The sequence below is a fragment of the Schistocerca gregaria genome, chromosome 2, assembly GCF_023897955.1.
Source record: "Schistocerca gregaria isolate iqSchGreg1 chromosome 2, iqSchGreg1.2, whole genome shotgun sequence".
NCBI classification, from domain to species: Eukaryota; Metazoa; Arthropoda; class Insecta; order Orthoptera; family Acrididae; genus Schistocerca; species Schistocerca gregaria.
Window position 1 is genome coordinate 688,008,333 of NC_064921.1, and position 517,894 is coordinate 688,526,226.

Below are 517,894 nucleotides of genomic sequence, written 5' to 3' on the forward strand. Positions count from 1 at the left end.
CTTTTCCCCTGATCTGGACATACTTCCTTGGTCTGGTCAACTTTTGCCGTATTTTTCTTATTTAGTGGTCTTCCTTTGGTATTGAACATTACCAACACAATTTCTTTCTTTCTCCTCCTTCCTTCCGAGTTTTATTCCTTCTTATGATTACTATTTCAATTTATTTAATTTCCCTACCCACCAGTTACCCACTATGTACCCAAATCCTATACCACATTATTTACATTCATTCCGGAAACATGCATTTGCCGTAGCCAAACTGCAATCCCACATACTTTTCCTCTGTTCCTGCTTAACCTTTGGAATTACCCCTAAAGGACTTACACTAAAAGTTCCCATCTCTGGGTGCAATTCCTCCTTCCACCAATCTCTCCTGGACTTCCAGAACCTTCAATCCTTAGCCCTTACCCAACTTGTCCTGAATCTCTACACTACTGCATGTAACCACCACTCCCAACAGCTCCTATCTCTCTTCAAAGTCCTCCACCTCTCAAACCCTTGCTTGGAGAACACACTCAGGAACATCATCCTAGAAGCCAGCTGCAAACTTGAGTCCCATGCCACACACCACCTGAAAAAACTATCCACAGTGCTAGTGCAACACCTAAGAAGTGGGGTCCCTCTCCCTATCCCTCACAAACACGAACCACAACAGAACCGTCAACAAACCCCCCTCATAGCCAACAAACCTAGCCTAGCCACCCTACTCAATCTCCCCATCCCAGCACATACCCCACACAGACCAAATCTCAACTATAATCACAGTCAAATGCCACATATCACCAACCCCAATTCAGTTCTAAACCGCTCATCTAGATCCCTCTCTCCTCCAGAGACATCTCTTCTATCAAAAGGCTTAACCTTTAGCCCCACACCTAAATTCAACCACGTTGCCCTAGTTAAAGATCTCCTCTCATTCACCCGGAACCTCAACTGGAAATATCACTTCACTACCCAAACACGGCCCCCAAATACTAGACCAAATGTTGAACCTTGTCTAGAACAGTTCCGACCACCTTCTCAAAGGGATCCTCCTCCCCTCCCCCAAAACCATTCCTTGCAGATATTTCAGGAATTCCTCACATCCAGTGTTGCCTCCCAGTCCTTATTGAAGAACATCCCGACAACCCCCAACATCACCCCAGCTGAATCCCGTGCCATTAAGGAGCTGAAAACAGACCGCTCTATTGTGATCCTCCCGGAGGATAAAGGCTCCACAACTGTGGTACTTGACCGTGTGGAATATGTGGCAGAAGGACTGCGTCAACTCTCCGACACCTCAACCTACAAAGCTGGGATAGCCAAATGGTAAGGTGACAACATGTGATAAACGGGGTGTCGAGGTTCAAGTCCTGGTCCAGCACAAATTTTCATTTCCATCATTCCATTATACATCTGATGGTTGTCCATATTTGGAACTGCGAATACATATCCTGTATTGCATGACGGCCGTAGTCCTTGCAGTGCCCGTTCCATCGGACATGCTTGCATGTTCGAAGGAATTACATCGTGATTTGGAATAACACAGGCAGCGCAATGTTCTAGATGAGCATGGTTAGCATCTTACTTAGATAATAAGGAAGTCATTCATTTCCACTATGATAGACGAAGAGGAATTATGAGCAAAGTTTAGACTGATTGTAAATCGCGCTCATGAGAAATTTACGCCATGTAGTAAGTGGCCTAAAGAAGAAGACTCACTATAGTTTAATAATAAAATTCGGAAAGTGCTGAGGAAGCAGAGTTTGTTGCTGACCCGGTTCAAAAAGGTACGTGGAAATGTCGACAGGCCAAACAGTAAAAATTCGTGCATCTATAGAACATCGAAGCATACAGCTTCCACCATCATACCTTAGGGAATAATTTTGCCAGAACCTGAGAAAAATATGATCCTTCGAGAACTCCTTAAGCGGATCGAAGACTTCTTTCCAGTAACTCTTCAACCAGTGTGGCGTGTCAACAGCAGACAGGAAAAGAAAACCTGAAGTTTTAAATTGCACATTCAAAAAATTATTCATGTGGAAGGATTGCACAGATATACCTTCTTTGACCATCCCACAGACTGGCACTTGGAGGACGCAGTAATTGGCAATTGTCCCTCTTGGGGAGTCCATAGAGTCATGGTATCACTGGCACTCTGGAGTGCAGCCGCTTCTTCATTGGCTCAGGTAAGTCAGATTTCTTCAGCAGAGCTATCATCTTTCTACTCATCATCGGGGTTGGATTCTTCTTCAGCCTCTTGAAGGCCTCATCTTGTACCAGCAGGTTTATTTTCTGCTGGTACTCGGCAGTGCTTAACAGTTGCTTACCAATGCTGTATGTTGCACTGGCCAATGGGAGGGGTCAGCGACTGACCTCACAACCATCACACATTCTATATCTAGGATAAATCACATTACTTATGTATTTCCATAATTTTGGCAGATTAGAAGATTAAAATGTTGATTATTATTACTGGGAAAGGGTTTCTGGGACATTTTTAGTAAAAAAAGAGTAGGTTTTTTTTTACATTTATTTGTATTAATTTCACAATTACAAGGATTACTCAGATTCACATTCAGAACACTTTACAATACGAACTACTACTTCTTTCTTTGTGTGTGCAGGGCAGATATACTTCCTGCAAGATGTGCAGGTCTTCATTTACTTACAGTCTTTGCTTCTGGTGCATAAGTAACAGCGTCCTTTCTTTGGCAGATTATGCACAGCTGCAATTGTTACTTTCCGGCATGGCTCCATAACATTGTTTCCTCTGCTCACAGCACCTTGATTTTGATTACACTCATACCCAAAAGTTGATAACGCTGTAGTGTATTTTGAGTGTAGGCCTACTGCATTTTGGGTGCATCTTTTCATGTTGAGGTCACAAAGTTCACGAGCTAGATCTTTCAGGTACTTCTTTCTTCCAGAACTCTTTGCCGGGTAATTCTTTGTCCATTCCTTGTGTGTATCTTGAAATACAACATATGAACTGTATGCTTCAGTGTCAATCAAGTTGAAAAACACCGCCAATGGCCATCAACGCGTTGCTCGATGGCAGCTGTACATTCTTACACACTTATCGAATGTATCCACACCTGGCTTTGTACAATTGTAGAATAGAATGATGTCTGGCTTCTCTTCCATCACATTCGTATCACGATATTGGGTTGACAATTCTGTAACAACCTTTCCTTTCTTAGGCATGTAACTGACTAAAGTGGCATCATCACTAAAGGCAAATCGGATTATTCCCGGTGTAGCTTTTTTTAGAGAAACAGTATGGAGTTCTGTAGGAACATCGCGTTTGTCACTTCAAATAGTACCAACTGTAATTCTTTTCTCTTTCAAAAGATCAGATGCGAGTGGAATGGTAGTGAACTTTCTGTCCATGCTAACATTTCTTCCAGATTGTTCCATGTTAGACATTTCAATCAATTTTCTAACTATTTCAGGGCCACTGTTATGGTTCTTATCATTAGCGTGCTTTCCAGCGCAGGGATCCACTGCGAAGCAGTATTTCGTATCTGAATCACATAACGGGTTCACCTCTATTCCATGTATTCCTGGTTTTGTTGGAATATATAGCCTGAATGGGCATCGCCCATGGGAGGTCACAAGATCTTTATCCACTGTGACTGACTCACCAGGATTATAAAACTCAGGAAATTTACTATCATGTCCCGTGTATCCCTGATTGGAGCAAATTTGTGACTCTGTTTTCTAGCTGCTCGAGTTAGAGCATCAAAACGCAAGCTCTTCGGTAAGAGACTCAGTCTACGCTCTGAAAATGAAGCTAAGTACATCAGAAAGTTTAATTTACTAAATATATCACGTAAACTGTCCTTGTTCTGTATAAGGACTCTACAGTTCAATAGAATTCTAATTGCTGACACTATTTCTCCCCTTTCAAATGCTTTCGAATTTTTTATGAAAATATCTTCAGATGATTCCCTAAGATTTCCAAGCTTTTGATTGGTACACATCAAATGGTTATCCAGGATGTTATCATCGAAGTACATGAGATAAGCTTTACATGGTGTATCAAGTTTTATCACTGGCTTAGTTCCTTTCGGGGTTCTCATTACGTTAGCAACAGACCTCCTCCTTTGATTTCTGTAAGGGCTTCTCTCCATATCTTACTTGACGGGGCCACCATATCTTTTTCAAGTTGATCAATTTGTGCTTTCGGCCTGGGTCATCTTCTTGTTGGTTGAATATCTATAAAAATATGAAAACAGAACAGAACGCTAGCAAACTAAGCACTCTACCGAGACACGCATCCTAATATACTCCAAAATATCTGCAAAAGGTAATAAAAATCAATACTTACCTTGTTCACTTTCATCCAACTCACTGCTGTCAGAAACTACTTGATCTGGAATTTCCATGACTACATCTTCAGTTTCACTGCTTGAGCTTTTGCATAGTCCACCACTAAATTCATTGTCTGAACTCTCAAGCAAATTTCTAATTTCGTCATCTGTCAATTTCACCATCTTGTACAGTCTGTCAAATGCCACCTTCCACTCAGCACACTGTTTACTGGTTGACTGCGAGTGGTGATTGTTGACCTGCTACACCTTCAGTTATAACAATCGCTATAACTCAATAATGAGTAAACCAAAAGCTGTTCTTATTGTCGATTGTAGCAATTATAATTACGATAAATGTCATGTATTTATTAAATAAACTACTGCACACGCCGGATACAAATATTATCTTTTGTGGATGCATGCAGGCCTTTGTATGGTAAGTTGCTACTTCATTTGGGCTCAACTATTCCTTTCTTTTCCTTGTGGTATCATAAAGACATCTTTTCTCATCACCTGTAATGATAAAGGATAGGAAAGGTCGGTGTTGTTCATGAGCCAATTGATGACGAGCAAGTAGAGATGCACATATGGCCACTTACTGATTTTTGTGATTTTGGCACGAATGACAGCTTACAAATTTCACGCGCTAACGGACCAATTATGTGTCATATTGAGCCAAAATTACCTCATGGTAGAAAACTCTGACCGAGTTCAGATTTGGAGAAGATGAAAATGTGATGTATTTTTAATCCTAATGTATTCATCTAACTTCAATAACAAAAATGTTTCCTGCATGTCAAAAATTATGTAACAGCATCAGAAAATGCATTTTCGTAAACACTCTATGTATCAACTTAATAATTTGTTCCTACCCATAAGATTGAAATAGAAAAATAGTGAAACTCGTCTAGAACACATTGATGCCAGTTCCATATTTGTGCATTGAATAGTTTGCTTGTCTGAGCGAGTTTGATGAAATATAACATCACGTGTGTGTTCTGTGCTGGACACAGCAAACGACACAAGTAATAGGACAAAGTTCGTGTCACCCCACTCTGCATTGTTGCCAAATTTATGCAAGACGTCGGATCCAAGATGGCAGTGATAGATGCGGCAAAAACACAATGACATTATCATGGGAAGTTCAGATTTTGGCGAGAAAATGGGTCAATTGGCCTACCTCCACTTACCTAACCACCTCCCCTCCCCCTCCCTCTCCCCCAGAAATTGGCGGAAAAATTTGGTGGGAAAAGATGGCTGGCAAAAAGGTCGTTTGGCTTACCTCTACTAACCTAACTCATCTAACCAGCGCCTCTTCCTCGAAATTGGCGGGAAAATGACTCAGTCTGTGTTGGGCTGCTGGATAGGTTGGACATAAGACTTTATTTTGCATACATTCTTTATGTAAACTACTTCAGTTGTTTTAGGCAGTAGCTCCATCCAGTGTGTTCACCATGAAGTCCCGAGTCCAACTGACCTAGTACACAGTACTACCACCAGAGGACGCTGTTGTCCCTCCCATGACGTAATAAATGATGGCTGTCCGCAAAAAGAAGGGCAAGAAAAGGAGTCAGTCTGAGTCCAGCTGCTGGAGAGGGATTGTACTTTATTTATTTCCAGTGGGAAGTTGGAACAATATATTTAATGGATGGATTTCACATAGTTTATTTATTATGCTGCTACAGAACACTCGCCCTGACATGCTTGGGGTCACAACACATAGCCTACAAAAATTACCAAAACAATGCAGTACACTGATGTTCAACTCGTAAATTGTCAAAATAATGCAAGTATAACGAACTGCAAACACCCTCACCAATTATAAACTGTCGAAATAATGCATTGCACAGCCTACAGACATGTTCACAAGATAATGCAGTACACTGATGCACAGACTCATTCACTATGCATAACATTGTCGAAAAACAATGCATGTATAACACTCTGCAAACACGCTCACAATGCTTAAACATCCGAAAATAATGCAGAGCACAAACACTCGTTGCTTATAAAAAGACTTTCGAACTATCATTAAGAAATTCGACTACGACATGTCAGCAAACTGTTTCCCTACAGAAGTCCAAAGTGCGCACGCCGGTCCGGCTTGTCCTGCATGCGGGCTGCTTGCACGTGTTTCCCAGATTAGATTAGATTAGATTAGATTAGATTAGATTAGATTAGATTAGATTAGATTAGATTAGATTAGATTAGATTAGATTAATACTTGTTCCATAGATCATGAATACGACACTTCGTAATGATGTGGAACGTGTCAGGTTAATAAAAGATGTCTGTACAAGAAATTACATTACACAAAATATTGCATGACACTAATGATTAAGTTTTTTTTTTTTTACTTAGTTTATATCTAAAAATTCAGCCAATGAGTAGAAGGAGTTGTCATCTAGAAATTCTTTTAATTTATTTTTAAATGTTAGTTGGCTATCTGTCAGGCTTTTGATGCTGTTTGGTAGGTGCCCAAAGACTTTTGTGGCAGCATAATTTACCCCTTTCTGTGCCAAAGTCAGATTTAACCCTGCATAGTGAAGATCATCCTTTCTCCTGGTGTTATAGGTATGCACACTGCTATTACTTTTGAATTGGGTTGGATTATTATCAACAAATTTCATAAGGGAATATATATACTGTGAGGTTACTGTGAGGATCCCTAGATCCTTAAATAGATGTCTGCAGGATGACCGTGGGTGGGCTCCAGCAATTATTCTGATTACACGTTTTTGTGCAATGAATACTTTTCTACTCAATGATGAATTACCCCAGAATATGATGCCATACGAAAGCAGTGAATGAAAGTAGGCATAGTAAGCTAATTTACTGAGATTCTTATCACCAAAATTTGCAATAACCCTAATAGCATACGTAGCTGAACTCAGACGTTTCAGCAGACCATCAATGTGTTGCTTCCAGTTTAACCTCTCATCAATGGACACACCTAAAAATTTTGAAAATTCTACCTTAGCTACAGACTTCTGTTCAAATTCTATATTTATTACTGGAGTTGTGCCATTTACTGTACGGAACTGTATATACTGTGTTTTATCAAAATTTAAAGAGAGTCCGTTTGCTGAGAACCACTTAATAATTTTGTGAAAAACATCATTTACAATTACATCACTTAGTTCTTGGTTTTTGGATGTTATTACTATACTTGTATCATCAGCAAAAAGAACTAACTTTGCATCTTCATCAATGTGGAATGGTAAGTCATTAATGTATATCAAGAACAGTAAAGGACCTAAGACCGAACCCTGTGGGACCCCGTGCTTGATAGCACCCCAGTTTGAGGAATCAGCTGTTGTTTTAACATTACACGAACCACTTATTTCAACTTTCTGCATTCTTCCAGTTAAGTATGAATTAAACCATTTGTGCACTGCCCCACTCAAACCATAATGATTTAGCTTATCTAAGAGAATTCCATGATTTACACAATCAAAGGCCTTTGAGAGATCACAAAAAATACCAATGGGTGATGTCCGGTTATTCAGAGCATTTAATATTTGATCAGTGAAAGCATATATAGCATTTTCTGTTGAAAAGCCTTTCTGAAAACCAAACTGACATTTTGTTAGTACTTTATTTTTACAAAAATGGGAGGCTGCTCTTGAATACATTACTTTCTCAAAAATTTTTGATAGATGAACAGCCTTCATACCTGCAGTAGCAACACAGGAATAATCGCCGAGCAAGATGTTTGCTTAGCGACACCCCATCAGGTACAGCTGAAAGGTTGTCAGTGTTATACTGGCATTTAAGGTCTATGTAAATAACAGACAAGTCTCCCTCTGGATGCGCTATAGATAACTTTTTCAGTGCTTTCACAAACTGTTTACAAAAATATCCCAGAATAACACAGGATAACATTTATGCTGGAGAACCTAATGGAACAGCCCGTCTGTCACATGTTACCCTTCCCATAAATCGCAACATCATCATATGGCTCAGAAATGGTAAAAGTTCAGTCTTGTTCTCACCGCTAAAAGCCTTTAGCATGTCTGTGCATGCTTGCAAAAGCGCCGTTAACCTTAAAAGCGTTCTTGTTGTTTGGAAAGAGAGCATTGTATAAGCACAGACAGGAAAATCAGAACAATTACGCAAACAGAATTCAAAGCACTGTCCTACTGAAGAGAAAAATGGCTGGAATTTTCGGTGCCCTACAGCTGCTGTTCCGGAGACATCCTAATGCCACAATGGCGGATGAGGGACAGCATCCCGCCAGAGATGGATGGTCTGCTTCAACTTGTCTTTGAACACATGAACAAAGAGGACATCATGTTACTGTCAGAACTTCCCATAGATACCTTTCTCCCACACTGCTCGAACCAGACTGTAGAGGCTCCTATGTTCCAGCACAAAGTTGTCATGTGAATGTATGAAGCATTCTGATTGGTTCTTACTAAATTTACCCGCCAAACTGCTGCTGCTGACAGTGGCAGCACTGTGCGCTATCTTTTTCTGCAGAGGAGACTTTCAGTGGCAAAACTATTTTGTACAGATCGCCATATTGCACTGACAGTTAAATCGTGTGAAAGTGGCCTACAAATCGTCAATTACGGAAAGACACTTCCTCAGTTACACTGCACTGCTACTGTCGAGGAAAACTTGAATACTTTAGCATGTAGCCAATCTCCAATCTGCCTATATCACCACATAACATATCGATGTATTAAACGCATAATTCTAGTCCTCCGCCATACAGAATCACCATTTCTGTATTCTGCATATAGCTATCGACACTGATACACATACCACAAAGACAGACAGCATAAGCACATGCACCGTATATACTCCTCGCAGCACGATATTTCCTGTGAGATCAGGTGGGCATCCACTGAAGCCGACGGTCACAAGCCATCTGCCTCTGCACATACAGTGATCCACTGCATGACCAGAGCACCCTCAGTGGGCCAAGGTCACTTTCCAAACTGTTTCACAAAAGATGGGTCGGTTTTCCTCGGCACAAAGGCGTTGCTGGTTCTGACCCCAACCTGCTTGCTTGCTTCCTTTCTTTCTTCACCCATCTCCACGTTCTGGGATTATAAGAATGTATGTGTTTTCACTTGGTTTACCAGGATATCATACAATTTACACCATACTTCTCGATATCAAGCACATAGCAATACTGCTTGCATAGGAGTAACGCTTGCACAGTATAATTCTGAGTATAAAGACCGGAAATTGTTTCTCTGGAAACTCGAAACTTTAGTGAGGTGCTTCGAAGTGGACCGTGCTGTAAACAACTGAATAAGTAGAAAATTATCTCGTCTGTGAAGATCGTTACACGAAAACTCGAAAAATAGAGGAAACTGATATTTCCGCTCGTGAATACAGATTTAGTGATATAACAGACTCGAAACCATAATTTACAAAGTCAACCCAGGCGCTTCTCATGTCTAGAGAACCAGCAAACGTGTCTTCCACCCGTCTTTCACCTTGTGGCGAAACAAGCGCTGTACCATTTCAGAGACACATAGGCGAGCGAGTGTGCCGGGACTTACCTTACCCCAGTTCACTGCTAGTAGCGCCATGTCACCACAGTGCGTGTGTGCGAAGCACACAAGAATAGCACCATCATTTAAGAATGAAATTAAAAGTTGAAATTGCTTTTCCTAACTTTGTCAGCGTGTGCCTAAGTATATTAATTTCTAAACTGTCTAATCTCAGATTGATCAGATGAATATTTTTCCCTAGATACATCGTCTGAGAAAAAGGGGGCGCTAAATAATAAAGTTAGGAACTCAAAAATTGGCCATAATGTGCAGATGTGTGTCCAAATTAACTGGTACAAGTCTCAATGTGATTAAAGCAATATTTTGGTCAGAATCCACGTTTTTAAGAAAACTTGAATGCGCTAAATATTAGACTTAGAAATACAAAAATTTGTATTTAGCTTCAGTTTAGTAAAGAAACATTAATTATGAAACCTCATTGAGCTACCTCTAATACTTTTCGAGTAACTTACAGAAAACTAAATTTAGATTAAAAATGGCCTCATTTGTAGTAGATTAAGTATCTGTCACATTAATGCTAGAGAGTTTTGGTTAGAGTACACGATGAAACTTATTAAATAATAGAGCTATAACAAGTTTCAAGGACTGGATGTAAATGATAACAAAGACAAGGTCTCTTAAAGTTATAGTTCAGAGGTCATGTTGTACTGGCAGTTCCGTTCTAAAAATTCTAGATGGCAAAGTTTACATGCACGTGAGTTAAATTTTTTCTGTGGTTTTAACCAACTTAACTACATTCATACAAAAATTATAAAGTTTCTAAATTAATACACAACCGTTTTATAATATATTATGTGTCTGAGAAAGCGGCCGTTTAGAGGCCACTACCATGGGCACAGAGCAGATGACAGCAGGTTTTCCCTTGGCTGTCCGCTGCGCCCATATATACGAGGGTCAGTCAAAAAGTAATGCCTCCTTTTTTTTTCTACTTTTAATTGTCAGGAAATTTAAATGCAATTACATAGGTTGAAAACCACAACATTGAGGATCATTTTGTCATTTTTCAACGTAATCTCCGCCCATCTCTACAGTTTTGGTCCATCTTTGAACAAGGGCATGTATCCCAGCACGGTAAAAATCACAGCTCTGCTTCCTAAGCCATTGACGCACGGATGTTTTGACGGCCTCCTCATCTTCAAAATGTATCCCACGATGAGCTTCTTTTAGTGGCCCGAACAGATGGAAGTCTGATGGTGCCAGGTCAGGGCTGTATGGGGGATGAGGCAAAACTTCCCATCCAATTTTGACAATCTCGTCAGAGGTGTGACGACTGGTGTGTGGTCTTGCATTGTCATGCAAAAGAAGAACATCTGCCATTGATTTTGTTGGGCGAACTCGCTGAAGACGTGCTTTAAGTTTTTTGAGGGTTGTGACGTATTGAACAGAATTTATTGTACATCCCTGCTCCAAAAAATCAACCAGAATCACACCCTCTGTATCCCAGAAAACTGTTGCCATAACTTTCCCTGCCGATCGCACAGTTTTGAATTTTTTCTTCCTCGGCGAGCTTGTGTGACGCCACTCCATTGACTGCCTCTTTGATTCGGGTTAAAAAAAATGCACCCATGTTTCGTCCCCGGTCACAATTTTTTTCAGAAACTCATCTCCCTCCAAACGGAAGCGCTGCAAGTGTTGGGAGGCTATTGTTTTCCTTGCCTCTTTATTCTGATCGGTTAACATTCTTGGAACCCACCGTGCACAAACTTTTGAGTACCCCAATTGTTTAATAATCGTGATCACACTGCCTTTACTAAGAGAAATAATGCGACACACTTCATCTGCAGTCACCCGACAGTCACCATGAATGATGTCATCAACTTGCTGAATATTGTGTGGAGTCACTGCACTCACCGGCCTGCCGCTCCGCTTTTCGTCAGTCAACGGTGTTTGCCCTTCAGCTTCCTTACAACGACGAACCCATCGTCTAACAGTGTCACTGTGTCAGTGTAACAGTCCACTGTCACAACACCATACACCTTCTTCAGTCTTTCATGAATGCGTATGGGCGTTTCACCTTCTGCATTCAAGAATTCAATCACACAACGCTGTCTCAAACGAACATCGATGTCGGCCATCTTACAAACTTCTGCTGTGCTGCCACCTGTTGACACAGAAAGTTACTACTGCAGTGGATTGCAGAAGAAGGTTTGAGGAATGGCGCCAAATTCAAATTTTTCACTTAACTTAATTTTTTTAAGTAGAAAAAAAATGGGAGGCATTACTTTTTGACCGACCCTCGTAAATACAGCCCAAGAGGCAAGACTAGTCCTGCTGCTATTCCGAGCCGTGATGCCGTACCGAGCGGACCGCAGTGAAGAAGCGAAGGGTGTGGCGGATCGCCGTCCGGCAGAGCCTGTTCTGTCGGCGGCCCCATCCGACCCCCCAACGGCAACAACACAGCAGACGCCCCTGGACGACGAGATGGTATGCAGCACGGACCAGCGCGGTTGTTATGCGACCTCAGCCTCGGCTGAGGTAGCGAGTGGCGCGGCGGACAGCCGCACGGCGGGGCTTGCCCCGACGGCGGTCACAAACCGCCGCCCACCTACGACCGACCGGCCCAAACGGACGGGCGTTACCGAGAGAGGCAGGCCCGCACTTTCGGCGGATGGGAGCATGCCCCGCGTGCTCGATGTTGGTGGCCCGCCGACCGTACCCTCGGCCTCAAGCGCGCCACAGCCGACTATTCAACAGACGCGAGCCGCAACAGAGACGGCTCTGACACCTGAGGATACCACTTCCACAGAGACAGCGCCTACTGGGGACCCAGCCCACACGCCGGAAGAGGAAAGGCAGCTCGCCTTCCTGATGGGCCTCACCCAGGCGCCAAACCATCTCCGGAAACCATGGAAGAGGCGCAGCAGTCGCGTAAGCGGCCAGCTGACGCGAGCGCGGAAACCGACACCAAAAGGTCCGCTACTAGCTCGTCTAGTAGCGCGCCCACACTCCGCACCCAGCGGAAGGCGTCGCGGAAGGGATCCAGGACCTTCCCCCGACCGTGGACGACGAGGGTTTCATGCAGCCCTCCCGCAAGCACACAGCCAGGGCTGTGGTGCTTGCGCAGCAGTCGGCGGTGCACACCGGCAACGGGTTCTCTGGCCTCTCCAATGATGCCAGTGAGCCGATGGACAGCCAGCAGCAGCAGAAGAAGAAGTCGCCCCCACCACCTCCCGTGGTCATCAAGTGGACTGACGACTTCCGTGAATTCAGAGAAAAAGTAAAATCTGTAGACAAAGGAAACGTGACGTTCCGAGTCGCAGGGCGCGACTTGAACCGCGTCATTACGAAGACTGCCGAAGATTACCTTGGAGTCATGGGCCTCGAAGAGAGGGAGGGGTTGCACAGCTTCACCTACTCCTCGGAGCCGGTGAAGACGCTCAAAGTCGTGTTCCGCAAGTTCCCATTCAGTATGGACCCTGGATACTTGTGGGAGCTACTCGAGGACTTGGGCTTCCCGATACGCGCCACAGCGCGTATGAAATCACCCAGGGACTTCTCCGACATGCCGCTATTTATGGCGGTTCTCGATGACATCGTCGAGAATCGCAAAATATTTCAGCTGACCCACGTGGCCGATGTCGGCGTCACCGTGGAGAAGCTGCGCAGAAGACGCGGCCCACCGCAGTGATTCAGTTGCCAAGGCCTGGGCCACGTAGCGAAGTACTGCAAGATGCCTCCCCGCTGCGTCAAATGCGTGGGGGAGCATCCCAGTCGGGAGTGCAAAATCCCGCGGACGGACGCGCCCACATGCATGTGGCGTGTTACCGCGGCTGCACTGCCTTCCGGCCCGCCGCATCAAGAAGACAGCCGGCGCATTCCGCGCGGCTGCAAACTGGAAGGAGCAATGCATCCGCTGCCACCGACAAGGCACCCGCCAAATCGGTTGAGCAGCGCCCTGTCGCCCCCGCTGACGTCCAGGGGCGTGGCAGTCAGCCGAAGCCTGCGCCCGCACTGACTTTACATCCGCAGCGAGCGTCGCGGATGAAGTCAGGGCCTTGAGGGAGGACTTCAAGCTGCTCCTGCAACAACTCCCGCAGATGATCGCGTCTGCAGTGCAGTCAGCCGCCCAGGGCACCACCACACCAGCTGTTCCCACACCCAAACGTGGATAGGCACATCCACGGCCTAACCGTTTGCGTGTGGAACGCGAACAGCATACGTTCCCAAGCTGGAGAATTTTCCCAAGCTGGAGAATTCCGCCAGTTTCTGCGAGACGAACACGTGGTCGTCTGTCTCGTCACAGAAACTTGGCTGAAGCCGCGCGTGGACGTGCGGGCGGCAAACTTCCGCTGATACCGCACCGACCGGGCCACCCACGGCGGCGGAACGGCGTTGTACGTGAAGACGTCGCTGCGCCACCACCAGGTGCAACTCCCAGAGACGCCAACCCTGGAGACGACCGGCGTCGTGGTTAACACCTCCGTGGGCCACGTAACATTCGTGGCGGCCTACCGACAGCCGTCAGGACACCTCCACTCCAGGGACATCGAGACGCTGCTGTCGATGCGCGGGAACCTGTTCATCGGCGGCGATCTCAATGCAAAACACCCGGAGTGGAACTCCAGGGTCACCACCATCAGCGGCAGACGGCTGCTCCGGGTCGTTAACGACCACGACGCCGTGGTGCTGGGTCCCTCCTACCCGACGCGCGGCCGTCCCGACGTGCTCGACATCGCGATTGTGAAAGGGGCAGTTCACAATGCGATCGCGACCACTCGCTGTGCCCTATCTTCCGATCACCTGCCAGTGATCTTCGACCTGGACACAGACGGTATGACGCCACCTGAGCACCGCAGCGCCCGCCTCATCAACGACTGGGCGCACTTCCAGCAGCACCTGGCGGAGGCGGTCACAGCCTCACCTGACCCTGACGAGGAGGGGGTGGATGCAGCACTAGCAGCACTCACCCACTACACACTTGCGGCGGCAGATGCAGCAGCGCCGCGAGGACCGCGGAAGCCGAAGGACAACTCCAAGCAGCTTCCGCCGGACATCTTGGCGTTGATCCGAGAGAAAAACCGGGTTTTTCGTGAGTGCCAGATAACGAGAAACCCTGCCACCAAGCGGCTGCTAAACCGCTTGCCCCGGGAGATTTCGGCGGCCGTCGGCCACCACCGTAATCGGCACTGGGCTGGCAAAATAACCACACTCAGGATCGATGACGGAAGCGCCTGGGCCATGACCAGGATCTTTCTGCGCAAGGGGCAGCGCATCCCGCCGCTACAAGTTGGCCGTGACGTCGCCGCAGAGCCGGACACGAAGGCCACCGTGCTCGCGGACACCTTCGCGGAGAACTTCTCCACTGTGGACGACGTGGTCGATGAAGACACAATCCAGGAGGTGCAAAGAGCGTCTTCCGCTGTACCTGACCCATCAGGAGGCGGGCGACGTCATTGAACCAACCACTGCAGAGGAAGTTCAACACCACCTCGACTTCCTACAGGCCAGGAAGGCAGGGGGATGCGACAAGATCGCCAATGCACTGCTGAAGAAGCTGCCACCGGAAGCAGTGCATGTTGTCACAGCTATCTTCAACGCCATCCTTCGCACGGGCCCCTACCCCGATGCGTGGAAACATGCAGAGGTGGTCGCCATTCCGAAGGGATTCAAGGACCCCAGGCTGGCGCAGAACTATCGCCCGATAAGCCTACTGCCCTCCCTCTCGAAGGTCTTCGAGAGGATATTCGCCTAACGGCTACAGCGCCACGTCAGAGACGAAGGCCTGCTTCCTGACGAGCAGATTGGCTTCCACAGTGGGCATTCGACGCAGCACCAACTACTGCGACTGGTGGAACAAGCGATGCGGGCCCTGGAGCGTCGCGAGTACCTTGGGGCGGTACTCCTCGACGTCTCCAAGGCCTTTGATAGCGTCTGGCACGACGGCCTCCTGTATAGGCTGCTGGTACAGGGGGTACCTGTGTCGCACGTCCGCATTCTCCAGTCCTACCTGCGAGGGCGCACGTTCCATGTGCGTGCCGACGGTGGCGTGTCAACGGCGCGCCACATACGTGCTGGAGTGCCGCAGGGGTCCGTCCTTGGCCCCCTGCTGTACTCCCTCTTCACTGCCGACGTCCCAAAGACGACGCCGTGGGTTCATCTGGCGCTCTACGCCGATGACACCGCGCTGTACACGCGCAGCATGAGCGCGCAGCTGATGCGCCGCCGCCTGCAACTCGCCTGCAACGAGATTGTAGCCTGGGCCACCAAATGGCGACTCAAGTTCAACGCCGGGAAGAGCCAGGCGGTGGTGTTCACGCGCCGCCGCATACCCGACGCGCTGCCGCAAGTACGGATCATGGGAGACCCCATCCCGTGGTCGCGTAGTGGAACGTACCTCGGCGTCACCATGGATCGACGCCTGACCTGGGGTCCAGATATCAGGGAGCTGAGGGGCCGGGCGTTTGGACGGATACGCTCGCTCTACCCCCTCTTGAACCCCACGACGAAAGTGCCCCCCCCCCCCCCTCTCCCACACTGCGGCCTCACGCTCTATCTAGCACTAATCAGGCCAGTGCTGGAGTACAGACACACACATCCAGACGCTGCAACAAGTGCAGAATAAAGCCCTTCGGCTGGTGCTCCACCTACCAAGGGACTACGACGCTCGTATGCTCCATGACATCGCGGGAGTTCCGATGCTGAAGCGCCGCTTCCGCGCGCTCGCAACGAACTTTCACGAGTCGGCGACGACGTCCAGAAACCCGCTGGTCAGTGGACTGGGAAACCAAATCCACTGGCGTCCAGCGACCAGATGGCCGGACCGGTTGGTGGAACAATTTCCGTGCAGCCAGAGAGGATGACCAGCATTAGTGACAACGAGAAGACAAAGAGAGGACCATATTATAACAAGTGAATCCACGACGCAGGAACAGCAGTTGATCTGCTTAACCTGCTCCAAACCGTGCAGTGAACTGCACATGAGTCACGCAGCAAGCAAGCAGACTAGTCTTCACTTCGCACCCAGCCAATGTATAATCCGAGTCAGTCAAACGCCAGAGTATGCGATACCTCGGATGACATCACAGCCAGATCGCAACTAAACTCATGTTTTCGGTACAAATAGGAAATGAAATCGCGAGGACTGTACACCATCCTGGAGCGCTTAGATTTCGCAGAAGTACCTGTTAGTGTTCCGTCCATAATGTTAACAAATCCGTGTGGCAAGTGGTAACAATTATTTTCCTCTTTTGAGGTGAGCAATTATTTTGGCTATCAAAAGTCAGGGCGAAAGACAATTTATTAGGAACTTACCATGGAGGTCGCCTCTGAACTGCTCTTAGTGCTGTTTAGGATAGAGAACTTTATTAATATTAACATCATGAACATTACGATACTGTGCGTCTGGAAATTTACCAAATATATCTATCAATTAGATCTCAAAATATTCATTTATTATCATAGTCCCGATCTCACTGAAAGTTAAGCCAACGGCCTTGTGGCAGTGGTAACACTGGTTCCTCTGAGATTACTGAAGTTAAGCGCTGTTGGGCTGGGTAGCACTTGGATCGATGCCCATATCGGTCTGCCGAGTGCTGTTGGCAAGTGGGGCGCACTCAGCCCTTCTGAGGCAAGCTGAGGAGCAACTTAACTGAGAAGTAGCGGCTCCGGTCTCGGAAACTGACATACGGCCGGCAGAGCGGTATGCTGACCACATGCCCCTCCATATCCGCATCCAGGATGCCTGTGGTCTGAGGATGACACGGCGGCCGGTCGGTACTGTTGGGCCTTCCAAGGCCTTTTCGGAAATAATTTAGATTTATGGGAAAGTTAAGATGTAGCCAGTCTCTGACAATGAATCCCCAGAATCAGAAACTGAGTTTAATGAGGATGGTTCCGTTGAACCAATAAATCTAAAATCAGAGTGTGATTTGTAAAAAGTAGAATCTGATTTGAATTTCAATGATATTGCAAAGTTAGAACCGTTTTTTGATGATGAAGTAATTGAAGTAGACGTCAAAAAGGAGAAGACAGAATTAATAACATTATCAGATCATGAAACTGCGCTCAGTGTGTCTCAGATTCAGCCAAGTTAGGGAATGCTAGAAACTCCTTTAAAATCAATGGAAACGCCAAGTGGTAATGTAGAAGCACCAAATTGGATGAAATTAGTGATTTCTAAACTTGAATCGCATCATAAGGAACTGAGGGGTAGTAATAAAGAACTGAAGGATTGTAATAAAGAACTGAAAAGTAGGATTGAGTGTAGTAATAAAGAACTTAACAGTAATATTGAATCTAGTAATGAAGAAATAAAGGATAGTAATAAAGAACTGAAAGATAATAATAGAGCATTAAAGGATGAAATGACCTCAAAACTGAATAGTTTAAATTATAAATTTGATGCTACTCACCATGATCTGCAAATCAAAGTATGGAAACAGTTAATTAAACTGCATAGTACTTTCAAAAGTGGAATTGACAAAGTTTGCAAAGATTTTAAGGATGCAGATGAACCTCTGGAAGGGAAGTTGTCAGAAAGAAAATGCAACAAATTCAAACTTTGCCCTAATCGATTTGAAGAAGAAACTAGTGGAGTAAATGCCTGTCATAAAGATATTAAGAAAGTTAAAGCAGATTGTGTGCAAGTATGTGAGGATGTGGACAAACGATGTTATGACGGAGTGGAAGCAGTAGAAATACAACTAGAACAACTAGGTAATAGTACTACTAACATAGAAAATAGAGTAACCTGTGCTAATTCTGGTAATACTATTGTACAGCAAGTGGCTTCAGTTGACGCTACTTTCATCGGACGTCGTCAGATTTTACATTTTGATTCTGACAAACAAATTCACCCATTACAGTTCTAGAATGATTTTGAGGATGTTTTGCCTAATGTATCATCAGAGCGAGAGAAAATTTCTTTTATAGGAAGTCATTTGTCAGAAGATGCTTTGCGGTGGTCAGCTGACGGAATGATAAGATGCAAAATTCTTTCTGAATTTAAATCTGCATGTCTTAATGGGTATTGGTCACACAATAAACAAAACGATGTTTTAAGAGAGTTTTGGAGTAGTAAAAAATTTGCTCCAGGACGTGAATCAGTAAAAGAGTACTCTAAGAAGTGGGTTTCACGGCTGTCATACAGAAAAGATGAAAACGGAGATGATTATCATGGAACTAGAAGGTAAGCTAAAGCTGCCTAGGTAATGGCAGAAGAGAATCATTTCCACACCTAGGGATAAGGTGGATAGGTTCGTTGAATATTTAGAGCTGGTAGAAAGAGTAGCTGCTGCTGAGGAGCAGAGGCAAAATAATAACAGGTCTTCTAACAATCACGTAAACAACAGACATAATGACAGAGGGAACGTGAATGTTAGAATTGTGTAGGTTCAGAATACAAGGTATAATTATCGTAATCAAGGCCGTGTAGAGGAAGAGGGGGTAGACAGTCACCACACATTCACAACAGTTATTACTATGACAGCGGAAATGTGAATAATAGGCCATTGAGGCAAGACTGAGAGCAAAATACTACCCTACCTGATTCTGTATCAAATGAACATAACAGGCCGCATATGGGAAACTAAATCTCGTCTTAGAGAAAACTGGCGTTCACAATGCTGGAACAGTAACACAGCCAGTAACAAAAACACAGACTACAATCAGTCAACACACGCAAACAGAAAACAGGGATGATGTGTAACACCACACCCGTTGCGTGTGTTCGCCCCTGACAAACAACTTACAGAGAAATTGGGAGTGGAACTGAATGCAAAAATGGATAAAGCTAGATTTAAATATGGCCCTGTAACCCCTAATTAATCTGCAGTGGTAGCGTTGACGATAAATCACACCTATTTTTACTTCCGAACATGAACCCTTAGGGTGTTCAATGACATCAAATACAAACACAAAAATAAAATAAAGCAAAAGAGTGAATTCAGGCTCCACTACTGAAAGTAAATGCTCTACTGAATCACAATAATTTTATTATAACCTTCAGATCAATGCTGAATAAAACACAATGGACAATTTACAAATTACCCTCCTGACTGGCATTGGCAGTGAACTGTGTTAAAATCCGTCCAAAACATGATCTCTTATATCTTGGCTGACTGACTGACATCGACACAAAATGTAAAATACAAAGCACCACTACACCCCAAAGTTTGATGAAACCTCTATAGAAACAGCAATTGCATGTGATCCAACAATTTAATGTTACTAGTAACACAGGCCGAAGTGGGAGCGATCTCACCATAATATTCCTGTTGCAGCAGCGGTCTCCGACAGTGCGGCTGCGCGGTCCGCGTGTGGTGTCTCGGAAGTACACTCCTACAATACTCCGATAACAGACCGCTGTCCATAAACTTCTCTAATTGCAACAATCTTCCCGGCAGCAAAGAGCTGTTGCCGCTAATATCCTCTCAGAGCGAAAGACCAAGATGAGAGATGGCTTGGCTAATGTCCTCTCAGTATGAGAGCCCAGAACGGAAGACCTCTATAGAGAGTCGAGCAAGATCACTCTTCACCTCTGTTTTCCCACCTCAACTTTTACCAAGCGAATCACATCAGTAGAAGCTCTCAAAATACCCAGTTTGCCAGTGTCGACCAATGTATGGCCTGGGAATAGAACTCTTTTCCACAATTCTTCCCTTTCTACAAAATTTCACAAGTAAACTCCGCCCACGCCGGCTGGGAAGACTCACAGCTGTGGGCAATAACACGTTTACTGGAATTTTTCTCCTAAGGGACCACTCGAGATTTTCCCGGCAAGATTCCCTGTTGTAGCGAAGACAGAATCCTGCATTGAAAGTTTTGTTATTCGGAACTCCTGGCCTGCCCCGCTTGAGTTACTCGGAGACGTAAAATTAGTGGGGACATGAGCGAGAGCACACACAGGAAAGCCCGTCCAGCCATCCACTTGAACACCTGCAGCCGCGCGTCCCCCAGAGGCTGGCAGCCACTGTGGCCTCTCTAAATGGCTTACAGAACTTTCCAGTTCACCATTCATGTCGCCAGGCTATGGCCTTCGGTGACTAGCTGGAAAGGTAGCCGAGCTCTGTCTCGCATACTGCATCTCCGCAAAATCTTATAACTACAAAATCGCGTAATTGTCGCTGTTTTACATAGCCAGCGTGCCGATGTGTTTCCAAATAGATTTCCTACACCGTAATTTAGAGTATTACTCCAACAAACAACAACGACTTATCTCCAATGCGATTGCGCCGCTGTCAGTCGTTTTTATTGACCCAAAGTGCTCGCAAAGGGATCACAGTCACGTTAAATGGACTCAAGTAAGGTGCAAGACCGTTGCCACCTTACATAGCCCCCTTTATTTTGGAGTACAGGTGATGACTCATTTTGTGTCACCTCCTCTGTTACAAAATTAGTATGATGATCATTTTCACGATTGAAAACCTTTTCGAGAGTTTTATTCACTGACAACTGACTGCCAGCTGCCCTTTTTCAGTCATTCTTTCACTCATCTTTGGGATACTGCCTTCGTTGATGGAATTCACATTTACTGACGTGGTCATGAATTTTTCTTAGCTTTTACTGTAATTTCTTTGCCAATTATGAACAATTCATGGCCAGAGTAAAAAAGGAAATGTAAAATACAAGGACTCACGTTGCAAAATCAATATACATAGGTACGCACTTTCGTGCTTTTCATCCGAATGGCAAACCCATGATTTTGACTGAAGACCCATTGAAAACTCAGACATCAGTCCCTATACAATTTGAAGTAAGTAAACATTTTTATAATCTAAATGGAAATCAGAGTGTCAGTAATGTCGTGGCCGTTCCTTTACAATTAAGGCGAGGAAAATAGTCGTTAGTACAGTCTGTAAACACACTTTGTGTCACTGTTACTGGACATGTATTTGTTTGTGCTCTAAGTGTCTTAGTTATACAATCCTAGCAATGTCTGCCCAAGTCCAGTGCTTGGCTGGCGTGCGATTGTGTAAATCCACATAGAAGCAAAAATTGACCAGTTCTCTCGATATTTATATAATATGGAACGACCACCTAAGTACTTTGTGTATTAACCTAACGTAGACATTCAAAACAAGACAATGTGGATAAAATGTAGAAGTGAAATAAAATGACAATTAAAATCACACATAAGACATAATTCCTAGATTGTCTCAGATTATCAAAGTTGTAAACAAAATATAATTCATTTCAGGTTTGTCTGAATGTTGGGGGTTTATTTTTTTTATTTAGTTTTGTATCATATTTATGAGGGACAACTTCACCGCATTGGTGTCCGATTGTTTGTAGCTACACACATACACTTATTGGTAATGTTTATGTCGCAGGAACGGGAGGAACAATGAAACTGGTGAGCGCGATCAGGAGCATATGAGAGCCCAGTGAGGCCAACAATGGTAGCAAAATGTCCCCTTGGCGACCCATATTTTCTTGACGCAGAGGCAACTGTGCTGACTGTGGGCCACAGTGCTGCTGCGTGTAGTGAGGTACTTTTTGGCGCAACAGCTGGAAGGACCGCTCCCTCATTAAAGCTTGGCATAGATGTCCCTCACACGAGAGACCAATGATCCTCTGATTTGTCCTCATCTGCAGAGACCTGATGCGGACAGGTTCCAAGATGTAACTCCTTCTTCTTTGGCTAGTGGTGGGTAGGGAGGATATACCATAAGACGTTAGCCGTTGCCTGGCTCAGGTGTTAAGTGAAGGTGCCATGAGGCACAAAGAGGTTCTGCAGTACTGTTGCACCGCCAGACACGGCGAGTGACAATAAGAAGGTACCGATGATGCTTCTTCGAACTGGCCTCCCATCCACTGTGTACACATTGGGACCACTTGTATCCCAGCTGCACGTCATAGACCTCTACATATCAGCTTTTAGTGAGTGACAGATGTACCACAGGCTCTGTCAACCCAGGAGTTGGTCTGCATTCATCCTCCAGCTGTTCTCTCATCTCCCAATTGCCACCATCCTCGTTGCCATGCCATCCAAAGTGTGTTGTGCCAATTTCCATGTCGCCTCACTTCACCCCATCTGAATTCTGTGCTGAACACATTAACATAATGACTTTATATAAGGAACTTATTTTTCTACAATAAGGGATGACCACAATTTCCATATTGGTCATGTACAAAATTTTACATATATTAATTATTTTTAACTGTACATAAATACATTCCATCAAACATATACACCAAAAACATAACATTAGAACAAAATTAAGTTTCCTTATAAAAATGAATCGTGTCTTAGTATCAATTTTTTTAATCAGACTTGAGTGGAAATGGGATCTCTGGATTCAGGGGACTGGGATTCCTTCACCTTTATAACTACCACAGAGATGCCCATCTAAACAAACTAAGTAAATTTTAAAAAATGTTTTATATACCACCCGGTATTAGTCGACGCATTCCGGGGTACTACACCAGGTCTGATGTCCCTGCAGCAGCCCATGTGAGTCAAGCAGATACAACAAACTTTTTATTTTTTATTTTTTTATCTGCCGGCCGGTGTGGCCGTGCAGTTCTAGATACTTCAGTTTGGAACTGCGTGACCGCTACGGTCGCAGGTTCGAATCCTGCCTCGGGCATGGATGTGTGTGATGTCCTTAGGTTAGTTAGGTTTAAATAGCTCTAAGTTCTAGGGGACTGATGACCTCAGACGCTAAGTCCCATAGTGCTCAGAGCCATTCTTTTGTTTTTTATCTTACCTAATTATCCAGGCTTGCCCAGTATAGTTACGCCTTTTGAATCCTCTTGCTCTTCTCCTGTTAACCCTTGCCCATATTATGGTCTCTTTATACCTGTTGACAGGAATTTTATTAGTGTAATGCAAACACATAGAGAAAACAAACGCAACCCACTGCTCACACACGCAGTTGTCCAGAAAACTTAAATTTCTCAAGAAGTATTCTTAAACACCGTTATTAATGTCCACTCCTTCTGCGACTTCATCACTCTATTCTCACAGAAATCTGTGTACCAAGGTGCGCTACGTACGCTAATGCGCTTAGCTTGCCACCTCAAAACCACTGTACACTTTGGCTTAAGTAAATGCAACATTGCGTCCTCACAACGGCATGCGGGACAGGCCACCTCAAGTTTTTTGTCCCCTTTGACAGAGATATGAATTCTGTGATCTCTTTTATCGCCTTTCAACAGAGAGCCACCTACTGGTGCAGCCTCCCCAGAAAGTATATCTACCTCTCAACTAAACAGTGTTTGCCAGGAATTCTTGTCGATTACTTACTTCTATAACATGACACATCAGACTTAATTTACTTAATCTAAATATCTTCTTCTAATTCTACGTTTACTGTTTGCAGTTATTTACATGTTGTAATTCTTCACGCTTTCCCGGTGATCTAATGACATCTTGGGTTGTCGGGTGTTCTACCGGATATCAGCGTCGTACTTGCACGATATTTCGGTATCGTAACTCGTTACCTTCATCAGGTGCGACCTGATGAGTTCCAGGCGCACCAGACCGAAGATGGAACGCCCAGGGTCGGGACTGACGGGCGCGGACCACAAAGGGAACATCTAGAACCACAGTGGACTGAAAATAGAACGGCTACGCTCCAGCAGATCACAGGGAGTGGGATTCCAAGAGCAAGAGACCAAAGATGAAACACCCAGGAGCGTATCTGGCGGGCGCGGACCGCAAAGAGAACACCCAGGACTGCAGCGGACGGGAAAGGGGAATGGCAATGCTCCAAAAGATCGCAGCGAGCGGGCGCGGAGCGCAGAGGGAGCACCTGGTGAAGGGGGAAGGCCACGGGCATAAATACTGGACCAGGTCCACTCGAGGAGTAGTCTTAGGTCGCACCTGATGAAGGTAACGAGTTACGCTACTGAAATATCGTGCATGTACGACGCTGATATCCGGCAGAACACTCGACAACCCAAGATGTTATTTACATGTTATCCAAGAATGGTTTGATGTGGGAAATCGGATGCACCCCAAGTGACTTTCCCGTTTTTACAGACTTGACCTCCAGCGCGTTCGAGTGTGCTATTCTCTGAACGCGTACGGGCCCACTTTACACTGTGAAGAACTTGTGGCACTGTTTTTTCTGCTTGTTGGACAAATGGCGCATCTTAACCTGTACCTTCTCTCCAACCACAAATTGGCATACACGAGCCTCTTTACCTGTGCGTGTTTTTAACCCTTCCCCTGCCAGACGAATGTTGTGCAGAGCTTCCTCAACGATGACTTGATGTTGCCGACGTGTCTTTGGAGTTGTCAAAGCGTATCTGTTGGGTCTCTATTTTTTTAGTACCATGATAGGAGCCGATAATGTTGTACTGCGGGGTAGCTCGTTCGTGACATCCTGGAAGTCTTTTAGGAAGACGTCACAGGTGGCATGCTTCTTGCTGCAGTGCAGTCCTTCAGACGGGTTAGAGTCGAGGTGGAAGCAGAATATGAACACTGGCTTAATCTTGTGCCTCTCCAGTGTCCTCTTCCACATCACTGACTTGTATTGTGGCCCGTTATCCGACAGAATACAATCCACAGTTCTTACCTGCATGAGGAAATCTCTGCAAAGTGCTCGGCTCACTGTTCTCCCATTCGCTCGCTTTAATGGAGTCAGAGTCACAAATTTGGAGGTTAACTGGAGGACCACCATAATATATCTATACCCCCTTTGTGTGGTCGGTAAAGCCCCATCAAGCCCGTTGCCGCAGTGTGTCGTGATTTCTATGGTTCTATAGGGTACAGTGGTGCTTGCATTGCCATTGCACTTGTCTTCGCCTTCTGGCACTTCTTACACACTGACAGAACCCTGCGGATTCTTCTCTCCATGTTGTTGAAGTGGCAAACGTTCCTCAATTTGAGTAAGCATTTCAGGGCTCCGAAACGAGCAAAGCTGAGGTGTGTATACCAAATGAGTTTGTTGATTACCTCATCCAGTACACACATTACCCACAACGATTCATCAGGGTTTCTCCTCTAAAAGAGTATCCCTTTGCGTAAAAGGTAGTGCTGCCTGATTTTGGTTTGGGTCCTGTCTTTCCACTTTTCTTTTATCTCTAGTAGTACGGGATCTTTATCCTGTTTGTTCTTAATGGCATGCATTGTGACAGGGATATAATTTTCAAACGCCACTTTCCGCAGGTAGAACAGAGAAAAATGCTCCCGTTCGAGTTCTTCTGCCACAGATTCTGTTATCCCCAGAGGAGAATGGGATAGAGCGTCCGCAATGACATTCATTGGACCTGGGACGTAGATCATTGTAAAGTCATACTCCTGGAAAACAGCGACCCACCTTGCAAGTCTTCCATGAGTTGGTTTTGCCGTTAGGAGGAACTCCAGATCTCTGTGATCTGTCTAGACCCGCGTTTTTCGTCCAAACAGAAAATATTTAAACTTCTGGAATCCCCAGACCACAGATAGGGCCTCAAGTTCTATTGCTGAGTAATTCCTCTTGCTCTATGTTAACATCCTACTGCTGAACGCAATTGTCTTATGTATCCTCTTCCCGTTTTCTTCTTTTTCCTGAAATACCATGATTCCCAGCCCAGTTTTTGCGCCTCTTTGGCCACACAGAAATCCTGTGACAAATCAGGATGTGACATTATCGGCACTTTCGCGAGAGCTGACTTGAGGACATTGAATTCTCTGAATCTGCCTCTTCGTCCCATACCCACGGCATATTTTTTTACATCAAATGACAAAGTCGCGGGGTCGCCAATGCCGATACGTATATAAATTTTTTTGTAAAAATTTATGACGCCAAGAAATCCTCTTAATTGTTTTCTGGTCATGGTGTTGTAAAATCTGCAATTGCGGTTATCTGCTCTGGTTCGGGTGTGATTCCCTCCCCTGAGATGATATGTCCCACAAAATGTACCTTTCTTCCTCCGAAACACGACTTATTTATGCTCATGGCCATCCAACGTTTTCTCAGCTTGGATAAAACTTCTCCTAGGCGAGCGTTGTGTGATTCCCAGGTATTCTCCGGTATGAGAATGTCATCTACATAACATGTAATTTTATCCCTCAGTTTGTCATCAAGAATTGTTCCGAGACCCCTAATAAAAGCCACTGACGAAATGTTTAAACCAAAGGGGAGTCTTTTGAATTGGTAGTACCTACCAAACGCAATAAATGCTGTGTATTTTCAGCAATCAGAGTCTAATACAATTTGCCAAAAGCTCGATCGCATATCGAGGGAAGAGAACACCGAAATTCCATGGAACTTCTAAAGCAGGTAGTCGAGCCTCTTCGGTCTGTCAGTTTCAGGTACAATAATCATGTTAATTTGTCTAGAATTTAACATGAGCCGAATCTCTCCATTCTTCTTGTCCACAATCCACAAGGGGCTATTATACTGAGGTTTCGAGTGTTCAATTACATCCTTCTTTAATATTCTCTACAGTTCGGTCAAAACGCGATCTCAGTATTACCATGGAATGGTGTGTGCTGGTACCCGGAAAGGTTTGTGTTTTTTCACCTGTATTGGTAACCCTGGATCGAACCCATCTTTGGAAGAAAGACTTCGACATTGTCCCTCAACATGTTATCCAATCCTTCCTTGTCAGCATTCCTTATGTCTTTTATTTCTTCTAATTTTGTGTTAATTTCCCTGTGGACTTCCGTCAACTGCACTTAAATGGACTCGCACTCTCTTCTACTCTTTCCATTGTGCGATTCCTTTCTGAGATCCGCCTGATTTGAGGCAGCCTGAGCCTAAGGCAGCTCTTATGAATTTGTCCCAGGGTTGCTTGCTTATCGAACCGAATTTCAATTTTGTCGTCTTCTCCTAGCATCAATTCCCCTCGTCAGAAATCGAGTATCGCATTATGCATAGATAGAAAGTCCATTCCAATGTTGAAATCAGTATTAGGAAAATGATGGTACGAGTCCATTCTGCGTTGTTGCCAGATCTCTCCTGGATGGTGTCGTGTAGACTTGGCAACAGTGCATGACATCATCCAAAGTGGCGGCCAAGACATCATTCAAGATGGCGGGAAGCTTGAATTTTGGCAGGAAAGTGCCCCGTCCCCCTACCACAGAAAAATGGCGTGTAGTTCAAATTCCAACAGGATAATGCACCACACCCCTGTTATCTCTACGAGACAAGAAAAAAATGGAAGATATCTCACTTGGGCTACCTCCACTAACCAAAGTCAACTGACTGCCAAAATCTCCTATGAACTGGCGCCAAGTTTGAATTTTTGTGGGAAGATAGGTGACTTGGGGTTCCACAGCTGGAGCGAGAGAAAGGACACTAGCACTAACCTCAGTCGACTCTTCTACCTAAGGATTCATTAGAAAAAATAGCTTGTCTTTATTATTTAACCAATTTCAAGCAGGTGTGTTCGGCACTGGGTCTGGACTCCAACTGGATTAGTTCAGTTCGTCGCCCCCAGAGGGTGCTCTCATGTCATCAGGTGATGATGCAAGTACTGTTATTCAAGATGGCTGCATACATTTTCTTCAACATGTGCTCTAGCACACACACAGCCACTGAAAGGTCCCAAGATCATCTGATCTCTCTCTCTTGCATTCATAACGGCATACGCATCTTGTCAGCGACCCGCAAGCATGCGACCCCTGACACCACAGCTTACAGTCTGCACCTTCATACTCTCGCTGGAGTCTTCTGTAAATATCCTAACTAAAGTAACATCCACATTGCTCATCTAATGTATCAGTTACCAAATTACTTAATTCCATTCTAATTTTAATGGACCAATTTGATATTTAATGAACAAATGAGAAATTTCAGTTTCCCACTAGGGGCGCAGTGTTCCAAAAGGTGTAGCACACCCTACCGCTAGAATGCTGCTCACCTATTGGCTACTCCATTAGTCAGGTGACTCTACATCATAGAACCTATATAAACCAAACCACAACCCAATTCACCCTCAATCTGCACCTATATTTGGTTCAGTGCAGTCTACTTTCGTTCAATATGAAGCATACAGGCAGCACCAAGAGCAGTGACAGTGCCAGTTGCAGCAGCAGCAAACAGTGTCGTGTAGAGGAAGTTCAATTACCTGGTAAGTACATTTCCAGTGTTCCCATATCAACACTCTTTAACTCAGTGTATGCGTGTTATATCTGTTTTGTACCTCATTCTATACAGAATGCTTTGTCCATTAACACATTTTGTGTATGTGTGTGTGTGTGAGTGTGTGTGTGTGTGTGTGTGTGTGTGTGTGTGTGTGTGTGTGTGTGTGTGTGTGTCTGTGTGTTCTGTGTCTCAATGTTATATCTGTTTTTGACCACTCTCTATACAGTTTGCCAAGTCTTTTAACGGATTGTATGTGTGTCTACATGTTCTGTGTCTCTGTTATATCCGTTTTGGACTGCTCTCTATGCAAATTGCTATGTATTTTAACGGACTGTATGTATTTGTAAGTCTATGTGTTCTGTGTCTCTATGTTATATCTGTTTTGGACCTCTGACTGCAGCACCCTTAAGTGATTACGCTTATTCTACAGAGATTTTCTTCCATACTCAATATTATACTCAGTCTTCTCCATCTTTCTAGATTACATCCCACAAATGCTGGAAGAGCTTGATCAGCAGCTGGAGTTCGAGAGGGCTCAAGCTCAGCTCGAATGTAAGTACATTTTGTAGTAAAAACTTACTTCTTAAATCAAATAATTTCCTATAATATATATACTGGTTTTCCAAGTGTCTAGATTGAGCCTTGTTAGAGATATTCTTTTCTATTCCTTCTAGATCATGATAATTCCACCCATAGGGATGGATGCACTGAGGACAGCATGCAAGGCAGGAGGTGAAATGGCGGCCACTGCAGCAAGACGTCAAATTATGGATCTTTTAGAGGAGGAGTTCGATCTGCCTGGGCGGGTGGGAGACCTGTCTGAATGTGGCAATGAGTTGTTCAAACCATGGAGCTGGAGCACAGAAGGTGAATGCTTCTGAACATTATCATTACAGCAAATAATTACCATTATTGAGACTTATTATTAATTGCTCTTTTAAGTCTACATCATTAAACTTGTAGTTTTCTTATTTATGTTACAGGTATATCACACGGCGTGTGCTGTATACCTAGAGTAGTGGTTGCAGGGGTGGGAGTCGGTGTCACACAGCCAGAGAGACGTGCTATGCCATGTGTAGCCCCAGCAGGAGTAGAAGCCGAACACTTCCCCCGGCACACCCCATAGTAATTTTAGATTCTCATATGCAGATACAATTGCACTTTTTTGATAAATGCTCTTGAGTCGATGGATAGATAGACAGCTGTAGAATTCCAGCTCTTGAATAGAAGCAAATTTAAATATTCATCACATCCAGGAAATTCTGTCCTTTCCTTTCACATAGACTATGGTGTCCATGTGACTGAATAATTTAAGCGCAGTCACCATGTCTTTATAGGGTATCCCAGGATCATCAAAGTGAATTCCGTGGTAGAAATGAGTTCCAGACTTAATTATCTCATTCTGTTTAGAGTAGTATATTACAATGATCAATGAAAGCTCTTTGAATTTATGTGGACCAAGTAGACACCCCCACCCCTCTCCTTCAGCAATTTCATAGTAAGAAGGGCGAAACCTTGCATACATGTCATATGCTAGGCAAAATATATTTTTATTCCACTGCAGATGTAGATTGTCATATGGGTAGAATTCTGAATTGAGGTAGACTTTGGCATTAGTTAACTTGCAGTTATCGAACACGGTGGAATCATGTGCTGTATTACCTCTTCTATCAATCTGAAACGCAAGTACGATGAATCTTGGGGTCCCTAGATTGCTGGATGTTTTAATAGCCCATGTTTGTTTGCTCACTGTCAGTAACACTGAGTACTCGAAAATCTCCCATGAGCGAAATGTCAGTGACAGAAATGTACCTGGATTCAGGACTTTTAAAAGCTACAGACGCTCCTCATTGGATACACTGATGTGAGGCATTTTCCATATTATTTTGTTGATTGTGATCATATTCTCCTCTTGAGCTCCTTGAATGTAACAGATGTTCCCGTCGCACTCCGCACCAGAATGAGTTCTTGTTTAGCATTCATTATAATCTACCTCATGTCCTCAAAGTATCCCATTAGTATTTTTAGGGGTATGCATGCAGTAAATTGCTTGTACTGTTCAACTGCTCTAGCCTCTGGCTCGTCTATCAACCAGCCTGCATTTTCTAAACTATGTAAATCTGCTGGTGACGCCGAGACATATGTTTTAAGGGTTGATGTTACGCCTACACTGCGTGTACAGTCAATCTCAGACCCACTTAGTTCATAGCGTATCTCTTGGAAGAAGAATGCTAATGCGTTACGTGTCAGCTTGGATGTGGTTGAAGCTGTCAGTCTTATGAGAGAAGTATTCCTGATGTAAAATTCTCTCATAATTTTCTACTGGATTGGTTATATTGTGTGATAATGTTATTGCGTGGCTTCAGACCAACCGATTTAAGAAGATTGCAGTTCGCATGTATTGTCACTTTGTTGTTTGGTACCAAAGTGGCACACTGTGGATTGCGTGCGCTTGTTTTACACCGTATGCCCATCCTGTCTTAGATGTAATCGTACAGTGATTTCCTCACCACGAAAGTCAACAAGTTGATTATTCTGGTCAATAATATGCAACTCCAAATAGTCCAATGTCTGAGCTGTCACTGGAAGATACATTCCATTGGCAGGGGTCTCAACAATCTTATACCCCATTGCAACTGAGGGGAACAATCCATAAATAGTGTGAATTAGACTATCGTTGAGATGGGAGTTTGTTGCAATGTTAACTTGACATGTATTTTGCTGAGTGGGAGTATGTCCACTGTCTGATTCGACTAGTAAAATTTACTTGGATCGTTCTTCAGAATCTGTCCTTTTATGAATCCCAGCAGGCACACTATTCAACCTTTCTGGTTAAAGTCAATCATTGCATTTGCAGTCCTTATTTCAGATTTAAGTGTATTGCTGTTTGCACGTAGTTCAACACCTTTTCCAGACTCTTTTAAGGCTTCGTTTAAATTGTCGGTATCGTGTGCACCCGGTTCTATTTCCAGAATATCTTTTCCACCATTAATCTCGAGATGTAGTTTATTGTTAGTCTCAGTGATATTTGGGATGCAGTTGTATGTCTTCAGTCGAATCAATGCAATACTCCATTGACCAGCGCTCAAATCAGTTGGTGGGAAGTAATTTGCACGCAGTACAGATGATCGTCCTTTTAATGTCAAAGTGTATGACATTGCATCTGAACCTCAACTGATGAATGAATGTTTAAATCTCCTCCTTATACAGCATGCTTCTTCTTTGTGAACGTCAAAAGAAGCATGATGCATAGATGTCTGTTGTTGTTGTTGTGGTCTTCAGTCCTGAGACTGGTTTGATGCAGCTCTCCATGCTACTCTATCCTGTGCAAGCTTCTTCATCTCCCAGTACCTACTGCAACCTACATCCTTCTGAATCTGCTAAGTGTATTCATCTCTTGGTCTCCCTCTACGATTTTTACCCTCCACGCTGCCCTCCAATATTAAATTGGTGCTCCCTTGATGTGTATTAAAGTATTGATAGCGTCAATAATTGTAAAGTACTTCTCTTCTGTGAGTGAAGTATTGTTTTAATTCTTCTGGTGGCTGCAGGTCACCAAATGAGTCAAAATAGTAAATGGTATCCGCGTCTTTCATAACATATGCCACCCAGTGGGTGCCGGGGCTTCCAGCAACATCTAAATTCACAATACTGCATTCACCAGTTTTCCACATAGTTGTCAGTAATGTATCTACAGAAACACTCCACGGAATCTTGGAACCTTGAATTTATCTCTAAATAACTTAAGAAGGCCTGTATTTGTGATTGGTCGATCTGGTAGGACTGCTAATGGGCTTTTCTAAATTTATGAATAGACCAAGCCCTTTCCTGTATGGTTTCAAGTATAGTCCTTTTCCGATTGCTGCAGCTTCCATCATGCGGTTATGTCTTCTCGCCTCTTCTAACTGCACTTGGGAGTTTTGCCCATTCTTGACTGTTTGAGCAATAGCTGCAGCACCATCAGTGAGGGAACCTACCACCGCGAGCATGGAGAGGGCCTGTATGAGAAAAGGAAAGCCGCCGGATGTCTTGGGTATTGGTAGAACGCGAGGTGCTTTAACTGATCATCTTCTTCTTTGGGCATCTTTCCGTTTCACTGCATTTTTAGCTGCAAACATTGCTGTCAGGATACAGTTTTTCAAACAGGCCTTCTTCTTCTTCTTGATGTTTGGTGCGCAACATGCAGCGCTCATAATTCGCTTGAAATTCATCATTCCTAAACCCAACTTGATTTTTCAATGCATGGTTTTATCAACTGCAAATGCTGCAATGCATTGACCTATACCAATGTTCTTTCTTCTCCGCATTGCCTTAGCATTATCAGCTAAAATCCTTTCTGAAATGTAACAACTTGATAGATCTTTATTTGCTGCGTGTGCAGTGTCGTGTTCCATACACGCTTCGTCAAGCAGATTGACTCCCTTATCGCCTCGGGCCAGGCGTTTCTGAAGCTTTGTTCCAGGCCCACAGTAGTTATATCCAGGGATGTGTAATTCCACAGGTAGTTTGTCTAGAACACCTCCTCTAATATGTCTTCTAGCACACATGTTACACTACTGTGGTGGTCGTCATGTCCATTGTATAGCAAATCGGCTGCATCAATCCAACTGTTTTGTTTAGCAGGAAAACCAAGCCATTTGACTAATGCCTTATTTCCCCGACGTCTTATGACTCTCCACGAGAAAAATACTTGGTTCTGAGCTTTTCTGCATCTCCTCAGTGTAGAAGGAGCGCGCAATTTCTTCACCTTTACTGTTCTTCAATACATAAGTTCTATGATTCATTTGTTGCACCTTCTAAACTGTAAATATCTCAGTTGACCAGTTCGGTAGGTATGTCTCAAATGTCGTCTTGTGTTTTAAGATACACACCAAATCACCTAGATTAAATTTCTGTTTGCATGGATCCAATGTGAAAATACACGGTATCCATGAGTCCATTATCATGAACATCGATTGGTCTCATTTTTATTGTGCTATGTTTGGTTCTATTATATTGAGCAATTATTTCTGGGAGGATATCTGTCCATTTGTATGAGCCGGAAAGATTAAAATGCATCCACATTCGACCTTTTATTGTTTTGTTCAGGTGCTCCACGATGCTCGCTTTCAGGTGAGTGAATGTCGAGTAGTGATGTATTCCATACCGCTGCATCACTGTCTTGAAATACCTGTTGTAGAACTCCCCACCATGATCGGTTTGGAGATTGTCTGGGCATCGTTTTGTTCCTGTCTGTAGCAAACGCTCAAAATCATCAGCGACATTATGAACAGTTTCTGTTTTGATGGGTAATGCCCAAGCAAATTTTGAGTGTGTATCAGTAACCATTAAAATGTATTTCAAACCATTATTCTCTTGAGAATATTGCACATACCTAGAAGATCAGCTTGCCACAAGTCAACCAACCCTTTAATCATAACATGCATGCGAGGGTATGTTTTGTGTGCTGGCTTGTGCAGTTCTCGAACTACCGTCTCCACACTTATTCGATGATACCTCTCTGTCAAAGCTCCGAGATTATCGGAACAACCTCATTCGAATGAGCTGTATTACCTGCAGCAGCTGATGCCATGAGCAGCCGTAGTCGATCTATTAGATGAAACTTGAGACTTACTGCTCTCTGGTGGTGACAAATTGAACTGAGCCAGCTGGAGTCCAGAACCAGTGGCGAACACACCTGCTTGAGAATGATTAAATAATAAAGACAAGCTCTTTTTTCCGACGAATCCTTAGGCAGAGGAGTTGACTGTAGTTAGTACAAGTGTCCTTTATTTTGCGCCAGCAGCGAAACCCCAAGTAAACTATCTTCCCACCAAAATTCAATCTTGGCATCAGTTTGTAGAAGAAATTAGCGGTCGGTTGACTTAGGTTAGTGAAGGTAGCCCAAGTGAGATATATTCCAGCGATTTTCTTTGTTTAGTGGAGATAACAGGGGTATGGTGTGTTCCCCTGTTGGAATTTAAACTTGGCACCAGTTCATAGGAGGAAGTGGTGGTCAGGTGTCTTAGGTTAGTGGAGGTAGCACAACTGACATATCTTTCCATCATTTTCTTTGCTTAGTAGAGATAATACAGGTGTGGTGCATTATCCTGTTGGAATTTGAACTTCGTGCCATTTTTACGGGGGAGGGGGGTGTTATACACTGTTTCCAAATCTACGTGACACCATCTTGGATGACGTCATCGCCGCCATCTTGGAAACATCTGGCAGCAATGCAGAGTGGACTCGTACTGGCGTTGTCCCAATACTGACATCAATTGAAAGCTTTGGGCTTACAAACAAATTCGCCGTTTATTTATGCCTCTGACACTCAAACTCCAACTGCGTCTGTTTTGAAATATCCATGCTTTTTCCTAGAAGCGCACCCCTGACTTTGGTCTTTTGTATTCCTACAGTCAGCGGATTCAGCGTATTTTTGCATTTTCTGAACAATCTGCAATTTATGTTCGTCACTTTCACTTGCAGTACCCTCACGAATGTCACCCATTTTATCACTATTACAGATGAGATTCTGCTCTGCTGTGGCCCTGGCTTTTGCTCTCGTCAACATTTGCAATTTAATGTTAATCATACACTCAACAACAACATATATTTTAGTCCCACCAATAAAAAAAGAACAAAATACCAATCACAAAACAAAATGCTAAACTGGTTGTGAGCAGTGAACAGAAATGCCACCAACTTATACTTGCTAATAGGATTGCCCCATAAATTGTTGTGCACCTACTGTTCAGCATTTGATGAGTACAAGTAACATTAGCAAACACAACAAAAATATCAAAAGAACAACGTGTTTGCAGCATGGTAAAAAAATAAACAAAGAATCTTATACTACTTATTTTTATATGTGATTCTACTATCAAAATGATCAGACAAGTTTGATCACAATGGAAAACAAAACTGAAGTTTCTCCTAATTGCATCTCAGGAAGATCCCAAAATTACTAATCCCTGCAGGGTCACCATATGTAACGACCCATCCATTCTTGTACGATTTTGCGTGTGTTTGCCCCTGACAGACACCTTACAGAGAAATTGGGAGTGGAACTGAAAGCAAAAATGGATAACGATGGATTTAAATATGGCCCTGTCACCCCTAATTAATCTGCAGTGGTAACATTGATGATAAATTACACCTATTTTTAATTCCAGACATGAATGATCATAAACACTTACGGTGTTCAATGACATCAAACACAAACATAAAATAAAGCAAAAGGTGAATTCAGGCTCCACTACTGAAAGTAAAGGCTCTACTGAATCACAATAATTGTATTATAACCTTCAGATCAATGCTGAATAAAACACAATGAACAATTTACAAATTACCCTCCTGACTGGCATTGGCAGTGAACTGTGTTAAAATACGTCCAAAACATGATCTCTTATATCTTGGCTGACTGACTGACATCGACACAAAATGTAAAATACAAAGCACCACTACACCCCAAAGTTTGATGAAACCTCTATAGAAACAGCAATTGCATGTGATCCAACAATTTAATGTTACTAGTAACACAGGCCGAAGTGGGAGCGATCTCACCATAATATTCCTGTTGCAGCAGCGGTCTCCGACAGTGCGGCTGCGCGGTCGGCGTGTGGTGTCTCGGAAGTACACTCCTACAATACTCCGATAACAGACCGCTGTCCATAAACTTCTCTAATTGCAACAATCTTCCCGGCAGCAAAGAACTGTTGCCGCTAATATCCTCTCAGAGCGAAAGACCAAGATGAGAGATGGCTTGGCTAATGTCCTCTCAGTATGAGAGCCCAGAATATTTTCTGTATCCAGAAAGGCCCATACAGGACCTGCAACATGCGGTCGTGCATTATCCTGCTGAAATGTAGGGTTTCGCAGGGATTGAATGAAAGGTAGAGCCACGGGTCATAACACATCTGAAATGTAACGTCCACTGTTCAAAGTGCCGTCAATGCGAACAAGAGGTGACTGTGACGTGTAACCCATGGCACCCCAAACTATCACGCCGGGTGATACGCCAGTATGGCGATGACGAATACACACTTCCAATGTGCGTTCACCGTGATGTCACCAAACACGGATTCGACTATCATGATGCTGTAAATAGAACCTGGATTCATCCGAAAAAATGACGTTTTGCCATTTGTGCACCCAGGTTCGTTGTTGAGTTCACCATCAGAGGTGCTCCTGTCTGTGATGCAGCGTCAAGTATATTTGCAGCCATGGTCTCTGAGCTGATAGTCCATGCTGCTGCAAACGACATCAAACTGTTCGTGCAGATTGTTGTTGTCTTTGTAATGTACCCTCTTTTGTCCGGGGTGAAAATCAAATATCAAGTGACAAACTTTCAATTCATTTAAATGCTATTTCAAACCCTGAGATTGTGATGATCAATTGACAACACCCCGCCAGCTTGGGTGGTCTGTATCTACAACAGACGATGTTAAGCTTAATATTTAGGCAAAAGAGTGATACATCACAGAATACTAAAACTAATTAATATACCTCACCTTTAGATGCTGAATTTGGTCTCGTTGTCTTGATTCTAACCATGGTGCGTTCCATCCATCTAACATTGTTAATATTAATCAAAATATCCACGGGTGTACTGCCGGTCTATAGAGTCCAACGGGCACAATATTTCGGTGATCAAACATGTCGCCATCATCAGGTGAACTGACGGACTGAGCTCCTGTGAACGTGCCGGCACGGAGATCCGTACACTATGTCTGCTCAGGGGGAACTGGGTTTGGTCGTCGTCGTCGTCGTTGCATATATGATTTTCTCCCCTACTTGAGAATGTCTGCATTGAAGGGTATTGTCTTCTGACATTTCCTTCTAGCTGGCTGTGCAGTGATTTATGGCATGCAGGGCATGCCCCTAACTTTTGGTTCTGGCCTAACTTTTTATGCTTTGGTGATCAGATGTTTTGTGTTTAGTCCAGGATTGCTTTTGGTCTCCTGTATTTTGTTGAGTTGTTGGGGTAGTTCCCTAGTGTATTAATGAGGGGGTTTTCTGAGTTGCGCGCGGTTCGGTAGAACGCAGTCGCGAGTTCTCGGAATCTCTGTGTTAGCAGTTTCATCCCCGCGGCTTCGTGTGTGTCTGCCGTGGGGAATCGAGAGGGGACGTGTAATGCCCGTCGCAGTGCCCTATTTTGTGTTCTCTGCAGCCGCGCTATGTGCGACTTAGCTGCATATCCCCACACCGGGCAGGCGTACTCGAGTATCGGTCTTACTAAACAGCAGTAGAGCCTGACTCCAGTTGTCGCTGCGAGGCTGCTGCCGCTGTTTAGCAGTGGATATAGCTCGTTTAACCTGGCGCTTGCCTTATTCCGGAGATCGCTTATATGCGTTCTCCAGGTAAGGCGCTGGTCTAAAGTGACCCCCAGGTACTTCGCCGTTTTATTCCACGGGATTTCTCGCCTGTGGAGCCTGAGTGTTGTGTTCTGTGTGCGACGGTGTGTAATGGATCGTTTGCCTTTTCTTTGTGTGAGCATGATCGCTTGTGTTTTGTCGCTGTTGACTGTTATTCTCCATTTTTTTGCCCATGTTTCTGTGTTGTTGAGGAGGTTTTGTAGTCTTCGTGTTACAAGTGTCCTGTTGGTGCTTGTGGCAAAAAAGGCCGTGTCATCTGCATACTGGGCTGTGTGGGTCTGTGGGGCAGTCGGTGTGTCGGCTGTGTACAAGTTGTACAACACGGGGCCTAGCACCGAGCCCTGTGGGACACCAGCCCGTATGCCTCGTGTTCTCGACTTGGCAGTGTCTACTTTGACACATAATTTACGATCAGCTAGGTAGCTGCGCAGTAGCTTAACGACTTGGCCAGGGAACCCTAATGTATAGAGTTTGTAGAGTAGTCCAGTGTGCCACACACTGTCAAATGCCTTGGCTACATCGAGTAGCACTAGGCCACAGTAACCTTTCCGGTTGAAGGCGTCTGTGGCGGCTTCGACTACTCTCATTAGTTGTTGGGGTGCTGAGTGTTTGTTGCGAAATCCGAACTGGAATTGGGGGAGCATTTCTTCTCTACGTATGTATTGATCAATGTGTACCAATAAGAGGCGCTCGTACAGTTTACTCAGAGTGGGGAGTAAACTTATGGGACGGTGGTGCTGGGGAAAGAGTGGGTCTTTTCCAGGCTTAGCGATCGCGACCACTTCCGCGTGTTTCCACTGCTTCGGGAATTTTTGTGTTCGCGTGATCACGTTGAATATCTCTGTCAGTTTTTCTATCGCTAGCTGGGGCAGGTGTTTTAGCAGTTCATTGGTGAGGAGGTCATGACCTGGGGCTTTCTTTGTGGGTAGAGATCTGATGGCTTTTGCTACCTCCTCGGTTGAGAAGGTAGGTATATCGTCAGCGACGTCATCTTCTGCTGCGAGAAATGCAGTTAGCTGTTCTCTGACTGTTCTCTCATGTTCTTGGTCTTGCGCCTCTGCTGGGGTGAATTGTTTTTCGAAGACGTCGGCGAGTGCGTTGGCTTTGTCTTGGGCGCTGAACACTAGTCCTCTCTCGCCATGCAGAGGCGGCATCCTAGCGCGTCTTTTAGTGAACTGCTTGGTGGCTTGCCAGAGGCTGTTGTCCTTCACTTTGAGAGCCGTGAGGCGGTTCGACCATTGCTGGTTTCTGTGCTCAGTGAGCGACACCTTGAGCTCTCTTTGTAGACGGTTGAGCAGCCTCCTGGTTATCGGATTTCGCGTCAGTTTCCATTCCTTCGCGGTCCTGTTCTTGTGCCTAATCTGGGCAAGCAGCTGGGGTGGCAATCGCTGGGTGGGAGGTGGACTGGGAGGGGGGTTGGGTGTGGCGCCCTTTGCTGCTTGCAGGATCGCGTCGGTGAACTTTCTCAGCGTTTGTTCGATGTTGTCTAATGGGAGCGGGGTGTTTGTGAAGTCTGCTGTTACTCTTTCTTTGAATTGTTCCCAATTGGTACTTTTGTGTGTGAGTAGTCGCTGGGTGGGCGGCAGCCACCCGCCCACGTCGATTTCAAAGATTACAGGGTTGTGGTCTGATGACATTTTGTTCAGTGAACTCGCAGCCACAAAACCTGCGAGACCTTTCGTAACAGCTATGTCGAGGACGTCCGCCCTGTTGCCGTTCAGGGGGAAATGTGTGGGCTCCTCAGGGCCCCACACATGAAGTTGGTGGATGCGCGCGATGCTTTTCAGTTGTCGGCCCGCTCTGTTTGCACACCTGGAGTGCCAGTCTGTGTGTTTTGCGTTAAGGTCGCCCCCAACTACGAGCTTGCCCCTGATTTGCCCTAGTTTTACGATGTCGTCTTCCTCTAAGGTGCGGGTGGGAGGTCGGTATGCCGCAACCACAGTTACCGGATCTGTGGTTGTCGCTACCTCGATTGCTACTGTTTCCAACTGCTTCATGTCAGGTAGGTATACTTGGTGGTGCGGAATCCCCCTTTTAATGTAGATTGCTACCCCGCCCCCTGCAGTTGGTCGGTCTCTTCTGTAGCTGAGGTAGTTTGGTGCCTTTACTCGAACTCCTTGCTTGAGATGAGTTTCAGACACGAGGCATACGTCAATGTTTTTGTCCGTCAGGAACTGCTTGAATTCCAGTGCCTGTTGGACGAGGCCGTTAGCGTTAAACGTACAAAATTTGAGTCCCTGCACAGCTGGCCTAGCCATCGTGAGGTTTTGTGATTCCTGACTTCGCAGCTTGCTGCGAGGGCCTAACTGCCGAACTGATGTCGGCGGACAGTTTTTCAAAGTTCTGTGTCATCGTCTGCATTAGCCTGTCTATCAATTTGATGACTTCTGTGAGGGCTGTGGTGAAGTGTGTCATGGGTGAGTTTTCGTCTACGTTTGCGTGTATCTTGGGAGCCTGTTGTTTTGGTTCTGTTGTTGTTTTTGTGGGGCTGGGTTCTGGTGTTACAGCTTGTGCGTATGACTTGTGTCTGTCTGTTTGGGCTTTGTTTGTGAGTGTTTGTGTTTTGGCGTGTGATCTGGTGTCTGGAGTGTTTTGTTTTTCTAGTGTTTGTTCGATGTTGCGGTGTCTGGTGTCAGTTGTTTTTGTTGTGTTGCGTGTTTTTGTCCTGTTTTGGTTCCCTGTGGTGTCGTTGGTGATTCTGCCTTGTCTTCTGTCCCATGCCCTTTTCTGGACGGGGCAGCCGTGTTAGCTGGCTGTGTGGTCGCCTCCGCAGTTTGCACACATCAGGGGGTCCCCCGGTTTCCGGGTACAGTCCCTGGATGCGTGGTCCCCCGCACAGCGGACGCATTTTGGCGGCATTTCGCAGTCAGCTTTAACGTGCCCTATGACCTGGCAGTTAAAGCACTGCACTGCCCTTGCTCTCTGTTTTAATGTTTCGGGCGTGACTGTGAGGGACATTAGGCGTGTTTCTTGGAATAGTTTCCGATGTTGGGGCGTGTCTATGAGTGTTGCGAGGTATAACGGGTTACGGACGCTTGACCCGTGCTTCCGCACTGACCGCACGTCGTAGCCTTTTGTTGTTATGGCCTCTTTGATATCAGCGGGGTCTGTGCGGGCGGGAAAGCCTCTGAACACAACTTTGAGTGTCTTTATTGCTCCTGTTGGGAATGTGTAGTGTGGGGTTTTGTTGGTTTTGAGTGTCTCTTTGATTTTGGTGTAGTGGTCTAGTGTTTTTGTGGTGATTTTTATTTTATCGCCCCCTGCTGATTTGGCCTCGAAGTGGTTTTCTCCCACAGCGGCTGTGATGAGGTCGTATAGTTGTTTGTATGTCTCTGTGAAAGTCGCTACAATGGGGGGTAGTTTCGTGTGTTTGTCTTGTTGTCTGTGTGTGATTTGTGGTTGTGGGTGATCCGGGGTTTCTTCTCCATCCCCCAGTAGGGAGAATCTGTTGTCTGCCGCGCTTAGCCCGGCCGGGGGCGGGGCCGCCGTGACGCGCGCGGTTTTCCGCGCGAGCTGGAATTCCCCGCCCTCGGTCAGCGCTTCTGTGGCCTGCATGGTGTGTTCGCTCTCTGTACCGTGTTCTGACTTGTCTTGTGGTTCTTCTTCGCTGGGCGAGTCTACGTGTTCTGTAGTGGTGTGTGTGTGGCTGGTGTGTGTGTCTGTGTTTGCAGTGAGGCTGCTTGGGCCAGGATTTGGCTTTGCTGTACCTTCACTGTGGTGTACCACTTTGCTGAGGCCTGCTACTGCGTGTTCTGTGGGACTTGTCGGCGAGTCTTGCGGCGTAAACAGGGGGAACAGAGGGGGCATTTCGGTCCCTCTGCTTCCCCTGGTCGCGCGCTTCTGTGACTTTGCCCGCCGTTTGATATTTGTGGATTTGTCGGCGGGTGGTTTCGGGAGGATTTTGCGTTCACCCTTTCTTTTTGTAGACTGTTCTTGTCTGGCCTTTTCCAGCGTTTTTCAGTGCGTATTACCCTAGCCATAATCTTCCTCTCCTCTGAAGGGGCGAAGTGAGGGAGGACGTTGTGGATTAGAGGGTTGCTCAGAATTGAGCCAAGCCCTTGCATGTCCGTACACCTGATGGTGAAGCCAGTCTCTGTCGTCCTATTCACTTCCAGCCTGACGCTATCTTCCATACCCGGACCGGAAAAGGATGCAAAGTCAAAAGCTGCCAGAGAGTGTCGGTCGTCACCTTCGTTGGCACCGTTATACGTATCCGGTGCCGAACCGACCCTAACGCCTACCACGCGCGGGTATCTGGCCAGTGACCAGGCCCTGGCGTGTGAATGCCCTACACCTCGGGGGAGCAGGTAGAGTACCTGCGGCAGCGATGGAGTACTCGAGCCAGCCGGAAAAACGGCCCGCGACAGCAAGGAGACGCGCGCCAAACCACAACTCGCGGAACACAACAATTTTTGCCCACAGGCTGCTGATAGATCAGCCACCTGTCCTGCTCCAATCTTCCTGTAACTCCGCTCCTGATTTTAGAAAATCAGGAGCTCGGAAACCTCAGTGCGAGTAAGTGTCCGGCAGATCTGCGCGGACAAACAAGCGACTGATCCCGCAAGCGGGTTCCTGTGGCTTGGTGCAGTACCGTACGCGCTCCTGCAGCCCAGCACGCGATCACCGCACAGTACGGCTGTCACCAAGCGAGTGGGGTTTGGTCACGGCGGCGGCCGATTTAAATACCCTCCGCCCGCGGCGCGCGCCTCTCGCCGTTCGCGCGCCGGGCCACGGTAGCACGGTGGAACAGATTGCGACGGCGTCTGAGATGACGTCGGTGTGATGGCTCTGTCCGCGGGCGGAGGGTATTTAAATCGGCCGCCGCCGCGACCGAACCCAGTTCCCCCTGAGCAGCCATAGCGTACGGATCTCCGTGCCGGCGCGTTCACAGGAGCTCAGTCCGTCAGTTCACCTGATGATGGCGACATGTTTGATCACCGAAATATTGTGCCCGTCGGACTCTATAGACCGGCAGTACACCCGTGGATATTTTGATTATCAAATACGCCGGGAGAAACTCAAGAATCACATTGTTAATAGTAGGTCTGGGTCTTTGTGTGCTAATGAAAACTGGTACTCGCTTTTTGTTTTACTATTGATGCTTCATTTTTATTAATTTAACTTTTTCACAATAATTTCCATCTTCATATCACATACTATTTTTGATACTCTCTATATAAGACGACGGACTTCCTTCCGTACTCCCATCGAAAGTCCACCTCACAAAACCACGCTCTCCCCACAACAGTCCAACTAACTCACTCCAACATTCACCTTAACAATGTCCGACTCTACCTTTCACACACGAATGTCTTTAGCTCACACTGGTGCCAACATATTCTCCAGAAATAAACAAATAAAGTTCACATTATAGAATAATATAATAAAAAAGATTTGGGCAAAACTAAATACTACATACAAAAAAATAGACATGAAATTGGAGCACTGACGATCCAAGGGCAGACTCGACTATAAGGGTGGTATTGCACTCTTCAGTAGTCCGTTACATTACACACACCCCTCGAGATTTCATGCAAAAGTATTTTGCAAGAGATCTCGACAGATACGCAAAGCAACGAACCACTGGTTTTTTTTAATGTAATTAATGTAATCTTCAATAGTTGTCTTCTCGTCTCTTTCCGCTGGTCTTCTCCTCTTGAATTTGTCCCCTTAATCGCCTCATCTGTCAAATTATATCATGGTAATTTTCCTGAAATCATACAACACTTAATTAGTCACATATAAATACATTGGTATCTCACCCAGGATGCCTCTTCCCTACCATACTGGGTTTGATTACCAGAGTTCACTTACATATTTATATAATGATTGTACAAATATATTAGACACTAAAAGTAAGACATAAAAGAGATAAATGTGGTCTTATATCAACTTGGTTTTAACATCAGCTAAAAAGGTTATTTTCAATTTAGTTCAGACATCTACTGAGAAATATGTGGCTAATATTTTTTTTTATGTAAAGAGCATCATTTGAACAATCTCAGTTAAATAAGCATCTCAGCGTCCTCATATCAATAAGTTTTCCATAATGTAATGTAAAATATCTAAAAAGTGAGAGTTTAGAAATGGCAGTGCAATGGGATTATGTTAACCCAGCCATCATCAGTGGTATCGTGCTTCACTTGTACATAAGTATAAAATAATTCAAATGTACAAATTCAGAGGTGGCATTGCAATGGGAATCTGTAAACCCCGTCAAATGTAGTGGGAAAATACTTTTCTCACAAATATAAATTAAATAGTAATAAAGTGAATACATGTAAATACTACACAAAGTTTTGTGTTTGTCAGTTCCTGCATGTACTTTATCCTCTAATCCTAATCCACTCCATGCTGACACTCATCCAACCTACCCTTATCTCATATTCTGTATCTATACAAGATCAATTTCTTTCAGAGTTAGTCAGTAAAACATAAATCTGTGGAGATACAGAGCTCCATCCACATAAAAGTGTTGTTGTTTTCTCAACTGATCAGAACAGAAACTAGCAATTGCTTGGTCAGGTCAGTTTTTCAATATAAGATAATAAAATAGCAAACACACTTCTAATCCTAAAATTCAAAGAAAATATACATACATATATATTAAAATTCCCTCTACTCATGGCATAGGCAATGTGTAATCATGTAAAGTGTACATCTATGTACAGTGTGTAGTCCTCTCTCCATATCCAGTTCCTTTGTCACATAAAACATGTACATTAGTTAATTATATTGCAGAATCATCCACCTTCTGCCACCAATACTCAGCCTTCAATCAATATTGGCCATATGCACAGGACGCAAGACTAAACAGTATGCAGAATTCCAACCAGTACCAAGGCGCACGGTGTCTATGTGTCTCCATGAGAACCACATAGTATACACAACTGTGGCAAAACAGGATCACCATCATTATTAGAGTATGAACGCTGGTTCACTCAAGATTAATTGCAGTTTTTCATCCTCATACTTCAACTCACATAGTTTGTAGTAAAGACAGGTTACTCTGGTCATAACTTCTCGCAGTCACATATCCATATTGTAGCATATAAGTCAATTCACCAGTGTAAATTTGTGGTTAGTGTAGTTGCCTATGTCATAAGACATGACGTCTACTCCCCATACAATTAACCCATACTGAGCTGACCACGCAACAAAACCAAAGTTTCATAGCTTTGTGCATAAGTAAGTGAAATAGTCAGCATTTTGATATCTGCAGTTTCAATGAATATCTTCAGTAAGTGATTAATTCCAGATTTCTAATGTCATTTAGAGTGTACCGTTTTATCATATATAGCCTGCTTTCACAGTTATTTCATAGATCTCAGAATCAAATCTTGACAGAATTACCTAAGTGTTTGTGTATTACAGACACAACATTGTCAGTGGCAAGGTAAGTTTCGAATGAGATGTCTCAGTGGTACAGAACAAACGTCACACCTCCGGAATTTTGACTAAGTAATAACGCAAGGCATAAAGAAATTTAAATATTACATAAAAAGGATTCATGAATAAAAGTTTACCACTGAAAAATCTCATCTACTGTTATTTCTCTCCAGTCCTATCATTGTGTTTTTATGTTAGGTATCAGTAAATCAAAATGTACCTTTCTAAAGTGTATGGTATCCTATTAAACCCATATATACTTGAGGCAATAGTAGATAAGCCTCACAACAGGCAAGGGTACAAATTATTATACTTAAGTACTCATATTTTGTGAGTTATGCTTCAACAAGAAAAACAATGTATAGCATATATAAGTGTTCTAAAACTATAGTTCAGGTAAGTTTCTCACAGAAATGATAATTGTTTCACTGGTTCAAGAGTAAATGCCTGTCCAGGTACCTACTTATGTGCACAGTGCACATGTTTTCAAACAAGATAAGACTAGTGATCTGTCTTGAAGCAACATGGCCCAATACTGCGTTAAAAGTCCATAGTTATTGGACAAGACAAAGTTATGCAATAAAAATGATAATACAAAAGTTAAAACTCCATAAGCATAAACAAGAATAGAAACATGAAAACTTCTCTCCCCAACACAAATACTTAGCATAAGAGTGTGTTGGTCAGTTACTCATAAAGTCTGGTTCATAAAGGATCTTCAGTAACAAAATGTTACAAACAGTTTACACTGTGTATAATAAATATCAATAACAAAGATATTAAGCATCATGTCTAAATCAATAAGCTCTTTTGAGCACAACATAGCCATATTCAAACAGATGATGTATGGCCTCATCAACTTACACTAACACAATGATACTAAGATTAAAAATTTATATTTTCAAATTACATGAGTATAAAGAAACATTTAAGTTTTGCATTCATCGTGCAAGGCAAGAGCATAAGATATTCATTGTAATAACCACAAATATATACAAAGCAAAATGCAAGATTAAACAGCAAAGATACAGATCAAGACAGAGTCCCAAGTTTTCAAAATTGTGACACTGTAAACTTAGCTTGGACTTTTATAATGCTTCAACTCCGTTATGTTACGTGGACCAAAAAGTTTTCTAGATTCAGGATAGATCAACCTATAGGCATTTGGATGTGGGTTCTCAGATATCGCAAATGGCTCTATATCAAAGAATTTCTTAAGTTCCCCACACAATGATTTTGACTTTTCTACTGTTTTCACTAGGACTAAATCTCCCATCATCTAAATAATCCACCCCCCTGATCTGATTATGACTATTACTATTCTTCTCAATGAATCACTCTGTATACAACTTATTTTTATCTGTTGGTTCCCTAAATTTGACAGTTTTGTTTTTCCAATTAAATCCCATATCCATTTTTACTATCCAATCCATACCTACAATTATGTCCTCACTCAGGTCCGGAATGACAAGACAACTCTGATCAAAGACTACATCTCCAACTTTGAAAGACAAAAGAATTTGACATTTTACTGTTTTACTGAATCTTCCTGTCGCTCCCCTAATTTTAACCCCAACTACTGGTAATTCTGCAAATTCGTGGTTTTTATTTATCCTATCCCTCAATTTTTCACTGATTCCTGATATCGGGCTTCCAGTATCAATCAAACAATAACCTGTCCAATCATTAATACAAATTTGCATGTATGGGTTTCCTACAATTTCACTCTCCTGCTCACCAACATCTTCATGCATCAAGTCATCAACTACGCTTTTAAATTTCAGATCTTCATTTTGTTTGACATAAGCTAAACTATTTTCAGTCTGCACATTGTGCAGAAGCCAACTAGGATTCTCAACACAAACATAATTAGACACATTATTATTATCAGTAATCATAGGCAATTCTTTACATTTTATACCTGTTTTTGCTTTTTCCCACCAAATAGGATATACCTTCTCACAGATGGATAACAATTGTATCCAAAACATATTATGTTTATTAGCCTCATTAAGGCTGTCCCACAATCTACAAATGAACCCTTGTCCCTGGTTTCTTAAGTTAATAATTACCTTCTCTTCATTCACAACATTAATGTCATCCCTGTCTATCCCCTCGATTACTGGTGATGTATTAACCCACGTGACTGCAACCTGATCCTCTTGTACTGAATGATTATTTTCTCTAACACTATTACCCTCCTCCTTCATAACTACATCTGCATCATTCTTAATCACAACAAATACTCTTATCTCACTTCTATATTTCATATCATCACTATCATCAACTGCCTCTTCCTCAGCATCATTTAACATCTCACCATTTGACTCAACTTCCCTAACCTTAGCTACTTCAGCACGACTTCTCACATCAACATCACACTCTACTTCTTCTAATTCTACAACCTTATTATTCAGTACTTGATTGACATTCTCACCCACAGAAGTTTTTACATCACTCAGATCTCGATTTACTGCAATTTCATCAGAATACATTAATGCAATTTATTTCGAAGGTATCATAACTATTATTATCATAGGAACAACCACCTACATCCCCTCTCACATCACTTTCTTCCTCCCTAAACAAATTATTCATTATCTCCCCACTAATCTCTGAATCTTCATTACTAATGTGTCTAGAATTATCTGTGCTCACAGCCTTCTCACTGACTTGCTGCCAAAACTGTTAATCAAATGGCCTCTTATCAATATCCGGTGCTCTTGTCATGTGATTACTATGTCTTTTTCTGTAATCATTTTGCCCATACCTATTCTGATTCCACTTAGCCTGATTTGTAGCATTATATCTGTTCGTCCCAAACTGACAGGCCCTCATTGGGACGGCTCTTAGTTTAACCGGCCTTGACCATTCCCATCTTGTCTTCTATCTGGATTTTCCCATTGTCTATTTCTGTTCCCACCATAATAATTACCTTCCTTATTCTCATGTTGACGCCAGTTGATATTCTCTCCTCTATTGAAATCTCCCTGAAAATTACCTTGACGATCCTGCTGATTATTCCCATTATGATTATTTCGCCTACCATTATTCCCATTATTAGAATTTTGGTTCCACCCTGCATGATTTTGTTCATAATGATGCCCATTAAATCTTTTGCTTCTTTCTAATGCACGATCCAATTTCTCCACGTAATTCAAAAATTGTTCAACTGAATCATCTGGCCCATATACCAAGTCCCACTGAACTCTATTTGGTAACCTCGTTTTTAGAGCGTCTATTTGCGTTAGTTCATCAAAAGGTCTGTCTAAATGCGCCAACTTTCTTAGCTGTTTCTCGCAAAATTCCCTCATTGTACCATCACATTCTTTATAATTAGCCCCATTAAGAAAATCGCTTTTGATTTTGGCCTGAACAGACGCTGAGAAAAATTTGTTCAAAAAACTTTTTTCGAATCAGAACTGGCGGTTAGATTAGCCAACGACAATGCTTCTCCATCTAAATTTTTTTTTAACAAATTTTATCTTTACAGTGTCACTCATTTCGAACGAAAAATTGTCACGACAGTTCATAATGAAATCAACTGGGTGTAATTTTCCGTCTCTCGGAAAATTACGCACGTTTGTACCTGGCCAAAATCCGTTAAATGAAGTCGCTACCGATTTCATAGCTGAATTATCCCGAATTCCATTTAATTGTTTCTGTAGTCGAACTACCTCATGCTCATTGTCTTTAATTACATTGTTACAAGAATCTACATTATGTTCAATAATTTTCACTTTTTCTGTTACCCTGTTTTCGAACAATGACAATTTGTCATCGACATTTTTCGTATGTAAGTCAATTCTGATAATCATTTCCCTATCTTTAATTTTTCTCTCACTCGAAAATGATTCAAAATACTTCGCGGTTTCTTCCACTTCCCGTTTGATTGTTAATTCGACTTTATTGAGTTTATCTTCCACATTGTCTACCCTATCTTCAATTTCGTCTGTCCGCTCCTCCAAACTGGTTTTCGTCTCTTTCATTTCCGATCTGATAGTTGAACATTCATTAAAGAATTCCTTAGCCAATTGGATATTTTCTTTTAAAAGCTTCTCTTCTAAATCAGACACTTCCTTTTCCATACTTTTCGCGTTTTCTCTAATTACATTATTCAAGAAACTAAATTGTTGAGAACATTGCTTATTCAAACAACTAAACCGTTTGTTCAAAGTATCGAATTGTTCAGCATTCTGTGTTAACAGTAATTGCAACATAGCGGACATAACCAATTCTTCAACCTTTCCTTCCGATTTTTTACCTGCCATTTCTGTACTAGCACTTGCTTGAACAGTTTCGATAGACTTTTTATCCCCCTGCTTATTTTGTTCCAACTCGTCTGTCACGGTCATTTTTAATCGAATTAAGAAACTCTTGCTCCGACAAAACGCCCAAAATGTCGACAATACAAATAACTTAATAGGTGTACTTATCTCGTTTTTCCGCGTGGTCCCACGTCCGTTATTATTTACTTTTCTTCTTCTTGTTGGGTTGTTACTTCCATTAGTCAGTAGATTATATTTCCTTTCATTTAGATCGTTCTCCTCTTCTTTCTAATACATTATTAGTCCATACCTGTTAACATAAAACGAGTATCAGTCCAATAATGCAATGGATCCCGGACAAGAGGCCCCAATTGTAATGTACACTCTTTCGTCCGGGGTGAAAATCAAATATCAAGCGACAAACTTTCAATTCATTTAAATGCTATTTCAAACCCTGAGATTGTGATGATCAATTGACGGCACCCCGCCAGCTCGGGTGGTCTGTATCTAAAACAGACGATGTTAAGCATAATATTTAGACAAAAGAATGATACATCACAGAATACTAAAACTAATTAAAATACCTTACCTTTAGATGCTGAATTTGGGCTCGTTGTCTTGATTCTCGCCATGGTGCGTTCCATCCATCTAACATTGTTAATATTAGGTCCGGGTCTTTGTGTGCTAATTAAAACTGGTACTCGTTTTTTTGTTTTACTATTGATGCTTCATTTTTATTAATTTAACTTTTTCACAATAATTTCCATCTTCATATCACATACTATTTTTGATACTCTCTATATAAGACGACGGACTTCCTTCCGTACTCCCATCAACAGTCCACCTCACAAAACCACGCTCTCCCCACAACAGTCCAACTAACTCACTCCAACAGTCATCTTAACAATGTCCGACTCTCTACCTTTCACACACGAATGTCTTTAGCTCACACTGGTGCCAACATATTCTCCAGAAATAAACAAATAAAGTTCACATTACAGAATAATATAATAAAAAAGATTTGGGCAAAACTAAATACTACATACAAAAAAATAGACATGAAATTGGAGCACTGACCCTCCAAGGGCAGATGCGACTATAAGGGTGGTATCGCACTCTTCAGTAGTCCGTTACATTACATCTTGCAAACGACCCCATCTGTTGAATCAGGGATCGAGACGTGGCTGCACGATCTGTTACAACCATGTGGATAAGATGCCTGCCATGTCGACTGCTAGTGATATGAGGCCGTTGGGATCCAGCACGGGGTTCCATATAACACTCCTGAACCCTCCGATTCCATATTCTGCTAACAGTCATTGGATCTTGATCAACATGAGCAGCAATGCCTTGATACGATAAACCGCAATCGCGATAGGCTACAATCTAACCTTTATCAAAGTCGGAAACGTGACGGCATGCATTTCTCCTCCTTACACAAAGCATCACAACAATGTTTCACCAGGCAATGCCGGTCAACTTCTGTTTGTGTGTGGATGAGAAATCGGTTGAAAACTTTCCTCATGTCAGCATGTTGTAGGTGTCGTCACCGGTGCCAACCTTGTGTGAATGCTCTGAAAAGCTAATCATTTGCGTAGCACAGTATCTTCTTCCTGTTCATTAAATTTTGCGTCTGTAGTACATCATCTTTGTGGTGTAGCAATTTTAATGACCAGTAGTGTACTTTAGCTGGAAACAAATTGAGAAGGATTTATTAGAAGATGGGAAAACTGTTCAGAGTAAAATACCTCACCCTGTTAGATTAGATTAGATTAGATTAGATTAATACTTGTTCCATAGATCATGAATACGACACTTCATAATGATGTGGAATGTGTCAGGTTAATAAAAGATGTCTGTACAAGAAATTACATTACACAAAATATTGCATGACACTAATGATTAAGTTTTTTTTTTTTTTTTTTTTTTTTTTTTACTTAGTTTATATCTAAAAATTCAGCCAATGAGTAGAAGGAGTTGTCATCTAGAAATTCTTTTAATTTATTTTTAAATGTTAGTTGGCTATCTGTCAGGCTTTTGATGCTGTTTGGTAGGTGCCCAAAGACTTTTGTGGCAGCATAATTTACCCCTTTCTGTGCCAAAGTCAGATTTAACCCTGCATAGTGAAGATCATCCTTTCTCCTGGTGTTATAGGTATGCACACTGCTATTACTTTTGAATTGGGTTGGATTATTATCAACAAATTTCATAAGGGAATATATATACTGTGAGGATCCCTAGATCCTTAAATAGATGTCTGCAGGATGACCGTGGGTGGGCTCCAGCAATTATTCTGATTACACGTTTTTGTGCAATGAATACTTTTCTACTCAATGATGAATTACCCCAGAATATGATGCCATACGAAAGCAGTGAATGAAAGTAGGCATAGTAAGCTAATTTACTGAGATTCTTATCACCAAAATTTGCAATAACCCTAATAGCATACGTAGCTGAACTCAGACGTTTCAGCAGACCATCAATGTGTTGCTTCCAGTTTAACCTCTCATCAATGGACACACCTAAAAATTTTGAAAATTCTACCTTAGCTACAGACTTCTGTTCAAATTCTATATTTATTACTGGAGTTGTGCCATTTACTGTATGGAACTGTATATACTGTGTTTTAACAAAATTTAAAGAGAGTCCGTTTGCTGAGAACCACTTAATAATTTTGTGAAAAACATCATTTACAATTACATCACTTAGTTCTTGGTTTTTGGATGTTATTACTATACTTGTATCATCAGCAAAAAGAACTAACTTTGCATGTTCATCAATGTGGAATGGTAAGTCATTAATGTATATCAAGAACAGTAAAGGACCTAAGACCGAACCCTGTGGGACCCCGTGCTTGATAGCACCCCAGTTTGAGGAATCAGCTGTTGTTTTAACATTACACGAACCACTTATTTCAACTTTCTGCATTCTTCCAGTTAAGTATGAATTAAACCATTTGTGCACTGCCCCACTCAAACCATAATGATTTAGCTTATCTAAAAGAATTCCATGATTTACACAATCAAAGGCCTTTGAGAGATCACAAAAAATACCAATGGGTGATGTCCGGTTATTCAGAGCATTTAATATTTGATCAGTGAAAGCATATATAGCATTTTCTGTTGAAAAGCCTTTCTGAAAACCAAACTGACATTTTGTTAGTACTTTATTTTTACAAAAATGGGAGGCTGCTCTTGAATACATTACTTTCTCAAAAATTTTTGATAGAGCTGTCAGAAGAGAGATTGGGCAGTAGTTGTTGACATCCGACGTATCCCCCTTTTTATGCAATCTAACTAACATCTCAGAGTAACAGTGCGTTGTCTTGTGAGGTTCCAGAGTTGAGAAGAGTTGTACCCGTTTAATCCTGGCGAATTTTGCATGAGAACCAGACATGCACTTGACCCCCTCCTTACATACCACCTAACTGATTATGTGCACAATGGTAATGAAAGGAATTGATGGTAGACCCTCCTAGTTGGTAAAATAAGGAGTGCACACTCACAATAATTTATAAAAAATCATAATCTACTCAGTAAAAGAAGGGGAATTTTATTATAACAAACGACAGGAAATGGATTCTTCATCTATCTACGAAATGATATGTGGATTAAATATTACAATGAGATTTATTATAAGTCAGAACATAAAGATACTTCATTGTCAATACAAACAGTAAGCTAAAGGATGGGTATATTGAACTATTATGAGAATAGGAGTTGGTATGAGAACAAGAGGCTCCTACTCTCTGTGATGCAATAGATTGACATTAATGACTGGAGGTCGGAATGAATCAAATATTACTCTCCGACTATAATGCAGTATCGTGATTAGTAGTTAGAGCTCAAATGGAAACACATGGAGAAACAAGCAAGGTGGACTTGTAGCAAAGGAAGTGCACATGCTGCTGAAGTATAAAAATGATAGGTCCTACAATTCTGGAGCCGCAAAATACTTTACCAGGTCTGAAACCTGCAGCACATCATCAGTAGGCAGTGTTTTGATAATGTAGGCGCCAACTCCTGCTGTACAGCAACTTTGCTTAAACACGTGGCCTCAAATGCTGTCCAAGAATTCCAAGTTCTCCTCGCGTGGCCATAGCTGAGGAACTCTCGGATGCACAAGGATGTATCTCCAGGAAGAGACGCAGCAATACCGCCTAAACTCGCCCTCTCGGTACAGGTGCAAAAACACATAGTAAGGATCCGGGTCTTAAGTCGCAGAATGAAACTGGAGTATGGCCAAAGTCATGCTCCACAACGATTCTGAAAAAGTGTGACTAAATCACAAGACCTTCCAATTCCGACCAAGGTCAGAACCCAAATGCCCTGTGCCCATGCAACACAAGCACAAAGCCAATGTTACTCAACTCCCCACTACCCTTGAAAAACCGTGAATCAGCATTCAGTGCTGATTCCAAAATTACCCCACACTATCACAGAACATCATTGGTGCCAATAGTGACAGTTACCTCCAATTTCAAGCAGGGCTTTATGATGTCAACTGGCCTCAATTTAAGGTGACCAATCATGCTTCTGCTGTTTAGCTGGGGGCACTGAACTTGCTGTTTGACTGGCTATGAAAACAGCAGGCCTAGAACATCAGCCATCCAGTGCTAGACAGTCCCACCTAGCAGGACACCATCTACAAGAATTCTCAGAATCATGAAGACAATACAGTCAGTAGACACCAGCAGTCTTCATTCCAGATGCACCGGAATGGTAAACACATAAACTGCAGTGACACTCAGACGGTTCTCAGGTTGTTTCGACCTGCATACAATAGGCAAAACTCGACCGAGGTCAGGCGCTCAAGCCTATTGATGTACAACCCTCCCTGTATTCATGGAAGTGTAGCCCCTCACAGAAATGCAGTGTGCCACATCCTCTGGTGCTCAACTTGCAACAGGCCACCCAGGGAAGTAACAGAGGAAACTAAAAGCAAGACCACATACAGTTCCCAACATCCATAGCAATCAAGTGAAAAGTAATTTGAGCTCAGTACAAATACTCTCATCAGAATAACCTTTTTGTCCCATTCCCACTGTGAAATGAGATAAAACATTAATAAAATAGATGAAAATGAGAGGGTACATGGAAGAAGAAGAAAAAAAAAAAAGGCATGGAACCTCTCTGTCTTCTTGACAGTGGCAGTGAAGCAAGTGCTTTGTCACAAGCATTTTTTGATTCTATTTCTAATAAGAGTGAATTAACTGTCATGGAAGTAAGTGGTTTGAAAATAATAGGTGCTATTGGAAAGGTTTCTAGATCAGTACAGCATGAAGCTTCGATACCCATTGGTATAGGTGACTTGATAATATATCATCCTTGTTTAATCATGCTCAGTTTAAGTCTTGAGATATTAATAGGCACAAATTTCTTAACAAAAATCAGGGGAGGATTGATTTTGTCCAGAACAACATAGTTTTAGCCTTACCTGGCCCTCAGGTAGTAAAAGAGCCTTTTATAGAAAGTTATATACGCAGTAATAATGAAACTTGGGAACTGCTGATTAGGGTGATGAGGAATAAAGGATACTTGCGGGAAGACACTGAATTCAGTAATAATGTGCAAGATGCTAATGCAGAAGGGAGCTATATCCTAGAAGAAATAGAGGAAAATTTACAATCAAAAAATCAAATTTTTGATAAACAAAGAGCCAAATTAAGACAAGTATTAACCACACATCACAATATGTCTGCTTGTGTCTGTGTATGTGCGGATGGATATGTGTGTGTGTGCGAGTGTACACCTGTCCTTTTTTCCCCCTAAAGTAAGTCTTTCTACTCCTGGGACTGGAATGACTCCTTATCCTCTCCCTTAAAACCCACATCCTTTCGTCTTTCCCTCTTTCCTGAAGAAGCAACCGCCGGTTGCGAAAGCTAGAAATTCTGTGTGTGTGTTTGTGTGTTTTATTTATTGTGCCTGTCTACCAGCACTTTTCCGCTTGGTAAGTCTTGGAATCTTTGTTTTTAATATACAATGTATACTCTAATACACCTGGTGAACTTGAAGGATATGAAGGCTGTTTCAATGTAAAGCTTGAACAGGTATTTTCCAAGAAACCTTTTCAGATTCATGTTTCAAGAAAACAAGTGGTTAAGAAAGAAATTCAACTTATATTGGCATGAGGTATCATTGAGCAAGCAGTTAGTGAATATAATAATCCTCTTGTTGTTGTGCATAAGTGTGATGGAAGTGTTACATTAGTAATGGATACGGCCGGCCGGTGTGGCTGAGCGGTTCCAGGTGCTTCAGTCTGGAACCACACGATTACTATGGTCGCATGTTTGAATCCTGCCTCAGGCATGGATGTGTGTGATGTCCTTAGCTTAGTTAGGTTTAAGTAGCTGTAAGTTCTAGGGGACTGATGACCTCAGATGTTAAGTCCCATAGTGCTCAGAGCCATTTGACCGAGTACTGGATGTACACTGGTTAAGTGAAATTGTAATAATAGAGATTGACCATCCCCAGAATATGGACGAGTTAATTCAAAAATTTGGAGGATTTAGGTACCATACATCTATGGATACTGGAATTTGCCCCTGGCACAGGAATCACTTAAATATACAGCCTTTTTGTATGAAATAGTGTGCTACCAGTATAAAGTAGTCCCATTCATATTAAATATTTCTGTGTGTGCCTTTCTAAGAGTAATGGCTCATGTATTGGGACAGGAATTATTAGATAAGGTAACTATTCATGTAGATGATATACTATTTGCAGCTACCACATAGGAAGAACATATCGATCTACTGGAGAGGGTGCTAGAAGCTATAGAGAAAGGAGGTATGAAATTGAAGTTAGTTGTAAGTGATTGTGCAAGGGACAAAATAAAATTCAGGGGCCATGAAATTAGCAGGGATGGTATATTACCTGATCCCTCCAAATTATCAGTCATTGAAAAATTTGAAGCATCCTGAAATAAAAAGCAGCTCAGGTCAATGTTCGGTTTGTTCGGATTCTATCAGTGTTTTGTTAAAGACCACTTTCTTAATGCACCTAGTTTACTCAACTTGAAGAAGAGTACCCCACGGGTATTCTGCCAGCCTATCTATCAGGCAGTCTGCTTTTGAAAAATTAAAATACTGATAAATAGTCCACTTTTACATCATCCAGATTTTTCAAAACATTTTGGCATGTCAGTTGACACAAGTGGTTATGGGATTGCAGTAGATGTGTTTCAGATGGAAACAGAAGGCGACCAAGAAGTACTAAAACTATTGCTTTTGCGAGTTGTTTACAGCTACCTGCTGAGCGAAATTATGGAATTTCAGAATTAGAGGCACTAGCCATCATGTTTGGTATGAAGAAGTTATTTGTTAGTGAAGAAGGTAATAATCGATAGTGATCACAAGGCACTTACATTTTTAAAACATGCAAACTGAGACATCAAAGACTAATCAGGTGGGCTATGTACCTTCAGAAGTTCGACCTTGAAATTAAATACATACAAGAAAAGAACAATCTGGTAGCAGATGGGCTATCAAGAAGTGCCGTGTTATGCAGGGAATCAGAAATTCCCTTTGCAGATAGGAATGAAGAAAACATGTTGGCCATACATGAGCTCAAGGAGGAGAATGCCTTGAAGAAAATATTTAAAAACTTAGCACAGGAGCAGAATGATGATGGTTAGTTGAGGTTAGTCAAAAGTCATTTTGGAGTACCTAATTGTCCAAAAGTAGCACAATACTATTGATTACATAAATTAATTTTATTCTGAAGAAGGAAGGTAGATTCAGCAGAATGGGAAATATGTTTCCCTTCACAACATGTGGATCTGCTGATAGATTACGTGCATCCCATTATGGGACCCAGAAATGCATTGCTAAATTAAGTGAGAAAGTCATTTTTGATAACATGCATCTTTGTCAGAAGGCAAGTGCAGTAAATAGTATAGTGCAAGGAGATACACGCCATGTAGGACCAAGTGAACCCCTGGAATTCTGTGCAGCCGATCTTCTTGCCCCCCACCCCCCCCCCTCCCCAATATGTACCCATGTTTTTGTGGTGATTGTCGGTTTTAGCAAATATGTCAAACTATATGTGATAAAGAGAGCTAAAGCCAAAGCGCTTGTAGACATGCTAGAAAAGGACTATTTTGTTAATGTTGGCAAGCCAAAGAATCTCCTATCAGATATCGGTCCTCAAATTGTATCTGAAAAATTTAAGGCATGTCTTGAAAAGGGCAGAATTTGCCATATAAGGATCTCGCTGTATTTTCCACAGGTGAATATGAGTGAGAGAGTTATGCATGAATTAAACAGACTATGTAGAACTTACTGTGCCAGGAAGCATGTGACTTGGGCCGATGATATACAAAATTTTTGAATAAATCATAATAACCTTAAACACAATGCCACAGGCTCTGCTCCATGTGAACTAATGTTTAATAAGGAACCCCATAACATCATTTCAAGCATGGTTGATTTTACACTCCTAACTCAGAGCGATTTAGATGAGAAGGGGGCACAAGCTAGGGCAAACATATGTAAAAGAGCCTTAGACAGAAAAAGAAGGCACGAGACAAAACCTTTCCCCACTAGTGTTAGCATTGGTGAACTAATATTGGTCAAAACTAAAAAAAAATCTAAGAAAATTTCAGGAGAAACAAAGAAGTTTATGCATATTTATCAAGGATCATTCAAGATAATAAGTAAGCCTCATGCGAACGCATACCGCTTGGAACAGCCGAAGAGTAAGAGAGAACTAGGTCTACAAAATATTGTAGATCTGAAGAAATTTAAAAATAACAGTAACAAGTTACTGTAGGAATTCTGCCACTCTTTGGCGGATACACGGTTTGGCGTGTGGTGCAGTCCCAGCTGGATGAAACTTTATTCCCCTTTCAAGTTTCACTCCTTTACTCTGGTCTATCATAGTAAGTCAGGAGTATATGTCTTCATGCTGTATATATGCTATTGGTTAGTAATGTCTTCCTAGGGAATAAGAATGATTCCCGAAAATGACTATACCTAAATGATGACTTACAAAAGAATGTGACTTGTCGTTTGCAGGAGTAAATTCTAAATGGGTAACTTTTGAGCACCAAAGGGTAGAAAACTCATGGCTAAAATAAATAAGTAATAAATATTATCTGTAAGACGGGTTAGTAACTACCAAAATAGAGAGATGCTTTGCATTAAGAGAAGTTATTGAAGCTAGAGATTCCTAAAATCTGAAACAGTAGACTCTGCACAAATTAATGATTTTCAGTTGGGAGTAAGTTTGTCTGAAGGCAAAACAAAGTTGTAATGTGGTGCCTCTAGTGGCAATCCAAAATGTTTTAATATTAATTAAAGGAGACGGGTGGAAGTGGTGTGAGGTTCACACCAAATGTGTAAGTAAATAATGAGGTCCGTAGGCTGACAGAGGTAAAATGGAGAAAGAAGCGTCAAAATATATGTAGAAATGAAATGGGGAGTAACAGGAGATATGAGGTCAGTAGAATGAAATGTGTGGTGAAAAGTTGATGAGTAATTCACATGTCTCATAAAAAGGTTTGAGAAACATGTAATCTTGCTTAAGGCAGTTAGCCAATTACCAGATAAATACAGACAACAAAATACAGGTAGCTAAATGTGTTAAGAAATGCAGATTGCAAAATATTGATGTGTTATAATAATGATGTAGCAAAGTAGCTGCTGTCAAACAACTGATTCCTTTAGCATATTAATCTGTACGATAATTGAGCCAAAGGTAGAAAAAACTTACAAAGGTTACATAATTTTCTAAGTAAAATACATCTAAAGTAATAAAATAAATAGCAAACTAGCCCAAAAAGTCTCTATTTAAGAACATTGACCTATAGTGCATAAAAGCTATCGTTCATGTATAAAAGAAAAGGGACCTGCAAAGTTTGTGATTCAGGCTTAATAATGATGTAGGATGTCACATTTTTCTGATGTAAATTATTGCCAATAAATCTTTCTCGTAACATTTCTGTTACTGTAAATATTTCAGGAAAATGGAATAGAAAACGTGTTTTGTCCTCCCTTAGATGTAAGTTGAGAACCGGAACTTAGGCCATGTTATCTGTTTCTCAGGGACATGGAGGCTTCAGAAACGCAGCCTACAAGCTGTAGTAGAGAAGGAAGTGAGGATGACATGATCTACAGTGAATCCTCCCCTTTCCTTCTTGTAATAAAATACATTGCAGAAGTGGACTCCCCGCCCCCTACTTCTTATTATTTAGTGAAAGTGTCATATGAACACTCACGTTGGTACCTACAATTGTGATTACATAAGTGAGTATTGAAAAGAGAAAAATGTTGTTTCTTTCTCTTTCACATAAAGACTGAAAAATTTATGTGAAGAAGTAATTTTGTAATTACTGAATTTTTTTTCATGTTTCTATGTAATTTATTTACGTAATTTGTTAAAGTCCATTATGTCATGTTTTCTGTGTACATGTATACAGTAATTTTGTAAGCATAGTGTTAAAGAATTTTGCTAAAAATCAAGAGGTCAGCTATAATAGTATCCTTTGTTTCTAATATTTCATTTCGTTTAAAAATTAAATTTTTCACAAAAATAAATATGGCGAAACAAGGAAACAAGTACTGTATCGTTTATAGATACAGAGGCGAGTGAGTGTGGTGAGACTTACTGCTAACAGCACCACGTCACCACAATTTAATAATGAAATTATCAGATGAATATTTTCCCCTAAATACATCATTTGAAAAAAGGGGGCGCTAAATAATAAAGCTAGGAACCCAAAAATTGGTCACAATGTGCAGATGTATGTCAAAATTAACTGGCAGAAGTCTCAATGTGATTAAAGCAGTAATTTGGTCAGAATCCACATATTTAAGAAAAATTGAAGGCACTAAATATTAGACTTGGAAATATGAAAGTTTGTATGAAGTTTCAGTTTAGTATAAAAACATTAATTATGTAGCCCCATTGAGCTACCTCTAATAGTTTTCAAGTAATTTACTGCAAAACTAAATTTGGAACAAAAAAGTCCTTATTTGTAGTATAAGGGCCGTTCAAAAAGAAACGAGCTGGAGGCATAATTACAGAAACTAGTACCTGTATGTTAGAAGTATTGCTCTTGGCTGTTGAGACACTTATCCCACTATGACACAAGGCAGTGAATGGCTGTCTCATAAAATTCCTGGGGCTGCAATGTTAACCAGTTCCGGATGTACAGCTGGACATCGTCATCCGATGTGAATCGTTATGCTGACGTTCTTCTTTGACCAAGATGGCCCCCTTCTGATTCACTTCCTGCAGCATGGGACAACAGTGAATGGCCAACATTAACTGCAAACCTTGACCACCATTTGCCAAGCGATGAAATCAAAATGAACAGGCAATCTCACCCATGGGGACATTCTGCTCCACGACAAGGCAAAGCCTCATATGGCCAACACAGTCGTGGAACTTCTGCAGAAATTCAAATGGGATGTTCTCAGCCACCCTTCATACAAGTCTGGACCTCTCTCCCTGTGAATACACCATTTTTGGTCCCCTTAAAAAGGCTTGGAGGGGCAAATGATTCACCTCGGACGACGACGTCGAGCTGTACATGCGGAAGTGGTTAACATTACAGTCCCGGGAATTTTATGACACGGCCATTCACTGCCTTATGTCACAATGGGAAAAGTGTCTCAACAGCCAGAGTCAATACTTCTAACATACAAGTACTTGTTTCTGTAATTATGCCTCTGGCTCATTTCTTTTTGAACGCCCCTTATAGATTAAGTATCTGTTACATTAATGCTAGAAAGTTTCGGTTAGAGCACATGATGAAACCTATTAAATAATAGAACTATAACAAATTTCAAGGCATGGATGTAAATAATAACAAATACAAGGTCTCTTAAAGTTGTAGTTCAGTGGTCATGTTCTACTATCAGTTCCATTCTAAAAATTCTAGATGGCAGACGAGCTAAAACTTTTTCTGTGATTTTAACCAACTAAACTACATTCAAACAAAAATTACAAAGATTCTAAATTAATACACAACCATGTTACAAAATATTATGTGTCTGAGAAAGCAGCCATTTAGAGGCTACTACCGTGGGCATAGAGCGGATGACAGCAGGTGTTCCCTTGGCCGTTCGCTGTGCCCATATATAAATACAGCCCAAGAGGCAAGACTAGTCTTCACTTCACACCCAGCCACCATATGATTCTTGTCAGTCAGACACTAGAGTATGCGATGCCTTGGATGACATCACAGCCAGACCACAACTAAACTCATATTTTTGGTACAAATAGAAAGTGAAATCGCGAGGACTGTACACCATCCTGAATCGCTTGTATTTCACAGAGTAACTGTTAGTGTGCCGTTCGCAATGTTAACAAATATGTGTGGCAAGTGGTGACAATTATTTTCCACTTTTGTGGTGAGCAATTATATTGACTGTCACAAGTCAAGGCAAAAGACAATTTAATAAGAACTTACCGTAGAGGTCACCTCTGAAATGCTCACAGTGCTGTTTAGGATAGAGTTTTTTGTGAACATCATGAATATTATAATACTGTGGGTGTGAAAATTTACCAAATATATCTATCAATTCGAACTCAAAATCTTTATTTATAATCATAATCCTGATCCCACTGAGCAAATAGAGAATAGAAACATTTCTATCAGTGGGGTGGACAAGAATGTGGACTTGCAGACTGGGAAATATGGTCAGTATGTTCTCCATCGCTTTCTGGCTGACCACAAAAATAGTTTCCAGGATTTTGTAAAAGACGGTGAACAGTATTCTAATATTTACTCCTATTACTTAAGACTGATTGTTATTATTATATTTATTAACCCGCCGCCTCACAACTTGCTAGATGCACACAACACACACCACAATTGATGTCCTCTCAACCAAATAAAGACAAGAAATGTGCAGAAACACTCAACCGGACAGTTTACATGGGGAAGAATAATGGTCAAGTGCAAAAACACATCCACATAGAATGTTCTCAAATTTCCACGGAGAACACATACGATCACGAAGGCTGACCAACACATACTGACTACTAGTTTGCTATTAAGCTGTCTAGATGGCGATGTGGTTAGATCGGCTACATTCCTCTACTCCAACTGTCCTTTCCATTTGAACTGCTCCTGCCATAAACAGGCACGTACTTATAGCACACCAGGCAGAACCATCTTAGGAAACTGGCCAAATTTATATTTGAACACTATACTTCTGATGAAATATTACAATTACAGTATCAATTGGATGACATTCAACAATGAGAAAAGTATCAGAAATACCCCCTGCTGATGGCTGAGGCTGTACCATTCTTATGAGTAGAGAAAATTTTCCTAGTAAAAAAAATTTTTCATCCCCTTTGTGGCTATTGCAGTATTCCATGTCAAATCCATACCTTCCCTTGTGACAGGGCATAGTCATTTTCTTTGCACATGTCAGAGCACACACAAATACTTTATAATCCTCATGCTAAAGGCAAACCTATCACGCATCCTCTACTAACAAGTATCTGTATCTGTATTTCATTTTTGCATTTTGGTCCTATTCTTTTGCTCAGAATTTGTTTTTTGTTTATTTTTTATTTCAGATCAGCAACCAGCTATCATAATTGTACTTCTGTTTTAACAACTAAATTATAACTATTAGTTTTGCGTGCTGTGATAGAAATTTTTTATTACGTCCATTTCCAGGGAGTTTGGGTGGTCTTCATTCTTTTGAAAATTCTTTCTTTGTAAGCTCTGTGATGTAGTCCTGCCAGTTAAATAATCTCAGCTAAATATTTGAGTTTTCCCACAAGGGAGATTTTTCCAAAACTAGTGGTTAAATGGGGATTGTTGAATACCAATCCAGTAACTTACATTCACTATTCCAGTGCCAGTTTCTACTCGATCTGAATCACCTTCATATGGGAACACTGTGGATGCAATTGTAATATTTAGATGTATCATAATAAGTGAATTAAACATAGTTAGAATCTTATAAAGATGATGAAAACTTATCATGTCTGAAACTTAAAAGGATGCTGTCCTGGAGCTGCACGCAGATCTGGCTGTGATACACCTAATGCACTATACCAGGGGTAGGCAACTGTGATATCATTGTGATCTACTATTCTACACCAGTTTATCAAAATTATTGTCGTCTTTTAGAAATACGGTAATTGCTGCATTTTTAATTTTTGGATACTGTAAACAAACCGTTTAACCATAAAAGTTTTACATGTTCACTATTAGTTCAAAACAAAAGAATTTTGTTTACAGTGTTTTACAAGTATATTCATAACACAAGAATTATCTTACATTTTATGTGAAACTTGGATAGATGTTCTGTTGACAATGCCCTTGGTATTTGGTGTATAACTTACTACATTTAGTCAAATACAGGAGTCCAGGCCAAATCAGTCTATCTTGTTCCTGGCTTATTTTTAATAAGACTCATATTTCAAAATAATGATTTACAAAGCTAAGTAGAGGTAACAGTTCATCATTTTTTGTTGTCACACTTGGTTATTAATGAGTTCACTCATTCAGGATTAGATTTTTTATTAATGCTTTTGCATGAAAAGTATGAGTGTCTCTGCTAATTAACTGCATAAAGCTTTAACCATAATTCAAGTCAATAATGGCAGTGCACCAAGTAGAGTAATTGACTATCAGAATTGACATCACATCATGCAGAGTGGTTAGCTCAAGTCAGTACACAGTTGTCTGTTGCTTGTCAGCTGTGCATAATTCCTAAGTGAGTGCTTGTGACATGTTTGAAAGAAGCTGAAACTCACATGGAGGCCAGTTTCCATTATTCTGCAGAATATCATAAGTAGTTAACGAGTCACTATGCCCATCTCAAGGTTAAGTGCAGAACCTAGAGCACAGCATATGCCAACATTTCAGTTTGTCATCCATAATAACATGCTCCCACACTGCACTATGCCAGCTGTTTTTGGAGGTTCACATTGTACATGTTCATTGCTACCCTATCTTTCATTGTATTCACTAACACTGCAACCTTTTGAATTTGTATTTACTCAACACAGTTTATCATTACATTACTTGTTTATCATTACAGTAGATTGGGATGAAGTAGGATGTTGCATTATCTTTTTTATTTGTTGGTGCTGCCATGTAGTGGCTCATTCTGAACGTGATCTCTGCTGTTTGTTAAGTTAATTTTGTTGGAAAGTAATACAAAGATAATTTTTTTGTTTCATACCAGAAAAGCTAAATTATAAAAATCCTCACAAACCTCCTCCATAACTTCGAAGAATGTTAATACAATTCTCAGCTTAACCTATAGTCTCAGATGTAGTATTAAGGTTATGTTGTATAAAATTTTTTGTGATGTTATTGTCATTACTGGTAATGTAATCATGAGACTAATTTGTTTAAATAATTGCTATTTTCAGGAGTGAAATGGGACATGGTCAGAAAATATAAAAAAAAAGCTCTAGAGTGTAGTAGACTCTTAAAATATGATGAATATGCAATGCAAACCGCTATGCAGAGTACAGGAAAGGTGGCAGAAGATTAAGGAATATGGTATTGAGGAATATAGTATTCCAGAATGAAAAATTTAAGAAGAAACATGGAGGTCAACAGGTTTTAAGTAAGGATTACAAAAAATTGAAATAATAGAAGGAATTTTCACCTGAACAGAGTGTGGGTTTCCTCTTCAAAATGATGGTGTTAGGGACACACTAAAACCTTTTCTTCATTGACATGGATATCATATGGAGTTATTGACCCCATCAAACAGGCAACCAATGTAACGTTTTCTGTATCTGGAAGTGGAGAAATGCTTCCCCTTTTATTATGTACAAGACTGTGGGCATAAGCTTCTGCCCGACTTCCACAGAAGGTGGTGTTGATGGTTCATGCTATGCAGTAAGCAAATCTGATTGGTTCAACATGCTGTTATTTGAAGAATGATTTGTCAAAATAGCTGTGCCATATTTGAGAATATTTGATGGAAGAAAAACTGTTATAGTGGACAATCTTCCAAGTCATCTCTTCCAGGAAGTGATAGGATTGTCTCATGATAATAATATTGCCTTCATAATACTGCCTCCAAATCCTACACACAGCCCCTGGATGTTGCAGCATTCAGATCTATTAAAGCAGCATGGAGGGCTGTTCTGATTAACTGTAAGGAACAGTACATGGGCTGTCTGCCTAAAGACCAGTTTCCAAAAAATATGCATAAGCACATCACCTCTGGTTTTAGAGAATGTTGTATAATATCACTAGATTCTGAGAAAGTGATGCAGAAAATTCCAAGGAGAGTTCAGCACTCAAAGTCTGAGAAAATTTGGACAGATGTTCTGACTGAAAACTTTGTCAGAGCCAGATCTAGTGATTCCACAGGAAGCAGGGGCATAAAACTGACTATTCAACAACAAATGAGCATTTCTACTGCAGGTTTTGACCTGTATGTTTCCACAACTTTTACCACCCAACCAGTATCTTCAAGCATCAGTCTTCTGCTTACCGGTAATGCAAGAGAGTAGAAGTAGTGATGGAGACATTCAAGTTCGTGAAGATAAGAACAGAAGTGATGAAATGAAACCTCAACTTGAACTATCAACAAGGGGCAATCCAGAGACTTCACTGTGCTGAAATTCATCACAGAAGAAGACCACCAAACAAAACTCTATGTGGTAGAAACAATTAGCAGACCAAAGGATAAGACAATTCAAATCAAATTTTTAATGAAAAAGAGAAGGGAAAAATGACAATGTTCCATTTCCCTCAAGTACCTGACATCCAAGATGTTCTACACTCTAATATTGTATGTAAAATTGATGTGTATTAAGACATCAAGGGAGGAAGATTTCTCTTCCTAACACTGCCCAAGAGCGATGACATTACAAAAGTTTGATAAGTGTAAATTAACAATGAATAGTACAGTAAAGCCACAAGTAGATTTGTAAGATTATTTATTTCATGATATAGTGTATTAAAATTGTCTTATTTTCAGAAAAAAGGTCCTGTAGGTAACATAAAAAGTATTCTCTACCAAACTTCTTTATACAGTAGCTTACAATAAACAATTTTCTACTTATCATACTCTGTTTTGTTATTTACCTTTATGAAAAAAGCAAAATCTCTGTCCCACTTCAGCTCCATAGTGAACCAGAGGGTTATAGCAACACCTCTGTGGGATGAATCAGAAGTTTCATAAAATATGGGAACAAAATTGATGGGTAAATTTACTAAAAACCTGAAAATCTGTCCCACTTCACTCCATTCACAGTAATTGGTCCACATAACAAATACGTACAAACATCATGCACAAATATCTCCTTGTATGTAGCTTGCTAGTGGCTACTATACAGATAAATGTAAATTCATTTATCAGCTTCCTATGTGCAGTTCTGCCCTAACTCATCCAATTTATTATAGGAAGGTAACATAATTATGGCATACCATACTGAATCTTTGGAGGGGCAGAGAGTTCTGAAACAGCAGCAACTACGACGTTTTCTGAAGTTCTAGTGAGAAGTACAGGTGTCAAAGTAACTGCAGCAGCACAAGTGCATTGACAAATGCAGGTACTAGTGCTGTCACCAGCAACATCCATTTGCGTAGCAGTATCAGCTGTCTGCACTGGCTGTTTAAGAAGTGAAGCAAAGGAAGCGGTAGACACTGGAGGCAGCACGGCTTTATAAATCTTTTTGGCCTCACCATACGGGATGCAATTTGCAGCCTTAAGCTCTTTTATCTTCCATTCTTCAAGATATATGATGCAGTCCCGATTGCAGACAGGGTTAGCCTCAGAGCAATTTACGCACTTCAAAGAAGATGAAAAAGTGACTCCTTTGTGGGTCAGCTAAAAGCATTTGCCACAAGTGGCTCCTCTGTGACACCCAAGAGTAGTATGCCCAAAGTGCTGGCATTTGAAACAGCTCACTGGGTTGGGGAAATAAGGCTGCATCCTTAGGCAAAGGAAATCTATCTCAATGTGTTCAGGAAATTTCATGCTTCTTAACATCAGGATAAAGGAATCTGATTTTAAAAGATCCCCATACACCCTCTTCATGGTGTTTTGCATGTCAACCTTACCTTCTGGAGACCACTCCTCTTTCAGTTCCTCCATCAGATCCCTGCACATCACAAAACCTTTGGTGTAATTCAAGGTGGTGTGCAGCTCAGTTTCAATGGCATATTCCCCAAGGCACTGTGCTTTCTGTAGGTTCTTAACTTACTGGGAACTAGATGTTTCTACCAATAGTGTCCCATTACACAATACCCTGGCTGATTTTAAAGTGCCTGAAAAGCCCTCTAAGTCTTTTTGAGTATAGAAAGGCAAACATCTCTCGAAGCTTCTCTCTTTCCTTTTTACTTTTAAAAAAACTTTCTGATTAGCAGCACACATTCTGTCACCAGAGGCAACACTTTTGAAAATAACTCATGAGTCAGAAGTACTTTCTACATGAGCCCTCTTGTTTGATTGGGTGTTGGTACCTGCCAGCAGCCTACCCTTTCCGCTGAGAGGAGGAAGAGAGAATCTCGAGGGTTCCATCTCAGCCCCATGAGCAGCTAGGGAAATGAAAGTTCGCCTAGACAGAACTCCACATGCCTAGGTAAACCTTATGCAACTGAGGTGTAGCAGGTTCCCCAGATGCCCACTACAACTGTTCCTCTCAACTACCATGTATCTCATTGGGGCACAGCATACCTTGAGATTGGGGGATTTGTTATAGAGGCTTTTACCATCCTCCCTATCTGTGCAGTCAAGCCAAGACCCCCATTCCCTTTAACTCACAATGATCCACTGCTACGTGGCATGGTGGTCACTGAAGAATGCCCAGAGCTTACTGTGGCAAAAGACTGGCAGTGCCTACCAGTCCCCAGCTCAGGAGCCGCAGGGCCACCAAGCCCGTACCCAGCAAATGAATGCTGAGCCCCTGAAGGCGACATTAACATGAGATGATGTAGTTATAATCACAGCACGCAACACTCTCTGTAAAGACTCTGACAAGGTTATTGGTATATTTGGTTAACTCCTGCTTCCCACTGAATATGTGGCACCCATAGGGTCCAAGGCTCTAGAAAAGGCACACGACATATGTGACAGATTTCACAAGGAAACTGTTGACAGTTGCTACATTTGAAATGGACACAGTGGTCCACAGAGCCTTCAAAGACCCAGAGATCAACATCTAAGATAATTTACTTGATTGAAAGAGACCAGCTAAGTTGATTTCAAAGGAGGTATTGAAGGTCTGTAGAAAATAACACAGGTTATCCTTTTCATGGAATCAGATCGTGAAGATGAAGCTAAGAAATCTGACCCAGATGTAGGTTTGAGGTGCTGTTAAGTGCATAGAACATTGCCACACATGAACTCGTATCAATATTATGAAGCTATGAAGAATGAGTGCAGATAGCTGGTGTGAGATGGTGGTCAACTAAGGTTGTCAATCTTTCAGTGAGGGTATTGTAACCATCAGCTAGTGAAATCATGAAGCATCATTCAACCACCTATTTTCATTTTTGTTTACTGCTTCCATCCTGGAATTACCATCAGAAAGATGTTAGAAACATATTCTTCTTTTATCTAAAAACGTCATGCCAACTACCAGAAGCATTCACCCTTTTTGCGGGTTCAAAGCTTCCCAGTAGTTGGATGTAAAACAACTGCAACTGACTTTGGATGGTAAAATTCTTCAGTAAAGTATCTTATATTTAGAAAACTGTTTTCTAAGTATTGTGTCTTTTTGGACTATTTACTGCCATGAAAATTCATATATTACTATTCTGTACTAACAATAAATCTGTAAAACAGTGATGTCTGACTGTCTTTGAACATGCTAATCTCCAAAACTACAATACGAATTTTCACAGGATTTTTGCACGTGATTTGAGCATGGTTTGGGGCTCGTGTAGGCTTTAGTTCATCAAAATAAGATTGCGGAAAAAAATATGGTGGTTTAATGTTTGATTTCAAAGGAGGTATTGAAGGTTTGTAGAAAATAAAACTTTCTTGTCTATCTGTCTGAACACAGTAATCTCCAAAACCACTAGACGGATTTTTATGGATGGTTCACCGGTAACTTCAGCATAGCTAGATGCACTGTATTGGCTACATATTATCAAAATCACGGGGAAAAGGAAATTCATACAGATTAAAACATGCATGTATGTATGTATGTTCCACATCTCTTCTGAAACCACTGGACTGCTTTCAACCAAACTTGGAACACATACAAGTATCATTTACTGTCTGGAAAGAACCACTGTGGGGGTAAGAACCACCTAGCTATCAAGAGCTTAGGAGTAGGAGTGAAAAAGAAGGCCATGACACAGGAATACACAAACTTCATTGATTTGCAAAAACTTTACTCATAATTTCAAACCTTTATCAAACTTTTCTCACTGACTCCCTCCTCAAAATGATGAAAGAAAAAAGTTTATTGTTTATTATATTTTCGCTGTTCATTTTTGCAACAGGCATGACAGTGTATTACTTGTTTACTGCTAACTGTATTTGTGACAGATTTTACATATGCTGTTCACATTTACCATGGAATGCACCTGTGAAATTATATCATTGTACAATACATAGTTTAGGAGATATGAAGGAAGGAGGAGATGACATTAAATGTGTATTGTCTGCAAAGGTGAACAATAATTGTATTCTTTGTACATAACAGGAAAAAGTCTTAACAAGCAGAGTTCCATCTTCAGAACACAAATAATGCATTGATTCATTGAAAATAAATTAAGATATCACATTAGAGCAACAGAAGAGAAAAGACGAGTCATTTCTCATGTACAATTAAAACACTATCTTCATGGCTTGAATCAGATTAGGTGCATAACCTAAAATAACTTAGAATTCTGCTGCAAAAATTTTACTGTACAAACATACAAATTTGCTGTTATTAACCCTTTAACTGCTCTGGACGTGTTAACGCACGCACCTTTGAACGCGCACCACCAGTCCTACCTGGTACCCTAAACGTGTCTAGCGTAGACACACTCAGAGTACCAAGTCGAAGGGCTGGTGCTGTGCGTAAACTTGTTCCAGAGCAGTTAAAGGGTTAAATTACATTTATAATGCAATGGAATATCTAAGAGTTTTTTATATTTAGCGGAACTATAAGTTATTATATTATAAATGTATATAATACAAAACTGCTTCAAATGTATCTACTCCATTGGAATGGTCCAGGCCAGAAGGCACACTACATTTCATTACAAAGTACATTGTTACTGCTGTTCTTTTCTATTGCTGCACTGTAAACTACAATAAAGGTAGGGAGGATGTTTATTTTAACATACTCATAAAAGAAATAGTTACAAAGTTGAGCACTAACCAAAAAAAAGCTGATTTAAAAATTGAATTAATCAACTTTCTGTTTTTGTCATGCAGTATCACAAAATTTATTGTTAAATAAACTATACAATCAGAATACAAAACGGGGATGGACACAACAGCATTCCACAGACAAAAAAATTAATAGTATTGCACTTTATAAAACTGCCATAGATTTGCATTTGTACTGATCTATCAAATAAAGTTTAATTTCTATGTTAGTTGCAAATCCTGCTCTAATATTGCTTCATCTTTCAAAAACAAAAGTTTTTGAGTTCCTTCTTACATAATTTTATCAGTATTCCAATGTTTGTTGTTATTAGCTACAATTAGACAAGATCCAGATCTGGATCCAGATACAGCAATAAGTCTGCAGAATGTATAGGTATAGAAATGCATCTAGTGGCCCAGATACCATATTTACTAGATATTCTGTTCATAAATTCAACTGCAGCAGAAACAGAAATTAATATTTACAAAACACGCCAGTCCTTTCACATCAGGACTTGATCAACTATTTCAGTTTTTTAAACTATTAGAACATAGCTCTCTTCACATATTTTTGCACAAGCAGATCCCTTCTTGTACTTACAAAAACTACATTTCAGTTTACATTATATGAATCATTAATTAATTAAATTAATTAAATCGTTGAGAAACACATATTCTGTATGTACAGCACTCCCTTTCAAATTAATGCATTGCAAGTACAATAAAAAGTAACACAATTGCAGATGGAGAGTTATTTTAACTGAAATACCACTTTAGTGGCTCTGAATCTTCCGTTTCACTGTCACTGCACCCTCTAACACACCCTGGTTATTTAAGATAAATCACTATTCCAACCATTGATGAGTAATTATATGTGGTGACTTTCTACCTCAGATCTGTGGCAATTGTATTATATATCTTAAATTTATCATCATGTAGGAGGTGGAGAAAGATGCCTCAGTGTTACATAAGGCTTGAATACATCTTCCATCACAGAACACAGAGTTCCATAAAATGTATGACTGTATAGACAACAGTTTACAAATACATTCAAAAATGAAGAACCAATCAAAAATATGAGAAGAAGAGAGACTGCCAATGTACAAATTCTTCTCAGGTTCTTACATGACACAGCTTTTCTCAAAAACTTCTTCATGTGTTGAAGTGATTCAGAATGAAATGTGCTGCAATATACAGAAAGCTAAGATTTTTATTTGAACAGAAACTATAAATAATCTTCTCAATAAATTATGAAGATAAAAAGGTCAAACAAATAACTATCAGTATGTAGATAAAAAGGTCAAACAAATAACTATCAGTATGTATAAACAGGGTGTTACAAAAAGGTACGGCCAAACTTTTAGGAAACATTCCTCACACAAAAAGAAAGAAAATATGTTATGTGGACATGTGTCCGGAAACTCTTACTTTCCATGTTAGAGCTCATTTTATTACTTCTCTTCAAATCACATTAATCATGGAATGGAAACACACAGTAACAGAACGTACCAGCGTGACTTCAAACACTTTGTTACAGGAAATGTTCAAAATGTCCTCCGTTAGCGAGGATACATGCATCCACCCTCCGTCGCATGAAATCCCTGATGCGCTGATGCAGCCCTGGAGAATGGCGTATTGTATCACAGCCATCCACAATACAAGCACGAAGAGTCTCTACATTTGGTACCGGGGTTGCATAGACAAGAGCTTTCAAATGCCCCCATAAATTAAAGTCAAGAGGGTTGAGGTCAGGAGAGCGAGGAGGCCGTGGAATTGGTCCACCTCCACCAATCCATCAGTCACCGAATCTGTTGTTGAGAAGCGTACGAACACTTCGACTGAAATGTGCAGGAGCTCCATCATGCATGAACCACATGTTGTGTCTTACTTGTAAAGGCACATGTTCTAGCAGCACAGGTAGAGTACCCTGTATGAAATCATGGTGGTGAATCGAGGAAGTACAGTACATACTGATGAAACTAAAATGAGCTCTAACATGGAAATTAAGCGTTTCCAAACACATGTCCACATAAAATCTTTTCTTTCTTGTGTGTGAGGAATATTTCCTGAAAGTTTGGCCGTACCTTTTGGTAACACCCTGAATATAGGGTGGCTTTCTAATACTGATGGCATTTAAATAAGGAAAATGAACATCACTTTCAACACAATTTTTTCTTGTAGTTCTGCAATGTCAATATGTATGTTATTCTATATGATGCCTGATTTTAAATATGCCATTAACTACCAACCTACACCCCTCCCACACACTCTTCTCACTACACAGTCTCCTACCAGTGAAAAAAATGGCATTTTCAAACAATCACACTTTGGAATTCAAAAGCCTTTGATACTGAAAAAGCAATTTATATAATCACTGAGCACATGACAAAAATTTAAAATGATAAAATATCATCCATAGGCATCTCATGTGACTCATCCAACACGTTTAATGGCATCAATAACAACATTTTGTTAAGTATGTTATATGAAAATTAACCCCCCATGAACCATGGACCTTGCCATTGGTGGGGAGGCTTGCGTGCCTCAGCGATACAGATAGCCGTACCGTAGGTGCAACCACAACGGAGGGGTATCTGTTGAGAGGCCAGACAAATGTGTGGTTCCTGAAGAGGGGCAGCAGCCTTTTCAGTAGTTGCAAGGGCAACACTCTGGATGATTGACTGATCTGGCCTTGTAACACTAACCAAAACGGCCTTGCTGTGCTGGTACTGCGAACGGCTGAAAGCAAGGGGAAACTACAGCTGTAATTTTTCCCGAGGGCATGCAGCTTTACTGTATGGTTAAATGATGATGGCGTCCTCTTGGGTAAAATATTCCGGAGGTAAAATAGTCCCCCATTCGGATCTCTGGGTGGGGACTACTCAAGAGGATGTCGTTATGAGGAGAAAGAAAACTGGCGTTCTACGGATCGGAGGGTGGAATGTCAGATCCCTTAATCAGGTAGGTAGGTTAGAAAATTTAAAAAGGGAAATGCCTAGGTTAAAGTTAGATATAGTGGGAAATAGTGAAGTTCAGTGGCAGGAGGAATAAGACTTCTGGTCAAGTGACTACAGGGTCATAAACACAAAATCAAATAGGGGTAATGCAGGAGTAGGTTTAATAATGAGTAGGAAAATAGGAATGCGCGTAAGCTACTATAAACAGCATAGTGAACACATTATTGTGGCAAAGATAGATATGAAGCCTATGCCTACTATAGTGGTACAAGGTTATATGCCTACTAGCTCTGCAGATGACGAAGAAATTGAAGAAATGTATGATGAAATAAAAGAAATTATTCATATAGTGAAGGGTGACGAAAATTTAATAGTTATGGGTGACTGGAATTCGGTAGTAGGAAAAGGGAGAGAAGGAAATGTAGTAGGTGAATATGGATTGGGGCTAAGAAATGAAAGAGGAAGCGCCTGGTAGAATTTTGCACAGAGCACAACTTAATCATATCTAACACTTGGTTCAAGAACCATAAAAGAAGGCTGTATACATGGAAGAAGCCAGGAGATACTGACAGGATTCAGATAGATTATATTATGGTAAGACAGAGATTTAGGAACCAGGTTTTAAATTGTAAGACATTTCCAGGGGCAGATGTGGACTCTGACCACAATCTATTGGTTATGATCTGTAGATTAAAACTGAAGAAACTCCAAAAAGGTGGGAATTTAAGGAGATGGGACCTGGATAAACTGACTAAACCAGATGTTGTACAGAGTTTCAGGGAGAGCATAAGGGAACAAATGACAGGAATAGGGGAAATAAATACAGTAGAAGAAGAATGGGTAGCTCTGAGGGATGAAGTAGTGAAGGCAGCAGAGGATCAAGTATAAATCCTTGAGTAACAGAAGAGATACTGAATTTAATTGATGAAAGGAGAAAATATAAAAATGCAATAAATGAAGCAGACAAAAATGAATACAAATGTCTCAAAAATGAGATCGACAGGAAGTGCAAAATGGCTTAGCAGGGATGGCTAGAGGACAAATGTAAGGATGTAGAGGCTTATTTCACTATGGGTAAGATAGATACTGCCTACAGGAAAATTAAAGAGACCTTTGGAGATAAGAGAACCACTTGCACGAACATCAAGAGCTCAGATGGAAATCCAGTTCTAAGAAAAGAAAGGAAAGCAGGAAAGTGGAAGGAGTATATAGAGGGTCTATACAAGGGCAATGTACTTGAGGGCAATATTATGGAAATGGAAGAGGATGTAGATGAAGATGAAATGGGAGATACAATACTGCGTGAAGAGTTTGACAGTGTACTGAAAGACCTGAGTCGAAACAAGGCCCCCGGAGTAGACAACATTCCATTAGAACTATTGATGGCCTTGGGAGAGCCAGTCCTGACAAAACTCTACCATCTGGTGAGAAAGAGGTATGAAACAGGCGAAATACCCTCAGACTTCAAGAAGAATATAATAATTCCAATCCCAAAGAAAGCTGGTGTTGACAGATGTGAAAATTACCGAACTATCAGTTAAGTAAGTCACAGCTGCAAAATACTAATGCGAATTCTTTACAGACGAATGGAAAAGCTAGTAGAAGCCAACCTCGGTGAAGATCAGTTTGGATTCCGTAGAAATATAGGAACACGTGAGGAAATACTGACCCTACAACTTATCTTAGAAGCTAGATTAAGGAAGGGCAAACCTATGTTTCTAGCATTTGTAGACTTAGAGAAAGCTTTTGACAATGTTAACTGGAATACTCTCTTTCAAATTCTGAAGGTGACAGGGGTAAAATACAGGGAGCGAAAGGCTATTTAAAATTTGTACAGAAACCAGATGGCAGTTGTAAGAGTAGAGGGATGCGAAAGGGAAGCAGTGGTTGGGAAGGAAGTGAGACAGGGTTGTAGTCTCTCCCCGATGTTATTCAATCTGTATATTGAGCAAGCAGTGAAGGAAACAAAAGAAAAATTCGGAGTAGGTATTGGGACTTGGGAGAGCAGTTGAACGAAATGGATAATGTCTTGAAAGGAGAATATAAGATGAACATCAACAAAAGCAAAACGAGGATAATGGAATGTAGTTGAATTAAGTCGGGTGATGCTGAGGGAATTACATTAGGAAATAAGACACTTAAAGTAGTAAAGGAGTTTTGCTATTTAGGGAGCAAAGTAACTGATGATGGTCGAAGTAGAGAGGATATAAAATGTAGACTGGCAATGGCAAGGAAAGCGTTTCTGAAGAAGAGAAATTTGTTAACATTGAGTATAGATTTAAGTGTCGGGAAGTCATTTTTGAAAGTATTTGTGTGGAGTGTACCCATGTATGGAAGTGAAACATGGACGATAACTAGTTTGGACAAGAAGAGAATAGAAGTTTTCGAAATGTGGTGCTACAGAAGAATGCTTAAGATTAGATGGTTAGATCACATAACTAATGAGGAAGTATTGAACAGGATTGGGGAGAAGAGAAGTTTGTGGCACAACTTGACTAGAAGGGATCGGTTGGTATGACATGTTCTGAGGCAACCATGGATCATCAATTTAGTATTGGAGGGCAACGTGGAGGGTAAAAATCGTAGAGGGAGACCAAGAGATGAATACACTAAGCAGATTCAGAAGGATGTAGGTTGCAGTAGGTACTGGGAGATGAAGAAGCTTGCACAGGATAGAGTAGCATGGAGAGCTGCATCAAACCAGTCTCAGGACTGAAGACCACAACAACAACAACGATCTTCTTTGACGTTATTAAAATACGTTTCCCTTGGCCTGCCTCATGGTTTTTTCCCTAAAACTTTTCCTTCAAATACTTTCTTTAGGAACTGGTTGTGTCTCATTATGTGCCCTATCATTTTTTATTTTCTTCTTGCTATGTAATTTAGCAGTGTTCTGTTCTCATTCACTTCTTTTAACAGCTGTTCATTACTTTTTCTATCTACCCAGCTTGTTTTCGTCATTCATCGCCATATCCACATTTCCATTGCTTCCAGTCTCTTTTCTCTGCCTTTCCCAGAGTCCACACTTCACATCCATATGTTAAGACAATCCAGACAAAAGTTTGGGCAAACTTTTTCAAACTTATTGGCTTATATGATTGTCTGTTAGTAAATTCCTTTTATTCTTGAAAGCTTGCTTTGCCAAGGCTATTCTTCTCTTTATATCAGTGATACATTTATTGCCGTCAGTGATTGTGCTCGCCAAATAACAGAAGTTCTCAACCTGCTCTAGAACATCATCTTTTAGTTTAATATTAACTTTACCATTTTCTTTTGTCTTCCCTACTACCATAGTTTCTGTTTTCTTCTTATTTATTTTTAGATTAAATTCTCTTAGCATTTTTGTCAAATTTTAGCAACATAAACTCCATTTCCTTTACTGAATCAGCATGTACTACTATATCATCTGCAAAACAGATGCAGTGTATTCGTTCCCCGTTAATTTTAATTCCTTTGGTTATTCTTTTCAATTTTTCAATGGTTTTTTCAATAAATAAGTTGAACAAGTATGGAGATAATGGGCATCCTTGCCTTACTCCCTTTCTTATTTTTGCTTTCTTCTTCACACTATTCATTTCTATCTCTGCTTCCTGCCTTCATGTGCACTTAAGACACACAATATATATCCACAGGATAGAGTAGCATGGAGAGCTGCAGCGAACCAGTCTCAGGATTGAAGACCACAACAACACAACACGAAAATTATATACCGAACAAATGTTTCAGAATCTTTCTGACTTCTTATTTAAGAAACAAGGTTCTGAAAACTACACCGCTAAAGAGAACAACACTCATTACTATTTTGGAGTTAAGGTAGGAGCCACCTATAGGATGGAAAAAAATACAGCTGACACGTCTTTTTATTCTATTTAAAGCTTCGGAACAGATCTCAAGATCAGTTTATGAAGTAATCGTACCAGAACCAGATGATTTCATATTTGGAAGATTATGTTGCAGGCATATTTTCAATCTAATCTAGCCTTATAGAAGATATATATGGAAGGAAACAAAACACAGGAATCGCTTTCATTTCTTTCAGTAGCAAATCAGGATACACATCTGAAGAAGCAGAACCAAAAAGTTCAACTCTCTGGACCATCTCTCTGTGTACTATGGCCAATATGATTTGAACCAAACTCGAGCAAAACCCTTGCCTTGATCTCAGAAACAGAAACAGAGAAGATGAAAGAAGACTTCAAGAGGGATGGTGTTAATAAAAGCTTCACGAGAACAATACTGTAAAATGTCTAGAGATCAGTTTTTCAGACCTCTAATCTTCAAACAACACTGTCTGAACACAAAGATGAAAACATGTGGTAAAATATCATCCACAAGCTTACAAGCACAACTCGGAGTGAATCAGGGGCTGCCAACAGTCTCTCCTCAACGGCCGTTCAGTGAGTGTTGCTGCATGCGAGTCTCCACAACAGGCACCTGGTTCATGAACCCATGCTAACTGCTGTTCATCAGCAACAAAGGCTGGAATTCGCATGCCAGTCGTGATAGGTAGCTTTCTCAGATGAATCACATTTTATGTTCCATTGGACAAGTGATTTTGGCATATATGGTATGAAACATCTGAAAGCAAATACTCTGCGACAACTGTTGGAAGGGTCCAGGTCAGAGGAAGGAGCACTGTGGTCTGGGGAATGTTTTCGTGGAGTTCCCTTTGTGATCTTGTCATTTTGGAAGGCAGAATGGACCAATACAAGTATTCATATGTCCTTGGGGACTGTGTCCACCCCTACACGCAGTTTGTTCTTCCTCGGCATGACAACTTCTACCAGTAGGACAACGCAACCTGTCACACAGCTTGCAATGTGTGTGTGTGTGTGTGTGTGTGTGTGTGTGTGTGTGTGTGTGTGTGTGTGTGTTGTGTGTGTGTGTGTGTGTGTGTGTGTGTGTGTTCAATGAGCACCATGATGAGTTTACTGTACTCCCCTGGCCACCAAATCCCTTGAATTTAAACTGTATCGAGAATCTGTGGTACACCTCGATCGCGCCATTTGTGCCATGGATCCTATAGCAAGAAACTTAGTGCGCCTGAGCTTTGTGCTGGAGCTGTCATGACTCCACACCCTCATCGGTGCCTTAGAGGACCTCACTGACTCTCTTCCTGCAAGTGTTGTAGCTGTCTGCATTCCAAAATATGGTCATTCATACTTTTGACAAGTGATCACATTAATGTAACTGAAGAGTGTATAACTGTAGTACCAGGTAACGCTACATTCTGACAGAGAAAAAGTCAACCAACTCTGAAACAGCCAACACTACCTGCAAAGCTCTCAACATATTGATGACAAAGGTCTGAATCTGCAAGGCTAACTTTTTTAGATGTGTTAACTTGATGAGGATGACAAAATACATGTCAGTTATTGCTATGCTTATAACGTTGTTTTAGGACCAACCTAGGACATATTACCAATATTACCATATTTTTTGGGTCAAATCCAGGACATACTTTTGAAATTACTTAGAAGTCTTAACAGTTTTCTGACATATTAAACTTTATTCGGTTCTATTTTTCATTAGATGAGACTTTATTTCAGAAATGTTTTATTTGTTTTAGTTGCATAAAAAAATCACAACAAGAAAGTTTTGAATCAATTTCAACATTTAGAAGATATTTAGAAGTATAAACTGAAAGTCTACACTTTTATACATACCAAATGTTCCCCATAACTGAAAAAAATCTCTCTGGAAACAGATGTCCCAGGTAAGAAATTGCAAACTCAACCATTTTAGAAATGTTATGAAAGGAAATATAATTGTTTTGAAACACCTTAAAAATTGCTTTGCATTTCTTTTCAATATTATGAGGTGCTTTTTCAGAATTTGAACCACAACCTATTCTTTTCTTTTTATATATCTTGTTCAATAATGTACATTCATGAAATAGGTTGCAGGAGCGGGAAGACAGACAAAATAAATAAACATATTAAAAACAAAGATTCCAAGACTTACCAAGCGGGAAAGTGCCGGTAGACAGGCCCAATAAATAAAACACACAAACACACACACAAAATTTCTAGCTTTCGCAACCGACCGTTGCTTCTTCAGGAAAGAGGGAAGGAGAGGGAAAGACGAAAGGATGTGGGTTTTAAGGGAGAGGACACACACACACACATATCCATCCGCACATACACAGACACAAGCATAGGGGGAAAAAAGGAACAAGATATATCAAAAGAAAAGAACAGGTTGTGATTCAAATTCTGAAAAAGCACCACATAATATTGAAAAGAAATGCAAAGCAATTTTTAAGGTGTTTCAAAACAATTATATTTCCTTTCATAACATTTCTAAAATGGTTGAGTTTGCAATTTCTTACCTGGGACATCTGTTTCAAGAGAGATTTTTTTCAGTTATGGGGAACATTTGGTATGTATAAAGGTGTAGACTTTCAGTTTATACTTCTAAATATCTTCTAAATGTTAAAATTGATTCAGAACTTTCTTGTTGTGATTTTTTTATGCAACTAAAACAAATAAAACATTTCTGAAATAAAGTCTCGTCTAATGAAAAATAGAACCGAATAAAGTTTAATATGTCAGAAAACTGTGCGGATGGATGTGTGTGTGTGTGTGTGTGTGTGTGTGTGTGTGTGTGTGTGTGTGTGTGTGTGTGTGCGCGCGCGAGTTTACACCTGTCCTTTTTTCCCCCTAAGGTAAGTCTTTCCGTTCCTGGGATTGGAATGACTCCTTACCCTCTCCCTTAAAACCCAGATCCTTTCGTCTTTCCCTCTCCTTCCCTCTTTCCTGAAGAAGCAACCTTCGGTTGCGAAAGCTAGAAATTTTGTGTGTGTGTTTGTGTGTTTTATTTATTGTGCCTGTCTACCGGCACTTTCTCGCTTGGTAAGTCTTGGAATCTTTGTTTTTAATATATTTTTCCCGTGTGGAAGTTTCTTTCTATTTTATTTACAAAATAAATAAACAGTTACACTTAGTGCAGCAGTCGGTGGCAAAGACGTTAATTATTTGAGTACTGTTTATTTTTAGCCTTTGTTCTATGGAGTTAGAAGTTCAGTTATTGGTTATTCGCTTTTATGTTTCATGAGAAACAAAAATAAAGTTTATGTTCTCGCACGTGTGTATAAGAAGTTATTAATTAATATGATGTTATGTAGTGACCATAAAGTGGCGACTCCTGGCTCAGAAGAACTCACACAGCAAGAAACAAATAAGCTACACGACACAAATTCGCCAATGCATACGACAGCGACAAATGACAGAAGTCTTACAACACATTTAGCAGAGCTACAGAGTATGTTGCACTGTCAGATACAAGACTTGAGGAATGAAATTGTGTGGCATGCAAACATTTCAATGGAATTAATTAATGATTTGTGCACGAAAGGCTCCGCAATCAATGAAACTATAAGAAATGGTGATTACTCTAGAGGGCATATGAAGATGCGCATGCCTCAGTTCCTTCCCGCTAAACTGAAACTCTAGTTTTCGATCTTAGAGTTGCTGTTCACTCATAATAAAGTAACAAATGACCAAGAAAAGTACATTATAGCAAGCAGCAGTCTGGATTCCAGAGCAGTGGCATTGTATAAAACGAAATTAAGCATCCCACAATACAGCATTATAAAACTCTAAAGAAGATTTTGATAAGTACGCTTAGTAAACCGTTAGATGAATGGATACACCTTGTACGCAGTAAGTGACGAGGTGAAAGATCCCCCTCAGAATTTTTGCAGCAGTTATGGAGGATGGTGACAGAGGCAGACTTTTCGGATGCTACGCTCCAGTACATTTGGACATCACAGCTTCCCATGGCACTAAAAGAGTGGTGCCTATGAAGGATGGGTGTGATGTGACCACTGTTCTCGAAGTCGGAAGAGGCACAATTTCAGACATTAAAGAAACAACTCAATGTGATACAGACACACATCGAGGGTTGGGAGACCACCAGTTCTGAGCGACCTGCAATGCACTTGAACATTGGACAGAAGAAACATGAACAACTATGCCGGTATCACAAACGGTTAAGTGAATGAGCTGTCGGGTATAATCTACCCTGCAGTTATACACACCCATATAAATAACACGTAGTCTGTAAGTACAGGCACTTCCTTTTTGCCTTTATCACAATGATTCTATGTATAAGATGTGGAGACTTCGTGTTATTATCTGCTTGACACCGAGTCCGATGTAAGCACCTGGCCAGTAGAGAGAAATATCTCAGTCAAGAACAGTTCGTTTGTTCACCTCATGGCAGCAAATAAACAGCCGATAACGAAGTATGGCACCTGCAGCAAGGAAGTGAATTTAGGTTTTTATAACACTATCCCTGGATGTCTGTAATAGTGGATGTGATGGAACCAATCTTAGGGGTGAATTTTCTGTATGTATACAGTAGGACCATTGACATTCAGTTGGCTCAACTCAAGAAAGGAGAAGAAATGGCAACTGGGCTTTTAGGAAAAGAGACGGTGGCTCGGGACAAGTGACAGAGAGAGACATGCACGAAAAAGGAGTGATACGAAGATCTGATAGTGCATGGTGAAAACACAACCAACAACAACAACAACACGGGTGTTGGAGACCTTGGGGTGATTACAAAGAATTGAATGCCCCTATGATACCCGATCAATACCCTGTGCCCAATATTCATGATTTTACAAATGTACTATAGTCCACTTCACATAGGATGGCACTTCCACGTGTAGAGATAAAACAATAAGCAAGCATTGAGGGGATTCTATCTGGGCATATGTAATGCCAGAGAGCGGGCTAATAAAGGCCGTGTTGCCTAACACTGTTGCTGCTTTCATACCCCTATGGTATATATTCAAATCTACGAAAAATATGTGTGTGTGTGTGTGTGTGTGTGTGTGTGTGTGTGTGTGTGTGTGTGTGTGTGTGTGTGAGAGAGAGAGAGAGAGAGAGAGAGAGAGAGAGAGAGAGAGAGAGAGAGAGAGAGAGACTGTAGTTAAATGTAAAATGTAAATTACTGTGAGTAAAAAACAATTACTGGTAACAAAGACTAGTGCAAAACACTTTCATGAAAATTGTCTGTATGTTGTCATATTTTTCTATTTAACATTATAGTGACAGACAGCATTTATGGTCCAGTGAACAGGCAAATAACTAACCATTTTCTACAAATTACTCTAGGGAACGCTGACTGATAAAGTCAAAAACCATCGATACTTCGACATTTAATTTGTGCTGTCATTTTAAGGTGTTTCCCAAGTCCCACTTTGAAAATCATAGAGGTTTTCTCAATGAATTCATCCAGCCACATTCTCACGAGTAGTTAAGGCGTACAACACGCTGGACGAAGCTTAACTTCTCCTTGGGCGATATGTGGAACAATACAGTCTATATTCTTCACAAGATACACATTCCTAATCAATAAAGGCTAGGAAGTTCCCATGTACCATGTATGCAATTAAAATGTGGACAGACAGATTTTTTAAACTTTGAGTCTGTAAAACCAAGAAATATCATTACTTTAATTTGGAACAAACTCAACACCATGATACAATCATTACTGCTAATCGAGTCTGTGTATGAACCATCTGATGATAGGTTCAAGGTTCATATCCATCTTCACCTCCCTATCAAAGTCTTCTTTCTGAAGCTTTTCAGCTTCCTGCAAACGGTGTGCCCATGCTGAAAGGGGATGTTATCTATTGCTTGACACAAAAGCGATACAGTGTTTGTTATGTTGAATGTTTTGTGGAAGCAAAGGGAACTTCACAGCAAACACAAACATAGCCAAAGTCTTGCAGCCAAACAAAAGTTACGCGAAGCGAAATGTAGTGTGAGGATGGCTATGTGAGAGGCGTTCAATGAATTCGAAAGTAAAGTTCTATGTACTGACTTGGCAGAAAATCCTAAGAAATTTTGGTCTTATGTCAAAGCGGTAGGTGGATCAAAACAAAATGTCCAGAAACTCTGTGACCAAAATGGTACTGAAACAGAGGATGACAGACTAAGGCCGAAATACTAAATGTCTTTTTCTAAAGCTGTTTCACAGAGGAAGACTGCACTGTTGTTCCTTCTCTAGATTGTTGCACAGATGACAAAATGGTAGATATCGAAACAGACGACAGAGGGATAGAGAAACAATTACAATCGCTCAAAAGAGGAAAGGCCACTGGACCTGATGGGATATCAGTTCGATTTTACACAGAGTACATGAAGGAACTTGCCCCCCTTCTTGCAGCGGTGTACCGTAGGTCTCTAGAAGAGCGTAGTGTTCCAAAGGATTGGAAAAGGGCACAGGTCATCCCGTTTTCAAGAAAGGACATCGAACAGATGTGCAGAACTATAGACCTATATCTCTAACGTCGATCAGTTGTAGAATTTTGGAACACGTATTATGTTCGAGTATAATGACTTTTCTGGAGACTAGAAATTTACTCTGTAAGAATCAGCATGGGTTTCGAAAAAGACGGTCGTGTGAAACCCAGCTTGCGCTATTCGTCCACAAAACTCAGTGGGCCACAGACACGGGTTCACAGGTAGGGGCCGTGTTTCTGGACTTCCGCAATGGAGAGAAGTCTTCCCAAGTAAGAGTGATTTCATGCGTGCCACAGGGGAGTGTCATAGGACCGTTGCTATTCACAATATACATAAATGACCTTGTGGATGACATCGGAAGTTTACTGAGGCTTTTTGCAGATGATTCTGTGGTGTATGGAGAGGTTGTAACAATGGAAAATTGTACTGAAATGCAGGAGGATCTGCAGCGAATTGACGCATGGTGCACGGAATGGCAATTGAATCTCAATGTAGACAAGTGTAATGTGCTGCGAATACATGGAAAGATAGATCCCTTATCATTTAGCTACAAAATAGCAGGTCAGCAACTGGAAGCAGTTAATTCCATAAATTATCTGGGAGTACACATTAGGAGTGATTTAAAATGGAATGATCATATAAAGTTGACCGTCGGTAAAGCAGATGTCAGACTGAGATTCAATGGAAGAATCCTAAGGAAATGCAGCCCGAAAACAAAGGAAGTAGGTTACAGTACACTTGTTCGCCCACTGCTTGAATACTGCTCAGCAGTGTTGGATCCGCACCAAATAGAGTTGATAGAAGAGACAGAGAAGATCCAACGGAGAGCAGTGCGCTTCGTTAAAGGATCATTCAGTAATCGCGAAAGCATTACGGAGATTATAGATAAACTCCAGTGGAAGACTCTGCAGGAGAGATGCTCAGTAGCTCGGTACGGGCTCTTGTTAAAATTTTGAGAACATAACTTCACCGAAAAGTCAAGCAGTATATTGCTCCCTCCTATGTAAATCTTGCGAAGAGACCATGAGGATAAAGTTAGAGAGATTAGAGCCCACACAGAAGCATACCGACAATCCTCCTTTCCATGAGCAATACGAGACTGGAATAGAAGGGAGAACCGATACAAGTACTCAAGGTACCCTCCGCTACACACCGTCAGGTGGCTTGCGGAGTATGGATGTAGATGTAGATAGGTTTCCTGCGATTTTGATGCTTTCTGGGCAACACAAAACCAATTTTTCCTGATGTTTCTTATCTCTGACAGTTCCGCTTACTATTATGTGTACAGTTCTCTTGCCGACACATGCCCGACACATGCCTCTATGGTTCACTCTTGTGTCTTCAAAATGACAAAAATAGGAGTCCCTCTTTCAGATCCACATTTGAAAAATTTGTAAATATGGTAAATAACCTATTCGCCTGTTTGTGAAGCACTTCATATTTATTGCCGTCATTTGACATATTTATTTGGCAGTCACACAAACAGTTACAGGGACACATTCACAGTCATACTTGTACAAGAATGTATCATTGACAACTGAATGAACAATTTGAACGCTCTGTGAATGAAACTGTACTGTCCAAGGAACAGCAACAGTGCACCATGCAGGAGAGTGATTCTCGAACTCTAGTTGTAAACTGTGACTAACAGTTTGGAGAGGGAATGAGTCTTACTTGGTGCTTGCAGTGAATGAAAGTGGATGTGCAGAATGACTGAAAATTGGGCCGCCTTCCTACATGAAGCAAACTATGGAGAAGCAAAATATTTCAGCATCATAGATTGTCAAAATTCATACCATCATGTCCAACGTAGCCTTGGACGAAATGTCAGGGATTAAAGAGTTCCATGGACCACTGCCATACAACCTGGAAAAAATTCTCAGCAGCTGAAACATCTGGTCGTGAAAGCTTGCATTGTATGATACCATCATATACCAGATGGAGAGACTGACATACTGAAGACAGCTGTCATTACATCTTTTGGCTTCTTTGAATTTTTTCATATGCCCTTTAGCCTTAAAAACGTGGGTCCAACATGGCAATGTTTCATCAATGAAGTGTTACGAGGGTTAGACTTCACCTTCGTCTACCTCAATGATATAATAGTGCTTTTAGTGATACAAAATCTCCATGAGGGTCACCTTAAAGCAGTTTTTGAGAGACTACATAGGCATGGGACAATAATTAATGAAAACAGGTGCAGCTTGCGAAAAAACCATGTGACATACCTGAGTCACATTGTTTCAGCAGACAGCATCTGCTCGTTGGAACAGGAAGTGGAACTCGTACAACAAATACCTCAGCCCTTGGATTTGCAACAATTACTTAAATTCTCAGGTGGTGTAAATTTTTACTGTTGACATCTGCCAGGAGCAACTGCTTTCCAAGCACTGCTTATACAGGTGTTGACAGGCCCTAATACCAATAAACATCAGAAGCTACAATGGACTGTAGCAAGCCTTTGAACAGATCAAGATAAGTCTGAAGCAAGTGGTTTCACTCGTGCATCCTGAGAGAGATGCAAAACTAGCTATACTAGTCTATGCAAGTAAGATAACCATCAGAGCAGTGTTACATCAAGGGTGTCCTGGGGACTGGCAGCCATTAGGGTTTTTCTCACAGAAGCGCAAAGGAACAGGAGTGTATACGACCAAGAACTGTTAGCGGTATATGATGCAATAAGGCACTTGCAACCTTATGTGGACAGTAGACCATTTACAGTCTTCTCAGAGCTTTGTATTCAGCAAGTGTATGGATGCTCTGCCACCTAGACAGTTCAGATAGCTAGAATACATAAGCAGTTCACTACTGACTAATGTCATGTGAAAGGAGTGGGGACTATCGCAGAAGGCTATTTCTCAAGGGTTGCAGCAATAACTAATTCTGTGAATTATGCGAGATAGGCAAGAGAGCAAAGAGCAGACGCACACTGAATTGAAAATGCAGGAAAAATGTCCAGAAGATTAGGCCATTAAAATATGGTGTGGTACCTCACAACGAAGACCTAGACCATAATGGCTTGTGCAATTACGGTGAAAGATATTTGAAAGTATACATAATTTGGATCATCCAGGTACATGAGTAAGTATCAAGTTGCTGACAGAATGTTTTGTCCTGGAGATAGGAATGATAGTCGAAGGTGGACACAGGCATGCCCTGCCTGTCAACGATGTAAGGTGGGCAACATGTGAAGAAGCCAGTCGGGCACTTTGATGAACTCTTTGGTCATCTTGAACATGTGCACCTTGACATTGCTGGTCCACTGCCAATGTCTGAAGGTTACCGTTATTTGCTAACAGCAATTGACAGGATTATGAGATGGGAAGAAGCTGTACTGATTCAAGACATATCAGTGGTGACAGTCCGTCAAAGTTCCTTGGCAGAATGAGTACCAAGATCAGATGCCCAGTGCAGGTCATGACTGACTAGGGCCGGCAGTTCAAACCTTCATTATTTTTTGAACTGGTGAACATTTGCGGATTCCGATGTCACCGTACAACATGTTATCATCCAGACAGTAATGGAATTACAGGGCACTGGACAGAACACTTAAAGCTGCAATGATGTCCCATGTTGACAGTTGGTCTACAGCATTGCCACTAGCATTACTGGGTCTGCACACTGTTTTAGCATTACTGGGTCTGCACACTGTTTTCAAACCAAACCTAGGGGCATCCATGGCAGAGCCTGTGTACAGAGAATCTCCAGCCACAACCGTCGAAATGGCATGGTAACATTCCGTCATTTGTGCACCAAGATTTGAGCAAGTGTCCACATATGATGTTACAAACTCATGCAGTAAGAGCCCCATTGCAGCCACCATATGCTGGACCTTACAAAGTACTGTCATTTAACACACACAGAATACAGCTCCAGATACACAATATACAGGTTACTGCGTGAAGCCTGCTTATTTAAGGCCTGGAGACTTAAGGTAGAAAGACATACAAGAATTGCAATGGCATATGGTGCCACAACAGGAGCAAGCATCTACCAGAATTTAAAATGAACTGAATCTCGTGGAAGATATGGCAGTGGAAGAACAAGACACACAACCAGTGATTTATATAAGGGTGGGTCGAAAGGTCTCATACAAATTTCCTCACATACCTAAGACTCTGCTATACTGGGAGGACTAAATGGGAGTGGAAAGATAGGCAAAATAAATGAACAGTTACGCATAGTGCATCACTTGAGAGCAAATACGTTAACTATATGAATACTGTTTATTCTTTGCCTTTGTTCTATGGAGTTAGGATATTCAATTGTTGATTATTCACTTTTATGTTTTACGAGAAAGAGAAATAAATTTGCCTGCTCTCTCATGTGTGAATAAGTGTGTGAATAAGTTATTATTTAATACCATGTTATGTATCGGCCATAAGGTCATCAATATTAATGAAATCTTTTAGAACCACTTATGCACTCTCTTTTAAATCAGACCACGCAATTTTAGTTCATAAATGTATCCACTGAAGTTTACTAACTTTATCACAACTGTCACTCACATTTAAAGCTTTAAAAATCTCTTATGTTTGGTGAATCACTTTCATTAATAAAACCCCTTTCTTCACCTGATTTCATCTTTAATATTACCCTCTGCAACAGAAAATTCTCCAGTACACAGTGTATAATAAATACATGGCTTGTTATTGTCATTACACAATTTAAAAAAAAATTGTATTCCTCTTCCATGTTAACGTTAAACACACTTTTGCCAGTTCCTAAACAATTAAACCAAACATGAACATAGATAAAATGATCAAAAAAGTGTCAACAAGTTACATCACACACGATAACAACATAAACGTTGGTCATCTGTGTTGCAAAAGACTAACAGTAGGTGACATGTTGTGTCGTAACCAGTAGCCATGGTTCCCCATCGATGTCTGTGCTTGCTCCAAAGTCAGCAGAGAGAAGGCATGGCCATAACAGAATGTTTAAAAATCCAATGCCAAGCATATAGTTCTAAAATTTTAAAGAAGTTCTCACCAGTCATGGAATTCTCAAACCCAGACTTATTTGCAACCCAGGCTTTGCCTGGACTCCACTAAAAAACCGTAAGTCTAGTTATTGTCAGCCAAAAACCAGTCCACAAGATAACAACTATTGTAGACCATTTACAGTTTAATATTTATTTATTTACATTTTATGGCCGTCATTGGACTACTCTAACCAAATTTATACAATGAATTTTTCAGTTTCCTGTCAGCTCAGTACTTCTTCATTCTCTCCGAACTCATCCTCCTTTCTTCATCGGAAATCACCCTCCGCATTGTCTGTCTGTTGATTCTCGTTTGCAATCTGGTTTGTTTGTCTGTGAGTTTCCTGATTTTGTCAGTTTAATATTTAATTGAAAAATGTGAAATAATTGAGGAAGAATCTATCAGTGTAAGAAATCATGCTTATCAGGTGAATATACTTACAGGAAATGGTGCTTTGAAAGTGGAAAGGTTGGTTTTCAAAAACAAATTGTTAGAATATTCACCCTATTAACCAGATCTGGCATCTTGCACCTTTCACATATTGTTTTCGTATGAGAGAGATTCTTCTCCCTCATTTAAAACAACACAGATAAAACATTTTTTTTTTTTTGCAATTTTACTTACAAAATTATACTGCTTAATGTACACTTAAGACTAGAAAATAATTTGTTTTCAACTGCCTTACAGTAGATTTATTTCACTGAACTAACCTTTTAGGAGCTTCATCTCCAGCAGGTTGCAGGCATGTTTGGAACAGCAAAGTCTAAAACAAAAATGCTAACAAAAGTAACTGTAAAATATGAAGAAAATGTATCAGTAATAATTAACTATGAAAAAATTATATTGTTGAAAAAGGGTTTAACTTACATCTTAATTCAACTGAAAACTTGCATTGAAACTAAATGAATGGAGATGGAAAAAATATCAATGAAATGCACTGCAATGAATGAAGTGAAATCTGTTCAGAAATGTTGAATCTGTACTTAATAAGTATATCGCGACAAATGAAAATTTGTACCACATGAGGATTTTAAAATGATCTGCTACTGATGACATATTCGTCTTGAGAGATTCTGTAACTGTGCTGAAATTGAAAATTTAATCTTTTTTTTATCTTCTCAGTTGTAACCCTTATCTTTAAGATACAACTAGTTGATCGAAACTAGTCTCACAATTTGTCCTAATTAATTTCTTTAACCATTTTTTTTATTATTTCAATATTTTCATGGATGTTCCTTTTCCTTCCACCACAACCATCCCCCCTCCCTCCCGCCATGGTGCTGTTCCCATGGGAGACAGTCACGGTGAACCTGGAAGAAATTTTCATTTGACATTCAAAAACCTTAACATTGCAGGTACACCATTTCGTAAGGGGCTCTGGAAAGTTTCAAAATCATAAACTGTTCAGTTTTTACTTTTCTGCATTTTAAAAATCTACAGACTTCCCCCTTTCAATTGATACATAATTTATTCTGTTCAGAAGATTAAAACTATTTTTAAAATATGTTCGGCATGAGCGTGGCCCACTGTCGCACTGTTAAACTGCTGTCAAATGTTGTACTCACGAATATAAATGCTCATCATGTACATTTTAGTGCTGTGAGAGAAAAATAAGTGTTACAAAATAAGTGTTGTGGCTAACCTGTGATAGTTCGAAACATATTGCTCATTCAATTGTCGTGTGTTTCATGTTTATTTACTCTTTTGTAATCGTGAAAATATTCATAGTGAATTCAGTTCAATAAAGTCTCAGTTTTATTGAAGAATAATCATGGGTAAGCGTAAAGTGACTAGAAATCCTCTGAATGCTTTTAAGGAAAGAAGAAATGTTGGAAAGCCAAAGGTATGTGTTACTGTTCGTAAGCAATAAAGATGATAAACAAGTGTGTGAACCTAACCTTGCTGGTACACCTGCCCATTGCAATGAAAGTGAGAAAGAAGGTACTTCGCAGAGAAAGTTTGGTTCAGTTAGTAAAAAGTATGAAAGTTTTATGGACGAACCGGTTGTGAATGAAATATCTGATACATCAGTTCTCAATGGAACTTTTGCAAACTGTATACCATGTATTCAGTGAAGTGAAGTCAGTCTGTACTACTTATAAAAAATCATGGAGGAGGGTTGGGGTTGTTTTGGGAAAGGAGACCAGACAGCGAAGTCATCGGTGTCATCGGATTAGGGAAGGATAGGGAACTGTCCCGGCATTTGCCTGGAGCGATTTAGGGAAATCATGGAAAACCTAAATCAGGATGGCCGGACGCGAGATTCAACCGTCGTCCTCCCGAGTGCGAGTCCAGTGTCTAACCACTGTGCCACCTCGCTCGGTAAATCACGGAGGACTTGTCAGTGAAATGGAACTGAAGTGTGGTAAGTATTCATACATGACCACCTTTTGGAAGAGTGTTGCAGTAACTCAAAATGAAGAAAATGGTAACCAAATCTATGAACACAACATTATATTTGCTTATGCCTTGCATAAGCCTTGCTTATGCCTTGCATAAGTGTGCTACTGCAGGTGCAGTTCTCTGTGGCATGATGAATCTTCCAAATCCCTCAACTATGTTTATGAACTATAATAGATGTATAGGGTCTAAAGTGGAAGATGGCTGTATAGAATCTGTGAAGAAATCTGTGGAAGAGACAGTAATAGAAAATGGTGGTAACAGAGACTTTACTGTAGCATTCAATGATACCTGGCATACACGGGGATAGACATCTCTTCATGGTGTAACATCTGCCACCAGTATGTATACATAGAAAGTTTTAGATGTAGCAGTAATACCTAAAAATTGTAGGCATCCACAAAAAAATAAAGGTACACATGAAAATACAGGGTGACACAGAATAAAGGTAATGTTAGAAACGAGAAGTGGCAGCCACTGGCAGGTGGCAGCACTGGGGGTCCGTGCCAGTTAGAGAGTAAACAGTCTGCCATTTCAGTAATCATGGAGCAGTGGAACGGACAACAGTGTGCGTTGGTCATAAAAATATTTTATAAAATCAATGATAGTTTGATAGCGGCACGGAGGGAGTTTTGACGTTTTTATAATTTTGGATGACGTGATGCCATTCCGTCGAAACGTGCAATAAAATATTGGATTAATAATTTTGAAGAAAATGGATCGCCTTCAAGAAGAAACCAACAGGACAAGCAAAAAGTGTGCATTCTCGAACATTGATGTTTTACATGAGTCTGTCTTACAGAGCCCATGGTGTTCAATTCGTAAGCAAGCAGCAGTGGTTGGAATGTCCCAGAAGTGTGCTCACAGAATTCTTCATTTTGATTAAAATTTTATCTGTACAAACTACAGATGGTGCAACTATTGAAGGACAACAATTACTGGTTATGATTAGGATTCTCTCAACAAATGATAACAAACATAAACAATGACAATAAATTTCTAAACAAGTTGTGGATGCCAGATGAGGCACATTTTCATCTCACAGATTTTGTGAATAAACGTTACTACCGTTACTGGCGAACTATCAGTTTAATAAGTCACAGCTGCAAAATACTAACGCGAATTCTTTACAGACGAATGGAAAAACTGGTAGATGCGGACCTCAGGGAGGATCAGTTTGGATTCCGTAGAAATGTTGGAACACGTGAGGCAATACTGACCTTACAACTTATCTTAGAAGAAAGATTAAGAAAAGGCAAACCTACGTTTCTAGCATTTGTAGACTTAGAGAAAGCTTTTGACAATGTTGACTGGAATACTCTCTTACAAATTCTGAAGGTGGCAGGGGTAAAATACAGGGAGCGAAAGGGTATTTACAATTTGTACAGAAACCAGATGGCAGTTATTAGAGTTGAGGGGCATGAAAGGGAAGCATTGGTTGGGAAAGGAGTGAGACAGGGTTGTAGCCTCTCCCCGAAGTTATTCAATCTGTATGTTGAGCAAGCAGTAAAGGAAACAAAATAAAACTTTGGAGTAGGTATTAAAATTCATGGAGAAGAAGTAAAAACTTTGAGGTTCGCCGATGACATTGTAATTCTGTCAGAGACGGCAAAGGACTTGGAAGAGCAGTTGAACAGAATGGACAGTGTCTTGAAAGGAGGATATAAGATGAACATCAACAAAAACAAAACGAGGATAATGGAATGTAGTCAAATTAAATCAGGTGATGCTGAGGGAATTAGATTAGGAAATGAGACACTTAAAGTAGTAAAGGAGTTTTGCTATTTAGGAAGTAAAATAACTGATGATGGTCGAAGTAGAGAGGATATAAAATGTAGACTGGCAATGGCAAGGAAAGCGTTTCTGAAGAAGAGAAATTTGTTAACATCGAATATAGATTTATGTATCAGGAAGTCGTTTCTGAAAGTATTTGTTTGGAGTGTAGCCATGTATGGAAGTGAAACATGGACGATAACTAGTTTGGACAAGAAGAGAATAGAAGCTTTCGAAATGTGGTGCTACAGAAGAATACTGAAGATAAGGTGGATAAATCACGTAACTAATGAGGAGGTATTGAATAGGATTGGGGAGAAGAGAAGTTTGTGGCACAACTTGACTAGAAGATGAGATCGGTTGGTAGGACATGTTTTGAGGCATCAAGGGATCACAAATTTAGCATTGGAGGGCAGTGTGGAGGGTAAAAATCGTAGAGGGAGACCGAGAGATGAGTACACTAAGGAGTTTCAGAAGGATGTAGGTTGCAGTAGGTACTGGGAGATGAAGAAGCTTGCACAGGATAGAGTAGCATGGAGAGCTGCATCAAACCAGTCTCAGGACTGAAGACAACAACAACAACAACTACTGTTACTGGGCAAACACAAATCCTAATGATGTTCATGAGCTGCTAGTTAAGTGACAATATGGTGTGGTGTTTCATCACATGGGATTATCAGACTGCATTTTTTCGCAAATGAACAGGGAAACACAATAATTGTCAATGCCGATTGTTATGAACTTACACCAGCATTGAACAACTTTCCAAACATTCAAGAAGCCTGGTTCCAACAGGATAGAGCGACATCACACACTGCATGTGCAAGAATTGTTTGGCAATTGTGTGATCTCACAATTTGGTAACATTCCCTGACCCCCCTAGATTGCCAGATTTATCCATTTGTGATTTTTTCTTGTTGGGCTGCCTCAAGAGCAAAGTCTACACGACTCGACCAAGAATCTTGCATGACTTGAAACAGAGAATTCGGGATGTAATTCACAGTATCCCAGCAGTATGCTGCAGTGGTCAATGAGGAATCTCAACAGCAGATTTCATGAATTTATTCACACAGGAAGACGACATCCAAAGGACGTAATTTGTAAAAAATGATAAAGGCCACCAATGTTTTGTAAATGGCTACGTTGTAAGGTTTCAATTACTATGAATGCAATTTCTTTCTTTCCTTCATCGCTTCTAGTTTTATTGGATTGTGGAAATGTTCCCATTTTTCTGTGTCACCCTGTAATTGCGCAGCTAACTATAATGACAGCAGTGGTGGAACGGAAGTGACTAGTATTGCTAGCATATTTCAGTGTTCTGTTGCATGTGATAAAGTGCAATATTTGAATTACCTTGGTGACGGTGATTCTAATGTTTCAAATGTATTCAAGAATTGTAGCTCTAGGGTGGTGGTGATTTAGTGCATAAATCTGAGTGTACTGGAATGTACAGAAATGAATGGGATCAAGACTCCAGTGAATGAAAGCTTCATTCAAAAAACAAAAACTCAGTGATTGTAAAGAGTTGGCTGGGAAGAAAAGGTTAGCTGACAGTCTAATTGACAAAATACAGAACTATTATGGAATCGCCATTAGACAAAACACACACATTTGGGCTTTTTTTCCCCATACTATTCCAAACAATGAAAGTACCCATTATTACTAATGTACCATTGCTAACTGATGAAATGTGCAGTCATAAACATAGTCTGCCTGAAACTTCCTGGCAGATTAAAACTGTGTGCCCGACCGAGACTCGAACTCGGGACCTTTGCCTTTTGCGGGCAAGTGCTCTACCCTCTAGAGCACTTGCCCGCGAAAGGCAAAGGTCCCGAGTTCGAGTCTCGGTCGGGCACACAGTTTTAATCTGCCAGGAAGTTTCATATCAGCGCACACTCCGCTGCAGAGTGAAAATCTCATTCTGGATAGTCTGCCTGACGCATTAATGGGGGTGATAAAACCTATTTTCAGAGAGTTAGCAGCAGTTGAACTGTTGAAAAAGTATGTTCATGGGAAAGCTCAAAACCCCAATGAAAGTGTAAATAGTGTTAAACATTAGCAAATCCAGGATGGAGTGTAATAGTATTATGAAAAGGACAGTTGTTACTCGTCATATAGTGGAGATGCTGAATCACAGATAGGCACAACAAAAAGACTATCACAAATAAAGCTTTCAGCTAGTAAGGGCTTCATCAAAAATAGATGACACACACACACACACACACACACACACACACACACACACACACACACACACACACACACGACTGCAGTCTCAGGCAAATGAAACCACACTGTGAACAGCAACACTGGTGCATGATGGGAGTGGCAACTGGGTGAGGTGAGGAGGAGGCTGGGGAAGGAAGAGGGAGGGATAGTAGGGCAGAGGTGGTTGACAGTGAAGTGCTGCTGGGGAGGGCACAGGGATGAGGTGGAGAGAGGGTTGGGCAGCATTGTGCAGTCAGGAGATTAGACGGAGGGTGGGGGAGACGTTTGGAGGGAGGAAGGAGGGAAGTTAGCGGAAGAGGAGAGAAGTAAAAAGACTGGGTGCAATGATGGGATGAGGGTTTTGTAGTAGTGGAATGGGAACAGGAAAAGTGCTGGATAGGTGAGGACAATAACTAATGAAGAATGAGGCCAGGAGGGGTACAGGAATGTAGGATATATTGCATGGAGAGTTCCCACCTGCGCAATTCAGTAAAGCTGGTGTGTGTGGTGTGTGTGTGTGTGTGGGGGGGGGGGGGGGGGGGGGGGGGGGAAGAGATCCATATGGAACAGGCTGTGAAGCAGTCATTGAAATGAAGATTGTCATGTCTGTCAGCGTGCTCGGTAACAGGGTGGTCCACTTGTTTCTTGCCCACAGTTTGTCGGTGGCCATTCGTGCGGACAGATGGCTTGTTGGTTGTCATGCCTACATAGAATGCAGCACAATGGTTGCAGCCTAGCTTGTAGATCACATGACTGATTTCACATGTAGCCCTGCCTCTGATATGGTAGGTGATGTTTGAGACTGGATTGTAGTAGGTGGTGGTGGGAGGATTATGGGATAGGTATGAACCATGAGGTAAGGGGTTGGGAGCAGCAGTTGTGCAGGGATGGACGAGCATATTGTGTAGGTTCGGTGGACGGCGGAATACCACTATGGGTGAGGTGGGAAGGATAGTGGACAGGACATTTCTCATTTCAGGGCATGACGGGCGGTAGTTGAAACCCTGGCGGAGAATGTAATTTGGTAGCTCATCCTGGGTGGTACTAAGTTACAAGGAGAATGTTCCTCTGTGGCCGGACGGTGGGGCTTCAGGAGGTTGTGGTAGACTGGAAGGACAAGGCACAAGAGATTTGTTTCTGTACAAGTTTGAGAGGATAATTAACGGTCTGTGAATGCCTGAGTGAGACCCTTGGTATATTTCGGGAGGAACTGCTTATCACTGCAGATGTGAGAATGACAGGTGGCTAGGCTGTATGGAAGGGACTTCTTGGTATGGAACAGGTGGCAGCTGTCAAAGTGTAGGTATTGCTTGTGGTTAGTATGTTTGATATGGATGGAAGTACTGATGTACCCATCTTTGACGGGAAGTCAACATCTAGGAAGGAGTAGGACCAGGTGAAGCAGATGGGGGAGAAGTAGTTGAGGTTCTGGAGGAATGTGGATAGGGTGTCTTCACCCTTGATCCAGATCGCAAAGACGTCATCAATGGATCTGAACCAGGTGAGGGGTTTAGGATTGTGTGTGTTTGGGAAGAATTCCTCTAGATGGCCCATGAGTAGGTGGTCATAGGATGGTGCCATGTGGGTGCCCATAGCCATACCCCAGATTTGTTGTAAGTAATGCCTTCAAAGGAGAAGTAATTGTGAGTGAGGATATAGTTAGTCATGGCAACTATAAAGGAGGTTGTTGGTTTGGAATGCCTACATGTTGGGTATTGGGAAAGGTAGTGTTCAATAGCGGTAAGGCCATGGGAGGTAGCATCAATAGTGATGAACAGGGCACCATGTGGTAAGGGGACAGGAACTGTGGAGAGTCGCTAGAGGAAATGATTGGCATCTTTTATATAGGAGGGTAGGTGTCAGATAACAGATTGGAGATGTTGGTCAATGAGGGCCTACCCTACCCTCCGTCTAACCTCCTAAGCTGCACATAGCTGCCCTACCCTCTCTCTGCCTTGTCCCTGCGCACTCTCCAGCAGCACTTCACTTCACTGTCCACATTCCCTACCCTACTAACCCTCCCCCTCCTCACCCCAACCTCTTCCTTCCCCCAGCCAGTAACCACTCCCATCACTGGTGCTGCAGCTTGCAGTGTGGTTTCAGTTGTCTGAGACTACAGTCATATATGTAGGTAGTGTTTGCATGAGTGTGTGTGTGTGACTGTTGTCTACATTTGGCTAAGGCCTTACTGGGCGGAAGCTTTATTTGTGACAGTCTTCTTGTTATGCCTATCTGCGACCCATCATCTCCGCTATACGGTGAGTGGTAACTTTCCTTTTCATAATGTTGTTGTAAATAGTGTTATACGGTCAAGAATCCCCAACACTGTGTTTGTTGGAACAGAAACACTTCACTTTGGTGTGTATGATGCTGTTTTTACTTTGAATGATGGCAATATTGTAAGGTGCAAAGTAATTCGAAATATGGGAATGAAGGTAGATTTCAACGTGATATGAACTAGACAAGAAACGTCTTTCGGTTGCTGACAGGAGGAGAACAGAAAGGAAGCTGGAGGAGGAGTTTGCAGAAGATGAAGATGATCCATCCTATGGATCTGGAATGCACTAAAAAGGTAATCTAAGCTCCATCACTTGATTCCCACAAGCTTTTTTTTCCATATGAATTACATGTTTTCTTAGGATCTACCACACCAATTTCCTTCTAATTTTCAGCAAATGTTACACATCCCTTCTGTGTAACTTAACAGACTTTTTCCGAACACCTGCATACTGTTCAGTTTATAAACAATAACAGCACAAAAAGAAGTGAATTTTCGTTGCAATAGAAAAAAATTAATATGGAACAACTGAATTCAAGTTTTTTTTAAAAAAAATCTCCATGTTAAGTTGTAGACAATACTCCAATAAATAACCTGTAAGATTTCAACTTCCCAGCTTTCTGTGAAAGCATGTAATTTATAAGCACTATTTTAACATTGGGAAGATAAGGCTTTTCGTGGCCCCTTAGCAGATTTTCACTTGTATCATATTTACTTCTTTAAGTATTTCGTTCTTATAGATACTATTCATTAAATGCCAGTTATTTTAATTTGTTTGATGTATGTCCATATGGTAGAGATAATTATCATCCACCATATTGTTCTCCTGTCGAAGCTATTCTCGAACAGAGAACCTCCAGTTGGCTGTTCAGAAAAACAAAAGAAAAAGTGCATATTTGGATCCAGCCTGGAAGCATGCCCAGATCAACTATTTGGTTAGGCTGCCTGCTCTGTACAAGCAGAGCCAAGTTTGAATTCCAGTCCATTACAATTGCTGACAAAACGGTGGGTACAAATTTCCACTTATGAACAATGAGAAACGGTGCTGAAATGGAAGCGAGTGCTTGTGAATGTGTTCAAAGTGTAATTATGATGGGTAATAACTCCATACAGTGTGTATATGTGGACAAGGAAAAAACTCCAGTTTTTCCCAGTTAAATATACACCTCTTCCCGAGTGAAAATACACTATACTCCTGGTGAAGGCATAGTTTTTCCATATTAAATGACAATATACTTTCCCTCAGAGCAACTTGTCAATTCTTTGAATGGTTAAGATTTTATACACAAGCATAGAATTTCCCAGCACTTTAGGAAATGAAACCCAGCAAAAACCAATGTGTTTTACAAACATCTTTGATATGCGGCAACATTTACAGCACATATTTTCATTCTACAAAAGTATAAACACAAATGCCGCTGAAGCACTGAAACCGAGATTGCGACACTTGTATTAGCCAATAATAGCTCATACCCTGTGATCTTGGCCAGTGACAGAGATATTCAGAGTACAGGACACGTAATGTAGTTAGCCAATAGCAACATCAATGTTACATAGAGCGAACACACAAATAGGAAAAGTTAATGGTTTAAATTAATACACATACACTGTAGCTACAAGAGAAGCTCAGGTTTCACATATATTATTGGTTGTCAAAAAATTCTTCTTTGTTTTTGAAGTGTGTTGTTAGGTAGGATCCTAAGTGCACAATTTAATTTGCAGCAGCTGAATACTTCTGACAAGCATGATTATAAATTTCACTGCTGCGCAACAAACATTTCGTGAGTTACCTTGCTGAACACATTATGTTGAGCACTTAGACTTTTCCATAGATAAGCCAATTATGTGTGAAACTCCTCAAGAACTCAACCTGCATTTTCTTTTGATAATTACACTTTTTGTCATTGTTATCGTATAATTTTGGAAGAACTAAAATACATGCAAAAAACTAACCTTGAAACTTGGGCCTTTTTTTAGCATGTGTTAAGTTTACATCAAAGATAAATGTGAGAGTAAAATTTTAAATAATATCATAAATGGCTGGGCTTCTGGGCCCAAAATTTTTGTACGTGGCTGGTACTCAGTGTTAAGTTTTGAATGACAGTCTAACACTCTGTGATTGAAGAAATTCATCAGACATTCTCACATGTAACATAATTCATCTTGCATAAAAGGAAATTTATGTTGAAAGTAATGCTTCTCAAACCACCATCTGCAATATTTCCCGCAAAATGTAAGTAGCTGTGGCATCATGCTCATCAAAATGGGGCCCATGAGAAAGATGCTTTGAAAGCAGTCTGTTGTTATGAAGTATTGCCCAGTCCTTGATGCATTTTGCTGTCGGCAGTCACTTGTGTGTCACCATGTTTTGCTGTTGTAAATAGCACAGTTTCTTTGCAACTAAAGTTTTATTTTGGTGTTATTCTCTCATTTATGTTAAACTGCTGTAGTATTATTCAGCAATAGTGGGGTAAAGTCATAACATGATAAGCAGTTCTGGAAGACACTAGTTACATGATGTTATCAGAACTGAGTTTCTGCAGGAAACTTGCAACATAAATGAACAGCATTCAATTGTACAACAGGATCCTTATACAGGGTGTTTCAAAAATGACCGGTATATTTGAAACGGCAATACAAACTGAACGAGCAGCGATAGAAATACACCATTTGTTGCAATATGCTTGGGACAACAGTACATTTTCAGGCAGACAAATTTCGAGATTACAGTAGTTACAATTGTCAACAACAGATGGCGCTGCGGTCTGGGAAACTCTATAGTACGATATTTTCCACATATCCACCATGCGTAGCAATAATATGGCGTAGTCTCTGAATGAAATTACCCGAAACCTTTGACAACGTGTCTGGCGGAATGGCTTGACATGCAGATGAGATGTACTGCTTCAGCTGTTCAATTGTTTCTGGATTCTGGCAGTACACCTGGTCTTTCAAGTGTCCCCACAGAAAGAAGTCACAGGGGTTCATGTCTGTCGAATAGGGAGGCCAATCCACGCCGCCTCCTGTATGTTTCGGATAGCCCAAGGCAATCACACGATCGTCAAAATATTCATTCAGGAAATTAAAGATGTCGGCCGTGCGATGTGACCGGGCACCATCTTGCATAAACCATGACGTGTTCGCAGTGTCGTCTAAGGGAGTTTGTACCGCAACAAATTCACGAAGAATGTCCAGATAGCGTGATGCAGTAAACGTTTCGGATCTGAAAAATGGGCCAATGATTCCTTTGGAAGAAATGGCGGCCCAGACCAGTACTTTTGAGGATGCAGGGACGATGGGACTGCAACATGGGGCTTTTCGGTTCCCCATATGTGCCAGTTCTGTTTATTGATGAAGCTGTCCAGGTAAAAATAAGCTTCGTCAGTAAACCAAATGCTGCCCACATGTATATCGCCGCCATCAATCCTGTGCACTATATCGTTAGCGAATGTCTCTCGTGCAGCAATGGTAGCGGCGCTGAGGGGTTGCCGTGTTTGAATTTTGTATGGATAGAGGTGTAAACTCTGGCGCATGAGACGATACGTGGACGTTGGCGTCATTTGGACCGCAGCTGCAACACGGCGAACGGAAACCCGCCGCCGCTGTTGGATCACCTGCTGCACTAGCTGCGTTTTGCCCTCTGTGGTTGCCGTACGCGGTCGCCCTACCTTTCCAGCACGTTCATCCGTCACGTTCCCAGTCCGTTGAAATTTTTCAGATCCTCTATTGTATCGCTTTTCGGTCCTTTGGTTACATTAAACCTCCGTTGAAAACTTCGTCTTTTTGCAACAACACTGTGTTCTAGGCGGTGGAATTCCAACACCAGAAAAATCCTCTGTTCTAAGGAATAAACCATGTTGTCCACAGCACACTTGCACGTTGTGAACAGCACACGCTTACAGCAGAAAGACGACGTACAGAATGGCACACCCACAGACTGCATTGTCTTCTATATCTTTCACATCATTTGCAGCGCCATCTGTTGTTGAAAATTGTAACTACTGTAATTTCGAAAGTTTGTCCGCCTGAAAATGTACTGTTGTCCCAAGCATATTGCAACAAACGGTGTATTTCTATCGCTGCTCGTTTAGTTTTTATTGCCGTTTCAAATATACCGGTCATTTTTGAAACACCCTGTATGAAGCATAGGCCTGTCAAGCTTTGACTGACACCTGTGAGACATCTTAATAGTCATAGCTGATTACAGAAAACAAACTACATTCGCAGCTCAACAAGAAGGTATGAAGTACATTACACATCAGTGTATAAATACTTTAAAACTAATATTATTTATGTTGCAACTGATGCAAATTTTTGCTAAGTGAAGAAGCACCATAGTGACAGCCATCTCACAGTTGGCTTGACTGGTAAGTTACATCAGATCTTTCAAGATCTTAACGATGTGAGTGTATTAACACTACTTACAACTGACAGTTAGAACATTTTACAGAGGTAACCTACAATGGCTGTTTACACATGTCAATACATAATTTGAATTATTTCACATTCTTGAAAGCTCTCCTCCATGTTAGGAATACAGAAAAAAAATGTGTGAATGAATGCTGGATGTAATGAATTAACACAAAAACCACACATTTTCTACTTTCATTTCAAATCAGGAATGTTACTGACATTACTCAAAGTTGCAGACATATTTACAAACTCATACAACTTACCTGTTCTAAGGACGACTTTGATTCTTGAGCACCACAACTGAAACAAAGAAAATTATTTCTATATGCGCTATAAAAATAATTTATCAGAATCTATATCTATACTCTGGAAACATTTGCAAAATGCACAGCAGAAGATACTGAGTGGTATAACACATACTGGTGTTTCTTCCCATTTGATTTGCTTATGTAGCACAGAAAGATGGGCTACTAAAATGCCTCTGGGTTCCCCCCCCCCCCCCCCCCCTTCAAATCCCTACAGGAGCAATATGTAGGGAGCTGTAGTGCGTTACTGGATTGCTTATATACTTCGAACTTCGCATGCAGGCATTCACTAGAAAAGAAGCCTCTTTAACAAGTTGAATGAGACCTCAAAGCATACACGATTAGTACACCAGGTGATCATTTCCATCCCTTGCTACTGTTCCCCTAAGGGATGTCATTATTTACTGTATATTCAGACTGCTAATGATTGGTAAACCTCAAATCTTTCTGTGCTTTCTTCCCTCTGGCATGTGACACAGCAGGCTTCTCAACAAGTCAAGTGTGCCTCAACAGTTCAGTTTCTGTTTCAGAAGGATACAGCATCTCAAACTTGTTAGTCTCTGGGTGGGCGTAATACCCTGAGTTCTTGTTCCTTGCCTTCCCTGGACACGAACCTTACACCTACCACTGACAAGAAATCATGGTCAAGTCAACAGGTGATAACATAGCCTGTATTTTCTGTAGAGTAGACAGTATGCACTGGTGAAGATGGTACTTGAGGTAACTTTGGTGTCTGGTAACCCTCCTAACACACCCATTCACAACAGTTTTCAATGATCTCACGAAAGTTAGAGTGATTACCAGCTGCTTACAAACAGCTACTAGTTCATCATGTATGCAAGAACAGACTTCACAGTCATGTTACATTGAGGGTGGTGCATTGTTTTACAAAACTAAGGTTGCTCATTCTCTTTTTAATTTCTGGATCCACTGTACTAAAAGTATTATAAGTTCCCTTTGCGAACTGAAGCAGTTAACACAAAAAAATATTGTTGTTGTAAGCACAGAAAACTTGTTCTATGGAACTACTTGGCATTTTAAGTCTCAGACTTCAGGTTTTTTCACTAAGCAAACACATAACAAACTCAAAATTACCAAAAATGTTAATTAATTTAGAGATATCAGCTTCAATTCAGTTTTTTAGTTGGTGTTCCTAGTGCACAGCTGCCTGGCATTGGATAGTTTCCACCTACATGTAATATTGCAGCTCTTACATTGACTAACCCAACCACTTGTTATGTGTTACCAAATACAATAACTTCATACACCTGAAGATGGGATTCTAAAATCCTGAAACCTGATATGATTTGAATAAAAAATTAGTATAACTGAAGCAGACTCTTCAAATTAATTATCATCCCTCTCACATGTTCATGTCGTACAAACCAAATTTTGAATACCAAAAATATAAGTTATGTATGCCGCTGTTGGAAGGGAAAACAAAATCAAATACAATGCGACAGTTACAGCAAGTACAGGAAACACTATTACATCATAGCAATTGATTTTGTAAGAGCTATATTTTCATCATAATCACACACTTTCAAATATTTCCTTAGATTTTTTTTTTTAAAAGAGAGAGTGAGATAGATAGATAGATAGATAGATAGATAGATAGAGAGAGAGAGAGAGAGAGAGAGAGAGAGAGAAGATGGAAACATTACACTTATGAGAAATGACTTTTCAGTTGAATTGTAGCATGCGTAACTGTTAACTCGCAATTGTCAATTTACTATGAAATGTGTTACCTACTACACACATAAATTTCATGCCATTCTCAATAATATACATTTATTCACACAGGTACACACTGAAATTAAGAGGAACAACTGCCTCCCCACTCCACCAAGAGTGTCTTTCAGCTGTCCACCTAACCTTCGTAACCTCTTGGTTCATCCCTATGAAATCCCCAAACCACCTTCCCTACCTGCTGGCTACTGCCCTTGTAACCGCCCCTGGTGTAAAACCTGTCCCATGCACCCTCCCACCACAACCTACTCCAGTCCTGTAACACGGAAGGTGTACACAATCAAAGGCAGAGCCACGTGTGAAAGCACCCGCGTGATTTACCAACTGACATGCCTACACTGTGAAGCCTTCTATGTGGGAATGACCAGCAACAAACTGTCCATTCACATGAACGGACACAGGCAGACAGTGTTTGTTAGTAATGAGGATCACCCTGTGGCTAAACATGCCTTGGTGCACGGCCAGCACATCTTGTCACAGTGTTACACCGTCCGGGTTATCTGGACACTTCCCACTGACACCAACCTATCAGAACTAAGGAGATGGGAACTTGCCCTTCAATATATTCTCTCTTCCTGTTACCCACCAGCCCTCACCCTCCGCTAATTTCAAGTTGTCGCCGCTCGTACCTCACCCGTCATTTAACAACATCTTTGCCTCTGTGCGTGTGTGTGTGTGTGTGTGTGTGTGTGTGTGTGTGTGTGTGTGTGTGTGTCCTTTTTTCCCCCTAAGGTAAGTCTTTCCGCTCCCGGGATTGGAATGACTCCTTATCCTCTCCCTTAAAACCCACATCCTTTTGTCTTTCCTTTTCCTTCCCTCTTTCCTAATGAAGCAACCTTGGGTTGCGAAAGCTTGAAATTTGTGTGTGTGTGTTTTTTTATTGTCTCTATCAACATACCAACATTTTCTCGTTTGGTAAGTTACAGCATCTTTGTTTTATATATTTTTTCCCACCTGGAATGTTTCCCTCTATTATATTCATATCAGTGACTATCTATATGCCTATATATGAGCCCTAAGCTCTCTAAATTTACCTTCAGGGTCCTTACATGAAATGTCCATTGGCGGCAGAAGAATTGTTCTGCACCCAGCCTCAAATTCCAGCCTCTAAATTTTCTCAATAGTGCTCTACAGAAAGAAGGATGCTTTCTCTCCAATGTTTTCCATTTAAATTCCCAGAGCATTTCTGTAATAATTGTGTGTTGTTAGAATTTAGTGATAACAAATCTAGCAGCCCGTTTCTGAATTGCTTTGATGTCTTCCTTTAATCTGACCTGGTGTGGATCCCAAGTACTCGAACATACTCAACAGTGGGTTGCACTAGTGTCCTACATGCGATCTTCTTTACAGGTGAATCACACTTTCCTAAAATCCCCCCCCTCCTCCCAATAAATGAAAGTAAGTCAACCATTTGCGTTTCTACTCATCTGCATCAACTTGTATATTTCTACATTTAGAGCTAGCTGCCAGTCATCACACCAACTAGATATCATCATACACAAAGGAAATGATAGTCAGTTTATACACATAAAAATAAATATGTAAAATGTACAGATTTTGAACTTAGCTGGTTTTGTGACGCCTTCTACATTAGTGTGCCATCCTTTGCTTTTAAAGAATTTGACAGAAAAATGGGTGCAGAGAAGAGGAACTCAAATTACAGTGCACTATGACATTTACTAGATGGATTAGGAAAAATGTTTCTTTGCTCACAACACAAAGAGTTCCATAATTAAAATGTTCTTCTCAAAGCTAGTTAAGAGAAAGGTGTTACCCAAATCTGTAACATTCATCAATTTAACTAAACTAACCTTTCTGGAGTTTTGCCTATGAGCATTTCATTTCCACTGTACTGCAGGCAAGTCTGGAAAAGCACAGTGTAAAACAAAAATGTTAAAAATGATTAATTTAACAAGCACATTTATCAATGACAAATAATTACTGACTCAGAGAGGACTACATGTACAATGAAGCTTGAAAGTAGTCCATATAATATAATGATACCTGCCAATCTGATGCCTATTAAATATAAAAGCTAAAGAAGGATCAAATGGTTAACACCAGTATTAAATATTAGTATATTTTCTGGGTTTTTGCTAGAGGCAAAGATATTGATAAGATTAGTAGTGGAGCATGTTATCCCACTAAAATCATCGATCTTAATGGTTTATGACTGGATCAACCATTTGGAGCTGCATATAGGACTGTTTCAAGCTCAACTGAAAAATTTAGTTTTGCTGTAAATCAAAGTGATGAACAACTCCATTTATTATACTCCCCACACAGACCAAATCTCAGCTATAACCACAATCAAATGCCACATATCACCAACCCCAATTCAGTTCTAAACCTCTCATCCAGATCCCTCTCTCCTCCAGAGACATCTGTTCTATCAAAAGGCTTAACCTTTAGCCCTACACCTAAATTCAACCACACTGCCCTGGTTAAAGATCTCCTCTCATTCACCCGGAACCTCAACTGGAAATATCACTTCACTACCCAAACACAGCCCCCAAATACTAGACCCGGTGTTGAACCTTGTCTATAACAGTTCCAACCGCCTTCTCAAAGGGATCCTCCTCCCCTCCCCCAAAACCATCCCTTGCAGACATTTCAGGAATTCCTCACATCCAGTGTTGCCTCCCAGTCCTTCTTGAAGAACATCCCGACAACCTCCAACATCACCCCAGCTAAATCCCGTGCCATTAAGGAGCTGTAAACAGACCGCTCTATTATCATCCTCCCGGCGGATAAAGGCTCCACAATTGTGGTACTTGACCGTGTGGAGTATGTGGCAGAAGGACTGCGTCAACTCTCCGACACCCTGGCCTGGTATGGGTTTATAGATGACATCTTTGTGGTCTGGACTCATGGCGAAGAAACACTCCTTAATTTCCTCCATAACCTCAACTCCTTTTCAAATCTGAATTTCACCTGGTCCTTCTCCAAAACCCAAGCCACCTTCCTGATTGTTGACCTTCATCTTGTTGAAGCTCACATCCACACCTCTGTCCATATCAAACCCACAAACAAACAACAGTACCTTCACTTTGATAGCTGCCATCCATTCCACATCAAATGCTCCCTTCACTACAGCCTAGGTATTTGTGGCAAACGTATCTGCTTCAGTGACGAATCCCTCAACAATTACACCAATAACCTGACCAGTGCTTTCCTCTCCGGCAACTATCCTGCAGACCTTGTCCACAAACAGATCTCCTGAGCAATACATTCCTCCCCGTCCAACAACAATGTTCCTACCCTCAGACCACACAGAAGCATCCCCCTTATCACCAAATATTATCCTGGCCTAGAATACATCATTAGATTACTCCGCAGGGATATGACTTTCTCAAGTCAACCCCTGAAATGAGATCATCCCTTGACAAAATTCTCCCCACACCACCCAGAGTTCCTTTCGTTGCCCCCCCCCCCCAACCTCCGTGACATCCTTGTTAAACCCTACAATATTCCCAGACTACCTTCTCTACCCAGCGGTTTCTACCCCTGTAACCGACCCCGCTGCAAAACCTGCCCCATGCATCCCCCCTACAACCACCTACTCCAGCCCCACTACTGGTAAAACATAACACAATTCAAGGCAGGGCCACGTGTGAAACTACACATGTCATTTATCAGCTGACATGCCTGCACTGTACAGCCTTTTACATTGGTATGACAACAACTAAACTGGCTGAGCGCATGAACGGACACAGACGAACTGTCCGCCTAGGAGATGTCCAGATGTCCAATACCCAGTAGCGGAGCATGCCCTCCAGCATAATTCTAGCGACCTAGGAACCTGCTACACCGTATGTGCCATTTGGCTTCTCCCACCCAACACCAGTCCCTCTGAACTGCGGAGATGGGAACTTGGACTCCAACACATCCTTTCATCCCGCCATCCCCCTGGACTGAACCAACGTTAAACAACCTCACTCCCATTTACTCTTCAGTCTTCTCCTCTTTCCCTTTCCTCTTTAGCCATTCATGCATCTTTTCATCCTACATCTTTATACTATATACCTCTTTACTTCTGTATGCATCCTCTTTGGTTTGAAGCTGGCACAGTACTTACAGTAGAATATCTTTGGCTTCCCTCTGACAACCATGCCTCCATCCTTGCTACCCTCCCTGTTTTCCTTTCCCTGTTGCTTCATAACCTGGGCTGTGAGTAACTAAATCCACTTTCCCTTCTCCCCTTTCTTTCCCCTCTCTCCTCCCTGATGAAGAAACATTTATTCCGAAAGCTAGGAACGTAAATTTTCGGTTGTTTTTTGTGTATCTATCGGCTGTACTGAGCTGAGGTAAGTACTGGCCAGCCCCTTTATCTCTTTGTTAGTATTTGTTTCACATATTTATATGAGATTTTCCATTAATTATTTAGAATATAAATTTAATCACTTTTAGTACACAATGTGACTTCAAAGCTATAATAAAATGTGAGGCACTTCCTGATGTATACATGAATCTAGCTCTAAAACTTCCATCCAAAGACTACTTTTGAAATTTGTATACCATTATATCAGCTAGTGAAGAACAGCACTGACAAACATCTCACTGTTGACTTCACTGAAAAGTTATGCTTTACATGAAATAGCTGGATGTAACCCAAATCAGCATTAAAACTATTTTTACATCACCTTCTACATTCATTTCAAGCCATGAACCTAACACTACCACAGTTACTGGCAGTGCCATAAACCTGCAATGCATTTTCAGATTTGGACACTATTCCTTACCTGTTCTGTGGATGGTTGTAGTTCTTGAGCACCACATCTAGAACAAAGAGAATCGATATATGTGTAATAAAACTAAATAAGTAACTAAATTAACAATGTACAAAATAAATGTCATTTTTCGATGAAATTTACACACAGTAATTTGGTGCACTGAACCATAATCGCAAATTACAGTGAACATTAAAGCCTTACTGTTAGGACTAGAATAGAGATATCTTTGTGTAAGTAGTTCCTGCCAGAAAGAAATAATTAATGATAAATGTTAGTAATGCAAAGCTTGCAATAGTGGTGCACTTACATGGAATTTATGTATTTGAGATATAGAAGTGGAACATACAAACCAATACTTGAAATAAGAATGGCTGGAGAATGGATGAAGAAACACACATAAAAAAGTAACAGTTAATCCAAAGCCTATAGATTTTTTAAGCAGTTGATTGGGCTAAAGAATGATACTGACAGGGAACATAAGGAAGAAAGGCAGTGATGTAAAGGTGTTGAGGGAAATGAAATCTAACTGCTGACCTTAACATCAAGAGGAATAGAAAGGACAGGAAAGGAGTATGATATATGAATCTTCAATGTTTTGTTACACCTCTGCCACTGCAGAGTAATAATAATGGTGAGATAACATTTGATTTATTTTAAAAATTATACACACCATTGATAATGTAGTTAGTGGTAAAGATTTATCACTGGATGTAAATGGTAAGATGATGATAAAGACTGCTTTATAAAAGATTTCTCTTTTAACCGTTACCTACATATAAGGAAATCTGCAGTCATGGAATGAGTCAAACACAAGCACAACATTGAAATTTCAACCACTTCTAGTAAACAGCTGAATTCTATTATATGAAGCTTGTGATCTATTAATTCTCCAGCTCTGTAAGAGTGAAGAAGAGACCTAAACACTGGATTCATCAAGGAAGAGGCTCAATATATTCAGACATGTTGCTATGTTTGGCTGGGTCAAGCAAGAGAATCAGATATATCACTTAATTACCTTAAATAAGAAAAAAAAATCTTCAAAAGAAGAAGTAATTTCCATTTTTGAAAGCCTGTTAATAAAGATATATTTGTTGTGAACAAAACAATACACAAGAAAAAAGGGAGCTAAATGATGAGGTCGTATTTCAAGATATTGTCCAAAAGGGATGAAAGCAGCATTGATGAAAGTCAACAGAATTTGAATAGCACCAGTGATGATGCAGCAGGAATTTTTCTTGATGTTGTGAATACAGTGTCAAGATCACAGATTTCTTCTGCTATTTACATGCTCCATGGACAACCTTGATCTGGCACTCATCTGTCGCCTGACGGCAGCTAGTGGATGGTAACCACATACGAAAATGCTCTGAAAGAAAAACCAAGGTGGTAAATGGCCTAAAGTGCTCCTAAAAACAGGTACAAGGTGATGTTCACAGGAGGCAATAAGACAGAACCAGATATATGTGCATCTCCTTTTCAAGCAGGAGATTGACGTGTGGACAGATACATAATGGAAAGCACAGGCTCTTAATTATACTGTATACAGTTTCAGTCTTAGATTCATGGCGAAAATCCTTAGGGAAATAGGATCATGGGAGGAGAGGGAAGGGTGGGAAGAAATCTGACATGGACACAGTATTTACCCAGAGAGAAACCGTCTGCCAGATGAAAGATAATATCTGAGGGGTATAATGAGGAGGAGGGTAAAAGGAGATCTTGACAAAAGATTTTTCAGGAAATCCCAGGAAGTTCTGCTCATATACAACAAAAATTGGATCAATACCCTCCATTGTCTCTTGCTGCCTAGTCAATTGTTGAAACTGAAGACAATAGATAGGAAGCAGGAATGTGAAAATACACATTTAAAAATTAATTCAGCCATAAGGCTCCTTTCAACACATAACTTTCGGACAGCCTTCCCAAGCTTGTACTTATAAAAATATCTTAGAAAGTAAACAGCCCCATGTAGCATGAGAATAGCACAGTTTATGAGGAACATAAATGAAATAAAGCACAGAACTGCTCAGCAATACCACTAACATTCATTTATGAAGAAGAACCAGTGCAGATTCAGGAAACAACACACATACAATCACGGATATTATTCAATCACAAATGATTTTGATGTGGGTGAACAGGTATATTTCTTCTTCACAGATTTCCATCAAGCTATCAATACTGTACCACACTACTCTGTGATAATCAAGATATTATCATATGGAATATTTTTAAATGACATAATTCTGGCATCATCTGACTAAGTTTTTCTTATTACTTCCACTCTTGTGACTTCGACTTTTCAGCCACTATCAAGTGCAGTTGTGAGGCATTTGTCTGTGACACATTGTCCTCTCACACTTTCATTTCTATCAAAAAATGAGTTGCATACATCTTGCTTATCACCCACACTCTCTCTTTCAGTTCAGACATTATTTGCTTTTCTTGATTAAATTGTTTTTGCACTTAACTAAATGAGAGATTAGGGACAGCAGTGCACTTTTATTTCAACTCTGTTCTGATCCTGGAGAAACATGTTGTTACTCAAGTTTACAAGAGCTTCTGTATCTTGTTGCTTTCAGCTCACGAGAACCTCCAACTTTGAGGAATAATCTTCCCTGCACACAAGGCAGGCACACTAACTGCAACTCAGAACCGAGTTCACCACAGAGGCAGGAGTAAACACAATTCAGCCCTGCCAGCCTAACCCAGCGTTCGAGCAGGACAAAAGCATTCTGCAGGACAGGTGGACTCAGCATTGAGTTCAGAAAATTTAGGACAGAAGGCTTAGGAATATGGAGAGATGGAAGCCTCTCGAGTTCCTAACTGGCCCCAGTGGGTTTGGGCTCAATTCCCATCCCCTGATTGTAGGAACAGTAAGGCCTTTTCATTGATTGATCAAAGTAAGTGCACTGAGAGGAGACACTGAGGTTTGAGAGGACTCCACAGAGGATTCACTCTGGGCCTTACTTTCAGGACCACCATGACATTGATAAGCAGAACTGGACTTTGGACTTATGTCAAGTAGCTGGAGTTTGATTTAATAGTTCACAGGATTTAGATAAATCTCTCGTGATCACATCTAAGAAGACGACTTTGCCCATGGCCACAATCACGACAGCATTAGCACTTGCAGCATCACATCATATGGTGACATCATACATATTCACTGCAAACATGATAAGCTTGCAACGCAAAGTAATCTACCGACAACAGGAATTTCGCCTATTTCAGGAGAGAGAGTTTCATTTCTATGGTTTAGCTTCTGCCAATTTCTTACTGTAACATGTGCTTCAAGATATCAGTACATGTCTTAACATGTCTGTATAACATGCAGTTATCTGTATAAAAACTAGATATATAGACATATTGTCATGAAAATATGACAGCAAAGTGTCTGAACAAGAACTGACAGTGTGTTTCACCTACGAAAATTCAGATGAGACATATGGTTTTTATAGGTAGATATGAATTGTAATATTTTGATGATGTTTCACACAGACACGTTTGATATTTACTAATAAATTCTCCAGTTGCATGTGACGATGGCTTAAAAGCTGAAATCACGATAGTGGAAATAATAAAAATATGTGTACAGCTATTTGGCAGTAGCATCATCACATAAAAGAACATCAGTATGGAATATTATGTCTGATAAGTGATTAACTCACATAATATTTTGCTGACAGAGGTCACAAACTGATACCAGTGAATTTCAACAGAAATGAAGTCATGTGATGTATGTATCGAGGAATTGTAATAGGATCACTGATGTTCTCAGTAAAGGACAAAAAATGCATAATATAGGGTCACATCAGCAATGTCAGATTTTTCACTGTAGTGATGTGCACTTAAAAAAGTGGGGGCATGGGTTGATGGGCAGTGGCAAGCAGCAGTGTAGCATCTGATGCTCAAACCAGTAACATCATTCTACCAAAGTTATTTGTGGAACATTCTTCATGGTGTGCATAGAATTTTTATCATTGATTTAATGTTAGTTTAGGTATGGTGAGGGTGCTTAGCCATTGTAGTGTTTACGTTTGGTGGTATAAAACAAACACAACAAGTAGTACATTAAGAAGTGACAGCAATGTAATTGATTTTAGTGAGAATCATTAGCAAAAACATTAGGCCAGGATGGTGTATACCTCAGCATTGTTCATTACCAGGACAGACAACAGAAGGATATTGTGGCAGAGGACAGACAGAAAGCACACTGGCAAAGTCCTCCTCTCCATAGAGCACATCATGCAACTGCTTTCTTAGTTTTGCATCATTATAATAAAGCTCTTGTCTAGAAGGAAGTATCATTGCTTGGTGGCTGGATGGAAATGCAAACCAATTTAGGCAGTACTTCTAGGTAGTGTACTGAATCAAAGCTCTATTAAAATATGGAGACACAAAAGATAATGCCCATAAGTAACTATTACAACACTAGTGGTAAACACCTGGCGTTGGGGTAATATTTGGGAACAAATTAAATGAAAATGTGAAATCAGTTGTAGGGAAGACAAATGGAAGAACCAGACTCATTGTGGGAAATCTGGAAAAGTGCAGTGCATCTGTGAAGGATGCTGCATAGATGTTAGAGCAATTTATTCTAGACTAATACTCCTGTATGTGGGGTCATGATCAAGAAGAACTGGCAGCAGAAATGGAATGAATACACAAACACTGTGATAGGACTGTATCAAGTTGGTATAAATGACAAAAAATATAGAAAAAGGTAATTCTGTCCTTATGAAATTCTGTTGGGTAAATTTAGAAAGCTGCTATCTGTGATAGGGTGTGCAACTATTTTACTGTTTGCTTATGTGAATGGAATATTTGTGGTAATAGTTATTATTATTGGGTTTTGGGACATGCCTATACAGCCATCTCAATAATGCAATGTCAGTTATGATTATATGAATGTAAGGCAACACAACAACCAACCACTGAGAGGAGAAAATCTCTGACCCAGCCAGGAATCGAACACAGACTCCTTTGGTTAGCAATCTACCATGCTGACTGTGCAACTACTGAGGCGGACATAGAGAATGGTTAATACTGGAACGAAGCATCCTTCACCCTGCATAGTACATTTGTTGGTGGAGTATATATGTAAGTGTATAACAGATTATAGGTCAATAAACAATATTCCTGCTATAAATCTAACAAATTAAGATCACATGGCACAAAAACATTGAAATTATATAACATTTCAGTGCTGAAAGTAGGAAGGAAGAATGCAATTGACTCCCTTATGCGATTCAGGGAAACCACATAAAACCTAAATGTGGATGGTCAGACGGGAGAATGAGCTGCCATCCTCACATATGTCAATCTCAGTCTTAATGACGGCAGGACCTCACCTGATAAGAGAATTTACACGGTTGCCTCATAACTAATGACAATTTCAATGAACAGTGATTTCTGTTCATATAACAGACCCTGAAAGGTGGGGAAGATGTTTCAGCAACTAAGATCTCATTCTCCTATAATCCTGAATAAAACTGATTGCTATGTATGCTTAATTTCCATTGTATTCAATATAATACAATGTCTTACCACTTTTTATAAGAAGGAAGTTATTAGACTGGTTCTGTTACGTTTCTCTCTAACATTGTTGTATGATACAACAATTAAACATTTCAGGTAATTATATGTGCCAAACCAATACATTAACTGTGATGTTTGACATTCATGAGTACCTACTGTGTGTGCTAGCTAAGCATTGCTCATTGACAGACAAAGCTCTGACTACCCAAGTTTTTTTTCTATTCCTTACAAACTCTGCAGATGTTCTACAATGGTGATATGCAGCCTCCGAGAGTGGCAGGGATGGCACAGTTGGCAGCATACTGTTCAAAAATGATATGGGTCTGGATTTTAATCCCAGCCCGATGCACCCAAAAACTGGTATGTGCACTCAGTGCAGAACAACAGAGTGCATTCTCATGCATATCAGACTTCATGTTGTATTTTTTGCTTACAAAACACAAATCTATATAAGAAGTGAAATATATGTTTTCATAATACTGACTGGTGTCCAGAAAACTCTGTTTAATAAATAGACATTCTGTTACACATTGCAACTGCAGCTACTGTAATTTGTATATTATGAACCACATGCCAATTAACACAAAGGCAGTTGTAATGTAACAATCATGTTACACAGAGTAACAATGTTAACCACTAACAATGCATAGCTCAGTTGACATCACTAAAATTTGCCTTGTGAACTGTAACAATTATACTGCAAGTTTAATTTTTATCCCAGCAGTTATTAAGCAGATGTTCACATTCACAGAGCTCTGATCATCAATAATCCTGTGAGAAAAATCGATTATAAACACTGATACAATGATAAGCATGCATTCTTTGATCCATCATCTAAACTTTTATTTTTTAATTAGGCACTTTTTCGCTAGTGACCACAAACAAGTGACCATGTTAAGGGTACATCTGAATGAGGTGGAATTCCAAGCAATGGAAATGGTGCCACAGGGGTCTGGAATGCCATTGTATGTCACTGGAAATAAATCTGTGAGTGATGGAGAAATTAGCACACATAATTCTCTGAGTTGGTATAGAAATGATTCTGTTATTATTACTGGATAAAAGTGTCACCAAATAACATACCCATAAAACATACTGACAGTGGTACTTCATTATTTCAAAGCACAGCTGTAGATTAAAGCTGTACATTAAAACTGAAGAAACTACAAACAGGTGCTAACTTAAGGAGATGGGACCTGATAAACTGAAAGAACCAGAGGTTGTACAGAGTTTCAGGGAGAGGATAAGGGAACAATTGACAGGAATGGGGGAAAGAAATACAGTAGAAGACGAATGGGTAGCTCTGAGGGATGAAGTAGTGAAGGCAGCAGAGGATCAAGTAGGTAAAAAGATGAGGGCTAATAGAAATCCTTGGGTAACAGAAGAAATATTGAATTTAATTGATGAAAGGAGAAAATGTAAAAATGCAGTAAATGAAGCAGGCAAAAAGGAAAACACAGACATATCAAAAATGAGATTGACAGGAAGTGCAAAATGGCTAAGCAGGGATGGCTAGAGGACAATTGTAAGGATGTAGAGGCTTATCTCACTAGGGGTAAGATAGATACTGCCTACGGGAAAATTAAAGAGACCTTTGGAGAAAGAGAACGACTTCTATGAATATCAAGACCTCAGATGGAAACCCAGTTCTAAGCAAAGAAGGGAAAACAGAAAGGTGGAAGGAGTATATAGAGGGTTTATACAAGGGCGATGTACTTGAGGACTATATTATGGAAATGGAAGAGAATGTAGATGAGGACGAAATGGGAGATAATAAACTGCGTGAAGAGTTTGACAGAGCACTGAAAGACCTGAGTAGAAACAAGGCCCCCCAGAGTAGATAACATTCCATTAGAACTACTAGCAGCCTTGGGAGAGACAGTTGTGACAAAACTCTACAATCTGGTGAGCAAGATGTATGAGACAGGAGAAATACCCACAGACTTCAAGAAGAATATAATTCAAATCCCAAAGAAAGCAGGTGTTAACAGATGTGAAAATTACCGAACTATCAGTTTAATAAGTCACAGCTGCAAAATACTAAAACGAATTCTTTACAGACGAATGGAAAAACTGGTAGAAGCCGACCTCGGGGAAGATCAGTTTGGATTTCGTAGAAATGTTGGAACACATGAGGCAATACTAACCATACGACTTATCTTAGAAGAAAGATTAAGAAAAGGCAAACCTACGTTTCTAGCATTTGTAGACTTAGAGAAAGCTTTTGACAATGTTGATTGGAATACTCTCTTTCAAATTCTAAAGGTGGCAGGGGTAAAACACAGGGAGCGAAAGGCTATTTACAATTTGTACAGAAAGCAGATGGCAGTTATACGAGTCGATGGGTATGAAAGGGAAGCAGTGGTTGGGAAGGGAGTAAGACAGGGTTGTAGCCTATCCCCGATGCTATTCAATCTGTATATTGAGCAAGCAATAAAGGAAACAAAAGAAAAGTTCAGAGTAGGTATTAAAATGCATGGAGAAGAAATAAAAACTTTGAGGTTCGCTGATGACATTGTAATTCTGTCAGAGACAGCAAAGTACTTGGAAGAGCAGTTGAATGGAATGGACAGTGTCTTGAAAGGAGGGTATAAGATGAACAACAACAAAAGGAAAACTAGGATAATGGAATGTAGTCGAATTAAGTCGGGTGGTGCTGAGGGAATTAGATTAGGAAATGACACACTTCAAATAGCAGATGAGTGTTGCTATTTGGGCAGTAAAATAACTGATGATGGTCGAAATAGAGAGGATATAAAATGTAGAAAGCGTTTCTGAGGAAGAAAAATTTGTTAACATCGAGTATAGATTTAAGTGTCAGGAAGCCGTTTCTGAAAGTATTTTTATGGAGTGTAGCCATGTATGGAAGTGAAACATGGACGATAAATAGTTTGGACAAGAAGAGAATAGAAGATTTAGAAATGTGGTGCTACAGAAGTATGCTGAAGATTAGATGGGTAGATCACATAACTAATGAGGAGGTATTGAATAGAATGATGGAAAAGTGGAGTTTGTGGCACAACTTGACTAGAAGAAGGGATCGGTTGGTAGGACATGTTTTGAGGCATCAAGGGATCACAAATTTAGCATTGGAGGGCAGCGTGGAGGGTAAAAATAGTAGAGGGAGACCAAGAGATGAATACACTACGCAGATTCAGAGGGCTGTAGGTGGCAGTAAGTACTGGGAGATGAAGAAGCTTGCACAGGATAGAGTAGCATGGAGAGCTGCATCAAACCAGTCTCAGGACTGAAGACCACAACAGCAACAACAGCGTGAAACACATGTTAGAACCAAATACCATCAAATGCATAATGTGTGGAATAAAGAACTGTGCAAAAATGTTAAATCCAGCTACTAGTGCTGTTGGCATATCAGTGGCCATTACTGAAGCATCACACTATTAACTTCTCCACATATCGCAGTATTCGTTTGCCCAATGAATAGTTTGAAATTCATTTTTCTGCACTGCTTCTACAGAGTACATATCAGTGCTTCCCAACAAATTAATACTGCTTATTTCTCCACAAATACAAAGCAATTAAATGCTACAGCATGAATAATACTAGAAAGTTCATGACAGCACCCATAGCCAAAAAAATTCAGTGCAACCTAAGTGCTTGCTTGTGCATAAAATAAGAAGATCAAATAGCTTGTTTACCAAATCTGTGTACTTACTATGAAAATTACCAGCCTCTAAATATCTTCAGCAACACCATTCCCTCAATATTTATTGCAACAAAGGCACTGGACCCTAGGAAAAAATTCAATATCTGTTTTTGCCTTTTCACAATTATAGGAAGGGGCACAGGGAACAATTGCTCTATGCAACAATGCCATTTTCCCACTTAACTAAACGAGCATATATTTGTCTCAAGAGGAAGTCTAACTTTGTTGCAAGCTATTAAATGATTTTCTATGTCAGCTAACACTCTTTTGAAAAAATCATCCACTAAAATCTCACTCACAATAAAGGTAAATAGTAATAGTGAAGACTTCAGTCAACTGATAGTCAGCAAATATATATTATGGCCCACAGCTGTACATAAGCTAGCTATGAGTCACTTTTCTTGGGAAACACTTGCCCGTATGCGAGAAAAGTACTTGTTCATCCACCACACCACATCTTCAGGATGGAATGTAACAATATTATGAAAAGGATAGTTGCTACTCACCATATGTCAAAAGCAGACAAAACGCGCACGCACGCACGCACACACGCGCACACACACACACACACACACACACACACACACACACACACACACACACACACACACACACACACACAACACCAGTCTCCAGCAGCTGAAGGAAGACATTTCATCTACACAGACATTCTGTAAGAGACCTTACAATGCATGGCAGAGTGTACCTTCTACTACAGCTAGTAATTCTCTTTCTGTACCACTCACAAATGGAATTAGGGGGAAAATGACTGACTGTATGCTTCTGAGTGAACCATGATTTCTCTGTTCTTGCCTTTTCAGTCCTTATGTGATATATATGTTGTTGGCAGCAGGATTGTTCCACAGTCTCTTACAAATGCCAGTTCTGTAAACTTTCTCAACAATATTACGAGAAATGAGAACCAGTTTTTGACATAATTCTATAGGCTTTAATTACGTCATCTTTTCATGCACTTTCAAATCAACAGCTACCTTACGAAAAATGTTATAACTTGTTCTCCTAGGTGCCATGCATCCCATAAATAACAGGACACATTTTATGAAAACATATCAGTTACAAAAGATCACAGAACTAAAATCCCAATTGCAGTTGATGCAAAAATAGAGTTATTTCATGCTACTGCCATCATTTTACTTAAATTACCTATTTTTAAATTATGTGGTTGCTTATTTCATTTGACAGGCTGACTTACTGCCTTGCTGGCTTACTATCCCACTCTCACCAGTGAAGTATTCATCATACTAATCTGTGATTTAATTTCTTGATAGGGTTTACTGTATTAAGCACACTTTACATTTTGCATAACAATTACAATCACGCAAAAAGATTCATATCCTCCTGCAAAGTATTAAAAATAGATGGCTTTGAAGATCTGATCTTACAGCAACTGTCTGCCTTCCATCTCGCAATATAATATTTTAGTCTCAAAAAATATAGGATGCTGCCAACAAATGCCAGAAAATTATGATTATAACTGAAGGAAGCCATTCATAGTATATGACACCTTCTCTAGTCCAAAAATTTATTTCATCCTATTTTGATGACTAGTATTAACTTTTGTAAGGATGCTGTTTTTATTAGCAATCAGCTGTTCTTTACTTTCTAATTTACCATTTTTATCATATGTGACAACTTTTGAGACAGACAGTCAAAATTTTTACCAATCCCAGTGTCAACAAGCCAGAAGAGACAGAGAAATTGTCATCATCTTACTTTTATAAGTCAACAGGCTTGCTGCAGTGGTCACTGGTTCCTGTCTGATCACTGAAGTTAAGCACTGTTGGGCTTGGCTAACTCTTGGATGGGTGACCGTCAGGGTCTGTCGAGTGCTGTTGACAAGCAAGATGCACTTGGCCCTTGTGAGGCCAATGGGGGTGCTACTTGACTGAGAAGTAGCGGCTCTGGTCACAAAAATTGACAACAGATGTGAGTGCAGTCTACTGACTACATGCCCTTCTATATCTGCATCCAGTGACGCCTAATGCCTGAAGATGATAAGTCGGTCAGTCGAAACCATTGGGTCATCCAAGGTCTGTTTGGATGGAGTTTAATTTTGTACCATTAATTTCAAGTATGTCAAACCCAAACTTTCCCGTATTTGCCTTAAATTATTTAGGAAAACCACAGAAAATCTAAATTTGAATGGACAGACAGGGACTTGAACTGCCATACTTCTAAATATTAGTCCAGTGTCTTATCACAGTGCCACCTTATTTAACGTATCTGGAAATTCTCAGAAGGGTTTATATGGACCATTGTGACTTAGAGTGCTAAGAAAATCATCAAAACTCACCTTGTATATGGTAAATAATTCCTCCCATACTTTACTCAAAAGTTTTTTTCCCCACAAAGGGAACAAGAGTTACAAAGGTTTTAAACAGCTCCATGTGTCTGTACTCTGCTTTTAAATTCACAATAATAGTACAGTGAAGTGTTAATTTTTTCCACTATATACTCCATCTTCCTTAATTTACATCACATGCTCTTCAAGCAACAAAAGCTAGTGCACACCTGCAAGAACAGCTCTCCAAATAACTAATGGCAGATTCCTAACAGTAACATGTTCTTAGCGAGCCACATGAAACAATGAGCAAACTTATCAAATAAATATATTGTGTGAGCTGAAGTCCCCTTACATATGTATATGGAATATCCATCAATACTTAGAGGTCCAAAGGAATTTCTCCGCTGAACACAAAATTTTGGACCTACATTCTGAAACATCTTTGGTCCTGATATACATTTGGGATGGAAATGCTATTCGAGCCTACACTGTTATTAGCAAACAGACAGGCCTTTTGTTGAAGGCTTTTCTGTAGTTTAAGCAGATATCTACATTTGTGTCAGTGTTGTATTTGTCTCTGATGACTAGCAGCATGCATTAACAAATTGTTTACCAAGTTTTCTGCCTCAAGGTAGCAAGTTACCAAACATTGAAAGAATCTGAGTATGATTCTTGTAATAATCATTACTGACAAAGAAGTTTTACACTTGTAAGTACAGATTAGAATGCTAAATTGGTAATATTTTACCATACTTTGTAGTACACTTGCAGTTCTTCACTAACTAAATAACTATTGACTTACCTAGTTTCTTCATCCGTTTGCAGTGTTTGTGTAAGCGGTTCAATCTTTGGTGATACATTGCCTGCCATCTGTAAAGGCTGCAGAAAAGAATTTAATTAACATCTGGCACATAAAAAAAGACAACATATACAAAAGCTCTGACTAACTTACATTAGTACTCACAGTTTCTATGTGTGATTCAATGGAAATGTCCCCCCTTGCACATCCGTCTTCTCCATAGTATGGAAATGTTGCCCCTAATAACAGAGGTGGGCAACTAAAGTATACAAAAGATGTGATGTGGAAAAAACATCATAGACACAGAAATTTCTCTGAACCTACATACCAGTTAGTGGAAATGTCAAACCCACATATGAAGAAGAAAAGAACATTTATTTTCACTAAACAACAGCACTGTAATTGCTTAAAATGATTAAATTTGTTGTATTCCTTACATCACGTAATACACATGGAGTGCTTTCAAATTCTTATATTTAATTAAGTATTAAATTTAAAATGTAAAAGCGATTAAATGAATTTCTATTTGCAGATCAAGTTAAAACTAATTGTGATTGTAATATATTACTCCTTCACTTAGAGACAAAAGAGTTGTTCTGTAGATACAAAGCACAGCTTATGTCATGTACACAACAGCAATGAATCATTTAAGGAAAAAACAGGCAAGGATGTTGTGTGTGTGAATAGGAAATTGGGAATTACTTAAAGCAAAAATAATACAATATCAGAAATTGCAGGAGGGAAACAATAAACAAAAGTGAGGAAAGGCAACCACTCAGCTGCAGCTGATGTATGCCACATAGAAAGATGTTCTGTGACAGCAGAGACATTACTAGCTTTTGAGCTAGGATTGTTTTCCGGTAGCTGGACTGTTGGTAGCAGTTTGGGGCTTACAAGTGATTCCTTCCAGTGATTTCATATAACTTCTTACACCCTCTCACTGCAATGCACGACAGTTCCTGTCCATCAGTACATGATGTTTGCCTGGTCTTGGTTTAGCTGTAGCTGTTCATTCACATGTCATGTCACCAACAGTCAACCCGGGCAGTTTCAGAAGGGTTGAATTGTCCCTGATGGATTTACTACTCAGGTGACATCCAAAAAATAGACCTTGTACGAAGTCGCTGAGCCATTTTCCTGTTACTGCTTCTCTACTGACAACAATTCCCCTGCCTTCTTTTGTACTGGTGGGCCTGGCTCTTATGACATCTAGTAGTCAATTCTGCATTACACAGGGGTGTCAGGATTCTTTTGATCAGATAGGGTGTGTGTGATTGGATGTCTTAGGGTGTGTACTTAAAAAAGAAAAACCACACTAACTTAAAAGTTGGTGAAGTCTGAGTTTTTACATGTTGGTGTCAATGAACAAGTGGGTGAAGTTCTCCGTCAAGCTGACATCATGCCAACAACAGATACAGCAACAAATCAGAGATGGGCTGGGCTCTGTGAAAGATGCTGTCAACAAGCTGCACACGTTTGGAGCATGTGAAGCCAGTTGCAAGAGCAAAATAGTATACAGGGATATCTCTGGCAGATGCAAATCCATGAAGCTAAGTTAATTCATTAATATTGAAATAAGAGTTAATTTAGTTAAAATTATATTTTAGACTAGTGCATTTATTACTTTTCTAGGCTATGTATTGAAGGTTTTGCTTTTCTGAGCATATTTAGATCAAAAAGAAAGTATTTCATAAAGGCCGGTAGTCATTACTTTTGTTTACATTTTAGGCATAAATTTTGTGTGAGTGTAGATAATTATTCCTGACTAGACTTAGCGGTTCAAAGTTAAATTAATTTGTGTCTGTCATACAGAGTTTAGGTAGTTAATTAAAACTTTCAAAACTAAGTTTAAAAGTTTGCTGAAATTAGCATTTAGTTACATATTAGTAAAGGTTACGAAACTTCAGTGATTTTGTGCCAAGTTATTCTCTGCTTCATCATCATCATCATCATCATCATCATCATAATTTAAGACTGATAATGCCTGCGTTCAGTCTGGAGCATAGTCCCCCTTATAAAATTTCTCCATGATCCTCTATTCAGTGCTAACATTGGTGCCTCTTCTGATGTTAAGCCTATTACTTTAAAGTCATTCTTAACCGAATCCAGGTACCTTCTCCTTGATCTACCCCAAGTCCTCCTACCCTCTACTGCTGAACCCATGAGTCTCTTGGGTAACAATGCTTCTCCCATGCGTGTAACATGATCCTACCATCTAATCCTGTTTGCCCTGACTGCTACATCTGTAGAGTACATTCCCAATTTTTCTTTGGTTTCCTCATTGTGGACACCCTCCTGCCATTGTTCCCATCTACTAGTACCTGCAATCATCCTAGCTACTTTCATATCCGTAACCTCAACCTTGTTGATAAGGTAACCTGAATCCACCCAGCTTTCGCTCCCATACAACAAAGTTGGTCGAAAGATTGAACAGTGCACAGATAACTTAGTCTTGGTACTGACTTCCTTCTTGAAGAAGAGAGTAGATCGTAGCTGAGCGCTCACTGCATTAGCTTTGCTACACCTCGCTTCCAGTTCTTTCACTATGTTGCCATCCTGTGAGAATATGCATCCTAAGTACTTGAAACCGTACAGCTGTTCTAACTTTGTTCCTCCTATTTGGCACTCAATCCGTTTATATTTCCTTCCCACTGACATTACTTTGGTTTTGGAGATGCTAATCTTCATACTATAGTCCTTACATTTCTGATCTAGCTCTGAGATATTACTTTGCAATCTTTCAATCAAATCTGCCATCACAACTAAGTCATCTGCATATGCGAGACTGCTTCTTTTGTGTACATGTATCTTAATCTCACCCAGCCAGTCTATTGTTTTTAACATATGATCCATAAATAGTATGAACAACAGTGGAGACAGGTTGCAGCCTTGTCTTACCCCTGAAACTACTCTGAACCATGAACTCAATTTACCGTCAAACTCTAACTGCTGCCTGACTATCCATGTAAAGACCTTTAACTGCTTGGAAAAGTTTGCCTCCTATTCCATAATCTCGTAGAACAGACAATAACTCCCTCCTAGGAACCCGGTCATATGCCTTTTCTAGATCTATAAAGCATAGATACAATTCCCTGTTCCACTCATAACACTTCTCCATTATTTGCCGTAAGCTAAAGATCTGGTCCTGACAACCTCTAAGAGGCCTAAACCCACACTGATTTTCATCCAATTGGTCCTCAACTAATACTCATACTTTCCTTTCAACAATACCCGAGACGATTTTACCCACAACGCTGATTAAAGAGATACCTCTGTAGTTGTTACAATCTTTTCTGTTTCCATGTTTAAAGATTGGTGTGATTACTGCTTTTGTCCAGGCTGATGGAACCTGTCCCGACTCCCAGGCCATTGAAATTATCCTGTGTAGCCATTTAAGACCTGACATTCCACTGTATTTGATGAGTTCCGACTTAATTTCATCCACCCCAGCTGCTTTATTGAACTGCAATCTATTGACCATTTTCTCCACTTCCTCAAATGTGATCCTATTTCCATCATCATTCCTATCCCATTCTACCTCGAAATCTGAAACGTTACTGATCGTATTTTCACCTACATTGAGCAATTCTTCAAAATATTCCCTCCATCTGCCCAAGGCATCCACAGGATTCACCAGCAGTTTTCCTGACCTGTCCAAAATACTTGTCATTTCCTTCTTACCTCCCTTTCAAAGATTGCTAATTACACTCCAGAATGGTTTTCCAGCAGCTTGACCCAAAGTCTTCAACTGTTTCCAAAGTCTTCCCAAGATTTCTTCTTGGATGCTGCAATTATCTGTTTGGCTTTGTTCCTTTCTTCAACATAACTTTCTCTGTCTACCTTAGTTCTAGTATGTAGTCATTTTTGATACACCTTCTTTTTCCTTTTACAGGCTGCCTTGACACAGTCATTCCACCAAGCTGTTTGCTTCATCCTACTTTTACACACTACTGTTCCAAGACATTCTTTAGCCACTTCTAGAACTGTGTCCTTGTAACTTGTCCATTCCTTTTCCAACGACTGTAATTGACTACATTCAGCTAACTGGTACCCTTCTGAGATCACTGTTATGTACTTGTGCCTGATTTCCTTATCCTGATGTTTCTCCACTCTTATCCACCTACATATGGACCTGACCTCCTGCACTTTCGACCTCACAATACCAATTTCACTGCAGATTAAATAGTGATCAGTGTCTTCAAAGAATCCCCTGAATACACGTGTGTCCCTCCCAGCCTTCCTGAATTCCTAATCTGTTATTATATAGTCAATGACAGATCAGGTTCCCCTGCCTTCCCAAGTATACCGGTGAACGTTCTTATGTTCAAAAAAGGAGTTTGTGATTACTAAGCCCATACTGGCACAGAAATCTAAGAGTTGTTTCTTGTTCCTGTTGAGCTCCATATCCTCTCCAAATTTACCTATAACCTTTTCATATCCTTTGTTTGATTTCCAATGCTGGCATTAAAATCACCCATGAGCAGAACACTGTCCTTGTCCTTTATTCTAACAACTACATCACTGAGTGTGTCATAAAAACTACCCATCTTATCTTGATCTGTCCCTTCACAATGCGAATATGCTGACACAATCCTAATTTTCTTGCTAGACACTGTCAATCTATCCACATCAGTCATTCGTTTACATACCTTATTGTAACTACACTGAGTTTCATTTCTTTCCTGATGTAAAGCCCTACACCTCATTGTGCTATTCCTGCTTTGACTCCTGACAGGTACACCTTATATTCTCCCACTTCCTCTTCTTTCTCACCCCTTACCCGAATGTCACTAACAGCTAAAACGTCCAACCCCATCTGCTTTTGTCTAAATTTTTCTATCAAACCATGTGTGACAAATGTGGTGGTTGCCGTGGAAATCTGAAGGAGGGGTTGTTCTGTGGTTTCACTAGGGAGACTGTAGTGGTGAGGAAACATAGGTGGATAACGAGTCTCTTTGATGGAAATGTAGGTTATGTACAAAGGAGAAGAAAATCGCTGAACAGGAGACAAAAATCTGTGCCCTTAAGGCTGAATTAGAAAATGCGAATTTGGAATTATGTAGGCTAAGGAAGGAAAAAGAGATGGGGTGCTGGGAACAGTTAGCAAGCAAAGAGTGAAAAAGGGAAACTGTTGAAGAAACTTCTGAAATTCTGCCAGTAAACTAGTTTGGCTTGCTATATGAAGTAGTGTAGGAAGGGACTCATCCACATGTAGTTGAATGTAGGTTGAAGCAGAATATTAGTTTAAAGAAAAAAGACAGGTCGGGATCAAATCAGAATAGGAACAGAAGAATTCTGCTTCTAGGTAGCAGTCATGGAAGGGGTGAAGGTCAGCAGCTTCAGGAGAAATTAGGTGCAGGGAACCAGGTCACAAGTTTTGTGAAACCAAGTGCTAGCCTTAGTTAGGTAACAGAAAACAGGTCAGCTATGCAGGGACTTTGAGAAGGAAGATCAGGTAATTATAGTTGGGGGAGCCGGAAAAGGCCTGGGTATGAATCCAATATATAGTATTAGTAACAATATTATGTAAAGGTTGATACACAACAAATGGCTGTCACAACACAATCTTTCGGTCAATAAGCCCTTTGTGTCGAAAACACACACACACACACACACACACACACACACACACACACACACACACACACAAAACTGCAGCCTCTGGCAGCTGAAGCCACACATATAGTATTAGGAGTGTTTTGGATAAAACGGAAGCAGGAACACAAATGTGGGGCTTGTGGAGGTCTTTAAGCACTATGATCAGCCCTGGGTAAACACTGCTATAAGGCATGTTAACACTGAGCTGAACAGGGTGCTCCAGACACTGGCAAAATCTCACATACACATGGCTTGCACTTAAATAGGAAGGGCAAAGATAAATTAGGTTCTCAATTAGCAGATACTGTATGGGGGGCCACAGTCACATAAGCGATGAACCCTGTGGTTAATGGGGCCCAGGCAGACAGGTTTTTTTTTAGGTTAATGGCAAAGTCCAGACAGACAAAAATCAAGAAAAATAGAACAAACGAAGCTTCATGTCCAGTAAATAGGGATAAAGCTAATGATCATATCAATTTACTTCATCAAAATATCAGGGGAATAAAAAAAAGTAGATGAGCTGTTAATGTGTTTAGATGATCTCAAAAATTTGAAGTTTGTGCATGTGAACTACAACTAGATAACATAGTGTTGATATTTGTTGATATTAGCAGCAGTGATATTAGCAGCAGTGTATCGATCCCCCTTGGGAGCCTGGGAGTTACTCATAAAAAAAGTTTGACTCCCTTTTAAGCTGTCTGTCAGACAAAAAGAAGAAGTTATTAATCTTTAGTGATTTCAGGGTAAACTTTCTACATAATTTTGATAGGAAAAGTGAACTAGAAGTGTTATTTAAAACATATAACTTGTAATCAGCGATCAACATGTGTGGCTAAAGGCACTCTAATAGATAATGTATTTGTAAAACTAACACATGCATTCCCTGTGATAAATGGATTATCAGACCAGGATGCACAGTTGATTAACATACAAAATCTAGCAAAGTGTACAGTTCAGAAATTATTAAGTAAAAATGTAAGGTCGCTCATTGCAATATCTATAGAGTACTTCACATAAAGTTCAAGAAATGTTATTTGGGGATAAATGGAACATATTTCTTGATAAATTTAGATCCCTTTTTGAACATTGTTGCCAAAAAAATTTAGTAAATGTAACATCAAACAGTTTTCAAGCAAACCTTGGATTAATAAAGAAATTAAAGCGTCTTCAAAAAGAAAAAGAAAACTGACCGAGACAGCAAGAATTAGTAAAGATTCAGAAGTAATTTTAAACTATAAAAATTATTGTATATACTGAGAAAAATTGTCAGGAAATCAAGGAATGTGTATGTTACATAAGAAATTAACAATTTGGGCAATAAAATAAAATGAATATGGAATGTTGTTAGAAGGGAGACAGGAAAAGTAACCACTGGTGTAGGTAGTATTACTGTTGAAAAGAATGAGACCATCTTAACCAACTGTGCACAACAGCTGATGTATTTCACAAAAATTTCTGAAGTGTAGATGAAAATATTGGTGAGAATAGTTCGAAACAAAAAGACAAGCAGTATATGTAATACTCAGTTTTGAGAAATCTTAGTCAGATTAATTTTCACCTAACAATCTCTTGTAAAATAAAAAATCATTAGATCTTTGAGAAATAAATGTTCTGTTGGAGCAGATGACAAGATATTATAATTACATGGAGCACTTACAGCTGATGTTCTAAGTCATATATGTAATGCATCACTAACTCAAGGTATTTTACCAAACAGGTGAAAATATGCCATTGTCAAGCATTTCTACAGAAAAGCAGCACCACAGATGTCAATAACCATCAGTCAGTTTCCTTGCTTACAGCATTTTCAAAAATCGTCTTGATTTCTCAAGAATGGGTAGCCACCTCAACAGTAATGGGATACTTAGCAAAGCACAGTTTGGATTTCAAAAATGCTGTCCCACTGACACAACAATAAACAGTTTCACTGCCCACATAATAGAGTCTTTTAATAGTAAAATGTCACCAATCAGAATTTTCTGTGACTTATCCAAAGCCGTGTGAACCATGACATTATGTTACAGAAAATACAGTTCTATGGTATAAATGGAACAGCATATGGGTGGTTTGAGTCATATCTACAGAACAGGAAGCAAAAAGTTTCTGTATATGTTCATCTGACAGGTGAAATTACATTAGGTGATTCAATTATGGGTCCCCTTCTGTTCTTGATATATGTGAATGACCTCCCTTCTTATCTCAAACAAGAAGCTAAACTGGCTCTGTTTGCTGATGATACAAGTATCATTATTAATCCTGTAAAAGAAACTCCAGTACAAAATGTTACAATTAATGTCTTTGGAAAAGTTATTAATTGGTTTTCTGCGAACGGGCTTTCTCTGAATTTCTAAAAAAACACAGTATATCCAATTTTCTGCTGCGAGGAGTACAGTTCCTTCAATAAATATAGCAAAGTAGAAGTCATTAGCCAGGGTAGAGCATACTAAGTTTTTGGGTGTACATATAGGTGAGAATCTTAATTGGAAAATTCATATTTTGGATCTCCTAAAGTGACTAGGTTCAGCAACTTTTGCCATCAGAATAATTGCCAATTTTGAGGATACAGAAATGAGTAAACTAACATACTTTCACTTTCTAATGTCACATGGAATAATATTTTGAGGTAACTAAGCACTTAGGCAAAAAGTATTCGCTGCTCGAAAGAAAGTGGTAAGAATAACGTGTGGGGCTCATGGTCACACATCTTGTAGGCATCTGTTTAAAAGGTTAGGAATTCTTACAACAGCCTCACAGTACATTTACTCAGTAATGAAATTTGTTCTCCACAACATAGAAACAATAGTGACATTCATGATTATAATACCAGAAGAAAGAAAGACTTACTCTATCCTCTACTTAACCTATCTTTGGTGCAGAAAGGGGTAAAATATGCTCCTGTAAAACTTTTTGATAAATTACCAGAGGAAATAAAATGTCTGACAAACAGCAGTAATAGTTTCAACAATAAATTGAAATCATATCTCCTTGACAACTCCTTCTATACCACAGATGAATTCTTGAATAGGAATAAATAAATCTATAGATATAACATATGCATTTTGTGCCATTTAAGGGAATGGGGTAGGTAATAAAAAATGCAATAACAACTTGAGTCATGTGTGCATTTCTTATGCACTCGACACATTCCATATCATAACGGTTACCATGAAATTGATTATGGAACATGTAAGTAACTAATTACACTGGAGGGACAGAGCAACCTATTAGCAGACACCTAACACAACAGAGGAGGTGCAGTGAGCTTGGACACTAAATTAAATCAGTGGTGGCAGAACATCATAACGAGTGTAGTAAATCTATATTGTTTTAGGGAGTTCTCCTACTAATTAGGTAGGCATTTACCTTGAACAAAAACAGACAAAGAGGCATGGAGGCTATGAAGCAGCACCTTGTTGACAATGGGTATATGGGTATGGGTACTTAAGTGCTACAGTAGCCTGCATTTGAGTCAGTAGTACTTGTATGACTGTACCATATGGCGTGGTAGTAATCACGTTGACTATAGGCAGAGAACAAACTTTGTTGCCTCCACCAGTACTGAGCTCTATGACTGCAGCACTTAATCATTGCACTGACTTGATATCTATTTAACTCCAGTAAGCTGGAATTAAAATAAAACACTACTCTCTGCAGCCAGACTACTCAAGTCATTCAAATGTCGAGTTTAAATGACATTCTTGACAAAGTGACACTGAGATCAGGACAAAATAACACTATGAGATATGGAATGTGGCTATTGGCCAGTAGTAAAGACACCACTTTAATAAAAGCCACTCTTAACAATAGTCAAAATATTGGTCTTTAGAACATGACAACACAGCCACATACCAAGAAATTTTTCACTGAATATGATTAAATGAGCTCTGCAATCCTAACAACAAATTTTCCAGTAATCAAGCCAGTCTGAACAGGCCCCTTCCTTTTTTAAAGAGATGGCTGCTTCTGGCTTTGGTGACTCATTCTAATGCAAATAATATAAGCACTACATGTTACAATCGATTTTTGCCAAGCATACTGAATGGTCTAAGTAGATGACAGCTAAGTATTAGACTAGTAAGAATTCTTTGTACAATATTGGTGAATATAGTGACCACAAATGTTAGCAGGTACTCCGTTAAAAATGTGCTGTGGACAGGAGCATGTATCATTTGAAGCTTTGTACTTTTATTATGTCTGGCTTCAGCAGCCAGAGACAGTGGCCATGTGTGTGAGAGTTGCGCTTGCATGAATGTGTGTGTGTACGTTTTCTAATTCAAAAGAAGGCATTTTGGCCAAAAGTTTACTTGTTTACCAGTCTTTCTGTACTTTTCTGCGACTCAACATTTCCACTATATGGTGAGTAGCAATTTATTATTTTCATAACATTGTCATCATTATGTCTTGTATACTGTATTATTCAGTGCCTTTTAACTGTACAACTTTCAACATTTTTGTAAGTATGCATTAGTTCTACACTATCACTTTTGATATTAACTTGAACATTTATCATTCCTAAATGGAAACACTTTTTTGTTTTTCTACAACTGAAGCAGCTACTTAAAGAGAGCAGCATGAGGCGTATACAGTATCTGGTGACTGATGGCCAATTATGTAATTCAGTGTTAAAGGGTCTTTCCAACCATTTATGTGCAATATGTTACATTTATTTAGTTTGTGACATCAACTGCAAGCCCTTGCATCCAGTGTCAATCCACTGCGTTTGTCACTACATATGACTTTCCTGTCCTCTAGAGCACCATTTTTGAACAGCCCCTTGAAGCTTCCAATGTTATCCATCATATCCTTTATTTAAACTATAAACAGTAATGACCCTATAACACTTCCTTGAGGGGTACTTGAAATTAATTTCGCATATGCTGAAGTACTCCATTATGAATAACATATTACCTTCTACCTGCTAGGAAATGCAGAATCCAACCACAAAGCTGGTCTCTTAATCTGCAAGCTCATATTTTAATCACTAGGAAATAATGTGAGATTATGTGGAATGTCCTGAAGTTACGGACCATAGCGCCAATCTAGACATCATCTATATTTAATGACCAGAGTGAGTTGAGTATCATAAGATAGCTGTTTGCGCTAACCAAATTTATTCCAACAGAAGCAATTTTGGTCTCCAAAGAAACTGTAATAGAGCATAGTGCATGTTCCACAGTTCTGATATCACACTGACCATGTCCATTACCACTACTTAAGTTATGTAGTTAAGTCAATAGACTAACAGAAGGGATGATAGTGAAAGATATCCTCCATGTGCACTCAGATATTTAATTTGAGATTATTTGGTGCAAACTGCAATCTTATCAGATCTTTGGATCGGCAGCTATTTAAATTTTGATTGAGCACTGGCATCAGAATTTGCCGAGGCACATACAGGCTGAGCATGACTGTTATAGCGTGGAAGACCAAAAACAGCCACGTAACATGCAAGTCACCCAGGCAGGCAGTAGAGCAAGACATTGGCTGGGTTTTGGGGCTTAGTCACAGTTTGTAGGGCAGACATCTCTTAGTAACAAGCAGTTGGACCTATCTCGAGGCCTGAAGCCAGGGAGAGGGAAAATAGTCCACCCAGAAAAACATGTTTTTACAAATTTAGCAAGATCATAAAATTATTTTAAGAAGGGTTATGAAAAGGTTGCCACCGGAGGAACCAATGTAGGTCAAGGTATTATCGTAATTGTAAATATTAGGAAGGTGACATGTCTGTTGCCACACCCAACAGAAATGTTATAAATAGAGGTTGCAGACAATTGTGCAGGGTAGAACACTTGTGGTATTAGTGGAGGCAGGACCTGTGTCTGGTAGCAGTTTCACCTGAGTGGCACTATAAGCTTTGTAAGGGTTCATTTTACATTGAGAAAGTCTGAATATGAACAGTCATGTAGGCAGTGACTTAAATTGGTATTGTGACGGCATAATTTTGATTGTGACGATACCTACAGACTTGGACGTTGGTAACGTAAATGAAGAACATTTATGTTGCTTCATTACATAATCTCTCACCTCTCTGCTGGAAGGTTGGATGATGATTATTATCAGGTTGTGAAATTTGTCAGTTTTAAAATTGTCACTGATTATCTTCTTTTCACACTGTATGGGTTAATTTTATCGGCATGGAGAATATAGTGTGTCTTTTCTCCAACCATCCTGGCATTTTATATTCTAAATCCCACATGTCACCAGCAGTATTATTTACATTACTAAACCACTATCCCAGAACCCTGTAACAGTTGCAGGCTGCCTACCCAATGGCTTTCAGGGGTAACAAAATTTTGATTTTAGTATTTCGTAATTATAAACTTAATTTAAAAAGTTAAAATTATGTCACAATCTCCTCATTAAGAGGAAAAACATTATGTTAAAAAGTTAACAATAAGACAATTATTACAGTTAGTAGCTGTTTGTCTTGAGGCAATGTAACTGAAGCCAAGCAAATACCTGGAGTTTATTCATCCAGTATTTAAGAATGGGAGCACTTTGTAACTTGCAACAAACTTTACATGTAATTTCAAACCTTTACATAACTTTTTCTCACTGACACACCCCAGAAAATGATGAAAAAAGTTTATCGCTTCCTACACTTTCACTGTCCATGCAATCAAACTTCAGCATCAAGCATTACATTTTAATTTATCATTTTTTTAACAGTGACTATCTGCATTACAGTTTGGAGCCAGTATTAATATATACCACTGAAGGTACATGCAAATTTTATAACTGGAAAACACATAGTTTAGGAGATATGATGTCATAAACATTCAGAGGCCTGAGAAACTAACTTCTACTTAAAATAGGGTGCAGTAAAAGTTCAACATCATACACAACATTTCAATTTATTACTTCTTTACTACCAATTCTATTTGCAACACACTTTGTATACAGAATCCATATATACCAACGAATGTACCTGAAAACTTTCATCACTGTATGACACACGGTGTTCAGGAGATGTGATAACATAACACAAAGATGCACAAAAAACTAGCTTTTGCTTAAGACAGAGTGCTAATTACACAAACTATCCTCATGCAATGTTTGTCAATAAGAGCACTTAGTGACTTCTAACAAACTTTAAACATGAACTAAAACCTTTTCTACACTTTTTCTTACTTGCTAACTGTGAAATATTTAATGCAAACTCATACATAAAGTAATCAGAAGTTTAAAGCTGTTTTATGCATGTGAGCTTGCTTCTTCAAAGAATAGGGGAGATCATCTGGTTGTAATCTCAAATGGGAAATTCTAGTGAGTTTAATTTAAACATGTTTACTTTATGTCGGAATTAACATCTACTGTAGAAACTGATGACTCTGGTGTGTGGTGGTAGTACCTTTGCATTTTTCTTGTTACAAATGTGCATCAAACTAATCAGAAGCACCAACAATGTAGAGAGTGTTTTCTAGGGTAGCGTGTACTAACTTATTCTTCAAGTGTGTTGTGTTATTGCAAAGATGGTGTGCAGTGTAAGAACTACTGCAGATTAGATAAGGGCAGGTAGGAGTTAACAGGTTGAGAATGTGCAACTGGACTACGAATACACAGAACCAGTAAGGTCGGTCCCCCCATCACTAGATCACTCATCCCTGTTGTTCCTCAGCTTACAGCTACAGGCAGTTAGTTCTAATGTATGGTCCAGGTGTGGCTTTTGTGCCTCTTCCTCCTATCCATTTAAACCACTGTACAGATTCTTAATGGCTAAATAGTATGAGATGTTTCTGAGGGGAGCAGTTCTTTTTCCATGAACGAATTATATTTAATAATTCAAGGAAGAGGGGAAATAATGTTACAAATTGGTGTACCATGTTGCTGTGAAATGATTTTGGATACTGCCGTGTAATCAGTAAGTGTAATTAATTCCTAGAGAATTTTCAAAGGTAAGGTTTTTTACAATCAACACTGAGAATGGACACATGGAATTTTGGCTCATACTTTTTAATGGCAGAAAAGGGAGAGTTAGGCCAATCTGTCCACACCAACCAGTGGCAGATGATATCTCTGGTAGTAAACTTGATATATGGGAGACCAGCTGCAGACTACGGCCCAAGAGAGTCATGCTGGCAGTGACGAATTGCAGTTCTGGAGATATGTGGCGGGAAGGCAGCACACCCCAAGAGGATATTTAGCAGTAGAAGTTTTCAGTACTGATATGTGCTCTATGCAAGCACAATACGGAGATGAAACTGTTGCAAAATATTCTAGTTTTGTTTCAGTAGCTCAAGTTAAAAAGGAATCACCTGCACTCAAGCTGACTGATTCTCTACCTATTGGTCTTGATGACACAGATGTAATGACAGAATCAGTAGAGGAACAACTGCCTCCAGATGTCAGACCTGACAGATAAAATGTTTTGCTATTTTCATTATCAAGATGTTACATAATATCACGTCAAAGTTGCAAAAGGGCAATGAAAAGACAAATGCCAATATTGCTAAAGTAAATTCCAGTACAAAAACAGAAATTGGGAAAGTGCAAACTCATTCGTCAAGAGAAATTTCAAAATTGAAATTGAGAGTAAAGCAAGACAGTGAAAAACAGTTTGCCTAATACAGGGTACAATTGGATGAGCAAGTAAATTCAAAGTTTATGTCCATAGTTTCAAAGGTAAACTCTGAAGTCAGCACTGTGTGCAAAAGTTGTGAAACATCCAAAAGAATCTGAACTACGAATTGCAATAAGGCCAGAAGCCAATGAAAGTGTCTACTGCATTTTCACTGAGCAGGCACAGCTAAAAAACTTGCATATATTGAGGCTGTGTGTAAGGAATCAACTAACATAACTCATACTACCATGCACTAATCAGTGTATTGGTTTTAGTAATCATGTTACAGAAACAAACTACATTCTGGATGCTGTGCAATTCATTTCAAAAGGAGCGACTAGCACATAATCATGGTGTAGATGAAAAATTGGTCAAAATTGTCAAAGAAATATTAAAGCTGTCTCCAAGTGTAGAACAGTAATCATCTCTTAAGTCAGTGGAAGTAGCTTTTATTAGATGTTGCAATTAAATTATTTCAATCATCAAAATAATGTGCACTCGAGAATGTTCATACAGGCATCTAGTGATATGCTCCTGGTATCTCGGTTGGCGCAAGAGCAAATCTCATGGGTAGTGGTACATTAAAACACGGTTGAAGTTTGCTGGGCGAATGGCGAATGACACTGCAAATGACTGCGACAATTTAAATTAGTTTCATGAGAAATTCCTGGAGAAACATTGTTCATCCAAAATTTAAAGGGAGTTGTTACTTGATTTCTGGAATGGAAATAGATACCAGTCAGATCATAGAACAACGGAAGAGTTCTCCAAGTACTGGCGGACACATTAAGAATAACTGACGTGGGAATGCCTATAGAATTGTTTGCTATGGATCTGAGTGGATGTCACCATTATACATTTGTAGGCAGTGGATTGCAGTGCCACAAGACAATTATGAAAATTATGTTAGATTCTTAGAAAGAGTGCAAAAATTTATTTGGTCAAGATGGCAGAAATAAGAACACACAGCCTTGGCAAGATGAGTAGTAGGCTAGTACGCCTTACGTGTGGTCACGGTGGAGGGCAAAAATCACGCAATCCACAACCTACTGGGAGCCATTTTGAAGGAGCGGTATATGGTAACCAGCACATTCCACATGACCTGCTAAACTAAACAAAGTCTCAGCACAGACTCAGCCAGAGGTACTGAGGTACGAGGTCCCAGCATTTGGAGGAAACCTGGCAATGAAAACCAATGGTTTGAGAAGAAAAGAAGTGCAGAATAGGGATGTCAAAGTTGACCTGGCACATTCCACATGACCTGCTAAACTAAAAAAAGTCTCAGCACAGACTCAGCCAGAGGTACTGAGGTACGAGGTCCCAGCATTTGGAGGAAACCTGGCAATGAAAACCAATGGTTTGAGAAGAAAAGAAGTGCAGAATAGGGATGTCAAAGTTGACCTGGATGGCATGCGACAGCTGCAACTGAGGACAAGCAGTCTGCTGGTTGTCTCAGTAAAGCAACTGTTAAAGCATCCTAGCAACACTTGTCATATGGAGAACACAGTTCACTTTGGTGAGTGAGCACGAGACACAAGCAGTGAAGAACTTGAGTGTTGTGTTATGTGATCAGGATGGCAGTAGTTCTATATACACTCTGATATTTTTTGTGAACTTTGACACTTACAGCATTGTCATATTACATAACAAACATGACCATAATACTGCAGGAACAGAAGGTGAGAGCAAATCATTTATTGGGCAAGTATGGGAAATCTGGGCTCCAAAACGGAATTTAGAAAAGAGTAAGATTAGGAATGCTTCTGAAGAACAGATCAGGAAACAGCAAGTATCTACAGTGGAAAGGGATATTTTCTATATAGCACATTTGTATTCAGTGGTGATTCTGAGTATGAACTGCACTTCAGGCCAGATAATAAGGATGCATCGCTTTTAGACACACAGGCTGAGTAACTGGTGTGAAGTGCTGCATATATGTGGCCTATTGCTTCACAACAATGTGCTTGAAGAGTTGCAATGTTTGCCTTTAGGGAGAGTTAAACCAGAAAATTCACTGCTTAAGTCATATTTTAACAGAAAAGTGGTAACTGAAGAATTATTACAGCAGATGAGGAGATGTCAACTAAGGATGATATTTACTTTGTTGCAGAGAAGGTTGTAGCAGGTAAAGTCCAAGTTACTCATAGACTGTAGTTCTGAGATTTCAGCTTCCTCTTCTTTTTTTTTGCAAGAATATTTTGAAACCTTGTCAAGCAAAATGATCATAGTAGTTACACCGATATTAATTGTCAAGATTTTTTGAGCAACAGAGACGTTGTCAAAAGCAATATGGCATTAAGTCCTGCTGCCTGTGCAATTTCAGGGTGTTGAGTTCGAACACAACATTTCAGTCATTTGCAAATCAGTGTCAATATGACTGTAGGTGTTGATTTTTTTAAATATTTATTGTTGTTAGATAGAGTACGACATGTGTCATCTGAAACTGCGGGTAGGAGAAAAGTGTCTAATGACGGCTTTTGTGAAACAAAAAGAAAATTGCTGCTGGTAAACCTTTCAGGATGTGAGGCCGTAGTCCAAGACAAAACAAGATGACAATTGATAGTTAAGTTTTGTCTCTGAGAAGGATTATCTCTGCTCATCATGTGTTATGTTGACCACACCCCCTTCCCTACAGTATTTATGTCTCTCTCGGACGTCCGACTGGTCAGTCAGCAAGACTCAGCAGAGGAGTATCTCTGAGGATGTCCAGTGCAGCCCTGTACAAAATGTCAGGAGCAGAGTTTCTTGGACCATGACCTTACATCCCGAAATGTTTGCCAGCAGCTGTGTCACCCAGATGTGAAAGCTTTCATCTTTGGGTATCTCTGGAAATTTGTAGCATTAAAGAATTGAATGCTGAGAACATAATAAGAAGGATTAATTTGTATGGGTTTATAAGTGAAAGAAAAGTTAACAGAGTAATTGTAAGTCATCCTCTAGAGGAAGAACAAGGAAATTTGGGTCGATGGTAGTACAAGATAGGCCAGTGAAGAAAGCGTTTTGATGGAAAAAGCTTAAGGAGCACCCTGATCTTTAGGAAGATTCACAGTTGAGTGACTGTGCTGTTTAGAACAATTTTTCTTTTACTTGGCCAATTCTCTTCATTCTTTTTCTTATTGTTATTTATTCAAAGTGAAGTGGTATTTGAAGTAATTTTTGACTGAGAATACATAGAAAGCCAAGTGCATTTGCAGAACAAATAGAGTGCTGGTAACAAGTTATGTGCCTATCAAAGGAAAAATTAACGAGATGCAAGAAATAAGACTGACTGACATAAAATGACAGCAGAAGGTCTTTTAGTGTGAATAAGATTAAAAACATACAGGTAATAAAGTGTATTAAAGCTTGTGTTTTGAACAAATACAGCAAAAAGTTGAAGTAACAGTTCAAATGGTATACGTACTGCAACAAATAAGCTGCTAAACTGAGAAAGAATCTGTAACAAACAACTGTATGAATGATGGATATTACTGTGTAAGACAAGGCAAAGAGACTAGGCAGCCATGAGCATTAAAAGAGATATATAATAATGTGCAATATTAGAGATATAAGCAAAAAGATTCAGCAGCTATGAGCATGAGAATATGTGTATATTAGTTTTCATTAGAAGTATGTGACCACTGTTCATGTTTTTGTGCAATTAAATGGCCTGAGCAAGTGCTAGAGTAATATTGGAAATGAAAATGTACATAAATTTAAAAGATCATGGAGGGAAAAGTTAGAAAGTGGGTTATTCATTAAGTTAAAATGTAGCATTCTAAAGAATTGGAAGTCGATGGTAAAATCAGTTTATGTTTATACCTGTAGTCATTTTTGAGTTAGTAGCTTCAAAGAGGAGGAAAAGATGTCAAAGTTTTTCATGATTTTGACAAACTGAACTGAAATGATATTGTGGCAACGCGGCCAGAGCAAGAAAAATGGGTCTAGGCTGCAGCAAACCATTCTCATTCAGATTGGCGACTGGTGGCATTAGGACATAATTGCACAGTCCAGTTCTGATGTTTATGAATGTAGCCCACAGCTCAGAAAGAGAGAAAGCTAATGCGTAGTTGCTGACATCATATTCAACAAGAGAAGAGACGATGTTACCCACCATTGAACTGAGCAAGATAACCCTCCCTTAAGGCATATCTTTTTGTGGGATCTCGCTGCCAAAAGAAGCATCACAAATGGAGAGCTGACTGTCTCTAAATGACACCAACATCGCCACAGATGTGAAAATTAGCATTGTGAAGGAGTGTAATACGTGTCAGGTGGTCAAAAGAGGGAGGTTCAGGATGGAAAGGACCAAAAAGAGTAAATAATCTAAAGAAGTTGTGATGAAGCAAAGCTGGGATCTTTTTACTTCCCCTCTTGTTTTGCCATCTGCCTCCTTAAATTCATTCTTGACTAATTATCATTAACATACGTGAGTGTAATTTACATTTTCATAAAACAGAAAGCTGGACCCTCAGTTTTAAAAGAATATAGCATCAGATCTAATTTTGTATTTAGTTTTATGTATGTAATTGATTTTATAATTTATTTTGACTATTCCTATCTTTTGTTATAGGGTGAAATTAGTAATTGCTTCGCAAACTTAAATTCCGTTGTTAACTGACAAACAAATATAAATTATTTACTCATTATAAACCTTTGGAGGAACAAACACTACTATTCTTTAAGTATCTATTTGGCTCTATTCGAATATATGTCAGCAAAGCCAGCCCATAATTAATTCCAAAGAAATTACCAGGTTTGTCAAAAGTAGTTAATATTTTTTCCTACGGGTGAAAACAGTAATTGTTTCGTAACTTAAATTCTATAGTTGAGTTACAAACAAATATAAATTCTTCACTAATTATACACCTTTGGAGGAACAACCATTACTATTCTTTAAGTATCTATTTGGTTCTATCTGAATATATGTCAGCAAAGCCAGCCATTAATTAATTCCAAAGAAATTACGAGGTTTCTCAAAAGTATTGTTTGTATAACTATATCTGTTAATTTCATCATTTAAACAAATAATTCAGCTTAACCCTTTCAGCAGAAAAAACTGTTAAAAAGAAGGAATTTTTCGAAATATTCAGTTAATTGAATGAGTTATGTTTTAATTGTAATTTCTGTAACTTAAACATCAAACAATGAATAGCTTCAGTACCTATTATTGTGATGATACATAAAGGCCTGATTTTTTGTCCCGAACAGTCAGTCTACAGCTGATTTTCAGACGAGGAACCTGTGTTGGTTGGCTCAACAACAAAGCATCAACTTAACTCTGAAATAAGTGTAACACAAATAGGGCGTGTGTTAAAACAATGACAGTGTCTGTCCAATACGCACCGTATTACCCTGCAAGAATTGTGTGGTTAGGTCTTTACTGCTTATACTGTGTAATATTGATATTGGGGGAGGGGGGGGGGGGGGTTGTGAACAGTGAAAGTAAAGAACTGTGAAATGCAACTGCGCACCTGTCGGTTACATCATTTACAGTAGGCAGTGTTAAATATCGACACCCATTTTTCAGCTGGTATAAAACACAGTAATCGACATCTAGGACTATAAATGAAGAAATAAAGCAGGGGAATGTCACAAAGTCTTCAGTACAAGGAGTTTTTGATTTGAAAATGTTTTTGTATTTGTGTCAAGCACCTATGAATGTTGCTGTTGGTTTTTGTGTGTATTTTTTGGTGTCATCAGTAAAGTAATTGGATATTGACAAAAAGGTCATGATCAATAAGTGTTGAAGACAAAATGTCAAGCTAGGAGATTTTGAGGATTTTTTTAAGAATAAGAGGATATAAAGAAGATAAAGCTGGCAGCTATGCCAGAAAATTTCATTCCAGATACTAATTTTCACAACTCCTAGATATTTAAAACAAGTGGAGACAGGATGAGACATGGCATTCTGCTATCTCACTGACCACGCTTATTCACCAACACTGAAGTTACAAAGTAAAGTCAGAGGAATATGAGAAGAAATGATGGTGGAACATATTATGAATGTGTGGACTATTTAGAGATTTTTGGGTGCAAAGGACAGTATAATCACATCTTTGGATCAGCAGAGATTTAAATTTTAATTGAGTGCTGACATCAGAATTTGCTGAGGCACATGCTGGCTGAGTAAGTATTGTAGCATGGAAAGCTGATGAGGATTCGGTGATATGCAGGTCACCCAGGCAGGCTTTAGAGTGAGGCATCAGAAGGGTTCTGGAATATTGGTGAAATAATAAGGTGGGAAAAAACTGAAGTTAAAACGCAGTTTGTGGGGGCAGACACTCCTCTGCAACAAGCAGCTTGACACGTCTCAAGCCCCGAATCCAGGGAGACAAAAAGTTGGCCACACAGAAGTACACATCAGTTCTGGAAGGGCTATGACAAAGGTGTCACTGGAGGAACCAACGTAGCGCAAGATATTGTCAAAAGTATAAATATCAGAAAATTGATGATTTGTCTGACTTCACAGCCAACAGAAATATTATAAACATGGGGCACAGAAGGACAGGACACATTGGATGTTGGCTGAGGCAGGACCTGTGCCTTGTGGCAGTTCCACTTCACTGATGCAGTAAGCTTTGTAATGGTTCATTTTATGTCGACAAAGATCAAATACGAACAGTCACTTAGTGAGTGACTTAAAATGGTGCTGTGAAGTTACAATTTTGACGGTGACAATACCAACAGACTTAGACATTGGTAGCATAAATGAACAAAGCTTTATGTCGTGCAGTTACGTCATCTCCCACCTTGCTATTTGTAAGTTGGACAATATTTATTATCTGTCTCATCTTGGGGAATATAATGTGTCTTTTCACCAAGCAGATTCCAATCTACCCATGAGTTTTGTTTTCCAAGTTCTGTGAGGCAGCAGCAATATTATTGTAATCTGAAATGAGAGATGCTAGTGAATATAGTTTGAAAGTGGTTCTTGTCTAGCAGAATTAGCATCTACCATACTGTTTCTGTTAATTCTGTGCTGTGACAATAGTATATTTGCATTTTTCTTGTTATCAATGTACACCAAAATAGTCCGAGAACATAGGACCTCAACAATATACTGAGTTTTTACCAGAGTAGTGTGGTATTTGTTTCCAAGTTGCGTAGTGTTAAGGCAAAAATTAATTAGGTTACCACAGTGTAAGAATGACTACATATCAGATAAGATGGGTAGGATTTAACAAGTTCGGGAAATGTGACTGGACTGCAAAAACACAGAACCAGTCAGGTCTCTGTTATCGCTTGACTGTGATCCTGTGTTATTTCTCCACTTACGGATACAGGCAGTTTGCAGGTGTGGTTTTGTGCATTTGCTTTCTATCCATTTAAACTAATGTATTAATAATTAATGACTAAATAAGCAGAAAGATTTCATACACAAATAGTATTTAATAACTCAATCAAGAGGGGACAAGAGGGGAAAGAATGTTATAAAGTGTTTCATCAAATCTAGTTTACCCTGCTCTGTTATGACATTTTATTATTTGATCACTTATCTCAATATCTATCCATTCAGCATTTCTACGAGGATCAAAAGGAGGAACCACCTAATGGTCTTCCACAGTCAAATAATTTTATAAAATGAAATTCTTCTTGCCATCCCCTGTTTGGGTTTCAGTACAATGACTGATAGTACACATGATTTCGATCCATTTAATGACTTCAGATAAGAACAAAACTTCAAATTTCACATCAGATTGGTGGACCAAGTTTTACTTGATAATTCACTCAACACTTTTCATATTGCTGGCCTTACATTAATTTTGGCTTCATTCTACTTTTTACTGCTAACAGGGCATTGGCTTCCATTTAAATCTGAAGGATGCTCTAATTATTTTTGTAGCAGTTTTCTAACCTGACTACTGAATCATAGTGGATCTGTTCCAGCCCTCAGATTTTGCCTGATGTGTGATTCTAAATCATATCACATTATATTAATAGATTTTATTCACTGATAGACCACATCATCCTTGCCTGAGATCAATTTTTGATGTTGTCTGCTTGTGCAATCTCAAATCAGTTTCTACCATACTAACTAGACAGAAGTATTTTCTCATTCTCATTCCAGAAGCAATGGTGAAGAAATTTCTATCCAGAACAATCACAGAATCATCTGAGCCTCTGTTTTATGCACTTCACTTAGCTCAAAACAGAGGACTGCAATGGTTCTGGATAAGATCTTACCTACTGGGAGCTATGTTTCCATCCTGTGCAGGAGGCTAGCTATTTTCATGCATTCAAAGGAAAAGAAGATGGCTTCTGACCCCAAGTAAGTAGGGCCATCTGTGCTGACATGAACATAGATTTGCACCTGGCTGCATCCAGCACATTCAATAGCCATCATAAGAGCCTCTTTCACGTCTCGGATGATCCCTTTGGTAAAAATAATAGCTGCACACTGACTTGCTTTCCCCCATCTGCCAGCTGTTTTACTGAGGAGTTCCATTACCTGCCTTACATTAGAGCTCCCAACAACCAACATACCCATACTGTTTGCTTTCCTGGACTTCATAAGACAATCTGGGATACACTCAAATGACAAAGCATCCTATGGCAATCCAAATGTACTCTTAAAAATAGATGACACCTTATATCTGATATTACTACATAAGGGCATAGCCACAAGGCCTATACCCAACCTACATCTGCCTTCTGTCCAGTTTTCATGAACCGAACATAGTCCAGTTCACCTCAAATGCTCAGATGAGGATGAATTCACCAGGCATGTGTTTCCTACATCAATGTGACTTGAGGGTTCCCAGGATATTATGGAGGTACTAGAGATGCCACAGCCTTCATCACACAAGCCTCAATGTTGTTGCAGGCCAAGACACCAGTCTGAAGTCTGTCAATCATTGTCAACACTGCTTCTAAATGTTTCCAGACAGCAGCAAATTCCCCTTGCTTCTGCACACAGTTATTACAGGCACTATTCAACTCTCCTACATATCATTTCAATAAAGGCTTCATACCAACAGACCCTCCCCCCATGAACCATGGACCTTGCCGTTGGTGGGGAGGCTTGCGTGCCTCAGCGATACAGATGGCCGTACCGTAGGTGCAACCACAACGGAGGGGTATCTGTTGAGAGGCCAGACAAACGTGTGGTTCCTGAAGAGGGGCAGCAGCCTTTTCAGTAGTTGCAGGGGCAACAGCCTGGATGATTGACTGATCTGGTCTTGTAATATTAACCAAAACGGCCTTGCTGTGCTGGTACTGCGAACGGCTGAAAGCAAGGGGAAACTACAGTCGTAATCTTTCCCGAGGGCATGCAGCTTTACTGTATGATTAAATGATGATGGCGTCCTCTTGGGTAAAATTTTCTGGAGGTAAAATAGTCCCCCATTCGGATCTCCGGGTGGGGACTACCCACGAGGACGTCGTTATCAGGAGAAAGAAAACTGGCATTCTACGGATTGGAGCGTAGAATGTCAGATCCCTTAATCGGGCAGGTAGGTTAGAAAATTTAAAAAGCGAAATGGATAGGTTAAAGTTAGATATAGTGGGAATTAGTGAAGTTCGGTGGCAGGAGGAACAAGACTTTTGGTCAGGTGAATACAGGGTTATAAATACAAAACCAAATAGGGGTAATGCAGGAGTAGGTTTAATAATGAATAAAAAAATATGAGTGCGGGAAAGCTACTACAAACAGCATAGTGAACGCATTATTGTGGCCAAGATAGACACAAAGCCCACGCCTACTACAGTCGTACAAGTTTATATGCCAACTAGCTCTGCAGATGATGATGAAATTGAGGAAATCTATGATGAGATAAAAGAAATTATTCAGCTAGTGAAGGGAGACGAAAATTTAATAGTCACGGGTGACTGGAATTCGTCAGTAGGAAAAGGGAGAGAAGGAAACATAGTAGGTGAATATGGATTGGGGGGAAGAAATGAAAGAGGAAGCCGTCTGGTAGAATTCTGCACAGAGCATAACTTAATCATAGCTAATACTTGGTTCAAGAATCATAAAAGAAGGTTGTATACATGGAAGAATCCTGGAGATACTAAAAGGTATCAGATAGATTATATAATGGTAAGACAGAGATTTACGAATCACGTTTTAAATTGTAAGACATTTCCAGGGGCAGATGTGGACTCTGACCACAATCTATTGGTTATGAACTGTAGATTAAAACTGAACAAACTACAAAAAGGTGCTAATTTAAGGAGATGGGACCTGGATAAACTGAAAGAACCAGAGGTTGTAGAGAGTTTCAGGGAGAGCACAAGGGAACAATTGACAGGAATGGAGGAAAGAAATACAGTAGAAGAAGAATGGGTAGCTCTGAGGGATGAAGTAGTGAAGGCAGCAGAAGATAAAGTAGGTAAAAAGACGAGGGCTAATAGAAATCCGTGGGTAACAGAAGAAATATTGAATTTAATTGACGAAAGGAGAAAATTTAAAAATGCAGTAAATGAAGCAGACAAAAATGAATACAAATGTCTCAAAAATGAGATCGACAGGAAGTGCAAAATGGCTAAGCAGGGATGGCTAGAGGACAAATGTAAGGATGTAGAGGCTTATCTCACTAGGGGTAAGATAGGAAAATTAAAGAGACCTTTGGAGGAAAAGAGAGCCACTTGTATGAATATCAAGAGCTCAGATGGAAACCCAGTTCTAAGCAAAGAAGGGAAGGCGGAAAGGTGGAAGGAGTATATAGAAGGTTTATACAAGGGCAATGTACTGGAAATGGAAGAGGATGCAGATGAAGATGAAATGGGAGATACAATACTGCGGGAAGAGTTTGACAGAGCACTGAAAGACCTGCGTCGAAACAAGGCCCAGGGAGTAGACAACATTCCATTAGAACTACTGACGGCCTTGGGAGAGCCAGTCATGACAAAACTCTACCATCTGGTGAGCAAGAGGTATGAAACAGGCGAAATACCCTCAGCCTTCAAGAAGATTATAATAATTCCAATCCCAAAGAAAGCAGGTGTTGACAGATGTGAAAATTACCAAACTATCAGTTTAATAAGTCACAACTGCAAAATACTAACACGAATTCTTTACAGACGAATGGAAAAACTGGTAGAAGCGGACCTTGCGGAAGATCAGTTTGGATTCCGCAGAAATGTTGGAACTCGTGAGGCAATACTAACCTTAGGACTTATCTTAGAAGAAAGATTAAGAAAAGGCAAACCTACGTTTCTAGCATTTGTAGACTTAGAGAAAGATTTTGACAATGTTGACTGGAATACTCTCTTTCAAATTCTAAAGGTGGCAGGGGTAAAATACAGGGAGCGTAAGGCTATTTACAATTTGTACAGAAACCAGATGGCAGTTATGAGAGTCGAGGGACATGAAAGGGAAGCAGTGGTTGGGAAGGGAGTGAGACAGGGTTGTAGCCTCTCCCCGATGTTATTCAATCTGTATATTGAGCAAGCAGTAAACGAAACAAAAGAAAAATTTGGAGTAGGTATTAAAATTCACGGAGAAGAAATAAAAATTTTGAGGTTCGCCGATGACATTGTAATTCTGTCAGAGACAGCACAGGACTTGGAAGAGCAGCTGAACGGAATGGACAGTGTCTTGAAAGGGGGATATAAGATGAACATCAATAAAAGCAAAATGAGGATAATGGAATGTAGTCAAATTAAATCGGGTGATGCTGAGGGAATTAGATTAGGAAATGAGACACTTAAAGTAGTAAAGGAGATTTGCTATTTAGGGAGTAAAATAACTGATGATGGTCGAAGTAGAGAGGATATAAAATGTAGACTGGCAATGGCAAGGAAAGCATTTCTGAAGAAGAGAAATTTGTTAACATCGAGTATAGATTTAATGGTCAGGAAGTCGTTTCTGAAAGTATTTGTATGGAGTGAAACATGGACAATAACTAGTTTGGACAAGAAGAGAATAGAAGCTTTCGAAATGTGGTGCTACAGAAGAATGCTGAAGATTAGATGGGTAGATCACATAACTAATGAGGAGGTATTGAATAGAATTGGGGAGAAGAGGAGTTTGTGGCACAACTTGACAGAAAGAAGGGACCCGTTGGTAGGACATGTTTTGAGGCATCAAGGGACCACAAATTTAGCATTGGAGGGCAGCGTGGAGGGTAAAAATTGTAGAGGGAGACCAAGAGATGAATACACTAAGCAGATTCAGATGGATGTAGGTTGCAGCAAGTACTGGGAGATGAAGAAGCTTGCACAGGATAGAGTAGCATGGAGAGCTGCATCAAACCAGTCTCAGGACTGAAGACCACAACAACAACACCAACAGACATCCTAATACAAGGCAAAGCTCTCAAAGGAATACCAATTCCTAATAGATGGAAACTGCAACTACTGCAGCACAACTGAAAAATTGTGTGGGAAAATTTAGCGATGAAAATAATACCAGAAGGCACCAGATCGACTTGGTAAAAAGTGATAAACCAGATGATAGCGACAAAGTCCAAGCTTTACTCTATCCAGTTAAAACCATTAGTAGCACTTGGAAACTGTAATTTGGAGGACACAATCAAACATTATTTGAATGCCTAAAATTTGTTGAGATATGACACACAGCAAGGGACATGGTTCGACTGATCAATAGCATGGACATATGCAATATACAGGTTTCTAATGCCACAATACTCGAATGGAAACCATTTCCCAAAGCAAAGTCATTTGCAACAACATGGCTCATGGCACACACAATTCATAATTTTTGGACTTGAATTAACAGATAGCTTACAGTATCTGACATACTCATACTCATGGGATTAATATGAGAAAGTAACTCTTCATCTTAAATACAGGCTTACATAAGCAAATTTTCTCATGATTAAAATATGTAAAGCTTATGATAATATTTTGACATGAAATTACATGAGGAAAAAAAGGAGGAAATGTAATACGAATTCTCCAAAAGTGTTATCAAAGAAATAAGACAATGGACAATTTTCTGCAGATTTCCATACAAAAGACTAAAATGTGAAAGAGCTGTAATTTATTAATTATTTTTCAGATTAGCTTGTTATCTATTATTAGATGAAGCTGTTAAATGCTGAATAAACACCATTAAAAAATATGTTGAACTATACAACATGAAAAAAGGTCGTAATCCAAACAATTGGAGACTTAAGATGCCAAGGAGGCTGCTACAGAGTTATACTACTAAAATTACAAATTATTAAGTGTGAGAATAAGGAAACAATGATAGACTTCATCCAATGAGCATATGACATAAATCAATCAATCACTGTACTTCTCTGCTCACACTCAAATTTTAGGTAAGTAATTAAGTTCTACCCATAAAAATTGTGAAAACTGTGCACTGAGAAATTTGTGTAAGGAATGGCGACAAAAATGATATGAACCTTGGCGTCATTTGTGCTTCCACTAAAAGTGTGAAAAATATCATTACGCACAGAAAATTGCATACAGAACAGCACATGTGCGCTTTACAGATGTGGTGAAAATTTCATTGATGTTATGAAGAAGTAAGATTATCTTTTGCTGAAAAGTTCCCACGTACAAAGCCACCATGCAGGCAAGCTATCCACAAATTAAATCAAAGTTTTGAGCTGACAGGTTCGTAACAGACTCGCCACGTAATAGCTGCCCAAAAATTAGTAACTACTGAAGAAAATCTGTATCTTGTTGCACAGATTTTTGGAATCTGCAGGAAGAGCTTGTAAGGAACTCTAATTTTCCGATAGGCGTTTAAGGAGAATGTTAAAAAAAATTACATCTGATGGCTTAGAAGCCTGGAAGTCAGAACTTTTATCTGACATACAAGAGGCATGGAGAGGCCATTACTGTGGCCTTTACCACTCTCCTAACAAAGAGAGAGTTGCTAATTAAATTTAATATACATAACCAATCAAAAATTCAGTTTGCTTGTGCAATTATAAATCGGTTACAGATTGATCAAGTTATGAATTCAAATTCAATAAAATTAATTTATAGGTAAATAAATTACATCAATTTCCCCTGGCAACCTGAGACTACCAATGGCTTGCCTGAATACATAACTATCAATTGGTGGAGTGGAGAAATTTCCCAGACTGCAGATTAATTATTGCTAATAATTTGCAAGGTGGTGAAATTCTGTAGAGGTACTGAGCCATTACTTTTAAATCTAGTTAATGCTACCTCATTGTGCAACAATACCCACTTTCATGGAACTGGTGCTACTTCAGTCTCTCCAGTTCTAGAGTTGAGAGGCTGGGCTGTCAAGGGCTGGAACAGATTGTAAACCACTACCCCAGTCAGGTTTGCTATGGGACACTCATTCTGACAGCAGAACACTGCGGTGAGGTGAAAAAGAAAGTGGCGTTCACAGCACATCATTCAGCTGCAGTTCTTTGCTGGAGACCAACTGTGGTAGGAGTTGTGCAGGTGTCTCGCCATCCTCAGTATCTGTGTGCTTAGCAGCCATCGACCAAAACGTTAGTCTTAGTACAACAGCTTCTCTATAGAATGCTCCTGGTAATTTTAGTCACAAGTTCCAAGTGATACATCTGTTCCCGTGACAATCAATGGGCACCTTTTCTTTATTCATGTTGACACAGTAACCTGAATGACAAGGCCCAAGTAATGGTACAAAAACATCCTCAAACCATCACTGAACCATATCTGACACGAACTACATCCCCCCCCCCCCCCCCCCACACATACACACACACTGCAGTCTGAACATATAAGTGGGCCATAGGTTTGCATCAATTAAAACATTGTGCAATCGCAACTTGTCAGACCACAAAGCATATGTCCCTTCAGATAACATCCAGATTCTGTGTTGTTTGGCCTGTTAAAGATTTGCAGCTTTATATACTACTGTGAGCAATGACCTTTCATGAGATATTCTACTCCAAGTAACTATTGTATGCAGTTTCGTTCTCAATGCTCAATCAGAAGTAGTTGCAATATATTCACTGATGGCAGCAATTCTTGTAGGATCTGACACAAATTGTCATTGAAAAGGTGTGATTGCCTTCTCCGGTCCTTGTCAAGGTCTTTTTACGGCTACTGTTCCTATGCTGTGTTACATGGCAGTGAATGGTACATCATTCCTTGTACATGCGTTGAAGAGCCTGCAGTGATACATCAAAAACAGAGCAACTAACAGTGTGGGCATGAGCACATCCAAATACAACTATTTTCTGCCACTATGTCACTTCTCCATGTTGGGCCATTTTGCTATAATGACTCCATAGCTGCCACTGGCACAAACATACCATTTCACTGTCATGGCTTTTGTCAGAAGTGGAACTCACACGGCTGTCTGGTACCAGTTCTACACCATCTACAGAATTCCAAAGAGACCAGTTCATTTTTTATTGGATAACTAGTATTTTACCTGGTGAGCTTAGAAGCATAGCTGAGATTAATATGCTACAGCAAAGTAAACAAAAGCTCTGGAAAATACATCACAAAATTGAATGATTATAAACAGTTTATCAACACACATTCATGAAACCAATGCTCAGACTAACTTCCATCAAATTCCAGTTTACTCAAACAAGAGATTAATGTAATAAAACTTATTGTTCTTTCCTGTAAGAGTAACTCGCTTCTTCACCAAGTATACCCAAAACAATGCATATGCAAGTTTGGAACCCATAAAATGACTGATAGCTCATTTGCACAACAACTTTTTATTTAGCACCTGGTGACACTTCCCTGAAAAACTACAATATAATGGTTATTATTACACCACAGCAAAAGAGAAATTCTTATTACCCGAGTGCACCAGTGCGATGATTTCACAACTGGAGGTTTGTGTAGTTTGATCCATTGTCATCACTTTTGTCATCTTAAGATTGGCCTTTGTGTGTGTGCAATTCTCACTGCAATTGATCTGCACAGTTTGATCCCCCATTGACAATTCTGTGACCACAGGATCAGTCTGTGTGTATTTTGCACTGGCAGAGATTTGTAAAGTCCGATCTATAGTCGACACCTTTGTGGAAACAGAGTCAGCATCTACTTGTGTGCTTCTTTCAGTGACAGCAATTCGTGCAGTTTGCTCCATAACTGACAACCTGGTGACTATAGGATCACTCTGGGTGAAACTGCAACAAGGTGATTAAGCAATCAAAGAAGAAATAAAAGAGTTTGCAAAACATAAATGGAATGACAAACCATCACACAGTGCAATAATAGTAATAGAAATATTTAAAAGCATAACGTCACTGCAAAAATCTAAAAAGAAATGTCAAAATATTTTATATAAGTATGTTAAGAGAACTATAAAACAGCTACACACAAAAAGATTTTGTTCCAGCAAAAATGTCTGTTAGTAATCTCTCTCTGTTTCAGAATGCCTCTAAAATTTTCCAATCTCTGTATAGGCATAGAATGCACTGTAATTTTCTCACAAGCTTCTCTCCTTTAAGGCAACTATCAAGTTGAACCTGCTGTTTGCAAGAAACACAAAGTGAACACTGAGACTCAATATTTCTTTTTCTGAAATTAACATTAAAATTGACAAACTACATCACCTATTCTATCTTCTTAATAAGAAAAAGCCTAACAATGAAATTTTACATTTGTATCAGGTATTTAAAATGTTGTCATGAAGTCATTATCCTTTATCGTTTCTGTTAAATTTGTCACCTAATAATTCTAAAACCATTAAAAAAATTCAAAATATATTTTAGCTCACAGTAATGTTACCAAGGAGCCTCATAACCAATTTTGTAGTACTTTTCCTATGTCTCAGTGTCTTTTACAATGGCTACAGTATTTTTTAACTACACTGACTAGGACACTGCAAATTCACCATGCAAATTAAGCAATTACAGGAAAATGTAATGCCTAACATGCTTCACACTTGTCGTTGTGGTCTTCAGTCCTGAGACTGGTTTGATGCAGCTCTCCATGCTACTCTATCCTATGCAAGCTTCTTCATCTCCCAGTACATACTGCAACCTACATCCTTCTGGATCTGCTTAGTTTATTCAACTCTTGGTCTCCCTCTACGATTTTTACCCTCCACGCTGCCCTCCAATACTAAATTGGTGATCCCTTGATGCCTCAGAACATGTTCTAACAACCGATCCCTTCTTCTGGTCAAGTTGTGCCACAAACTTCTCTTCTCCCCAGTCCTATTCAATACTTCCTCATTAGTTATGTGATCTACCCATCTAATCCTCAGCATTCTTCTGTAGCACCTCATTTCGAAAGCTTCTATTCTCTTCTTGTCCAAACTATTTATCATCCATGTTTCACTTCCATACATGGCTACACTCCATTTCCTGACACTTAAATCTATACTCGATGTTAACAGATTTTCTTCTTCAGAAACGCTTTCCTTGCCATTGCCAGTCTACATTTTATATCCTTTCTACTTCGAACATCATCAGTTATTTTACTGCTTTAATACTATAAGTGCCTCATTTCCTAATCTAATTCCCTCAGCACCACATGACTTAATTCGACTACATTCCATTATCCTAGTTTTGCTTTTGTTGATGTTCATTTTATACCCTCCTTTCAAGACACTGTCCGTTCCGTTCAACTGCTCTTCCAAGTCCTTTGCTGTCTCCGACAGAATTACAATGTCATCGGCGAACCTCAAAGTATTTATTTCTTCTCCATGCATTTTAATTCCTACTCTGAACTTTTCTTTTGTTTCCTTTATTGCTTGCTCAATATACAGATTGAATAACACTGGGGCTATGCTACAACCCTGCCTCACTCCCTTCCAGACCACTGCTTCCCTTTCATACCCCTCGACTCGTATGACTGCCATCTGCTTTCTGTACAAATTGTAAATAGCCTTTCGCTCCCTATATTTTACCCCTGCCACCTTTAGAATTTGAAAGAGAGTATTCCAGTCAACATTGTCAAAAGCTTACTCTAAGTCAACAAATGTTAGAAACATAGGTTTGCCTTTTCTGAATTTTTCTTCTAAGAAAAGTCGTAAGGTCAGTATTGCCTAATGTGTTCCTGTATTTCTACGGAATCCAAACTGATCTTCCCCGAGGTCAGCTTCTACTAGTTTTTTCCATTCATCTGTGAAGAATTCGTGTTCGTATTTTGCAGCTGTGGCTTATGAAACTGATAGTTCGGTAATTTTCACATCTGTGAACACCTGCTTTCTTTGGGATTGGAATTGTTATAATCTTCTTGAAGTCTGAGGGTATTTCGCCTGTCTCATACATCTTGCTCACCAGATGGTAGAGTTTTGTCAGGACTGGCTCTCCCCAGGCCGTCAGTAGTTCCAATGGAATGTTATCTACTCCGGGGGCCTTGTTTCGAATCAGGTCTTTCACTGCTCTGTCAAACTTTTCAAGCAGGATCATATCTCCCATTTCATCTTCATCTACATCCTCTTCCATTTCCATAATATTGTCCTTAAAAACATCGCCCGTGTATAGACCCTCTATATACGCCTTCTACCTTTCTGCTTTCCATTCTTTGCTCACCTTTCTGCTTTCGCTTCTTTGCTTAGAACTGGGTTTCCATCTGAGCTCTCGATATTCATACAAGTGGCTCTCTTTTCTCCAAAGGTATGTTTAATTTTTCCGTAGGCAGTATCTATCTTACCCCTAGTGAGATAAGCCTCTACATCCTTACATTTCTCCTCTAGCCATCCCTGCTTAGCCATTTTGCGCTTCCTGTCGATCTCATTTTTGAGACGTTTGTATTCCTTTTTGCCTGCTTCATTTACTGCATTTTTATATTTTCTCATTTCATCAATTAAATTCAATATTTCTTCTGTTACCCAAGGATTTTTACTAGCCCTCGTCTTTTTACCGACTTGATCCTCTGCTGCCTTCACTACTTCATCCCTCAAAGCTACCCATTCTTCTTCTACTGTATTTCTTTCCTCCATTCCTGTCAATTGTTCCCTTATGCTCTCCCTGAAACTCTGTACAACCTCTGGTGTAGTCAGTTTATCCAGGTCCCATCTCCCTAAATTCCCCCCCTTTTTCCAGTTTCTTCAGTTTTAATCTACAGTTCATAACCAATAGATTGTGGTCAGAGTCCACATCTTCCCCTGGAAATGTCTTACAATTTAAAACCTGGTTCCTAAATCTTTGTCTTACCATTATATAATCTATCTGATACCTTTTAGCATCTCCAGGGCTCTTCCATGTATACAACCTTCTTTCATTATTCTTAAACCAAGTGTTAGCTATGATTAAGTTGTGCTCTGTGCAAAATTCTACCAGGCGGCTTCCTCTTTCATTTCTTAGCCCCAATCCATATCCACCTACTATGTTTCCTTCTCTCCCTTTTCCTACTGACAAATTCCAGTCACCCATGACTATTAAATTTTCATCTCCCTTCATTATCTGAATATTTTCTTTTATTTCATCACACATTTCATCAATTTCTTCATCATCTGCAGAGCTAGTTGGCATATAAACTTGTACTACTGTAGTAGGCATGGGCTTTGTGTCTATCTTGGCCACAATAATGCGTTCACTATGCTGTTTGTAGTAGTTTACCCGCACTCCTATTTTATTCATTATTAAACCTACTCCTGCATTACCCCTCTTTGATTTTGTGTTTATAACCCTGTAGTCACCTGACCAGAAGTCTTGTTCCTCCTGCCACCGAACTTCACTTATTCCCACTATATCTAACTTTAACCTATCCATTTCCCTTTTTAAATTTTCTAACCTACCTGTCCGATTAAGGGATCTGACATTTCACGCTCCGATTCGTAGAACGCCAGTTTCCTTTCTCCTGATAATGTCATCCTCTTCACACTTACAATGTGCAATTATTTTTAAAAAGATTAGTAACAAGTCATGGTATTCAAAAGCTGTTTAGAAAGAACAACTTCAGCTTCTATTGACAGATAGGAATTTGGTCTATGCACAACTTATCACAGAAGGCAGACAAATGCTCATACACCTTGAAGAAACAGAATTTTGAGACATTATGGTGGTCAGTCACCAAAGACCACAAATTATTGGACTAACAACATAACAGGACTGATAGATAGGTAATGAGGAACAGTGTTACCGAACAGTTTGCATGGTAGTACTAAAGAGCATTTTGACAGTACAAAGTATGAAGAGTTATGCAATTATTGTTTATTTTGGTTAAAAAGTAGTGAGAGAAATTCTTAATTAAGAGTTGCTATTTTTGTTAAGGAAATATTTGTTGACAACACTTTTAGAGCAGGCATACTTGATGATAAAACTAAGGTACCGATCAACAAAGTACATATCAGCTCTCATGGATTTGCAATTAAGAGTTGGAAGCTGGGCAAAACTGTGCTAGGGACCACCATAGAATGAAGACTGTAGTCCAAAATGATTTTGACCTAATAGGTACGGACTGTTTCACTATACTTAAGGGAATAGCTGAAATTCGCATCAAAGTTTGTTATAAGGCCAGATTTTAATTTAGTTAAAATGGCTATGGACTCAAAAAGTGTAATTGGTTTCTTAATGTAGAAGAATGTTCAGTTATTACATCAGTGTAACTCAATAAAAAGTAAAGCAAATAGAACTTAAAAATCATTATCTCAAGGTGAAGCAGACCACATCATGAAAGAAGTCTCAGCATAAACAAGCCAATTATAGTTCGATAAAAACATGGGAGAATTGCCGTAAGTCAGTAACATCTTGCCACGATATTTCAGCACGAAGTCTTTTGACCATCTTCAGGTGAGTACAGCTGTAGGAGTACTGGCGAATACGCGCTGAGCTCTGCTATTTCAAGCCAAAGGGGGCTGCAATGCGCATGCACTGCACATGTACTGTTTGCGTGCGCATTCACAACTCCGCGCGCTGCGCCTGGCGCCCTCCGCGATGAAAACTTGGCATTTCGATATCAGATCGATCTTCATCTTTATACCGATAACTACGTTGACTACGAACTTTCTCTACAACAGGAATCCAAGTGGAATTTAACTATCTCGATTGATAAGAGCCTTGCTGTCTGATAATTTTATTTATATGGATTCATTTATAATTGAACACCAGAAATTTGATGTTTGAGCCACAATTTTTGTATCATTGTAATTCATAGAGTGGCCAGTAAAAATACAATGTTCAGCGATTGCGAACATTGTGGGTTGTAGAAGGCGAGTATGCCGACGGTGTTCCACAATACGTTCCTGCACCATTCTTGTTGTCTGCCCTATATATGACCTGCCGCAATCACACGGAATCTTGTAGACACTTTATTTACGTAGGCTCATGTCATCCTTAACTGATCCCACCAGTGATGATATTTCAGAGGAGGGCGAAAGATCACTAACTTGATGTTTCCTCAATATTCTACCTATCTGTGACGAGATGTTCCCAATAAAAGGTAGATAAGCCGTTGACCTGAAGACCTCTTCTTCTTCTTCCTTGTTGCGATGTTTGTAGGACTGCATAGCTCTGTTCACTTGCTTAGTTGAAAAGCCATTCATCAGGAATACTTTTCGCAGGCGTTTCAGTTCCGCTTGAAGACAGTCGATGTCAGAAATAGTATGGGCATGGTGGATTAAAGTTTTAAGGACACCCATTGTTTGTGCAGGATGGTGGCAACTGGTGGCTTGCCGATACAAATCTGTATGGGTCGGTTTCCTATACACTGAATGACCAAGTGTGCCATCATTCTTGTGCCGTACCAGAACATCTAAAAATGGCAAACAACCATCTTTTTCAGTTTCCATAGTGAGTCTAATATTTTCATGTATGGAATTCATATGATGTAAAAATTCCTGGAGACTGTCAACACCATGAGGCCATACTACAAAGGTGTCATCTACGTAACGCCAAAACACTGTTGATTTAAAAGTGGCAGAGTTGAGAGCTCTCTTTTCAAAATCTTCCATAAAAAGATTTGCCACCAGGGGCGGGACAAAGGACTCCCCATGGCGACACAATCATGGCGAACAATCTGCAATCTGAAGTGCCTAGAACCGCTCGACCACCGTGGCTGGCTTTTGAATCTGAAGACAAGGGTGAGTTGAAAGTACTGTGCTCTCATCCAGAATGATAGGGAATGATAAAAGGCAGTGGAAGGAATTTTGTCTAGAAAGTGGAAGTCATCTATCCAATAAACACCCGTGTTCCATGTCTGAAGGGGAAATACTTCCTATAGTTTTCATGAAAATATTTGAAGATGCTTTTACATCGACATGGAATTATGAAAAGAAAAGAAAATTTGGAAAAGGGTATCAAAGGGCAGTAGCTGGAGAATGGGGAGGTGCTGTTCATTAATATAAAACACTCTCAGCATGAGGTTGACTGCAGACACTTTTTTAGTTGCTTGCTAGCATGCATGGAACCACACAAATTTGATCTCCTTCCAGTGTTGCTGATTTAGGAGGTGCACAATCTGAGATATCTGTGGTATAAATTTAGTGTAATTTACTTTACCATGTAAGACTGTACTTCTCTTAGGTTCCTTAGTACTGTATATTGACACAAAACACTCTTACTTTTTCATTCTGTGGCTGAAACCCTTATCATTCAGGATGTGCTATAAATGCTTAACGTCCAGCTGGAAAAGATATACTTACTGCGGAAGGACCACAATTTATTATTTTGTAGGTGGCTGAACAATGCTGGGACGTTAGCCATATGTTCCAATCAGACTTCAGACTTCAGTAAGATAATATCATTCAGATAATTATCACTGTTGGGTCTGCTTTGAATCAGTTGCTTGAGAAACCTCTGAAATATAGGGGGCACACTAGCCACTCCAAATAGGAAGTAATTATACTATTCTAATCCAAAGACTGTATTAAGAAAGAGCAGTATCAGTTCAGTATCTGTAGAGAGTTGTGAATATTCATCCATAAGATCAAATTTGGGGCGAACAGTACTAGTCCCCAGCTTGATTTTGTCCGCATCTCCTCAACGTGCAATATTGAAAAGAGGTTGATATTCAGTTACATATTTAATTTGGTCTTAAAATCCCCACATATATGAATAGAACCATTTCGAGTTTTTAAATTGTATATGGTTCCCACTGATTATCTGATATGTGAGTGGCAAGTCCTGCAATCTATGTAGTTTATAAAACAATTGAATGATAGTTGGGGTATGATTTCTGCATCTTAACAGTATGATTTTGGCAGCTTAACAGTTTGATTTCTGCAACTTAACAATTCAGTGTCTAGCAACAGTGCTGGGGGACTGATGACCTTAGCTGTTTAGTCCCCCTTAAACATCCCAACAATCACCACCACCTCTAGCAACAGTGATTGGGAGGGGCGACTATGAGATATCACTTTGCATTGGTGCCTAATGGTAAACTACATGTTCCTTATCTGCCAACATAGCAGCAGACAATTTAATAACTCCAGAATGAGATTTTCACTCTGCAGCGGAGTGTGCGCTGATATGAAACTTCCTGGCAGATTAAAACTGTGTGCCCGACCAAGACTCAAACTCGGGACCTTTGCCTTTCGCGGGCAAGTGCTCTACCAACTGAGCTACCGAAGCACAACTCACTGCCGGTACTCACAGCTTTACTTCTGCCAGTCCCCGTCTGCTACCTTCCAAACTTTACATAAGCTCTTCTGCGAACCTTGCAGAACTAGCTCTCCTGAAAGAAGAGCTTCTGTAAAGTTTGGAAGGTAGGAGACGGATACTGGCAGAAGTAAAGCTGTGAGTACCGGATATGAGTCGTGCTTCGGTAGCTCAGTTGGTAGAGCACTTGCCCGCGAAAGGCAAAGGTCCCGAGTTCGAGTCTCGGTCGGGCACACAGTTTTAATCTGCCAGGAAGTTTCATATCAGCGCACACTCCGCTGCAGAGTGAAAATATCATTCTGGAAACATCCCCCAGGCTGTGGCTAAGCCATGTCTCCGCAATATCCTTTCTTTCAGGAGAGCTAGTTCTGCAAGGTTCGCAGAAGAGCTTCTGTAGAGTTTGGAAGGTAGGAGACGGATACTGGCAGAAGTAAAGCTGTGAGTACCGGACGTGAGTCGTGCTTCGGTAGCTCAGTTGGTAGAGCACTTGCCCACGAAAGGCAAAGGTCCCGAGTTTGAGTCTCGGTCGGGCACACAGTTTTAATCTGCCAGGAAGTTTCAATTTAATAACTAATTTACACCATATTGGTGGATTTAAGGATAGGGACTTTTTCCATATTACAAGAAATTGTGGAACCATATGGAAAAGGCTGCGTAGTAAGAACCCTCTTCTTCACCAGTTTATGAGCTCACTAGATGTGTGTTCACCATTTTATCTGCTGACTCCTCATGTGGATGGAATCAGAAGAAAGATGCAGGTTCAGATACCACTAGTGTTTCTGCTTCCAAGTACAAACCAAATTTGACATCATAGGATAATGAAGTTCAGTATTGCCCTTATCCATACACAAAATTGCAACAGTAAGTGGCAAGTGAAGATGAATAATGACAGTTAACCACGAACTCATAATTTACACTGTTGTTTGCTGACACACAAGTACAAAACCAATAAAGGAAATGAGACATGATATCAACACTTTGCTCTGTTAATGAGAATAAATAAGGGACTTAAGCTTGAACTGACAGGATAACTATCATCACCAATGTCCACGGTCATGGCAATGCAGTAGCAAAAACTATTTTCACCTCTAGATTCAATCATAGCCTTAGATAAAATCCATCCTAATCTTACAGTATGATCATTGAAATACGTACCACTATTAATGTAGATTTCAAAATTAAACCATTGAAAAATATGCATCTAAAAATTACAGCAACTGAATACTCACGCTTCCCTTGGATGTACAATGCACTGCTTAGAAATTTTACAAAACTGAAACAAATGAATAAATGTATGTATTAGCTTTATGTTAAATCAACTCATTACATGAATGTACATTATAAGAAGAGTGACATACCGAATGTTCCTTTTCGGAAATTGCTGTAACAAAGGATATCAAGTATGACAATGACTGCTTAGCCTTCACATCAGTAATGTTTTCAACCTGTAAAGCAAAATTCAATTTATATCAAAGACATATCAATCATTTATAAAACAGGACATTCTGATCTGAAATACTAGAAAATATGCAGCCCATGACTTCTATAGTGAACAATGAGTGACCAAAGCTGATATTGCATTACTCAAAAAGAGGAAACTGATGTTATATGTGGAAATCTACACCACTTGACAAAAACTTAAAGCATCCAAAAGGGAAGGAGGTGACAAAGTGAAACTTCATGTGTTGAGCGAGTATATAATGTTACTGTAGTGATTAGAAAATAGAGTCAAATTTACGAAGAACTTGGCAATAAGAACCCACTTATCAATACAATGATGCACTCCCTCTGTCTTGGATGCATGCAGTAATTCAGATGGGAAGAATGTCATAAAGTCATGGTAACCTCTCCTAAGGCAAGTTGGCCCACAATCGTTGTAACTGGTCCTTAATATTATGGATACTGGCACATGGATAGAATTTATGTCCCAAATGTTATTTCTGGAACATATCTGCAGATCTTGTTGACCATGGAAGCACCTCAACATCACATGAACAGCTCATAAAGAAACTTATCTCGGGTGGGCGAGCACTGTTCAGTTGGAAAATGGCACCATGATAATGTTGCATGAGTGGTAACACATGATCATGCAGGATGCCTGGAACCACTTCCCAGGTCACCACCGTACCACCACCATACTCACCAAAGATAGATTACTCATTGCTGAACACAATGAGGTGCCATTCATCAGCAGTTCATTTTTATGATCATGCCACCACTCCAAATACAGCTGTTTGTGCTGTAGTGTTAGCAGCATCCTACCCAATTCCCTAATCTGGCTGCTGCTAGTCTCTGACCAATGGTGTGGGGCAACACAATATGTTGCAGGGAGACCACTACTTGTTCTTGGATGGCAAGATTAACATTGGTGAGACAACTTGGACTGTATGCACACATCTTGCCGGGTGTGTCAATCCAAAGAGAATTGGGATTCATTAACGAATCGTCCAGCCATTATTTGATGTCAGAACATTGGTCTGCTCTGCTTTGACTTATCTATATGCAATGTTTAGGTTGGTAGAAACACAATGAGGTGCCATTCATCAGCAGTTCATTTTTATGATCATGCCACCACTCCAAATACAGCTGTTTGTGCTGTAGTGTTAGCAGCATCCTACCCAATTCCCTAATCTGGCTGCTGCTAGTCTCTGACCAATGGTGTGGGGCAACACAATATGTTGCAGGGAGACCACTACTTGTTCTTGGATGGCAAGATGTGAAGGGCTTATGGTGTGCTTGGTGCATAATGCAATGATACTCAGACGTGTTCGACCAGAGCTGTGATGGTTCAATTCCATCATGCCCGATTTGAGCGGTCGTACAACTGCACCACTTTAGCCACTGTGCGCTGACAGTGAAGTGTCTATGTCATCCGCACCTATCGCGAGAGTGTTCCGTGGCCACTTCAGCACTGCTGCCTTCTTGTGTGGTCTCAATTTGGTGTAGCATCCAGAAAATTAACATTGGTGAGACAACTTGGACTGTATGCGCACATCTTGCCGGGTGTGTCAATCCAAAGAGAATTGGGATTCATTAACGAATCGTCCAGCCATTATATGATGTCAGAACATTGGTCTGCTCTGTTTTGACTTATCTATATGCAATGTTTAGGTTGGTAGAAATATGTACAATGGCTACTGGCATCATTATTTGATCATACAAAGTGAATATCCACACTACGGACTGCACCTATTTCTCATTAGTTGACTTTAAGAGACTCATGTTGTTTTATGTGGCCAATTAGTTGGCCATGCTTGTATGTCAGTTCACTAACATTTACCAGTTTTTATCATTTACTGTTAAGGTGCATTTGGATTACTGCAAGTTTTCCTTGACCTTCTATCACACTCCTTGTTGGAGCAGTTCGAAATGCATTTGTTGCAACTGTCAACTTGATAAACTATAAGGAAGTGTTGTTCTTGTTTTAAGGGCATATGGACATCATGATATTTCTTTTGGTTTTGTTCTTGTCTTGACCTTGTTTAAGAAATTGTTGAAATGGCTGCTTTGTATTGTTTAAATGAGTGTATATTAGGGGGGTTGTTATAATAATGGTCATAATAAAATGGTAGTTTTTGGGGCTCACCTCTTGACTGGGTATTCACTTAAGTGCACATTTGTTCACTCTGATAAATAAAAATTTGTTACCTATGGAATGTGGTTACACGCACCTCGCTAACCCAGCACACCAACACCTTCTACTGTCCCAGGACCCTTGACAACAAGGATGATTGCTCTCATGTTCCCATGCAGACTAACTTTGGGCAGTCACATTCTAAAGCCAACAATAATGGATACTGAACAATGAGAATAGCTGGCCAAATGGAGACTCACAACAGGGTCTCTTTCAGTCATTTAATGACTATATAGGGTGAACAATCTCCACTGTTAATATTTTGTAGGTTATTCAGAGATATTTTCTCAGCATTTCAGTATAAGGGACCCACCGTCTCCAGTATGTCATTAAAAAAGTAATTGTGTAATTATGATTTATCTGGTTTGTTATGGCAATTACATTCATTTATGTGAAAGTATCTATACAAGTGAAAGAGCCTGTAATACACAATCGCCAAAATATACAACACAAAACACGGAGTATGGCAAAACCAACAGATGAAAAATTGTGTTGTGATGTGGTTTCTGCTATTGCGGGAACAGCTCAGCATAGTGACAATGTGTCAATATTCCCCTGCATTCAGTGAACCCATTGACAAGGTGTATAATGGCCAACTCTTCACCAGTAAACCTACCCATAAAACTAAGTATTACTGTTAACATACAACAAACATTACTAGAAAAACAAACCCGAGAGAGGACTGAGTAGTACAGAAGCTTGAGGGCAAAGAGTGAAGTTTGCATTACTGTTGTCAACATCAACTACTATGAGTGAATGAAACAAGTTTCTTTCCAAACAAAAGACTGTTTTGTAGTTATTTTAAGTGCAAAACAGGTACAAAAATAAATGGGAATAAGAAATCAAATGAAATCTTAATTAGTCTGTAATGAGAGACTGAAGACCACAGGCTCCTTGTACCAAAATATTCAGAAGATTCCCCTGAATAGCCCACAAAATTTTGGCTGCATTTGGGTTCATCATATATAGAAGGCCTTTGTCCGATCTCCATTCTGTGTCACTGCTAAATCAGTATTTGGAATGTGTTTCTCTTCTTTTCACCACCTGTATAAATAGCATGTTCAGATTATGCAGTTACAAAAAGAAACATCTCTTGTTAACTCTTACATAACATCTGTTTTCTTTTTTACTTTGAAATTTGAATTTAAAGTTTCACAAGACCACAACTTAACAGGGATATCCCTTAACACTTAAGATACATTCATTTTATGTATACTGATTCTATTTTCAGTAAACATTTCAAATAAAAGTTTTTCTAGTGTTGACCCATCTTCTGTTGTGAAATAACTGTCACAAGAAAGACAAAACTGATGTTTTGGCCACAACTGTAATTGCGTTTCGTTTGAGTTTATTAAGGGAGAACCTGCTGAAGTCTATCAGAGAGGGACCACTTATATTTTGTCATGGCCCCTTTACTGGACATGGCATCATGTCTAGACCACCATAGACATGATTGTTTCCTATGCCTGAGGGAGAAAGGATTTGCTGTTTCATAGTTGCATACTATGCCGTTCGATATAAGCCATAATCGACAGTCATTGAAAAATGGATGTGGATTACTGTGAGCACGTTTTTCCTCATGCAAGACATCATATATACAACAAAGACTTCTCACCCATAAGGCTCACATCTCAAGTTACATGCACAGCCTGTTGGGCTCCAATGGATGGCAGCCAGCATGCCACAAACCTACAGCCATCTTCTCTGTTCATGTTGTTTGAGTTCTTAAATATATTCATGGCTTCCATTGGGAGAGATTGGTAAACATGCATGTTGTGGTACTAATAGATTGCATACTTAACCTGTAGTAACAATGAACTCCTAACTAGATGAAATCATCATTGAATTTGATTTGACACCAGTGTCTCCTAAATCAGTGTTCTGACAAGTTGAAGTTACAATTGGGCTTTATTACAAGTTCACTATAATCAAACAAGAGATTAGTCAACAGAATGCCTCTATATGTTAAACTGACATCCAGTGAAACCAATTAAACAAAATGCTATAGTAAACATATTCAATACATTTATCGATGTTATTGTTATATACTATTTGAGAGTCATAAATATTCCTTGGAGTCATGTATGGTGTAGCAGTCTCTTTGCTACACTTGCAATGACATCAAGTGCAGTACTACTATTCTCATCACCGCACAAAGTCCATAAGGAATACTTCATTCAAATATATATAACAACCACGACAGATCGTGCTTCATAATAAACCTTCATGCATAGTAAAAAAGTTCTAGTTCTCAAAATGAGCCTTCTACTTTACCAAAGTTTACAACTATGTACACTTGTTCATTTCTGTGTCAACCTCCTATAGGATTTTCCTATCAGTCAAATGGTTTCCATTTTAGTAAACCTTGCCAATAAAATAGCAGAAAACCTCGTACCCTCTCACCCTGATCTTGCTTGGCAAGTATGCAAATTTCACTGAATTTTATCTTCTGTCATAGTCTTTCTGGTATTTGACCACCACCAGTATTTATACACAATGTCTGAATGCTGCACATGAATCAACTGAAATGTAATTTATCTGTGGCTTTGATCACTTTCTGAAAATAGTTTGGAGAAGCTGACTGGATGAAAAATTCTTACCTTCTTTTCTGAAATATGTAATCAATTCCCTCAATGCAAACACCATCTCTTTCCAGAATGAATTTTCACTCTGCAGCGAACTGCGAGCTGAAATGGAGTTCGTTAGATTGGAGATGAGATACTGGAAGTACTGAAGGTGTGATGACAGGTCATGATTTGTGCTTCGATAGCTCAGTTGGTAGAGCACTTTCCGATAACATGCAAAAGTCTCAATTTAAATACCAGTCTGAAATGCAGTTTGACAATCTATTTCATTCAAAAGACTAATTTCCTTACTAGATTTTATCTTGCATCTCTCTCTCAGTATTGAATTATGAGCGAACTTTCATTTCTTCATACTTAAGCTTTCCTTTTATTTTCCTTTCTGGTTGTTCTGGAAATATTCATGACTTCCAGATGATATTTGAATAAATACTTCAGTTATTAAAATAAATCAACAATTTTTGGTACACTTTTAAATGATATGAAAGTTTCATATATTCCATTCTCAGATGCCTTCTTAGTAAAACACAGCACTTGACAAAGAATCCAATCAATTGTTTCCTATAGTGTCACTGATAACATGAACTCTAGACACTTCCAAAATACCTAACAAAAATAAGCGACAGGAACAAATTAAAAATGAAATATAGTTTATTAGAACCTTACCTCAGCAATAACGTCAAACTGCGACTTATTTTCATACATATCACCACAATGTTCAGACCTGAAGAATAATTTGGTTCTCTTAGAAAAACACTTTACAACAGTAACCAACATAACAACATCTGACTTGATATTTAATACATTACACATAAGGAAATATGATACAATTTCCACAGTAAAAATTACTGTAATTAAGGCACTAAAATGTACTGCTTAAAACAGATCAAGCTGGAACTTCCAATCCGCACTTATTGTACCCCCGTCAATGATTTTTTTTGTTGTAATTTTTCACTTTTCATTTAAGTATCTGTGAAGTACTTGTGTAGTGTCTACCCAAATTTATCAAAACTTAAATCATGCTTTGCCTTGTTTAAATTCATTATCAAGTCTTTTCTTCTGCAATAAGCTGAACTCATTAGTGTAAAATGATAACTTTACTACAGCATGAAATAGGGAGCTATGCCTGAGCTTATCAGTCAAGTTGAGCTTGCTGATTCCACTCATTAAAAAGACGGGAATTCTGACCTTGGAGTACCATATTTCCACTTTAATGAAACTAATTAACTTAAGAAACAATTTTATATTTGATGCCATGTCACAGGAAACCATGATCACTAGTGTTATAATGAATAAACAAATTTTCTACTGCTACAAGCTCTTGTAATTGATTTCTTGTAAGCAGACCATTGTTGTAGTTTGTGCTCATTAGGAGTGTCACTGAACTCTGGTGGTACCATCTTTGATTACCAACCAAAAGGTCATGGATTCAATCCCAGTTACTTATTAGATATTTTTATAAAAAATTATTGGCAATGGTCTTTTTTTTTGTTTTGGTTTTAGGGCGCAAAACTGCTATGGTCATTAGTACCCGGTCTGTGACTTAGGAAACGGTAAAAAACGAAAAAGGAAACCAGCAGCAATGGGAACGAAACTCAAAAAATTGGAGAAACTAAAAGCAGAACGAAAGCTTAAAAATCCACTACAGAAAGGGGTTGGTTGTCCCCAAAAAGAGCTTCAAATGACTGATATCATCTTACTGGTATTAATAAAATTGAGAACGTGATCGGCCAAGCGCGTGTCATCTGCTAAAATGGACGATATATCAGGCGACAGCTGTAGACAGGCATGTAACAGAGTAAAATAGGGGCACTCAATTCAAAGGTGTCGTACCGTCCACAGCTGAGAGCAGTGGGGCAGAGTGGGGGAGGATTGCCACTTGAAAGATGTCGATGGCTAAAGAGACAGTGCCCTATCCGGAGTCTGGTTAAAATTACCTCCTCCCGACATCGCGTTCGGGAGGAAGAGGTCCAAGCACAAGGAAGAGCTTTCATGTCCCGCAATTTATTATGGGGAAGTGTCGACCAATGTGCATGCCAGAAAAGAACAACACGACGACATAAAACACTCCATAGATCGGCGAAGGGAATCGATCGAATAGCTGGCCGAAGAAGAGAGACTGCAGCCTTGGCCACTATATCGGCCGCCTCATTTCCACAGATACCAATGTGTCGTGGGATCCAGAGGAACGCCACCGAGACGCTCCCCAAGTGGAGCAAGTGCAGGCAGTCCTGAATCCAGTGGATCAGAGGGTGAACAGGGTACAGAGCTTGGAGATTGAGGAGAGAGATGAGAGAATCTAAACAGATAACATACTGTATCAGCTGATGGCTGCGGATGTATTGGACAGCCTGGAGAACAGCGTAAAGCTCCGCAGTATAAACCGAACACTGGTCAGGAAGCCGAAATCGACTTGGGGTGTCACGAACAATATAGGCGCTCCCTACACCTAACGATGTTTTCGAGCCATCAGTGTAAATAAATGTGGCTTCCTTCATTTGTGCACATACAGCAGCAAATGCCCGACGATAAACAAGTGAAGGGGCACCATCCTTAGGAAATTGACAAAGGTCACAGAGCAGGCAGATCCAGGGACGGAGCCAAGGCGGTGCTGTACCCCAAGTTGACAAGGTGGTTTTAGGAAAGTGGAAGGAAAGAGAATGGAGCAGTTGATGGAAGCGGACTCCCGGTGGTAGTAGGGAGGAAGGGCGGCCTGCATACCCTACATCCAAGGAGGCGTCGAAAAAAATGGCATGGGTCGGATTAGCAGGCATGGAAGACAGATGGCTAGCAAAATGACTAAGTAGGACTGCCCAACGATTGGACAGCGGAGGTTCAGCAGTCTCAGCATAAAGGTTTTCCACAGGGCTGGTGTAAAAATCTCAAGACACTAAACGTAATTCACAGTGGTGGATAGAGTCGAGATGCCGAAGAATAGACGGCCGAGCAGAGGAGTAAACTATGCGTGCATAGTCCAATTTCGAGCGCACTAAGGCGCGATAGAGGCAGAGAAGGACCACTCAGTCCGCTCCCCAGGAGGTACCATTCCGGACACGGAGGGTGTTGAGGGATCGCAGACAGCGAGCCAAAAGATAGGAAACATGGGAGGACCAGCACAGTTTTCTGTCAAACAGAAGACCCAAGAATTTAGCGACGTCCAAAAACGGAAGGTTGACAGGTCCTAGATGTAAGGAGGGTGGAAGAAACTCCATACGACGCCAAAAATTAACACAAACGTTCTCACTGGGAGAAAAGCGGAAGCCTCCAAGAGTGGAGGCGATTGAGACAGTCTTGAAGACGTCGTTCAAGAAGGCTGGTCCGTTGAGAGCTGTAGTAGATCGCAAAATCGAGGAGACAGTCCATAATTGGATTTATGGCAATGGCAAACAGTACAACATGCAGCACGGAGCCCTGGGGTACCCCGTTTCTTGGGAGAAAGTACGAGAGAGAGTGGTGCTCATCCGCACTCTAAATGTGCACTCTGCCATAAATTCGCAAAGAAAAAGGGGCAGCCGACCTCAAAAGCCCCAAGAGAACAGTGTGCAGAGGATGCCTGTCCTCCAACAGGTATCGTATGCTCTCTCCAGATCAAAAAATATTGCTACTGTTTGGCGTTTCCGGAGAATATTGTTCATGATATAAGTGGAGAGAGCTACAACATGGTCAACTGCAGAACGATGTTTTCAGAAACTGCATTGGGCAGGTGTTAAAAGACTGCGGGACTCCAGCCACCAAGCTAAACGGCAATTAACCATACGCTCCAAAACCTTACATGCACTACTGGCGAGAGAAATGGGGCAATAGCTAGATGGGAGATGTTTGTCCTTTCCAGGTTTCGGAACAGGGACGACAATAGCTTTCCGCCATCATCTGGAAAAGTACTGTCGGTCCAAAGTCGATTATAAAGGCGAAGGGGGTAACGCAGACTATGGGTTGATAAATGCAGCAATATTTGGATGTGGATACCACCCGGTCCTGGCGCAGAGTAGCGAGAAGGAGAGAGTGCATGTTGGAGTTCCCACATGGAGAAAACAGTATTATAGCTTTCACGAATTTGAGAGGAGAAAGCAAGAGGTTGCACTTCCGAAGCACGTTTCTTCGAGAGAAATGCTGGTGGGTAATTTGAAGAGCTCGAAATCTCAGCAAAGTGTTGACCCAATGAGTTAGAAATTGCGACGGGGTCCACTAACGTATCATGAGCGACAGAGAGCCCAGAGACCGGGGAGGAACTAGGCGCGCCAGATAACCATCGAATCCTATGCCAAACTTCCGAGGAGGGAGTGAAGGTGTTAAATGAGGTAGTAAAGAATTTCCAGCTTGCCTTCTTGCTATCGTGGATGACGCAATGGCATCGTGCTCGAGACTGCTTATAGCGGATACAGTTGGCCAAAGTAGGATGGTGTCTGAAAATGCGAAGAGCACATCGCCGCTCACGTATTGCGTCACGGCATGCCTCGTTCCACCAAGGAACTGGCGGGCGCCGGGGCAATTCGGAGGTGCGTGGTATTGAACGTTCCGCAGCTGTAAGAATAACGTCTTTAATATGAGTGACCTCATCGTCAACGCTAGGAAAGTGACGGTCATCGAATGTCACCAGAGACGAAAAAAGTGTCCAATTGGCTTGGGCAAACTTCCAGTGTCTCAGGCACATATATGGTAGTTGTGGTTGCAGTCGAAGGACACATGGAAAGTGGTCACTCGAGTGTATATCAGCAAGGGCGAACCATTCGAAGCGCCGAGCTAGCGGAACAGTACCGACCGAAAGGTCCAAATGAAAGAAAGTTCTCGTGGAGGCAGACAAAAATGTAGGGTCCCCAGTATTGAGGCAAACACGATCCATTTGGTGGCAGACGTCTAGCAATAGTGAGCCACATGGACATGGATGTGGAGATCCCCAAAGCAGATGGTGGGCATTGAAGTCCCCAACCAGCAAATAGGGGGTGGAAGCTGACCGAGAAGATGAAGGAGATCAGCTCGTGCCATTGATGTGGACGATGGAATGTATACAGTAGAAAGAGAGAAGGTGTATCCAGAAAGGGAAAGACAAACAGCGACTGCTTGGAAGGAAGTGTTTAAGGGGATTGGGTGATAATGGAGAGTATTATGGAGAAGAATCATGAGTCCTCCATGTGCTGGAGTGCCTTCAACAGGAAGAGATCAAATTGGACTGACTGAAAATGGGGGAAGACAAAGCGGTCGTGGGGATGCAGCTTTGTTTCCTGAAGACAGAAGATGACCGGCGAGTAGGATCGTAAGAGGATCGTCAATTCATCCTGAATGGCTTGAATGCCACGGATATTCCAATGGATAATGGACATAGGGTGGACAGAAAATGGAAGAATGTGGCCAAGGTTGCCATCAACTCGACAACTGCTCAGAGCTGGCGACTGACAGCGTGGAATGGCACTCAGCCGAAGGCAAAAGATCCTGATCCATAGGTTGTTCAGGAGCAGCTCCTGCCACCAGCAATCGGCAGGTTGATCGGCCGCCAGCCTTGGCGACACAGAAGACGGCCGAGGGCGGTTACTGCCATGTGGTGCTGTAGATGAGATACGCTGTGGCAGAGAAGAAGAGGAACTGGGTTTCTTATTAGCTTTCTTGGAACCATGATGTTTAGATGAAGGAGGAACCAATGGTTGTGAAGTTGGGGTACGTAAAAATTCTTCACGAGTTTGCTCTTTTTTGGAAGTCCGGGTGTCTGACTTTTGGGATCGAGATTTGTCAGAACCCGATGAAGGGGGAGCCATAGATGGAGCAGGCGAAAGTGGGGAGGTTGAACGGGCGATCTTTGCACTGGCCGATCTGACGACCGTGTCACTAAAGGTGAAATCACAAGTCTGTGTGGCCACCTCCTTTGTTCGGCGAGGAGAGGCAAGGACAGTGCTGTATTTTCCTGTATGAGGCACAGTGGGTTTTCGAATTGCAAATAATTTTCAAGCAGCAAAGGTTGACACCTTTTCCTTCACTCTGATTTCCTGAATGAGCTTTTCGTCTTTAAAAAATGGGGCAATCTCGAGAGGAAGCAGCGTGGTCACCCATACAGTTGATGCAACGAGGGGATGGAGGTGGACAAGCACCCTCATGGGCATCCTTGCCACACGTAACACATTTGGCCGGGATGGAACAGGACTTGTTGGTGTGATTGAACCGCTGGCACCGATAGCAAACGTGTAGGGTTTGGGACGTAGGGGCGAACGGAAATTATCGCATAGCCCGCTTTTATTTTCGATGGGAGTTGAACTCTGTCAAATGTCAAAAAGACATTACGGGTTGGAACGATGTTCATGTCAACCCTTTTCATAACTCTATGAACAGCTGTTACGCCCTGGTCAGACAGGTAGTGCTGAATTTCCTCGTCAGACAATCCGTCGAGGGAGCGTGTATAAACGACTCCACGTGAGGAATTTAAAGTGCGGTGTGCTCCAACCCAGACAGGGAAGGTGTGGAGAAGTGAAGTAAGCAGTTTCTAACAACAAGGTGCCATTCCGAAATCTGGAACAAGACTTTACAGGACCTGCAATTGTGTCAACACCTTTCTGAATAATGAAAGGGTTGACCATGTAGAAGTCGTGACCTTCGTCAGACCGAGAAACAACAAGGAACTGTGGCAATGATGGAAGAACTGTCTGTGGCTGAGACTCAGTGAACTTACACTTGTGAGCAGACAAAGTGGAAGAAGAGGAAACCATTGCAGAAGAATCCCCCATGATTACCGGTGTCTCCGATGGTGCACTCCTCCCTTGTGGGGGCCCTCTCTGAGTGCACCCCCGCCTTAGGTGATTGTTCACACCTCAGGTCACACCTCCCGAGAAACGGACGGAGGGACCAATCGGCACTTTCGGAAGGTATCAGCTTGGGTAATCACCCCTCCCTGGGCCTGGCCGTTAACACTGTGAACGTACGTGTCCTACCTGTCTACCCGGGGCGGGGAATTATGCGTTACCTCGTCACCGGCTACGCACGAAAAAGTGTGGATCGGCCTTCGGACACGCACAGGGAGGAAGAAAGAGAAAGGGAACAACAAAGAAAGGGAAAGGAAAGAAGAGAGGTCTCAAATGCCGCAGTGGAGAAAAGGGTAAAGAGAAGAGGTAAGGAAAAGAGAAGGACGAAGGAAGGATGAAGACATACAAGCAAGGAAGGCGAAGAATGCGTTACATTTACGAGCGTCCGTCTCCGGATGTAGGCACAAACCATACTCCCAGAGGGGGAGAAAGGGAAGGAAAGAGCCAGAGGTGAGGGGAGTGGGGGCGAAGATGGGGGACAGGGAGGGATACAGATAAGGAAGATATGCAGCCCAGAAAGGAAGGAGGGTCACATTAGCTCGGGGTCCCGTGGTCGCTACGCACGTATCCACAAAAAGATTTGTGGAACCCCTTGGGGGGTCGCAATGGTCTTGACAAAGAGGTCAGAGGAATGGGTAGAGCCTGATGTAATACTGCCCACAGAGGCAAAATAATTGGCAATGATCACGACATGAGGGTGCAGAAGGCAATGGAAACAACTGCACTTCATCATGATCATGGTCATGATCATCATCATCATAACAAACTAAAAGCTATGCCTTGTCGATTTAGCCAGGTCCATCTCTCTATTGTCATCCTCTTCAATTCTTCATACAATTTTATCCCCATATCTTCTTTGATTTTTCCCGAGGGCATGCAGCTTTACTGTATGGTTACATGACGAAGGCGTCCTCTTGGGTAAAACATTCCGGAGGTAAAATAGTCCCCCATTCGGATCTCCGGGCGGGGACTACTCAAGAGGATGTCGTCGTCAGGAGAAAGAAAACTGGCGTTCTACGGATTGGAGTGTGGAATGTCAGATCTCTTAACCGGGCAGGTAGGTTAGAAAATTTAAAAAGGGAAATGGATAGGTTAAAGTTAGATATAGTGGGAATAAGTGAAGTTCGGTGGCAGGAGGAACAAGACTTCTGGTCAGGTGACTACAGGGTTATAAACACAAAATCAAATAGGGGTAATGCAGGAGTCGGTTTAATAATGAATAGGAAAATAGGAATGCGGATAAGCTACTACAATCAGCATAGTGAACGCATTATTGTGGCCAAGATAGATACGAAGCCCACACCTACTACAGTAGTACAAGTTTACATGCCAACTAGCTCTGCAGATGACGAAGAAATTGAAGAAATGTATGATGAAATAAAAGAAATTATTCAGCTAGTGAAGGGAGATGAAAATTTAATAGTCACGGGTGACTGGAATACATCAGTAGGAAAAGGGAGAGAAGGAAACACAATAGGTGAATATGGATTGGGGATAAGAAACGCAAGAGGAAGCCGCCTGGTGGAATTTTGCACAGAGCACAACTTAATCATAGGTAACACTTGGTTCAAGAATCATAAAAGAAGATTGTATACATGGAAGAAGCCTGGAGATGCTAAAAGGTATCAGATAGATTATATAATGAAAAGACAGAGATTTAGGAACCAGGTTTTAAATTGTAAGGCATTTCCAGGGGCAGATGTGGACTCTGACCACAATCTATTGGTTATGAACTGTAGATTAAAAGTGAAGAAACTGCAAAAAGGTGGGAATTTAAGGAGATGGGACATGGATAAACTGACTACACCAGAGGTTGTACAGAGTTTCAGGGAGAGCATAAGGGAACAATTGACAGGAATGGGGGAAAGAAACACAGTAGAAGAAGAATGGGTAGCTCTGAGGGATGAAGTGGTGAAGGCAGCAAAGGATCAAGTAGGTAAAAAGATAAGGGCTAGTAGAAATCCTTGGGTAACAGAAGAGATACTGAATTTAATTGATGAAAGGAGAAAATACAAAAATGCAGCAAGTGAAGCAGGCAAAAAGGAATACAAACGTCTCAAAAATGAGATCGACAGGAAGTGCAAAAAGGCTAAGCAGGGATGGCTAGAGGACAAATGTAAGGATGTTGAGGCTTATCTCACTAGGGGTAAGATAGATACTGCCTACGGGAAAATTAAAGAGACCTTTGGAGAAAAGAGAACGACTTGTATGAATATCAAGAGCTCAGATGGAAACCCAGTTCTAAGCAAAGAAGAGAAAGCAGAAAGGTAGAAGGCGTATATAGAGGGTCTATACATGGGCGATGTTTTTAAGGACAATATTATGGAAATGGAAGAGGATGTAGATGAAGATGAAATGAGGGATACAATACTGCATGAAGAGTTTGACAGAGCACTGAAAGACCTGAGTCGAAACAAGGCTCCCGGAGTAGACAACATACCATTAGAACTACTGATGGCCTTGGGAGAGCCGGTCCTGACAAAACTCTACCATCTGGTGAGCAAGAAGTATGAAACAGGCGAAATACCCTCAGACTTCAAGAACAATATAATAATTCCAATCCCAAAGAAAGCAGGTGTTGACAGATGTGAAAATTACTGAACTCAGTTTAATAAGTCACAGCTGCAAAATACTAACGCGGATTCTATACAGACGAATGGGAAAACTGATATAAGCCAACCTCCCGGAAGATCAGTTTGGATTCCGTAAAAATATCGGAACACGTGAGGCAATACTGACCCTACAACTTATCTTAGAAGAAAGATACAGGAAAGGCAAACCTACGTTTCTAGCATTTGTAGACTTAGAGAAAGCTTTTGACAATGTTGATTGGAATACTCTCTTCCAAATTCTAAAGGTGGCAGGGGTAAAATACAGGGAGCGACAGGCTATTTACAATTTGTACAGAAAGCAGATGGCAGTCATACGAGTCGAGGAGTATGAAAGGGAAGCAGTGGTTGGGAAGGGAGTGAGACAGGGTTGTAGCCTATCCCCGATGCTATTCAATCTGTATATTGAGCAAGCAATAAAGGAAACAAAAGAAAAGTTCAGAGTAGGTATTAAAATGCATGGAGAAGAAATAAAAACTTTGAGGTTCGCTGATGACATTGTAATTCTGTCAGAGACAGCAAAGTACTTGGAAGAGCAGTTGAATGGAATGGACAGTGTCTTGAAAGGAGGGTATAAGATGAACATCAACAAAAGGAAAACGAGGATAATGGAATGTAGTCGAATTAAGTTGGGTGGTGCTGAGGGAATTAGATTAGGAAATGACACACTTCAAATAGCAGATGAGTGTTGCTATTTGGGCAGTAAAATAACTGATGATGGTCGAAGTAGAGAGGATATAAAATGTAGACTGGCAATGGCAAGGAAAGCGTTTCTGAAGAAGAAAAATTTGTTGACATCGAGTATAGATTTAAATGTCAGGAAGTCGTTTCTGAAAGTTTTTGTATGGAGTGTAGCCATGTATGGAAGTGAAATGTGGACGATAAATAGTTTAGACAAGAAGAGAATAGAAGCTTTCGAAACGTGGTGCTACAGAAGAATGCTGAAGATTAGATGGGTAGATCACATAACTAATGAGGAAGTATTGAATAGGATTGGGGAGAAGAGAAGTTTGTGGCACAACTTGACCAGAAGAAGGGATCGGTTGTTAGAACATGTTCTGAGGCATCAAGGGATCATCAATTTAGTATTGGAGGGCAGCGTGGAGGGTAAAAATCGTAGAGGGAGACCAAGAGTTGAATACACTAAGCAGATCCAGAAGGATGTAGGTTGCAGTAGGTACTGGGAGATGAAGAAGCTTGCACAGGATAGATTAGCAAGGAGAGCTGCATCAAACCAGTCTCAGGACTGAAGACCACAACAACAACAAGTGTGAAGCATGTTAGGCATTACATTTTCATGTAATTGCTTAATTTGCATGGTGAATTTGCAGTGTCCAAGTCAGTGTAGTTAAAAAATACTGTAGCCATTGTAAAAGACACTGAGACATAGGAAAAGTACTACAAAATTGCTTATGAGTATAGATTTAAGTGTCAGGAAATCTTTTTTGAAAGTATTTTTATGGAGTGTAGCCATGTATGGAAGTGAAACATGGACGATAAATAGTCTGGATAAGAAGAGAATAGAAGCTTTCGAAATGTGGTGCTACAGAAGAATGCTGAAGATTAGATGGGTAGATCACATAACTAATAAGGAAGTATTGAATAGGATTGGGGAGAAGAGAAGTTTGTGGCACAACTTGACCAGAAGAAGGGATCGGTCGGTAGTACATGTTCTGAGGCATCAAGGGATCACCAATTTTAATTCCTTTGGTTGGTCTTTTCAATTTTTCAATGGTTTTTTCAATAAATAAGTTGAACAAGTATGGAGATAATGGGCATCCTTGCCTTACTCCCTTTCTTATTTTTGCTTTCTTCTTCACACTATTCATTTCTATCTCTGCTTCCTGCCTTTATGTGCACTTAAGACACACAATATATACCCACAGGAATAGTGATGTATAATTGAAAAAGTGAGATGATCACACCATTGGCAGAAAACTGGATTAGTCCTCCATTCTGATCTCATGGAGGATACAGTCAAGGGGGAGATGAATACAGTTTTTCACTAAATGTCAGCTATAAATAGTAAGTTAACTGTACAAGGAATAAGAGTAGGAGGTATATGAGGTCCATTCAAAATATTCCAGAACATTCGTAATTTCGTGTCAGTAGTGTGTAGGAGCAAACAGTGGTTGCCATCCCTGCACATGCCTGTGTTTAATGTGTAATTGCTGGAAGTTTCATTGTTTTATGTCTGCTGGTTACTGTTCAGTGCTGTATTGAGCAGAATATTGTATTGCACAGTTTGCGAATTTTGGGATGGCAGAGTTAGAGGACCAACTAAATAAAACCTTTACAGAGACACACCAAATGATGCAGGAAACTTATGGTGATGAGTGATTAAGCTGTACTTGGTGTTATAAATGGTTCACATGGGTTTAAAAATTGTCGAACAGAAGTTAAAGAAGACCCTTGTTCAGGATGACCTTAGATGTCCACCGATGACACTCATGTCAGGATCATCATCAACGAATTCAATACCTCCTCATTAGTTATGTGATCTACCCATCTAGCCTTCAGCATTCTTCTGTAGCACACATTTTGAAAGCTTCTATTCTCTTCTTGTCTAAACTATTTATCGTCCACATTTCACTTCCATACATGGCTACACTCCATACAAAAACTTTCAGAAACGACTTCCTGACATTTAAATCTATACTCGATGTCAACAAATTTTTCTTCTTCAGAAACGCTTTCCTTGCCATTGCCAGTCTACATTTTATATCCTCTCTACTTCGACCATCATCAGTTATTTTACTGCCCAAATAGCAACACTCATCTGCTATTTGAAGTGTGTCATTTCCTAATCTAATTCCCTCAGCACCACCCAACTTAATTCGACTACATTCCATTATCCTCGTTTTCCTTTTGTTGATGTTCATCTTATACCCTCCTTTCAAGACACTGTCCATCCCATTCAACTGCTCTTCCAAGTACTTTGCTGTCTCTGACAGAATTACAATGTCACCAGCGAACCTCAAAGTTTTTATTTCTTCTCCATGCATTTTAATACCTACTCTGAACTTTTCTTTTGTTTCCTTTATTGCTTGCTCAATATACAGATTGAATAGCATCGGGGATAGGCTACAACCCTGTCTCACTCCCTTCCCAACCACTGCTTCCCTTTCATACCCCTCGACTCGTATGACTGCCATCTGCTTTCTGTACAAATTGTAAATAGCCTGTCGCTCCCTGTATTTTACCCCTGCCACCTTTAGAATTTGAAAGAGAGTATTCCAATCAACATTGTCAAAAGCTTTCTCTAAGTCTACAAATGCTAGAAACGTAGGTTTGCCTTTCCTGTATCTTTCTTCTAAGATAAGTTGTAGGGTCAGTATTGCCTCACGTGTTCCAACATTTCTACTGAATCCAAACTGATCTTCCCCGAGGTTGGCTTCTACCAGTTTTTACATTCGTCTGTAAAGAATTCGCGTTAGTATTTTGCAGCTATGGCTTATTAAACTGATAGTTCGTGAAGTCTGAGGGTATTTCGCCTGTCTCATACATCTTGCTCGCCAGATTGTAGAGTTTTGTCACAACTGGCTCTCCCAAGGCTGCTAGTAGTTCTAATGGAATGTTATCTACTCTGGGGGGCCTTGTTTCGACTCAGGTCTTTCAGCGCTCTGTCAAACTCTTCACACAGCATCATATCTCCCATTTCATCTTCATCTACATCCTCTTCCATTTCCATAATATCGTCCTCAAGTACGTCGCCCTTGTATAGACCCTCTATATACTCCTTCCGCCTTTCTGCTTTCCCTTCTTTGCTTAGAACTGGGTTTCCATCTGAGCTCATGATATTCATGCAAGTGGTTCTGTTTTCTCCAAAGGTCTCTTTAATTTTCCTGTAGGCAGTATCTATCTTATTTCACTTGTATCATGTCATTAATTCCTGACACAGCATCTTGGAATGCATCGTGTTGCCACCAAGTTTCTCCCAAGGCTAGTGAGTTAGACCACAAGGACGTTTGCCTTGCAACGCAACTTGTCGGGTCAGGTCAAATGTCAAACCCAAGCTGACAGTTTCTTTAAGGATTTTTTCATCATGAATCTGTGCCACAGGGACCAACTGTTAATTGATGCAATGCCTGCAACAAAATTTGTGGAGGAAACGACCTGAAATGTGGCAATACAATTCATGGCTCTTGCATCACGATAATGCACCCACACATTCATCCTTGTTAGTGCATGACTATTGCAACAATAGATGAGATACAACAAAATTTGCAGATGGTGCTTCATGCGGTCCAGCAACAGGTGTATCAAAACTGCTTCTGGAAATGGAAACAACACTAGGAGTGGTGTATGAATTGTGGAGGAGAATATTTCAGGAGAACATGCACAATAAGTAAAAGGTAAGCATATGAAAATTGTGTGGACGAAGTTCCGGAATTTTTTGAACAGACCAGCTACAGTACATCATGATGAGGCAGAGATTCTGAAAGCAGGTTGTGGATTGTAGCACATACTCAGGAGCAAATACAGTTTCACATCATAATTTAGTGATAATGGAAAGCATGCCAAAGTTTAAGAGAATCGACTGGAAGAATCAGTTCGTAAAGATGTTGGACACTGAAGTAATGAGGAAAGATTATGAATATTTTAAATTTCCCAATGTTGTAGATATATACATGCTTTGATAATGAATATTGCAATAGGCAGCTAAGCAGAAGAGGTATGGACACCAGTAAGAAGGGAAATCACGGAAGTTGGTCAGGCAAATGTAAGTGCAAAGAATCCTTGGGTAACAAAAGAAAGTAACACACCAATCGATTGAGGAAAAAATCAATTAAAATAATTGTTCAAGAAAAGAAAGATAATTCAGCAATGTGAGCCACTCCAAAAAAATAAGTAGGAAGTGAAAGGAAGCTAAAGCAAAATGACCTCATAAAAAACCATTAAGAAGTCAAAAATGAAATTGTCATTGGAAGAAAACAGTCAACATACAACACAGTCAAAGTAACTTTCAGTGAAACTGAATGCATCAGTGGGATGTTAAGAGTGCAAAGGCAATTCTGCTGTTAAATGTGTAAGAGACAGAGGGGCAGGAACTGTCCGCTGAAGTAGTAGGAAATTAAATAGGTGTTGATTTGGATGGCGTGGGGATCTAGTATCAGGATAGAAGTTTGACATGCTCTCGAAGGCTTGTGATCAAACAAGGCACAAAGACTAGGTAACATTCTTGTGGAATTGCCAAAATAACTGGGGGGGAAGCGGACACTAAACCATTATTCAATTTAATGTGTAGCATCCATGAGACTGGAGACCTACCACAAAATCTAGAATATAATAAGGGCACATAAATGCAAAACCTACTGCTCAATCAACCTCACAGCTCATTCAAACCAATTGATGAAAATAATAATATAAAGAAAATGGAAAAGAATATTCATGATCTGTTTGTCTTTAGGAAAGGTTAATGCACAAGTTAGTTTCATATTCTATGGCTCATGTGCACGATAAATTGTAATGATGCAGAATGAGTTATTTCACATTCAAATAAAAAACTTATCAGTTTTGATGTTGCATTTGATAAGGTAATGTTTAAGGAAAATCAACAAACACTCATGGGATTTGTCCAGCAACAAAAAGTGTTTTACCATGTCAAATAGTGCACAATGTTTGAAATTCTCAGAAAAATAGATGTAAGCTAAAGCTGAAAGGTGAATAACACATGATATGGAATAATAAGAATGGAAGACCAAGAGAGAAATGCTCAGATTAAAAAGGGTGTAAGACAGGGATGCAGTCTTTCTGCATTACTGCTCAATTTATACAATGAGAAATGATGATAGAAAAGAAAAGTTCAGGAGTGGGGATAAAATTTGTGGTGAAATGATATCAATAGTAAGATTCATTGATGACATTACTATCCTCAGTGAAAGTAACTAAAAATTCATTGGTGGCCCGTTGTCATGTGCTAGTGAGCTACAGCACAATGTAAATATCACACTAAAATTATGCCATTTTGTTTTGAATGCGAGCTGAAAATTATATTAAATTACATCCTTTCACTTTGAATTCAAGCCATGAATCCCTCTACAGTTATGCCATTTATCCTCGAATGTGTGCTGCTATAAATACAAATATAAAACAGATGAAAACATGTTTTGTAGTGCTCTCCCCTCAATAACTAGAAACCTTCCTCAATAACTAGAAACCTGGGTTAAGTACCAAAATGACAAACCGACACACTAAAATCAACTAAGAGAGGGGATGCAGCTGCCTGTTTTCTACTGCAAATGCTATGTTGTGATGTCTTCCCTTCCGGCGCTATGAGTGCCACATTGCTCACAGCCCCAGATCATTATTTTTCTTTGAAACTGTTAGTAGTATATTGTGGAAGTGTAGAGTATGATACAGCCCTGAAGAACAGTTGTCATGATGACGGCACGGTGGGAAAGTGGTGTAAAGCACAGACTGGTAATCTGTGTGCCTGGACTTGATTCCCACAGATTTCAACGTTCTCCCCCCCCCCCCCCCCCCCCCAAATGGCAAACTGTGTGTGTGTGTGTGTTTTCAGTTTTCATACATTAAATTAATATACTTCATTTAGTTATGATTACTACCCTTATAAGTCAAAGGCTGTAGCCTAGATGGTGGTACAACAAATGAGTATACAAAGAAATTTAGTAAGGAACTGTTTCCTATAGATGACCTGCTAAAGAGGTCCTTTTTCAGTACACCTTTAGAGGAGACTGTGAGGTTTAAAGAGTGATGGAGATGTACTTCTGTAAATCCAACAACAGAGGAGCGTATTACGAGGCTCACCAATTTGACTTCGGCAACACTGAAAATTTTGAAATACTCGAAAAATACTTTTATCAGCTTCTTAACTGTTCAGAACCAATCAATGAAAAATCTGGAAGTTCCTCCCCCCCCCCCCCCCCCATCCCATATCAATGAAGTTAAAGAAGTTATTAAAACTTTATATATCTAGTGGTGAAGACTATGACAACAGAACTTTTAAAATGGTCTTTACCAAAAATAAAACAACGAACTAAAGTTAATCTCTGAGAAAGCTTGCAAAACACAAAAATTCCCAGGGGCGTGGAAGGCAGCCTTGATACATCCATTACACAAGAAAGGCACTGAACAGGATGATAACAAACGAATTTCCTTGCGATCAGTTGCATATATTTTTTTCCAGGATCATACCAAACAGAGTAGACACAACGCTGGAAAGTAATTTAGGCAAACATTAAGGTGGTTTCAGGAAGGGCAGATCATGTACTGAACAAAAATTTGACCTGAAAGCAAGCATTTGTCACAGATTACTAAATTTAAAAGGTCAGTTTAAAATAAAATTGCATGCAGCCGATTTGTGTAAGCGTAGAGTATGAGGGATTTTTAAAGTGCCATTGATAGCACTCCAAGTGCGAGTGGTCTACAGCACAGACAGGTAATTTGCAGACCTGGATGCAATTCCTGCAAATGCTAACATTCCTCCCCCCCCTCCCCTCCCCCAAAAATAAATAATTAAGCTATTAATCATAAAATTTAAACATATTTGAACAGTTCAGTTTATATATATAAAATTAATGTGTTCAATTTAGTTATGATTACTGTCATCGCAAGTCAATGGGCTATAGGCCACCACACTGTAGAGGATTTGTATAATTTTGCGGGACGAGCCGCTAATGGAAAAATTACAGAATGTGTGAATAGTGTAATGAGCACTGAATATGCATTGAAAGTAAATTAAAGAAAGGTAAAAGCAATGATGAATAACAGAAATGAGATTGATGATAAAGTTGACATCAAAACTGGGGACATTGTAGTAGACGAAGTGACGGAATTCTGCAATCTTGGAAGCATAGAAATACATGACAGACAGAGCAAGGAGGACATAAGAAGCAGACCATATAGCTAAAGAGAATAGTACTTGCTAAAAGAAGTCTATTAGTGTAAAATATAGGCCTTAATTTGAGGAAAAAATTCTGAGATGGAACATATGAAGCACAGTGTAGTACCGAAGTGAATCATGGACAGAAACTTTCTGGTAGATTAAAACTGTGTGCTGGACCAATACTCAAACTTGGGACCTTTGCCTTTCACAGGCAAGACCTCTGCCAACTGAGTTACCAAAGCAAAACTCACAACCAATCCTCACAGCTTTACTTCTGCTCTCCAGAGTGAAAAATTCATTCTAGAATCATGGACTGTTGGAAAACTGCAAAAGAAGAGAATTGAAGCATTTGAGTTGTTTTGCTGTGGAAAGATGTTCAAAATAAAGTGAAGTGATAATATAAGAAATGAGGAGGCTCTACACAAAACCAGTGAGGCAATAAGCATGTGGGAAACACTGACAAGGAGGAGGACGGGATACTAGGATAAGTCAAACAGTGGTAAATCCAGGATGGAATGTAACAATATCATGAAAATGATAGTTGCTACTCATAATATAGCAGAGATGCAGGGTTGCAGATGTGCACAACAAAAAGACTGTCACAAAATAAGCTTTATGCCAACAAGGCCTTTGTCAAAAAAAAAAAAGACGAGAGAGAGAGAGAGAGAGACACACACACACAGTCTCTGGCAGCTGAAGACAGACTCAATACTACGACATGTGTTATGACACCAGGGTTAGCTGGAGGAGGAGGAGGAGGAGGAGGAGATAGCATAGGCTCTCGGGAACTGAGGAAGGACGATTTGGTTTTAACATCCCAATGATATCATCATCATTACTAAATATGGAGCACAAGCACAGAATGGTCACGGATGAGGTAGGAAATATGTCATGGTATTTCCTAATGACCCATCTAAGCATTTGCATCAAATGATTCAGGGAAAGCACAGAACCCTAAATCTTGATCAGCAGACAGGGATTTGAGCTTCATTCCTTATGAGTGTGAGGCCACCATCTTTACCACTATGCCACCTCAATCACTGGCACAGGTCTTGAAGCAATCACTTAAATTCAATCATACTGTCCTCTGGGACATAATCTGTAACTACATAAACACCTCACTCATGGCTACAGCTTTCTGGTTTTTAACTACAACTCAGCACTTTTTCACTATATTCATTCCATTGTTTGTATTCCACACATGATTTTCCAATATGATGCATGTGTATTGTGTTTTCTTTCTTTTATGAAGTTAATTTCATTTTCTGAAAAATATTTGCAGATATTTTATGCAAACAGATAGAGGCAAGTATAGTGCCCTGTAGTTTCTCATTCTGAAGTTCTACACCTGCATTTGTATCAAGGAAAATGAACGAACAAAGCCCCCCCCCCCCCCCCCCCACACACACTCTCTGTAAAACACACACACACTTAATGCAATATGTAACAAATGTAATTTATGACAATAACTTACAGTTCTAAATGCTCAACTGCCGACTTAACAATTTCTTTCGCAACCTTTTCATTGTCTTTGTATTCATCCAACTCTTGTTTATACTTTATAGCCTGAAAAGATAGAATTGATGTGGTTACTGAAAGATATCAAAACAAAAGAAATATGATTAGTCAAATTATTACATTTTAGGATGCAGAATTACTAGAGATTCAATAGCAAAATAGTCCATGTGAAGTCTTTCCAGTCTCTCGACGGCTAATTTTCTAATGAGTACACAGTTACTTGATACTCCACCCTAAGCAGAGTAAGTATAAACATTTTGTTTGTAGCTGGCAGAATTGTTCTGGAGTAAGGCAGTACTTTACCTTTACATTCTTGCATGGAGCAAAATAACAATAACTCCCTTCATTCTAATAAATCAATCATACGATGCTATATTTACAAGTAAGAAGTAGTTTGTTCACATTGAAATCCCTAAAACGACATACAACAAGAACAATATGTCAACTGTAGAGGTTAGCCATTATTCATTTGACTCTCAAGAAAATTTGTAACACCCTTCCCATAAATCTATGCCCTCTCTGTCATCACTATGAAAGAAAACTTCAAATATGTGCAAGAAAACATATACTGTACTACAGCTTCATAATTACATGGTGATTGAAACTGTGCATTTTTTGTGATGAACCAATTAGCACAAAACATTTGGCTCCATACTGTGAAACTGTAACATCCAGAGACATTTATGACCTGGATAATGGAAATGGTGTTTGAAAATTTATCAGAGACTCGTTCTCACACAATTTAATCAGTAAATATCCCAGAAGCACCTAGAATTAATTTTTGAGGGATTTCTCTCAGTTCAAACTTGATTATGTTTACATGTGACCAAAATCATCAGACAACTAAGCTCTGCACCAGAGTCTGATACATAGGGTCCATTGTTTATGTTATGGTGACGCCCTCTGATTTGAAGAGCTGATCTCTGACTGACACAGTTTTATTGTTATGGGGAATACCAGGAATGGAATTTAACCACTAATTTTAAGCAAATGGAGTGGAACATTTGGTTACTGGAGAAATGAGTCAAGTCCTGATGTTAGATTTTGGCAAAGCAAGGTCTGCGGAGTCTTATAAAAATGTTAGAGTTGTTATTAACAAGGATGGATTCAGCAAAAGCAAGATTAAGAACTGTAATGGACAAGATAGACAAGCAACTAAATATTTAAAAGGGGCTTCATGGAAAACACATATTACATCAGAAACGAAGATTAGGATATTTAAAACTATTGTAGAAAGTGTAGCAACATACAGAGCAGAAACATGGGAAATGACAGAAAGAATCAAGTGAAGCTTATTTTTTTGGGGAGATAGGATTTTGAAGTTGTTATGTAAGACGACTTGCTAGCATAAAATTAAAAATGAAGACATATGTAAGAGAATGAACCTGGGCAGCACAATAATGGATAACACTAAAGCAAAACAATTCTGATGTACGGACATGTATCATAGGAAGGAAAGTTACTCAACATGCAGTGGAGATGCTGAGTCGTACCTAGGCACAACAAAAAGACACTCTCAATTAAAGCTTTCGGCCATTGAGGCATTTGTCAACAACACACACACACACACACACACACACACACACACACACACACACACACACACACACACACACAAAAATGCAACTCATACACATGACCGCAGTCTCAGGCAGTGTGGTTTCAGTTGCCTGAGACTGCAGTTGCGCGCGCGCGCGCGCGCGCGTACGTGCGCGCGTACGTGCGTGCGTGCGTGCGTGTGTGCGTGTGTGCGTGTGTGTGTGTGTGTGTGTGTGTGTGTGTGTGTGTCTACTTAATTTCTGAGAGCTTTAATTGTGAGAGCCTTTTCGTTGTGCCTAGTTGTGAATCAACATCTCCGCTATATGATGAGTAGCAACTTTTCTTCTCATAATATCGTTATATTCCATTCTGGATTTTCCATTGTATGGACATGTATGCCATTTGGGTGAGCACAAATGGCTGAGAGAGAGAGAGAGAGAGAGAGAGAGAGAGAGAGAGAGAGAGAGAGAGAGAGAGAGACGGTGGGGATTGCAGACTATATTCCAATGAACAGGAGGAGGGAATTTAAAATAGTAATTCTGTCACAGTAAACTTAAGTTATGTGCCCAACAATGGTACATTATTAATTATCAATGGTAATTAAACATTTCTTATAATGGAGAGAAAACTTACAGCTTAGCATTGTAACATATTTCAAATTTTTAGCATCTACATACTGAATTCTGGAAATTATGACAACATTAACAGAAGTAGTAGTAGTAGGGCAGTAGCAGTAGTAGTAGTAGTAATTTCTTCATATTTTCGTTTACTTGTGTACAGAATCACGGAAACAAATTACTGAAAAAGTAACACCTATGAAAGTGAATACACACTCAAAAGCAAGGAAAAGTATTTCATTTCTACACTGGTCCAATTCTGTCTGCCAGTCAGCCTGTCTGTCTCCTGTGCAGCTCATACTGCAATGGTACCTTCCATAGCTAGTAGTCAATTTCTGACAATATTTAAAAAGCAATAAAAAAGCTTTTTCTTTTCAAAAATAATGAAGTTTATGAACAATGTTACTTCAACTCGCATGGATTCCTAATGACAATTTGTGGTTCAGAATTTACAGAAATATATCCTCAAATCCATAACACCTAAAAGCCTGATACAAAATTATGAAAATTCTGGAGTACAAGTTCAACAAAACACATACACTTTAACGAAGAAGAAGAAGAAGAAGAAGAAAAGGGTTTACAGTCTTGGTGACGAAGAGATCAATAGAGATGGAGCATAAGCTTGGATTAGGAAAGAATGGGAAAGGAACTTGACCATGTCTTTTCAAAGGAACCATCCTCACATTTGTCTTAACCCTTTGAGCACCAGTGGTTTCTGCCTCAAGACACCATTTTAATCATTTTGTTTTGAAGTACCAGTGCCTTCCACACAAAACAACTGATACTATTGAAACAGAGAGAAATCTAGTTGTACACTTAGGTACTTCTATGAATGAAGCACACTGTAGCAGTCATTTACAGCATTCAAAGCAACAGTCAGCACAAGATAGTGCTACATGACAGTATGAGTTTGTGACAGTTTTTTGTAGTGATCATATTGAGATAACTGAGTGTGAAAGTAAGTATATCTCAAGTTGTTGTAGTGTAAATTTGAGTTTATAACAATAACAGAAATTCTTGGGTGAACATAAAATTACTCAACAGAGAGACAGTGTAGCCATATCTGATGGGATACCTAAACGATTCCACATAGAGTATATTAAAGAAGTTATTCGTCTTCTGTCAGCAGTCTACTGTGGGATGCCATTGGGATGATGTGTTCCAAGTGATTGGAAAAATAGCCGGACACTCCAATTTTCAAAAAGAGCCATCAAAGAGATGCACAAAACTATAGGCCTACCTCACTGATGTGAATGTGTTGTAGGATTTGGAACACAATTTATGCTCTCATACTATGACATTTCTGGGACCATAAATTGATAGGAATCTCTGGAAATCATAAATATACAGGAATGAACACAAATTCTGCAAACAACAATCTTGTGAAATCCAGCTCGCTCTGTTCATTCAAAAGACACAAAAGTCAGATGATACTGGTGTCCAGTTGTTGTTGTTGTTGTTGTTGTTGGTGGTGGTGGTGGTAGTGGTGGTGATGGTGTGATCCTTGTTTTCCAAAGATATTTGAAACTGTTCAGCACTATCGCCTAATGAACAGATTATGAATGTATGTGATATTGGAACAGCTTTGTCATTGGACAGAATGCAGCTTATTGCTCTTAACAAAGAGGAACTTCACACATAAAAGCAGGTTCAATCGTGCTCCAAGGCAGTGTTATGCAACAAATAGGGTTCATGGATGACGGAATACCTTTGTGGGAGGGGTGGGGAAGGATAGTGGGCAGGATATTTCTCATTCCAGGGCACGACAAGAGGTAATCAAAACCATGGAAGAGAATATAATTCAGTTGTTCCAGTGCTGAGTGGTACTGAGTTATGAGGAGAATGCTCCTCTGTGGCCGGACGATGGGACTTGGGGAGGTGGTGGCAGACTGGAAATATAAGGCATGGAAGATATAATTTTGTACATGGTTGGGAGGATAATTATGGTCAGTGAAGGCTTCAGTGAGATCTTCAATATATTTCAAGAGGGTCTGTTTGCCACTGCAGATACGATGACTACGGGTGGCTACACTGTGTGGAAGGATTTCTTAATATGGAACAGGTGGCAATGTCGAAATGGAGGTATTGGCAGTAGGTCTGATATGGATGGAGGTATTGATGTAACCATCTTTGAGGTGGAGGTCAACATCTAGGAAGATGGCTTGATGGTTTGAGTAGGACTAGGTGAAGCAAATTGGGGAGAAGTTGTTGAGGTTCTGGAAGAATGTGGATTATGGCGTCCTTAGCTTCGATCCAGATAGCAAAGATGTCATCAATGAATCTGAACCAGGTGAGGAGTTTTAGGATTCTGGGTTTTTAGGAAGGATTCCTCTAGATGGCCTACGAATAGGTTGGCATAGGACGGTTCCATGCGAGTGCCCATAGTCGTACCCAGGATTTGTTCGTAGCGGCTCCACCGCTGGTGTTATGAACCACAAGGATTACCTGGCGGAAGCACTTCGCCAGCTGTCAGATGCTTCCACCTATAAACTTTGCCACAGTGACCCATTCCAGTAATCTATAAGGATCTCCAGTCACTACTCAAATCCTTAGGCCCATCCCAGAACTTCTCCTCAGAATCCGTCTCCCTGCTCATCCCTACCACTCCCCAAACTCCTACCTTCTCCATGCTTCCCGAAGTCCATATACCTTATCACCCTGGATGTTCCATTGTGGCCAGCTACTGTACCCCCACTGAGAGAATCTCCCCTCTCGTAGACCAACACCTTCAACATATTACCTGGAACCTACCCTCCTACATAAAAGATACTAATCATTTCCTCCGCCAACTCTACACAGCTCCTGTCCCTTTACCATACTGTGCCCTGCTAGTCAATATTGATGCCACTTCCTATACACTAACATCCCTAATGCCCATGGTCTTACCGCTATTGAACACTACCTTTTCCAATGCCAGATGAATACCAAACCAACAACTTCCTTCCTAGTCACCATGACCAACTATATCTTCACTCACAATTACTTCTCCTTTGAAGGCATTTCCTAGAAACTAGTCCAGGGTATGGCTATGGGCACCAGCATGGCACCATCCTATGCCAACCTATTCACAGACCATCTAGAGGAATCCTTTCTATAAACCCAGAATTCTAAACCCCTGACCTGGTTCAGTTTCACCGATGACATCTTTTCTATATGCATTGAAGGTGAGAACACACTATCCATTTACCTCCAGAACCTCAACAACTTCTCCACCATTTGCTTCACCTGGTCCTACTCAACCCAACAAGCCACATTCCTAGATGTTGACCTCCACCTCAAAGACGGCTACATCAGTACCTCCGTCCATATCAAACCTTCTAACCACCGGCAATACCTCCACTTCGACAGCTGCCACCCATTCCATACCAAGAAGTCCCTTCCGTACAGCCTAGCCACCCATGGTCGTCGCATCTGGAGCAATGAGCAGTTCCTCTCAAAATATACTGAGGGTCTCACTGAAGCATTCACTGACCGTAATTATCTACCCAACCTCGTACAGAAACAAATCTCTCACGCCTTATCTTCCAGTCTCCCCCCCGCTCCCAAATATCTGGATAGTTGGATCAATCATGAAACCAGGCCAACAATATAATGAAATGAAAAAATTGCTACTCATCATATAGCGAAGATGCTGAGTCGCAGAAACGCACAACAAAAAGACTGTTCGAAAGTTATCAAAAATAAACGCACACACACGCGCACACACACACGCGCACACACACACGCGCACACACACACGCGCGCGCGCGCGCGCGAACGCAACTCACACATATGACCACAGCCTCTGGCAGCTGACTCCACTTAAATCCAACTCATGAAAACCATGCCTTGCCTTGAAATTCCAGTCACCATTTGCTTTAAATGAAAACAATCTGTTGATTTTCTTGGCTAAAAGTTTTGCTTTTCCACAAACAACTGGCCTTCAAAGAGGGTTTTCCAGTGCTTGCTGCTGCAAAAGTCACTTGAATACAGCCTCTTCAACCTCTCTGTTTTCTGTTGTTTTCATCACTTTTCTCAACGAACTCCCATCTTCATTCCCAGAGACCGACACAAAATTGAGAACTGAGGACTTGTTTTTGCCCAAAATTTCTGATGTTCCCATGCATCATCTCAGCTATCTGCTTGCTACTCATGCCTCTGTCTAATTGCTTGAGGAATTTTATTTTGTCTGCCAACGATAAGACAATTTGTTTCCTTTTAGAAAACTTAAGCACAAAATAAAACAAAAGAGACAGAAAATGGAATATATAGAGACAAATCAATGTAAATGTTAAGGGCATGACACAGACTGATGCAGTCCACCCTGAATGACGAGCACCACAAACAGAACATTGCGTGTATTGTGTGTACAACAAAGCATGTACTGTATTCATTGGTCACTGGAAAGTTTTGTCTTTTAAGACATTCACTGCAGATTGATTTTATAATGATAAAGAAATGTGCAGTGCACTGTACACTGTAATAACTATTGAACAAAACCAACAATTTTAGTCATACAGTGTAAATTTATTTTTCCTTTGAGCAATCCATTTAGTTGGTGATCTGGATATTTGGAATCAGTTAGTGTCTTTGTTTTTAAATCTGTGCATCAGCAGTACTGAAATTTTACCACCTGAAGGTAACTGTGGGTAGCCATTCTGTCAATTTTATACAAAATATTGGCTGGTTGTTAGTGTAATTTACAGAATGGGCAAGGCATTGTGAAACACATTACAATCCAATTCAATTAACAAGAAGCTCTGATGTCACATAAAAGTTTAATCAGTGTCTTAAAGCAGCCTCATTATTGCAAAAAAATGATGGGATTCCCATAGACAGCCAAAGGCTTCACTACCGGCTTATAAAACACAGGCTGTTAAAATATAGGACACGTAATATACTCCAAAAGCTCTGTAATCTGATAAGTCTGTTTCTCAGTGGAGCTAGGTGTGTGTCAAAGGGCAATGTTGGATACAAAGGTGATTTGGGACTTCCTTGTCCTTAGTTTGAGACTGGAAGAAGGTGACATGAATGCTTGTCTTCACTGCCCACAACTTCTTGTTTGTTACTTCATGTTATATTTACTTCACGTTACTTTTCCTATCAGTTAGTCATTATGTTCTGCAATAGTCATAATATACATGAGGGGGTGTTACATGGGCAATAGCTTTTCTTCCTAGCATGCTGCTTCTACTTATTTCTCTGCTGCATCATTTTGCTTAGTCCTTATGTATGCTGTTACCAACCTCCATTTTCTGTTTCATAAGAAATAGACTTCTGTATCATCTACACTAATTTATCTGCTGCATACTAAGGTAATAAGAGTGTCGGAGCAGCTTCTCTCCACCTCATATTTCATCAGATACAGTTCCTTCTTGATTAACAATAGTTCACCATTAGCATAAAATATGGGGAACTAACTCAGTAGGCGAAATAAAATAACACAATGGTGAAAAACAAAAGATCTTATGCTAACTTTGTCTCAAAAGCAAACAGCAACATTTTCTATTTACAGTAAGAATATAAAATTCTATTAGGGACCATTTTAAAAACACTATGTCTGGGTCCGTCAGCATCTATGATAGTATTTGTTCTACCTCTGTATAAGACCAGAAATGCCTGCTGCATCAAGTTCCTTAACATGATCCTTTGGCTAAATGGCACATGATGGATTTGTTGGACATCACTGTTGAACATTTTCTGTGGGAATTATGCACTAGCACGACTGATTAGGCAAAAGCTGATCTGAATTAACAGGATTCAGAGATAGTCAAAATGGAAAAGGAAAAATCAGACATTGCTTCCTTGGTTACAGGTGCCACAGCAGGCTCATTTCTGAAGCTAGGTACGAGATTGATCTAGAAGACCCCTGTCAACATTCTTAAGTCTGATTTAAATTAGTTGGCATTTGACACCTATCACACTTCTGGCACCAATACATCAACTGCTCCCTTATTGTTATGTATGGTACAGCAGGCTTGCTGCAGAAGCTACTTAAGGAATTGTTAGCCCCTACTGTGTTGCCACAAAGCACTCTGCCTGCCAATTCTCAAGTAAATAGCTTCTCCAGATCCGAAAATTTCACTTACTTCAATAAAAATCTTAACGCTTACCCTACTTAAAATTAAAAAATGATTTTTGTATTCTTAGAGACACTACAGAAATCTATACCAAATCTGGGGTTGGGTTGTTTGGGGGACGAGACCAAACAGCAAGGTCATCGGTCTCATCGGATTAGGGAAGGACGGGGACGGAAGTCGGTCATGCCATTTCAAAGGAACCATCCCGACATTTTCCTGGAGCGATTTAGGGAAATCACAGAAAACATAAATCAGGATGGCCGGACGTGAGATTGAACCGTCGTCCTCCCAAGTGCGAGTCCAGTGTGCTAACCACAGCGCCACCTCGCTCGGTTACCAAATGTGAATTACAGACTTTTTATGTTATTTTTGTAAGATACAGAGAAATAAACTTCATACTTGTGCTAAATTAAATATCGACAAAATTGCAGAAAAAAAGTCGTTTTCCAAAGTTTAAATATAGTAAGTACAATGCAGTATCCATCACTGGAATATCCACTGGAAAATGAGGTGTTCCCGTAATTATAAAAAAAGTATTGCTGCAAGTTCAATGGTTTCTGTATAATGTGATAAATCTGAATGTGTTGCCTGGAAGAAAAATATCAACAATGTAAAAAAACAATAATAATAATAATAATAATAATAATAATAATAATAAATATAATAATAATAATAATACATAGCTCTGACCCTAATTAAAATTAAGTACAAATTTTGACATGCTAAGGGACAATATAGACCAATACCATTTTACATTACAGATTTTCTAAATTTTTTTTTAATGAGATAGATACTTGTTGTGGCAACACTGTGCATTTGGATCATAAACATCAGACACCATCTAATTTAAATCAGAATATAATGTCTTCAAAGTAGTTCACAATCTAAATCTTTACTAAATCTAGTTACACTCTACACTACGTAACTGTGCGCAAACTATGTAAAAAATGTATGTTTTGAAAAATATCAGCAGAATAGCTTGGTATACACCTCAATTCTTTCTGTTGAGCCACAGCAAGATGGTTATTGCTTTCGTAATGCGAACTTCAAATGACACACATGGAGCACACATGACCGTCTCTTGAAAAAGATGAAGCCTGGGATGCTCAATGAGATTTTAAAGTTTAGAATTGTTCCTCTCAAACAAAGTCCTGGCAAATTAAAAGCACAATGTGAAACATTAAAATATCCTCAATCACATATAGTACATAGAGAATATAAAACAAGTCTTATCAGACCAGTCCTCTAGCCAACTAGGTCTCAAATTCATATGTTAAGCAAACTTCAAAGCAAGCACTGAAGGAAGAAGAGAACACAAAAAAATGAAATAAATAAATAATGAATACTGAAATGAGTTTCAGTATTATGGAACCGTTGTTAAAGAATGTTACAAAAGGAGCATTATTCACAGTGTTTCCATGGGGTACACAATTTTGTTGGTCAAACAGACCAAAGTATGTGCCCCAACACAACACTGAAATTAATCAACAGACGAAGTATTGCCCTAATTTTATGAAACAGGTTTGGAGAGACTTCTTTTAATTCCGTGCTTAGTTCACTAAACATTACATTTGTATCCTATCTAATTAAATGGCTACACCATACACAGCAGTACTTCCCACATGGAAACTGGACAATGAAACACTTCTAAATAGTTTCATGAGAATTCTAGTTCTTCTTCTACATGAGTTGGTTGGGTTGGGTTGTTTGGGGGAGAGACCAGACAGCGAGGTCATCGTACTCATCGGATTAGGGAACGATGGGGAAGGATGTCAGCCGTGCCCTTTCGAAGGAACTATCCCGGCATTTGCCTGGTGTGGTTAGGGAAATTACGGAAAACCTAAATCAGGATGGCCAGATGCGGGATTGAACTGTCGTCCTCCCAAATGCGAGTCCAGTGTGCTAACCACTGCGCCACCTCGCTCGGTCTTCTACATGAATTTCTGATGGTGATAATCTAGGATCTACATTGTGAGAGGGAGACAAATAAAAAAAATTATTCCTTACTTTGAAAATAGCTTATTTCTGCTATCAGCTACACAACTGTATGTTTATTCTCAGGGGTTTCAATTATTATAATCATCTGCATCGTCTCTGGTGAAGATAAATGTAATAACAAACTGGTAGAGAGTAAACACACAGTTGTAAAGTTGATGGCACAAGTGTGCTTTTTTCAGTTATCTAACAGTTGCAGATAGTCACCTACAAAAAGCTGTATTATGATTGCTTATTGTCTAAGTTGCATTCTGAGGTATAATTTACAAGACACAATAGTACAATATGGCAGATGTTACACATGATTCTATTCCTTGGACTCCTCCTGACTGACTCCAATACCTTCAATGACTGCATGGAACAGCTGATGGATATTACCAAATCTTTCCATGCTCTAGTACTTTACCTGGTGCCAAAACTAGCTTCAGTCCCCAAAACCAAAATTTTATGCCATTATCTCCACTTGTGCTATTCCTGAATCTGTATTATGATTGCTTATTGTCTAAGTTGCATTCTGAGGTATAATTTACAAGACACAATAGTACAATATGGCATATGTTACACATGATTCTATTCCTTGGACTCCTACTGACTGACTCCAATACCTTCACTGACTATATGCAACAGCTGATGGATGTTACCAAATTTTTCCATGCTCCAGTACTTTACCTGGTACCAAAACTAGCTCCAGTCCCCACAATGCAAAATTTTATGCCATTATCTCCACCTATTCCTGAATCTATACAGTGCCACTCACCTCTACAGTTAAGTAGTGGCATTCATTATCCCATCAAGGGACAGCTTTCCTTCTCAGATGGCTACCTGAAAATCAGTACTGTGACTTCAGTGGCATGATGAGTGCTTCTTTTTGTGGCTCCTATGTACAGCTGATGACATATGCAAGGGGGTTTTGTTACTCCTGTTGTGGCTTGCACAGGGGATAGGTTTAAAGAGCTGCCTGCAAGAGATTTTAGAGCAAGCAATGTGTATTATCCTTAGTCCATGCTTCTGAGCCATAAACACTTTTACCCTCGATGATGAGTTACCCCAGAAAAATGATGCAGTGGGGGGAAAAAAAAGGAATAGTAAGTCAGCTTGACCATTTCCATCTCCAAAATTTGATATTAATTATGACACAAAAGTTGCACAACTTACGATATTTAAGAAGACCTGTTACATGTCACTTCCAGTTCAGGTTCTTAGCAAAATAAAGTTTTCGGAGTTTAGCATATTCTGCTAATGGTGTTTTCAGGCCTTGTGCAGTACTGAACTGCATGTACTGTATTTTATCTAAATTCAGTGACATCCATTTGCAGAAAACCATTCACAAATGTTGAGGAAAATATTATTTATATTTTTTAGTGTTGAAGCTACTCCATTAGGCTTGATTGTAATACTTGTCTCATCAGAAAAAGAGCACTACTTCTGGTTCTTGGATATACTATTGAAGGTCATTTGTAGACAACAAGAATAAAAACAGGCCCAATATCAAACTTCCTGGCAGGTTAAAACTGTGTGCCAGACCGAGATTCAAACTTTGTCTTTTGCAGGCAAGTGCTCCACCAACTGAGCTGCTCAAGCACAACTCTCAATCCATCCTCACAGATTTAATTCTGCCAGTACCTCATCTCCTACCTCGCAAATTTCACAGAAGTTCTCCTGCAAGACTTACAGAGGACTAGCAATCCTGGAAGAAAGGGTATTGCGGAGGGATGGCTTAGTCACAGCCTGGATGATATTCCTAGAATGAATTTCACAGAAGAAATTCTGTGAAGTTTGGAAGGTAGGACATAAGGCACTGGCAGAAATAGATATGTGAGGATGGGTCGTGAGTCATGCTTAGGTAGCTCAGTCAGCAGAGCACTTTCCCACAAAAGGCAAAAGTCCTGAGTTCAAGTTTCAGTCTGGCACACATTTTTAATTGGTATCTGTACAATCTGTACCGATTGTTCCCTATTCTGGTGATTCTGTTTCATTATGTAATTTCCCAGACACTCTGCATTCTGTTAGCCAGCTACAATGAAAACCAGATACCAAAAATATCTCTAATACCATAATATGTTAGCTTCTCTTGAATTCTGCAAACAGTACAATAAGAGAATCCACTTGAAACATTACTCTTCTTGCATTCCTTTATGACTATAATATTTTTATGCAGAGTAAGGGATATTTCAATTGTACTTTCACACTGATGCAGCCATAACAAACAAAATATGTAGTGAGAAATTTCTAGCTCACCTTCTCTTGCCATTCCCTCAGCTGCTCCTCCAATTGTTTGTGCGTCAGACAGAGGTCACCCTAAAATAACATCACACATCAGTATTAAAAATAATAAGCATCCTGTAAGCAAGTATATTATATTCTTCTAAAATTGCTGTGTCTGAAGATTCTCATCATAATTTATTTTTAAAAAATCTATGAAACATCATCAAAATGCAACATATGCCACAAGTGGTCATCTACATGATAAAATGTAGGAGAAAATGCACTCTTTTACTCATAAAATAAAATACAAAAAGGAAGGGAAATTCTGAGCTATTCTAATAAAATCTTTCATCTCTGAGAACGAAGGAGAAAGTCAGAAGAAAAAATAAACAACTGAAAGGATAACAAAATAGTTAGAAATAATTATTATCCAGGATTAAATGGAGATGCAAAACATGGAACAGATGTTGAGTACAAACAATTAAATACCACACAAGCCTTCATTGGGATCAGTAAACATAGCACATAACACAAATGAAAATTTGTGTTTGATCTTGAATCAGTCTGATACTTGGTTTTATTTGCTCATATTTTGTGATATCACATCTTACTCACTGTAAATTATTAAAACTGGAAAAAAGGACACAAAACTAACAAACGACGTTGGTTAACTGACATCACTGCAATTAAAATCATATTATCTTTATTCAATTATTACATCTAATACTAAAGAAATGCAGAAGATATCTACTACCAGAATTCTCCAGTTACCAATGAGTTTGACTTCATTCTCTTAGAAGTATTTCAAAATTCTAGAGTATCTGTAAGCTACATACTAATCTGTTTTATTTTCTATTTAGTAAACCATTATGCAACAAATACTGCATTTTTACAAATTAAAACATTTATCAGACTTACTGATGCTTGTAGTTCAGCATACAATGTCTTTCTGTAGTTTTCAACTGACTCAGTGCAACAAAACTGATGACAGAGTCCTCCTTGAGATTGTAAACAGATGGATGAGCCGCTGGAACTGTCACTCAAAAATGAACGCTGAAAATCAAACAGCAAAATAACTTTACTTCATCAACTTCTAGTTTTAGGGCAAGACTAATGTTAAGAGAATGCTTTTATGTTCACATGCTTAATTCACAGCTCACAGTATTCCCAAATGGTGTGAAGCTTAAAAATGAATTACATTAGAACTGGGTTTATAGTGAGATATTCTGTGTGTTCAAGCAGTTTCAGTCTACGTTGCACTACAATAGTAAGAGGCACAGCTCACATAAATTTGACTTTAATTATTTCTTTTAGTGGAAGAATGTATGGTATCTTTCCTGTAGAACTATAAGGGCAGTAGGATATAAGAACCAGACATTGCACAGAGTAAGGAAGTCAGGCACAGATGATGGACATAAGAAGAAATGTGGAGAGATCAGATGAAGGAACAAGTTTCAATTTTCCATTTTATGTATTAACCACAACAGATAAGGTTGTCAGACTCTTATGTGGATACAATTTTCAGTCAACACTCAAGTCTGCATGAAAATTAAACAATATTTGAGAAGGAAAATTAAGAAATTTTCCTATGTTCGTTGCTCTCCAGCTAAAATGTACTTGATAAAAGACATCCTATTGAACACTGCACTTCGAAAATATTTATTCGCCAGACTGGTATTCTGGCTGTTAGCCCATCATCATCATTGGTATATACTGTGCATGCCTACATCAAATGAATAGTCTGTCATGTATAGAATCAGTTTTATGGTGCAGATGATATTGCAATTGTGGAAGAGATATAACTGATACACATAGCTTACGGTCATCCAGATTAGATGAAAACCACAAACCTGTTGTGTTTTATTCCATGTTATTTAACTTTTGCATTGGAATATCACAGTCAATAAAATCAAAATCCTTAAGCAAATTACAAAATATGTCCAATGATAGTAATTTGGAATAACAACAATATTATAAAAGCTGGAACTCACCTTATAGAGGAGACATTGATTCACAGGCAGGCACACAAAAAAAGACTGCTGCACATATGAGTTTTTAGCCAAATGGCCTCATTCTAAAGTAGAAAATACACACATATTCACACAAGCACAAACACACACAAGACCACTGTCTCTGACCACCGAGGCTGAAATTGCTGCCACACTGGTGTCAGGTTGGGTGACTGTGCAGACACCTATTTCTCCACCGCCCCCAACACAGCTGACTGCTTCACAGCCAGCAACTCTGGCACTGCCACCGCCACCACTGGCACTTGTGCCTCCGGTCACTCTGGGTCTGACTCCTTTGGAACTGGCACTAAGCCTAATGTTCTGCTGGAAAAGCCCATTTATCGATGGCTTGGCCTCCAGTCAATGCCAGACCAGCTGCCATTCTGGTGTCATGTCAGGTGGTGCAGATACATCTACATCTACATCTACCTCTACATAGATACCTCTACATAGATAGTATGGTGCGTCACGAAGGGTACCCTGTACAACTATTAGTCATTCCCTTTCTTGTTCCACTTGCATATACGTTTAGAGGAAAAATATTGTCTACATACCTTCGTATGAGCCCTAATTTCTCAAATATTTGTGGTTGTTATGCGCGATGTATGTTGGCAACAGCAGAATCATTCAGCAGTCAGCTTCAAATGCCAGTTCTCTAAATTTTCTCAATACTGTTTCTCGAAAAGAACACCCTCGTCCCTCCAGAGATTCCTATTTGAGTTCCCAAACCATCTCTGTAACAATTATGTGTTGTTCGAACCTAGCAGCCTGCCTCTGAATTGCTTCAATGTCTTCCTCCAATCCGGCTTCGCACAGATCCCAAACACTTGAGCAGTACTCAAGAACAGGTAGCACCAGTGTCCTATATGCTATCTCCTTTACAGGTGAACCACTCCTTCCCAAAATTCTCCCAGTAACCGAAGTTGACCATTCATCTTGCCTACCACAGTTCTCACATGCTCATTTCATTTCATATTGCTTTGCAACATTATGCCAAGATTTCGAAACGACTTGACTCTTCAAGCAGGACACTAGTAATACTATAACCAAACATTAGATATGTGTTCTTCCCACTCATATCCACATTAACTTACATTTTTTCACTTTTAGAGCTAGCTGTCATCCATCACACCAACTAGAAATCATTTTTTCACTTTTAGAGCTAGCTGTCATCCATCACAGCAACTAGAAATTTTATCTAAGTCATCCTGTATCTTCTTACAGTCACTCAACTTCGACACCCTGCAGTACATCACAGCATCATCAGCAAACAACCACAGATTACTGCCCACCCTGTCTACTAAATCATTTCTGTATATAGAGAGGAACTGCAGCCCTATCACACTTCCCTGGGGAACAGCTTGCAGTGGGGAACCATGTCAAATGATTTCTGGAAATCTAGAAATATGGAATCTGCCTGTTGCCTTTCACTCACAGTTTGCAGTATAGAGGAATCCTTCCTAAACACCCAGAATTCCAAATCCCTCATCTGGGTTCAGATTCACTGAGGACATCTTCATGATCTGCATCGAGGGTGAGGACACCATACCCACATTCCTCCAGAATCTCAACATCACTTCACAGCCTGTGGCATCTGGTTTCTTCCCAGCAAGCCCAGCTTTTCTGAATTGTGCAGGTGTGAACCCTCCCTGCAATTTATCCTACATTACCATAACCCTCCTGGCTTCAACTTTCGTTAGTCTTTGTCCTTACCATCTGGTCTCTTCCCTGTTCCCATTCCACTACTACCTAGCCAGTCCTCTGTTCCACAAAGCACAGTCTTTTTACCTCTCTCCTTTTCCGCTACCCCCCCCCCCCCCCTCCTTCAAACCTCCCGACTGCATCTAGCTGCTCTACACTCTCTCCACCTCGTTCCTGTGTGCTCCCATAAGCAGCACTTTACCATCCCCCACCCCTACCGTGCTAACCGTCTCCCTCCCTGCACCAGCCTCCTCCTTACCTCCACCACCCGTTGCGTCTCCAATCACAAGCAGCTACTTGCAGTGGGCCTCAGCAGCCAGAGACTGTGGTTATGTATGTGAGTTGCATTTGCACGCACAGGAGTGTGTGTGTGTGTGTGTGTGTGTGTGTGTGTGTGTGTGTGGATTTTTTTTCCCCTCCTCCATATATCCTATGAAGGCTTTGTTGGCCAAAAGCTCATTTTCTGACAGTCTTTTCATTGTGTCTGCCTGTGACTCAGCACCTGCACTATATGGTGAGTAGCAACTATCCTTTTCATAATAGTGTTGCAGTATATCATGTGAGAAAAGGGCAAGTTGAGTTTCATACGAGTAAGTGTTTTAAACCATGCTGTTTCCTAAGGCTTAAGTAAGTTTATCATATTCAAACTCAGAATGTTTGCTGCAGAAGTATTCTGCAGCAAACCAAAGTTAGAGATATAAGTCTGTAATTTCGCAGGTCCGTTATTTTACTCTTCTTATATACTGGAGTCACCTGCGCTTTTTACAGGTGCTTGGGACTTCGTGCTGGGTGAGAGATTCATGATACGTGCAAACTAGGTAAGGGGCAAAGCTGTGGAGCACTCTTTGTAAAACTGAACTGGGATTCCATCCAGACCTGGTGTTTTTTTGCTTCCAAATCTTTCAGTTGTTTCTCTACACCAGGGATGCTGATTACTATGTCGTTCATATGGGAGTCTGTCCGTCGGTCAAATGACAGTACGTTTGTATGATTCTCGTATGTGGACAATTTCTTGAACATAAAATTTAAAACTTCCGCTTTCATTATGCTATCTTCAACTGCCACACCAGACGGGTCAAGAAGGGACTGAACAGAAGCCTTAGACCCCTTAGTGATTTTACACAGGACCAGAATTTTCTCAGCCACTCTGCCAGATCTTTTGCTAAACTGTGACGGTGGAACTGTCATATGCTTTGCACACAGATCTTTCCATGCAAGCTCGAATCTGTACTGTACTTTGCTTGTTGTTTGGTTTTGAACTAAGAGTGGAACAGCCTCTCCTTCCTCAGCATCTTCCAAATTTCATTATAAAACCACAGTGGGTTTTTTCCATCCTTATCCACTTACTAGGTGCATAACTCTCCTGACCACAATTTACAGCCTGCTTAAACTTTGCCCATAATTCCTCTAAGTCCCTCTTACTGGAACTAAGTAACGTCAGTTCACTGTCTAACTGAGATTCTAACAACTGTTTATCCACTCTTTCTAGCAGAAAAAACATACTTGTAGCCTACTTGACAGATTTATTAACTTCCATAACCACAGTTGCTGTAACGACATCATGATCATTAATCCCTATTCCTATACTAACATTGTCAATAAGGTCCCGCCTATTTTCAGCTACGAGGTCTAAGATATTTCCATTGCATAAGGGCTGCCAAGCTAGCTGCTCATGACAGTTTTTAGAAAATATGTTCAAATGTATTTTGCATGACTGTCTGTCTGTACTCCCTGCAATGAATTCATAGACATCACAGTCTATACTCGGTATGTTCAACTTGCCTCCAACTAGTATTGCATGATCTGGATATTTCCATGCTACTGACCATTGACTTTCTTTGAATGATTCTAAAACTATCACAGCAGAGTCAGGTGTCTGGTAAAAAATTCAACAAATAACTTTGTTTCACCTACACCTGTTACATGCGACCACCAGACAACTTCACTGTCACACTCAACTTCGACCTCAATAGAGACAAATTTTTATCAATTGCAATGAAAACACCACCTCCTGTGGTCTCTAATTGGTATTTCCAATATACATTCCACGATTTGCTAAATATGCCAGTGCTTTCCACTTTGGGTTTCAGTCAGTTCTCACTCCCAAGTGAGAGCCTTTCTGGAGTGCAGCAAATTCAAAACTTAATTACAAATAGTTCGATAGTCTACTGATAAAATGTTGACATTCGAAGTGTCTTTACTCTGAATGCTGTCTGACTTCCCTTGTAGTGTAATCAACTGGTGAGTATTGATCAGAGCATCTCGAACTAGCTTCTAGCCTAAAATATCCTCCTGTGCACTCCAAAGGTACTCTGCTACCCGAGTAGCTGCCTCTTTTATGTAGTGCACCACTGACCTACCAACAGGCGTCCTACAAATCCCCATATGATAATGCAGGTCTAGAAATCTGCAGCCAAGACCACCACAGAGTCGATGAACCCTTTGGTTGAGATCCTCCTTTCAGTTCCAAATCAAAGAATTCCAATCAACTCTGGGACAATGCTGCAAATTATGCGCTCAGCTAGCAGCCCACACATGAGGCCAGCAATCTTCACCACCTCCACCAACTACCTGTTTGACATGACAACGGCCTCAGAACCCATGCAACATGTGTCACTGGTGAGGAAGTGAGCCAAAACTTGGTGATGACTGCACCATGGAAGCTCAACAGCCGCAGGTAAGGCTCCTCTGCATCTCGGATGACGTCCCCTGGCAGACATACCGAATGCATGTTGGCTTTCTTTCCATCCCAGAATGCTACTTGCCCAAGAAGTTCCATAACAAGCCTAATGATGATGATGATGATGATGATGATTGGTTTGTGGAGCACTCTACAGCACGGTTATCAATGCACATACAAATTCCCAACCTTTGCTCAGTCGAATCTCGACACTTTCATGAATGATGATTGAGTCTTGCTGAAACCGGCTTATGTGTTGCTTTAAAACTTGGCTGTTATGCATTTGGTTTTCCGCAGTTATTGTGGTTATGCCATTGTTCTTCCTCTTTCTATGTGTGGCAGCAGTGGTGTGTATCAATATTTGCATTCTATACTATCTTTGGTCTGGTGCTTATAGTTCCGACTTGGCGGTGTGCAGCCGGTCAGTTGGTTGGAGCGGATCACCAAGCAAGTCTCTGCGCAGCACAGTCGGCTGGGCCTGCTGGCAGTCTCTATGCAGTGTCGGAGCATGTGGGGGCTGTTCCTAATGCTACGAGGTTCGTGGCTCACCGACCCAGGACATGAAAGTTGAGGAGTGGTGATTTAATTGCCGAAGCCGTGTCTGTCCACGTTGTCCCGTTGGTTGGTGGTTCACTGTTGGCGGTATTCCTGGGAGCAACAGCGAGTGTTCTACTTGGTGAAGATTTAGCTGCCGTGTGGTGGAATTTACTAATTTGTCAGTTTGAAATTCAAGCGCACCAGTGGAATGTTCTGCCTTGTGGCCATTAGTGTTCCAGCTACCTGCCCTGGTCGCTGACGTGAATTCAGGCAGTGTCGTTTCCTCATCTGTTGTCGCTGTCCAACATGGTGTGTAGTTTTTGACAGCTTAATGTATTTTTGGTTGTGGGTGGCTATGTCTGTAACGTTTTGGCTTTGTAATTCTCATATACTGGTCAGTGGTTAGCAAGTCGTCTTGTTAGTGGGTCCCTGGCTGTCTCTTGGTTGTCTTGCCAGCGGATCAAGTATACAAAAAATTGACCGATGAGTCAGGGAACCTGGTAAGCGCTTTACAGTTTAAGCTTACATGTTTGGAGTTGGATGAGAGACAGTGATGTGCGCTATCAGTTAGAGCATGAGAGCCAGCCCGGTGGTGGTACTGTTTCATTTTTTGTTAAGTCAGATGCTGTGTTTGCTAAGTTGTCTAATCCTCTGGCCTATTTCTTTCAGGATATTACTGAATTGGTTGTAGAGCGACTTGATCAGGTTGAGAAATGGTTGTGGTTGCTGGTTCGTCTAGAGCAACACACGGGCACCTTTCATGTTCCGCACCAAGTAATTTTGTCACGTGCAGTGGCGGAAGAAAGAGCTTTCCTTGCAGCAATTAAGGGAGTTCGCAATTAGCCAAAGGTTAACCACCAGGGTTTGGAAACAACTTGAGTGTCATTACATTTGGGAAGTGCAGCGGGCTGAGGAGCAGCTATATCAATATGTCGATAGAGTCCAAACAGCCTCTTTGGTCTTATTGATTGATTTACCTGAACAAGAATTATTTGTATCGTTCTTAAGAGAATGTATGTGGCGGATAAGTTGCATTTTGTTTTCCATAAGCAGACTGAAACCCATGGAGAGTTCCGTGATGCGGTTGTAGTAGCATCTGCATTACCCCTTGAGAGCCACGTACGTCAGGAGAGTAAGGCACCAATTCCGGATTATCTGTAACCGTTCAAAGGTATCAAAAGGGAACCCCGGCATTGTTTCAGATATGGCAGTACAGCTCACTTGGTACGCTCTTGTGTTCAGCCTTGTGCTCCTAGAACCAATAGATGATGCCGGGTTCACCCACGAACTCAGGTTCGAACCTTTAGGCCTTGGCATACCGAGGTGGTCGCTCCCTCATCACCCATTTTGCCTTATGTTTGTTAACCGGTGCGTGGCGAGCCTGTTTGTGTGCTCTTGGTTTCTGGTAGTTCCTTTTTGTTATTGAGTTTTGAGTGTTTTTTGGAATTTGAGCATCTTACCAAACTTCGTTCGGTCTCTTCGCTGGTGCAGAGATGTCGGATTGCCAATGGTCAGGGGTTACCTCTGCACCCTTAGCCTTGGTTAAAGAACTGCCTGTTAATCTAATATTGGGGTATGATTTCATCCATAAAACCAGGTTGATCTTTGATTATTACAGACAGACCTTTTCCTTTAAGTTTTCTCCTAGCAAGAAGTTTGGCCTTTGCGAGTGCAGTAAACCGAGTGTATGGCAGACTGCCGGGGCCTTCGCCGTGAAGGTTGCAGCTAATGAATTTGATTTGGCCCATCTTTTGCCCAATCAGGCCTCTCAGTTGCGCAAGCTGTTGCACGGTGTTCCCCAACTCCTAAGTGATAACCTTGGCGTCACTAGCATTCTTGAATATCATAGCCATCTCTCTGATGATATTCCAGTTAGGCAGTCTCCATATCGCCTCTCACCTCCGAAGATGAAGATACTCAGGGCTAAGATCTCTCAGATGCTCCAATAAGAAGTGATTAGGACCTCTACTTTGGCTTATGCTTCTCCAATATTTTTGGTACCTAAAGGGGCGTAATTACAGACCTGTGGCTGACTATGGCCGTTTGAACGCTAAGGTTGTACTCGAATCAGTACCCCTGCCAGATCTGCATAATTCTTTTACTTGATTTGCCGGTGCTATCTGGTTTACGGTCCTCAATTTGAATCAGGCTTATTATCAAATTCCTTTGGCTGAGGAATGTAAACATGTTACTGCCTTTTGTACTGATTGGAACTTGTTCGAGTTTAACAGTTCTTTTTGGACTAGCTACCGGAGCAACGGTGCTTACTTGTTCGTTGGATAATATCCTTGGTGACTTGAAGTTAGTCTGTGTCTATAATTATTTGGATGGCTTGGTTATCTACAGTCGTTCGTTTGAGGATCATTTGGAGCTTATTTGGCAAGTTCTCTTGAGGTTGCAGGGAGCCAGTCAACTGTTATGCCTAGTAAAATCGCGCCAGCTAAGCGCGAGGTGTCTTTCTTAGGCCATATAGTGTCAAGTCAGAGTATTAGCATTGACCAAGAGCGAACAAAAGCCCTGTGGACATTACCTCCTCCTACTGATAAGCAGGGACTTGCTAAATTTATAGGCATGACAAATTACTTCAGGCACTTTGTTCCCAATTTTGCTGATTTGGCGGCACCCTTAAATCAGTTACATGGAAAGGGTGTGTGTTTTGAATGGGTTCCTGCCCAGGAGGCTGCCTTTGAGCACATTAAGACAGTGATAGCTAACCCATTCTTGGGGTACCCGATTTTAATAGGTTTACTGTGCAGACTGACGCTTCTAATGCTGGGATTTCAGCTGTTCTTCTCCAGGAGTTTGAGGGGCAGAGACAGCCATTAGCTTATGCGTCTCATTGGTTAACTGACGTCAAGCTTAAGTACTCTGTCTATGAGTGCGAGGATTTGGCCATTTTATTTGCCTTAGAGAAGTACTGCTTCTACCTTGAACAATGGATTTTAAAATTGGGAACTGACAATCAAGCGTTGAGCTGGGTATTGGCTAGGCCCCGTAAAACTGGCCGTACTGCCAGGTGAACAGTGCATATTTCAGCATTTCAGTTTGACGTCAAACATGTGAAGAGCTCTGAAAATGTCCTTGCGGATGATCTCTGCCGGAAGTTTACAGAAGCTACGGTTAGTGAGAGAAAAAAAGCACGCGGAACGCAACAATCTTAATTGAATGGTGTTGGGTGAAATTCCCCTTTTGTTCGATGACATTGCTCAGCATCAGGTTCGGGACCCTGTTTGCGACAGTATTAAGCAATGTGTGTTGGCAGGAGAGCTGTTAGACGAGTATGAGGTCAAGAGGGGTATTCTTTGCAGGAAGGTCAGCAATGCTAAGCAGTCTAAGATCTGTTTGCCTGTAACCTTGGTACGTCCGGTCTTTCATTATTTTCATGAGTCGTTGGTGGATGGCCATTTAGGGACTTATAAGACTCTCCAGAAAATCAAGAATTTAACTTGGCCCTCCATGCACAAGATGTGGGACAAATGATATCCCAATGCTGCTTGTTTAATGTAGCCAAACCCCAGTAATGCTCTTCAACAAGGTTGGCTGAGTTCTGAACGTGAGTCCTCTCCCATGTACAATTTGGGGCCTTTACATTGTACTAAAAGAGGGCATCTATATGTACTAGTTGTAATAGATGCTTTCTCTAGATTTACTTGGCTCCTTCAGAGCCGCAAAGTTACTGCTACCACCACCTTTAATCATTAACTAATATCTCAGTGTTTTTGGGCCACCCAAGCAGTTAGTTAGTAATAATGCTCCTGCTTTCCTTTCGGGCCCATTCAAGGCCTTCGGTTTTAAGAGTGGTGTCAAGCACGTCCCCACCACCCCGTATTATCCCCAGGGGTCCTTTGTGGAGCAAGTTAATCAGAATCTTAAGTCCGCTCTGATTATTTATCATCAGAAAACCCCCGGTAAATGGGACTCCAGTCTTCCCTCACTTAGTTTTGCCTTTAATACCGCCAGTCATGATGCCTTGCGAGCTATGCCTCCATCCTCGTTCTTTTCCTACCCGATTAATTCCTCTCTTTAGAACCTGTGGCGAATTCAAGATCTTATTCCAGCCGACATTACACCAGATGGAACCAGGGCAGGCATAATATGCTTAGAGCTCATAATAAGCAAGTGGAGCATTATAATCGTAATCAAGAAACCTTTAAGGGCAGGCCGGGGGGCCAGGTTTATGTCCGCAATTTCCAAGGGAGGCAGGTGCGCGGTGGGAATCTTAAAAAATTTACTCCTCGTTTTTTGGGCCCGTGCACTATTATGCATATATTAGGCTCGGCAAATCTGTTGGTCAAGAAGAACAGCTCAGGTAAGCAATATCAGGTTCACTTTAGTCAGGTTAAGTTCAGGTAGCTCAGGGTTTGGATTACCCCCTCCCTGGGTTAATGGGTTAAGTTTGAAGGGGGGGGGGGGGGGGGGAGCTTGAGCCGTGCTGACCCCAGCTTATGCGTTGCTTTGCTTTAAAAATTGACTGTTACTCTTCGTTTGGTTCCCGTGGTTATGCTGTGGTTCTTCCTCTTTCTACGTGTGGCAGTAGCGGTGTGTATCGATATTTGCACCTTATACCATCTTTGGTCTGGTGCTTATAGTTCCGGCTTGGCGGTGTGCAGCCAGTCGGTTGGTTGGAGCGGATCAGCAAGCAAGTCTCCGCACAGTCAGCTGGGTCCGCTGGTGGTCTCTATGCAGTGTTGGAGCATGTGGGGGCTGTTCTGAGTGATGCAATGTTTGTGGCTCACCAACCCAGGACATGAAAGTTGAGTGTTGATAATTATCAAAGCCACGTCTGTTCACGTTGTCCCCTTGTTTGGTGGTTCACTGTCGGCAGTATTCCTGGGAGCAACAGCAAGTGTTCAAGTTGGTGAAGATTTAGCCATCATGTGGTGGAATTAACTACATTTGTTGGTTTGAAATTCAAGTGCACCAGCAGAATTTTCTGCCTTGTGGCCATTAGTGTTCTGGTTACCTGCCCTGGTCGCTGACATAGATTCAGGCAGTGTCTTTTCCTCACCTGTTGTCGCTGTCCAACATGGTGTGTAGTTTTTGACAGCTCAGCCACTTTTAAAAAACTTATTCTATCTGACTAGTCAAGTCTTAAATCAATAAAGAAACTTCCACATGGGAAAAATATATTAAAAACAAAGATTCCAAGACTTACCAAGCGGGAAATCGCCGGTATACAGGCACAATAAAACAACACACAAACACACCCATGTGGAAGTTTCTTTTTATTTTATTTACATCATTAATTTGAACACAACAATTACGTTTGTTATTCTCTCTGTTGCATTTCGAAATCTTTTCTATCATCTTACTTTCTCTTTTTGTTTGTACAAGTAGAAAGCTCGAAATTTTGTGTGTGTGTTTGTGTGTTATTTTATTGTGCCTGTCTACCACCACTTTCCCGCTTGGTAAGTCTTGGAATTTATATATATATTAAAAACAAAGATTCCAAGACTTACCAAGCGGGAAAGCGCTGGTAGATAGACACAATAAATAAAACACACACACACACACACACACACACACACACACACACACACACACACACACACACACACAGAATTTCTAGCTTAGTGTATTCATCTCTTGGTCCCCCTCTACGATTTTTTACCCTCCACGCTGCCCTCCAATACTAAATTGGTGATCCCTTGATGCCTCAGAACACGTCCTACCAACCGATCCCTTCTTCTGGTCAAGTTGTGCCACAAACTTCTCTTCTCCCCAATCCTGTTCAATACTTCCTCATTAGTTATGTGATCTACCCATCTAATCTTCAGCATTCTTCTGTAGCACCACATTTCGAAACTTTCTATTCTCTCTTGTCCAAACTATTTATCGTCCATGTTTCACTTCCATACATGGCTACACTCCATAAAAATACTTTCAGAAACGGCTTCCTGACACTTAAATCTATACTCGATGTTAACAAATTTCTCTTCTTCAGAAACGCTTTCCTTGCCATTGCCAGTCTACATTTTATATCCTCTCTACTTCGACCATCATCAGTTATTTTGCTCCTCAAATAGCAAAACTCCTTTACTACATTAAGTGTGTCATTAACTAATATAATTCCCTCAGCATCACCAGACTTAATTAGACTACATTCCATTATCCTAGTTTTGCTTTTGTTGATGTTCATCTTATACCCTCCTTTCAAGACACTGTGCATTCCATTCAACTGCTCTTCCAAGTCCTTTGCTGTCTCTGACAGAATTACAATGTCATCGGCGAACTTCAAAGTTTTTATTTCTTCTCCATGCATTTTAATTCCTACTCCGAACTTTTCTTTTTGTTTCCTTTACTGCTTGCTCAATATACAGATTGAATAACACCGGGGATAGGCTACAACCCTGTCCCACTCCCTTCCCAACCACTGCTTCCCTTTCATGTTCCTCGTCTCTTATAACTGCCATCTGGTTTCTGTACAAATTGTAAATAGCTTTTCGCTCCCTGTATTTTACTCCTGCCACCTTCAGAACTTGAAAGAGAGTATTCCAATCAACATTGTCAAAAGCTTTCTCTAAGTCTACAAATGCTAGAAACATAGGTTTGCCTTTCCTTAATCTTTCTTCTAAGATAAGTCGTAGGGTCAGTGTTGCCTCACGTGTTCCGATATTTCTACGGAATCCAAACTGATCTTCACTGAGGTTGGCTTCTATTAGTTTTTCCATTCGTCTGTAAAGAATTCGTGTTAGTATTTTGCAGCTGTGACTTATTAAACTGATAGTTCGGTAATTTTCACATCTGTCGACACCTGCTTTCTTTGGGGTTGGAATTATTATTTTTTTCTTGAAGTCTGAGGGTATATGGTGGAGTTTTGTCAGGACTGGCTCTCCCAAGGCTGTCAGTAGTTCTAATGGAATGCTGTCTACTCCGGGAGCCTTGTTTCGACTCAGGTCTTTCAGTGCTCTGTCAAACTCTTCACGCAGCATCATATCTCTCATTTCATCTTCATCTACATCCTCTTCCATTTCCATAACATTGTCCTCAAGTGCATCGCCCTTGTATAGACCCTCTATATACTCCTTCCAGTTTTCTGCTTTTCCTTCTTTGCTTAGAACTGGGTTTCATCTGAGCTCTTGATATTCATACAAGTCGTTCTCTTTTCTCCAAAGGTCTCTTTAATTTTCCTATATGCAGTATCTATCTTACCCCTAGTGAGATAAGCCTCTACATCCTTACATTTGTCCTCTAGCCATCCCTGCTTAGCCATTTTGCACTTCCTGTCGATCTCATTTTTGAGACGTTTGTATTCCTTTTTGCCTGCTTCATTTACTGCATTTTTATATTTTCTCATTTCATCAATTAAATTCAGTATTTCTTCTGTTACCCAAGGATTTCTACTAGCCCTCGTCTTTTTACCTATTTGATCCTCTGCTGCCTTCACTATTTTATCCCTCAAAGTTACCCGTTCTTCATCTACTGTATTTCTTTCCCCTATTCCTGTCAGTTGTTCCCTTATGCTCTCCCTGAAACTCTGTACAACCTCTGGTTTAGTCAGTTTATCAAGGTCCCATCTCCCTAAATTCCCACCTTTTTGCAGTTTCTTCACTTTTAATCTACAGTTCATAACCAATAGATTGTGGTCAGAATCCACATCTGCCCCTGGAAATGCCTTACAATTTAAAACCTGATTCCTAAATCTCTGTCTTACCATAAATAATCTATCTAATACCTTTTATTATCTCCAGGGTTCTTCCATGTATACAACCTTCTTTCATTATTATTAAACCAAGTGTTAGCTATGATTAAGTTATGCTCTGCCAAAATTCTACCAAACGGCTTCCTCTTTCATTTCTTTCCCCCAATCCATATTCACCTACTATGTTTCCTTCTCTCCCTTTTCCTACTACCGAATTCCAGTTACCCATGACAATTAAATTTTCGTCTCCCTTCACTACCTGAATATTTTCTTTTATTTCATCATACATTTCATCAATTTCTTCACCATCTGCAGAGCTAGTTGGCATATAAACTTGTACTACTGTAGTAAGCGTGGGCTTAGTATCTGTCTTGGCCACAATAATGCATTCACTATGCTGTTTGTAGTAGCTTACCCGCACTCCTATTTTTTTTATTCATTATTAAAGCTACTCCTGCATTACCCCTATTTGATTTTGTATTTATAACCTTGTATTCACCTGAGCAAAAGTCTTGTTCCTCCTGCCACTGAACTTTCCTAATTCCCACTATATCTAACTTTAACCTAACCATTTCCCTTTTTAATTTTTCTAACCTACCTGCCCCATTAAGGGATCTGACATTCCACACTCCGATCCGTAGAAAACCAGTTTTCTTTCTCCTGATAACAACGTTCTCCTGAGTAGTCCCCGCCCAGAGATCTGAATGGGGGACTATTTTACCTCCGTAATATTTTACCCAAGAGGACGCCATCATCATTTAATCATACAGTAAAGCTGCATACCCTCGGGAAAAATTACGGCTGTAGTTTCCCCTTGCTTTTAGCCGTTCACAGTACCAGAACAGCAAGGCTATTTTGGTTAGTGTTACGAGGCCAGATCAATCAATCGTCAAGACTGTTGTCCCTGCAACTACTGAAAAGGCTGCTGCCCCTCTTCAGAAACCACACGTTTGTCTGGCGTCTCAACAGATACCCCTCCATTGTTGTTGCACCTACGGTATGGCTATCTGTGTCGATGAGGCACGCAAGTCTCTTATTTATTGCACAAAAACCAAACATTGTACAAATATCATACATATGTCATTTTGAAGAGAAACCCTGAAAGTTTTTTCCATTTATACTGCCACAGCGTATTTTGGTAATTTGCTGATAGTCAGCGCTAGTCACAAACATGGCCAGTAAAGGTACGGAGCAAGCTTTCTGTGTGTGGGAGTTCAACAAATGTGCTACAGCTGTTCAATGGATGTTTAGAAGCGATTATGGTAAGAAGTCACCAACAAGGAAGGCCATTTACCACTGGTACAACAAATTCGTTGGACAGATTGCCTGTGCCCAGCAAAGAGAAGCGTACATCCCGGTGTGAGTGAAGTGAATGTGGAGTCCAAAGAAATCGGTCTGATATGCATTCTGTGCACTCGAAATGGCTCCAATGACAGTGTGGGAAGTCCTGTGACAGAAGCTGTCTATGAAACCATTCAAATTGGAGCTAGCGCAGAAGCTCAATGACGACGACAAATACAAGCGTTTTAAGTTTTGTTCACAGTTGCAACAATTGAATGAGTTTAGGGATGGCATTGTTGACTGCTTAATTTTTAGTGACGAAGCCACTTTTCACACTAATGGGAAAGTGAAAAGCCATAACTGCCAAATCCGGGATAAAAAGCATCCACACAAATGCATTGAATTTGAGTGTGATTCCCCAAAGGTAAATGTTTTTTGTGCCTTATCATGCCGAAAACTGTATAGGCCACTCTTCTTCACCCAGAACATTGTCACTGGATATTCTTACTTGGACATGTCGCAGCAATGGCTGATGCGTCACATGGAATCGGACTCTCCTTTCATCTTTCAGCAGGATGGTGCTCCACCCCATTTTCATCGAGAAGTTTGTGGGTAACTGAACATGGAGCTGCCGCATCGATGGATCAGCGGTGCTACAACAGCTCTTTCTTGAAATGGCCTCCCCGATCACCAGATCTTACTTCGTGTGACTTTTTTTCTGTGGGGACACGTTAAAGATCTGGTGTATGTACTGCCTCTAACATGTGATGTACCAGAGCTCCGGGAGAGAATACAGGAAGTGAATGCCACAGTTGACAATTCCATGCTGGGACGGGTATGGCAAGAATTCGATTACCATATTGACGTCTGCTGGGTCACTCATGGTTCGCATATCGAATGTTTGTAAAAAAAACCTTCAGAGTTTCTCTTCAAAATGCAATATGTATGACTTCTGTACAGTGTTTCGTTCTTGTGCAATAAATAATTGAAAGAGTTCCCGGACTTTATGTACACACTGTATTTGCTTGACAACTGCTTCAACTCAATGGAATTTTTAAAATGTATATAAGGTAAGTGTGTTGATGTGTTGGACTGTACTTAAGTGTAATCACAGTGCATAAAAAAGAATTAGTGGCAGAAAAGAGTAATGAAAAGACTGTCATAAAAATGGTCAGTAAGTTACCATATTTTTTGTTGTTAACAGGCATTATGAGGGTAAACTAACTCGTTCGACATTACAGTGAGAGACTACAGTTATAATCCACAAATAATTAACCATCAGGGAATGATGCTGATAACGTCGAAAACCACCTACATCTCAACCAGTAACAGTTCTTGACATTTTAGGATCTTACCCAGTTTGTGCCTTGAAAATGACAAGCGTTTGCTTGTGGAAATATTGGACTTTTGACAAATTTATCCAGCATTTTCATGTGTTATTAGAGGATAAAAAATGGCGAGAAAAGCTTAAGTTATCCTTGGGCAATATGTTGAACATTATAGTCTGCATAATTCAAAGGATACAAAGGCAAGGAAGTTCTCATTATTTGTATGCAACTGATAAGTTGACAAAAACTCTTTTTAAGCCACAAGTCTTTTACAACTAAGAAATATCATTACTTTGTTCCATAGTCTACATTGTAATACCATTGCCACTTCCATATGAGTCTATTTCCAAACAATCTGATTGTAAATTTATGATGATAGGTTCAAGACTTATATCCATTACCACTTACCAGTCAAATTATTCTTTCTGAAGCTTTTCAGCATGCCACATAGATTGTGCCCATGCTACAAGTGGGATGTTGTCTATTGCCTCATGCACAAGCGATTCAGCAAATGTTACCTTGAATGCCCCCCCCCCCCCCCCCAAAATCAGGCATTATATGGCCTTATCCTTTGCCCAAATTAATTCCATAGTGATACACTGGCAGTGACACATGGGTAAATGCAAAACTGTGTGACCCCATTCACATGTAAGGAAGTCAAGTTTGTACATTCTGTCACATGGCGTGTACAAATTAACGAGCTGCAGGAGATTGACACGAGTCTGGTATATACTGTGCTTAAAATTTTTATTTTTAAGCCAGAAACAAATATGTGCTTTTCTGGTGTTTATACTAGGTGCTTTCTCTGTAACAGTTGAATTATTACCAGCAATGACCAACTTTGAACCAAGGTATGACAAGAATAGCGAATCACATCACGAAACTGACAGCGTTCATTTCCGAATGGTAGTCACTGCTGTTTTTCTTATATGTAAATACAAGTTTACTCTCAGAAACAAAACCAGAAGAAGAGTCAGCATGCAGAATAATTATCCGAGAACCTATTCCTATGAAAATTCTGAAACTGCCAGAACCCTCACTCATTTTCCAGCAGATGTTCCTGGAATGATTCTAATTGGCTCATGTTTCATCAAGGTAATACACTGTTGCGTTACTTGCTTCGCTTCAGTCTTGAATCTTTATATGGGATGTAGTTCGTACTGCTCCTATGTCACTTCTTTGAACTAAAAACTCTCTTCTCAACATATCAGGAACCAACGTCTTTTAAAATTCCTTACATTGATGAAGCGCTTACCATTGAAGCTCATTTTCTCCTGCATAACTGAAACACATTTTTGTGATGCTGGGCATTCATCATTGACATGGAGCACTTTAAAACATTATTGTTAAAACCATCCATTTGTGTTCCAGGTTCCGTGCGGTTTCAATTCTTTCCAGGTGACACTGAACGAACTTTTTTCTATGGTTCCTACATCTGACACTGTCGTTTACAATTGTCTTTACAGTTCTCTTGCCGACACCATATGGCTCTGGAGTCCGTTCTTATGTCTTCAGATGTCAACAGTAGGAGACCTGCTTTCAAAGTCACATTTGAAAAAGTTGTGAATGCAGTAAATAATCCCCCTCGCCTGCTTGTGAAGCACATTATATTTATTGCCATCACATGGTTTTTTTTAAAAAATCACACTTAAACATTTACAGATACACATTCACACCTACACTGCAACAAGAAAAGAAAGAAAACAAAAAACACTGACAGCTGAACGAATAATTCAGTTCTTGCGAAGTACGGCAACAGTGCAGCATGCAGGAGCGAGATTCTCATTGTCTAGCTGTAACACACTGCTACTCGCTCAGAAAGAGAATGAACATTAATGGCTGCCAGTGGCTAGTGGAGGGGGATGCGCAGAATGGCTGAAAACTTGGCCCCCTTCCAACATGATGTGTACTTTAGTCCACTACACACTGAATGAATTCACCCTTGCAAAAACGCAAGATTGAACATCAGCAGCAGAAAAATATGAACGAAATTTAATAAATATAGTATACGGAAAAAAGAAAAAAATAAACACTTAACTTGCTGCTCCACAGATGTATATCAGCCAAGAGCTGGAGCCTTGTCCTATGCTGCCCCGATGCCAATCAAGGGTTTCATCATCTTTATTGTCCAACAGGCAACTCTCATGCATGCACCATGCCTTCTGCAGGTCTCCATCCTGTGCCATCTTGGCCTGGTCACTGTACTGGGCTGTGGTAGTCGCAAGCTACCTACCAGGCATCCTACATTGCACTGAAGGGGCACCAATGGGCCGCCAGCTGGTTTTCACTGCACTTTTGGTGCTGCCCTCACGGAAGTTTCATTGCAAACCACAACCCCAACTCTGCTGCTGTCTTCAGTGTCTAGGTCATCCCACAATGTTGACCTGGCACTTCTGCCACAACCTCCTTCATTCTGTCTGTCTCCACCATTGAGGGGTCTTATCCCTTTTACAATGGCGTCACCATATATGGAAGTGGGATCTATCACCATGCAGCTAGCACCTATGATACTACTACCCTCCATACAGCCATGAACCACCAGTGGCTAACTTCCCTGCCTACTCGCTACACGGATTCTGACAAGAACAGGTAAACTACCTGATATATATATACACAACTAGATGTCTAGATAGTTTTCCACCAAGTCTCTAGTGGTCACCATGCTTCATGGTGGCACACGCTTTGTCACAAGATTCGCTGCCAATATTGGCACTACACCACTGCTGCCCCAGTCATGTGCCCCAAAGTGCTGATCCCTGTCACTTCCCACAATCTACATAGGTCATGGCTCAACCAATCTGTAGCAGTTACTGTGGCCAAGCTCCAACCATCTAGAATCCCTCAATAGGGAACTCTCTTCGTCGAGCACATCAGAAGCACCACCTCCATCTGCCTTTCATTACTTTCAGAAGCTCGCCCGACTGATGCTGGTCTTCCCCAGATTCAGTACCTCATGGCCATTGCAGCTACCACTGCAACCCATGTCACAATGGATTAGCCACCGATATCGTCTCTAAGTACTCTGTCTCACAAGATATCACCTCCAACCACTCCAAGGACATTCCATTGTACAGTGACAGACTAAGTTGGCACCAAGCTGCACACCTAAGAACTGCAGTTTTGTTATTCATAGTACATCAATTAGGCACCAAGAGACTATTGTTCCGTTTGTTCACTGACTTAATAAATTTCTATTGTTTCGGGTAACTGGGCTCATATATAGTAGCGTGCACCTTCACACTCTAATACTTCAGGATGAGCTTCCTCTATCTGAAACACTGATGATTTTGCTTAGAATTTTACAGCACATTTTATAATGTAATTCAACTCTTGTCATCTTCCAGTTTTGCATGATATTCTGATTCCACTGGTTAATTTCCTTGAAAAACATTTTCAAAGTAACCTATGTTACAGAATATGTTGTATTTTCATTAACACCAGAGGTTGTGTGCACACCTCTCCAGTGTGTATTTTGTGAACTGCTTCTGAACTCCCCAATTCACTTTTCATTTATTACCCTTATAGCTCTCCAGTTCTTTATATTTATATCATGTACTGTGATACTGATATCAACAGTTGACCATCATGGTCCAAGATGACATTAAATATGGGAATCACTTTGGTGTTGTTGTTGTTGTTGTGGTCTTCAATCCAGAGACTGGTTTGATGCAGCTCTCCATGCTACTCTATCCCATACAAGCCTCTTCATCTTCAAATAACAACTGCAACCTACATCCTTCTGAATCTGCTTAGTGTACTCATTTCTTGGTCTCCCTCTATGATTCTTAGCCTCCACACTTCCCCCCAATACTACATTGATCTCTTGATGGCTCAGAACATGTCCTACCAACCGATTCCTTCTTCTAATCAAGTTGTACCACAAATTTATCTTCTCTCCAATTCTATTCAATACCACCTCATTAGTTATGTGATCTACCCATCTAATCTTCAGCATTCTTCTGTAGCACCTCATTTTGAAAGATTCTATTCTCTTCTTGTCTTCACTGTTAATCGAACATGTTTCACATCCGTAATGGCTACACTCCCTTCAAATACTTTCAGAAAATACTTCCTGACACTTAAATCTATACTTGATGTTAACAAATTCCTCGTCTTTAGTAATGCTTTCCTTTGCTAGAGCCAGTCTACATTTTATGTTCTCTCTACTTCGACAATAATCAGTTATTTTGCTCCCCAAATAGCAAAACACATTTATTACTGTAAGTATCTCATTTCCTTATTAAATTCCCTCAGCATCACCTGATTTAATTCAAATACATTCCATTATCCTTGATTCACTTTTGTTGATGTTCATCTTATATCTTCCTCTCAAGACACTGTCCATTCCTTTCAGCTGCTCTAGGTTTTTTGCAGTCTCTGGTAGAATTACAACGTCGTCGGCAAATCTCAAAGTTTTTATTTCTTCTCCACGGATTTTAATTCCTACTCCAAATTTTTCTTTTGTTTCCTTCACTGCTTGCTCAGTATACAGATTGAATAACATCAGGGATAGGCTACAAACCTGTCTCACTCCCTTCCCAACCGCTGCTTCCTTACATGTCCCTCGACTCATATAATTGCCATCTGGTTTTTGTACAAATTATGAATAGCCTTTCGCTCCCTGTAGTTTACAACTGCCACCTTCAGAATTTGAAAGAGAGTATTCCAGTCAACATTGTCAACAGCTTTTTGTAGTCCACAAATGCTAGAAATGTAGGTTTGCCTTTCCTTAACCTATTTACAAAGATAAGTTGTGGGGTCATTATTGCCTCGCATGTTCAAACATTTCTCAGGAATCCGAAGAGATCTTCCCCGAGGTTGGCTTCTACTAGTTTTTCCATTCATTTGTAAAAAAATTGTGTTAGTATTTTGCAGCCATGATTTATTAAACTGATAGTTTGGTAATTTTCACACCTGTTAACACCTGCTTTCTTTGGGATTGGAATTATTATATTCTTCTTTAAGTCTGAAGGTATTACACCTGTTTCATACATCTTGCTCGCCAGATGGAAGAATTGTGTCATGGCTGTCTCTCCCAAGGCTATCAGTAGCTCTAATGGAATGTTGTCTACCCCCAGGGCCTTGTTTATACTTAGGTCTTTAAGACAACTGTTCTCATGGTGCTATTACACTTTCAGAATGACACAAGGGTTGTACCTAGTAATGAGAATTGTAAACTATTTTTCTTTGTTCCTAGACTGAAAATATATACATAATGAAATAAGATTATTGCCACTTTTTAAGAGACAATATGTCAAAAATTATATACGTCATAAGAGAACTCTCCATAGAGTACCAGTAAATGTTGTTCTGATCGACTTGAAGCACAACAAAGCTAATGGTCTGATCTGCCTGTAGTTGACCCCAGAGCTGTTAATTTTGCCTGATGTAAGAACTAATTTCTGACCAGTGGTTACTCAACATATTTTTGCAATTTTTCTCACTTTCATGGTGGACTCATGCTTTGTAGCCTGTCTTTCTTTCTTTATGATAACATTGTTTCTCAAATTTAAATTACAAATAACATTCCACAGCTCTAGCAAGCATTATTTATCTGTACAGCCACGATAAACGTATTTACCACAGTCATATGCAAGCAATTCACGAATTAACTGTCTCAGAAATACTGTCAGTCTTTGTCATAAGCTGTCAATCAAATTTTTTTGGCAGTGTTAATCAATTGCCCCTTGACAATTATGTGTGAAGAAAAAGCTATGGCTAACCACACACATCTACATATCATGCTTTATGAGATGTGCACAGTCAATGTTGAATACAATAGGTAGTGATGATAATCTTACCCAACTGAGTATTCAGTAGTGAATTATCAAGGCAGTTTAATTACAGTGACAAAAAAATGAGAAACTGTTATTTAATTTCACTTATGGTACTCACCCATGAATTGCTCACATTTGCAGACTCTTCTAATATTGAGGCAACTTTTAATTCCAATTCAGACTTAATTTCGTTCAAAATCTGGTCAAATAAACACACATAATGAACTGGACATCACTGCCATAGGGAATGGTTATAACTAATACAACTAACAATAAATGTAATGCAAAGACACTACATTTCACCCTTAATGTCCACACCAACATGCAAAAATTATCAAATAACAATAAACGAAAAATTACACAGAAGAACACACACACAAACAAACTTCAGTTTGTGAAGGAACCAAATAAAAACCAATTAAAGATGCATAATAATTTTTATTAGCAGATTACCTAAATGCAATCTTTGTAAAAAGGTGTGTGTGTGTGTGTGTGTGTGTGTGTGTGTGTGTGTGTGTGTGGGCATGTATGCATGTGCACACACGCTTGCACATGTATTTTTAAATATCACAGGAAGCTTCCAGGAGGATAGTATTATACTGAAACAATTGGGATATTATAAGTAGTGAAACAGAAGTAGATTCTTTAAAACACCACACAACTTAGCAAGCAACAGAAGACTGGAAGGACAACAGCATGTTAATCTCAGTTATTAGTGAAAAATAATGAATTTAACTTAACTGGTTACAGATATAATTTATCAACATTGGTTTACAAAATTACAGGAAAACACTGTAAGATCATATTAATTGTCAACGAAATCAGTTTATACTAAAACTACTCGCCTAAAGGAGATTACAAAATTTATTAGCTTACTAAAAGTAATAATTATACTGGATATGAAGGTTTTCTACTAAAATATTAAAATTTTGCATTGACTTGAAAGGGTTCAATCATTTTCCCACCACTGTCCTTGCTTTATGTTAATGATCTGCCATTTTCTTTTAATCTGGAGGCAGACATAGTCATTTCCAAATTTATTCTTTGATGTGGATTCCTTGACATCAGATGTATTGGGTGTACACCAACTTCTCAATAGTCACATATGAAAATTTGTGCCAGATCATGACTCGAACCTGTCTAGATCACTGACTGTATCACCCACAGAACATCCCCACACCGTGACCAACCCTCCACCATTCGCGTGACACACTAACTCTTCTTCATACATTCTACATGAAGTCGAGGAACAAACATTTTATAATGGTTCTTCTGGGAATAACACCTTGGACCATTTCTTTGTGCTCCAATTTTTATGTACCTGTGCCTATTCAATCTTTCCATTTTATTTCGTTGGTGTAATAAAGCTTTTTGGTCACTATACACATCTTTAAACCTTATTCATGAAGAAGGCATTGCACTGTTGAGAGAGAGATTGCAGCTGCTCTTATACTATTTAATTTCTTAAGAATTTCAGGTGTAGTACAAGTCCTCTAATGTTTGTACACATATGTACTGACCTTCCCTGTATGATGTTACTCAGGGCCTTCAAGATTGTAAAACACTTACATTAGCACTAATTGGCTTGAACTGTTGCAATGTATACACCACTGTAGATTGGGCTATGCCACTTTCGTTGCTACTGTTCTACTAGAACAGCCGTCCAAATGCAGAGCTACATTTACGACAGATTTTCCAATAAAAGTCTCCTGATTCTGTCCCATTAGACAGTAACACAGTATGAACATGACCACATATACAAACACAGTGCTAGATGCACACAAGGTAACTGTAAACCAATGCAAACTGATTGCTACACACACAGCTGAAGGAACGAGGCCTATTCGAATGGTACCATCTTAAGTAAAGGCATGTCAGTGTTACTGTGGATACTCATCAGCACCCCTCTATGTGAACAACCAGTCAAACACGCAACAGAGGCACATTGTCTTTACATGTTTAAACTTGTTTTATTTTCAGAACGAGGTATGACAGAATTTTCAAAATGAAATCACTGTTTTAACAAGAAATCTATAGTTGTGACAGGCCATCGTAAAATTTTGACTCCTAGTATACGTGTGGAGTTCAGACACCTACATCTCTCAGTTATCTCTTTAACCAGCTCGGAGTATTAATCGCAGCCTCACAATATATCTAATCACTTATGAAATTTGTTACCAACGCTCCATCTAAGTTTGAAAGTAACAGAGATTTTCACAAATACAAAATGAATGAAAAATGATCTCCATTACTGTTTAATGACTAGCTTTGGCACAAAAAGGAGTGAAAATGCGGCTAAAAGACTCTTTGAAAATCTACATGGAAATAAAATGTCTGGCAGATAGGGGAAGTGTTCCCAAATGAACATTAAAAATGTTTAGCCGTAACAGCTCCTTCTATATCATAGATGAATGCTTGAATGGAGAACATTAGCCATAAAAGTATACTCAAATGGCCAGGAGGTAGTCACATAAATATTATTTTTTACATATTTTTATGCAAGTTTTTTGTGTGTGTGGTTTTTTCCTCTCTCTCTCTCTCTCTCTCTCTCTCTCTCTCTCTCTCTCTCTCTATCCTGGTGATATGTTCCACATCACAACACATTATGTGAATACGATCTAAAGTGTAAAGAACTAAGCAGCTAACTTCAGCTATATTTGTAATCAATCAATGACTCCAGGCATATTTCCTGACAGACGTAAATGTTATCAGTTATATGTATCTACAAGGGTTGCCCAAAAAGTAATGCACCACATTTTTTTTCTTCAACAGTTCTTTATTGAACATAATGAGAATTGCACACACAAAGAATGTCGTTTTATCTACACACCCTATTTTTCAACGTAATCTCCATCCCGTCCTATGGCCTTCCTCCGACGTAAAACAAGGGTGTGCATACCCTGTCAGTAAAAGTACTTGTCTTGGTGGTGGAGACTAACTTTGTGAATCACCTCCTCATTGTCCTCAAAATGTCATTGATGAATGGCATCCTTCAATGGCCCAAACAAGTGGAAGTCTGATGGGGTTAAATTAGGGCTGCAGGGTGGATGGGATAACACTGTCCAACCCTGTTTTGTTGTGTGTTCAGTAATCCTCAGACTTGTGTGGGGCAGCATGTTGCAGCAAAACATCTCCTGAGTTGTGGTGCCAAAGTCACCAGAAGTGTGTCTTTAATTTTATTAATGTGTTAACATATGCTTCTGAATTAATAGTACCGCCTCTTGGCATCACATCAATGAGAATCACACCTTCACAGTCCCAGAATTCGGTGATCATGACCTTACTGCGAGAAGCAGTTGCTTTGAATGTTTTACTTCTGTGAGAAATGGGGATGGCACCATTCCACTGATTGACTTTTTTTTTTCGGGCTCAAAATGGTGAACCCAGGTTTCATCACATGTCACATCTGGAACAAGAAGGCCTCCCCCCTCAGCTTCAAGACGACTGTTTTTTCTGTGCAATTTGTGATCTACCATTAGATACCGCAGGACCCATCTTGCACACACTTTTGAATATCCAAGACTGTGGATAATTCCATCCACACTTCCTTTGCTGATTGATGCAGCACCAACTGCTGAGTTGTAATGAATCTGTCCTCGCGAATGACATCATCAGCTTGCTGCAACATATCAGGTGTGACAGCCATCGGTGGTCTCCCTGACCAGGGCAAATCATGAAGCTCCACCAAACAGGCTTCTGATGACCTTACCCTCCGTGCCCAGTGACTGACTATACTTCTGTTGACAACAGATGCTCCATAGAATTTGCACAAGTGTTTGTGAATATTCCCCAAAGTTCCTTTCTCTGCAGTGAGGAATTCAATGACGGCACATTGCTTGCAAAGTACATCACATACAGACGGAATTTTGAAACTGTCCTGCAGCTACGCTATCTGTCAGAAGTGACAAAAACTTGGTGCGCTCACTCAGGAGACTTCAAATAATACGTATTCAATGTTTTGCGTTTGTAGCATTGTTTTCAGCTGAGACAGCACTTGAATAACAATGGAGGTAGTCAAACCACGACATATTTGTGTAATACAAGTAATATATAAATGTATATATAATGTATAACAGATGAACATTGTTAGAAAAAAATCTTGAAAAGTTCTTGACCAGTTTACTCTAAATTTTTAAAGCACACATTATTAAACACTCAAATGGACATAGGCTATGTAATTTTTTTTAATAACACCGTACAGATTTTCTCCTAATACCTACTGTGAGAAAGAAAATGCTCAGCTTTGTTCTGCTGTGAATATGTGCAGTTTAATTTTCTTCCATGCAGTCGGTTTTCACAGGAAACAGAAAAGTTGTATTTGTGGCTTATCAGCTTATGATTAGAGTCCTACTAATGAATTTGAATTTGCAATAACAATAAAAAGGCTCAAGAGGAGTATTTGGACAGAGAAGGGAGGGGGGAGGAGAGGATGAGTAGGATATTGAGAGGGTGGGAGTAGGAGAGAGAGAAGGAGAGGAAGAGATGGATAGAAAGGACTTTAAGATGGATAGAGAAAAGGAGGAGGGGGGAGAGGAGGAGGAGGACCTGGATAGGGAGATGGAGAAGAAAGAGAGGAGGAGGAGGAGGAGGAGGAGGAGGAGGAGGAGGAGGAGGAGATGATGGACACAGAGAGGGGGAGAAGGATATGAACAGAGAGAGGGGGGAGGAGGTATGCTGAGAGAAGCAGGAGAAGATGGGGGAGAGGGAGAAGGAGATGGAAAAGGGGAGGGGGGAGGGGGGGGAAGAGGATAGAGAGGAACAAAGGAGGTGATGGACAGAGGGAGGGGGAAAGATGAGGATGTGGATAAAGAGTGGGAGAGGAGAAGAGGGACAAAGAGAGGGGAGAAGGAGATGGACAGACAAAGGTGAGGAGTTGATGGATGGAGAAAGTGGAGGGGTAGATGGGACAGAGAGAGGGGGCGGAGGAGATGGACAAAGAGAGGGGAGAGAAGGATATTAAGATGTACATCCAATTTCCATACACTGTGCTGATTTGTCCGTCTGCCGCAGTGATCTGAACTCCCACCCTGGGGTGGCAACCAGTGCAAGCACTGGGAAGCTACAGCATGTGGACTGAGGCAAGAGAGAGGGTACCTGGCCTGCTTGCAAAGAGGGCAGTTCTGGCTCATTGACAGGTACAGAGCCTGTGTTGATACACAGTGATAGTGCATGCATTGTGGACTCTGAATTCGGAGCCTCAAGGTGCATTTACAACTTTGAGACTGTCTGCGCACACTAGGCATGTGCAGCTGTTGCACGAAGACACAAGGAAGTGCATGCACCAATGCAAAGTTGTGTATGCCTCTGAAACGTGCACATGGGAGCACAGGAATCTCCCCCTGCCAAACAGGGAGACGCTTGCCTCCACTTGCAAATGGAGCAAGCACAGACGCTTGGCAACTAGCTGCCAGGAGCACAGGTGTAAACACACCTTCACAGAAACCTGTTGCTATGACTCAAATCATTCGCCAGTGTTGCATAGTTTTGAGAGCTCATTGCACAATTGTGTCTACTCTTCAGTGAGTGTTCTGTTACTATGAGTTACAATCAGCTGAGGCAGTTTTAATCGCTTGTTGTAGAGCAGTGTCTACTCTACAGTGAACGTTCCATTACTATGATTAGTGATCAGCCAAGGTAGTTTTGATAGCTTGTTACAGAATTCATGCCTGCTCTGTTGTGGATGTTCCATTATTATGTGTTCGTCAAAGTTGTTTGGTTACTTGAAGCTTGTTATTACAGGCCATGATCAGCAAACACGGTTTTGTAGTTTTGGTTTGTGGGTTGAGCAGTGTTGAGATTAGTGGAAACAATGTCTACTAGTTTTCAGGTAATGTTTGTTGTTGCCTGGCACACATGAGACATGAGGGCACTGTATGTCGACGTTAGGGCAGTCTTTTTGATCATGCCGTTGGTTATATATGGATGTGCTTATTTTTTTGGCTCAATGCGTTTGGTGGTGGTCTTTCAAAGTTTACATAGTTTCACATGTTGATCGTGTGCACTCCTGAACAATTCATTATGCACATGAGAAATTGAATTCTGCTCCTATGCGAGTGTTTCCTTTTTAACGCATTGTTGCTAAACAGGAGATGCTTGTTCTCTTTGTGTGTGTGAGAAATGATTGTGCTCTCCACAAGTTATGATTGTTTGTTTAATACCCTGTTGTGTCAGTGGTATTTTGGAGTTTGATTTCATTAAATTACAGTGAGAAAAGGGTCATCTACCTTGCAAGAGGAGGACACTATTAGGCCAGTCAGTCAAATAATGGCAACTGAAGTCAGTCACCAAAAGGACACAGCACATATGCCTGGGCCCTTTATTATTTTAAGTCACTTGTTCATTTATGTTCGGAAAGACTGGCTGTTGTCCCTTGGCTTGTCACATATGGTTAAGTAGTCATGGATTGAAACTCTCAATTGTATTGGTGGATGATGTGAGATGTGACACTACAGAATCCGAGCAAGCTTCCAGAGGCGCTGTCAATGGTATTAACTGTCGTGATCTTGCATTACTTCAATGGTTTTGAAAGCACGCACTGCCAGAGTGCTTGCTGATATTTTTGTGTCAGTTTGTGGTGTGGTGGCTTTTAGTTTCCTTGTGTATGATTGAGAAAAACAAAGCTTAGTTGCTGCAGTTGACTTTAGGGCATAGAAGTGTTTTTGCACTCAACCATAACTGCTTGACTGGAACACTCCAACTGAGTGTTGTTGTTGTATGTTCTGCTAACTGGTGACAATGATGTTCATCACCTAGTCTGGCTTGTGTCTTAATGATAAGAGGCTAAACCCCAACAAGTGTTGATATCTAAATTAAGTAATGGCTAGTGTCAGTAGAAATAAAAGTGTTAGTCCCACTAGTTGTAAATTATAAGAACTAAGTGAACTTAATGCCTTGCTTTAAGTGATACCATAGTTATTGAGACTAAGCAGTTGTAAGAGAGCTGTAGCTGGGCATTACATAGTTTGGGTATAGTGAAATCTATGACCACTAGACTGGCGGCCTTAGAAGTTACTTTCATTATTTCAAGGTTTGATGTTACATGTTCTCTGCTTAACTGTCTTAAAAACCCTCTATGTAGTGTGTGCGTCAACCCTGTGAAATGTGGTACTTCAGATTGCTGCCATTACCAGTGACCCCAAAGTTGTGACACTGACATTGCCTAACGAAGTGTCGTCGTGTTATCTGTATGAGCAGATGATTAACTGATTAATACCAGCAAATGTTCTTATATTTAATGTTCTTATATTAAATATATAATTTAATTTATAATTTAATGTTCTTGTACTAAATGTTTTGAATGTCATTTTTCTTATACTCACTGCTTTGTATTACAGCAGCCTTCATTCAATTTCACATCCCTTCCAACAAATATGTACCCCATTTTAAGATGACTGACTGTGTAATGCTCAGTCATGAAGGCATGTTACTTCCATCTGAAATTTTTACAGTAGCAACTGAGTGGTACACGAAGCACATGCCTATGAGTTGTCTCTAACAGAAAACAAAGAAAAAGCAGTGCTTGATTTCTAAAATTTTTGGTGCCAGAACACACTTCTTCAACTATACCAACTTCTCCCACCACAAAAATGACAAGTTTTGATTTTTGAAAACTTATGTAAGGATGTAGAAACATATATCACTAGGTGTAAGATACATGCTGCCCACATGAAAATTGAAGAGACCTTTGGAGAAAAGAGAATCATCTGTATGAATATCAATAGCACTGATGGTAAACCAGTCCCAGGCAAAGAAGGGAAAACAGTAAGGTGGAAGGAGTGTCTATAGAAGGGAGATGTACTTGAGGGCAATATTATGGAAATGGAAGAGGACGTAGATTAAGATGAGAAGGGAGATATAATACTGCGTGAAGAATCTCACAAAGCACTCAAAGACCTAAGTCGAAACTGAAAGAATTAAGCCGAAACAAGGCCCCAGGAGTAGACAACAATCCATTAGAGTTACTGATAGCCTTCCATCTGGTGAGCGAGACGTATGCGATAGGTAGAATACCCTCAGACTTTACGAAGAATATAATACTTCCAATCCCAAAGAAAGCAGGTGCTGACAGGTGTGAAAATTACCAATTCAAATTCTAAAGGTGGCAGGAGTAAAATACAGGAAGCGAAAGGCTATTTACAATTTGTAAAGAAACCAGATGGCAGTTATAAGAGTCGAGGGGCATGAAAGGGAAGCAGTAGTTGGGAAGGGAGTGAGACAGGTTTGTAGCCTATCCCTGATGTTATTTGGAGTAGGGATTAAAGTCCAGGGAGAAGAAATAAAAACTCTGATGTTTTCCGATGACATTGTAATTCTGTCAGAAGCAGCAAGGGGCTTGAAACAGCAGTTGAACAGAATGGATGATGTCGTGAAAGGAGGATACAAGATGAACATCAACAAAACCAAAACAAGGATAATGGAATGTATTTAAATTAAATCAGGTGATGCTGAGGGAAATAGATTAGGAATGATACACTTAAAGTAGAAGAAGAGTTTTGCTGTTTGGGAAGCAAAATAACTGATGATGGTCAAAGTAGGGAGGATATAAAATGTAGACTGGGAATTGCAAGAAAAGCATTTCTGAAGAAGAGAAATTTGTTAACAGTTCAGATTTAAGTGTCAGGGAGTTCCTTCTGAAAGTATTTGTATGGAGAGTAGCCATGTATGGAGTGAAACCCAGATGATAAATAGTTCAGACAAGAGAATAGAAGCTTTTGAAATGTGGTGCTACAGAAGAATGTTGACGATTAGATGGGTAGATCACATAAATAATTAGAAGGTTCTCAATACATTTTGGGAGAAGAGAAATTTGTGGCACACTCTGACTAGAAGAAGGGATTGGTTGGTAGGACACATTCTGTGGCATCGACAGATCACCAATTTAGAACTGGAGGGAAGCGTGGAACAGGCGGGTGGGGGTGGGGGGGTTAAAAATCATAGAGGGAGACCAAGAAATGAATACATTATGCAGATTCAGAAAGATGTAGGTTGCAATAGTTACTCAGAGGTGAAGATGGTTGCATAGGATATAGCAGCATAGAGAGCTGCATCAGACCAGTCTCTGGACTGAAGCTCGCAGCGGCAGCAGCAGCAACAACATGATTAAAACTTAAAATGAGACATCATCTTTTTTAAAGATTCATGTTTTTAAAACATCATTTTTATAACAAAAATAATGAAGATGCAAGACTTAATATAAAAAGACAGGTGCTACCACCTGTCACCTTGCTCTGCTTGATGCATATTGGCACAAGTCAGCAGCTTTCATAACTATGCCGTCATGTTTTCAACTGCAGTCAGACGCAACATTGAAATAGTGGCATTGTAACTGCTCAATGAATATTATTTATATCTCCACATGATAGAAGATTTGGATTTAATACGTATGAACTGTTTTAAATCTCTGGTGCTGACTTGTTCCTGAGACTTAAAATAATAATAACAATAATAATAATAATAATAATAATAATAATAATATCATCCCTGGTAGAAGCCAGAATGCCATTCCAGCACATTCCGGCCAAAATTAAGGCCTGCAGGTAATTGACGAATGTTATTTTGCTCATGGCCAAATTCACAACCATCAATTAGGATGAAGCCCATCTTAAAATATTACTGCCTCTTTAAGTATTTTGGTTTTTTGCTGAGCAGGAAAACTACACCCGTAAGAAGCTGTTAAGGCTAGTTGATGTTTTTGTATTTGCCTATATATTGCTAGATGCATATTATTATAAAATACAGCTGAGAATGGTGGGCTCAACAATTACTTGATTTGGGTTGCATGCCCCTGGGCCACTGTTGGACGACCACTGGACTAGTGGGTATGAGTGAGTTACAGTTAGGGCAGCTTGTGGGAGCGAGATGTGACTTCCATGCTTTAAAAAGAGCAAAAATATATTTGGATGCTAATATTTTTGTGAAAAGATGCTGAGGAAGGTAGAATGAGGCAACAAGTACCCCACTTTTCATTCAGAGTCTATTAAAAAAGATGAGCATGTTCAACCTTTCTGTGATTCGACAGAAGTTTTTTGCGCTGATTATCATCTGCTTTAAGTCACTATAACTCTGCTTTATAAATTTCATAAAGTAAAGTTACTTGTCCACTTTACAAATCATCATTTTGTGGAACCCGTGGATGGTTAGAAAATTTTACTACTAATAGAGATACAAAAATGGGTGGTAGGAAAAAAGGATGACTATCCCTGATGTAGAATAAGGTTTTGTTTATTTTTAAAAAGAAAGTGCTACTGTGTATAATGATTCCTATAATTTTATGACAACATCACACAGCGCTTTCATTTAAAAATACAATTTTCAAAAACTGGAAATTCTACAAATAGACTACCAAGTCACACAATTTATAGACCGACACAGTTTCAATAAATTACAATCCAAAATGCAATTGTGGAAGTCCTTGGAGATTCTGTTTGTAATCTAGAAATTGTTCCTATAAGTCTGTGTACAACTTTGTTTCTGACAGCCAACTTCAGCTATATGAACAACAAACTGAAGGTGTGTGTGTTTGAGGTTTACGGGCGCTAAACAGCGTGGTCATCAGTGCCCAAACGCATAGAAACAGGAACACAAGCGGTGAAGGGACGAAAACGGACGCCGAACAAGGAGAACGGCTGAAAGACACAGGCCTGACACAGTTCCATATGCGCACATACAGAGGCAAAACAAGAGGAGAAGAAACACACTAAAAAGGAAAGGAAACACAAGGAAAAGAGAACAGATACCGAAGGGAAACAAGGAGGTAATCGTGACTGGCGGACCTCTTACCTAAAACCTGGGTGAGCCAGTCACCCAGCAGCACATTAAAACCTTCTCCCTAAAATCCGAGGCAACAGATTGGACAGGACACAAAACCGTAAGACCTTAACCACTGTCACTGCGTCGTCTTGCAAAATAGAGGGCAAATCCGGTGGCAAGGAAACCACCGCCCTCTGGTCAGAGAATAAAAGACAGTCAAGTAAAATGTGGAGGACAGTAATCTGGACGCCACAAGCACTGCAGATTGGGGGGTCCTCCCGCCGGAGTAAAAAACCATGCGTGAAGGGACTGTGTCCAATGCGGAGGCGAGTGAGGAGAACCTCATCCCGCCTGTATGACTGGTAGGACGTACGCCATGGTCGCGTAGTGGCCTTTACCAGACGCAGCTTATTGTCAGAAACTGCCAACCACTCCTCTTCCCACTGATGCATAACACGAAAACGCAAAAGGGAGGTTACAGCATGGAGGGGGACGGCACAGTCAACAACGTGAGGGAGGGAACATGCATCTTTGGCAGCCACATCCGCCAGTTCGTTTCCCCTAATACACACGTGCCCCGGCACCCAGCAGAAAGAAACCTCCTTCCCCTGCCGTTGCAGGTGGAGTAGGGCATCATGGATGTTCTGGACGACCGTATCCACTGGGTACAAGTGTTGCATGGTCTGAAGGGCACTCAGGGAGTCAGAAAAGATGAGGAACTTAAGACTGGTAACACATCTCATCTGCTCCAATGCCCGCAAGATTGCAAACAATTCGGCATCGAGGATGGTAAACGCCGCAGGAAGCCGTAACTTGACGACTCGATCAGGGAAAACAACAGCACATCCAACAGAGTCCCCCTGTTTAGAGCCATCTGTGAATACAGGTACATGGTCCGGATGCTGGTTTAAAATATCGTAAAATAAGGAGGTAAAAACAAACGCCGGAGTGCAGTTCCTCCGGTACTCCGACAAGTCTAGAAGGATGCTGGGCCTCTGGAGCAACCAGGGAGGCAGGCGAGTAAAACCTTGTCGTTGGAGGGCCACACGCTCCACACCAAGGGACTCAAGCAAATGCTTGGCACGAATCCCAAATGGTTTTGTTGCCCTGGGACGACTGGAAAAAGAGACGTTCCATAGGCGGTCGGGCAACGGTAGGGTACGCAGGGGAGGTAGGACAGGCAAGGAAATGACACACCCGTCGCACCATGAGGAGTTTCCGCCGGATGGCGAGCGGCGGTTCCCCTGCCTCAGCACACAGGCTGGGGATGGGACTGGTACGGAAGGCACCAGTGGCCAGCCTGATACCCTCATGGTGTACTGCGTCAAGGATCTTCAGATACGAAGGCCTTGATGACCCATACACGGTGCAAGCATAGTCAAGATGCGATCGGACGAAAGCCCTATAAAAGTGCAGCAGACGCGCCCGATCTGCTCCCCAGGACCGATGGCTCAGACACTTCAAAATATGCAGTGCCTTCAGGGCCCGCACCTTGAGGTCTTTAAGGTGAGACAACCACGACAACTTGGAATCAAAAGTGAGGCCCAGGAACCTCACAGTGTCTCTAAAAGGAAGAACGGTGTCCCTCAGACGGAATTCTGGGGAGGTAAAAAGACGCCGAGAACGATTAAAAAGAACACACACAGATTTGTCTGCAGAAAAGGTAAAACCCGTCTTTGCAGTCCATGCCTCTAAGCGCTTTATCGTAAGCTGTAACTGCCGACTAGCACTGTCAAGACTGGAGGAAGAACAGAAAACAGCAAAATCGTCCACAAACAAGGAGCATTGGGCAGGACTCCGAATAGTGGACGTGATACTGTTAATAGCAACGGCAAAGAGGGTGACACTTAAAACGCTGCCCTGAGGAACACCATTCTCCTGCACGTACAAATCCGATAGCACATTACCAACCCGATACCAAAAGAGGCGGTGAGAAAGAAAGGACCGAATGAAGATGGGGAGACGGCCACAAAAGCCCCACTCATGGAGTTGATTGAGGATAAGGCGGCGCCAAGTAGTGTCATACGCCTTATTAATGTCAAAGAAGACCCCTAGACAATGCTGGTTACGTAGAAAGGCCTGCTGGATGGCGGCCTCAAGCAGGGTCAAGTTGTCTATAGTGGAACGACATCTCCTAAAGCCACACAGAGGGGCTAAGGAGCTGCCTGGTCTCGAGCAGCCAAACCAGGCGGCGGTTGACCATGCGTTCCAACGTCTTCCCAACACAGCTCGTCAAGGCAATACTCCGATAACTACTGGGATGCATTCGGTCCTTCCCTGGTTTGAGGAGGGGAATCAAAATTGCCTCCCTCCACGAGTCAGGGTACGTGCCAGATAACCATATCATATTGAAACAGTTCAGGAGAACTTCCTTGGATGGCAGCAACAGGTGCCGCAGCATGTTGTACCGGATTTGATCATGACCAGGCGCAGTATCATGAGCCACAGACAGCGCAGAATCCAGTTCCCACATTGTGAAGGGGCAGTTATAGGGTTCAGAATTTAGAGACCGGAAGTCCAAGTGACCCCTTTCGATGGCAGTGTGGTAGCGGCAGAAATCTGGATCACAGTTAATAGTGGCGGTAGATTCCGCAAAATGCATGGCCAGTGTCTGGGCAATGTCTCTCGGCGCCGTGAGGAGACATCCCTGATGCAGCAATGCCGTGACAGGTAGCTGGCTGAGTTTCCCGGAAATCCTCCCGATGGCTTCCCATACTTTCGTAGAACTAGTGGAGCGAGAGATGGAATTCAAGAACGATTGCCATGACCATCGTTTGCTCTCTTTAATCACTCGCCGCGCTCTGGCCCTTGCCACCCGAAAGGCCGCAAGATTGTCAGCTGAGGGACGGCACTTGAAGCGGCGCAGTGCTGCACGGCGGGCGCGGATGGCTGAGTGGCACTCAGTGGTCCACCAAGGGACAGGACGCCTCTTGGGATGACCGGATGACCGTGGGATTGACAATGCAGCAGCATGTGAGATCACGGCTGCAACATGGTCTACCCATTCGTGGACGCTGGCACGGTGTTCCAAAACAGCCAGTTGGCTGAAAAGTGTCCAGTCAGCTCTGCAAAGGTGCCACCGGGGCGGCACTGGTAATGCCACAGCCTCATCCAGGAGGCGAATCCAGAGGGGGAAATGGTCACTAGAATGGAGGTCAGCTGCAGCCTCCCACAGAGCAGAATCTGCGAGTGCTGGAGAGCAAAAGGAAAGGTCAATAGCCGATGACGATCCGGAAGCAGTACAGAAATGAGTGGGAGCACCAGAGTTGAGGAGGCACAGTTCTTCAGACATCATGACGCTTTCCAGAATGCGACCCCTGGGGCAAGTAGTCTGAGAGCCCCATAAGACATTATGAGCGTTGAAGTCCCCCAGAAGAAGAAATGGGCGGGGGAGTTGGCTAATAAGGTCCGTGAGAGCCTCAGAGTCTATCGCATCCGGAGGTGGTCAATAAACAGAACAGACTGTGAGCCTCCGACCCACAAGAATGTCAACTGCAACTGCTTGCAAGTCGGTGACGAGAGGGAGCTCAGATGATGGGTGCATGTCACGGACAAAAACCGCAACACCACCCTTTGCCCTTTGCCCCGTCAGATCATCTTTTCGATATACGGTATAGCCGCGTAAAGAAGGAGAATCAGTGGCCCGAAAATGTGTCTCTTGGAGACATAAGCACAAGGGGCACTCTCGTATAAGGAGTTGTAATTCGGCCACATGCGTCCTGAACCCATTCAGGTTCCACTGTAATATGGGAGCCAGTGATCAGGGTGGCTGAACTTTCACCCTGCCTCTGTGCTTCGGAGGAGAGACCGTACTGGCCGGAGATTTATTCCTGGGGCGAGAAGATCGCCCCCGGTCGACATCAATGTCCATAAGCTCCGATGACGACCCACGGGAGATGTCAGACAGTACGATGGCCTCGTCATCGGACCGACGCTGACTAGTCTCCTCAGGTGGCAGAACCTTCATCATCTGAGGCTTTGTCTTGGGGGCTTGGAATGCAGAGCCTTGTCAACAGTTGGAGGTTGACTCGCCTGGGCAGAAGGCGCCATATGGGGGGAGGCTGGAAGTACCTCAATGTCAGCAACCACGGCCTTGTCCGATGTAGCGGGGAGAGCCGCAGATTGCAAAACAACCGCAGCAGCACAAGTGCACTGGCAAGCACAGGTTTTAGTGCTAACACTAGCAACCTCTGTTTGTGTAGCAACAGTGGCCAGTTGTACCGGTTTTTTGAGAACGGAGGCGAAAGATGTTGAAAACACAGGAGGTTGCATGGCCTTAAAGAGCTTCTTGGCCTCACCATAGGGGATGCGCTTAGATGTTTTAATCTCCTGTACCTTCCGTTCTTCGAGATAGATGGGGCAGATCCGGCTCCAGACAGGGTGACTCCCAGAGCAATTCACGCACTTCACAGGCGATGAACAATCGGCTCCGTCATGGGCAGGCTGACCACATTTACCACAAGTGGCTATCCCATTGCACCCCAACGTAGTATGCCCAAAGCGCTGACATTTAAAACAGCGCATTGGGTTGGGGAAATATGGCCATACGGGCAAACGTAAGAACCCCGCTTTAACATGCTCTGGGAGTCTCGGGCAACTGAATGTGAGAATAAACGAGTCAGATTTGACGAGGTCCCCATTGACTCGTTTCATAATGTGCTGCACGTCAACAATTCCTTCGTCAGCCCACTCAGATTTTAGCACGTCTATGGGGATATCCACCAAGTCCCTACACGTCACAACACCCTTACTATAATTCAAAGTGGAGTGGAGCTCGGTCTCAACAGCGTACTCTCCTAGACAATTTTCTTTCCGAAGGGCAGCGACTTGACGGGAACTAGAAGTTTCAACTAACAGAGTCCCATTGCGCAGTCGCTTTACAGATTTCAGTGTTCCTGCAATTCCCTCAAGACCCTTGTGGATGTAAAAGGGAGAAACCCTCTCAAAGCTACCCTCCTTCCTTTTAATAATCAAAAACGCATTCTGATTATCAGCATGTGCTCCGTTACTACATTCTGTTAAATCTCTAGCAACACCAGGCTCTGGAGGACTCGCAGCGCGTAGCCGCTTTTTCGATGGGGTGTGTTTTCCTACCAGCGGCCCACCCAAGCCACTGGTAGGGGGAAATGTAGAGGTTGAAGGGTCCATTGCGGTCCCACGAGCAGCTAGGGAACTAAAAGTCCGCTCAGACAGAGCCCCGCGTGCCTGAGTAAGCCTTATACAACTGGGGTGCGGCAGGTGCCCCAGAGGTTGCCCGCTTGCGACTGTTCCACCCCAACAGCCATGCATCTTCTAGGTGCGGAGCACACCGAAAGATTGAGGGGTTTGTATAGAGGTTGGCCTTCCTCGCAATCCAGGCGGTCAAGCCAAGATTACCATTCCCCGCAGCACACAACATTTCACCGCCGCGCCGTACGGTGGTCGCTGAAGCATGTCCGGGGGTTACGGTGACAGGACACTGGCGGCGCAGACCAGTCCCCAGCTCAGGACCCCGGGGTCGCCAAGCCCGTACTCAGCAAGTGAATGCTGAGCCCCTGGGGGCAACAAACTGAAAGTGGCTGCCAAAATAATGTGTACTATGGAAGTGCGGATGAAGCCATCAACGAGATATCTGTATTATTACAACCCTTCTGCTGCCCACCCCACTAGAAAAGTCATACTGGCTTGCTGGAGTTGATCTAAAGTTCATCCTCTGTTTAGTTACCGGCAGCATGTTCATGATTAACACCAAGAAATGATGATTTAACAAAAACTGAAGCACATGTAGCACAACTACAGCAAATGTGACTGCAGTCATGGCACAAGGTGGTAGAGAGCTGAAGGAGGGCACACTCATGATCACACACAAGAGTGGACAACTTGTTAAATCACTCAAACAAATCTGGTCTGATGTGACAGGCAGCAAAACTAATTTTCCGAGTTGGAGTTTTGGTGTGGAGTTTGTATTTCATAAATAAAGGCTGGTCACAGCCCACCATGTGACAATGTAGCTTATATTCCATCTTGTATACTGTGGAGGCCATAACAAAAGTTATCACTCATGCTACTGAGGTTATCAAGTTCTGGTCTTCAGTTGTATTGAGATTAGTATTCTTTACATTCTGTTCTTAGTTAATATTTGTACATTTTTTGTGGTTGTATGCTATCTGATCAAATGTATCCGGACACCCTATGTAATACAGCCTTTATCACTATATGTTGTGAGAGGTGGACCTACCAGTGTCAAAGGAGTTGGGGAGTATTGCTTTTTCAGTAGAGAAGCAGCAACAGCAGAGTGGTTCGATTGAGAGAGCTCAGTGACTTCGAACATTGACCAGTTACTGGATGTTACCTGAGCAACAAATCCATCACGAACATTTCAACTCTTCTGAAGCTGCCCATGTCAACTCGATGTGATGTGATTAAAGTGGAAATGCAAACGAACAACCACAGCTAAACCAAGAGCAGCCCATCATAAATTAAATAGGGTGATTGTAAATAATCACACGAAATCAGTGGAAAGATTACTCATGAGTTGAAAAGTGCTACCATCAGTCCGGCTAGCACAATGGCTGTGAGTAGGGAGTTAAAAAGAATGGAGTACAATGGACAAACATCCCCTCATATGTCATTCATTTCTGTTGTCAGTTAGCCAGTTAGTTAGTTAATTAGTTACAAGTAGCACAGATCATTCTTTCATCAAAATGGCATGGAATGAGTTAGTTTACACGATATGTATACATGACCAGTGTTAAGGTTAATGAAAACAATGTTTCTTAGTATTATTCACACAACTACACTTAAAAGTACTGAGCAATGCTTGAAGTGGTGTAAGTAGTGCCAGTGTATTGTGGATGACAGAATATGAATGATAAAGAGTGATGAATCATGTTATACCCTGTTATAGCCTCCTGGAATAGTTTGGGGTTGGCTAATGCCTGGCAAACATTACTTGCCATAAAGTGAAGTACAGAAGAGATGATATTACAGTATGAGAGTGTTTTTGTGGTTTGCTCATGTTCCCCAAACACTAAATGTGAAGGATACGAACACATTTTACAGCACTGTGTACAGCATGTAGTAGATGAACAGTTCGGAGACAACGATTGATTGTATCAGCATGACAATGTATCCTATATAAAGCAGCATCTGTGAGGCAATGGTTTGTGGACAATTAATATTCTCAAAATGGACAGGGAACCTCAAACTGACGACCAAGGAACACCTTTGGGACCTATCAGACAGTTAATTGTGCTTCAGATTCCAGAATCCAACATCACTATTTTCTCTGGTTTCGGTTCTCGGGGATAAGTGGGCTGCCATTCCTCCACACACATTCAAACACCTTACTGAAAGTGCACCAGCAGAGTTCAAGGTATCATAAAGTCAAATGGTGGACACACCCATAAAATGTCCACTAATAGGTGACCCTATACTTTTGATCAGGTAGTGTACCAGCTCAGTCATCAATCCGCAGTGGATGGTTGGTTTAGAGACAGAGACACTTAGCTATATTTTGTGTGTTGACACATGGAATATTTAACAAGTTAGAGTCAAGTACAGAGGAAACAAAGATGGGAATATTTACTCAAAAAGTGTAACTGTGTACTGAGAACAACATATTTCATGACAATGTTAATAATAATAATAATAATAATAATAATAATAATAATAATAATAATAATGTATCAAATGCAGCCTTACACCCAACAGAATGAATCTCAAACCTAATCAGTAGGTAAGGTTAAAACGAGATCTCCTGCAACCTACAGAGATCCTGTGGTAATATATTTAGAAGATAGTAACCTCTGCTTAAGAAATCAAAAAAGGAAATTCTTCAAGTTTCAAACACACTGAATATGAGGCATACTTAATATCAACAAGTAGCATTACCCACTAAATAACGTACTTTAAGAGATATATTATCAGCGTGTTTCAAAGTGTTTGCATCAAACTTCTATGAGTGATAAATAACATCATGTGGAATAACTTTTGTTAGAAAAACTTTTAAGAGCACGCTGTCCAGATGAAACTCATTATCACACCACATTTCCTTACTGTTTTTCTATTGGCATTTCTTTATCATAGTATCTACTACATTTTCCTGTTTCTTACTGAGTTTAGACTGATCTAGGAGATCTGACTGAGCTGTCTTACACTTTCAGTCTGTGATCTGCTTTCGCAGAAGACATATTTCAGCATTTGCTGTTCTTAATTTTTACATACTTGCACAACTTCCAGTTTCTTACACTTCAATGTTCTTTTTGATGAAATTGCTGCTCCGTTTGTACTGTTTTGTTCCGTAAATTTCCCTTGACAAAAGAAACACTGATAGTTATTGTAAGTTCTTGTTCACCTTTTTCTTTGCCGAAGCTACTCTCCTGCAAGTGTTTTACTGGTCATTTCCTTTTGTGTAACATTTTTGATAGATATTTTGGTACAATAGGAAATATATGAAGAACATCTCCTGGTTTTAGAGACCACCTTTGTCTTGGAATTTTAAAAGTTCCTCATCAAAATGTGAATCACGCACAAAACAGATCTCTGTCTTTCCAACGTACCGCTCTCACCTACTTGAAAAACTCTAGTTCATTTTTTTTAAGGCCTAAAGAACTATTTACACTGACTTTCTCTATAGCCAGATCTGTATACTGGAATAAAACACATAGGCATTTTTTGTTCTTCCTCTTCTTTAAATACGAGAAACTATAGCTCTTAGCACCACTTTTTCACTGCAGCATTCATTCACAAAATAAGCACAGACACTACCAACAAACAACTTCCAATATGGCAAAATCACATTAACTTGAGTCTCAAGTGACAGTGCTGCCCCTAGTTTGCAGGGGACACTACTGGTCCTACGGTACTTGTGGTAACATGCCAAAATTCAGCACACTTTCTCTTCTACTTGCTATGTTGTATTTTACACGAAATGTAAATAGTCATGGCAATGTAGTCCAGACTAATGCAGGAGATCAATCATGCACAAATAGGATATGAGAGTGGTTAGGCATCCAGTTGGGAGAATTGTTACTGTGTGGCATTGAAGTGAAAAGTGTCAACTTCACTGCTCTAAAGCAAGTTTTCAGAAGGTGATCAACATTTGCGGATTAAAAATGATGTTGCCCTAGACAAAAATGTATCAAATGTTATTGAGGATTATGTGAAGCCTGAGATGCGAATGCATCACCATACAGAGCGTTCGCACGAGAGGTCAGAGAATTATGTTTGCGATGAAATGAGGCCACTAATGTTCACTGTACAGGTCGAGCAACTGTTCCTCGAGGTTGATATCATGAGTGGTCTTGTTTCCATAGATCATCAATTGATTTTTCATGAACTGTGCATAGAGGCTGGTCTCAGTCATTAAGCTGTGTGGCACATTCTGATGAAATGCCTTAACATGAGGAAAGTTGCATCCGTTAGGTTCCACATCAACCCACCAAAGTATAAAAACAGCAGCAGTATGCACTGGCTGGCATCTATCTGGACAGATTCATATTGAAAGAGACATATTTCTGCAGTCTATTGTCATCACCGATGAGATGTGGGCACAGGTTGATGAAACTCAAAGAATGAAACAAGTTAAAAGACATCACCCAGCTTCGCCATGTCCACAGAAATTGTGACAAGAACCCAGCTGGGTGAAGCTTGTGCTGATTATGGCCAATGACTATGAGTGTATTATTCTTGTGTGTGCTGTGCCTGAAGGGCAAACTGTCAACAGTGACTACTATTGCCGATTTCTGGAGCAAAATCTGCATACAGGTATATGGTGCAAACATCCACATTTATTTTGAGACAAGCACCCTGTTGGGTTGCATGACAACCACTATTGTCATCTTGAAAATAATGTCAACCTCTTATTGAAACAGTGCACTGTTGCACTGTGAGGTCTTGAAACAATCTTATGACTTTGACGTCTTTCTGAAGTTGAAAGAAACCCTCCCAAGGCAAACACAACTTTCTCTCTCTCTCTCTCTCTCTCTCTCTCTCTCTCTCTCTCTCTCTCTCACACACACACACACACACACACACACACACACACACACACACACACACACACACACACAATTACTGCAACCTCTGGCATCTGAAGCCACACTGCGAGCAACAGCAGCAGTGCATGATGGGAGTGGCAATTGGGTGGGGGTAAGGAGGAGGCTGGGGCAGGGAGAAGGAGGGATAGCAGGGTAGGGGTGGAAGACAGTGAAGTGCTGCTGGGGAGCGCAGAAGGATGAGGTGGAAGAGGGTGAGGCAACTAGGTGCAATTGGGAGGTTAGACAGCAGGCAGGGGAGAGGTGGGGTGGGGGAAAGTTGCAGAAAAGTAGAGAAGTGAAAAGACTGGGAGCATTGGTGGAATGAGGGCTATGTGGTGCTGGTATGAGGACAGGGAAGGGGCTAGATGGGTGAGGACAATGACTAATGAAGGTTGAGGCCAGGAGGGTTACGTGAACGTAGGATATATTGCAGGGAAAGTTACCATCTGTGCATATCAGAAAAGCTGCTGGCACAGGCTGTGAACCAGTCATCGAAATGAAGGATGTCATGTTTGGCAGTGTGCTGAGCCATAGGGTGTTCCACTTGTTTCTTGGCTACAGTTTGTCTGTGGCCATTCATGTGGACAGGCAGTTAGTTGGTTGTCATGCCCACATAGAATGCAGTACAGTGGTTGCAGCTTAGATTGTAGACAACATGACTGCTTTCACAGGTAGCCTTGCCTTTGATGGGATAGGTGATCTTTGTGACAGGAAGGGAGTAGTTGGTTGTGGGAGGATGTATAGGTCAGGTCTTGCATCTAGGTCTGTTAAAGAGGTATGAGCAATGAAGTAAGGGGTTGGGAGCAGGGGTTGTGTGGGGATGGACGAGTATATTGTGTAGGATCAGTGGATGGCGGAATACCACTGTGGGAGGGGTGGAAAGGATAGTGGGCACGACATTTCTCATTTCTGGGCACGATGAGAGGTAGTCGAAACCCTGGCGGAGAATATAATTCAGTTGCTCCTGTCCTGCGAGGTAATGAGTTACGAGAGGAATACTCCTCTGTGGATGGACAGTGAGATTTTGGGGCGTTGTGGGAACTGGAAGGATAAGGCAGGGGAGGTTTGTTTTTGTACAAGTTTGGGAGGATAATTATGGTCTGTGAAGGCCTCAGTGAGACACTTGGTAAATTTCAAGAGGGACTGATTGTCACTGCAGATACAATGACCATGGGTGGCTAGGCTGTATGGAAGGGACTTCTTGGTATGGAACGGGTGACAGCTGTCAAAGTAGAGGTACTGCATGTTGTTAATAGGTTTTATATGGACAGAGGTACTGATGTAGTCACCTTTGAGATGGAGGTCAACATCTAGGAAGGTGGTTTTGTTGGGCTGAGTAGGGCCAGGTGAAGTAAATGGGGGAGAAGCTACTGAGGTTCTGGGAGAATGTGGAAAGGTTGTCCTCACCCTCGATCCAGACTACAAAGATGTCATCAATGAATATGAACCATGTGATGGGTTTAGGATTCTGGGTGTTTAGGAAAGATTGCTCTAGATGCCCCACAAATAAGTTGGCATAGGATGGTGACCATGTGAGTGCAGCCGTACCCTGGATTTATTTGTAGGTAATGCTTTCAAAGGAGAAGTAATTATAGGTGAAGATATAGTTGGTCATGGTGACTAGGAAGGAGATTGTTGGTTTGGAATCCAAGGAGCGTTGGGAGAGAGAATGTTCAACAGCGATAAGGCAATGGGCATTAGGGATGTTAGTGTGGAGGGAGGCGGCACCAACAGTGATGAGCAGGGCACTGTTTGATAAAGGGACAGGAAGTGTGTGGAGAGTCGGTGAAGGAAATAGTTGGTATCTTTTATACAGGATGGTAGGTTCCAGGTAATAGGCTGGAGTGCTGGTCTACGAGGGCAGAGATTCTCTCAGTGGGGGCACAGTAACCAGTAACAAGTGGCCTCCCACATTGGTATTCCACTGTCCACCAAACCTATACAATATACTTGTCCATCCCTACACAACCCCTGCTCCCAACCCCTTACCTCATGGCTCATATACCTGTAATAGACTTAGATGCAAGAGCAGACCCATACATCCTCTATTGTCTATTTTCAACAAAGGCCTTGATGATCGAAAGCTTATACAGTGACAGGCTTTTTGTTGAGCCTATCTGCAACTCAGCATCTCCACTATATGGTGAGTAGCAACTTTCCCTTTCATAATATTGTTACATTCCGTCCTGGATTTTCCATTGTTTGAGTCTTGTAAATATAGCATATATTTTAAGAAGGTGGTGTGCAGCAGAGAAGTACAATTTGTGTGTACCAAGAGCCATGCTGGGATTATGGGGAATAAGAAGTCCAACCAATTAGCAAAGAATGGAATACAAGAGGCACATTCAAGCTGGAGATCCAAGCACTGTGCTCAAAGACATGGCAGAGCAAAATAGGACAAGGAGTGGGAAACTGAAGATCTACACAATAACTCCTGGTGCAGACAAATCATCTCACACTTATTGAAGGTACAATTGTATGTTGAGAACTGGGATATGAAATGCAACTCCACTGATGAAGGGAATAAGAGCCAATTCACAATGAACATTGTCACACTGAAATGCGGTCACAGCTGCTACCCACAACCCCTCCTTTCAGGGACATGTTGCCATGCATGTGAAATTAATTCATACACAACAAAGATGATTAAGTAATTTACCGCTTGAACAAGCTATTTGGACTTCTCCACCTGCTTGCAGGAGAAGTTCATGTTCTGTAATTTTGCTGATGGAAGATTTCCTATTTATCATGTCTTGCAATGGTAAAGGAATCTCCTTCCTACTACCATTACTCAACACAACAAAAAGATATACTCATCAGTGAAAAAACGAATACAAGGAGTTTAGCAATGAGAGAGCACCCCTCCCCCCCCCCCCCCCCAAAACACACACAGAAATGACATACACTCAGACACAAAATCAAAAGGATATCCTAGATACAGCATGTTGCTCTATTGCAGCTAATCACCCCAGAGAGTACTTTATCAAGGGCCTCACTGGAGTGGAAACAAAGGAGTATGCAGTAAGCATGATTAATGATGAGACAGGCTGACCTTGAATAAATCAGTTCACATGATGGTGCAGCAATGACAATGGAGGTGGACCAAGCATGACAACATGAGTCAACTGACAACTGAGCACTGAGGACTAACAACAGGATGCTGGCAGCTTCATAACATCACAGTTCAAATTTTGCCATTGAGCAGGTCTCCCACTGGTATGCCACTTCAGGTGGGGGTGACACGAAAGAATGACATCCACTCTTACTTTGCCAAAGCCAAGGTCAAGAATCTCTCTCAGTTGACAAGATGTGGCTATATAGCACTGAAGGCAGTAGAGCTGCATTGCATTCTGTACCTTTGGCCCCAGCAGATTTGTTTTGTACAAGGTTGGGAGGATATTTATGGTTTGTGAAGGCTTCAGTGAGACCCTTAGAATATTTGAAGAGGGACCGCTCATCACTTCAGATGTCGCTCGTTACTTCAGATGCGATTGACCACAGGTGGCTAGGGTGTATGGAAGGGACTTCTTGGGATGGAATGGGTGGCAGCTGTCAAAGTGGAGGTATTGTTGGTGGTTAATAGGTTTGATATGGATGGAGATACTGATGTAGCAATCTTTGAGGTGGAGATCAACATCTAGGAAGGTGGCTTATTGACTTGAGTAGGACCAGTTGAAGCAAACGGAGGAGAGGTTGTTGAGGGTCTGGAAGAATGTAAACAGGGTGTCCTCACTCTTCTGAGGAACCTACACAATACACTCGTCCATCCCTACACAACCCCTTCTCCCAACCCCCTTACCTCATAGCTCACACCCCTGTAATAGACCTTGATCCAAGACCTGTCCTCTACATCCTCCCACCACCATCTACTCCAGTCAGATCACAATCATCACCTATGCCATCAAAGGCAGGGCTACCTGTGAAACCAGTCATGAGATCTACAAGTTATGCTGCAACCACTGTGCTGCATTCTATGTGGGCATGACACCCAATAAGCTGTCTGTTTGCATAAATGGCCACCGACAAGCTGTAGCCATGAAACAAGTGGAACATCCTGTTACTCAGCACACTGCCAAACATGACATCCTTCATTTCAATGACTGCTTCACAGGCTGTGCCATATGGGTCCCTCCCACCAACCCCAGCTTTTCTGAATTGTGCAGATGGGAAGTTTCCCTGCAATGTGTCCTACATTCCCATAACCCTCCTGGCCTCTGACTTAGTCAATCATTGTCATCTCCTATCTAGCCTCTTCTATTTTCCAATTCCAGCACTACACAGACCCCATTCCTCAATTACACCCAATATTTTTACTTCTCTCCTTTCCTGCTATCCCCTCTCCCCCTTCCCCATCTCTCCACTCCTTCCGTTTAACCTCCTAGCTGCACATAGTGTCCCTACCTTCTTTCCAAGTTACCCTCACCCAGTCACCAGTCCCATCATGCACTAGTGCTGCTGCTCGCAGTTTGGCCTCAGTTACCTGACACTGCATTCATGTGTGTGAAAGTTGTGCATTTGTGTGTGTGTGTGTGTGTGTGTGTGTGTGTGTGTGTGTGTGTGTGTGTGTGTGTATTTGCCATCTAATTCTGACAAAGGCCTTACTGGCTGAAAGCTATATTTGTGACAGTCTTTTTGTTGTCCCTATATGTGACCTAGCATCTCTGCTATGTAGTGAGTAGCAACTTTCCTTTTCACAATGTTTTCCACGTGTCTCATTTTCATTCGATTGTCTCATCCTATCAACTGCAGAGGGAGTCAGTGACACATAGAAAATTAATCATCAAGCAGTAATCAATCAAGGCACAGTGGCAAAAAGCCTGAGGTCAACGAATATCCACAATGTTGTCAATACTCAGGACAGAGTAGGTGCTTATGAGTACAGTTTAGTTCATACTGGTAAGTTGAGTATGTCTGTTCACATGTATCTAGTTTAGTACGACCTTTGTCTAAGGCCCATGCAGTCTGTGGTGGAAAAAAAGTAAACAGCAACAACACATGTTTTGTTGCTCTTGTCTCCTACAGCACTCAATATAAAAAACAGCAGCACTGGTACTCAACTATACCTGGATGGGTGGTTTTTGAACAATTATATTTCATACTTATCCAATATTAAAATTAATAATTAAAACACACATATGCACACACAAGTATCTAAAATATGTGGGTATACGTGCAAGCATTACTATGAGTTTATGCACACACAAAAATCTTCATTTGTCAAGGATTATACTCTAAACTACATAACTTCCAACATAAAGATAAAAATGAAAAAATAAATGGGCTAAAGTTGTAATTGTCTCTGGAAGATAGTTCACATGACACTCATGATGAATAAGCTGCTTAGAAACACATTAGAATCCTCTCCTAAATGTTTTAGAAGTAGTTCTTACAATACACAAAAATTTAAGGTATTTACTGCACTCACTCATACCTAACTTGTTGCACAGGATTCAGTTTAAAATTAGGGCAGTCAACATTCAGTATACACATTCTCGTTAAGCCACCCTAACAGACCAGAATAAAATATTTAAGAAATCAGTCAGCACCAATCACAATGATGGACTCAAGCTGCCAACTAATACTAGGCTACAGGCTGGCTGCTCTCTATTGCTACCCAAATCAGGCACAGCTGAAATGATAACTGCTCAAGGGGCATGACACACTGACATTAACCAACAGCCAGCACAGATCACTGGGGCAATTCTACATCTCAATAGTGACTATCGCCTTATTCATCAACAATGTCCAATAATAAACTAAAATTGTCATCAAGTAGCACCTAAGTTCTTCCCCCTACCATTCTCCTGTTCTGATTATTGAGGCAAAATGCTATGGCTATTCTCACACGAAAAAACAGGATAAGGGAGAGAAACAGCGCACAAAGAGGTTTCCTGGTACTTGATCAGTAGTACACACGACACAGAGAAGGCCACGTGCAATACTGGTCAAAACATTGGGGTTTTGGCAAAATGGGTGGCCAAATACCCAGAAAAAGCTTGCTGGAATTTTCCAGTTTATTCTAATAACCCCCCTCCCCCCACCTCTCTCACCCACTCCTTCCCTCCCTCCCATCCTGATCAACTTATTTTACCAGAAATTTGGTCGCATTTGTGATAACCATACATATTAATCAATCCCCTTTTCCGCTATTAGACACGGAAGAAATCCACAGAAAATGTAATACACAAAACATACTTGTGCAAGTCAATTCTGCCCAAGCTTGACAGTACAATCATTGAGTTAAGAAAGAAGTATTTTTCAACAAAATCGTAATTAGTTGACAGTAAGAGCACTTCTGTTACTCTGTAAGATGAGCAACTGACTTTATAAAAGTACACCATTGTATGTGAGGGTATCTGATAAGCCACCATTTGCTATTAAATTTGCACGACTGCTAAATCCAGAAAATAAGACTGTTCCTGTACATGCCGCTTATTATTATAGTTGTAATTACACAAAGTTCACTACTTACTTTGTTCTTGCTTTCTAAACCAGTTATCATATCTTCAAGTCCCACTATCCTTTCACAAAGCACTTGTTTATCTGCTTCATTTTTAAGCCTGAGCCTCTCATATGCTTCCCTTTGAGCAGAAAGTTCTTTACGGCATTCACTAAGGGAGCTACCTACTTTCTCAAGACTTGCTGCAGTTTCACATTTCTGCAATAAATAAAAAAAAATCAAGTTGAAACTTTGGATAAATTTCTCAGAAAACACACACACACACACACACACACACACACACACACACACACACACAAATGCTTCTAGTTCTTTTTGACTTGTTAGACTAACATATGTACTCATATGAATAACTCCCCTGTTCCACAGTCTCATCCAGTTTTTGCTGAAGGTTTGCACAAATCTTCTCAGACTGTTGTAGCTTTAACTTCAGGTCCCTGTTATGTGATTCTGCCACTTGGAACGCACAGTTAGTTTCCACATACTCTTGCTGTAAAGTCTGGAAACCCTCCAACTTCTTTTCATGGCTGCAAAAAAATTGTTTTTTAGACATATTTACTTACACATATTACTAAACTTATGTCAGCATGATAATTGATGACATAGCATCTAGAGACCATACATTTCCCAAACGTATGTATGTGACTGATGGGGTAGCATCTCATTTTGAAAACTGCTTTCAGTTTTATGAGCCTGGCCAACACTGTAGTACAGGAATTAAGACAAAAAAATCAATATTTTCAGCATTAGGACATGAAAAAGGCGCATGTGGGGTACGAGATCTCTGTAAACATCTTGCAACAAGATTTAAGAAGCAGTTGATGCTATAAGAGATGCTACTGGATTTGTACACACCATATCAACATTAATAACAAACATGAAACTCTTCATTCTAAATGAAAGTACATTAAGGGAATTCTGTTTAAAAATGAGAGAAAAATGATCTTCTATGAAGCTTGTGGTAGGAATTCAATCAAGTCACAACTGGGTTGCATCCCGGAGTGGCACATACATTGCAAGAACGGTTCTCTATGATATGCAGCCTGTTACTGTCCATGCAGAGACCATAGTATACATTAGAAGAATTTGTAGTGAACCACTTCTTTTCTTGTGCGTATGACAATTAGTGGCGGGTGGTGTTATAATCTTTAATCACCAATAATTGGGTGGATATTCAAGCATACTCACTTAGAAACAATAGCTGGTTACATGACAACAACTCAGTATCTCTTATTCGACTGCCGTACCGTGACATGCGGCTGGCACTGTTCGTAGCTAGGTGGTACTCCCACGCTCAGCCGAGTTGCGGAGCGCCTAGGGGACACAGCACAAGGCCTGACAAGGTGAAGCAGGTGCAGTAGAGTGCGTGGTTGGCGGCCATGCAAGAGTTGAGCAGGGCTGCGATCACCCAGAGGCGTGAAGCGATAAGAACTCAGAAATTGCAGCAGAGCGTCATCTGTGGAAAAATCACTAAGGAATTTTTTCATCTGGCTTTTGAAAGTGCAGACAAGGCTCTTGACCTCCCCATTTGATTGCGGATGGAAGGGCGGTGCTGTAACATGATGAATCCCTTGTCCAGTACAAAAATCACAGAAGGCCTCTGAAGAGAACTGAGGGCCATTGTCTGTGACGATCGTGGATGGATGACCTTCTAGTGCAAAGATTTTGGACAAAGCCAGCGTCATCATCGCAGTAGTGGGCGACGGACATCAAACAACAAACGGAAACTTCGAGAAGGCGTCAATCAACAATAGCCAATAAGTACCGAGGAAGGGGCCAGCAAAGTCAGCGTGCACCCGTTCCCATGGCTGCGCCGGATCAGGCCATGGAGAGGGCATTATACGAGGTGCAGCCAGTTGTTGAGCACACTGACCACACGCAGCAACCATGTGGGCGATGTCCAAATCAATACTGGGCCAAAAAACGTGCCTGCGGGCCAGGGACTTAGTCCGAGAAATATCCCAATGGCCTTTTTTCCTACATGAATTACACGTGGCACAACGTTTTGGACACACGGCCCTGTCATGCTGTACGAAACAACGTGGACAAGAAGGAAGTGCGGAACGAACCTGCTTCTGTGGTTGCTGTTTTTGCTGCGAGCGTTGTGCCCTGACGTGACGTTGTTTACGCGAGTGAACCACCACCAAATCTTCGTTCTCCTGTGAAATAAGCAGATTGTCCGTGTCGAAAGTTGACTGTACAGCACCTACATCACACCACGCGTCTATTTGCACGCCAGCAGCGTGTACTGCCATGGCGGCACTGTTAAATGTTGTGGCACTGTCAAAACAGGTGGGACATATAATAAGCTGCATGGTATACCTGTCACCTTCATGACACCTCATGATCCTGCTAATGCTTTCAAATGGCCATTATCAAAAGATCAGTGTGCAGTTCCCATTTCCTAAGTACTGCTTTTGTTGGATGATACTTGTCCGTGTTCAAATTCAGCTTGGCTATTCAAGTTCAACGAGAAGCAGATGAAAAAAAAAAACCACAACAAATTAACTCTTTTCAACAGAGCAGTGTTGACTGCTACATTGCAGACAATTTTAATTCATATAGAGTCATGAAGAAGTAAAATTGTGACGGAAGACAATTATTTGTGAATAATATCATAAAAAGAAAAATGGATATAAATATTCTATATCTCATTTTTTAATAAAATGCTTTCAAACAAAATTATGATTTGTTCTCCCACTCACCTATAATGTTGTAAAATAATTATTTTGATTTAAAAATAACAGTTTTGCATGACATTTACTTAAAATCAGTGATCAATCTAAATATTTAAGTGTCCATGACTTTTTGACCTTAAGAGTAGAGCTAGGTCTACCTAAAATATTTCTCACATTTTGTGCAAACAAGTATTGCCCACTCTGAATGTACATTCTCCAAGTATGAAGACCAACTAATGTACCATGAAATTCTTAAAACATGTAGGATGAAGGTTTTCGAGGAAATAATTCTTTCTAAATAACCAAAAAATTTAAGATTCTTTCATTTTTATGTACTACATTTTGACAGTTTAAGAATTTCATGCATTATTGTCATAGCTGACAGTTAGCAGTCCTTTCACTTTATCATTTCTGAAGGCTGTTAACATCCTGTGACTACTCATATTTTCAAAACATAATTTTGAAATTTGAAAAAGTTACAAATTTTCATAGTTTATATAAAAAAGGCTCAGAAGTGTGTGTGTATTAATCACGTCTCTCTCTATTGGAAGCATTTGTCAGTTTTCCTGTTTATTAATGACATTTTCACAAATTCTCTCATTTAGAGAAGTCTTTTTTAACAAATCACCAGAAAATCAAAATATTGTAGTTTTCAAGAGGTATCACATGGAACTTCAACATATATTTTTTTCAGCGAACTTTGAAATAGTGATGCGACACATTCACTGTTGACTTGTATGATTTGAGATGAAATCACCCTACTGTCACTTCGTAATGTTTCCATGACAACCAAACAAAGAAATTAATGGGCAACTGAAATTTCTCTACAATGATGATGGAGGAAGGCTTCAAAAGCTGGAGCTTGAATACGAATCTGATGCAACAAGAATTCCAAGACACATTTATTCAAGAACAATGACCAGGAACACTGTGGAAAGTGATGCTACTCCACAGTAGGGTCTGCCTACATTCTGCTAAACTGACAAAAAACACTATACAGGAGTTGGGTTGGGAAGTAATTTTGCACCCAACTTATTCACCTTATCTTGCACCCTCGGATTTTCACTTTTCTGCTCTCCTATGGAACAAGCTTCAAGATATTTCGTTTCCAGATGAAAATGGCCTCTGAACATGGCTCGAAGAGTTCTTCGCCTCAAAGACACGCGATTTCTACAGTGGCGGAATTGAAAAGTTATCCTAGCAATGGCTGACTGTTGTAAATAGTGAAAGAGAAAAATTATTCACAACTAATGTCTCTGTTATGTGCGTCTGTTGTTATTCTTAAACTTAAGGAAAATTGCTACAAACTTATGCACCAATCGCATATTACAAGCTCAGTTTACATTGCAACCAAGAGTGTTTGCCACAACATTCAATCATGATCACTATAATGCTATTGCACACAATATTGTTTAATCACGAAGGGTGGCAATGAGTGGACGCAAAACACATTTGGTTTCATTTCTTAATGCAGGAAATGAACTGTTACATTAAACTAGATTGTATGTCACAATCAGACCTGATGAAAATATCTATTTTCAACATTATATAGCTATTACTTATGATTGATGTTCTCAGATTTGTGACTTTTTTTACCTTTAAAGAGGAAAAAAACATTATTTTCTGCAACATTTTGTTAAAGATCACCAATTTTGTGATACGTCACTAAGAATCAGAGACTCCATATTATTTTGCTTAAATCCACCATTTTGTGTTGTTTGGTGCTTTATAGTTTCAACAAAATTTTCTTGTCCCCAGTAATGGGTGAGCGTCATGGAGATACTGAAGACACTGAACTGACAAATACTTTGAGACAGAAACCGAAATTTAAACCATCCTGTGAGAGCCTACTTACAAAGTTTCCAGAAAGCAGTTTAAGTGCTGAACTTAGAATATACTACAACCACTTACTACCACTCCCATATGATTGCAAAGACAAAATTAGACTAATTTAACACGCACACGCTGCAATGTGGTTTCAGTTGCCTGAGACTGCAGACGTGTGTGTGGAGTCGTGTGTGTGTGTGTGTGTGTGTGTGTGTGTGTGTGTGTGTGTGTGTGTGGGGGGGTTAAAGGGACCAGACTGCTATGGTCATCGGTCCCTTTTTCCAAATACTAAGAACACCCACAGAGAATAAAAACTATCAACAGACGATAAGACAGACGACACAGAACAAGAGAAACGTAGACAAAGACCAGACAAGACGAACTAAAATCACACAGAGTGTGACGGTGGTTGGCCGACCATACAAACAAAAAGGGAAAAGCCAACCACCGAGAAACACATGAAAAATCAGACAAATTGTAGGCCAGAGGCCAGAATCAACACAAAAACTCACACACTTACATTAAGCGATAAAATACCCCTGCCCGAATAAAACGCAGAACTATGTCCGCTATGGAAGAGTCGTCAGATAAAAGCGCAGAGAGCGTATCAGGCAGCGCAAAAGTCTGCATCAGAACAGTTAAAAGGGCGCACTCCAACAGAATATGGACCACCGTCAAGGACGCCCCACAACGACAAAGAGGGGGATCCTCACGACACAGTAAATACCTGTGCGTGAGTAGGGTGTGGCCAATGCGGAGCCGACAAAGGACGACTGATTCCCTGCGGTTGGCTCGCATGGATGACTGCCACACAGTAGTCGTCTCCTTGATACGGCGGAGTTTGTTTGGCACGGGCAGGTTGCGCCAATCAGTGTCCCATAAATCAAAAACTTTGTGGCGTAATAGTGCCCGCAAATCAGTCGCCGGGAGGCCAATCTCCAGAGATGGTCCACTAGTGGCCTCTTTCGCCAGGCGGTTGACATTTTCATTTCCGGGTATCCCAACATGGCCCGGGGTCCAAACAAAGACCACAGATCTGCCACAACGGGCAAGAGTATGCAGGGACTCCTGGATAGCCATCACCAGACGAGAACGAGGAAACACTGGTCGAGAGCTCGTAAACCACTCAGGGAATTGCTACACATAACGAAGGACTCACCTGAGCAGGAGCGGATATACTCTAGGGCACGAAAGATGGTGACCAGCTCAGCAGTGTAAACACTGTAGCCAGCCAGCAACGAACGTTGTTCAGAATGGTCCCCTAGAGTTAGTGCATAGCCGACACGACCAGCAACAATCGAACCGTCGGTATAGAGAACGCCAGAGCCCTGATACGTGGCCAGGATGGAATAAAAGCGGCGTCGGAAGGCCACAGGAGGGACTGAGTCCTTCGGGCCCTGTGCCAAGTCCAGCCGAAGGCAAGGGCGAGGCACATACCATGGGGGTGTACGCAGAGGGGCCCGGAAAGGAGGTGGTACAGGGAAACACCCAAGCCCGCAGAGAAGCTGTTTGACGCGTACGGCGATCGGACAACCCGACCGGGGTCGACGTTCTGGCAGACGGACGACTGACTGCGGGAACAGGACACGATAATTTGGATGCCCAGGCAAGCTAAAAACATGGGCAGAATAAGCAGCCAGTAATTGTTGGCGTCGTAACCGCAGTGGAGGGACACCTGCCTCCACAAGTATGCTGTCCACAGGGCTGGTCCGGAAGGCACCAGTGGCAAAGCGTATCCCGCTGTGGAGGATTGGGTCCAGCAGCCGCAACGCAGATGGGGACGCTAAACCATAAGCCAGACTCCCATAGTCCAGACGGGACTGGATCAATGCCTGGTAAAGCCGTAGGAGAGTAGATCGGTCGGCGCCCCACCTGGTGTGGCTCAGGCATCGCAGAGCATTTAGATGCCGCCAACACGCCTGTTTAAGCTGCCGAATATGAGGCATCCAAGTCAACTGGGCATCAAAAACCACCCCCAAAAACCTATGTAACTCCACCACTGTAAGATGCTCACCGTCAAGATAAAGCCGCGGCTCTGGATGAACAGTGCGTCGCCGGCAGAAATGGATAACGCAGGTCTTGGCTGCCGAAAACTGAAAACCATGTGCTACAGCCCAAGACTGCGCCTTGCGGATTGCGCCCTGTAGCTGACGTTCAGCAGCTGCAATGCCAATAGAGCTGTAGTAAAGGCAGAAGTCGTCAGCATACAGGGAAGCGGAGACAGAATTTCCCACGGCCGCAGCGAGCCCGTTAATGGCTATTAAAAACAGACAGACACTTAGAACAGAACCCTGTGGCACACCGTTCTCCTGGACTTGGGAGGAACTATATTGAGGCTGCGACATGCCCGCGGAAGGTACGATACGACAGAAAATTGCGGATATAGATCGGCAGAGGGCCCCGAAGGCCCCATCCATGAAGCGTAGAAAGGATGTGATGACGCCATGTCGTATCATACGCCTTCCGCATGTCGAAAAAGACAGCGACCAGATGCTGACGGCGGGCAAAGGCAGTACGGATGGCCGACTCAAGGCTCACCAGATTGTCGGCGGCGGAGCGGCCTTTACGGAACCCACCCTGAGACGGAGCCAGAAGGCCCCGAGACTCCAGGACCCAATTTAAGCGCCGGCTCACCATCCGTTCAAGCAACTTGCAAAGAACGTTGGTGAGGCTAATGGGATGGTAGCTGTCCACCTCCAAAGGGTTCTTCCCCGGTTTCAGAATGGGGACAACAAGACTTTCCCGCCATTGCGACGGAAACTCACCCTCGACCCAAATGCGATTGTAAAGGTCGAGGAGGCGTCGCTGGCAGTCCACTGAAAGGTGTTTCAGCATCTGAGAGTGGATGCTATCTGGTCCAGGAGCGGTATCAGGACAAGCGGCGAGGGCACTGCGGAATTCCCACTCACTGAATGGAACATTGTACAATTCAGGATGGTGGGTGCGAAAAGAAAGACTCCGACGTTCTATACGCTCTTTAGTGGAGCGGAAGCCCAAGGGGTAGTTGGCAGAAGCGGAATTCAGAGCAAAGTGCTCTGCCAAGCGGTTTGCAATGACGTCGGAGTCAGTACAAACTGCTCCACTCAGTGAGAGCGCAGGGACGCTGACAGGGGTCCGATAGCCATAGAGGCGGCGAATCTTGGCCCAGACCTGCGATGGAGTGACATGGAGGCCAATGGTGGACACATACCGCTCCCAGCACTCCTGCTTGCGTTGGCGGATAATGCGGCGGGTCGCGCACGCAACCGTTTGAAGGTGATAATGTGTTCGATTGAGGGATGTCGCTTGTAACGTTGGAGCGCCCGCCGGCGAGCTATAATCGCTTCAGCGATCTCAGGCGACCACCAAGGCACAGTCTGCCGCCGAGGGGACCCAGAAGAATGGGGAATGGCAGATTCGGCAGCAGTAATGATGCCGGTGGTGACCGATTGAACCACTGCATCAATGTCATCGGTAGAGAGAGACTCAATAGCGGCAGTGGAGGAGAACAAGTCCCAGTCAGCCTTATTCAGAGCCCATCTGCTAGGGCGCCCAGAAGACTGACGCTGTGGCAGTGACAGAGAGATCGGAAAGTGGTTACTACCACAAAGGTCGTCATGCACTCTCCATTGGACAGACGGTAAGAGGCTAGGGCTACAGATCGAAAGGTCAATGGCGGAGTATGTGCCATGCGCCACACTGAAGTGTGTGAAGGCACCATCATTTAATATCGAGAGATCGAGCTGCGCCAATAAATGCTCAACGATGGCGCCTCGACCTGTTGCCACCGACCCACCCCACAGATGGTTATGGGCGTTAAAGTCGCCCAGTAACAAGAAAGGTGGCGGCAACTGGGCTATCAGAGCAGCCAGGACATGCTGCGCGATATCACCATCCAGTGGAAGGTAAAGACTGCAGACGGTAACAGCCTGTGCCGTCCACACCCGAACAGCGACAGCCTCTAAAGGTGTTTGGAGAGGTACAGACTCGCTGTGAAAAGAGTTCAGGACATATATGCAGACGCCACCAGACACCCTTTCATAAGCTGCCCGGTTCTTATAATAACCCCGGTAGCCACGGAGGGCGGGGGTTCCTGCAGAGCAATGCAGAAGAAATGGTGAAGGCTGATAAGTTGGCAGAGCTCAGCTAGATGGTGGAAGAAACCGCTACAGTTCCACTGGAGGATGGTGTTGTCCATGGCTGAGAAAGGCGTGACGGGACTGGGAAGGGAGATTACGCCGCTGGGTCACCTGCTGCCTCCGATTTAGCACCTGTGATAGTGCTTTCCATGGCGTCTGATGGACTGGCGAGATCGAGGTCCTCAGCGGACGCCAGAATCTCCACCGCATCCTCAGACGCAGAGCCGGAAGGTTGCGGTGGGATGGCTGCCACCGCGAGTTCCTTGGGCTGAGAGCTCTTCTTGGGTTTCTCACGCCGTTCCTTGGGTCGCACCGACTGGGAGGGCTTCACCGATTCAGTCTCCGGGATGGAGGAGGATCGTGAAGCCCTACAACCAGCTGATTGCGGGCACTTACGCCACTGTCAGCCGTCAGCCTTCTCGCTGTTGGAAACCTGGGAAGGGAGGGACCCAGGGGACCCCTTGCGAGTGTGAGAAGCCGAAGAAGTTGGACACTTCTCCGGCTTAGAAGTGGGGACGGACGTCCCTGATTGGTGGGATGGTGTTGCTCCTGAAGTAGGTGGCGCAGGAGCAACCTGATGGGTAGAGCCCCCCACTGGCAAGGGAGCAGGAGGAGTTGTACTACTCGTCGATCTGGCCACAATTGGAGAAGCAGACGGGGCTAGCACAGGTGTTTTAGCAGCAGCGTAGGAAGATGTCATTCTCATAGGATGCAGTCAGTCGTATTTCCTTTTGGCCTCAGTATAGGTTAGTCGGTCCAGGGTCTTGTATTCCATGATTTTACGCTCTGTCTGGAAAATTCGGCAGTCTGGCGAGCAAGGTGAATGGTGCTCCCCGCAGTTGACACAGATGGGAGGCGGGGCACATGGAGTATTGGGATGTGATGGGCGTCCGCAATCTCGACATGTGAGGCTGGAAGTGCAGCGAGAAGACATATGGTCGAACTTCCAGCACTTAATGCACCGCATCGGGGGAGGGATATAGGGCTTAACGTCACATCGGTAGACCATCACCTTGACGTTTTCCGGTAATGTATCCCCTTCGAAGGCCAAGATGAAGGCACCAGTAGCAATCTGATTTTCCTTCGGACCCCGATGAACGCGCTGAACGAAATGTACACTCCGGCGCTCTAAATTGGCGTGCAGCTCTTCATCAGGCTGCAAAAGAAGATCCCTATGGTAAATAACTCCCTGGACCATATTTAAACTCTTATGGGGTGTGATCGTAACGGCAACATCCCCCAACTTGTCACAAGCGAGTAACCGTCGTGACTGGGCAGAGGATGCCGTTTGTATCAGGACTGACCCAGAGCGCATTTCTGACAAGCCCTCCACCTTCCCAAACTTGTCCTCTAAATGCTCGACGAAGAACGAGGCTTTGTGGAGAGAAAAGACTCCCCATCAGCCCTCGTACAAACTAAGAAGCGGGGCGAATAACTGCTACTGCCATCCTGAGACTTACGTTCCTCCCACGGTGTGGCCAGGGAGGGGAACATTTTCGGATCATACTTCTGAGCGTTAAACTGAGCCAGAGAACGCTCAGAGACTGCTGGCGGCTGGCCACCAGCGAGAGACAATGAACCACGCTTCATTGCGGGTCATCCGCCCTGATGCCACCTACTCCAACCAAGGGCCCTCCCCACCGGCGCCACCCAGCCACGGCAACAGCCACCTGACAGGATGGTCGTTGCCGGGTGTCCCGATACCCCAGGAGGATAGGCATCTACTCCTTGGCATACGTGGGGAGTTAACGGCGCAGGCATCAGTAGAGCGATTCCTGTGTTGTCAGGGGGCTACAACCAACAGGGTACATGGCGGCCCCACCACAACGGACTGGCTACCGTGCTGGATGTTAGATAACATGTGGTCCATGGTCGTCGTCGGTGCAGAAAGAGGCACTGCACAGTGCAAGGTGTAATCTGCACGCAGAAACAGAGTCATGCCCAAGAGATGGAGAGCGGACAGGACTGCAGTTCAACGGTGTATAAGCTGGCGAAAGGTCTGATCGCAAGATGGACACAATGCACCAAGTAAGGCGCCCTTCACCAATCGGCTCGCTCTTCGGAAAATTTTGAGAGATGGAGGTCAAACCCAACAGGGGACCATCATATAAGGCCGAGAAGTTTGAGACTCCTTTTAGTCGCCTCTTACGACAGGCAGGAGTACCGCGGGCCTATTCTAACCCCCAAACCCGCAGGGTGTGTGTGTGTGTGTGTGTGTGTGTGTGTGTGTGTGTGTGTCTATTGTAGACGAAGGCCATTGGTGAAAGCTTTAAGTGTGAAAGTCTTTTTGTTGTGGCTATCTGTGACTCAGCATCTCTGCTATTTGGTGAGTAGCAACTTTCTTTCTCATAATATTGTTTCATTCCATCCTGGATTTTCCATTGTTTGAAATAATGTAAAACTCGATACGTGACAATATACCAACTACAGTTCCAGTGATCTTTTCACAAGTTGCTTCTTGCGAGAAAATGGAAGAGCGGAGGGGAGATTTGGCATGGCAACATTCCGTATTTACAGAGTGAATTTTCACTCTGCAGGAAAGTGTGTGCTGAAACGTACTGTGACATTATAGTCCTTGAGCAGCATACCATGTGTCAATGTTCTCAGCTAAATTGTAATCCTCTCCACGTTGTATTGTGGAGATTGGAAATGTGTTGTAGTTGACGATACTAGATAAATTGGATAGTGATGTTAAGCTCCATGGTCTCCTTGGTGGTATTCAAGTGGAATATGCTGTATATCACTACTGTGTTTCAGTCTCTAACTCTACTCTATTCCGCACTGATCTGTAATAGCACACAACATATCTTTGCAATAGAGAAGCACTGATCAGCCATTTGCATGGTAAAGTTATACACTTGACTCTCATGACACCAACTCCACCCAGGCCGCAATGAGGACAACAGTATGTAATAAATATATTGACAAAATATTTTAATTGAATAGATAAAAAGTCTACTCACCAAGCAGCGGCAGCGCACACACATAACAGAGGGTTGTAATTAGGCAAGCTTTCGGAGCCAGTGGCTAATTCTTCAGGCAGAAGGGTTGAAGGGGAAGGAAGAGGGGTGAAGGAAAAGGAATGGAGAGGTCTTGGAAAAGGGGCAGATTTCGAGAAAGTCACCCAGAACCACAGATCACGGGAGACTTACCACTCAGGATAAGAAGAAAAGACTGATTGTTGGGGCTGCATTGAGCGAGATTTGGAAGCCTGAGTGCTTAAAGGTGGACAACAGGGTAATATGCAAGACTGAGATTACTACTTAAACATAATGCATTAGTTAATAAGACTGAAAAACTAAGTGCATTGTATGTAACAGAGATGGGAGGTGGTGGTGAAAAATGGATGGGTAAGACAATGAAACACGAAAACTAAAAAGAGTAGTTACTGTGAAGAAATACTGAAACAGAAAAAATTAACATGTATTAAGGCCAGGTGGGTGGCGAGAACAAAGGACATGTTGTAGCGCTAGTTCCCACCTGTGAAGTACTGAGAAACTGGTATCTGGGGGAAGAATGCATATGGTGAGTGTGGTGAAACAGGCACCAAGGTCATGACTGTCATGCTGTAAAGCATGCTCTGCAACAAGATATTGCATGTTGCAAGTATACACCCTCTGCCTATGCCCATGCATCCTAATTGATATTTTGGTGGTAGTCATGCTGATGTAAAAGGCCAAACAGTGTTTACATAACAGCTGGTATATAATATATTGAGATACAAAGGAATCAGACATCGGCTGCAATCAGGCACAAAATGAAATGAATGGGGAAAGTTGAAAATTGGTGCCGAACCGGGATTCAAACCCCTCCTGCTCTCTGACCTTTAAGTCTGCTGGACAAAATGGTCATTACAACTGCATGGACTGCCCTCGCATGCTTCCCGTCACACCCAAATTCTCAACTTAGCTACAGACTACTAATGTGTTGCCCCTTGCCCATTATCCTCATTACTCATGACATTTCGCTGATTCCCATAATAGTTTGAGCCTAGTGTGCATCTGCACTATTTTTTAAGACATGTCCAAAAGAACAGACACCATTGTAATCCAGCAGCCATTATGAATTAAGACATTGATTGAAATCAATTGGGAAAGTTGAAAATTTGTGCTGGACTGGGCTTTGAATCTGGATATCCTGCTCTCTAGGCAGACCACTAAAACTGTCTGGTTACAATATTTATTACAACTGCATGGAATGCTCCAGCAAGCCTCCAAATTACTCACAGCATTTTGACAATTCCCGTAAGAGTTTGAGCCTTGTGTGCACCTGCATTGAAGAGATCATTGGCCCTCTCATCTTGATTATGTATACTGGATATGTGTGTCCGTTGTTTTGGACATGTTCAAAACAACAGACACTATTTTGATCCAGCAGACACTATTTTGATCCAGCAGCCATTATGAATTAAGACACAAAGGAATTACATCCATTGGCTGCAAGCGGGCATTGATTGAAGTCAAGGAGGAAAGTTGAAAATTTGTGGTGAACCGGGATTTGAGCCCATACCTCCTCCTGACTAGGCAGATGCTCTGAACACTAAGCCATCTGAACACAGTGTTCATCACAACTGCACAGACTACCCTAGTATGCCTCTTGTCGGACACAAATTCTCAACTTATGCACACACTACTAATGAATAGTCCATTTAAAGTTACTTGATAGTTGACATCCTGTCATGTTGACATGTTGGCACATCAGCTACTGCTCTGTTAAAGGGGACATGCAAACATCCTAGGTCGCTTCACAAGTGCTAAAATGCTGTTCATGTAATGAGGAGCAATGTTGGAAGCTGCTACCATCAGGTATGGTAGGAACGTGAGATGCTCTGTCCACAGGTGATTTCAAATGACCAATGACTGAACTGTGGCATATAATGTGTTTTGAAGCCCTGAATCTTTCACTTGTGTCTTAACTTAACCACAACCTTTTAATGTACAATGTATCCAAGAAAACAGAGGTCAGCAACCTGTGGCAGAGCTATTATTCACACTTGCTTTGATCATGACAATTAAAGCTGACCTGTATGAGCAAACTCAAGGTGGAAAAAAATTCAATGTCAGTGCTAAAAGCAAACTGTAACTTCTCGCTTTTGTTACATGAGCTCACGCAACAGCGACTGACGAGCAGTGTTGGTTGGAACTCATTTACAGGTTAGAGGCGACACAGGCAAATTCCAAAAGTTAAAAGAATGCCAGGAAGAAAAATAAGAGCTAATAAAAAAAATCAATATGATGACGAAAATGATGGAACAAAAGATTAAAATTTTTTTTTTAAATTTACACTGAAACCAGTTAAATGAAAATCTTAATAATCAGAGATATTTTGGTACAGATTTAAAAAAGAAAAAAAAAAAAAATATGTAGCATGACCTGGCAATATCTGAACTCACATAATTTTGCACTGCAGACTGTGACCTTACCTTTGAGTTACTGAAGATTTTCAGATTATATTGTTATATTTATCTATCTATAAAACCAGTTGCAATGTTCATTTCCTGCTTTCAAAGAGTTCAGTTTTATACCATGTTGAGTGAAGTTGACCTGCAATAGGTTGATCTCTGTAGTCATAATTGATTATGTGAAGCCAAATCATGTCCCGTGCGAAAGAATCTAGTAGTATTTGGCAAGTGGTGAGTACAAAATGTGCGTATTTTGTTACCGTCATTAAGTGTGTGTTGTTCTGGGAGTGTTTATCATGTGAGACGAAATGCGAAATAAAAGGGCTGGACTCTGGATTTGGGATCAAAATACAAGAGGAAAAAAGGTCAGAAAAGGAACTGAAAGTTAACTAACCATTTGTTGTAGAAGTTTGGTAATGTCGAACAGTTCAGGCATGATGTTGAGCGCTCTAATTGGAGGAAGACACCTCCAACACCTGAAGTGTCAACAATCAAGCAACTGTAATCAGACTGTAGTGCCCTTCGCTCATTGTCCTCATTATTCACAGCAATTGGCCGATTCCTATAAGAGTTGGAGCCTGGCATGCATCTGTGTTGAATAGATAATTAATTATATACATATGTGGTGTGTCTTCTTTCAGACATGTCCAAATGAAGAGTCACCATTTTGATCCAGCAACTATTATGAATTAAGATACAAAGGAATTACAGAAATTGGCTGCAAGTGGGCACTGACTGAAATCAATGGGGAAAGTTGAAAATTTCTGCTGGACTGGGATTCGAACCCAGGTGTTCTGCTTATTAGGCAGATGTTCTGATCACTAAGCTATCCAGACATAGTGGTCACCTCAACTTAATAGTCAGAGCATACAGCTAGTAAGCAGGAGACCCAATCAATGCCCACTTGCAACCAATACCTATAATTCCTTTGTGTCTTAATTCATAATGATCAAAATGGCATCCATTCTTGCAAATGTGTCCAAAAGAATACACGTGTGCATGCACACGCATGCACACACACACACACACACACACACACACACACACACACACACAGGTCTTAACATTCCCCGATTTATGAGACTAATTTTTAGTTTCACTTAAATCAAATTTTGTTTAACAGTGGCCATGGTTACTACTGCTGTATCCAGCTAGTGGTGCATGGGTGTGAGAGTGTGCCTGTAGTGTCGCCACACATGTGTACGTAAATCAACCAACAACTGTACCAGCAAGGGCCGGCTGCTAGAAGTTGCCTGTGGGAAGCGTGCACACAGCACGGTCTCAGCCACACCATCTACCAGCGACTTGCCCTGCATATACACAAAGGAGTACTGACTAATTCTCACTATGTTCTTTTAGTTTGTACTGCTCACATCAGTTGTTCTGTGTATTGCTTATACTGCACCTTCTGTATGATTCTTTTGTCTTGTTACATATGGATCCGCGATAGGCTTATTTCCGTTATTGTTCAGAAGTTTATAAATAAAGCCATATTTGTGTTACTTGGATTAGTTTTGTGTATTACTTGGTTACTGCATGATTGGTGACAAGGATGGGATACAATCATGTAATAACCAAGTAATACACAAAACTGATCCAAGTGACACAAATATAGCTTTATTCATAAACTGCTGAACAAGATTGGAAATAAGCCTCTTGTGACTCCACACATAACAAGACAAAAGAATCATACAGAAGGTGCAATATAAGCGATACATAGAACAACTGATGTGAGCACTACAAACTAAAAGCACATAGTGAGAACTAATCAGCACTGCTCTGCGCATATGTAGGTGCAAGTCGGCAGTAGATGGCATGGTGGAGCCCATGTCTTGTGCACGATTCCTACAGGTGGCCTCTAGTGGCTGGCCCGCACTCATAAATTTGATAATTGATTTAAGTAAAAATTGCATACCGATACTACACTTGGTGCACTCATACTCACATGCACTAGTAGCAGGATACAGTAAAAATTGCATACCGATACTACACTTGGTGCACTCATTACTCACATGCACTAGTAGCAGGATACACCTGCTACAATCAACAAGACGCATATAACACAACAACAACAGCAGCAGTGGCTGCTGTTAACAGTACTGGATGTTAAACTACCTGGCAGATTAAAACTGTGTGCCAAATTGGGACACAGAAGCTTTGCCTTCCACAGATAAGTGCTGTACCAATTGAGTAACGTGAGCACAACTCAAGTCCCATACTCAAAGCTTTACTTTCACCAGTACCTCATTTCCTATCTTCCAAACTTCACAGAAGTTCTCTTGCAAAGCTTGCGGGACTAGCGCTCCTGGAAGAAAGGATACTGATGAGATTTGACTCAGTTGCAGGGGATGGCGGTTTCCAGTTTCCAGAATTAATTTTCACTCTGCTGCAGATTGTATGCTAATGTGAAACTTCCTAACAGATTAAAACAGTGTGCCAGACTGGGACTCGAGTCTGGGACCATTGTCTTTTGTGGACAAGTGCTCTACAGTCAAGCTACCAACAGGTGTGGCAGATTAAAATTATGCACTGGACCAGGACTCTAATCCAGGACCTCTGCCTTTCACAGCAAGTGCCCTATCAACAGTTACCAATGGCTGTGGCTAAGCCATGTATCCACAATATACTCTCTTCCAAGAGTGCCAGTATCGCAAGTTATGCAGAACTTCTATGATGTTTGGGAGGTAGGAGCTACTGTAATGGCAGAAGAAAGGTCCAGCACACAGTTTTAATCTGCCAGGAACGTTAACATCCAATGTTGTTAGCTGCTGTTGTTGTCATCTAGATATTGTTGTAATAGCAATCATGGTAACAATTAAACAAAATCTGAGTTGTGTCAAAGTAAAAACTAGTCTCCTAAATCAGGGAACATTTAGACCAATACAGATATTATACACTGCTGTCCTGGATGAGGTCCTGATTATGAGAGTCTTGTGTATAGTTTTACCACGTAAATAATATGGATTGTATACTGTTAAAGCTAAGTACGAAATAGAAGAGAGAGTCAGGATGAATATCAATGGTGATATGCAGCTTATTCCACTTGAGTGGCACCAAGGAGGGCACCGAGCTTAACATCCCCATTAAATGAATCAAGTATCATCAACTAGGACTCGTTTCCTATCCCATAAGACACTGTGGAGAGGTTTGTAATTTTGCCCAGGTTATTGATGCATGGATGCTGATTAAGGATTGTAATTTCACAACAGCTCCTCTCCCTCCTGGCGAAATATTGGTAATGAACATTTCTTCTACAGCCAGAATTCAAAATTACCCCCTTTATGTCAGGTGTGGCAACACTAGTTATCAACAACACTGGCTACAGAGAAATGTACAATAAGATCTCAGAAACTGAACATTTAAAAAAAATAAAGACTTGTTATCTTTTGAAATTTATATTTATTATTATTACTATTGGTAATTAATACCCACATTTAGTTCAATCAACAAAGAAAATAATCACCACTTACAGAGTAACAGTCTTCTTAAGGTGCTCATTCTCTGCCAATACAGCATTATAGTTTTCTTCATGTTCTTTAAGGAGTGCTTGCAGTGAAAAATTCTCTTCTTCAAGACCACGTTTTATTTGGGACAAAGATGCTAGTTTATCTACCATATCATTATACTCCCTGAAAAACAAATAACTCCATGCGAAAAGATGGAAACAAATCAAGCAATTCACATTTATGTAACATATTCATAGCAAAACAGATCACACTAATTACAGAAATTTTCTCCTAAAGGACTACATGTAAACAAATGGCTCCAAAAAAATAGATATATCAAAATTGTGAGATCTTGGTTTTCCCTGATGTGTACACATTCAAATAACTTAGAAGAATACAGCTGTGTGATGTCATCAACAACTGCAATTATTTTGACAGAAGCACACTGGCATTATCAAGGCACAACTGCAGCAAGTAAGCACTGTGAAGGGAATTTAAAACCTCACTTTTCAGAGAAACTCTCAAAAGATAACACTCACACACACTATAAACACTGCCGCCATCAAAAACTCAAGATAACTGATGTCAAAAGTTATTGATAGTGAAATTACAATAAAGCAGATCAAATCGTAATGTGTACAATTCGAAAATCTGCCCAAACCATAGAAGTACTTCAGTCCAGCCGCATTCCATACACTTTCATACATTAATTACTTGCATAAAGCAGAACGTGTCTAATGCGGAAATGGAATGTAAATTTTAAGACTCAATCAATAATTCATTGTATAATACGAAAAGGAGCTTATACAGTCTCCACATGTGCATCTACACTCTGCTAACCACTGTGAGGTGCATTGCAGAGGGTACATGCTATTGTACTAGTTATTAGGGTTTCTTCCTGTCCCATTCAAATACAGAGTGCAGGAATGAATGCCTCTATGTGCACAGTAATCATTCTAATCTTAACCCCATGGTCCCTATGTAGGGGGCTGTAGTATCTCCATAGAGTAATCATTTAAAGTCGGCTCTTGAAACTTTGTTAACAAACTTTCTCAGAATTGTTCACGTCTGTCGTCAAGAGTCTGTCAGTTCACTTCCTTTACTATCTCTGTGACACTCTCTCATAGATTAAACAAACCTGTGACCATTTGTGCTGTATACGTTCTTCTGTATACATTCAATGACCCCTGTTAGTCCTATCTGGTATGGGTCCCACACATTGAGCAATATTCTACGATGTGTCGCACGAGTGATTTGTAAGAATCTCTTTTGTAGACCGATTACGTTTTCCCAGTATTCTACCAATAAATGGAAGTTTACCACCTGCTTTGTCCACAGATGAACCTATGTGATCATTCTATTTCATATCCCTACAAAGTCTTACTCCCTGGTATTTGTATGAGTTCGCTGATTCCAACAGTGACTCACTGATATTTTAGTTATACGCTACTATGTTTTTTCATTTTGTGAAGGGTGCAGTTTTAAATTTCTGAACATTTAAATCAAGTTACCAATCTCTGCATCATGTTGAAATCTTATCCAGATCTAACTGAATATTTATGCACATTCTCTCATATAGTACTTCATTGCAGATAACTGCATCATCTTCAAAAAGCCTGATTTTTACTATTAATATTGTCTGGTAGGTCATTAATATACAACATGAACAGATTTCTCTGTGACACACCCGAAGTTACTTCTGCACCTGATGATGACTCTCCATCCAGTATTAAATGCTGTATCCTCCTTACCAATACGTTCTATATCCAGTCAATTTTCACTTGATATCCCATGTGACCATACTTTTGACAATAAGCGTAAGTGTAGCACTGAGTCAAATGCTTTTTGAAAATCAAGAAACACTGTATCTATCTGGTTGCCTTGATCGAAAGCTTCAAGTATGTCATGTGAGAAAACTGCGAGTTGTGTCTCGCATGACTGATATATTCGAATCATGTGTTCGTTGGCACTAGGAGGTCATTCTGTTCAAGACACCTCATTATGTTTGAGCTCAGAGTATGTTCTAAGATTCAACAACAAATCAATTTCAAGGATATTGGACGGTAGTTTTGTGGATCACTTCTACTATCCTTCTTGCAGACAGGTGTGACCTGTGCCTTTTCAAGAACTGTGCACGGTTTTTGTTTGAGGGATCTACACTAGATTATAGTTTCTTTTCAGTGGTACGAGGATTGAATTGTGGCAATTCTCCTCGGTTTTCCTTTGTAAAGGACCATTTGAAAACAGAGTTAATCATTTCAGCTTTTGTTTAGCTACCCTTTGCTGTACAACAACCTTCCCTTCATATTTTGTCCTCATCCTGTTACTTAAGACAATATGTAGCTGCTATTCTTTTATTTCTTGTGTTTTATTCCTTCACTTTCATATGTCCTCACGAATAAGTTGCCTCTAATGGAACAAACATAATGTTCCACTTTTCTTTTAGACTTCATCATCTACTAAACAAAGGTTATTTACTTAAAAGTTTTGAAGAAATTTGTCTGTCCTGTTTTAAATATTCTCGTGCCTTCAAATATACAATTTCAACAATCAGAAATCTCAGTACCTTATAAACTTGGTTTCAGCTAAATGGGTTGAATATGAAAATATCTAAGACTCTCATGATGCAGTTCAAAACAATCAATCAAAATTGGACACAACAACCAAGATATAGAAAATGTTGACTCAGTCATATTCTTAGGTTTAAATGTAGATAAAAATTTGAGCTGTCGGGCACACATTGAATACCTGGCAAACAAACTGAGCAGCTTTGCATTTGCTATGCAAATATTATCAACTGCAACTGACATGGACACACGAACAGTAGCATATACAAGGTACTTCGAATTCATTATTAGGTGTGGTATTGTTTTTTGGGGTAACTTGACCAAAATAGTGCGGATACTAAAAATACAGAAAAAAATCATTCGAAATATGTGCACTGCAAAACTCAAAGAACCATGTTGACCATTATTTAGAAAACTTAAAATATTAGCTCCACCATCCTTATACATATATGAGATTATTATATTTTTGTACATCAGACTTGAATTATTTGAGGGAAACCACTTTGTCCATTCACATAATACTAGGAAAAAAAAAAAAATATATATGCTCCCCACCCACCGCCTCAGACTGTATGCCCAGGGACCTCAATACCTGGGAATCAAAATTTGTAATAAATTAAAAGTGAACAAGTTGATGCAGATGAATTAAAAGAAAGCTATTTGAAGTACTGACACTGAAGTGCTATTACTCAGTGAATGAAATCATGAAAGACAAACTGGAAGTTTGTTACGTATTACAAGAAATATCCTTATAGTGTTATTATTTATTATAGTGCTATTATTTGTTAATGTAAAAATCATTGTAACTGTATTATAAATTTTTGACATGTCTCCTGTACACAACCCAAATGGATTGGAAATGTACATCATTTGATCAATTAAAAAAATCATTTTTTACAAAGTACAACGTAAAGGTGAAAGAAATTATTATGGACATATGGTTTTGATAAGATGTACAGAACTACTTATACCAAATATTAAGGTGTTTAGAGGGGATAAAAAGAAAAATTTTTATTTGATAAAAATGGCACAGGAGCACCATTTCCTCGCTAAAGGTCCATGAAGCAAGTGATGTTCAGAGACAATGTTGCAACTGCCATGTGATGAATTTTTTTTTTTTTTTTTGCGATGATGCTGAAAAATGCCCATTTACTTTAATGTACAACTGGCATCTGTATGCTAGTGTGTTTTTTTAACACACTCAAATCAACCAGGTATTACATGAATTATGGCTGCTGCTTCAGCCAAATAGACAATTAAGCTCTTCTGTACTGTCTATCAGTGTCTCATACACGAAACATTTAAACTGCCCCACAAAAAGAAATCATAGGCCCGAAACAACTCTAAAACAATATTCATCACACGGCTGTTTGAACATTGTCTCTGATCATCACTAAAATCAAAACCCTCATGATTTCCTGGGAGAGAAATGGAGCATGTGTGACATTTTCCCACATAAAAAAATGTTGCTTTTAATCTTCTCTAAACTCTATACATGTTTGTATACATAGTTTTTTTTACACCAATATTTGTGCATATGTGAATTTTCTGAGTTCTGAAATCTATTAGGGACTCCAACTCAAGGAAGGACAAAAGAAATTATGCCAAATCTGGAGAATTATTGCTTTATACTGTTTGATTTTATATCTGTTTATATGGTTAGCAAATAAGGTAGGTATCTTAGAACATTTCAGTGTAAGTTTTAACAATGAAGAGATATTTTCTGAAAGTAAGTTAATAATTTTTTCTTTAACTGGACGTAAACAGCTAGCCTTTCTGATGTAAAAAAAAGTTGATTTGCACAGTAAACAGACTGATAATAAACAAGAAATTTTACAGAAAATCTTGAATTTTTTTTACTGAATAGCCCTCACTTTCACTTAGTGGATCAATTTGTTTAACCTGACTCAGCAATTGAAGTTCTTATAAGTAATAATTAACTTAACTTCATTAAGTTTCAATAATTAACTGTGATAAAGTGGTAATTTGAGTTAGCTTTTATTATGAGGCCAAAATGAAAGTCATTTAGTGCACTACAAAATGATCGGTAGTTCTAATAAATTTTGTGAGTCTCATGGAACAGTCACTCTACTGTACCACAAACATTTTTTTTTCTTTTTTTTCACATACACAACCAGTTTCAGTTTTATACGTTGATCTTCATCTGGTGTCTCTGAAAAGTAACACATCAAAACATGGAAAATATATACCTACATAAGTTCAATACAATGGCATGGTAGACAGCAGATATTTACATGTAGATTGACATTAGTTACACTCCACTCGTTTATACATGGTTTCAGAAACATTTGATAACATCATAAATGCGTCAGGATAAAATCTGAGGAAACCATTTAATTTATAAAAGACACAGAAATAAATATTTATAATATAAACATTTGATGTAATTAATCTGGGGTAATTAGTGATGAAACCTTTATTTGTCACATTATCCTAAAGGTAGTGTACAATATTTAAATACACACAAACAAGAAAGATGACCTTCGAAGAGTACATTTACAGAAGAAATATTTCAAAACTATAAATGACATTAAAGATGTCCTAATGACTGGAGGCCCATTATGAGCATAATATAAAAGACAGATTTGAATTTACAATGGGAATATTTCTAATCAATACAATTTTAATTCTGCAAATCGAAAGTAAAGAAGAGTCAAATCTACACCTGTATCTACACTCTGCAAACCACCGTGAAGTGCATAGCAGAGGGTATGTCCCAGTGTACCAGTTATTAGGGTTTCTTCCTGTTCCATTCACGTATGTAGTGCAGGAAGAATGATTGATTGAATGCCTGTAATTATTCTAATTTTTTCCTCATGATACCTATGTGAGTGATACATAGGAGGTTGTAGTATATTCGTAGAGTAATCTTTCAAAGCCAGTTCTTTATATGTATGAGTGAGGTTTCTAAGGCTGCCGCTGCCTCTTGCATCCCAATCTCCATCGTTCAGTCATTCTGGTCTCCTTCATTAAGATCTCTCGCCGCCATTGCTTCATTCATGTCATATTGCTAGCATCTCACAGGTCTACCATGCTTTCTTCTTTGATGTGGAGTCCATTGCCATACATGTTTTAGCCATCTTGTGTCTGGCATACAATACCAGAGAAGGCGCTTCCTTTCTATGTAGTCTAGAATTGTGCTTTTGACATTCATAACCTCTCTCATCCTATCATTTATAATATGATCAAGCCTGGAATATCCACAACTCAGCCTCCAGAAATCCATAACTCGGTCTCCAGAAATCCATCTTGTAAGCCAGCAGGCAATCTTTCTGCCTCTTAGTCAGTTCCCACTAAACTGCACCATATGTTGTGATACTTTCAATAATTGTGTGGTAGATGGTATGTTTTGTTCTGCGCATTATGTTTTTGTTCCAGAGAATACCGTTTAATTGTTTTATGGCTCACTTGCCCTGGGCAGTTTTATTGTTTATATCATTCATACTTCCACCATTGGACGACAGTGTCAGTCCCAGGTACTTAAAATTATGACACCCTTTAACAGTACCAGCACTGAGTTGTAAGTCGTTAACAGCATTTTCTCCCACTTTCAGATATTGTTTTAGATACGTTTATGACAAGACCCTTTTTTCATATTCTTCTTTTAATTTGCAGACCATGTAATTTGCATCTTCCTCATCTCCAACTACTACCACTTGGTTGTAAGCAAAAAATAAAGTGAACAAAATCTCATCGTCTATTGGGTTACCCATTCCTCCACATTTCCTTTTCCAGGATTTTAGTGCCTCCTCTAGGTAGAACTTAAAGAGTGTAGGGGCGAGTGTGCATCCCTGGAGTAGTGCCTTTGTCACCTCAAACTCTTGAGATGGTTGATTTCTCACTTTTGACCATTGCTGTACAATCTTGGCAGATAAATCCTACAGCTTTCCCATTGCTCAGTGACACGCCAATATCAATTAAACTTATCCATAGCTTGTTCTGTAGACCTGTGTCATAAGTTTTCTGGAGGTCTATGAAGACAAAGTGGGTATTACGGCCCCTTGCTGTCCTTTTCTCCACTAGGTTTTTGAGGGTAAATACTCCATCGGCACAGGAGAGACCAGATCTGAATCCATTTTGTTCTTCAGATTCAGATATTTCTTCTTCTGTCCTTCCCCCCCCCCCCCCCCCCCCCCCCCTCAGGATATGGCCACAGGCACTCACCATGGCTGGCATCACACTAATACCACAATAGTTTGCACAATTTCTCCTGTTGCCCGGTTCTTAAATATTGATGTAATTTCTGCCTTCTTCCACTCCTTTTTGTCTTCGTCACCTCTAAGGCGTTTCTCAAAAATCACTGTCAATATCTCAAAGAGTTTTGACGATGCTGCTTTAACCATTTCTATATAAATTAACCCTGGACCTGGCGACTTTCTGTTTTTCATGGCATTAATTGCATTTTGGACTTCCTTTGGGGTTATCAGTGGTATATTATCATTACTGATTTCAGTGTCTGGTAGGTTCTCAGTGAATGCCACTCTGTTCTCAGTTAGTAGTCCTTGGTAATCTTGTACCCATTCCTGCATGCTAATGAGGTTTATATCTGATTTATCTTTATTCTGTGTTCAGTGTTTTTAATACCTTCCAGGCTTTATTTGCTCATGTATTCCCCATGCTTTTTTCTGTCTCTTCACCAGTTTTCTGCCAGGCTTCATTTTTTGCCTTAATTATTGTTTTCTGTGCATCTTTTCTCCACCCTCTTTATTCCCATCAATCATTGTCTAATCTTGAGTTCAACCATTTATTATAAGCTTTTTTTCTTCCATTCTACCTTCTCTTGTACCGAATGGTTCCAATACTCATCACATACTCTATTACTCTTTTGGATTTCTTTTTTGCCCAGTTCTTTAAACTTTGGTAACAGACTTCCTCGGGATGGTTAATTTCTACCTTCATGAGTCTGCCAATACGTTTTTTCAGGATCACTGTAACACTCCCCCAGTGATCAAACAAAGAGGTGACCATTTGTGCTGCCTTTCTCTCTATATGTTCAATATCCCCCCTTAGTGCTATTTGGTATGGGCTCCACACATCTGAGCAATATTCTAGAACCGGTCGCATGAGTGATTTGTAAGTAATCTCCTTTGTAGACAGATTGTGCTTCCCCAGTATTCTACCAATAAACCTGCTGTACTCATAATTGAGACTATATGAGCATTCCATTTCATATTCCTGTAAACTGTTACACCCAAGTTTTTGAATAATATGGCCAATTTCAACAGTGAATCACTGATATTAAAGTCATAGGATATTAAGTTTTTACATTTCTGAACATTTAAAGCAAGTTGCCTACCTTTGAACCAATCTTAAATCTTATCAAGGTTGCTTGAGGGAGTACAACACACAAGTCATTCAATTCCCGGAAATTTCAGGGAGGGGAGATGTGTGTGATTGGGTTCAGATCTGGCAAGTTGGGGGAGTCAGCACATCAAATGGACCTCACCACTGAGTTTCTCGAACCACTCCATCACACTCCTGGCCTTGTAACATGGTGCATTATCTTAATGGAAAATGCCACTGCCATCAGGAAACATGATCGTCATGAAAGGTTGTACGTGGTCTGCAACCAATGTTTGATACTCCTTGGCCATGATGGTGTCTTGCACGAGCTCCACTGGACCCATGGATGCCCCCATGAATGTTCTCCAGAGCTTAATGCAGCTGCAGCCACCTTGTCTCCATCCTGCAGTACAGGTGTTAAAAGCTGTTCCCCTGGAAAAACAGATTTGCATCCTCCCACCTGTATGATACTGGAGGCATCGGGATTCATCAGACAATGCAACATTCTGCCACTGCACCAATGCCCAGGGCCAATAGTCACGTGCGAATTTCAGTCACAGTTGTCCATGTTGTGGTGTTAACACTAGCACATGCATGAGTTGTCACCTGCGGAGGCCCATTGTTAGGAGTGTTTGGTGCACTGTGTGTTCAACACCCTTGTACTCTGCCCAGCATTAAGGTCTGATATTATTTCCACCACGGTCTGTGCCTGTGCTGTTCTACCAATCTGCCCAGACCATGACATCCAACATATGCCATGAAGAGTGGCCTCCCATCCCCATGATGTCTGGACATGGTTTCACCACAAGTTGAAGACAATCATCACAGCACTCCTTGAACACCTGACAAGTTGTGCAGTTTCAGAAATGCTCGTGCCAAACCTCTGGACCATCACACTCTGCTCTTGGTCAAATTCAGATAGATTGAAAGCCTTCCCCATTCTACATACAGGTAGCACACTTACTGAGACCACATGCTCTGTGCATTTGTCTGACTAGCAGTCAATTCTTGCCAGGTGATGCTGCTATTGCCTCGATGGTTTTATATCCATAGTAGTTCGGTGGGGGTCGTAATGGTGTGGCTGATCAGGATATGTGTAATTTGTCACCGTTACTATGAAAAATTGTAACCCTATTGCCAACATTAGTGATTTGTATAAAAACCAGACTTGTACTATGCAATGAACCAAGAGTGAAAACTGTACAAAATACCATTAGTTCGCATCATGCAATGATGAGTAGGTCATCACCATATTACACTGGGAACATTCAAATCTCTAAGAATCCATATATTATAGCAGACTTTATACAGTGTTATAAATATTCACATAAAAATTACACTCACACCAGTCTACTAATACAGATGACATTGTGCATTCACATAGATTTAATATATGACAAAATATATTACATGATATTATGAAGAGGATAGTTCCTACTCACAATATAGCGGAGATGCTGAGTCACTGATAGGCACAACAAATAGACTGTTGTAAACTATGCTTTCGACCAACAAGGCCTTTGTCTGCGCGCGCGCACACACACACACACACACACACACACAGTCTCTGGCAGCTGAAGCCAAACTAGTCTGGCTTCAGCTGCCAGAGACTACGGTCATCTGTGTGCAAGTTGTTTCTTCGTGAGTGTGTGTATGTGTCTGTTGTCCGCTTTCGACAAAGGCCTTGTTGGCCTAAAGCTCACCTTGTGACAGTCTTTTTGTGGTACTTATCTGTGACTCAGCATCTCTGCTGCATGGCAAGTAGCAACTATCCGTTTCATAATATTATTACATTCCTGGATTTTCCATTGTAAAATATATTAGACATTAATATAGTAAGCACTGATTAATACTGTACACAAAACAAAGCAGATCTTACTCAGTAACTGGCTTTGAATATAATATTAGGCAGCATTATAGGAGACCAAATGACAAATAACATCTTCATCAAGTTGAATGGCCTTACACGAGAATAATGTTCATTTTACTGAAGTCTCTATGAGACAAGATCATTATACATCTCAAATGCATCCGGCATCTTTCTGAAATTAATAGTTCTCCTTAGATTTTGTCCTGTCACATTTATAATATTATTAACTGTTTCTGAAATCATGTACAAACAAATGCAGCACGTTCAATAACAATCTTTGTGGAAGTACTTACTGTATGCTCTAGCATGGTCTTAGACTTATGAGTACATTTTCTATAATCTGTTTTACGGATATACCTGATGACTGTTAAATTCTGAGACTGAAACTGGTTGTAAAATATAGGTTTGCTTAACAGATGAGTGATCGTGCATCATGCATTCAGTTGATCTACTGTATGTTATGCAAATAATGGAGAGCTTCAATTGGGAATGTCTCATTACCTTCGCAATTTTTCTTCCACAGATAGTTACTAAAATCTCCAGCATGTTCTTTCTGCTCCATTTCAAATGGAAACTACATATCAGGAAGTTCAACATCACAGCCCCTTCTGCAGAAGTGAGATTAGCAACAGAAATATGGTAGGAAAAATACTAGCGCATGCATCAGAATTTATCTTGCTAAAGCATGCCTGACTGTGAAGATATTTACCACGAGATGTTTTAAGTGATACATGATACTACAGAGAGGAGGCAAGAATAGTGATTCAACAAAAATCTCTCTATTCATAAACCCTATAGAAAATACTCTTCTCAACAACCACCCTGCAAAAGGTATTGTGATAGTTTGTTGGACATCTGTTTATCAGAATTTTGTTAAACAATCTTCTGCATTGCTAAGGGTGACTATGAATGTTCTATGTTTTTATTCTGTGAAGCTGTATTATACAAAAGTTAGAGATTACCAATAAGGGTGGACTGCACACAGCAACTGCGCCTGATGGAAGAAGCAATCTGTGGGTGGTGGTATGGTGAGGGGCAGGAGAGGGGGTGTAAGGAGAAATATGTACGTTTTCTAGTTTAGACCTTTCTGTTGAAAGTTCAAATGTATAGCAGTCTTTTCGTTGTGCCTGTCTGCGACTCAGCGTCTCCTCTATAGAGTGAGAAGAGGTTTGGACACTGTACAAAATTATCCTTTTCATAATACTGTAATTGTGCAAATGTTCATGAATAGCGTTTACCTTGTTAATGTGTGTGTAATAAACCTCTCCAATAAGAAACACTAGTAGGCATAATTGTTAATACAACGATTTCTCTAAATACCAATTCATTGCCTCCAATTAAAAAACTGATGGGAAGGAAAAGCTATAGTATGTGACAGTTTGTTACCAGAACACATCAAGAACTTGAACAATTCTGGAACTGTGTCAAGGGCAAAATAACAGAACTAACTGAACTGTTCACAGATATAGCTAAAATTATACTCTCCATTCATCCGTTAATATACATTCATTTGCATGATCCTTCAACAACTGCAAAAATAGAAAGAAAGGCAAAGCAAGTCTAAAAAGATTCTAGGCTCTTCCGAAGAATAGAGTTAATAATAAAAACACTGCTGACAACCAGACGGAAAATCATTCATTAGTAGAAGAACAGGCTTCAAAAATAATTTCTATGTCACAAAAATTAAATGGCTTGAGATTTGAAGTGAAAGAAGAATGGACTGGATGTATACTATCTGCAGAGCTACCAGATGAATGATTGTGTGCTTAGAAAATTCAAACATGCCCATCACAATGCACTCCATGAAAAATAATTATTCCGTGAAACAGATGTCACATCTATAATACATCATTGACTGGGACTGCTGCTCTCCAAATCAAAAAGAAAAAGAATGGTGATGACGGATTTAAAAAGGTCTCAGGTGATGTAAATGCAAGAAGTATGGGCATGGGGCTATAAACTATTACAAAAAGAGCAAAAACAATTTTAAAACTTTGGCTACAACAGCACACTACCAGGCACTGTTCTCAAAGCAGCTACAAAGACATACGGACAAAATGGTATGTAAACTTAGGTGTCCAAATACCAATGGGATAAAAATAATGTTATAGACCCACATGTTGTACTAGTAAATTATGACAACTTACCAGTAAAAGGAATAAGATCTCCATTTGCAGCAGTTCTTACGGTTAACAAGAGAGGTAGAATATAATCTGTACGCACCTAAACTAAGAACAAGCCTATTACCTGTTTGTAGAAAAAGGTCTGCTTAGCCGTAACAGGTGGAATTAGCAGCACACCAACCACTGGAATGGAAGCCATGCTGGGCATGCCTCCACTACACCTCTGGGTCAAGATGGAGGCACCAGCTGGAGCATATAGACTTAAAACTGGCAAAAACTGGATCTCATTCGGATATCCAGAATCACACACTAACATAGTGAGTGAAGTAAATATAGGAATGGCTAGCGAAACGCTTGCCGACTATATAATAACTCCCAATTGCTTCGACAAACCTTACAATAAAATAATTCGAAGCAGGGAGCAGTGAGAGAAAAAAAAACAGTTCGACACCGTACGGGGGAAATCATTTGGTTCACTGATGGGTCGAAAATAGACCAAGGCATTGTGGCAGGGGTGTATGGGGATCAGCCAAGACTGGAGAGCATCATCTCTCTAGGAAAACTGGCCTCTGTATGCCAAGCTGAAATTACTGCAATCAGGGCATGTGTGGATGAGAATATGCATAGGTGCTACGAGGACCATAGCATCTACATCTATTCAGACAGCCAGGCAGCCCTGAAATCAGTGGCAGCTCCTGCAACAACAGCTAAGATTCATCCCATGTAGGCTTTCAGGGCCGGTGTCTTCATCAGCTAGGGTATGATGACTGGAGAACTTACCCAAGAAGAAAGGTCAACAACTTTGCTCACTCACTTTTCTGCTACGCTGTCGTGATACCGGTATAATTCCCAAGTTTTTAAAAGTGAGAAGAATGTTTCATTCGGCAAAAGCTAACCATATTTATTCTCGTATGGAACTGGCATTACTACGTGAGCGGACACATCAGACACAACGAGGACTGGTGGTATGTGATAGTCAACTGCTAAATCTTCATTTACTTATTAGCAATACTATGCAGTTTTGTTATTGGAACAAAGTGGACAGTTTAACATTTAGATCTATGGAGATTAATGCAGAAGTGTCTTCCAATAGGCAGAAGGAGAAGTTTGATCGTCTACAAGAGGGTCGACATGAAACACCGATTTCAAACAATTCCCTAACGGTTATTAATTTATCGGAAAAAGAATTGTCTAAGGAAGAACTTTCTGTTCTGTCTAAAGGAGGGAATTTTGCAATCACTCCATCCAAGGTTCCTATGGAGGACATTATTGCTAATATAGAGGCAGGAATTCGTCAGTTGCCATCATATTCTGCTGATGAAATTATGGTGGAAACCTCCAGGATACTACGTAAAGCTAAGCCACCCAGCAGCAATCTGTCTCAAGGGGAAAGGAACGCATTGCGGGAGATCAATGCAGACAAGAATGTTATTATAGTTGCCGCTGACAAGGGAAATGTTACTGTTTTAATGAATACTGAGGATTATCACAAGAAGATCAGTGATCTCCTGGAACCCAGCACATACAAGAAGTTGAAAAAGGATCCCACAACGAATGTGCCGAATGCCACCAATCGTCTGATAAAACAGTCTTCCATTCCTACAGAAGTTAAAAAGTATCTTTGTAAAACGGAGGCTTATCCTCTGAGATTATATGGATTACCAAAGATACATAAGCCTGATGTTCCTTTGAGACCGACAGTCAGTGCAATTGGAGTTCCTACCCAAGATCTAGCCAGACACCTTGCCTCTTTGTTACAACCTTACATAGGCAAAACTGAGAGTCATATTAAAAACTCTCTACACTTCATTGAGAAATTGAGGGAAATTACTGTCGGTCCGAATGACATCCTTGTCAGTTTTGATATAGAGTCTTTGTTCACTATGGTTCCAGTTGTTGAAGCTCTCTCTCATATAGCGGATATGTTCCCTACTGATATAGTGGCCTTGTTCCAACACCGTCTATCGTCGACCTATTTTCAGTACAATGGTGAATTTTATGAACAGATTGATGGGGTAGCCATGGGAAAGCCCCCTAAGCCCCGCAATTGCGAATTTATTCATGCAATATTTTGAACATCAAGCACTGCAGTCGGCCACAAAAAGCCCCTCGAAGTGGTATCGGTATGTGGATGTTACCTTTGTAATATGGAATCATGAGGAAGAGGACTTGAGTGATTTCCTGGTGCACTTAAATAGCATCCACACAAAGATCAAATTTACCATGGAAAAAGAGAATAAGGGAAAACTTTACTTTTTGGATGTATCAGTTATCAAACGGGCGGATGGGACCTTAGGCCACGAGGTCTACAGGAAAGGTACACATACTGATTGATACCTCCATAAGAACTCAAACCACCACCCTATGGGGGGGGAAAAAAAAAAAAAAAAAAAAAAAAAAAAGAGAGAGAGAGAGAAGAAGAAGAAGAAGAAGAAGAAGAAGAAGAAGAAGAAGAAGAACTAAATCGTTTACGAATGGCTTTTGCGAAAAATGGTTATACGAGAAACGAGATTAACCGAGCACTTCAACCAAGTAGAAAAATGCCTAAAAATAGGAGACAGCAAAAACCATCAGCTGAAAAAGTATTTCTTCCCTTCATCCATAACATCACGGATCGCATTGGGAAAGTACTAGCCAAGTTTCAGGTGGAGACTATTTTCAGACCTACTAAGAAAATTAGTGAATGCCTAAGATCAACAAAAGATGCTCGTCACCCCCAAGCCACCACAGGGGTATATAAAATTCCGTGTAGTTGTGGCAGGGTTTACATAGGAACTACAAAAAGAAGCATCAATACACGTTTGACGGAGCACAAAAGAAACTGTTGCTTGGGACATATCGACAAATCGGCAGTAGCACAACATTTTTTTTAAGGATGGAGATAACGAAATAAAATTTCGTGAGACAAGTGTGCTAGCGAAGACGTCACATTACGTATGTATAGAGAGGCAATTGAAATCCACAAACATCAATACAATTTTAATCGTAGAGAAGAAAGATTAAAATTGGACAAAATATGGTGGTCGTCGTTGCATCAATCACGTGACAATCGATTGCCTGCAATCGAAAGAACAGAAGATAGCCGGAGATAGCTACACATCGACGCCACGTGACGTGCTGTGGCGCCCTCTACGATCTCCATATAAGCGGCGGCCCCAGCTCCTAGCAGCCAGTCGTCGACTCACCTCGGAAGATGTTCTCCATAGTTGAGAACGAAACATCAGGGAGAAGAAGTTCTACAGATTGACCACGGCAATTTAGCCCGAAAGTGTTTACTGATGAAGAGCTAAGATTGTTGCAGAATGTGACAGGGCTCTGGTGGACCTAGGGGGAAGCAATGGGGCAAACCTAGTGTGGGTCTCTGGCCACTCAAGGATCTGTGGCAATGAACAAGCCGACAGATTGGCTAGGATGGCGGAAAAAACTTCATTTATTGGACCAGAACCTGTCCTGACAGTCACAAAGGTTATGATCAAATTAGAACTACGGAACTGACTTAGGAAACAGCACATAGGATATTGGTTCAAGGTCCATAAACAAAAACATGGTAAGGTAATGATGCCCAAGCCATGTTTTAAAAGAAGCTCTGTAATCCTGGGATTGAACAGGAAAGAGATCCAACTCATTAGAAACGGTACAAGGAAAAGGCAGGGCAAATGTTTTGTCTAGTGTGTGGCACTATACGAGGCAGAAACTTGGACACTGAGACGAGAGCATGAAACAATGTTAGAAGCATTTGAGATGTGGATGTGGAGGAGAATGGAGAGAATAAGCTGAATGGAAAGAGTGAGTAATGAAAGAATATTGAAAAGGGCTGGTGAGAGAAGATGTCTGCTGAAGGTTGTACGAGAAAGGAAAAATGAACTGGTTGGGACATTCATTGAGAAGGGAGTGCTTGCTAGCAGATGATTTGGATGGACTGATTTGTGGGGCAAGAGTGAGAGGAAGAAGGAGATACAAGATAGACGACATAAAGGGAAGAGGAAATAACGCAGACCTGAAGAGGATAGCAGGAGACCGGACAGCCTGGAGAACTACTATGTGAAAACCTGTCTTTTGACAGAACACTGATGATGTAGGTGAAATCCAGCACACTCAAGAACAAACAGAAATGGTGAAAGACTGATCAATGTGTGTAAAATGTTCCGGTTAAAACTCATGTCCACACATTTCCACGAACTACCAAGAAAAGCCGAAACTTGGAGACATCCAAATCCAAACCTAGGAGACTTTCAACTGGATCAGGTAGCCATATCTAAAAGGTATATCTCGGAAATTAGGAATGTTAAAATAGTCAGAAATGGGGAATTCATTTCAGGTCATTATCTCTCTAAGATTAAAATAAAATTTCTCCTATCTAAAACGAAAGGGTGACCAAGAAAGTAATCAGATATAGCACCACTACAGCTAATATTACAAAAGAAAATATAGAAAAATTTAGAGAGGAAATTGAGACAAGTAAAGAAGGTGACTGGTGTGAACTCTGGATGAAAATAACTCAAGCAGCAGAGAAAACTTTAGGATTGGCTAAGAATAAAAAGAAGCCATGGTGGAATGAGGAGTGTGAAGAAGAACTAATACAAAGAGCTCAAAAATGGAGAAAATGAAAATGTTCGAAAAAAGAGGTAAACGTTGTACAATTCAGACAGCAAAGAAAAGAAACATCAGAAATAATCCGGAAAATTAAAAGAAACTTGGAAAATTCTCAGCTTATTGATATAGAGGAAAATTTTACCAAAAATAATAGTTGAAATTTTCATCAAACTTACTTAAAGGATATAAGGCACCAAGTATTTATTTCAAAGATGTAAATGGCAAAATGAGATTATATAATGAAGAAAACTGTGAAATTTTAGCAATTTTTTTTAAAGCTGTTAAACTGTCCGTTTCCAACAGATAAATTAGAATTTCCAGTGACTTAAAAAAAAAAATAAAAAATAAAAATAAAAAATTCTAGAGGAAGATTTCCCACCAACAGAGTTAGAAATTCATGAAGCCATCAAAACACTCAAAAACAATAAAGCAAGTGGTGAAAGCTCCATTACAGCAGAATTATTGAAGCTCTCAGAACCAAAAATCATAAAGGATCTACAGCTGGTTCTTGAGAACATTTGGAAAACTGAAGAGATTCCAGTTGGATGGAAAACAGCATTAATCTACCTGCTACATAAAAAGGGAGTCAAACAAAATGAGGAGTGTCACTTCAGCCATTGGTATACAATATTATATAAAAATTCTTCTGAAGAGAGTGGTAGATACTTTAGACAAACAACTGGGAGAATATCAGGGTGGTTTTCGAAAGGGAAGGCTCTGTGCAGAACAAATTTTTAACTTAGTCAATAATTCACCATAGAATGTTAACCAGCAAAACCAATAATAGTGTCATACGAAGATAGTACCTGTTCTCGAAAGAACAGATACCACTGATGACCATGCAGCTTCTCTAGAATAAATGATAATTAATTGTAACCCTCAGCTGCCGACAGGTGTTGACATACCTTGATGGGGACAGCCGAATATGTGTGTCCTGACTGGGACTCAAACATGGGATCTTCTGTGCGAATGCGCACAGGTTGCCCAAGCTCTTACAGAAATCATCACCTTAGTGGGCATGAGTAATGAGTGGATGGGCAAAGCACCTACTAGGAACATTATGTATGTAGATTGTGGACAGTTGGGAATGCGGGTCTCATGGGAAGTGTGCAAGGAATAAGTCCCTGCAGTCGCGCTATTCATCTGTGTACTCGGTGGCTCAGATGGACAGAGCGTCTGCCATGTAAGCACGAGATCCCGGGTTCGAGTCCCGGTCGGGGCACACATTTTCATCTGTCCCCATCAAGGTATGTCAACAACACCCGTCGGCAGCTGAGGGTTTCAATTAATTATCAATAATAGTGTTATTTATTTCTTTCAAGAAAGTATTTGATTATATAGACAGAGAAACAATAGATAAGGTCATTAGAGAATTTGGTGTTCAATCAAAATTAGCAAATATAATTCATGAAACACTAACAGGTACAATATCTAAAGTCAAATTTATGAGAGAAGTATCTCAGCCATTTGAAATAAAAACTGGTGTTAGATATTGTTTGTCACCTTAACTGTTTAGATGTGTTCTAGAAAAAAATGTGAAGGTCTGGAATTCAGAGATAAAAAAATCACAAAATTGAACCAATAACTCGGGGAAGGAAAACAAACAGAATTAAGGTAAACTGCTTGGCTTTTGCAGATGTTTTTGCAATACTTTCAGAAGACCTGACAGAAGCAGGTATTCAAATAAAGCTTCTGGAAAAAATAGCAAACAGAACTGGTCTCAAAATTTCAACAGATAAAACAAAATTCATGACAAACATAAAAAATGAGCCAAAACTTAGGGACACACAAATAGGTAAAATACAGTAAGCAAAGTAAATATCTTGGAGAAACTATACAACAGAATGGATTAGAAAAATCTGCAATAGATGTAAGAATTAACAAAATGGAAAGAGGATATGGTTTGACCAAAAATATTTACAGCAAGAAATGTATACCTACAAAAACAAAACTAAAACATTACACCACAGTGGTACTAACAGAATGTTTATACGGATCTGAATACCTTACGATGAGCTATAAGATGTACTATAGAGGTACTATTAGGGCTATTAGGAAAATCATGGGTGCAATAAAAACTGCAGATGGTTGAAAACTAAGTAGTAATGAGGAGATCTACAAAAATATAGAGAAAATGTCAAAAGTAATGGCCAAATGAAGATTAATCTTTCTCGGACACCTCTACCGAATGGATGGAAATAGACTAGCAAAACAAATACTCCTATATTTCTGGAAGAAGAAATCGACAATAGCATGGAATACAGAAGTAAGGAAAGCTCTAGAAAGAAACAATACCAAAGAATCATAAATAGCAGAAAGAAACAGTTTTAAAAATAAAATACTTAATTTGGAAGGCTTTCAAAGCAGAAGAAATAAAAAATGAAGGACAACATGGACAGAAAAAAGGAGGAGACTGCATGGGGAGGAAATGAGGGAATACTGGAAAAATAAGAAACAACAACAAAGGAAGAAGAGGAACTGAAGTTGTTATCATGATTCTAGTTGGTCAATTATTACTATTACTATTACTATTACTATTATTATTATTATTATTATTATTATTATTACCATAAGCAACTGCAGTACCTCGAGTGAATTCGAAAGTCATCAAAAATACCAAACCAAAGTTGTTGCATGACTTAGTAACTTACCACTCTAAACAGTCAACTGACTCTGATCCCTTGTCACTGGAAAAAGCAAGCATGTCAGGCAATGCTGAAAACTGGCAGAAAGGAATACAAGAAGAGTTTCAGCCTCACAAAGACAACCACATATGGGAGTTTAAAACTAAGATTTGAAAGGCCATACTGTATGCTATTAAGCATAGCTAGCAGTAAAAGACTGAGCTCAGAAGCAAGGGCTGGACTATGATGAAACATATGTACCAATTGTAATATATAACACATTAAGATATTTATTTGCTATGACTGCTAAACATGATCTTTACATTGATCACTTAGGTGTCACAGCTTTCTTACAAGGTGACTTAAATGAAGAGATTTGTATGAAAGTTCCAGGAGTATATCCAGTTACAAATACGGTGAAAGCTGCTGGTATTAAAATACTAAAAAGGTAGGGTATGGACTGAAACAAGGTCATTGCTTATGGAACTTGAAATCAGACAATACACTGTTGAATCAAAATTTCAAAAGAATGACAGCTGACTATTGTATCTACCACAAAAATGACATTGGTGAAACTACTATCTAATTGATTAGGTATCCAAATCACTAGGAACAGCAAAGACGGTTATTTGTAGAGAGACCACATACTCTATGTGGAGCAAATACTTAACAGATTCAGTATGAAAGAACATAAACCGATATCTACACCACTGGACAATAACAAAGTGGTCATTCATGATATGAGTCCAAAAACAGAGAAAGAGTAAGAAGCTATTTGTAATATATCCTATTTCAAAGCAACAGGGAGTTTAATTTATGCTCAGTCAGAAACCAGGCTAGACCAACCTTATTTAATAAGAATTGTCAGCCATTTTTTGTAATAATCTGGGCATACTGCACAAGCAGGCAGTTAAAAGGATTTTTAAATATCTAAAAGATATCAAAAATATGAAGCTATTGTTTTAAAAAGCAGGGAACTGCCACATAATACATTACTGTGATGCAGACTGTGCTAGAGATTCAGAAAACAGAAAGTGAACATCTCGGTATCTGTTTAAATATCAAGGAGCAATGATATCCTGGCCGATAAGACACAGCCAACATCATCTGTATCCACAACTGAGGCAGAATATGGTATATGGCTCAGACCTCAGAATATTAGGAGGTTAGACAGTGGAGTAACTTCAAACCCCAAGAATGATCCTAGCAAATTACTGTGTGTCAACAAAGTTGCAATCGACTTGCCTAAGACTAGTGGTTACAAGAGCCAAACCTAACAAGTAGGCACAAGAGACCACTTTATAAGAGAAAAAATAGCCATCCCAAGTCATTGTGGAGTACATACCTTCAGACCAAATGCTGGAAAACATGATGACAAAACTTCTGGCAAAGCCTCAACATCATCATGTAACATGTCTCACTTGTTAAATAATCTTTTGTGTTGCTGTGGCTAAATATGAACACACTGTTTTAATCTGACAAACTGTATTTAACGAAAGTTTTTATTTTGTTAATGTCTGTCGAACAGATCTGTTCATTCCAGTCAGATGCCACCAGCAAATTATTCCACTAACATTTCATCAGTGCCATTGTGTCTCATTCCCCTCATTTCTATTTCCTCTGACCAAATCACATTCTTACCCAGACCCTTACTTCCATGATGTCCTTGGCTCTCTTGTCTACACATGTCTCTCTATTACACTCAGACATGTCCCTCCACACTGGTGCTTTTATCCAGCTGCTAAAGAAAGATGAATAAGGGATTTGTTCTTCAGATGATAGAGCTGTTGCAATAAGCAGCAAATCAAATGTAGTTTTAGAAAGGGCAGCTACTGATACTTAGATGGATATTGATAAACAGTTTGCAAACAATTAGCTGTCATTAAGAAGTGAAAAAGACTCACTACGTGCCTTTCGGAGGCTGTGAGAGATTTCCACCCAACATATGTGCATAATATGAGGAAATAATGACAGAAGATGTTGCCAGTGTTAAATTCTAGGAATTAAAAGTTGATGACAAATTCAGCTGGAGTGGCATCTAATAAAATTGCTGAATTGTCAAAACAATTTTTTGTTGCAAATGCACTTCTGCAATGTAACAATAAAAAAGCTGGCATACTTTGCTTATTTCCATTCCGTAATGTCATACAATACATTATTTTGTGTACCAGTTACTCATAATGCCAAGCTGAAGTTTCGTGGGACCAAAAGAATGTAATACAAATTATTTGTTGTGCACTTTCAAGAATGACTTGAAGTAACCTATTCAAAGAACTAATTACTGCTTCTCAGTATATTTGTTCCTTGTTGAAATTTTCCATAACTAATCTCTCTCTTTCAAACCAACAGCCCATTTCATGTAATCAACAAGAATAAGAACAGTCTTCAGTGAGACTTGAAAGGTGCCCATTATCAAGGAATACACTCTTTCAAGAGCTTACAAGCAGTTAAAAAAAGTTAGGTGGTAATAAAATGCAGTTTGAGAGGAGGATAAAGGATTTACTGATGGCCAACTCCTACTCTTCCACCTACAAATACCCGTAATTACATGAATTGGTTTTGCTACGTCACAGAACTACACAGGATTTCAGCACAGCTTCAGTACAGTAATGCTGCCTCTGTGTCTTGCAAACTGATTTTGTTTTAGATGATGCTTAGCTACAGTAGTCTTGGTATTAAATTATGTGCATGACTATTTACACTTTTAAATGTTTGTGGTAAGTTTTATAATTGGTGTGTAGACAATAAATGTGATTTTTCCCCCCACATCCCCCCTTAGGATCTTTTGAGGGAAATATATATGTATAGTACATGTTTCTGCTTTTCTAACATTTTTATGTCCTTGATGATCTCACTATGGTTTATGGAACACTGTATCTAATTTAACTCTAAAACCAAAAATACCTTTACCACTGTCATAAATTAAACCCAAAATCAGATATACCATATGAATGTTGGACCACCATTTGATGATCGTTATATGACTAACTGAAAACAGAGCAACATTGCTTACCTTTTGGTGATCCTTTCAGGACTGTCAGAACTATGAGTTGACATATTAAGTGGCCCAGATTCTGAAAAAAATCGTCGGGAATAGACAGAACATTTCAACTCCGCATAGTATGTTATGGACAGATCATATTACTGTAATAAAGTGTTATCCATAGAATACACATGTATAAAGGATAAATGTAAAACCATGAAAAATTTTAAATTCTATAATTCTTCTAACATTATTTTTGCTACTTCAAACAACTATAGTATGCTTGAAACCTTTGGTAAAAATATAAAGCCAATCCCGAGACATCAAATGCAGCCAGACAGGACTAATTACAAATTGTAAGGCAAGCTCAGTAATCCATCACAAAAACACAAATTAAATCCTTTTGTTGGGTAACAGTTATGGATCAAGAATGCAAAACATAGCAGAAATGAATATCAAGCACTAGTACACTTTTACAAGCATGCTTAGCAATGTCACTGGTGATTCATGGTGATGTGAGAAAGATATTAATACAGACCATATAACAAACAAATACCGTATGTTTAAAATGCAAGACAGACCGTAAGCACTATTATTCCAATAAAGGTAAAAGCTACAAGGATGCTCATCACACAAATATGAAGCTACGGTCCACGATTATCACAAGACAAAGGTGAAACACCCTGAGGAATATATACACACAAAGCTCAACAAATTCCTCCAATTAGTTAGGTGGTGGTGTTATATGGAAAGTGAGTAATCACTGTTCCTTTCACGGTATCATAGTTTGTATCATGTCTAATGCATCAGATAAAAAGCCATGCAAAACAAAGTGACCTCCTAACAGCTAACTCAACAGCACCAATATTCAAATGAACAAAGTGGAACATAAAATACAACATTCCACAACATTTAGGTATTTGCACACTTACATTCTGATGTATGGAAATTATATATACAAACCTTTAAACATCACCACTATCTTCCCTTTAGGTTACAGGTACAACACCTAACTGCAAAACATCAATTTCTTACTATGCTAAAACTTTATTACACTCTTTCTTAGTACCCTTCAAATATTACATTTATGTTTGTTTTTATAATGTGCTCACTTTATTTTCTTCTGTTGCCGCAAATTTTATTCCTCATGCTAAAAATGCTCTGCTTTTTTTTAATATCACAATTTCTGCACCAGTCTGGTCTACAGCCTTGGACTAATCTAAGTAATTTCACTGTCAAAACTAGAATGGGACTGTAGCCAGTCCTAGTTTGCATTTATGTTTTGTCTGTTACATACTTATTAATACAATTGTAATCCTGAACTATACTGTGGCTTTTTTATAAGTAATTTTAATATGAATAAAATAAATTCCTGCCTAAAAATTAGAACGGATAAATTAATCATATTATTTTATCATTTACAGCAGTATTTGTTCTTTGCAGATTCCTTCTTGTTATAGCAATGGTTTTCTTCCTGAATATCTTTAAATCATATTGACAATACTATGAAAAGGATATATTGCTACTCACCATACAGAAGAGATGCTAAGTTGCTTACACCAAAAGGACTTCTATACATCTGAGCTTTCAGCCAAAATGCCTTCTTCTAAAGTAGAAAACACATGATGCTCATCCCCACCACCTACATTGCTGCTCTCAGCAGCTCGCAGTCTGGCATCAGAGGTCAACGACAGTGGTCATGTGTGCACTTGCGTGAATGTGAGTGTCTTGTACATTAGAAGAAGTCCTTTTGGCCAAATCTCATATGTTAAGCCATCTTTTTGGTGTGCCTGCCTGTGACTTAACATTTCCTCTATATGGTGAATAGCAAACTATTCTTTTCATAATATTGCCATTTTTCCAGCACGGATTTTCTTTTGTTTAAACATATTGAAATTTATTCCTGAAATTCAACTTAACTGAAATAGATACTACCTAAAGTGGCATCTGAAACTTTGTGCCAGACCAGGACTCAAATCTAGATTTCTCACTTATCAGGTACAGTTGTCTTACCACTTATGCTATCCAAGCACGCTCCCTGGATTGACCAAAACTTCCACGTGTCACGCACGTATCGTCTCATAAGTTACTGATTCATTTACCCAGACTCGCAGATCTCGATTCCTGTTCAGGTTTTAGAATCAAGACAATAAGAAGTCACAGACGATCACTATAATTTTCATCACAGACCCGCTTCGCTTTATATATATTTACATATCTGGGGAGCATGCTCAGATAGTCTAAGCGGTAAAGCGACTACTCATGATAAGCGAGAAATCTGGCTTCATGTCCCAGTCTGGCAAATTTTCATATGCCACTTTATGTAATACTTCTTTACCTATCACAGTTTAGTTAAATTTCAGGAATATATTTCAATATTTGAAACTGTAATTCGTCATCAATAATAATTTATATGATATTGTTTACAAGTTATGTCCAGAGCAAATGTTTACTGGACATTTTTTCTTGTTTTGGTCCATACTACTACTACTACTCAAAATGTGGAAAGCAAAGAGCTTGCAGTAGAAGAGATTTGCTTGAAACCAAAGAGCTTGCAGTAGAAGAGATTTGCTTCACAGTATCAAAGATGAAAAATTGCTCGTAGCTCTTAAGTTATGCCCCCATGTTTACTGAGACTTTTTTTGCTTCCAGTATTGTGTACTTTTAACTTTATGTGTCTACGCCATTAATTATGATACATCCCATATATATATAACACAACTTCAAACAATGTACTGGAACATGAAGAAATGCTACTTTTTTACACTTACCACAAAGTGGAAGCTCTTCTATGAGAAGGGAACTTGGGCTGGTTTCATCCAATGTTTCTAGGTTTCTGGAGAAAAAAAATAAAGAAATACATAAAACTAAAAACTATCAACAACAACTACACAGCTGCAATAAAAGTGACAGATAATTTCACGAAATACTTGGCATAAACAGTCTTTAGTGCTTTTGTTTGTTTGTTGCCATTATTGTTATGAATATCTACAGGTTATGTGAAAATTCTTCCAGTGTACCGATTCTTTTATGCTGATGTTTAATTTTCACAAATCAACTCTCTGTACTTTCTTTTTAGTGAAAAATAAATTTTGTTCCCAAATGCAGTAGATTTAAATTCCGTTGTTGTTGTTGTTGTTGTTGTTGTCGTCGTCGTAGTCGTCACTCTCTACAATCTGAAGACTGATTTGATGGAGATCTCGACACTAATCTCTCCTGTGCACACCTCATTACTCTACATAACTACGGCAACATACAAGCATTAGCACCTGCTTACTGTATTCATGCCTATGTCTCCCTCTACAATTTTAATACCCACAATTGTCTCCATTAACAAACTTAATATTCCTTGATACATCAGGATGTGTCCTACCACGCAATGTATTCCTACTTCTTGTCAAGTCGCAACAAATGTGTCTTTTTTCCACCTCAGTTCAACTCAATTTGTCCTTATTAGTTATTCAGTCTATTCATCCAATCTTCAGCCTTCTTCTATAGCACCACACTTATTGTCTGAATAGCTTATCATACTTTCACTTTTGTGTGATGCTACACTCCAGACATATACTTTCACAAAAGACTTCCTAACATTTAAATTTGTGTTAGATATTAACAAATTCATCATTTTCAGAATTTTTTTACTTATTATTGTCAGTCTACATTTTATAGCTTCGTTACCTTGGCCATTATCATTTACTTTGCTACTCAAACACCAAAACTTATTTGCAGCTTTTAGTATCTCATTTCCTAATCCAATTCCTTGGCATAACTTGATTTAACTTTGATACATTCCATTACATTTTCGTTGATGTTCATCTTATAATATTTTTTCAAGAAAGCACCCATTCCATTCAACTGCTCTTCCAGGTCATTTGTTCTGTCCTTTGCTGTCTCAGAAAATTACCATGTCATCCTTAAGCCTCAAAGTTTTAATTTATTTCTCCTGGTCGTTAATTTTTCTCCAAACTTTTCTTTTGTTTCCTTTGCAGCTTGCATAATGTACAAATTGAATAACATCAGGAATAAGCTGCAACCCTGCCTCACTCCATTTCAACCACTGCTTCCCTTATGTGTCCTTGAACTCTTACAACTACAGTCTGGTTTCTGAGCAAGTTGCAAATAAACTTTCATGCTCTGTATTTTACTCCTGATCCCTTCAGAATTTTGAAAAGCATAGCCCAGTCAATATTTTCACAAGTTCTCTCTAAATGTACAACTTCTATGAATGGTCGTTTGCCTTTTTTTCAACCTATATTCTAAGGTATGGCATTGCACCAGTATTGCTGCATGTACTCCTACATTTCTCAGGAACCCAAACTAACCAATGCTGAGATAAGCTATCAGTTTTTCCTTTTTTCCATAAATTTGTGTCAATATTTTGCAACCGTGAATTATAAATTGATGGTTCAGTAGTATTCACACCTGTCACCACCTGCCTTCTTTGGAAATATTGTTGTTATATTCTTTCTGAAGTCTGAAGATATTTGCCCTGTCTCATATAACTGGTACATCTGGTGGAGTTGTTTTGTAATTGCTGGCTCTCCCACGGAACTCAATATTTCTGAGAGAATGTCGTCTTCTGTATTCGAGAGCCTTGGTTTCCACTTACGTCAAAGTATTCTTGCAGTACCATATTTTCAATCTCATACTTATCTACTTCCTTTTCCCTTTCTACAATATCATCCTTAAGTTTTTTCTCCGATATGCAGACCCTCTATATATTCTTTCCACCTTTGGTTAGTACTGACTTGTTGTCTAAACACTTGATGTTCATATATCTGCTTCTTATCTCTCCGAGGTCTCTTAATTTTCCTGTCATTGGAATCTATCTTTCCCCTAGTCACGCATGTTTCTGCAGTGTCACATTTGTCCTCTAACCATTCCCTGTTAAGCCATTTTTCATTGCCTATCAATCTCATCTTCAAGATGACTGTATTGTCTTTCTTTTCCTACATTCTCACACTTTCTTCTTCCGTCACTTACATTCAGTATCACCTGTGTTACCCAATGATTTCTATTAAACCTCTTCTTTTTACCTGTGATCCTTTGCTACCTACACTATTTCATTCTTCAAAGTTACCAACTCGTCTTCTACTGTATTCATTTCCACTGTGTCAATCCAACATTGCCTAATGCTGACTCAAACTCCCAAGAATCACTGGTTCTTTCAGTTTATCCAGGTCCCATCTTCTTTAATACCTATTTATTTGCACTTTCTAGATTTTAATCTGCAGTTCATAACCAATTAATTATGGTAGACATCCACATCTGTATCCTGGATATGTCTTACTGTTTGAAATCTTGTTTCTAAATCTCTATTTTAGCATTATATTCCCAGGTCCCTTTCATGTATACAACAACCTTCCACAAATCTTAATACAAGTGTTAGTGGTGATTAAATTATGCTCTGGGCAAAATTCTACCAGGTGGCTCCCCATTCATTACTTTCTTCCATTCCATGTTTATCTTGTATTTTGCCTCCACTTCCTTTCTCTACCATACAATTCCAGTCATCTGTCACAATTAAATTTTCATCTCCCTTTAAGTATCTGAATAATTTCCTTTATCTCATCACACATTCATCTAGTTACAATACATTAGGGGATGCTGCAGGAATTAGATTAGGAAATCAGACACTAAAGGTAGTAGGTGAGCTTTGCTATTGGATAGCACAATAAATAATGATGACTGAAGCAGACAGGATATAAAATGCAGACTGGCAATGGCATGACAAGCATTTTTAAAGAAGAGAAATTTGTTAACAGTAATGTAAATTTAAATTTAGGAAGTCTTTTTTGAAGGTATTTGTTTGGAGTGTAGCCTTGTACATAAGTGAAATGTGGACACAGGCAGAACAGACAAGAAAGGAATATAAGCTTTTGGAATGTGATGTTATAGAAGAATTCTGAAGATTAGATGGGTGCCTCAGGTGACTAATGAGAAAGCACTGAACAAAACTGGGGAGAAAAAGAGATTTGTAGCACAACTTTATTAAAAGAAGGGACCGGTTGATAGGACACATTCTGAGGTGGAAGTAATCATCTATTTAGTATGGGGGGAAACGTGTGCTGTAAAACTGTAGAAGGAGACCAGGAGATGAATGCAGTACGCAGGTTCAAATAGATGCAGGTTGCAGCAGTCATTAGTAAATTAAGAGGCTTGCACAGTGTGGGTGAGTAGTGAGGAAAACTGTATCAAACTGCCCCTTGGGCTGAAAATTTGAACAACAACAACCATATTCTTGCAATTCTTCTTCATCCGCAGAGCTAGTTGCCATATCAAACCTGTACTACTGTGGTGGGTATTGGCTTCATGTTTGTCTTGGTATGATGATGCACATTAAACCAGAACTCCTTCTGCTTCTGGCACTACACTCACAAATTCCCTCTATATCTAACTACAACCTGTATATTTCCCTTTTTAAATTTTCTAACATGCCTATCCAATTAAGTGATCCAATATTTTATGCACCGACCAGTAAATTTTTCCTCATGACATCCATCATCCTCCTAAGTAGTCGCCACCTGGAGATCCACTTGGGAACCTATTTTATCTCCAGAATATTTCAGCCAAGAAGGTGCTAACACCATTAAGCCAAACAGTACAGCTGACATCCTCAGGAAAAATAACAGCTGTTGTTTCCCCTTGCTTTCAGCTGTTAATGGTACTAACACAGCAATGCCATGTTGGCTATTATTACCAGCACAGTTCAATCAATCGCACACACTGTAGCCCATGCCAGCTCCAGAAAAGACAGTTGCCCCTCTTCAGAGACCACAAGTTTTCTTGTTTTGCTGCTGTGTAGATTACCACAGTAAGTTTCTAGGAGACAGTCGGATATCGTGTATACGTTCATGGCATACAGATTCCAGTCCAACGGTCAGATCTCTGCATCTTTTTGAGAGCTGTCAGTTAGCTACAGACCTCTTGAATACTGTCTTCAGGATAGTGACAAGTTTAACCCTGTCTCATGGGTCAAAGCAAGGCTGGTGACCTGATTTAGACTGATTTCACACGGGTAGCAGTGCATTCAATTAATCTAGGTCCACCAATAAATGTTTCAGATTAAATTTGTGCAGCAGAACATCAAGTAATATCAAGTTTGTTTACATGGCCATCCTACGCAGCAAGCACAGAAACACCTGTTATGTAAATAAATCCGCTTTTTCCGCCTGCAACTTAGTTTATTGTTTCTAGACGCATTTGGACCAGACCAGATGAGAGGAAACATTGATCACAGCAAACTGTAAGTAATTACTTGTTTACATACAAAACTGTATCATTTTAGATCCCACTGAAGATGACTTACAGCGAGAAAAAGGCAAAATGCATCTGGGAAAAATAAATTAAGTAGCAGCAAGTAAAGGGGGTTTAATTTACAAAACAAGTGTATCATGTAATATGTCTTGCACACTGCTAAGAGTGTGTGACTTCTCACCACGGCTGCAAGCAGAAATTGGTGCGACACTACAAAAACACCAAGGACTGGAGGGAATATTTCAAATTCCAGGATAGTCTCTCCTCATGGTTATAGCTCAGATTGTATTATTTGTCCTCCTCTGACATGGGAAACAATGTATCCAGCTATTCATGAGAACTTGCAATTTATGCATTGTGAAAACCAGTGTACCATTGTAGTCATATACATTTGTCAGAGGTCTGCAAGGGGACAAAGTTTTTCCCTCAAGTTCAACTAGAATTCTAGGGTCATTCTAAGAAAGTCTAGACTCAGTAGTGTGTAAAAACCCAGATCATGCAATACTAGTTGGAGGCAACTTTAATCTAGCAAGTACAGGCCAGGACGTCTATGGATTCATTGCAGGGGGTACAGATAGACACACAAACGAACAGACAGGCAGGCAGACAGGCTGCATGCATCTCGTGAAGTTCTTCAGAACACATTTTCTGAAAACCGTCTTGCGCAGCTAGTCCGACAGCTCAGACACAATGGAAATATCTCATAGCTACAAACAGAGAGGACCTTAATGACAACGTCATTATAGAGATGGGGATTAGTAACAATGATATTATAGTGACTATGCTTATGAAAGTTAATAAATCAGTCAAGAAGGCTAGGAGTGTGTTCCTGCTAGAAAAAGCAGATAAGCAGTTGTGAATATCTCACTTAGACAATGAACTGACATGATTTAGTTCCAGTATGATGGATACAGAGGAATTATGGGTAAAGTTTAAAGAGAGTGTGAATCATACTCTGAACAAGTATGAACCTAGTAAGTGGATTAAGGATGGAAAATGCCTATCAAATTTCAACTATGAAATTTGGAAAATACTGAGGAAGCGAAGGCTGTTGCATTCTTGGTTCAAAAGAGAATGCATAAATGATGACAGGCAAAGGTTAGTAAAGATTCATGCATCCATAAAAAGTATTGTGTGAAGAACACAATAACTACCACCGTCACACCATTGCAAAAGGTATGGCAAGGAATCCGAGAATGTTCCGGTCCTATGTAAAATCACTAAGTGAGCCTGAGGCTTCCCTTCAGTCATTTGACCAGTTTGGTGTGGCAGTAGAAGATAACAAATTGAAAGCTGAAGTTTTAAATTTCACATTTAAGATTTGTACAAACATACCATCGTTTGATCATCACACAATGCCCCGTATGGACGACGTAGTAATAAACATGTCTGGTGTAGAGAAACAATTGGAAGAGTTAAAAACAAGCAAGTTGTTATGTCCTAATGGAATCTCAATTTCAGTTGAGTACTCTAAGGCATTGGCCCCTAGCTAACCTTGCATTTATCACAAATCGCTCAACCAGCACGATGTCCCAAGCAACTAGAAAAAAGTGCAGGCGACTCATGTATATAAGAAGTGTAAGAGAATGGACCACGCAAAATCACAGCAATATCCATATCATCGGTTTGCTGCAGAATTCTGAAACATATTCTGAGGTCAACTACAATAAATTTCCTAGCTACCAAAAACCCTATGTCCACGAATCAACACAGTTTTAGAAAGTGTTGTATCTGCCTGGTAGTCGTTTCCCTTGCACACAAGGTAGGCCAAGCAGGCAGCCGCCCTGCCAGGAGGACATGTATGCATGGCTCATATAAACGCCGAGATATTTTCCTTGAATGGCCTGGGCTGTTTACCACAGAGTTACATCACCTCCATAGCATCTGGAGGCATCAACCTCACTAACGGGCAGCATGCTTGTCGCAGAAGAGAGCACTGTCAGCAGAGCACTATTTTGCTATGCCTGGCAATGTGCCCTTGCAGCACCAAGCAGATATCCATACACTCCCAACTATCTAGATCACCAGAGAGTGTGAAGTCAATTACACCCTACACCTCAACCTGGCGGCACGAGCAGTTCTGTCCAGCCACATCAGCAGTCCAATCGTAGCACTACAAGTTTGCAGTACTAGCAGTTTCATCTCAGCACTCTATGGCACATTTCATCCTAGTCTGTACCAGCAACATGTCAGACATCACACTCTGGCAGCACTGACCCAGTAACACCCCATGTCTATACCATGCTGCCTATCATCACTCTAGGTCTTTGTTTCCAATGTATGTAGCTGTGTGGCTATTCATAGAAGGACATTACAACTGAGTTTCATTTTATATATAACGTTATTCTTTTAAAAGAATATCTGCAATAGGAGGATACTATAGAAAGCATCAATCATGCAAAATTCAGCTTACCTTGTCTCTCATGATAGACTGTGAACTATGAACGAAGGGCAGACAGACAGATTCCATATTTCTAGATTTCCAAAAACATTTAATGTGGTGCGCCACTGCAGACTCTTAATGAAGATACAAGCATATGGAACAGATTCCTAGATACATGAGTAGCTAGAATACTTTGTATGTAATAGAACCCAGCATGTTGCCCTCAATAGCGAGTGTTCGTTGCATATGCACATTGCAGACAACACCACAGCAGAGCTATTTCTGTTGTATGTACTTGTGTGGATATTGATCCAAGAGCACTAAAATTGAGTTTCATTTTGTAAATAATGTTATTCTTTTAAAAGTATCTTCAGTCACTCTGTAGTGTAAGGACACTAAATTACTCAACAGCGAGTGTTTGTTGCATAGGCACATTACAGACAACATCACAGGAGAGGTACTTCTGTTGTATGTAATTGTGCAGATATTGATCCTAGGGCATTATAATTTTCATTTTGTAAATAACATTATTCTTTTAAAAGTATTTTCAGTCACTCTGCATTACGAGGATGCTGTATTGGCAACAAGGAAACAGGTTTTGTGTAGCATTACAGAGCTATAGTGCCTACAGGACTGCTGCTGTATTCTCCTCCTCTTGTCCACCACATTATTAGTGATGAGCCTGTGTTCATGTATAAGTAAGTTGTTGTTATTTTTGTTTTTGTTGTTTTTGGCTTCTCTCCTCTCAGTCTGCCATACTTCAATGGTTACAATAAAAAAATATGTTCTGACGTTGTCTTCTACCACACGTTTCATGTTTCAGTGTTTTTCAATCTGGTCTTAGAGTTTTTCTGTATATTGGTTTGTTTGCTAGAGCAGCTTTCACTTTCACATTAATCCTTGTGGGCTAGTTAGTTTTGCTGAGGGCCCTGTCAGGCCTAGTCCTGTCACTGCCACCATCCTTGCAGATGGCCCAGTTGTTCCACCTAGCATTGTCATGGCTGCTACTGTTGTTGTTGCCGGCCCAACCAATAGTTTCACTGGCACCGCTGATCCCACTGTGTCTCCTGCCAGGCCCCAGGTTGCACCTTCTTGGAAGTTTCACCACGAGCCCCGCCAATGACCAGCTCTTTCCCATCGCCGCCTGCGATGGAGGCCAGTCGCCATTCCCCGACACAGACATGGCATGTCTGTTTTCTTGTGGTAATTAGCGTTTCACGTCTGTATTGTCATATGGCTGACACTGAGATTTTGTAAAGTTTCTGTATTGTTCGTATGTGTCAAAAGTCACAGGTCCTACACCCCATGCTCAGCAGTATTGTTAGTTGTCTCTTGCAGTCTTCTTCTTATCTACGCACAGTGTTTTTGTTCAGTCTTTCCTTCTCATCCCGTGTGGTAAGTCTCCCCGACCCGCAGTTCTGAGTGACTTTCTCGAAATCTACCGCTTAACCTAGATCTGTCCAGTCATTTTTCTTCATCCCTCTTCCTTCCCTTTCAACTCTTCTGTCTGGAGGAGTCACTGGCTCCGAAAGCTTGCCAATTACAACCATCTTTTGTGTGTGTGTTCTGCTCCCACTTGGTGAGTAAATTTTTTATCCATCCAACTAAATAATTTTGTGAATAATTGATTGGTTTCATGTTATGATGGAGAAACTTTTGAGCAATGCTATGTGATAATGCTTTGGGTGAAGCTCAACAAGACACTGTTAGACACTCTTGGAATGCTTCAGGAAGCCTTCAGAGATGATTGCCTTTCCAAATCACAGTCAAAAAGATGGCACAAGATGTGTAGAGCAGGTCAGGAGGAGGTTGCTGACAACATTGGTTGGTTGACTGGTTGATTCGGAAAAGGAGCAGGGGGCAAGGGGTAAGGGAGGGGGGAGGGCAAACAGCAAGGTCACTGGTCGATTGGCTTAGGGAAGGATGGGAAAGGAAGGCAACCATGTCCTCTCAAAGGAACCATCCTGGCATTTGCCTGAAGCGATTTATGGACATCACGGAAAACAGGATGGCCAGACATGGGTTTGAACTGTCATCCTTCCGAATGCCAACAAGGCTCGTGCAGGACATCCATCAACATCACAAACAGATGACCATGTGCCTCATGTGGGCCACTTACTAAATCAGACAGTTGAAGGGTGTTCACTTGAAGTCAGAATTATCAGATCTGCCCAAAACAGTTGTTCATGAGATTGTGTCATAAGGCTTGGCCATGAGGATGATTTGTGCAAAACTTGTGCCCAGAGTTTTGGCTAACGTGCAAAAGCAACATCCAGTGGAAGTGTGGGTTTCTGTGAAGATGATTCCAATTTCCTGGACAATGTGAACATTGAGGATGACTCGTGGATCTTTCAGTACAATCTGGGGTAAAACAGGCAGAATGTGGAACGACATGACGCCACTGCCGTGTCAGAAGAAGGCTCGCATGAGCAAGTGCTGGGTGAAGTCCACGAGTTTGTAGCCCCTGGCCAGACCATCAGTGCTCTATTTTAGAAGGTAGTGCTTCAGAGTGAATCGCAATGTTGCATATGTCCAAAAGGAGCTTTGCGCATCATGCAAACTGCATAACGACAACGTGCCAGCTCATACCGCCTTTGTTGTCATAGATTGCCTGACTTGAATCTGCGTAACAATGGTACCCCAACTGACCTTCAATCCAAAGCTGGCCCCCAGCAGACATTTTTTCATTTCATCAGCTAAAAAGGGACCTTAAAAGAAAGTATCTCTCATCTGTGGACAACATGAATTACTTTGACGCCTTCCCTGAAGAGTGTCCCAACTGGGGAGTACAGAGTGCTTATGCTGCATGGAAATCGCACAAACAATGTATTGATGCAGAAGGGTTATACTTCAAAGAATTTAAGTTGTCAAACCTACCCCAGAAAAACAAGGGAAGGGAGGGCAGGGAGGCAGCAGTGACTTTACTTTCCGGACAAACCCTGTATCCACCTGGTAGTCATTTCCTCAACACACCAAGCAGGCTGAGGGGGTATATGCCCTGTCAGGAGGGAGTGTGTAAACAGCTCTCATAAACACTGAGATATTTTCCTTCTATAGCCTGGGCTGTTTACCATAGAGTTCCATGTCGAGCCACAGTGCCTGGGGGCACCATCCTCACCAACAGGCAGTGTGCTTGTTGCAGTAGAGAGCACTGCCTGCAGAGCTCAGTTTTGCTACACCAAGTCGTGTGCCCTCCTAGTGCCATGCAGATTCATCTGCTCCTGACTATTTTGGTCACCGCCGGACCATGCGAAGTCAGTTACGCCCTGGGCCATGAACCAGCATTTCTAGCAGTTCCGTTCAGCCACACCAGCAGTTCAATCATAGTGCTAAAAGCTGGCAGTGCTAGCACTTTCATCTCAGCACTCCATGCCAGCAGACCCGGCCCGGCACCAGCACCATGTCGTTCATCAGATGCCGGTAGTAATGGCCAATTAACATTCCACATCATCTTCACACCATTGCCTATTATGACCCTAGGGTTATTTTTTCATGTTGTATGGATATTCAGACAAGGACATTATACTTCAGTTTTGTTTTTTATATAAAATCATTCTTTTAAAACTGTCTTCAATCACTCCACAGTACTAGGATAACATAGAAAGCATCACTCATGCAAAATTCAGCTTGTCCTTGTTTCAGATTTCTAGATTTCCAAAAACTTTAACATGGTGCTGCACTGCAGACTGTTATCGAAGGTACAAGAATGTGGAATAGATTCCCAGGTACATGACTGGCTTGAATACCTCTTATGCAATAGAAGCCCAACATGTTGTCCTCAACTTCAAGTGTTCATCAGAGATAAAGGTGACAGGATTGCTATTATTTTCTACATACTGGATTTCAGTGGTCATTGTTGTTCAGTTGCCAAAAACATACACTGGGCTGTTCACGACACTACGCAACAGATCTAACATAACAAAAATAATGCAAAGGGCCATGGTTTTTAATTTAATTGTTATATTAAGGGAATCCACTTTTGTCTACTAGTTGTACCACAATTCTACCTGCTTTGGAAGTGAAATGAAAGTCTTGGAGTCAGTCTGCTTTCTGTCACTGTGTGGCAACAATCCAAATTACAGTATGTGTATGTATGAAGAAAACAAAAGACTACTAGATATATTACTTGAAGAAGCAGAAGAAACATATGATAATTAGATTCAGAATAATCTGATAATATCCTGTTTCTAATTGGGAACGAAACACAAATTTATGCTGAAAATGTTGAAACTTATAGAACAGGTAGAGACATATCAGCTGGACATGGAAAGAAAGAAATTTTATTGTTTTTAACATCATTTTTGGTATTACCTGTGCATATGTAGTGTATAAACCTGTGGACAAGTTGAAGACTTCAATACAGTAACATTACAACATAAATTTTCTACACTATAACATTATTTAGCTTCTTATACCTTGGTGCGTTTTCAATGCCCCACACCAGTACTAATGTTATAGAACAGTGCACCAGTCAATAAGGGTTAATGAGTATCAGTTTTAGTTATTTACATGTTATGAAGCCCATATGTTTTAGGGAACATATTTCATTCTAAACAGGTGTAAAAATTTGATGTTTAAATAAGGCTATGCACCGACTATCATTTAGAATAGGAAATGCACACTGACTCCTCGTAGGAGGCACTGTCTGGAAACTAACCAACCTGTTTTTTGTTATCTCTTATTCTTTGCCTCTTTGGAATAAACACCAGTCTGTAGTCTTGAAACTAAAAATCTTAACAAATAGCAGATAGTATTTATTTAATAATGTATGCCATATTACAATTCTGGATTCATTTTTTCACACATTTGTTAAACTTGAGCTCATACTGTTCAGCTGATGACCAGTTTCTTGACTGTGTAACTCAAATGTTGCCTAAATCATCTTACTCCTCACACCCAACTACAGTCCAGTGGCAGAATTTAACACCCTACTTATAACATTGTTGAAGAACAGTTTTTAAAAACACTATCAATGAATCGTTTGCTGTTATAAAATTCTTCAAAATAAGATACTAAGTGTAGTAAAGAAGATATACCATATTTACATCATGTATTAGAGTAAACACAGTGTCTTGCAGTAATCCATCAGTAAAGTTGCACAGGTTGCAATGTACAGCAGTCAATCATTCCAATGAAAGCGATAGTACAACTTTTCTATTACTTACAACAGAATTTAGTCAAAACAATTAAATATTTGAATTAGGAATTCCGCAGTGGGTTCCCAGGTACCAAGATTATGGTACTAAGTATTTCAGATACTGATACACAGACTTTTTTGAAAATAGTGAATGGCTGTTGTAGACTTTCATGAAAAGGTTGCACACAGATGTTACATGAGTCATTATCAGGAGCAGACTGAGGATTTTAGGTGGTGACTGAGTAGAAACTGGCGCTGAACAAATTGTTATTTAAGAAACTAAATAATTATTTGAAAAACTACTAGGTTACATTTTGCAACTCAAGATGGGCAATAAGTATTAACACTAATTTAGTTTATGAATTATATGGTGGTTTAGGAAATTAGAAAAGTTTATGAAACCATTTAACACATCCACTTGGGACTACCATACTTACAGGTAGATGTGTCATATTGACTTACGCAAAAAGCTTAACTAATGGCTTAATCAGTTGATTAAATTTGCCACTTTGTGCACAAAATTCAGATCAACAAAGGTACAATGGCAAAGGTCAGAATTTAAAAGCACAGAGTCAAAATGTGCAAAGGAAAATGTGACTGCTTCTGAACTTTAATGTTAATTAGATGATAAATTAATTAGTTCCACAGATATTAAAATATGTTTCTGAAAATTTGGAATGCAAATTTTTCTAATGTGTTTTGTCAGAATGATCAGACCTACCGATTAGCTCACTAGAAATTTACTCTCACTTGCTGCATTAAGAAGTTCAATTATCCATATCTTTTATTAACAAAATTATGAGAAGGAAAGTTGCTACTCACCATATATCTGAGATGTGGAGTTGCAGATAGGCACAACAAAAAGACTTTCACAATTACAGCCTCCAGCCATTAAGGTCTTCATCAACAATAGACACACACACACACACACACACACACACACACACACACAACTCTCACACATGATTAGTCTCAGGCAACTAAAACTCCACTGCGAGCAGCAGCACCAGTGCATGATAGGAGTGGCGATTGGGTGGGGGTAAGGAGGAGGCTGGGGCAGGATGGCGGAGGGTTAGTATGATGGATGTGGCAGACACCGAAGTGCTGCAGGTTAGACTGAGGGCAGGGAAGAGGTGAGGAGGTAGGAAGAAGCGGAAAATGAGAGAAATAAAAAGACTGGGTGTGGTGGTGGAATAACGGCTGTGAAGGGGTTGGATGGGTGAGGACAATGACTAACAAAGGTTTAGGTCAGAATAGTTACGGGAACGTAGGATGTATTGCAGGGAATGTTCCCATCTGTGCAGTTCAGAAAAGCTGGAGTTAGTGGGAAGGACCCATATGGTACAGGCTGGGAAGAAGTCATTGAAATGAAGGACATCGTGTTCGGTAGCATGTTAGGCAACAGGGTGGTCCACTTGTTTCTTGGCCACAGTTTGTCAGTGGCCATTCACACAGACAGACAGCTTGTTGGTTGTCATGCCTACATAGAACGTAGCACAGTGGTTGCAGTTTATCTTGTAGGCCACAAAACTCGTTTCAAAGCTAGCCCCGCCTTTGGTGGGATAGGTGATCTTAGTGACTGGAGTGGAGTAGGTGGTGGTGGGAGGATGTATGGAACAGGTCTTGCATCTAGGTCTAGTACAGGCATATGAGCCATGAGGTAAAGGATTGGGAGCAGGGGTTGTGTAAGGACGAATGAGTATATTGTGTAGGTTCGGTGGACAGCAGAATACCACTGTGGGAGGGGCCGGAAGGATAGTGGGCAGAACATTTCTCATTTCAGGCCACAACGAGAAGTAATTGAATCCCTGGCAGAGAATGTAATTCAGTTGCTCCAGACCTGGGTGGTACTGAGCTATGAGGGGAAAGCTCCTATTTAGTCAGACAAATGGACTTTGGGAGATGATGGGCGACTCACGGGTGACTATGTTGTACGGAAGGGACTTCTTGGTATGAAAAAGGTGGCAGCTGTCAAAGTGGAGGTATTTCTGGTGGTTAGTAAGTCTGATACGGATGGAGGAACTGATATAGCCATCTTTGAGGTGGAGGTCAACGCCTAGGAAGGTGGCTTGTTGGGTTGATTAGAAACAAGTGAAGCAAATGGGGGACAAGTTGTTGAGGTTCTAGAGGAATGTGGATAGGGTGTTCTCACATTTGATCCAAATAGCAAAGATGTCATCAATTAATCTGAACCAGGTGAGGGGTTTAGGATTCTGGGTTTTTAGGAAGGATTCATCTAGATGGCCCATGTATAGGTTGGCACAATATGGTGCCATGTGGGTGCCCATAGCCATACTTCGGATTTGTTGTAGGTAATGCCTTCAAAGCAGAAGTAATTGTGGGTAAGAATATAGTAGTTGGTCATGGGGACTAGGAAGGAGGTTGTAGGTTTGGAATCCAATGAGCATTGGGAAAAGTAGTACTCAATAGCAGTAAGGCCATGGGCATTGGGGATGTTAGTGTACAGGGAGGTGGCAAGAGTAGTAACTAGCAGGGCACCATGTAGTGAACGGACAGGAACTGTGGCGAGTATGTGCAGGAAATGGTTGGTATTTTTAATACAGGATTGTAGGTTCCAAGTAATAGGTTGAAGGTTTTGGACTACAAGAGCAATGGGGGCACAGTAACTGGCCACAATGGGGCGTCCTGGGTGGTTAGGTTTGAGGACTTCAGGAAGCAAATGGTGCCCTGCTAGTTATTATTGATGCCATCTCCCTGTACACTAACATCCCTAATGCCAATTGCCTTACTGATATTGAGTACTACGTTTCCCACTCCCGTCAGATTCCAAACCAACAACCTCCTTCCTGGTCGTCATGACCAACTATTATATCCTCACCCACAATTACTTCTCCATTGAAGGCATTACCTACAAACAAATCCGAAGTATGGCTAAAGGCACCCGCATGGCACCATCTTGTGCCAACCTATACATCTAGAGGAATCCAACCTAAAAACCCAGAATCCTAAACCCCTCACCTGGTCCAGATTAACTGATGACATCTTTGCTATCTGTATCAAATGTGAGGACACCCTATCCACATTACTCCAGAACCTTAACAACTTGTTCCCTATTTGCTGCACCTGATCCCACTCAACCCAATAAGTCACCTTCCTAGATGTCAACCTTCACCTCAAAGATGGCTGCACCATTTTCTCCATCCATATCAAACCTACTAACCACCAGCAATACCTCTACTTCAACAGCTGCCACCTTTTCCGTACCAAGGAGTCCCTTCTGTACAGCCTAACCACCCATGGTCATTGCATCTGCAGTGGCGAGCAGACCCTCTCGAAATATACTTACAGTCTCACTGAAGCCTTCACTGATGGTAATTATCCTCCCAACCTTGTACAAAAACAAATCTCACGTGCCTTATCTTTCCATTCTCCCAACACCTCCCAAAATCCCAGCGTCTGACCACAGAGGAGCATTCCCTTGGTAACTCAGTATCACCCAGGACTGGAGCAACTGAATTACACTCTCTGCCAGGGTTTCAATTACCTTTCATTGTGGCCTGAAATGAGAAATGTCCTGGCCACTATCCTTCCTGCCCCTCCCACAGTGATAATCTGCCGTCCACAAATCTACACAATATACTCATCCATCCTTACACAACCTCTGCCTCCAATCCTTTACGTCAAGGCTCATACCCCCGTAATAGACCTAGATGCAAGACCTGTCCCATACATCCTCCCACCACCACCTACTCTACTCCAGTCACTAATATCACCTATCCCATCAAAGGCGGGGCTACCTGTGAAACGAGTTGTGTGGCCTACAAGATAAACTGCAACCACTGTGCTGCGTTCTATGTACGCATGACAACCAACAAGCTGTCTGTCTATGTGAATGGCCACTGACAAACTGTGGCCATGAAACAAGTGGACCACCCTGTTGCTGATCACACTACCAAACACGATATCCTTCATTTCAATGACTGTTCACAGCCTGTGCCATATGGATCCTTCCCACCAACATCAGCTTCTCTGAACTGCACAGGTGGGAACATCGCCTGCAAGATATCCTATGTTCCCGTAACCTTCCTGGACTCAACCTTCATTAGTCACTGTCATCATTCATCCAGCCCCTGTCCTGTTCCCTACCCAGCACTACACAGCCGTCATTCCACCACCACACCCAGTCTTTTTACTTCTCTCCTTTTCCACTCCTTCCCTCTCCCCTGCCCTCAGTCTAACCTGCAGCACTTCAGTGTCTGCCACCCCCCCCCCCCCCATACTATCGCTCCCCCTCCCCGCCCCAGCCTCCTCCTCACCCTACCCAGACACCACTCCTACCGTGCACTGGTGCTGCTGCTTGCAGTGGGGTTTCAATTGCCTGAGACTGTAGTCATCCTGTGTGAGAGTTGCACTTGTGTGTGTATGTGTGTATGTATATGTGTGTGTGTGTGTGTGTGTGTGTGTGTGTGTGTGTGTGTGTGTGTGTGTGTGTGTGTTTATTGTTGATGAAGGCCTTATTGGCCGAAAGCTATAATGGTAAGAGTCTTTTAGTTGTGCCTATCTGTGACTAAGCATCTCCGCTATATGGTGGGTAGCAACTTTCCTTTTCTTAATATTGTTACATTCCATCATGGATTTTGCATTGTTTGATTTTATTAACAAACCTTTTGCAAAAGAAAAATCAACATATTAAAATCCAGAATGAGATTTTCACTCTGCAGTGGAGTGTGCACTGATATGAAACTTCTTGGCAGATTAAAACTGTGTGCCCGACCGAGACTCGAACTCGGGACCTTTGCCTTTCGCGGGCAAGTGCTCTACCATCCGAACTACCGAAGCACGACTCACCCCGGTACTCACAGCTTTACTTCTGCCAGTACCTCGTCTCCTACCTTCCAAACTTTACAGAAGCTCTCCTGCGAACCATGCAGAACTAGCACTCCTGAAAGAAAGGATATTGCGGAAACATGGCTTAGCCACAGCCTGGGGGATGTTTCCAGAATGAGATTTTCACTCTGCAGCAGAGTGTGCGCTGATATGAAACTTCCTGGCAGATTAAAACTGTGTGCCCGACCGAGACTCGAACTCGGGACCTTTGCCTTTCGCGGGCAAGTGCTCTACCATCTGAGCTACCGAAGCAAGACTCACGCCCGGTACTCACAGCTTTACTTCTGCCAGTACCTTGTCTCCTACCTTCCAAACTTTACAGAAGCTCTCCTGCGAACCATGCAGAACTAGCACTCCTGAAAGAAAGGATATTGCGGACACATAGCTTAGCCACAGCCTGGGGGATGTTTCCAGAATGAGATTTTCACGCTGCAGTGGAGTGTGCGCTGATATGAAACTTCCTGGCAGATTAGAACTGTGTGCCCGACCGAGACTCGAACTCGGGACCTTTGCCTTTCGCGGGCAAGTGCTCTTCCATCTGAGCTACCGAAGCACGACTCACGCCCGGTACTCACAGCTTTACTTCTGCCAGTACCTCGTCTCCTACCTTCCAAACTTTACAGAAGCTCTCCTGCGAACCATGCAGAACTAGCACTCCTGAAAGAAAGGATATTGCGGAGACATGGCTTAGCCACAGCCTGGGGGATGTTTCCAGAATGAGATTTTCTCTCTGCAGCGGAGTGTGGGCTGATATGGTTCGCAGGAGAGCTTCTGTAAAGTTTGGAAGGTAGGAGACGAGGTACTGGCAGAAGTAAAGCTGTGAGTACCGGGCGTGAGTCGTGCTTCGGTAGCTCAGATGGTAGAGCACTTGCCTGCGAAAGGCAAAGGTCCCGAGTTCGAGTCTCGGTCGGGCACACAGTTTTAATCTGCCAGGAAGTTTCAACATATTAAAATGATAACCTGAACAGTGAATTGAAGTGAGTTCGACCTAGGTAAAATTTTTAAATATTTATGTACATGCCACATCTAAATTGCGTAAGTTACTGTGTCACAATAGAATGAAGGTAAGAAAAAAATTAATTGTCCTAATAGCATATGGAGTAATTCCAACATGTTATGTCACATGTCCAACTGCTAGGCTGCTGCTCATGCTAACCAGTCAGGATAAATAAACTGAAGGATGTAAGTCTCCGGTATCACTGAATCTACAGCTACGTGATTACTCTGCTATTCTCAATAAAGTGCCTGGCAGAGGGTTCAATGAACCACCTTCAAGCCGTCTCTCTATCGTTCCACTCTTGATGGCGTGTGGGAAAAACATGCACTCAAATTTTTGTGTGCAAGCCCTGATTTCTCTTATTTTATCATGATGATCATTTCTCTCTATGTAGGTGGGTGCCAATAGAATGTTTTCACAATCGGAGGAGGAAACTGGTGATTGAATTTTCATGAGAAGATCCTGTCACAACGAAAAACGCCATTGTTTTAATGGCTGCCACTCCAATTCACATATCATGTCTGTGGCACTATCTCCCCTACTTCGCAATAATACAAAATGAGCTGCCCTTCTTCGTACACTTTCAATGTTATCTGTCAGTCCCATCTGATGCGGATCCCACACCAGACAGCAATACTCCAAAATAGGGTGGACAAGTGTGGTGTAAACAGTCTCTTTAGTAGATCTGTTCACCTTCTAAGTGTTCTGCCAATGGATCACAGTCTTTGGTTGGCTCTACCCATAACATTATCTATGTGATTGTTCCAATTTACGGTATTTGTAATTGTAATCCCTAAGTATTTAGTTGAATTTACAGCTTTCAGATTTGTGTGACTTATCACATAACTGAAATTTAGCAGATTTCTTTTAGTAGTCATGTGAATAGCTTCACATTTTTCTTTATTCCGGGTCAATTGCCACTTTTCACACCATACAGATATCTTACCTAAATCATTTTGCAATTCATTTTGGTCATCTGATGACTTTTACTAGACGGTAAATGACAGCATCATCTGCAAACAATCTAAGACGGCTATTGAGATTGTCTCCTATGTCGTTAATATAGATCAGGAACAATAGAATAATCTAATGAACTACACAGTTATTAAAATAAAATTGTGTATGATGAATTGGAGCAGGACAAAACGGCAACTTTAAGATACTATGCCCAAACTACTGTACTACAAGAACAGAGAAAAAACGTAAAAGCTGATAACACTTTGTGTGGGAAAAGAAGAGCCCTTGCAACTAGGAGTGCTGTTGCAATCTTTCAATTGCTATGTGCGTAAGACTGCTGATAGTACTCTACAGAGCTGCGATAACAGAAAACGTATCACCACATATACATATACAAAACTACAATAAGTGACAGGTAGAGGTCAATTCGCAGAGCAGCTGTGCCAAGCCCATTTTAACTATCGTGACTCTTTCTTCACTGTACACACTACAGTGATGTTAAAAAAAAGGTGGTGATTGACAACTTGCCATTGCTGATTGAATAATTCAGCATTAGCAAAAAAAGTAATAGTAAAAACGGGCAAATGCAACCACTTACCTGTAGATGACTGATGTAAGGCACACAGAGATATGCATCAGCATGGGTACATTATTAATTTTGTAGCCCCTAGATGCATTGAACTATCCTACAACGTTAAGGTTTTCATACGAATGATGATAAATGTTCCTCTGAAAAGGTTATGTCAGATAGCGATGAAAGGTCTCCACACTGTGTGTGTGTGTGTGTGTGTGTGTGTGTGTGTGTGTGTGTGTGTGTGTGTGTGTGTGTGGGGGGGGGGCGGTGCACAATTTAGACATGTTATGTTATTTGTATGTTCCATGGCTCATAATTGCAACCTCTCAACATGGAGTGGAAATGTGTGTACTTGAAACTAGATGACAGCTAGAAAACTAGTAACATCTCTGTATTGTTACATCATACATCTGTCAGTTACAGGTTCCTTCCTTTTTGCTTCTTCTTTCCATCTTGGAATTTCTGTCAGTGTAATATTTTGACAATTATAATACTGGTTTCTGAAGCAGTACATTCTTCAATTATTACATTGTGACTCAAGAAAAATTTCCAAGTTATCATGACATATATTTTTTTTAGATTCTCGAAAACTGTTGCACTTATGGTTACAGTAATGAAGCCTGTTTCACAACTACAATCCTAACACACTGCCTTGCTCCAAATGCTTCTGAACCAAGTCTGCCACAATCTTTATGAAGGAGAGATGCAGATAATCACCGGGAATAAATCAGATAGTGTTAAATGAAATAAAAAGGAAGAGTTATTAACATCCCACTGACACTGAGGTTACAAACTTATAAAGGACAAGGATCATAGAGAATAATGCTCCATCATTTGATTGAGGAGCCAGCAATGTGTCAATATCAGTGTATTTGAACGTCACTGACAACTATTTTTATATCATCTGGATTTTTAGTTTATAAAATTTCTTTCTTTCACTGCTGCATGCTTGTCAATAGGTACTCATCTCATTAAAATAAATTGTTGGTCTAGTGATCAATGTGAGCTTATAGATTGTTGTTTGAGGAGTTAGAGCATATTTTGGGTAGATGCCATCTTTGAAGTTTTTAATCATATGTTTCAGTTGTAGTTGTCATTGGTATGTTTAGTTTACATCATTTAGCTCTTGTATGTTGTGCCTTAGATTGCTCTGACCAGTGGTGTCACCATTTGCACCTTTGAAAAAGGTGGACATTGTGTTGCCAGACTAAACTTTAGTGTAGATGAAGATTGGGTTGGTTGTGAGGGTCCAGACTGTGACGGTGAATCTTGTAAGGTGACAATCACTTTTTTTTTTTTTTTTTTTTTTTTTTTAAGAAATAGACTGGAATAAAAGCAACAAATTCTAAATCATTAGCACAAATTACAAATAAATAAAAATGTCAGGCCATTTTATAAAAATTGAGATATTCAAGATCATTGTCAAGAAAACCTGAGTGTCAATATATGACTTTTAAATAAAACTCCTAGTAATCTGGTGTCTGTGTGTGTTATTACCATCATGTCACAATATAAAATATTCTACGTTGTGATGCGGTAATAACACACAGATACTTCTCTTTAACATGATTTTTATTTAAAGGTCAAATTATGGTCCCTTCCAAGACACCTTGACAACAGCCTCAAATATAGTGATGTATATAGAATGGCCGCATAGTTTTATTCATTTGTAATTTATGCTAGGGCACTGTTTTAAGCACTTAACAATGACCCAACTACTAAAATTGCAACCGTGTTGTGAGTAATAAACAATAAAGTCAATAACAGAAAGATGTCATTTTTTATATATAATGCAAGTTCCATAGTGGAAAATCTGGGATGGAATGTAACAATATTATGGGAAGGAAAATTGCTACTCACCATGTAGCGGAGATGTTGAGTCGCAGATAGGCACAACAAAGACACCCTCACAATTAAAGCTTTCGGCAAAGGCCTTCCTCAACAACAACAACAACAACAACAATAACACACACACACACACACACACACACACACACACACACACACACACGACTGCAGTGCTGCAAGTTCCATAGTTACATGTAGGTCTGATGTTTTCAATTATGTTTTAAGGTTTTAATTACAATAGAAACTCTGTCCAGAGATCCCTATTCTGTGGAGGTCCCATTAGTCTACAGATCTTTGTTTTCATCACAATCTTGCAGTTCTCACTAATATCGAAATGTTTTTGTACACAGGGTGTAAATATTTTAGGAGGCAGTAGTAGAGACTAATTGCAATAACAAAAGTCATATAGCATGAGCCCAACTTTTTTGAGTACGGAGATACAACTGTTAGCAAGTAACCCAAACAAATTAAAGCAGAGAAACATGAGGAGGTTCACAGTTGATTTTTAAAAATTCTACCACCAACTTCAATGCGCTTTTCAGTGTTCTTTTACGAGGGCTGCACTACCCATAATCTGAACGATCAAATCGGCTCTTGTGGTTACTTTTTCCTTGTAGACTTTACCTTTCAACCTTCTCCACAGGCAAAAATCTAAAGGGGTAATGTCTGGGGACCTCAGTGGCCAAGAAATGTGCCCATATCTACCAATCCATCTTCTAGGAATGTTATTTTTAGATGATGGGTCACCCCACGACTACAAACGCAGGGGCCCCATCTGCTGAATGAAAATATGCATTCTTGTAGCCAAAGGAATCTCTTCCAATAACGCTGGTAGCTCATTTTCAAGCAAGTGTAGATAACAGGGTCCTGTAAGACAATGCAGTAACACAACATGCCCAATCAACTGATTCTCTATCAAACCATACATAACATTTACAAGGAAGCAGTCTTGAAAATGTGTCTCCACAGTGGCATGTGGATTTTCTTCAGATCACCAATGTGAATTGCAAGTGTTATTGATGCTGTCACGAGTGAAAGTTGTTTCTTCAGCGAACAGTAAAAATGGGATTACATGGCGATTTTCAAGTATACAGTGACAAAATTCCAATTGTCTATCTTCACCTCCTGCTCAAAAGTGTAGAATGAACTGTAAATGATATGAATTGAACCTGAGCATAAGTAATGTCAGCCATACTCTTGTATGTGGAACACTGATACGTGCAGAAATTCTACGTTCTATTGACTGAATAATGTCTTCCACTTCATCCACAGTCTGTCTATTTACGTTTTCTGATGCAATATGACTGCTGGGCACTGCACCAGTGTCACACAGTGTATTGAACATAAAGTAAACACTTTTGAATCTGGTAGTCTGTGGTTAGGAAATCATGTGCCATATTCTCTATAAGCAGCAGCAGCAGCAGCAGCAGCAGCATTTCCATTAAAAAATCCTCACACAAATACCACATTGGCACTCTCATGTGTAAATGTGTGCAGCATGTTTACATGCTAAGTACAGTAGACTTGTCCAACAAATCACAGCAAATGCTTCAATGTAAACTAAAGCACAACTTCACAATGTGAACTTCAACACTCTACTGCTGACATTCGATAAATATGCCCATAGCAACCAATGTACAAACACATGAAACGAAAATTCATTGAACTCAGCTGTATCTCTATATGCAATAAAAACTGGACACATGTTATATGGCATTTTTTATTGTGATTTGACTACACTACCACCACCTAAAATATTTACCGTTCTTCTTGAAACACCCTGTATAAAAATTGATCTACAGAACAGGTTTTTAGCATTTGTACAATACCATCTTGAAATAACAGCACATTTTGCCAGTGTATATTCAAATTCTAATTTCAAAACCCACATCAAAGATTTCATCTCAAAGACTAAGCCACAAAAAAATATGAGAATAAAAAAGAAATAAAATTCTTATAATTTACTCACTGTAACTCTGATTTTGCATCCTGTTCAATCTTCTCTGTCCACAGTTTCATCACTGAAGTAAGTTCTAATCTATCAATATACTTCCGTTTCTGTGCTGTTAGCATATGTTCTAGGTCACACAGAGGAAGACTGAAATTGAGAAAAAGCAATAAAAAACTTTTGTTGAAAGGCATCAATAAAAAATATCAGATTTAATTCCCATGATATCATCAGAGTCGATAACAGCAGTTTTGTACCTCAATTGGCGCAGCTTCAAAGTCAAGAGGATTTTATTGCTTTTCAAACTTTTTAATAGTAGTTTAAACAGCTATACAGTATTTTTAACGACATCATAGCATAAAATTTGCCCTGTCCCCTTGCTGGTAGATAAAATATCGAACATCCAAATACTGCTCCCAACATTTGCATCTATATGTGCCATTGCTGGGGAAGGAAGGAAGGAAGGAATGAATGAATGAATGAATGCATTGAGTGAGTAATTGAGTGAGGGAGGGAGGGAATATGAGGAAAAAGACTATTTAGGTATTGGTGATTGATGAATGTCACAGTTTTACTCTAACATAGTCAGACAAGTACAAAAATTTTAAACAAACTGTTGATGTGTCTGTGAAGATACTAGTTTTAAGTCAATGCCACAATAGTTCACTAAAAATAGGTAGACAGTGATAGTCTCAAAATTATTGTGACTGTTGAGTGCACACAAGTATGCATAGCATAATATTTTAGTTACCATATTCTTATCCATAAAGGGAATGTTTCAGTAATAACAACACAAAACATTTGACAACCATGATTAAGCTACCAAAAGAAATTCTGTAGAATGTGATAAACTTGACACTGATGAGTGCACCCAAAATATTATAAAAATGCTGTAACACTACAAAATTTTGAAACCTTTGATAAGGCAAATAAAAATAAACAATGTAAAAGCCTTGATATACATTACCTTTCCACTTACAAGCAATGATTTATACAGAGCGGACAAGATATTGGATAAAATGTCACTGCAGTCAGCATCTACTCTTACATATATTGCCCCACCATCACGATCACAGTAACAGCAGCAGCAACAGCAACAGCAACAACAACAACCAAAAATAGCCGTGGGAGAAACGGTGACACTCTCGAATCATTGACCACTACATCTAAATTTACATCTACAGCTACACAGATACTCCGCAAGCCACCATGCGGCCTGTAGCGGAAGGTACTTTACACCACTACTAGTCATTTCCTTTCCTGCTCCACTCACAAACAGAGCGAGGGAAAAACTACTATCTACATGCCTCCATATGAGCCCTTATTTCTCATATCTTAACCTCATGGTCCTTATTCATAATGTATGTTGGTGGCAGTAGAATTGTTCTGCAGTCAGCTTCAAATGATATACTCTGTATAAATCATTGCCTGTAAGTGGAAAGGTAATGTACATCAAGGCATCTTTGAAAAGATTGGGGAGGGGGGAGGGGGGGGAGGAGATGCTGTTCCAGGACCCAACTTCAGGAGGGTCTATCTAGAATGAGATATTCACTCTGCAGCGGAGTGTGCACTGATATGAAACTTCCTGGCAGATTAAAACTGTGTGCCTGACCGAGACTCGAACTCGGGACCTTTACCTTTTGCGGGCAAGTGCTCTACCATCTGAGCTACCGAAGCACGACTCACACCCAGTCCTCACAGCTTTACTTCTGCCAGTATCTCGTCTCCTACCTTCCAAACTTTATAGAAGCTAGCTCAGATGGTAGAGCACTTGCCCGCAAAAAGCAAAGGTCGCAAGTTCGAGTCTCGGTCAGGCATACAGTTTTAATCTGCCAGGAAGTTTCAGGGTCTATCTAGATCATGGTGCCCTCATTTTTGTCTGTGAGTGGGTGCACATGGTTGAATGGCTTAAGGACAAGGTGCCCATGATATCCCCGTGGAAAGGTGCGAAGCTGCTGGTTAAGATGGCAGCGGAGCTTCTTAAGACCACAAAGATATCAATATGGGTACCAAAGATCCTTAAGGAAGTCTCTTCTAAGACACAGTTCTGGAAAATAGGGGCCCAGAACCCAAAAGTTTTAACACAAGATTGGAGAGTGATCAACCAAAAGGTTGCACTGTAAGGACAAATCCTGGTAGTGGAGGTCAGAGATAAGTCCCTGAAGGTGATGTGGGAGCATGACCTGAAACAGTTTTTAGAGTTCTTGCAGGTCACCGTCGAGGTTTTCAAAGACCTCAAAGATGGAAGCAAGACAGAGAATGGAGGTGCTGCAGATTAATCTGCAGAACAGTAAAGGAGCCTCTGCTGCCCTGAGTCACTGCCTGTGGAGGCAGGAAGTGGACGTGGCCTTGATACAGGAACCCTATTTATATAAACGGGGTGTATCAGGCCTTGGTGGCACTGGAGGTAAGCTGATCTATGCTATAAATCCAAGAAACTCCAGAACATGCATCTACGTAAGAAATGTTTCTTTCATGCCAATGATGGATTTCTGCACTAGGGATTTAGTGATTATTAAAATGCAGCAATGTGAGGAAGGTATCATGGTGGTAATTATTGTGATGGTGGTGGTGGTGGTATGTATAGGGTGTTCAAGAGCGAAGTCATCACTGCTCATCTGGCTGAGATCTTCACTTCTTGCCGACATCCCACCAGCCTGTAACTCAGCTGGACAAGACTGTCAGTTCCTTGCCTACTTCCCACCGCTCCAGTGCTCACCCTGCCAAGCCCATTCTTTCTTTGCAGGCATCCCTCTGGCCCACCATCTTCCTAGTCAAGTGCATTTGTGTCCTATTGAAGACCCACTGCTCCATCATCTGCTTCTAACAGTTCCTTCATAGCTCCCCTTGTCAGGTGCCCAGGGAGCTGACTTCTCCTCTTTCATCCCTAAAGTCACTAGCAGGTTCCAACAAACACCCGCAGCCACAATTTCCACTGCAGCCAGTCTTACCATCACAGTCTCCTCCACAGCCACCACTGTCACTGCCCTGGAGTCAGGCCAGATATCATAAAAGAAAACTTCTCCAATGCCATAGCATGTGCCAACAGGTCACTGGTCATCATCGCTGCACTCCCTGCTGCCAGTCCTCTCAATGCCATGGTCACTTTTCCTGAGTCACTTCCTTCTTCCATTCCTGTATTGTTACCTCCTGCCATATAGCCATGGGTCAAGTCTTCGACACCACTACATGTTTTTTTGCTCTGGCACATAGTGTGGCAATCATGGAAGTACTGATGCAAAACACCCTGGGCTGCACCTGGTTTAATCACCGTCACCACCGCCTGGTGACCAGCTTGCCTTACTTCATGATGACCTTGCATAGGTCCCCAGTCATGGTGGCTCTTTCTTGTTGGCCACATTCGGCGTCACACTGGATGCATCATCAGACCATTGGCATTGTCGCGTCTCAGTCAGCTGCTGTTGCTCAAGCATTGTGTCTCACCAGCCACTGATACCTGTCAAAGCTGGCTCGCCAATCCCAGGCTGTCTCTTCCTCCTGGTGGCACCCTTTGCCTCCACACCGGCTTTGCGGTTTCTTCTTTTTAAGAAGGGCTGGGTATTGTTTGCCCAGCAATCCACTGTTATGCAACACAGACAATGAATGCCTCTTTAGGCTGCTGCCGACTCCACTGTGGGAGGTGCAGGATAAACAGTATTACCATAACGTAAGAAAATCATGTTTTGTGTCAGCCTCATCTCCCGCAGCAGCCCTGGTAATATGTGGTGCCAGCTTTGCTGCTAAAGACACAAAAGACACAACAATTATCATTGCCACTTCAGGCACTGATTCTTTTTACACAAATCGTGCAGGACTGCTTATCGTCACGGAAATACTCATCTGCTGTTTGTCTATAAAGGATGCCACCCAACCAAGCAGAAGTTTGCACCAGAAGTTGCTCCCGAACAAGTGCCAGACCATAAATCAGATCTCATTTCACCCTGGCATTATACTCAGTGCAGAGTTGAGCATGAGTCTTATCTGAGTATCCAAATTCACAGACTTCAAATTTCTGTTAGCTACATGGTAAATGGCAGCATTTATTATAAGGCAGTATGACAGACATTGATGTGCTGTAAACGAAACTAAGTATTTTTAGGTCCGAAAAATATTTTCTTTGAAAAATATCATTATAAACAAAAAAAATATTAAGCTATTAATGGCATATAAACATCAGTCACAAGTAATTCAGAACATAGCAGCTTTCTCATTAATTTATTCCATTACATACAGCATAGAGCAATAAAGTGATGGTTTATTGTTAATACTGAATACGTATTACATTTCAGTGATGTGTGTCTCCTATTTTAATGTATACCCTGTCTCATTCCACATCCCTGAAGTTTCTCCTTCTTCAGGGGATCTACGGAACACAAAGAATGAATGAATGAATGCCAAAGAGAACTAGTCTGCTAACAGTCACCTTGCATTAACATCGCTGGGCAGTAATAACTGTTCTCTTTGAAACTAAGTTATACCATATTTCAATGGTGATACAGTTTATTTTATTGTTATCTCCAGCAATACTTTGTTAACTTTGAGAAGCTCTATCTCCCTGTGCAATCACTTTCTGATGAGACAGCAGCATAACATTTGTGAAAACTGCTACAACCAGAAAAAATAGTCCACATGGATGCAAACTCAGAGAATGTGTAGAACAGTGTACTACCAATAAGTGATTATGATTTCACATATTTAGTGTACATGCAGTCCTAGCAGTACTCTTTCACATAACCGTGGAGGTTTAATGTAAATATCCATCAGTAAATTTTAATGGAAATGCTAGCTTAGTTACACATTACTGGCATGCTCAGTGGTAACATGTAGTGTTTTTGGACTACTTCCAATTCAACAAGTTCTATGACAATATCCACATTCACACTACTATGGCAGCTACTTTATTGGCTGGCACAATGGAAAAAAAGTAAGCATATTTGGGGCATCACTCATTTGTTGTTACTCTGATTATAACATTCAAGTAGCATTTACAGTCAATATTCTTACAAAAGATCTGTCACTTTTATGTATTTAAAATTTAAAAACAATTAAATATCAAGGTCAGTCATTTGATCGTAAACCTTCTGTTACTGGTTGAATCTCTGGTGACGTGGAAACCTCCTGATAGTTAATGTGTTTATGCTCCACCCATTTAGACTGTTGATTTGTGCAACAAGGGACATTCTTTCCTTTCTCCCTGCAACATAGATACCTCACTTAAAACTAAGGAATTGTAAAAGTTTTGCTAATGGATCTGTATATTATAGATCATCGACTATCGCTCATGACCTAAGACCCAAAGCACAGTAAAATTATTCTTGGCAAATCTTAGAGCTGATTTTCTCTATATAAGATACTTGGCAGACACACACCTATGATCAGGTTTTCTATGGTGCAACAGATGGTGCATTTGATTGCAGTTGAGAAGTACGTGGGTTCAAATCCTGGTAGGGTCGTTTACACACATAAAAACTTTTGCATTACCTCGGTTCGGAGAAAGTCCTGCAATCTGTACAGAAAATTAGAATAGAGATCAACATAAAAATCATTTCTGCCCTTTTCATTGCTCATGAAAACCGCACATTGTATGTTGTACCACCATACAGCGAGACCTTCAGAGGTGGTGGTCCAGATTGCTTTACACACTGATACCTCTAATACCGAGTAGCACATCCTCTTGCACTGATGCATGTCTGTATTCGTCATGGCATACTAGCCACAAGTTCATCAAGGCACTGTTGATCCAGATTGTCCCACTCCTCAATGGCGATTCGGTGTAGATGATTCAGAGTGGTTGGTGGATCACGTCGTCCATGAACAGCCATTTTCAATCTATCCCAGGCATGTTCAACAGGGTTCATGTCTAGTGAGCACGCTGGCCACACTAGTCGAGCGTTGTCTTTATCCTGAAGGAAGTCATTCACAAGATGTGTATGATGGGGACACGAATTGTCTCCATGAAGACGAATGCCTTGCCAATAAGCTGCCGATATGGTTGCATTATCAGTCGGAGAATGGCATTCACATATCGTACCAACATTCATGTATTTTACAGGTGTTATGACGCCTTCTGTGACCACCAGTAGTGTATGTCGGCCCCACATAATGCCACCTCAAAACTGCAGGGAACCTCCACCTTGCTGCACTCGCTGGACAGTGTGTCTAAGGCTTTCAGCCTGACTGGGTTGCCTCGAAACACATCTCTGACGATTGTCTGATTGAAGGCTGTTGGACCCTCTCCATCTAATAGATGTTGCCCATGCATGGTTGATTACATCTTTGAGCTGGTTCAGTGACATCTCTGAACAGATGGTTGGTTGGTTGCTTGGTTGGTTTAAAACAGGGGGTAAAGGGACCAAACTGTGAGGTAATCGGTCCCTCGTTGCCAGTAAAATAATTACACAATGGAAAGAAGAAAAGAAAGGAGATGTAGAGCATAATAACAAGAGAAAGGAAAAACCAGAAGAACGACAGGAGGACAACCAACACTACTATGGACAAAACCAAGAAAAGAAAACCACAGAGAGAAGCACGAAACAATTCCTGTCTCTCTGTATCTCCTCCATGTCCGAACAACATCGCTTTGGTTCACTTCGAAACGTATGGAGACTTCCCCTGTTGACAGCCATTCCTGGCACAAAGCAACATTGCGGTCGTGATTGTACTACAGTATTGATGGTCTAGGCATGGTTGAACTACAGACAACACGACCAGTGAACCTCCTCCCTGGTGGGGTAAAAACCAGACAGCAGATGATTGTGGCTGGCTGACCACGAGAATAAAAAGGGGAAGCCAGCCACTCTGCAACACATTGAAACATCCACCCTAAAAGCATTAGAGTGGAGAACACAAAGGGGCAAAGGACATGCACTAAATCTTACACAGAATGATAAAACCCACTGTTGCATATAAAATGTAAAACTAAATTAGCCGATGAGGCGTTGTCAGCTAAAATTAATGGCAACGAGTCTGCTAACTGAAGAGTCCATCACAGGGCAGCCTAAGGAGGACAGCTCACCAAGATATAGGGCCACTGTCAGCCAGGCGCCACACCGACAATGATGTGGGTCATCACGGCGCATAAGGTAACCGTATGTCACCCAAGCGTGGCCAATACGGAGCTGGCAGAGAACCACATAGTCCCTGTGAGAGGCCCGCATGGAGGACTGCCACACATTCATAGTCTCCTTAATGGCATGGTTTGTTGTGTGTGCTGAGGTTATGCCATTTCGTTTCCCAAAGCCGCAAAACCTTGCGGCGTAGTATGGAATGCAGATCAGTTGCAGAGATGCCAATCTCCATGTGTGTTTTCCGGGTAGCCTGTTTGGCCAGCCTGTCATCAAGTTCATTACCTGAGATTCTGACGTGACCTGGGGTCCAGACAAATACCACTGAACAACTGGACCGTTCCACGGCATAGATGGACTCCTGGATGGTGGTCGCTATCAAAGGATGATGAGAGTAGCACTGGTCGAGAGCTTTTAGGCTGCTCAAGGAGTCTGTACACAGAAGAAACACCTCCCCAAGGCATGAACGGATGTGCTCCAGAGTGCGAGATATAGCCACCAGCTCAGCAGTGAAAACACTGCAGCCATAGGACAAGGAATGCTGTTTAATATGTCCTCCATGGACATACACAAAGCCGACATGACCACCAGCCATCGAGCCATCGATGTAAACCACTTCGTGGCCTCGGTACTTGCCAAGAATCAAGAGGAAGTGGCAGCGGAGTCCTTAGGGCCATGTGAAAGGTCCAGACAAAGCTACGGCCTAGGTGTACACTATGGAGGTGTACGTGAATGGACCTCAAGTATAGGTGGTAAAGTCAAGGACTCCAGTTCAGAAAGAAGGGATCGGACACGAACTGCAACCTGGGCTGCCGATGCGGGAGATGAACTGAATTGGGTGGGAAAAGGAGACGACGATTCAGATGCGCAGGAGAACTACGAATGTGTGTTATGTAACTGGCAGAAGTTGTACATGCCTAACCTGCAATGGAGGATATATATATATATGGTCTGAGCAATGGAAAGCTGATGATGAATGCATTTACAATGCATACAGACAATTCACTTTTTTTGGATAGCATTGCAGTAGTGAAGATGTCACCTTACACCCACAGTACAATGATGTATAAGGTGGTGAGGTTTCGTATATGGAGAGATATAAAGCATGTACAACATGCAGGTAACATAAAAGTAAGGGCTATTATGCTCGGGAGTGTAAATTAAACTCAGTGTCTGACACACACTTACTTCATCTTTATATAAGATGATGAAGCTTCAAAAGTTTAAACAATAAGGATCCTAGCTGGACAATACGAAGATAAACAGACATTGTTTCTAATAAAATAAAAAGTGTGTAGTTACATTAACTAAAACCACCTTTTTGAATGTGACGTGTGAGCAGCTATTGCAAATGAAAGAATATGCAAATGGCAAGGAAAACAAAATAATAATCTGTTTTTGATCAGTGTGGTGAAATTCTGTAATTGCGATTTGGTTTTGATATGAGAGGATTGTTGAGTTGTTTCACAAATGAGTTACCTTTTGAGATGGATTCGAATCAGAGATATATGGATATCATTTATATAGTTCGATGGTTCTTAGCTCAAACAACTGAGCTACCGAACAATGTACATGAAATGGGTAAAGTGACAATTTTCATTATGAGTTTAACTTCACTGAATGACACTATCCTTCCTAGCAACAATGGGAGAGCATATCTCAGAGGTAAAGCAATGTTAACTTCAGAATGCTAGGTGTTTTTTATTAAGGTAGGAAACTTGTGTATCGACGAGGTGGCATTTCGCCAGTACAGGGCAAAGACATTTTATGCATCTTCTCAGTCCTTGAAACAGTCAAAAACAATTTTTCATGAGATTTTACAGATTCATTTATACATTATTTGTAACACATTTTCTGAAATGCAAATTTCAAAACAAGACATCACACTGAATGAGCTTTATGACATAAGGAACAACCAGCTAACCAGTGATGTCACCGGCATCACGGCTCAAATGAAACGCTTTTGCAGGCTTTCAAATTATTTAAATTTCGTTTTCATTTTTATAAAAAGAATACTGAAATTAAAGAGGAAAAAAGCATATTATGAGCATAAAAGGGCATAATTAACTATTTAAGGTGATTTCCAGAAAACAGTCAAATACCTTATTACTATACGTTGAAGGCAATCTGAAGAACAACCACATCATCAGAGAGGATTCACAGCTAATGTGTAGATCAATTCCTAGCACATAGGCCTACGCCTACAAACATGCGGCAACATATGTGCAAGTCACCCTCCAAGAATGAGAGGACTACTGTTTTCATGCAATGCACATTCATCTGATATTATCACTTATATTTGTCCAAGGAATGGTTGGTCGGGAACTTGTTTCTCACTGCTGTCCAAATTTCTGGAATCATGTGGAAAACATATGGAGAAGATGGAAAAGAATTTTGTAGGAACATATTTAGGCCCAGTTTGATCCCCACACATAGTGAGAAATATTCGACACTAGTTGTCGACTTTGACCAGTGAAGTAGAAAGCATGCAATGACTGTAGTAAACAAAATGGCGACTGTAACATTGTATCAGCAGCGACTTTTTTAAAAAATGGACAATGCTACTGATAAGTCCATGATCACAACCAGGTTTTTATTTTCACACATTTGTTGGACAACTCACAATCGAATTATCACCTTCCGAAGTAATCTAGACCATAAACTACACTACAGATCAGTCGGTCACCACAATGTGCGTTTCCGTTTCTACACTCATTGGCTTCAGCAGCTAAAAACCAAACTACGAAAATATGTACCAAAAGGTGATACACAGCAGCCATTTACATTAGGTCACTGGTCAAAGCCATCAACTAGTACCAAATATTCCCTTTGACTCCTCCACACTGCAATTATTACAGGTTGTGACTGCAACATCTGGAGACTTCACATTGTACAAATACCTCCGAGTCAAATATGTGGTATCTGTTTCTTTTTGGTCACATGTATCCTCTCCAACATTGCAATTTTCACAAATGATAGGGTTGAACCCTTTACAACTAATTAAGTAAAGCTGTATGTAATCCAAAGGTCTGTTTGAACACGGCAGGGCTTTACTAGGCATGGTCAGATTTAAAGTGATATGCCCTTGTCTTCCTTCAGTTGTTGAACTTGGATAACTTATGAAGCACAGTGAGCGACAGGGTATTGTATTAATGACCTAAAGTTACTGTGCACCACAGGCATCAAAAACTAACACTTGTAACCAGTAACAATTGATTTGATTAAGAGTGTGGCACCGATGCGGTCGACACTGACATCGATATGCATTCGTCTTTGGACTCCGAGCATCATCTTTGGACTTTGAGCATTGTCTTTGGGCTGTTCCGCCATGTTCAGCTCTTTGTGACCCTTGCATGTGTTTAGGTGAATAAATGAACTACTGCTAAATGGGTGTTGTTTGATGTAACCAACCCGAACTTCCCCCTCACTGGTGACCTCGACGTAATCTGAACATGCAACCTTCTGATGTCGAGCTATCATCATGACTGACCAGGGCAGACAATTTGAGTCGGCCCTGTTCAATGAGATTTGTAACAATTGTGGCAGGCGCATCCATACCACAGCATATCACCTGCAAAGTAACGGGCTAGTTGAGCGCTGGCACCGCACTTTCAAGGCAGCTCTTTGATGCCACGACTCTCTTTCGACGGAGGCCCTTCCCCGTGTGCTACTCGGCATTCATGCGATCTTTCAGGAAGACCTAAAAGGCACAATAGCCGAGTTTGTATATGGCAAGAACGTTGTTCTCCCTGGCGAACTTGTGAGACCTTCTGCTTCTCTCCCTCAGTCTGACTTACCTTCCTTCATGGACCGCGTCAGACGCCACTTCAACAACCTCCACATCACTTCGCCCGCCAGCCATTCCCGCCCTAAGATTCACGTCCTGAAATCTCTGGACAATTGCGAATATGTCATGCTCCGAGATGACACTGTCCGTGCTCCACTCCAACCTCCATACACCAGCCCATACAAAGTTCTCCGGTGCTCAGTCAACACCAATGACAGCCAGGTGAAAGATTCAGCTGTCACAGTCTCTATCAACAGACTTAAGCCATGTCGAGCCATCTTCTAACTCCCTACAGGTCACGACCACGCCACTCACTGACATGGCTCATGACACTCCGACCACTCCCCCCATGTCGGACTTACACACTCAATCAAGTGACTTCCAACTCCAATTATCAAGCTCTCCTCCGACCTCGCCCTCTACTCTGGTCTCACGCACTCTGTCAAGTGACCACATGCTCCCCACGTCCAGGTTACCTACAATAATGCCCTCGCCGACGGGCCCTTCGCCGGTCCCTTCGACCTCTCCACCATTGCCTGCCTTGCCCTGTCGGAGTTTCTTCTCACCCCCCCCCCCCATTTTGAACATGCCCTCGCTCGAGGTATTTGTGACTGTCCCTACGGACATAATCCATGACCATCTCAATAATACTGCGCAATTATACACTGTTCATTGTGTGTTTCACTTCATCCAATGCTCATGACACAACTTCCGCCATTCCCTGCCACCTGGCGAAATGTGTTCCCCTCCCACCCAACGTCGATCTGGACATGCTTCGTGTGTTCACCATGAGACGAGACATTGTCGTCGTCACTCCGTTCCACCCGCAAACTGCCAGCCTACCTGTCGCCGCACGACCAGCATGCCCAGTACGACACCCAGCTTGCTTCAACGACTTCCAGGTTTGGTGGCCGAACCTTCCTTCACAACATTTACCCACACAGCTCCCTGACAACGCTGTCGAGCTGACTGTGGTCCGGCTGCCAAGGACCACCCCTGCCGACGCCTTAGTCACTGCCCCCCCACACCCCGGTCTCTCAAGAGCACACCGTACTGGAGGGGGGGGGGGCTATGTGACGCAGATGAGGTCGACACCAGCATCAATATGCGTTCGTCTTTGGACTCAAGAGTACTTTTTTGGGAAAGTGGTTGTACGGGTGGTTAAATTCTCACCTTTAGTCCAAAATTATAAAGTATTTGCATTGATATCTATCTGAGTTCATCTGAGTGACGGTGGTTTATCAACATGAACCTGCTAGCCTCATAGAAAAGGAGACGAAGATTTGTGTCAATCACTGTTAATGGATTGAGGAGGAAAGTTGAGTAGAATGAGAGGAATATCAATAAACTCAAAGTCACTCAGCCCCAGGGTCTCAAGAAGCAACAGGATACAGCAAGCAGAAAATTACTTCAAATTACTTCACTCCATTCCACATTTCAGCTTTGCTTACCACTTAATCTCTTAACACTCTCAGCACCACATGTAGAGGTGTTTGGCTATTAAACCTAGTATTGACTCACTTTGCCAATGGCCATTGTCACCTGAAAAACAGACTATTACATTATAAAGATTTTACTTTAACTAAAGTTTGTTTTATTTTTGTTTCAGTCATTTTAATGGTGATAACGACTATGACAAACACTATGCTTCCGACCTCACTATGATGATGTCGCTACGCAACGTAACAAGTACAGTGAATATTACATCATCTTAATGTAATGGAATTCAATGCACACTGTTGTATTTGTCATGTAGTTATTGTGTGTATTACACAGAAAGTGAAGGGGAAGGGGGAGAGAGAAGCTTCACAGTGAAGGGAATCCTTAAACCCACAGACTTCATATTTATTATATTATTATTATTTCCTTACCTATTAGAAATATCCGAGTTTGGTATTTCATTCTGGATATATTCCAAGACTTTTGCGACTGGAACACAGCCGTTTCCATTATGATCCAAAGCGGAGTAAATGATATCAGCAATGTGTTCAGGGCTTTCTGTACGGAAAAAAGATTGACATTAACTCAGGTTGATATTGAAATTAACCTTAAAAACTTTGTTTTCTTCATTTCACTAACTGTGAATAGTTGTTATAACTACAGTGCTATAACTTGATTACGGTAAGAACTCATTTAGTCTGAACCGCCACAATTTTCTCCAACTAATATCACTCAGCTGTGAATGTTCACAAGGCATGTAGATCATTAATAGATCATTTACGATCATTGCCTACGCATATTCTCGGGAACAACTACACGAGCCTGAACTGAGAATCTGCTTTTAATAACATACTCGAAGTTTGTCTGTAACGACTACACTCCGAAGCAAAACAGTTCTCATGTTTCATTTTAAGTAAACTATGATTGAATGACATAATATTAAGATAATGCAGATTCATATTGAAAATGTTAATGAAAAGGAGCACTTTGTAACTCAATAAAGGTCCTCCGGCGCAATGAAGAGCTTATAAAGATTATAGATAACACTTAAATTAATTTTTGTATTTGTGCAATGTACCTTCGCCGACAATCATTTTCGTTTTCACATATCTGTTTATTTCCTACACTTTAACTTCATATTTCCAAATCAAACTAGCCTCGCTAACACAGATGTTTCAACAGCAACACCAGAGTTTCACAATAATTTTAATAATGTGTTGTTACTGTAGCAAATAATGTTAAGCGACATGTTTATTAATTTTATTTCATTTTTAATAGATAATAGCGCTGTATTCCATTTACTTTATCCGGTGATTACTATTTGAAACAATTTTTTTGTCTGACGGATCGGTTTTTCGTTTTATCAAAGTGAGAGATTGTTGGCAGTACTGCGTTTCGAACGCGTACCGGGTAAATAGCATTTGGCGCGTGTTTATTCTGAACAAGTGTAGAAACTGTGTGTTTTGTGAGGGTTGAATGAGCTTTGTTGTCACTAAGCATATCTATTATAAAGCGTCAAACCTATGGAGAACAAACGGAAACAATTTCCAAATAAAAATGTACCATATAGAGGTCCTAAAAAGCCCCGGTAGGTGCAACATCTGATTCCAACCTAAATGGCTCAACCTCTTGCGTTATATGAATAGTATTCACACATCTTTAATTGTTGTTCTTTTCTTGTAATTATTATTATTTTCTGTGACACACATCTTTTATTGCTGCTGGTTTCTTTTAATTATTATTATTATTTGCTGTGACATCCGCATACACTCAAAACATTGCACAATTGTGCTCCAGTTGTGTTTGGAATGATGGTTAACTTCTTTTTGTTAGTTTTCATCACGGACTATGGTGAGTATATTATTCGGCCATGGATCATTTTGCATTAATATCGGTTGATCATTCTCCTGTGGCCTCTCTGATAATTAGTGTTTACTCTACTTAATAATCATTCCGATGTTAGTTATGCAATTATACATTTCACAAAGCTGTGTAATACGCTTCTTGTTAGCCTGTTATGCAGTGTTGAAATTTCTTTAATTTTCGTTCTGCTAGGTGATGGTTAACTCGTTGTGTGCAATACTATGCACCAGACAGCTCTTGATGTTTTAGCAATCTCCTTGGATGTACATTGGTAGTCCATCACTTTAAAACTTGTGTGTCAGCTTCTTGTTTAATTTCTACTCATTGTTCTTTTGGTCTTTAATGTCAGTCATATTTCTTTTTATACTCTGGAGCAATGGAGGTTACTGTGACACACAGTCAGTCAAAGCCAACATTAAGTGTGTAACAAATTTTGCAATTGCGGTCTTGCTCATCAATATTTGTCACTTGAGATATACATGTCTATGAACTGTAATATTCACCTTTTTTTGACTGCCTTAAGCATTTTTGACAAAACAGTAGGTTATACACTGAAGAGAGCTGGAGAAAAGAGTCAGGTACAGCTGGCTAATATCATGTAGGACCCTTGTGAGCATGCAGAAGTGCTGCAACACGACATGGCATGGACTTGACTAATGTCTGAAGTAGTGCTGGAGGGAATTGACACCAGGGGAGTGGAGATCTCTTCTGAACAGCACATTGCAACGCATCCCAGATATGTTCAATAACGTTCATGTCTGGGGAGTTTGGTGGACAGCGGATGTGTTTAAATTCAGAAGAGTACTCCTGGAGCCACCCTGTAGCAATTCTGGATGTTTGGGGTGTCACATTGTCCTGCTGAAACTGCCAAAGTCCATTGGAATGCACAATGCACAAGAATGGATGCAGGTCATCAGACAGGATGTTTATGTACGTGTCACCTGTCAGAGCCATATCTAGATGTATGATGTATCAGGAGTCCCCATATCACTCTGATTGCACATGCCCCACATCATTACAGAGCCTGCACCAGCATGAACAAGTCCCCTGCTGATATGCAGGGTCCACGTATTCATAAGGTTCTCTCCATCTCCTTACACGTCCATCCACTAAATGCCATTTGAAATAAGACACATCCAACCAGGCATGTGTTTCCAGTCATTAACAGTCCAATGTCAGGGTTGACAGGCCCAAATGAGATGTAAAGCTTTGTGTCATACAATCATCAAGGGTAGACAAGTGGGCCTTCAGGTCCAAAAGCCCATATCAAGGATGTTTTGTTGAATGGTTTGCACATTGACACTCGTTGATGGCCCAGCATTGAAATCTGCAGCAGTTTGCGGAACGGTCCTGGTTCTGTTCTTGCAGGATCTTTTTCCAGCCGCAGCGATGTTGAAGATTTGATGTTTTACTCAATTGCTGATACTCACGATACACTCATGAAATGGTCGTACGGGAAAACCCCCACTTCACCACTACCTCATAGATGCTGTGTCCCATTGGTTGTGCACCACCACATTCAAACTCGCCAATCTAACAACTGCGTCATACCCTTGTTTTATACAGGTGTTGCTGACTGCAGCACCATATTCTGCCTGTTTGCATAGCTCTCTATTGGAATACACATACCTATACCAATTTCTTTGGTGCTCCAGTGTAATACATGGTCTATATTTTCGTAGATTTGACATATCACCTCTGTAAAAGGTAATCACTTTTCTCTTTTACAGATCTCCTGAAAATATTAATACTACCCTTTTTTTCCATCGTCAAATTTACCAGTAGTCCTACTGAGACCAATATTTGATGTCCTTCACTGTATTCCATCTAAACCTTTCACACATGTACTTACCGAGCGAGGTGGCGCAGTGGTTAGCACACTGGACTCGCATTCGGGAGGACGACGGTTCAATCCCGTCTCCAGCCATCCTGATTTAGATTTTCCGTGATTTCCCTAAATCGTTTCAGGCAAATGCCGGGATGGTTCCTTTGAAAGGGCACGGCCGATTTCCTTTCACATCCTTCCCTTACCCGAGCTTGCGCTCCGTCTCTAATGACCTCGCTGTCGACGGGACGTTAAACAGTAACCACCACCACACGTGTACTTAAATTTTTTAGGGTTAGCGATAATTATAGATAAATTTACAGTGTTATACACTCATTTTGTTTTTGTGGCATGTAGTTGTCTCCTACTGTTGTGTAGTGCTGGTTGAAAATGGTCACTTATTGAACGACTAAATATTCTTTGTTGGCTAAATGTATTTTCTAAGGTTTCAAAAGTTTTAATGAAACTGTAAGACATGTTTATCTTATTATCTTACTGCATATTTTCTCTCTGTTTACCTTATAAATTGGCTTGATTCCGTCATCTGCATCTACATCTGTACTCCTCAAGCCACCTTATGGTGTGTGGCAGAGTGTAGTTCTGGTACCAGTATGATTATCTCCCCCTGTCTCATCGTCCCCCCCCCCCCTTTTTCTTGTTCCATTAACAGATGGCATGTGTGAAGAGTGATTGTTTGTAAACATGTGTATTAGCTGTAATTTCTCAAATTTTTTCATTGGCGTCATTTTGAGAAATGTTGTATGGAAGGTAGTAATATGCTTCCTGAAATCATAGCAGAATGTACTCTCTCAAAATTTAAAATTGTAAACCTGTATAATGCACAATGCCTCTCTTGTGGTGCCTGCCATCGGAGTGTAGGGCATCTCAGTAATGATCTCATGCCAACTAAATGGTCCTGCGACAAAAAACACTACTTTTCATTCAATGTTGTCGCTTATGTCAGTGCTTTGTAAGCCTCTTCCTTCATGACTGAGTTACATTTCTTTGACTGTTGCTATGAATCTGTCTGGCATTTGCGTTTCCTACTCTCTCTCTCTCTCTCTCTCTCTCTCTCTCTCTCTCTCTATATATATATATATATATATATATATATATATATATATATATATATATATATATATATATGTCTCGGATATTTTACAGTATGGTAGTTACTGTTTCAAGTGAAGATCTTCCTGCAGTTCGCTGGTCTTTTGACATTGCTACCTTCTTATAGACAACAGCATCATCTGCAAACATAATGCAGCTTCTGACATTATCCATTAGACCATTTATATATATTTGTGAACAGCAACGGTTCTATTAAACTTCACGGAGTACTCCTTAATTTTATTCCAATAAGAGTGACATACTGATTTCTGTTGGAACGGACCTGTTGAATCCAGACACATATTTGGTCCAGTGCTCTGTAGACTTGTACTTTTTTCACTAAATGGCAGTGCGGAACTGTGTCGGGCATCTTCATGAAGTCCAGGAACGTGGCATCAACCTGAATGCCAACGTCTGTGATGCACTGGCTCTCGTGAGTGAACAGGGCGAGCTGAGTTTGACAGTATCTTGTTTTGCAGAATCCATTTTGATTTTTATAGAGGAGCTTTTCGTTTTGCAGAAGTGTTATTATATGTGAGTGTAATAAATGTTTCATAATTCTGCAACAGATTTATGTCAACGGTATAAGCCTATAATTATGTGCATTTGTCCTAAGACTGGTCTTGAAAATGGGAACCACCTGTGCTTCTCTCCAGTCGCTAGGTACCCTCAGTTGCTCCAGCTACCTATGATAAACTTCTGCTGAAAGAGGAGCAAGTTCTGCCACGTACTCTCTGTGTAATCTTACAGGTATGTCATTTGGCCTAGATTCTTTTCCACTAGTAAGCAGTTGTACTTGCTTTTCTGTTTCACTGCCACTTTGACATTCGTGCAATGATTGAAGGAGGGATTGTATTACAATCTTGTGCTGTGTATCAGTTTCAGAAGACCAAATTTAGTATTTCAGCTTCCATTTCGATGCAAGTATGATCACTGAGTAGATGATTTCCATCCTCTTGAAGACCAAAACTTCTTAGAATTATTAGTCAGATCAGTAGCAGAATTTTACTTTGAAATTAATTGAATGCTTATTTCATTGCTCTCCTAACACTCATTTTTGCTTTGTGGGCCTACACCTTTTGTTTGTCAGCTAGGTTCTGACTTCACTTAAAGTTGAGACAAAGCGCTCTTTGCATATGCAGCAATATTCTAACAGAGCTATTAAACTGTGGTGGGTGTATGCCATCCATTAAAACCTTGCTCACAACATACTTGTCAAGTCATACAGAATGACACTTTTGAATTTTATCCATTTGTGTTCCACACCTGTGTCGTCAGCTCTCAATATTTGATGTTGCTATCCAGATACTTTGCAGTTTTATAAACGTGATATAAAATCACTCTGGAGACAGGCGACTGTTGTTATAATAATCAGTAGTTCTGCATACAAGCTGACTGGATCGCATTGGTAAAAGCCCAATATCAGGCAACTTTATTACTCATACAACGCATTTTGGAATTTATCCAGGAGCTATTGCTGTGTGTGGATATACACTGCCAGTTGTGCAAATATTTGCAGACTGTGAAGATATTGCAGAACCATTTTGTACGCTGATAGGGGATTCAATTTACAATACCAGTGTCAAATTCTGATCAGAATCATATAGGCTATACTGTTCTCATGTTACGTTTCCTGACAATTTGAGAAACACAGTTTCAAGAAAAAATGCATTTAAAGTTATGGCTTACATTTTTTGTAGTAAAGTTAAATGCACTTCTAGTCTGCAGTCCCTGGACCATACAGCAACCCTCCAAATCAGAAAGGAGGTCCTCCTCCCCTCTTTCGTAGCTTCTTTCATCCTCTGCTCTGCTCACTCAATACACTTTTTGTCCACTTTTGTACAGATGTTGTATCAGACTGGCCAAATCTCAAGTTCAAGCACTTTCATACTTTCCAACAATGCCTGTTACATTACTTGTTGATTATTCCCCACCCCCTGTGAATGGTTTTCGGAGACACATTTTCACAAATTCAAACAGCCCTCCCTCCAATCTGAATCATACAATGAACCTTTTACCTCATCTCATGCTACAGCCCCAGGCCCTGATTCAATTCATAATCAGATGATCCATCACCTGAATGTTAGCTAATGGCTACATCTACTCAGGGTCTGCAATTATATGTGGTTTGAAGGTATTTTCCCATTGCAGTGGCAAAATAGCATCATTGTTCCAGTGCTTAGACAGGCAATAAACCAGTGTTTCTCAACAGCTACCAATCGATTAGCCTCAGCAAAATGCTCGAAAGACCTTCAGATTATGGTGGGTTCTCAGTTCTCAAAGCCTTGTGTCCCCCCTATCAGTGTGATTTCCAGGAGGGGTGATCCATGTCTGATCATCTGGTTGGAAACAATAATCCCCGAGGCTTTTTCTAATTGCAATTGTTTTTGACTCACATTAAACATTGTTTGTCATGATCACATTTTACATGACTGGGTCTTTTGTGGCCCCCTATCTTTTCTTATTTGTCAGTTTTTATCCCACCAGTTGTACTGTGTTCGAGTTGCTTCTTCAATGAGCTCTCTATGCATCTTAGAGAATGTGATCCCACAAGACTTTGTCCTGAATGTCACATTCCTCCTCATCCCCATCAATGGGCTAATGACATATGTTGGACTGCGGGTCACACCTACACCATAGTCAACTGCTTTTAGATGTGCTCAGCAACTACTCAGTAGCCTTGGCTGAACAACAGTTTCAAGGCACCTCCGAATTGCCTCTGTGTGGACACTTTCTCCATGGTTTCCGGTTCTCTCCTGCAAAAACGTGGGTCATACATTTCTGTTGTCATTCCATGGTCCATCCTGGCCCAATACTCCTCTTGTGTAGCCAGCACTTCAAAGTTGTAGCATACTCGTGCTTTTTGGTCCAAATTTTGATAAATAAGCTGAATATCTTGCCCTTTATTCCTCAAAGACTCATTGCACATAGAAGCTTAATGCACTCTGCTTTCTTACCCATAGCTCTTGAGGTGCAGGTCATGTTACTCTTCTCTGTGTTTACTGGGCCCTGGATGAGAATCCTGACTGGACTATGATAGTTTGAGGGAGCCTTTGCCTTTGAAGTTGTTAGATCCGGTCCATCATCGTGGAGATTGTTTGGCTACTGGCGCCATCCTGACTAGACTTGCAGACAATCTTCTTACTGAAGCAAAAAATGCTACCTCTTCATTTCCAACTGTACCACCTCTTGGTCTCCTGTGCAATCACCATTCAAAAATTCCCTGATCAGCCAACATATCCCATTCTTCATGCATATGAGGGGCATCAACCTCTTGACACCTGCCCTTGGGTGGGATTACCAGTTCAAATGTGCCTCACAGCCCTGTGCCAGGATCCCCACCTCTCCTCCCTGCAAATTACTCCTTGTGTTTTCTTGTGCAACCCATCTTGGTTGTTGCCCAACCTGTGAATTACAACCAATCTAATGCAAGACCCTAAAGTTTGCAGTTCCCATTGCCTTTCGGCATCTGCTACATTCAGTTCTTCTGGAATTTCTGAGTGGTGCCATCTTTCACTCTTGACAGGTCTAAAACAGTGGATGAGACGGAATATGGTTTTACATCCCCTACTGGTCAAGAACACTATTTATTTCCAGGAGGATGTAATGATTTTACAGCAGAGCCATTAAGAGCTTTATTAAACAGGCCTCGTTTGATCGAATTTTCATATGTAGCGAGTCATAGAGGTGTCCTCAGGCCATTGATTGATGTTAATCTTGTCACCATGTTGTCTCTGCTATTCATGATCTTCTCACTGAACTTGGTTATACTCACTGCTCAGTTGTCTCCCTTTGGTTCCCCAATCACATGGATGTCCCAGGGAAGGAAATAGGAGATTGTTTGACTTGAGGAGTGATTACTTGCCACCAATTCGCTTTTCTGATCCCATTTGCAGATGTGTGGATGCAAGTAAGACTGCTCAGTCAGACTTGGAATGACATCTGGTTGGCTACTGCCCTGTCTAATCAACTCCAGACTGTCAAGGAGACTACTGCTGCACGGTGCTCTTCTTTCCATTCCTCTTGGAAGGGATTGGTCATCCCATGTCACCTTCCTGTTGATCATGCCACGCTAATCCAATTTTATTTTTTTTACATAATGAGCCACTCTCGCATTGTAGTTGTGGAGCCTTACAGACATACCCTTGTGGAATGCCCCCTTCTTGAGGCCCACGATATGGAGTGTGTCTTTCCGATTTTTTTTCCTCAAATATTGACATATTCTTCAATGATTTAATTGGTTCTGCATTTTCCCCATGAAAATGGTAGTTGCTATTTTCTAATGTAAGATTTTAAGCTACTTTTGGGGCACGTTCAGGTTGGTTGGGTTTGAGCTGCCTCCCTCTGCATGTTGTTTTAGTTGCTTTTGGATGCGGTTTGTCTCCTTTTCCACCACACACTTATTTTTTTATTGTACAGGTAGCACTTTGTTGATTTTATATATTTTTATCTATTTACATGTCAAGTTCTGTAGGACCAAATTGAGGAGCAAATCTCCAAGGTCATGGAATGTGTCAGTACATGAAATTATAACATAAAAGCAATGACAGATGAAAAATAAATGTATATAAACCCAAAAAAGTCAGTCCATAAGTTTAAGTAAACGCAATCAACAATACAATAAGAATCAGCTTAATTTTTCAAGGAACTCCTCGACAGAATAGAAGGAGTGACCCATGAGGAGACTGTTCAATTTCGATTTGAAAGCACATGGGTTACTGCCAAGGTTTTTGAATTTGAGTGGTACCTTATTGAAAATGGATGCAGCAGTATACTGCACACCTTTCTGCACAATAGTTAAGCAAGCCCGATCCAAATGCAGGTTTGATTTCTGCTGAGTATTAACTGAGTGAAAGCTGCTTATTCTTGGGAATAAGCTAATATTGTTAACAAGAAATGACACTTAGGAGTATATAAATTGAGAGCCCAGTGTCAAAATACCCGGACTCGTGAACAGGGGTCAACAAGAGGCTAGTGAACTTACACCACTTATTGCTCGACCTGCCCATTTCTGGGCCAAAAATATCCTTTCAGATTGGGAAGAATAGCCCAAAATGTAATACCATATGACATAAGCAAATGAAAATAAGCAAAGTAGACTAATTTTCTTGTCGAATGATCACTCACTTCTGATACCGTTCGAATAGTGAAAATGGCAGTATTAAGTCTTTGAACAAGATCCTAAACGTGGGCTTTCCAAGACAGCTTACTATCTATCTGAACATCTAGAAATTTGAACTGTTCAGTTTCACTAATCATATGTTTGTTCTGCAAAGTTAAAACGTCAGATTTTGTTGAATTTTGTGTTAGAAACTGTAAAAACCGAGTCTTGCTATGATTTAGCTTTAGTTTATTTTCTACAAGCCGTGAACTTAGGTCATGTATTGTATTATTTGAAACCAAGCCCATGTCGCACACAACATCCTTTAACACCAAGCTAGTGTCATCAGCAAACAGAAATATTTTAGAGTTACCCGTAATACTAGAGGGCATATAATTTCATTTATATAAATAAGGAACAGGAGTGTCCCCAACACTCATATATCTGATTTATCAGTAACAGAAATATTTTTACTGCGAAGTGACTTTACATCATCGACCTTGTGCTGCTGACCAGACACTTCCTTCACAACTGAACATATGGTTTTAATTTTGTCCTGTGAATTAGTTATTCTTTTGCATACCACAGACTCTTTGCTGTCCTAATAACATTTTTAAGCCCCTTAAAATACTGTTTGTAATGGGCTACTGTAGCCTGATTTTGACTACTTCTAACATTTTGATATAATTCCCACTTTGTTCTGCAAGGTATCCTTATCCCACTAGTCAGCCACCCAGGCTGCCTATTACTGCTAGTACCCCGCTTAGACTGTTCTTATGGAAAGCAACTCTCAAAGAGTATTAGAAATTTGTTAAGGAAAGCATTGTATTTATCATCTATGTTATCAGCACTATAAAAATCCTGCTGCTCTTGCTCCTTGGCAAGGTTTAAAAAACTCTCTATTGTTGTGGATTAACTTCCCTTCATAGTTTGTAATTAAATATGACATTGGTTTGAGTACAAAAGCCTTTTAGTGTTAAAATTTGTGCATCATGGTCTGAAAGGCTGTTCCCACTTTTGCTAACAGAATGTCCATCTAGTAATGAAGAACAAATAAAAATATTGTCTATGGCTGTGGTACTGTTTCCTTGTACCCTATTTGGAAAAAAACAGTCTGCATCAGATCATATGAATTTAGGAGATCTACCAACATCCTTTTTCTTGCACCATCATATACTAAATTAATATTGAAGTCACCACATATAATAATCTTGTACTTCCTAGAAAGTGAATCAAGAACCCTCTCTAGCTTGAGCAGAAATGCTCTAAAGTCAGAGTTAGGGGACCTATAAACAACAACAATTAGAAATTAATTTCACTAAATTCAACTGCCCCTGCATTACATTCAAATATCTGTTCAGTGTCGTGATGTGTGTATGGACTCAAATGGAATATGGGTTTTTACGTACATAGCCACACCCTCACCCCCACCCCACAAGGAACTCCTTGAGAAACAGCCAGCTAATCTGTGTCCTGGTAAAGGAAGCCTCTGAATTGTCAAATTATTTAAGTGTGCTCTGATACACCAATAATTTCAGAGTCAACATCTATAAACAGTTCACTAACTTTCTCTCTAATACCTCTTGTATTTTGATGAAATATGCCAATTCCTTCTCTACTTGGAAACATTACATCCTTGGAAGGTGAGCCCTTAGAGGGACTTCCTTAAGCCGGTATACTTATCAGCTGACTGCAATCTAAAAAAGGTGCTGCTCTAACACAAACTACTACAGGAACTTTTCCATGAGTGACACCACCACCACCCACTACACTGTCACCTATAAACTTAGCCAGCCATGCCTATTGATGTGCAGGCCATGCCTAGTGAAACCCAATCTACTTATAGACCCAACTAGCACCAATGCGATGTGACCCATGCTCTCTGCCATCAGCACCTTCCCCAGCCCCATATTGATCAGTGGGTGCTTTTGAGTGCCTTGACTACTCTGTGTAATAAAGTAGATACATTCTTTCCAGCTGTTATGTTTTCCTCCCCCTCCCCCCCCCCCCCTTCCCACCTTTTTTTTTCCAGATATTGTCAATGGTGCTGTTTTTATGACAGAGTACATAATACAAAATTCGCAAATATTAATTCGAGTCATAGCCATTACTTTTATTTGCTTAATTAGAAGCCATTGGCATAATTTGTGTACCTAAAAGCTGTGCTATTTATAAACACCAGTAATTTCAAACTTCATTATCATTGTTATTATGTCTGGAAAGTACCATTTCCATTCTATGATGATTTCAGTTCAGATGATCAACTTACTGATTTCTGTTTCAGGAACTGAATTAGGCTTGCCGCAGTATAAGGAAACATAATGATACATCCATTTATCATTGCAGCAGATTTTTTTGTATTACCATTTGATCATTGTGTGTTTACATTGTTCCAAAACAGACAAGAACCGAGTGTATCATACATACCGAATAGTAATGATGCATTACAACAGTGGCTTGATGTTGTTACCACGAATTTGTTAAAGGCATTGTACTTACAAAGCTTGTTCTGGTATATAGTCTCAGTCCTACCTGGTGTCTCTCGAGTTTCTAGTACAGCGGCCAAAACTTGTGCCAGCATCTCTGTCTCTAAAGGAGTCTCATAAATTAAACTTTGAAAGGTAGGCGTTAAATGATGTGACCGTCTGATGTATATGTCGTCATGTCTCTCCTGTTGCACACCAGAACTAGCAACCCTGAGACTTCTTTCTTTCCCTCAGCAGCCGTGGAAGCATTAAATCTGAATTGAAACTGTCGTAGAATGGAAACGATACATTTCTGGACCTGGGTTCCTGTTCAAAGTATTATGCTCTTACTACCCTTTACAAGTCCTAAAAGACTGTAACGGGAATTCCTGAACACCCTGTGTACTTGCTATGCACATTGTTTTCATTTTGATATGACTGTCTACTTCGAAGGACAGTGTAATTAGCAAATGTGTTAATGACTTACGTGTCACACATTAGTTACTGTGAATCTAGGTCTATATTTGGTTACTGTACTCTACCAGTCATGTTGTAGTATGCCAACAGAGTGGCTTGCCATTTGTGTATGCATATATTATAGTAAATGATACTCAGTCTGGACATAAACTGTAGGTGATTCCACATCAAAGTACTGTTAAAATATTTGAAATGTAAAAGTTGTGTGGAGCATGTCATTTGAAATAGCCTGCTTGAGACACTTTTCAGCAACATTCGATGGAGGCCCAAGTACTGATGGCATATTGACACAGGTAAATAGGGTAACATTACTACTGGAGCACAGGTGGGACAGCTGTGGATGAGACATCTCTCATCACATGCAGAGCCTTGGGGACACCCACCTGCTGGGTGACTTGTTTCGTTGCTCTTGTTTTTATTATTGATGGTTCAACTAGTGACCATTACATTTTTAGCATTCACATTTTTCTGTTCTGAATGAGCTGACTAGAAACATTCTTAGCTCTATAATTCTCTCCACGGATCATGGCAGGGGTTGGATGCGAGGTGGGGCTCTGGGATACCACTGGTTTGCTCTAACCTAGATGCTGGCCTATACATACACCATCATCATCATCATCATTTAAGACTGATTATGCCTTTCAGTGTTCAGTCTGGAGCATAGCCCCCTTATAAAATTCCTCCATGATCCTCTATTCAGTGCTAACATTGGTGCCTCTTCTGATGTTAAACCTACTACTTCAAAATCATTCTTAACCGAATCCAGGTACCTTCTCCTTGGTCTGCCCCGACTCCTCCTACCCTCTACTGCTGAACCCATGAGTCTCTTGGGTAACCTTGCTTTTCCCATGCGTGTAACATGACCCCACCATCTAAGCCTGTTCGCCCTGAATGCTACATCTATAGAGTTCATTCCCAGTTTTTCTTTGATTTCCTCATTGTGGACACCCTCCTGCCATTGTTCCCATCTACTAGTACCTGCAATCATCCTAGCTACTTTCATATCCATAACCTCAACCTTGTTGATAAGGTAACCTGAATCCACCCAGCTTTCGCTCCCATACTACAAAGTTGGTCGAAAGATTGAACAATGCACATATAACTTAGTCTTGGTACTGACTTCCTTCTTGCAGAAGAGAGTAGATCGTAGCTGAGCACTCACTGCATTAGCTTTGCTACACCTTGCTTCCAGTTCCTTCACTATGTTGCCGTCCTGTGAGAATATGCATCCTAAGTACTTGAAACCGTCCAGCTGTTCTAACTTTGTTCCTTCTATTTGGCACTCAATCCGTTTATATTCCTTTCCCACTGACATTACTTTCGTTTTGGAGATGCTTATCTTCATACCATAGTCCTTACATTTTTGATCTAGCTCTGAAATATTACTTTGCAAACTTCCAATCGAATCTGCCATCACAACTAAGTCATCCGCATGTGCAAGACTGCTTATTTTTTGTTCACATATCCTAATCTCACCCAGCCAATCTATTGTTTTCAACATATGATCCATAAATAATATTAACAACAGTGGAGACAGGTTGCAGCCTTGTCTTACCCCTGAAACTACTCTGAACCATGAACTTAATTTGCCATCAACTCTAACTGCTGCCTGACTATCCATGTAAAGACCTTTAATTGCTTGCAAAAGTTTGCCTCCTATTCCATAATCTCTTAGAACAGACAATAACTTCCTCCAAGGAACCCGCTCATATGCCTTTTCTAGATCTATAAAGCATAGATACAATTCCCTGTTCCACTCATAACACTACTTCATTATTTGCCGTAAGCTAAAGATCTGGTCCTGACAACCTCTAAGAGGCCTAAACCCACACTGATTTTCATCCAATTGGTCCTCAACTAATACTCATACTTTCCTTTCAACAATACCCGAGACGATTTTACCCACAACGCTGATTAAAGAGATACCTCTGTAGTTGTTACAATCTTTTCTGTTTCCATGTTTAAAGATTGGTGTGATTACTGTTTTTGTCCAGGCTGATGGAACCTGTCCCGACTCCCAGGCCATTGAAATTATCCTGTGTAGCCATTTAAGACCTGACATTCCACTGTATTTGATGAGTTCCGACTTAATTTCATCCACCCCAGCTGCTTTATTGCACTGCAATCTATTGACCATTTTCTCCACTTCCTCAAATGTGATCGTATTTCCGTCATCATTCCTATCCCATTCTACCTCGAAATCTGAAACGTTACTGATCGTATTTTCACCTACATTGAGCAACTCTTCAAAATATTCCCTCCATCTGCCCAAGGCATCCATAGGATTCACCAGCAGTTTTCCTGACCTGTCCAAAATACTTGTCATTTCCTTCTTACTTCCCTTTTGAAGACTGCTAATTACACTCCAGAATGGTTTTCTAGCAGCTTGACCCATAGTAAACCATTCTGGAGTGTAATTAGCATACACTTCACCATAAATTCGTCCTCAAATGTGGCATCAGCATTGCCTTCAAAGCCTAGATCTCACTGCTCCTATCAACTTCCATCATCAGAAAACATAGTTTGCCAACATCACAGCACCTGGATCGAGGGACTTGTGGTGACCTTAATTCCCAATCAACCAGCATACCACCGTGACACACAGTATGAACTTAAACTAAATATTTGTTGGCTAGTATTGGAACATACACTTTATGTATAGAGCTCAAGAGGAGAGTGTGATATACAGTCACAGATGTATGAACTTTTCAGAAGGAAATCGAAACCCTAGGGCCAAAAGCACTTTAACTATTTGTCAAAAAAAAAAAAAAAAAAAAAAAAAAAAAAAAAAAAAAAAAAAAAACTGAATCAAGTATTGTAAGAACAGCTGTAATGGAAACCACAATACACAGTATGAACCAAGAAAAATGTATTTATCATAAATCAATGGTAGTGCTGAAAATGCAGTTTCAAGTGGAAACTGCAATATGTCGGTACAAAGATATGCATGTTTTGGTTGTAAACTGAATCATTTGTCCCATAAGAATCTTTAACTATCTCTCTGAAAGAAAATAAACCCGGTATCGTAACGAAACATTTCAGCATTAGTGGGGACCTGATATATATCAGTAAAGAAAAAAATACTGATAAATCAACTAAATATTATTATTCTCTCCAAAACAGAACAGACAATATTTTGTTTCTCATCACAGCAAAGATTAAAGCTATAAAGAATTGAAAATCAATCTTTGCACCAAGAATTTATGACAGAGCTGACGATTAGCATTACAAATTGCTCTTGACCCCCTTATTGTATAGGTTATATAACTACCAAATTTCACGTAGATTTTACGATAAATAAAAATATGTTAATTTATTTTTTAAGTGTAAACAAGTGTCACTTTTGGTATCAATATATATATATATATATATTAAAAACAAAGATTCCAAGACTTACCAAGCGGGAAAGCGCCGGCAGACAGGCACATGAACAAAACACACAAACACACACACACAGAATTACGAGCTTTCGCAACTGGCAGTTGCTTCGTCAGGAAGGAAGGAAGGAGAGGGAAAAATGAAAGGATGTGGGTTTTAAGGGAGAGGGTAAGGAGTCATTCCAATCCCGGGAGCGGAAAGACTTCCCTTAGGGGAAAAAAAGGACAGGTGTACACTCGCGCGCACACACACACACACACACACACACACACACACACACACACACACACATATCCATCTGCACATACACAGACACAAGCAGACATATTGTGTGTGTGTGTGTGTGTGTGTGTGTGTGTGTGTGTGTGTGTGTGTGTGTGTGTGTGTGTGTGTGTGTGTGTGTGTGTGCGTGTGTACACCTGTCCTTTTTTTCCCCTAAGGGAAGTCTTTCCGCTCCCGGGATTGGAATGACTCCTTACCCTCTCCCTTAAAACCCACATCCTTTCATTTTTCCCTCTCCTTCCTTCCTTCCTGACGAAGCACCTGCCAGTTGCGAAAGCTCGTAATTCTGTGTGTGTGTTTGTGTGTTTTGTTCATGTGCCTGTCTGCCGGCGCTTTCCCGCTTGGTAAGTCTTGGAATCTTTGTTTTTAATATATTTTTCCCATGTGGAAGTTTCTTTCATATATATAAGAACTTCCAAAATTTGATATGGTTACTTATCTCCATACAAAGAACAAATAAGCCAAGTCACACCCAGATCTGAGATGGTGGGTGAGATAACCTGGATGACTTGACATGGAATAATCCAAAGACAAAAGACAACAGAACTTCATAACTGAGACCTAAGCATTAGTAGTTGTGCTTTTGATTGCCCTTTCTCCATCAGGAAGCTGGATATTGCATCTATATCTTATGACACATTACCTCAACATGATAGGGAGCAATTGCAACATATAGTAACACTTAACAGCGAAGATAGCAGATTTTCTTTTGCCCTTTTTTTAGTGCACATAGGCAGAAGGGTAACTTCTGGGTACTTGAAAACTGTTTATATTAATTTCCTGTCTAAAGCCAGGAAAGGATAATAAATGACTAATTAGTTACTATTGTGTAGCTTTCACAGGCCCTGTAGAAAATTCATTAAATCTAGACACACCCTCTCGTAGGAAATATCAACCAACCAGATATATTCTGAGCTCCTGGAGGAGTTACATTAGACTTCCTTTAAGGTGTAATATTATCAGGTAGCACTAACCACAGGACTTACAGAAATGTTTTATCATTATATAGTTCTTCCACGTCCAATATTGCTGTACGTATGACATCAGCAATGTGACAGTTTTTACAATTCTGATTTACATTGCAACATTCATGGTAAGTAACCTCATTCATAGGCTAGAGTTAGTGTACAAATGTTATCTTGTTCTGTAGTTTGTCTAATTTTATGGTCACATTTCCACTTGACACATGGGTGGAAGAAGAGCATAAGTCAAAATGGTAATATTGAGATAACTGAGTTTACAAATTTAGTGCTTTTAAAAGTTGTCCTAAGAAAAGGAGTTTTTGCTGTGATATACTAGATGATAAAGCTGACTACGCAGGGAATAGCTATACCTAGTTTTACAAATGAAAGTCTATTTCCAGAAGTTACTGTCTTTAGTATAAATCACTGCTGTGCACCGAGCTTTCTGAAAAAGTTTACAGACCATACACATTCGTTTACTCTTATAACTTTAAGGTTATCTTTAACATCTTAGACTTCGGTCCTTCCATGACTCTGTAAAGGTAGGATTCTTTTCAGCATTGTAGCTGTAAACTTTAAATCTTTCCAAACTGAAGTATGTAATAGAAAACAGGGTTTTCTTGTATGATTCATCCATCATTTCCTTAGATGTTTAAGCATGTGGAATGAGTCAAAGTATACATGTGAAATGCGATTAGCTATTTTCTGATAAGATAAACTGTGAACCGTGGATGAAGGGGACCAAGAAGATTCCATATTACTAGATTTCTAGAAAGCATTTGACATGGTGGCACACTGCAGACAGTCAATGAAGGTATGAGCATACAGACTAGGTTTCCAGATATGAGTGGTTTGAATACCTCTCAAGTAACAGAACCCATTACATTGTCCTTGATGGTGAGTGTTCATCAGAGACAAGAGTATCATCTGGATTGCCCCAGGGAAGTGTGATAAGACTGTTATCATCCCCTATATGCATAAATTATCTGACAGACAGGGTGAGCAGCAATATGTGGCTGCTTGCTGATTATGCTGTGGTGCATGGGAAGGTGTCATAGTTGAGTGACTGTAATAGGAGACTTAGATGGGATTTCTAGTTGGTGAGATGAATGGCAGTTTGCTTTAAATGTAGAAAAATGTAAGTTAATGGAAATGAGTGATGGTAGAGTACAGCAGTAGTAATGTACTGCTTTACACAGTCACATTGATTAAATATCTAGACGTAACATCACAGACTAATATGAAAAGAATGAGCACTTACGAGCGGTAGTAAGGAAGGCAAAAGTTCGACTTTGGTTCATTGGGCAAATTTTAGGCAGTATGATTCACTTGTAAAAGAGACTGCGCATAGATTAGTGTGAGAACTGCTATATTGTAAGGAATCCCCACCAGAATGGTTTAAAAGAAGACATTTAAGCAATTCAGAGGTGGGCCACTAAATTTGTTACTGGTAGGTTCAATTGACATACATGTATCACGGAAATGATTCATGAACTCAAGTAGGAATCCTTGAAGGGGAGACAACATTCTTTTCACAGAGCACTTTTGAGAAAATTTAGAGAGCTGGTATTCGAAGCTGACTAGAGAATGATTCACTGCCACCAGTGTACATTTTGTGCAAGGGCCACGAAGGTAAGATATAAAGCTTGTATAGAGGCATGTAGAGAGTTGGTTTTCCCTCACTCTGTTTGCGGGTGTAACAGCAGAGGAAAATGACTAGTACAAGGTACTCTTTTCCTCATACCACATAGTGGCTTTCGGAAGCTGTAGATGTAGATACATAAGACAGACATCGTAAAAACTTTATCCGTTTACAGTATTAACAGTGACCTACCATATACTGCTGAGAAATTAATAAGAAAGCTATTACTGTAAAAGAGCTGCTCCCTCCTCTGTTTTATTATACACAAAAGAGTAAAATCTGTGCCACAAGCCCTAGCTATGTTTTTGGCCTGGCTATTGACAGAACACAGCCTTTCTTTGTGCAGCACAAGGAGGGAGAAGGTGATGAACTCAGTGCGCTGGCCGCCTTTTACCCCTCCAGAAAGATCCCTGGTATTCATTTGATAGAAGGCTGAGTGGACCTGGGGCCATCCTGGAAGGACTGGAACGAGCATAAATCACCACCCCATCCAGCATAGAACATGGCACCTCCAGTGCCAGAGTCTAGCACTCTACCTGCTAAACCATTGTGACCCTGTTTTATTTATAGTTGCTGTTTATCTGTCATTAGTAGTTTCATATTTACTTGATTACGATTATATTCTTAAAGACATATAAACAAAGAGTCCTGTTTACAGTATTTATACATATATAAAAAAATCTCTGCTCCTTGCCATGAAATTAACAGAACTTTTCTATCGTCGGAACTAGTTTTTCAGATAATTTGTAGGAAGAATAAATAATGAGGTAAGTTTTCTATTTTCTTTTGAATTCATAGTGATTACCAATTTCTTGCTTTATGCCAGGCCGGAGTTAGTTTATCGTCTTATCACCAGAGTACACAACACAATTCTGGATCCTGGATAATGAAGCAAAATCTGTATGAAGATTATTTTTGTGACTGTATGTATCGGAGTCCTGCTGAAACTGATTTTTATGATCAGAAACAAAAGCTATTAAGGAGTAAATGTATTGGGAAGTGTATGTAAGAATTCCAATATGGTTACAAAGCCATCTACAAGATGTACAGTTATTTACTTCAGACAATAGTCTTACTGCTCACTTCTGCTAATGTGTGTGCACTGCCCCAAAAAATAGTTCAGTAAGAGAATAAGGATTGAAAATTTGCAAGATACTCCAACACTCTTGTCTTTAGGTCAAAGTGAGAGACACTTAAAAGTGCATAGCACACTGAAGAGCACTTCTTGATTAGTTTATCCATGTAGTGACTTCATTTTAAACAGTTATCCAGCATGACTCTAAGAAATTTTATACACTGTGCATCATTCAGTGTATAATCACTAATGTGTATGTCTAGTGCTAAAAGATTGTTATTTTTTGCTTAACCCTCGAGCGGGCTTGCTGAATTGTGTAACACAAGCAGTCACACAGTGTACTTTGTGCACATGTAAAGAACAGCTATCTTTATATTATAAAAGCAAGCATATGGGAGCAACATCAAAGTTTAGTCTTTGTTTAATTAAACATCGATAAAATAAACTTATTATATGAGCTAAAGCAGTGCTTAATCAAATAATTATAGAATAAACTTTCGTTGTATCATTTTGTTGCTGCGTACAAGTGTTACCTCATAGTAATGACCCATTCTGAACGTTACACAGTGCAGTTGCTTTGGATCCCAACCAAACGCTTATTCATTTACTAATTATCTTGTAGACAATTATCTCATTGTAGGATTGTGCTGCTAGCTAGGATTCTGTGGCAATTCGTTGCACAAATCATAAATTTTTTCTCACCTAGCTTGCTGTTCATTTTATAATACTGCTGCTCATTTGGATGGATGGCAACACAATTCATAACTATATTAGCAGAGGCAATAATGAGGGAATAGGTATGGGCTCTTAGTTTTAAAACAACAATAGAGCAGGTTCGCGCACTTTGTACATAGGCAGGCCCACTCAAGGCTTAAAATGGCATGAAATGAGTCTTCAGAAGATAAAAACTTAAACTGCTAGCTGTGAGCCACTTGTAGTTCTTTTAGCTATCATCTGAACTGTGTCTGCTAAGCTTGAAACTTGACCCTTGATTAGTGTGTCTGGGTCATCAGCAATCATTACATATGTTAAAATTCACGTTAAAGCCAGTGGAGGATCATTTATGTAGGTTAGAAATGAGTGGACTCTACGTCAATCCTTGTATCACTCCACACGTTATGTTCCCCCATTTTAAGCTTATTTACATGCCTGAGATTTTTAACTCTTGTGACCTCCACGTTTACAGTTGTGTTTTCTCTGAATACCCTCCATTATTTGCCCTATTTTTGTCTCTGCATGTTTTCCTGTTTCTGACCTGTAAAACTTAAGATATTGTAGCCTTACAGCTGTTTTGTCTTGCTTCCAAACAAATTAATGCACTGTTCACATTACATTCATCCCATTATGCATATGCATAGCCAATCTTTAAATTGTGTTTCAGTCTGTTGATGTATTTGTGTCTGTCACAATTCTTTTGACTTGAGCATTTTTCATAACAGTGAGGAACATATGCTCATGTAGAAATTGTTTCTCCATAATGGAATATCTGTGACAACCCATTGGGATGGATTATTAACACCTTTAACAATAATTTTAATGTTTCAGGGGTGCAGCTGATGAAGACGAAGATGACTTTCCTAGTGGCTTTGAGTCAGAGCTGGCTGTTATGGAGCAGATGGAACTTGAACAACAAGCTGACAGCCAAGAACTCATTGGACAGGTAATATTTATATACAAATATCTACAAGTTTATTAATTTATTTGAGTCAGAAGCTGCACAAAATTCTGCACCAAATAACGCTACCATATTATAGGATACTGCTAAAAGAACAATTTACATAGGTTACATAATAGAGCAAAAGAAGAGAAAACAAAATTATCTGTGTTCATAATTGAACAAAGCAACTGCATCACCTTCAGCTTTCTTCAGCTCTTCATCACTTCATGCCTCAGGGCGGCATGGATGGCAGCATCAGTGATTCCATTTCTGTTCTGTGAATTCACATTGTTTTGGTCTGTTGGAAAATATGGATTGGACAAGGCTGTTCCTGGATTTAAAAACACTTGACATTAGCCTGTTCAGTGATCTCTAGGTCCTAAAGTAGTCCAGGTGGTAGACACTGAGCAGGTTTCATCCACATTTGAAATTGTTCTCAGGAAACACATGGAGAAATAATTATTGCTGACGTTGAATTGAGGGACTGCTTCTAGATTTCAACCTAGATCTTGGTAGCTGATGAGCATAGACAGGGTGTTAATGAGTTAGTTTATCTTTTTCCTTTCAACATCTACAGCTGCTTTATGATGTATATCAGGTGGTGCAGTACCTGCCAAACAATAAACTTTGTCTGTAGGTGTCAGTTAGACATCCAGTGGTCAATCATGCAGTTCCCTGCAATGTGACATCCATTTCCTCTGCATGGGCAGAGATACATCTCACAGGGAATGCAAACACCCCTGTAGAGTAACAGAGTAACATGGCAGAGGTTCTACTGTCTTTATGTTGGCTCCTCAGTTACTACCAGTGAGTTTCCCAATGATACTTCATTATGTTAAAGACCTGTCTAAAGTGACGCCAAGATATGTAGACATAAAGCAGCATTCCTTGGAAACTTCCCAGTTAACTTTTAATATTGATTTGCTTGTCTGTATCAGAGTCGGTAGCCACAGATCTGTATTCCTGAGGATTAGATTTCAGATGGTCCTTACCAAAATACTGATGGAAAGATCAGTGCTGTTGTAAGAATTTGTTCAGTTAGTTTTTGCTTGGGTTGCAAGAGCAAGATGGTCTGCATGTATGAAGCTATTGCAAGTGTTAGGCCTTGGTTGGTCATTGGGTTATGTATAACATACAGGGGAAAAGACACATCCTTGAAGCAAGCCATTCTCTTGGTTTCTCCAACGATGACACATTCCTTGAAACTCGGCTAATAACATTTGACTGTGTAGTAAAGTGTCAACGTCACAGGGGTCAAACTGTTCAAAAGAAGCCTTTAAAGTACTTTATAAAGATGACATAGTGAAATAGGTTGGATGATATTTTCCAAGATGTCAGTCTGACAACTACTTTGATTTTCTCCACACTTCAAGGATCTGCGTCTCACACAAGCAATTATTAATGAATTGGACAAGCTATTTGATTGTTATTTGTTCAATTTTTTTATTTGGTCCATCATCCAGGTCAACTGCTTTATGGTTCTTGCGTTAGCGAATGGTTTCTTGCTTTCTTGCAGTTCTTTTTCAATAAATTCACAAAGTTAAGGATGTAATCACTGTTGAATATTTTATGGTGTAGTCCTGTATTCAGTAAGTGACAAATTAACCTAAAATTTTTTGCCTTAAATAGTGAAATGCGTGTAATATTTAAAGGTAATGTGAAGTTCTTACTTGCCTGTTTCTGTTTCAAAGGAGCTTTGAGGCATTGTGGTCATGTGCTCTAATATTAGTTCATTATGCAAGCTATCTGGCCAGTGATAGTTGTGATATGCCGTGAGTGTTTAAACTTATGTTATAAATATTAACCAGGGCTACTATACTCACATTGCCAGCAGGAAATATCATAAGTCTTACCAGGTAATCATCATGTTAAGAAGATAGTGCAGACCTCAGACTTTTTATTTCATAAGACCTTTTCTCTAGCAAAGAGCTATTTTTATTAAAATTGTCATGAGTGATCTAATTATAATTGGAAAAACTTTTATCGACCGCTAAACAATGGTCACGCTACATACTGCTTGTTGCAGTGTAATGACACATGCGTTGGATGTTGTGTGTACTTGTTGCCCACTTTGTATTATGGCACTCAGATATACATACTATGGCCATATTTGCTACTTTTTTAATAAGCTGGGTGGAATTCTAATTATAGGGTTGCCACAAGCTTTGGAAATCAGGGATATTCAAATGTGTCACAGAAATCAGAGAATTTTAAATGTGTCACAGAAATCAGGGAATTTGGAAAAAAAGACACTGAAAAAATACCGTATTTATCTCAGTAGATGAAATGGTTTTTTTTACTGAGATGTCATGCATCACCACTGGCTGGATGCAGCTGAGTACGCGCGGCGATTCCCTACTCCCTCATTACTCCTGCTTCTCTCCTTTCTACCACTCCCCTCAGCTTGCAGTCAGTGCTGCCACCACTTCTTGCCACTAAGTTAGCAGCTGCCGATGAGAAGCAGGGAGGCATGAATGGTTTGTTTGGATCTGATTCTCATAGATTGTTGACACAGCGGCTGGAGAAGGCGGCCCCATGTGCACGAGTTGTGTCTTGAGTGATTGTGTGTGTGTGTGTGTGTGTGTGTGTGTGTGTGTGTGTGTGTGTGTGTGTGTGTGTGTGTGTGTGTGTGTGTGTGCGCTCTCATTTTATGACAAAGGCTATTGCCGAAAATTTAGTTGTGAGAGAGTGATTGCCTTTTCTGTGTGTCTGTCTGCAGCTCAGCGATCATCTTTACAGTGAATTGCTACCTATCCTCGTTAGTACTGATTCTCAGAGTATTTGCACAAGTTATCTGTTGCGTGGATTGATTACTGCGGTCTCATCTCATCTCATCTCATCAACTCCTGAGGGGCTCAGCATTTGTATGCTGAGTAAGGGCGTGGCAACCCCAGAGTTCCTAAGCTGGGGACTGGTAAGCACAATCAGTCCTCTGTCACCGTAAGCTCTGGTCATACTTCAACGACCACCATGCGGTGCAATGGTGGAATGTTGTGTGTTTCGGAGAATGAGGGTCTTTGCTTCACTACCCAGACCGTGAGGAAGGTACACCTCAAGGTGTGCTTCATGCTGATGAGGTGAATGGCTGTTGAGGTAAAATAGTCTTTAGCCGGCAATTCTGGGGCACCTGCTGCCCCCTCCCCCCCAAGTTGTATAAGGCTTGCTCAGGCATGCAGGCCTCTGCCTGGGTTGACAGTTGTTTCCCTAGTGTCTGGTGGGATCTCTATGGAACGAACTCGTCAGACTACTAATCCTGACGGGACGGGTGTACCATCAGGCAGTACCTACACCCACTCCTCAAAGAGAGCTCAGTTGGTCAGTCACCCGAAAAGCAGTCTCAGAATCATAGGAATAGGACATTAGTGTGCTATAACACTTGCATTGTAATCAAGCAAACGGGGGGAACCTCTAAGAAGATATCCCCTTTCTGTATCCACAAGGCATTGGAAGGTATTGCTGTGTCTCTGAAACATGTCAGATGACTTTGTAATGGAACATTTTTTGTTGAAACGGCTAATTCCAACAAAATATCTAAGCTTCTGGAATGTAAGGGCGTAGGTGACTACCCAGTCGAGGCTGAGCTGCATATCACCCTTAACTTTAGTAAGGGCATGGTTACCTGATCCGATATAATGGGTTAGACCCTGCGGAGTTAAATGAACAATGGAAAATATGGGTGTCGCGGAAGTGCAGAATTATATGAGGAGAGTCAATGACAAATTGGAAAAATTGGCAACATTTATTCTAATGTTTAGTACTCCAGAATTACCTTAACATATCCTTCTAGGCTATATCTGTCTTAAGGTTTGCCCGTTTGTTCCTAACCCAATGCAGTGCTACAAATGTCAAAGATTTGGCCATACCACAATGGGATGTAATGGGTAGGCTACGTCTGGAAATTGTGGGGGCTCAGCTCACAAGTCAGCAGTTCTTGTACACTTCCTCCAGAATGTGTTAACTGCTCTGGGGATCACCCACTATGGAGCAGAAAGTGTGGGGTTTTGATGACGAAAAGAAAATTAAGGAATTGAAAGTACAGAGACGCTTACTCTAAGGTGAAGCTAAAAAAGCTTTCAAAAGTGTGCAAACACCGGTTTTTGCTACTTCTTTTTCATCAGCTCTTAAGACACCAATCGCTAAGTGTAATGCCTCCAAACAAACTCGGACCACAGATTCAAGTACAAGCACATGCACATATTGATGTATTTGTGAGGGAAATGCTGCACTTGCAACTGATGTTGCTCGGAAGCCGTCAACAATAGGCTTACCACCCAAGTCACATACCTCTACCCAACATCAGAAACCAACTAAGCCATCCCAGCAACCACCTCCTCCTGTCAGTAAAGAAAAATGTACTTTGAAAAGTAGTTCTAAGTCCAAGAAAGCAGTAGTTAAATCTTCAGATCGGTGAGCTCTCTCTCTTTCTGAAGGGAACTATGCTCCTGAGGAAATGGACTTCCAGTCAGAGAAACTAGAGAGCAAGGAATGGTTAACATTCCCCCTGACCTCCCCTGTAAATCACCGTCTCCGAGGGAGAAAGAAAAGAACAATCATCGCTAACCAATGGCTTCCACAGGGATTTCTGTGTTGCAGTGGAATTTGAATGGATATCGCTCACATTGAGAAGAATTGCAGCTACTGGTCCAGGAGAAACCTTTCTGCATCTGCTTACAAGAAACGCATCTTAAAGTAACTGACACACCTGCATTACAGGGCATACATAAAGGACATTACTACTGGAGGCAGGGCTAAAAGTGGAGTGGCTGTTTTCCATAATGACAGATGCCACTCCTATCCTGTTCCTCTTACCACGACCATGCAAGCAATTGCTGTGAAAGCTGTCGCACCCTTTATCACAGTGTGTTCTTTGTACCTCCCCCCTAATGATGCTTTGGATGCAGACGCACTGGCAGAACTCTTCCAGGAACTCCCACATCCCTGCTGCCTTATGGGGGACTTCAGTGCCCACAATGTGCTGTGGGGCTAAGCTACCATTTTCTCCAGGGGTCAGATGATCGAGCGACTCGTCCATTCTGAGAATATCTGCCTTCTGAATGCGGGTCAGGTAACTCTTTTCAACAGCTACAGGGCTTTTTCAGCCATTGACCTTTGTTTTTGTTCCCCAGCTATTGTGGACTCAGTTCAGTGGAAAGTGGCTTCAGATTTACATTCTAGTGACCACTTCCTAGTGTGGATCCATCTGCCGGCTAGGACGGTGGCCAGCAGGAGACCACGCAGATGGATGATTCAATGGACAAATTGGTTACAGTACAGTCGACAGGCTATTTGTGAACAAAAGGATTGTGGCCCATATCACTTGTGAGATCCAATGGGCTGCCGCAGAGTCCATCCCCATGACTAGTAACCACCTCAGATGACAATGGCCTATACCTTGGGGGAATTATGCCTGTCGATTGGCAATCAGGGCCAGACGAACAGCTGTGCAGAACTTCAAACACTGTCCAACTACAGACAATCTTCTTGCCTTCTAGTCTGCGAGAGCACATGCAAGGCGAGTGATCAAAGAACAGAAGAGGGCTTCCTGGAGGGAATTCACAACTTCCATTAATCGGTCCACTTCCACTGCCCAAGTTTGGGAATCGACAAGATGGATTTCTGGCAAGAGTAGTACACGTCCCCCTTATGGCCTTGTCAAATAATGGGGTCTCGGTGGACACGCCAGAAGACATGGCTCACGTTTTAGCTGAACACTTCTTTACTGTGACTACATCATCCAGACAAGCTCCTGCTGTTCAGGTATTCAGTAGGACTGCAGAGATGAGGAACTTCCGTTTCTTCTTGCATAATGAGGAAGTCTACAACCTTTCATTCTCCATGTGGGAACTGGAATCAGCTTTGTCTGCCGACAGAGACACTGCTCCAGGACCTGATGAGATCCATTATGCCATGCCTTGTCATCTGTGCCCTGAAGCAAAAGGACAGCTCCCCTCTTGTTTCAGTCAGATCTGGTTTGATGGACAGTACCCTATGACTTGAAAGGAGGCAATATTAATTCCACTCTCAAAACCAGGCAAGGACCATAGTGCCCCTAACAGTTATAGGAGTGTCACCCTTACCAGTTGTATGGGTAAGACTCTTGAACGATGGTCAGCCGCCGCCTCGTCTTGCTTCTCAAGTCCCAAGGACACCCGAGTTAATCCCAGTGCGTTTTCAGGCACTACCGTTCAACCATTGACAACTTAATTCTGCTGGAGACAGTGATACAGGAGTCCTTCTTACACCGAAACCATTTGGTTTGTGTGTTTTTTGACCTCGAAAAAGCAAATGACACTACTTGTGGGTACAGTGTCCTTTGCCAACTTCATGAATGGGGACTACATGGATGCTTGCCACTTCTGATCCATTCCTTTCTCGAGGACCAGCATTTTCATTTTCGCATTGTGAAGCCATGTCTGATTGCTAATCTCAGGAGGATGGGGTGCGCCAGGGCAGTGTCACATTGTTTGCCATCACTATCAGTGGCATTTCCTCTGCAGTCAGGAGCCCTGTCAAATGATCTTTGTTTGTGGATAGCTTTGCTGTCTTCTACTCTTCTTCTGATCTTACGACAACGATGAGGCAACTACAGGTGACCATTAAGAGGGACTGCCTGTCAATTTTAACCAAGCTCATCAGAGTTTTAACCAAGCAGTGCTCACAATGGGGGACAGTATTTTAAGTGATCAAGACACTGTGCTCTTTTTGGGTTTATTATTTGACTTTAAATTAACTTGGTTCCCACACTTGAAAGAGCTACAAACAAAGGCCCCAAGCGACCAAGCCATTTGGTATACTTGCTACAGACTGTTTCGAGTATCTGGATCTCTCAGGCATCAAAATACACGCCCAAGGGTGGAACGCACTACCGCCTTCGTGTCTTCAGAAGCCCAAAGTGATTTCAAGCTTGACACAGTACAAGGTAACTGGTTCTCCAGATTTTGTTTTTACAACTTTGTGTTTGTCTATTTCGAGTACGTACCACAGTTTTATCGTTATTTATACAGATGGATCCCAGCAGGGGAATGCACTTGGTTGTACTGCTGTTTTCCCTGATAGGGTTTTTATAGTGTCTCCCAGAACAATTTGCAAATTATGATGCGGAGTTATATGGCATTCTGATGGCACCGGAGAGGGTTCATGGACATCACCGAACAAGGCTTCTTGTCTGTTCAGACTCTCTACAAGTGCTTCACCAAATGTATCCAGTAGACTCACTGATTCAGCTCATTCAGCAGTTCCAACACCGTGACAAGGAGGTGGTCTTTTGCTGGTTACTTGGCCACATTGGGATACAGGGCAACAACATGACCGACAAAGCTGCTAAGGAAGCATGTTGGGATAGTGCTGTCGATCAGTGTCCCATCCCATTGCATGCCATCATTTCATTTTCTGACGCATGCGTCAGTGGGAGACTGAATGGTTGCAGATGACAGAGTGACAGACAACAAACTGTGGTCCCTCAAATCGACCATAAAGGCTTAGTGGACTTCATGTCAGCCTCACCACTGGAAGGAGGTTATGCTTACCAGACTGCGCATCAGGCAGCTTACCAGACTGCATCAGGCATAGCCCTTTCACACATGGCTTTCTCAGGCGGCAGGATCCACCACTGTGTGAAGTTCGTGGTGTGCCATTTTCAGGTCAGCACTTTGTAGCTATGTGTGTCCTATATATGACATTAGGGCAACCCTCAGTCTCGCTGGAGTTCTGCCCACCATCCTTGCAGATACCAATACCAGTGTTACAAGAGTGGTGAAATTTTGTGAACTGTCAGGCCTCATCCCTAAATTGGTGGGAAGGACAGCAGACATTAATAAATTATAAAAGTTTCCACATGTGGGAACAGCAATTGTCCCCACCCATGAGATTGACATGCTGACTTTTCATCATGCCACTGATGACCATGATGTTAAGCACTCCCTCAACCCAAATAATCATCATCATATCAACATGCTGTTTATGACATGTGAATAGCTGGCCACACGAGTGGATTCCCATGATGAGCTAAAACCATAAGCCATTTTGCGGGCATCTCTAATGAATTGGGCCTGCCAAACTGAAGCCCATCATTTCCCACTAATGTGTGGGCTCTGCACATCATGTGTAGTCTCACCTAACTGCCCACAGGCTGAGTCTGTGTGTGGCATAATGCGATAGATTTTCATGGTTTATCTATGGACCAAGGACCGAGGTGCTCCTCGGTAAGCTAGAGGCCATAGTCGATGGATTCCAAGAATTGCGACTGTCTCACTGCAAGTACTCTGTGCAGTTTTATAGCCATTTTATTTATTGTAGTACATTTTGGCACTTTGAAAGTAGTTCATATATTAGAAAATACAGACATTAAGAAGAAGAAAATTTTGGCAGTCGCTGGCAGTTTGTGTGCTTTATACTTGTATATTTCTTGAACAAAAATCACACAATACCTGTAATATAATGGACATAACACAGTGAGTAATAACTGACAATAGTGAACATAGTAGAACCAATATTTGGTGACGGTCACCTATAGTGTTGGTTCCAGCAATTCTTCCCTGCCTTATATCCTCCTTTCAAGAGGCCTCCTTTTTCTGAGGTTATTTCTGAAATCAGTAAAGGTATTTGAAATCTTGCGACTCCAAGGAAATGTGTGTATTTGTCGCCTGATGTGTTTTGTTTTATTGAAATAAAATAACAGCAGCGGCCTTAATTAAAATCATATACCATTGGGCTTGTTTTCTCCATCTGGAAACAGTTCAATACAAAAGATGTTGGTGTTAGTACTTAAGACTTTTGCTCACACAAGAGAGAAATACAGAAGTCCTGACATTGTTTTGTCATCTTATGTCTTTACTTACCCTTGAGATCTCATAATTTTTTAGAGAACATTGCAAAAATTTGTTCTGCAAATCAGGGAAATATCAGGGAATTTCACTTGGGGAAACTTGTGGAAACCCTGGATTATGACTGCTTAGTGGCAGTTTTAACAAAAACTTATTTGAATAAATTAGGTAGTATATTCCAAGTGACAGTGTCAATTTTCATTAAGAGTACTTGTTATCCATCAAGTTCACTAGTATAGATTTTGGTCATTAGCAGTTTGTTTATTTTAAACACTCCTTATTTTTCATTTCAACTGTAGTGGATCTAATAAGTAAACGTTCCATACTTGCTGATTAGACTGAATTAAGTTATAGTGGAAGGCTATAAGTTTAAAATAAAGCAAAGTGACTATTTGCCAAAGTCACTAAACTGATGTTAATGTATAATAAATACTGGTCAAAGTTGTTGATATCTGGCTCTGGATTATTTCCCAATGTAGGGTTTATTGCAGGAAAGGGTATTGAGACAATTGCTGCTCAAGTCATATTATTAATGATCTTGCAGGCGATATTAATAGAAACCTTGGATTTTCCATAGATGATGCAAGTGTTTATAATGAAGTAGTGTCTGATGGAAGCTGTGCAAATATTCAGAACTTAGATCTTAATAGGATTGCAAAGTGGTGCAAAGACTGACACTTCATTTTAAATGTTCACAAATTTAAAAGTGGGTACTTCCCTAAATGAGAAAACAGTATCCTACATCTACAACATAAGTTATTCAAAATTAGACTCAGTTATCTCATACAAACACCTAGGTGTAGCAATATGGAGGGATATGAAATGGAATGATCATGTATACTTAGTAATAGGTAAGGCTGGTGGCAGACTTCTGGGAAAATGTAGTCTGTTCACTAAGGAAGCTGCTTAAAAATCACTTGTGTTTCACATAGTAGAATATCACTGATATGTGGGACCTGTACCAAATATGACTAACAGCAGGTATTGATCATATCAAAAGCAAGGCAGCACAAATGGTTACAGGGTTGTTTGACTCACAAGACATGGTCACACAAATGTTGAAAAACATGAATCGACAACTCTTTAACATATATGTAAATTATCCCACAGAAAGCCTGCTTACAAAATGTCAGAAACCAATGTTAACCCCTTTAGTAATGACTTTTCAAATTATATTCAAAAAAATATTTTTTTATTAATGACAAACATTCTATAATGAATGATGTGACATACAGACACATGAAGACAGCTTTCAAAGCTATCTCGTACCACTGGTGACCATTTGTTGCTCACCTGATGAAATGTCATCACTTTCAGTCTCTAATGAAGTAACAGCACATTATTCTTCACTTTCTGAGCCATAAAATTAAATGTCAAAATTGGTATCACTGTTATCATCAATCTTTGAAAGCATTGCCTAAACAACAAAACAGAAGAAAATCTGAAAGTGCATATTTTGTTGTCAAGTATCCAAAGCTGCACACAGTAAAGACAGTATCTAGTGGCAACACTTCAACCAGAACATGATAGCCAGGCTACAAATGGTAGTAGCAGATGCTTTCTAGTGGTGGACACTTAACTATCAGTGCTGCAATGGATATAAGCAGGATTTTATTTTTTCAAAGGTCTTTTCTTAAGTTGCCTGGGTATACCCACAATTTTTAGTTCCTGTAAAAATAATAAAAACGAGATAAATTGTGATTCTAAGTTAAGGGGTTAAGAGAAAAATCTCTACAGATATTCTTCAGCCCCTGTATATCACTCTCTTAGGGAATAAGAAGACAAAATAGCACTATTTACAGCACAAACAGCGGAATTCTCCCAGCTCTCTGTATATGATTTAGGATGGTGAGGAGGAACCCACATATTTGGTACAATGCTCTGTCACGCACTTCACAGTGGTTTGAAGAGTATGCTTATAGAGAAAAATACTTTAAGTGAATTTGAGATAAAATTAACAATAAATGGCTTATCTGGTGGCGACATCCAAATACTGACAGTGAAAAATGTTTATAAAGTTTGCTGCTTTGAACTGAGAAATTGTGTACAATAAATGACTCAGTCATGGTGTTTAGTGAAAACTTTATGGGAAAACACTCAGAAGTGGTGTGAAGTAGACAGTGTTCATCTCTTTCTTAATCACATTCCTTCAGCACTTTGATTACTCTTTTCCAAACATAGGTAAAATTAAACATAAGCATACAAAAGGAGTGAACAAAGTATTTTTTGTGTGCTCACACACACACACACACACACACACACACACACACACACACAAATATGTTGCTAGAGGACAAAATTTTCAAAGTGATTGGATACAGTAAAGGTCGTTCCCATTTTCAAGAAGATCATCAAACAGATGCGCACAACTTTAAGCTTAGATCACTAATGTCAGTTTGTTTGAGAATTTTTTGGACACTTTTTATGTTCTTGTATCATAACGTGTTTGTATACCTAAAATCTCCTCTGTAGGTTAGCAATGAGGTGGTTTTGCGCAGAATCAGAGAGGGAAGGAATGTGTAGAAAACACTGACAAGGAGAAGGGACAGAATGATAGGACATTTGTTAAGACATCAGGGAATGACTTCAGTGATACTATAGAGAACTGTAGAGGAAGACGGAGATTTGAGTATATACAGCAAATAATTGAGGACGTAGATTTCAAGTACTAGGTTGGCACAGCAGAGGAATTCATTACAGGCCGCATTTAACCAGTCAGAAGACTGATGACTCAAAAAAAAGAAAAGAAAAGGAGGAGGGGGGGGGGGGGACCATTGAGAATCTGCAAACAAAGATCGTATGAGACCCAGCTTGCTCTATTTGCCCATGAGATCCAGAAGGCAGAAAATTGTAGTGCCCTGTTTGATGCTGTGTTCCTCGATTTCCAAAAGGCATTCATTACAGTTCTCCACTGTTGCTTACTTAACAAAAATTTGAGAATATAAAATAGCAGACCAGCTTTGTAATTGGATTGTTGAGCTCCTGGCAAATAGGACACAGTACATTATTCTCAGTGGTGGGAAATCTTCAGGTATAAAAGTAAGATTGGGTGTAGCACTATCATTTATCACAGCTCTTAGAGACAGCCAAGGACCTGGAAGAGCAGTTTTATGGAATGGACTGTGTCTTGAAAGGAGGATATAAGATGAACATTATCAAAAGCAAAACAAGGATAATGGAATGTAATCTGATTAAATCAGGTGATGCTGACAGAATTAGATAAGGAAATGTGACACTTAAAGTAATAGATGAGTTTTGCTATTTGTAGAGCAAAATAACTGATGCTGGTCGAAGTAGAGAGGATATAAAATGTAGACGAAATGGCAAGGAAAGCATTTCTGAAGAAGAGAAATTTGTTAACATCAAGTATAGATTTGTCAGGAAGTCTTTCCTGAAACTATTTGTGTGGTGTGTAGCCATGTATGAAAGTGAAATGTGGACGATGAATAGTTTAGACAAGAAGAGAATAGAAGCTTTTGAAATGTGGTGCTACAGAAGAATGCTGAAGGTTATCTAATGAGGAGGTACTGAATAGAACTGGGGAGAAGAGGAAATTGTGGCACAACTTGAATAGAAGAAGGGATCACTTGGTAGGGCACATTCTGAGGCATCAAGGGTTCACCAGTTTAGTATTGGAGGTTAAAAATTATAGAAGGGTGACCAAGAGATGACTGCACTATGCAGATTCAGAAGGATGTAGGTTGCAGTAGGTACTGGGAGATGAAGAAGCTTGCACAGGATAGAGTATCATGGAGACCTGCATTGAACCAGTCTTTGGACTGAAGATCATATCAACATATAAGTAAACTAGCATATGGCTGAACAACTCACTGGTTTTCGATGTGGATACTCATTCCTCCTAAGACCCTCGCTCGCAATTGAAGCAATTGTCAAGGGATGGGTAATGAGGGAAATTTGCATAAACATTTTGGTTACAACAGCATGGGAGAAGTGTCAACTGTGAAATAGGGATCATTGCTGCCTTATAATACTAATGGCGAGTCGGCATTATGTAACACTGACAATGTCTTCACATTTCAGTCCACAAATTGAGGAATTTCATCATTTTACGGAAAATGATAGGTTCACAAAATGTTTAAAGTGGCACAAGACAATGAATACTTTTCAGAAGCTCAATTTACAAAGGCACTACACGTCTTACCATATTTAAGGATTCAAAATGGAAAATGAGAAAGACCTGGATAAGTATGCCATTTGCCTGAGCTACTAAAATTACACTAATTTTAGCGAAGTACCTTTGTTCTTTCATGAATGGTTGTTTGATAAAAGAGTGCTCGATAAATGCATCCAAACATTTATTAACTTTGGTTTACTTTCCACAATTATCTTCATTGAAAAACAGCGTTCATATTGACTTCACATGGTACCCACCTTTTCAGTTTAATCTTAAGGAACAATTCTGGTTTTAATGTAGGTTGTGAAAGAGCTACAACCTCTCATCTCTCTACATGTTCAGTGAAGATTGTTAAGATTGTTGACTTTCACATTGATGTGCAGCTTGATGTAATTGATCTACAATGTGACAGGAAGTATAAATACAAATTTAATAACAAGAGAAACATTCTAGATTTCTACACGCATTTTCCTCAAGATAGATTTTATTATTCACACTAAATGCTCACAGGCATAATATTAAAGTTCGTTTGCATGTATTTCTGTCGGCAACAGTTTTCAAGACCAAGACCAACAAAACACATTGGAGAAACATAGTGTCAGACCATAGCATGAATGTGTATGATGCATACTAATGATTACACCGAATATAAAACTCAAAAATCTAATGTGGGAGCTGATTAAAAATCATTGTACGTGTAATGTCTGATTAAGTGAAATTGGAAATATGTAGCCTAATATTAAAACTACCTGGCAGCTGTTCGCCCCCCCCCCCCCCCCCCCCCCCCCAAATTTATAGCCGTGCAACGATATTTACAGTGACTTACATGTTTCTGATTGCAAAATTAGATAGCTCATGGAAAGCATGGTGTCTGCCTTGTAACCTGACAAGTCTTCACATGCCTCCCCCACTCCATACCAGGTGATGTTGGAAGGGTCACAGTGCTCACAGCCCTGCACCTGCTGTCTGCTCTTGAGCATGTTGACTGTGGAGCCATGACCTAGCAGATAAAATCTGAAGCTCTACAATGCTGTGTGTGGATGATGACGTATATAAAAAAAACTACAATGCTAGAAAATAGTAACAAAATGTAGGAAACCTTTCAGAGGATAAACACTACTCTTCCATGAATAAGATCTCTACATTATTCAGAGGACACTTATTGCCCAAGAGTTATAACTCTGTTACCCAAGTAATGTAAAATCCTATTCTGCTATCAAGAAATCAACAAACGGAATAAAACGATGGAAAATCCACGATGGAATAATGGCCATATTGTCGCAGAAGAAGCTGAGTAGCACTGTGGTTTAGTGGTTATGATACTAAAGTGCTGCATGGAGGGTCATGAGTTCAAAACTCACCTACTTGCCATTCTTCAAGAGTTCTCTGAATGCTTCAATCCACAGGTGAAGAGCAAATTAGATAAATCAATGGTGAGGCACCGGATTATCACTGGAGACCATCAACCAGTAAGCCAGAGAGCATACCGTGTGTCAGCAATGGGACGTCAAATAATTTGCGTCGAGGTAGAGAAAATGATGAAGAAAGACATTCAGCCTTCACAGAGCCCATGGTCGTCACCAGTGGTCCTCGGCAGGAAGAAGGATGGCAGTTGGCGCTTTTGTATTGGTTACAGGAAGCTTAGTAAGATAACTAAAAGGGACGTTTACCCTCTTCCACGAATTGGCGATACACTAGATTGTCTGAAGGGGCTGAGGCCCTGAGGGCTTGTATGAGTTTAAAGTAATGCCGTTTGGTTTGTGTAATGCACCAGCAACTTTTGAACAGATGAAGTGGACGATGTGTCTTTGTTATATAGATGTCATTACAGTGTTCTCAGAGACATTTGATGAACATACAACAAGACTGAGGGCTGTTCTGAAGTGTCTCCAACAAGGCGGACTGAAACTTAATCCAAGAAAGTGTCTCCGTGGAGCAAAAGAAATCAAAATACTTGGATACCTTTTGTCAAATGAAGGGGTGCAGCCAGACCCAGAAAAGGTGAGATCTATAACGGAATTTCCTATTCCTAAATGTATTAGAGATGTAAGAAGCTTCCTCGGATTATGTTCTTATTACCGTTGTTTTATCAAAGACTTTTGTATCAAAGCCAAGCCACTCCAAGAACTGTTAAAAGCTGATGCTAAATTTATCTGGGGTGGTGCTTAACAAGATTCTTTCAATGTGCTGCGAAACTCTCTGATGACTGACCCAGTCCTTGGTCTGTATGATGAGAGAGCACCTACAGAACTACACACAGATGCCAGTGGATATGGGATCAGTGCTGTTGCAGTGCAAATTTCGGATGCTAGAGAGAAGGTTATAGGCTATGCTTCTAGGACACTTACAGAAGCTGAGAGAAACTGCTCAACTACGGAAAGAGAATGTCTTGCTGTGATCTGGGCCATGTGAAAATATCGACAGTATCTCTATGGAAGGCCATTCACAGTTGTTAAGGGCTATCATTCACTTTGTTGGTTGACATGTCTTAAGGATCCAACAGGACGACTCGCCAGGTGGGCACTACAAGTATGACATTACCATAGTGTACAAAAACGGAAAAAAGCACCGAGATGCCGAATGTCTCTCAAGAAACCCTGTGCAAGACCATCAAGACTTTGATGAAGATAGTGACTGTCTCGCTGCACTCCAGGATCTCTCTGCTGAGCAGGAGGAGGACGCCAAGATATCTTAAATTATACTTGCCTTAATTATTTTATTTATTTATTGTTCCGTGGGACCAAATTAAGGAGAAATCTCCATGGTCATGGAACAAGTCAATACATGAAATTATAACACAATAGTAGAAACATAAAATGAAATATAAAAGACATATTCAGGCGACAAGTCATAAGTTTAAATAAAGAAAATCAACAATGTAACAATGGAATTTGCTTAATTTTTTAGCTCTTCCAGGAGCTCCTCAACAGAATAGGAGGAGTGAGCCATGAGGAAACTCTTCAGTTTAGACTTATCAGACTTTGGGCTACTGCTAAGATTTTTTGAGTTCTTGTGGTAGCTTATTGAAAATGGATGCAGCAGAATACTGCACTCCTTTCTGCACAAGAGTCAAGGAAGTGCATTACACATGCAGATTTGATTTCTGCCTAGTATTAACTGAGTGAAAGGTGCTAACTCTTGGGAATAGGCTAATATTGCTAACAACAAACGACATTAAAGAAAATACATACTGTGAGGGCAACGTCAGAATTCCCAGACTATTGAATAGGTGTCGACAAGAGGTTCTCGAACTTCCACACCACACATAGCTCGAACAGCCCGTTTTTGAGCCAAAAATACCTTTTTTGAATCAGAAGAATTACCCCAAAAAAATAATACCATATGACATAAGAGTATGAAAATATGCGAAGTAGACTACTTTTCATGTTGAAATGTCACTTATTTCAGATACTGTTCTAACAGTAAATAAAGCAGCATTTAGTTTCTGAACAAGATCTTTCACATGGGCTTTCCACAACAGCTTACTATCTATTCGAACGCCTAGGAACTTGAACTGCTCCGTCTCGCTTATAATATGCCCATTCTGTCTGATTAAAACATCGTTTCTTGTTGAATTGTGAGTTAGAAACTGTAAAAACTGAGTCTTACTGTGATTTAGCATCAAATTGTTTTCTACAAGCCACGAACTTATTTCATGAACTACATTATTTGATACTGTTTCAATATTTCACACAAGATCCTTCACTGCCAAGCTGGTGTCAGAAATATTTTTGAATCGCCTGCGATACTAGAAGTCATATCATTTATATAAATAATAAACAGCAGTGGCCCCAGCACTGACCCCTGGGGAACGTCCCACTTAACAGTGCCCATTGGGACTGAACATCACTACCATTCTCAATATTGCGGAGAATTACCTTCTGCTTTCTGTTCTTAAAGTAAGAGGTGAACCAATTGTTAAGCTACTCTTCTTACTCCATAATGGTCCAACTTCTGCAGTAATATTTTGTGGTCAACACAGTCAAAAGCCTTCGTTAAATCAAAGAAAACACCTAGCGTTCGCAACCTTTTACTTAATCTGTCCAAAGCCTCACAGAGAAAAGAGAATATAGCATTTTCAGCTGTTAAACCATTTCTAAAACCAAACTGTACATTTGACAGCAAATTATGTGAATTTAAATGCTCCAGTAACCTTGTATATACAACCCTCTCGATAACTTTAGCAAACACCGATGGCACAGAAATAGGTCTAAAGTTGTCAACATTATCCCTGTCTCCCTTATTATAAAGTGGCTTCACTACCGAGTACTTTAGTCGGTCAAGAAACCGACCACTCCTAAAGGAAAAGTTACAGATATGGCTAAGTACTGGGCTAACATACATGGAACAATACTTCAGTATTCTGCTATATACCTCGTGATATCCATGAGAGTTCTTGGTCTTTAGTGATTTAATTATTAACTCAATCTCCCTCTTGTCACTATCGTGGAGGAGCATTTCAGGTAACAGTCTCGGAACACTTTTTTCTAAGAGCGCTATATGATTCCCTGTGGGGACCAGGTTTCTATTTAGTTCACCTGCTATAGTCAGAAAGTGATTATTAAATACTGTACATATATGCGACTTATCAGTAACACGGATATTCCCACTACGCACTGATTCTATATTCTCAACCTGTCTCTGCAGACCAGCCACTTACTTTTTGCCTTCCTAATAACATTTTTAAGCACCTTATAATACTGTTTGTGATGGGCTGCTGCCTTTAGATTTTGACTGTTTCTAATGTTTTGATATAACTGCCACTTTGTTCTACAAGATATTCTTATCCCTCTAGTCAGCCACCCAGGCTGCCTGTTTGTGCTAGTACATTCTAACGGAAAGCAACTTTCAAAGAGCAGGAGAAAAGTCTTGAGAACAGCATTATATTTAACGTTTACTGTATCAGTACTGTAAACATCTTGCCACTCTTGTTCCTTGATAAGTTTTACAAAGGTCCCTACAGCAACTGGATCATCTTTCCTAAACAGTTGATAACTATATTTAACATATGTTGCACCACAAAAATCTTTTAGACTTAAAATTTGTGCATCATGATCTGAAAGGTCATTCACCTTTTTGCTAACAGAATGCCCTTCTAGTAATGAGGAGTGAACAAAAATGTTATCTATGGTTGTTCTACTGTTCCCTTGCACTCACGTTGGAAAGAATACGGTTCGCATAAGATTATATGAATTAAGGTGGTCTACCAGCATTCTTTTCCTTGCACAATCACTTATACAGTTAATATTGAAGTCACCACATATAACCAACGTTTTGTATTTCCTATAAAGTGAACCAAGAACCTCCTCTGCTTTAGCAAAAATGTTGTGAAATCGGAGTCTGGGGATCTATAAATAACAACAGTTAGAAGTTTAGCTCCAGTAAATTTAACCACACCTGCACAACATTCAAACACTTTTTCAGTGCAGTACTTTGAAACATCAATTGACTCAAATGGGATTCCATTTTTCACATACATGGCTACTCCCCCACTTCGCAAAGAGCTCCTAGAAAAGCTGCCAGCCAACCTGTATCCTGGTAAAGGAAGCCTCTGAATTATCTCCTTATTTAGGAAGTGTTCAGATATACCAATAATTTCAGAGTCAACATCTATAAGCAGTTCACTAACTTTATCTCTAATACCTGTATGTTTTGATGAAATATACTAATTACCTCATTACTCAGATACCTAAGCTTTGTTCAAAAGTGGTTCCTTCGTTAGAGAAACTTCCCTTAAGCACGAATACCTATCAGCTGACTCCAATCTAAAAAAGGTGCAGCTCTAACACCCACTACTGCAGGAATTTTCCCATGAGTGATCCCACCAGCCCCACCTATTGCTTTCACCTATAAGCTTTGCCAACCTCCCCTTCCCATACCTGTTGAGGTGCAGGTCATGTCTAGTGAAACCCATCCTTCTGATAGACTCCACCGACACTACTGAAATGTGACCCATGCTTTCTGTCATCAGAGCACCCCCAAGTCTCATGTTATTACACCTGATGACTGTATTAAGATGAGGCTGATCGTGACACTGAAACAGTTCCACGAAATGCACATTCGTGTTGCCAGCCTGAGTGGCTATCTTGTCTAGGTCACCATCTATGTCATACTCCCCATCCCTATCAATTCTATTACCAGCCCCACCACAATCACTACCTGATACTCTTTAGCAATATTCCTACATAACCCCCTTATGTTAACATTCACCTGAGCCAATCCTGCATTAGGCTTCACAATGCTGGGGACCTGGTGCTCACTCCCCAACACTTCCTGCAACTGTTGGCCTACACCTCTGCCATGAGAACTACCTAACAGCAGAACCTTCCTCTTCCTCTTCGACTTTACATCTGTCCTATCCACCGTAACTGCTGAGGCCTGCTGCATACTTCCTACCTCTACACCTACTAGAGATTCCTCTCCACTAGACTCTGACAGTTCGTCATATCTATTGCAAACACCAATAGTAAAACTATCTGAAAATTTTCGTCTCCTAGCAGATCTCTTGCCAACAGCCAGCTCCCTCTCCCCAACCCCCTTCTCCCTCCTCATCCTATCTAGCTCCTCCTGTGCGTTTTTCAACTGCACCTGAAGGGCACAGATCTTATGCTCCTGCTCCTCTATCAACTTACCTTGCTACATAACCTGCAGTTCCAGGAGATGATCTCACCAGAACGCCCTCTGGCTTCCCCACTGCATCCACCCCCCCCCCCCCCCCCAGTGATAATACTTGAACAAGTCACACACCGCAGTCCATTACTCACGAACCTATGGCAAAGCCCACACTTCTCACTCATGGTAAAATTTTACACTTATTGAAACAAGAAAACTACTTTATCTAAGATCCGCTAGTACAATAAGTTTGTGATTATTGTAGCCAAATTTTTAACATCACCTTACTCTACCAGGGAAGTAACTACTATTATTAACAGTATTAATCAACAACAAATGAGAATATAACAAAAGACTAATACAGAAAGAGAATCAAACATCTAATGAGACAGTAACGAAACTAAAAACAGTTCCAAAAAGGTTCTTCTGGAACTATTTCACCAGAAAACACCAAGAACATCGGTTGAAGACTACTAAAGTTCCTAAACAAGCCACTATACACAAACAATTAATAAGTACTTAGCTTTCGATGCGCCGCTACAGCTGCAACTGGTCAGCGCGGAATGTAAACACAGGTAAGAGGTTAAGTTGCTCGATACAAAACACTCACAAATATCAGGTCACAACGCAAGAAAGGCAGAGGTGAATGAAGAAACCACTAATAAGTCACTTATATAGTAAATATTATTACAAAAACCGTTAAAATATGTATCTCAAACCTAAAAATATATTAAAACTTAGAGAGCAATCTCACACGCAGTCACTCGCTTATGACGTCACACCAAAGACTCGCTCAGAGGATGTGAAAGGACAATTTAAGGTAGTTAATGGATTACTTTGCAAGAACAGCTTTGATCCCTTTGGAAAGAGGTGGCTACCAGTGATTCCTGAACACATGCACTTAGATGTTCTACAGAAATTCCACGACAGGCCTGAGGCTGGACATTTAGGATTAAGACATACAATGGAATCCGCAAGAGTATGGGTCGCACTGTCGAAAGTGAGGTGAAGGTCAGTTCCTCAGAAACCACCTGGCTGACTCATACCAATTCCTCCAGCCAAAACGCCTTTCCCACGTGTTGAGATTGACCTCCTTGGATGATTTCCAACGTCTGCTAGTGGCAATAGATGGATTATTGTTTGCATTGACTATCTGACATGCTATGCCATTACAAAAGCCATGAAAACAGCTGAAGCATCCAAGGTAGCCACATTCATCGTGGAAGACATTGTATTAAAAGATGGTGCCCCAAGATTGATTCTTACGGATCGAGGGTAAGTTTTTCAATCGAATCCTGTGACAGAGATAAACCGTTGGCACAACATTATTCATCACATGACGACTGCCTACCATCCGCAAACTAACGGGCTTACTGAACGTTTTAATAAGACCTTGGCCGACATGCTATCAGTGTTTGCCAGTGTTTAGCAGAGCAACTGGGATGAGGTGCTGTCTTTCGTGACATTTGCCTACAACACCTCCAAACAAGACAACACAAGATTTACGCCATTTTTCCTGGTACATGGGCACGAGACGACTATGATGATGGACATTGTGTTTCCGTTACATCCTGATGACGTGGAAGACGACATTGGCCAGGTGTTAACCAGAGCTGATGAAGCTCGGCAGTTAGCTCGATTCCACACGCTGCATGCTCAAGAGGACAATCACCGCCCTGTTGTTTACGAGCTTGGTGACCTTGTCTGGATCTTCTCTCCTGTTCGGAAGGTTGGTCTTTCTGATAAGCTCCTCAGGCGCTACTTTGGACCTTATAAGATTGTAAGACAATTGTCTGATATTACTTATGAAGTTGAAGTTTTCGACCCCCGACACAAGACTATGAAAGATCATGTATATGGTCCACGTCCTTCAAATGAAGGATCCAGCAACCCAGCGACAGGCAAAAAGTGAAAAGGTGGCGATGAGCATAGCGGCAAAAGAAGTTCTAAGAAGTTCACCGCCAGGGCGAGAATCAGTAATCAGGAGTCGGAGTTTGCAGGACTGACGACTCGATCACAGACTAGGTCGATGTAACACCAAGACGCTGTTCTCTTAAGGAGCGAGCAATGTCACAGATAAAGCTGAGTAACACTGTGGTGTAGGGGTTGTGATATTAAACTGTTGCATGGAGTGTCGCGAGTTCAAAACTCTCCTAGACTCTACAATTGTAATTTCTATATTTGGTTCAAGTACATTCTAGAAGTATCTACAAATGTCAAGAGTCATTGTACTGGAATGTTCTGTAGCTGTATATATACTGTATGTGTTCTGGGTGGGTGGCCGGCCAGAGTGGCTGAGCGGTTCTGGGCGCTACAGTCTGGAACAGCGCGACTGCTATGGTTGCAGGCTCGAATCCTGCCTCGGGCATGCATGTGTGTGATGTTCTTAGGTTAGTTAGGTTTAAGTAGTTCTAAGTTCTAGGGGACTGATGCCCTCAGAAGTTAAGTCCCATACTGCTCAGAGCCATTTGAACCATTTCGTTTGTTCTGTCTGGAGGCTCCCCGCTCTTGTATGTGCAATTGCTGAATAAACCTTCGTTAAGTGAAGATAGTGTTCATCATTCATCTAATTACACCTTCTTCTACGTGGCAATATTATGAAAAAAATAGTTGCTGCTCATCATATAGTGGAGATGCTGAGTGAGTCGCAGATAGGCACAACAAAAAGACTGTCAAACAAAGCTTTCGACTTGGAGGCCTTCATTGGAATAGAAAATACACACACATGACCACAGTCTCAGGCATGCAAGGCCAGAGATCGAGCAGCAGTGCATGATGAGAAAAGCAAACTGCGAGGTGGAGGTAAGAGAAGGGAGGAGGCAGGGGCGGAGAGGGGGAGGCATAGCACAGTAGGGATGGGGGATGGTAAAGTGCTGCTTATGGGAGCATATAGAGACGAAACGGGGAGAGGGCAGGACAGCTAGGTGCAGTCGGGAAGTTGGACAAATGGCAGGAGGGGGACGGGGGGAGGCAGTAGACAAGCAGAGCCATAAAAAGACTGTGGGTGCATTGGTGAACTTCAGGGCTGTGTAGTACTTGAATGGGAACAGGGAAGGGGAGATGTGGGTGAAGGACAGTGACTAACAAAGGTTGAGGCCAGGAGGGTTACAGGAATGAAGGGTGAGCTCCCACCTGCACAATCCAGAAAAGCTGGTGTTGATGGAAAGGATTCAAATGACACAGGCTGTGAAGCAGTCATTGAAATCGAGACTGTTGTGTTGGGCAGCGTACTCAGCAATGGGATGATTCAGCTGTTTCTTGGCCACAGTTTGTCAGTGGCCATTCATGCAGACAAACAGCTTGTTGGTTGTCATGGCCATGGAAAATGAAGCACAGTGTTTGCAGCTCAGCTTGTGGATCATATGGCTGGTCCACAGGTAGCCCTGCCTTTGATGGGAAAGATGATGCTTGTGACCAGGCTGGAGTAGATGGTGGTCGTGGTGGGAGGTTGTAAATGACAGGTCTTCATTCTAGGTCTCGTACAGGTATATGGGCCATAAGACAATGGATTGAGAGCAGGGGTGAATGACTGCTTCACAGCCTGTGCCATCTGGATCTTTCCCACAAACACCAGCTTTTGTAAACTGCGCAGTTGGAATTCTCCCTACAATAAATAACACATTCTCGTAACTGTCCTGGCTTCAAACTTCATTAATCATTGTCTTTTACTCACCTTTCTCCTTCACTTTTCCCATTCCAGCTCTACTTGGCACTCTAGCCCTCCAGCTAACCTCCCGAGTACACGCTAGTGCTCTACCCTCTCACTACCTTGTCCTTGTATGCTCACAAGCACCATTATACCATCCTCCGCCTCTACTTTACTGTTCTTCACCCTCCCCCACCCAGTTCACTTCTCCTATTATGTGCTGCTGCTACCAGTGTGGCTGTGGCAGCCTGAGACTGGTGTGTGTGTGTGTGTGTGTGTGTGTGTGTGTGTGTGTGTGTGTGTGTGTGTGTGTGTGTGTTTTGTCTGTTCTAATGAAGGCATGTTTGGTTGAAAAAAGCTTTGTTTGGCAGTCTGTTTTTGTACCTATCTGTGACTGAACATCTCCACTGTATGGTGAGTACCAACTATCTTTTTCATAGTATAGACACACAATAATAATTTTCTTTATCTTTTGATCCTTTTGTATAATGGCAAAGATTACGACACACACACTCACACACACACACACACACACACAGTGTGGAAACTTAAGGATGAAATAACTTCACTGCCAAGTAACATAGCTCGACAAAACATAGGCCATACACAAAAAGAACTATTACAATATAGTACAGAAGGTAGCTGAAAGAAATACACAGTGAGATGACCAGAAATGGAACTTTCATTCAAACATAAGAATTACATTGAAGTCACTACGATTCACAATGGTCCCCTAGACATTGCCAAATTTGGGAGATGGTTCCTAATAGAGTGTAAGATCAGCAGTGCATGCTCTGCAACGTCTCCCATGCTGACTGCAAGGTTAGCAAGGAGTTCTGATGGAGTGTTCCCTTCCCTCTAGCAACTGCTGGAGTGTTTTTGGTGCATGTAGACGTGCTGCAATACATCTCCCAAATGCGTGGCACACCTATTTGATGTAATCAAAGTCAGAGGAATGTACATGTAAGACCATTCACCAAATATTCTTTCATTCCAAGAGCTGCTGCTTCTGTACAGTTCAATGCAGTCACACAATGTGTTTTGTAGAATGAAGTCAGGGACAAATGTGCCCCTGAAAAGGGGCATGTGCAGAGGAAATACCATATCAGAATAACTTTGACTAGTGAGTCCATTATGTTCAAAGATAAGTCAGTACGACCATACATGCCATAAGACCTGGACCACCAATACGACCATGTTTGGCAATTCTGGACATGCCCTCGTATGGTGAGAGGGTAAACAAACAATGCCACCAAGAACGTTATTTAACACGATAGTTTTCATGGCCCACGCAATATATTGCAGGGGTGTAATGACGTCCAAATCTCTGAACAAGATACATTCACCAGTCAACAACACTGTAACACTGAACTCCTCCCCCATGTGCATCTTTTAAGGGGTGCATTCAGCCCTGATTCCATTTATGTGGTTGACATTGTATGACCACATCAGATAGTGCAGGTGGAGAAGCTCTTGTAACAAAAGCATATTAAGTGAATGGGCTGCTCTGCCCATTCCCTCAACTCATCGTATTTACCTGATCATAAGACAAGGTTTTTTTCCCCCAAAATCGTCAGTCAAAGAATACAGTGTGATCGTATATCTGCAGATTGAAATATTGCATTTCATTTTACAGATGATGAAACTTTGGTCACTGAGGTCATGTGCAGATTTATTTTTAAGAATTTGGAAGGGTACCTCTGGCAAACTATATTTGTGCTGAAACTGATTCAAGATTTCCCAATACACTAAAATGCTCAATACAGTATCGACCTTGCTCAAACTGTCACATGACATTTGACTCATGTAATGTTAGTGCAACTGTGCATGGAATATGAGAGACTGTGAATTAGCCATCACAATAGTCCGTTGCTCTGCTTAAAATTTGACATTTTGTGAAACAAAAAAGGACATAGCATCAAATTCTATCGTGTCATACACTCTTGTTGTGTTTGCAATAAAAGTTCTCATAAATCTATGGCTACTGAAAACAAAAACTTATGGTGCTTTTTAAATAATGCTAATATTGTAAGGTGAACATGTTCTTCTTCAAATTCGTTTCTTGATTCTGAATGAAAGTCAGTATTTTATTTGCTAATGTGTGTGTGTGTGTGTGTGTGTGTGTGTGTGTGTGTGTGTGTGTGTGTGTGTGTGTGTGTGTGTGATCATTTATCAACGGAGTGGCAAATGAGAAATTCAGTCACTGTTCATGTTGGATACCAAGTACAAACTTAATCATCTTTAGAACAAGATAGTGACATTCAGATGAAGCAAGAAAGAATATTAAACCAAAATTGAATGTCTTAAAAAAAATCCTTCTAAACTGACTGTAATTGTTGTCATGAGAACAAATTACAGCATCAAGACCCATGGTGGAGATGGCACCAACAGATGTTACTAGGATCTACGAATGCATAGTTTCGCAGCAATATATACCGATAAAATTTTCTCAGGTTTCCAGCCACATGCAATGGTTTAAAATCCATGAGCGTCCGCCCAAGTTCTCCTCGGCCATTGGCCACATGCAGTGGTTTAACATCAATAAGCGTCCGGCCAAGTTCTCCTCGGCCATTGTCAAGTGGTGATTGTCGAATGATTGCTGCTGCCGCCCTTGTAAGGCCATCCTTTGGATCAGGACTGGATTGATGCAGCCGCAGCAGCGCCAACAGATGTCATCGCAAAGGAAAACCACAGAAAGGCAGAAAGCAAAATTCAAACAGCTTTAACAGGAACAACCTGGGGCAGAAGGTAAAAGGACAGAACGCGATGTTGTAAACATGGCAATAAGAAACATCGATGCGGGTGCCGTGTCAGCTCTCAAGAAGGGACTTAACTTCGCACCACCTCCAAGAAGTATCCCTTTTTTCCCAGTGAAACCGCAAAAGAAATCTGTCACAAAACGAGCCACATTCTGTCAAAGTCAAAGTCAGCAACCACGAACTAGACAAGAGCTGAGCATAACTGTCTTCATGAGCTCTGCAACGATCCTTTCATCATAGTTTACCAGTGGCCGAAGTGTAACACTTTTATCGATTATGAGTAGGCGCATTTAAAGTAACTGTGTACCTGCGATTTATGAAGTGTGGGTTCTTTGTTGTTTGAACTCCTTGATGTATGGCAAGATAATTAGTCTTGTTAAGAAAGATTCCAAGACTTCCCAAGCGGGAAAGTGCCGGTGGACAGGCACAATAAATAAAACACACACACAGAATTTCTAGCTTTCCCAACCGACGGTTGCTTCTTCAGAAAAGAGGGAAAGACGAAAGGATGTAGGTTTTAAGGGAGAGGGTAAGGAGTCATTCCAATCCCGGGAGCGGAAAGACTTACCTTATGGGGAAAAAAGGACAAGTGTACACTCGCTCGCGCGCGCGTGCGCACGCACACGCACACATTATTTACTTCCAAACCATAACCTAAAAATTTTTAACGCTTTCAACATTACCGCTGCTATAAAATCCACTGTTCCAAGTTTACAAACATTTCGTGTAAACTCGTGAATACTATTTCACAGCTTCAGTTCCTTACACCCATTAAACAACCATCTCAGCTATTTCCAACAACTTTTGTTTTATTTCCATTCCCGTTTTTCCCACATAACCGATCATTTTTTAGCAGCTTCCAACATGTTTAAACGTTATTATTTCTTCATCAAACAATTGTTAGCCTCATTTTCATAACCTGCCAGTACATAACCAGTCCTTTGAATACATTTACAAGCTTTTTGTCGAGATTTTTTCAAAATCCTTCACCTATACATCGACTCGGCCAATGAACACACCCACAACTCCTATCCCAAATCAAAGTCCTCAATCTTTCCTCTCCCACATCCACACCGGCTGTTCATAGCATCCTCCTACAGGCCAACCGCAAATTAGAACAGCATGCCACCCTCCACCTCAAAAAACTATCCAATCTCCTGGTTCCCACCTCCGGAAAGGCAACTCACTCACCCTCCACAACCTTTCCAACAAACCTCAACCTCCTCTCATTGCACACAGACCCAGTCTCTCCCATCTACTCAATCTCCCACTTCCAGCTCCACTCCCCCCAACACCTCAAAACTCTAGTCAACACAATCTGGAACCACAACACCCCAATTCAGTAGTTAACCTTTCCTCCAAACCTCTCTCCCAATCCGAAACCTCTGTCCTATCCAAAGGCCTCACCTTCAGCCACACTCCCAGGTTCAACCAAACTGCCCTTGTCAAAGATTTACTGTCCTACACTCGTAGTCTCTGCTGGAAATATCACTTTGCCACGAAGAAAAGTAATCCTGATCCCACTCCTAATGATCCAACTCCCCAAGTCACTATCCAAATTGAACCCTGCCTGGAACAGTTCCGTCCTCCATCACAGCGGGACCCACCTCCTCTTCCTCAAAATCACCCTCTCCAAACCTTCCAGGAATTTCTCACTTTCAGCCTTGGTCTGTGTATGTGCAGATGGATGTGTGTGTGTGTGTGTGTGTGTGTGTGTGTGTGTGTGTGTGTGTATACACCTGTCCTTTTTCCCCCATAAGGTAAGTCTTTCCGCTCCTCTGTGTGTGTTTGTGTGTTTTATTTATTGTGCCTGTCCACCAGCACTTTCCCGCTTGGTAAGTCTTGGAATCTTTGTTTTTAATATATATTTCCCATGTGGAAGTTTCTTTCTAGTTTATACATATATGAAAAAGTAAAAGAATATCTTGAGATTTTAAATTATTGTAATATGAATAAGTTTATAAAAGTATATGTTTGTTATATGTTTCAAATTCTGAAGGTGGCAGGGGTAAAATATAGGAAGCAAAAGGCTATTTACAATTTGTATAGACACCAAATGGCAGTTATAAGAGTTAAGGGGCATGAAAGCGAAGCAGTGGTTGGGAAGGGAGTGAGACAGGGTTGTAGCCTCTCCCCGATGTTATTCAATCTGTATATTGAGCAAGCCGTGAAGGAAACAAAAGAAAAATTCGGAGTAGGTATTAAAATCCATGGAGAAGAAATAAAAAATTTGAGGTTTGCCGATGACATTGTAATTCTGTCAGAGACAGCAAAGGTCTTGGAAGAGCAGTTGAATGGAATGGACAGTGTGTTGAAAGGAGGATATAAGATGAACATCAACAAAAGCAAAACGAGGATAATGGAATGTAGTCAAATTAAATCGGGTGATGCTGCGGGAATTACATTAGGAAATGAGACGCTTAAAGTAGTAAATGAGTTTTACTGTTTGGGGAGCAAAATAACTGATGAGGGTCGAAGTAGAGGATATAAAATGTAGACTGGCAATGGCAAGGAAAGCATTTCTGAAGAAGAGATATTTGTTAACATCGAGTATAGATTTAAGTGTCAGGAAGTCGTTTCTGAAAGTATTTGTATGGAGTGAAGCCATGTATGGAAGTGAAACGTGGACGATAAATAGTTTAGACAAGAAGAGAATAGAAGCTTTCGAAATGTGGTGCTACATAAGAATGCTGAAGATTAGATGGGTAGATGACATAACTAATGAGGAGGTACTAAATAGGATTGAGGAGAAGAGAAGTTTGTGGCATAACTTGACTAGAAGAAGGGATCGGTTGGTAGGACGTGTTCTGAGGCATCAAGGGATCACCAATTTAGTATTGGAGGGCAGTGTGGAGGGTAAAAATTTTAGAGGGAGACTAAGAGATGAATACACCAAGAAGATTCAGAAGGATGTAGGTTGCAGTAGGTACTGGGAGATGAAGAAGCTTGCACAGGATAGAGTATCATGGAGAGCTGCATCAAACCAGTCTCAGGACTGAAGACCACAACAACAACAACAACAACAACAACAACATGTTTGTTAAAAACTGGTTCATGCTTAGGGCACTTGTATTTGTAACATGTAAACTCTGTAGAGAAGTCCTTATGCAGTGAAAGTGGCATGGTACGATGTGGGGTTGGTGGTCAAACTGAATGGCTCCTTGTGTGAACGACAAGCCGTGTGTGGCTAGTCTTACCACGGTACACTTCGACAGTGCTAAGAGAGGCTATTGGAAGCTGCATTGGAAGGGATTTGCCTCAGATGTGGATCTGGCTATTATTTGGTATTCATTGAATAATGGAATAGCTCTAATAAGTTGAAAATCCTTTGCCAAAAAGAGATTTTATAGAGCATTTGCACATAAAGAGCCGTGAGTACAATTAGGCGCCATTTCACCTGCCACTAATCTTCGTCACTGCTCCACAGACTTAATACATTCAGTTAAGTAATGTATAATGGCATGGACCAGTTAATTTGTGTTTTGTTTCAATAATAATCACATAAAATGTCAATTCGTGTTCGAAACCATAACTTCAACCCTGATCACGAACCTACGCAGGATCCTCATCTAAGTGCTACTAAAACTGAGTATCCTGATTTAAATGAACAGTTCTGCCATTTATGTGTTTAAAAGTGATTTTTTGCCTAAAGGAAAAGGAGTAGCAAAAGAGTAAAATTTGGATGCTTTGTTTGTGGACTGCTCCAAGAAAAATTGTTAAGGTAGGAAGTTTTAAGTACAAAATTTAAAAATCAATCAATACGAAAGTGAAAACTTTAATTATTTAAAAGCTAGAATCATAAAAGTGAAGTTGGGTAAGCTTTTGCCAAAGTGTCATTAGTTTATTATTAAATATAGTTTAGGGGGATTACAGTGCTAGGTTGCGTAAATATTATTGCCAGGAATACCTGCTTCACAGGTGATTAAAGTACAGGGTGTAAATAAAGTCCAGTAACATTTTCAGTTATTTATTGCACAAGAACCAGACATTGTACAGATATCATACATATGTCATTTTGAAGAGAAACCCTGAAAGTTTCTTTTCATGTATACCGCCACAGCGTAGTGTGGTAATTTGCTGATTGTCAGCAGAGCGAAATTTCTGTGTGTTGGAGTTCGACAAAAACAAGTGCGTTACAAAATCGGTGTTTAGAAGCACTGGACGTTTAGAACCAAGTATGGTAAGAAGCCACCAACAAGGAAGGCCATTTACCACAGGCACAACAAATTTGTTACAACGGGTTGCTTGTGCCCGGGAAAGAGAATGGGACATCTCAGTGTGAGTGAAACGAATGTGGAGCGCATATATGAGACATTCATAAGGAGTCCAAAGAAATCGGTGCGTCGTGCATCCCATGAACTTGAAATGGCTCCAATGACAGCGTGGAAAGTCCCCATTTTCATCGTGAAGTTTGTGGGTACCTGAACACAGAGCTGCCACATTGGTGAATAGGCCGTCCTACAGAAGGAGACAGCTGTTTCATGAAATGGCTTCCCAGATCACCAGATCTCATTCTGTGTGACGTTTTTCTGTGGGGACACACAAAGATCAGCTGTATGTACTGCCTCTACCCCATGATGTAGCAGAGCTCCGGGGAGAGAATATGGGAATCGCCTTCCACAGTCGATGCCATTCTGGGATGAGTACGGCAAGAATTTGATTACCGTATTGACGTCTGTGGATTGCTCGTGGTTCACATATCAAATATTTGTAAAAAACTTTCAGAGTTTCTCTTCGGAATGCAATATGTATGACATCCGTACAATGTTTAGTTCTTGTGCAATAAATAATTGGAAGTGTTCCCAGACTTTATTTACACCCTGTACAAGTACATATAAATCTTTAATGAACCGATTTGTGGTAGTACTACTAGGAGTGAAGTTATGCACATTTTCACAGATAGTGTAGTTTTGGTGCCCATCGTGAATTGTTCCTTTAGAAGTTAATTAAGGTCAGCACTGCATTTTATTACTTTGCAAAGTAATTTAAGTGAATGATTAGCTTTTAGGGATAGTTTTTACTTTTGCAATACTCGTAGAACCTTGGCTAGTGAAACTATACTAGTTTATGGATCCCCATCATATTGTCCTTGTATTAAGAAAAAAAAATGAACTATTACTATTACTAAAGAAAAGGAGTCTTATGTCCAAAATTAGTTCTGCATTTAATGCAGTGATGTTTCAGTATTTTGATTAAGTAATATTAATGATTGTTGCCAACATTTGTATCAGCTCGGTGCAATTTTGCTCCCCAAAATTTACTGGTGTGTGTGTTATTGGTAACTGCTGCTATACACAGTACAGAGAGCACTATGCCAGTTTGTGTCCTGTTTGCTATTCAAAGGGAAATCTCAACAAAATTAAATTCAATAACTAATATCCAATTTTCTGAAATATATATTTCCTAATTAATGTGCCTAACTAGGCTGGTGACAGTTCAGTTTTTCTCTTCTTATGATATGTTTGGAAGCAAGTTTACCATTCTCAGTCAATATAGTATTGAAATCCAATACATATTCAGCATAAAAGCACAACCTTGGAAACTGCAATGTATTTGGAAGGCAGTGACAATAAAGATATAATTTGTGACAATAAAGATATTGTGACAATTAGGATGATGGCGATGATTAAAAATAGTGATACTCCAGGCGACAGGCTTAGTAAAGTGAAAAAGGTTGTGAAAATAAAAATTAATGTAAAACATTTCTTTTTGTTCATTTTATTTCTCCTTGTATTACCAAAATGTAGGCAAACAGTGAATGCCATATGGTATAATGCTGATGTTTTAGGCAGATACTTCATGTCAATGAAACAGTTTGTATTAAGTAAACAGAATATGCCAAAAATAAATTTTTCTCAAGAAGCCTCTGAAAAAAAAGGGGGAGGGGGTACTGTCTTACACTTGGGTAAATACGGTAAATCCGATAGAGCACATGTGAGATGCATTAGGGAGGTGTATTGCAGCATTTTCACATGCACCAACAACCACGCAACTGCGAAGGTGGAGGAAATGAATACCCTACCACAAGAACTTTTTACCAACGTTGTAGCCAGCAGAGGAACACGCTGCAGAGCATGTATTGCTGTCTGTGTTGCACACTCTATTAAGAACAGTGTAACACTATATCCAGGGGACTGTCATGAACTGCACTGACTTCAGTGTAATTATTGTCTTTGAATAAAAGTATTATTTCTGTTTGTCTCATTGCATAAACAAAATGCTGTTTAAAGATTATTGCCATTTTGTGGCAAGTTTATGCTCTGACATGTTGGTACCTGCATGGCTATTCTGGTAATACCCTGATGAGATCTATGCCATAATTGAAATCTAGATCTGCAATAAATGAAATCTAGATCTGCAATAAATTACCGATTTTGGCAACTGACTGGTGTCGTCCTATAAATTTGAATATCTAGTGGTAGCTGTGCACGTAAGCATCCAGTGGATTATTGTTTGTGATCCAGTTGTTGGAAAATATGAAACCAAATCATATCCCACATGATAGCAATTCTTCCTTATGCTCTGACAGTGTGTTGGGAAGTGTGCTGTCAGGTGAGAGAGCTGTGGTACATGAGCAAGAGCAGGGCTCGCATGTCGAATTCTTGGCCGCCCCTGCTCCAGCTCATTCTGCGCAGTACACAGTCACACATGTTGCTCCCTCTTGACCACTGCCACCCCTCCTCCCTCCCTCACCAGCTCTCCTTATGTTCTCCTGACAAGGCAATTAGTGTTTCTTTTTCTTTCCTCAGACATAGCGGTAATTGTAGTATGGGCATTTTTGGTTGACAGTGAGGTGATTTTTGCTGTGGAACGTTTCTGGAACAGCCAAAATGTGGAGTTGTACATCTCCTCCTAGCCATCCATCATTGGGAAAAATGTATATTGTGAAGAGTGAAATGAACACATGGCATTATTGCTTGAGAGACCATTTAAGGGGTTGCACGTCCTCCTGGCACAGGTCTCTCAATTTTATGCCACTTCGGCTACTTGCGCAGTGATGAAGATGAGATGTAACGATTAGGACACCACACATACCAGTCCCCAAGTGAAGAAAATTGGCGCAGCCGAGAACTGAAACCGGGACCAAGTGACCTGGAGGCAGTATCACTGACCACAATAACACTATGTGCAGTCTGTGAAAGGTGAATACGTAGGGAAGGACTAAAGTCATCTCTTAAGTTTCATGGTCACAGTTTAATTTTTGAAGATGATAATTAAAAGTTTGACTATCCCTCCTGAAAAGGACCTGCTTTTACCAAAAAATAGACATTAATGGTGACACACTAAAGAAACTACCCTATGTGTAAAAATTCTGAGTGTCCGCCTCAATAACAAGCTACATTGCAGTCAACATACAAACTGATTAAGAAGCTCAGTTAGAATATTTTGTTTCAGCTGCAATAGGGCACTAGCTTATTTGGGAGACTATCATCTTCCATTTTAAGGAGAAATAATATTTTTTAAGTAGATGCAAGTTGTTAAATGTTATAATAATCTCGGTATGTAGAATTGCAGGGATGTCAACAACAGAACTATTCTTATCTAAGCTTCAAATTATGCTAGAAGATCTTTGTGGAGGAAAAAAAAGAGAAAAAATTGTAATAGCTGCTGATTTTAATATTAATATCACATGTGATAGTTGCTATGCTTCAAGGTTCAGAGACTTAATAAATAAGATTTCAAATTTAATTTCTTCGAATTTACCAGAGGCAATCAGCAACCTGTATTGACAATGTTGTAACTAATTATATGTATGAAGATGTGTGTAAATTTTGTCTAGATGTAGGTATTTCAAATTATTATGCATTGTTCATTGAGCTGCCACAGACACACGAACGTTTCTCGTATGAGAACCTGTATAACAGGAACTTTAGCAAAAAAAAAAAAACTTGTTAATATTTAGTAACAAGCTAAAATTTAAAAAGCCATGACCTTTTAATCATTATAACTCAAGTGATGAAAACTTAGAGAAATTCCTAAATAGTTTTCTTATAACAATTAAAACAATCAATTATTGACAAAATTATATAGATAAAACGTCTATGCGCCAAGTGGCGGCAGAACACACACACAACACGCAAAACGATGGTTATAATTGGCAAGCTTTCGGTGACAGTGGCTCCTTCTCCAGGCAGAAGGGTTGAAGCGGAAGAAAGAGGGATGAAGGAAAAGGACTAGAGAGGTCTAAGAAAAGAGGTAGGTTTCAGGAAATTCACTTGGAACTGCACGTCAGGGGAGAGGAGGAAAGACATTTTTATGTGTGTGTTCTGCTGCCACTTGGTGAGTAATCAGTTTTCTTGGTGTCTTTAATGAAACATTTCCACCTAGACCCTGCAGCAATAAAATGACAAATTAACGTGGATTATCCAGGGCATAAAAATTTCCAGTGTAAGAAAAAGGCAACTGCATAGATAACTAAAGTATAATAAAGATATTGATTTCATTGAATATGTTAGACACTATAAAACCATATTTCAAAGAGATGTCAAGGCAGCAAAACAACTGGCAAATAACATGCTAATTTTAAATCGTAAAAAGAAGACAAAGGCTGTGTGGTCAGTTGTTAAATCCGAGTTAGGTGTTAAAGCTTGTAAACAAGAAATTTCAAAAATTGACATTGAAGGAAATACTATTGTAACTCCAACTCAAATACCAGAGTACTTTAATGAATTCTTTATGAATGTAGTAAAGTCTGATGTAAATGTAATTGATTGTCGCAACAAAATAAATCCCTTTGTCCTGAGTGAAGACTAAAAACCTTACAAAATTCTTAAAAGTCTCCTGGAGGATGTAAAAAATGCTATTCTTACATTAAAAAACAAACAAAATTGCAGGATGGGATGGAATGCCCACCAAAGTTTTTAAAGCGGCAAACAATAAAATTGCGAACCCACTAGCTCAAGTATATTATGTTTTAATGAGGGCTGTTTCACAGAGGTACTGAAATATGCTGAAGTCAAACCACTCTTCAGGAAGAGATCAAGAGATATCATGGGAACTTATTGCCCTATCTCAATTCTCCCAGCCATATCTGAAATATTTGAAAAACTTGCTGTTGCCCAAATCCAAAACTTCAGGGAATAAACACTATAGATGCAGGAAACAGTTTCATTGAGAAAAGTAAGTTCACCATTAGACAAGAGAAATAAGGTGGCAGGAATTTTCTGCAACCTCACAAAGGCATTTGATTCTGTAACCCATGCATTGCTAATTTACAAACTTGAAAAGTATGGCATTAGTGGCAGTGCTCTACTATGGCTTAAATTCTATTTATCTAACGGAAAGCAAAGAGTTATCATCTCTTTAAATGGCTCCATATTAGGCCCAGTCCTATTTCTCTTCTATGTTAATGACTTATTATTAAATGTCAGCTCGCCATCAGTTCTGTTCACAGACAATACTTCTGTCTTAGTTGAGGATCAGGATTGGAAAAGATTCCCATATCAGTGATCAGTACCCTCTGTGCCTCAGAAACTATGTTTCAGTTAAATGGATTGAATCCAAACATATCTAAGAATCACATGATGCAATTCAAAACCAAACAGTCAAAATTTGAGTGGATTAAGATTGTTCACAATAAGCAAGATACAGAAGAACTTCATTCATTCAAATTAGCAAACAAATTGAGCAGCTTCCCATTTGCAATGCAAATATTATCAACTGCATCAGACATGGGTACACAAGAAGTAGCATATACTAGCTACTTTAAATCCATTATTAGGTATGGCATTGTTTTTTAGGGTAACTTGACAAACATAGTGCAGATACTAATTATTTAGAAAACTTAAAATATTATCTGTGCCACCCATATACGTATATGAGATTATTATATTTTTGTACACAGGCATGAATTATTTGAGGGAATCCATTTTGTCCATTCACATGATACTAGAAACAAAGAAAATTTTATGCTCCCACCCACCGCCATAGACCTCAGTACATGGGAATGAAAATTTGTAATAAAAGGGAAACAAGTTGATGCAGATGGATTTTAGGTCCACTTAAAAGAAGGCTGTTTGAGACACTGACACTGAAATGTTATTACTCAGTGGATGAATTCGTGCAGGACAAACTGGAAATTTGAGCTGGGTACAATGTGTTACATGTTCCAAAAAATATCCTTAGTGTTATTATTAATTGTAGTGCTATTATTTATTAGGCTAATGTAAAAATCATTGTAACTGTATTATAAATCTTTGACATGGCTCATGTACGCAAACCAATTGGATTGCAAATGTACATCATGAGATGAATAAAAACAGTTCACAATTCAGTGCAGAGACCTTCCCAAGAAAAAAAAAAGTGATTAAGAATCCTTGTAAAATTAAAAAACAGACTATATTCATGAATAAACTGGACCTGCTGGCTGCACAAGTAACAATGCTACAAGACTTATTGGACACTATTTCGAAAGCAAGAAGGTGATTGTTGTTCCATGAAAAAGCTGTTGTTTATCTGTTAATTATATTATATTGTTCTTTTGTTTGACCAAAGAACAAATAATTTTCTGGAATCTAACAGTTGTTAACTCTTATTAGTTTGTAATAGTTGTTTCACTTTGTTAACATATGTCTTACCATATAAACATTACTTAACTTAACAATGATCATATGCCCTACTACTGTTAAATCTACTAATTAGATACACCATTTGTCATTGTATGAGGTATATTGGCCTCACTTCATGAATTTTTATTTGTAGCAACTCAAGTTTTTTGGCTACAGTTTATAGAATCTTTCCTGGTTGCAGTGTGTTTACATTCTGAATTGGTGGCTTTTATCAGCAGTTATTATCTCTCAGTAGTTATCCATTACGTCACTTTGCTGTTATCACAAGGAAGTTAATTTGTTTTGATAAGTGCTCAAGCTCCTTGTTATATCTTCATTTTTTCTGCAGTCCCCCTGGAAATAAAATTATTACAAATTTATCTGTTTCATTTGCTATCTTTGCTGTCATACTTTTTCAGATTACTTTCTAATAATTGCAATGTTTGGGTTTCCAGTTAAGGTGCTTTCCGTTTCTTCTTGAATATAATAGACATTTATTCTGTTTGTTTACCTTATTAACCTAGGTTAATAAAAGCTGAGCACTATCAAACATAAAGAAATGCTTAAAATGTTTTTCCATTAAAAAAATTGACAAAAAAGTATTTCAGTTCATGATATCACCTGAATGTGGATTTTTCTTACAGTTGTAAATTTTTACATGGAGACAGAATGATTAGCCTGTAATTTTGCAGTTTTCTCAAGTGAATCCTCCCTTTGATCCAATTGTGGAATCTTGTAATATTTGTATTGCTCCCAAACAGTCTATACAGTTTTGCATAGTAGACAAATGTTCAATTGTGTAATTAGAAAATTCAACCTCATTTATGATACTATTGTAAGATAACTGAAAATGAAACTTTTCTAGGGCCCAGAAACGGAACACACAAATATGAAATGGAGTCGTCCCCCACCGCCTCAGTTAGATCCCAGCAGAGATGCCATAGAATTTCAACAAATAGATATTGATCATTACACAGGTACCAAAAGCAGTATTGTCACTGACAATTTAGTGATGTTCATTAGCAGTTTTTTCTATTCTATTTCCTGCTATTTTGTTCATCATTTATCTAGAATTTATGTTCCAGGTAAACCATTAACTGGAATGCCAGGTTCACAACTAGGTCCTGTTCCAGTAATGAGAATGTATGGTATTACAATGGATAGAAATTCTATATGCTGTCATGTACATGGATTCTCTCCATATTTCTTTGTAACTGCTCCAGATGGATTTAAGGAGACTCACTGCCATTCATTCAGAGTAAGAATATTTGTCATTTCCATATCATTCATGTAATGTGAAATAATTTTGAACCTATGATTCACATAAAATTTTCTTCTGACAGATATGCTTTATTTGATAGCACTTGTGCCTGTGTAGCAGTATTTCTAAATTCATTTTATTATTTTAGACAATATGTTCCTTGCTATGTATTTTGTATTTGCATATGTATTTGTGCACATAATTTAGGTCACCATTCCCTTGACCATAGATAGAAAGTACTGCTACTCTGTAGTACAGTACAGAAGGTAACTGAAAGAAATACATAATGAGACAAAAGAAATGACACTTTTATTCAAAGGCAATAATTACACTGAAGTTACCGTGATTAATGGTGGTTTCTGGACATTACAAATGGCTGGACACAGTTCTTAATTAGGGTATGTGATAACCACAGACAGCAGTTCTTGTGTAAGGGTGTTCCATTCCTCTACCTCTATAGTTTAATTGCTGTGTGGGCATTGGTGCCTGCAGACATGCTGCAGTACATTTCTCCATTGCATCCCACATGTGTTTAATAAGATTTAAGTCTTGCTAATGGCCAGGCCTGGCTATTCACCAAATACCCTGTTGTTCCAAGAGCTGCTCCGTATTCAGTGTTCAGTGCAGTTGCGCATTGTTGTCCATAAAAATTTAGTAAGGGCCGAATGCATCCATGAAAAAGCTTGTGTATGGAAGGAGTACAGCATCACAATAAGATTGATTGGTGGGTGTACCATGTTCAAAGATTTGGAGGTCAGTACACCCATACTACATTATGCCTCCCCATGCTGTAACACCTGGGGGGGGGGGGGGGGGGCAATATTGTGTTCGACAGTGCTTCTGGGTAAATTACTTTTTCCCACCTCTCACCATATGAGGGTACATCCAGCATTGTCCAACATAATTGTTTTAGCAGTCCAGTTGTTATGGTGTGGGGTGAATAATGTTGCATGGGCTTACCAACCTACGAATCTTTAAATGCGCTACTCGCACCAGTCGGTGTTTCTGTGATGCTGTATTCCTCCCCCATGACGTCTTTTCTGAGGAGCATTTGGTGGTTGCTTGATTTTTATGGATGACAGTGCACGACTATTGAATTGCAATGAAGGAGCAGCTGTTGGAGTGAAAGGATATTCAGTGAATGGACTACCCTGTCCTTCCTCCCAACTTACATCCCATCAATTGTGTATGGGATGCAGTGGGGAGATCTATTGCAGACCATCCATGTGGACCAAACCTACTGCAACAATTGTCGGGAGGAATGGAATGCCCTACCACAAGAACTCCTTTGGGCCAACATGGTAGCGCATTCAGAGCATGGATTGCTGTCAGTGCTGATCATACAATCTATTAATAACCACATTCCACATTTTGTAATGTCGAGGGGAATTGCAGTGAGTTCAGTCTAATAATTGTCTTTGAATAAAAGCTTCATTTTTTGTCTAAATGCACATTTCTTTCAGATATTTTTAGTGCTATATTGTATTAGTTCTTTCTATGTATGGTCAAAGGTTCATCGAGCTGTGTTATAAGTTTTTACACACCAGTGTACTTCTGAAAAAAAAATCTGATGTGACTCACAAATGACTGAATCAGTAATAATTGTTTACTGCTGTTACTGTAACATAGAAAAACGTAGTACACCAAGCGGTGGTAGAACACACACATAAAAGATGGTTGTAATTGGCAAGCTTTGGGGCCAGTGGCTCCTTCTTCAGGCACAAGGGTTGAAGGGGAAGGGAGAGGGGTGAAGGAAAAGGTCTGGAGAGGTCTAGGAAAAAGGGTAGATTTCAGGAAAGTCACCCAGAACCGCAGGACAGGGGAGACTTACTTACGTGTCATCCTGTCCAGCAAGTCTCCCCTGACCGGTGGTTCTGGGTGGCTCTCCCGAACTCTACCCCTATTCCTAGACTTCTCCAAACCATTTTCTTCACCCCTATTCCTTCCCTTTCAATCCTTCTGCCTGAAGAAGAAATCATTGGCTCCGTAGGTTTGCCAATTACAACCGTCTTTTGTGTGTTTATTCTGCCACCACTTGGTTAGTAGATTTCTTTTTCTGTCCAATAAAATAATTTTGTCTATAATTAATTGTTTTCATTGTTACATTAGAACAAAGTCATAGGCATGCAAGCAAAGGTAAAAAGGAAGGTATATTACAAAAACTTGATGGCTTATAAATTTTATTCTTAGAAACAATTATTCACTTTGCCACTATTTTTTTATGGTATTGGAAATGACTGTGACAGCCCTGTAGCAGGAGATAATTTGTGTGTGTGTGTGTGTGTGTGTGTGTGTGTGTGTGTGTGTGTGTGTGTGTGTGTCATTTAAATGTTGCATCAGGTCAACCACTGCAGAATGATATGTGCAATAAAGGACTGGGACCCCCCTGTGGGTCCGGGGGTTAGAATAGGCCTGAGGTATTCCTGCCTGTCGCACAAGGCAACTAAAGGGGAGTTTCACACGTTCTGGCCTTTATGTGATGGTCCCCTGTAGGGTTTGACCTCCATTCTTCAAAATTTTCCTGAAGAGTGAGCCAGTTGGGGAAGGGTGCCTTACATGGTGCACCGTGTCCATAGTACATTGAGATCTTTAGCCTACTTTCTCGTCGTCGCATTGCAGTCCTGCCCATTCTCCATCTCTTGGGCGAGGACACCTTCCTGGGTGCGTTTTCCTCCATGCACTATGCAGTGCTGATTTCTGCATTGATGATGACCATGGACTTCTTTGCACCTCATATCCAGCACGGTAGCCAGTCCGTTGTGGTGGAGCTGCCATGTACCCTGTTGTTTGTAGCCCCCTGACAACGCAGGGATCACTCTGCTGATGCCTGCACCGTTAACTCCTCACGAATGCCAAGGAGTAGATGCCTATCTCCCTGGGGCATTGGGACTCCTGGCAATGGCCATCCTGCCAGGTGGCCCTTGCTGAGGCTGGGTGGCACCCGTGGAGAGGGCCCTGGGGCAGATGACCCGCAGTGAAGTAGGGTACTCATCTCTAAGTGTTCTCGGGCTCAATTCAACGCTCAGAAATACAATTCCAAATTGTTCCCCTCCCTGGCCACACCGTGGGAGGAGTGTAAGGCTCAGGATGGCAGTGACACATATTCGCCCACTTCCTAGTTTGTACGAGAGTTCATGGGAAGTCTTTCATGTCAACAAAGCCTGAAATCTTTGTAGAACATTTAGAGGACAAGTTTGGACAGGTGGAGGGCTTGTCCAAAATCCGCTCTGTATCAGTATTGATAAAAAAGGCATTCTCTGCCCAGTCACGAAGGTTACTTGCTTGTGACAAGTTGGGGGATGTTTCAGTTACTATCACACCCCATAAGAGTTTAAATATGGTCCAGGGACCATAGGGACCTGGTGATGAGCTGCACGCCAATTTAGATCATTGAGGTGTTCATTTCGTCTGACGCATTCATCGGAGTCTGAAGGATAATCAGGTTGCTATGGTGCTTTCATCTTGGTCTTTGAGGGTGTGATACATTACAGGAGAAAGTCAAGGTGATGGTCTACCGCTGTGATGTCAAGCCCTATATCCCTCCGCCGATGCGGTGCTTTAAGTGCTGGAAGTTCGGCCATATGGATTCCCACTGTACTTCCAGCCTCACATGTCGAGATTGCGGAACGCCCATCACATCCCAATACTCTATGTGCCCTGCCTCCCATCTGTGTCAACTGCGGAGAGCATCATTCACCTTGCTCGCCAGACTGCAGGATCTTACAGAAAGAGCAGAAAATCATGGAATATAAGACCCTGGACCAACTGACCTATACTGAGGCCAAGAGGAAATGTGAATAACTCCATCCTGTACGAATGACTTTCTCATATGCTGCCGCTATGAATCATACACTGCTCCATTCAGTGACCGCTTGCTCTGATACAGCTCCCGGGCCAGATCACATCCACTGTCAGATGCTCAAATGCCTCTCAGTGGACTGCCAGCGACGCCTCCTAGACCTTTTCAACTGTATCTGGGTTGAAGGTGAGTTCCCGTCGCAATGGCAGGCCGCTCTGCCACCGATAATCTGGTGTGCCTGGAGTCTGCCATCCGTATGGCCTTTGCCTGCCATCAGCATCTGGTTGCCGTCTTTTTTGACATGCGGAAGGTATACAATACGACATGGCAACATCACATCCTCTCTACATTTCATGGTTGAGGTCTTCAGGGTCCGCTCCCGATTTTCATACAAAATTTTCTGTCGCTTCATTCCTTCCATGTGCAAGGTGCGGCCTCCCATAGTTCCTCCCACGTTCAGGAGAATGGGGTACCGCAAGGGTCTGTCTTAAGTGTCTGCCTCTTTAATGGGCTCACTGCAGAGGTGGGAACATCTGTCTCAGCTTCCTTGTATGCAGACGACTTCTGTCTATACTATAGCTCCACTGCCATTGCAGATGCTGCAGGGTGCTAACCGAAAGGCGCAGTCTTGGGTTGTAGCGCATGGCTTCCAGTTTTCGGCTGCCAAGACCTGCGTTATACATTTCTGCTGGCGATTCACTGTTCACCGTGAGCCACGGCTTTATCTTGATGGTGACCCTCTTGCTGTGGTGGAGATGCATCGGTTTTTGGGATTGTTTTTCGATACCCTGTTGACTTGGCTGCCTCATATTCGGCAGCTTAAACAAACATGCTGGCGGCATCTTAACGCTCTTCGTTGCTTGAGTCACACCAGCTGGGGTGCCGATCGGTCTACCCTTCTACAGCTGTAGCAGGTATTAATTCAGTCCCATCTATATTATGGGAGCCTGGCTTATGGTTCGGCATCCCCTTCTACATTGTGGTTGCTGGACCCCATCCTTCACAGTGAGATCCAACTCGCCACTGGAGCTATCCGGAAAAGCCCTGTCAACAGCATACTTGTGGAGGAAGGTGTCCCTCCATTGCAGTTCTGGTGCCAACGATTACTGGCCGCTTATATTACACACATTTGTAGCTTGCCTGGGCATCACAATTATCATCTCCTGTTCCCTCAGTCATTTGTCCATCTTCAGATATGGCGGCCCTGGTCAGGGTGTACGATTGCACTTTGCATCAGAGCTCTTCTGTTTGGGCTTGAGGTTTTCCATCTTCCACCTCTTTTCCAGGTCCCTCTATGTATACTCCCAAGGTGTGTGCCCCGCCCATGCCTTTGGCTCGATTTGGCACAGGGCCCAAAGGGCTCGGTCCCTCTTGAGGCCCTCCTCCGCCACTTTCTTTCAATCCTTGCTGCATTTCAAGGCTCTGATGTTGTCTATACTGACGGTTTGATGGTTGCTGGTCGTGTCTGTTATACTCTTACTCTAGGGGATCATTCTGAACAACACTCATTGCCGGCTGGCTGCAGTGTTTTCGCTGCCCAGCTGGTCACCATCTTTCGCACCCTAGAGTATATCCACTGACTCCCTGAGTGGTTTAAGAGCTATCAACCAGTGTTTTCCTCGCTCTCGTCTGGTGATGGCTATCCAGAAGTCCCTCCATGCTCTTGCCCGTTGCGGCTGCTCTGTGTGTGGACCCCAGGTCATGTAGGCATACCGGGAAACGTGAACATGTTGACACGCTGGCCAAACAGGCTGTCGGTGCACGAGCCTTGGAGATTAGCCTTTCGGAGAGTGACCTCAGGTCAGTTTTGCGGTTAGAAGGTACTTCGCACCTGGGGTGAAGAATGGCGCGCCCTTCCTTCACCCAACAAACTTCAGGCCATCAAGGAGGCTACCAGTTCGTGGCGCTCCTCCTTGCGGGTCTCTCGCAAGGACTCTGGTGTCCTCTGCTGGCTGTGCATTGGCCACACCTCAATAACGCACAGCTATTTATTGCGCCGCAAGGACCCATCTTTATGTCACTGCAGGTCAGCTTTGACTGTGGTTCACATCCTGTTGGACAGCCCGCTTTTAACTCCACTCAGGCAGACGTTTGCGCTGCCTGATACACTTCCTGCCCTTTTATTAGATGACGTTGTGATGGCAGAGTTTTATTGGTCTGGGGGTATTTATTGCTTGATCTAAGCGTTTGTCCTTTTATTTTGTGTTTAGTCTGGCCTTTGGCTGGGGCTTTTGTGCGTTTCTTGGTGTTTAGCATTTTTTGTTGTCAGCCAACCACTGTCACACTCGGTGTGATTTTAATTCCTTTTGTCTGGTATCTGTCTGTGTCTTTCTTGTCCTGTGTCGTCTCTTGTCATTTCCATTGTTTGTTTTTATTCCTTGTGGGTGTTTCAAGTTAGTGGAAAATGGGACTGATGGCCCTAGTAGTCTGGTCCCTTCAATCCTACAAACCAACCAACCAAAGGACTGGGAACTGGGCTTACATTAGGGTTGTGTACAATATTTTGTAAAGGAGGGTGGATGAGAAAATATTACTTGGTGTGATGAGGGTTGGATTTTGAATAAGATACTCCTCATCCCTTGTATGTTGTTGAGGTATTTGAGCCTTGGGACATATTGGGTGATGAAAGAAGTATCATTCAGCAACTGCTTGGCAATGCTACAGCTTTGTTGTTACAGGAAGAGATGGCATGGAAAATAATCTTTTGCAACAGGTAACCAGGACATTGTTTGTCTGTGAAAACTCTGATGTTTATGATTACATTTGGTTAACTCTTGCTTCCCGATGCAAATGTGTAACTCAAATGTTCCAAGGCAGTAAGGAAATAACTTCTTAATGTGAAACAGGTGACATCTGTCAAAACATAGATACTGTTGGTGTTAGACACATTTGATATGTCCAGAAGATACTAGAGAGCCACCTGAGTGGCAGGTACTCATTAAATCGAGAAGGACCACGTTAAATAGATTTTGTAGAAGGTGTTGAGATTGTGGAGAAAAGAGCACAGGCTCCCCTTGACATGGCTCCAAGACATGAAAGTGTCAGGTGAATCTTAACTACCTATGAAGGACTTTGGTGTACATGGATGTAGCATCCTCAGTGTCAAGAAAGGAGTAGTGTGATAATGGGATAGAAACTATGAAGGATTGCAGACAGCAGATTAGGGGCACTTGTCAACATTCATTGAGGATCTTTCTGTATGAGTTACATAATGAGCAAAGAGAGCAAAGAAGGAGGCAACCAGTAGGCAGACCTGCAGGTTTGAGATTGTGGAGCTTTGGGAGCAGGTGAAAGGTGGCAGTAGAAGGGCGTACCAATGTTGGGAGGGAGACTTGGACAGGTACAAGATTTTGAGATGAACCTAATGTTCTGAGAATCTGGTGGAAATCGTGTTGGGATGGAAGACACATTCAGCCACATAGGTACTACAGTTAATGACCACTGTGGGGAACCTCATCTGCATAATAGTTATATCAGAATAGGTGCTAAGGTCATGAATACCTGTAATGTCATGACTTTCTGGGAAATGGTTTGGATAATGGAGTCAAGCGAGGCTGAAGGTGAAAAATTTCTGAAAGATTGCGAGGGATGTGCTGGGTCAAAATTACAGAGGATCAGAGCTTGAGAAATGTGGAAACTGAGAATTTTCTATGTAAACTGCACAAAGAAAAGGTTTTTACCATCTGCATGTATTCAAATGTGTGTCAGTGTAGGTACAAGGGAGCAGAGAGTGAAAGAGTATGGCTTATGAACCTAAAATGAAAATTTACTGTAAAAACAATAACTAAAATAAAGTTTGTATGAAAGGGCACGCCTTTCCAAATCTGTGAAGTGGGAAAATATGCTACAGGGTAACATGTAATACATTGTTACTCCACCTTGAGCATTGTAACATACTTGGGTCCTTCTAGGCAACCTGTCTACATGGTGGCCGAGATGTTGCTCCTCCTGCCTGTCCCACTCCTCCGTGGCAGTTCTTCTTGGGGCCTTCATTGTGTTAGGAAATTATGAAGAGGATACCTGTCATGAAGCACTAAAAATTTCAGTTGATCCCAAGTTCACTTTGTCAGGTTCATATTAGCTGAAATGATTATTCTGTTCTAATATTCTTCCCATCTGGAAGAAGGCATTAACAAAATAAATGTAGTGTACCTATCTTCTTGACAGACAAACCCATCACTGAAATGTTGACTGTAGAGATGAAATACAACTGACTGGTGTCCCTGCTGAACCTATGGTACTGCATACCTGATATGTTCATTGATACATGATTGCCTCTAACCTTTTACCAATTTCCGTTGGACATCAGACAAATTCTGCACTCGTCACTGAAGAGAACTTTATGCCATCGACCTAGATTTAATTCCTGGTGTTCTCTTGTCCACCATCTTCATGTGGCCCAATTACAGGGGATTTTTGATGTTTGTAATAGATTCCTTGGTGCCAAATTTTGATTGTGTACTGTCTGGGTTGTCCACAACTCGTGGTCTTGCGGTAGCGTTCTTCAATTCCCGGCGGGGTCAGGGATTTTCCCTGCCTCGAGATGACTGGGTGTTGTGTCATCTTCATCATTCATCCCCATTACAGTTGGAGGAAGGCAGTGAGAAACCACGACCGCTAGGACCTTGTCTAGCCGGTGGTGCGTGTCTCCCGCATCATTCCTATGCTCCTCAGAGTATGGGACCTCATCATCATCGCTGTCTGGGTTACTACAGCTGTCACACTAGCCTCCTGAAAAGAAGCGCATAGTTCTCTTGCGTACCTACAAGCTATAATTTGTTGGTAGTGGTCCTCAGCTTGTATTGTTGACTGCTATGTGAGAGATCATCACTAGTAGGTCTCTCACAATAGCAACTGAATGTTCAGGTGACATCACTTTTGTGTACACCTTTTGGGCAAGCAACCTCTTGTACTGACAACCTTGCTTCTCATAAAGTGAAAATGCACATCGGCCTGGTCTAACATTGAAATGATTCTTCAAGGCACATAGACAGACTGACAGTGTACACAAGACACAATGTGCTAATGAACTATGTTGAGAATGAATGTTCATCCCCCTTTACTTCCTTTCCAATGGGGTCCATACATAGTGATTTCATGTTATCAGAATAGTATTGGAAAAGAAGTTTCTGGTCAAAAATACACGAACTTTGCAAATAGTGTATCATGCGCAAAACATTTTTAAACAGTTAGTTTTCAGTTGACTCTCCTGTGGTCCGTAAGATAGTGACAAAGAAATGTTTCCACTAAAGGGAATGAGTAAAAGAAAGCAGGTTATTTACACGTTAAAAACTGGTTTTAGGACTAAAAATGAGGTCTTTTAAGAATTGTGAAACTTCTGCAGGGATCAGTTTTATGTAAGATAGGTTGACACAGTATAAAGTAAGTACAGAGGAATTGACCCTACACACATAAGCAATCCTCTTAACCTAAACATCTACTTCCACACTATTTCTCTGTTCAAATGTTGCACTCAACTGCCTCCACACCCACCCCTTCTACTCCCCATCCCCCTAACCCAGTCTTACCCATACCTGTTGAAGATAGAAAGGATATTTTATAAATTTTAGTGGTCTTAATTGCAACATTATGTAACTGTATTACATTATTATGTAATTTACGTTATATTATGTTAAGTTCATTTAAACTTAGTAAATTACATAGATTGGTGTGTCTTCTTCCACTTGAGATGTCATGTCGTATGGATGTGATACATTTTGATAAATGATGCTATAGTGTATTGTCAGTAAGGTATGCTATGAGAAATTTTTTATTGTTAGAAATGCATTCATACTAATTTTATTTATCATTTGCATTTCTACATAACATACTAGTCCAACACCAAACTAAGAAACCTGTTTAATTGATTTATGTTTCTCATTAATCCTCAAATGTAATGCTGATATAATCTATATTGGTGAACTGTGTTCCCAATCTTAGTTGTACCATGGTTAATCATTTGCCTCTTTGTATTAATGTATTACTAATGCAGTTGCTTTGTTAAATAGTCTGCTCATTCAATCCAATCACTTTTGCAGTTACATTACATTAGAGATTGTCCGAATCGTATATTGCACTTAATGGACTGTACTCCACTAACGTTTTACACTGAAGTGCCAAAGAAACTGGTAAAGGCGGGTATATTCAAATACAGAGATATGTAAACAGGCAGAATATGACGCTGTGATCGACAATGCCTATATCAGACAACAAGTGTCTGGCACACTTGTTAAATCGGTGACTGGTGCTACACTGGCAGATTATCAAGATTTAAGTGAGTTTGAACATGGTGTTATAGTTGGCATACGAGCGATGGACACAGTATCTCCGACGTAGCGATGAAGCGAGGATTTTTCCATATGACCATTTCATGAGTGTATCACAAATATCAGGAATTGAGTAAAACATCAAATCTCCAACTTCGCTGCAGCCAGAAAAAGATCCTGCAAGAACAGGACCAATGACAATTGAAGAGAATCGTTCAGTGTGACAGAAGTGCAACCATTCTGCAAATTACTGCAGATTTCAATGCTGGCTCATCAAAAAGCATGCAAATCACTCAATGAAACATCATCAATGTGGGCTTTCAGAGCCGAATGCCCTTTCGTGTACCCTTGATGACTGTGTGTGACAAAGCTTTACGCCTAGCCTGGGCCCTTCAACACTGACACCGATATTGGACTGTTGACAACTAGAAATGTGCTGCCTGGTTCGATAAGTCTCATTTCAAATTGTATCGAGCGGATGGATGTGTGTGTGTGTATGGAGACAACCTAATGACTCCATGGACCCAGTAGAGGGCTCTTCAAGCTGGTGGAGGCTCTGTAATGGTGCAGGGCATGTGCAGCTGGAGTGATATGGGACTCCTGATATGTCTAGATACAACTCTGACAATGACACATACTTGAGCATCCTGTCTGAGCACCTGCATCCATTCATGTCCATTGTCCATTCCGATGGACTTCGACAATTCCAGCAGGACAATGTGACACTCCACACATCCAGAATTGCTACAGAGTGGCTCCAGGAACACTCTTCTGAGCTTCAACACTTCTGCTGGTCATAAAACTCCCTAGACATGAACATTATTGAGCATATCTCAGATGCCTTGCAAGGTGCTGTTCAGAAGAGATCTCCACCCCCTCGTACTCTTAAAGATTTATGGACAGTCCTGAAGAATTCACGGTGTCAATTCCCTCCAGCACTACTTCAGACATTAGTGAAGTCCATGCAGTGTCGTGTTGCAGCACTTCTGTGTGCTCACAGGAGACCTACACAATAGTAAGCAGGTGTACCAGTTTCTTTGGCTCTTCATTGCGTAATAATACTGTGTTGATGAATCAGCAGTTGAGATCTGAGAAGTGGCTCTCTAATTATTGTCAATCCAACATCTGTAAACAATAACTATTTGATGTGATTACTATATATTCTAATTTGATAATTAAATTTGTTGGAGACTTTAAATTATATTTTACATGGTTCTAGGAGGCACTAAACAAGGCTGTTTTGGCAGACATGCGTTCAAATCGAGAAGAGGTGCAACAAGCTGTACTTGCCGTTGAAATTGTTAAACGCCAAACGCTCTTTGGTTATCATGGTCAGGACATGCAAACTTTTATCAAGATAACTGTGGCACTTCCACGTCTTATTGCTCCAGCAAAACGACTTCTGGAGAAAGAAGTGATTTTTCCAGCACTTGGTCCTCATCAGTATCAAGCATATGAATCCAACATAGATTTTGACATCAGGTTTGTTAATTTTTCAGTTGTTAGAGACTATCATTTTGAAATTCACAGGACATATTATTCTACAACCTTGACAAATGGCTATTCCATAAGTCTCAGAAAAATGCATGGTGCAATGAACATGTAAGTGTACTTGACTTACTGGATTCCGTTATATTCTAGATGTTTGTAATATGTAGAGTGTTTGTTAGTTGGCATAAAAAGCAGCTAGTTAACACATTGGCTGCCCAAGTAACTCAATGACTGGAAGAGTGCCTACTTATCAACATTCAGTGTCAGGAGTAGAAAGCTCTGCTTAGGCATCAACAAACTCATATTCTACTGTACACTCCATGTCTTTATTGCGCCTGTGTAAGAAACATAACCAGTTTTTAAGCTGATATGATAGTCTGTTTACTTTAGGTGACAATGTGCTTGCTTTTCAGTTTTGTTTCCTAGTAGGCCAGGGCCCTTACTCTCATTTTTCCAGTGGGTATACTCTATTACTGAATTTCTTGAAAGATTCTGAAATACCTGACTGCCATATATCGCCATTGCACTAAAAGTGATTTCCAGTCATAAATTTCTTTTGAATTGACAATAGTTGGAAGACAGAATATCATATATCTATTTAACAGAGTCCATTTTTGTAACAATCGATAATCTGTATACTGTAGAGGCCGGGGGTGGTTGCCCTGTATGGTGGGTGATGGAACAGGGTTGTCAGAGGTCAGGAAGCTAGGAGTTCACCACCGTGGGCATGATAACAGTAGAGCAGTGAGCGGACGTGTTTGTCATCCAATGTTTCATCATGAAAATATCATTTTTGAGACATTCATTTATTGCTCAGCAAAATGGAGAAGCCTATGCCCCTAAAGCACAAACTATACACAGTCAGTGAAAACGTGCTGTGGTCAGTGGGTGGCTTGTCTGTGGTCGGTCATACTGTCAGTCAGTTGGTGAAGTGATGATGGTTGGAGGGCACTAAGTCAGCAGTATCAGACTCAGCATGAATACAGAACTGCAGCTAGTGGCGGCAGGAGTCCATGGATGGTGACTAGTTGATGACTGTCAGACTCCAAACTTCTGTCTAGAAATAAGTACTATTTGTACGGGCTTGGCAATCCTTGTTTTTCTGGGGTATCAATTCTCGTCATTTAAGCTGCAGCTGAGCAAATTCTCAGACATGAAGGTCAATCACACAGCACTGCTGCCTCTGCTGGGCCATTCAATGCTGTGGTGACACTACTTGCTGTATCAATAGGTAGGTCCTGATTAAGTGCTTTGCTGGCCACGGTTGGTCCTGCTTCCATGAGGATTGTGCATTACATGTGGAGATATCTTTATTTCATTCGATTGTGGCAAGTAAATTAACTGCAGAGCAACACCTCCATTTGTAATAAAATCCAGCCCACTGGATCCAGCTCCAGGCAATTCTGCAAGTCATATAATATAAGTTGACAATTATGTATAGTACATAGCCTTTACATCACTTACAGCCTAATACAGTAACATTACAAAATCCTTTCTTCCTGAAAAATTCCTCATCAGTCGTATCCTACCAATTAAACCCACTCAGTAATTTCTCGTGTTTGGTATTTCTCCTTGTTTATCTGGTACTTCTTAACCGGCTGTTTTCATACATCATCGAGAACTTCATCGTTGTAACAGAAGTGTCCCATCACCTCTGCTCAGAAAATAAATCCTTAAAGCTACTCTCACTCACTAACTATGTTTGGTACTACCATCCATAATACTTAAGTTCTAACATTCTGACGACTTAAAAAGTGGAGTGGGGGTGTGAGTTGTACTGATTTATTTCACCAAACCACATTCCACTTCTTTACGAGGTGACTTACTTGGAATTGTGCAGCCGCTCTACTTTACTGGATAGTTTGCTGCTGCTAGAAAATCTCTTGACTTCTCCATCGAATAGCACTTGTTACAAGAACTTTTAAGCCTCTTTCTACTTATAAAATGAGTAGACATACAAACTTTCCTTGTTTGACTGCCGTGTCTCCCTCTTCTCGCGACTGATTTTAAATGTGCACTCACAAATATGTGATGTGCAGTAGGTAGGATTTTACCATCCCACACTCGTATCTAGGATATCATGTGTTAGAGATCGTAGAAGGCTCAGTGGTTCTAGAATTTACACAGAAATTCTCGAATCACTACATAATACACCCCCCCCCCCCCCCCCCCCCCCCGATTGAATACACAATATTTTATACATAATTATTATTCAAATAATATCACTCATAATAACATTTCATATCTTAACACACTGAAGATTACATGGGTAGATCACATAACTAATGAGGAGGTATTGAATAGAATTGGGAGAGAAGAGGAGTTTGTGGCACAGCTTGACAAGAAGAAGGGACCGGTTGGTAGGACATGTTCTGAGGCATCAGGGGGTCACAAATTTAGCATTGGAGGGCAGTGTGGAGGGTAAAAATCGTACAGGGAGACCAAGAGATGAATACACTAAGCAGATTCAGAAGGATGCAGGTTGCAGTAGGTACTGGGAGATGAAGAAGCTTGCACAGGATAGAGTAGCATGGAGAGCTGCATCAAACCAGTCTCAGGACTGAAGACAACAACAACAACAACAACATCTTAACACTATACTTTTTTTACATTTGTTTATATACATATCCCTCCTTTCCAGGACTCGCATTCGGGAGGACTACGGTTCAATCCCGTCTCCAGCCATCCTGATTTAGGTTTTCCATGGTTTCCCTAAATCGTTTCAGGCAAATGCCGGGATGGCTCCTTTGAAAGGGCACGGCCGATTTCCTTCCCAATCCTTCCCTAACCCGAGCTTGCGCTCCGTCTCTAATGATCTCGTTGTACCACCACCACCACCACCTCCTTTCCATAACAATTCTCTGTCCTCTCCGGAACAATCTTTCGCTTATTGTATCTCTATTCTTTTCTTAATTTACTTTTTATTAAGACATTGTTTTAGTCAGCTTTATTGATATTTGGAAATTGTGAGAACTCTTTCTTCTTTTCTTTATTTCCTTTTTTCAATTGAATACTTGAGGTGTTTATGACACATGAGTAGTCTGTTTTCTATTCTTATCTTTTCGTACTACCTTAAATAAATAAAAAAATAAGTGTACTACCTTTTTCCTGGTATGTTCTATTTGCATTAGTGTAGCTTGGAGAAACTCTGGACGAAATGAAAGTGTTCTTTTGACACTCATATACTTCTGCGAACCATAATAATGCTAGTCACACTTTCCAGAATAATTCCCATAAAATTTGTGGCTTTTGTCACAATACTGTCCCCATCTCCTAGGATCAGCACCTATTCCTTGCTTGTGGGTTGACCTTATAAGAACACTTCCTCTTTCCATTCTGGCAGGTACACTCCTTACAAAACGTCTCTATTTTTAGGCCACAGATCATCCTATCTCCATGTAGGTTCGTCTGCCGTTTATACTTAGTGAATGCTGGGTACACCCCCCTTATCCTTTCACAGTTCATTACCCTAATATACATTTCTATGTATACAATAATTAAGTATCTATTTGAAACTTTGCATTCATTCTTTAATGTATCATTCACTCCCTAGTGTCCTCCTCTACTTTCAACTTCTATACTTTCAATAGATATTATGTTTATATATACTACTTACGTCCCCCTATCCTTCAATTCATCAGAGTTTTTATTGCACTGACGTTGCTCACACCTTTTTCTTATTTATCCATTACTAATTACTATTTTATAGTTGTTCGTTATGTATGGGCACCTCTCCTTATGTATATTCGATGTAGGACTGTCACAATTCCCCATACATGTCTGCATAATTCCCTTTGTACACACCTTTTTCCCCCAACAACACCTGGCAGTTCTCAAATTGTGATAGGCTTTGTCGTATATAATTTAATATTTGCGCAGAAGTGTACATTTGTGTATATGTAGACATGTGTTTGTATAGTATGAATATTTGGCCTTCTTATCTAAAGATAAGATGCAGGTTCTTAGTAACCACGGAAATAAGGAAGGATTTAAGTGATAGCAATGTATGATTGTGGAAAAAGGGAAAAGATAAACAGGTCCGCAAGATGAGAAGTAAGAAAGGAAAAAAATAGATGTGGTTGCCAGGATCGAAGAAGAGAAAGAAGATAGCCCCAAAGACAGGAAACCCTTCCCACCCCTCCTGCCCCAGGATCCTACCTCTCAGGTACTTGAGTGAGACACCGGAGGTGGTTTGGTGTTGAATCATCTCCTAAGGAACGGACTTTTCCCACCTTCAACCTTTGAGATCCCCAAAGGAAATCCTAACCACCTTGTGGAAACAGCAAATGAAGAAGAATCAGGCACACTTGTTTGTGAGGGTTGTTTGAAAGGTGTGTTTTGTGTTAGTCGTGATTTATCTGTTCTTGTAAACCATGCTTTTAGCTACAATACGCACCCCTTTCAAATTTTATACCAACCCTCCCATCTATATCACATCTCATAAAAGATATGAAATACTCTACACAAAATAGAAAATCTATACACTACAGTGTAACAATTGTTTGGCTAGTCACATCTTATTATATTTTCCACAAATACACTACTTGATTCAATTTATTTCATGTAGATATCACTTTTATTTTCTATGAGTCTCTTAAGTTGGTCTCTATTTTATGGTCATCTTCAATTTCTTTAAAGCAGTAAGATTATAGGATGGTTTTAGATTATAAACGAATTCGGTGTAGGAAACTATTTGGAAAAAGCACCGAAAGCAACTCGGCATCTGACGGTCGTCACTCTGCCTGTAAACTCAGAATGTTAACGTCCCTGGAGATTATACAATTTTACATCCTTTACATTGTATTTCCCCTTTTCTAATCCAGTTGTGGGATCTACAAAAAATAATGTCTTAGGATGGACCACCATTTGTACCCAGTATGGTCCCTCATATTTTTGAAAAATATGACGAAGAAAAAACTTAAGAGTCTCTTTCTTCAGATTCCAACTGGGAAGATGTTGTTTTATAAGAACCAGGTCATTGATTTGGTACTGATGTTGCACAGCTTTTTCATTATTCTTACTTTCTCTTTGTTGCACCTTTTCAATGAAATTTTTAGAAACTATCTGATATGAACACTACTTCATAATCCATTAAAATTTTATATAAATCTCACCCTTGTTGATCGGTTAATATTGAGGATTCATTAACTTTGTCTTGTATATCAGTTTGATCTGTTCCTTGACCAACGTTATCGATTTTTGGTGATAATTGTGCTGTAGCTGTTAATCGCAGACACTGGCACTCAGTTTTTTATTCCTTAAAGTGACTATTTGTCAAAATAGGCGTCCATCATCTACTGTCCCCTTACCAAAACAAAGTAGATGTTTGTCAAAGTTTAAGATGACTTTAAACTGTAACAACCGATCTAAACCAAACATTATGTCTCTATTAATATTTTCTACTATCAACAGCATTTGACAAAATACCATATTTCCAATACTTCAGTTCACCTGACTTTTGTGTTTTACAAGTTTACTTTTTATGTATACTCCAGTCACCGGTAATAACGTTAAGTGCTGTTTATTCTGCAGCGAGTTAAAAAATGCATTTGAGATGGGTGATACCTCACTTCCCGAATCTGTAAATATGTTAACTTCGGATGTTTCCACTGTCCCTGCTATTATAGGTTCTACATCTACATTTATACTCCGCAAGCCACCCAATGGTGTGTGGCGGAGGGCACTTTACGTGCCACTGTCATTACCTCCCTTTCCTGTTCCAGTCGCGTATGGTTCGCAGGAAGAACGACTGTCTGAAAGCCTCCGTGTGCGCTCTAATCTCTCTAATTTTACATTCGTGACCTCCTCGGGAGGTATAAGTAGGGCGAAGCAATATGTTCGATACCTCATCCAGAAACGCACCCTCTTGAAACCTGGTGATCAAGCTACACCGCGATGCAGAGCGCCTCTCTTGCAGAGTCTGCCACTTGAGTTTGCTAAACATCTCCGTAACGCTATCACGGTTACCAAATAACCCTGTGACGAAACGCGCCACTCTTCTTTGGATCTTCTCTATCTCCTCCGTCAACCCGATCTGGTACGGATCCCACACTGATGAGCAATACTCAAGTATAGGTCGAACGAGTGTTTTGTAAGCCACCTCCTTTGTTGATGGACTACATTTTCTAAGGACTCTCCCAATGAATCTCAACGTGGTACCCGCCTTACCAACAACTAATTTTATATGATCATTCCACTTCAAATCGTTCCGCACGCATACTCCCAGATATTTTACAGAAGTAACTTCTACCAGTGTTTGTTCCGCTATCATATAATCATACGATAAAGGATCCTCCTTTCTATGTATTTGCAATACGTTACATTTGTCTATGTTAATGATCAGTTGCCACTCCCTGCACCAAGTGCCTATCCGATGCACATCTTCCTGCATTTCACTGCTATTTTCTAATGCTGCAACTTCTCTGTATACTACAGCATCATCCGCAAAAAGCAGCATGGAACTTCCGACACTATCTACTAGGTCATTTATATATATTGTGAAAAGCAATGGTCCCATAACACTCCCCTGTGGAACGCCAGAGGTTACTTTAACGTCTGTAGATGTCTCTCCATTGAGAACAACATGCTGTGTTCTGTTTGCTAAAAACTCTTCAATCCAGCCACACAGCTGGTCTGATATTCTGTAGGCTCTTACTTTGTTTATCAGGCGACAGTGCGGAACTGTATCAAACGCCTTCTGGAAGTCAAGGAAAATAGCATCTACCTGGGAGCCTGTATTTAATATTTTCTGGGTCTCATGAACAAATAAAGCGAGTTGGGTCTCTCACGATCGCTAATTCCGGAATCCATGTTGATTCCTACAGAGTAGATTCTGGGTTTCCAAAAACGACATGATACGTGAGCAAAAAACATGTTCTAAAATTCTACAACAGATCGACATCAGAGATATAGGTCCATAGTTTTGTGCATCTGCTCGACGACCCTTCTTGAAGACTGGGACTACCTGTGCTCTTTTCCAATCATGTGGAACCTTCAGTTCTTCTAGAGACTTGCGGTACACGGCTGTTAGAAGGGGGGCAAGTTCTTTCGCGTACTCTGTGTAGAATCGAATTGGTATCCCGTCAGGTCCAGTGGACTTGACTTTCCTCTGTTGAGTGATTCCAGTTGCTTTTCTATTCCTTGAACACTTATTTCGATGTCGGCCATTTTTTCGTTTGTGCGAGGATTTAGAGAAGGAACTGCAGTGCGGTCTTCCTCTGTGAAACAGCTTTGGAAAAAGGTGTTTAGTATTTCAGCTTTACGCGTGTCATCCTCTGTTTCAATGCCATCATCATCCCGGAGTGTCTGGATATGCTGTTTCGAGCCACTTACTGATTTAACGTAAGACCAGAACTTCCTAGGATTTCTGTCAAGTTGGTACATAGAATTTTACTTTCGAATTCACTGACTGCTTCACGCATAGCCCTCCTTACACTAACTTTGACATCGTTTAACTTCTGTTTGTCTAAGAGGTTTTGGCTGCGTTTAAAATTGGAGTGAAGCTCTCTTTGCTTTTGCAGTAGTTCGCTAACTTTGTTGTACCACGGTGGGTTTTTCCCGTCCCTCACAGTTTTACTCGGCACGTACCTGTCTAAAATGCATTTTACGATTGCCTTGAACTTTTTCCATAAACACTCAACATTGTCAGTGTCGGAACAGAAATTTTCGTTTTGATCTGTTAGGTAGTCTGAAATCTGCCTTCTATTACTCTTGCTAAACAGATAAACCTTCCTCCCTTTTTTTATATTCCTATTAACTTCCATATTCAGGGATGCTGCAACGGCCTTATGATCACTTATTCCCTGTTTGCACATACAGAGTCGAAAAGTTCGGGTCTGTTTGTTATCAGTAGGTCCAAGATGTTATCTCCACGAGTCCGTTCTCTGTTTGTTACTAATTACAGGTAGGTTACCGAATTGAGATACTACATTTCTATTTTGTGGGTTGTTAGTAGCTAAGCTTGGTTCTTCAAGCAGCAACCATTCTTTTATGGGTATTTTGTGCATAAAGTTAATATACTTATATGGAATACGGCCTCCTAATATATTTCCACAGCCTGGGCCCCGGACCTGGATCCAGGCCAAAATAAGTTTTCCTCTTTACTACTAATTACAGGTTGGTTACCGAATTGAGATATTACATTTCTATTTTGTGTTTTTGGTTACTCTGTACAAATCCTGAGAAGTTACTGGACCTAAATTTGAATGTGGATGCTTCTTTTGATAATTACTGTTGCAACTTTCCTTATTACACTGGTGTACTTTTGCTAAGTTTACCTCATGCCTTTTAAAATTATTTCCGCTATTCCTTTCATAGTTCTAACTTTCGCTTTGGCGTAAAGTTTTGTTGCAGTCCTTATTGATTGCATCAAGTGCGTCAACCAAAGGACAACAACTCTTCTACCATTTTCCAACCACTACATAAGATGTCTTTTCTCGCATAGATGGGTAATCACCTAGTTAAAATACGTACTAACCCTTCTTTTTCCATTGGCTTATCTAAATGCTTTGCTCATGTTAAAAGCCAATCAAAATATTTCCTCATAGTACCCCAAGTATTATTATAATAGAATGAGATTTTCACTCTGCAGCGGAGTGTGCGCTGATATGAAACTTCCTGGCAGATTAAAACTGTGTGCCCGACTCGGTCGGGCACACAGTTTTAATCTGCCAGGAAGTTTTATTATTATAATATTTTGGGTCCCATAGATCTGATATCAACTTCTCTTGAGCACTGACAGTATTTCTCTTTAAATCTCTTTTGAAAGTCTTCCCAAGAGGAAAACTTCTCAATATTTACCGTTCCCCATTCTGAGGCTTCCCTAGAGGGTACCCCACAGCAAATTCGATTTTCTTAGAATCTTCCGACTTTTTTGGTAATGCTGCTGTAATTGTACCTTTTTAAGAAATGTGTCGGATGTGCATCTCCATCCAGCTTAAATTTAGGGAATTGTCTCGATAACCCTGAATTAGCTCCCCATTGCAAATCAATGACTGCTTCACTAGTCAATACACCATTAGGTGAAGTTACCCTTTTTTCTACTTTGTCTTGAATAAGCTTAAATTCTCTCCACAGGTCTTCTATGCCCTTCCCGGTATCATTAAGTTCGGAAGAAGGATTAGGTGATATGTTCATGGATGTTATTCTCTCGGTAACTTTTTTATCTATAATTTCCTCAAATTGTTCCTCCAAACTAATTACACTACTGGCCATTAAAATTGCTACACCAAGAAGAAATGCAGATGATAAACTGGTATTCATTGGACAAATATATTATACTAGAACTGACATGTTATTACATTTTCAAGCAGTTTGGGTGCATAGATCCTGAGAAATCAGTACCCAGGACAACCACCTCTGGCCGTAATAACGGCCTTGATATGCCTGGATATTGAGTCAAACAGAGTTTGGATGGCGTGTACAGGTACAGCTGCCCATGCAGCTTCAACACGATGCCACAGTTCATCAAGAGTAGTGACTGGCGTATTGTAACGAGCCAGTTGCGCGGCCACCATTGATGAGATGTTTTCAGTTGGTGAGATATCTGGAGAATGTGCTGGCCAGGGTGACAGTCGAACATTTTCTGTATCCAGAAAGGCACGTACAGTTCCAGCAACATGTGGTCGTGCATTATCCTTCTGAAATTTAGGGTTTCACAGGGATAGAATTAAGGGTAGAGCCACAGGTTGTAATACATCTGAAATTTAATGTCCGCTGTTCAACGTGCCGTCAATGCGAACAAGAGGTGACAGAGACGTGTACCCAATGGCACCCCATACCATCACGCCGGGTGATACGATAGTATGGTGATGACGAATACACGCTTCCAAGGTGCGTCCACTGTGATGTCGCCAAACACGGATGCGACCATCATAATGCTGTAAACGGAACCTGGAATCATAAAAAAAAGGACGTTTTGCCATTTGTTGTCACAGGTTCGTCATTGAGTACACCATCGCAGGTGCTCCTGTCTGTGATGCAGCGTCAAGGGTAACCGCAGCCCTGGTCACCGAGCCGATAGTCCATGCTGCTTCAAACGTCGTTGAACTGTTCATGCAGATGGTTGTTGTCTTGCAAGCGTCCCCATCTGTTGACTCAGGGATCGAGACGTGGTTGCACGATCCGTTACAGCCATGCGGATAAGATGCCTGTCATCTCGACTGCTAGTGATACGAGGGCGTTGGGATCCAGCACAGCGTTCCGTATTACCCTCCTGAACCCACCGATTCCATATTCTGCTAACAGTCATTGGATCTCGACCAACGCAAGCAGCAATGCCGCGATACGATAAACCGCTATCACGATAGGCTACAATCCGACCTTTATCAAAGTTGGAAACATGATGGTACGCATTTCTCCTCCTTACACGAGGCATCATAACTATGTTGCAGGCAACGCTGTTCAACTGCTGTTTATATATGAGAAATCAGTTGTAAGCTTTCCTTATGTCAGCACATTGTAGATGTCGCCACTGGCGCCAGACTTGTGTGAATGCTCTGAAAAGCTAATCATTTGTGTATCACGGCATCTTCTTCCTTACATTTATAATATCAGAGTTAGCAATTTTCTCTTTGAAGTTCCTTTCTACATTGTCTACCCATGTACTGACACCTGTAATTTGCGGTTGAATGATTGGCATTAACTCATTCCGCTTATCCACACTCTCTTGCAAAGTATACAACGCATGTCTTACATCATTATATTTAATATTGTACACATTTTCTAAAGATCCTAACTTTTCAGTAAGTTCTGATTCTACATCATTAACAGTTGTTCTCAATGTCTACATCTACATTTATACATCGCAAGCCACCCAACGGTGTGTGGCGGAGGGCACTTTACGTGCCACTGTCATTACCTCCCTTTTCTGTTCCAGTCGCGTATGGTTCGCGGGAAGAACGACTGTCTGAAAGCCTCCGTGTGCACTCAAATCTCTCTAATTTTACATTCGTGATCTCCTCGTGAGGTTTAAGTAGGGGGAAGCAATATATTAGATACCTCATCCAGAAACGCACCCTCTCGAAACCTGGCTAGCAGGCTACACCGCGATGCTGAGCGCCTGTCTTGCAGTCTGCCACTTGAGTTTGCTAAACATCTCCGTAACGCTATCACGGTTACCAAATAACCCTGTGACGAAACGCGCCACTCTTCTTTGGATCTTCTCTATCTCCTCCGTCAACCCGATCTGGTACGGATCCCACACTGATGAGCAATACTCAAGTATAGATCGAACGAGTGTTTTGTAAGCCACCAGCCAGTTCTAACCTTTTGATAAATCTTGCAAATTGTCATTCTGTTTTTGACTAAGGTCAGCAAACATATGATTTATATGAGCGGTTAAAGAATCTGACAACTCATTTTTTAAATATATTTTTAAATTCTCTACTTTTGTACTTATAGCTTAAAATTCAGTCTTCAAAGCATCCATGCGTTCACATAGATTACAAATTCTTTACTTTGAGGGTCAACTTTGTCGTTTAGAGCTTCAGTCTGGATGTGTAATTAACTTAGAGTTGCACTTTGAGCATTTAATTGCAGACTCTGAGCTTTGATTAAATTTATCAACTCAGCCCAGTCAGGAACCTCTTTGCTAACTTTCATGGCCATAGCCGGTTCCTGAGTTTCCCCAATTTGTAAATTTTTCCATACTTTTAAATACTATAGCTCTTGTAATCATTTAAAACTAACTTTAAATATGATAACTACACAAATAAAAGTTCACTCAACAGTATTTTGTACCACTTCCTTCTATAGTAATGAAGTTTAGTTTCACGCTCACCTGGCATAGAATTATTGCTGCGTAGGTGAGCGATTGTGGAGGCAGATCTGCACCAGCGGCGTCGTATGTAGGTTGGTTTCCACATCTGCATCCCTGTGATGTGTGTGAGAGCTGTATACTACCTACACTGCATCTTCTTGGTTGAAGTGTTCTATGCGTCCTACTTCTTAGACAAATACATCAAAATCTTCTATAATGTTTTGTCATCATGAATTTTTCGTGTCTTCACCATTTTTCATTCAAATTTTGCTTCATTGGATACTTGAACATATTCCAATGTCTCAGAATAAACCCCTTTGTCTTGTTATGTCTGGTTGCTATGGTACACACAGCAGCTTTTTTCGCAGTTTTGACTGAAAATTCCTGTTTTTTCAGTCCTTTCACACAGGTAACCATGTTCTAACATTCTGACTACTTAAAGTGTGAATCTGGATTTGGGTTGTACTGATTTATTTCCCCAAACCACATTCCACTTCTTTACGTGCTGACTTGCTTGGAATTTTGCAGCCGCTCTTCTTTACGCGATAGTCAGCTGCTAGAAAATCTCTTGATTTCTTCTCCGTTGAATAGTGCATGGTACAGGAACTTTTAAGATTCTTTCTACTTATAAAATGAGTTGACATACAAACTTTCCTTTTCGTCACTTAACGATGTATTTGACTTTCATGCACAATATAATTCACACTTTCAACATACATATGTAACTTTCTGTAAGTACCTCATACCATCGAACATTAGAAACAAAATGAGTTACAGTTAAAAGAAAGTTGGCTTGACTACCACTTTCTTAAAATGAATCCGAAAATACATCTTGCCTCTACCAAGGCTGAGTCAAGAGTCTTATAATTGTACTTTGTGCAACAGTTCTTGTTATAATTAACAATAGTCAATGACACAGTAAGTACAGAGCGGCATGTAAACTCCATGGTTCTTCATTACACACTCACTAAGACATCTATGGATTGTTCGACAGGTACTTGTCAGTGCCGTTCGACTGCCGTGTCTACCTTCTTCCTGTGACTGATTTTAAATGTGCACACACAAACATATGATACGCAGTAGGTAGGACTTTACCGTCCCACACTTGTATCTAGAATATCATGTGTTTGAGACAGTAGAAGGCTGAGTGGTTCTAGAATTTACACAGAAATTCTCGAATCACTACAAAGTCATTAGTTGCTCTTCCCTTTATTTTAATAGTAATTACAGATTACTGCTATGCTTTCTTGAAGCTTTCATTACCAAAAACCACTTTGTTTTATTATGTAATTGTAAAGATAAAAAATATACTCACCAAATGACAACATGAGAACACACACATAAAAAATGGTTTAACTTACTCAAGTTTTGGAGCCAGTGGTTCCTTTTTCTGGCAGCAGAGTTGAAGGAGAAGGAAGAGTGGTGAAGGAAAAGGACTGGAGAGGCTTAGGAAAAGGGGTAGAGTTCAGAAAAGTCGCCCAGAAACCCGGGTCAGGGGAGGCCTACCGGACTGGATGAGAAGGAAAGACTGATTGTTGTGGACTGCACCAGATGAGATTTCAAAACCTGAGAGCTTAAAGGTGAAAGACAGGGTAATATGCAACACAGAGATTACTACTGAAACATTGTGCATGAGTTAATAAGAGTGAAAAGCTAAGTACATTGTATGTAACTAACACAGGTGGGAGGGGGGACAGCGCAAAATGGACAGGTCAGAAAATGAAATATGTAGAAAACTAAAGTGGAGTGAAGGAGGGAGTAGTTATTGTGAAGAAATGCTGAGACAAAAGAAATTAACATAAATTAAGGCCAAGTGGGTGACAAGAACTGAGGACGTATTGTAGCGCTCATTCCCACGTGGAATTCTGGGGAACTAGTATCAGTGGGAAGAATCGAGATGGTGTGTGTGGTGAAAGAGGCACTGAGATGGCACATGTGGTGAACTGAATCTTAATGATGTCAAACGTAGTTAAAGTGTTTTTCCTTTCATGGTAATAAGGCGTTGTGACAATGTGATTATTTGCAACTGTCTTCCTCGGCTGTCACAGTGTCTCTACCCGAGTTTGACAGTGTGCTGCATAGAAGCGATTGCTTTTTTACCTTACACTCATTACCTACCATATACCTAAAAAACACTTTTTTCTTCAAAAAATTGCCTCCAAAATGCAGATGTCTCTTATACTCGAAATCAATATTAAAATGTCCAGTGTTTGACTTAAAATTTCAACAGTCTTAAAAAAAGCCACATTCTTTCTGACAACATTGGATTCAACTGGCAGCAGCAGTGTGAGGAATATGAGTTGTGAGGATTCACAAGCTTGCTAACTCAAGAGAGTTAGGGAGAGCCGGCCGGTGTGGCTGTGTGGTTCTAGGCGCTTCAGTCTGGAACCGTGTGACCGCTACGGTCGCAGGTTCAAATCCTGCCTCGGGCATGGATGTTTGTGATGTCCTTAGGTTAGTTGGATTTAAGTAGTTCTAAGTTCTAGGGGACTGATGACCACAGATGTTAAGTCCCATAGTGCTCAGAGCCATTTGAACCAAGTTAGGGAGAGAGAGAGAGAGTGCCCTCTTGTTCCACTATCACAAACCCAAAACACTGTCTAGGCTATGACACCTCGTTTCAGTCTACGGTGCCAGTGAACTTGAATGGTAAGTGATTTGTGTTATTGGTAGCAGTCCAATATTTTTGTCAGTAGCTACTTACATAATGGGAAAAAATAAAAGATATTCATATGATCAGGCTATAAATTGAAATTAATAGCATATGTGGAAGAACAAGGAAACAGAACAGCTGAGCAGTATTTTAGCCCTCCACCAATTCTTTATTCACTCGCAAATTGCGAGTGAATAAAGAAATTCGCCAATTGCGAGTGTTATAGGATTACCTAGTGCAGGGCTGATCAACTCACTGATGTTGAGGTTTTGAGTAAGGGCACTTGGGTCAGGTCAGGTTCTTGCTCACAATTACAGTGTGTAAACTTTTAGATGGCAGACCTCTCCCTAGTCCTGAATCGGTAGAAGTCGGTAAACGTCGGGAGGCTTCGGTAGGCATGCAGTTTCGACTGCTGCCAACATTACGTAGCTGACACTGTTGTACAAGGTAGCCATTGTCGTCTGCTTCATTATTGTTTTGCGCTGTACTGTTCTGCACGTTTTTATGTGCAGTTGTGCTAAACATTATCAAAATGAGTGAAGAGACAGTTGGTGGCCCATCTCGGGAGTCGCCAACAACCCCTACCGGTAGGCCTACGCAGCAGATGTGTGTGTTTTGTTCGGAGAACAACTCACCAAAGTTTCATTACAATCGGATGAATGGTTTGTGAGCGCATAGTAGACAACAATATATATAGAAACTTCCACATGGGAAAAATATATTAAAAACACCAGGTGTGTGCGCGTGCGTGAGTGTACACCTGTCCTTTTTTTCCCTCTAAGGGAAGTCTTTCCGCTCCCGGGATTGGAATGACTCCTTACCCTCTCCCTTAAAACCCACATCCTTTCATCTTTCCCTCTCCTTCCTGAAGAAGCAACCATCAGTTGCGAAAGCTAGTAATTCTGTGTTTGTGTGTTTTGTTCATTGTGCCTGTCTGCCGGCACTTTCCCGCTTGGTAAGTCTTGGAATCTTTGTTTTTAATATATATATGGTTGAAACTGAAATAGTCATGTACATTAATATATATATGCCTATGTAAAAGGCCAAACAATGTTATAACAGCTGATATATGACGCATTGTTTCATAGGTGGCTCTCTCTTTGATAGTATGTTTTGCCAGTTTCAGGGCAGTTAGGGGGGTGCATAGGGCAAGTCGTGCACTATGGACTGTGACAGGGGTAGCAGCCACAGGGCAGGGAGATGGGTGCAGGGACAGGATAGAGTCTGACAAGGATATTGTGGAGGTTGGGAGAGCAATAAAAAAACTATGCTAGGTGTGGTGGGCAAAATTTCAGACTCACTGGACCTCATTTCAAGGCTGATTTTAGGAAGTCGTGGCCTGTTGAAGTAGCTGGGGGTGTGTGGTTTGGGTGGAGGCAAGGAGTTCTGTGGATCCTTATGAGAGGCCTGAAGTTGTAAGGAGTGGGTGCAGGTCAGTTTGAATCACAGGAATGGGACCATGATGGCAGATGCTATATGTGTGAGGTGTCAGACAGCTCGTGTAGACATTCATTTACATACTCCTGTTTATCAAGTACCACTGTTGTAGATCCTTTGTCTGCTGGGAGGATAATGATGAAGTCATCAGCTTTTAGTGAGTGAAGAGGCTGAAGTTCTGCAGAAAATAGGTTATGATCATGTTTTAGGGACCTGACAAAGGTCTGTGAGGCAATGCTGGATTTGAGGAACCCTTGGAAGCCTTGTAAGGGATGATTTTGATAGAGTGATCAAGTTGGGATCACGATTGGAACTGTTCAAGGCAGGGCTCAGTGTGAGATTTTCGGTTGGAAAGTTTTGAGATTGGGTAGCAAAGTGATATTTCCAGTTGACATTACATGCGAAGGAAAGTAGGTTCTTCGCCAAAGCAGCATGATTAAATGCAGGTTTAGTGCTGACAGTGAGACTCGTAGAGAGAATGCAGATGATTCGAGAGGGAGATTGCTTTAGACAAGAGGTTGAGAGCACTGCACTGTTGTAATTGGTTCTTGTGATTGAGTCATTACTGGTCTGGGAGGCAGTTATTAAGGGTGTGTGACATTAAGGAGGTTGGCCAAGCTTGGTTTGTAGGAGAGAGTGCTGCAGAAGGACAGGAAGAGAAAAAAACCATGAAACCATGTTCAGGTAGTTTAGGAAAAAGTGGGATACTTTTTGATGTGAAGTCTGATAATTATTTTGTTGCAGTTTGAAGGTGGCTTGGCAGATGATATCACCCAAGGAAACAAGAGAGGCAGATAACTGCAGGATGTTGTAGAAGGAGAGAAGTCTGGTGAAGTGGAAATAGGCAGACGAGGCATATATAGGTCACAGATTAGCTGGGTAAATGCAAGAATTGCTGTATTTGAAACTGTTAAAGAGGTTGGCGTAGAGTAGGATTACATCTAGAAGAAGCAGAGAGTGGAAAAAGATAAAAAAAAAAGGCAGAAGAGAAGCAAGAAAAGGATCAGAAAAAATTAGTACGAAACTCGTGAGAACAGCAAGGATTAAAGAGAGAGATGAGTGGGCGAGAATTTCTCAGCAGAAATGTGGCCTGTGTGATACAAAAACTTATAAGAAAAAAATTGCTAGGGAAAGTTGTGAAAAGAGAGAAATTTTAAAAACGGAGCAAAAAGAAAGAGGAAGTCATAGGAGAAAATGTAAACTACTGTGTTTGGCAAATAAAGTAATGTAGGAGACAGCAGTAACAATCAATCTGAGCAGTTACGCAAAAAATAAACACACAAAAATGTGAAAGAATTATGTATAAAGAAGGTAAATGGAGGGTAGAAAAGAAAATAGCTGTCAAATTTGCAAATAAATCAGTGAAAGACAGCAGGAAAAGCCCTGCAAGGTAGTGAACTGTAAACAAATTATTGTAGACAAATTCACAGTGGAATTGTTACATGCAAATTCGCCAGTAGGCCTGTACACGTGGGTGGAAATCTGTCTGCTGCTGAACATTTCCTCAGTCAGCACCCACCTGATTCAAAACCTACAACTTCCTACTCATCTTAATCAATTTTATACTTACCAACTACTACTTCACGTTTGAGGGGCAGACTTACAAACAAGTCAGGGGTATGACCATGGGAACCAGGATGACTCCTTCCAGTGCTAACCTTTTCATGGGTTGCTTGGAGGGTGCTTTCCTGGTATCCGTAAGCCTTCAGCCCCTGATTTGGTTAGATAGATATGTTGATAACATCTTTGCCATATGGACTCATGGTGAGGCTGATCTGTTAAAATTCTCTAAATGCAATCTCTCAATTAGATTTTACATGGTCCTATTCCGACTTGATATTGTTCTCATCCTCACTGGAGGCCAGCTGCACACTTCCATCCACAGTAAACCTATAACGAACAACCATACTTACATTTGGACAGTTGGCCATCCTTTCCATGTTCCCTTCCATACATCCTTGGTATCAGGGGCAAACATTTTTGTGCAGATGCAGACTTCATACAGCAATACACCACCATTCTCACCTTAGCCTTCACAGGATGCAATTACCCCACCAGACTAGTTCAAAAGCTGATTTCCTGGGGCATCACATCTAATTCTGATACTGCTGATCCCCCAAAAAACAATTTAGGAGTACACCACTTGTCACCTGATATTATCCTGGTTCTGAATATATTAATCAACTGCTTCAACAAGACCATGACTTCCTAACATCAGCCTTGAAATGAGGTCCATTCTGTCTGAGATTTTGCCCACCACACCTAGAACAGCTTTTTGTCACCCTCACTATCTCCACAATATATTTGAGAGGCCTTATGCTTCTCCTGAACACATCTCCCTACCCTATGGCTCCTACCCTTGTGTCCAGTAGCACTGCAAGTCTTTCCCTATGCACCCTTCTACCATCACCTAAGCCAGCCCTCTAACCAGCAAAACATACATTATCAAAGGGAGAGCCAACTGTGAAATGACACGTCATATACCAGCTGTTATGTAATCGCTGTTCAGCCCTTTACATTGGCATGACTACCACCAAGTTACCAGTGAGAATGAAGGGTGTAGGCGGAGGGTGTATACTGGCAACACAATATCCTATTGTTAAACATCCACTACAATTTGACAGTCGTGACCCTGATGCCTGTTTAACTACACATGCTATCTGACCCCAGACACCAGTTTCTCAGAGCTTCGCAGGTGAGAACTGACACTACAACATGTTGATTCTCGCCACCCATGTTGTCATTATTTATATTAATTTGTTTGGTCTCAGCATTCCTTCACAGTAACTATCTCCTTTTTCACTCATTTTTAGTTTCCTATGTCTTTCATAGGAAGTATTGAATAGGATTGGGGAGAAGAGAAGTTTGTGGCACAACTTGACCAGAAGAAGGGATCAGTCGGTAGGACATGTTCTGAGACACAAGGGATCACCAATTTAGTATTGGAGGGCAGCGTGGAGGGTAAAAATCGTAAAGGGAGATCAAGAGATGAATACAATAAGCAGATTCAGAAGGATGTAGGTTGCAGTAGCTACTGGGAGATGAAGCAGCTTGCACAGGATAGAGTAGCATGGAGAGCTGCATCAAACCAGTCTCATGCCGAAGACCACAACAACAACAACAACAACATGTCTTTCATTTTCTGACTTGTCTATTTTTCACCATCCATCTCAATCAATTACAGAGTATTCAGCTTTCCGTTCTTATTAACTCGTGCACAATGATTTAGCAGTATTCTCTGTCTTGCATATTACCCTATCTTCCACATTTAAGCTCTCAGATTTCCAAATATCACCCAGCACACTACCCAACAAACAGTCTTTCCTTCTCATCCCATCCTGTCAGTCTCTCCTGACTCAGGGTTCTGGGTGACTTTTCCGGACTCTACGCCTTTTCCTGAATAGCAGCAGTCAATTTCCTTCACCCCTCTTTCTTCCCCTCCAACCTTTTTGACAGAAGAAAGAGCTGCTGGCTCTGAAAGCTTGCAATCATAACACATTTTGAATGTGTCTTCGCCTGCCATTGCTTAGTGACTAGATTTTTTTACCTGTCTAGTTACATTATGTTTTCAAGTACTGATTATTTTCATTGAAATACTCATCTTCATTTCTTGGCGATCCTCAGTGGTGCAGTAGCTGTGAAAGAATTTGCAAGTATCTGCTCAACCAAAATTTGCTGAAACTTGCTGAATTCTTGACAGTGTAGGTAATGATTTGGTAGTGCCAAAGAAATTTGGACTGAGACGATGTTTCTCATTTATAATTACATGTTTGTTTAATACTGTTACAAAACTACAACAAAACTGCCTCTCAAAAACTGATGGAAAACTTCAGATTCTGGTGTCTGCTTCGCCACTCCTTACACATTATTTGAACAATTACTGGTTAAATCATCTGTCGTTAGAAAGAGAAAATGTATGAATTACAATCAAAAATTTGCTGGTGCATACAGAATGACATCACAAAACGACATATTAATTCGTTCCTCTCACATTTCAACATAAAGTTTTACATAGCTTTTAGCTTTCAGTATTGAAATTCATCAAATATGTTCAGTAACAATGCTCTTGAAGATTATTACTTGGAAAATGTTCCTGTCATTTGCATGTGTTCATAACATAAATACTAACGAAAAGCTAGTTTCACTTCTTCTGCAAGGGATTCTAGAATTACAAAATGAGAACTGTTTATTATTTTTGTCCAAGTATCAATTTATAACTGTCAAACCAGCATAGAGGTGTATATGTGCTTACTAAAGTCAAAACAAAATTATTGACAGAATTTGAATTTATGTAATAAATTGAATTCTAAAATGGCCAGATAAATGAAATAAGGTTGATTATAAAATTTTTATAAGCCTGTAAATGTGGCAGCCTGGCACCTGCGGGTCAACACTTCATGTCATGTCACTTGTATCCTAATGATCATTTATTGGTATGTTTCAAGCTGATACCAGGAGACTTACAGCAATGTTTATTAAATATTGCACTTAGTGTCTAGAGATTTAGAATCAGTGTGTGGAAAATTTTTTGCAGATCTGTTTGGATTCAGGCAGTCTTCTAAATACAATTTATAAATCAGTTACCAGTGTAGAAGGATGTAAAGAACACAGAAGCGGTGATAACAAGAAAGAAAAGTTTGCAGCAAAGATAGAGAAGATAATTATTTTTGTATTTTTGTCTTGAGCCAAAAGGGGAGGGAGAGCCTTCCTCTAGGAAGAAGAGCCAACTTTTGTATGTCTCTTCAAAACTAAAAATCAGTTTAGGTTTTAGGACACCTGCCTCAGATACTTTTAGCTACTGCCTTAAAATGTTACATAGATTGGATACAGCTGCCCAAAATGAAAAATCATAAATTCTGACCAAGTTGTGTGCCGATAGATTAAGAGCAAAAACTGTTCATCAACTTATGAGGGAGAAGCCCTGTAATTCAACAACCGTATGCTGTCTTTCACTGATTTATTTGCAAATTTGACAGCTGTTTGCTTTTCTACCCTCCATTTATTTTGCAACAGATGCAGGTACTTCCAAAACTATGAATGAGTGAGGCATATTATTCATTTCAGAAGAACGGTTTAATAGACATGGATAATAAAAATCCAAACTTTTATGTCTGTATAGAAAATTATGCTGGCAGAGGTTCTGTTGAGGTTACTTCAGGTTTCTTTGGTTTTCTGGAAAAGTTTTAATTCCATATTGGGAATGATAGCTTGAGGCTTTACGCAAGCTTGAGGCTTTTCACAGATGGCTGTGGAGGGTAAAATAAGATTTCCCATGTGATACGTGCTTTTACTTTTTTATATACTTTAATAAAAGCTGCTCGGCAGCTTAAGAACATAACACTGTTTTTTCCATTAAGAGGCCACTGATTTCTTCGTGCTGACAGTCTTTGGAGTTTTGGAGAAACATCTTCGAAAGAAATATGAGATACTGCCACCCAAAGACTACCAAAGTATTGATGAATCTGTAGGTTCAGTTCACATTGTAGGTGATAATTGGAATATGAGGGATTACGTAACACTCAGTGAACATTTTAAAAGGATGGACAGTATGTGTGACATAAAACAAATTATGTTACAGAAGTTACTCACAGATGAAAATACCACAGTCAAAATAAAAATGGAGCCAACTTACTGCTGTAATGATACATACAAAATGTTCAGCACCATTCTAAAACAAAAAAAAGGAAAAAAAATATGCCATGCTGCTGACCCATCAGTAATTTCATCATATTGTAGAGTGAGGGAAGCAAAGAAGACTGACTACTAGTAAAGATTTTGTGGATGATAGGAAGAGTGTAGGAGACATCAGTGCACTTGGTATGGGAACTGCCAGTGAGGAAGACATTAATATATCAGCTTGGAAGGAGAAAAAGGATTGTACAAAATTTGAAGAGAAACTAACAGGATGGACATTCTGAAGATTCTATAATCAGAATTTTTACCAGGAAATTCAGGTTTTGGATTAACAGATTTGCTTAATAATGGGAACTCCAGGTAGGAATAACAACAATGTAGGAAAAGATAGTGCTACTTACCGTAAAGCAGACATGTTAAGTTGCGGACAGGTGCAGTTAAGACATTTACATATCAGGCTTTTAATATAAAATAATTGTGAATATTTTTATTGTGTAGTAATGTAGTTTCAAATCAAACAATGGAAAATCCAGGATGGAATGTATCAATATTATGAGATGGAAACTTTGTGTGTGTGCATATGTGTGTCTATTGTTGACGAAGGCCATAATGGCCGAAAGCTATAATTGTGAGAATCTTTTTGTTGTGCCTATCTACGACTCAATATCTCCACTATATGGCAAGTAGCAACCTTCCATCTTGTAAAATGGTTTGAAAGTCAGTTGGCAGCCAGAAGGACATTATGAACACATACATTAGAATTCTCTTGTGAAAACTGTAATTTTGTGTTAATAGATAATGTTCTTCTATAAAAACGACAAAAATAAGTGCTTAGTTACATATTTGCCTCATTGATCATTGTTTATTTGTATATTTTATGAATTATTGGAGCAAAGCATATTAAGGCCAATACATTTTTCTTGAATTTGAAGAACGCAACTGCAAATTGATTTCACTTTTTCATGATTCTAGAAGTATGCCTCAAACAGTGTGACGTCACATTTTAAAATCTGTGAAAAATTTCTCATGGGCATTATACAGTTTGCAGCAATGCTCCAAAGAAGCTGCAAGGCTAGGAAACTGTTACAAACTGCAGGAAGCGTTGCAGAGCCTCCATGCTTGGTGGAGGAGTTAACAGTTGACCCTTAGCATAAGCAAATATAATATATTGCACATAAGTAGGCATAAATCCATGTTATTGTGTAATTACACAGTTTCTGAACAGTCACAGGAAGCCGTCACTTATATTAAATATCAGGTAGTATGTGTACAAAACAGTTAAAAATGGAATGAACACATACAGCTTATTATAGGAAAGGTAGAGCTAGACAGATTCATTAGTCGAATCATAAGGAAGTGTATTCCATCCGTGAAGGAGGTACCTCTTGTTCAGACTATTACTTGAGTACTGCTGGAAACCTTGTCTTATAAAATTGACAGAGGAAATAGAGAAATTCCAAAAAAGAGCAGCATGTTTTTTCATACTTTTGTTTAGTAAGTGCAAAATTGTTACACAGATCATCAACCCATTCCAGTAGTAGATGCTACAAGAAGAGGCATAATGCCTCAAGGTTTGTTCGGCTGTTAAAAATCCAATAGAATACATACTGAGAAGGGTCAACCATTATATTGCTTTCTCCTAAATATGCCTTGGGAAAAGGCTTCGGATGTAAAATTAAAGAGATTTTAGTGCACACGGAGACCTACTAGCAATCTTTGTTTACAAACATTATCACAATATAGATACTTTTGATAAATACACAGGAGGGGGGGAGGGGGGGTGAAGGCTGGAGATGCACCACAAAGCAATTATACAGGTGTGACAAAAGTCAGCAGATGTGATGAACATGGACAGACAAAGAAACGATTACAATTTTAGTAATATTCAAGGGACAGAGCTTCACAAATTAAGCAAGTCAGTAAAACATTGGTCCATCCCTGGTCCATATACAAGCATTTATCTGGCTTGGCATTGATTGATAGAATTTTTGATATCCTGTTGAGAGATATTGTGCCAAATTATTTCCAAGTGCACCATAGATCATCAAAATCCCAATCTGGTTGGAGGGCCCCCGCCCATAATGCTCCAGTCTTAGTTGGAGATTGTTTGGCTATGTTGCTGGCCAAGGAAGGGTTTATCAAGAAGGAAGACAACCAGTAGGAACTCTTCCTGTGTACGGGCAGCAATTATCTTACTTTGTCCAGAATGGCTTGTCATTAAGAGCAACAAAACGGGGTGTAGAACATCACCAATGTACTGCTGTGCCAAAAGGATGCCATGGGTGATAACCAAAGTGGTCCTGCTATGAAAAGAAATGGCACCTCTGACTCCTGGTTGTCAGGCGATACGGCAGGCGACAGTCTAGTTGGTATCCCACTACTGTCCAGGGTGCTTCTCATTAACTGGAGTAGATTTGTCTTCAGTAATGAGCTCTGCTTCTAACTGCGACCTAATGACCAGTGAAGACATGTCTGGAGAGTGCAGTGGCACAGTGTTCTTCACATATTGTAATTTTTACTTTGTTCTCACTTTTCCTCTGTTTTGTCAAGAAATATAGTTCCTTGTGCATTTCCTTGTAACAATAACCAAAACGGCCTTGCTGTGCTGGTACTGCGAATGGCTGAAAGGAAGGGGAAACTACGGTCGTAATTTTTCCCGAGGGCATGCAGCTTTACTGTGTGGTTAAATGATGATGGCGTCCTCTTGGGTAAAATTTTCTGGAAGTAAAATAGTCCCCCATTCGGATCTCCGGGCGGGGACTTTTCAGGAGGATGTCGTTATCAGGGGAAAGAAAACTGGCGTTCTACGGATCGGAGCGTGGAATGTCAGATCCCTTAATTGGGCAGGTAGATTAGAAAATTTAAAAAGGGAAATGGATAGGTTAAAGTTAGATATAGTGGGAATTAGTGAAGTTCGGTGACAGGAGGAACAAGACTTCTGGTCAGGTGACTACAGGATTATAAACACAAAATCAAATAGGGGTAATGCAGGAGTAAGTTTAATAATGAATAGGAAAAATGCGGGTAAGCTACTACAAACAGCATAGTGAACGCAGTATTGTGGCCAAGATAGATACGAAGCCCGCACCTACTACAGTAGTACAAGTTTATATGCCAACTAGCTCTGCAGATGACGAAGAAATTGAAGAAATGTATGATCAAATAAAAGAAATTATTCAGATTGTGAAGGGAGATGAAAATTTAATAGTCATGGGTGACTGGAATTCGGTAGTAGGAAAAGAGAGAGAAGGAAACATAGTAGGTGAATATGGACTGGGGCAAAGAAATGAAAGAGGAAGCCGCCTGGTAGAATTTTGCACAGAGCACAACTTAATCATAGGAAACACTTGGTTCAAGAATCATAAAAGAAGGCTGTATACATGGAAGAAGCCTGGAGATACTAAAAGATATCAGATAGATTATATAATGGTAAGACAGAGATTTAGGAACCAGGTTTTAAATTGTAAGACATTTCCAGGGGCAGATGTGGACTCTGACCACAATCTATTGGTCATGATCTCTGAAGAAACTGCAAAAAGGTGGGAATTTAAGGGGATGGGACATGGATAAACTAAAAGAACCAGAGGTTGTACAGAGTTTCAGGGAGAGCATAAGGGAGCAATTGACAGGAATGGGGGAAAGAAATACAGTAGAAGAAGAATGGGTAGCTTTTAGGGATGAAGTAGTGAAGGCAGCAGAGGATCAAGTAGGTAAAAAGACGAGGGCTAGTAGAAATCCTTGGGTAACTGAAGAAATATTGAATTTAATTGATGAAAGGAGAAAATATAAAAATGCAGTAAATAAAGCAGGCAAAAAGGAATACAGACGTCTCAAAAATGAGATCGACAGGAAGTGCAAAATGGCTAAGCAGGGATGGCTAGAGGACAAATGTAAGGATTTAGAGGCTTATCTCACTAAGGGTAAGATAGATACTGCCTACAGGAAAATTAGAGAGACCTTTGGAGATAAGAGAACCACTTGTATGAACATCAAGAGCTCAGATGGAAACCCAGTTCTAAGCAAAGAAGGGAAAGCAGAAAGGTGAGCAAAGAAGGGAAAGCAGAAAGGTGGAAGGAGTATATAGAGGGTCTATACAAGGACGATGCACTTGAGGACAATATTATGGAAATGGAAGAGGATGTAGATGAAAACGAAATGGTAGATACGATACTGCGTGAAGAGTTTGACAGAGCACTGAAAGACCTGAGTCGAAACAAGGCCCCCAGAGTAGACAACATTCCATTAGAACTACTGACAGCCTTGGGAGAGTCAGTCCTGACAAAACTCTACCATCTGGTGAGCAAGATGTATGAGACAGGCGAAATACCCTCAGACTTCAAGAAGAATATAATAATTCCAATCCCAAAGAAAGCAGGTGTTGACAGATGTGAAAATTACCGAACTATCAGTTTAATAAGCCACAGCTGCAAAATACTAACACGAATTCTTTACAGACGAATGGAAAAACTAGTAGAAGCCGACCTCGGGGAAGATCAGTTTGGATTCCATAGAAATGTTGGAACACATGAGGCAATACTGACCCTACGACTTATCTTAGAAGCTAGATTGTTGTTGTTGTTGTTGTCTTCAGTCCTGAGACTGGTTTGATGCAGCTCTCCATGCTACTCTATCCTGTGCAAGCTGCTTCATCTCCCAGTACCTACTGCAACCTACATCCTTCTGAATCTGCTTAGTGTACTCATCTCTCGGTCTCCCTCTACGATTTTTACCCTCCACGCTGCCCTCCAATGCTAAATTTGTGATCCCTTGATGCCTCAAAACATGTCCTACCAACCGATCCCTTCTTCTAGTCAAGTTGTGCCACAAACTTCTCTTCTCCCCAATCCTATTCAATACCTCCTCATTTGTTACGTGATCTATCCACCTTATCTTCAGTATTCTTCTGTAGCACCACATTTCGAAAGCTTCTATTCTCTTCTTGTCCAAACTAGTAATCGTCCATGTTTCACTTCCATACATGGCTACACTCCAAACAAATACTTTCAGAAACGACTTCCTGATACATAAATCTATATTCGATGTTAACAAATTTCTCTTCTTCAGAAACGCTTTCCTTGCCATTGCCAGTCTACATTTTATATCCTCTCTACTTCGACCATCATCAGTTATTTTACTTCCTAAATAGCAAAACTCTTTTACTACTTTAAGTGTCTCATTTCCTAATCTAATTCCCTCAGCATCACCTGATTTAATTTGACTACATTCCATTATTCTCGTTTTGCTTTTGTTAATGTTCATCTTATATCCTCCTTTCAAGACACTGTCCATTCCGTTCAACTGCTCTTCCAAGTTCTTTGCCGTCTCTGACAGAATTACAATGTCATCGGCGAACCTCAAAGTTTTTACTTCGTCTCCATGAATTTTAATACCTACTCCAAATTTTTCTTTTGTTTCCTTTACTGCTTGCTCAATATACAGATTGAATAACATCGGGGAGAGGCTACAACCCTGTCTCACTCCTTTCCCAACCACTGCTTCCCTTTCATGCCCCTCGACTATTATGACTGCCATCTGGTTTCTGTACAAATTGGAAATAGCCTTTCGCTCCCTGTATTTTACACCTGCCACCTTTAGAATTTGAAAAAGAGTATTCCAGTCAACATTGTCAAAAGCTTTCTCTAAGTCTACAAATGCTAGAAATGTAGGTTTGCCTTTTCTTAATCTTTCTTCTAAGATAAGTCGTAAGGTCAGTATTGCCTCACGTGTTCCAACATTTCGACGGAATCCAAACTGATCCTCCCCGAGGTCTGCATCTACCAGTTTTTCCATTCGTCTGTAAAGAATTCGCGTTAGTATTTTGCAGCCGTGGCTTATTAAACTGATAGTTCGGTAATTTTCACATCTGTCAGCACCTGCTTTCTTTGGGATTGGAATTATTATATTCTTCTTGAAGTCTGAGGGTATTTCGCCTGTCTCATACATCTTGCTCACCAGCTGGTAGAGTTTTGTCATGACTGGCTCTCCCAAGGCCGTCAGTAGTTCTAATGGAATGTTGTCTACTCCGGGGGTATTGTTTCGACTCAGGTCTTTCAGTGCTCTGTCAAACTCTTCACGCAGTATCGTATCTCCCATTTCGTCTTCATCTACATCCTCTTCTATTTCCATAATATTGTCCTCAAGTACATCGCCCTTGTATAAACCTTCTATATACTCCGTCCACCTTTCTGCCTTCCCTTCTTTGCTTAGAACTGGGCTGCCATCTGAGCTCTTGATATTCATACACGTGGTTCTCTTCTCTCCAAAGGTCTCTTTAATTTTCCTGTAGGCAGTATCTATCTTACCCCTAGTGAGATAAGCTTCTACATCCTTACATTTGTCCTCTAGCCATCCCTGTTTAGCCATTTTGCACTTCCTGTCGATCTCATTTTTGAGATGTTTGTATTCCTTTTTGCCTGCTTCATTTACTGCATTTTTATATTTTCTCCTTTCATCAATTATATTCAATATTTCTTCAGTTACCCAAGGATTTCTACTAGCCCTCGTCTTTGTACCTACTTTATCCTCTGCTGCCTTCACTACTACATCCCTCAGAGCTACCCATTCTTCTTCTACTGTATTTCTTTCCCCTATTCCTGTCAATTGTTCCCTTATGCTCTCTCTGAAACTCTGTACAACCTCTGGTTCTTTCAGTTTATCCAGGTCCCATCTCCTTAATTTCTCACATTTTTGCAGTTTCTTCAGTTTTAATCTACAGGTCATAACCAAGAGATTGTGGTCAGAGTCCACATCTGCCCCTGGAAATGTCTTACAACTTAAAACCTGGTTCCTAAATCTCTGTCTTACCATTATATAATCTATCTGATACCTTTTAGTATCTCCAGGGTTCTTCCACGTATACAACCTTCTTTCATGATTCTTAAACCAAGTGTTAGCTATGATTAAGTTGTGCTCTGTGCAAAATTCTACTAGGCGGCTTCCTCTTTCATTTCTTTGCCCCAATCCATATTCACCTACTATGTTTCCTTCTCTCCCTTTTCCTACGCTCGAATTCCAGTCACCCATTACTATTAAATTTTCGTCTCCCTTCACTATCTGAATAATTTCTTTTATTTCATCATACATTTCTTTTATTTCATCATACATTTCTTCAATTTCTTCATCATCTGCAGAGCTAGTTGGCATATAAACTTGTACTGTTGTGGTAGGCGTGGGCTTCGTATCTATCTTGGCCACAATAATGCGTTCACTATGCTGATTGTAGTAGCTTATCCGCATTCCTATTTTCCTATTTATTATTAAATCGACTCCTGCATTACCCCTATTTGATTTTGTGTTTATAACTCTGTAGTCACCTGACCAGAAGTCTTGTTCCTCCTGCCACCGAACTTCACTAATTCCCACTATATCTAACTTAAACCTATCCATTTCCCTTTTTAAATTTTCTAACCTACCTGCCCGATTAAGGGATCTGACATTCCACACTCCGATCCGTAGAACGCCAGTTTTCTTTCTCCTGATAACGACATCCTCCTGAGTAGTCCCCGCCTGGAGATCCGAATGGGGGGACTATTTTACCTCCGGAATATTTTACCCAAGAGGATGCCATCATCATTTAATCATACAGTAAAGCTGCATGTCCTCGGGAAAAATTACGGCCGTAGTTTCCCCTTGCTTTCAGCCGTTCGCAGTACCAGCACAGCAAGGCCGTTTTGGTTAATGTTGCAAGGCCAGATCAGTCAATCATCCAGACTGTTGCCCCTGCAACTACTGAAAAGGCTGCTGCCCCTCTTCAGGAACCACACGTTTTTCTGGCCTCTCAACAGATACCCCTCCATTGTGGTTGCACCTACAGTACGGCCATCTGTATCGCTGAGGCACGCAAGCCTCCCCACCAACGGCAAGGTCCATGGTTCATGGGGGGAGGCTAGGGGAAGCTAGATTAAGGAAGGGCAAACATATGTTTCTAGCATTTGTAGACTTGGAGAAAGCTTTTGACAATGTTGACTGGAATACTCTTTTTCAAATTCTAAAGGTGGCAGGTGTAAAATACAGGGAGCGAAAGGCTATTTCCAATTTGTACAGAAACCAGATGGCAGTCATAATAGTCGAGGGGCATGAAAGGGAAGCAGTGGTTGGGAAAGGAGTGAGACAGGGTTGTAGCCTCTCCCCGATGTTATTCAATCTGTATATTGAGCAAGCAGTAAATGAAACAAAAGAAAAATTTGGAGTAGGTATTAAAATCCATGGAGAAGAAATATATAAACTTTGCGGTTCGCCGATGACATTGTAATTCTGTCAGACAGCAAAGGACTTGGAAGAGCAGTTGAATGGAATGGACAGTGTCTTGAAAGGAGCATATAAGATGAACATCAACAAAAGCAAAACGAGAGTAATGGAATGTAGTCTAATTAAGTCGGGTGATGCGGAGGGAATTAGATTAGGAAATGCAACACTTAAAGTAGTAACGGAGTTTTGCTATTTGGGGAGCAAAATAACATGATGGTCGAAGTAGAGAGGATATAAAATGTAGACTAGCAATGGCAAGGAAAGCGTTTCTGAAGAAGAGAAATTTGTTAACATCGAGTATAGATTTAAGTGTCAGGAAGTCATTTCTGAAAGTATTTGTATGGGGTGTAGCCCTGTATGGAAGTGAAACATGGACGATAAATAGTTTGGACAAGAGAGAATAGAAAGTTCCGAAATGTGGTGCTACAGAAGAATGCTGAAGATTAGATGGGTAGATCACATAACTAATGAGGAAGTATTGAACAGGATTGGGGAGAAGAGAAGTTTGTGGCACAACTTGACTAGAAGAAGGGATCGGTTGGTAGGACATGTTCTGAGGCATCAAGGGATCACCAATTTAGTATTGAAGGGCAGCATAGAGGGTAAAAATCATAGAGGGAGACCAAGAGATGACTACACTAAGCAGATTCAGAAGGATGTGGGTTACAGTGGGTTCTGGAAGATGAAGAAGCTTGCACAGGATAGAGTATCATGGAGAACTGCATCAAACCAGTCTCAGGACTGAAGACCACAACAACAACAACGTGCATTTCCTTAACCAGTCACTGATTGTTTCAGGTTTATGGTGGACACACACATGGTTGGATGCTCCTGGGTGCAGCTTCCAGCAGGCAAGTGGCGGCCTCGCCCTACAGCACATGTGCAGTCCCGTTGCCAGATTGAAGTTGACATATCGTGGGAGGATCTCATTGCACATCCCCCTGAAGGAGAGTGGAGCAAAGTAGCCCCTTTTAGAATATTAAGTTTTGACATTGAATGTGCAGGAAGAAAAGGTGAGTGGTTGACTCTTCTCAGTTTCATTCACCATATAGTATTTATATATTATGTAGCCATATAGTGTATGGCTATATGCATTATTTTATATTTATAGTATTTCTTCAGAATAAGTGTTCTGCAGAGCATTTTCAAATGATTTGCACGCAAATATCTTGTATTGGCGTTTTGTCACAAGTTAATCAGTTATCGTATTTACTCGAATCTAAGCCGCACTTTTTTTCCGATTTTTTGTAATCCAAAAAACCACCTGCGGCTTAGAATCCAATGAAGTAAATACAAATTCCGTATTGTTCATCTTCGAATGTAGCAGCATTTCAATGTACTACGAAAATCCGACTGGCAAGACTGTTTGGGATGTTTGTCAATATGGCCAACTCTACATTCTGAATTTTTTCATGCCTGTGAGAAGAGATGGTTGCTAATAGGAACTTTTTGAATTGTGAATTACATGCAGTATTCTCTTCACCCCAAGAATAATACAAATATAAACATTTTGCCATGTATGCTTTTGTGTTTGCTGCTATCTCATTTAAATCCTGTCGCCTAATAAACTACGAAACTAGAGTGAGAACCAGCAAATGCGGAAGACTATAGATGTCATGTCATGTTTATATCCGTATTATTCTTATGCCTAATAGTGATACAGTCAAAAATGAAGCACGGCAGTTGACTAGATTTTTAAACCTAAGATGACCCTAATTTCTGTGCAGAATGTAATGTACTAAAGAGGCGTCTGCAAAGATTTTCAAACGGATAAAAATTTTCGCTAAACTGTCCTTCAGTACATCTTCTATCATAGACAGTCTATTATTTAGCTCTTGTTGATCATTATCAAAGAAAGCAGCATTGTAAGTAACAACAAATAGCAGTCTCTTGCCATTGTTTTGCTAATGAAACGATTTCTCTCTCTTGTTTTTTAATTGTAAGCGGCGGTAGTGCGCAGAAAAGCAAGGCAGGCCGCAAGCGGCGACAGGCCGTAAACACTCATTATCAGAATGTGACAAACAATGCACGACACAGTGCAATAATGCATTTTCAGCTTAGAATGACGTAAACACATATAACAAAAAGAATGGCATTTTTCAGATCAAAGAAAAATAAGCAATCAATTCAAACCAGACGAAGCACGTGAAAAAGGAAGGGGGTACCCGTATAAATACGGACGGAGTGCCGACGCATAGCAATGGCTACCTGGTAAAGCTTTAAGCTTACGACTCGAACCAAACTACTGTAGCTGTATCTTCATTCATTCGACCTAAATTGTGTCTCATATTACAATGGACCAACTTTGTTTCGATTTGGAGGTGCAGCCTAAAACTTTTCTTTCCCCTTGAATTTCAAGTCTCAAATTTCAGGTGCGGCTTAGATTCGGGAATTTTTTTTTTCCTTGATTTCGAGTCTCATTTTTCATGTGCGGCTTAGATTTGAGTAAATATGGTACTTGACTGCTCTTTCTTTGGCCAAGTTATATGATACATTATTAATTAACAAATTATTTCGTTAAAGTTATGCATGGAAACAGATAAATCAGGACTACAAAATTATAGTACACTGGATTTCAGAAAGAATTGCATTTTAATATTGGAACATTCTGGGAAAAAAGTTGAATGTATATAACATTTGAAACATTAATTTTTCAGAAAAAGAAAAAAAATTCTAGAAAGAGGAGAATGAGGGCTCCCAAATAAGTTATTTTAGCAGTATTGATTTTTAATGTGCACATTTAAAAATTAGAATCAGGAGTGGTATAAGAACAAGTAGGATAATTCCACCGTGATCTGTTACACCGTGTGTAATTTACCCTTTCAAATCAGGGCAGAGATATGCAGTCAGATAAATAACAGAAAGCCATACCGAAGGAAAGAACAGAAAAATCATAATAACTTATTCCTGTGTGCCATTTGTAATAAGTAGTGAGCACCATTCCAGTTGCATATAATGGTGCTTAAAGCCTATCTTTAAATCGAGTATCTTTCAGTCATGAAAACATGAAGGAAAAATACAAATTCCTCTAGTGTCGTAACGTATATTTGTACTTCAGATTGTGGCCCACTTTTGCACACGGAAAGCTTTAAGTTATGTCCACAAGATGCTTTCTTCTTTTTCAACTTTGTACATACTCTGCACACTTTCAACAGTACACACATATATTTTGCCTGAAAAGATAGATAAACAATATCCTTTTTGGGAATTGTGTGCGATATTTTTTTCCAAAACACACTTGTAACCAGTTATTGCGCATATGTAGTTGTGTTGGCTATTGTGTTTTACTTTTTATTTTCTGGCATGTTGTGCTTGTGAGTCACCAGTGTTTACTCTCTGGCATATGGTCGAACCCCCAGCTCCTGCAGGTATTTTATTTTTGCTGTTTTGTCCAGGCTTCCAGGTCTATGGCTTTAAATATTGTCTGATATCATCTTGAAGGTTTAAATAACGATCAGAAATGTTGAATAGTTTTCTTAATATAATTATTAGCCTCCAACATAAATAAAAACATTTATCTGCTGCAATATAATATGACAAACCTCAGTGTTGCTGCCATACTATTATCAAAAACCAAAATACAGTGCTACCTGCACTTTTCAAACCAAACCACCAGCTGTTGCTCACATCACTCCACCACTAACTGCCAACTCTGTTGAGGCAGGCATTTTTTACAAAGATTCTTTGTTAAATTCTTATGGCATGAGCTAATCCACGCATCTCAATTACACAATGTCTATTGACTCACATTATCATTCATACAGGGTGTTACAAAAAGGTATGGCCAAACTTTCAGGAAACATTCCTCACACACAAAGAAAGAAAATATGTTATGTGGACATGTGTCCGGAAACGCTAACTTTCCATGTTAGAGCTCATTTTATTACTTCTCTTCAGATCACATTAATCATGGAATGGAAACACACACCAACAGAACGTACCAGCTGAAATGTGCAGGAGCTCCATCATGCATGAACCACATGTGGTGTCGTACTTGTAAAGGCACATGTTCTAGCAGCACAGGTAGAGTATCCCGTATGAAATCATGATAACGTGCTCCATTGAGCGTAGGTGGAAGAACATGGGGCCCGATCAAGGACATCACCAACAATGCGTGCCAAATGGTCACAGAAAACGTAGAGCAATGAGTTGCATGTCAACACAAGCACCGAAGTCAACATTACTTACCTTCAATTGGGCCAACTGGCGGTGAATTGAGGAAGTACAGTACATACTGACGAAACTAAAATGAGCTCTAACATGGAAATTACGCGTTTCCGGACACATGTCCACATAACATCTTTTCTTTATTTGTGTGTGAGGAATGTTTCCTGAAAGTTTGGCCGTACCTTTTTGTAACACCCTGTATAGTTTCAAGTGGGGTGGCAGGCTAATTCAAAGTAGGAATTAATGCACCAAAACAGAGATTTGGGACTGTGACAGACAGCTGGTTCTGTTTACAAGCAAATCATGTTAGTAACAGACTGATGGAACAAAACATAGGGATAGTAGGACTTAAAAGCATACAAAAATGAAAATTACTACAAAAATGCCAAAATAAAGATTGTTGTTGACTTGTGTGTCAAATGATTGCATTTGATTAATAAATTACAAATTTGGAATCATGATTTTTACAGACGAGGATATCTTGAAAGTAATCCATGCATTTTTTTATCAAATTAGTAATATTATTTCAAAACATTGTCTTTTAGATGAAACAAGTTAACTGAAATACCGCAGCTGCATAAAAATATTTATTGGAACGTGTCAAATAAATTTAGCAGTTACATCACTTCATGTTATGAAATTATGACCCAAATCAATGAGCTGTTAATAGAATCTGTAAAAAGGTTTTATTTGTATTGTATTTTATTATATTGTATTACTGATCAAGCAAGCCAATAATACATGAAATAAAGCATTTCAAGTGGAATTGTGTCCAACCAACCTCCTTCACATGTAGCATATTTCTCCTTATTTTTCTACCAGGAGGACAAGGAGGCCTGTCGTAGAGCTTCTACTTTGTGAAATGCCAGCAAGATGAGACCAGGGCAAAGAGGTTCCCAGATTGAAGTATTTGGGTGTTGATTTCCAGTTCCTTTCCCTTTATATACCAAGGGAAATCTCCTAAAGGCCATGATTTACAAAGATAGGAGACAATTTTGCACATCCCCTGATAAAAAATTAAAAGTTTTGATTAAGTAACAGAGAGAAGTGTGTGTACCGAGGTCCTAGGGTTTAATTCCCATCCCTTTTAATGGCAAACTGACAGATAATTCAGTGCCACAGGTGAAAATGCTTAACACATCTGCGACATGCAATCACACACAGTCTATCCTATGTCACAATCATTTAGTTGGTGGATTTTTTCATATGAATAAAGCATGCGTCACCACTTGCTGCTATAGCAACTGTCACAGATGAGATTTAAAAAGATGTTTGTTGATTCTTTCCTATTTTTCCATGGGGAGCATTGTTTCAGCTGCTTGATTGTTGTTGCCCTATCAGATCGTTTGTCAGGAGAGTGTTGATCCTCTAATGCCATCATCGTCATATATACCTAGTTTATCATTCTATCTGTGTATGTAAAATGGATGCACCAGTTCCATAATGTCTGATTTACAACACTCCAGCCGGCCGGAGTGGCCGTGCGGTTCTAGGCAGTACAGTCTGGAAACGCGAGACCGCTGCGGTCACAGGTTCGAATTCTGCCTCGGGCATGGATATGTGTGATGTCCTTAGGTTAGTTAGGTTTAAGTAATTCTAAGTTCTAGGGGACTGATGACCTCAGAAGTTGAGTCTCATAGTGCTCAGAGCCATTTTACAACACTCAAATAATTTATCTGTACTCGGATATCTATATCTATACCTATGTACATTTTTTGCTTTAAATAAATTGGATTGTGATTTGAAAATAATTATTTATTCAACAGGTGTATTCCCAGAACCAAATCATGACCCAGTCATCCAGATAGCTAACATGGTAATTCGTCAAGGAGAACATGAGCCATTTTTGCGTATTGTTTTCACTCTTGATACTTGTGCTCCAATAGTAGGTTGTAAAGTATTGAGCTTCGACAAAGAAACAGAGATGTTGGAAGTAAGTGAAGTTTCCTGTTAATAAAAGTACCTGTTAGTACTTAGGCTTTCTGCATTGATGTAATAGATGTAACATGTTTTTGGATTTGCTTTACTTTGTTGTATTAAAGTTGTTGTTCATTGGTATGTCTCTAAATTTTATAGAAATGGGCAGAATTTGTGCGGGAAGTGGATCCTGATCTATTTACTGGCTACAATATTAATAACTTTGACTTTTATTATCTAATTAGTAGAGCCACTCATTTGAATGCAAGAAATTTCAATTATCTTGGAAGGATTAAGAATATAAAGTAAGTAAATGCAATTGTTCTTCAGTTTTGTACCCAGTGTTACAACATGCATTTATTTCGCCATAAACTTTTGTAGATCTGTAGTGAAAGAACAAGTTCTACAGAGCAAACAGATGGGGCGACGGGAAAACAAAAATATCAATGTTGAGGGTCGAGTCGCTTTCGATCTTCTGTTGGTGAGTTGAATTCTTTATTTAGTCACTGATTTACATGAGACTTCTGTGTGGGTAAAATTAATTAAATCTGTCCAGTTAGATGCTAAAATAGTCTACATATGCTTGACTGTAATTTCAAATGGTTAAAAATTGTCACTAGTATTAATTTCAACAAGGAATGGGTACAATAGGATTTAAAATTAAATACACTGACAGAAAAAATAATTTAAAACTATGATTTGTCTAGGTAACATATTTCAGTTTTTAATGTTAACAAGTCCACAGGTTAATGTAAGCATGAGAAAAGTCATTGCAAATGTGAAATGCTGGTACGTTAATAACCGGTGTAACTGCCAGAATGTTGAATGCAAACATGTAAATATGCAGGCATTTTGTCATACAGGTTCTGGGTGTCAGTTTGTGGGATAAGAGTTCCATGCATATTGCGCTCTCTCTCTCTCTCTCTCTCTCTCTCTCTCTCCCCCCCCCTCTCCCCCCCTCTCCCCCCCCCCCTCTCTCTCTCTCTCTCTCTCTCTCTCTCACACACACACACACACACACACACACACACACACACACACACACCTGATGCTTTTCCCCCTTTGGAGAAGTGTTTTGAGAAATTTGTAGCCTTTTGGCTTTTACTCCACATGCTTGCTTGTGTGTATGATTTTTTTCCCCCCTATTATTTTTGGATGTGTGTAATGTGAGGAATGTTCTGCGTGTGTCTGGTACTTGACTGAGGTTGGCGAGGTGATTGAGTTTAGGGGGAAAGGAACAGGGTTAGGAATTGGAGATAAGAATTTTCCCTTCAACTTAGTCATCGAAGATCGTTATTGGGCATTTGTGCTTGCGCCAGGTCATGTCTTACCGACCTAGGGAGCGGGTGAGGTCATTTTCAGATCTGGAAGAACTCTCGTATAAGGCCATTACCAGTTCTTGGAAACTCTCTTTCAGGAAGGGGATTTCAGATGTAGCTTGCAGATTACCAGTGGGGAAACCCAGAGGTAGGTGCAGTGCCCTCTTGAGTGTGTAGTTCTGGAACCTCTGGAGTTTTTCCAGAAGCTGCTTGGCGGCTTTTCCCCAGACAGGGCTTGCATACTCCATTATCGGCCATTTAATCACCGGGTACACATTTACTCCTACAGAGCAGGGTAAGGGACCTGGTTGTGTTGATGGTTGGGACATTCTGGCACAGACCTTCCCATAGACCTCATCTGTGTTGGGCATCCACATAAGACGAGAGTCCAAGGTTACGCCATGATACTTGGTGGGTCTGTACCAGGAGAGTTGGATTCTGTTTAGGTAAAGGTTGGGGGGGGGGGGGTGGGAGGGGGGTTGGGGGGGTCCGCACCTTCCGAGCTTCCGGGTGATCAGCATGGCCTGCTTCTTCTCAGAGTTGATGGTGATTTGCCAGTGATGGGCCCAAGTTTCTGTGTCATCTAAAACCATTTGTAGCCTACGGATGACCAGGTCCTTGTTCGCATTACATGCGTAGAAGGCTGTATGATCTGCATATTGTGCAGTGTGCACCAGGGGGGCCATGGGGGTGTCCGCAGTCTACAAACTGTACAGTATGGATCCCACAACCAATCCCTGAGGCACCCCAGCATGGATACGCCTTCTGATGAAGGTGAGTGTTGACTCACCAGACTGACATCAAATTTGCAGTCAGGTTATGTGGGATAACCATGTGAGTACTCCTCCTGTCATGTGAAATTGCACCACAAATAATAACTCTAGGTATTTGTCAAGGCCACAGATTGGTTGGTTGCAGGTGCTCACCTGGCCTCCTCCTAATCAACACATGGCTGTCACTGACATCAATTCAGACAGCTTTCATCAGAAAACATGAAAGATCTCTTCTCTGCCCTTGAACGAGCAGCACTGAAGTCTCATTTGGCGGTCATTTTGGGGTCAGTGAAATGCATGCTGCAGGGATCTGACTCAGGGCTGTCTTTGAAATAACTGATATGTAACAGTTCATTGGGTGTCTGTGGCGCTGACTGCTGCTCAGATTTCTACTGCTGATGCCGTACAACGTGCCAGAGCCCCACACAACTCAGTGGTCTTTGGTAGTGCCACCTGGCCATCCGGAGTCCAGTTTTCTAGCGACCGTACATTCTTGTGACTAATGCTGCCAGCAGTCATGTACAATGGCCACATTTCTGACTAGCCCTTCTGCAGTATCTCAGAAGGAACATCCAGCTTCTCGTAGCCCTATTACGCAACCTTATTCAAACTTGGTGAGCTGTTGATAATCATGCCTTTCTCATCCTAAAGACATTTTTACTAACATCACCTCACTACATCCAGTCTCAAAGGTTACTAACGCCCATGACCATTGCAACATGTATTTAAAGCAAACTTCATGTGCATCCTCTTGGTGGCACTATTAGCACTATTCTTATGCAGCTGCCACTAAATCTGATAGTCATCTTCTTTCAGGTGCAGATAATGCGCATTGTGTTGCATTGCATAACTCCTCCTTGGTGTCAGCTGCCCCTCCTCCCCCCCCCCCTGCCCCCTCTGTCAATTTACTTCATAGGAAGTAATGTCAAAAACAATTAATGAGTGACTCAGATTTTTTAAACATAAGAATATTCACCGGTATTCTTGGGAAGGCAGGGGAACCAGATCTGTCATTGACTATATAATAACAGATCAGGAATTCAGGAAGGCTGTGAGGGACACACGTGTATTCAGGGGATTCTTTGATGACACTGATCATTATTTAATCTGCAGTGAAATTGGGATTGTGAGGCCGAAAGTGCAGGAGGTCAGGTCCATATGTAGGAGGATAAGAGTGGAGAAACTTCAGGATAAGAATCAGGCACAAGTACATAACAGCGATCTCAGAAAGGTACCAGTTAATTGAATGTAGTCAATTACAGTCATTGGAAAAGGAATGGACAAGGTACAGGGACACAGTACTAGAAGTGGCTAAAGAATATCTTGGAACAGTAGTGTGTAAAAGTAGGATGAAGCACGCAGCTTGGTTGAATGACACAGTCAAGGCAGCCTGTAAAAGGAAAAAGAAGTTGTATCAAAAATGGCTACATATTAGAACTCAGGTAGACAGAGAAAGTTATGTTGAAGAAAGAAACAAAGCCCAACAGATAACTGCAGCATCCAAGAAGAAATCTTGGGAAGACTTTGGATGCAGGTTGGAGACTATGGGTCAAACTGCTGGAAAACCATTCTGGAGTGTAATTAGCAATCTTCGAAATGGAGGTAAGAAGGAAATGACAAGTATTTTGGACAGGTCAGGAAAATTGCTGGTGAATCCTGTGGATGCCTTGGGCAGATGGAGGGATTATTTTGAAGAGTTGCTCAATGTAGGTGAAAATACGATCAGTAACGTTTCAGATTTCGAGGTAGAATGGGATAGGAATGATGATGGAAATACGATCACATTTGAGGAAGTGGAGAAAATGGTCAATAGATTGCAGTGCAATAAAGCAGCTGGGGTGGATGAAATTAAGTCGGAACTCATCAAATACAGTGGAATGTCAGGTCTTAAATGGCTACACAGGATAATTTCAATGGCCTGGGAGTCGGGACAGGTTCCATCAGCCTGGACAAAAACAGTAATCACACCAATCTTTAAACATGGAAACAGAAAAGATTGTAACAACTACAGAGGTATCTCTTTAATCAGCGTTGTGGGTAAAATCGTCTCGGGTATGGTTGAAAGGAAAGTATGAGTATTAGTTGAGGACCAATTGGATGAAAATCAGTGTGGGTTTAGGCCTCTTAGAGGTTGTCAGGACCAGATCTTTAGCTTACGGCAAATAATGGAGAAGTGTTATGAGTGGAACAGGGAATTGTATCTATGCTTTATACATCTAGAAAAGGCATATGACCGGGTTCCTAGGAGGAAGTTATTGTCAGTTCTACGAGATTATGGAATAGGAGGCAAACTTTTGCAAGCAATTAAAGGTCTTTACATGGATAGTCAGGCAGCAGTTAGAGTTGACGGTAAATTGAGTTCATGTTTCAGAGTAGTTTCAGGGGTAAGGCAAGGCTGCAACCTGTCTCCACTGTTGTTCATATTATTTATGGATCATATGTTGAAAACAATAGACTGGCTGGGTGAGATTAAGATATGTGAACACAAAATAAGCAGTCCTGCATATGCGGATGACTTAGTTGTGATGGCAGATTTGATTGAAAGTTTGCAAAGTAATATTTCAGAGCTAGATCAGAAATGTAAGGACTATGGTATGAAGATAAGCATCTCCAAAACGAAAGTAATGTCAGTGGGAAAGGAATATAAACAAATTGAGTGCCAAATAGGAGGAACAAAGTTAGAACAGGTGGATGGTTTCAAGTACTTAGGATGCATATTCTCACAGGATGGCAAAATAGTGAAGGAACTGGAAGCGAGGTGTAGCAAAGCTAATGCAGTGAATGCTCAGCTACGATCTACTCTCTTCTGCAAGAAGGAAGTCAGTACCAAGACTAAGTTATCTGTGCACCGTTCAATCTTTCGACCAACTTTGTTGTATGGGAGCGAAAGCTGGGTGGATTCAGGTTACCTTATCAACAAGGTTGAGGTTACGGATATGAAAGTAGCTAGGATGATTGCAGGTACTTGTAGATGGGAACAATGGCAGGAGGGTGTGCACAATTAGGAAATCAAAGAAAAACTGGGAATGAACTCTATAGATGTAGCAGTCAGAGCACACAGGCTTAGATGGTGGGGTGATGTTACACGCATGGGGAAGCAAGGTTACCCAAGAGACTCATGGGTTCAGCAGTAGAGGGTAGGAGCAGTCGGGGCAGACCAAGGAGAAGGTACCTGGATTTGGTTAAGAATGAACACAAAGAAAGCATGACATTAAATCCCATGCAAACATAAAAAAGCTAGAATTGATAAAATAACAATTCCAGAAGAAATAAGAAATTATACATCCTCTTGTAACAACAAATGACAGGATTTCGAAGAAATTAGCACCATGTAATGACGTGACATACCCAGTGGTACAGCTTGCCACCTAGTAGATCATTTCAGACTAACAAGAACTATTCTCACCCCGTCTACATTTTCTGGAGTTCGAACTGGACTGGAAAGACCAGGTGGTTTCTCTTTCATCATGGATCCCGTGCTTCGAAACACTGCAACCCATCAGAGTGTAGGGTTTCAATCTGGGACTGTATTTTGACCTTCGACATTAAACTTTCGATGGAAAATATGTGGAACCATGAGCGCAGAATCATTGTTTCTAAAGGTCTGCTCGGCCATGAACACGTGATGCTGTACTCTCTAATGCCCCAAAGTGACTGAAATTGTATTGTTTGAGCTGTCTGCAAATGATCACTCAAGATTAGTACCCCTACTTGGCACGGAGTACTAGCATTTTAAAAAACGTGTTTCCTCTGCTCACTGCTCAATCCTTCATTTAGCATTGCAGTGGTTATAAACTAGCTGCACATATGAGTAGAGAGAATAAGGTGAAAGGAGGAGTTGCCATATGTGTCAAAAGTTATCACTGTGTAGAAAGCTTAGATGCAAAGAAGTTTTGTCTAGAGCAACATATAGAAGCATGTGCCTGTCAAATTAAACTGAAGGAGGGCTCTTTTATAACTGTAACAGTATATAGGTCCCCTTCAGGAAACTTTCATTTATTCCTGGAAAACTTGGATGCCTTGTTGTGCTATCTGTCAGATAGGGGAAAGCAAATTATTATATGTGGGGGCCGTCAATGTTGATTCACTGAAAGAGTATAATAGGAAGAATGACCTTTGGAAGTCTTGCTAGGTTCTTTCAATTTTACATGTCATTAATTTTCCTACTCAGGTAGTAAAGGACAGCAGCACATTGATAGATAACACTTTTATAGACCAAGATAGGTTTAAAAACATAAATTCTTGTCCTGTTGAGAATGGCCTTTCTGATCATGATGCTCAGCTAGTTACAGTATATGAAATAGCTCCATTCAGTAATTCAAAACTACCCTATAAAGTTGTGCGTTCAATTAATGACTCAACTATTAGAAATTTCAGAGAAAATCTTCAGCAGATAGACTGGGATGATGTGTACAATGAACCCAATGCTAATATAACTTATTTCATGATACACTTGTAAGAGAATTTGAAAACTGTTTCCCCAAGAAAGTAGTTAAATCCAATTACAAGAAACCATGCGAAAAACCTTGGCTTACTAAAGGAATAAAAATATCTTTTAACCACAGAAGGGAACTGTATCTAACAACAAGAAAGAGTAGTGACCCAGAAACAGCCAAATATTATAAAAACTACTGTGCTACAGTAAGAAAGGTTATTAAGAAGTCCAGAAGCATGTGCATAATGTCTGAGATTAATACCTCTGATATCAAAATCAAAACTATTTGGAATATTATGAGGGTTGTTTTTTAAGTAAGGGCCGTTCGCACGTATAGTCCTGTAGTTCACGCGGACGCCGCAACAAGCCAGCGCACCACTTGCCGCCATTATTCCCATTCACACTGATGCAAGTTGCAGCTCTGTAGCTGACGTGTACGCATCACTGTGCTACTTTATAATGTTTACGATTATTGAATCGCCCGCCACATGTGAGATATGGTCAGTGATACGTTTTTTGACCGCGAGAAGCCTATCAGCTGCAGAAATTCATCGTCCGTTAACAAAAGTTTATGGCTTGAATGCAATGAGTGGATTAGAGAGTTCAAAAATGGCCGTCAAAACGTACATGATGAAGAACGCTCAGGCCGGCCCTCTGTGATCACTGATGATTTGGTGGGTGCAGTTGAAACAAAAATTCGTGAGGACAGAAGATTCACAATTTCCACTATTTCTTTGGAATTTCCACAAGTTTCAAGATCAGTTTTGTACAAAATTGTGTCTGGAAACCTAAGCTTTAAGAAACTGTGTTCTCGGTGGGTACCCAGACTCCTCACAGAGGACCACAAAGGGAAGAGATTTGCCACTTCATTGAACTTTTTGATTCGTTACGAGGAAGAAGGGGATGACAGGTTGAGTCAAATTGTCACTGGAGATGAAACATGGGTATCCCATATCACAAAGCAAGCGATAATCGATGGAAAGGCGACACACAACCTCACCCGTCAAGGTCAAATCTAAACAGACACTGTCAAAGCACAAGATTATGGCAACTGTGTTCTGGGACTGGCGCGGTGTTTTGCTAGTGGACTTTATGCCGCGAAGAACGACAATCAACTCAGATGCCTACTGTGCAACTCTAAAGAAGCTCCGCAGAGCAATTCAAAACAAAAGGCGCGGCATGCTGACAAAAGGAGTTTTGCTCCTGCACGATAACGCTAGGCCTCACACCTCTCAAAAGACTCTGGATTTGATTGATTCTTTTGGCTGGGAAGTTTTGGACCATGCACCATACAGCCCCGACCTTGCTCCTAGCAGTTTTCACCTTTTCCGGTACCTGAAAGTCCATCTTGGTGGGCAGCGCTTCAATGACACCGATGAAGTGAAAGCGGCTGTGAACTCTTGGCTGTCAGAGCAGGCAGTTAATGGAAGAGGCCTTTTACCCACACCATTTGATACAATTGAAATTCCACCCACCTCTTCTCCCGAAAAAAAGAAGATAATAAACTCACTCATGAATGAAAGCTCACATGGAATTGATGGCATTTCCAGCAGGATAATAAAAGCTTGTTCCCAAGAAATAAGTGGGATTCTTAGCCACATATGTAATAGCTCTCTGAAGCAGGATATTTTCCCGAATAGACTGAAGTATGCCATTGTTAAACCACTGCATAAAAAAGGGGATGCATCTGATGTCAACAACTACCGCCCAATCTCTCTTCTGACTGCCTTATCCAAAATTCTTGAAAAAGTAATGTATTGTAGAGTAGCTTCATACCTTTGTAAAAATAAAGTTTTAACAAAATGTCAGTTTGGTTTCCAGAATGGTTTTTCAAAGGAAAATGCTATATATACTTTCACTAATGAAATATTAAATGCTCTGAGTAACTGGAAGTCACCCATTGGGATTTTTTGTGATCCATCAAAGGCTTTTGATTGTGTACATCATTCAATACTTCTAGATAAGCTCAAGTACTGTGGTGCGAATAGGACAGTGCTCAAACAGTTTAAATCATAACTAACTGAAAGAGTGCAAAAAGTTGAAATAAGCAGTTAACATAATATGCAAAAAAAACTGGTGATTTCTCAAACTGGAGAACAATCAAGAATGAGGTGCCGCAAGGTTCGGTCTTGTGTCGTCTGCTGTTCTTAATATATATTAATGACTTCCCATTCTATATTCACCAAGATACAAAGCTGATACTTTTTACTGATGATCCAAGTATAACTAACACACCCAACAAACAAGAATTAACTGGTGAAATTGTAAATGATGTTTTTCAGAAAATCATTAAGTGTGTTTCTGCAAATTGGCTCTCATTAAACTTTGACAAAACACAGTACATACAGTATCACACAGTAAATGGAATGACACCATTAATAAATATAGACTTCGATCAGAAATCGGTAGCTAAGGTAGAATATTCAAAATTTCTAGGTGTATGCATTGATGAGGGGTTGAACTGGAAAAAACACTCTGAAGATCTGCGGAAACCTTTGAGTTCAGCTACTTATGCTATTAGGGTCATTGCAAATTTTGGCAATATACACCTTGTAAATTAGCTTACCCCGCCTATTTTCATTCTCTGCTTTTGTATGGCATCATAATCTGGGGTAACTCATCATTGAGTAAAAGAGTGTCATTGAGTAAAAGCGTGTAATCAGAATAATTGCTGGAGCTCATCCCAGATCATCCTGCAGACACTTATTTAAAGAGCTAGAGATCTTCACTGTAGCCTCACAGTATATATATTCCCTTATGAAATTTGTTATTGACACACTGAACAAATTCAAAAGTAATAGCAGTGTACATGGCTACAACACGAGGAGAAAGGATGATCTTCACTACTCAAAGTTAAATCTAACGTTGGCTCAGAAGGGGGTAAATTATGCTGCCACAAAAGTCTTTGGTCACTTACCAAATAGCATCAAAAATCTGACAAATAGCCATGTAGCAACTCCTTCTACTCATTAGATGATTGTTTGGATATAGTAAGTGGGTAATTTCCCCAATCCCAACAAAAAATATATTAAAAAATATTAAATGTCATGAGTGTCATGTAATATTTTGTGTAATATAATATTTGTATAGACACCTTTTATCAACCTGACACATTCCACATCATTGCGAAGTGCCTTATTCATCATCTATGGAACAGGTACTAATCTAATTTCTTCTTGCATATGTTCCATTCCTTTACCCTTACTTTCATTCCATTTTACCATAAAAGCATATGAGATTTGGTAATATTCTCTCTCTCTCTCTCTCTCTCTCTCTCTCTCTCTCTCTCTATCTCTATCTCTATCTATCTATCACACACACACACACACACACACACACACACACACACACACACCTCAACCCATGATAACATACTGTACCCACGTCCTCAACCCAACAGTTTCCATCTCCTTTATCCTATCATCTCCTCCCCATTCTCATCTCCCACTCTGTTCTGTTATTTGCAGCCCTGTGCCAATGCATCCGCCCATCTTTCCCCACTCCTTTCCTTTTTTGCTCCTTCTTTTCCCCACCTTCCTGCCCCACAACCTCCTGGCGCTGTGCCTGTTGGCTGTCTAGTCCCTGCACACTCTACCAGACAGCGTTCTTCTCTCTCCCTACCCATACACTACCGTCCCTTCCCTGCCCCCTCCAGAGTGCTGCTTGCATCCCACAATAGTTTCATCCAGTCTGAGATGATGGAGTTGGCAGTTGTGTGTATGTGAAGTGTGCTTGCTTGTGTGTATGAATGATGTGCGTCATCTTTTACTGATGAAGTATGGCCAAAAGCTTTATGTGTATGCCTTTTAATTGTGCCTGTCCACAACTTGACATGTCTTCTTTGCAGTAAGTAGCAGTCTGTCTTTCATACATTGCTGATATTCCTACCTAGAGATTCCATTGTTTGATTTTAGCCTGGAATTTAAATTTATAAAGTAGATCGTTTTCCATGTGATTTTTGTTACGTGTATGTTGCTATCATTGATGTTCCCTCCTAAATTTTCATAAGAAATTATGTGGAACACTTCCAAAATATATTTGTAGGACTCGCAACAATCCTGTTAATATAGTCCTTTCTTCATGTAATTGCAGGTTCTTCTGAGAGAGTACAAACTCCGGTCATATACATTAAATGCTGTGAGTTACCACTTTCTGCAAGAGCAGAAAGAAGATGTGCATCACAATATAATTACAGACCTTCAAAATGGGAATCCTCAGACCAGGCGAAGGTAAGTGTGAGCTCTCATTAGGCCACTCTAAGTGAAAACGAATAAAGTGTTTATAAATATTGAAGTATTAAAAAATTGTTGTTAATTGTTTTTACCTTCATTTTTAAGTGGTTTGTATAAGTAACTGATGCTTGGTTCCCATTATAAAACTTTTGCACTATTTTAGCCAAGATAAATAACAACAAACTACGAGAATACCCAGTATCCATTCCTTATACCATACAGATAGACCTTATATTTTGCTAATGTATTGTTGTAGAACACTAGTTAAAAAGCAAATGCTTTCGTTAGTTCTACTGCATGTATGGTAGTCATGGTATCTAATTGAGTTTTTCCAAGTGGGTTGTCTTAAGCATATTTTGTGTTCTTCCCAATAACTGCACAAGTCTGTCTAAGTTTCTTTTCTGTTTAGGTTAGCTGTCTACTGTTTGAAGGATGCCTATTTGCCAATAAGACTTTTAGACAAACTTATGTGTATAATCAACTACATGGAAATGGCAAGGGTAACTGGAGTTTCTCTTGCAAGCCTGTTAACTAGAGGGCAGCAGATCAAAGTTGTATCCCAATTGTTGCGCAAGGTGAGGACAATTCATTAATAAGAATTAAATTGGTCTGCTGTGTAAGTTGTATAATACGAGGGTGGTTTGAAAAATTCTCGAAACGGAATAGGAAAAAAGTACTTACATCATGGAAACTTTTTTAGTTTTCAATATAGTCTCCTTGTAGATTAATGCACTCGGTCCACTGATGTTCCAGTGCCTTGATCCCATCTCAGAAATGAGTTTCCTCCAGGCCTGAAAATAATTGTCATCTCCGGCTATCAATTCTTCGTTTGAAGTGAATCTTCGTGTGCCAAGAAATTTGTTGCAGAACTCAATTAGTCTTTCTCCTCTCTCATTTCTGTTATTTCTATTATCAAGCCCATCTTCTCCCCTAACCTTTTTTCTAACCCCCCCTCCCCTCATAGCTGCATTCCAGTGCCTTGTGACTCTCTCTTCATGTACTGAATTGTCCATCCAATATCCTCATATACGTTATCTGTCTCTTGGTTTTCAGCTTGCAAGGTTAGCATGTATACCTATTCTCAGTGTTAGCTCACTGTTGACCCTGGTGAGAATGACCAAATCACTGAGCTGTTCACAGTAACACACACTCTGCCCTACCTTCCTTTACATAACAAATCCTACTCCTGTTGTACCATCTTCTGCTGCTGTTGGTATTACCTTGTACTCACCTGACCAGAAGTATTTGTCGTCTTTCCATTTCGTTTCACTGAGCCCAACTGTATCTAGACTGAGCCTCTGTGTGTCCATTTTCAGATTTTCTAGCTTCCCATCCACATTCATACTTCAAATATTCCATACCCCAACTCAAAGAACATGGGGAACAGGGAGTCCCATAGAGCTCAGAGCCATCTGAACCATTTGTTTTCAAATTACTACTTTACAACTGCTGCAGACTTCTATGTTGCTGTAGTATCTATGTTTCTCATACAATCTGTAAAATCAAAATTTAAATTACAATTAATGACAAAAGCCAAGTATCAGAATATAAATTACTTTCGGCATAAAGGCAACCACACACTAAAGAGCAAAAGCAGTTGGTCATCGATTGGTGCACACAAAAGAAGGAAAATTTGCTAGCTTTGGTACAACTAGCAAGTTTTCCTTCTCAACTTCAATGCTTCTGCTTTTCGGTGAGTGGTCTCTGTCAACCCTAAAGTACTGCTGATTGTCAAAAGTATATCAGAAGGGTGACATTGTGTCCCAGGAGATAGCAGTGACCCCATTTCAAAAGCTTCTAGTCTCTTCTTGTGTAAACTATTCATTGTCCGTGTTTCACTTCCATACGTGGCTACACTCCGTACAAATACTTTCAAAAAAGATTTCCTGACACTTAAATTTATACTCAGTGTTAACAAATTTCTCTTCTTCAGAAACGCTTTCCCTGCCATTGCCAGTCCACATTTTATATCTTCTCTACTTCGACCATCATCAGTTATTTAGCTCCCCAAATCGCAAAACTCCTTTACTACTTTAAGTGTCTCATTTCCTAATCTAATTCCCTCAACATCAACCGACTTAATTCGCCTGCATTCCATTATCCTCGTTTTGCTTTTGTTGATGTTCATCTTATATCCTCCTTTCAAGACACTGTCCATTCCATTCAACTGCTCTTCCAGGTCCTTTGCTGTCTCTGACAGAATTACAATGTCATCGGCAAACCTCAAAGTTTTTATTTCTTCTCCGTGAATTTTAATACCTACTCCAAATTTTTCTTTTTTTTTCCTTTACTGCTTGCTCAATATACAGATTGAATAATATTGGGGACAGGCTACAATCCTGTCTCACTCCCTTCCCAATCGCTTCTTCCCTTTCATGTCCCTCGACTCTTATAACTGCCATCTGGTTTCTGTACAAATTGTAAATAGCATTTCACTCCCTGTATTTGACCCCTGCCACGTTCAGAATTTGAAAGAGAGTATTCCAGTCAACATTGTCAAAAGCTTTCTCTAAGCCTACAAATGCTAGTAATGTAGGTTTGTCTTTCCGTAACCTATCTTGTGAGATAAGTCATAGGGTCAATATTGCCTCGCATGTTCCCACATTTCTTCGGAATCCAACCTGATGTTCCCTGAGGTTGGCTTATACTAGTTTTTCCATTCTTCTGTAAATAATCCTTGTTGAGATTTTGCAACTGTGATTTATGAAACTGATAGATTGGCACTTGCTTTCTTTGGAATTGGAATTATTATATTGTTCTTGAAGTCTGAAGGTATTTTGCCTATCTCATACATCTTGTTCACCATATGGAATAGTTGTGTCATGGCTGGCTCTCCCGAGACCTTGTATTGATTTAGGTCTTTCAATGCTCTGTCAAATTCTTCATGCAATACCATATCTGCCATCTCATCTTTATGTACGTCCTTTTCCATTTCCATAATATTGCCCTCAAGTACATATCCCTTGTATAGTCCCTCTATATACTCCTTCCATATTTCTGCTTTCCCTTCTTTGTATAGGACTGGTTTTCCATCTGAGCTCTTGATATTCATACAAGTGGTTCTCTGTTCTCCAAAGGTCTCTTTAATTTTCCTGTAGGCAGTATCTTTCTTACCTCTAGTTATATATGCTTCTGTATCCTTACATTCGCCCTCTAGCCATCCGTGCTTAGCCATTTTTGAGACGTTTGTACTCCTTTTTGCCTGCTTCATTTACTGCATTTTTCTACTTTCTCCTTTTGTCAGTTAAATTAGTTATCTCTTCTGTTGCCCAAGGATTTCTACTAACCCTCATCTTTTACATACTTGATCCTCTGCTGCCTTCACTATTTCATCTCTCAAAGCTACTCATTCTTCTTCCACTGTATTTCTTTCCCCCGTTCCTGTCAATCGTTACCTAATGCTGTTTCTCAGACTCTCTACAACCTCTGGTTATTTCAGTTTATCTAGGTCCCGTCTTCTTGAATTCCTTTCTTTTTTGCAGTTTCTTAATTTTTTATTTACAATTCATAACCAATAAATTGTAGTTAGAGTCAATAATCAGCCCCTGGAAATATCTTACAGTTTAAAACCTATTTCCTAAATCTCCGTCTTACCATTATACGAGGGTGAGTCAAATGAAAACCATAAATTTGTAATAAGAAATTGAAATTTGACGCTGTTATCCTGTAAGTTGGGAAGTGTGATACAAACATCATGCAGAATGGCCTGTAGGTGGCAGCATACTGCAGATGCACACATAACGTCGTAGTATCAGTATAAAGATGGCCGCCCCACTTGCAGCTTGCACCAGAGAAGAACAGCATTCTGTTATTCGGTTTTTGCATAGTGAAATTCATAGACAAATGAAGGTTCAGTACAGTGATGCATGTTTGTCACAGCAGCAAGTCTAATAATGGAGTAGGAAGTTTGCAAATGGTGTGACTTCAGTGGAAGATGCTCCTCATCCAGGTCAGGCACAACGAGTTGTGACTGCACAGAACGTTGCAATAGTTAAAGCCATAGTGAAGGAAAATCGCTGCGTGACACTGAATGACATTGCAGCATGTTTACAAATTAGTCATGGTTCTACACACCACATCGTGCATGATGAGCTCCAGTTTCACAAAGTGTCTGCAAGATGGGTGCCATGGCAGCTGACTCCTGGAATGAGAGAACGACGTGTTGATGCTTGTGAAGAACTTCTTTTGGCACTTTCAACGAGAAGGTGATGGCTTCCTTGCAAGAATTGTTACTGGGGACGGAATCTGGGTTCACTTCCACCAACCGGAAATGAAGAGAGTGAGCAAGGAATAGTGCCATTCCTCATCACCAAAACCAAAGAAGTTTCGAACAGAACCACCATCAGGGAAGGTTAAGCTGACTCTCTTTTAGGGCGAAAAAGGTGTCATCTTGAAGCATTACATGCCTAGAGGAACCAGTCACCATTGCATCATACACAGATCTCCTAAAAAATCATCTGCGGCCTGCAATCAAATCAAAGCGATGTGGATTGCTGTCAGCAGGTGTCCTTTTGCAACATGACAATGCAAGGCCCCACACTGCCCATACAACAGTTGCAACAATCACAGACCTGCATTTTGAGTGTCTTCCTCATCCACCATACTCACCAGACCTTGTACCCAAGTAATTTCCATATGTTTGGACCACTCTAAGACACATGGGAGGAAAGAAGTTCCGTTCTGATGAAGAGGTACGCCATGCGGTGCATGAGTGGTTGCGCGGACTACCAAAAGAAATTTTTGCTAAAGGAATTTATGCACTTTGCAAATGCTGGAGGACTTGCATTGAGCATGAAGGAGATTATGTTGAAAAGTTACACAGCTTTGTACCACTTCTGCACAGTAAATAATATTTTAAAAAATATTTAAGGTTCTCATTTGACTCACCCTCGCATAATCTAACTGAAACACGCCAGTGTCTCCAGGCCTCTTCACATATACAACCTTCTTTCATGATTCTTAAACCAAGTGTTAGCTATGATTAAGTTATGCCCTGTGCAAAATTCTACCAAGTGGCTTTAATTCCTTACCCCCACTCCATAATCACCTACTACTTGTTCTCCTTTTCCTATTATCAAATTCCAGTCCCCAGTGATTATTGAATTTTTGTCTCCATTAACTATCTGAATAATTTCTTTTATCACATCATACATTTCTTCAATCCCTTCACCATTTGCGAAGCTAGTTGGCATATAAACTCATACTACTGTGCTATGTGTGGGCCTCGTGTCTATCTTGGCCACAATAATGCGTTCACTATGCTGTTCATGATGGCTTATCCGCATTCCTATTTTTTTTATTCATTATGAAATCTACTCCTGCATTGCCATTATTAGACTTGGTATTTATAACTCTGTATTCATCTGACCGGAAGTCTTGTTCCTCCTGACACCAAACTTCACTAATTGCCACCATATCTAACTTTAACCTACCTATTTCCCTTTTTAAATTTTCTAACCTACATGCCCAATTAAGGGATCTCACATTCCACACTCCGATCCGTAGAATGCCAGTTTTGCTTCTCCTGATAACGACGTCCTTCTGAGTAGTCCCCACACGGAGATCCAAATGGGGGGACTATTTTACTTCCAGAATATTCTACCCAAGAGGTCTCAATTTAACCATACAGTAAAGCTGCGTGCCCTTAGGAATAATTACAGCCATAGTTTCCCCTTGCTTTCAGCCATTCGCAGTACCAGCACAGCAAGGCCATTTTGGTTAATGTTACAAGGCCATATCAGTCAGTCATCCAAACTGTTGTCCCCCTGCATCTACTGAAAACTCTGCTGCCCCTCTTCAGGAACCACACATTTGTTTGGCCTCTCAACAGATGCCCCACCGTTGTAGTTGCACCTACAGTACAGCTATCTGTATCACTGAGGCACGCAAACCTCCCCGCTGACGGCAAGGTCCCATTTTCATTGGGAGGAGTGAATATGATAAATAAGCAAAATAATCTTAAAAACCTGTTTTATGCAACTTTATGATAAGATAAAAAGCAACAAACATGAACAGGTTCGTCACATTTTAAGCACATTGTAGTAGTCTTTTTGTAATAATTTCAACATTTCAGCTGCTTTTTCTTTTTCGTTTTCTTGTCCTTTGGTAATTCAGCAATATAGTATTCCCTTCCCTCAAATTGAGACTCTTTATTATTATTATTATTATTATTATTATTATTATTATTATTATTATTATTATTATTATCATTATTGTTATTATTTCTATTACTATTGCTAGGATACCCTCCATTGCTAGTCATTCTTTTGTTGCTTTCAAGTATTGCAGTGACAATTCGACAGCAAAATGTGTTAAATTATCTATGGCTTCTTCATTGTTCTTGTACAGATCCCACGCATTTGGCTCTGCAGTATGAAATGTGCAGTGATGGGAAAATACCACTGTTTTCCTGTTACAGAGCATCTGTACAGTGGTACATTTTTATCAGTGTGATCTGTGCGTGCAATATGAGCAGTGTAGGAATGTAATAGATTAGTCTGGGGCACATTAATAGTTTTCTTTTGTTTCCTGGTAAATCTTGCTACAGTATGCAATGGTTCAACTTTGTCAAAATTGTTTGCTACAGTAACAACATTATTGCCATTACAATGGACAGTGGAACTCCCTAATGCTAAGTCGGAACAAACTTTATCTGATCGACTGTTTTCTTTTATCACTTTATGTACAGATGATAGAGTATAATTCTTAACTCTTGTTTCCTCTTATTGTTCCAGTTGTTTCCATGCACCTCTAATTTAGGTCATGTAGTAGTTCAACACTGGTAAATAGGGTATCAAAGAAAATTCGATATGGAACATGCATGAAGTAACTGGTACACATTCGTCATTACCACAGTGTAGCCCATACTTTCGGTTTCATAATCCTTACCACACATGCCAGCTCCTTGGTAAGGTTTAATCCAAATAATATATCCACCACTGATGCCTCCACAACAGAATTTGAATCCATATCGGTTTGGTTTCCCTTTTATGAATTGTTTACTTCCAAAATAAGAAACCATCGATTCATTGACAGATTGGCGCCACACACGAGACACAAATTATGTGAATTTATCATACAGCGTACACAGTAATGGACAGATGTTCCAAAAATGGACTGAGGTCATTCAGGTGTTGTCTTACCTATTTCTCCACTATTCCAGTTACATTTTTCTTGAACTTTTGAACCTTTTACCTAGATAGTCATTTTGTTGTTGTTGTTGTTGTACTGCTGGAGGGTCCTGGAACCAAATCACAGGTTAAGGATTGTTTGTGTGTTGTATTCACGTTATGATAGGCTGAAATTTCCAAATCACAAAGTGCAGTAGCATTGACTTGCTGGCTACACTTGGATTTTCCTTTGCACCAGAATCTCCATCTTTTACATCATCAACTTAATTTAGAGGTGGATGTGATTTACATCCACACCACTGTTTGATATTTCATCATTGTTGGTTTCTAAAATGTCCAAAAGTTCCAACAGTTTTCTGTGAGTATAAAATGACAACACATTAGCACGACATCTTTCTGGGAAATCATTGAATTATAATTGATGAAAACCTCCAATTGTATAGTAACCATATAAATAATATACTTTATTCCTCTAAGGTGTTATATTAATAGTATCAGAATTATTGACACAATATGGAAGAAAATGTACATACCTATCGATAACAAGATCAGTCAATTTGTTCATGCTAAAACTGGACTTACGTTCAAGACACAATTTCTCAATGACTATACATATTAGTGTCAAAATGACTATCACAGTGCATTCCTGACTCTACGTACTTCATTTAAATATATGTTACAGTCCAGCACAGCAATGCATTACTCATAGAAATAAATAATTCGAACACTACTGATGTCGTACTTGCAGAAGGATGTCACCGTTATTTGGGTTAAGTAGATGGGTATTGTCCTTACAACACATCCTCCAATCCCACAGTCCTTGTGGTGTCAATCTCCACTATCTCCTGTGCTACACCCACCTCCATTGCTTTCTCCATGCCATCCCCCCACCCCATATGCCCCACTTCACCCAGTTTACACTTGCACTTCCATCTTCTGCTATTATATCTCCCCCTCGTGATGCATTCCTCCACATCATTTTATGTCCCACATGCAACTCCCCTACACCAGTACAGGCTTGCCAGTGCCCCATTCCTATCCTGTGTGCTTTCTGCCCCTTCGTCCCAACTATCAATCACCCTTCCCTTCCAACTGTCCATCCCAACCATCAGCATCCCTCCTCCTATCCCCTCCCCCCCCCCCCCTCCCCCCTGCTGATTCCACCTGAAACCACTCCCCACTCTAATAAAGCAGCAGTGTTGATACTATGTATCGGGCTTTAACTATAGAGTTAATTGTTACCGTAACTCCTTCCATTTTTAGTTTCTTCTTCAGCAAGTCGCGAAGATAATTGGTCTGTGAAGTTGTAGGCAATGTAATGTACAGTTGCCGATCTATTTGATCGCCTTTAGGAATGTCCTTTCTTTATGGAACAAATAGAAGACACTCTAGAGGAGACCATATAATCACAGCTCTTACTCCCTTCCCTCTGCCCCTTCCTACAATTAAACATTTCGTGTCCACTGAAAAATATTGTGAAAATATAAAAGCCATTTCTTTCTAATAACTTTATTCATTTCCTCATTTCATGGTAAATAATCTTTGCGTTCATTCCTTGCAGGCTCGAGAAAGGAATTACTTAATGCCAGCATATGGTGGAGGAGCACAAGAAGAACAGTTTGAGGGTGCCACTGTCATCGAACCAAAAAAGGGCTACTACAGTGATCCAATAGCAACTCTTGATTTCAGTTCACTATATCCTAGTATAATGATGGCTCACAATCTGTGCTACACAACTTTGCTGCAAGGTGTAGCCAAAGATAGGCTAGGGTATGTAATTACAAGAAAATGTCATTGTTTTGAGATAACTGCCATTTATGTAGAAGTAATTACAATTCAATATCTGTTTTCCCTCCACCTTTTTCACCTTTTTTTGGCAAAATCCGTTGATATTTTTTCCCAGTGACTTAACTGTATTTGCTTTCTTCCAGCCTTCTTATCTCTGCAGTCCTTTTAACCATTCATACATTAATGTTATTTCCAATTCATGTGTACTGAACACATTCTACATATGATTTGTTTTATTCATACCCTATCAGTCATCATAGTATGTCCAGTCTCTCTACACTATCTGACAAAAAAAGTGAAGTACCCAGATGGGGAATAGGACACAACATGAAATCTCACAAGTTAAAAGGGAGGGTATGTGATGTTATGTCAGTGAGCACAAAATCAAGTCAAATTTACAAAATTCTTGGCAATAACAGCTCACCTCTCACTATGACATTGCACCATTATGGTCTGTGTATTGATTCAGTTGGGAATTGTGTCATAAAGCTGTTGTGGCCTCTTGTGCGGCAAGCTGAGCCACAGCTGGGTGGATTAGCATTGTCCTGTTGAAAGATGGCACCATAACAGTAGTGATGATAGCAACCGAATGACAATAGTCCGCAGCTCGTGGTCTCGCTGTCGCGTCCTCGCTTCCCGAGCACGGGGTCCCACGTTCAATTCCTGGAGGGGACAGGGATTTTCACCTGCCACGAGATGACTGGGTGTTTGTGTTGTCCTCATCATTTCATTATCATTCATGAAAGTGGCAAGTTTGGACTAAGCAAAGGTTGGGAATTTATACAGTTGCTGATAACCACACAGTTGAGTGCCCTATAAATCAATCACCGAACAACCATAATTGATTCAATCGGTTGTGGAAAACAACTGTCTCATTCAGTGGTAGAATCATGTATTGCTTAAATCATTCATTCATTCTTTTGAGTGAAACAAGTCTCTGGGTGCAACCGAATGAAAACAGTCAGCTGATTACATAGTAGTTTTGTATATATTGACTGGATTATTCATTCTGTCTGTTAAAGTGAAATCAGCATGTAGATATTATGCTGTCATTAAGCTGGCTGTGTTTCGTTAAGTCATACAGCAGGAGAAGAACGACTTTCTTGATATGAAATAGAAATATAACAAACAAATTTGTATACAAAAATACTTAACTTTTTATGCAATAATAATTAACAAACATTAAACAAAAGTGCTAACAGTCCATTCCTACCCAGGTGCAAAGGTAGCACAATAACTTTGACAGATAAGATAATCGTGCGCCAAAGATACGTTGCCGATATAGATAATGGTACACAGGCATACATTTCAGGTCTAGCCACATCCTCAAGTCAGTTACACCACAAGATACGAATCACAGTTGAAATGGAATCAAACAGTACCACGGATCTTGGATCTTAGTATTACCAGACAGCCTACAGGCTTCCTTTAAGACGTTTTTAGGTAATTTCATAAGACAGTTGCGGTCAATTCAAAATTTGTGAATTAAATTATTTCCCCTACATTCATCTTAGATTTTATGAATAATCAACCACGAGGTAGCTCTGTTTTGTCAGAAGTATTGTTTACGTAACTATATTTATTAATTTCATGATTTAAACAAATAATTTGATATAACCCTCATAGTAGAAGAAACTGCTAAAAACAACCAATTTATAGATGTATTCAGTTAATTTAATGAATTAAGTTCTAATTGTAATTTCTGTAAATTTAACTTCGAACAATATGTAGTTACAGTAGCGATTATTGTGATGATACATAAGGGCCCGATTTTTGGTCACGAGACGGTCAGTCCACAGCCGAGTCTCTGACGAGTAACCTGTGCTGGTTAGAACAACAACAATGCTTCAAATTAACTATTGAATAAGTGTTAAACAATTAGGCCGTGTGAAAAACAGTGACAGTGTCTGCTCCTTACATGCCTGGTTATTCTTCAAGAACTGTGAATTTTGTGGTAAGGTTTTACTGCTTGTAGATGTTCAACAATAAACTATTGTAGCAGTGTGTGGAGTTTTGCCTGCTAACTGTTAATGAGGCTTATCGAAGGTTAAATAATAGTGCACTGGCCATATAACTGTGTGGTATAGGAGGTTACGTAAAGTGAAAACTAAAGTACTGTGAAACGCAACTGAGCACCTGTCGGCTATGTAATTTATAGTAGTGTAGGTGTCAGAATCCACAACCCATTTTTCAGCCAGTGTAGCAATGCAGTAAGTCGACACCGAGGAGAACAATCAACAAACGAAGATAAATAAAGCAAGTTGAACCGCCACAACTTCTACTGGTATCTTATACAACTTGAATTCAAAGTACCCGCACCTAAAACTGCCACCTTAAAGTGTCCATGCATTTCGCCCTAACAGTTACTTAAGTCCAAAATTTGTACGATTGTAATTCATCTTTCAACAATCCTCCTTTAAATCATGCATGAAGTCTCGAGACATTCATTACAGCCCAATTGGTCAAATACTGTGAAAGTTGTTACGTTCCTTTCGTTTTGATTGATTAGGCTTGAGAGAAGTCCTTATTGCCCAATTCTTGACAATCTAAATAAATCAATATAATTAATTTTATCTTTCGGTACTTGTTTTCCAATATCCAGTGTCTTGTGGTTATATTAATTTTCTATTGTATTTCTTGTAGTATTCTCCCTCCATTCAGCATTGCTATTTTCACTTCTCTTGTGCTTACATTTCATTTATACGCTTCCTTTGCGGACTGCTTTATATGACCTGCTAACACACACACACACACACACACACACACACACACACACACACACACACACACACCAACCTGCTTCGCAGTCCAAACACTTCAAATTGCACTTTGATATTGAATAACCTACTGTTTATGGTCAGATTGAATCTCATTTATTATAATTTGTGCACGGATAAATGTTTAGCCATGTACTAGACTCTGTGGATGTCCTGTATTCACTGTCCAATACTATTGTAAGATTACAATAATTAAAAGTGAAGTTTCATCTACATCTACATCTACATCCGTACTCCGCAAGCCACCTGACGGTGTGTGGCGGAGGGTACCCTGAGTACCTCTATCGGTTCTCCCTTCTATTCCAGTCTCGTATTGTACGTGGAAAGAAGGACTGTCGGTATGCTTCTGTGTGGGCTCTAATCTCTCTGATTTTATCCTCATGGTCTCTTCGCGAGATATACGTAGGAGGGAGCAATATACTGCTTGACTCTTCGGTGAAGGTATGTTCTCGAAACTTCAACAAAAGCCCGTACCGAGCTACTGAGCGTCTCTCCTGCAGAGTCTTCCACTGGAGCTTATCTACCATCTCCGTAACGCTTTCGCAATTACCAAATGATCCTGTAACGAAGCGCGCCGCTCTCCGTTGGATCCTCTCTATCTCTTCTATCAACCCTACCTGGTGCGGATCCCACACTGCTGAGCAGTATTCAAGCATTGGGCGAACAAGCGTACTGTAACCTACTTCCTTTGTTGTCGGATTGCATTTCCTTAGGATTCTTCCAATGAATCTCAGTCTGGCATCTGCTTTACCGACGATCAACTTTATATGATCATTCCATTTTAAATCACTCCTAATGCGTACTCCCAGATAATTTATGGAATTAACTGCTTCCAGTTGCTGACCTGCTATTTTGTAGCTAAATGATAAGGGACCTATCTTTCTATGTATTCGCATCACATTACACTTCGCTACATTGAGATTCAATTGCCATTCCGTGCACCATGCGTCAATTCGCTGCAGATCCTCCTGCATTTCAGTACAATTTTCCATTGTTGCAACCTCTCGATACACCACAGCATCATCTGCAAAAAGCCTCAGTGAACTTCCGATGTCATCCACCAGGTCATTTATGTATATTGTGAATAGCAACGGTCCTATGACACTCCCCTGCGGCACACCTGAAATCACTCTTACTTCGGAAGACTTCTCTCCATTGAGAATGACGTGCTGCGTTCTGTTATCTAGGAACTCCTCAATCCAATCACACAATTGATCTGATAGTCCGTATGCTCTTACTTTGTTCATTAAACGACTATGGGGAACTGTGTCAAACGCCTTGCGGAAGTCAAGAAACACGGCATCTACCTGTGAACCCGTGTCTAAGGCCCTCTGAGTCTCGTGGACGAATAGCGCGAGCTGGGTTTCACACGATCGTCTTTTTCGAAACCCATGCTGATTCCTACAGAGTAGATTTCTAGTCTCCAGAAAAGACATTATACTCGAACATAATACGTGTTCCAAAATTCTACAACTGATCGACGTTAGAGATATAGGTCTATAGTTCTGCACATCTGTTCGACGTCCCTTCTTGAGAACGGGGATGACCTGTGCCCTTTTCCAATCCTTTGGAACGCTTCGCTCTTCTAGAGACCTACGGTACACCGCTGCAAGAAGGGGGGCAAGTTCCTTCGCGTACTCTGTGTAAAATCGAACTGGTATCCCATCAGGACCAGCGGCCTTTCCTCTTTTGAGCGATTTTAATTGTTTCTCTATCCCTCTGTCGTCTACTTCGATATCTACCATTTTGTCAACTGTGCGACAATCTAGAGAAGGAAGCACAGTGCAGTCTTCCTCTGTGAAACAGCTTTGGAAGAAGACATTTAGTAATTCGGCCTTTAGTCTGTCATCCTCTGTTTCAGTACCATTTTGGTCACAGAGTGTCTGGACATTTTGTTTTGATCCACCTACCGCTTTGACATAGGACCAAAATTTCTTAGGATTTTCTGCCAAGTCAGTACATAGAACGTTACTTTCGAATTCATTGAAAGCCTCTCGCATAGCCCTCCTCACACTACATTTCGCTTCGCGTAATTTTTGTTTGTCTGCAAGGCTTTGGCTATGTTTATGTTTGCTGTGAAGTTCCCTTTGCTTCCGCAGCAGTTTTCTAACTCGGTTGTTGTACCACGGTGGCTCTTTTCCATCTCTTACGATCTTGCTTGGCACATACTCATCTAACGCATATTGTACCATGGTTTTGAACTTTGTCCACTGATCCTCAACACTATCTGCACTTGAGACAAAACTTTTGTGTTGAGCCGTCAGGTACTCTGTAATCTGCTTTTTGTCACTTTTGCTAAACAGAAAAATCTTCCTACCTTTTTTAATATTTCTATTTACGGCTGAAATCATCGACGCAGTAACCGCTTTATGATCGCTGATTCCCTGTTCTGCATTAACTGATTCAAATAGTTCGGGTCTGTTTGTCACCAGAAGGTCTAATATATTATCGCCACGAGTCGGTTTTCTGTTTAACTGCTCAAGGTAGTTTTCAGATAAAGCACTTAAAAATATTTCACTGGATTCTTTGTCCCTGCCACCCGTTATGAACGTTTGAGTCTCCCAGTCTATATCCGGCAAATTAAAATCTCCACCCAGAACTATAACATGGTGGGGAAATCTACTCGAAATATTTTCCAAATTATTCTTCAGGTGCTGAGCCACAACAGCTGCTGAGCCCGGGGGCCTATAGAGACATCCAATTACCATGTCTGAGCCTGCTTTAACCGTGACCTTCACCCAAATCATTTCACAATTCGAATCTCCGTCAATTTCCTTCGATACTATTGCACTTCTTATCGCTATAAACACGCCTCCCCCTTCACTGTCCAGCCTATCTCTGCGGTATACATTCCAATCAGAGTTTAGGATTTCATTACTGTTTACGTCTGGTTTCAGCCAACTTTCTGTTCCTAGTACTATATGGGCGTTGTGACCGTTTATTAATGAGAGCAGTTCTGGGACCTTTCTATAGACGCTTCTGCAGTTTACTATTAGCACATTAATATTGTTATTCCTTGTTGCATTTTGCCTACTCCTGCCTTGCCGCGTCTCAGGAGGCGTCTTGTCGGGCCTAGGGAGGGAATTCTCTAACCTAAAAAAACCCCATGTGCACTCCACACGTACTCCGCTACCCTCGTAGCCGCTTCCGGCGTGTAGTGCACGCCTGACCTATTCAGGGGGACCCTACATTTCTCCACCCGATAGCGGAGGTCGAGAAATTTGCACCCAAGCTCTCCGCAGAATCGTCTGAGCCTCTGGTTTAAGCCTTCCACTCGGCTCCAAACCAGAGGACCGCGATCGGTTCTCGGAACGATACTACAAATAGTTAGCTCTGATTCCACCCCGCGAGCGAGGCTTTCCACCTTCACCAACTCCGCCAACCGCCTGTACGAACTGAGGATGACCTCTGAACCCAGACGGCAAGAGTCATTGGTGCCGACATGAGCAACAATTTGCAGTCGGGTGCACCCAGTGCTCTCTATCGCCGCCGGTAGGGCCTCCTCCACATCTCGGATGAGACCCCCCGGCAAGCAGACAGAGTGAACACTGGCCTTCTTCCCCGACCTTTCCGCTATTTTCCTAAGGGGCTCCATCACCCGCCTAACGTTGGAGCTCCCAATAACTAATAAACCCCTCCCCCCGTGTGCCTGCTCGGACCTTGCTGAAGGAGCAGCCACATGTCCACTCACAGGCAGAGCGGGCGATGCCACACGGCCAGCCTCCACATTGACCCTCCGCCTCGTGCGCCGCGAACGCCGCTGAACCCGCCACTCCCCTTGGGGAGAGGGTGGCCCAACCGCGCCCGGTACCCGCGAAGATGTCTCGACAGCAGGGACAGTGGGTGAAGCATCTAACACCTGGGGTGCACCATGCGACGCACCAGACTCCCCACTGCCGCTACACTCCGAGGCAGCAGCCTGAAGACGGCTGACCGCAGCCATCAACACGCTCAGCTGTTCGCGAAGAGTGGCCAGCTCCTCCTGCGTCCGTACACAGCAGCCACACATCCTAGCCATCCTAAGAAATCAATTTACTATAGAGTGTTAATCAGCTTTTAACTAGACTGCTAATTCACTAAAGGCGGTTGATTATTGACTAAACTGTGATTGCTAACCACTTCTTGTAGAAACAAGGAAAATAGCACTACCTGTCTCTGGACGGTATTGAAAACAAACACTAGCACTACGAGCACTATGGCTGACTAAAGGGACTCTCTGACTGTATTCGAAACACACACGAGATCTATGGAACACTTAATAGCACTCTACTATTAAAGCTTCCTAAAAGCAAAAACACGCAGAAGAAGAAGTGACAAGTAAGAAAAATACAGATAATACTTAAATTAAGGTAGCTCGCTGCACAGCAGACGTGAAGCAGATGGCGGTTAGGGCGACACTATTATTGCTGTATTTTGATGTGTTGCAATTGAAAATTCATGTTTTTGAGGAAATGAATAATAAAGGAAGATTCTTCTAAATGCGAACTTTTAGAAACAACAATAATTGCTATTGAATTACGCTGTCTCGCTTGCCAAAACATAATATATATATATCAGTAACACTGTTTTAATTGTGAAACGTAATTACTCTGAAACTAAAAGAGTGCAAAAGTTGCTATCATATTCCAACATTAACTATATGGATATTTCACTTATTTATATATACTTTTGACTCACTTTATCTGGAGGTTAGGTATTGGATATTTTTCATATGAACAATAAGTTCTAAAATTACTAGTATTTGTAATTAGCACAATTTTTAAGTAAACTAAGTAGCTCATTAATACCTGATAACCAAAGGAACGCCGGACGCGGTGGTCTATTGGTTCTAGGAGCGCAGTCCGGAACCGCGGGACTGCTACGGTCGCAGGTTCGAATCCTGCCTCGGGCATGGATGTGTGTGAAGTCCTTAGGTTAGTTAGGTTTAAGTAGTTCTAAGTTCTAGGGGACTGATGACCACAGAAGTTAAGTCCCATAGTGCTCAGAGCCATTTGAACCATTTAACCAAAGGAACATAATAAATACTAAATTTAAGTCGGAAGCAGCCCTGTCAGTGTTTGAGATTTTTATGTGCTGTGCACATGTCATAAAAATAACACTATCGTTGCAAAACAATAGAAACAACTGGGAAAAGAATCCACCTGCTTTCTTACAGAGAGCGGTATCTTTTTATAAAAATTTATCTGTAGTTTCCTTTATACTTCTCAAACATTATATTTATTTCAGTTTTTGCAAAAAAACAAGTCAGTTCTAAATTATTGAAGAAAACTGATACTTGTAATGCATTTTTTTTCTTTCAGCTAAACTCTGCTGAATGATTCTCAAATGAAAGTATAATCACCATAGTATCTTCTGAGAGACTGTGCCACCAACTCATCAATATCATTATAGTGGGAAAATACTCATTAACTGGCTATTTAAACAGACAGTGCCGCCAAAGTAAATTGTCAAATTTTGGCACATGCACAGATGTCCCATGCAAAATGGGAAATAGCATTTCAGTCAGTTATAGAGAGATTTATGTCTTTGTTCAGTATCACCATTCCTGAGATGAATCATTCAATGTACACAAAGCAGATTCCATAGTATATCAATTCATATATGAACCATGGACCTTTCCGTTGGTGGGCAGGCTTGCATGCTGCAGCAATACAGATGGCCGTACCATAGGTGCAACCACAACGGAGGGGTATCTGTTGAGAGGCCAGACAAATGTGTGGTTCCTGAAGAGAGGCAGCAACCTTTTCAGTAGTTGCAAGGGCAACAGTCTGGATGATTGACTGATCTGGCCTTGTAGCAATAACCAAAACGGCCTTGCTGTGCTGGTACTGCGAATGGCTGAAAGCAAGGGGAAACTGTGGCCATAATTTTTTCCGAGGGCATGCAGCTTTACTGTATGATTAAATGATGATGGTGTCCTCTTGGGTAAAATATTCCGGAGGTAAAATAGTCCCCCATTCGGATCTCCGGGCGGGCACTACTCAGGAGGACATCGTTATCAGGAGAAAGAAAACTGGCGTTCTACGGATTAGAGTGTGGAATGTCAGATCCCTTAATCAGGCAGGTAGGTTAGAAAATTTAAAAAGGGAAATGGATAGGTTAAAGTTATATATAGTGGGAATTAGTGAAGTTCAGTGGCAAGAAGAACAGGACTTATGGTCAGGTGAATACAGGGCTATAAATACAAAATCAAATAGGGGTAATGCAGGAGTAGGTTTAATAATGAATAAAAAAAATAGGAGTGCGAGTAAGCTACTACAAACAGCATAGTGAACGCATTATTGTGGCCAAGATAGATACGAAGCCCATGCCTACTACAGTAGTATGAGTTTATATGCCAACTAGCTCGGCAGGTGATGAAGAAATTGATGAAATGTATGATGACATAAAAGAAATTATTCAGGTAATGAATGGAGACGAAAGTTTAATAGTCATGGGTGACTGGAATTCGAGAGTAGGAAAAGGGAGAGAAGGAAACATAGTAGGTGAATATGGATTGGGGGTAAGAAATGAAAGAGGAAGCCGTCTGGCAAAATTTTGCACAGAGCATAACTTAATCATAGCTAACACTTGGTTCAAGAATCATGAAAGAAGGTTGTATACATGGAAGAATCCTGGATATACTAGAAAGTATCAGATAGATTATATAATGGTAAGAGAGAGATTTAGGAACCAGGTTTTAAATTGTAAGATATTTACAGGGGAAGATGTGGACTCATGACCACAATCTATTGGTAATGAACTGTAGATTAAAACTGAAGAAACTGCAAAAAAAGTGGGAATTTAAGGAGATGGGACATGGATAAACTGACTAAACCAGAGGTTGTACAGAGTTTCAGCGAGAGCATAAGGGAGCAATTGACAGCAGTGGGGAAAAGAAATACAGTAGAAGAAGAATGGGTAGCTTTGATGGGTGAAGTAGTGAAGGCAGCAGAGGATCAAGTAGGTAAAAAGACGAGGGGTAGTAAAAATCCTTAGGTAACAGAAGAAATATTGAATTTAATTGATGAAATGAGAAAATATAAAAATGCAGTAAATGAAGCAGGCAAAAAGGAATACAACCGTCTCAAAAATGAGATCGACAGGAAGTGCAAAATGGCTAAGCAGGGATGGCTAGAGAACAAATTTAAGGATGTAGAGGCTTATCTCACTAGGGGTAAGATAGATACTGCCTACAGGAAAATTAAAGAGACCTTTGGAGAAAAGAGAGCCACTTGTATGAATATCAAGAGCTCAGATGGAAACCCAGTTCTAAGCAAAGAAGGGAAAGCAGAAAGGTGAGCAAAGAAGGGAAAGCAGAAAGGTGGAAGGAGTATATAGAGGGTCTATACAAGGGCGATGTACTTGAGGACAATATTATGGAAATGGAAGAGGATGTAAATGAAGATGAAATGGGAGATATGATACTGCATGAAGAGTTTGACAGTGCACTGAAAGACCTGAGTCGAAACAAGACCCCCAGGAGTAGATAATATTCCATTAGAACTACTGACGGCCTTGGGTGAGCCAGTCCTGACAAAATCCTACCATCTGGTGAGCAAGATGTATGTTGTTGTTGTTGTCTTCAGTCCTGAGACTGGTTTGATGCAGCTCTCCATGCTACTCTATCCTGTGCAAGCTTCTTCATCTCCCAGTACCTACTGCAACCTACATCCTTCTGAATCTGCTTAGTGTACTCATCTCTCGGTCTCCCTCTACGATTTTTACCCTCCACGCTGCCCTCCAATGCTAAATTTGTGATCCCTTGATGCCTCAAAACATGTCCTACCAACCGATCCCTTCTTCTAGTCAAGTTGTGCCACAAACTTCTCTTCTCCCCAATCCTATTCAATACCTCCTCATTAGTTACGTGATCTATCCACCTTATCTTCAGTATTCTTCTGTAGCACCACATTTCGAAAGCTTCTATTCTCTTCTTGTCCAGACTAGTTATCGTCCATGTTTCACTTCCATACATGGCTACACTCCAAACAAATACTTTCAGAAACGACTTCCTGATACATAAATCTATATTCGATGTTAACAAATTTCTCTTCTTCAGAAACGCTTTCCTTGCCATTGCCAGTCTACATTTTATATCCTCTTTACTTCGACCTTCATCAGTTATTTTACTTCCTAAATAGCAAAACTCCTTTACTACTTTAAGTGTGTCATTTCCTAATCTAATTCCCTCAGCATCACACGATTTAATTTGACTACATTCCATTATCCTCGTTTTGCTTTTGTTGATGTTCATCTTATATCCTCCTTTCAAGACACTGTCCATTCCGTTCAACTGCTCTTCCAAGTCCTTTGCCGTCTCTGACAGAATTACAATGTCATCGGCGAACCTCAATGTTTTTACTTCTTCTCCATGAATTTTAATACCTACTCCGAATTTTTCTTTTGTTTCCTTTACAGCTTGCTCAATATACAGATTGAATAACATCGGGGAGAGGCTACAACCCTGTCTCACTCCTTTCCCAACCACTGCTTCCCTTTCATGCCCCTCGATTCTTATGACTGCCATCTGGTTTCTGTACAAATTGTAAATAGTCTTTCTCTCCCTGTATTTTACCCTTAGATGTATAAGATAGGAAAATAGCCTCAGACTTCAAGAAGAATATAATAATTCCAATCCCAAAGAAATCAGATGTTGACAGATGTGAAAATTACCGAACTATCAGTTTAATAAGTCACAGCTGCAAAATACTAATGCGAATTCTTTGGAGACGAATGGAAAAACTGGTAGCAGAAGATCAGTTTGGATTCCATGGAAATGTTGGAACATGTGAGGCAATACTGACCTTACGACTTATCTTAGAAGATAGGTTAAGGAAAGGCAAACCTACATTTCTAGCATTTGTAGACTTAGAGAAAGCTTTTGACAATGTTGACTGGAATACTCTCATTCAAATTGTAAAGGTGGCAGGGGTAAAATACAGGGAGCGAAAGGCTATTTACAATTTGTACAGAGACCAAATGGCAGTTATAAGAGTTGAGGGGTATGAAAGGGAAGCAGTGGTTGGGAAGGGAGTGAGACAGGGTTGTAGCCTCTCCCCGATGTTATTCAATCTGTATATTGAGCAAGCAGTAAATGAAACAAAAGAAAAATTCGGAGTAGGTATTAAAATCCATGGAGAAGAAATATATAAACTTTGTGGTTTGCCGATGACATTGTAATTCTGTCAGAGACAGCAAAAGACTTGGAAGAGCAGTTGAATGGAATGGACAGTGTCTTGAAAGGAGGATATAAGATGAACATCAACAAAAGCAAAACGAGGATAATGGAATGTAGTCAAATTAAGTCAGATGATGCAGAGGGAATTAGATTAGGAAATGAGGCACTTATAGTAGTAAAGGAGTTTTGCTATTTGGGAAGCAAAATAACTGATTATGGTCGAAGTAGAGAATATATAAAATGTAGACTGGCAATGGCAAGGAAAGCGTTTCTGAAGAAGAGAAATTTGTTAACATCGAGTATAGATTTAAGTATCAGGAAGTCGTTTCTGAAAGTATTTGTATGGAGTGTAGCCATGTATGGAAGTGAAAGATGGACGATAAATAGTCTGGACAAGAAGAGAATAGAAGCTTTCGAAATGTGGTGCTACAGAAGAATGCTGAAGATTAGATTGGTAGTGATGGTTGCAGTAAGTACTGTGAGATGAAGGAAGCTTGCACAGGATAGAGTAGCATGGAGAGCTGCATCAAACCAGTCTCAGGACTGCAGACCACCACAACAACATAACAAAATAGTTAGATAACGTTATTAAAGAGACCAAAGCTCAAGTACAAAATTTTCCAGTGAGTTTCTTAAAGTGAAATAAAATGGTTGTTTGTTGTTCTTTGCTGAAGTAATAGTGTTTATGCTTGCACTGTAATATTTATATGAAGTTCACATTTATTGTGTATCTTGTAACAGATTGTCACCAGATCAATACACGAAGACTCCAGCAGGAAATTATTTTGTGAGACAATCGCTATGCAAGGGCCTCCTACCTGAAATTTTGGAAAACTTATTAAGTGCCCGCAAACGAGCAAAGGAGGAGTTAAAACGTGAAACGGACCCTTTTAAAAAGAAGGTGCTGGACGGCAGACAGCTGGCACTTAAGATAAGTGCAAATTCTGTGTATGGATTCACCGGAGCCCAAGTGGGGAAACTTCCATGTCTTGAAATATCTGGGGTATGTGTATCTGAAAACTCTAGTTTCACATTTATCTTTTAATATATATATATATATAATCTGTGTGTGTGTGTGTGTGTGTGTGTGTGTGTGTGTGTGTGTGTTTGTTTTGGTGAAAGTTATTTTTGTCTTTTTCATTGCACCCATGAGTGTTTTAGGTGTCGCTTATATAAATACACTTTGTACATTGTTGTTATCTAAGATTTAGATTTTTATCTGAGATTTAGAAGCATATTTTCTCATTACCAGGTATCATTTTTTCAGAAAGTTCTATAATTACTAAATCATGTGTAATATTATTTCATGTTTGCCTGCACTTGTGTTGTCTCTGCATTTCTTGATTTTCTGATCATGAGTATAAAACAGAAATAATAATTTCCTGAGAACTGAGCATGCGAGAATATGTATGATTCTTTTAGATATACATGCTGTATTTCAAATTAAGCTATTCCTAACAACGATTGATTTGATTGTTACAGAGTGTTACTGCATATGGGCGTACAATGATTGAACAAACCAAGCAGGAAGTAGAACAGCATTATAATATTGCTAATGGGTATGAACATGATTCCGAAGTATGTATTTCAGTTTATATTTTTCATGACTTGTTCTTTGATCTTACTGCATCTCTTTGAGAATAAATGAGGCTTGCTTTTCTAGGTAATTTACGGAGATACTGACTCTGTTATGGTAAAATTTGGAGTGAAGAGTCTTGAAGCTGCTATGGCATTAGGAAGGGAGGCTGCTGAATATGTTAGCTCAAAGTTTGTTAAGCCCATAAAACTGGAATTTGAGAAAGTTTATTTCCCATACTTATTGATTAACAAAAAACGCTATGCTGGGCTGTACTTCACACAACCTGATAAATATGACAAAATGGACTGCAAAGGAATTGAAACAGTCCGCAGAGACAACTGCCCTCTTGTTGCTAACATGATGAACACATGTCTGCAGAAACTACTTATTGAGAGGTACAGTACTTTTCAGGTTTAAGCTATTTAGCTTGTGCAGTTATAGTAATAGCTAATATCCTAGGATGACTTATTAACAGAAAAGAGAAAGTTCTTAACAGCAATAAACAACATTATAATTTTCAGCACTATTTAACGTCTTTTGTGCATAGTAATATTGATGAACAATTGAAAGTAAGTAAAAAGAATAATAATTGCAAAGCAATATAAGATCTCATATGGCATTTGAAAATGCTATTGAAAAATGACAATACTGTGCCAAAGTTAATAAAAACCCTAGACACCGATATTTATTTTGCATCCACAACAGTACTGGTGTCTGTCTGAATGTTTCTGTTCGACATAACTAGCTTTTGTATATTTTACATTATGTTTCAGAGATCCAGATGGTGCGGTTGAATATGCAAAGCAAATTATTTCAGATTTGTTATGTAACAGGATAGACATATCACAGTTGGTTATAACAAAAGAGTTAACCAAATCTGATTATGCAGCCAAACAGGCTCATGTGGAATTAGCTGCAAAGATGAAGAAACGTGATCCAGGAACTGCCCCAAAACTTGGTGACAGAGTGCCTTATGTATTAACAACCGCTGCAAAAAATACACCAGCATACATGAAGGCGGAGGTGAGATAACACCTTGCTCACTTGGCACGCACACACACACACACACACACACACACACACACACACACACACACGCGCACACACACACACACACACACACACACACACACACACACACACACACCCTGTTTATATATATATAGGCTGCTTCGTCAGGAAAGAGGGAAGGAGAGGGAAAGATGAAAGGATGTGGGTTTTAAGGGAGAGGGTAAGGAGTCATTCCAATCCCGGGAGTGGAAAGACTTACCTTATGGGGAAAAAAGGACAGGTATACTCTCTCTCTCTCTCTCTCTCTCTCTCTCTCTCTCTCTCTCACACACACACACACACACACACACACACACACACACACACACACAAGCAGACATATTTAAAGGCAAAGAGTTTGGGCAGAGATGTCAGTCGAGGCGGAAGAGCAGAGGCGAAGATGATGTTGAATGACAGGTGAGGTATGAGTGGCGGCAACTTGAAATTAGTGGAGGCTGAGGCCTGGTGGATAACGGGAACAGAGGATATATTGAAGGGCAAGTTCCCATCTCCGGAGTTCGGATAGGTTGGTGTTAGTGGGAAGTATCCAGATAACCCGGACGGTTTAACACTGTGCCAAGATGTGCTGGCCGTGCACCAAGGCATGTTTAGCCACAGGGTGATCCTCATTACCAACAAACACTGTCTGCCTGTGTCCATTCATGCGAATGGACAGTTGGTTGCTGGTCATTCCCACATAGAAAGCGTCACAGGTTAGGCAGGTCAGTTGTTAAATCGCGTGGGTGCTTTCACACGTGGCTCTGCCTTTGATCATGTACACCTTCCGGGTTACAGGACTGGAGTAGGTGGTGGTGGGAGGGTGCATGAGACAGGTTTTACACTGGGGGCAGTTACAAGGGTAGGAGCCAGAGGGTAGGGAAGGTGGTTTGGGGATTTCATAGGGATGAACCGGGAACCAGGAAGTATCCTGTCACAAGTGGGGCACTTTTGGCGTTCTTCTGTGAGAGGTTCTGGGTTTGAGGGGATGAGGAAGTGGCTCTGGTTATTTGCTTCTGTACCAGGTCGGGAGGGTAGTTGCGGGATGCGAAAGCTGTTTTCAGGTTGTTGGTGTAATGGTTCACGGATTCAGGACTGGAGCAGATTCGTTTGTGACGAAGGCCTAGGCTGTAGGGAAGGGACCGTTTGATATGGAATGGGTGGCAGCTGTCATAATGGAGGTACTGTTGCTTGTTGGTGGGTTTGATGTGGACGGATGTGTGAAGCTGACCATTGGACAGATGGAGGTAAACGTCGAGGAAAGTGGCATGGGATTTGGAGTAGGACCAGGTGAATCTGATGGAACCAAAGGAGTTGAGGTTGGAGAGGAAATTCTGGAGTTCTTCTTCACTGTGAGTCCAGGTCATGAAGATGTCATCAATAAATCTGTACCAAACTTTAGGTTGGCAGGCTTGGGTAACCAAGAAGGCTTCCTCTAAGTGACCCATAAATAGGTTGGCATACGAGGGGCCATCCTGGTACCCATGGCTGTTCCCTTTAATTGTTAGTATGTCTGGCCTTCAAAAGTGAAGAAATTGTGGGTCAGGATGAAGCTAGCTAAGGTGATGAGGAAAGATGTTTTAGGTAGGGTGGCAGGTGATCGGCATGAAAGGAAGCGCTCCATTGCAGCGAGGCCCTGGACGTGCAGGATATTTGTGTATATGGAAGTTGCATCAATGGTTACAAGGATGGTTTCCGGGGGTAACAGACTGGGTAAGGATTCCAGGCGTTCGAGAAAGTGGTTGGTGTCTTTGATGAAGGATGGCAGACTGCATGTAATGGGTTGAAGGTGTTGATCTACGTAGGCAGAGATACGTTCTGTGGGGGCTTGGTAACCAGCTACAATGGGGCGGCCGGGATGTTTGGGTTTGTGAATTTTAGGAAGTAGGTAGAAGATAGGAGTGCAAGGTGTCAGTGGGGTCAGGAGGTTGATGGAGTCAGGTGAAAGGTTTTTTTTAGGGGGCCTAAGGTTCTGAGAATTCCTTGAAGCTCAGCCTGGACATCAGGAATGGGATTACCTTGGCAAACTTTGTATGTAGAGTTGTCTGAAAGCTTACGCAGTCCCTCAGCCACATACTCCCAACAATCAAGTACCACTCCATCCAGTGTTGCGCAGGTGGAAGAGGAGAGGAACAGAGAAAGGGAAAAGACTGGTGGGTGTGTTGGCAGCAAGTGGTACATAGTGTGGGTGAGGGCATGTGAATTGGGTTGGGGGGGGGGGGGGGGGAGTGAGTGTGAAAAGGGGTGCAGAAATTGTTGATGAAGGGTGTGGGGACAGTAGGTTGATGCTGCAGGATTTCAAGAGTGGGGAACATGTTGTAAGGATAACTCCCATCTGTGCAGTTCGAATAGGATAAGCCTGTGGCAGGACTGGAATAGAAAGCGGTGGTTGGTGGATTGGCCAGGTCTTGCACCTGGGTCTTCCACAGGAACATGATACATGTGGCAAGGGGTTTGGATTGGGAGTGATGGACTAGGTGTTGCAGATGTTGGATGGGCGACGGAACATGACTTCACGAGATGTGGGAAGGACCCCAATTTCCAGAGACGGTGATAGATAATCAAAGCCCTGACGAAGGATGTGGTTCAGTTGTTCCAGTCCTGGGTGGTATTGGGTGACAAAGGGGTTTCTCCTTTGTAGTTAGTTCTTTAGGGTGGTGGGAGGATTGGGGGTGTGTTGGGATAGGGTACAGGAAATCTGTTAGGCAGTATCCCCCAGACTAAGTCTGCTATCTGCCAAGACCTTTGAGAGACCTTCAGCATACTGGGTAAGGGACTTCTGGTCACTACATACCGGGTGATCAAAAAGCCAGTATAAATTTGAAAACTTAATAAACAACGGAATAATGTAGATAGAGAGGTAAAAATTGACACACATGCTTGGAATGACATAGGGTTTTATTAGAACCAAAAACAACAAAGTTCACAAAATGTCCGACAGATGGCGCTGGACAGCAAAACTTCTACCGTGACGGGGTGAGAGGTATGCCGATATGTTACAGAATCGCATCATCCCCAGCCTGGCTAATAAGCACCTGCTGGAACGTGCAATGTTTATGCAGGATGGCGCCACACCCCATATTGCTAGACGTGTGAAAGATCTCTTGCACGCATCATTTGGTGGTGATCGTGTGCTCAGCTGCTACTTTCGTCATGCTTGGCCTCCCAGGTCTCCAGACCTCAGTCCGTGTGATTATTGGTTTTGGGGTTACCTGAAGTCGCAAGTGTATCTTGATCGACCGACATCTCTAGGGATGTTGAAAGACAACATCCGACGCCAATGCCTCACCATAACACCGAACATGCTTTACAGGCTGTTCACAACATTATTTCTCGCCTATAGCTATTGTTAAGGAATGATGGTGGACATATTGAGCATTTCCTGTAAAGAACATCATCTTTGCTTTGTCTTACTTTGTTATGCTAATTATTGCTATTCTGATAAGATGAAGCGCCATCTGTCGGACATTTTTTGAACTTAAGTACATTTTTGGTTCTAATAAAACCCCATGTCATTCCAAGCATGTGTGTCAATTTGTACCTCTCTGTCTACATTATTACGTGATTTATTCAGTTTTCAAATTTATACTGACTTTTTGATCACCCGGTACACACCATCCTTGGGTCAGTTGTATGGGAGGAATTTTTTGGTGTGGAAGGGATGGCAGCTGTCAAAAAGCAGATACTGTTGGTGGATGGTGGATTTAATGCAGGCAAAAGTATGGATGCGGCCATCAGATTGGAGGAAGTCAGTGTCTAGGAAGGTGGCACACTGTGTTGAGGAGGACCAGGTGAAGCAGCTGGGAGAGAAGGTGTTGAGGTTGTGATGGATTGAGGATAGGATATCTTGACCAAGACCCAATACCACCTCAGAAAGCAACAGCTACATCACATCCTTTGTCAGGCTGTTGATTATCTATCATCAAGCCCTAAAATGAGGGACAACTTACCAAAGATCTTTCTAACCCCTTCTAAAGTGGTGTTCCATCACCCACTCAACCTCCACATCATCCTTTTGTACCCCTATATGACTCCCAATCCCATCCCCTTGCTACAGGGGCCGTATCCCTGTGGGAAACTGAGGTGCAAGACTTGCTCAGTCCACCAATCCATCACTTACTATAACATTCCTACCACAGGCTCATCCCATTCCATCAGAGGCCAGGCTTATCCTAACCATTCAGAGAGGCTGGGCCATGTGTGAAAGCAGTCACGTCATATACCAGCTCTGTTGCAGCCATTGCACAGCTTTTTATATTTTGGTATGACTACCAACCAGCTGGCCACCAGGATGAACGGCCACCGTCAAACTGTGACCGAAAGCAGAGTAGACCATCTAGTGGTACAACATGCAGTTGAAGATAACATGCTGGATTTCAATGGCTGCTTCACAACCCTGGCCATCTGGATCTTCCCCTCCACCACCAGCTCTTCTCAACTGTGTAGATGGAGTTATCCTTACAACACATTCTCCACTCCCAAACTCATCCCAGCCTCAACCTACAGTAGCCTACTGTCCCCACAGCCTCCATCCAACATTTTCCACCCCCTCTGCACTTTCTTTTCCTCCCAATTCACATCTATATACTCTCATTGTGCATTGCTCTCTGTCAATGCAACCACCTGTATTTGCCGTTCCTCTTCTCCTTTCCTTACCCACTCCCCTCCCACCCACACAGCTTCCCGTTGCTGCACCTGGCAGCCGTGTCCTACCACGATCTAGTACCTGTACGCTCCACCAGCCTGCACTGACTTCTCTCTCCCCATCCGCACCCTGCTATCTGTCCCCGTTCCACAGCCCACTCTGGATTCCTGCCTCCATTGGCCAGACAGTGTTGCATTCTGGCCACAGCAGCCAGAGAGAGCAGTCATGTGTGCTTGAGATATGCTTACTTGTGTGAATGTATGTGTGTTTTACTTTCTGAAGAAGGTATTGGCCGAAAGCTCAATGTGTAATAGTCTTTTTGTTGTGCCTTTCTGCAACTCAGTGTCTCATCTGTACGGTGAGCAGCAGTCTATCATTTTCATAATAGTATTGTATCTATGATGTACAATTAATGTTGGCAAATGAAGTGTGATTATCATGCCAAATTTTGTGCTAACTTACATTAACTGTGTACCTTGTTTGGTGGATCCAAGTTTAGGATTATGCAAAAGAATTGAGTCCTGAACACAAGTTCAGTTTCTGAACTAATCTCAAAATTTACCTCCAGTCAGCAGTGTTTATAAAATTGGGTCATAATGTTCTGTGGCAGGCTGTTGAATATAAGTGTGTCCAATTACTTGACATCTCCCTGTGCTGCTGTTTTGGTCCTAGTTTTATATTCACACGTTCACTGTTGAGAAAAGAGAAATGTGTGTAATGTTCATCCTTTTTAGAGTACTGCAAGATTATACTTCTTACATTGATCATTTTTTTGGTCATGGACTGAAGACTTTAACATTGTTGCCTTCCCTCCAAATTGTCTGATATATAAGGTATGGGCAGTATTATAGATAAAATACTATGCGTACCTAATTTGTGACAGATTAGTTATAACAGTAGGAGATGACATGGAACCGTAAGATTTTATAACTAAACTCTGTCCTTAAGGGTAAGAAGAAAGTAAAACTGTAAAATTAAGTGCAGCTGCCAAAGAGAAGAGGAAAAGCTCTACATACTATAGGGCAGAATAGAACTTAGTAAAGTAAACTTTAAAGCTGAAATAAGATTAGAGAGCTAGAAATATTAATAAATATGGATGACTGCATGGTCTGTGAGGTAAATGAGAACAGATCATCAACATGAGTACCATAGTGGAAGCACCAAGCCCACATTGTTGGGGGTGGTACACAGATATGTTTAATCCTGGAGGAAAGCTGCAGTTCCTCTAGTAGTCAGTTGATAATAAGAGAGAGGTACGGCAACTATGATGTTGCCTGTTGGCATGGTTGGTACAACCTTCAGCAGATGCAGTACTTCAGTGTGGAAATCTCCACACTATCTTTCCCTAAAAGGCATTTCTCTGCTAAAAATGTCATAATAGTTTCCCCGTCATTAAAATATTCTAGATCTTATATAGAATACCTCCCAAATTAGGATCTCGAGGCAGGGTCTCCTCAGCACGAGCTGTCACACAAAAGGAAAATGCCAATTAATGTAATGTTAGATTGTTAGGGTACTATGCAAATTACTAAATCCAGTGGTAGAAATGGAAATGATAGAGGTAGATAGTTTAAGAATCAACAATAATATGGAAATGATAGATTTCAACATATAGAGAAGGTGTTGAGTTGCAGTTGGGAACAATGAAAAGGAGTGTTAAAAACATTTTATCATTCAGACAAATCCCTTAAGACGTAGAACTCTCTCAAATTCAAATAACAATAACAACTCATACTCACATGGCCACTGTCTCTGGGTGCTAAAGTCTTGGTTACTGACTCCCTTTGCCAGTAGCTAAATGCTGCAACAACATAATGTAAAATTTATAAAATTTGAGAAAATGTGTGTAAGGCAGAAGATTGCTATCACCAAAAGAAGGTGTGGTGACCAGTGGACAAGAACTTAAGAAAAACATAAAATCATTTAGCTCCTGGACGAAGTCCCCATCAGAGTTCTCTCTTTCTAACGACACACACACACACACACACACACACACACACACACACACACACACACACAGAGAGAGAGAGAGAGAGAGAGAGAGAGAGAGAGAGAGAGAGAGAGGGGGGGGGGGGGCTGTTGTTTTATTTTGGTGGGAGGCTTTTCTTATAAATACTGCTTAGCCCATATTGTACTCGTTAGATTGCACGTTCTATCATAGTACAATTTAGACAAATTGAAGAGTTCAAGGAATCAACAGGCAGGAGATTTCTTTGGAAAGAGGGGTATGACTGACAAATGGTGTGTTGTTTCCTCGATGTTTTTGTGTCCTAATAAAATAGTTTATTCCTTTAATGTAATTTGAATGAAACTTTATCTCAATGGTGTGCTCATAAATTCAGCTAATCTTAAAGTATGTTGAAACTGTAATACTTCAGGAATATTATTATGCAATGTAATCTTATACTTTTTTGAAGTAGTACTCTTCTTTTGTTTCTCTGATGTTTTTGATGATAAAAATTTTAAATTATCAATGTGCATTTTTTACACAGAACAGTTAATTTTTTAAAATGATCTCCTTTTTGCTCCAGGACCCAATCTATGTGCTGGAGAACAATATACCTATAGATTCAAGTTATTATTTGGAAAACCAGTTGTCAAAGCCACTACTGAGAATATTTGCTCCGATACTGGGAGATAAAGCTGAATCTATATTATTGCGTGAGTAAAGTCTTTCAGTTGAGTTATGTAGCAAAATAAACTGGCTTCACGGGAAACCTGTTCGCTTGTAATTACAGCCATTCAGCTGGTATGTATTGCAGAACAACTGAATGGTTTCTTCAAAATAACTGTTTTAAATAGAATTAATTTTGTAATTAACAAATCTAAATTTGGGTGTATCCACAATGGTAATTCATATAAACTTTATGCCAAATACACATTAAGTTTCTTCCTATAATTTTACGGTGGAGTGAATGAGTGTGTAGTGATTCTTAGTTTAAGGAGCCATATATTTATGAAGTGGGAAATAAAAATCAAAAATGGGAGGATGAGAATGATTACACTTTGCCCTTGTGGTATGTGCTAGCCTCAGTACTCATAAGCAAAGTCAGAAGCGTTATCTGCAGAAAGTGGTGTGTGCCATTCTGCATAATATGCACAGATTTGATTCATGGATAGACTTTTACCTACTCATTGTTTATGAGAAACTTTAGGTAACAGCCCTTTGGTTTTTTGTTTGGTGCAGTGTGGGGGATATATGGTGGAGTCAGTGATGGGTATATGTGAGGAGTGCTAGTGCAGCAAGTTATGTGGGGTAACTTACATGAAGTTTGTAAGGTAGAAGATGAGTTACTAGTGGAATAGCTCAGTTAGTAGAGCCATTAAAGGCAAAGATACTATACTCAACAAGTCTCAGTCCGGCACACGGTTTTAATCAGCCAGGAAGTTCAAATGATAAAATAAGTGTCCATTAGCCTCATGCAAAATTTTACAGTTCAATCAGTTCAAATTCCATCACAATTTCATCACGATATGTTTTTATTAATTCCATACATCAGATTAATTGCTGCTTGTAACTACTGTTGATGTCTGCCTTTTACTATCACTCAGTGTTAGACCCTCACCTTTCTGGGGTTGTAGCTCATGACACAAGGTCAGCAAGTACCTAACACTACCAAGTAGATGGCACATTCAGCAAGTTGCTCATTTCATGACTTATGTTTGAATTATTCTTGGATTTGTTACACACTCTGCTCAGACTTGTTGTATATATCTTATGCCTGTGAGCATAAATATGAGCTTTTATCTGACAATGGGAACTTATGGACTAGCCCTATTCAATTTATTTATATTTGTAGGATTTGAAGGTTTGTGCTTAAATATCAATATCGTAACACAGCATGACACAATTTAAAAAAATAAAAACTTTAGAAAATTACCTTTAAAAATGAAATGTTTTCAAGCACTTTTAAGTGCAATACATTTTGCGTGTGTTACGCAAGTGCATACAAGTGAATGTGCAGCATCGAAGGCTGGTGATGGACAAGTCTCTGGTTGGAATCTCCCTACTTGCAAATTTTTTGTCAAGTTGAAATTATAGTAATCAGATAATGGATCATAATATTTCCAGAATGAGATTTTCACTCTGCAGCGGAGTGTGCGCTGATACAAAACTTCCTGGCAGATTAAAACTGTGTGCCGAACCAAGACCTTTGCCTTTCGCGGGCACGTGCTCTACCAACTGAGCTACCCAAGCGTGACTCACGCCCCGGCCTCACAGCTTTACTTCCGCCAGTACCTCGTCTCCTACTTTCCAAACTTTACAGAAGCTCTCTTGCGAACCTTGCAAAACTAGCACTATCCTTTCTTTCAGGAGAACTTCTGTAAAGTTTGGAAAGTAGGAGACACTGTATCTTGCAAACTTAGTCTTTTAGAGTACCTTCATTAAGGAGGTAGGTGGTGAGACTTGTCAGTAATTATTAATATGTCTTACTACCATGCTTTTAAAGTGGTCAGACAAAATAGCATATCCTGTGATACGATGCATTGCATATTGGACTAAATACATTGTTTATCTGTGAGGAACAGGATTTTAGTTAATTACTTGAAATATTGGCAATATGACTGGTTTTGAGGAAGTTTATTTCATTCTTAATTTCTTGCCAGAACATAGAGCAATGTATGTATAATACATTTCTTCTGTATGTATTCTATTGCTTTATCTCTTGGATTGCGCATGCCAAACTTCTGAGCCCCTTCAAGGAAGTGATTAATATTAAACACATTAGCTACTTGAAAGCTGTGAGTAATTATTTTGGTTGTTTGCTTTGTAACAAAATCCTCGCATTCCGTAATTGATTTCACAGTTCCTCTTTTTAATAGTTGCCCATATAAATTTACTTTTATTATTTGAATTACTGGTTTCAGGTGTTCGTTTATATTATTTATAATAAAAATTTATCTGAAATTGCTTCAGTCAAACACACACACACACATTAAAAATTAAGGATTAATTACTCACAAGTGTTAAGAAGGAAATTAATACTCCCCCCAGGTGGAGATCACACTCGAACAAAGGCTTTGGTAACATCTCGTGTTGGAGCACTGGCAGCTTTCACACGCCGTAAAGAAACTTGCATTGGTTGCAAGGCAGTTCTGCAAGATACATCTGCTTTATGCAGCCATTGTCGGAAAGATGAAGTGAAACTATACCAGCAAGAACTGTTTCGTCTGCAATCACTAGAGGAACAGTTCTGTCGCTTGTGGACTCAATGCCAGCGATGTCAAGGAAGTTTGCATGAAGAAGTCATTTGTACAAGGTTTGTAAAAGGCAACTATAACGTAAACTTAGTGATATTTAATTTCATAATTAACATTTCGTATTCACATATCATTTGATACCTTACTGACTTTGCATTAGGATATCTCCCTGTTGACTTCCTTTCCCATTGATTGTATGTAATACTCATATTGATTATTTTTTACCCCACTTTATACGTTAGCATAAAGCACAACATAATTTTGCCACATGTATTATGACCTTTCTAAAAACTAAAAATATCCTCTGTAGAAGCTGAAAAATATGAATGCACAGAATAGGAGACCAGCTTTACAATTGGATTTTACAAGCTGTGGGCCAATAGAACACAATATGCCTTTGATAATTAAGAAAAATAGTCAAACATAAAAGTAGTTTTGCGAATACCTCAAGCGAGTGTTATAAGATGAAAACTGTTTACACTATATGTGAATAAATCAGTACATAGCATTGCCACCATTATATTATAGAGAAGCTATAATGCTATAAAGTGTATCAAAATTCTGGAAGATCTGAAGAGAATTGACACTTGGTGCTGAGATTGGCCGTTTCTATTTAACACAAACAAATTTAATGCATTGCATGTAAATACCCATGATTGTTTGATTACACGATTGCCAAGCAGTTTTACAGTCAGTCATGTCCATTAAATATCTAAGTATATGCATACAGATTTAAAGTGGAACAATGGTGTAAAACTAGCTGTAGGAAAGGCAGATGCCACACAGATTCATTGGAAGTTTCTTCAGAATACCAGCTCACCAACAAATTTAGTATCTTACAAAAACTCTTTTGACCAATACTTGTGTATTGCACCTCAGTCTGAAACCTAGAGGAAATAGAGAAAATGCAAAGAACAGCATGTCTCATCATAGGTTAATTTAAAAGCACAAAACTGTATGGAGAACTTCATCCAACTCCAGTGGGGCACTGGTTTACATATATCTTGATACAACACAGAATGTAAAATTAGAGTTTTTAGCTCAGACGTTGGCATACTAATTGTCATTTTTTCCACACAACATTTGCAGCTGAAACAGGGAAGTGAGAGTGGTGGACAAGTACCATCCACATGCATTGTAAGGTGGCTTGCAAAGTATGTAGATTTTGCAATGAAATTTTACTACCTAACAATGTCTGCAGAAACTTCCTGGCAGATTAAAACTGTGTACCGAACAGAGACTGTTAAGTTTGGAAGGTAGGAGACGAGGTACTGGCAGAAGTAAAGCTGTGAGGACAGGTCATGAGTTGTGCTTGGGTAGCTCAGTTGGTAGAGCGCTTGCCCACGAAAGGCAAATGTCCCAGTTTGAGTCTCGGTCCGGCACACAGTTTTAATCTGCCAGGAAGTTTCATATCACTTCGCTGCAGAGTGAAAATCTCATTCTGGAATGTCTGCAGATTTCAAATTGTGGCTTGAAATACTGCTGCTGTTCCTGCTACAGTTATTGTAAATAACTGATGAATCATTGCAGAGGATAGAAATTGGAGCTAATAACACAAACAAGGTGTGGCACTCCAGAATTACTGCTAAGGTTATGAAAGTTGTTACATACCAACATTTTATGATAGGTAACTGACAATGAGCCAACCAACATTTGAAAGAGTGAGATCTGGATTTCTTGGAGCAGTAAGTGCCCATTTGATAACCAAAGAGGTGGAGGAAGCTTTAATTTTGAAAGTGTGTAAATCATAAACAGCATTCCTAGGCCTGTATGACTTGTGATATTCAACGCCATTTGTTCCCGTGAATCCTGGTGTAGTGATATTACCCCAAAATTTTGTTCCATAATGGTTTCAATGGATTACAAATATGGAATCAGTTCCATCTAATTTTGATGTATGGAAAGAATAGAGCAAGTGCCTAAAGCCTGTGTATTGTTAGCTGCCTCACTGTCAGTTACATATCATAAAATGTTGGTACTGAAGAACAATTAAAATAATTGTAAGGTGAAACTTCCTGGCAGATTAAAACTGTGTGCCCGACCGAGACTCGAACTCGGGACCTTTGCCTTTCGCGGGCAAGTGCTCTACCAACTGAGCTACCGAAGCACGACTCACGTCCGGTACTCACAGCCTTACTTCTGCCAGTATCCGTCTCCTACCTTCCAAACGAGTTCGAGTCTCGGTCGGGCACACAGTTTTAATCTGCCAGGAAGTTTCATATCAGCGCACACTCCGCTGCAAAGTGAAAATCTCATTCTAATTGTAAGGTGTTAATTAAGACTGATGTCATTATGTGCATGTCCATATGTACTTCACAGTTCTTTCCCAGTTTTGTGTCAAACCTTAAAATACATATGTTTAACATACATTACCCATATTCATAACATTGAATTGGATTATATTTGTATGAACTCCATTGTTAATATATATATTTTATTTATTTATTTTTTCCTCCAGTCGAGACTGCCCCATATTCTACATGAGGAAGAAAGTACAAATGGATCTTGTCACTCAAGACCGAGCACTTCAGAGATTTGGAAATCCCACTTGGTGATGTTGATGGCAACATAAACTAATGTTGTCTCACCCTGACTGAATATTGTAAATATGTTTGTATAATATGTAACATTTATTAAAGTGACTTATTTTGAATTATTTCTAACAGCTTCGTTATTGGTTGCATCCACCCCTCCTGTTCATTGCTACCTTTTTGGTTTGACAGTTTGTATAGAAAGGCTGTAACTGATTTTTAAAGTTCAGTGGCTGCCTTGGTGTCTAGGGTATGGCCATATTATATTGCTGTTATCTTTCAGATAGGGTATGGTTAATAAAACAAAACAACTGTATCACAGTGTGGGTAATGTCTGTTGCACAATTGTTTAGCTGCTGTTACTGTACTGACATGTTTACCAAAAGTTCTAACAAGAATTCCTCATGCTGTTAAAAGTCCAGACTCATTCTCTTATGTGACAGCTCCCCGCATCAAGTTAATTTCTCTGGTACACAGAATTTCAAACTGTTGTTGATCGCTACACAGTTGTGATATTTAATTGGGATGCATTAGTCAGCATCTTGTACATGTAATTAACAATCATTAACACTGTATCAAAACAAGATACACTACATTATTCATTTAGGAAAAAGGTACTCCAGGTCTACTTCAGACCTCTGATAAAATTAGAGAGAGAGAGAGAGATTGATTGAAAAGCTGCACTGTTTATTTCACCGTAGAAGTCTGCTCAAATAGTGCAAGGTGAGCTAGCCTGTAAATTGTTTCACCAGATTGTTGAAGAAAGGTTTACAGAGCACCACTAAAGCATATCAAAACCAACAGCAATGGTATACAACATGAAAGCTTCAGAGTACAGTTGCATTGGCTGCACTGAGAAAGAACACAGCTTGGATGATAAGATAGTGCTTCTAATGTTCCTAGGCTGCCAACTACAAACAGAAGCACACTATCCAGTTCTGTAAACAATAAAGTGGAACGTGCAAGAGACATTCGTGTGTACCACTATCTGCTTGTCTCATCAGGACACACTATAACAAGTACACTGGACAACACATCAGTGAAGATTGCAAAGTGACAACAGCCATATTTTGTTTTGACAAACTATAATCCATTATTAGACCATGAAAAGTATGTCTTCACACTATGAACAGATCCCTGTGTTGTATGTGCTAAATGGTGGCAGTGCACATATATAGAGGTTATGACATTGATGGTTATGAAAACTGGCGGCAGGGTGGGGGTAATATAAAAAATTAACAAATAATTCTGTACAATGTGGTGGTCAGAGCCAACCCTCTGACCTGAATTATGTGCAGCATGTTGCAGGTATCCTCCAAAGATCCCTTCCACGTTGCAATCAGCTTTTCTGGGGTGAAATTGTTTTCTCTTCCTACAGAACTTGTAGATTCTGTGTCATACTGTATTGCCACAAGGGCAGGGACAGCAAAGAACTCTGCATGCATATGGAGCTAGCACGCTCTCTCTCTCTCTCTCTCTCTCATATGTACGACTACACAGCTCCCACACTGTCTAAGTGAGAAAACTGCAAAGATGTAATATTTGGCAATGCAGTCACATAGAGAACATTCAACAGCTTGCATGCGGCTTGGTTTCATATTGTATTAGTAAATTCAAAAATCTAAAGCTCTAAACATCTCACAGTCAAAAGCACTATTACATTGCCACTATCACAGTGCTACTCACTGTTTGTACCAGAGAATAGACTTGGAAAAATAATAACTGGGTTTGTGACTGCTTTACACTAGCAATACTGTGTATGTTACATTTCCCTGTAACATTTAAGCTTTTATGTGGAAAATAAAAAGTCTGAGCACATCATTGGGGTCAGAATAATTGTTTATTTCATGTGTAATTAGAATCAAATTGTACTATCTAGAACTACTCTACCGACATTGCAGTAGCTGCATTTCTCAACAACCAGACCAAATTTTCACCATTATGTAATTATTTTTTGTTCACTGAAGACACAATAAAATTTACATCTGGCACAAAAGATGAGCATCCTGCCACACACACACACAGATATTGGGTTGGTGCATAAGTTTTTAGCACTTTCCATAATTTTAATAAACATGGCAGATACACATAAAAGGGAGGTTAGTTATCAATAATATATTCTCGTTCACTATGTATAATAATCTGCCAATGCTGGGGTAGTTTCTCGATTACATGACTATAAATCACTTGGTTTTGAGGTGAAGAACTCATCCAGTCACATTTGGAACGCATTTTCATCCATAAAGGAAATTCCTTGAAGGTTGTTCGATAGGGAGTAGAAAAAGTGGAAATCTGAGTGTGCAAGGTCAGGTGAATAAGGTGTGTGTGGAATGACTTCCCAACCCAACACCTGTATTGCATTTTTTGTCAGTCTAGCAAAATGTAGTCGTGTGTTATTACGAAGTAGCACCACTTCACGCACTCTTCATGGTCATTGTTTTTGGACTGCATCTCCAAGACATCTCAGTTGTTGACAAGAAATGTCTGCAGTGATGGTTATGCCATGGGGAAGCAATTTATAGTGGACACTATTGCTGTTGTTCCAGATGCATAACATTATCTTGCATGGATGCACATAGAGCTTCATATGAGGACCTGCTACTTTGTTTGGATTCAACCATTCCTTATATTACCATGAAGACAACATTTTCTCCTGTCACCAGTAAGGATACAGGTTAGGAATGGTCATTGTTATCCAAGAGATCCAATGACCAAGCAGAAATGCACATATAGCCACCTGCAGATTTTTGTGGTTTTGGCTTAAAGCATATGGTACCCCTCCACCTGATTTTTGAACCTTCTCCACTGCATACTAATGTCGAACAACGGTGGAATGATCACAGTTCATTACATTTGCCAGTTTTCGCTTATATTGATGTGGATCATTGTGGATCAATGCATTTAAATTATCTTCATAAAACTTCAAAAGGTTTTTCCTGAACATGCTTAAAATGAGAAAACCATTTTCCTGTCCTGCTCTGTTGAATGGCATACTCTGTGTCAATGTTTCTGTGTGTCTCCACTGCTGTCACCTGTCTATTGGACTCAAACAAAAGAACATGTCAGAAATGTTCCAATTGCTCGACATGATACTCCATTTTCTAGTGTTCACAGCTCTGTTCACTATCTCTAAATGACAATATGTAAACTCAAATAGCAATGGTGAACTACAAATAAAGAATGACAGTCAATAAATGAACTCATACCAACCAAAATACTAAACACTGTGAACTTATGTACCAACCTAATAGTTTCGCCTATTTTTGTCACCCAGGTTGCCAAGGAATCAGGACTTATTTAGTCTCATAATAATAATAAAAAATATATAAAAACATCTTTCACACAGATATTTTAATGACCTGTGCAGCCTCTTTAAGGAGATGGGGGAAGTTCTTCAATGAAAACTTCGGAACTCCTGAAAAATTTTAATGTAAAAGAATTGTCTTTTAAGAGGAATTGCAGAGATACATCAGTTCCATCAGAATATGTGCAGTGGTACTTTCCACTGAAATGGCAGATGCTCTCAAAAACAGGTATGTCCTGAAATCTCTTAGAAAACGAATGCAAAGAATTCACCTTTTCTTTAACAACGGAGTGCTTAAGGAAATGAACAGTGTTCTTTGTCAGAAGTTGCCCTTTCCACACTGTGACTTTCTTTTAAATGCATCCACTTTTCCCATCTAATCAGAAAAAAGCTGCTTTTCATCTTGCAACATCTTAATGAAGGTATTCAAGTTTTAACACCACAGTAAGATATTATGTAATTTTTTTCTTCTTATTAGTCATGCTTTGCATAAAGGGTATTTTCTTTAATATGTGCTCTTTAATGACTAATAGCTTTGGTTGTATTTAGAAATGGATGATTTTGGTCAAATAACTGTGTATTGATTTGTTACTATGGGTAAATGCAATGTTTGCTTGAAAATGTTTACTTGCTACTTTGTAACTGCTGATCCACACTTAGGGCTCTTGGTTCACGTTATGGTAAAAGATGGAGGGGTTCGCCTCTAAACCAGAAGTTATTTAGCGTGCAAATTGCGGTTGGTGCGAGTAAAAAAGGTGGATATGAGAGTCAGTGGAGACTAGTTACCGCACAGTTGGCAGCTGGTTCATTGTGCAGGTGCTGAATGAGGCTTTTAGTGCTTGGATTTATTACGCCAAAGCCTCAGGTGGATGAATGGATTTCGTAAAATGCTCTGTGGCCTGAAAGTATTATGAAATCTGATGATCGTCACCATGAGGAAAATAACAGAGCATATCAATTACAACTGCAAGTCCATCCGCCATTGTATACTCACCACCAATATTGCACAATCACTGTAACAGAGAGGAGGAATCGTAGATTTGTTAAGTGATGGATTGGCACATGTAGTATGTAACTCATACCAAAATTTATGTACCTACCTTGATTTTTTTCCCTATTATAACACCTATCAGGATCATCTTTTGAACTATGATTTCAGAGTATCTAGATTGTGAGAAATGATGATCAAAAAGAAAAACAATTATTTGATTAATTTTGTTTGAAATTGAGTGAAAAAGGCTATTAAAAATTACTGTGGATTTTGGTAAAGCTGAGGAGGAAGTAAGTGTAGGTTTTTTTTTTTTTTTTTTTTTTTTTAAGCCTCCCAGTGACTGAACTAATTTATTTTAAAGTTTTGTGGACTTTTAAAATTACTTACTTAACTTCTGGTTTCAAAAGCAAAGAACTATGATGATAACTAATAGACAACAATCCATTTTGAGCTTAGCTTTAATGCATTCTTAAAGATTGGTTTGAAATGCAATACCTGGTGAACATATTTACTGTAAAATCTGTTATAAATATGCATACAAGGTGAGTCAAAATTTCAAAAGGAGAATTCCAAAAGTTGGCATTCTTTAAATTATTCATGGAAGTGTGTTAGTTTGTTTTACAACAGTGGTCAAGATTAAGGACCCCCCCCCCCCCCCCCCCCAATTAAAAGTTGCTAAAAATACATAAAGTTACTGGATTAATGAATATTCTCACTGCTCTTGAAATTTATGTTGAGTTTTGTGCACGTTGTGTGCTAAAAATTGTAATATCAGTTTATGGGCACCCATTTACTGTTCTATTCCCACTGAAGGTAAAGTTACCCCAATAACATTATCCGTGAATACAGTTACTTCTTTGCTTTTAAAGAAAAGTGTGAATATTTATGCAAGTGAAATTTAATTGAATTTGTGCTGTGTAGAAAATATCTGACAAAATAAGACCAGACCCATGCCCAATTTCCAGTTTATTATTGGCTTGCATTTGTTGTGTCGATGAAGTTACTCAATTGGATAAGTTGCCTTCAGTGTGTTTACGTAACTTCAACTTCATGACCTATAAGCAAACCCCTTTAGGCATTTCATGGTCAATTATGCAAAAATCCTCACTGGGGATAACACTATACTGCACCTAAATACCATAATTGGTTATAAATATAGTGTCAGTACACAAAGAGTGCAGAGTACAGGATTATTTGTTCTGTTGGGGCATAGTTCATAGCAAACCAAATTTGGTAATTTATAACACATGCTACGTGAGCAGTTAATGTTATACGTGGCACTGCGTGACAGGACATTTGTTGATTTACAGCTAGAGACTGGAAAAAAAAACATAAGTATTAAGTGTTTTGCAAAAGTGAAGTGAGCATAAAACGTCCAGCGGCACGAACTTGCAATCAATTTGAAAGAATAATAGTAAGAAGTTAGCTAAGATTGAAAGTGAAAGATATCTTAATATAATAGTGACTAAAAAGGACAAGAAACTAGAAATGAATCCAGACAAGCAAGAAGGGAGTGGGGAAATGCGCTACTGACAGTAGTTCGAATAGCACACTCATAGATGCCACCAGGCACAAACTAAACTACACAGAATTTCACTCAAACGTAAATGAACAGGTCCAAGCCATGAATATTGCTCATACTAAACAAGATACAACAGACGATATTATTGAAGAGAGTGGTTATGCAAATGAGGCAAGAGACATGTTGGACCCGCCAAAAGTAAAAAGGGAAGCGGAATTAAAATGCGACAGAATCGAAAAGTGAAAGGGCACCAAATATGACAGATTTGTTCAAAATGGTCTGCCCCAAATTGCAGCACAGGGAAGTGACATTAATAACCAAATTAAAACACAATGTAATCAAATTAGGATGCTTGAACAAACACAGAGTAAACAGATCGAAATGCATGGGACCAAACTCAGTAAACAAATTGAAGGGGTCAACTCAAGGGTAGGCACAGTGAGTAATGAGATCAGAAAGCTTAAAAGTGAAATTAATGTCATTAGTGGTAATATTTCCAATGTACAAAGACAGATCGATGGCATTAAGGAATTCTAAAAATTAAAGATCAAGTAGAGCCATTAGTTATTAACAAAGTGGACGAAAAAGTATTTGGTATTGAATCCAAAATATTAACAGAATGCAACACCGAGTTTGCATATATTAAACAGTCAATGACAGAAACAGGCAGGCAACTGTCCAAACAGGTTGCCACTTGCGAAAAGAAGTATGAACACAGCACTTCCCAAATCCAATACCAAGTGAATGACTTGGAAAAGAAACTCTGAGAAAATCCTAATCATATTACTGAGAAAGTATTTACAGTAAAATCGTAGAGAGTGAAGAAAAATGCGACCCTACCAAAAGGTATAACAGTTGGCACCCCCTTGAATTCGTAAAGAATTGCGAAAGGAATTTCCCTGAATATTTGATGGATCAGGAAAAGATCAATATTATGATTAGTGCTTTAACAGGTGTCGTGAAAAGGTGGGGACTAAATTTGGACGCAAATCAGATGTCTTTTGAAGAATTTAAACAGAAATTCATCGACAAATATTGGTCAGAACAGAAACAGGACCATTTGTGTCGCGAATTCATACTGGCTATGTTGTATGACATTAGAGGTAGACAAACTATGAAAGAATTTTGGGAATCTTGGTACCGAAAACTAATTCATTTGAAAACCAGGCGAACTGGATCTGAAACCGTTTGGGAACTTTGGAAGAAACTGCCTGAGGGTTCTAAACGATATGTCTGAAGTAACCATAGCAAAAATAATAAGAGGAAAATGAGGTAAAGGGTAGTAATAGGAAATGTGATGTCATGGACAGTTCAAATAAAATGATAGTAAAATCAGGCAGGAATTTCACACACTCCTTTATAAACAATAGTGGGGTGGAAGGTGTAATGAAGATTATCAAAGTATATGACGATTATACAAAGTATGAAATTAAAGCTGATGTTATACGAAGTGATACCACAGAAGTGCCCAAATATTTAAACCAAATGCAGTATACAGAAAACGATCAAAAATCTGAAATGTCAAAAACATCTATTGATGAATTGCCCCACGTCTAAAAGTTGCATTCTTGCTCAAGTGTGATGATGAGGAAGAGAATAGTGATAGCTTAGCTGAGGAGTAGTCTGTAAATTCAGATGAAGATGAATTCTCAGAGGTAGACGAAAGTGAGTATACGTTTACTGAAAGAGGATATGAAGGAATGAATGACATCTTTTCAAAACAAAGTCCAGAATACGTAACCGAAACAGCCACCGGATGATACTATACTAGGACAAGGTTTACTTAATGTTATGAAAGAAATTTAATTGCAGGAACCAGAAGAACCACCTGATAAAAATATAGTGGGACAAGAACTGTTTAAGATCTCTAAAAACATAGAGATCAAGAAACCTAAAAAACCACCAGATATACAGCAGAAATCAGTAGGTAACATTTCTTGGAAGGACGTAATGGTCGAACAGGATTTCTTGTGGGAACAACAGGAGGACAATATCTAGAACTGTTAAACAAACCATTATCCCCATTAATGTTTAAAATATTGAGTTACAAGTAGTTTTGGATACAGGATCCCAAATTAGTGCTATATCAGAATCATTTTTTGACCATATTTAAGTAAGCCAGGGTTAGTAATAATGTATGTGAGTGGACTGAAGTTGTAGGAGCTGCTGGCAATTCCAGTAAACCCATTTGGAAATAAGTACTGTTTGAATTTGAAGTACAAGGGCAAAAATTTGAACATGACTTTTTAGTGGTGCCTGAATTAAGTGCTGAAATGATTTTGGGTATTGATTGGCTGGGCAAAGAAAAAGTGTTTTTGGATTGTGGTAATGGGATTGTTAAAATCAATAGGGAGCCTAATACATTGGAAATTAAATTTGCGGAAGATGACACTATACATGGTGAAAATGATTTTATTGCCATTTTGAGTAATAACAGGAAAGTATTCTCTGATAAACCAGGTGAAGAAAGAAGCGATACAGGCTGAGATTGACAAAATGTTAGAATGGGGAGTGATCAAAACAAGTAATAGTGAATATAATAGTCCGCTTATTATAGTAAATAAGAAAGACGGTAGTGTGCAAGTTGTTATTGACGCATGAACACTGAACAAGATTGTCAGGAGAGAAGTAGACAGGCTAGAAAACTTGGATGATCTATTTTAAAAATTCCGTAATGTAAATTACTTAACTAGTCTTGATCTCACTGCGGGATATTGGCAAATCACATTACACAAAGATTCATGTAAATATACAGCATTCTTGTTTGCAGGAGAGTGCTATCAGTATAAAGTTGTACCTTTTGGTTTAAACACTTCTGTTTTAGTTTTTTTAAGAGCATTACATTCTGTGTTAGCAAAAGAACTTTGTGCTAGAGTAACTGTTTATGTAGATGGTTTGTTGATTGCCACTGAGAGTTGGGAAGAACATCATGAGCTGTTGAATAAAACTCACATTGCTCTTCAAGCAGGGGGAATGAATTTCAATTTGTAAAACAGGAAATTAAGTTTTTAGGACACATCATTACTACAGCTAGTATTGGCAAAGACCCAGAAAACCTAATGCAATTGAAAAGTGCCCTCCACCTAAGAACAGAAAACAGTTAAAAGCATTTCTTGGTCTTTGTGGGTTTTATCGTAAATTTGCGAAGGGACAAGCTTTTAATAGTCCACATTTGAATAGTTTGCTGCTAAAGAAAAACAGTGCATATTTTTGGACGCCTGAATGTCAAAAAGACTTCGAAGACTTGAAAACTCAATTAATGAGGGAAAATACTTTACATCATCCTATTTTAAGTGAACCATTCCACATGATCACAGACAGTAGTGCATATGGGATTGATATAAAAATCTTTCAAGAAAGTGCAGAATCTGGGAAAACAAAACAGAGAACTATAGCTTTTGCTAGTAGAACTCGGACTAAATATGAGAAAAATGACACTATTTAAGAGAAAGAAGCTTTAGCTATTATTTGGGGCTTAAAGAAATTCTGAAATTATTTATGGGGACACACAACCATTATCCATACTGACCATTGAGCCGTAACTTTCTTGAAAGACTGTCGCCTATTTACCGGCAGATTAATTCGATGGGCCGTGTACTTACGACAGTTTGATTATGAAATTTTGTATATCAAAAGCAGTGAAAATCATGTGGCTGATGCTTTGTCTTGATTGCCAGAGAGTGTGAACAACCTACCAAAAAACTGTAATGAAAATGCAAGTTTCACATGACATATCTAAGACGTTCTATGTAGAACGAGAATTGAACAAATTTGTAAGAGTATGTGAGAATTGAACAAATTTGTAAGAGTATGCGGTTTTATCAGAATGAAGATGAGGTCTGGAAATCAGTGAAAACAAATTTTAGTAACTCCAACTTCCCCCAAATCAGTAAATTTTGTAAGATCTTTAATGGGATATTGTATTGGAGGAAGAATGAAAGTACTGAGGAATGGAAAGTTTATTGGCCTATGCAATTTGAAACTGAAGTTATTGATTATTTCCATCTTGCTTTTTAGGGCACAGTTGTCCTAAAAAGTGTATTGAAAAATTAACAAATGTAACTGTAATTAATGTGGGTGCCACCAAGAAAATTAGTGACCGAATTAAATCTTGTGATGGGTGTCAAAGAGTAAAAGTTGTAAACCTGACCAACCTGGGTTGTGTGCAAAACACAGTGCCAGAAGACACCTTGGAATTGTTATCAGTAGATTTGTATGGTCCTCTTCCTAAAACATCAGGAAATTTGTCTTAAATTGTGGTAGGTTTAGAAGTTTTCTCTAAATTTATTAAATTATACCCTACCAGAAAAGCTACTTCAGAAGCAGTCTTTAGTAAACTGAATGAATATTTTAACACTGTTGATAAACCCAAATATCTGATAATGGACAGTAGTTTATTTCTAAAATATGGAAAGAAGGTATGAGACAACATGGTATACAGGTTAAATATATTGCAGCCTACCACCCTGCAAGTAACCCTGTCGAAAGGTATACGCATGAATTAGGAAGATTGGGTAGAACCTATTGCCACCATAATAACAAGACTTGGGGCAGATTTGTGACTGATTTTGAAAACGCCATGAACACCCTCTACCCTGAGACTACAGGGTTTACACCCGAAGAAATTCTGTTGAACCATAAAAGCAAAAGTATTATTGAAAAGGTCTTGCAATTTCCACCTGTTGTAGGGATTAACTTGCGTGAGAAAAAAGAATTAATTAGGCCTCAAAACAACTAAATTTAAAATTGGTGACTACATTCTGGTGAAATCTTGTGAAATTAATAATGAAATTTCTAAATTTAAATACATTTACAATGGACCATTAAAAGTGCAATGCCTATTTTCTTGTGTACCCTAGATCAAGGAAACCTTTGCGAGTTCAGAACATCATTGACTTAAAACTGTATATCCACAGAAACGAATAACTAGAAAATTTCAAATCCTCGGAGGGCATTGCACTCTATGCTATGCCAGGTGTCTGACGAACACCAGGTACTCTAGTTATTGACAATACTATTTCCTTTTCTTATCGTGTTGTTACTCTTCCTCTCTATCAGTCAGAACTTTGCTATCATCTTTCCTTCTTCCCTTTCAGAATAGATAACAGAATAAGGAGGTGTGTGTATGGTAATGGAATGTGGTAAATAAATGCAAAATACAGCAATTGTTTGTGGATAGGGATGTGGATAAGTAATATGGGCTCACTAGAAAATGACTACACATGTTGTAAGTAAAGTGGGTACTGTAATGACAAGTAGAAACATGCAATGGAAATGAATGTCTGAAGTTCTTAGCAGAATGGTGTAAAAGAGTTTAAATGGATACTGTAATATGAGTTATGTCTAAAAGTTTTTGTATAAAAATTGTGACGAAAAATGTTTTATGTCAAAAGCAGGGGAAACATACCTACTATATGTGTACGACTTAGATGTGAGATGTTCCTTTCTCTAAACCACCGAAGTTGATAGAAATCACTTGCTATAAAATATAAAATGATTTCCTGAGTTGATATGTGCAATGACAAATGAATAGAAAAAATCTTAATCTTGACTTAATCCCAAATATGACATTTAAATTCACAGATTTATTATGTGTATGCTACCCGATGTTGTCATTTAAAAATAAATGTTTTCTGTTACCAGTGTCTAAAATGTTTGTTGTAAGTTTCAGATTGTGTATAATATAAAAAGATATATTGTACCAAATATGTAATATTTTCTGTAAATGATGAAATGGAGACTGCAGTGATAAAAGTACTGCAGTATTAAAATGGAATAAAACATCCAAAAATGTGTTATTGGGCAACAAACCAAACTAGTGAAAAGTAAAGTAGTTCTAAAGCAGAGAAGTACCCAAAGGACTTACCAATGTGGGGTAAGGAGTTGATAAGTGATCACGAACTGCCAAACCTAGATGATGGGGCAGTGTGTTAATAAAAAAAAGTGTTCCCTTGGTGTTCTTACTCAAAATTGTGTTTCCGTGTGTCCAAATGTTTATACACATTGACTGCCAAGTACTGTAATTTTTCTTGATTAATGGTGTGTATTTGTTATGATTTTTCAAAAATGGACTGTCCAGTAATGACATGAGGGCAGTAAAAATTAAGGCTACCAGTATGTTTATGTGTTTCTCTAGAACAAAAGTTTTGTTTCTGCTATTAATTAAATGTAGGATGTTTTGTACATGCATATTTGCTTTTCTACAGAATGCTATACCTGTTTTGTGATAAACCTGTTATTCTTAAAGTAAATGATGTCTAGATGCTTCTTTTTGAAAAATGTTTTGAAAGAAATGTATGATTTTTCTAGGTGCAATTACAGTATGTATGTAACAGGGTGGGTCCCCTCCCCCCCAACTGAAGTTGGATGGAATAATAAATTTTTTTGTAGTCAACACCACTTAGGTGTTATCAAGTGTGCAGTCAAGTCCTCTAAATGAGTTAACTAATTTTAATTTCTGCTTTCTTTTTTTTTTTTTTTTTATCCTTCACGAATTCAGCAATAGCAGATATTAACTATAACAAAAAATTGTTCCAAGCATGCCCACCGACTGCAAAGTCCTTCACAGTAATTTATGACATTGTTGATGTAATAACCCATGCAACTTAATTTGCTGTTCACATATCATTGCAGTTTCTTTGCTCTGTCACTGCCAATTAAATTTTTAAATTCTTTATACATACTGTTGTAATACTTAATGCTATTTTGTAGCAAAATTTGCAATGTCAAGTCACATATTGGCTGACTTTGCACTGCGTCAATCAGATCTGTTACTGGAGTTATTTGGATAAAATGGATGGCACCTTGCTGTAGTGAGTTTCAAACCAATAGCAATCATGAGCCTATATACCCTATATTATCTGATTTGCACATGGAGCAAGCAGGAAAGGCAGACAAGGAGAAATCTGGAGAAGAGATTGAAGTCCAGGAAGAAGGAATGAAAAACATTGTAGTTCTATTAGAAATGGCGAAGTCCTAACAGTTCAGTTGAACTAAATGGATAGTGCCTTGGAAGGAGGTTATAAGATGAATATCAATGAGGGTAAGGGAATGTAACTAAATTAAATCAGGCAATACTGACAGAACTAGGTTAGGGAATGAAACACTAAGTAGTAGACGAGATTTGCTGTTTTGGTAACAGCCTTGACGTCGACTATGAGCGCGCTTTTCACTTGCTTTGTTACAAGATGAGTAATTTAGCTAGTAATTAATTATTTTTGCTGTATATTATAGTATTTACGTGCATTAGTGTCAGACGTAATAAATTGAAGGTTTCAGTTTTATTTGCATCTGAATAATGTAAGTAAAGTTTCTGTTTAGGAAAGTTCCACGTGCGCGCAAACGTTTGCTTACATTCTTAACTGACGTTAAATATGCGGGATTATCAATTAAGTCAATGCACAATACTCAGTATTTACATTTATTAGTGTAATTTAGACTCGATGCACTGAAGGTAGCAGTTTTTATATGTTTTATTAGGAAAAGTGATAGTGACAGTTAATTCTAACCTCACTTGTATACGTTTGATTAGCGCAACCTGTGACTGTCAGCAGTTAAGCAAATGTAAAATATGTGGTAAATTAGTGTTACAATACAACTTCTGAGCTCTTCTTACATACAGTTTAGTTAGCAGAAAGCTAAAACTCACCTTGCTGTCTGCTTAAATCCCTTAGCTGGTTGTGGGCTTTAGTGATCGTGTACTGTAAGCCCATCGGTTCCTATAAAGTAGAGTTCGTATTTGTGCTTTACATTCCAAACCCTTATTGTTAGCTAAAGGTTTTGTTTTGCACCTGCATCTGTCAGTGTAGTATCATTAAGACTCGGTACATTTAAGGTAGCAGTTTTTATAGTTTTATTAGGTCATTTTCGTATGTACATAAATGCTTGTTTACATTATAAAGGTGAAGGATAATCAGTAGGTGTAGCTTACCATAGGTTACTGTTTAATTCGTTAATAATATTCACTAGATAGCCCCTAACAGGAAAATGAGCACCAGAACTAGCTTCTACCATACATTTTTATTGTTATTCGTTTTTGAGTGTCCTTTTGGCCAACTAGAGTGTAGCTGTTAACCTTGTGTAGCAGTAGGTTTACTTAAGTTTCTTATAGTAAATCAGTTATCAGCTAGATGGATAGGGACTGTGTCTTGTGTGCGGATGCAGGAGGAGTTGACCACAGTCCAGACGGCAACTGGACGCTTTGTCAACAAGCTCCAGAGCGCCACCTTGAGGTGTGGTGGGGATAGTGTGCCTGGGGCAGCTTCTGCTGTACTAGATGTGCAGGGGAGGGGGGGGGGGGGGGGGGGGGGGGGGGAGAGGTCACAGCTCTCTGTCACTGACCCAACCTCAGGTGCGACTGAGCCTGCCAGCCCACTCTCACCTTAGTGTGGGTGGCGGACTGTGTCAAGGTCTCGAGCCTCAAGGCAAAGGCTGCATGGAGGATGCAGGCTCTTGCCAAATCCCATGCACTTTGCTAATAGATTCAATGTGTTAACTGATGCTGGGGGGCAGGGGGGGGGGGGGGGGGAGGGGAGCTGAGCCACATCAGAATCCTCCTCCTGCCAGGGTAGTGGCCACTCCTTCAGCAAGATCCAAACAGGCACGTAGGGGGAAGGGATTTGTTAGTTATTGGGAGTTAAAAAGTTACGCGGGTCATGGAGCCCCTCAGGAACATAGCGGCTAGGGTGTGGAAGAAGTCCAAAGTTCACTCTGTGTTCTTGCCAGGGGGCCTTGTCTGGGATGTGGAAGAGGCTCGTCTGGTGGCTATCAAGCGTGTAGGGGTGCAGCCAGCTGCAGATTGTTGCACATGTCGGCACCAACGATGCCTATTGTTGGAGTTCCAAGGAAATCCTTGGGTCCTTTTGACGGCTGGCTAAATTGGTGAAGACGGCCTCCATCTCTCGAGGAGTGGAAGCCAAGCTGACGATCTGCATCGTACCCAGGGTGGACCAGGGTCCTCTGGTTTAGAGTCGAGTGGAGAATCAAAACCAGAGGCTACGTCGACTCTGTGACGAAAATGGTTGTAGATTCCTCGACCTACGTTATGGGGTGCAAGATTTTAGGACGCCTCTCGATAGATGCACTGCACACAGGGAGAAATAGATGCACTACTCACAGAGAGCAGCTACATGGGTAACGCTGCCATGTTAGTAAATTGTTGAAGTATCTGTAGCAAGATCCTCGAGTTTATTTCATAAACAGTAGCAATGCCAATATTGTATTAGGTATAGAAAGCTAGTTGAAACCAGACATAAATAGTAGTGGAATTTTGAACACAGATTGGACAATGTTTATGAAGTATAAGACTGATGCTATGGGATGTGGTGTGTTCATTGCAGTTAAAAGCTGTGTAAACGCAGTTGAGATCGATACTGGGTCAGACCGTGAAATAGTCTGGATAAAGCTGTCAAACAGACAATGATTGATCGTTGTATTAGGATGTTTTTATAGACAACCAGCATCTGCAACAAACATCATAGAACGTTTCAGGGAAAGTCTTGAGTACATAGGAAATAAATATCCAAATTATCCATTAGTTACAGGTGGAGACTTTATCGTAGCATCCACTGACTGGGAAAATTACATGTTTATCATAGGGGATAGAAGCAAAGACTACACTGTAGATTTTCTTGTTTGGGAAAGCAAATAAAAGTGTCATTACTGAATATCTTCAGAGTCAGCTCCAAGCAGTCACTGCGGGACAAAAAGATATTGAGCATCTTTGGTTGGAATTTAAAGGTATTGTCCACAATGTGCTAGAGAAGTATGTGCCTAGCAAAAATATAGGGGAGGGAAAGGATCCACCTCTGTACAACGAACATATTAGGAAGATGCTGAGAAAGCAGTGAATTTTGCACAGTCTTTTTAAACATAGTCACTGCCCCGCTGACAAACAGAAATTATGGAAAATGAAAGCAGCTGTCAAAAGGTCAATGAGAGATTCATTTAATGAATTTAAAAGCAAATATTTTATCTGCAGATTCTAAAAAAAAAAACTAAAAAATTTTGGTTGTACGTAAAATCTATGAATGCTACAAATAATTCAATACCTTCTCTTGCCGACAGTACGGGCAATGTAACAGAAACAGAAGGCTGAAATTCTAAACCTACCTTTCAAAAACTCGTTTATAGTAGAGGACTGCAGCACCATTCCCCCTTTCAGTTATTGAACAAATGCAAGGATAGCTAACATAGTGTTTAGTGTATCTGGGTTAAGATCCTTAGCCTCCAGGGAGGCATCTGGCCCAGACAGTATCCCCATAAGATTGTGTGTTGACTGTGCTACAAATACAGCACCATTCTTATCCATCATCTATCAGAGATCATTGGAACAGTGGAAAGTTCCCTCGGGACTGGAAGAAGGCCCAGGTCATAGCAATCTATAAAAAGGGTAGAAAATCGGATGCACATAATTACCGGCCAATTTGACTGATATTGATTTGTTGTAGAATCATGGAACATATTTTGTGTTCAGACATAGTGACCTTTCTAGACTTTGAGAAGCTCATCTGCAGAAACCAGTACGGTTTTAGGAAACTAGTCATGCGAGACACAGCTGTCCCTCCTTGTGCTTGATATACAACAGGCTCTAGATACCAGCTCCCAGGTTGATGCCATACTTCTCGACTTTAAAAGGCATTTGACTCAGTTCCGCACTGTTGCTTACTCCAAAAAGTGTGCACTTACAGTCTATCTGATGACATATGCAGTTGAATAGAAAGTTTTCTAACTGAGAGCAGTATGTCGTCCTGAATGGAGAGACTTCAACAAAAACAAGCGTAACTTCGGGTGTGCCCCAGGGCACAGCATGGTGGGTCCACTGCTTTTTACGATTTACATAAATGATCTGGTTGATGGGATTGACAGCGGCATTAGACTGCCGATGATGCTGTAGTCTACAGGAAAGTAGTATCACATGAAAGTTGTGAACAAATAAATCAGGATTTGCAGAAAATAAATGTGTGGTGTAATGACTGGCAGTTATCTCTCAATATTAGTAAATGTAACCTACTGCATATAACAAGGCGAAAATCCCCATTAATGTATGAGTACAAAATAAATGCCCAGTCTTTGGGAGTGGCAACATTCATCAAGTATCTGGGTGTGACTATTCGAAATGATCTCAAATGGAATGATCAGATTACACAAGTAACGGGCAAGGCGAACTCTAGATTATTGGTGAATCCTGAAGCAATGCAATCCTTCAACAAAGGAAATTGCTTACAGTACGTTAGTTCATCCAGTCTTAGAGTATTGTTCGTTTGTATGGGACCCTTACCAGCTGGGTCTGATTCAAGAGACTGAGAAGAGCGGCAAGATTTGTGACGTACATTTAGCCATCATGAGAGCGTCACAAGTCTCAAAGAAAGTTTGAAGTGGGTTACACTTGCACATAGACGACGTGCTAAACGGAAGGGGCTGCTCACTAAATTCCAAAATCCGATCTTCGCCGAGGATGTAGAGTATATATTATTATCACCAACTTTCAAATCACGCAATGATCACCATTCAAAGATAAGGAAAATTAGAGCTCATACTGAGGCATTCAGACAGTCTTTTTCCCCTCGGGCGATCCGAGAATGGAAAGGGGGGGGATATGACTTTGGCGCGAATTGTGCTCTCTGCCACACACCGCTTGGTGGCTAGCAGAATATATATGTAGAGGTAGAAAATACCTGGTATTGGCAGAAGCAAAGAGTATATGGAACGCAGATTGGTAATTGCAAGAAAAGCTTTTCTGAAAAAGAGTGATGCCTTACATTGAAATACTACTGTTTTTATGAAGGTGTTTGATGTGTAGCCTTTTATTGAAGTCTTATGTGGAATGTAAGCAGTTCAGACAAGAAGAAAGACATAAGTTCTGAAATGTAGTGCTACAAAAGAATGCTGAGGAGTAGATGGGTATATAAGATAACCAAAGAGGCGGCTTGGAACCACATCAGGGAGAAGAGGAATTTATGTGGTAACATTGGTTCTCACATCCTGAGGCATCACGTAACAGATATTAGGTAATGGCTGAAGTCTTTGTTTGTGGGAGAGGGTGACCATCTGCAGTATACAGATGCAGGTGGAGGTAGGTTGCAGGTGTTATAGAGAGACTTGCACAGGACAGACAAGTGCCAAATCAGGCTTGAAGACCACAACAAAAATGACACATTGAATTGTTTTGTACATGTTGTGTCAATAGCATAAACGACTGCTTTGACTGAGCAATATTTTTATGTATTTCCTTGATTTAGGGGGAAGAATGCAGAATATAAAATGTGTCGGCTGTCATTCACAAGTACAAACACACACTATAATTGAATCAGACATTTCTGTAAGGAGTGGCACATGTATCTTCAAGAGAATGTTGTACCCTTCCAGCACGATGATCTAATCTGCAGGCAAAGTCTCTAGTCAAGGTCACTTAACAGTGTCATTCTGAATCAAATAAAATTTTTAGTCAGGCCCAATACGGAAAAAAAATGGTTACGTTCGGCAGTAGTGACCGAATTTGAAACAAAACAGTCAATAATTATGATTTCATTATGCATACATTTCCTTCCTAGCGGGTACCATAGCAATGAATTTATCAAAAGAAGGTGGCATTTTCCACTTTTGCTGTATTAATTTTATTTTGTTTGCAACTAGTTTCAGCCTTCTAAGCCATTGACATTGTCTTTAAATTTGTGTTTTCTGTTTCTGTTGGTTTGCGTATATAGTATTTGTAAACAAACATGAACAGAAAACACAAGTTTAAAGACACTGACAGTATGTTAGGCAAAGTTTTGTATTACAGAACCACAAAATCACTTGAGAGTGACCTAGAAAGCAATAAAACAAAGCTTATAGAGCAAAAGTGGAAAATATCACCTTCTTTTTACTTTATAGATACTTAATCAGGGTATAATTGAAAATAATTGATTATTCTTTACATGGTGGACCAAAAAATACTTTCTCAGTGAACATCTGTAAGTTGTTGCCTCCTGCAGTTTGTATTCTTTCACAGTGCAGATCCTGTGAAGAAAATCTTAATGTACCCAATTTATAATCTACCTGCAACATGATTTATGCCTTGTGAAATGATCTATTAAGGCATAAACATCACTGATTAGAGATCTATTTTGATTGTAATTTAGAAAACGAACCCAGCTTACAAATTCACTACATTTTATAACTTTAAAATTGAATCAGCTGAAGAAGGTTAAGTATCAGTCTAATACACACGAGACACACTTGGCAGAACTGTTAAGTCAGGTATTGGCACAATTCTCACACTTTGGGCAAATATAAATACGCATTATTTATTATTGAAGATTTCATTTTGGAAAGATGATGAAAATTAAGAATAGGAAACCCCTCCACAGCCAAACTAATCATATACATGTACAACAAATGAAAATAAGCAATGTTCTTAGTGCTTTGGGCTCATCAACACAAAATGCTGCTGACCACAGTGGTCCAGAATTCAGGGAAAACACCAACTGGCATATTCAGGCAGTGTAGTTTCAAAATGTAATGTTGTCATGATTATCTTCATGTCTATTATCAGCAATTACATTGTTCAGCAGCTGAACAGACTTGTCAATCCATATATTTGGGGACTTAACAATAACATATACTCCAAATAACAATACAACGCGGTATGTTCTATGTTAAAAAGAATTGCTGCAAAGAAAAAAAAAGCAACAAAAGGAACTGTTTTGGGCCAACAGATCTCAAGACAGTACCGAATGTTGGTTCACTAATAAATGTGCTTTCCTACGCCACATGTAAGGCTACATTCATACTCCACAAGCCATTGTATGGTATGTGGTGGAGGATACCCTGTACCATTATTAGTCACTTCCTTTTCTTTTCCACTCACAAATTGAGCGAGAGAAAAATGACTGTCTGTATGCCTCATGCAAAACGTACATTGGCAGGAGGAAAATTGCTCTGCAGTCAGCTTCAAATGCCGATTGTCTAAATTTTTTCAATAGTGCTCTTCGAAAAGAACGTCGCCTTCTCTCCAGTGATTCTCATTTGAGTTCCTGAAGCATCTCCATAACACTTGGATGTTCTTTGAACCCAGTCAGCAGTATCGAAGTGTCCATTTGGGCATGCATCCAGGGGAATAACATTGGGGTAAGGATGGGAAGATCAGGAATTGCCCAGTACCATACAGGTCATCATGAGTCCTCCAGTGGATGGATGGGAGAAGACAAGGACTGTAAATGGAGAGGTCAATGGCTGAGAAAGTTCTGTGTGCCACACTGATGTGTGAGGGGCTACCTATATCCAAGAGGCAAAGGTCAAGTTGGGCCAGTAAATTTTCGAAGTTTTTACTTCATGGTTCCATCCCACAAAGGGTTATGTGGGTTGACACCACCCAAGATTTGGAGAGGTGTGGGAGCTGGAAAACCAATGCAATTAGACACTTCACCATCGGGAAGGATGTAAACTTTGCAAATGGAAATATCCTGAACTGCCCTTACCCAAACAGCTGCACCCACCAAAGCTGTATTAAAAGGCACAATCTCACCATAAAGTGTGTCTAGAATATAAGTGCAAACTCTGCCCAATACCCTGCCATAAGTAGCACCTTATAATATCCTCAGCATCCACAAAGGGTTAGGTTTTACATCGCTGGAAACCAAGTCTCCTGAGGGATAATACAGATGGCAAGTGAAGCGTTTAAATGATGTCATAGCTCAGCCAGTTGGTGGAAGAAGCACTATAATTCCTCTGGAGAATAATGCTATCAATCTACAGTAAGGCCATGAAGAGAACATGGGGGCAAGTTACACCTTAGGGTCAATTGCTGCCACTGTTTGAGGGGTTATGGTATCAATATACACAGGCTCCAAGTTCCTCTCTGTGGTACAAACTGGGTCCCTAGAGGCTACTGAAATCTCTGTCTTGGCCACAGAAGTGGAACAGGCAGGTTCAGGTGACATGGGGGCCACCAGAAGGTCCTTCTTTTTGGAGGACTTTTTCTTGTCTTTCCTCTGCTTAGAGGATTTCAATTATTGTGAGAGCTTCTCTGAAACAGAGTCAGGCAAAGATGAGGATCGCAAAGACCAGCAGCCTGTGGCTCCTTCAGCCTCTGATGTCCAGTTGTAGACTGGCAGAAACTTTGAAAGAAAGTGTCCTGAGGGACCCCTTACCTGGTGAGAGAAACCAGAGAAAGGACAGCTGTCTCTGCCTAGGAGGTAGGGACCTATGTCCCTAGTAGGTGGGAAGCCATCGATCCCAAAGTAGGTGTGAGGGAAGTAGCAAGAGAGGATCCTATAACCATCAGGAGGCAAGGCATGGTTGAGCAGCTCTGAGGGCACATTTTAACTGGTGGGAGTGCCGTCGCCAAAAGGAGGGGGGGTGAAGTTTTTCTTAGCTGTAGCATATGATATGCTGAGTGCAACCGGTTGTACTTCTTCTTGGCTTCTTGGTGAGTGAGTTTGATCAGAGTTGTGTATTCTTGTATCCTCTTCTCGCTCTGGAAAACAGTGCAATCTGATGAACAGTGAGAATGGTGCTTTCCACTGTTAACACAGATGGGAAGACGGGCACAAAGAGACAATCGTGAGAGATGGAGCTAGCATTGCAGTGCAAAGACATGTGCCCGAATTTCACACACTTGAAGCAAGGGGGTGGGAAGAGGGAGATGTACGGTTTCACATCGCATCGGTAACTTTTCAGGCAACGAATTGGCCTCAAAGGCGTAGATGAAGGCACCAGTAGTGACCCTATTGTCTTTTGGCCCCCTATGTACACAACCAAGTGACACCCTGTCGCTCCAAGTTTGCATGTAGCTCATCATCCTAGACAGGAGATGCTGTTTTGATCAAAATTGACCCCTTTTCGTTTTAGAGATGGCCACCACTTCCCCAAACTTGTCTTCTAAGTTCTCTACGAATAATAAGGGCTTTCTGGAGGGGTTGGGTTGTTTGGGGGAGGAGACCAGACAGCGAGGTAATCGGTCTCATCCGTTCAAAGGAACCATCCGTGTTTGCCTGGAGCGATTTAGGGAAATCATGGAAAACCTATATCAGGATGGCCGGACATGGAATTGAACCGTTGTCCTCCCGAATGCGAGTCCAGTAAGGGCTTTGTGGCCAAGAAGGAATCACCATCAGTCCTTGTACAAATCAAGTGTTCCTATGTTCCTCCCACAGTGTAGCTGGAGAAGGGAATATTTTAGGACCGTCTCTCTCAGCGTTGAAAAAGGACTGTCCTTTCATAGAGACTTATGGAGCCGTATGGTCACCAGACAGAGATAACTTCATCCACTTCACTTGTGGCAACCCACTCTGAACAGTGGCTCTCCCCATGATCACCACCAAGCCTCAGTAACAGCTACCTGGCCATTTATCCTTTGCTCGGAGCCCCAGTCACGACAGGTCCATACTCCTTGGCACACAAGGGGAGTTTGCAACTCAGCCACCAACAGTGTGATCCCTATGTGGTAACAGTGCTACCATTGTGCAAGTACTTGATCCCCCGCAATGGGATGGCTACTGTTTTGTTTATTACCCGATTAAAGGGAAGTGTGCATGGATGGAAAGGCACAAAAATGGAGCATACACTGCACTGGTAAACATTCCCTGCGTGGTCTGCACTTCTGGAGAATTTTGAAAATTGGTCGCAGGTCAAACCCAACAATAGGGTATGCAAGCTGAGTATCACATGAGCGATGCTTTCTAAACTGTGTTGATTTGTAGACAGAAGCTTTTCTCTTTCAAGGAAATTTTTTATATTCGAACTGAGAATATTGTCAAGGATTCTGCAGCAAACTGATGTTAAAGACATTGGTCTGTAATTTAGCGGGTCCATTCATTTACCCTCCTTATATACAGGAGCCAGCTGTACTAGTTTCCACTCACTTGGGACTCTGGGCTGAGTGAGGGGTACGTGATAAATGAAAACTAAATAAGGTACCAATGCTGTAGAGTACTCTATAAAACCGAACTAGGATTCTATCAGGACCTGGGAACTTAGTTGCTTTCAACTCTTTCAGCTGTTTTTCTACACCCGCAATACTTATGTCCTCCATGTGGCAATCTGTGCAATACAGTTGTACAATTCTTTTGTGTGAATGATTTCTTAAATGCAAAATTTATAAACTTCAGCCTTTGTTTTTCTATCTTCTGCTGCCATACCAGACTGGTCAATGCGTGATTGAACAGAAGCCTTAGACACACTTCGTGATTTTATGTAGGAACAGAATTTTCTTGGATTCTATTGCTAAAATATGACAGTGGTGGTTGTAAGTTTTATGCATCGATCTTTTTACAGACGCATGAATTACTATTAATTTTTGCCTGTTGTCATTCACGCGTTCTCTTTTGAACTGAGTGTGCAATAGCCTTTGCTTCCTCAGCATTTTTCAAATTTCGTTGTTAAACCAGGAGGGCCTTTCCCTTCCTTATTTACTCTGCTCATAACTCTCCAAAATATGATTTACAATCCATTTAAACTTTGCCCATAATTCTTCTAAATCCAACATACTGAATCTAAATGATGTCAATTCGAAGTCTAAAAGCGATGCTAACAACTGTCTATTTGCTCTTTCTAGCAGAAATACTTTCCAAGCCTTCTTGGTTGATTTATTAACTTTAGTACCCAAAGTTGCTATGATGACATCATGGTCACACATTCTTGTCTCTGTCTGACACCATCAATTACATCAGGCCCATTTGTGGCTATAAGGTCTAAAATATTTCAAGTGCGTGTGGGCTGTCGAACTAGCTGCTCAAGACAATTTTCAAAAAAAATGTTAAGAACTTCACAACACTGTCTGTCTGTATTCCCTGCAATGAATTCAAAGATGTTTCAGTTTATACTCAGTAGTTTAAAGTCGCTCCTCACTAATATTGCACGATCTGGTAATATCCAAATTACTGACTGTAGACTTTCTGTCAATGATGCTAGAATTGTGTAATTGACTTACACAATACATATTCAAGTGTCAAAGTAGTATAAGCACATGTTTGATAGTTAAGATTTTAAAATTAATTATGTAATTACTGGTACTCAGGCCTAGAGTGCATTTTTGTAAGAAGTTTTCAGTCATTTTCAAGTGCTGTCAAACTCTTACTTAGCTGCCAATGGTTTGAATTTTCTATAAGTATCTATGAAATATCTTTAACCTTTTTCACCTTAATTACAAATCATCTCAAACAATTGTTACTGGATAATTATTTGCACCCATTATTTATATTCTCTGTAACTAAGTTTACAGATTGTGTGTGTGGGGGGGGGGGGGGGGGGAGGGGGGGGGGCAGGAGGACTTCAGACCTCATCGGTATGGTAGTGTTAACAATAATTTCTTTATTATTTTTTCACCTTGTGCTTGCGCAAAGCTAACTGTCATTTTGTTTAGTCACTAGGTTGTGAATTGATGACAGCAACTGAACTTAACTTGATCAGCAAAATGTTGCTCACCAAGACTAATTCTATATCACTGTGAGATAAATTTTCAGTTATGTTTATACAATTCACATTTCTGAATTCAGCTTGATCAGAGTTGTTTTTTTGTTCTAAGCTCAGCTGCTTTATGCAATTGGCCCTATGTGAAATATGTAAGGATGAGCTGTGTTTTTCAAATAGGTAGAATGTACTTCTTTATTAATTGTACCTAATACCTATTGGTGCAGTTTCTGCCACAAATGCCATAAGCCCTGAGAATGAGGCTACACACATACAAGGTGTATTCAAAAAGAAACCAGCCTTTTGCTGTATCCGCTTTTATCGCTTATTGTACACCATTTTAAGCATTGTCCCCTTTAAAATAGTCCCCTCTACTGTCAATACACCGTTCCCATCGATTCTTCCAGTTTTGGAATGCCTTCTGGAACAAATTTTTTTGAGTAGGCAGGTTTCTCATCGCCTTGCTCTTTATCTCCTCCATGGTTTGGAAATGACATCCTTTCAACCTGTTTTCCAGTTTGGGAAACAGGAAAAAGTTTGCTGGGGCTAGGTCCTGAGAATACGGTGAATGGGGCACAATGAGAATGTGGTGTTTTGCTAGATAGTTGCAGATAAGGATCGACACATGAACTGGCGCATTGTCATGATGCAATACTCAAATCTCGTTTTCCCACAATTCAGATCTTTTCCTGTTTACAGCATCGTTCAAGTGCACTAGGGTTCTCTGGTAGATTTGCTTGTTTACCATTTGACCACATGGCACAAATTCATGATGGATAATGCCTTTGTAGTAAAAAAAAAAACACAACCAACATCACCTTGATCTTAGACCGACTCGTGCATGCTTTTCTGATGAGGTAACCCTTTGCCAACCCACTGCGACAACAGCATCTTCGTTTCAGCATCGTAGCCACACACTCATGTCTCCTCACATGTTACGATGTTTTTTAGAAAGACTTCATTGTCATTAACAGCAGCTAGCAGTTCCTCGCACATTTCAAGACAGGTCTGTTTCTGATCTTCAGCCAACAAATGTGGTATGAATTTTGCACTGACACACCACATTGCAAGTTTTTCACTCAGAATTTGATGGCATGGCCCAACACTGATGGACATCTCCTCAGCAACTTCCTAAACAGTTAAACGAGGATTTCTGCAAAACACACACCGAACAATATCCATATGACCACCATCTGTTGATGTGGAAGGATGTCCGGACTTGGAATTTTCACAGACCAACATTCTGCCCTTTTGAGAATGTTTAAACCACTTGTAGCACTGTGTGCATCTTATACAGTCCCCCCTGTAGGCTTGATTAAGCATTTGAAATGTATCTGTGAAAGTTTTGACACACACATTGTTGTTCAAGCTCCTCCACTGCACCGATCCGATGAGCAGGCTGAACATGTGCTTAATTCAGTGGCTGTGGTTTGCTTGCTACTTGTCCAAACAACATGAGGCAAATGGCAGTTTGTTATCTAAACCTGTCACTAGGTGCACTCAGTAGCAGCAGCACACACTGTTGGCTGGCACTCTATTTCAAAAGTTTGGTTTCTTTTTGAACACACATTGTTGCTGCCTAAATAAATAGCGTACAGTAACCACAGTATTATTTTTCCACTAGTTCTTGTTTACTTTTGCACGTACAGTAATGTGGGGCACTACATGCAACTACTTCCAGCCATACATCTTAGATCTATCACTTACCCCACATTGTCAACTACTACACAACTAAATGAACAGTGAAAACCTCTCATTACGAGATCAAGGGCATATAGACATGTAAAATGTAAATGTCACTCAGATTAGGCCTTAGGCCTGTTCTGACTGGCCGACTTCTGTTTACAAGGCAGTACAAGGAGTAACATATGATCATGAGACGTGATTACCATGTAGCCAATCCCTCCAGCTGTTATGGTCAGTAGATGAATCCTGATGATGCCACTGCTTCTTTATTCAATGCACAAGGTTTATTTCGTGAAAGCAGCTATTCATCACAAAACTGTCACCAAAGTAAAAAATGACTGTTTGCTGTGAAGGCACCGAGGAGTCAACACTTGACTGTAACACTATATCTTGTTCTTACAGCCAATTTCCTCAGCAAGATGGTGCAGTGGTAAGGCCAGAACTCATATTTGGGAAAACAGTAGTTTAAATCTCCATCCAGATTTACATTTTCAATAATTTAGAAGTAGATTTCCCTAGACTGTATAAAGTGAATGCCAGGGTGGTTCCTTTGAAAGGGCACTTCTCCAGTCTGACATTGTTCTCCAACTGCAAACCTCACCATTGACATAACTTTAAACCAGCTTTCTTTCCTTCCTCCCTTCATCACAGGCAATTAGTGGGCCAGCACAACACACAGGTAAAAACATAAACAAACCAATGTGCATGTAATGGGACACTTTCTGTACTTATTCCATATTGTCTTCATTACGTTTGGGCACTTCAAAGTCATTTCAAACTTTTATCAACCGTTATATTGAGAAGTACTGGTTAATTTGAGAGTAATTTCTGCAGTGAAAACTATTTCCATTTTTAAAACTTCACCCTTACCAGTGGTATTCTTGCAAGACTAACAAGATTTAAAATTTCCCCATGCCTGTATACCATGTTACTAATTTAACAATCCACTGGTAATGGTTGTACAGGGTTCACCTATGAGTATTGTCATGTTCACAGATGAAAGCCAATTCCTGAAATAGTAAATCAAAAACTTACCAAACATCAGACTCAGGGCTTAGCCTGAGAGGCATTGGTGTCATGCCAGAGCATGCATGTGGAGGGGGTTGGGGGCTGTGGTCAGCCGGTGTAAGAAAGAGACACTCAAATAATTGTCATTAGGACACTTTAAATCTCACAAGTGTCATATTTTGGCAGTAGTTGTGTGGACTGGTCAGATTTTGAGTTAAACAGGATGAAACAGCATAAGAAGCACAGCATAGATAGCACACTGCACTACCATTCTAATACAACCAAGGGCAGCCACATAATAGTTTTTAGGGGAATGGTTTACTTTATTTATTTTGGAAGACTAATGGTGACTTGTAAGAAGCAATAGAAAATTTTCAGATCTGACCATATTAAAAAAACCTGCGTAATACTGTTTTTAAATCTTTTTCTTGGAAGAAAAAAATGTGAATCTTGAATACACTACATTTTTCCTTTTCCATGAGAGCTCAGGGAGTCAGCAAGGGGACTCAACAAAATCATTGGTGGCCAATGACAGCAGGAGGTACTGACATCAGCCAGGGCTGCACCATTATAAATGCACCTTCACTAATTAATCTGCTACCAGTCATAGTAAATAATCAGGAAATTTTGTGTCATTGCATAAATTGTATCACTGTGACAAATTGTGCTAAGTACTGAATACTTTAGGCTGTCACACAGATCAGTAAACATACACTGTCTAGAAAACAGAAAGGAAACAGTTTGCAACAAGCATTACATACTACTTCCGAAACAAATGCTCTCTTTCCTTGAAAGTTTTGCCTGTGCCTAATCTGAGAGATGGTAAAGGAACTCTCCTTCAATCCTGAACTGCACTGGTCTAACAGTAGTTGCACACTTTCCAGTTAAATCTTAGACAGAACCAAATGATACTCATGCTTAAAGTCTTGACAAAGGACGGGAATTTGGCACTAATCAAATTGCAACACCAGGAAGAACAACAAATAATGATATTCATTTATTGTGCATTTACAGTGTAGTACATTCTTTTCTCCAAAGGTGTGTCTCATTTTCCTGTAAAGGGCATCTATTATTGCCGTTGTCATGCACGATTCTACAGCCGTACTAAACAAACAGTCTACAAAACTATCGAAAACATTGAATTTGCTACAACAGCTGGAGACAAGAAGAACCGTATACCAGTCAAGTCTGTCGCTGCTCAAGCCTTGCTGGACGGACCTTCTGTTTTCTGTGGTTGCAGACTTAATTTTAGTTTAGATATTAATGATTCATTTGGTTATGGTAACAGATGATTTACTGTAGCCATTGTACGTGGAGGTACAGGAGTACCAAATGTTCCTGGACTTGAAAGTTTCGTTGACAGAGACATTATTGCGTTTCGCACCTACCATATGGCCGAACTTGCTAATAAAGACTTTGGTAAATCTGCTTACATGTCCACTTCTGCTTTGTCTTTGTATACTCGTAATAGGAGAAAAACCATTTTTATATGTTTCTGTTCTTTTTTTCCTGCTTCATTTTAGCTGTTTTCGTACTTTCTCCATTTATAAGTTAAATTCAATATCTTATGCATTTTCTGAGTATTTCTACCAGGCCTTGTCTTTTTGCCTATTTGATAGTTCACTGCCTTCACTATTTTGCCTCTAACTACCAGTTCGTCTAGTATTCCTTTCCTCTATTGGAGTCAAATGTTGTCTAATGCTCCCTTTGAAACTTTTAGTAGGCTCTAGTTCTTTTCACTTATCCATACTTCATTTTATTAATTTCTCACCTTTCTGAAATTTCTCCAGTTTTAACCAGCAATTAATAACCAATAAATTATGGCCAGTTAACTCATATGGCACTAGAAATGTTTGGCAGTTTAAAATCTGGCTTCTAAATCTCTATGTCTCTCTCACCATTATATAATTTATCTGAAAGTTTCCAATATTTCCAGTTCTCTTACACATACACAGTCCCCTTTCGTTACTGTTACATCAAGTGTTTGCAATGGTTAAATTATACTCTGTGCAAAGTTCTATCATGCAGCTTTATATTACAATCCTTTCTCTCAGTCAGCCTCTTGTTTTCCTTCTCCTCTTTCTACTACTGAATTTCATTCTTCATATCAGTTAAATTTCGGTCTCTCTTAGCAATCTGAATACCTAATCTCCTCTATCTCATCAAGCGTCCTTTCAATCTCTTCTTCAACTGCTGAGTTAGTATGCATCTAAACTTGCCCTACTGTTATGGTCGCTGGCTATATAATGCATTCACTTTTGTGCTAATAGTACTTTACAAGAGCTCAGATGGCAAAACCAGTTCTAAGCAAAGAAGGGAAAGCAGAAAGATGGAAGAAGTATGTAGAGGGTCCATACAAGGGCAATGTTCTTGAGGACAATATTATGGAAGTGGAAGAGGATGTAGGTTAAGATGAAATGGGAGATATGACACTGCGTGAAGAATTTGACAGAGCACTGAAAGACCTAAGGCAAAACAAGGCCCTGGGAGTAGACAAGATTTCATTAGAACTACTGATAGCCTTGGGAGAGTTAGCCCTCACAAAACTCTACCGACTGGTGAACAAGACGTATGAAACAGACTAAATACCCTCATACTTTCAGAATACAGTAATTTCAATCCCAAAGAAAGCAGGTGTTGACAGGTGTGAAAGCTACCTAACTATCAGTTTACTAAAATACGGCTCCAAAATACTGACACGAATTCTTTACAGACAAATGAAAAAACTGGTAGAAGTCGACCTTGGGGAAGATCAGTTTGAATTTCATGGAAATGTTGGAACACATGAGGCAACACTGACCCTACGACTTATCTCAGAAGATAGGGTAAGGAAAGGCAAACCTAAGTTTCTGGCATTTGTAGACTTAGAGAAAGCTTTTGACAATGCTGAGTGGAATACTCTTTCAAATTCTGAAAGTGGCAGGGGTCAGATACAGGGATCAAAGGGCTATTTACAATTTGTTCAGAAACCAGATAGCAGTTATAAGAGTTGTGAGGCCTGAAAGGGAAGCAGTGGTTGGGAAGGGAGTGTGACAGGGTTTGCAGCCTATCCCCTATGTTACTCAAGCTGTATATTGAGCAAGCAGTAAAGGAAACAAAAGAAAAATTTTGAGTAGGAATTAAAATCCATGGAGAAGAAATAAAAACTTTCAGGTTTGCCGATGAATTTTAATTTGTCAGGGACATCAAAGGACATGGATGAGCACCTGAACGGAATGGACAGTGTCCTGAAAGGAGGATGTAAAATGAACATCAACAAAAGCAAAACGAGGATAATGGAACGTAGTCTAATTAAATCAGGTGATGTTGAGAGAATTAGATTAGGAAATGAGACACTTAAAGCAGTAAATGACCTTTGTTATTTGGGGAGGAAAATAACTGATAATGGTCAAAGTAGAGAGGATATAAAATGTAGACTGGTAACAGCAAGAAAAGCGTTTCTGGAGAAATTTGTTAACATCGAGTATAGATTTAAGTGTCAGGAAATCTTTTCTAAAAGTATTTGTATGGAGTGTAGCCATGGATGGATGTGAAACATGGACAATAAATAGTTTAGACATGAAGAGAATAGAAGATTTCAAAATGTGGCGCTACAGAAGAATGCTGAAGATCAGATGGCTAGCTCACATAACTAAGAGGCACTGAACAGAATTGGGGAGAAGAGCAATTTGTGGCACAACTTGACTAGAAGAAGGGATCGGTTGGTATGACATGTTCTGAGGCATCAAGGGATCACCAAATTTAGTACTGGAGGGCAGCGTGGAGGGTAAAAATCGAAGAGGGAGACCAAGAGATGAATATAATAAGCAGATTAGGAAGGATATGGAGATGAATAAGCCCGCACAAGACAGAGTAGCATGCAGAGCTGCATCAGACCAGTCTCTGGACTGAAGACCACAACAGCAACAGTACTTTACCTGCATTCCTATTTTCTTATTTGTTACTACACCTACCCCTGTATTACTCTTATTTTACACTCCTGGAAATTGAAATAAGAACACCATGAATTCATTGTCCCAGGAAGGGGAAATTTTATTGACACATTCCTGGGGTCAGATACATCACATGATCACACTGACAGAACCACAGGCACATAGACACAGGCAACAGAGCATGCACAATGTCGGCACTAGTACAGTGTATATCCACCTTTCGCAGCGATGCAGGCTGCTATTCTCCCATGGAGACGATCGTAGAGATGCTGGATGTAGTCCTGTGGAACGGCTTGCCATGCCATTTCCACCTGGCGCCTCAGTTGGACCAGCGTTCGTGCTGGACGTGCAGACCGCGTGAGACGACGCTTCATCCAGTCCCAAACATGCTCAATGGGGGACAGATCCGGAGATCTTGCTGGCCAAGGTAGTTGACTTACACCTTCTAGAGCACGTTGGGTGGCACGGGATACATGCGGACGTGCAATGTCCTGTTGGAACAGCAAGTTCCCTTGCCGGTCTAGGAATGGTAGAACTATGGGTTCGATGACAGTTTGGATGTACCGTGCACTATTCAGTGTCCCCTCGACGATCACCAGAGGTGTCGGCCAGTGTAGGAGATCGCTCCCCACACCATGATGCCGAGTGTTGGCCCTGTGTGCCTCGGTCGTATGCAGTCCTGATAGTGGCGCTCACCTGCACGGCGCCAAACACGCATACGACCATCATTGGCACCAAGGCAGAAGCGACTCTCATCGCTGAAGACGACACGTCTCCATTCGTCCCTCCATTCACACCTGTCGCGACACCACTGGAGGCGGGCTGCACGATGTTGGGGCGTGAGCGGAAGACGGCCTAACGGTGTGCGGGACCGTAGCCCAGCTTCATGGAGACGGTTGCGAATGGTCCTCGCCGATACCCCAGGAGCAACAGTGTCCCTAATTTGCTGGGAAGTGGCGGTGCGGTCCCCTACGGCACTGCGTAGGATCCTACGGTCTTGGCGTGCATCCGTGCGTCGCTGCGGTCCGGTTCCAGGTCGACGGGCACGTGCACCTTCCGCCGACCACTGGCGACAACATCGATGTACTGTGGAGACCTCACGCCCCACGTGTTGAGCAATTCGGTGGTACGTCCACCCGGCCTCCCGCATGCCCACTATATGCCCTCGCTCAAAGTCCGTCAACTGCACATACGGTTCACGTCCACGCTGTCGGGGCATGCTACCAGTGTTAAAAACTGCGATGGAGCTCCGTATGCCACGGCAAACTGGCTGACACTGACGGCGGCGGTGCACAAATGCTGCGCAGCTAGCGCCATTCGACGGCCAACACCGCGGTTCCTGGTGTGTCCGCTGTGCCGTGCGTGTGATCATTGCTTGTACAGCCCTCTCGCAGTGTCTGGAGCAAGTATGGTGGGTCTGACACACCGGTGTCAATGTGTTCTTTTTTCCATTTCCAGGAGTGTATTTTGTGTGAATAACTCTGTATCCACCAGGACAGAGGTATTATTCTTTCTCCCATTGTGCTTCACCAATTCACACAATGTATAACCTCAACCGATCCAAGTATCCTTTGAACATAACGAAAAGTATAAATTGTTACTCACGGTAAATATGGCACACACAGTTACAGACAGGCATGACACAAAGATTGTTAGGCTTTTAAGCTTTCCACCAAAGCCTTCTTCGGGAGGGGAAAAAAAACACATCCACACAAGAAAGCACACCTCATACACACATGTCCACTATCTCCAGCCACTCTGACCAGTAAACTTTCAAAGTTTTTAACCTAATTATTCAATTAGTAGATCTAATATTACACACTCTGACCCACAGACTGCTAGTGTTGTTCTTCCTGGTGATCTCATCATCTGGGTCATCCCTGTCTGGAGATCTGAATGGGAGACTATTTTACCTCTGTAATATTTTTGCTGAAGAGGTTGCCACCATCATTAAACCATACACAAGTGTTGCATATTCTTGAGAATGATAATGGTATAGTTTTCCAATGCTTTCAGCCATTTCCAGTACCAAAATAGCGAGAGCGTGTTGGCTGATGTTACAATGCCAGTCAGAAAGTCGGTCATCCAGACTGTTGCCCCTGCAACTACTAAAAAGGGCACTCTTCAGTAACCGCATAAGAGTCTTGCCTATCCACAGATATTCATCTGATGTAGGTGAACCTTCAGTGGCTATCTATTGTGCTGCGGCACATAAGGCATCCCACCATAGCAAGGTCCACGATTCATTAGTTATTCTCTTTATAGGTGCTCTATTACGGGTTACCCTGTACATGTATAAAGGTTAATTATTTGAGTCATATATCAATGACAGTTTTACTAAAACCTTAAACTGATTTAAAGAGTCACCACCTATAAAGAGAACATATAAGTTATATTACTTCAAATAATGCCCATGCTCTATGTCTTGATTGACTGATTTATTTATTTACATGTCAAATTCCACAGGACTAAATTGGGGAGCAAATCTCCAAGGTCATGGAACATAACAGTACCTGAAATTACAACATAAAAGTAATAACAGACAAAAATAAAATGTTTATGAACCAGAAAAAAGTCAATCTATAAGTTTAAGTGAACATAATCAACAATACAGCAAGAATCAGCTTAATGTTTCAATGAACTCCTCGACAGAATAGAAGGAGTGACCCCATGAGCAAACTGTTCAATTTCGATTTGAAAGCACGTGGATTACCGCCAAGATTTTTGAATTCGAGTGGTAGCTTATTGAAAATGGATGCAGCAGCAAACTGCATACCTTTATGCAGAAGAGTTAAGGAAGTCCGATCCAAATACAGGTTTTATTTTGCCTAGTATTACCTGAGTGAAAGTTGCTTGTTCTTGGGAGTAAGCTAATATTTTTAACAATGAAAGACAGCAAGGAATATATATCCTGAGAGAACAATGTCAAAATACCCAGAGTCATGAACAGGGTTTCATAAACTACGCCACTTATTGCTCGAACCGCCCGTTTCTGAGCCGAAAATATCCTTTTAGAATGGAAAGAGTTACCCCAAAATATAATACTATCCGACATAAGCGAATGAAAATAAGCAAAGTAGCTAATTTTCGTGTCAAATGATCACTCACTTCAGATACCTTTCGAATAGTAAAAATGGCAGCATTAAGTCTTTGAACAAGATCCTGAACACGGGTTTTCCACGACGGTTTACTATCTACCTGAACACCTAGAAATTTTAACTGTTCAGTTTCAATAATCGTATGCCCATTCTGTGAAATTAAAAAGTCAGGTTTTGTTTAAATGTGTGTTAAAACTGAAAAAACTTACTCTTACTGTGATTTAGTGTTACTTTATTTTCTACATATCATGAACTTAGGTCATGAACTGCACTATCTGAAACCGAGCCAATGCTGCACACAACATCCTTTACTACCAAGCTAGTGTCATAAGCAAACAGAAATATTTTAGTGCTACTTGTAATACAAGAGGGCATATCATAACAGGAACAGGAGTGGCCCCAACACTGATCACCAGGGTACCCCTCACTTGACCATACCCCACTCAGACCCCACATCACAACCATTCTCAACATCATGAATAATGACCTTTTGCTGTCTGTTGCTAAAGTAAGAGGTGAACTAATTGTGAGCTACTCCCCGTATTCCGTAATAGTCCTGCGCCTCTGGAGCAATATTTTGTGTTTTGGTGGTAGTCTCTTTTCACTAACTCCAAATAACTATAAACATCTGAAAGCATGTGGTGACATAACACCTTACTGTTTACTCCAGAATCAAACTTAGAAGGTGACTGGCCATTTGTTCTCTTGTGTAAGATATGCAGCACATCAAGGCTATGGCGAAAAACACTGTCCACTTTACATGCTTGACCGTTGACCGCTTGGTTGTTTTGGTTAAAATGGATAGACACTTATCTTGTTTAATAATGACTGGCAAAAAAGGAAATAATGGAAACGAAAACTTGGTTGTAATTTCTAGCATCTCACATGAAGGAACTGGCGGTCATCAATTCAATATGAAAGTCTTTAAACGTCTTTCTCTGTTTGCATACAGAAAGGTACACCAATGCAAATAGAACTATTCTTTGCATCTATAAATGATTCCACATCCCTGCATTCATATCAAGCTGTCAAAGGTTTTAACATAAGGTATTTTGTCTTCCCTCCCCTCATACTACATACACAATAGAGCAAAAATCTGCCAGGAAAATTATCAAAGAGGGAAAATACCTTCTCAAAACAAAGGAGACATAGCTGGTATTTTTCAGACACATCCCTCTCAGTACTCAAATTAACAAACCTTTGATTCCACAAACTTGTGTATGTTAACTGTTTACTCACTGATGACTAAATGCTTTTCTGTCATTGTTATACTAAGGGAGAAACCAAATTTGCACAGTTGCATGTTTTTTGTTGTTGTATGTACGTGATGTTGTCAGACGGTTTAGTCTATATCAAGATTCCCGCCATAGCAGCGGAGACTACAATTTAAACAACACTATATATACAAGATGTGACAAAGTAATGAGACTGATGTGAAAAAGAAGTTGCTTACCATTTTAGTCAAGTTTAGTGTTGTCTCCTTCAAAGCAGTTCCCTTCTGATTGCACACACTTTTTCCAGCGTTTCTGCCATTGATGGTAACATTTATGGAACTCATCTTCTTTATTAATATACTCCAAGACCCTCGTCACAGCTTTTCGGGCAACTTGTGGTGTTTGAAAATGGTGTCCCTTGATCACCGTTTCGACTCTTGAAAATAGAAAAAGTCACACGGAGCGATATCTGGTGAATAAGGTGGCTGCAGTAGTACTGAAATTTCTTTTGATGTTAAAAATTGCTGTACTGACAGAGCAGTATGGAATGGCGCATTATCGTGATGCAGAATCCAATTATCAGCAATGTTGGCATGGACATGGAGAACTCTTTTATGAAGTCTTTCTTTGTGGTTAATTGCTTGTCCAGGAGGCACCCCCTCTTTACGAACAATTCCCTTGGAATCAAAGAAGCACACGAGCAAGCATTTCACTTTTGACATGCAAGCTTTTTTTGGTCTGGGTGATCTCTTTGAGCACCATTGTGAACTTTGACGTTTTGCCTCTGAAAAAACCATCTTTCATCACCAGTGATAACACGGCTGAACAATTTTGGATTAATTTCTGTTTGCTCTAACAGATCTGCTGCCACATTTTTCCGTGTTTCTCGCTGTTGTGTTGCGCGATTTTTGGGGACCATTTTTGCACAAATCTTTCTCATACCAAGATCCTCAGTTATTATTAAACGAACCATTTCTCGATTGATGTTAGGTTCTTCTGCAAGCATTTTCACGGATAATCTACGATCAGTTTGTACGAGTTCATGCACCCAGGCCAAGTTGACATCTGTCCGTGAGGTTGATGGTCATCCATTGCGGTCTTCATCTACATTCATTCTGCCTTCACTAAATATTTTACGTCAACGAAAAACTGTATCTCTTGACATAACCTCCTCTCCAAAAGCCTCCTGAAGCTTACTGTAAGTTGTCACATTTTCACCCAATTTAACGCAAAAAAGAAATGGCATACCATAGTGCAATATTATGCAGTTCCATTTCCGTGATGAGAGACATAAACACGTGTTAACTTATTACAGCACAACTCATGACTGAGTTGTTGCAACGATGTGCTGCTTGGACTAGAAGCAGCTTATAGACCAAGGTCAAAGATATTGTGCCTATGCAAGCCTGCAGGGTTGCCACATCTTGCAAAGAAAATCAGTCTCATTACTTTAGGGTGACCCACCTCATACACAGAAAAACTAAGAACTGTCCTCCTCCCCCCCCCCCCCCCCCACCAACCCCAACTGTTACCAATGAGTGAGGCGTCTCAGTGTTCAGACACTGGATTCACACTCAAGAGATGCTGGGTTGAAATCCCCGTCCAACCATAAATACCTTAGAGCAAATGCCACCATAGTTCCTCTGAAAAGGAATCAGAACTTGTGCTCAGTTTATAATGACATCATCAACAATAAATTAAGAAGGTAATCCTCATTCTTACAATTATTATTAGATTTGGAAGAAAGTGATTACTCCATCGTTCAGGGAATGTATTTAGAAGAGTGAAGGTAAAATAAGGGACTAAAAACAGCATTCATTTATTTATGAGCTTCAGAATACAGTAATAAATTTTACATAAATACAGAACATTTTCTAGTCTTCATTTTTTTTAAATTTCATTTAATACCTTGCATGTGCCCCAAGGTGCTAACAGTCTTAAAAAGTAGTAGCAAGGTAAAGGCTCCTGCCTTACCTCCAACTGGAGAATGAACTGCCACTGAAAAAAAAGATAAATTTGTAAGTGAGAAACTATTAATTTTTTTTGAATTAAAGCAGAATAAACATAAATTTTACAACCCACTACTAACTAAAACAAGTTCTAAGTCTTGACACTTCTTTCTAGTTCATTCATATCATTAAAATGTCAGCCCTCATTACAGCAACTATTAAGCAATGATACGGCTTTTGTTAAGATTATACAATCTGATTAGTATATTTTCTTATAGATATCAGGAAATCACGCCAGTTTGACTAACTGTGAGAACAGTCCCTATTTTACAACGAAATGAAATGAAATAACCATACGGCATTGTTGGCTGGGAGGCTCCATTCAGGGGAGTTCGGCCACTGTATTGAAAGTCCTCTTTAGCTGACGCCACGTCGGCAACTTACGAGTCAATGATGATGAAAATAATGATGAAGGACACACAACCCCCAGTCCCCTGCCGGGAATGAAACCCATGCCCCCTGTGTGGTAGGCGGTAACGCTACAGCGACGGACTATTTTTACAATGCATATAAGGTAGTAGGCAATAGTAACAAACGGTTGCACTGCATAATTATATACTAATACCTACATTCCAGAGTAAACAAATTGTAATTGATTGAATTATGTTTTTACTATGCTATGTCACTGCATATATGTTTCTGAGAGGAAGTCCTTGATACAAGAAAAATAATTAGTACTTGCACAAAATTACAGCCAAATCTACAAAACCAGAGTACTACTGATGTAGAGCAGGGTTCAAACAGAGATTGACATAGACTTCTACAAAAAATAGTTTCCACAGACAAAAGGATTACTAGGTGCCACTTAATGCCATACAAGATAACCATTCCGCTTCTTCACCTGCACTTGACAGACCAAAGCTGTACAATGTTGACAAATTGATGCTTAGGTGGCCATGACCTGTAATTTTACAGCATCTTATATTCAAAATGTACATGGCTTCATTGTAATGTTGCTCTAGAAATCTGCACAATCATGTTGCTCTAGTCATCCACAAAAGAATTTAAATCAGTAGATAAATGGCATCAAAAGAAACCCATATTGTAGGTGACTACCACATAATACCATTTAGTAATAAAATATTTTGAAATTTCCTGTATAATCAATGACACTGATCGTCGTCGTCATCATTATTATTATTAATATTATTATTATATCATCATCTACATATTACCCACAAAATAATCATTACAGGGCTGACATCTTATTGAAAAAAATTAGAAGCAATCTAACTTTTGAGCTATAAAAAATAGTTCATTTATTATGAAATAAGCGGGCTGAATTGGAAAGGTGTCAAATGTGAAGCCAAATTGGAAGGCAGTTTTAACTAGAAATGCATCTAGTGTGTGAAATCTTGAAAAACAAATAAGGGGCTGATAGGATGGAGTGGCAGAAAAAGGATGTAGCCTGTACATGAAAATAAAATATTTAAGAAACTAGGCAAGAATGAAAAGAAACTATCATAAATTATACTCTGATTGGAAACTTTGTTGCAAAAATATCCACAGAGGTATTAGTGTCTGCAGTGTGATGAGTTGACCCACATGGAAACAGTGTAAGATCTGAGCAGGGAAGATGCACTTCCATTTTGAAACTTCAGAGCTGTTGCTTATAAAATTTATATTCACATTTCCAGCTACAATTATCTGAATTGATCCCAATCAAACTAAACCAGGGCTTATAACTCTAAAGATGGGAACTGTTTATTAAACACATGCTCAAGTTCTGACCTGCACGTGACCCTTCCTAACTTATCAGTTTATAGGAATTCTGCCTCCAAGTTTTATTACTTCCTCTGCCCCTCCACCATTGTCTTTTTTTCCTTTAACAACCTTCTATACAATTTGTTTTGATATGCAACATGTAGTTTCTTCCTAGTTCAAATATAACCTTTGTGACTGGACCATGTATTAACTACGAGGCATTGTTACTGATGACTGGCAGTTAAGGTTATAATATGCTGCTGATATCTTCTTTGCTAATCTATTTGGGTGCTCAATTTTCTGCAACTGAGATTCAATATTTATGCCTACAATATTCTGTTTGTTCCACAATCTGTGAAATTACCACCTACTTTAGAATTGACACTATGACACTTTTTTATGGTTTAAAAATTGACTCCGTATTTTTGCATTTGAGCTAGAAAAAAAAAAAAGATTTGTTAGTTAAGAACTGAGTATTGCCAGAAACAGCATATATCTACAAGGCAACTGCTAACACACACTGATGACAAGATTCTAATGGAACAACATGGTGGTGACATTCTCTTTATTAGTACATTTCTGTGTTTATTCCACTTTAACTAACTGTCAATATTCATTCCAGAAATTTTATGTTTGTTACACAGTCTGTGAGATTATCATCTACATTTTATTAGATGGTTAAAATTTCAAAAAAATATTAAGTGTCATGTAATATTTTATGTAATGTAATATCTTGTATAGACACCTTTTATTAACCTGACCCGTTCCACATCATTACGAAGTGCCGTATTCATGATCTATGGAACAAGTACTAATCTAATCTAGACTATTTTATTACTAGATCTGGAATTTGAATTTTCACAATTCAACAACAATACTTCTGGAATGCTCCTATTAATTTATGCTTTGGAGCAACTTTCTCTTCAACACTTGATCTGTCTTTCTAACAGAAGCAATAAATAAGCAAATTCATGCCATTACCTGCTACTGTAGCTTTCTCTCAATGCTTCTCAATTCCCAGATAAACTGAAACCATTCCTAATTTACATCCATATAATTACAATTATCCTGTATGCGAATTTAGACTTTTTCTGTGAATCTTGATGATGAAGTCTTCTCAGGTTATCAGGCGAGGAA

General features: G+C 40.4%; 4 protein-coding genes and 1 non-coding gene across 6 annotated transcripts in view; 1 reads left to right on the plus strand and 4 right to left on the minus strand.

Moving 5' to 3' along the window:
- Window positions 1–70,141: 70,141 nt before the first annotated feature.
- LOC126336317 (uncharacterized) lies at window positions 70,142–246,714 on the minus strand. The gene is made up of 16 exons (XM_049999878.1): window positions 246,532–246,714; window positions 219,410–219,490; window positions 197,255–197,389; window positions 196,370–196,429; window positions 183,878–183,969; window positions 165,830–165,887; window positions 160,306–160,392; window positions 160,177–160,220; window positions 151,251–151,582; window positions 121,592–121,665; window positions 121,430–121,506; window positions 109,127–109,163; window positions 106,196–106,248; window positions 102,594–102,630; window positions 89,969–90,021; window positions 70,142–72,241 (listed from the first exon to the last, which is right to left on the minus strand). The coding sequence occupies exons 1-16, from the start codon at window positions 246,559–246,561 to the stop codon at window positions 71,989–71,991; spliced, it is 1,503 nt and encodes a 500-aa protein (XP_049855835.1). The 5' UTR covers window positions 246,562–246,714; the 3' UTR covers window positions 70,142–71,988.
- Window positions 246,715–246,847: 133 nt separating this feature from the next.
- LOC126335936 (uncharacterized) lies at window positions 246,848–325,450 on the minus strand. Its single transcript, XM_049999412.1, has 7 exons — window positions 325,372–325,450; window positions 324,725–324,851; window positions 312,024–312,152; window positions 288,825–288,889; window positions 286,084–286,144; window positions 264,014–264,172; window positions 246,848–247,046 (listed from the first exon to the last, which is right to left on the minus strand). Exons 1-7 carry the CDS (start codon window positions 325,385–325,387, stop codon window positions 246,848–246,850), a joined length of 756 nt encoding a protein of 251 aa, XP_049855369.1. The 5' UTR covers window positions 325,388–325,450.
- On the minus strand, window positions 261,308–261,380 carry Trnai-aau (transfer RNA isoleucine (anticodon AAU)). Its single transcript has one exon. It is a non-coding gene; the product is annotated as a tRNA-Ile (tRNA).
- Window positions 325,451–325,677: 227 nt separating the features above from the next.
- On the plus strand, window positions 325,678–478,024 carry LOC126334770 (DNA polymerase delta catalytic subunit). The gene is made up of 19 exons (XM_049997351.1): window positions 325,678–325,881; window positions 346,019–346,133; window positions 383,517–383,628; window positions 383,737–383,909; window positions 395,197–395,459; window positions 425,996–426,210; window positions 431,131–431,297; window positions 431,441–431,586; window positions 431,663–431,762; window positions 441,901–442,037; window positions 442,450–442,615; window positions 450,732–450,940; window positions 463,637–463,898; window positions 464,378–464,473; window positions 464,559–464,869; window positions 465,248–465,497; window positions 472,698–472,827; window positions 475,163–475,427; window positions 477,827–478,024. The coding sequence occupies exons 1-19, from the start codon at window positions 325,817–325,819 to the stop codon at window positions 477,921–477,923; spliced, it is 3,279 nt and encodes a 1,092-aa protein (XP_049853308.1). The 5' UTR covers window positions 325,678–325,816; the 3' UTR covers window positions 477,924–478,024.
- A 36,815-nt stretch (window positions 478,025–514,839) lies between these two features.
- LOC126334769 (nuclear pore complex protein Nup214) overlaps window positions 514,840–517,894 on the minus strand; it is a 146,958-nt gene continuing 143,903 nt past the window's right edge. For both annotated transcript variants that reach the window (XM_049997349.1, XM_049997350.1), the window contains one exon: window positions 514,840–515,042. In XM_049997349.1, coding sequence (XP_049853306.1) covers window positions 515,015–515,042 — 28 coding nt within the window. In that variant the 3' untranslated portion in view covers window positions 514,840–515,014. The remainder of the gene's footprint in view (window positions 515,043–517,894) is intronic.

Excerpts from the sequence above, each read along its gene's own strand:
- LOC126335936 (XM_049999412.1), bottom strand. Across the intron at positions 286,145-288,824 it reads AGAAGAGCTTCCACTTTGTG|AATCTGGGCCACTTAATATG; the intron begins GTAAGTGTAAAA and ends GATTTTTTTCAG. Across the intron at positions 247,047-264,013 it reads CTTAAGAAGACTGTTACTCT|CCATGAAAAGAAGTTGGAGG; the intron begins GTAAGTGGTGAT and ends ATTTTTTTGCAG.
- LOC126334770 (XM_049997351.1), top strand. The coding sequence starts at position 325,817 with ATGGAGAACAAACGGAAACAATTTCCAAATAAAAATGTACCATATAGA. Across the intron at positions 383,629-383,736 it reads AGATATTGATCATTACACAG|GTAAACCATTAACTGGAATG; the intron begins GTACCAAAAGCA and ends TTTATGTTCCAG. Across the intron at positions 426,211-431,130 it reads TGAATGTGCAGGAAGAAAAG|GTGTATTCCCAGAACCAAAT; the intron begins GTGAGTGGTTGA and ends TTTATTCAACAG.
- LOC126336317 (XM_049999878.1), bottom strand. The coding sequence starts at position 246,561 with ATGATAACTGGTTTAGAAAGCAAGAACAAA. Across the intron at positions 196,430-197,254 it reads ATGCTGAACTACAAGCATCA|GGTGACCTCTGTCTGACGCA; the intron begins GTAAGTCTGATA and ends ATGTTATTTTAG. Across the intron at positions 165,888-183,877 it reads GCAGTTGAGCATTTAGAACT|GTCTGAACATTGTGGTGATA; the intron begins GTAAGTTATTGT and ends ATTATTCTTCAG.